The sequence below is a fragment of the Dama dama genome, chromosome 10 (genome assembly GCF_033118175.1).
Source record: "Dama dama isolate Ldn47 chromosome 10, ASM3311817v1, whole genome shotgun sequence".
NCBI classification, from domain to species: domain Eukaryota; kingdom Metazoa; phylum Chordata; class Mammalia; order Artiodactyla; family Cervidae; genus Dama; species Dama dama.
In genome coordinates this window covers 10998205-11537863 of record NC_083690.1, presented here as the reverse complement: position 1 = coordinate 11537863, position 539659 = coordinate 10998205, and the positions used below count along the sequence as shown (strand labels likewise).

Below are 539659 nucleotides of genomic sequence, written 5' to 3'. Positions count from 1 at the left end.
GGGAGAGAGAGGATGAGATGGTTGGATGGCATCACTGACTCAATGGATATAAATTTGCCCAAACTCTGGGAGATAGTGAAGGACAGGGAAGCCTGGCATTCTGCTTGGGATCCATGGGGTCATAAAGAATCAGACACAACTTAGCAAATGAACAGCAACAAGACATACTGAACAAGGCTCTGTCCTTAGAGCTTTGTAGGGAGACTGTACTACAAATGTGGGGAAACTGAGGTTCACAGAAGCTAGGTGGCTTACCTACAGCCTCCGTGGAAGTAGCCTCTGTAGGGTCCTGGGCTCTATACCTCAACCCTAAGCTGCAGAGTAACCAGGTTTCTAACTTGGAAGGAAGTGGGGATTTTAACCAAGAGAGAGTCTCACCCCTTCTAGCCTGATGGATCTCTACTGGCCTTACCCAAGGAAGGCCAGGAAAGTGATGGGGAAGGGAGTAAAGATGGAAATTTTCCATTGCTCTCTTGGCCTTCAAAACACAAGTCTGGGGGGCTCCTGCCCAAGCGGAGTGGGTATGCCGTGGGTCCCGCCTGGGGGCTGCTCAGAGGTAGGTGCGAAGGTGGTCCTGGGTGCAGTGGCAGCAAGTCCTCCCAGAAGGGGAAAGCATCTTAGGTGCGAGGGATGAAGAGGACAGGAAGGGGGGAACTCAGACAGAGGGAAGGGGCGACCTGGAACTGAATTGGAACAGGTTGCCTGAGAACGAGCTAGTGACATGGAAGGAAAGAAGGAGAAATTGGGACGAAGATGCAGCCTGAACCACACCTGAGAGTCTTTCCCTTCCTTACTCTTTGGAAATGACTGGTACCTGAGACTTTGATTTGGGGCCCATTTGGTTTTTAAACTTGGGGAGGGATCACAGTATCTTGATCATCTTGCTTTTGCCAACCCACTAGGTCCTGCTTCGGTAGGGTTTCTTCTGCTTGGGAACCTAGCCCTTCAGATCATCTTTCTTTGAGATTTTCTCAGATCAGATCAACTTCTAGGCTTAAAAACAGAGTGCAGTCTTCTTTGCTTTGGCCATAAAAAGGCTTTAGCCTACATTGTAGGCTAAATGTAGTAGCATGACCTAACGTCAGCGTTCCCTCACCCATGTAGAGGCTGCTGTAACCTTGGATAGAGTTGACCTACTCTGCTTTATGACTTTTCCTCTTCCTTCAGTTTAAATTATTCAGTTTCCCTTACCATGTGACTGCTTATCTTGACAACCAGTAACTAGGTAGTGTGACTGAGAGGTCTGTGTTTTTTTCCTTAGAATTGACCTGGATCATGATTTTGAGATTAAATACCTGTGCTGAAGCTGAAAAATAAAACAACCCCACAAGTCTGGGGACCTTCCTAGTGATCCAGTGGCTAAGACTCCCAGCTCCCAATGCAGAAGTTCCAGGTTTGATCCCTGGTCAGGAAAATAGATCCCGAATGCTGCAACTGAGTTCACACGCCACAATGAAAGATCCCGCATACCGCAACAAAGATGGCAGATTCTGGGTGCTGCCACTAAGACTTGGAGCAACCAAATAAATAAATAATATTCAAAACACACACACACAAGCCTGAACATATCAGTGCTCAGTTTATAACCTCCTAATGGTGTCATTGCTACACCTGGAATATGAGCATTCCAGGCAGAGTGAAATGCACCAGAAGGGCCCAGAAAGGAGAGAGAGAAGGAAGCACCGAACAAACGGTTAGGATTTTAGAACAGCTGGGACACAGAGTGCAGAGGAGTGGGAATAAAGGAGCTTGTACTTACATAATAACCTCACTCCTTATCCCCATTTTAACAGATGAGGAAACTGAGGTTCAGGCCAGTGACAAGCCTAAGGCCACACAGATGGTGAGGGGCGGAGCCAGAATTCAATCCAAGTCCATTTGGTCCCAAACTTCATGCTCCTTGGACCACACCTGCATCCCACCTTGCCATCAAAGATGTCTCCGGACCTCTCTGCTCATGCTTCTCTCTGCCCAACATGCCTTCCCCGTCTCTCCCAGCTGGCTCAGTCACCACGTGCCTGCCACCACCCGGGCCTCTTCTCTTTAGGGAGCCCTTCTTGAGCCCACAACTGGAGTCAATGCCTACCTTGCGAACCAGGCAGCTGACACCCCAATCCAGGGTTTTGCAGCCTCAGCCCCAGTGACATTTGGGGCTGGGTAACCCAGTGCTGAGGGAGTTGTCCGATGTGCCTTCTGGGATATTGAGCGGCATCCTTGGCCTTCACCTCTAGATGCTGGATGTCCTCAAGGTGGCAATGAAAAGTGGCTTTGGGTATCACCAGTGTCCCCTGGAGGGTGAAATCACCCCCTGCTGAGAGCCACTGCCCTCATCTGCAGACTCACCATGTTCTATCTTGAACCATAAAATACTTGAGTCTGAGTCTGTCTCACCAGCAGAACAAAGGTTCAAATTCCGGGGCCAACAGCAGCTGAGCAGGTAACCCTGGTGGAGCAGTGACACCCCGGGCACTGCAGACCCCATTTGAGGGGCCGATCACACTCAGCCAATGGTTGGCGTCTGAGAACATGGGTCCAAGCACTAACATTTTAATGTATCATCTCCACTTTAAAAAAAGTGTTGGCAATGCACTCAACTCTAAAACAGTGTACGTGCATATGCAGTTGTGTCCAACTCTTTGCAGTCCTGTGGACTAGACTGTAGCCCGCCAGGCTCCTCTGTCCATGGGATTTCCCAGGCAAGAATACTGGAGTGGGTTGCCATTTCTTCCCCCAGGGGATCTTCCCGACCCAGGGATCAGAACGGTGTCTCTTGCATTTCCTGCATTGGCAGGCAAATTTTTTTTCGTTCCTTTTTTACCACTGCACCACCTGGGAAGCCCCTAAAACAGACAGACAAACATATAAACAAAGACTCTGTGGTCCTGAACGCAGCCTGTGGTCATCCTGGCCCAAGGGCAGCCAGTCTGCAAGTGAGGCCCCTAGAAGGTGAGCTCTGGTCCTGGCACTGAGCAGCTGCGTGTTCATTTATGGAAAGCTCCTTGGAACCTCCTGCAAAATATGCAGAGGGCTGGACCGAGTGTTTTAACAGTTCTAGGAGTTGCAAAGTGGGTATCTCAGATTATTGTCGTGAGTAGACAGCTGGGGTCTGCCAACACATGCTGGGTGAGCCCTCCCTCGGTGGAAGGCTATCTCCCTCCCCACCTGCCACCCTTACCTGGGGCCTGGAGCCACCCTTGTGCAGGGCCTTACCAGCCCCAGCTTCCCAGTGAGATCACAGACTCCTGGGAGGGAGTTTCCTGCCACAAGGACAAAGGTAAGGCAAGGGGAACTTCTGTGCCTTGGCCTCACACTCAACCCACTCATTCACCAGATCAAATAAAAAATGCTTCTGACTGCCAGCAACAAAATCAAACCCTAACGCCCAAGGAAAAGTTTCCTCTGGAAGATCATCCATACAGTAACAAGGAGATCAAACTGGTCAACCTGAAAGGAAATCAACCCTAAATATTCATTGGAAGGACTGATGCTGAAGCTGATGTTCCAATATTTTGGCCACCTGATGTGAAGAACTGACTCATTTGAAAAGACCCTGATGCTGGGAAAGATTGAAGGCAGGACGAGAAGGGTATGACAGAGGATGAGATGGTTGGATGGCATCACCGATTCAATGGACATGAGTTTGAGCAAGCTCTGGGAGTTGGTGATGGACAGGGAAGCCTGGCATGCTGCAGTCCATGGGGTTGCAAAGAGTCAGACACGACTGAGTGGCTGCACTGAACTGAACTGAACATCTACAAAATGGCAAAAGCTGTCATTAGCCGAGCGCTTACTATGTACTAAGCACCATGCCAAGTGCTTCATGTGCAGAGTCTAATTCCTCAGAAGAACCCTAAGATGTAACTGCTCTTTTTAAAAAAATTATTTATTTATTTTTGGTTGTGCTGGGTCTTTGTTGCTGTGCAGGGGCTTTCTCTAGTTGTGATAAGCATGGGTTACTCTCTAGTTGTGGTGCACAGTTTCTCATTGTGTGGCTTCTCTTGCTGTGGAGCATGGGCTCTAGGAACTCAGGCTTCAGTAGCTGCAGCTCACAGGCTCTAGAGCTTGGGCTCAGTAGTTGTGGCTCGAGGCATGTGGGATCTTCCTGGAGCAGGGATCGAACCTGTGTCCCCAACATTGGTAGGTGGATTCTTATCCACTGTACCACCAAAGTCTGTAAGTGCTTTTCTTAAGCCCATTTTATAGATGGGGAAACTGAGGTATGGAGAGGTGATGTGACCTGCCCAAAACCACACAGCTGGTAAGAGGGAGGGCTAGGGATCCCAGGGCTAGGGACCTGGACAAAGGGTCCCTCTCCCATATCTTTCCATAATCAGGACCCCAGAGAAGGTGGGCTCTTACCCACTGTCCTGGGTCATCACCAAGGTGAATTCCTCAGGGGAATTTTCTTAAGTACAGGTTCTGTCAAAAGGGGGCTTCCCTGGTGGCTCAGCCAGTAAAGAATTCGCCTGCAATGCAGGAGACCCGGGTTTGATCCCTGGGCTGGGAAGATCCCATGGAGAAGGGAATGGCTACCCACTCCAGTACTCTTGCCTGGGAAATCCCAAGGACAGAAGAGTCTGGCGGACTATGGTCCATGGGGTCGCAAAGAGCCAGACACAACTTAGTGACTAAATGACAACAAAGGCATTTCTAGCCAATATGTGAGAATAAAAAGTTGTAAGGACTTGAGGGTTGGAGCTGAAACAAAAATCCTATGGTTTGCAGCTGTGATTGTCTATTTAGAAAAACCAAAATAAACTACAGGTAAATATTTAAACTAAAAAAAAAAAAGTTAGGTAGACGGCTTCCCTGGTGGTCCAGTGGTTAAGAATCTGTTTGTCAATGCAGGGGACAAGGGTTCGATCCCTGGTCCAGGAAGATCCCACTTGCCATGGAGCAACTAAGCCTACGTGCCGCAACTACTGCAGCCCACGCTCCTGGAGCCCATGCTCCACAAGAGAAGCCACCGCAATGAGAAGCCCCTGCACTGAATGAAGAGCAGCCCCCGCTCATTGCAGCCAGAGGAAAGCAGTAACGAAGACCCAGCACAACCAAAATATACACTAATTAATTTTTTAAAAAACTTATTAAAGAAAAGATAAGGTAGATTGATGGGTGGAGAGAGGGAAGAACAGGAGACCAGAGCTGTGATAAGTTTCATTGTAGAATCTCAGAGGCACATGCATGGGACCCACTGGACAATTCTTTCAAAAGTACAGAGATGGGGGATAATCCTAGGTTCCAGGGCCACCCCACAGCCTTCCTACATCAGAATCTTGGGGAATGGGACCCTAGAATGACTCTGAAGCCAGCCAATATCCAGCCCCCACCCAGTGACAGGCATGCTTCCTATGCCTTCATCACAGAATATCACTGGACAGACTGTCGCTTCTTGGTCTCTGGAGCCCCTTTTCCATAACTCCACGCCAGAGCATGGGGTCCTCCTTGCCACAGGCTCCAGCCATGGAAGTCGCAGTGCAGCCAGCTCTTGGGTGGGTTCAGAGATCAGGAGGAAGAAGTGGAGTGTCATGCCTTCATGCATGATGGCTGGCACTCCCGGGACCCTTGCACCAATGGTGATGTCTGTTCTCCACTGCACACTCAAGGTGGCTGGCCTTTTGGCAGCTTCTTGGAGGAACCCTGAAGCACAGCCCACATTTTGTTTTGGTGTTGTTGTTGTTTTTTTTTTGCTTCTTGTTTTTATTTTTTGGCCTCACTGCGCAGCAAGTGGGTCTTAGTTTCCCAACCAGGGATTGAGCCTGTGCCCCCTACAGTGAAAGTGAAAGTCGCTTAGTCATGTCTGACTCTTTGTGACCCCATGGACTGTGCATGGAATTCTCCAGGCCAGAATACTGCAGTGGGTAGCCTTTCCCTTCTCCAGGGGATCTTCCCAACCCAGAGATCAAACCCAGGTCTTCCACATTGTGGGCAGATTCTTTACCAGCTGACCACAAGGGAAGCCCAAGAATACTGGAGTGGGTAACCTATCCCTTCTCCAGAGGATCTTCCCGACCCAGGAATTGAACCAGGGTCTCCTGCATTGCAGGCAGATTCTTTATCAGCTGAGCTACCAGGGAAGCTATTCTGCAGTGGAAGGGGAATCTTAACCACTAGATCATCAGGGAAGTCCATCATAACCCACATTTTAGAAGTACTATCCATACTTCCAGGTTAATAATAAGAGCAGCTGCTTCTGCCATGACCACTAGAAGGTAGGCATGGTGCCAGCTGCTCTATCTATATCAGCTCACTTCATCCATAAACCTTTGCCAGGGACCTAACTCTACCTCCACTTTACAGAGGAGGAAACTGAGGTTGAAAAAGAAACGAAAGCAATCAAACCCATGTAGTACTGACACAGGAGAGGCAAATACGTCAATGGAATGGAACTGAGGGTCCAGGCATAAACTCAGATGTCTAGGACTAGTTGTTTTTTGATAAGGGTAGACAAGATCATTCAGTGAGGAAAAAACAGTCTGTTCAATGAATGGTTCTGGAACAACATGCAAAAGATGAAAGTTGGACCTTTGTGTGCACACTAAGTCACTTTAATCGTGTCCGACTCTTTGCAGCTCTATGGACTGTAGCCCACCAGGCTCCTCTGTCCATGGGGATTTTCCAGGCAAGAATACTGGAATGGGTTGCCATGCCCTTTTTCAGAGAATCTCCCCAACCCAGGGACTGAACCTGTGTCTTTTATGTCTCCTGCATTGGCAGCCCATTAGACTCCCCTCTACCTCATACCATATATAACATGGATCAAAGACATATACATGATCTTGTGTATGGAAATGAATTCTTGGAAATGACATCAAAAACACAAGCAACAACAACAACAAAAAATCAAACTTCATCAAAATTAAAAATGTTGGCACAACAAAGGACATTATAAAGAAAGAAAAGACAATCTACAGAATGAGAGAAAATATTTATAAATCATAAATCTGATGAAAGTCCAGTATTCAGAATATATTAAAGAACACTTTCAACTCAGTAACAAAAAGGTAACTCGATTTAAAAATGGGCAAAGGACTTGAAAAGAATTTTCTCCAAAGAAGGTATACAAATGACTGGTAAGCACATGAATAGGTAGATGCTCAATGTCATGAGTCATCAGGGAAATGAAAAAAAGCACTGTCAGTATTCTTGTCTGGCGAAACCCATGGACAGAGAAGACTACAGTCCATAGGGTGGCAAAGAGTCGGACACGACCGACGCGACTGAGCATGCATGCTTACTGTCTGACTCCAAAGAGCTGACCATCCTGGGTCTGCTCCCTTACTCCTCCGACACAAACCCACACCCTCTAAGGACCTCTATAGGCCAGTCCAGGTTGCTGAAGCAGAATCAGATCTCCTGGCTGAGGGCTGAGAGGTGGGGCTGGCCAAAGGTGGGGCTCGGAGATGAGTTGGTCTCCATGAAATCTGAACACCTGGTGGCCAACATCCATTAAACAATTTCTGAGCTTCAGCTTCCCTTTCTGGGGAATTAAGGAGCTAGATCATCCTAACTCACAACTCCCCTGCAGACAGGACCTCTATCAGCAGCCTGACTTGATAATGAGCTCCCCAGGACATCAACCTCTGGCCTCAGAAAGAAAATCCTCTGGTCCAAGGCAAGGAGACCCTCACACCTTGCCTCTCATGACAACCCTGGCTGGTAACCCCCCCACTGCAGGTGAAAACATGGCCAAAAACATAGATGACCCTTCCCCCTTAAGAGCTAGAGGGGGATGTGAGGGCGATCTGGTTGCGACATCTGTCACCCCATTGATCGCCAGGGTTGATTCGGCTGATCTGGCTGGCTAGGCGGGTGTCCCCTTCCTCTCTCACCGCTCCATGTGCATCCCTCCCGAAGCTGCACGCTTGGTTGAAGAGGACGACCACCCCCAATAGAGGAGGACCGGTCTTCGGTCAAGGGTATACGAGTAGCTGCACTCCCCTGCTAGAACCTCCAAACAAGCTCTCAAGAGCTAGAGGGAACAGTTATTGAACATTTGCTTTATGCCTTACATGTGTCATCTCACTTCATCCTCACGAGGCAGCAGTGTTATTACACCCAGTTTACAGATATCGGAGACTGAGGCCCAGTGCCGTTTAACTTATTCAAGGTGAGATGGAGACTAGTCGTGCACACTCACCTTACAACCCAGCGTTCCCATTCTTGAGTGTCTAGCCCAGAGAAATGAAAACTTGTGTGCACACAAAAATACAGATGTTGATAACAGTCTAGTCATTATCACCCAAAGCTACAGACAACCCAGATGTCATTCAACAGGTGAATAGGGAAGCAAAGTGCAGTACACACACACCACGAAATACTACCCAGCCATAACCAGGAATGGACACTTGAGACCCACAGCAACCTGGACAAATCTGAAATCCGTTAGGTTGGCAAAGGAAGTCAGATTCAAAAGTTGACATACTGGGACTTCCCTGGCCATCCAGCAGTTAAGAATCCACCTTCCAATGCAGGGGATACGGGTTTGATCCCTAATCCGGGAATATTCCACATGCCACGGGGCAACTCGACCCGTGAACCACAACTGCTGAGTCCATCCTCCCTAGAGCCCAGGCTCCGCAACAAGAGAGGCCACCACAACAAGAAGCCCTCACACCACTGTGTAGAGTGGCCCCCACTCACCGCAACTAGAGAAAGCCCAAACACAGCAACGAAGACCCAGTGCAGCCAAAAATAAATTAATCAATCAATTAATTATTTTAAAATGAGCTCGCTTTTAAAAAAAATGTTGACACACTGGAGCCTCCCTGGTAGTTAAGAATCTGCTGCCCACTGCAGGGGCTCAGGTTCAATCCCTGGTCCGGAAAGATTCCACATGCCATGGGGCAACCAGGTCCGTGCGCTGCAACTACTGAGCCCACACGCCTAGAGCCTGTGCTCTGCAACAAGAGAAGCCCAAGCACCGCAATGAAGAGCAGCCTCCACTCACCGCAACTGTGGGCAGCAAGCCTGTGGGCAGCAACTAAGACCCAGCGTAGCCAAAAATAAACAATATTAATTAATTTTAAAAAGCATGAGCTCACTTTCAAAACATTGACATATTATATACGATTCCATTTATAAGACATTCTCCAATGGCTAAAACTATAGGGACAGAAAACAGATGATGAGTGGTTGACAGGGCCTGGGGGAGATGGAGGGGCTGACGGCAAAGGGGCATCAGGAGAGAACTTTTGGGGTGCTGGGATTATTTTGTGTGCTGGTTGTGGTCATAGTTATACCACACAGTCTCTACCTGTGTTAAAACTCCTAGCACTGGACATCCCTGGTGGTCCAGTGGTTGAGAGTTTGCCTGCCAATGCAGGGGACAGGGGTTCGATACCTGGTCTGGGAAGATCCCACCTGCTGTGGGGCAACGAAGCCCGTGTGCCATGACTACGGAGCCTAATCGCTCTAGGGCCCATGCTGTGCAACAAGAGAAGCCGCCACAATGAGAAGCCTGGGCACAAAATAGAAATCAATTAAATTATTGAATTAAAAATTCACAGAACTGTATATGCACACACACACACACACACACACTCAGAGCAGCCCCAGGGTAGGTAACCACATGATGCTGACAACAGGTTGCCTACTGTCACTGGCTGTGGCTCAAGTGGGAAACATGATTTCTTCTTCAAGGGACTAAGCCTAGGAAACCTAGGAAAGTTCTGCTGCTGCTGCTAAGTCGCTTCAGTCGTGTCCGGCTCTGCCGGCCCTGGGATTCTCCAGGCAAGATCAATGGAGTGGGTTGCCATTTCCTTTTCCAATGCATGAAAGTGAAAACTGAAAGTGAAGTCTCTTAGTCGTGTCCGATACTTCGCGACCCCATGGACTGCAGCCCACCAGGCTCCTCCGTCCATGGGATTTTCCAGGCAAGAGTACTGGAGTGGGGTGCCATTGCCTTCTCCGCCAGGAAAGTTCAGAAGTATGCAAATGAATGGTTAAGGAGATGGGGGCGGGGTGGCTGCTAATGGGTAGAGTGTCTCCTTTGGAGCTGCTGAAAATGTTTGGGAACTAGAAGAAAGTGGTGGTTGTACAATATTGTGAATGTACTAAATACATGGAATCGTTCACTTCAAAATGGTTAATGTTATGCTATGTGAATTTCATCTTTTTTTTTTTTTAAAGTTCCAAGCTAGGCGGGGGGGCGGGGGAAAGTGTCCAGGGATAAACCATGCCCTAAATCTATCCCAAAGAAACCAGGCCTCAGAGAGGTTAAGTAACTTGCCCAAAGCTGCACAGGCAGTAGGAGGCTGACCCTGAGTCAGTTTGCCTTCAAAGCTTGAGTCCTTTCCATGGGCAGATGTGATTAAGAGAGTTAAATATTACCCCAGAAAGTGACTGGTTATTACCTAGAAGCTCTAGCTGACCTTGTCTCCTTTGCCAAGGACGACCTCTGATCAGTATACGCGTGACTTCAGAGAACATATTTTTCAAACCGCAACTAGGGACACAGTGTCCAGGCCAGGATCCCTTCCCCTCTGAATGGTGTGACCTGATTTACATGAAACGTCTTCCAGGGTTGTAAACAAGAAACCTGGGCCAATATATTGTACTGTAATGAACTCCTTTCCCAAAAGGATCACAATTCTGTGAAAGTGGAACTATTCTAGAAAATAGAGGCTGAGTGTCACCATGCACATTTGCACAGAAAGAAAAACACACACACACACACACTTCAAAACTTCTGAGCAAGGCAGGGAAAAGGAATGCCTTATTTCGTGGAACAGAAAGGAAAACTGGGGTATGTGAGATGGTGAAATGCCCTCCCCACAAGGGTAGCAGGTGTCTTTCTGGTGGGTTTCAGGAGGGCTTAGGCTGGGAGGCAGAGAGATGGTCATGATGACTGCCCGCCTAAGCCTCAAAAGCGGTTTCTCCAAAGTGGAATGCCCCGAGTGCCTGAAAGAGTTGTTTCTCAACTGTCCTGAGACTGAGGTTTGGGGGGAGGGGCATGACCCGCCTGACAGGGTCACTGAGGCAGACCCAAACCTCAGCCTTGCAAAACAGCCGCACTCTTGAGTGAACCCAGCTGGAGACAAAGGAAGTGTGAGTCAACCCCCGATGTTTCTTTTAAAAAGGCTGTATTAGGGTGCTGGAGCCACTGTGCTGGGAGACAGTTTGCATGAGCCTGAGGCTGGGCCCTGGGGGCCAAGACCCCCGCCATCTTCGGGGTCCTGTGGGCAGAGCGCCGGCTGCACAGGGGCTGGGCAGTGCCAGTCCAGGAGCTTGTAGGATGGTCCTTCCTTCCAGGGAGCTCCTGGATGAGGGAGAAGAACTCCAGCTGTGTGTAAGCATTACCTCTGAGCCACACCTCCCTGCCAGGGTCTGAACTGCCCCCATTTTACAGAGCGACAGACTGAATCTGATCTCTTTACTCATTTCTCCATTCAACAAGCATTCACCAAATGCCCGGCAATATGCCAGGCAGTGGGATGCAGGAGTAAACGAAAACTGATTTCATGAACTTTAGAGCTTCGTGAAGGGTGAGGAGACAGGAGCTGTTTTGGGTGAAATGTATGCAGGGGCTACGGAGAAGGCCTTCATTTGGAAGGGATGTGAGAGTTGGACTACAAAAAAGGCTGAGCGCAGAAGAATTGATGCTTCCAAATTGTGGTGCTAGAGAAGACTCTTGAGAGTCCCTTGAACTGCAAGGAGATCAAACCAGTCAACCCTAAAAGAAACCAACACTGAATATTCATTGGAAGGACTGATGCTGAAGCTGAAGCTCCAATACTTTGGTGTGAAGATCTGACTCATTAGAAAAGACCCTCATGCTGGGAAAGACTGACGGCAAGAGGAGAAGGGGGCAACGGAGGATGCGATGGTTGGATGGCATCACTGACTCAATGGATATGAGTTTGAGCAAACTCAGGGAGACAGTGAGGGACAGGGAAGCCTGGTGTGCTGCAGTCCATGGGGTCGCAGAGTCGGACACGGCTGAGCATCTGAACAACAGCTGCAGTTGGCGATGCTTAGTCTGAGACCAGAAGGATGAGAAAGAACCAGGGATTGAGGGAAGGGCACTCCTGGCAGAGAGAACGGCAGGTGCAAGGGCTCTGAGGTGGGAATGACCTGAAGTGAGAGGAAAAACGAGGCCAGCACGGGCGGGTGGCCTGAACGAGGGGTAGCCGGTGATGAGGTCAAGGAGCGGGCAGAGGCTCCGGGAGACCAGCCAGGAGGCTGTAGCTGCAGTGACTGGAGATGCCGAGGTTTGAGCAGCAGGTACTGGAGACAGAGCAAGTGGCTGGTTCACCCCTGGTGGCCCGATAAGCAGTGACAGAGAGAGGAGTCGAGGACGATGCCCTGATTTGGAGACTGAGCAACTGGGTGACTGAGACAAGGGGGAAGTGAACAAGTCACTCTGCCAGGAACTGACTTGTCCGCCCTTCCCCTATGACTCCCTTCACCCACTCCATGCCACCCGTGCCCCCCCACCCCATCCCACCCCCCGCCCCCTGCCCCGGAAAAGCCCAGGATGCTCAGGGCCAGATTCGAGGACCACTGCGCTCCGACTTCCTCTGGCCTCTCCATCTTCCTCCTGACCTCACGCTGCTCCCCAAGGCGTTCTTCCTTTGACCCCCAGGCTTATGCTTGGTCCCACCACCTCATCTTTGCATTCTCCCTTCCTCCAGCCCTTCCTCTTGCCTGAGGGCCTTCCCTTCTCCTGAGGCCCAGTGGAAGCCCCACCCCCACCTCAGAGGCCTCTGAAGGGCTCTCCTGAGTAGCTGCTCTGAAGCCAGCCCCTACTTGACTGGAATTCCTGCGGGGCCATCTCCTAGCACCCGATCCTGAGCGAGTTCCTTAAGGGATCCAATTTCTTCATCTGCAAAATGGGTTGAAAATAAAAGTACCCACCATACGGTGGGACTACCCTACCATACGGGGGTAGGGGCAGGATTAACAAAGAACTGCTCACTCATCTGGCCCCGGAACATAACTAGGGGTAGCCAGTGTTATTTCTGGGTGGAGCAAAAGTATCATACGGAAGTCAGTCAGTTCAGTCGCTCAGTAGTGTCTGACTCTTTGCGACCCCATGGACTGCAGCACGCCAGGCTCCCTTGTCCATCACCAACTCCCAGAACTTGCTCAAACTCACGTCCTTTGAGTCGGTGATACCATCCAACCATCTCATCCTCTGTCGTCCCCTTCTCCTCCTGCCTTCAATCTTTCCCAGCACCAGGGTCTTTTCAAATGAGTCAGTTCTTCGCATCAGGTGGCCAAAGTATTGGAACTTCAGCTTCAGCATCAGTCCTTCCAATGAATATTCAGGACTGATTTCCTTTAGGGTTGACTGGTTGGATCTCCTTGCAGTCCAAGGGACTCTCAAGAGTCTTCTCCAACACCACAGTTCAAAAGCGTCAATTCTTCGGCGCTCAGCTTTCTTACAGTCCAACTCTCACATCCATACATGACTACTGGAAAAACAATAGCCTTGACTAGATGGACCTTTGTCGGCAAAGTAATGTCTCTGCTTTTTAATATGCTGTCTAGCTTGGTCATAGATTTTCTTCCAAGGAGCAAGTGTCTTTTAATTTCATGGCCGTAGTCACCATCTGCAGTGATTTTGGAGCTCCCCAAAATAAAGTCTGTCACTGTTTCCATCGTTTCCCCATCTATTTGCCATGAAGTGATGGGACTGGATGCCATGATCTTAGTTTTCTGAATGTTGAGTTTTAGGGAAGTAGCCACTGTAAAGGAAGGGAAGTAGATGCTCTTTAATCCCCTTTATGCTCACTTGGGGAAGCATGTGCGGGTGCAGAAGAGCCAAGCGCCCATGAGAACTGTCCCACTCATGGCTCAGTCTCCAAGGTCTCACCGATGGATGCATGAGTGATTGCATGCTCCCCTGCATGGAAGACTTACTACCGTTCTTTTGCAGGAGGGGAAACTGAGACCAAGGGCCATGCCTGAGTCTTTATTCCTTCCTTTTTCCTCCCTCCCTCCCTCCACCTCCCTCCCTTTCCCTTTCTTCCTTTTGATGCATAAGGTCTTAGTTGTGGCATGCATTGATCTTTAGTTATGGCATGAGGAATCTAGTTCCCCAACCAGGGATTGAACTTGGCCCCCTGCATTGGGAACGTGGAGTCTTAGTCACTGGATCACCATGGAAGTCCTGATAGGTGGATTTCTTCACTAGTCCTTCTCTCTGGCCAATTGGGCCTGAGTGACCCCCATGATGGGTCCCTAAGATACACCCTCATTTCCTGAGGCAACCATGCCCTCACAACCCTGGGGTGTGTGTGACTTCCCTTGGGCTCTTACAGTTGGCTTCACGACCACAGATGCCACAGCCGGCGAGGCCTGCAGCTGGCAGTGGGGACAGACGTCCTGCCCTCATTTACATCCCCTCCGCCTGCTGCAGCCAGAGGAGCAAGAATAGGAAGCCACAGATCAGACCAAGCTGAGGCCTCAATGTCCCCCGCCACTGATGCACGGCGTCTGCTGGAAACCAGACCAGAAGGTTTACAGGAATTGGAGCCTCTGAGCAGCACTGAATGTGAAAGCAAAACTCACAGACACAGACACACACAGATACACACACACACACACACACACACACACGGAGGGACATACATATGTGTGTACATATATGTGTGTGCGTGCACCTCTCCCGTGTGGGCACACACATAGTTGTCACAGGCTCCTCTCCCTACAAACCACTGCCAATCCAAGTAGTCAGTTCTCACCAGCCCCACCCACCAGGATGGACCCCCCTCCTCTAGCCATCATCACTGCTCAGACGTGGGGGAGACCTGGGCTGCCCTCCTGGCTCTGTCTCTGCTAGCTTGGTGCCTTCCACAAAGGCTTTACCTTTTTTGGACCTCAGTCTCCCTCATCACTAAAGCTGAGATAATTGTAATCATAACAAGAACCCTCGTTCTTGAGAGGGGTCGCGTGGCCAGCCAAGCAGGCAGTGGGTGCTCAGTAAAAGCTCATTAAAGGAATGAGAACAACACTGGTGGTGGATGAGCACCGGCCGTGTTTATAGGAGGAGCCCTGTGATCGTTCCCCAGCAACCCCAGGAGGCCAGAGGCTCTCATTCCACAGAAGAGGACACTGCGGCCCTGGGGGTGATGGTGTCTTGTCTGAGTCGCCAAGGTCGGCAGTGGAGACCACATCTCCTGACCCCAGCCTCGTGCGTCTGCAGGCAGGCAGGTCTTAGGAACAAACCGACTGGGCCTGCCCAGTGCAGTCCCAGGGAGGCTCCCCGGCCCACCACACTCCCCACAGGTCCTGGAGGGGTCCCTCGGCAGCTGGGGTCAGAGGCCAGTGAGCCAGGGACCTGGCAGGTGCACGGTGGGGGCTGAAAAGAGGACAGAGAGGCCCAGAGAGGGGAGGGGACTTGCCCAGGGCCCCCCAGCATATCTGTTTCCTAGGGCTGCTTTAACAAATGGACTTAAAGGCTTAGAACCATAGAAATGGAGTGTCCTTTGGTTCTGGAGACGGGAAGTCTGACATCAAGGTGGCTGCATGATTCCAGTCTCTGCCCCAGTCTTCACATGGCCCCTGCCCCCTCCGTCCTTACCCCCCATCCCCATGTCTGTGTGACTCAAATCTCCCTCAGTCTTTCTCTTATAAGGACATCATTCACTGGGTTTAGGTGAAAACCCAGTCTCCCTCTTTGCACCCTACATCCAGAAACTGGAACTGGAGTCGCTCAGTTGTGTTCAGCTCTTTGTGACCCCATGGACTGTAGCTTGTCAGGCTCCTCTGTCCCTGAGATTTCCCAGGCAAGAGGACTGGGGTGGGTTGCCATTTCCTTCTTCACCCTACATCCAGGGATGGTCTCATTTCCAGATCCTTAATTAATTATATCTGCAAAGACATTTATTTATTTATTTTCTGTTTTTTATTTAGCGCTGAGTCTTTGTTTCGAGGCACTGGCTTAGCTGCTACTCAGCATGTGGGATCTTAGTTCTCCAAACAGGGATTAAACCTGTGTCCCCTGCATTGCAAGGCAGATTTGTAACCACTGGACCACCAGGGAAGTCCCCTGCTTTATTTTCCCCTTGAATAAGGGCACATTCACAGGTTCTGGGGTTTAGGACACAGACCTATCTTTTGAGGGGCCACTATTTAAATCCCTACACCCGACAAGCCAGGGTCAGTACCAGGCAGAGCCCTCCCCATGTTCCAACCCTGATTTTCACATTCTCCATCTGGGAGTCTCGGAATTCTAGTAAGCTGCAGAAAAAGCAATACCCATTCCATTGTCATCTGGTCTCTGCCTGTGGTCCCTAGAGAGCCAGGGACAGGCAGGGAAGCTCCAAATGCAGCCAGGCACATTCCAGGAATCCTTTGTTGACCAGTTGCTGGCCTCTGCAGACAGGAAGGGAGCAGGGACCAGGAGGAGGGGGTGCTGGGGTGACTTTGGCTCCCCAGCCCAGAGGAGGGATGGGGTGTGGCCAAACCTCAGGGGAGCAGATGACCTGACCATGGGCCCCAGCTGGGTGGTTGCTGAGCACTTACTGTGTGTTGAGAATTTTAAGGGCTCACATTTTTTAAAAAATTGTTCAGCTTAATTATTTTTAAAAATAATCTAGTTATTCATTTGGCTGCGCTGGGTCTCAGTTGCTCCGCGCAGGATCTGATCTTTGTTGCAGTACTTGAACTCTTGGTTGTGGCGTGTGGGATCCAGCTTTCTGCCCAGGGATGGAACCCCAGCTCCTTTCATTAGGAGCATGGAGTCTGAGCCACTGGACCATCAGCCAAGCCCCCTAAGGGCTCCACATTTCATTCTCACAAAAGACCCCATGAGGTCAGCTTCTACAGGTGAGAAAACCAAGGCACAGAGAAGTCCGGAAGTGTCCCACAGTCACACGGAAGGTCAGTGTGGCGTTTTGACCGCCCATACTGGTTGGTTCCAGAGCCCACACTTGGTACCACTCAACTCTGTGGCCCTGGGAGACCAGAAACTCAGCGAAGAAATAAAGGAATACTGTGAGGCAGAGGGGCAGAACACAGCTAGGGCAGCCAAGGGCTGGTGGGCAGAAGGCCCTAGGGAGGGGGGACCGTGGCAGAGGGACCCCACCCCCACCCTGCAGACTCGCCCCCCTCCCCACACCTCCTACCCCCCGCCCCTGCCCGGGCCTCTCTAAGCTAAGGAGGGCGTGTCTGGGCCCTCCCGGAAGGCGGCACTGCAGTTATCAGAGGACTTAACTGCATTGCCTTCGCAGCAGTACATAATCCCACTTCTTGGAAAGTCTCCTAAGGAAATTCTCCCCTTCCTCCTCCTGGGGGCTGAGCTACTAAGAGGGTGGCTTTGTCTCCCGGCCCAGCGACCACACGCATTTCCTGAGAAACGACAAGGCTGCTGGTGGGAGGCGCGCCCCGCCCCCAGCACCTGGGGGGAGGGGTGGGTAGGAGAGGGGGTGATGAGTGAAGTAACTGGGGGGTATGGAAGGCGGAGGGCTGAGGGGCACTGTGGGTGGCCAGACCCAGGCGGGGCTTCATTAAGTATTCTGAGTTCCTCTTGAGACCATTCTTGGACTGGATTATTTTTTTTCTGAATGTTATTTAATGCCGTTTAATTCCCTGTCCTGGCGGCACCCAAAATCATGTGTATGTGTGTTAGTGAGTGTATGTGTAAGAGAGAGATCTTTTTCATCGAGATATACGGTGCCTCAGGGTTAAAGAATCTGCCTGTGGTGCAGGAGACACGGGTTCAATCCCTGGGTCAGGAACATCCCCTGGAGAAGGACATGGCAACCCACTCCAGTATTCTTGCCGCGGAAAGCCCGTGGACAGAGGAGCCTGGCGGGCTGCAACAGAGTTGGACACAACTTAGCAACTAAACAACAAAACGAAAAAATCTGCAACCTACATAAAGTGTACAGCTTGAAGTTTTACACCTATGTACACATGCATAAGCCATGACCCAGATCAAGATTCGAGCCCTGGATCCTCTAAGCATGGTCCTTAGGCCAGCAGCACCCACCTCTCCAGGGAGCTCTTGGAATGCAGAGCTGCAGCACCCAGCAGCGTCTCGTGGGTCAGAATCTGCTTCCACTGAACAAGACCCCAGGGGATCATGTCCTGCCCCTGGAAGCAGGCTCAGCAGGGCCTGAACCCATGCTCTCACTAGGCACAGCATCTCACAACGGCCCAGGGAGCCTTTCTAACTGCCCCCACCCCGAATCACTAAGGAGGGAAAGGGGTCACAGAGCAGGTTACTGGTGGGTGCAGGGCACCAGTTGCCCCAGTCAGACCTTTTGCCCTGGACACAGCTACTTTGTGCCTCAACTTACCCATCTGCAAACAGATATAAAGATCTCTGCCCGACCGTCTCCCGCAGCAGTGGGAACCCTTGCAACACTGGAACTTGTGTCCACCTGGCGCCTTCTCAGGCATGTCTGTGCACAGCCTCACATAAGCGAACAAGCTTTGTCATTGTCTTCACTTTGCCGTTCAGTCACTCTTTAACCCCATGGACTGCAGCACGCCAGGCTCCTCTGTCCTTCACTACCTCCCAGAGTTTGCTCAAACTCATGTCCATTGAGTCAGTGACGCTATCCAACCATCTCATCCTCTTTTACCCCCTTTTCCACCTGCCTTCAATCTTTCCCAGCATCAGGATCTTTTCCAGTGAGTCGGCTCTTCACATCACGTGGCCAAAGTATTGGAACTTCAGCTTCAGTATCGGTCTTCCAATGAATATTCAGCGTTGATTTCCTTTAGGATTAATTGGTTAGAAGGGAAAAGAAGAACTTTTTGGGGGGTGGGGCACACCATGGGGCATTCAAGATCTTAGTTCCCTGACCAGGGGTTGAACCCATGCCACCTGTACTGGGAGAGGGGAGTCTTAACTACTGGACTGCCAGGGAAATCCCAAAGGAACTATTTTTAATATCCACATCATATCGATGTGAGTATATCCTATCAATAATGAGCCATTTTACAGGGGAGAAAACCAAGGCTTGGAGAGGTTACACAACTTTCCTGAGACAGCTTTCAAGCAGTGCAGCCACGCTCTGAACCCATTCTGTCTGAACCCAGAGCCCTGCCTGATTTTAACCCGAGTCTTGCACACAGTGAACAACAGCAGATGTCCCTCCAGCAAGCTAAAGAAAGCAAGCACCTGTCTTCCTTCGGGGAAAATGCAAAAACTAGCCGAAAAAGCCAATCACAATAATAACACATGCACGTGATGTAAAGAAAAATTCCCAACAGCCAAAGGCTGTTGAGGAGAAAGTCAGCTTCCCTCCCAGGCCATCCCCAGCCTCCCCCTGTCCTCCTGGAGGCAGTCCCTGTGATCAATTTCTTGTGCCCCTTGTCAAGGATGCTCTGTGTGGACCAGTACCTGGAAATCCATACTGTATTTCCTCATGTATACAAATGGGAGCAAATACTCAAATATGCGTGTGTGTGTGTGCTTAGTCACTCAGTCATGTCCAACTCTTTGAGACCCTTTGGACTATAGCCTGCCAGGCTCCTCTGTCCATGGGATTTTTCGGGCAAGAATACTGGAGTGGGTTGCCATTTCCTTCTCCAGGAGATCTTCCCAACCCAGAGATCAAACCTATGTCTCCTGCATATGTGTGTGTGTGTGTGTGTGTGTGTGTGTGTGTGTATTCAAAGCTATGATTTTTCCAGTAATCATGTATGTATATCACGTACATGACTACATGTATTGATATGTATGGGAGAAACATCAATAACCTCAGATACGCAGATGACACCACCCTTATGGCAGAAAGTGAAGAAGAACTAAAGAGCCTCTTGATGAAAGAGAAAGTGGAAAGTGAAAAACTTGGCTTAAAACTCAACATTCAAAGAAAAAAAAGCTCAACATTCAGAAAACTGAGATCATGGCATCCAGTCCCATCATTTCATGGCAAATAGATGGGAAAACAATGGAAACAGTGACAGACTTTATTTTGGGGGGACTTCAAAATCACTGCAGATGGTGACTGCAGCCATGAAATTAAAAGACTCTTGCTCCTTGGAAGAAAATCTATGACCAAGCTAGACAGCATATTAAAAAGCAGAGACATTACATTACTTTGCCAACACAGGTCCATCTAGTCAAAGCTATGGTTTTTCCAATAGTCATGTATGGATGTGAGAGTTGGACTATAAAGAAAACTGAGCGCCGAAGAATTGACGCTTTTGAACTGTGGTGTTGGAGAAGACTCTTGAGAGTCCCTGGGACAGGAAGGAGATCCAACCAGCCAACCCTAAAGGAAATCAGTCCTGAATATTCATTGGAAGGACTGATGCTGAAGCTGAAACTCCAATCCTTTGACCACTTGATGTGAAGAACTGACTTCTTGGCAAAGACCCTGATGCTGGGAAAGACTGAAGGCAGGAGGAGAAGGGAACGACAGAGGATGAGCTGGGTGGGTGGCATCACCGACTCAATGGACATGAGTTTGAGCAAGCTCCGGGAGTTGGTGATGGACAGGGAGGCCTGGCATGCTGCATGCAGTCCATGGGGTCACAAAGAGTCGGACAAAACAGAGCGACTAGTGTATGGATCTGAGAGTTGGACCATAAAGAAGGCTGAGGGCTGAAGAACTGATGTTTTTGAATTGTGGTGCTAGATAAGACTCTTGAGAGTCTCTTGGACAGCAAGGAGGTCAAACCAGTCAATTCTAAAGGAAATCAATCCTGATATTCATTGGAAGGACTGATGCTGAAGCTGAACCTCCAATATTTTGGCCACCTAATGCAAAGAGCTGATTTATGGGAAAAGACCCGGAGGCTGGGGAAGACTGAAGGCAGGAGAAGGGGGTGACAGAAGATGAGATGCTTGGATGGCATCACCAACTCAATGGACATGAGTTTGAGCAAACTCCGGGAGATAGTGGAGGACAGAGGAGCCTGTCATGCTGCAGTCCATGGGGTGGCAGAGTTGGACAGGACTGAGCGCCTGATAATCCAGACCTGCCTCTTTCTTTTATCGCCCTGCACTTGGTCTCCCTATCAGCACATAAAACCCAGGTTATGGTGTGGCTGTGTGGTAATCCACTTCGCCACCTCCAGACTGCCGGGCACTTGGTTGCCTCCAGTCTTTTATGACCACAGCATGGCTGTGCTAAGGCCGCTTGCACTTCTTTCGAGTGTCTATGAGCATTTCTGTACGATGCCACCCAGAGGCGGATCCGCCCAGACCTGGGTGTGTGTGATTTCAGCCCTGGCAGATACAAGGGGCATTTCTTATCTGCCAGCCTTGGACAGAGCTCAAGATGCCTGGCGCCTCTCGTGCCCAGATCCTGGGTGGGGGCTGGGGGAGGGGCCCAGGGGAGGGAAGGTGTTTTCCAGGAAACTGAAAACGGAACCAGAGGAAGGTGGGAGCAGCTTGTTAGGCGAGAGGGACCCGGCTGTTGCCTTCTCCAGAGATAAGGGTCTGGAGCCTCTCTTTCCCTGAACATCTCAGGGGACAGCCCTGTCACACGCCCACCCCACTCAGCTCTCGAAGACTCTCAGACTTGAGCTTCACCTGGGACCAGGGCCTGGAAGGCTGCGGAAGATTTCCTGCGTGTTCACTTCATTGACGGTCATAGATACTGACGTGCAAGGCCCTGCTGGAGCCAACCCCCCTTGGGCCAGGTGGAACCCCATCTTTTACTTTTATAGCTATTTGTTGAGTGCAAGCTAGGCGCCAACATTCATTTCAAGTTCCAGTGACAGTGTAGATATTAGTTCATTTGATCCTTGAAAACATACTGTGAGGTAGGTAGGCCTGGTTATTATGCACATTTTACAGATGAAGAGACTGAGGCCCAACAGGCTAAGAGCCACATCAAAGGGACACAGCTATTGAGGGGGAGTCCATGTCCTCACCATTGATCTGTGGGCAGGGGCTCTCATAGGTGGGTGAGCCCCAGCAGCCCCCCAGGGTGGGGTGGCGTATTAAAACACACTGTCCTGGGCCCCACCCTGAGTTCCTGACTCTGCAGGGATGAGCTGGTCATCAGGGCCATCAGACCAGGGATCCTTCACAAAAGGTCTCATGTGCACCCATTTCCACCCCAACAGCCTGTGGCCTGGGCTTCACTAGTGACCCTGACCCCAAATAAGGGGCCACTGAGGACAGATCCACCAGAAGGCGCAAAGTGAGAAAGAGAGCAGGTGAGGAGGAGAGGGAGCCACTGCTTGCTGTAGGAACGAAGTTGCTCCAACCCCTCAGACGGCTGTTTGGCAGCGTTGACTCAGGCGGGACACGAGCACGGCCTACGACCTCGCAAGCCCACCTCTGAGTCTCTGCAAGACTCACAGAGACCCAGCGGCGTGTTCACAGACAGACAGACAAGGGTGCTCAGACCGGACTGGGAACGCAGAACTCATGGACCACAGGGCAGATGAAGAAACTGTGGTCCGTTTATACACCAGAATACCATACAGCAATGAGAATAAGTGAAGGGAGGCACACACATCCACGGAGGGAGGAACCCGGACTCAGCGTTCAGACACAGAAGAGGACACACCGCAGAACTGCATTTACGTGGGCCAGGGGAGGGGCTCTGGTGACAGAGTCTGCTGACCCCGGGGCCCGGGGAGGGGTGGTATTGGCTGTGATCGTGGGAGCGGCTGGCTCTCTGTCTCAGTCTGGCGACCACCACACCAAAGTGCCCACGAGTACAAGATGCTCGCGGGTGTGTCCTATGTCCCCAGGGCCCAGGGGTCCTTGAGCCCCTGAGATCTCGGCAGCAAGCAGTTTCCGGGCAGAGGGTCCTAGCGCTTGGGCAGCTGGGCCTCTCAGGAACACAGTTATCTTAAACCCGAGGGTTTGGTCCTCTCCCGTGGAAGCGAGCTAAAATCCACATTCCAGCCCCATTTCTCTACAGCATAGGATGCGGGGGGCGGGGGCTGCGTTTTAACGAAACTGCAGGAGAGGCCACAGTCCACACGGGAACTACACAGTGCCCACCTTGGCCCCGGCCTCCTCTGCTGCTGGCGGCCTATGGGCGCCAGGTCCTCTGTGCTCACCTGCCCCAGCTCTGTGGTTCTCGGGCAAGGTGAGAAAGATGTTTTCCTCTTCTAGAAAATTTAAAAATAACACTTCTATTAAGATACAACCCACAAACCCTCTGCCTCACCCATTTCAAGTGGTTTCTAGGGTATTCACAGAGTTGTTCAGCATCGCCACAGTCAATTTCAGAACATTCTCATCGCCCCGAGAAGACACCCTGTACCCATTCATGACCCCTCCCTGCTGCCCCTCCCGTCAGCCCTAGGCAGCCACTAATCTACTTTCTGCCTCTACGGATTCGTATTTAAACATTTCCTATAAATGGAATCATACAGAATGCGGTCTTGTGTGTTTGACTCTCTTCGTGCGGCGTGTTTTCAAGGTTGCTCCGTGGTGTCGCACGGGTCAGGACTTCACTTTTACTGCCAACTGAGATTCTGTCATACACTCAGGACCTTTTCAAACATACCGATGCAGCCGCCCCACCCCAGACTGATCCAATTAGAGTTAGAGGGTTGGGGACAGAACGAGGTTCCCTTGGGGCTCAGCTGGTAAAGAATCTGCTTGCAGTGCGGGAGACCTGGCTTCGATCCCTGGGTCGGGAAGATCCCCGGGAGACGGGAAAGGCTACTCACTCCAGTATCCTGGCCTGGAGAATTCCATGGACTGTATAGTCCATGGGGCCACAAAGAGTTGGACACGACTGACTTTCACAGGACAGGCTACCAGCTGCCTGGGGTGAGAATCCCTGCTGTCACTCCTTCAAAATTCCAAACTGTAAAAAAGATAAAATCCTGCTGTGTGTGACAAGGTGGATCACAAATAAGACCCCTGGAGGGTCTTATACTAAGTGAAATGTCAGACAGAGAAAGACAAATTACTGTATGATTTCATTCATATGCGGAATACAAAAAACAAACAACAGGGAATTTCCTGGTGGTCCGGTGGCTGAGACTTCACACTCCCGAAGCAGGGGCCTGGGTTCAATTCCTGGTTGGGGAACTAGATCCCACATGCTGTAACTAAGACCCAGCAGAGCCAAATGAATAAATACAAATAAATATTAAAATAAACAACAGTAAAAAACACACAAAATAAATGAACAAATTAAACAAGGACAATTAGATACAAAGAACAGACTGATGTCTACAAGAGAGGAAGGGAAGGGGCGAGGTGGATAAAGGGTCAATTGTGAGGGAGAGAAACTAAATTCTTCATGGTGAGCATGCTATAGTGTATACAGAAGTAGAAATATAATGTTGTAAACATGAAATATGCTATAAACCAATGTTACCTCAATAAAAAAAATAAGTTAAAAAAAATAAAAGGATTCCAGGGTAGGTTGAATGAGTCCTATTACACAGACTAGGAAGCCAGGGCTCAGAGAGGGGAGTGTGTCACCAGCCCAGGGTCCTGAAGACAGAACTGCTGAAGTGGATCTGTTGGTCAATGTTAATGATGCACCAACTGTATGCCTGGTATCGTAAACAAATGATTCAGTGACCAAGGCATTCCTTCATGTTATTTAGTGTTTTTCACTTGCACAGAAAGCCCAGTCTCTGTTTAACCATGAGTAGAATGGAATGATCGCCAAAGAACTGGTGCTTTTGAACTGTGGTGTTCGAGAAGACTCTTGAGAGTCCCTTGGACTATAAGGAAACCCAACCACTCCATCCTAAAGGAGATCAGTCCTGAGTGTTCATTGGAAGGACTGATAGTGAAGCTGAAACTCTAATACTTTGGCCACCTGATGTGAAGAGCTGACTCATTTGAAAAGACCCTGATGCTGGGAAAGATTGAAGGCGGGAGGAGAAGGGGACAACAGAAGATGAGATGGTTGGATGGCATCACTGACTCAATGGACATGAGCTTGGGTAAACTCCGGAAGTTGGTGATGGACAGGGAGGCCTGGCGTGCTGCAGTCCATGGGGTCGCAAAGAGTCGGACACGACTGAGTGACTGAACTGAACTGAACTGAGAATGGAATGGGGCTTCCCAGGTGGCACAGTGGTAAAGAATCTGCCAGCCAATGCAAGAGATGCAAGTTCAATCCCTGGAAGAGAGCATGGCAACCCACTCTAGTATTCCTGCCTAGAGAATCCCATGGACAGAGGAGCCTCGCCAGCTACAGTCCACAGGGTCGCAGAGAGTCAGACACAACTGAAGCGGCTTAGCACACATGCTTGCCAATGCACGAGGCTTGAGTTCCATCCCTGGGTTGGGAAGATCCCCTGGAGAAGGAAAAGAGCCACCCGCTCCAGTATTCTTGCCTGGGACATCCCAAGGACAGAGGAGCCTGGCGGGCTACTGTCCACAGTGTCGCCAGCTAAACAGCGGCAGCAGCAGCAGAATGGAACGAGCAACAGAAGGCAGAGCAGAGTGAACACGAGGGCAGGGAATGTGTTCTTTGGTGTTACAAACCAAGTGGTGCTTCTCAGTCTTTGGGGAGTGCTCACGCCACAGAGAACCTGATGGACTCAATGGGGACTGCTTTCATGGTGACCACATTTTGCCTACAATGATGGGGCATTCTCCATCCTCTGAAGCCCTCTGGTTCACAGTTACAATGCAACCATACACTGAACACACTCGACGCTGAGCATCTCTGATTCGCCTGTCATCGCTGGGGCTGCAGTCGTGAGCTGGGCCACGTCCTTGCTCTCAAGGGGACTGCGATCTGTGGCAGGGTGGCAGGTGGAGAGCAAATAAGGAGGCAGGACCATCCAGGTGTCTAGAGGGCACAGAACGTGAGCAGGCTGGGAAAGCCTCCCGGTGCCTGGGAGGGCAGGGCAGGCCTGGGACATTTTGCTGAGATCTGATGATAACAAGGGCATTCCAGGGCAAGGGAACAGCCCGGCAAAAGCCCTGAGGCAGGAACAGGACTGCAATTCCAGGAATTGAGAGGGGCCATACATAATGGGTGAGGAGGTGGGTGTGGGCCAGGGTCAGAGAGGGGAGGGGGGGCGGGGCGGTTTCAGCTACGCAGTGGACCAATGTCTGTGTCTGGCTATTTTCTAGGCAGGAGGACATGGCAGTGGACAAAGCCAGCACTTTTACAAAACACATCTCAAGAGCCGGGAGGTTGAGACTGAGGGCCCGGGCACTGTGTGCAGGCAGGCAGGAGCAGAGGCCTGAGGCTGGGTGAACAAAGGCTCATTTGCAGGCAATGTGTCGCAGGACGGGTTTGCACAGACCTGAAGTTGGAACAGTGGCTGTTTCCCAAGCAGAAAATGAGACTAAAAGTGCTTTCAACACAGTCACAAGAGAAGGAGTCCTAGCTCTGGTCAAACCTGCTGGCGTTTGCTAAAACTTCTAAATGGGCAAAACCAGAGCACTCGCATGCTTTCTCTGAGCCAGAACATTTTATACATGTAAATAAATGGGAACTTTTGTTTTTTGAGCACCCACGATGTCCCTGGCAGTGGGCTATAGGTGGACACTGTGGGTTGAATAGCAGAATCTGTGTCTGTGTGCTCAGTCGTTATCTGACTCTTGCGACCCCATGGACTGTGGCCTGCCAGGCTCCTCTGCCCATGTGATTTCCCAGAGAAGAATACTGGAGTGGGTTGCCATTTCCTTCTCCAGGGGATCTTCCCAACCCAGGGATCGAGCCCGAGTCTCCTGTGCCTCCTGCATTGCAGGAGGATTCACTATTATCTTTGTTGTTATTTTCAGACAGCTTCCTTGGAGTCCTTTCAAGGGCCCAGGTTTGACCCCTGGTCAGGGGACTAGATCCCACATGTCGAAACTAGAGAGCCCTCATACTGCAACCAAGATCAAAGATCCTGCGTGTTGTAACTAAGACCAAGCGCAGCCAAATAAATAAATAAACGTTAAATAATAATAATAAGGCTCTCGAGATGAGCTCATCCTGGATGAGGGTGGGCGCTAACCCAAGAGACAAGAAGCCCATGTGACAACGCAGGCAGAGCTTGGAGTGACACACCTACAACCCAAGGGACGCCAAGGCTCTTTGCTGACCTCCCGAAGCGGGCAGAGGGGCCCAGGGATTCTCTCCCGGAGCCTCCAGAAGAAAGCAACCCCGTGGAGACCTTGGTTTCAAGTTTCTGGTCTCCAGAACTGCGCTGTTATTCAGTCGCTCAGTTGTGTCCAACTCAGTGACCCCATGGACTGCAGCACCCCAGGCTTCCCTGTCCTTCACCGTCTCCGGAGCTTGCTCAAACTCATGTCCACTGAGTCGGTGATGCCATCCAACCATCTCATCCTCTGTCGCCCCCTTCTCCTCAAGCCCACAATCTTTCCCGGCATCAGGGTCTTTGCATCAGCTGGACAAAGTATTGGAGTTTCAGCTTCAGCATCAGTCCTTCCAATGAATATTCAGGATTGATTTCCTTTAGGATTGACTGGTTTGATCTCCTTGCTGTCAAGGGACTCTCAAGAGTCTTATCCAGCACCAGTTTGAAAGCATCATGGCAGCCCACTCCAGTACCCTTGTCTGGAAAATCCCATGGACGGAGGAGCCTGGTGGGCTGCAGTCCATGGGGTCGCTAGGAGTCAGACCCGAACGAGCAACTTCACTTTCACTTTTCACTTTCATCATTGGAGAAGGAAATGGAGACCCACTCCAGTGTTCTTGCCTGGAGACTCCCAGGGATGGGGGAGCCTGGTGGGCTGCCGTCTGTGGGGTTACACAGTCAGACACAACTGAAGCGACTTAGCAGCAGCAGCAGCAGCCTTCTTGATGGTCCAACTCTCACATCCATACATGACTATTGGAAAAACCACAGCTTTGACTAGAAGGACTTTTGTCGGCAAAGTAATGTCTCTGCTTTTTAATATGCTATCTAGGTTTGTCATAGCTTTTGTTCCAAGGAGCAAGCGCCTTTTAATTTCATGGTTGCAGTCACCACCTGCAGTGATTTTGGAGCCCAAGAAAATAAAGTCTGTCACTGTTTCTGTCATTTCCCCAACTATTCGCCATGAGGTGATGGGACTGGATGCCATGGTCTTAGTTTTTTTATTTGAATGTTAAGTCTTAAGCCAGCTTTTTCACTCTCCTCTTTCACCTTCATCAAGATGCTCTTTACTTCCTTTCCACTTTCTGCCATTAGAGTTGTATCATCTGCATATGTGAGGTTGTTGATATTTCTCTGAGCAATCTTGATTCCAGCTTGTGCTCCATCCAGTCCAGCATTTCACACAATGTACTCTGTATGTAAGTTAAATAAGCAGGGTGACAATATTCAACCTTGACATACTCCTTTCCCAATTTGGAACCAGTCCATTGTTCCATGTCCAGTTCTAACTGTTGCTTCTTGACCTGCATACAGATTTCTCAGGAGACAAGTAAGGTGGTGTGGTATTCTCATCTCTTTAAGAATCTTTCACAGTTTGTTGTGATCCACACAATCAAAGGCTTTAGTGTAGTCAATGAAGCAGAATTAGACTTTTTTTTTGAAACTCTCTTGCTTTCTTTATGATCCAACGGGTGTTGGCAATTTTTTTTTAAACCAGTCATCTTTTATTGGGTATTAACTCTCCATTAGGATATGAAAGGATTCAGTGGGGCCGGCAAAGGTCATGGTCAGGAATGCAGTGTGCCCTCTTCAGTGGTACTCGCTTGACTGCTCTTGTTTAAGGTCCTTGTAAGAATGGCAACAGCTGAAAAGCACATGAGCTGTCAGCACCATAGAAAGCTCAGGGATGCTCCCTTTCTTCATGTTGAAATACCTGTTGTAATACTGGCAGTAACCTCTTTGAAATGCTCCAGCAATGCTTTTTAGGGGTGAAATCTCACATTACTATGCAGCCCGGGAGCTCCCTTAATCTGACATCCAGGAGTTTCTCCTTCAGTGGTATAGCTGGCTGTCTGCTCGTGTATTCCAGCTTCCTGTTTCTTCCCTCACAGCCACTCAGGGATCTTTTCCTTGCTCCAATAACACAATTATGTCTGACTTAGAAATGGAATGTCCCAGTGAGACCAAGTTACTATAGTTCTCCATCATCAATCACATCACGGCACAATTTCTTCTGAAGAGGGTCAAGAAATTCCGACTTGCGCAGAAAGAACTTGATGACCACATCCTTGAATGTTATCGGTCCACTGGCCATGGTTTTAGACCTGCAAGAGCTGATCTAAAGGTTCCTTTATCAGAGAAACAGAGTCCAGAAAACCACTCCATCCCTCACCGGCTCAGGCTACCTTTGCACAGTTGTTTCCACGGCAACTTAACTGGTTTCTTGCTTGGATGGATGTCATCCACAAGCCGTTGGCTTCAAGGAGCAAGGGAAAAAACCCAAGGTGGAAGTAACCTGCTTCATTGCTGAAGGTGCCATCTGGGGTTGTAAAGTTACCTGGATGTTGGCAATTTGATCTCTGGTTCCTCTGCCTTTTCTAAACCCAGCTTTTACATCTGGAGAGCTGGGATTTGAATCCAAGTAGTCCTGCTCCCAGGTTGGCACAGTGGTAAAGAATCCATCTGCCAATGCAGGAGACTTGGGTTCCATCTCTAGGTCGGGAAGAACCCCTGGAGGAGCAAATGGCAACCCACTCCCATATTCTTGCCTGGGAAATCCCACGGACAAGAAGCCCGGCGGGCTACAATCCGTAGGGTCAGAAAGAGTCGGACATGAGTGAGCATGCGCACAATCAGTCCTGCTCCAGACCGCCGGCTCTAACCACCACCTTCTACTGCCTTCCACACATGTGCCAGGCCCTGCTCTGGTGGGGTTGCTGACCCTATAATGTTGATTTTTTTTTTTTTTGGCTGCATTGAGTCTTCATTGCTGCATGAGGGCTTTCTCTAGTTGCGGTGAGCAGGGGCTACTCTCTAGTTGTGGTGTGTGGGCTTCTCTTTGTGGTGGCTTCTCTCATTGAGAAGACGGGCTCTAGGGTGCGTGGGCTTCAGTAGTTGTGGCTCTCGGGATAAGCAGTTTCCCCACAGCACGTAGGATCTTAGTTCCTGGGTCAGGGCTCGAACCCGTGTCCCCTACACTGGCAGGCAGACTCTCGACCACTGGACCACTGGTAAGGTTGATCTTACCAGCCGTTTCCAGATGAGGAAACCGAGGTGCAGAGGGCTATACACGCCTGTCCTATTTCCGCCTGAGTCCATAAGTGGCTTCCCTTCTCTCCCTCTGCAGTGTCCTTTGGACCTGCAGCCTGGGAGTGGAAAGTTGCAGGACCTGTCCAGGCAGCAGAGCGCTGGCATTTACCTGGCGTGCTGCCCACCCAGAGCAGGCGGACCCTTGGCCCCTATCCCGGCAGGAAGACGAGGGAGGGCCTCCCGCCAGCCCCGGGTGCAGGGGCAGGGCTGGCTGCTGCGTCCCACTATCATCCTGACAGCCACCATCTGTATTTCAGGCCAGGCCTCCCCAGGCTGCGGGATGAGAGGGAAGGGTCTGGGAAGGGAAGACAGCCACGCTTCCCTTGCACCAGGCTCACTCAGGGGGGAGGAAAAGAACCTCAGACCCCAGTTCTCCCATTGGCTTTCACCTTGGGTAAGTCAGTTCATCCCCTTCAGCCTCAGTCAATCCATCTGTAAAATGGAGGCTTCCAAGAGGGGCTTCGGGGATGAGAGCGCCAGTGTGGGCCAGCATCGGCTTCCTTGTCTTTAAACGGGGGCTGAGGACACCGACCCTGAGGGTTCCTCCTGGAGTCTTCCTTGACACCCTCACTGGATGAGGCCTGCAGGCTCCATTTTATCAGACCCAGAGGGCCTGGGGACAGCTGTAAATAGCTCTCAAAGCGCTCTCAAAGCTCTCCTCTCACTTTATTGGCTTTTTTTGTTTTTTAAACCACAAAACTACCACCCCAAGTGTGGGATCAGGTCACCCAGAACAAGGCAGCTCTGTTGAAGGGTCCATTGTCTCTTCTTTCTTTACTTCAACCTTCAGGGAAAAACAAGGGTAATAGTTCAGTGGAGCACACATTCCACTCTTCCCAGGCAAACGTATTTGGACATAATTCGGGTTCCCTTCTTCTAGGCTTTCTTTTTAGGGGGTGGGCATGCTTGTGGGATTTTAGTTTCCCAACCAGGGATCAAACCTGGACCCTCGACAGTGAAAGCAAAGTCCTAACTGCTGGACTGCCAGGGAATTCCCTAGTTTTTTTTTTTTTTTTTTTAGTTGAAGTATAGTTGATGTATAATATTAAATAAATTACAGATATACAACATAGTTAGTTAAGTCACTCAGTCGTGTCCAACTCTGTGACTCCGTGGACTGTAGCCCACCAGGCTCCTCCATCCATGGGATTCTCCAGGCAAGAATACTGGAGTGGGTAGCCATTTCCTTCTCCAGGGAATCTTCCCAACCCAGGGATCAAACCCAGGTCTCCCGCATTGCAGGCAGACGCTTTAACCTCTGAGCCACCAGGGAATGTACAACATAGTAATTCATAATTTTTAAAGGCTATGCTCCATTTATAGTTATCACAGATCACAGGCTATATACTCTGCGTTGTACAATATCTGCTTGTAACTTGTTTTATACCTAATATTTTGTACCTCTTACTGCCCTACTCCTACTTACCCCACCCCTTTTCCTCTCCCCACTGTTAACCATGAGCTTGTTCTCTATATATGTGAGTCTGCTTTTTTTTGGTCCTATTCACTAGTTTGTTATGTTTCTTAGATTTCACATACAAATGGTATCATATAGCATTGGTCTTTGTCTGACTCATTTCACTTGGTATAATGCCCTCCAGGTCCATCCGTGTGGCTGCCAATGCCAAAATTTTGTTTCTTTTTTATGGGGCTGAGTTTTTGTGATCTTCCAAGGATTACTTTATTTTTTTCTTTAACTTTTTATTTTTCATTGGAGGATAATTGCTTTACAATGTTGTGCTGGTTTCTGCCGACAACAACATGAACCAGGCGTTATGTAAACACATATCCCCTCCCCCTTGAGCCTCCCTGCCACCCCCCACCCCCCATCCGACCCCTCTAGGTCATCACAGGGCACCAGGCTGAGCTCCCAGTGTAATACAGCAACTTCCTGCGAGCCATCTACTTTGCACATTGTAACGTGAATATTTTAATGCTACCCTCAGTTCGTCCCACTCTCTTCTTCCCCCGCCGTGTCCACATGTCTGTTCTCTGTGTCTGTGTCTCTATTCCTGTATGGCTGATATTTTTAAATTTTTAACAGAAAAAACAAACCACACAGGGGCTCATAACCATTCATGTTTTCTGCATTCTTGTCTTGACACATAGAGCTCGGAGGATGGGGGCTTGGGGAAAATGGAGGCCCTGCCTGGAGGGAGTCCCCGGGGGAGGTGCTGCAGCCGGGGAGCTGACCTGGGAAGCTGGGGACCGGGCGAGGGGACCTGGGCTCCTGGCAGCCTTCCCTGGGGAGCCGCTCACGTGCCCGTCTCTGCACAGCCCCGTCAACCGCAGACCAGGCGGGAAAGTGAAAATAAACCCTGGCTGGCGGCTGGCTGAGTTTCTCTTTCCTGTCACACAAGTGCCTTATCATCCCGGCCCCGACCCCGTGTGCAGTGGACTGCCAAGGACTGCTTTTGATTTTCTTAAGGAATAACATTTACATAACAAATGTATGAACTACATTAATCATCAGTGCCCAGCTTGACAATTTTTTTTTAAAAACCTGCACCACTCAAATCAAGATCAAGGGCATTCCTAGCCACCCAGAAGGTTTCTTTATGCCCTTTCTGACCCCTGTGCCCCAGCCAAGCCCCACACAAGTTGCTTAGTGTGTCTGACCCTTTGTGACCCCACGGACTGCAGCCCACCAGGCTCCTCTGTCCATGGAACGCTCCAGGCAAGAACACTGGAGTGGGTTGCCATTCCCTTCTAAAGGGGCTCTTCCTGACCCAGGGATTGAACCTAGGTCTCCCCCATTGCAGGCAGATTCTTTACCAACTGAGCCACCAGTGAAGCGCCCCCTCCCCTTTAAAAAAAAAAAATATATATATATATATATATATATATACACATACTGTCACTACTCAAATTAAGATCAAGGGCATTCCCAGCCTCCCAGAAAGTTTCTTTATGCCCGTTCCCAACCCCATCCCCCACCCCACCTCCCAATCTGCCTTCTAGAAACATCAGCCAGTCACGCCTGATCTTGAACTGTGTACAAAGCAAGCAGTCACACGGTGCGCGTCTTTCTTGGTTTCTCTCACCCAGCGTGATGGGGGTGAGGGTCATGTGTGATGCCATGTGATGGGTTTTCTGCTCCATTTTATTGCTGAGACGTGTCGTACTGCACAGATGCTCCTCAATTTGTTTACTCAACCTCCTGTTGATGGATATTTGGGATGTTTCCAGATGGGGGCTGTTAGAGTTGCATGGACATCTGTGAACAGGTCTTTGTGTGGACACAGGCTTTCTTTCCTCTTGGGTAAATACCTATAAGTGGGGCTGTCAGGTCATAAGGTAGGTGTATGTTTAACTTTATAAGAGACTGGTAAATGGTTTTCCTCTCTGGCTGTCCAGACTGGTTTCCAGACTTGAGAGGGCCCTCTCTACGTCACAGCACACTTACAAAAGGACCCGTGAGCCACATTAAAATCTTTTATTTTTAAGTAAAAATAGTTTGTTTTTTTTTTTTTCCAGAGGCTTTTCTAATTTTCTTTTTGAAATTATTTGACACCAAGTAACTCATTTGCAGATTTCCCAGGTGGTACACTGGTAAAGAATCCAACTGCCAAGGCAGGAGATGCAAGAAACCCAGGTTTGATCCCTGGGTCAGGAACGTCCTCTGAAGAAGGAAACGGCAACCCACTCCAGTATTCTTGCCTGGGAAATCCCATGGGCACAGGACCCTGGCGGGTTAGAGTCCATGGGGTCACAAAAAGTCAGACACCACTGAGTGACTAAGGGCATGCGCGCGTGCACGCACACACACACACACACACACACACACACACACACACACAACTCATTTGTTCAATGGGGTCTGCTGGAATTTCTCAGCAATCATGGTTGGGCAGTCTGACAAGGGAGATAACTGATCCCCCAAACTGTTTTTCATTTAGAATGAGATTTTTATGAATAATACATTTAGCACCCAATGAATGTCCTTCCCTTTCTCATTGGATTTGTGAACTCCTATTCACCCCTCAAAACCCCACTCAAAGGTCCACATCTCCATAAAGGCTTCTGGTCATAGATAACAACAACTTCACCTCCCTAACCTCACCCCAAGTCCAGAGCCTGCTGTGTGACCCTGATGTCACACCCCCTTGGAAGAAAGCGCTGGGCAGTATCACAGTTAGCACACTAAGGAGCCGATATCTGGAGAACAGGGCCTGCCTCACACCTTCCTAGATGCATGGCACATGTTTGTTGATCTGATTTTTCCAGAATTTTCTGGATGTCAGGTGCCCTACCCAGAACTGCAGGGCCGGGTGGCATAGAAGCTGGTACCACCTTGAACATGACATAAAATACTGAGTGCTGGGAGGTAGGCAGAGGCCACGGTTCTCTTCTGGTTCTCTGAGAAGCTCTCTATGACCCCGGAAGGATTGAAGGGGAGAATCTCTGATGGCTCTGGAAGCAGTGTTCCTGGGGAGAGGGCTTCAGCGACTTGTGACTATGGAGAACAAAGGAAGGGACAGAATGGGGTCCATTCAGTGAGTGTTTAGAATGTACCTTCGCTCCCTGCACTGGGCCCTGGGGATGTGAGAGGAACAAGACAGACAAGGTCAAGGGGTAAAGGGTTAACACAGAAAGATGACTTCAGACCCTATCAGGGCTATGACAAGTAAAACAGGGAGCTGTGATAACGAGGAGGAGGAGGAGAAACATTAGACAGGGAGGCCAGGGGGACTTCTCTGAAGAGCCAAGGGTCTCATGACGAGCAGCAGCCAGCCACAAGGCTCTGGGCCAGAGTATTCCAGGCAGAGGGAATGGCCTGTGCAAAGGTCCTGAGGCTAGAACACCTTTTGTTGGAAGGCTAGCCAGGGGGTCTCTGGGATCCCAGGTGTCTGCGGCATGCAGAACGGAGGAGGTGAGGGTGGGTGTGTGCAGGGGAGGGAAGGGGGGTTATCTCAGGCCAGCTCTGGGGGCCCATGGGACTTGGAGGGGAGGGGATTCCAGGCCTTCAGTTCTGGGTAGTGATAGCCTGGCACCTCCAAGTACAACCAAGAGGCCAAGGGGGCTGCCCACACCACTCAGCACGTGGCAGATTGGAGGAGGGACCAGCGACTTGTCCGAGGTCCCTTGGCACCTGTGCCAGGCTCCCTCACTGCACCCCAGCCTATGAGCCTCTCCACATCCTCTGACTCCCCAAACTCCCTCCTCAGGGTTGGTCCACTGCCTAGGATACCCCTCCTCAGGCTCCAGCCAACTCCTACCTGCGCTGCGGGGTCTCAGCTTAAAGCTCATTTACCAGAGATGCCGCCCAGACTGCATCCCCAACTAACACTAGGTCTTCCCTTCCATCTCCCTCTTACAACCTTGACTTTTTCCTTTGTGTGGCTTTTAACACAAGTGACAATTCGTTTCTTGCGTGTATTTGTGTGAGTCTTTGTTCACTGAGGGTCTCCCCGCCTGGGAGGCCCTGGGAGGCTTCGGGTCTTTCCGCTGTCTCCCCACAGCAGCACGGGGCTGGCCCACACCTGCTACAGGAGTGAAAGACCCGGATTCTAAGTCCAGCCCCCTCCAAGCCTCTCCCTCCTCTGCCGCCACCTCCACACAGGGGGCTGGGGTCCCCCTCCCCAGCCTCTTCCATGTCCCGAAGAGGTAAAAGCCCAGGATTTCCCTGATGCCTCTAATTACAGTGGCCCCAGGGCCTGCAGGGGGGACAAAGCCCCCACCCCATCTGGCCGGCCAGAGACAGAGGATGGAGCCAAGCCCCTGGGCCTCCAGCACTGCCCCTTCCCCTACTCCTCACGGAACACATCTGTACTTGCGGGTGGGGGGGTTGGTTTCCCCAGGTCTGCTTATTATTAAGTTAGTTTTGAAAGGTATATACCAAATGAAACACAGAATTCTGGTTTATATCCTGGAACAGAAAAAGGACATTAGTGGAAACACTTTGAAATCTGAATACAGTCTGTATGGCATGGTGAATAGTGATGTACCAGTGCGGTGTTTCTGGTTTTCATATGAGACGACAGAAGATACGAACAATGGGGGAACTGGGTGAGGCGGTTTACGGGAACTCTGTACTAACCTTGCAGCTTTCCTGTAAATCTAAAATTATTCAAATAGAAGAGGTTTGGTTACAAAAAATAAAGGAAAAAAAAAGAGAGAGAGAGAGAATAGCAAGCCACCCATCAGATTGGTAAATGAAGAAAGGTAAAGCCAGATAATGACGAACATTCATGAGGACAAGAACAATGGGCAGGGGTGTGTGTGTGTGTGTGTGTGTGTGTGTGTGACCTGGGACATCTGCAAAGCCAGGTAGCACCTGGGGTCAAGTTCAAAACACGCCTGTCCTCCAGCCCCACAGTCTTCTACTGCAGGGGCTCTCAGAGTGTGGCCCTCAGACCCGCAGTGTCAGCACTACCTGGAAACTTGTTAGACATGCAGGCCCCCTCAGGATGATCAAAGAGTCGGACACAAAGAGATCAAAGAGGCACACCCGAGATGTTGCAAAGAGTCGGACGCGACTGAGCGGCTGAACTGCAGCAACAGGGATGGTCGTAGTAAGTGAAGTAAGTCAGGCAGAGAAAGACAAATACCGGATGATATCACTTGTGTGTGGAATCTAAAATATGACACTATCTACAAAACAGAAACAGACTCACACGGAGAACAGAACTGTGGTTGCCCGGGGGGCGGGGCGGGGGAGGGATGGACTGGGAGGCCGGGATCAGCAGATGCGAACTACTATACACAGTATGGATGAACAACAAGGTCCTACTGCAGGGCACAAGGGACTATACTCAATATCCTCTAACAAGCCATGATGGAAAAAGAATATGAAAAAGGATGTAACTGAATCACTTTCCTGTTCAGCAGAAATTAACACATTGTAAATAAATCAACTAGACTTCAATAAAATAAGTTAAGAAAGAAAAAAGACATGCTAGTCCACAGGCTCCACCCCAGACAAACTGAACAAAAGGAAAACAAAACCCAAAACAACCCAAATCCTTGGGTTGCGTGGTAGCTATAGGTGTTTTCACAAGCCCTCCAGGTGCCTCTGGTGCGTGCTGAAATCTGAGAACTATTAGTGTACAGATGCATTCCAGAATAATCCTTGAGCATGGTCACAGAGAGGAGCAGAATTAGCCTAAGTATGCATCACAAGGAAATGAAGACAGGAGCAGAAAGGCGGTGTGCAGCAGTGCAAATGCACTCATCTCACCCTCGTGTGTCCACAGGGGTGAGCCGCATACACAAAACCCCGCAAACCAAGCAAGTCACAAGATACAGGCAGTATGACGCCAGCCAAAGGTTTCAGCACCCCAAAATGTTCACACTGGGAACCTACACATATGAATGTAAAGACGGGCCCAGGAAGGATGAGCACTAACATTCAGGGAATGAGGAACAAGGGAGGAGTGGGGGGTGAGTCCAGGTCTGCCTAGAACGGTTGACTTGGCGTTTTAAGCCAGAGATTTGAGGATAAGATACGCCGCATTCCTGAGAAGCTCTGTTAACATGACTTTAACGAGCATGTGCTCTTTAAAAATGATTCATCAAGACCCGCACAAAGTTTAACGTGAGGGCCTCTCATTTCAACTCCACATTTACTGTGAGTATTTAGTGAATATACTTACAAAATTGGGTCTATGAATTCTCAAAAGAATAATTTATGTAATATTCTGGAAAAGACAAAACTATGGAGACAGTGAAGAGGTCAGTGGTTGCTGGGAAAGGAAGAAGAGATGAACAGCTGGAGCACAGAGGCGTTTTGGGGCCATGAAACTATTCTGTATGATACTGTCGTGGGGCACACCTGTCATTACACATCTGTCAAACCCTAACGTAAGCCACATGCTGCTCTGTGCTTAGTCGCTCAGTCGTGCCCAACTTTTTGCGACCCCATGGACCCCACCAGGCTCCTCTGTTCAGGGGATTCGCCGGGCAAGAATACTGGAGTGGGTTGCCATGCCCTCCTCCAGGGGATCTTCCCAACCCAGGGATCGAGCCCAGGTCTCCCGCATTGCGGGCGGATTCTTTACTGTCTGAACCACCAGGGAAGCCCCAAGAATATAGGAGTGGGTAGCCTATCCCTGCTCCAGGTGATCTTCCAGACCTAGGAATCGAACCAGGGTCTCCTGAATTGCAAGCGGATACTTTACCCTCTAAGCCACCAGGGAAGCCCAAGAATTCCCACCAGGGAAGCCCCAAGAATACTGGAGCGGGTAGCCTATCCCTTCTCCAGGGGAACTTTCTGACCCTGGGATCAAACCAGGGTCTCCTGCATTGCAGGTGGATTCTTTACCAGCTGGGCTACCCACGAAGCACAATATAAGCCAAAGACTTTAGCTAATGTGTCAATACTGGTTCATCAATTGTAACAAATGTACCACAGCAATGCAAGATGTTTTTGGTTTTTTGGTTGCACCTCATAGAGGTTGCACCGGCATAGAGGACCTTAGTTCCTGGACCAGGTTTGGAATCTGTGTCCCCTACAGTGGAAGTGCAGATTCTTAACCACTGGACCACCAGAGAAGTCCCAAGATGTTAATAATAACAGGGGAAAAGTGGGGAGGGGACAGGGGGGAGGGGTTGGAGAGGAGGTATATGAGAACTCCCAGTACTTGCTGCACAATTATCTGTAAACCTAAAATCACTTAAAAATTTTTTAAAAAGCAATTCACTTAGAGAAATGAATTAACCTCTCAAACGAAATGTTTTGACGGATGTTTTAATGTTTTATATAAGGCAAAGCAGCTCTCAGTAACATGTGAAGCCCACCCTGCAGGTGAGTATTCTGGGAGCAGGCAGACTTCCAACTTAACAACACTGTAAGCTCGCAGTCAGCGCCCCCCCGCCCCTCAACTTCCCCGCCCAGAGTGCTGAGACTGGCTCCAAGGTTGCCCAGCGGGGCTGCGATGAACTGTCACCTAATCACCATGGGCTGAACTTTCCAAACACAGGAGCCACAAGCCCCAGGTGGCAGGTGGGGACCTAAAACGTGTCTTGTCTGAACCGAGGTGTGTCATGAGAGGGCAATCTACCCAGACTTGGTACAAAGAGAGGAAGGAAAAGCCACAGTTTTTGTACTGACAGCAGTCGTCGCCCCTCCCTCCGCCCCGGTGCCCCTCCTCCCTCCGCCCAGTGCCCCTCCTCCACGTGGCTTCCAGGACACTCCCCCGGCTCCCTCGGCCCCAGCTGCTCCTTAGCCCCAGGAAACTGCGAGGCCCCAGGCCCAGTGGGGGGGACTGTCTTCGTCTCTCACCCCCATGATGCTCACAGTGGGAGCCCTGAGATGTCCGAATCCCCAAACCCATGAACACGTTACCTTGCGCGGCAAAAGGATTTTGCAAATATGCTGAAATTAAGGATCTTGAGATGGGGCGATTATCCTCGAGTATCCAGGTGGGTCCAGTGCAATCACAAGCGACTGGAAAACGGAAAGGGGCAGGAGGACCAGGGTTGGATACGGTTGATGAAGGAGGGCAGGAGGCACCGTGAACGTGGTGGCCAGAAGCTGCAAGAGGCGAGGGGACGGACTCTCCCCGGGGGCCTCCAGAGAGGACCGCGGCCCTGAGGACACCTTGATTCTACCCCCAGAAGACCAATTCTGGAATGCTGACTTGCAGGACTGTGGAGACAATAAATGTGTGCTGTTTTGCACTGTGAAGTTTGTGATACAACGTCACAGCAGCAATAGGAAACTGAGACAGTGAAATGACCCAGTCTTGTAAGTTAAATGCGCAAGATGCCCAAACATATCACCTTCAGCCCAGACCTCAGGCTCAGATACTGAACTGCCCGCTCAATACCTCCTTGGAAATGTCTGAATTCTGGACCTTTCCCCCAAGCCTTCTCTACTCATCATCTGCTCCATCTCAGCTGATGGCACCTTGGTCCCTTCCCGGTGCTCATGCCAAAAGCCTCAGCACCATCCTTGACTCTTCTTTCTTTAAAAAAAAATAATTAATTGATTGATTTATTATTTATTTTTGGCTGTGCTGGTCTTCGTTGTGTGCATGGGCTTTTTCTAGCGTGGCGAGTGGGGGCCGCTCTCTAGCTGTGGTGCACGGGCTTCTCACTGCGGAGGCTTCTCTTGGACGGATCACATGCTCTAGAAAGCAGGGGCTCAGGAGCTGCAGCACACGGGATCAGCTGCCCTGTGGCACATGGAATCTTCCTGGACCAGGGACTGCATCTGGGTCCCCTGTGTTGGCTGCCAGATACTTAAGCACTGGAGCACCAGGGAAGTCCCTCTTCTTTCTCGCTTGCTCCCCTCATTCAGGCTGCCAGTCAGTCCTATTGGCTCTATCTTCAAAACTGAGCCAGAATCTAACCCCTCCTCGTCAAGCCCACTGCTACCACCCTGGTCTGAGCCACCGTCGCTGCTTCTCCTTGTGATGGATATAGCCTCCTCACTGGGCCCTCTGCTTCCACCCTGTCCCCACCCCTGCCCTTCCCAACTCAGCAGCAGCACAAGGGGTCTCCAAGTAGACCTGTGGTCTCCATCTCATTCAGAGTAAAAGCCAAATCCTTAGCATGGCCAAGAAAGCCATCTATAATGTGGTACCCTCCCACCTCTATGATTTTTTTCTCTCCTAACCCCTCACCTCTCTCTGCTGCAGCCACCCCAGCCTCCTGACTGTTCCTTGAACACAGCGGGTACAGCCTCATCCCGGGGCCTTTGCACGGGCTGTTCCCTCTGCCTGAGACATGCTTCCCTGATATCCACATCATTGACTCCCTCCTTGCCTTCAGGATTTGCTCAAATGTCACCTCATCAACAAGGCCTGCCCTGATCACCCTGAACTGCCGCTCGTCCCAACCAGCCCCAGCTGGTCCAGCCATCCTCATCCTGCTCTACAACATCCTCAACAACTTACTTATTTGTCATACTTCTTGCTCCATCACCTGTATTAGAATATCAACTCCATGAGGGCAGGGATCTTTGTTTTGTTTACTGTGGTTAGAACAGTGCTCAGCATAAAGGGCATCCAATAAATATCAACTGAATAAATTTATAAAAGGAGAGGTGTCAGGATAAAGGTTAAAAATTCTAAAACTCTACATGCATGCTGGAGTTCAATGTGAGAAAATGGATGGTAGATTTCTAGAAGCCAGGTTTCCCACTGTTGGGTGAGAAGTTATAGCTAAGCAAGGGGAGGAGCCTAGAATGATCCGTGTGGTGGTGGATCAGAGTTAGAGACATCAGGGTGAACTTGCCCTTAACAGTGATACAGAAGGCTACACACAGAAACATGTACAGATCTGTATCCACACACGAGGGCGTCCCTGGCGGTGCAGCGGTAAGGAATCTGCCTGCCAGTGTAGGAGACACAGGAGTGCAGGTTCAATCCTGGGTTGGGAAGATCCTCTGGAGAAGGGAATGGCAACCCACTCCAGTGTTCTTGCCTGGGAAATCCCATGAGAAGAGGAGCCTGGTGGGCTACAGTCTGGGGGGGGGTCACAAAGAGTCAGACACAACTGAGTGACTGAGTACTCACACACATACGTATACACAGGTTATTACACACAAGTATGTTTCCCAGAGGGCCTAGAAGAAACAACACCCCACAGCAACAAGCACATCCAGCATCCAGTCTTTGACCTCTAAAGCCATCCTCCAACAAAAAGAACTAGGGTTCCTTGGAGAAATGGTTGATTTCTAAGTATAGACCCTGATGCTGGGAAAGATTGAAGGCAGGAGGAGAAGGGGACAACAGAGGATGAGATGGTTGGATGGCATCACCGACTCGATGGTCATGAGTTTGAGCAAGCTCCGGGAGTTGGTGATGGACAGGGAAGCCTGGAGTGTTGTAGTCTATGGGGTCGCAAAGAGTTGGACACCACTGAGCGACTGAACTGAACTGAGGTCTAAAACAGGAAATATACAAGACGGGCCTGGGGGTATCTAACAGAGCCAGAAAGTAAGGAGGTGCTCAAAAACTCACAATGGTGGGGCACTTCAAAGGGACACAGGGGCCAGCTGAAGAGCTAATGGCCAAAATGGGAACAACTTGAGCAACACGATAAAGCACAGTATGCATTATAACCTACAGTATGAAATGCCCATAAGTCTATATTGATGTCCAGGTAGGACTGAAATAAAGACATGAGGGAGCATGGACAAATCTCCAGGGCAGAAGCATTTCCAAGACTTTATGTATATACTCTGCCCTCAAGGAGGTGGGGCATAACTTCCCAGCCCGTGCAATGTGGGCTGCACAGAGTGACTTCCCTCTACATCATATTGTACACAGTGGTAAAGAAACCTGGCACGTGGTGCCTCAGCCCGTGATCAAGGGACACTTCAACCACGGCAGGTCGGCTCGAGAGCACATGCCCTGGTCCGGGGGTAAGAAGGACCACCCTTTCCCTCTGTGATCTTCCTCCTCCAAACACATAATCTCCAGTCAGGTCATGAGAAGAACATCAGACAAACCCTAACTGAGGGACCGTCTGCAAAATACCTGACCAGTGCTCCTCAGAACTGTCACAGTCATCACAGACAAGTGAAGTCTGAGAAACCAGCACAGCCCAGAGGAGCCCAAGGAGACATGATGATGAAATGGGATCCTGGAACAGAAAAAGGATGTGAAGGAAAAACTAAGGGAATGTGAATAAGGCCTAGACTTTAATTAATAATAATGCATCAAAATTGGTTTATTAATTGTGACAGATGCACAGTCCCAAACACGACATTAATAACAAGGAAAACTGGATGTGATACCCTGACCTGGATCCTGGAACAAAAATGGCATTTGTGGAAAAATTGGTGAAATCCAAATAGAGTCTAGAGTTGGTTAATAGTAATGTTACAACACTGGTTTTTATAAGATGACATAAGATGTTAACAATGGGGGAAACTGGGTGAGAAGTAGATGGGAACTCTTTGCAAGTAACTTTTCAACTTTTTCCAAAAGAAAAGTGTACTAAAAAAAGAAGAATAACCTGACAATTAAATAGGTTCATGGTACATGGCAGTTGCTCAGGGAACAAGGTAACAGGTATTATGATCTTCCTTTATTTTTTTTTCCCATGATGGAAATAACTCACTAAGTATCCAGCAATGTCAATGGCCCTTGGACTGGTAAAAGATTGCAAACAATACAAAAATGGATAAAACAGAAAGTGAAACCTCCCATGATTTCACTCCCTACTGCTAAGTCAATATATTATATTCTGGACTTTTCCCTATGCATATGTGAACATTTAAAAATTTTTGCGGACAAAGGGTGATGCCCTGCATTTGAGTTTGCTGAGTGCTGATCCGCTGTGGACTTCCTTTCGTATCAGGGCACATACAGTTACTGTTCTCTGTTTTTTTACTTTGGAGCACAGTTGTTAACAGTGTTGTGTTAGTTTCGGTGTAAAGTGATCAAGTTATACATATACATGTATCTGGGCTTCCCAGGTGTTTCAATGGTAAAGAATCTGTGTGCCGATGCAGGAGACACAGGAGATGTGGGGTCAATCCCTGGGTCTAGAAGATCCCCAGGAGTAGGAAATGGCACCCCACTCCACAATTCTTGCTTGGAAAATTTGGCAGAGGAGCTTGGTGGGCTAGAGTCCATGGGGTCTCAAAGTATCAGACACGACTAAACAGTTGAGCATGCAAGCATACATGTATCTATCCTTTTCCAAATTCTTTTCCCATTTAGGTTATTACCAAGTGGTGAGCGGAGTTCCCTGTGTTATAGAGCAGGTCCTTATTGGCTATCTATTTTAAATAGACGAGTGTGCATATGTCAATCCCAAGCTCCCAATCTATCCCTCCCCTTTATCTCCCCTAGTAACCATAAATTCATTCTCTAGGTCTGTGAGTCTGTTTCTATTTTGTAAATAAGTTTATTTATAATTTTTTTTAGTAGTCCACATATAAGCAATATCACATGATATTTGTCTTTCTCTGTCTGACTTCATTTAGTATGATAATCTCTAGGTCCATCCATGCTGCTGCAAATGGCAATATTTTATAACATAAGGGACTATTACTCAGCCATTAAAAAGAAAGAAATGCAGTGTTCTTCTGAATGGCTGCAATATGGATGCGACAATGGACCATTTCCTTAAGATGAACAGTAAGGGACCGTCAATTTTCTCCCCACAGAGTGCTCCAGTGAGCACCTTCCCACACACACCTTCATGACCACATGTGGGAATTCCCGCACGCAGGACAGACCCCTGGCTGCAAAGTGGTAAGTGTGCTGGCACGTTTATAACACTGTCTTCCTACTGTTGACTTTTCTCGTTACCCTGAGAATTAACGGCCTGGCTCCACGCTTCTCAAAGGCAGAAGGCTGCATGAAGCCCCTACCTCTCTCTCCATCTCTTTGATGACATCTCCCCTTGATCAAGGCAGCCACGGGTGGTCATTATGACATCACGGATGTGTGTGTTGGGGGGAGGGGGGAGGACAGGACACATCGTGTACTGACCAACCAGGGCCTCAGGGAACAGAACTGGGTGTCCTTCTGAGACTTAGCATGTGTTTGAGATGGCAGGAGTCTTGGGAGGTTTCTCAGCCTGGGGCCAGCCCAGCAGAACTAGGGCAGTGGGCAGGGAGAGGGTGCTGACATTTCAAAAGTCATGATCTTATATTTAGAAAATGACAATAAAAGAGCCTGATCATACAAAGCATCCCTTTATTCAGTTCTTCCTCAAATATTTGGATGTCTTTTATGTACTGATTACTCTCAGTGCTGGGACGACCTCAGTGAACAAAATTAAGTTCCTGAATCCACAGAACTTGTATTCTCCTTGGAGACAAATAATAAAGCAATCACTATGAGTTAGTGGAAAGTGCTGCATTATTTAGGGTAAATAGCCGGCTGCGAGAACCCACAAATCCCAGCATTTCTGGTGGCCCCTGCAAGTCCTCTGGCTCCGGAGTTGGCCAAATGCCCTGTCCTGGAGCTCCGAGGGCTGACTCTTATCGGGACCTCTCCCCTACCTCTCTGACGATTTGATTTACTCTCGTCTCCTCCACTAAACTGTGCATCCTCCTCTGTAGCCACAGGGGCCTCCTTTTAGTTCCATGCTTTTTCCTGTTGCCCTGCAGAGACCTGAACCCAATGGGCCACTCCTGTGCGGTGGCCTCAGCCTCAGCCAAGCCTCAGTCCACCTGCCCGCTCCATGGAGCAGCTGTCTCAGACCTCCCTGGGGTACGAGTTCCCCACCAGCTACCCTGGGTCCCTCCCGGCTGCGGCAATGATCCACAGTCCCTTTAACACCATGACGTTGTCCAGAAGAGGCAGGCCGTGGACTTGGCCTCCAGGCCTTCCTTCTGGCCCATGGGTCATGTGACAGACTCACCGATGAGGTGGGAACAGAAGCAAAGAGTATCGCTCTGGGCCTGGGCAGTTAGGTGGCAGAGGAGCATGCCCTGCCCGCCCCTCCTCTGAATGTGGACGTCCAGGATGTGCGTGAAGCCCCGTGTCCGAGGAGGCCTGCTGCCCTGAGTGACCACGTGGCGCAGAGCCACTCACTCCCTCCCAGCTGGGACACCCACACGGGACAGACGTCGGGAGAGCTGGCTCCTTTGTCTCACTGGGATCTCAGCTCTGATGTTGCCTCCTCAAGAAGTCCTGTCCCCGCGACCCTAAAGTAACATCAGCCTAGTCTGTGCACACCTGTAATAAACTTCAAAGTCTTCTGTTCATTTGTCTGTTCGCTTGAATAATATCGTCTGTCCCAACTAGAAGGTGAGTTTCTTGGGGGCAAGAACTCTCACCTCTCTTGCTCGTGTGGTATTCCCACTGCCTACAAGAGTGATGGCAGACAGCAGGTGCTCAATAAAAACACCGGTGACGAGGGACCTATTCTGGTATGACTCAGATGCCTCATCTGGTTGTTTTACAGGGGACATTAACACAACATTGTAAAGCAATTATCCTCTAATTAAAAATAAATATCCTTTGATCAACCATTATGGAAAAGAATATTTTAAAAAAAGAATGTATATATGTATAATTGAATCACTTTGCTGTACAACAGGAATTAACAACGTTGTAAAGTATCTATACTTCAATAAAAAAAATTAAGAAAAATAAAAAACTAAAAAAAAAAATTCCTCATCTGCAAAACCGGGTAAATACCCCTCTTTGTCATCTCATGGGGCTCCTTTGAGACCACACAGCTTATCTTCAAAAAGGACTCAGTGTTACAGGACAGGGTGTGACAATCTTAAGTCTGTCTAGACATGAACCAATTAGTGAGAATTTAGTGCTTACCTCCTACCTGCCAGGCACAGCTCTCTTATAACTTACTGGATTAGAGCCTCAGATTCACGGTTTTCCCATCATGTTATGGGTTGGGAGGTAGGGTCCTAGAAGTTTCTGGATGTATCCCCTCTGGGGTACTAACAACCCAGTGGCCCCTTTCTCCTTCCGAAGAACCCCAGCTTTATCCTGAGGGGTAGAGTGCTCTTGCCATCAGGCAAATGATCAGAATTTGCTGGTGGAGGTGTCTGGGAAATTTCTTTACAGAGTGCATTGTGACTCCTTTGGCCAGCCCCCCTTCTTCTTCATTCCTTCTTGGACAGTAGGTACAGCTGAATTTTCAGCAGGGCTGAGGCTGGCCTTTAATGTGCCTTTGTTCCAGTTAGGAAAAGATTTCCACTGTGAGCTGTCTAATTAGAAAAAAGACAGCTCCCATGGGCAGAAGCTTACCTATGGGTGCTGGGCCTGGCCTGCACCATTCAGTCCCTTTGGCTGAGAGCTTTGACCAGTACACAAACTGCACAACCGTCCTTGGCACCCATGATTTTGGACTAGGAGGCAACCTTGAGGATGGAAAGCACTTCCTTGGGGCAGAGGTGAAAGATAAAAGAAGTCTGGGCCCTTGACAAGGGTGGAGCCCTTATACCAGCCCTGGAAGGCCTTTTCCTTTTGTGTTTTGGAAGAATTATCTTAATAATTTATTTTGAAATAACTTCAAAGTTAGAGAAAAGTCACAAGAACCATACAAAGAACTTTCTTTCACCCAGACTGGTTGATTGTTAATATTCTATTCCATTTACTCCCCTCTTTTTCCCTCCCTCTCTCCCTGCCTCCCTCCCTTCCTCTCCCTCTTCTTTTATGTAGACATGCAGCCCTTGTTACTGTCCTTTTTCTGAATCACTCGAGAGTAGCTGGCAAACATGATACCCATTATCCCCAAATACTTGTCGTGTAGATCCCCAAAAAAGAGACTCTAACCACCATCCACATCACCTCTGATTTCTTCCTTTTTATTAATTTTTATGGGAGTATAATTGCTTTACAATGTTGTGTTAGTTTCAGGCGTACAGCAAGGTGAATCCATTATATATATACATATATCCACTCTTTTTAAGATTCTTTTCCCATTTAAGCCGCCACAGAGCACCGAGTAGAGTCTCCTGTGCTGCACAATAGGTTCCCATTAGTTATCTGTTTTGTACATAGCAGTGTATTCATGCTAACTCTGACTTCTTAAATGAAACAAAACCTCTATGCCAAAGTCTTCCCTTGTAGCTCAGTTGGTTAAGAATTTGCCTACAATGCAGGAGACCGAGGTTTGATTCCCGTATCGGGAAGATCCCCTGGAGAAGGAAATAGCAACCCACTCCAGTATTCTTGCCTGGAGAATCCCATGGACAGAGGAGCCTGGCAGGCTACAGTCCATGGGGTCGCAAGAGTTGGACACAACTTGGTGACTAAACCACCACCACATGCCAAAGACACTTATTTTGGTTTCCTGCTATGAGTAACTGAATCAAATTCTAATTGCGACCTTCCTTATCTGTCGTATCCACCCTTCCCCCGTGCTCTCTGCTCTGTCCTCCTAGGCCTCCCTTTGATTTCTTACACCTTCCAAGCAACTTTTAGCCTCAGAACTTTTTTTTTTTCTTTTTTCTTTTTCTTTTTTTACCAATTGAGGTAAAATTCACATCATGTAAAATCCAGCATACTAAAAGTGAAAATTCAGTGGCGCTGAGAACATTCACCATGTTGGGTAACCATCATCACTTTCTGGGTTCAAAACATATTTATTCACACCAAAAGGAGTCCTCGCACCATTTATGGAGCAGCTGCTCCCGTTCTACCCGCTTCTGGGCAACCACCAAGCCATTCCTGCGTCAGTGGCTTTCCCTCAGTGGCTGTTTCACTAATGGAATCACACACGTGCTGCCTCAGGACTTGGCAGCAGCTGATCCCTCTTCCCAGATGCTCTTCCCTCCTCCCACTCCAATCCTCTTCCTTAGGAGGTCTTGGGGCCTCTCCTGAGGTCAAGTCCCCCCAGCATAACTTTCTCATAAAAGCCCAAAGTTTCTCTCTGGAGCATTTTTTTCTTTTGTCACAATTATAATTGCTCTGCGTGGTAATTTCACTGGGTTTCCCTAGTGGCTCAGATGGTAAAGAATCTGCCTGCAATGCAGGAGACCCAGGTTTGACCTCTGGGCTGGGAAGATCCCCTGGAGGAGGGCACGGGCAACCCACTCCAATATTCTCGGCTGGAGCACTCTGTGGACAGAGGAGCCTGGTGGGCTACATACAGTCTGTGGGGTTGCAGTTCATGTTCTCTATGTTAAGAGTGTAAAGTTTATTAGGCAGGAACATGTCTGACTTGTTTACCACCATTTGCCAGGGCCTCGCCAGAACCTGGCATACAGTACATGCTCAGTGATACTCTGTAAACTGACTGAGTGGATGAGCGAGTGAGTGTCCTTACAAAGAAAAAGTCACCTCATTCCGCTTTACAGAATTCCTCCTTTACAGAGGAGGAGGCATGGAGACCTGGACTTCATAGCTGGGTTTGGGCTGCTCATGGGGTCTTGACCAGCTTGGCAGGAACCGTCATGACTCCTCCATCCCCCCTCCCCACTGCATGATATGATGTGGTCGAATTCATATACATCAGTGACCTGGAGGGCGCCCCCCACCCCGCCCCCTGCACATCACAGCCCACCCCCCCATTACAGCCCCACCCCTGCACATCACAGCCCCGCCCTCCCTCACCAAGCACCTCCCACATGCCCATATATGGGCATGATTCGGGCAGCTCTGACCCTGGTCTGTGAGGTCTGGGTCTCTGTGACCTCACAATGACCAGGGCCCTCCCCAGGTCTATATAAGAGGCCGCAGAGTCGGCCCCTGTCACAGCCCACAAATTCCACCTGCTCACAGGTTGGCTGGCTCAACCAAGGCGGTATCCCCTGCTCTGAGCATCCAGGCCGAATCCACCCAGCACCATGGCCAGATACCGATGCTGCCTCACCCACAGCCGGAGCAGATGCCGCCGCCGCCGAAGACGAAGATGTCGCAGACGAAGGAGACGCTTTGGTCGGAGGCGCAGGAGGAGAGGTGAAGAGGGTCCATCCTTGGGGGTAGGGGCCAGGGAGCTGGGGCAGGGGTGGGGGTTTGGGCTGTGCTGAAGTGTCCTCTTGCCCTCTGGTTCTCCGCAGTGTGCTGCCGCCGCTACACCGTCATAAGGTGTACAAGATAGTAACCGCACAGTAGCAAGACCACCGCACTCCTGCCTGAAAGATAACCAGCCTTCAAGACCCTCTTGCCACATCTTGAACATGCCACCGTTCCAATGACATGAACAGGAGCCTGCTAACGAACAATGCCACCTGTCAATAAATGTTGAAAGACATCATTCCACTCTTTGACTCTTTGCTTTGAGGGACTCAGGGGGACCGGGGGGAGGAGGGAGTTGGGGACACACCGGAAAGAGGGGACACATACAAAAAGGATGATTCACGTAGGATCTTGTTCCAAACTCGACTACTCCCAAGTCACAACCCAAACCTGCCTCCCAGCCCCCCAGTCTTTTATTAGACCCCTTTCCAGTGGGGACGGGAGCTGTGCTGGTTTATGACACATCCCTCCCCCAGTTCTGGGCTCAGTGGCTTTCTACTGGCAGCTTGAGATGGGCCACAGAAATTGGCAAATGCTTCCACTAGGGCTTGCTGTCCACCTCCCCGAGAACCAAGAACCATTTCCCAGTTCAAGCTCAATTCACCAGCCATGGATACATCCCATCAATCCCAAAGGTGCCCAATGTTGAGGTTTCCCATTTAAAAAGTTGATGTCTCTGGGTACAGTGAGTAACTTGTCCAGTGGTTAAGCTAAGCTATCATTTAATCAGGAACAATATCCTCATCCCGGGTGGATGAAACAAAAGTAACTTGCTCCACTCAACCGTATGATTCTCTGAGACGTGAAGGTGATTCACGAAAACACTGCTGTCTCCTGGGCTCAGAACTGTCAAATTATTAACACGAGAGCTCGGGCCACGACCATCTCATGGCACAGCAATTTGGCACAGGGCGTTTTATCAGTGACCAGAACTCTCCGACCCAGTTGCCTAGTGACAGGGCCACAGAAACATCGTGGCCTGACTTTCATTTATGAGCACCATGGAGCATAGGCACTGGGCATTCGCCACTCCAAGCCTCACACCCAACCTGCAAGGGAGTGTTGATGGCCCCATCTTGGCAGCTGAGGCCACTGTCCGGGAGAGGAACTCGCTTCCATGACCCAACCACTCGATTGGTTCAGAAAGATGCTGGCGGGAGGGCTGGACATGGACCCCCCTGGGTAGGCTTTTACAAGTAGATCAAGTGCCAGTGGTGGAGATGCTGACTCAGCAGGGTCTCGCCGTAAGGCCTGGGCATTCATATTTTGAACAAGTGCCCTGGGGGGGGAGTCTGAGAGCACTAAGAAGGATAGGAGGCCTCAAAAATTTCCTATCACTGTTATAAATCACCACAAACCTCAAAGCTTACAACACAAATTTATTGTCTTACATGGGCCTTATGGGGCTAACACTCAAGGTTCGAGCAGGTTCTGAAGGTTTTCAGAAGCATAATAACCTTGTCTTTCCTAGCTCCTTGCCAGCAACTGCATTCCTTGACTCAGGGCCCCTGCCTCCGTCTTCAAAGCCCGTGGCTTAGCACTGTCAGATCTCTTCCTGTGACCCTCCCGCCTCCCTCTTCCACCTTATAAGGATCCATGTGGTTTTGTGGAACCCACACTGGGCCCACCCAGATAATCTAGGATGACCTTTCCATCTTCTTCAGTCACTCTTAAGTCCCTTCTGTTGTCTGCTCACACTCAGGGTCGAGGGCGTGAGGGCATTCGTCTGCCTACCACGTCCTCCCTGCGGCTGCTATGGTTCTGATTCTGGATTTTCATGGGTCATCCAAGCACTGGGAGAGGCTCAGCAGGAGGCCTGGGGTGGAGGGAAGATGGGCACATTTTTTGGGGAGGGAAGCATGTGCCCCAGGCTGGGGAGTGGGTGGAGGGCTGAGGGCATATGGACTCTGAAGCCTGGCCTTGGCTCCTTATCTGCAGGCACCATGAGCAAGTAAGTCACTTAACCTCTTCCTGCCTCATTTAAGGAGTGAATGTATGGAATTTGTGGAATTCCTGGCATAGAGTGAGCACAAGATAACCCTGTGGACAGATGAGGCCCCGTCCCAGCCCCCAAGAGGCCACAGCACTGGCTAAAGAGGCAGCAAGGAAGCAGGAACCACCACATGAGCTGGGGGAGGGGCAGGTGCGGGCTTGGATCCAGACAAGGAGGCTGGTGCTCCTCTTCGGAGATGCTGTGCCCTGGTTTCGAGGCACGGGGGACACGTTTTATAGGGTGAGGAGCTGGCTGCACACACCCTGTGCTGCTTTCACAGAAGGGGCCCAGGTGGGGACAATGGCGGGGTGGGGCCGCCAAGTCACAGTGGGGGGGTCCCCTTTATATACAAGTCCCCCCGAAGGGCTGCAGACAGACCCGACCAACACTATTAACAGCAAGAGCAGGGGGCAGGCCTCAGCCTCCTCCCCCTGTCCCCCCAAGGCCAGCTGACGCCTCAGCCCCAGTTGCCCACCCGTGACCCCCTTCAGCACGATGGTCCGATGCCGCGTGAAGAGTCCGATTGAAAGTCCACCCGGGCAGCAGGGCTCCGGGCAGCAGGGCGAGACGGAGCGCCCGGATCAGGCGCGGGAGCTGAGGCCGGAGGACATCCCGGTCTACGGGAGGACTCACAGAGGCCGCTACCACTACAGACACAGGAGCCACACGCGGCGGCGCCCCTGCAGGAGGCGCCGGAGACGGGCCTGCAGGCACAGGAGGCGCCGCAGAGGTGCGGCGGGCCCCCCCTGCGCTCCCATCCCCGGCACCCCCCAGGCCTCCAGGCCAGGGCTCAGGTGGGCAGCGGGCGGCTCCTGCAGTGCTGGGGCCCCACCCTGTCTGACAGCCCCCTCATCCTGCGCCCCCACCCCACCCCAGCAGCCCCCCCGACCCCGGATTCCCTACATGGCCCTGTAACTAGAACTTTTTCCAAAAGGCTGCCGAAGGATGAAGAGAAGGAGGAGGAGATGCGGAAGGCAGCTCTAAGCTTCCCTGGGCCTACCAGAAAGAGTCACCTGCCAGGAAGCACCTCACAAGACCATAGCAAATCCCCCTTGGAGCCCACGAGATCTTGAGTTAAAATGAGCAAAAGTCATCTGCCAAATAAAGCTTGAGATAAGAAACTTGCCAGCCTGTCAGGGTCTCTTTTGCACGAAGGCGCAAACACACGGCTTCTATTCCCCGCGGGGTCAGGGGAGGGGGGTGCGGCCGGGGCAGGGGGCTGCGTGCTGGTGTGTTCCCCTGTGAGCCTGGGGGCGCCCGGTCACCCGGAGCCATCAGGACGTCCAAGGCCATGCAACTCCCCAGGCCCCTGAAGAACCTGAAAGAGTGTTGGGCAGCGGGGGCAAGTGTGAACGGAGACAAGATGGGAAGCAGGTCTAGCGTGCTCCAGCAAGAACAAGGCTGGCGTTGGGAGGGGGGAACGAAAGGCAAAGGGCAGAACTGGGTGAGGTGGCGTGGGCCACCAGAATTCTGAGATGGGACCCTCACCCAGGACAGAGTCCGTTCCTTCCTCCTCCGAGCTTCTGATGGCTTCTTATAACCTTTGGAGTTCCTCTGCTGTGGCCACATCTCCAGTCTCCGCTCCCTGTGTGAAATCTCTCTGCCTCCCTCTAACAGGGACACTTACGGCTGCATTCGGGGCCCACCCAGATAACCCAGGATAATCTCACAATCCTGGGAGGGTCCTTATTCAGCTGACCACAGCCACTGAGGGTTTGGGACAAGATCTAAATTATGGATCATGTTGGAGAATGGATTCCCAGTGCTCAGAAATGACCAAGGAGACTTAATACCCTTCCCGGCTGAAACTGGGCTGGATGGACATGTGTAGCCAGAGAGTTTGGTGATCCCAAGGGCTTATGAGCCACTGCCTTTAAAGGGTGACTTTGGAGAACAGGAAAGAGTAGGGTTTTCTTTAGTTTCTTTTGTTTTAATCGTAAAAAACATACGATTTAGGTATGTCTGTGAAGGCACCACCCGGGTCAAGACACCAGACACTTCCAGGACCCTGGGAAGGCTCCCTCCAGGCTGCCTGTTGTCCCATACTGTCGCCGGCCCTCTCGGGCTGGGCACTCCTGGGGTGTGGGGAGGAGTCTGTGTGCTCTCCTGCTTGTGGAAATTCTATCCTCAACTCTCATGCCAGGGCACACAAGGCCCTGGAGGCGGCAACACCGCAGGGTGAGGCTGTGTGCCTGCCGTCTCGCCTCGGCCTTGCCCTGTGGCCGGCGGGGCCTCGGACAGGCAGCTGGCGGCCTGGATTGAGTGGGGTGTCGGCTCGGACTCAGGTCACCGAGGGCGGGAGGCTCCGGGGCGGGGGGCCCTTTGTGATGTCAGCGCCCTGCCTACCACCCTCAGCGGCCCCTCTGTAACCCGCCAGTGGCCTTTCCTCCCAGTCCAGAGAGGCAGCTGAGGCGGGTGATGGGTTCCCGCTGTGCCAAGATTGGCATGGGCCACGGCCGGGGCCACGAATACTCCATGAAGAAGCTCGTGGCCTGCGTGAGCCAGGATAACTTCTCCTTGTCATCGGAGGGCGAGGAGGAGGAGGAGGGCGAGGAGGAGGAAGAGGAGGAGGAGGAGGAGGAGGGAGAAGAGGAGGAGCTCCCAGTGCAGGGCAAGCTGCTGCTGATGGAGGCTGGGCAGCAGGAGGAAGGGGCCGAAGACACCGACTCGGGGGCCCAGCAGAGCCCCGAGCCCAAGCAGACACGCTCCTGACCTGCGACGTGGCGGAGGAAGAGGAGTTTGCCACCATTCCCGAGAGGAGGAGAGCTTTCAGAAAAGAGTCAATAAAGAGTCTCCAAGGAATCCTCCTCCTCCTGTCTGTCCTTGCCCCCGCCACCACCCCTGGCCCCTGTGTCTGTGGGTGTGGGTGGCTGGGTGTGTGTGTGTGTGGGTGTGTGTGTGTGTAGGGAGGTTGAAGAGCAGTGACCCCTGTGTCTGAACCCCAACCAGAAGTCCTCGCATGGTCCACTCTCCGAGACTGCTCAGCCGCCGACCCCTGCTGCGGGGGGTGGAGTGTGTGGCAGCCTGGGTGAGAAAATCACCTTAGCGGGTCCCACCTCCAGGGAGGACTCCTCTCCGAGTCTGAGCACCCGGCGGGACAGCGTCATCTCCCTCAGCGCATCCCCACTGCTTTTCTAACTGCGGACTGTTTTTTGGGGGGGGAGGGGAGTGGTGGTTGCGTCACGAGGCACGTGGGATCTTAGTTCCCTGACCAGGGATCGAACCCCTCCTCCCTGCCCGCTGCAGTGGAAGCACAGAGTCTGAACAGTTGGGCCACCGGGGAAGACCCTGGAGAGTCCCAAGAGCACGGACTCGGGAGCTCAGCAGACCTGCCGCCAGCTTTCCTACGCTTGCTGCGTGACACTGAGCAAGTCCCTGTCTGTCCGTTGACACTAGCGACCCCGCAGGTCAGTGGGTCGGAAGAGGTGACTGAGATGCTGGGGAGGGACTGGGCCTGGCACACAGCGAGTGTTTCACCCAAGATGGGCACTGCAGCTGGAGCCACAGGGGTCCCACCTGACTCATGGACCCTGGTTTTGGGGGACAGAGCAAGTAGAGGGGTCTGAACTGGTTCTGCTGCCAACCTCACGCTCAAGGGGACCATAGGAATCCCTGCGAGAGGCTCGCTTCTGCCTTGCTCGAGGGGTCCCGCTGTGGGACAGAGCCGATGCCCTCACTAGGGCAGCGGGCAAAGGAAGCCCAGAGGAAGCCAGAAAGGACAGAGACCCAGACCTGGGTCCCTCAGGCTGGCCTTCCTTAGAAGCATCGGAATGCGCCTGTTGCCCCTCCTGGCCACGGCTCCCTTAACCCTTTTCTTTCCAATAGAAATAACAAACATGATCTCCACCCTCTGCTCTCCACAACCCCCGAGCACCACTCTGGTGGGCCACTGAGAAGGACTGTGATTGGGGCTGCTGGGAGGGGTGGGGAGGTGGTGTCTCCAAGGACGGTGTGAGAGGCAAGGTGAGGTCCTGGGCTCCTCGGAGGGTGGAGGCCGCTCTCACTGAGGCCTGGAGACAGGGCAAGGCAGGGGAGGCTCGAGGGGGCGGCCCTGCTGTCTGACTGCCCACCCCCGCCCCAGCCAAGCAACACGCTCAGCAGCTCCGTCCTTCTGTCCACGGCCCCCAGGTCCGCCCGCCCAATCACCTGCCCAGCAAACATTCGTGACGTCCCTGCTGTGTGCCAGTCACTGTGGGCCCCGAGATTAATAAACCACAGTCTCTGTCCCACCCTGATAGCTCAACTGGTAAAGAATCCACCAGCAATGCGGGAGACCTGGGTTCGATCCCTGGGTTGGGAAGATCCCCTGGAGAAGGGAAAGGCTACCCACTCCAGCATTCTGGCCTGGAGAGTCCCACGGACTGTACAGACCATGGGGTCGCAAAGAGTCGGACACAACTGGGCGACTTTCACTTCACTCTGTCCCACCAGGCACTCGAGGGTGGGGGAGTGGGGGGAGGGGGAGGAGAGGGACGGGACACCCAGACAGAGTCCTCACAGCGTGACCCCGTCAGTCCTGAGCCCGCACAAGGCAGCAGCGTTAGAACAGGGCCGCTCGCGCCCCCTGAGCCCCTGTGGAGGCCTTAGTGACCACGAGGCTGGACTGGAGGCGGCCAGGCCTGAATCCGAATCCTGGCTCTGCCACTGACTAGCTCTGGGGCTCTGGGCTGGTCATTCAGCCTCTCTGAGCCTACTCCCCCTTTGTAAACTGTAATAGTAGTTCCTCAGGGCTGCTGTAACAAGTGATCAAAAACCTGGCAGCTTAAAATATATCCTTTCGCCTTCCAGAGGCTGGAAGTCTGAAATCAAGGCGTTCTCTGGGCCACAGACCCCGGAGGCCCCGGGGAGCCTCCTCTCCTTGTCCAGCCTGCGGGGTCCGCACGGCTGACGGCTGCCTGAACTGCCTGACTCACATCGGGGCCTCTGCCTTCCCGTGGCCCCTTTTCCCTGAGCCGTCTCTTCTCTCCCTTATAAAGACATTTGCCTTTGGATTTAGGGTGCGCTTGGATAATCCAGGATGCTCTGAATATCCTTAATTACATCTGCAAAGAGGCTTTCCCAAATACAGTGACACTGACAGCTTCCAGGGGTTGGGATGTGGACACCTTTCGGGGGACTCTGTTCAGCCCAGTCCGAAGGTCACTAAGACTCAGGGACAAAGCCGCCCAGAAGGGGTGGAGCCCAGAGCCCAGCCGTATCGGAAGTGTTCCCTCAAGGAGGGTGATTTCCACCATGTGCACTGACACATTTATGAAGAAATAAACCACAATAAAAGCAAATGATAGCAAAGCTGTGCGTGAGCAACAGACGTGGGCTGGGGGCTCTGCTAGGGGGAGGGGAGGTGGAGATGGAGGGAGTCTCCCGAGGTTGAGCTCTGGGGAGGGTTGAGGGCCCAGAGCTGAGACCAGGTGTGGGTGGCTGTGGAGAGAAAGGGACTGAGCAGCTCTGACCAGGCCGTGTGTGCACGCATGGGGTGAGCTTTCTTGCCCAGGGGCTGGGCGGTCAGAGCAGGCGTGCACAATGGGGCTGAGTGGGCAGGGAGGGGAGGGGAGCGGAGGTGGCAGGCGGGAGGCAGGAGAATGGCTTTCAAGGGCCTCCTGTGGTTTGACAGGCTTCTCAGGCTCACAAGAATGCCAGGAAGGAAGGGATGACAGCCCTTTGTCCAACAGGGAAACCAGGCCTCAAAACAACTGACCCAAGACAGGATATCAGAACAGAGTGGGCTTTGAACCCGACTCTGGATTTCCCAGCTTTAAATCCTGATGGGGAGGCAGGCTTGTCAGGCAGGCCCCAGGACCACTGTGGGTCCCTTTGGTTACTTTCTTTTTTTTAGTTTTATTCATTTATTAATTAGTTTATTTTTAACTGAAGGATAACTGCTTTATAGTAGTGTGTTGGTTTCTGCCCCACATCCACACCTTTGGTCACTCTCACCCTCCACCTGATAAGTCATCCCACGGCTCAACGTGCGCACCCACCCGGGCGGTGGTCGTCTGCCTTACTGACTGCCCACCCATCCCCACTCTACTGGGGTCAGGGCTGTGTGCCTGGATTCCAGACTGCCTGCGTGGAGCCAGAACAAGACTGGGCATGCTCAGACACGTTTACTGAGTTCTCACTGCGGGCTGGCCCCGAGGATGGGGTAGGCGTCCCTGTGCCCCATTCTGTTAGGTAGTTAGAATAGGGAAAAAGAGTCCAAAATGATGGTGGCTAAAAGACCTGGAAGGAAAAGCCCGCGAAAATAGAACAAAGGAAGGTCGGAGGACCGGAGTGAGAACTTCAGGTAAAACAAACAACGCTCCTGCCTAAGCCCAATTTACATAAGGCAGGCCCAGGGACGGAGAAACATATAAAAAGAGGAGCCAAAGCCCTCTTCGCGCCCTTTTTTGCTCCCTCTCTCTCCCCCGCGTGATGGGGTGATCTTCTCTTCGCGTCTCTGGATTGACGTGCCCTCACGCCTCAAAGATGGATTTTCCTGCTATTATCTAAATAAATAGAGCTGTAACACTGATTTATTTAAGAGCTATAACATGGTCCGTTCGAGACCTGAGAGCTATAACCCGGTCTGTCCTCCGAGAGCTGTGACCCGCCAAGGGGCTTTAATGTCCATCACTCCAAATTTTTGTTGTGACGAGACAAAGAACTGAGGAACATACACTCGCATGACACTACAAAAGCAGGAAAACTAGGACGTAGAGAGGTGGATGCCCAGTGGGAAGAGATCAGAAGGAAAAGCAGCCCCAGATATGGAGTGTGAGCCCAGCTCCACCTGACCTGAGGGGCCCTGCTCTCAACCCACAGACATGCCCTTTGAAAGCTGCCCCACCCTGCAGGTTAGGATGAGGGCAGAGGGCTTTGTTCCCCGTCGGGTCACATCTGTTACACACCCCCCTGTGGCTGGTGCCATCACAATCGGGCCCAACTATATAACCAGGGGCTGCCAGGGCCTCTGTGAAGCTGGGTCTGCCAGAAGAGGAGGAGGAGGCGGCCCCTGCCCCTCTAAGCGAGGCCGCCCCCACCCTCCATGGACACCAAGACACAGAGCCTTCCCAACACCCACACCCAGCCCCACAGCAACTCTCGGCCCCAAAGCCACGCCTGCAAGCAGTGCAGCTGCAGCCACCACTGCCAGAGCCGCAGCCGGAGCTGCCGCAGCCGCAGCCGGAGCTCCAGCCAGCGCCCGAGGAGCCACCGCAGCCCCGCTGGCCACCAGGGCCGGAGCCCAGGCCCCAGCCCTCCTCTGAGGCACCTCAGATACGCCATGCACTCCCACCAGTGCCCCTCGCGGCCCGTCACCCACTCCTGCAGCCACTCCAAGAACAGGAAGAACTTGGAGGGAAAGGTGATCAAGAGGAAGCAGGTCAAGAGGAGCAAGCAGGTGTACAAAAGAAAGAGGCAGAGCTCAGGTACCTTGCAAGCCGGTGGCCTTCCACAGGGCTCCCCCAGAGAAGGGGGGCTGTAGAGGTGGTGAGGTGAAGGCTGCCTCCGCCAAGTCAGAGCACAGAGGACCCAACAGGCAAGGGAGAAGAGGGAGAGGGGACTGTGGCAGTTGTATATATCTGATGCGTTGATGGAATAGCTCTTTAATTGGATGGGTTGATTGGAAGGATGGAAAAACGGCAGATTAGATAGGTGGGAGCATGGATAGGTGAATAGGGCTGGGTAGATGAGTAATTAGGAGGTCTGTTAGATAGGGGGCGGGTAGAAGGGTTAAATGGTTGCTTGAATGGATGGGTGAGCGGAAGGATGAGGGGAAGGAACGAATCCATTAAGTGACTGAGAGTCAGAAGGGATGTGATTAGATTTCGAGATTGGGCTGATGCACTGGGAGGGTGAATGAATTGGTTGGCTGGGCAGATGGCTGAGTTGATAGGGTTTGAACACAATAGGATATCTGGAGGCATGAATATTGAGAGGATATGAATTGGTTAAAGAATGGTGGTCTAGGTGGGTGGAGGATCAGGTTAGTGGATGGATAAATGGGTAGATGAACTGACTGGACGGCGAACTGGCTGAATGGACTAACTGGACCAATGAATGAAAGAAAGACGGTGGGATTGGTGGACTGATGTGTAGCCTGGACAAGGTTTAAAGAATGAAATGAATGTTGGACTGGGTTGAATTCATGGGTGTGTGACAAATGGATGGATTCCGAAGTCAAAAGGACCCTGATGACTGTGTCAGTTCTAGCCATGTCCCACATCTGATTACACATGAGCATCCAAAAACCCAAAGCAGAGGGTTAAGTGACCTTAGGAAGCACTCAGTTATTAAAAGCTCCCTTTCCCATTCCTATCCCTTAGGACGAAAGTACAACTGAGATGACACCCCATGGCTTGTTCCTGTGTCGGTTTCACCCAGATAAGTAAAGACATCACATGTGGAACGCTAGAAGGAAGAAGTAAACTTTGCAGGAACATGTTACTACAGTGATTTCTATGCAACATTGATTAAAGCTTGTACACTGGATGACTTATCCTTGAGTCGTTTCATTAAATGTGTTGTGTTTTGGGGGCCTGGTTGGAAGCACAAAGCAGGGAGAAGGTTGGATAGGGAGAAGGGACATGTCTCAGGATGGGATCTTATAAAAGTGTAAGGAATCAGTCCTCACGTGGAACAGAAACGAATGGGAGGTAAACACACCAAGAAGCCCTTGGCGTAGATGGGCAATGCTTTGCTTCGGCAGAGCCCTCCTTTGTCTTATATGTTCCCATGTGCACATGCACACTCACATACGGGATACCCTGGAGCCCACACACTGTTCATGTCGTCCACACGTAGAGTAGGCAGGCCAGGACCATGGCAGGAGACAGGCAGGAAGGGGGTTAGGAACATGTGCTTTGCAGTCCAGAGCATCCTGAGTTTGAGTCCTGGCTCATTTTGTTTGCCTGCTGTGTGCTCTTGGGTTGGTGATCAACCTCTCTGAGCCTCATTTGTTTCAATACCTAAAGGACCAAGTGCTTTCAGGGCCTGGGCTGAAACACAAGACCACGTCCACAGAAAGAACACAAACGCATAAGCACAAGGTCTGCCAGTCACGGGGCTTCCCTGATGGTCCGGTGGTTAAGAATCCACATTTTAATAATGCAGAGGACGTGGGTTCAATCCCTGATCAAGGAACTGATCCCCACAGGCCACAACGAGAGAGCCCATGTGCCACAACTACAGAGCCCGCACGCTGAGGAGCCCACATGCTGCAAGGAAAGATCCCGCAGGCTGCAACTAAGGCCGGGCCTAGCCAAATATGAAACGTTTGCCGGTCACCATAAGCAGAATCAAGGCAGCCGGTCCGGGTGTCACACAGAGCAACCCTGATGGGGCTGGGGGTGGGGACGGAGTTCAGGGAAACGGAGACCTGAGGAGAATGCATTGCAGGCCGAGGGAACAGCATGTGCAAAGCCCGGAGGGAGGAAGGAAGGAGTCTGAGGTACCCCAAAGGCTGGAATGGCGGGCACAGGTGTGTGGGGGGCCGCCAAGGGGTGGGGGCGCCAGGCGGGGGCCGGGCCACGCAGGGTTTGCAGGCCGTGGGGAGCCTCGACACTTCTTTTGGTGCGATAAGTCATGGGAGGTCTTAATCAGGCAAGCAACAGGGTCAAGCATCTCTGCTGTGTGGAGACTGAGGAGTGACAAGAGGAAGCGCAGTGGGCAGCGTGTGGCCAGGAGGGAGGGAGCGGAGTCTGGACCAAGAGTGGCAACAGAGACGTTCCTCTTGGAGGGACGTTCTGAGATCAGATTCCTGCTTCGCCCCAAAACTCCTGGTTCCTTGTTTAAAAACCCAAGTCTGGAACTTCCCTGGTGGTCCAGTGGTTGAGAACCTGTCTGCCAAGGCAGGGGACATGGGTTTGATCCTTGGTCTGGGAAGATTCCACCTGTCATGGCGCAGCTAAGCCCGTAAGCCACAACTACTGAAGCCTGCAGGCCCTGGAGCCCGTGCTCTGCAACAAGAGAAGCCAGTGCAGTGAGAAGCCCACGCAGAACTACAGAGTAGCCCCGACTCGCCGCAGCTAGAGAAAGCCCTTGGGTATCAATGAAGACCCAGCACAAACAAAAATAAAATAAATAAAAAAGTACAGCCACATAAAGCCGTGATAGTCACTCAAACACCTCTGTGCAGAAGAGGTTGGGAAGTGCTTCTAGAGGGCAAGTTTTAAGGGAGGAGGTGGAGACAGAGGGTCAGAGGATAAGGTCAGGGACTTTAAGACCCACTCACCAGAGGACTTCCCTATTTCCTGGACAGTGTCCTTGTCTGATATGATCATGGAAGGCAGGAGCTCTACTGCAGAGAACATCCACTCTGTAATAGAGGAAGTGAACTGGGAAGCAGACAGACTGGGTCACAAGTATGCTTTACGGACCCATTCCGACCCCACATTTCCCTGAAACCAACACTCAGAAAGTAAGTGCCTCAGTAACACAGACACCCAGTCACATATACAAAGAAACTGCCATTCAAACCCACTCAGACGCAGAGCCCGAGGTTCATGTGCGGACTCCCAAGTATACATCCCCGCCTCCACACACACACACACACACACACACGCAGGTTTGCACACGCCTCCCCTCCCACACAATGAAACACAAGCAAGCACTTGCAGGCGCACAGCAGCCCTCCCGCAGTCAGACACACAGTGACAAGAGGAGCGAAATCAAACCACAGATTCATTGTTTCGCTTGCTTGGTTTGGGGTGGTGGCGGCAGAAGTTTGGGGGCAGGCCTGCTGGAAACCCAAATTCAGGAAACAGAGAGAAGTCGATGCTAACTTCAGCCACTGAGGGCCTGGCACATTCTCCCCGTGTTGGGATGTTGGGATGCAGTGAGGTTTGGGGAACAGAAACAGCCTTGCCTGCGGTGGGGTTGCTCACTCAGCTGCCTGGGGAGCCCCCGCTAAGAGGACCCAACAGTCCTGGGGGAGGAGGGGGGAACAGCCAGGGAAGAAGGTACAGAGCCTCTGTAGTACTGAGATGTCAAAGACTACCTCAAGCTCTGTAGATTTGCCTCCTTTGTTCCCTCACTGGGTGACCCTAGGACTGCCTCTTTACCTCTCTGAGCCTTGGTCCAAGCAGTAAAGGCTCTGCCTTAAATGCGGGAGGCCCGGGTTTGGTCCCTGAGTCAGGAAGATCCCCTGGAGGAGAGAATGGCAACCCACCCCAGTATTCTTGCCTGGAAAATCCCATGGACAGAGGAGCCTGGTGGGCTACAGTCCACGGGGTCACAGAGAGTCGGACACGACTGAGGGATCAACACTGTCACTTTCTTTCACTCTGTAAAGAGGGCCAAGGCGCCATGCTGTTCTTGATTGCTGCCTGGGCACGCGTTAGGTGCCCAGCAAATACTGGACGAACAAAGGAAAGAAGGTGCAGACAGTGAGAGGCCACTTGTATACCCACTGAATGGGCAAAACCAGAAAAGGCTGGATGATACCAGGCACTGGGAGGGCCCAGCAAAGCAGATATGATCGAATGCAGTCGCTTAGAGGGCAGACGTGCATACGCAGGTTGGCAGGCGACTGGGCGGTGTCTTTGAGAAGTGTGCAAAGCGTTTCTCACACACATGTGCCAGAGTTCAGGGCCTCGTGGCTTGCAAGAGCAAAAAACTGCAAACGCCCCTCAGGAGGGCTCAGTGAACACACAGGTTCACTAAGGACTGTTGTGCAGCTTGTACAAGAATGGGGTTGACCTCTGTGCGATCCCTCCAGGCTGCCACGACATGCTGCTGGGCGAAACGCAAGATGGAGAAAGAAACACCACTGGGGGAGGGCAAAATTCCACACAAAGCAACACTGCACTTTTATGGGGGAAAAGGCAGGTATGTAAGTGCTTAGACGAGATATGGAAGGACACAGACTAAGCGGGTGCCTGGGGATATGTCGGGGGAGGGGAGATGCTTTATTTTCTACAAAGACACGAAAAAGTAAATTAGGGAGAAAAGGAAGGAGCATCACGGGAGCATGCAATAAGCCTCAGCAAAGCTCTGTCGGCTCTGGAAAGAGATAACGCAGGAATGCTGAATGTAAACTCTGCAAAGTGCTGTTATCTTTTCTTGGCAGCGCTTGTCCTTTCTGGGCCTGCTGGTCCAGGCGAGAGGATCCAGGAGCCCCTTCCCAGAGGGACTCACAGCCCCGGGGCAGGGAGGCCAACGCTAGCTGCCCACTGCTGTCCCCAGCCAAGCCTCTGCCTGTAAACCGTGCAGGTGGCACCGGCGCCCCTCCGCTTCCCTGAGCCTGGTCTCCCACCACCTGCCATGCAGGTCCTCAAGCTGTGGCCTCCAGGCCTCTGCTGACTGCCACGCTCTGCCAGAAGCGCTCTGCCTGCTCCTCCTTGGGCTGAGCTTCGCTTGCTCTTTAAAATTCAGGTGAAGGGACTTCCCTGGTGGTCCAGTGGCTAAGAATCCGCCTGCCAATGCAGGGGACATGGGTTTGATCCCGGGTCTGGGAGGATCCCACATGCTGAGGAACAGTTAAGCCTGTGCGCCACAGCTATTGAGCCTGTGTTCCAGGGCCCATGAACTGCAACTCTTGAGCCCATGCACTGCAATTACTGAAGCCTGCTCGCCTAGAGCCCGTGCTCCGAAACAAAAGAAGCGACTGCAATGAGAAGCCTGTTCACAGCAACCAGGGAGTAGCCCGTGCACCATAAACAAACAAATGTGCTCAGCTGCTCAGTCGTGTCTGACTCTTTGTGACCCATGGACGGTAGCCCTCCAGGCTCCTCTGTCCATGGGATTCTCCAGGCAAGAACACTGGAGTGGGTTGTTACGCCCTTCTCCAGGGAATCTTCCTGAGCCAGTGGTCAAACTCATGTCTCCCACGTCTCTTGCACTGCAGGTGGATTCTTTACTGCTAAGCCACCTGGGAAGCCCAAATAAATAAATAAATTTGGGGCAAGGGTTGCCTCCTCCCAGAGCCTGCTCAGCCCTGCTGGCTTGGCCAGGGGCCTTTTCTGGAGCCAGCAGACACTGGGCTTCCCACACCACAAATCTGCTGCTGGCCTGTGTCCTGAAGCAACAGGCCTTAAGTGAGAGAACTGGGATGCGGCGAGCCCCTTGTCACGGCGCCTGCCACTCCCCATGGCTTTCTCACAGTGCCTGGGCTTAAAGCTGAGGAGACTCCTGCCCCCACCCCAAGGTCCCCAACCTGTGATAGTCAGCCCTTGTGTCTAGTTGCACAGCTTCTGCAAATTCTTATTTCCCTTCTATGCCAGCTGCCAGAGGTGACTGCCGATGTTCTTGTCGTCAGCTCGTGATACCTACTTTGCCACTTACGGGATGGGGTAGGGTGGGAACCAGATGGGCCTGTTAGAATGGTGGGGAAAACAGAATAAACCGGTTCGGAGTGAGGTCCTGGGAGATTTACTGATGAAAAGGCACTGGGCCTGTCAGGCTTGAGCTTTGCAACAGTTCTCTGGGCCACTGGATGAGGGCAACTTGCCTGAAGTCACAGCAAGGGTGGGAGTGAGGGAGGGGGTGGGGTGGGGTGGGGGGCTGGGACTGCGGCCTGCTGTGTCACAGCCAGGGCTTTCAGAAGTCCTCTTCCCAGGCCCTCCTTTTTTCCAGCTATGAACACGGTACCAGCATTCTGAAAGCTGGCTAATACTGGATACTTCACATAACCTCTGACCTCATCTCTCCTGTTTCACCCGTCACACGGGGATCAAGGGCCTGCTGGAATGTTCCTACCAGGTCTCCCCAGGACCTGGAGTCCAGCCACCAGTTCAGGCCATGACCCCTCTCCTGCCCGATGAGAGCCCTCTCCTTGGGCTTGAGCGTCCCCTCCCCTCCGTGGAAAGTGTGTTCCCGTGTGATCTCCTGCCGTTGGGATCAGCCAGGACTGGGTTCTACCTCACATCCGTGGCAGCCTCTGTGGACGGAGGCCAAGCCCCAGGCTCTCCAAGACACTCTTGCCAAGTTCCAACAGCTCTTCGAGGAGCAATTTTCTCATCTGAGAAATGGCGACATAATTTCCACCTCACCTCACAGAACCACATGCGTGAGTGTGTGCCCAGTCATGTCTCACTCTTTGTGACCCCGTGGACTGTAGCCCCGCCAGGCTCCTGTGTCCGTGGGATTTCCCAGGCAAGAATACTGGTGTGGGTTGCTATTTCCTTCTCCAGGGGATCTGCCCAACCCAGGGATTGAACCCGTGTCTACCCGCATCTCCTGCATTGCAGGCGAATTCTTTACTGCTGAGCCACCAGGGAAGCCGAGGGGTGGGGTGAGGTGGGTGTAAATAAGACCATATGCCTGGACTGTCACCTGGACCACAGCTGGCTGAGCAAATGATGCCTCCTCTTCCCGGATCCCTGGGGAGTGAGGGCTGACCCCGGAACTCAGGCCTCGGGCTCCTCAAGCAGGGCTCTCTACTACAATGCACACGTGTCCTGGCTTCCCCTTAGGACTGTCTTTGTACCCATCTTTGAGGCTAGTGTGGTGACATCCGTGGGGGGGGCAGTCAGGGACAGTTGTGAGGTGTATCCCAAGCCCCCACACTATACGTCACTGTGGCTAGTATCTCAGTAGTCCAGAAAGTCAGTAGCTAGAGGATTCTTTCCACGCCCAATCCTATAGTGTCTCCTGGGCTGGAAGGAATGTCTCCTGCAGTCAGGGTGAAATCTAAACCCTTCCCATGTCCCCACAAAGCCTGAGCCATCACCTGGATCCCTGTCAACCTCTACACTTCGCCACCTTGCTCTCTATACCAAAAACATGTGTCTCCTTTCTGATCCTCAACCCTGCCGATCACTCCCACCGCAGGCCCTTTGCACTGGCTGTTCTACCTGGAATCCTCATCACCCCTTATTTATAAAGGCCTCATCTCCAACTTCCAGCCAAGAGGCTTTCCCTGACTGCTTTATCTCACACTTGCCCACACCCCACAAAAACCCTGTTGCTCCTTCTTCTCTATTTGTTATCCCATAGCACTTACCATGATATAAATCGATCTTATGAATTTACTTCCTACTTCTCCTGACTGCTTGGAGACCTGAGTTCCCAGTGCCTGGACAATAGTAGACACTCAATAGATGTGTGTACGTGTATGTATGCTCAATTGATCAGTCACGTCCTACCTGTTGAATAAACACTGAATGGGTGAAATAAATGTCATTACCACTATCGAGCAGATGAGGAAACTGAGCCACAGAGAAGTGAAGAAGCTGGTCCCAGGCTACGGACTCATTAAGTGACAGACTGAAACCAGAATCCACGCTCTAAGACCCACTTGCTCGTGGGGCCCCCAGAGGTACAGACTCCCATGGGAATCTGGGTTGTAAAGAAAGGCTGAAGAGCACTGGGCAGAGGGCAGTTTCAAGATTACACAACCTGAAGGGGCTGCTTTGCCCAGCAGGACTTTGCCAAAACTAGAAAAGAAACTGAAAAACTGAGCTCCGGGGACCAAGATCCTGACTCCTCCCAGCTGCTGGCTAAGCCCCTCCCTCCTGCGCCTGACAGGGCTGCCAAGGCTGGGTGAGGAGAACCAGTCCCCATGTCTGCTGTGGCCCAGAAAGCTGTGGACACAGGGCTGCCCCGACTGCCCATGACAAGAAGTCACTTGTGCCAAGAAGCACCTTCTCTGTGCCTGGCCCCTTGCTTTGGGCTGTGCTTTCATGCTGCTCTGTGAGGCATAAAATTTCCAAAACCCACTTTGCAGCTGGGGCCAATGAGGCCCAGCACGGGCAAGTTGCTGGCCTGTGGTCTCCACGGCACGTGGCCCAGCTTCCTGTGAGTCTAGGGCGAGCCCTCCACGGAGAACAGCTCAGGAGACGGATGCTTGTCAATCACCGTATTTCTTTTTCCCTTTGGTATCTGGATTTGGTTTCATTTTGAACTCAGGGCTTTAGAAAATGAAACCAAAGTGGTAGTAACTGTCACCGTCAGTGGTGAGGAGAACCCACGTGTGCTTGGCAACTTGTGCCTGCCTCACCACTCTTGCACAACCAAAATCTGCTTGGGGTGGAGGGAGGAGGGGGCCAGGCCTACTGTACAGGCAAGAAAACTGAAACTCAGAAGGGCCCAGAGCCAAAAACGGGGAGACAGAAGCTTGACTGCCAAGACCTGGAGCCTCCCCAAGCTTACAAACAAGGGGGAAGTCGGCAGAATGGTCCTCACTCCTCCCCAGGCAGGCTTAGGATACAAATGCATCCCTCTGATTTCCTTGGTATCTACTGTTTTACCAGAAGACAGACCAGGATTGGAGATTACAAGGAATCCGGTTGGGGTGGAGGGTAGGGAGAGGAGGTGGGAAGGGAGTTTACAGCACAGCAAACACGGGTGAAAGCTTTAGGGTCTGACCTCCTGGGTATGAACCTCCGCCATACCCCTTCTGAATTGTGTGCTCCTGGGTGAGTGACCCCCCCCCCAAGTTTCTCTATCTGTAAAATGGGCAGATTGGATCGTGGTGTCAGTCCAATGGTCCAAGGACTGTAAAATATTTATTACCCAGCCAGTTTAGGCCAGTACATCATGTATGTGCGTGCTAAGTCGCCTCAGTCATGTCTGATGCTCCAGGCAAGAATACTGGAGTGGGTTGCCATTTCCTTGTCCAGGGGATCTTCCTGACCCAGGGATCTAACCCACGTCTCTTATGTCTCCTGCACTGGCGGGCGGGTTCTTTACCACTAGTGCCACCTGGGAAGAACCTAACACGTCATGGATAACAGTAAATGAAATGAAGAAGGGGGCTCCGTGGGGATGGGTGGGCATGTGGCAACAAGTAGGGGGCTGAGAGGAGAAGGTCCTAGTGCTCAGGAATAAGAGGGATCTCTTCGAAGTAGCCATCCAGGCTGTCAATGAGGGTTAGGGGGCATATGGGCCATCAGATATTTATAGATCTGCTCTGGGCAAGGAGACATGCTGGCAGGAAGACAAGTCACGCAGGAGCCAGCCCAGCCTGGCTGCCTTCTCTGGGCCTGGACCACCCGTGACCAGCTCAAGTGAGAAGGAGGTACTGTGTCTCCCCACTGCCAGCAGCCAGGGGCCTGGTTTAGCCCCATGCAACACTTTCCTTCTACTCCACCATGCCGTCTATGGCCTGCTTTCCTCACGCTAGGACTTCTAACATGAAGCCATGAGCTCCAATATGCTGCCACAGCTGCTGACGGCCGCCGATGAACAACAGCAGCAAAAGCAAACACCTACTGAATGCCTATGATGCACCGGGGACTGGTGTAAGCACGTGACCCCTAATCACTCTTTTAATCCCCACACTATGAGGGAGATGTTATTACCCCCTTCAGAGATGAGGAAACCAGGCAAGGGAGTTAATTACACGTCCAAGGTCAGAGGGACAGAAAGTTGCAAAATTAGAATTGGAAACTAGGCAGACTGCGTCCAAAGTCCAGCTTTTAACCACTGCTTTATACTGTCACCCACCACAGCGCAGGCTCCCGCAGGTGCTCCAGAATGACCACAGCGCCTGAACACTGGCAGAGGCATGGCTATGCATCTTCTCATGCCCTTGCGCACACACACACACACCCCAGGACACAGGCATGGCTATGCATCTTCTCATACCCTTGCACACACACACACACACACACACACCCCCCCCAGGACACAGGCATGGCTATGCATCTTCTCATGCCCTTGCACACACACACACACACACACACACACACACCCAGGCGCACACACACACACACACACCCCCAGGCGCGCACACACACACACGACACAGGCATGGCTATGCATCTTCTCATGCCCTTGCACACACACACACATACACACACACCAGGACACAGGCATGGCTATGCATCTTCTCATGCCCTTGCACACACACACACACACCCAGGCACACACACACACACACACACCCAGGCACACACACACACACACACACCCAGGACAACCGCATCAACGACCAACATCAGCTGCTGCCAACACAAATTCCAGGAGACAGTGGGATCCTATACAAGGCGGGTTCTGGGCCATCCTCTTGTGTTCACGAGGGAACACGGGGGTCCTGGGCTCTGCCTGGGGCCAGGGCAGGAAAGCGCCAGGGAGGCTGGCAGGAGGACCTAGTGCTGGCTTGGAGCCAAGCAGCAAGCTGGGCTGCGGCCTGAGAGTTGCCTGTAGAGGGCAGTGTGTGCCAGTGTTGGGCAGGACCCTGCCAAGCCTAGCTACTCCGCCTGACCCCTCCAAACTGCGAAACTCACCACCCACCAGCCGGCCCCCAAGCTCATTTGTTCTTTCTTTCATTCAAAAATACATGTACCAGCCAGGCACCTATTCCATGACCTTCTATGACAGACAGCATCATACACAAATGTACAAACTGTAGCGGGTACCCCAACATTCCAAGACCCAAGGTATGAGTGTGGGGAGGGAGCAGTTGGGGGGGGGGGTGGGATCTGTAAAAGAGAGGAGGAAGGAAGAGGAGGGACCGGCCAGGAAAGCTCAGAGTAGGCTTCTGGAATGATCACATCTGAAAATGAACTGTCTTTTCACTGGGCTCCAAAGTGCATTTAGAGGTGCCCAGCCGCTCCCTCCTCTCCCCAAAATAAAAGCGAGCAGGGTGTGCCTCGTTTGGAGCTCCCCCTCTGCCGGTCACTGGGCCTCAGTTTCTCCAGCTGTCTCACAGGAGGAAAGGCAGGCCAAAGCCGCAGGGGACCTTGCCAGGCCCCACCCGGTTTCCAAGGAACTGGGCGCGCAGTCGAGGTACCCCTCCCGCGCCGCCAAAGGGTTCCTCCGAAGCCTGTGGTCAACCCGCCGCTTCCTGGGAAGCCCAAGCTAAGACCAGGGACAGCGACAGGCAGAGAGGGATGCGGAGGCGGCCATCTAGAGGCTCCGGGACGAGGTGGGCAGGGCGATGGAGGCAGCAGTCCCGAGGGGTCCCAGGTGAGACCCGGGATAGGGTGGAGGTGCCCGGCTCCAGAGTAGAGGACACAGGTCTACCAGAGATGGGTGCTGAGACACCTGGAGGAGGTGACGGGTGTGTCAGGGCCAGTCCGGAGTATCCTAATGGGCTTGCCGGCAGAAATCTGCGACCGAAGGCAGTGGGGGTACCGGAGGGCCGCCAGGTCTGAAAGGGGGGTTGCTGAGAAGTGCCCCGGAGGTTCAAGGGTAGTGCTAGAGACCTTGACAGACGGGTCCTAGGACTGGTGCGAGGCTAGGTCAGGGCTGGGGGACCTCCCCGGGGAGGGGTCCCCGATTTGTGGGAAAAGTCGAGCAGCCCCGGCCTCCGCGGTGCGCAAAAAAAAAGAAACCGAAAGTGGCGCGGAAGGGCGGGCCTGGAGGGGGCGGGGCCTGGAGGGGGCGGGGCCTAGCAAACCCCACGCGTCCAAGCCGGTTTAAAAGACTGGTGCAGGGGCGGGCGCGCACCAGAAAGAGCTGCGGCCGTGGCAGCTGCACGGCTCCCGGCACCGGAGCATGCGCGAGAGCCGCCCCGGAGACCCCCGCCGCCCCGCCCGCGGCGCCCCGCGCCCCGCCGCCAGGTGAGACGGACGCTGGGCGACGAAGCTGGAGGGAGAGGGGAGGAACGCACGGGGCCGCGGCGGCCTCGGGGGCTGCGTAGTGGGGTCGCGGCCGCCACGCCCCTGGCCCCTGCGGGGTCCATCCTGGCGGACCCCGCGCTTGGGGTACCCGCAGCTCCGCTTTTCTCCCTGCTTTTCTGCCCGAATCGCCCGGACGAGGCGTCTATTCCCGGCCTGGCCGGCAGGCGGCAACCACGGGGCGGTGAGCCGAGGACCCAGTGGCCCGAGTCCGGGGCAGGCTTCTGCCCGGCGCCTCTGTCCACGCCCCCTCCTCAGACTCATACTCGGAGGCGGCACAGAGCGCCGCCGAGCTCCCACCCGCCAGCAAGGGCGCCGCGGGCGGGCAAGCCCATTTTCTAGATGAGTCCATTGAGGCCCAAAGGACCGCGCGGACGCGGGCTTGAGCCTTCGGCCCTCTAGGAGCGGCTCAGCCCAGGGCCCCGCCCCTCCCGAGCTCCCTCGCCGGCCCTCACCTGCCCAGCCGCACCCGGACTCCCTGCTCACTGCCTGTCTCCCCCATCAGCGCACCCCCGGACGCTATGGCCCACCCCTCCGGCCGGCCCTGCGTGTAGGATGGTAGCACACAACCAGGTGGCAGCCGACAATGCAATCTCCACGGCAGCAGAGCCCAGACGGCGGCCAGAGTCTTCCTCCTCCTCCTCCTCCTCCTCTTCCACCTCCTCGCCCTCGTCCGCGGCCCCGGCGCGCCTGCGGCCCTGCCCGGCCGCCCCGGCCCCGGCCCCGGGCGATACGCACTTCCGCACGTTCCGCTCGCACGCCGAGTACCGGCGCATCACCCGCGCCAGCGCGCTCCTCGACGCCTGCGGCTTCTACTGGGGGCCCCTGAGCGTGCACGGAGCGCACGAGCGGCTGCGCGCCGAGCCCGTGGGCACCTTCCTGGTGCGCGACAGCCGACAGAGGAACTGCTTCTTCGCCCTCAGCGTGAAGATGGCCTCGGGCCCCACGAGCATCCGCGTGCACTTCCAGGCCGGCCGCTTCCACCTGGACGGCAGCCGCGAGAGCTTCGACTGCCTCTTCGAGCTGCTGGAGCACTACGTGGCGGCGCCGCGCCGCATGCTGGGGGCCCCGCTGCGCCAGCGCCGCGTGCGGCCGCTGCAGGAGCTGTGCCGCCAGCGCATCGTGGCCACCGTGGGCCGCGAGAACCTGGCGCGCATCCCCCTCAACCCCGTCCTTCGCGACTACCTGAGCTCCTTCCCCTTCCAGATCTGACCGGCCGCGCACCGCAGCATTAACTTGGTCGCCCTTTTATTATTTTCTATTATTAATTATTATTTCCCTGGACCATGTGGGTGCCCTCCCCACCTGGGTTGGAGGGAGCTGGCGTAGGGGGCGAGGCGCCTCCTGCCCTGGGCTGGAGACCAGGCCGCAGACCCCTCCCCAACTCTTGAGGGTGCCCCCTCCTGGTGCTCCCTCTGGGTCCCCCTGGTTGTCGTAGTAGCTTAATTTAAAACTGTACGTGGGGCCAGGGCCTGAACTCGTACCTCCTACCTCTTCATGTTTACATATATCCAGTATCTTTGCACAAACCAGGGGTTGGGGGAGGGTCTCTGGCTTTATTTTTCTGCTGTGCAGAATCCTATTTTATATTTTTTACCACCAGTTAGGTAATAAACTTTATTATGAAATTTTTTTTTTTTAAGAAAAAAAAAAGTTTCTAGAGCGTGTGCTTTGGTCAAAGGTTTTCCACGGTTCTGAGTGGGTCTGGGTTCCTAATATTGACCTGGGTGTGGCTGAAGGTGGTGTGTGGCCGAAGGTGGTGTGTGGCCCCCCAGGTTCTGTGGCTGGGAACCCCACATGGCTTCACCCTCAGCTCTTAGACGGAGAGGAACCCTTGGTCTAGTTTTGGTACTGTGTGTCTGGCAGAAGGGCACTTTGTGTCTGAGTGCTTAATGTCTGCCAGGTCCTATTCCGTACTTTATTTACATATGCTTAAATTTACTTAATCTATAAAGACTACCCTATGAAGCAAGGCTCTTATCCCCATTTTATGGAAGAGAAAACCGAGGCAGGGTAAATTTGCCTGTGGTCATTCTGGTGTTAGAGAAGACACTTGGGCCTTTTTTTGGCCGTCCTCCCAGAAATCTGTTTGAAATGGATGACAGAGGGGAAACTTCTTTCATTCTGTGACCACAGCTTCTTCCAGGAAGAGGGTGGGGGTGGGGGGGTTGATGAGTTTTTGGAAGGGAGGAGTGGTACATTCTGAAACTCGGTATCTAGGGAGACAGAGATACTGAGATGGGATGGGGATAACAGGGTCAGGTCTGAACTTCCTTCTTCCCGCCCTGTCTTGTCTCTGTGTACTTTTTGGTGAACAAGCAACTTGCAACCAGAAAGACGCTCTGTGGTCTGTGGTGGCAGGAGGGCCCTGTTGGCAGCTCTGGGCAATTCCCCTTGCCGCTAGGGGCCTCAGCGACTGCCTCTGAAATGGCTTGCTGGAAAAGGTTGCTTTGCTGTAACCCTCAGCAGCAGGTACTGATGCATAGTAGATGGAGTAGGTGATGTTTTCCAAAACTGGGGCTGGCCAGCATCACTAGAGAGTGCCCAGGACACGGGTTTTATGGCTACTCCTGGATCTGTGGCCGGTCTGCTGGCCACTCAGGGCTGTGGTGCTGCACCCGGTGAATCGAGTCATTTTCCGGTGTAGGGTTAAGCGGCCTCACAGACACATTCCACTTCAATTTTAGAACTCCGAATGGCCCTCTGCAGCCCTGGACATGCTTATAATGGAGTGTCCTAATATTTAATAATACCTTTCAGACTTTAAACTGCAGCATAAAATTAACTTGATAGCCGGAAAGCTGGCGTGGCCCAGGCTTGTCTTGGGGATTAAATAGGTTCCAGGCCCCAAGGTTAAGGATGGCCGGGAGAGATTTAGGATCTCAGAGAGCTTTGGCAATTTCATCCTTTAATGAGGCGGGCTGGGAGGGAAGGAGGGAGGGAGATGACGTCTGTGTGCCTCCAAGGAATCACTGCTTTTTCTTCTTTGAACTGTCTCCCTTCCCTTTGTTTGTGCTTTGTGGCCCAAGTCTCGTGTTCAGACTCTCCTGTCTCCTGCCCAGCACTAGCAGGGCAAGGAGAAACCACGAAGGCAGTGCTTGGGCATACGGCAAACACTCAGTGAGCGCTTACTGTATGCTGGGCCCTGCTCTACTTTGTTTAAGCCTCTCAACTGGCCTGTGAGTTATAAACCTCTTCCCCCTTTATATAGATGAGAAAACTGAGGCTCAGAGAGGCAAAGTAGGGCATACGGCAAGTGGTGGAGCCAGGTGGCAAATTCAGACAGTACTGCTTCAGAGGCTGGGTAGCACTAGCCTCCCGTGAGGGCCTAACAGTCGAAATAATAACAGTAGCAGCTGCTAACATATCAGCATCATTGGGAAGGCACCATTCTGAGCGCCTAGTCACCTATATTAAAACATTCAGCCTTCACCTGAGCCTTAGGATTTAGGTGCTATTAACTAACATTCCTATTTTACAGATAAGGAAACAGGTCCTCATCTAAGGAGGGACAAATCACAGTCAAGTTTATAATATTTCCAGGGTTTTTCCCCCTCTCAAAAAAAAGCTTAGAAGTCACATCTTCATTACCCAAACTCATACACAAACCCATTTCCCTTAGCAAAACAGCTGAAACTGAAGCTCCTCTACTCACACTCCCCAGACCTGGCCCCTTCTCTTTGTGAGTCATTTTTTTTTTTTTTAAAGCTATACTGCCATACATGAAGTGACCTGCAATGACCTAGAAGCCCCCGGGAGCTGCACTCTAGACCCTGGGTAACAGATGGGCCCAGCAGTGCAGACGCTGCAGGGCAGGGGGGCGGGGAGGGGGGCGGCGCGCGCCGTGTGGCTTCCCCGTGGTGCAGGTCCTCTCAAACCTCAGCTTCGTGATTCAGCAGCGCTGACGTCAATTTACAAGAATGAAAAGTGAGAGGAGGACTGGTGTATGTGTGGGCCTGGGCTGGGGGCCCAGGTGCGACTGAGGTATTCTTCCCACTGACGGCGGGTGAGCGGGGCAGCGGCGGGCAGGCAGGATGGCAAAGGGGCCGCTCTCCAGGCTGACGGGGACTGCGGGCCGGGGTGAGAACAGCCTCTGACCCGCATCAAAGCCTTTCCTCAGCGGGGGACTCTGCCCCCCATTTCAGAGATGAGGAAACAGAGGCCCAGAGAAGGACTGTCACTTACCTAGAGTCACACAACTCAAAAGTGATAGCCAAGACTTGCACCAGGTCCGCCGCACTCTCAAGGCAATTGGTTTCTTCAAGAGTAGAGGGGGGAAGAGCGAGGAACCCTATGAAAAGGCATTTCCCCAGGTCTCACTTCAGCCTGCTTGATCTTCCCAACTTGAGTGGAACTGTTAACTGTGCCCCAGCCAGGAAGCGCAGAGCTGAGCCTCTTCCTGAAGCGATGCACATAAGGCATTTAGCCCAGAGTCTGGCCATATGTCTCCTAATGATGCGGTGCTCAATAAATGATGATGAAGTTCAACGAACACACACTGAGCACTGACTTATGTTCCAGGCATTACTCTTAAGCCCAGTGGATACAGCAATGGACAAACTCGAGGGAGTCTGGCCCCTGCTCTCACAGAGTTCACATTCAGGGCCTCCGACAGTAACTAAATATGAAACTAAAGGCACCAGAGCATTCCAAGTAGTGACAGCGCTCAACATGAAAACTCAAACTAGGTGGTGGGACAGCGGACTGGGACTGTTTCAGAAAGAAAGGTCAGGAAGGCCCCTCCAAGGTGATGCTGCAATTGTGCCTGGAATGACAGGTCAGAGCCAGCCAGGGAGGCAGGCGTTTCAGGTAGAGGGGACAGCAGCTGGGAACGAGCTCAGCCCAGTCCAGTGGCTGGTGGAGCTGGAGGGGATGGGACTGAGTGAAGGCGAGTGGCAGGAGGTAAGGCGGAACAGGAGGGCAGTGGGCACAGTCACTGGTGAGGAGTGTGGATTTGAACTGTGATGGGGAGCCAGGGTGTGACCCGATCTAATCTGTGCTGTGATCAGATTCCCTGACTGCTTCCTTGCCTTACTATATGTGTATCTGGGGATGGGTGTGTGTGTGTGTGTGTGTGTGTGTGTGTGTGTGTATAGGGGAGGGGTCATTCTTGGTCAGACCTCTCAGCTCCTTATTATATGTGTATCTGGGGATGGGTGTGTGTGTGTGTGTGTGTGTGTGTGTGTGTAGGGGAGGGGTCATTCTTGGTCAGACCTCTCAGCTCCTTATTATATGTGTATCTGGGGATGGGTGTGTGTGTGTGTGTGTGTGTGTGTAGGGGAGGGGTCATTCTTGGTCAGACCTCTCAGCTCCTTATTATATGTGTATCTGGGGATGGGTGTGTGTGTGTGTGTGTGTGTGTGTGTGTGTAGGGGAGGGGTCATTCTTGGTCAGACCTCTCAGCTCCTTATTATATGTGTATCTGGGGATGGGTGTGTGTGTGTGTGTGTGTGTGTGTGTGTGTGTAGGGGAGGGGTCATTCTTGGTCAGACCTCTCAGCTCCTTATTATATGTGTATCTGGGGATGGGTGTGTGTGTGTGTGTGTGTGTGTGTGTGTGTGTGTGTGTGTGTGTGTGTGTGTAGGGGAGGGGTCATTCTTGGTCAGACCTCTCAGCTCCTTATTATATGTGTATCTGGGGATGGGTGTGTGTGTGTGTGTGTATGTGTGTGTGTGTGTAGGGGAGGGGTCATTCTTGGTCAGACCTCTCAGCTCCTTATTATATGTGTATCTGGGGATGGGTGTGTGTGTGTGTGTGTGTGTGTGTGTAGGGGAGGGGTCATTCTTGGTCAGACATCTCAGCTCCAGCCAGTTGGGCTACAGAGGGGCAGGACAGTCACAGGACCTGCTGGGACTGGTGCTGAGACCAGATATGGGCCAGGCAGGCCTGGGGCAGGCATCAGTCAGAAACCACAATTATGATCAGATCCCCAACCTAGGTCTGAACAAACCCCCAGCGCACAGCCTCACAGACTCCAGTGAGGGGCTTCTTGGCGCAGCCAGCCTCAACTTTGGGAGAGGAAGCACATGACCTAGGAGGAGGTGGACTGGGCCTGACATAGGGTGGGGGTGTTCAGTGTCTTTGCATCCCCCTCACCCGGGCAGCCCCTTCACCTGGCGTCCACTACCATCATCCAGAGACTCCCCAGGGCTCGAGGCTTCTAGGGAATAAAATAGCCCTGGGCCGATTCTAGGGGTCTCAAGGTCTCTCAGAGAGCAGAGTGTGGTCTTCAAGGAAGCCAATTCACACAGGAACAACAGTGCCCAAGATGGGCGCTCAACTGCACCGCCCACCTGGTCTTCGCCCTCAGCCCACAGGGGAAAAGGGTTCCATGCTTGAGACCACCTGTTTGACCTCCTCAGAACAGACACCCCTGTGTGAGGCTGGGGATCTCCAAGCCCCAGTCCTCCAACGGCTCCCAGATGCGCTCAGGAGAAGGCCCAAGTGCCCCCCGAGGACCCACGCGGCTGGCCTCAGTACTCACCGCACTCCCTCCTGCCACCGGGCCTTTGTACATGCTGTTCCCGCGCCTCGTTAGGTCTCAAGGTGAAGGGCTTGTCCTCGCAAGAGTGCCGTCGCCTCAAGGCCTCGCCGGGCCCCAGGGCGCCCAGGCCGCCGGGTGCCGCGCACTGATGACGTCACTGGCCGCCCTCGCCTGCTCCTCAGGTCTTGTCAGTGCTCGCCTCCTTTCGACTGTGCTCGGGCTTCCCAAGGCCCCTCTGAGCCGGGGCAGGTCCCCCCGCCCCCGCTCCGCAGCCCCTCTGGCCTCTGTGTGGTCCTAATGCCGCTCTGGGCCTGCTACCCGCTTGGAAGACCTTCCTGCCCTCACCACCCACGCAGAGAGGGCGGTCAGGTCAAGCCCCTAAGAGCGGGATCTCCCAGCCCACTCTGGTCTTAAGAGACCAAAAAGAGCTTCCACTCCATTCCGGTGCGCACCCGCCACTGCTGCACCAACTCACAGAGCACCCAGATCCTGAACACTAGCTTTCTCACCTGGAAATGAGATTAATCACAGTACCCGTCCCATGTCCTTGGAAGGAAAGTTACGACCAACCTAGGTAGCATATTAAAAAGCAGAGACATTACTTTGCCAACAAAGATCTGTCTGGTCAAGGCTATGGTTTTTCCAGTGGTCATGTATGGATGTGAGAGTTGGACTGTGAAGAAGGCTGAGCACCGAAGAATTGATGCTTTTGAACTGTGGTGTTGGAGGAGACGCTTGAGAGTCCTTTGGACTGCAAGGAGATCCAACCAGTCCATCCTAAAGGAGATCAGTCCTGGGTGTTCATTGGAAGGACTGATGCTGAAGCTGAAACTCCAGTACTTTGGCCACCTCATGCGAAGAGTTGACTCATTGGAAAAGACCCTGATGCTGGGAGGAATTGGGGGCAGGAGGAGAAGGGGATGACAGAGGATGAGATGATTGGATGGCATCACTGACTTGATGGACATGAGTCTGAGTGGACTCCGGGAGTTGGTGATGGACAGGGAGCCCTGGCGTGCTGCGATTCATGGGGTTGACTGAGCGACTGAAATGACTGGCTGACTGACTGACTGACCCGTCCCATGGACAAGATTAAATAAAAGGGTACCTGTACAGTGTTTAACACGTGATAGGTCTCCAATAATTAAGGTTGGCTTCTCTGCTTTATGATCCTTGCCTTGCTGCTGTATTAATATAATGCCAATTACCGAGCAGCTAAAGGATGCTTATACTTTGCCCAGGTTGTATCACGGAGGTGGGCTCAGGAAAGTGAAGGAATTGCCCACCCCCCACCGCAAATGTATAAATGGCAAAGCCACAGTTTGACTCCAGGTACTTGATGCCCAAGGTCATGATCTTACTAACTACCATGCTCAGGGGTTCATGGGTTAATAAGTTTCTGAGACTTAGCGCCACCCTGGAGGATGTTCAGAGCCATACAACCAGCCAGGGCTCAGAGCACCTCATTCATCCTTTTCTCCCTAGCACAGGCTGGAAAGCCACACGAGACAGTGGGCTGGTAACTTATCTGCAAGGTTGCATCAGAATTCAGCCTAGGAGAGGGCTGCTTGATCAGAAGGGACCCTGGGGGAGTAGCTCTGGGGCAGTCCTGGCAGCAGGCGGTGGGGGGTTGGGGGGTGGGGAATGGGTGCAAATGCTGACGGGCAAAGACAGGAATGGTGTGAGCCTGACATCTGGATCCTGAGTTAGGAGGGTGACATTCGGGGCTGGCCCCACCTGGGGACCTGCAGCGGCCTGTGGGATGAGACACTCCCTCCCATACCTCCCACGCTTGGGTGCAGCCGGGAGGGGCATCCAGGAGCACGGTGGAGAGGAGGGGATGAGGCCTGGGTAAGTCAGCCTTGGTGGCCCCTCCCCTCAACATTTCACTGTGGGAGGCAGCAGGGAGGAGCAGAAAGACTGGGGACCCAGGCCCTGGTTTCAAGTCCTGTTAACAGTGTGACTGTAGTGGCCTCATCTATAAAACCAGAATTAGATTCAATGCTGGAGAAGACTCTTGAGAGCCCCTTGGACTTCAAGGAGATCAAGCCAGTCCATTCTAAAGGAAATCAACCCTGAGTATTCATTGAAAGGACTGATGCTGACGCTCCAATACTTTGGCCACCTGAGCAAAGAGTTGACTCATTGGAAAAGATCCTGAAGCTGGGAAAGATTGACGGCAGGAGGAGAAGAGGACAACAGAAGACGAGACGGTTGGATGGCATCATCAACTCACTGAACATGAGTTTGAGCAAACTCCGGGAGATGGTGAAGGACAGGGAACCCTGGTGTGCTGCAGTTCAGGGGGTCACAAAGAGTCGGACACGACTGAGTGACTGAATAACAACAAGACTAAATGAGACCCACTCTGCCTTGCTTCGGAAGGGCTATGAGGATCAAATGATTTACTCTAAGTGGGGATAACTTGGATCACCACGCAAATATAAAGGTTACAATAATTATTACTATTTTGCTTCACACAGGCTGCCCCGTGTATTTGAGTGAGCACAGCTATGAAGTCAGACAGACTTGGTTGCATTCTCAACTTGTCATTTGCTACAAACAGTGGAGGCTACCAGCTCATCATGTCAACTGCTCACTAGACACTAGGCATTGTTCTATGTAATTCATGCATTGTATTTCATTTAACCCTCACAAGAACCATATGAAACAGACACTATTATTGTTATGATACTCATTTTGCAGATGAGAAAACAGGCACAGAGAGGTTAAATAAAGTGCCCAGGGTCAACAGCAGCTACGTGGCAGAACCTAGGAGGTTCCAACACAGGCAGCCCGATTTTGCAGCCATTCCCTTGCTTTAAGCTAAGGTTTCCAAACCGTCAGACACCGGAGATCCACTTTTATGATTTTTGCCAGCTCTATCCAAGTTGCAGCTGTTATGTTATTCAATTATATTCTTCAAGTTACTCGGTTTTCTTAGGTAAGTTTTATTCAAAGGGAAATGTATCATTGACAATACACAGAAAGCCAGAGTCACCTGCCACAAAAAGGTAACCCTTGAAAAAAATGCAACGAAATTCAAACAGTGTTAGTAAGTTTTAGCTAGAGATTGGTGTCTTGCTCTGCTTTCAGAGAAGGTCTGCTGTGTGTGGGCTTCCCAGGTGGTGCAGTGGTAAAGAATCCGCCTGCCAATGAAAGAGCCAAAGGAGATGCGGGTCCGATCCCTGGGTTGGGAAAATCCCCTGGAAGAGGAAATGGCAACCCACTCCGGTATTCTTGCCTGGAAAATCCCATGGACAGAGGAGCCTGTCGGACTACAGTCCATGAAGTTGCAAAGAGTTGTACATGATTGAGCACACACACAAACAAAAAAGCCTGTTTTGTGTGTGGTTGAGATCGAGGGAGGGAGGGGAAGAGAGAGACGTGTCAGGTGTCAGAGAGGTGTTTAAGACACAGTAGCACCCATATGAGACTGTCTCCTTTACTTGAGTGGAAAATAGGAAATCTTTCACAGCAACTCAATGTTTTATCAAAATGTCCCTGGGTCTCACCTAAAACCATCATCCAGGGACCCTCCAGGACACCCATCCCGTGCCTGGGAAACTGCCCAGCTTGGCTGCCAACTCTGTGTTGTGGGCAGAGCCTTAGTTTCCTCACCTGTGAAATGGGTAAGCCCTGAGATCTCACAGGTACAGAGTATTAAAAGGAAGTGATTATAAGCACAAAGTATGTGCTCAATATGAGGCGTGACACTGGCAGGGCAGGGTGGACCCTATGTAGGAGGCCCAGCTTGGGACACTAAAAATGAAAGCCTAGCATGGCCAGCCTGGGGTTCCTCCGTGCTGCTAATCTTATCTTTTGCCAAGTTCCCTCTGTGCTAACCTGGTGACAGGAAGGGCCACAGTTTCTGGAAGGTGGGTCAAAGCGAAAGTACCTCGGCTCCTGGAGGGAGGGGGGCCTGGTGGGCTCCCCCGGCCAGGTGGGCAGGGCGTGGGGGTGGGGTGAGGAGTGCAGGCTTGAGCTTAAAGTGGACCTCCCACTCATTGGATTGCAGATGGGGAAACTGAGGACCAGAGATGTGTGCTCAGCCCCTTTGCAGGCAATGGAGGGAATTGGGTGTGACCATCTAAACTACTGATTTGGTCACCTGACACCCCAAATCACACACACATACCCTTGGCTCCCCCTGCAAGTGAGTATTGCTACTGGTTCCCCTTTATCTAGCTCTTTCTAGATGGGTATCCTTATTGTCTCATTTCACAGGCTAGGCCAGGAGAGGTTGAGCTCCTTGTCTAGATCTCACAGCTGATAAAAGTCATAGAAGCAGTACTTGGACCAAGTCAGATGACCCCAGAGCACTCTAGTGGCTCCCAGCTGCTAGACACTAAAATCTGATCCCTTTCCCATGGGCTCTGAGGTCCTTCACTGCCCAGCCCCACTGTACATTTTAGCCCCTCAGTGTCCCCTTCATATTCCCCATCTGCTTCCATCATCCTCTGGCCTTGTGAGCAACCCAGGGGAAGTCTTTGATGTTTCTCTTGCCTTCTCTTCACTTGGCAAACTCCTACTCAGTCTTCGAAGCCCAGCTCAGCCATCACCTCCCCCAGGGAAAAAAAAGGGTGAGTCAGTCAGAAAGAGTTGGGGGGAAGCAAGGGGTGCAGATAGGCAGAGCGAGGGAGCAGGAGGCAGAGCTGGAGAGACAGGGAGTGGGAAGAGGAGAGGAAAGACAACATGGGAAAATAGGAAGGAAAGAGAAGACAGAGACGTCTTAGGAGTGAGAGAAAGGACTTGTGGATGGATGGGTGAGTGAATGAATGAGGGAATGAATGAATGAATGGGTGAAGGAATAAATAATCCAAACCATGTCCTAAATAAAGGTCAAGTGAATAAAGAGGAAGCCCTGAAGGCTGGGCCGGGCCGGGCGGCCGTTACCCTCAGTGGCCCCTGCTCCTACCCTGACAGCTGTGGATGGGGCCAGGCAAGACCTCTCTGGGCTCCGGGCCTGGTCTGGGTCCTGAAGTGCTGGCTGTGTCCTTGACATTTGACAATGCTGTGCTTGTAACACCATCCCCTCCCAGCCAAGAACCTTGGGTACCTATACTGCTCCAGACGCAGAAAACTGAAAGTAAAAGCCATCCTGAGCTTTGCCCCAGCCTTCCTGTCCCTCAGCTGGTTTCTTAGAAATCAGCTGCCTGGGCTACCAGTGGCAACCTGGACTTCCTCCCTCACCCAAGTTCCCCCTCCCCTGGTGGGTGCCATGCTCCCAGCAGAGATGGCACTATAGGCCCATATCAGAGTTGGGGGGAACTCTCCAGAAAGAAAATTTGGGAGTCAAGCATTCATTCCACAAATGTTTATTCATGCTTCCAATAGGCCCAGGTGCAAGGGAGGAGACCAATCTGAGCTGTTCAGAGAGTTAGGAGAAAAAGGGCATCGATGGGATTTTGGTATCCCCTGATCCAGGTGGCTGCAGGGTTGGTGGAGGGTGAGGGGGAACCAGGAAAAGAGCTAACTAGTATAAGAATAAGAGGACAGTGGAGGATGTAGAGTTAGGGGAGGCACCCTGGGGATGCCACTGTCAGAGTCCTAAAGCATGAGTTGAGAAAGAATCCACCTGGGCAGTCAGGGTGGGGAAGGGCATCTCGGGCAGAGGGAACAGCATGTGCGAAGTGACCTCTGTAATCTCCCATATCTGTATGTCGTTGTTCAGTTGCTCAGTAGTGTCTGACTGAGTGACCCACGGACGGCAGCACACCAGGCTCCCCTGTGTCCCAGAGCTTGCTCAAACTCATATCCATTGAGTCGGTGATGCCATCCAACCATCTCATCCTCTGTCACCCCCTTCTCCTCCTGCCCTCAATCTTTCCCAGCATCAGGGTCTTTTCCAATGAGTCAGCTCTTCATGTCAGGTGGCCAAAGTATTGGAGCTTCAGTCCTTCCAGTGAATCTATATAACTGTCCCTGTAGAGGCAAGTTTCTCTGTTTTTTTTGCGGGCAGAGAAACTAAGGCTCAGAGAAGTGTGGTGGATGTATTTGCCCAAGACATCACAGCTAGAGGGCAGATCCGAAGGTGGCCTAGCCTCTCCCCTAAGCGAGCTCCAGTCAGCCTCCAGATCCTGACCGTGGCTGTCTCACTGGAGCTCGCCCTCCACCCCAGGCCCTGGGCTCCCGCACACAAGCACCTCTCCGTGGAGAGACAAAGTTAGGAGAAAAACGTGAGGCTCAGAGAGCTCAAGTAACTTGCCTACGTCACACAGCCTGTTGGAGCACAACAGGGATTCACAGCCAGGTTTGTGGGAGCCCAATGTGCCCCTTTGTTCCTCTGCATGAGGCATCTGGGCCCTCACAGAGCAGTCGTGACCTGACCGTCTCTGCCCACATTCCAAAGAGGGAGAGGGGCCAGCAGGTGCAGAGACGCAGCGGCTGGAAAGGAGGGTCCACAGAGGGGGCCTGTGACCACAGGTGGATGTGGGCAAGGCTTGGCCTGAGTTCCCCATGCCCCAGTTCAGGGTAGGCATGTGACCTAAGCTGGACCAGTCAGAGACCCTCCTGGGACTTTTTCTGCAGGAACTCTTTCCTCTAAACGGAGGCCCGCTGGTAGCCATCGTGCCTGCTGGGTCGAAAGAGTGGAAGAGAAGACACACAAGACGGAGCCCCGATGCATCGTGGGAGCCCCTACATCCAGCCAGACCTGAAACCCACCCCTGGGCTGACCTGTGACACACGCCACAAGGCTCCCTTTCTGCTTATGCTTGTCTGAGTTATGCTTCTGTCACTGGCAACCCCAGAGAGTCTTGGGTAATCAGAGTTTGAAGAGCAGTGAGGGTCAGGGGTCAGGTTTGCAGGGAACAAAGGGTGAGTGGGTGAAATGGAACCACTCATCCTAAGAAGAGGCCGAACAACTCTCCGACTGAAAGAAGCAAGACTAGTTTTGCCAGGATCTGGGGCCCAGGGTGCTCCCCTCTCCGGCTGACATCTGCCCTCAAGGAAAGCTGGAATGCAGACACTTTCACACCTCCTTGTTCATGGTGGTTCTTAACTTTTTTGTGCTGGGAAAAAAAAAAAATTCCACATTAAAAAATTTTCCTTCCCTTTTTTCTTTTTTAAACCAGACTTTATTTTTAGAGCAGTTTTAGTTCACATCAAAATTGAGTGGAAAGCACAGAGTTTCCATATCCCCACTGCTTCCCCGCCCCCACAATCACATCCTGGATCAGTCCACATTATTTTTTAATCTTCACATTTGTTGTTAAATTCGTAAAAGAATCTACCAATAATGATAGCACAAAATACATCTTATATATTTTCCTGATTTCCAGATACACACTTTTTTCTTAAAAAAGACACCATTCTTTTTTCTTTTTAAATTATGATAGTATGATAACACATTTACAGGAAAGCTGGAAAATACAGAACAAAGCTACATATATTACAATTATTTTTTAAAGTACATAAATTAAGGTTTTTAATTGGAATTTCAATATCAAACTCTCAGAAGTTAATAGAATGAATATACAGAAAAATAGTATAAAGTAGGCCTGAAAAGCACTGTGAACCAATTCAACATAATTAAGATTTATACAATGTTCACCCAATAGCAGGATACGAATTCTATTCAAGTTCCCATAGACTATAAAGTAGGAGACATTGGAACATATCCAGGGACGTAAAGCAAGGAAGATACCACTCTTCATAACTCATATCATAACCTGCTTTTTCCACTGAGCATTTCATGAACAGCCTTCTAAGTCACTGGTTGACAAGGTCGTAACAATGGTACCTGTTTTATCAGTAAGGAAGCTGAGGTCCAGCTGGAGCCCAGAAGGCGACCCATGTTGTCCTTCTGAGGCACATCTCACTGGATGCTCTCAAGGGTCCACTGAGGTTTTGCTCCTTCTTTACAGACAGGAAAACTGCTGTGCAGGGAGGGGAAGTCGCTCTTGTTTGGGGGAGGCCCACATCCCTGGGCAGGGTGGAAAGGAGGGGCTGCTGGTTGGCAGGGCTACATTAGCAGAGGCTGTGGGCACTCTGTGCTGAGGAGAGGGAGGCTGGCCCTCCGAGGAGCCCTCTGGTGTGTCCCTGAGGGACAGCCTTGCCTCACCGCTGCCTTGGTCATGCTGCTACTGACCTTCCCAGGAGGTATCTGGTGCAGAAACGACTTGTGCCACCAGCTAATTCTCAAACTCAGGCTCACACTGAGCACCCACCATATGCCAGACACCACTGGGGCACCATATACACACCCACGGTCTCGGTTCGTCCTTCTTACCCCTCTGTAGGGTAGGACTATTAGTGTCCATTTTTCAGATGAGGAAACTGTGGCCTAGAGAAGTGAAATGACTTGCCAAGGGCCACAGAGTTAACATGTGGCAAAACCAAAATTGTACCTAAGTGAGGTCTGAATTCAGACAGAAGCATCAACCTCCCAAATGGGTCTCTGACTTGGTAAATTGTTAACCACACACACACATACAAACCAAGTGGCCAACAGGTCTTCAGAACTGTGCCACAGAGCTCTGGCCTCAGCTCCAACCTTTTCCCCCATCTTCCCAGATTCCTTTATGAGACTCTAAGATGATCTGCTTGTTGCAAGGATGGTGAACCAGTCACTGGGATCCCAAATATGCCCTGGATTAAGACATAGAGCAGACACCAAGATGACATTAAAGGCAGTGATGTAAAGTCCTATACTGTGGTTAGGAACAGCAATATTCCCAATTCAGGTTGATGTCTGGCCCAAACACCATGGTTGAATGTAAACTCAAGATGACCTGTGAGCCAGCTGCAGCTTGCACAAGTTAGTAATAAGAGGTCCTATTATTGGGAGGTCCCAGCAGGGGTGTTCAGAATGATAAGTGACATGTAGTGATGTGCTGGCTTAGGCACCTGTGGACACAAATGGGGAGCTTTCACCACTTGCCTGCACAGGGCGCATTCTTGGGGATCAGGGGTGACATGAGTGTTGGTGACAAGGAAGAATGCTTACACCCATCCTGGGTACATGCTGCATGATCAATCAACGTGGATTTGACAAATGGAGGATGGAGTAGAAAATGGATAACATTTAGTATCACTAATATCATTGGTGATATATTATTAGATAAGAGATATGATATATGTGTTATACGACATAAGGGCTATTCTTGACTTAGCACTAATTATATACAGGCATGCGGCTAAGCACGTCATGCTATCTTTAATTCTTGAAACAGTCTGGCGGGTGGATCATCTTAGGCTGAATCACATGAAATTGCTGATTTTGTAGGTCAAAAACACAGGAGTATTGGCAATACAGTTCAACATCAGAGCATTTTCATTTCGACAGAATAAGTAAACCCCACTGGCAGGACCCTGGGGTGCCTGCCTGCTCAGAGGATGGAGTTTTCTCCTTGCTTCCTCCTCTTTACCCACCCTCTCATTCTGGCTACCCAGGCCCCCACCACCCCACCCCATTGCGGCCAGGTCTATATTTACAGTCTAGATTTCTGTGAAGTGGGGACTCGAGGAAGTGACTTATTCCAGAGTCATCACAGTCACTCAGAGATAATGACATCCAAGAAACCTTCAGTTTCTGTCCCCTCTCTGCCCCTGCCAATATGGGACTTTTCCCTCTCTGGGTTTCCAAGGCTCAAACCAGCAAGACAGAAACAGGAATTGTGTGTCTGCCTACCATCTGTCTGATGGGCAGATGAAATGGAATGGGAGATTTGTGTCCATTTTGCAGACTGAAGCAAATCTGTGCCCAACCTGGTTGCCAGTCGCCCCATCAGGGGCAGAGAGGAGAGCAGGTGGGTTTCTGGACATCTGGGGTCTCAGCCTGGCTCAGCTCGGTCCAAGCATCCTAGAGGTCACTGGAAGGACCCCCCAGGATCAGCAATGCCCCACCACTCCCGGGGCTGGTGCTGAACCGACAGCCAAGCCATGGGGGCGCTGGGCCCAGGGGGGTGGAGTCTTTCCAGGTAGTCAGACTGAGAGAGAGGGTGGCAGCTTGCGGGGACAGCGGAGGAGGAAGGGAACAGCCTGGTCCCCGCGGTGCACAGTTCGGTCCCCGCCGCGCACAGCCCGCCCGCCAGGCACAGCCGGTCTTCGGGGAAGTCGCCGAGTCGGAGTTCCAGGAAGCGATAACGCTTGTTGAAACCTCTTTCTTGTGGCCTGGTCTCGTCACATGGCTTGGTGGGGACCAACGTCAAGCAGGGCCACGGGTCTGGGCCAGCTTGCACCCTGATAGTTGCTGCCACCCTAAGCTCCTCCCCCGAGGCTGAAGCGGGGGATGGGGAACCAGGCAGGAGAGGGCATGTGTGGTACCCACCCCAACACCCCTCGCCCAGGCTGAGAGCGGAGGACCCCTGGGTGGAGGGCTTGCTGTGAAAACACACAGCAGGTGCTGAGGAGACAGAAAACCTTTGCTCCCTTCCCAAGAAGCCAGGGAACGTGTCCCATCATTCTAGGGCAGGACTCTCCACCTCAGCACTACTGACTCCTCTGCTCTGGGGACAGTCCTGTGCCCTGTAGGATGTGAGGAGTGTGCCTGGCCTCTACCCACTAGACACCAGTAGTACCCACACCCACCCCCAGCTGTGACACCAAAAATGTCTTCAGAGGTGGCCAAATGGTCCCTGAAGGACAAAACCCTGATCCAGATTCAGTGTCTAGTACATAGTAGGTGCACAGAAATCAGTAGGTCTTCAGCCCTGACTGCAGAACCTGTCTGGTTCATTTTTACACCCTATCACCTGGCATCATGGATCTGCAAAGGGACAATTCTGGGAATTTTTCTGGTGGTTCAGTGGCTAAGACTCTGTGCTCCTGATGCAGGGGACCTGGGTTCGATCCCTGGTCAGGGAAGTCTATCTCACATGCTGCAATGAAGACCTGGCTCAGTCAAATAAATAAATGAAAATAAATATTTTGGAAAAAGGGATAATTTGGGAGACTCTTAGTCCTCCAATCTCTTTTAGCTTCTCACTCCACAACACTAGGCTTCCCAGCTGGCTCAGTGGTAAAGAATCTGCCTACCAATGCAGGAGACAGGGGTTCGATCCCTGGGTGGAGAAGATCCCCTGGATGAGGAAATGGCAACCCACTGCAGTATTCTTGCCTGGAGAATCCCAGGGACGGGGGAGCCTAGTGGGCTGCCATCTATGGGGTCGCACAGAGTTGGACACGACTGAAGCGACTTAGCAGCAGCAGCAGTGACTAAACAACAACAGCTCTCTTAGCTTCTCACTCCATAAGACTAATAAACATACCATCTAAATAAAACCTGTGCTGGAGGCCTTGAACTTGAGGACAGGAGGCTGAATTGAAGGTGTGGTCAGGCTTGACACAAAGGGTAAAAAGAAAGGTCATGAGTCCCAGCACCCAGTGTGGTCCCTGGAATCTGGCAGCCCTTCCCCTTCCCACCCCCACCCACCCCAGGCTGGAGGCTGGGGGATCCTCTGTGGAGAAACTGACCCACCTAGGAGAGGACACTTCGGATGCTGACTCTGGGATTCTACCGTGACAGCCAGAGCCTGCCCAGCTGCCTAGATGAGACTCACCTATCCACACTCCCTGTCCATAGTCAGCAAACTTCTGATGGTCTGTTTTCAGTTTCCTGATCTTCAGTGTGAACTCACAAGACGAGGATCACTGGACACTGGAGGCAGGCTTGTACAAGGAAAATCAGAGATCAACACCAGCAGAGAAAAAGAGCTCCTGGAAAACAGGGCCAATGCAGGGAGGAGGAAAACACAAGACAACAAAAACCCTAAGAGCAATAAGAGACGTTGTATCTCTAAAATGAGAACAAGATGCTGCATAAAGGAACATTCAGTGACCAAGAAAGAACTAGAGAGGTGATAGCAGAAAGAAAAACTTTCACTATTAGCCTTGCAAGCGACTGGAAAGCCTCCCAGAAAGACAGAGTTAAAAAATCCGACATAAGAATATCAAGAAAGGAGAGGATTGTCCCTGAAGATGGAACATCTGGCTCATCAGTGTTAGGGGACAGAAAAAATGGAGGGAAAAAAAGGTTCTAAATCTGAAGGACGTGAGCTTCCATGTGGAAAAAGCTTCTCAACAGCTGCGTTAGTTTTCTATTTCTGTGTGCTCTTGGTGCTACGGAAGGGAGAATTCCGAGAGAGCTCCCATCCTTTCCCGCCACCCCATCTCATCCCCAGGACATGTTTATAATGGATTCTGCTCCTGTGATTAGGTTACGATACAGGGTTGGTTTTACAAAAGGGAGGTTATCCAGTGGATCTAACTTAATCCCCTGAACCCTTCAAAAGCGGAGCGTTTTCTCTGGCTGGTGCCAGAAGAGGAAGTCAGAGATTTGAAGCACAGGAAAGATGTGCTGCTGGAGTGGAGGAGGAGGGGCCATGTGTGGATGAAATGTGGGTCACCTCTAGAGTTGAGAGCAGCCCTCGGCTGATACTTGGTGAGGAAACAGGGACCTCAGACCTACAACCACAGGAACTGAATTTTGCCAGAATCAAGAAGGAGCCTGGAAGCAGATATTTACCCCCAGAGTCGCCAGATGGGAACTGGGACCCCGGCTGACCCCTTGATTTTGGCCCAGTGAGACCCTCAAGCAGAAAACGTATGGCAAACTTCTGACCTAGGAAAACTTTGAGATAATAAATTTATTAAGCCACTAGGTCTGTGGTAACTGGCTACACAGCAGAAACAAGAAAACTCGTAGATCTGCTTAAGAGAACAGATATTTATCTCGCACTGTTTCTGTGGGTCAGGAATCAGGGAATGACTCAGCTGGCTGGCTCTGTCTCAGGGTCTCTCAGGAGGCCGCAGTCAAGGAGTGAGCTGGGGCTGGGAGGACCTGCTCCGGGGGCTCATTCACAAGGCTGGAGGCAGGCGGCCTCGGCTCCGCACTGCAGGGGCCTTGCCGTGGGGCTGGTTGAGTGCCCTCACAACATGGCAGCTGGCCTCCCCAGCAGCAAGCGAGCCAAGAGGGGGTAACATGGCAGCCACGTGCCTCTTGTGACCTGGTCTTGGAAGTCACGTTATTATTTTAAAAGTAATTAATTAATTTTTGGCTGCGCTCTGGGTCTTCATTGCTACGTAAAGCTTTCTCTAGCTGCGGTGAGTGCAATCCACTCTCTAGCTGTGACACACGGGCTGAGTTGCTCCGTGGCATGTGGAATCTACCTGAAGCAGGGGCTGAACCTGTGTCCCCTATATTGGCAGGCGGATTCTTAACCACTGGATCACAAGGGAAGTCCCCAAAGTCACATTATTATTATTATCATTGTCATCAATCCAGATTTATTCCTTCCTAGCTAAGTGACCCGGGGAAGCTTCCTCAACCACTTTGAGCCTCACTTTCTCTGTGCAGTGGGGAGATACTACTCCACTGGAAGGATTAGAATAGAGCTGAGAAGAAATAAAAATAATACCCCTTGAAGAACCCAGCACACATCTGTTGGGTCTGAGGAATCTTATTTTGTCTCTGCCTCCCAGTCTACTATCCAAGTCCAGATCATTCCTGGGCTCTTAGGTCCAAGCAGGAGGGGTCCAGGCCAGAGTTCAGGGAAGGTTTGGGGCCTGAATTGATCATGGAACAGTCCCCACTCTGACCCCTGAGCTGTGAGGGACACTGACCTCTCTGGGGTTGATCTAGCCCCTCAAGGCTCCCGCCTGTTATCTTGTTGCTCAGAAACCCCTTTGACCCCCTGGGTGGCCCCTGGTTCTGCTCCGAGCCTCCTTGTCTCTGCCTGTCACATTCAACCATTAGAAGACACACAAAATTTTGCAGAGATGCCTACAGGAGGTGCACTGATGGAGTCCAGCCCTGGATCAGGCTCCATCTGACAGATTCAGGAGCAGAGACAGGAGAGAGGACGAGAGGGACCTGAGGCAGGTGCTGAGACTGAGTCCTGGCCCTGAAGTTCAAGCCCTGGGTTCTGACAGTTTTGAGTTAAGAGTCCTGTCACGGCCCCTTCTGTTGCATGACAGGAGCACATTTCCTTCCCTGAGCTCACGCACCTCAGCTGGCATTTACCTGGCATTTACCTCGTAGGGGCATGTATCTGTTCACTCACTCAACAAATATGTATTGAGCACCTACTCTGTGCCAGATATTCTTCTTGGCTCTGGCTTCTCAGCAGTGACAAAAACAGACTGAGTTCCTTGCCCTCTGGGACTTTACAGTCTCACAGGTGGAGAGACACGATTATGTCAGATGCAGCTAAGTGCTATAGAGTAAAACACAGCAGGTGTTTTACACAGGGGGCTAGGAGGTGCCAGGGATAGGTTGCTGTTTTATTTGGATGGTCACGGAAGCCTCTCTGAGAAGCAGAAAACTAAAGAAGGTGAGTCAGCTACCTGTTTGTATGTGGAAAGAGCATTTTAGGCAGAAGCAAGAGCAGGTGCAAAGGCCCTGAGGCAGAATGTTCAAGGAAAGGGTTAAGTGTAGCTGGTACAGTGTGAATCGGGGGGTGAACAGTAGATGAGATCAGAGAGGTGGGGAGTGTGGGATTGGATCATTTAGGGACTTGTGGATCCTTAAAAGGGTTTTGGCTTTTACTTAGAATGAGATGCGAGCATGGGACGGTTCTGAGCCTAGAGTTGCTTGGAGGATTCCATAATACATGCATATAAAGTACTCAGTAGTGTGCTCGGCACACAGTAGGTGCTCCATGATTGCTGGCTTCTATTATTACTGTTATTATTGCTTTAAGCACTAGGAAGCAAATTGGAAACTATAAAAAGTTATAGGGATGCAAATTTTCATTGCCTGACAGAGCTTCTAAGATGTTTTCAAATGCTGTTATCAAGCATTAACCATGCAAAAGGCAGGTTTCATTTCTTCATTTTCTGAAAGAGCAACCTCAGGCTCAGAGAGGTTGGGTATTGCAGAGCAAAAAAAGGGAAAAGTCCAACTCACCAGAACCCAGGTCTTCTGAATCCAGCTGATGCCTGCTGGTTCAGTTACTGGGGCTGACAGGCCTAGGTGGAGTGGGCAGGTGGTGGTCCCTGTGCAAAATGTGAGGCAGAAGCGAGGGGGTTGCACTTGGGGACTTCAGCATCGCTGAAGAGAAAAGCCTAGAGCCTCCAACTCTGATCTGGCTCATCAGGCAGAGCAGGTTCACAGAGACGAAGAGAGGCCCCAGGGCAGCACTGAGGATGCCTCTGGTCCAAGTAACAGGAAGCCCGATGTAAAGTGACTTAGAGAAGCTGGAAAGGTAACATCTGGTTCAACAGGAAGTCCAGAGGCAGAGCGGGTTTCTGGCCTGGAGGATTCAGCAGTCCCACCAGAACTCCACAGACCCAGGTTCCTTCATTTCTCTGTTGGTTTCACCTGAGGCTGCTTGGATGGCAGATCCAAATCCAGGGGTCACATCCAGCAGAAAAATGGAAACCATTTCTTTCCAGGGCTCCTTGCCCCTTAGGAGCAAGGAAACCTTTCCCAGAAACCCTCAGAAGGCTCTCCTCCTGTCTTGTTGGCCGGAATTGGGTTACGTGCCCACTGCTGAGGCGACCACTGATCAGACTGGAACTTCCTTAACTGATAGGGAATGAGTGCTGGAGTGTGTTAGTCACTCAGGCCTGTCCGACTCTGCGCCCCCATGGACTGTAGCCCGCCAGGCTTCTCTGTCCAGGGGATTTTCCAGGCAAGAATACTGCAGTGGGTTGCCATTTCCTTCTCCAAGGGTTGGAGAGCGGGTCAAATTGATTTTGTAAAATAAAGTCCCAACTTTCCCTCCCTCCCTGTATCCATGCCCTTGACAATATGACTTTGCTGCTCCTCTCATTAAGCAATCTGTGTCTCCATCCTAGAAGCCAGGCTGCTTTAGCCAACGGGAAGTGATGATGGTGATGAAGCGACAGCCTGCTTCCTAGCCTGGACCTCAAGATGCTTTCTGGCTCGACGTGTTCTCTTGGGATTCCACATCCGCCCTGAGAACAAGCCCAAGCTGGCCTTCTGGATGACGAGAGGCCACGCAAAACTGAGAAGCACCATCCTAGCCGAGGCCACCCAATACCAGCCAGCCCCCGCTGCCCTACCAGCTAGCTGCCTGTGGATGCAAGAGTGTACCAAACAAGATCAGCTAAGTTCTGCCCAGCCCAGAAGAACCAACTCACAGACCGTGAGCAGCAGTAAATGCTGCTCGTGTTAAACCACTCATTTGGGGGAGGTCGGTCATGCAGCAATAGCTAATGGATCCAGGGGACTGACCACCTGTAGTGGTCAGTTATGTGGTTAACTACTCGCAGAAAGCCAGGCCTTTTAGAGGAGCAGGAAATGTCATTTATTCATTGACTGCATCTTCCTGTCCACTCAGACACGGGCAACTCAAAGACCAGGAAGGCCTGTTCCCATCTCAGGAAGTCCCTGTCTGGGTGGGACATGGACTTGCCAATGGAAGCCTAGAGCCCTCCCATGGCTCCCCACTGCCTGAGCAGGGGCTGACAGGCTGTGTGACCTGTTCCTGCAGGCCAGCTTCATTGTGCCTGCCTCTCCACCCCTCTACCCATCCCCAGGCCCCACACCTCTGCCCCCGGACCTTTGCACGTGCTGGTTTCTCCTTCTGGACACGCCCATGATCTACGATCACTATGCTCCTTTGAGACTCAGCTCGGCTGTTGGGGCTTCCCTTGTAACTCAGTTGGTAAAGAACCGACCTGCTATGCAGAAGACCTGGGTTTGATTCATGGATTGGGAAGATCCCCTGGAGAAGGAAAGGGCAACCCACTCTAGTATTCTTGCTTGGAGAATCCCATGGACAGAGGAGCCTGACAGGCTACAGTCCATGGGGCCACAAGAGTTGGACAGGACTTAGCGACTAAACCACCATAATCAGCTGTCCCATCTCCCGGGAGCCTTCCCAGAAACACTTGCCACCCAAGTCAAAAGTCCCTGTGGAGCTCCCACAGTCCCCAGGGCTGCCTCTAGCCCTACCTTCATCACTCTGGGTTGTGACCCTTTATCCTTGAGTCCAGCTGCCTCAATTCACAGGTATGAAATTGAGGTCCAGAAAGGAGAAGTGACTTGTCCAAGGCGAGCTGAGCCCCACCCAGGACTGTCCTGGCTGCCCACCTGCAGTCAGTCTTGTTGCTTTCCTTTCCTCAGCGCCCAGCCTATGGTGTGTGGGGGGGACACATCCTCCCCACAGTGCTGGTACACAGCCTGCATCCTCCCCACAGTCCTGGTACACAGCCTGCATCCTCCCCACGGTCCTGGGACAGAGTCTACATCCTCCCCACAGTTCTGGGACACAGCCTGCACCCTCCCCACGGTCCTGGGACACAGCCTGCACCCTCCCCACGGTCCTGGGACACAGCCTGCACCCTCCCCACGGTCCTGGTACAGAGTCAACATCCCCCCCACCGTCCTGATACACAACCTGCATCCTCCCCATGGTTTTGGTCACAGTCTGTGTCCTCCCCAGGGTCAAGGTAGGCAGAACACAAGCAACATTCCCCTCTCCAGATGGGGACAAGAGGTTCAGAGAGAAGAGGCTTGCCAAGGTCACCCAGATAAGAAGGGACAGAGTGGGGACCCGAAAACAGACCAAGACATCACTGTACTCTGGCCTCTTCTAGGGCTTTTTAGCTGAGCTGAGGCCACTGGTGGTGGGAGGGAGTATGGAGAGAAGGCTGGGGCGGGCAGGGGGGGAACCACGGAGGCAGGAAGAGGCTGAGCAGAAAGTGAAAGGGGCCAGAGGCCAAGAATAGTTGTGGGTGACAGAAGCAGGGGACTACGGATGCTGCCAGAAAGAGAAACCGGGCTGGGCCTCAGGGAGGCGGTGGCATCCACTCCCCAGCCCCCTCCTGGCTGGCGAGTCTGGATGGATGCCCCCACAAGGTGAGAATGGAATTGAGGGTGGAGGAACTGCCTTGGGGTGAGGGGAGAAGGCTCCACAGCTGGCTTTACACAGATCTTCCCATCATTTGTACCTATTACAAAGAGCTTAGAGAATCTGGGACCAATAGAACCCATCAAGAGAAAACATCCTTTAAACCACCAGCCTTTGCTGTAAAGAGAAACCAGTTTATCAGTATTTCCACCATCGGCTGTCGCTGTCTCCAGCAGCAGTTCAGTGTAGTGGTGAAGCTCCTGGGTTCAGTCCCAACTCTGCCACTGGCTGGCTGTGTGACCTTCGGCAAGTCACTTCACCTCTCTGGGCCTCGGCTTGCTGACATCACCTACTTCGTGGGAGTGTCCTGAGGCTTAGCTGAGTGGGTATGTGTAAAGCACAGGGAGCAGGTCAGAGAAAGTGCTCAACAAACAACTCAGCTTGTACTCTCCACCATCGACATCTGTAGTTAACCACACACACCACACACTCACACACACACACGCGCGGAAAGTCCCTCCAGAATGGACATGGTGCAAGAGAAGGGATTTGGCTTTGTTCACTATTGTGTCTCCAGCAACTGGAAAAGAGCCTGGCATACAGCAAGTGCTCAATAAATGCGCGGAGAGAAGGCAGGAGGCTGGTATTTCCAGGTGTGGGGCATCCCTTCTGCTTCTCTGTACTTTATCTTTTATCATGTTATCAGGCACAACTTGAACTGGAAAAAAAAAAAAACCCAAAACTGTTTCCAGGGAGAGCCGAGGGGGAGGTGGCCTGTAGGCTGTGACTGCTGTCGGTTCAGGATGACCCCCTCCCTGCTTGGAGCCCCAGAGACCAACCTCTCCAGGGCCAGGCGGGGGTGGCAGCTGTGGGGCCAGCGAGCAGCGAGAGGTGACAGGAAACTCGTCAGGACAGGCTGTTCCCAGCCTACCGAGAACCGCAGGCAAGAGGACACGCTGTTCAGGCCCGAGATCTGCACATCCCCTCCCGCCCAGGGGAAGTGTCACCAGCGTCCAGGGTGGGGACCTCTGCCCTGGCCTGGGGCTCTTGTGGCTCCTCTGATCTCTACGAGGAACTCGGGGCAGATTGCTTTCCAGGAACCCTTCCTGCACTGGTGGGTGTTGGCTCACCGCCAAGGTCTGGGAGGCTGTGTGACCCCGGATGAGTCGCACACCTCTCTGGGCCTTCACTGCCTCACCTGCCAAATGGAGAAAACAGGGCACCCCTTTCAGGGGCATGGTGAAGATCAGGAGTGAAACTCAACTGTTTTGTTTTTACCATCAATTACTCTATAAAAAGTTGTAATAAATACACATAAAAGTCACCATTAAAGTGTGCAGGTTAGTGGCATTTAAGACCTTCCCAAAGCTGTACAACCATCACTTCTCCAGAATATTTTCATCAATCCCAAATAAAACCTTGTACCCATTAGTATTCATTTAGCACTACCCGCCTGCCCCCAGCCCCTGGCAACCCTAACCCTCTTTCATTTTCTGTGGATTTCTGGACGTTTCATATGAATGGAATCATACATGTGGCCTTTTGTGTCTGGCGTCTTTCACTTAGTATGATGAGTCCCAGGATCATCCATGTGGTAGCAGGTGTCCGTACTTCTTTCCTACAATTCCAACAATGCCTTGAATCCATCACCTTCTTTTAAAGAAAAAAAAAAAAAATTTTTTTTTGGCCACACTGCATGGCATGCAGGATCCTAGTTCCCCAACCAAGGACCGAACCCATGCCCCCTGCATTGGCAGCTCACAATCTTAACCACTGGATCACCAGGGAAGTCCCTAGAATCCATCAGTTTTTAAAAATGATTTTTGAAAGTGTTTACTGTAAAACATGATCATAGTGTGCACTCACAAAGTGTCCAGTGATATATTTTGACACAGGCTGATGCTCATGGAACCTGGCTTAAGATACAGGACATTTCTGATACCCAGGAAGGTTCCCTCAGATCACCCTGCCCCTCCTCCCCACAGAGGTGATCACTGGTTCTGGTTTCTGTCACTGTTGAATTTTGCCTTCAGATAAGTGGCATCAATCATACAACGTGTGAGGTTTTATATCTGACTTCTTTTGCTCAGTACAATGTCTGTGACCTTCTTCCACCTTGTTACATAAGGGAGGATTTCATTTTTTCCTTGCCAAATAGTATTCCATCCTATGGCTTCACCACACTGTTTATCTGTTATCCTGCTGGTGGATATGTGGGTTGTCTCCAGGGATGTTCTCTGAGTGCCGTTGCCGCTGTGAACATCTGTGCACCTGCCTGTGGGGGCAGAGGCCCTGGGGTCTTGGGTCAGCTCCCAGGAGTGGGACTGCTGGAGCCTGGGGGCCGCTGATGCTGCCAGTTTCCCAGGGACTAGTTTATGACTTCCATCCCCACAGTGGGCCTGAGACTGCCCAGGGATCTGCATCTCCAGCAGCACTTGGTGTGGTCGGCCCTGATAACTTAGACCTTTGATCAGGGGTTGTTATCATTTCTTCAGATCAAATACAATGATGAGAAAGTGGCAGGGTAAAATTCTGCACATAGACTGAAGCACATAGACCACTGTTTCCACAGTGAGATTTGAAACTAAGGCGCTGGTAATAATAGCAGTTAATGCCGCTCATGGTTATCATGCCCCAGGCCCTGGGCCGAGTATTTTCTAAGCACCGACCCCTAGAATCCCCACAAACATCCTCTGAGGCCCAGTTATTATGCCCATTTCACTGATGTGCAAACTGAGGCCAGGAGGAGTTTATGTGGGTCACCCAGGTTATACAGCCAGTAACAGGCAACTTAGTCTCAAGTTGAAGCACGTAAGTCCCCTGACCCTCTGACTTGGCCCTAAGAGGCCTAGCATGTGTGGTTTTGGGGTGTCTCAAAAGGCTCCTCTGGAACTTGATTTCAGAAGGATGGGGAGCCAGACCCTCACCCCTACAGCCCCACTCACACCCTCCCCATAGCCCCACACACCACACATAAACACACCCTTGCACATACATTCACACCCACTCAAATAGCACCTACATACACAGCTGAGGCCACACGGGAGGCTGGAGGATGGCAGAGGGGAGTACAGGGGGGTGGGGTTCTCCCTCCGTGTCAGGGGGCATCTTCACCAGCAGGCAGCAGGCACCAGCTCCAGTGGGAGGGCCTTCCCCTGGGCAGTTTCACAGTCATTCCTCTGCCCACAGCTGGCCTGTCTCCTGGGCTCAGGAGCACCGTATACCCCACAAGTGCTCAGGAGGCCGTCCGTCTGGTGCTTATCAGCCCGATTAGCCTCATCACTCATGTAACCATTTGCCTTTGCTTGTCACACCTGGTGTGGTTTCTGTTTTCCTGGCCGACACATGTCAGGGCGGAGGTTTAAACCCAGATCATCTGACGTCTGATGCTTCCCTGGTGGCTCAGTGGTAAGGAACCCGCCTGTCAATGCAGGAGACATGGGTTCAATCCCTGGGCTGGTAAGATCCCCTGGAGAAGGAAATGGCAACCCACTCCAGTATGCTTGCCTGGGACAGTTCCTCCAGTATGGAGGAGCCTGGTGGGCTACAGTCCATGGGGTTGCAAAGAGTTGGATACAACGGAGCGACTAAACAACAGTAAGACCAGCACCTGACTCCTGAGACGGCGGGGTTCACCATCAGGGAGCACTCATGGCCTCTCAGTGGAGAGGTCCTTGGAAGAGGGTTCCCTGTGTGAGCCTATCTCACTGCTCTTGTGGGCTGAATTCAGTTGCAGTACCACCTACAGCTAGGAGGGGAGAAATCGCCTGGGGTTGGGAACTCCCACCTACTCCCCAGCCAAGTGCTTACACAGAATCCCACCTTTAGAGGCTTTTCTCCCACGAAAGGAAGTAATATCTTCATTTGTTTGTTAATCAAAGGGGTCGCTTACTGCTCCTAAGAACCTTCGGTCTGTCAAGATTCCCAATGCACATAATTTCTGGGAATCACAGAGCGCTCACACAGTCTTCCCTGACTAAACCACATTGGGAGAGTGAGTAAACACACAATTTCCAAGGGGTTGCTGCTGAAAATAGCCAAAAATAGCTCCCAGAGGCCCCAGGCATGGAACTTCTCGTCTAACCCAGTGTGTTCTTCACGTCTCGAAATTCCATATGGTTAAGCCTGTAAGCTTGGTACAGTGACTTTCTTCTCTCCTACAACAGACAGCCTTGTGTCCACGTAAGAGTTTGGGTCTGGAGTCAGAAAGACCCAACTCAAGTTCACATTTCAGCTCTTTGAGTCATGTGCTGTGAGGTCTTAGGCAAGTTGCTAAACCTCTCTGAGCTTTAGTCTCCCAAACTTTAAAATGAAGATGACAATACCTGCCTTGAAGGACTGTTCAGTTCAGTTCAGTCACTCTGTTGTGTCCGACTCTTTGCAACCCCATGGACTGCAGCACACCAGGCCTCCCTGCCCATCACCAACTCCCGGAGTTTACTCAAACTCATGTCCATTGAGTCAGTGATACCATGCAACCATCTCTTCCCCTGTAGTCCCCTTCTTCTCCCACCTTCAATGTTTCCCAGCATCAGGGTCTTTTCAAACGAGTCAGTTCTTTGCATCAGGTGGCCAAAGGACTGGAGTTTAAGCTTCAGCATCAGTCCTTCCAATGAATATTCAGGACTGATCTCCTTTAGGATGGACTGGTTGGATCTCCTTGCAGTCCAAGGGACTCTCAAGAGTCTTCTCCAACACCATAGTTCAGAAGCATCAATTCTTCAGTGCTCAGCTGTCTTTATAGTCCAACTCTCACATCCATACATGACCACTGAAAAACCATAGTCCTGACTAGATGGACCTTTGTGGACAAAGTAATGTCTCTGCTTTTTAACATGCTGTCTAGGTTGGTCATAAGTTTTCTTCCAAAGAGTAAGTGTCTTTTAATTTCATGGCTGCAGTCACCATCTGCAGTGATTTTGGAGCCCCCCCCCCCCCAAATAAAATCTCTCACTGTTTCCATTGTTTACTCATCTATTTAGTGATAGGACCAGACGCCATGATTTTAGCTTTCTGAATGCTGAGTTTTAAGTCACCTTTTTCACTTTCATCAAGAGGCTCTTTAGTTCTTCTTTGCTTTCTGCCATAAGGGTGGTGTCACCTGCATATCAGAAGTTATTGACATTTTTCCCAGCAATCTTGATTCCAGCTTCTGCTTCATCCAGCCCAGGATTTTGCATGATGTACTCTGCATATAAGTTAAATAAGCAGGGTGACAATATACAGCCTTGACATACTCCTTTCCCTATTTGGAACCAGTCTGTTGTCCCATGTCCAGTTCTAACTATTGCTTCTTGACCTGCATATAGATTTCTCAAGAGGCAGGTCAGGTAGTCTGGTATTCCAATCTCTTTCAGAATTTTCCACAGTTTATTGTGATCCACAGAGTCAAAGGCTTTGGCGTAGTCAATAAAGCAGATGTTTTTCTGGAACTCTCTTGCTTTTTTGCTGATCCAGTGGATGTTGGCAATTTGATCTTTGGTTCCTCTGTCTTTTCTAAATCCAGTTTGAACATCTGGAAGTTCATGGTTCATGTACTGTTGAAGTCTGGCTTGGAGAATTTTTAGCATTACTTTACTAGCATGTGAGATGAGTGCAATTGTGCGGTAGTTTGAGCATTCTTTGGCATTGCCTTTCTTTGAGATTTGTTAGGAGGATGAAATGAGCTAAGGTGTGTGTTAAGTGCTTGGCACAAATCAAATCTGCTCATATCCTTTATTCCACTTCTCTGTGGTCTGTTTCTACTTCTTGAAGTCTAAGGCTTCAGCTGGGGTGACTCAGACCATCTGAGGCTTCTTGACTCACATGACTGGGCTCCTGGCTGGCATGACTCAAAGCCTGGGTGTCACTGGGACTGTTTACTCATGTGCCAACATGTGGCCTCTTCATGTATCTTGGGCTTCCTCACAGCTTGGCAGCCTCACATGGTGGTTCAGTGCCCCAAGACCAAGTATTCCAGCAGACAAGGTGGGACTGGCATGGCCTTTTATCACCAAGCCTCAGGCATCACATAGCATCACTTCTGCAAAACTCTCTAGATCAAATTCATCAAAGCGCCACTCTGGAAGACTTCCCCAGTGGTCCAGTGGTTAAGAATATGCCTTGCAATGCAGGGACTCAGCATCCCTGGTCGGGGAACTAAGATTCCACATGCCACGGGGCAACTAAGCCTGCACACTCCAACTAAAGAGCCCAATGAAGAACCCATCGTCTGCTGCCAATGAAGATCCCACATGCTGAGACTAAGACCTGACAGAGTCAAATAAGTAAATAAAGTAAGTAAAATCTAAAAACAAAGAAATGGTATGGCAGAAACCAACACAATATTGTAAAGCAAATTATCCTTCAACTAAGAATAAATAAATAAAACAATAAATAAATAAATCAGTGTTTGAAAAGCTGCTAAGTTTGTGGTAATTCATTAAAAAAAAAAAAAAAAAGGCCACTCGGATTTATTGGAGGAGATAGGGACTCCATTTCTCAATCCCAGAGATATAAAAAATTTTTATGACTACATTTTCAAAGCACCACACCCTTTGACTTAGCCATTTTATCCCCGGTATTACTCCTCCAGAGATACTGGAAATAATTCCTGTACAAAAACAGTCATTGCAGCCCTGACTGTAACAGCAAAAAATCAAGAACTCTGATAAGAGATCTCAACAGAGGACTACATAAATAAATCATGGTGCGCCCACATGGAATACTATGCACCTAAAGAGAAAAAGCCACTCTGTGTGTATTGATCAAGAATTATGTGGGAAAAAAACAAGGGGCAGGACAGTATGTGTGGTTCGCAGCCTCCAGGTGACCCCCATAATTCTGAACTCTGACGATTAATGCCCCTGTGTGTTCCTCTCCCATGTAAACCAGGGCTGACCTGTGTAATTAACAGGATAAAGCAGAAACATGTGTCTTTTGAGCCTAGACCATAGAAGATAATGAAGATTCCACCTTGTTCCCTTTGGGACCACTTGCTCTGGGAGAAGCCAGCTGCCATGTTGTAAGGACACTCAAGCATCCATGTGGTGGGAACTGAGGTCTCTTGCCAATGGCCATGAGTGATCCATCTTGGAACTGGGTTCTTCAGTCGCGCTCCAACTCTCAGATAACTACAGTCTCGGCCAACAATTTGAAGACCCTGAGCCAAAACTACCCAACTGAGTTGCTCCCAAATTCCTGACCCTCAGAAACTGTGAGGTAATAAAGGTTTATTGATATTTTAAGCCACTAAACATGGGAGTAATTGGTCATGCTGCAATAGGTGACTAGTACAGTATGTAGGGCTTCCCTGGTGGCTCAGAGGTTAAAGCATCTGCCTGCAGTGCGGCAGACCCAGGTTCGATCCCTGGGTCAGGAAGATCCCCTGGAGAAGGAAATGGCAACCCACTTCAGTATTCCTGCCTGGAGACTCCCATAGACGGAGAAGCCTGGTGGGCTATAGTCCACGGGGTGGCAAAGAGTCGGAGACAACTTGAGCAACTTCACTTTTTTTCACTTTCACAGTATGCATAGTATACTAAGATTGGGGTGAATGCATGAACTCTCTCACCAAGGAAACTTCTTAAGAAACTTGTATTGGGGAGGGAACAGGGGGGCTCAGGGACAGAGGGGAGCTCTTGTTCCTTTGGCATTTTGAATCATCTTTTCCAAAAGATCACCCAGATGTCAAATGAGTAAATAAAAACAGGCAGGCCTGAGAGTAGTAACTGTGATTTTCATTCCATGATGTTTCTCAAGCTACCAGAAGCCCCCCCTTGAGTCTGAATCTACAACATGGGTTCATAAAGAATACAAAGGCTGGGGATTTAGAATCACATAGCCCCACTTTGTACTAGCTGTGTGGCTTGGGGAAGGTTGCTTAACCTCTCCAAGCTTCAACTGCCTTATCTGAAAAACGGGGATCATCAGTTCAATGACAGAGGCCTAATTTCAGCCAAAGGTCAGGTACTGGGTAAACGATAGATCTGTTGTTGTTTAGTTGCCCAGTTGTGTCCGACTCTTTGCGACCCCATGGACTGTAGCTCGCCAGGCTCCTCTGTCCATGGGATTTCCCAGGCAAGAATACTGAAATAGATTGTCATTTCCTCCTCCAGGGGATCTTCCTGACCCAGGGATCAAACCTGGGTCTCCTGCATTGGCAGGTGGATTCTTTACCACCAGGATTCTTTTCCACTGAGCCACCAGGGAAGCCCTAACAGATTTGATTGTTAATAAGCTTTAAGGATCCACTCTAGGCCAGGAGAATGGATAAACCCACTGAGTCCCTTGCCCCCAGCTCTGGAGACAGGCTGGCCCGCCAGGGACAGCCAAGCCAGCCTTCCAGGGTAGAAGCTGGGTGAGAGGGTTATAAAGGCTGGGGGATACCAGAGAGAGCAAGAGACCCCACTGCAGGATCACCTGCCTACCCAGCACCCCATCCTTTCTATGAGTGTTCTGGTCTTGCCCCGGAACTCAGCTGGGGGTGGGGGGGCAAGGGAGAGGCCCACCAGCCACAGGGCATCACTTGGAGGGGTGGGAGGTGGGGAGGGGTCCTGAGGCTGGGGGGGCCCTGGGCTTCAGTCCACCCAGATCTGGGCTCACTCCCTGTCCAGCACTGGGAAGGGCATTTGGTTGACTGGCATCTGCGTGCCACATGACTCTACAGGGTGCTGGCATGGGGGTGGGGTGGGAGGGTCCCTGGGGAATTCTCACATGGGAAGCTGGGGCACCAGCCTGGTGGAGCAGAAAGGTGTCAGGAAGCTGTCTGAGGTTGTGTCAACTCAAGAGCCTGGCGAGTCCCGAGGCACAACTACCCTCCGCTGATGGGTGTGTCCTTGGGGCCCAGTGGGGTCTGTGGGCTGCCTGGGATCAAGGTAGAGATGGGAAGAGGGGTCACCACATCCATCCTGACTCCCAGGAAGACACGGGAGGCTGCGCCCTATTGGGTCTAGCACCGGGGAGGCACTGCCTGCCCTGGCCCAGAGAGGGGGAAGTTGGGGGCTCGATTAGGTTGCTTCATTCGTGACTCATGCTTCTGGGACCAGCCTGGTCCCCTGGGAGGCATTTTCCAAGAAGGCTCCCTCTGGCCACTCTGCCCCGTGCAGCTGTCCAGCACTCAGCTGCCCCCGACTGCCAGCCCAGGGTCAAGGAAAAGGCCATCAGTCCCTGCTGGGAAGGGGAGCCTCACTGGGTTGGGGCACCTTTTTCCTGGCTGGTGAACTGCCGGGGGTGCTTTTGGCAACATGACCAGTATAGTCATTTGTCCACAAGGAAACCTGCACCCCTGCCCTACCTCCATCCGAGGCTCCCAGGCCAGTGCACCCCATCTTGGGATGTCTGCCCTCATAGCCTAGACTTGGCTTCTCCCCTCCTCTTAGTCCCCAGATCTGATCAGTGACAGTCCTCAGTGTGGGCTCCCCTGGAAGCGGACCCCTGATGAAAATTCAGCTGTGTGCCAGGAAAGATGTGGGTGGGGGGAAGCTCAGCAGGGGGACGGAGGACAGACCCCACAGGGGCCTCATGCTGGAGTCGAGAGGGCTGCCCCATGGGAGATTTGCTCAGGCCAGCAAGTTGGAGGTTTTCCACGCCGACGTCCCCGTGACTGGTAGGGGCAATTCCCTTGTCGAAGTGGATGCCGAGCTCTTTGACTCTTACCAGACAAGCTGTGGCCAGCAGCGGATGGTTCTCTGACACTAGGGGAAGGAGCTGGCTGCGGCAGAGAAAGTTCCTTGAGAGGAGCAGGAGGTGGAGAAGGATGGGAGACGTGGGTGGGACACCCACTGCCACACCTGCTGAATGCTCCTGATTTGACCTCTGTTTCTAGGGGGGGGAAAATGGCTTCCCTGGTGGCTCAGACGGTAAAGAGGGAGACCCAGGGTTCGATCCCTGGGTCAGGAAGATCCCTGGAGAGGGAAATGGCAACCCACTCCAGTATTCTTGCCAGGAGAATCCCATGGACAGAGGAACTTGGCAGGCTACAGTCCGTGGGGTCGCAAAGGGTCAGATATGACTGAGCAACTGACACTTTCACTTTCTGGAAAATTTGCTTCTCTCTAACCCACAGCTACCTTCATCTCTCAGGGGGACATCCAAGGGCCTCCTGACTGGCTCCCTGCCTTCCTGCGACCCCGCTGTCCACACAGTGTCAGAGGCACTTTGTAAATGCAGAGCTGGGTGGTAACCCCTCCTCTGAGGTGGCCCCCAGCCCTTGGAGATTGCAAACTCAGCTGACTCCAGGTGCGGGGAAGTGATATAAATGAATGAACCAAGAGCAGCCTCAACCAGCCCACTGCCCCCCACCCAAATACCCCGCTTAAAGGCAACCAGGGATGAGAAATGCCCGCCGTGTCTAAGAACATAGGATAAGTGCCATGAGAGATTGGGGGGGGGGGGCGGGCAGAGCCATGGGGAACAGAGGGGCCAGGCCGCCCAAGGGGGAAGCCCCTGCTTGACTTCAATTAACCAGTCCACAGGGCCAATGGACCAGCATGTATGAAGGGCAGGGGGTGGGCACACGGCTGGAGAGATGCACACAGGGAAGGCAGGTGGGGTAGGGGCATGGGGAGGGCTGGGCGGGCAGTCCCCTCAAGAGGTCCTCCACCTGGCCTTGCAGACCTGGCCCTGGACCATGTCCTGACAGCAGACAAGGTAGAATGGCAAGTGGAACAGTATGATCAGGTTTGGGAAAAGGATGTGCTAGCTGCTGGGAGGGGAATCGGGGTTGCCTGGGGGACGAGTAGGGTCCAGAAGACCAGGTTACAGCCACTGGCAGTCCAGGTGAGAGAAGGGGCGCCTGGACCAGGGTGGTGGCTACAGGGATGGAGAGGGGTGGACACACATGGCCAGGAGGGTTGCTGAAGTGCCAGATGTGGGATGGGGAACAGCTACTGCTAAATCTGAGGCTGGAGGCTCAGAGTCAGGATGGTCCATTCGAGAATACTCCTTGCCATTGCTTCCAGGAGCCCCCAGGACACTCAGGCAAGGAGGATGGCCTGGTGGATCTGAGAGGCGCTCCAACACCTCAAAGCTCCCTGGGGAGGGTGGGAGGAGGTCAGGCATGTTCCCCTCAGGTTCTGTGGTGCAGCAGGGGAAAGGAGGAAGAGGTAAAATGTCCAGGAAGCCCTTCAATATCCAGGAAGAGATGGAGTCCTTAACAGTTCCCGTGTGCACATCCTGGGTTCGCTCACTCACCTGGAAAGGCTCAGAAACCCGGGGCATGCCCAAGACTACCCCTGGGCCAGCTTCCCCTGAGCAGCAGGGTGAGTTTTCTAAAACACTGATCTGATCAGCACACCTCCAGCTAAAACAATCACTTGGTTCCCACTGCCTGCATGATAAGAGTCCAGGCTGCCTGTTATCGTGACACTCCGGGCTGTCTTGGATCTGATGCTTGACAACACTGCCTACCTCATCCTCCAGCTTGAACCCCACACTCCAAACCCAGGTTAGGGGTCATCCCCAACATCGCTTATATGTCCCGGAAGCCTGACCTTGACCCTGGTCAGCTGTTCCTGCACCTGAAGGCACTTCCTGTCTTTTCAGAAAAAATTACTCCTTTGAGTTGATTTCAGGTGTGCCCCGCCTCCCTCAAGGGCCTCGAGGTTTCTTAATGACAAACAACAGAATCCAATTGTGGCTCATTTAAATAGACGAACATACTGAACAAATACTGGGGTGCTCACCAAATGCCTAGGAGGGCAGGAAGTCCACATGAAGAAGGCAGGCGGCAAGAGGCAAGACCCCAACTCCATATCTGCCACAGAGGCAGCATGGCGGTGCTCACGCTCCTTTGCAGGAGCCCAGGGAACTCCATGTTGCCGACGCCTCCCTCAGAAAGACTTTCCCGACCCTTCCCTTCTACCGCGAGCTCCTTGTTCAAACTCCAGATTGGGTACCTTTGATTGGCTGAGCCCATGTCACATGACCATGCCCTAGCGGCAAGGGAGGATGGGAAAGTGGGTGTGGCCTATTTGGGCTCCTCCCTTGGGAGGCTGGGTTGTGTCCTCCCGGAAGGCCTATGGTAGTCTGGGAATTGAGATTCATAATGTCGGAAGGGAGTTCGGAAGGTGGGGGACTCAAAGGTGACCAAAGCTTGGGTGTCTGTGACCCTCAGCATTCTGGGAGAGGCACAAGTGCAATATCCTGTCACTTTTTCCTTAATACCTCCCTCCACCGCCCCCCACGTCCAATACTTCACCAATCCTGTAGACTGGATGTTCTGTCTCCCTGCCTTCTTTGCCCACTCCTTAAGGACCACCCTCACCCCCACCCCCGCAAGTCAGGGGGGAAGACAGGAGCTAAAGGGACATGACAGCCCAGTGTGACACATGTCGTGATGCAGGAATGTGGAGGGTTCCGGGAGCCCAGAGGAGATACATGATCCTGCTGGGGGTATCTGGGAAGGCTACCTGGAGGTGGCAATGCAGTCTTAAAGGATGAATAGGAGCTAGAGAAGCAATGGTGGAGGACATGCCATCCCAGGAAGACATGACAGCTTGAGCAAAGCCGGGGAGGCCCAAGATGGACCTCGGAGGAGTTCTGGCAGCTCCGGGTGTGTGTGCGTGTGTGAGACAGGGGTGCCACCGGATGAGGCCACTCTGAGTGGAGGGGCCTGATGATGGGCCATCTCTGGGGCTGGCTTTTTCATCTTTTTATTTTTGGCTGTGCTGGGTCTTTGCTGTTGTGCACGGGCTTTCTCTGGTTTTGATGGGTGGGGGCTGCTCTCTAGTTGCTGTACGTGGGCTTCTCATTGCAGTGGCTTCTCTTGTCGAAGAGACCAGGCTCTAGGGTATGTGGGCTTCCGTAGTTGTGGCATGTGGGTTTAGTTGCCCCTTGGCAAGTGAGATCGTCCCAGGGCCAGGGATTGAACCCGTGTCCCCTGCATTGGCAGCAGATTCTTAACCATTGGACCAGAAGGGAAGTCTTGGGGCCCGGCTTTGAACAAGGACTTGATGCCAGGGTGGAGGAGTGAAATGGTCAGATGTGAGCTTGAGAAGGACCCCTTGGAAAGCCTGAACGGAGCAGGGGGATGAGCAGCCAGGTTTGGACTGGGACCTGAGGCTAATGAGGCAGCAGAAACCAGAAGACAGATTTGGAGGTCCAGTGGCTTCTGGTGCAAGCAGAGGACGTTTGAGGGTGAATGGGAGGGGCAGAGGCCTGGGCCAGTCCCCGGCCCAGGCTCGTTTTCTCATGGGTGTGGCCGTCTCTGGGACAGGGACTGAGAACGAGCAAGGTCACCTCTGCTTCCTGCTCGCCGCTTCCCACAAGCTGAGGATGCAGCGATGAGAAGTGGAAGCTGCCGCCTGGCTTCACAGGGTAGGCTGGGCCAGGTGGGTGGGTCACATGACCCATCCGCCCAGGTCTGGGCTCAAGATGCTCTCCCAGCGGGGCAGCTGCAGCTTGCCGGCTCTGGCTCCCGTGTCAACAGTTGCAGGAGGACGGAAAGGGATCTTAGCCACGTACACCCTCCCCCTCCCATGGGGCCCCAGTGGGGCCAGGTTTCTCGGGACAATCGATGCCATCATTCCGGGAAGCCTGCTCCAGGAGAGGCCCTGATTTCCCCCCATTTGCATAGCCACAGTAACAGGAAACAGGACTCACATTGCCTCATCGGCAGGGGCTGGGCCCCTGCAACGCCAGCTCAGGGTTCGGCCAGGATGACTGGCCACTCCAGCTCCCTTGTCCCCCAGAGAGCTGGCAGAAGCCCCAGCGGGGCACCCTGTCCAGCAGTCAGACAAGTGGCAGGACAGGTGGCCGGAGAGGCACACCTGGATGTCAGACATGCAGACTCCAAGCAGGCCAGCTGGGCTGTCAAGGGTGACAGCTGGGTGCTCTACGGGGGTCAAAGTGCACCAAGCTGTCGTTGAGCCACTGTGGTTCCCAGAAGTGATGGATAGACTTTCTTCCAGCAGGAAGTGTGCCTGTCTTCTACCTACCCCCCACCCCCCGCCTCCCCATCACTTCCCAATTCCCCCAGCTCCTTTCCCGAAAGCCTAACTGATCTTTGAGCTGGAAATCAATTTCTCAGATGCCCCTCAGCAGGTGCTGGGTGGGGTTCAGTGACTCCATGTGCTGTGCTGGACTCAGAATCCAGAGTTCAGGGACCACTCTGGGTCTCATCCTTATTGGAACCAGGTAGCCTTGGAGCCCTGGACCACCCCCTCCCCGGGCCTCAGTCTCCCCTTCTGTACAATGGGGATGCACGTGTCTTCCTCTCATGGTTGGCATAGAGGAGAAACTGAGGGAGGGCACCATAGTAAGTTACTCCAAGTCTAGAGCTCACGTCTGCCCTTGGTTGCTATGCTTCGGGCTTCTTCATGGCAGCTATTGAACAGGAAGCTAGATTCTAACATTTTCTGAAGACGCAGCAGGGAGGAAGTTCAGCCCCCTCTAAGACACCCTGAAGTCACAGCCCAACCCAGGTCTGGATCCTGGCTCTGTCTCTTGGTGGCTGTGTGACCCGGGGAGAGCGCCTTAGTTTCCTTCAGGCTCAGTCTCTGCATCTGTAAAATGGGGGTAAGCCGCGGTAGCTGCCCCTTAGGGTGGTGATGAGGACTACATGAGACAAGATATGAAAAGGACCAGGTGGGAGAAGTGCAATTCCAGGTGGCCATGAGCCCACCAAGCTTCACTCTGCATCAGATCCCCTCGGGAGGGGCTGAGATTATAGAAATGAACCGCACATGGCTGTGTCCATGGCTCTTAGAAAGGTCAGGATTGAGGGAAAGAGGCTGGAAGCACTAATTCTCCTGTGAGGAATCCAGAGAAGGGCTTAGAAAGGCTACCTGCCTGGTGGGGATATCCGGGGGGCTTCCTGGAGGAGGGGATATCTGAGCTGGTCTCAAAGACTGACAGGTTTGATAATCAGGGTGGCAGAGGAGGCAGCCTGGACACCTGTGGACACCCCCCGCCCCCCGCCCATCCCACCCCACCCCGAGGGCCCCTGAGCCTCCCCACATGTCATCGCCACTTGCCCTTGATATGGGGTCTTCAGACGCCCATCAGTGGGGATGCCCGCTTTCCTAAGACATGGGAGCTCTCCTCACAGATGAGGTGGTGCCATGCCTGGTGGGCTGGGCCCCATTCTTCCCTAGGGGACTCCACTCTCCTCTGCCTTCGTCCCCTGTTCTCAGGCAAATCAAGGCCCCAGGAGGCTGTGCGGACTGCTTCAGGGAGGGTCGCCCCTGGGGTGGCAGACAGCTGGATGGAGGCACAAGCACCCCACTCCCGAGGGAGCCCAGTGGGAGGGCCAGAAAGCCCCAGTCTGACTCCAATTGCTCAAATCCCCAGCACCAAATTCCCCGGCGGGGATGGCCAGGGGCAGCCCACCGTCCCCTGAGCCAACCCAGACCTCTTTATTCCTGCCCCTCCTCCCCAAGCGCTCCCAAGAGTCTCCCCCATCCTGTCCACCTCTCCAGGCTGCTCGGCCATGCTGAGCCTAGGTTTCTGCAAGATGGAGCTATTGAGACCGCTAGCTGAAGGACACCCAGGACTGTTGCTTCTGCGGTTGAAAAATCAGTGGCCGATCGGGGTTCCGTCATTTCTACCCCTGTAGGTAGAACTGGACGAGGAAGTGAATGGCAGCCCTTGGCACCGTGCCTGGCTCCATAAATCTTTCATGGCCATTACTATTATTTCTTCTGGTGGATAGGGCTGCTTGGGAGCAGGGTGTGACCTCAGCACCCAAAGGCTCAGCCCAGAGCAGAGGTGGGGCAGGAAGACCACTGGGTCCCACCACAGGGATCTCCAAGCTCTGCAGTCTTGGGCGGGGTCCCCTGGTCCAGGGAGGGGCCAGCCTCTGACTTCCTTGGACACTCCTTGCTGAATCTAGATTTTCGTCCTTCCGCACTGCCCCAAAAGCCCTGATTCAGTGTCTCCCAAGCCACGGGGGAGGGGTTGTGGGGAAGGAAGACACTGAGTTGCTGGCTTGCAGGAAAAGTGACTCAGGGGAACCCTGCTAAGGTCCTTGGCATGTTATTGTTGGGGAGTGATTAAGTGGGGTGTCACGAGTGTGCACCCAGTGCCATAGGCAGCTATCACCTGATCTCTGGCTCGGTTCTGACTTAGGGTGGGCCTCTTCTCCCCTCCTCAGGGTTAAGATCCCCTCCCTGTAAGCCAGTACCGAACTTTTCATTCATTGATTCATTTCTCTCATCTGCCCATTCATTGCATCAGATCGATGACGGTGGCCCATTTGGGTGACTCATCTTCATTCATTAGTAATAAGCCCAGCCATTCTTCTGTGGGCCCGGCCTTCCAGCAGCTGCCCAGCCAAGTGCGTTATGGCTTACAATTCTTCCAGGGCCCTGGGAGGAGGACTACTATTACCCCCATTACACAGAGGGGAAAACTGAAGCACAGGAAAACTCAGTACCGCTGTGTGGAGTCAGGATTCAAATCCAGGCCTGCCACCGTCTCCAGAAAAAAAAGTCACTGTCCCTCTCAAGCCTGCCTCTGCTGCTGGGTTGGGGACCCCTCCTCTGTGCTCCTGTCCCAGCCCCAGGGCACCCCACACACCTCAAATTGTCGGCCTCATTCTGGGACTGTGATGCGTGACGGCAGGGACCTGGCTGGTCCCCTGGGTCCCTGCATCCATCACGTCATCCATCACATCCCTGCATCTTGGAGACTTGCCTCCCAGAGGCCACGGTCCCTGGAGGCTCTGCAAGCTCCCCACGCCTGCCTTGGGTCCCTGCGGGAGGCCCGTGCCTGCCTCCAGTTCTCGGAGGACTTCTGGGGACTTCAGTGTCCCATGGTCTCCCCACTGCACAGGGCCCTCTCTGTCCTCACCTCGTGGACCCAGGGGAGACACTCAGCCCTACCCCACCCACTGGAATTCCTCCACATGAACCCCAGGCTCCCACGAGGCACTCATGAGAAGCGCAGTCTCACGGGTTTGGGAGTGTGAAGCCGCAGGGGGTTTGGCGGCAGTCCTGACATCAGGTGGGGGATGGTAGAGCTGCCCACGGCTCTGTGGGTAAGGACCACTCAGGTGAGGCTCCTCCCACCAGGTGGGATCCCTCTGCTGGTTTTTAAGGTTCACCATGAGCTCATCTTCAGTACTACGAGCCTGCTTGCACCTCTGTGGGCAGGCGTCCCACCTTCCCCAGAGGCCTGTTGAGGCAGCTCTGGCTGATGCTGCAGACAGATTTTCACAGGACGGTTTGGTTTGAGACTGCAGCCACCCGGGGGAAAGCATCGCTTCAGATCCCAGACCCACCTGCCCCACCCCCACCCTCCCAGTCTCGGGCTTTCAAGTTCTCACTGGATGCTTCAGCCCCTTCCCTCATCTTCTGCTGCATCCCTGGGTGGGTGGGCAGACTGCCGCCCCCTTTTTTGGAGGGGGTTGCCTTCCAGGGTCCTGAGTCATGCAGGTTCTCCGTCCCTGCCCCACCCCGGCTCTGTTGCAAGGTCACGTTCCTCCGACCCCAGGTGGGCAGGAGGTCCCAGCGTCCACCTTTGGTCACCTGGGATCCCCTCTTTATTGCTGGCCACTAGGACTTGCTTTTTTTCTGAGCTTATCGGTCATTGTTGCTGTTTAGTTAAGTCGCGTCTGACTTTTTGTGACCCCCTCCCCCCCCCGCCCCGGGCTGTAGCCCACCAGGTTCCTCTGTCCATGGGATCTCCCAGGCAAGACTACTGGAGTGGGTTGCCATTTCCTTCTCCAGGAGATCTTCCCAACCCAGGGATTGAACCCACACCTCCTGCATTGGCCGGTGGATGCTTCACCGCTGAGCCACCATCAATACATATTTTCAAATTCATTGTATTTATTAAATTTTATTCCACTGAAGACTCCACCGGGGCTTCCCACAGTGTGCTCATGATGAAGTCCAGGCTCCTTGAAGCAACCCCACTAGCCTACACGTGGTTTCCTTTAATTTTCACAATCCCAGGAAGGAAGTATTACTGTGTCCATGAATCAGATGAGGAAACCGAGGCACAGGAGGGGAGAGGAGGCCTGCCTGGGGCGGGGGTGGCAGGGGAAGGAGACTGTGGAGGCCACATCTCCTGATTTGTCCACCTGCTGGGTGCCAGTGGGCGGGCAGACTCACAGGAGCCCTGCCCGAGGCCCCCCTGATCACTCCCTTCCTCCCAGGAAGGGGACACGGGGCAGGACACGCCTGGCTGCTGGCACCAATACCAGCAGGTAAACACTGGGTGAGGCCCTTCCTTCTAGGAACAGGCTGCCCGGAGGTTACCTTCAGAGAAGTGGGCAAAGTCGGCCCATCACCGCTGCCCCCCAGCCTGGGCCAGCCTGTGCCAAGGCCATGTGGGTGGAGCACAGACCATCCTGGGTTTGCCGGTGAGCCTTTCACTGAGTCAGGGAGTGGCATGGTGGCCGAGTGAGACCTCACCCTGGCTGCATTCAGCCGCTTGTGTCTCAGCAGATCCCAGCCGCTGTGGCCTAAGTGGACTCACAGACCTTCAATCCTCTACCTGGATTCCGGCCTTCTTAGGACCTGAGCTTGTGAGAACTTTGGGGGTTTCTGCAGGGCCCTTCACAGGCTGCGGGCACCAGGGGTGGCCTCGTTGCCAGTCCACCCCACGCCGCCCGCTGTTCCACCGGGAGGCGGGGCTCCTCCTCTGTGCTCACCTGCCTCCCCTCCATCCTCCCCTCCGTCCTCCTGGGCTTGACACAGCCCCACGCCCATCCTCCTAGGCCGAGCCAGAGCCTCGGTCTACCTTTTTCTGTCTGGTAGCCACAAATCTAATGTCTGTTTCTATGAGTTCATTTGTTTCGATTCCACCTATAAATGAGATAGTCCGGGGGATTTTCCTGGTGGTCCAGTGGTTAAGAATCTACCTTCCAATGCAGGGGACACGGGTTCGCTCCTTGGTCAGGGAACTAAGATCCCACATGGCTCGGGGGCAACTAAGCCTGTGCCCTGAAACTACTGAGCCTGCAGGTGACAAGAAAGACCCGGCACAGCCAAAAATTAATCAGTTAATTAAAATAAAATAAATGAGGTTATTTGGTATTTGTCTTTCTCTGACTTATACGGTTTTTGCCCTCAAGGTCCATCCATCCCATCTCACGTTGTGGCAGGATTTCCTTCCTTTTGGTGGCTGAATAACATTCTATTGTGTATATATACATATCTTCTTTAGTCATCCATTGACAAGATGCTTAGATTGTTTCCGCATCTTGACTGTTGTGACTAGTGATGCAGAGAACATAGGGGTGAAGAACTCTCTCTGACACAGTGATTTCATTTCCTTCAGGTGTATGCCCAGGAGTGGAATTGCCGGATCATATGGTAGTTCTATTTTTTAATTGTTTCGAGGAACTTCCGTACTGTTCTCCACAGTGCTGCACCAAATTACCTTCCCATCAAGAGTACACAAAGGTTCCCTTTCCTCCACATGCTTCTCAATATTTGTCATCTCTTATCTTTTTGCTGATGGCCGTTCTAACAGGTGCGAGGTGATATCTCATTATGGTCAACAAATTTATTTTAAACCCAACACTTTGAAAAGCTCATTTTAATCAAAATGGACCTTCCACACTATCACCACAAGCAGCACATCAGTCTGGGTGGCCATAAGTAGCGGGTAACTGTAAACAGGTACACTGAAAACAAAACAGGTCTGGCTCCAGAGGTTACCTGTCGAAGATCGGGGATGGAGGGGGTGGTGGCGCGCAGGGGGATGGGGGGTTCTTTCTTTTGCCAAAAGGGGAAGTCGGCAGATGTTCTTCAAGGATGTTAAAGGGAGATGAGCATCCGATGGAGGTTTTCTCTTTGCCTCCACCTGAAGGACCAGAAGGGAATATAAAAAATGAGAATCGAGCTTTCTTTCCTGTGATCTGAGGTTATTTGAGACCCCCAGGGCATCTCTCTCTCTTGGGGGGACCCAGTGGGAATGTTGAGAGCCATTAGGGGAACTCAAGGGGGTGGGAGTGGTTTTAGAGGGTCCCTGGAGGCTGTGATGGAGGGGGACAGGCTCCTTGGATGGCGACACATGCCCAGCCTCACAGATGCCCCCACTCTCATCAGCCCCCCATGGGCACCATGTGGGGAGAGGACCTGAGTTTGAATGTTGTGCTTACTACGAGAGTGAGTCAGCTTCTCCCTGACTCAGTTGCTCCCTCTGGGGAGCAGGGCTGACCCTCCCTGACCCGGGGAAAGGGAAAGTTCTGCGGGAGAGGTGGGGCATTAGTGCTGACCCAGACGAGGCCTGGTAACTCTAGCAAGGGCAGGGACTGCGTGCAAAGCCTGCCAGTGGGGCCCAGGCTTTGACTGGGGTTTCCCCACTGGGCTGGGGTCAAGGTCAGGGCACTTGAGGAGGCCTATAACAGTGGGAATCAACCCCAGTTCTTCCCCCACCCCCCCAATCTGCAACTGTGGGCAAATCTTGTAATCTATCCAGGCCTCAGTTTCCCCATCTGGAAAGCATGGAGGTCATAGTACCCGCCTTACAAAATTACTAAGAGGATGAAATGAGATGGATCATGACAACATGCTTAGCACAGGGTCTGATGCAGAGGTGACACTTTGTGAAGACTAGTGATGAAGATAATGAGGATGAGGATGAAGAAGACAATGTTGAGATGGGGATGAAGGTGATGAATGTGAAGATAAAGATGGATGTTGATGATGATACGTGTTTGTGAAATAATAATGCAGGACAGGAAAGCATCGACTCAACCTTCAGAACATGTCTTCCAGGTGTTTCTCACGATTATCTTGTCACGACCTAGAAGCATCCAAGGTGGATGTGTGAACCTGGAGGTTCCCGACCCTTGGCTGGACCCTGTGGTGGGCTGTTTATAGGGCTTCCTCCCCAGAGGCTGGGCGCTCCCTCAGGTGGTCCCTGCAGCTCCCTGCTCAGCCTGGGACAACCTTGCCCAGAGACTCCAGGGACCAGAAGGCACCTCCAGCTCCCCGAGGTCAGAGACCAGGGTAATCAGTTCATTCCCGATCCCACAGCACCTCAAGGAGAAAGGGTCATTGTACAGGTGCTGCTGGGGGCCAGTCACATGACACCCCTCCTCTTGGCAAACCACACAGTTTGCCCATGGGTGCTTCGGGAAGAAGGTTCTGAACTCCCATTTACCAGCAGGGGAAACTGAGGCTCAAAGATGGGAGGTCGCTTGCTCTTGGTCACAGGGAAAGTTGGTTATGCAGTCAGGGATGGAGCCTGGCTTTGGCCCCAGGATCTGTGTGTGTGTGTGTGTGTGTGTGTGTGTGTATAAGCAGGTGCACATGGGCATATTTACACAAGCACGTGTGTGTGTACATGTAGCCCTTGGGGCAAAGCTGCGGGGCTTCGTCAGATTGGTGAGCTGGGTTTTTGGCCACTCTTAGACTGATCCAGAATATTCTCCAAGCAGCAGTCCAGGGGCGACCCTATTAAAACCTAGGTCATGGGCTTCCCTGGTGGCCCAGTGGATAAGAATCTGCTTGCCAATGCAGGTTCGATCCCTGGTCCAAGAAGATCCCACATGTCATGGAGCAACTGAGCCCGTGTGCCCCAACTACTGAAGTCTGCAAGTTCTAGGACCCTCCCCCGCTCCCCAAGCTGCAACTACTGAGCTACAGTGACTGAAGCTCGTGTGCCTAGAGCCTGTGCTCTGCAATAAGAGAAGCCACTGCAATGAGAAACCCCTGCATCACAGCTAGAGAGTAGTCCCAGCTCGCCACAACTAGAGAAAGCCCGAGTGCAGCAACAGAGACTCAGGGCAACTGAAAATAAAACTAAAAAAATAAAATAAATTAAAAATAAAAACCTAGGTCATGACATGGTCCTTCTCTGCTCGCAGTCCTCCCAGGGCTACCCACTCTCCCCTGAGAAAAGTCCAAGCACCCCCAGGGGCCTCCTAGGACCCTGCCGGTCCCGTTACACTAACTCTCAGCTCTCACCCTTCCTGGGTCCTCCCCAGCCACTCCAGCACTTGCAGTTCCTCTAATGAGCCCCCGGGCCTTTGCACCAGCTGTTCCTTCTTCCTGAAATACTCTAATAATCCAGAGTCTATTTCTCCCTTGCTTCCTTCCTTCTTTGTTCATGTGTCCCTTCTCAGCACAACCTTCCTTGATCTCCTTGATTAACTTGCAGCTGAATTGGCCAGCTGGGCCCCCTTCCTCAGCTCTATTCATATTTTCTCCTGCACTCAGCATTTTTTAACTCACTCTGAAATCTCTGTACTTATTTTCTTTCCTGCCTGCCTCCTCTTCCTGGGTGGTCTGCCCCAGGGGGCACGGAGCTCTGTTTGACTTGCTCGCTGCTGCCTCCACCATGCCTGGTACACAGTAGGTGCTCAATCAGTTTTTGTTGAAAAAATGTTCAAATGAAGGGGGAAGTGAAATCTTTCCTTCCAGTCCACCGGGGCCTCCCAGGGAGGGGCCGGAGAGCAATGGGGCTCTGCGTCACTTCTCAGGTGCCGCCAGGCTGGGCAGAGGGTGTCGTTTCCCAGGTATTTGGCAGGAGCTGCCCCCAAAGGGCTGTGCCCGCCCAGGGGGGTTGGCAGGAAAGCCAAATCAATAAAGTGCAGGAGATAAGCAGGTTCAAGAGAAGACACGGAGGGTTATAGGGCAATTTCCAAGCAGTTCCTGTGAATTTGCTGGAGCGGGCGAAGGTGGGGGCTCCTTGCTCTGCTCTCTGAGAGGCGGAGGACATGACCGGGAGCCTCATAGACTCTGGCTTGAGGCTGCACCACTTCTGAGCTGGATGACCTTAGGTCTCAGTTTCCTCATCTGTAAAATGGGGATAATAGTCGTGTCAGCCCTGTAGGGTGGCTGATGTGCATGAGACCAGGCATGTGCATTGCTTAGCTGGGCTTGGCCTGTAGGAAGTGTCTGTTAAGCGGGAGTTGTGGCTCTTCTAGCCCCTGCAACACCGCTTAGCAGCTGTGCAACCTTGGGTAAGTCATATGGCCTCTCTGGGCTGGGTCTCAGTTGCTCCTCTGTAAAAGGGCATAAGCATGCGTGTGTGTTCAGTTGTGTTTGACTCTTTGCGACCCCATGGACTGTAGCCTGCCATTCTCCCCTGTCCATGGGATTCTCCAGGCAAGAATACTGGAGTGGGTAGCCATTCCCTTCTCCAGGGGATCTTCCCAACCAAGGGATCAAACCCAAGTCTCTTACACCTCCTGCATTGGCAGGTGGATTCTTTACCACTGAGCCACCTGGGAAGCCCAAAGGGGACATAATGCCAACCTCAAAGGCTATTGGGAAAGCTTCTCAGCATCTTATAGAGGCTCAAAATGTGTTGACTGATTGGGGTGGATGGGGACTCATCTGCCTGATGCCCGAGAACATCAGATCCAAGTTAGTGACACCTGGAAAGGGCTCGGGGCAAGTGGGGAGAGGGGAGACACCGGCCTGGGAAAGTGGAGGGTGGAGAGGGGAAATCCTGGAGACTTCATCAAGGAGGTGAGCTTTGAGCTGGGCTGTAAAACTGGGGTGAATTTTTAAAAACTTACTCTTGGCTGTGTTGGGTCTTCGATGTGGCTCCTGGGCTCTAGAGCATGGGTTCAAACTGTTGTGGTGCACCGGCTTAGCTGCTCTGTGGCATGTGGGATCTTCCCGGACCAGGGATTGAACCCGTGTCCCCTTCATTGGTAGGCAGAGCCTTAACCACTGGACCACCAGGGAAGTCCATGGGAGAGAATTAAAAAACTGGCAGCACTCAGGCTGAGGCTGCTTCGGAGAAATGGCACCTGGCTGGTGGGAGAGTCGATGAGCCAACCTTTTCCAAAAGCCACTGGGCAATTTTACAGCCAGAGCCGGAAGGTGATTTATGTTTCTACGACCTATGCTCGGAACCTCTTCTAGGGATTGATAATGTAAAATGTGGACAAAGGTTTATGTGTAATGCGGTTCATGCCAGGGTGATTTAAAATAATAAAAGTGGAAGCAACTTTAAGTTCCACCCTGGGACGACAGCTAACCCGAGGAACACAACCCTGCCGCAGTACTTTCTACATTCTTTGGAAATGGAGCTTCCAGTAACACAGGCAATGTTGAGACCAGGGGGCTAAGTGTCAGAAGCAGGTCGTGAAATCACACCCCGTGTTAGGTCAATTGCTAAAATGCATAGAAAAAAGACTGGAAGGACATCTCACAGCGTGCCCACATGGGTTGTCCCTTCATGGTGGGATTGCGGAATATGCTAATATTTTTCTAGGCTTTGCCAAACTGTCACCAGGCCTCCACAGTCCTTTGGCGACCAGTGGAAGCGACAGAGTAAAAGAGGAAACAGGTTAAGGAAGAAAGCAGTGGAGAGAGGAGGTGGCAGCTGGAAGCCGTTCAGGGGGACACTGAGCTCTCTCCCTCGTGGCCAATTCAACAAGCTTGTCCGTTTTACCTCCTAAACCTGTCACAGGCCACTTCCCTAGTGGCCCCTCCCCACGCGAAGGGCCCCTCCTGGCCATCCTTCACCTGCAGCCCCCGTGATCTCTTGCAACATGTGTCCAATCACTCACTTTTTAGCTTTAAGCCCTCCACATTTTGGCTTTCTAAAAAATCATTTGTTTATTTTTAGCTGTGCTGGATCTTCCTTGCTGCTTTCTCTAGTTGTGCCGAGTGGGGGGCTATTCTCTAGTTGAGGCGCGCGGGCTTCTCATTGCAGTGGCTTCTCTTGTGAAGCATGGGCCCTGGGGCGCGCAGGCTTCAGTGGTTGGGGCTTCTGGGCTCTAGAGCTCAGGCTCAATAGTGGCGCAGGGGTTTAGTTGCTCCAAGGCACGTGGAATCTTCCAGGATCGGGGCTTGAACCCATGTCTTCTGTGTTGGCAGGTGGATTCTTTACCACTGAGCCACCAGGGAAGCCCCAGTTTTTGGCTTTAAAACATCCACTGCTCTCAGCTCTGAGGATAAAGCTCCCGGAGCAGACTCAGGGCCTCGAGTGGTCACTCAGGCAGGAGCCTTGGGCACAGGGTCACGTCAGGATGTCCCCCTGCCTTTCTGTTTGTCTTATTCAGCATCATCTCTAGGCGGAGCCCGGCCTAGCACTGGGCCGCTGCAGAGTGGGGGCCTTGGCACGGTTATGAGGTCTGAATTAACTAGGGAGGTGGTTTCAGGTGGCAGTGACATTCATATGTTGAGCAGGGGTGTGTTGAAGGTGGGTACTTGCTACCGTTCTGGAGGGAAGCCGGGCTGGGCTTGACGGCTGTGGCCCGGGAGGAGGTCTGGAGGGGCCACAGCAGGGCTGAGCTGCGGGGAGGGGAGCTGAGGTTCGGGGCGGGGGGCGGCCCCCAAGGCCTCATCCACACACGAGTCAGTTCCCAGGAAGCCCCACCTGTTCCTGGTGTGGTGATTCAAACCTATCTTCGCTTGGAGAAAAGCACTTCAGATGTTGAGGGTTTTTTTTTTCCCCATCACCCTGAAGGGCGGCGGCGAGGAGGCAGGACCACAGAGGGAGGCGGCCAGCTGGGAAATGGTCCTCCACACTCAGGGACAAGATGCTGCCCCCTCCCTCCCAAATGCCCTTCCACCCTCCAGGTACTGTCAGAGGAGGCTGGGCCAGGCCTGCCAGTCACCTTCCCCGAGGCTGACTCCCGAGGAAACCCTGGGCCCCTTGCAGTCAGAGGGTACACGCAGCTGGGGGCTCCTGAGCCTGCCTTACACAGAACTGGAGACCAGGAGACTGTAGCGACTGGCCCATGGCCACCAAACAGGCCCAGCAACGGGGGCGGCGGAAGCTGCCCCAGAGGGTCTCATGCCAAGAGCCCCAGGCTCCCAGGCTGCCTGCCCTGAGCGCAGGACTTTGCCCATGTGGACCCCTGATTCTCTCCATGATCCAAACAACCCACGAGGCAGCCTGTTCCCGCCCTTGCTTTGCAGCCTGTTCCCGCCCTTGCTTTGCACCCCAAGCCTGCAAGGGTGACCTGGCTCCAGACTCTGCCTCCTGAAGAGAGGCCAGTACTGCCAAAGAACCGGGAGGCTGAGGAGCAAAAGGCTGCGGTCGGCAGGGCACCCTCTGAGCCGAGCTGCGCCAGGGCTCTCCCACCGACACCGTCTCCGGCTCTCCCTGGCCAGGCCTGGGGCAGCCCGTGGTGCCAGACTGTGAACCGGCATTCCAGATGATTTCAACAGCCATTCCCTCCTTCCTGTAAAGAGCCCTGGACGCTTGGCCTGGCCGCCCGGGGACAGCACAAGGCGAAGGGCGGGCTGCACCTGGAGGAGCCCCGCAGGACCTGTTTCCTCATTCGCAGGAAGGTGGTGCTGCGGGTGGGTGCTTGTGGGCCTCTCCCGGGCTCCTGGGGCCCGTCTCCCCACCCCAGTGCCCGGCCCAGCGAGGCTCTGAGACCCTCTGCAGGCAGGGAGCTGACAGCTGCTGTCCCTGGTTCCATCTGCCCCAAGGCCGGTCTTCCACCTTCTCCCTGGGGGGATCTTTCCAGCAAGTGCCTTTTTCTAGACTGAAGTCTAGATTTCACGTCACGACTGAAATCCCTGGACCCGTGCTGGGCACCCTGCAGGCCCTGCTGCAGAGCGGGGTCCAACCTCAGCCCTGGGGACCCCAGCACCATCGCAGCCCTGGGCCTCGTGGGCAGGCTTCAGGGGAGGTATCCGGGCCTGCTGGGGAAGGGAGGCCTGCTGGCGGCCAGTGTCAGGCTGGCCACAGAGCAGGGGCCCCCACCTTCTGTCGGCATCGCCTCAACCCTTGGCACGAGTGGGGTGCCCCCTTCATGCCTTGCACTCAACTTGGGTTTTACCTCGAGGCCCAGAAGCTCCAGCTGTTTCTGGGCCAGTTTTGAGCTGGAGCATCAGAAGTTCTTAGGACAACCTGGGATGCCGCTTCTAGGGTTTTCCAGAGCCCACGCTGCCCGGGAAAGGCGCCTCCTGGCACAACTTCACCCGACTGTCCTCGGTGGGGAGCCCAAGGCCCAGCAGCGACATCGCACCGGGCCCTGTGCTCAGCCTATGAGGCAGGGCTGTAATGAGCCCATTCTCTAGGTGTGGAAGCTGAGGCTCAGATGGAGCCCAGCAGCTGAGGGGTGCTCCAGGCTCAAGGCACCTGACCTGCCTGGGGTTGGGAGCTCCTTTCTGGAGGGAGCACCTGAGGTGTTCTCCCCGCCCCTCCTTTCAGGAACTGGGGGTACCTGGCCAGGGTGGGGGCGGGGAGGACCCAGCGGCTGCACCCCGCCCGGCAGCTCTGACAGGGCGGGGGATCAGACGGCCGAGAACCTTCCCCTCTGCTGGGCTGTGGCCTTCCTGCCATACAGCCATGGAGCAGCAGCCACAATCTTGGTAACTCTTTTTTTTTTTATTGCCAAATTCAAATTTACAAGGAAGTTCCAGTTTTCATTTCCACCCTTGTGTTGAGTACCTGCGAAGCATGAATCACACTGGCGAGAGCAGGTACTTCCCTGGAACGGTCCCGGGGCCCGGAAAGCATGAGGTTTCTCAATCCTGCTCCACCCCGGGACAAGAATTATTTACATATTTTCAACTTGGAGGAACATAAGGAACCCTTACAGTTTCTGCCCCCCTGTCATCGTGACTACATTAAATATTTCTTATTTATTGCATCTAGAAAAGAAGGTGAGTGTTGGTCCTCACCCCGCCTCGCGCCTTTTGGACCAGTGCATCTTGAGACCTTAGGGAAATCTAGTGTATGTCTGTAGAGGTGCGTTCCGTCACTCACCCCCGGGTCGCAAGGCAGGTGTTGGGGGGTGGGGGGAGCTGCCTTCTGCAGAGAGCAGCAAGCAGGCCAGGCCTCGAGGGGTAAGGGGAGCACAGAGGGTCTGCTGGTGCCGGCAGGACTATCAATACCTGCTCCTGGGTGGGGGGCACGTGCCTTTCTGACTTCGAGGCGCCCCTGCTGGCAAACCAGAAACACATGTGTTTTACCCCAGCCACTTTCAAAGCTGATGTTTGGGGGTAGATGTGACCAGCTCTGCCCCTGACCTGGCAAACCCAATGGGCTTAATGTGGACTTAGGGAGGGTCTCTGGAGGGGCAGGACTTGGAGATGGAGGGATGGATGATCCAAGTCTGGTACCCACATGTCACGGGGCCATGGCCCCCACCTGCCCTGGGCTCACCAAGAATTCCTGGTTCTACCTCTCTCTGCCCTGGAGACCCAGTGCCTGCTGTCTAGAAGGGCCTCTCTGGAGGTGCCCCCACCATTCGCTTTTTGGGGTGCTCCTGAAGATGCAGCTGTACCCAGTGCTGCCAAGACAGTGGGGATCTGGTTGCCAGCAGGCTGTGGGTGGCCCAGGACCAGCCCTGTGAGCCCACTTTGGGGGAGGTCTGCCCCTGGGCCAGGCATGGGGTGGAAGCTTGGCCTGATCGCACCTTCTGCTCAACAGCCCATGGAGGCCGGTCTGCGTTCAGCTCTCCTGCCTGGTGATGCTGCCCCGGGTCCTTCCAGGCGTGTGGTCCCCACTGGCCGAGACCTTGCTCCTGTAGAGCTTGAAGAGCGGGGTCCACCTGCCTGGGCTTCTTCCTCACAATAATGCCACTGGCCTTTCTTCCTTTCTGCTGCTCCAGAATCGCTTCAAAAGCAGAAGTGGGCAGCCTCCGGAGCAATCCAGTGCCTCATCCCAGCAGAGGCACCAGTGGGGTCCCCTCCCTGACAACACGCACTTTCTCCCTCCTTCTGTCCCCGCTGCCTGTCCTTTCCGGAGGGCTCTGCTGAAAGTCATGGCTTGTCCCTCCTTGCTGGGGCCCCTGGAATTTCTGTCGAAATGGCCTCCTATCTGAGCTGGGTCTTTTCCCCTGATGGTGCTGGCTGGTCTCACCTGCCCAGGGGCTTCTGATGGCTGGAGAGACTTGCCCTGCAGATGCCACGGCCCTTACTCGGGGGAACTGGGTGTTTCCTTTAGGAGGCTGAATCTGGCCCAGGCAGGCCCTGCCTGACTGCAGACGGAGGAGGCGGCGAGGGGGATGGGGTCTCTAACAGGTGAGCTTGTGTAGCATCTTCTGAGGCCGCTTGACAACCCAGCCCGGCCAGTGCTGACACGGTGGGTGCTCACACTCTTGTGGGAACACGTGAAGGCCAGTTCTGCAAGATCTCAACATCGATCAGGGAGGTGAGGGTCGCTTGGCTGTGCCTGGTTTGAGCAGAAAGAACATCTTGGGAGCTTTATCGGATACAGAGGAGACCTGGTCTGCACACGCCCAGCCCAAATGGAGACGGAACCAGGGGTTTTCATTACAAAACAAAAATAAACACAAACGAGCTTGCATCTTTACAGCAGCAGCTGAGAGGAAGAGGGACAAAGCCCAGGCTCCTAGGACATCATGTCCTCGCTGCTGGGCAGGGGTTGACCCTTGGGGTGTCCCTGCCTGTGGGCACCCACACAGCTGAGCAGCAGGCAATGGCCTTGGAGCATGGTTTCCATGACCTTTTCTTTCCATCAGAGCCATCAGAGGGAGGCCAGAGTCCCTGCAGTCCCACAGAGTTCTTTCTTAGGCAAATGGAGAGATGGTGACAACCGAAGGCCATGTTGGAAAACCGTCCTGTTTGGTTTTAGTCCAGAAGGATGGGGGTGGCCCTGAGCAGGGACCTGACCACAGTCCGCCTTTTCATGGAAAGATCTGGGTGACGCCCCTGGGCTGCCACGGCAGAGAAACTTTTGGCTCTCTCAGCTCTGTGTGTACCTGAGGATGTGCATCTCTCCCTTATTTATGCTTAAAAAATACTTTAAATTTTCCAGAAGGGACTTCTATCATTCCACAGGCTCGCGGGTTAGTAAGAGACAAAGAAGTCAGAGTCCCTAAAGACAATGGAGAAAGCTGGACACAGAACTCTAAACCGCAAATCCCGGAACTTCAAGGGAAAATGAAAACGAAATCTCTACAGGAATATTACACTTACAACATGACATCAAACCTTAGGGTGGAGGACGTTTCTTTTTTTTTTTTGAACTTTTTAAATAGCTGTTTTTCATCCGCTGCCAAAAGCAGGAATAAACATCCAAAGGAGGTGTTTATCGAAGTTTGCTTTTCTAGAAATTTCTACACAAAGTGAGCACGTCCACTGCTTCTCTGCACACTGGGGATGGTGGCAGAGGACCTCCGAGACAGGGGAGGGGCTGGCTGATGAAGCGAGTGCTGCTGATGGGTCCTGCCGCTGCCTGCACCCCCACACCCGGGGGCCGAGGGCTCTGAGACCCAGAGCCCAGCCCCCTCCCTGAGGTGGCTTTTGGATGATCCGGGTTCACTGGGGTGTTGCCGCTGGTCCCAGCCTGCTCTCAAACAGGTGTGAAGTCAAAGGGGGATTCGAACTGGAGCAGAGGAGCGCGAGGATGGTTTGAGGTGCTCCCTGGGGCTGGGAAGAACTGTGGATGTTCCTGGGGGTTCAGCCGTATCAGGTCCCTGCCAGCGGGGCCACACACGCGCGCGCACACACACACACATGTCCACCCCGAGGGAGGCCGGCTCAGGGCTCAGCGGGGTCTGCTGGCTCCGGCCGCCCGGCCCCCGAGCCCGGGGCCTCTGTGCCCACCACAGCTGGGGGCGGCGGCGGGATGCCGGTGAGGGCATGGAGGCTGTGGCGGTCGACGGGCGGGACGAGGGTCAGCGACTCCACGCTCAGCGTGTCCGCAGCGTCCTCGCAGAGCAGGGAGATGGTGGGCTGCTGGGTGGGGATGAGGCTGGGCGACAGGGTGACGGTCTCCACATCCGCACTCCTCGCCAGGCTCTTGCCGGGCCTGGCCTCGGCTTCTGTTTCGTCGACGATCACCAACTGGTCGGGGAGGTTAGGCTGAGGCTGCTCCGTGATCATGGGGTCATCTGGGCAAGGGGGGGAGAAGAAAGAGAGGCTCTGCTCACGCTGGTACCCGTCCTGAACAAAGGGCCGGGGACATGTGGGTGGGAGATGAAGCGTGTGGGGGAACCAGCTTGCCTCCCCCTCCTCCTTCTGGGGACCCACCTAGGTCTGGGGCAAGTTGGTCAGGGCCCAGGGTTACCCTGACTTGTGAAGCAAGGGACATATTTAGGGGCCTGTGCAGAGTGGATTCTGGAAGCCCAGTTCCCCGTGCCAGGAAGCAGCTAAACCGGCTCCGAGTATGAACCACCTGCCCGAGGAGAAATACATGTTTAGGGAGAGATGGGCTTGGGTGTGCTCATCACCGCAGGCCATTTCTCAGAGTCTATATTTGGTAACAGTGCCCAAGAGGGAACTCACTGCAATATTAAAAAAAAAAAAAAAGGAATTCTATAGAACTTTTCGGCTTTGCAAAACTAGAACAAGAGTTTGGACTGTGGTTCTCTCGCCTGCTCCGGCTCTGAGTGCGGAGTTAGCACCCAGCAAGGGGCTGCGATCACCAGGCCATATCTATGCTGAGGGTCTCTCCCCTCTCCACCCCCATGCCGGGGCCACCGAGAGAAACCATGTCAGGAGGGAGGGGTGGCCCGAAGCAGTTATTTTTGGAGCAGCAGTTTCTTTCTTTGGTGCTTTTTGAAATCCGTTGATTAGATTACAGGCGAATGGCTTATTTGCTTTTCAAGGAGGAGCGGGGCTGGCAGAGACACCAGCTGGACTGGGGCTCCCTCGTGGGAAACATCTGCCAAGACTTCACGTGCCAGCGATCGGAAAACACAGATGAGAAGGCCGTGGGCTTCTCGCTCGGAGAGCAAATCTCCCTTGTTACAGATTCTGGGGTCAACAGGGCTCTGAGCACACTGTGTGGAGTGGGAATCCAAAAGCACTCTGGGCCCTGGGATGACGGCAGACGTTGTTTTTTGGTTCAATGTGATTCCACTTAAGTGAGTTGTATTTTTTTTTAAGTTAAGCCAAAACAAAACAGAACCGCAAACTGAACACAGAGCAAAAGAATGGAAAAACCAAGCGCAAAATAAAACCGAAGGGCGTACAGAATGGGATGAAAGAGAGGAAAGAGGGTCCCCAGCGTGGAGAAAGCACAAGCAACAGATGGGGTTTCCCAAAGGACACATCGCTCCTTCCCAGGGGACCCCCACCCCAGGACGGCGAGCTCAGAAAGGCCGCAGGTCACTTCTGCACAAGGTCCTTTTCCTTTTCTTTCTTTCCTTTTTTTTTTTTTTTAAAGAGTAGGCCCACAGAAAACCACCACATGGGGCTCTGGGGTGGGGTGGTGTCGGTGGACACGGGTGAGCACTAGTGGAAAAAATGATTCAAGGTGCGATTTGAGGCCAGAAATGCTGAGTAAACAACCCCACACGCTTTCTGGTTTCTCTGAATTTCAGTGAATTTGCTCCACTCAGTAAGGACGCCTGGTGGCGACGGGCTGATTTCAGGCCTTGGGCTCATGTTGGGACGTGGCGTGCCCTGAACATGAGGCTCTGAGCGTGGGGCTCACCTGCTCCGGTGGCCTCGCCTCGCTTCACACGAGCGTGTCCAGGAACTTATTACGGAAGGACCCACGTGTGGGCTTAGCTGCTGGCGAGGCAGTTTAGAGATGACTAACCATCCAAACGGCACTTTTGTGCCATCTGGAGACAGAGCTTCGGAGCGTTTCCTTCACGTTTTCTGCAGAATTCTCCAGGAGAATTCCCTCTTTGCTCGGGTCTGCACTTGCACGCAGATTTTCAAGAGGCTGGCAAACTTCATTCCCTGAGTCCTGCCCAGGTTTCTGGTGGTGAGAACGATCAAGCGTGTGGGAAGGCTGCCGTTAAATATATTAGGAAACAAACCAATAAACGATGCAGTACACACAAAAGTGGTTTCTTCTTTAGGAAAAGAACAACTTCATAAAAGGATCCATTTGTCCCCTGAAAAAGAGCCTCTTCCTATTTATTTTTTTAAACAAGAAAAATAACCTTTTCTTACCCATCGTCTACAACACTGTTCTTTGTTTCTATCTACCTATCATCTATTTCCTATCTATCATCTAGTTATCTACCTACCAATCATCTTCTCTCTATCATCTATCTATTTCCCATCTATCTATCTATATCTACCTACCGATTTTTAAACTAAGAGCAGCTTCCTGAATGTTAGCTCCAAATTTATACATTCAAGGGAAAATTACCCAGGGAGGACACCATTCCTGGTCAAGCACAGATCTGCAGTGGTCACTGTGGACCCTCTGCCTCGCTTGCCTGCTGGTGTTTCTGAGCTCCGAGGGCACAGGTTCAGGCCTGACCCAGGAGATGAGTGGAGGCCGGAGCTGGAGAGCCCAACGTCCCGTTCCCGTGAGGGGTGCTCAGCCTCCCCGTGGTGCTGCCTCGAGTTGAAACCAAGGCAGTGGGTGCCCTGAGTCCCTGGGTGGCACCCTCGGAGGCTGATCTGTAGCTCCAGGGCTGACGCTTGTTGAGTGGGTGACAGTTTCCAGTCAAGATGAGGATTTGACATGCTCAGGCTGGGGGAGGTGGGACTGAGCGACGTGGGGAAGAAAAGGCAGCAAGTAGGAGGGCAAAGCTCAGGGCAGGCAGCTTTTAAATGCAAGAGAAGGCGAAGGCTCCTGTCTGAAGAGTGCCGCTGCCCAGACGGAGGGCACGGGGCGGGGGGGACCCTAGGGGGAGCACTGCGGGATGGTGGCAGTGACCACAGCCCACACACGGCCGCTATCTGATCGCAAGAAGGGCAAACGGTGGAGTCATGTCCACCAGCGCGCTCACGAGTGAAATGACTTGGCCTCCGGGTGGAATGTGATGGAATCCACCACTTAGATACGAGCAAGGCTGAGGAGAGGGGGAGCGGGGTGGGGGTGGGGCGGGGAGGAAAAGGAAAAGAAAAAAAAAAGCAACTAGGTGACTTCTTTGTGGCTTTTTGCAAATTCTGCCTAGCCCTTGTGGCCTAAACTGGGGGGCCCTGGGGGGAAGGGGCTGGAAACCCCCTTAGCTCAGGGCTTGTGCCTAGCTTGGTGCAGGGTCTCATGGAGGGCAGTGTTTCCAGACTGCCCGGCTCTGCCTCGTGGAGGAGCTGACCCAGCTGAACCCCCTGGGTCAAGGGCCAAGGGGTTCGGTCCTCGGGTGAGATGAGGCCAGGAGGGGACCGGAGCTGAGGAAATGGCTTGGGCGGGCGGCTGGGGCTCCCCGTGCCCTCGCCTGGTGTTCTGGGGGTCTGCAGGAGTTGGAAGTGCAACGTGCGGGGCGGTGGTGGGGGGCGTTGAGGGCCCAGGAGGCTAACGGAGGAGACCTGCCTTCAGTGACCGAGCCAGAGGTGCCGTGACAGCTGCCGATCGAAGCACTAAACCCAGTGGCCGCCGTGACTGTCGGCCTCCGACAGGCTGAACACTCGCCGGCGTCCTTTCCTGCCACTCCTGACTAGAGGGAAACACAGCGACAGATCATAGAAAGCTTTTAACAACCGCACAGGGAAGGGGGACACGGAGGGGGACACAGAGAAGTGACGGACGCGAAGCATCGACCACAGCGCGGGGCGGGGGGCGGGGGCTGTGCTCCGGGGGGGCTGCTGAGCAGCCCCCACGCACAGGGGACACCCCGTCCCACCCCCACCGACCCCGGGAGAAGGTGGGGGCTAAGACGAGCTAAGAACCACATCGTCCGCTCGTGGGACTCAAGCAGGTAAAGACGGCAGAGGTCTGTCCTGTTGGGAAGGAAAGCCTCGGGGTGGTCAGCGACACCTGGTCTCGGCGATGGAGGAACAGAACTGCCTGCGCGTTAAGATGAAAACCCTGCATCCCTGGGCCCGTCTGAGCAGGGAAGGGTGTGTGGCTGGGGGATCGGAGCTGATGCAGTTAGAGGAACAAGTGGATTTCTGACCCCCACTGACAAGGCAGCCCCTGAAGCCACCAGCAGAGCCTCCCGCGACCCCTTCCCGGTCACCCCCTCCCCAGCTGCGAGGCGACCCTCCACCGGCCGCTGCGCTCTGCTCTGCAATCTGCACCTTTGAAACCAAGACTGAACCACAGCAGCAAGATCTGAGGGCAGGCGCCAAGCGGCAGGGGGTGGGTTCTAATCGGCTGCAACAAAAGTGTTAGGAGCATCTCCCCGGGGAGGAAGCAACCGCCCCCTCTGAGACAAACTCTCATCGGGGCTAAGCTTACGATGAACGCCACGGAGCACAACAAGGCGAATGGATGGAACTGTTGGCTTAAAGGGGTTAAAATGATGTTAGGTGTATTTTACCACACTTAAAATTAACGTCACGGAGAACACTGGGGAGAAGAGAAGACGTTTGACTTGGGGTTTTGTCCTTAAGAGGCCTGCCCGCCTGTGGAGCCGGAGACTGGTGACACGCAGGTCGGCCCTGGGCTGCCTGGCGCTCAGTCGGCCCAAGTGGGACCAGCTGGGTGCTTGGGGCTGAAGGTCACAGGTTCAGACAATTGTCTCAGGGAGCAGGTGAGGACGGGGAGGGGGGGACTGGGACAGGCGTCCAACACCTGGCCACCAGGAGTCAAGCTCTTCCTTCTTCCTATAAACCCTCAGGGAAGAGTCAGAGGGACCCCAGCTCAGAATGCCCTGGGCCTGAAGATGGACACCGGAAACAGCGGCCTTGGCCTTCAGTCTGACTTCATTTCTTAACAAAAAAATTTCTATCATCCTCCTCAAAGTCCCTCCCCCAGAACACAGATGAAACCCAACGGACTGAAGGTCGGAGGCAGAGTGGCTGTCTGCGGAACTTGGTGTGGGTCACAGAGCTCTTAGCGGAGGCTTTCTTACTAGAATCCCACAGTGTGTGCATGTGTGCATATATGTGTGTGTGTGTGTGCACGTGAGCCCATGCATGGGCATAACCCAGAAGATACTTCTAAAGTGTTCCTACTGATCCTCCATGTGGTTCGAAAATTGGGTCTATTCTCTCTTTCCCGCCATATGTTTTCTTCAATTTCAGTTTCTCAAAACCATAAAATGTTTAAGGAAAAAAAAAAAACCCTGCTCATTCCAAACCTGTGATTTTCTCCCTGGAGAACAAGCTGAGGCCCAGGAGGCTGGCTAAGCTGGAAGAGCCGGCGACAAGAGGCCGGGTGCCTGGATGCCTCTGCAGCACAGGGCGCCTGCTGTTCCCTGCAGAGACTTGAGGATTCCAGCAAACTGTCTTTAAAGGGCGGTGGGAAGAGGTGGACTCGTGCATCAGGTGTTGAAACCAAACAATAAAAGCCCTCTGGGGCCCAGCTCTGATAGATAAATAATTCACAATGAAAATAAAATCCCCTTGCCCCCAGCTCTTTCTGGTTGGTCCCGTGGTTACCACAGAATTCAGTTTTGACCTCTCCTTCAGTCTGGGGGCTTCCCTGCTGGCTCAGACAGTAAAGAAACCACCTGCAATGCAAGAGATACAGGTTTGATCCCTGGGTCAGGAAGATGCCCCTGGAGAATTCCATGGACAGAGGAGCCTGGTGGGCTACAGTCTATGGGGTTGCAAAGAGTCAGACATGATTGAGGGAATACACTTTCACTTTCCCTTCAGCCTAGGGTGTCCTCTGGCCACGCTTTGAGGGCCTTCGCTTGCTAAGAAGCCACTCACGAGTGTCCAGGATCTCTCTTTGGTATGTGAAAGAGACTCAGAAGCAGGTGCTCCCCGCACGGAAGGATATCTGTGGGCCACTGGCCACCTGGTGACCTGTCTAGGCGGGTTCCTTCCCCTTCTGGTGACGGTCACTCTGCCTGTGCGGGCCTGGAGCCTCAGCTGGGGCCTTGGCCCTGATGGGCTGTTTCTTGGAGACAGACCAGCCCTTGGGCCTGTATTTGCAAGAATGGAATTGACAGGTAGATCCCAGAGAGGTGGGGGAAAGGAATGGACTTGTCGCCAGCCAGACCCTGGACTGGGCCTTGGGGAACTGACCCAAAGGCCACCTTCTCCAGGGAGCCCTCTAGTCAGCCCCTCATTCTTGGGCTTTCACCCACAGTGATGACTCCTCTGGGAGCCTTTGGCCCTGCCTGCAGCCCCCAGCTCATAGTTCATAACGGGCCGCTTATCTGCGTGGTCCTCTGACAGACTCAGCCTCCCCACCAGCTTGTACATTCCAGGCTTTAGGACCTGCGCACAGTAGGAACTCAACAAAAATCTATTCCTTTGGAAAAAGTGAATCTGTCGGGGGTGGGGTACCAAGGCGGAGGCAGTCAGAGGCAGAGGGAAGAGCCTCTTGGGCAGGGTGCGGGGGCTGGGTTGGTGGAGAGACCCTACTGAGTTCGTTCGGGTCAGACGTCCGCGTGACTGAGGGCCCCATGGGAAGCTGAGGAAATTCGTGTTTGGGATAAACACGGGCCTCTTTCAAACCCAGGCAGGAAACGCAGGGTCCCCTGGGCTGGACTGAGGGCGGAGGCAGAAAGCGCAACGGAGCGCCAAGAGTTTCACACCCTCCTCTGGGGGTGAACCCATGGCTGAGGACCCGTGGCCGTCTGGGGTCCGTTTTGGGCCTGACTGGAGGCCGCTGGGCTCCCCGCTGCAGGAGCTGCGCAGTGACCGGGCCTCTGTGAGTGGGCCGAGGCTCCTCGGCTGGCTCGAGAGCAACGGTGAGCTTCGGGCGGGGAGATGCCTGCACCACACTGGCAGTCTCCAGCCGGGAGCGGGACAATGCCCAGGTCTCGGGGGCGCCCCCTGGAGGCACTGGGGACAGACGCAGGGAGACGGCGAGGCGTGCTGGGTCGTCTCCGCGCCTGGGGCAGGGCTCCCAACCTCGGAGGCTGGGCTCCTACCTGGGCCGCCTGCCAACAGCGGCAGCATCCTGGCCAAGCTGCGAGACCCCTATGAGCCCCCGTGGTTTTCAGCTTCTCAGTGTGAGGCACACGGTGGCAGAATTCAATGGGCAGGTGTCTGTAAAGTGCTTGTGAGCCGCACGCCTGACACGTGGATTTGGGGAGCAGCGCCTACTGGGGCTCCCTGTGGCGCGGGCACACCCAGAGGGCTGGGCGTGGGGGCCCAGGCCACACTGATGGCTGATAGTGTGAAGGTCATCTCTGCTTTTCATGGACGAAAGTCAAAGTGTTATCGCTCAGTCTCTTGACTCCTTGTGACCCCATGGACTGCAGCCCAGCCTGCCAGGTTCTTCTGTCCATGGGATTCTCCAGGCAAGAACACTGGAGTGGGTAGCCAGGCCCTTCCCTTCTCAGGGGATCTCCCATTTCGTTCTCCAGGGAATCTTCCTGACCCAGGGATCGAACCCGGGTCTCCTGCATTGGCAGGCGGATTCTTTACTGTCTGAGCCATACAATTCCAGGTTTCAACCCCATGGGTCAGAGAAAAAGAACACTGGGCTCATCTCCTAGTGGACAGCATTTCCTGAGTGTTTTTGTGAGCAAATCCTGACACGCACAGTGTGGCTTCAAGAGCACAGAAGCCCTGGACTTTGCTAATTCTGGCTGCAGAGGGCCTGGCAGCTACTTTCCACCCTGGGAACTTCCTGGACTCAGAAGGCTCTGGAAACACAAGGCCAGGGATGCTTCTGGGCCAGCACTGCGCCCTCAAAGCCCACTTTGAGGACAAGCGCCCCCGCGGCTGGGCTGCAGCTGTTTGCTGTCCAGGCTGGAAGGGCTGCGGGGTGAGGCCCTGGCCGGAACGCCTGCCCAGCTGACCCTGCGGGGGAAAGTCTGATGACTTCCAAATCGGAAGCCTGAACACTGGGCCACCACCTGGGCGGACATCTAACCGGGACACGGGAAGAAGGGTACCCGTCCCAATAGAAGCCTCCCGCCTTGTTTCATCCAGCAAGGCTGGGTAGGACACCAGGCAGAGGCTGTCATCATCGGGGTAGACCTGCCCCCCTAGGGAACATGGAAACGCCATGGGCTGTTTTCTGGATGGACCTGGCGGCTGGAGGTTGGGCATCACGAGGAAGTGAGCAGAGACCCTCCTGGGGCCTGCCGCCCCAGCCCCGGCGCACCCTCTCCTTGCGGGGATCAACAGCTGGCTCCTCAGTTGAGAGGGAAGCGCCAGCCGCCCCACAGGCCGGCCCTGCATCGGGAGGTGAGTTATTTCAGTGTCTGCAGAGATCTGGACGGGTAGGCTGGGCCCCAGGCTTTTACTGTCAGGCAGCATAAAAAATAGGGCCTCCAATGCCCGCCTCTGCAGGCCTGCCGGGGACACACGGATCGGGAGCAGACAGCTGGGGCCAGACCATCACTCATCTACCTGACAGCGGCTAACAGCCCCCGTGTTTCAGCGAGGAGGAGACACGTCATTGGCACCGAGCAGGGGGTTGTGGGGGGTAGGGTCGGAGGCCAAGAACAAAGAAACTAGCGCAAAGTGCAAGGTGGGCAAGATGCCGAGCCCCAGGGGCCACACTCGGGTGGACCTCTGCACACCCAGGCCTGACTTTGATAGCATGGTTCTCTTCTGGCTTCAGCTGGAGGCAAAGAAGTGTATGGCTCTTTGGTTCATTTAGCTGTCGGCTGCGCCTCCTTAAACACAAAAGGAAGGCGTACACAGCGGCGCCAGGAAGAGACCTTTCACCCAAAATGCAATTGGAAGTCTGTGTGTGTGGGCGCATTCGACACAGACACAGAATGGTGCACACGCCAGAGCACGCGGGCACACACGTGTCATGTCAACACATGACCCTGCTCTCGGGCCCTCAAAGCCAGCATGAGCCCAGGCTTCAGGGGGAGGCTGAGGGCTGTCCTTGGCTTCTGAGAAAGCTCTGTCTGGATTTCCCAGCTACGAGCCTGGGAACGGCAGCAGCAACTGCCTGGACACGCAGCCAACCTTCAGTCGGGCTCAGAAATAGCTCAGAAAGGGCGGCCGTCTCTCCCCGGGGTTGGGGCAGGGAGGGGAGCAGGTGCCGAGTGGAAGGGGGCTCTAAGTGAGGTGGCTTGAGGGTGACCTTGCTGCTGAGGCCCTCGTGAATGTCCATCAGAGATGGAGGTAAGGGATGCTCATGGGAGGAGGGGCGGGGGTGCCCTGAGCCACAGGCGTGGAGACCAGGCACGGTTAACCCTTTGCTGAGAACAGTGGAAACTGAAAACTCTGGACAGAGGGCTGGGCGCCCAAGGGGATCTCTGCCTCTGGTGCTGAGTGGCGGGTGGCCAGGGGCCCTCAATTTCCCGGCACCGTGGTGGCTCCCTCCCCGACACACTGCTTTTGTCAAGACCTGTCAATCCATCAGTCAACAAGGGTGTGTGCAGGCGTCCCTGAAATAACAGTGGGTGGGGGCTCTGGAGGGGACCCCTCAGGAACAGGGAATGACACTGAGGGTCCCCAGGTGGGGGTGCAGACCAGAGTTATGGAGGTCCCTCAGATCAGAGAGGTCCGGGCCCTACAGACCCATGGGTCACCCGCAGGGGTGTAAAGCAGCGGGCAGGCGCAAGGCCCTGCTCCTCTGGCTGTGTTCAGGAGCCGTGGTGCTCAGGAAACAAGTCTGGCATCTTCATTTCTGGGATCTCACACGCTGCAGCCAGGGGCTCACGTATGAGGGTCTCAGAGAGCTGGGCAGACCACGTGCGTGTCTCATGCCAGGCTCCTTGCACACAGGGTCTCTCTGCGCCACACCTGTGCTGTGTCAGTCATAGGAGGGCAAGCTGTGACTCCTGCCCATCCTGACAAGACTCCCCAAAAGACCGTCAAGAGGCATCCCCTGGTCACAGACGACTGGACGGCCCCAAACCAATTTAAAGAGGAAATTGGTATGTTATGGAAGGGGAAAAAAAAAATTAGAGACACGATTCTTTTGCCAGAGTTCAAAGCATCACGTCTGGGAGACCCCTCCTTGCGATACCTAAGACTCTGGAGGTGACAGTGGGATGAATTGAGGCTGGGTCGCCCGCTGCCCACCCCTCCAGCTCTGCGGCCCGGGCACCAGCCCGTGAAGGGAACCATTCCTCGCCTGCTGGGGGCCGAGCCAGCCACCCACTGCTGACGGCACGCTGGAGTGGACGTGGAACCCCGAGTGGCAGAGTCCCCAGACACGGCGGCGAGGGGCAGCCAGGGACCTCAGGGGGTGGGGTCGCAGCGTTTCCTGAAGTCCCGCCCCACCGCACCGTGTTCCGCGGCCAATACCTGCGGGGCTCTGGGCGGCTGAGGGGGTGGATGATGAGCTGGCGCCTCCAGAGTCGCAGTGGCTGGTGCTCCCGCTGCCGCTGGGGCTCCCGCTGGCCGACGGTGAGGGCGAGGACAGGGAGGACGAGCTGTGCTGGTTTATGCACTGGGCCACGGCGAAGCCTGCAAGGCAAGGCGGGAAGCTGTGACCCAGCGGGGCCGCCAGCTGGCCTGGCAGCGGGGGCCGCCTCCCCGGGGACTGTGTGTGAGGTCCTGGGCAGGGGGCAAGCCCCCGTCTTGAAGAGGAGGGCTAACTGACCCAAAGCCAGCTCCTTCACGGTCTGGGTCTGCTCCCCAGAGTTAGTTGAACTCGCCAGGCACGGGATGGGCCTGGACATACCTCGATGCCGTTTTGTGGGTGAGGGTACAGACAGCCATAGAGCCCAGGGCGCGTGTGTGTGCACGAGGGCGTGGGTGGGTGCGTCGCTGAGCCATAAATCAGTGCCTGATGCTGGCTTAGCATCGCGCCAGCTGCACCCTTGAAGAGGACTCAGCCTCGGGGCTCAGAGGCTTCCTGGTGACGCTTGCGGAGGGACTCGGGACACCCTCGCCACCAAACCGCGGGGCCTCTGCTCACGTGGCCGAGTCCTGCCAGAAGCAGGGTGCCAGACCTGAGCTCTGAAGCCGCCCTGGGCGGAAGGGGAGACCCTGAAGATGCCCCCTACCAGGGACTCGGCTCTGCCCTGGCGGGTCTGGCGTAAAGTTTGGTGCGGGAGGGATGCAAGTTCTGGTGAAAAGCAGGCAATTGCAGTTTGGCTTGTTCCTCTGAGCAACTCTGGGGTTGAGGATGGGGCTGCGGCCTGCCCAGCCCGAGGGAGCGGAGGGCCCTGCATTTTGGAGACTCACAGACCCTGGCAAGCCCTGCCTGGCTCAGCACCAGGACACGCGCCAGTGTCTGTCCCAGCTGTGAGCGTGAGGGGCGTGGGTCACCGACCTCTCCCCACCCGGCTGCTGTGGGGAGAATGCCCACCCAGCCTGCTCGGCCCTGGGTGCTGGGCGTGTGGTGGGAGCGGGCTATTCTGAACGAGCCACTCCGGAGCGCCCGGAGGGAGACTCCTGCCTCCTGTACAGGGCTTTTCTAAAGGCACGTGGCTCCGGATCTTATCCACGAACCGCCCGGGGAGCTCCCACGGAACAGACTTCTTGTGGACGCTCCTGGGAGCCCAGGCAGGCTGTGCTGGCTCCTGCCTCAGTCCCCCGGGAGCTCTGTGCCCCTGCTTCTGCAGCAGGTTGGGGTGGGGATGCGGGCAGGGCCTTCTCCCCGCTGACAGCAGGGTCCCCGACCTCCTGGCCAGTCACATCAAGCCTCCCCAGCCCTAGCGCACTCCTCCGGCCCCAAGCCCCACGCGCGCCCGCCGCCAGCGCCCACTGCCACTTCTCCCGGCAGGTTCTCCAGACCTGACCCGGCCTTGCTCAGAACTCAGGCACTGTCCAGCAGGGGTCCGAGAACTAAGGCCCTCTGTTTGGTAAGGCAAGTTCGACTGGAACACGGCCGGGCCCTTTGCGTACATTCTGCCCTCGGCTGCTCGCAAGCTACACTGGCAACACCGAGTCGCTCCAAGAGCGGCCGCCAGCAGGGCCCCAAAGCCTGAAATGCTTCGCTCCCGACCCTGGATGGGAACAGCGGGCATGGCCTGGGAGAGGGTGGGGGCACCAGGGAAGCCTGGGTTCCATCCTGGTCCACTCGCTTTCCAGCCCTAGGGCTCTGGCCAGTCTCCCCACTTCTCCAAGCCTCCTTGCCTCCACCCCCTGGTGGGCAGGTCTGGGTGGAGCAGGGGTGGGGGTGGGGTGGGGTGAGGGAGTTAGCAAGGGGACCCGATGCTCTGTTCCCACCTCAGGACTTGGGGGAACCCACACCCAGCTGCCCCTGTGGAGCAGCTCTTTTGTCCTGATGTTTGTTTAAAATTATTTTTGTCTGAGGATCAGAAGCTGGGTCTATTTATACCCCCAGCGATGTGTTGGCATGCGGATGTGAAGCCTGGAGGGGGCGTGGCGGTAAGCTCCCCGCCCCCGCCCCCACCCCCGGCAGAGCAGGGCAGGACTTCGCAGGAAGAGACTGGGGAGGTGGGGTCGGGGCCTCAGCTTAACTACCCCGAACATCAAGGCAAATCCAGACCGGGAGTCAGGAAGATTCCCGGGGGTGGGAAGGGGTGTGGGCAGCCACAACTCCAGAGAACCAGCTTAATAGTGGCTGACTTCTTAATCACTTCAAGCGGTAAACCCCCAAGTATACAAGCTGTTTACTTGCCTCGAAAATGAATCACTCCCTAACAAATCAAAATGTCAGGATGGCTTTCCCTGAGCGGCTTATGTATCAGAACCGTGAACGGAGGGGGCCAGAGAGTATGGGACCTGAGTTGAGGGTAAGCCGACCCTGTTACACTCTGGACAATGCCCCAACCTCGATGGTTTGGCAGTCACCAAGGCGGTCACCTACCCCTTCTCTTAAGACACACGTCTTCTCTGTCTTCTCTCTCAAGCTCTTTAAAGCCCTGATTTATTATGGTAAGACATGTGGGGTGGAGTGCATGGGGGAGCCAAAGAGACGCTAAGACTGCAGGCAGGACAGCCAAGTTCTTTCATGAAGGGAACGGATTCGGGGTCAAGCCATAGATGGACAAAAAATATGGTGCACCTCCGGCAGATGCTAAGAGTTAGAGACAAAAGGAACCCCACCAACTGCTGATAACACCCATTCGCGGGTCTAGCTGGGTGGAGGCGGCTGAAGGCCTCTCTCCCTGGCCTGCTGCTCCTCTCCGTCCATGGCGTGGGGACCCAGAAAGCCTTGGTGATGTCTTCTGTTTGCTTGTTTGCTTTTTAGCCCAGTAGCCCCCTGTGCAGTTTCCTCCAGCTCCTCCCCAAATCGAGCTGGCAACATTTTGAGAGCCGGTTCGACCAAGGGCGCAGCAGAGAACTCAGGGAAAGCGCCAGCGGTCGGGGCTCTGGGCCTCCCGCTCTTGCTTCATCCTGTTCTCGATGAACTAGCTTTGCCGGGAGTGCCAACGGGCTCTCTGGGCGCGAGTTAAACACACATGGGCTGCCAAGTACTTGCAAACTCACAGATGCGCCAGAGATAATGAGACCAGGGCACAGGCAAACAGGCCTCTGTGAGAGCTCCCCCAGCAGATAAAATTCTTGGCCCTTCCCAAGAAGGTCTCAAGAATAGCCTGTGAGATGTGAATGGAAAGGCCGTATGGATCTTCATGCCATCCGGCTGATCCCACCTTTAGAAACGGATGCTGTGAAGGCACTGTGAGTGGTTGCATGGATATTCAGAGCACTGGCGCATGTGACAGGGAGCTGGTGACAGCCGAAGCTGGTGACAGTTAAACAAAAGCCAAGTAAATCCTCCCACGCCCGGGTGACGAAATCCTTGGCGGCTGTCAAACATGGTGGTACAAAAGAAGATGAAGTGTGGAGGGAAACGCTCAAGACATAGTAAATAAAAGAAGGTTTGAAAAAGCATGTCCCATCTGCTCCCACTGTTGTAAATAAATAAATAAATAAATAAAAGATTTAAAAAAAAAAAGATCTGCCTTCTGATGTGGGGGACATGGGTTTGATCCCTGGTCTGGGAAGGGAAAAAAATAAGATCATGGCATCTAGTCCCATCACTTCATGGCAAATAGAAGGGGGAAAAAGTGGAAACAGTGGCAGATTTTACCTTCTTGGGCTCCAAAATCACTGCAGATGGTGACTGTAGCCATGAAATTAAAAGACGCTTGCTCCCTGGAAGAAAAACTATGATAAACCTAGACAACATATTAAAAAGCAGAGACATCACTTTACGGACAAAGGTCCAGATAGTCAAAGCTATGGTTTTTCCAGTAGTCATGCATGAATGTGAAAGTTGGACCATAAAGAAGGCTGAGTGCTGAAGAACTGATGCTTTGGAATTGTAGTGCTGGAGAAGGCTCTTGAGAGTCCCTTTGATTGAAAGAAGATCAAACCAGTCATTGCTAAAGGAAATCAACCCTGAATATTCATTGGAAGGACTGATGCTGAAGCTGAAGCTCCAATACTTTGGACACCTCATGTGAAGAGCCGACTCATTGGAAAAGACCCTGATGCTGGGAAAGACTGAGGGCAGGAGGAGAAGGGGACGACAGAGGATGAGATGGTTGGATCTCACCTGATCTCATCCACAACTGGCTGGATGGCATCACCAACTCAACGGACATGAGTCTGAGCAAATGCCAGGAGATAGTGAAGGACAGGGAAGCCTGGCGTGCTGCAGTCCATGGGGACACAAAGAGTTGGACACAACTTAGCGACTGAACAACAGCCGCCATGTAGCCATGGAGCAACTAAGCCCATGAGCTGCAACTAGAGAAAGCCCTCAAAAAGCAATGAAATGTAGTGCAGCCAAAAATTAAAAAAAAAAAAAGACTTTCCTCATTAAAAAAAAAAAAAGTTGCTGCCAATTCATCTCAAACTTTTCACCAAAAAAAAAAAAAAAAAAAAAAAATTCAGACTCTGTATCTTTCCTTGTACGGAAAGAACAGTGTTAGTTGCTCAGTCACGTCTGACTCTTTGCAACCCCATGGACTGCAGCCATCCATTCATGGGATTCTCCATCCAGGCTTCTCCATCCATGGGGTTTTCCAGGCAAGCTCACTGGAGTGGGTTGCCATCTCCTTCTCCAGGGGATCTTCCGACCCAGGGCTGGAACCTGGGTCTCCTACGCTGCAGGCACACTCTTTACCAACTGAGTCGCCAGGGAAGCGCTCTCCTTTGTACCGGGAGCGGAGCAAACAGACTGGAGTGGAAGTCGTGGGGGCACCAGGCGGTTTACTAGGGTGAGTTTTAATTTTTTTGGTGCTTGTCTGAATTTTCCAGGACTTCTACCACGCACAGCACTTTTAACCAGAAAAAGAGGGGAAGGATGAAGGAAGGCACCCGGGGGCAGGCGGAAGCTGCCGGGTCCCTAACATAGACCTTCGATCTGTCCTGGCCTCTGGAGCTCTCTCCCCTGGAATCACTAAGAACCGGCCCAAAGCTGGGGCCAGACGCGATACTCCGGAGCAGGCGGGACAATGGTGAAATGCATTCCCCGCTTTCCAGGAGCCCCAGGCTTTACAGGGTCAGGCCGGGGTCTTCCTGCTGCCCTCTGGCCCTGTTCTGACAGTTATTCTGGGAAGATGAACTCATGAGTAACTCTCTGGCATTTGTCAAGCACACACACAAAATACCACGAAAAGGTCAGTCTGCTATTTTAAGTCCGCTGATAGAGGGAGGGCTGGTCTGCAGGTCAGGACCCCTCATGATCTTGGATGGGCCCCCCATTCTCTGTGAGTCTGTACGTTTTTATGAGAAACACAGTACAGTGAGTGAGGCTCTCTGCGCTTAAATGGTCAGTTTTCTTTTTCCCTATAAATTTGATTTGAATCCCAGAGCCTTTTGTGGACGTGGGGAAAGTGGAAGACACTGAAAAGTGCACCCTGAATATACATTGTGCACCACTATTGTTGACAAACCTAGACAGCATGTTAAAAAGCAGAGACATCACTTTGCCGACAAAGGTCCAGATAGTCAAAGCTATGTCCAGCAGTCATGCACGGATGCAACAGCTGGATCATAAAGAAGGCTGAGCATCCAAGAGTTGATGCTTTCGAATTGGGATGAGATGGTTGGATGGCATCACTGACTCAATGGACGTGAATTTGAGCAAACTCTGGGAGATGGTGAAGGACAGGGAAGGCTGGTGTGCTGCAGTCCGTGGGGTCGCAAAGAGTCGGACACGACTGAGTAACAACAACAACGCTGTTGCCTTTGGGTGGAACACCCACTAAGCTGTCCCCCCTGAGAGCAAGGTTGCCACAGAAGGCAGTGTCCAGCACTAGCCAACTGCAGCCCAGAAGCTTGCAGGTGTGTTTGGCTTTGCTCACATCTCATTTGTGCTTTGCTTGATTTAGGCACTACCATTCATACATTGGGAGATTCTACATACAAGTCTGGGTTTCTGGCTTCTTAAAAAACAACGACCTGGCATCACTGGGACCTATTCCCACGTGGCAGCAACTGGAAGAAGTGAGCAGTTCCCTTCCCCTCCCTAACTTGCCTGCTGCTCGTAGGCATTTCAGTTATGAATCTCTGCTCTTTATCTTTGGATTCTTGGTCAAATCCATGGGACCTGGAGAAGGAAGTTCCAACCCCCAGTGACCTTTCGTCAGCTCCCTCCTCCAGCCCTACCCCTCACCTTTCCAATCAGTGGGGGCCGGGGAGGGCCTGTGTAGATGGGGCCCCTGCCTCCTGCAGCCCAGGGAGGTCTCGGACTGAGTGACACGAATCCATTGCTTGGACCTCCCTGGTGGTCCAATGGTCAAGAATCCGCCTGCCAACGCAGGGAACATGGATTCAATGTGGTCTGGGAAGATCCCGCATGCCACAGGGCAACTGACCCCATGTGCTACAACCACTGAAACCTGTGCGCCCCAGAGCCTGTGCTCCGCAACAAGGGAAGCCACTGCAGTGAGAAGCCAGAGCACCGCAACTAGAGAGCAGCCTTGCTGTCTGCAACTAGAGAAAGCCCAGTTTCAGCAACGAAGACCCAGTGCAGCCAAAAAAAAAAAAAAAAGAGAACGACTTGCTCTTGGCCTCAGCTAGGCTGTTCCCTCAGTTTGGAATTCCCTTTGGCCTCTTTTCTGCCTTCACAAATCCCTTCCCTATCTTTTAAGGCTCAGACAGCTCTGGGCCAGCTTGGGCAAGGGTTTCTGCAGTCAGTGGGGCTAAGTGTTCTTTCCCCTGTGCTCCCAAAGCCTAGCCTGTCCAGCCTTGGGGCCCCATCAGCCCACATAAGGCATATGCCCAAGTAGGGCAGAAGCAACTTGACTGCAAAGTTGCTTTGCTATTATGTGCAACAACTATCATTATTTCAACAGCTAGCACCTGGAATCCTCGGGGGTTCGGAGTGCTTTGAACAGTGTTTCTGATACTGTGAGCTTTCCCCCAGTACCGATTCTCCCCTTCATCGCAATTATAGAATCTGGCAACGAGGCACAGCCCTGTGACTGAGCAGTGGCCAATGAGATAGAAATGAAAGTGACATGTTTGGTTTCTAGGAAGGGTTCTTCAAAGGAAAGAGGTATGCTTTCCTCCATTCTGCTTCCTGAAACATGGATGCAGTGGTTGGAACTCCAGCAGCTATCATGGCCCATAAGGATGAATCACATACTAGGGACAGCAGAGCATTGGGCAGGAAGGATCTTGGGTCCCTGATGCTTTTGTGGAGCCCCTGACTCCCTTCATCCAGGATTCCACTCCCTTAGAGGTATATAAACCCTTTGGGATTTTTGTCTTCTGTGCAGTTGGACCTAATCTTAACTGCCAGTTGTTAAAAAACTTCGGTAATGCAGGGGTGTGAGCTGAGCTCTGTAGGGACAAGGGACTGGCTGGCCCTTGCACTTCCTGGGGGAAATCTGGGGTGGTAGAGTAAGGAAAAACAGGGGAAGGAGCAATTGAGAGGGGACCTTCCCCACGACCCCACAAATCTTTAGGCAATATTCCTTCAGCTCTTTTCTTCTGCGGTGCAAGTGGCCTTTTTGGGGGAGTACATAGGAAAGGAACCGAGTTCCCATCTGGGTTCACACCAGGCCACACAAAGATGACGCACAAGGGCCAAGACCTGGAAGCAGCCAGGACCATGAGAGAGTCAAGGGTGGGGAGGATTGCACGTGTGCGGGCAAGAGGACCGAGGGGTCTGAGCCAAAGTTTCCTAAACCCTGGAGAAGCAAGGAGGCCCCAGCTGACCTCTGCAGTCTGCCCAGAACTTGTGCTGTTCTGCGTACTATGATTCTATATAAGAGATACTGGTTATGTGACTGACATGCCACTCTATCAGGTTGAAGACTGGAAAATCTGAAAACTACCTGAGCATGTGGGAGATTCAACAGAGACCTTTCAGAGAGCTGAAGGGGCGGGAACCCCACTGGTTTAGACTTCATCTCAGGGACTGTGACCACTGAACGGCAGCAACCTCACCCTAGAGCCTCACCCGTTATAGGCACTCCTACAGATCACCTGCTTCCAGGGAGGATGCAAGGTGGCTGACATCTTAAAAACCAAACCCAGATAAATGCCATGGCTACTAAATACTAAAACTACTAAATACTAAAAGCCACGAAAACACAAACTAAACAGTGAGACTCCAACAATAAAGGTGAGTGGAAAGTGAGAAGCTACATCAGAACAACTTCCAGCGAGGGGAGATTGACGTCACCACTTGGCTCTCATTTCCTGGGGGGCCAAGACCTCAAGGAACACTGTCCTAGGGGACAGAGCTCTCATGACATCCCAGCTCATATTCAAGATTCCCGTCCCATTACACCCTCCTGGGCAAGGTCTCTGAAGGCAGGTTCCTGGAAGAATCAGCTGCCTGGCTGGAGACTGAGCCTTGTTCTGGAAAGATAATGTCACATCACAGCATTTTGCAAATTTTTTTTTTTTAATCTCGACAGTGAAATTCTAGTTTATACGCGAGATGAAAACAGAACTTCCCTGGCTGCAGGGTGCCTGATCAAGGGTAGGCTTCCCTTCTGTTTCTTCTAGAACGAACCTCTGTAGAGCCTGCCTGTGAAAATCACAGACAAGTCAGGTGGGTGGCTCAATGCCTCGAGTCTACAGGCTGCAAACTCAAGCAGCAAGGGCTGGACAGGTAACAGTGGTGAAAGAGAAGTGAGGGGTGAAAGGCAAACAGTCTCCTCCACTTGCCATCTGTTTTCCCTTGTTTGATTGCAACATGGGCACTGAGAAATCACTTTCTTCTATCAGGAAAATGAACCTGATTCATGGGGCATTCAGCCTGTGTCGGGGAGACAAGACGGAGTGGGGGAGACTGGGGAAAACTGGAAACTACAGCTCTGCAGCCCCTCTGACTGCTGCTGCCTGAGAAGGCGGCCACAGCTTTCCATTCCTCAGGAGAAGCTGGTATCTAGATTTTGGTGTAAAACTTCCTGATTTTTAAAACTGCTGACAATTCACTTCACATTTCTTTAAAAAAAAAAAGAAGCAGGCAAGCCCCAGGCAAACCAAACCCAGCATGTCTCCCGTACGCCCGTGGTCTCTGCCAGCTGAGACAGGGGGCATCAAGGCCGAGCTCCTGACATGTACACCTTCTGAGTCTGAATGACACGACCCTGAGTCAATGAAGGCTCACGTGGATGTGTTTCAAAGCAGCCCAGTTTCCAAGAGACCTCTTTCAGGATATAGATTCAAGACTTGAGAGGGAAGAGCCGTCCACCCTGGCAAAAACCAAGCCTTGCTTCTCGACAGTCTCGGCTGGAATGAGGGCTGTGGGGGTGGGGGTGCCCCACCTCCCATCAGTCTTTCATTAGCAAATTCACCCCGGGACCCTGGCTCAGGTTGTGAGGATGCAGCGTCCGTATTTTTCTCACCGCTCCTCGATGCTGGGAAACAGTAAAAATAATCAATTGGCCCCGTGACCTCGCGCACAAAGCTGAAGACGGCAAGTGCAGCCGTGGCCCGATTTCCCCCACCCTCGCTGGCTCCTTCCTTGCTGGGCCCCTTCACCTCCCCCCAGCGCAGCCTGCCTGGGCCCTGGGGCCAGAGAGGAGGCGCTGGGCTGAGGCGGAGTGTGGGACTCCGCCTTCGGGTGGCTCTGGATGGACTGTATGTCGTCTGCAGGGTCTACCGGCGATATCAGAGGCTGGCTTTGAAGCCTCTACCTCCCCGCCTCACCCTCCGCTTTCCCCCGCCAGATGAGAGCAATGGCCAGCAGTGGGGCTGCATCTTGGTGGCTCAGATGGTAAAGAATCCACCTGCAATGCAGGAGACCAAGGTTTCATCCCTGGGTGGGGAAGATCCGCTGGAGGAGGAAATGGCAACCCACTGCAGTATTCTTGCCTGGGAAATCCCACGGACAGAGAAGCCTGGTGGGCTACAGTCTATGGGGTCGCAAGGAGTCGGGCATGATTTAGCAATTAAACCTCCAACTAGCAAAGCCAAAGTGCCTGCAACTGTTCAAAGAACATGGGGGGTGCAGGGCGAGGACTCGGCTTCAGAGTCAAGTTCAACAGCCGCGTACCCACTGGGCCATGAGTGGCCAGGCGTTCACCTAGGCCTCCTCTAAGGAATTTGCACAAAAATAAAAGGATCCACCAACAGATCCCCTCTGTCTCCCCGTAGTGAGTCACACGATTTACTGTTTCGGGATTGTGGGCACAAAACTCTGGGCTCTAGGGCCAACACTCGGCCACCCTGCAGTGGTGACCCTGAGCGATTTCTGATCTGTGTGTGCACTTCCTGCTTGGCCCAGGGGGCCGCTCTGGGAAGAGGGCATTTCTACCGCCTCCCTCGGCCAAGCCTGGACAGCCTCACCACAGGCAACGCCCCCCATCACTGACGGGCAGGACCTCAAAATGCTTAAAGACTTTTATTTCCGGTTGTTTTTTTTTTTAGGGGATAAATGTCCAACATATAAAAATAGCTGGAAACTTGCAGAATCTTTTAACCTATAGCTGTTTATCCTCAGATAAATCCTCTTGGATTTTAAAGACTATACTTGAAAACCTGCAGGAAAGAAAAAACGGTCTTTCAGTATCTGTTCTCTTTGTGCTCTCTTGGTCCCAGCTCTGCCCCTCAAACTGCGTTTGTTCTCTGGTGACGCCTCCCTGGGGGGGCTGCCACCCATGGAAGAGACCTGGGGTCTAAGCGGCCCTCTGGCTGCCCGGGGGTGTCTTGTGAACGTCAGCCCCTCATGTGCTGCCCTATACTGCCTTGGACACGAGCCTCTCTCCAGGCCACGGGGGCAGGGGTGCTGCCGGCAGGTGGGGACCGCGCTGGACTAGATCTCCGAGAATCTCTTAGAGGAGCGTCCCCTGAAGGTGGCCAGGACTTGGGCTTTGTTCCCAAGGGCCAGGGCCCTGCCTTGCCCAGCCCCTGCCCTCTTCCAATGACATTACCGTCTATACAATAGTGAGAAGAGAGCTCCACAACAGTCTCTCAGCAGAGGTATTAGAAAGCCCACCAGTGGCCATCTCGGCTGCCTCTTAACTGAGGCAGGAAACAGGGCTGAAAGAGCAGCGAGAGGGAGGCCCGTTAGACAGCGATCGGGGGTGCTTCCAGATGCAGGGAGTGGGTCACAGACCCCGGACTCCTGGTCCCAGCAGAAGGCCAGAACCACTGGCCAGGGCTGAGCTGGGTCAGCTGCAGCCCTGCGTGCAAAGGACAAACAACCTCCTGAGGTTTTCAGCGGGCCCAAGGCCCACTGATTCTTTCCAGCAAGTCTCCACCCCATCGGCCCAGCTCTGTATGCTCAGGCCGCAAGTGGGTGACGTGTGCTGACACATGCTCCCAGCCTCATGTGTTCTACGAGGGGGCCGTGTGCAAGGGGGCCAGGGGACCAGTTTTGACCTTCCGCATGTGACGTCCACACATACTTAACACAGTCCCAGAGCACCCGCCCACCTGTGGTCCTGGTTCCCTGTGTGTGTATGCAGGACCGTGGGGTGGCTCCCTCCTGCACCGTGGCCACGTCAGGGTCTCCGGCCACGCGCCTTAACAGATTGGGGTTAGGCCAGATGGACAGGCGATGACGTCGGCCGACACATCACTGGCAGTAAGGCCTGGAGATGCTATCTGGAACTACGTGGGGCAGGTAGGATCAGGTAGTGTGTGAGGAGCCACACACAGAGCAAGTTTCAAAAGCCATGACCGAGGTTGCTGAGTGGATGGGGCTGTCACCTTTGGACCTGGCAGTGCTGTTTGAAGCCGCCAGGCGGACGGGGGACACAGCTATGGGAGAGGACACCCGAGAGCAGATACCTGACTCCGAGGCTGTAGTTCCCACTCTGGACACACAGCATACAGGTGTGAAGGGAGTTCGGGGGTCTGGGCACCCCGCGTGGCCATGTGACCTCAAGGAAACCACTTAGCCCACAAAGCCTATGGCTCTCACGTGTAAAGCAGGTGACCACAGCTCCCCTCAGAGGGCCCAAGAGGAGTGAACAAGTCGCGACGGTCTAAGGGTTCAGTTAGCATGAGCTGTTTTGACCACTTAGCTGGCATTTATGGTACAACTGGAATTTGGGCCCAGTGAGGCAAGAACTGGGGATGTTCGTTTTTAGGAGGGTCTTCACACCTGGGGGATGTGTCAGAAGCAACGGCTCAGCTCAATAGAGAAAACGGCACAACACACAGCAGAATCCTTCCTTCTGTTCGCTGTCACAGAAGCAGGGCTTTTAAAAAGTAGCTGTCAGTATGTAAGCTTAAGGGATGTGTATTAAAACAGTATATGAGAAAACGAGCTTCTTGTTACTTCCACCTAGATTCTTGAAATCTCATCTGTTAAGTTTGGGCTCAAGACACGCCTGACTGGGGACTTCCCTGGTGGTCCAGTGGTCAAGAGTCCACATTCTGATGCAGGATTGACATGGGCTGGATCCCTGGTCAGGGAGCTAAGACCCCACGTGCCACTGTGTGTGTGTGTGTGTGTGCATGCGTGCTCACATGTGTGTGTGTGCACTCACATGTGTGTGCGTGTGTGCTCACATTGTGTGTGCGTGCGCACGTGTGTGCTCACATGTGTGCGTGTGCGTGCTCACGTGTGTGTACCCCTCTCTGGCTCAGATTCACCTTTTTGTTTCCAAAAGGCAGCAGCTTCAACAAAATGTTCGGGAGTGATGCTGTCACCTAAGGAGAGGTGTGTGTCTTCTCCATGGAAAACGCCTGAAAAGGAGGCTTACAGGGGCTTGGAGGGGCTTCTCAGGTGGGCTCTGGTTTCTCCTCTCTGCTTCCTTGCCAATGCTAAGCTAATGCGTTCGACGTTACAATCAACCTGGCTGTTCTGCATTTGTAGTTTTGACTTTTTTTTTTTTAGTATTATTAATATTTCATCATAAAAGTATTGATTTCCTTTAACTAAGAGACTTTAAAGTTTGCTGCATCCTTAAGCATGATTTTATTATGTCTTGGGGCCAAATGTTTTTTGCCTCCCCCCAAAGGAATGCGTTTCCTTTTATATAAAGTGTGTCAAGAAGAAAAAAGGAATTGATTCACAGAATTCTGCCTCATAGGCAACTTTTAAGGAACGCATCTAGCACGGGGCTACTTGGATAGATGTTTCCTCAATGTGATGGTAGTGTCTCATGGTTAAGCCAGAAGTAGGAACAAAGCAGAAAATTCATATTAAAATACAAACCAGCTCCAAGAGAAGGTAACACAGGAAAATGAAGACAACTCTAGATATGACCCCAAAGCGTAAAAACTCCCTTTGAATGCCGAATGAGTCGGAAAAACTTGTGTCCACACTGTCATCACTCTTCCTGCCCTTCAGAAAGTCAGCAGAAAACAAGCAGAAATACTGCCACTCTGGGGTTGCCTAGAGAAGGCTCCGTTTTCCTCTGTCTCTACAGCACCGGCTGCAGAGTTAGGGAAAAAGACGCTGGGTTTTACAGACCCGTCCAGGAAGCGGGCGGAGGGCAGTGGCTGGCAAACCAAACCAGGCGCTCTGCAATGTTTAAATATTGAGCATCCTTTCTCCTTCCTCCACATTTATTATTAACTTGGACCCGCATCGCCGTGTGCATTGACTTCACTTCTTCCAAAGAATCCGAGACACAATGGACAGTGAGTGGGGGCGGGGCTGAGATTTGGGTTTCTTTCTCTCAGACCCTTGCTGGAAATCCTTTACGGTCAGCCCTACGTTTTTAGAGCCATGAATTCCTGGAAACGTCTCAGCCTTTCAATGACCCCTGGCGCCCGAACGCGGATGATTAGTGCCCCAAATATTGACAGACCGGCCTCTCTTCCCCTTCCAAACAAGCGAGCAGTGTCGGAGCGAGGCTGCATAAAGATGCCCGTTGCCACTGGGCGGGCGAGGCTGGGGAAGCGTCACTCAGACAGGGCGCTCTTTTGTTGGGTTGGAACTGTGGTTCCCTCTGCTTCGCCCAGGTAGAAATGAGATGTCTGTGGTGCTACGTGAGTGTCAGAAGCGCCCAGTTTAAAAAGAAACAAACCCTGTCTACAGCCACCAGAGGTCCTCTGGTCGGTGATGGGACAACAGGCTCGGGGGCTGGCCATGGCCCCGCTGACACACAGGCTCATCAGATGTCTGCAGTCTGGCCCCATTCCTTGTGGCGACCAACGCTTTGGATTGGAAATAGAAACCTCCAATCTTCCCAGAAGGCAACCGGGCGGCACCTTTTCTGGGGAAGGAGTGGGGGGTGGGGGGCGGACCATCCATCATGCCCTGGGGGAAACCAGCCGCCCTCCTGTCCAAAGAAGATCCCCTGGACCTGCCAGGAGGAATAAACCGGCTACAAGCGGTCCTTTTGCATGGGCTTTTATCTGTTCAGGGGAAATTGTCCCAAATGACCGGCCTGCAGCTTCCACTTTCTTTTAAAAGACAGGGCTACATTTGAGATCGATGTTTTCCCCTGAAACGCTGGCTAAATTTATCCTTCCCTGCATCCTGCGCTCTGGTTTCTGCACTCAGTTGGCCCTCGTCATGCCGAGGGAAGCGTCTCGTCTTCGGACGCCCCTCCCTCGCTGGCGGTCCTCGAGCACTCAGCCCTGTCCTGTGGTCATCACTTCACACAAAGCCCCCTGGGTTCCTGCCACCGTTCTCCTGCTGCCTCACCCCCTGGAGCCCCCATGAATTGAGCTCCAATATCCTGAGGTCTTCACTTGGCTCCAGCTCTCAAAATCAGCCCCTAGAAGCCTTCAGGTTGGCTGGTTTCGAATGGCTCCTGACCACCCGCTCCCCGCAGGCTGCCCCCCAAAGCGGTGTCACGTGATTGCCGTTGCGGGGCGTGAGATGATGTAGACTGCTCAGGGGCTTACGGGCTGAACCGACCAGAGGACTTACTTTCTCTTCTGGTCTTGCTTGGCAGGCTGCCCTGTGAGTGAGATTTCACTGATTGATTTCGTGCCTGATGCACCGAGAGCCCGGTATCTCTGAAACCTTTATTCGTAGACGCAGTTGCAAGAGAACAGGCACTTGGAGCTATGGTTTCTATTTGCTGTTAACCTGTGGACTCTCTCTCTCCCCCTTTGGCAGGAATAAGAAATAAAATAAAAATGAGTCTTACTAGAAAGGATGTGCATGCCCATGCTGGTAGCACGTACGCACCTGCCGTGGAGAGGATTTGCCCTGGGGGGCTGAGCAGGCTGGCATCTCTGGAGAGCCCTGGGGGATGAACATATGGGGTCTAGGTGGGACCTGAGGGGTATTCCCCCACTTTGCTTTCTGGAAAGCAACCTGGCAAGGGGCTCTCAAGAACCTTAAAGGATCTCCCTGATGGTCCACAGGATTCTGTGCTTCCAATACAAGGGACATGGGTTCGATTCCTGGTCAGGGAACCAAGATCCCACAGGCCGAATGACACAGCCAGAAAAAAACAAACAAACAAAAAAGCCTTAAGTACAGGCATTCCGATTAGTACTAAAGAATGGTTTCTAAAGGAATCACTGGAGACCTGGACAAAGATTTCTGTGTAAGGATGTTCATCTCAGGGTGGTTCACAACGCAGTAGAAACAACCTGTGTGTGTGAATGCTCAATTTTTAACTTGTGTCTGACGTTCTGTGATCCCATGGACTATAGCCTGCCAGCTTCCTCTGTTCATGGGATTCTCCAGGCCAGAATACTGGAGTGGGTAACTGTTCCCTTCTCCAGGATCTTCCCAACCCAGGGATTGAACCTGGTTCTCCTGTATAGCAGGCAGATTCTTTGCCATCTGAGTCACCAGGAAAGCCCAAAATTACCCGAGTGAGTAGCCTTTCTCTCTCCAGGAGATCTATCCGACTCAAGAATCAAACCAGGGTCTCCTGCATTGCTCGCGGATTCTCTACCAGCTGAGCCACCAGGGAAGCCCCTCACTCTCAGAACTGTGAGACAACATATTTCTGATGTTTGAAGCCACCCAGTTTGTGGTACTTTGTCATAGCAGCTGTAAGAAATGAATACTCAGTCCCAGACTATTATGTAGCCCTTGAAAATGAAGTACTAGGAAGAGGGGTTTGGCAGCCTGGGGAAATGCTTCTGGCATGACAGCAATGCCATTAAAAACAAAACCCTTAGAAAGAGACTCACAGACTTAGAGAGTGAGATTATGGCTGCTGGGGTGGAAGGACAGTTAGGGAGTTTGGAATGGACATGCACACACTGTGGTATTTAAAATGGATAACCAACAAGGACTTACCTAGAGCACAGGGAACTCTGCTCAGCTTTATGTGGCAGCCTGGAGGGGAGGGACGGTGAGGGGAGAATGGATCCACGTTTATGTATGGCTGATTCCCTTCGCTGCACCTGAAACTATCACAACATTGCTAATCGACCATGCACACGTATGTGCCAAGTCACTTCGGTTGTGCCTGACACTGTGTGACCCTATGGACTGTAGCCATCCAGGCTCCTCTGTCCATGGGATTCTCCAGGAAAGAACACTGGAGTGGGTTGCCATGCCCTCCTCCAGGGGATTTTTCTGACACAGGGATCAAACCTGCATCCCTGTGTCTCCTGCACGGCGAGCAGATTCTTTACCACTAGCGTCACCTGGAAAGCCCAATTGGCCATAACAAGAAACAATTAAGTGAAAGTTGCTCAGTCACGTCCGACTCTTTGTGAACCCATGGACTACACAATCCATGGAATTCTCTAGGCCAGAATACTGGAGTGGGTACCTGTTACCTTCTCCAGGGGATCTTCCCAACACAGGGATCGAACCCAGGTCTCCTGCATTGCAGGCAGATTCTTTACCAGCTGAGCCACCACGGAAGCCCAAGAATACTGGAGTGGGTAGCCTACCCCTTCTCCAGGGCATCTTCCCGATCCAGGGATCGAACCGGGGTCTCCTGCACTGCAGGTGGACTCTTTACCAACTGAGCTATGAGGGAAGCCCATACTCCAACACAAAATAAAAAGTACCAAAAAACCCCCAAAAACAAAACCCAACAAAACCCTTACACAACACGGAGTCTCTATACACACAGGGCACTACATTTAATATCTCATAATTATCTACAGTGAAAAAGAATCTGAAGCTGCAAGCCTGAATCTAACATAATATTATAAATCAACTATAGTTAAATTACAAAAAAAAAAAAAAAAGGAATCCTCTGTTGTATAGGGCATAGCAGGCGTATGGGGGTAGGGAGAAGGGAAAAACCAACAAACAAAACAAAGCAAAAAACCCAGACAACACAGCAATTCTGATCCTCAGGTTCACGTGCATCCAAGGGTGCCCACTGCAGCACCGTCTGTGATGGCAAGCCAGGAAACAACCAAAATGCCCAGAGAAAGGAACTATGGAATATTACACAACCCTGAAAAAGGATGAGTGAAATCCATACGCATTAACACAGAAAGACTTTTGATTCACTGTGGTGCCTGAAAATCAAGCTGCAGAAGGGTATGCAGAACAATGATTCTGTTTGGGTTAAAAAAAAAATAAAGGTTTAGGTTAAGAAAAAAAAAAAAGGGCAGCTCAAATCATAAGACAGCTACAGATCCATAACACCTTCTTATACTAAACCCTCCAACCTCTTTACCACTAGCATCACCTGGAAAGCCCAGTTGGCCATAACAAGAAACAATTAAACCCTTGAGGTTGGAGGTGTTCTGGGCTTTATAGACTCTTTAAGGGTTAAAAGGCCATGGGGCACACACATATATACTAGGTCACATCCTCACCTGGGTCTCAGGTAGCTGAAAACCAAATTGATTAAATTTCTGCAGGGAATAAAACCAAGTCTAGTCACAATAGATGGTGGTTGTAAGTCTTACAAATAGCCTATCGAGAGTTCAGGGCAGGTTCTGCCATCAAGTGACTTATGAAAAGCCTGGTGGTGCTCAGCGCTGTGTGGACTTCAGAATCGCAGAGAGGGCCGAGGCCCCAGGCTGCCCACTGGCCATGGGCGGACATGTAACTGCACGGGGACGGATCTGGAAAGAGATGAGCCAAACTGTGGATGTCTGGGGAGTGGGGAGCATGGCGGGGGGCACTTAGGTCCTGTTTGTAACATTTTAATTTCTTTTAAAAATGAAGAGTCAAGTCATGTATTTCCTGTGTTGTGTTGTGCTAAGTCACTTCAGTCGTGTCCGACTCTGTGTGACCCTATGGACTGCAGCCTGCCAGGCTCCTCTGTCCATGGGATTCTTTAGACAAGAATGCTGGGGTGGGTTGCCGTACCCTCCTCCAGGGGAATGTATTTCCTAGGTAACTAAAAATTGGGGAGAAAGAGAAAGAGAAGAAAAACAGAGAAAAGTAACAGATGAGAAGTAAATGGAAATACTAGTGGTAGAGTGGAGGGGTGGAGAGACTGGGGTGATATCTTCTTCTGTAGCTTAATTCCCTGGCGGTCCAGCGGTTAGGACTCTGCTTTCACTGCCGAGGGCACGGGTTCAGTCCTTGGTCAGGGAACTAAGATATCCCAAGCAGCACAGCGTGGGCAGAGGAGGGGTCGGGGGGAAGGAATCTTCTTGTAGCTTAACAGTTCCCATTTACAATTTTCTACTTCATGCATTTAAGCCACAAAGGCACACAAGAGGCTTGCGGCCACAGGGACACATGAACGGCTCCATCCATCCCTGTCGTCACCAGCTCATCCCCAGCGCCCTGGCGACCTTGGGGGACCGAGTCCCGCTCTCTCTGACTCACTTCCACCGCCGCCCCCGTCGGCTCCTGCTCCCCCGCAGCTCCACCGCCGTGAAATATGGCCCCTTCCCAGGGCGCTGCTCGCACCCCTGCCGCTTTGATTCATCATCTCTTACTCTCTCCGTCCTTTATTTTTCTGCCCTCTTTGGCCTTTGATTGCTTTTCGGGAGTTTATCATATTGAACTTTTATCCCTTTCCAGGAAACCCTATTCTTTTTTTTTTTCCCTCCCTTTCACAATTAATAAATAATCGAGATAGCACTGCTTTGGACAGAAGCACATCCTGCCTCCTAAACGGAACTGCCGGGAGCATCTCTTGGGGGCCCCGTCCGGGCCCGTGGAGAGCACATGGCCTGTCACTAGGAGGAGGGTGCTGTGGTCCACGGCCGTGCTTAGGGAGAGGGTGCCAGCGGGGTTCTGGGTATCTGAGCTGCCCTCCATCTCAGGAGACTGCTGCAACTTCACGGCTCTCTTCGGAGAAGGGACGGGAGGCTGGGGGTGCGGGGCGGGTCTGAGTGCCAGGGTGCTGACAGGGAGATAGAGGCACCGTACCTGAGTGTGAGCGAGGGCTCAGGAAACAGACAGGTTAAAGCCTCAGCCCGGGGATGCTGCCTGCCTGTGTCACCCAGAGCCTGGGATTCCCCGGGTGCAACACGGAGGAAAAGAACCTGTTCCTCACGCACTGCAGTGGGAATTAAATAAGAATATAGGGCTTCACTTTATAAGAAAGTGTATTTAAAAAGTCACTACTGCAATTTAGTCTTTCTTTTTTTTCTTCTTTTCCTTCATCTTTGCTTTAGATATATAGTTCCAATGATATTATTTCTTATAGGGGCAGTTCATCAAAGGTAGCTTGTTGCAATGATTAACTTATATTTTTTATAAATATTGCTTATCAAAATATCATCTCTGCTTAGTGCTTTTGGTTTTTTTCTTTAAAACATTAGAATAGATGTAAATAAGTTATAGCAAGTTTTATGTATATTTAACTGCTTTGCTTTTCTCTTTAATCCTTTTATTATACTGTGTTAAATAAAATATAACAATACTGCCTAGTGGTATATATTTTAACATTTTCTTATAAGAAATACATTTTTAATCTAAGCACAAAATAGTACTTAGTGGATGATTTCAAGATATAAGAGATTTTGGAAACTCCACCATAAATAAATATTGTTTAAGTGAGGAAATATTTTGATTTATGATTTTGTTAAAAGAACCCCCTAATGGAATTGGCAGTCATTGATATGGTATCTTTAAGGTGGGGCTGAAAGTACTGAAACAGTCAGTTTTGTAGATAAATCTGAATAGCATCTCATGGACTCAGTGTAGGTCCTGTTGGTGTCGCAGATGAAAATACCACATTTCTACTTCAAGCATATTTCAAAGGTGCCTGCTAACTAAAATTTTTCTTTTATGTTGTACCACCTAACATAAAGTTGTGTGTATGTGGATCAATGTAGAAGTTATTCAGGATAATAACAGATTTTTAAACAAAAAGAATGTACAACATTACATCATGATAATATCTACAGTACATTAGCAATCATGAGTTAAGGTCATATATATCTATTTGCCTGAAAATATCTTGATACATTAGTATATTGTCAATAAAATATTTAAAGGTACTGAGCTGTATTTTCCTATTATTAAAGTGCTGGCATAAGAAAATTTACACAAAGTACAGTAAAGTGAAGCAGATTCCAATTACCTTCTTCCTTTTCACAGCCTTTTTTATTTTATTAATTATATTTTATGATTCTGTGTTGTGTGTGCATGATGGACATGTACCTTTTTGTTCACCATTTAAATCTCCTTTAGAATGAATTGAGATGAAAATACAACAATTAAGTGGAAAATTAGGTAGTCAATCATTGGAATAATTCTAACAAGGTTATTACTTTTGAAAGAGATAAAAAGGAAATATCACTGAAGCATCTGAGTTGGCTGTTCATAGAGAGGGCTTCCCTGGTGGCTCAGTGGTAAAGAATCTGCCTGCCAGTGCAGGAGACATGGGTTTCATCCCTGACTTGGGAAGATCCCACATACCGTAGAGAAACTAAACCTGTGCACCACAAGCATGGAGGCTGAACTCTAGAGCTCGGGAGTTGTGGCTACTGAGCCCACGAGCCATGACAACTGCAGCCTGCATGCCCTAGAGCCCGTTCTCTGCAGCAAGAGAAGCCACCACAATGAGGAGCCCACACACGGCAACAAAGAGGAGCCCCTGCTCGCCACAACTAGAGAAAGCTCTTGCAGCAACAAAGGCCCAGCAGAGCCGTAAATAAATTTATTAAAAAATAAATTAGAATACACACAGCCATGCTTAGCATGCGTGTGTGCTAAGGTGCTCAGTCATGTCCGACTCTTTGTGATCCCGTGGACTGTAGCCCACCAGGCTCCTCTGTCCATGGGGATTCTCCAGGCAAGAATACTGGAGTGGGTTGCCGTGCCCTCCTCCAGAGGATCTTCCTGACCCAGGGATGGAACATGTGTCTCATGTCTCCTGCATTGGCAGGTGGGTTCTTTACCACTAGCGCCACCTGGGAAGCCCAGTGCTTAGCATAGGGGCTGATACAAAGTAATTGCTCAATTCACGGGAGCTGGCCTTATTAAGTTATAGCACCAGGAATGACTCCAAGCATTTATCTCCAGACCCCCACCTCGCCGGTTTTGACAACACAAAAAGAGGAGCACTCTAACCCTAATCATCTCCAAGAAATAACATGGGGCATTTGGGATCAAATTTTTAAAAGTGCCTGTAGTGAGCTGGACGGAGCGGCTGACATGTCATCACCCAGTACCAGGAAGTGACCTGCAGGTAGTGTTCACCTGTTTTCTGTCTTGGGGTCACAACACGGACACAACTTCAGAGGTTTTCAACAAAGGCTTGTGGCAGTGATTCTAATACCTACTTTCTTTCCCAGAAGTCATGATTCTGAGGTCAGACCACAATCAACAGAGATTTCTGGAAAGGTATGAAATGCAAACTTATCTCATGATTTACAGGAAAGAAAAGGGAACAGGCGGCTGTTTTACCAGCAAGAACAGAGTCGTTTCTTCAAAGTCAAAAAGAAATGGAAAAAGGCACATTTTAGGGAAGGGGGAGGCCGCCACGTGAGTCTGGATTGCATCAAGGTTTCCAAATTATCCCAGAATGTGCTGCAGGTTCCAATTTCTTTTTTTCACTTTTGGATTGCTTTAAGGAAAATGTTGCATAAATAGGACTATTTTATAATTAAATGGGACACAAATGAGATAATCTGGTCGTTAGGCAAAGATGACAGCTTCGTGACAGTCCTACTAGTTTAGAACTGGTTTTGAAAATACAACATTTCCTGGTGGTCCAGTGGCAAGAATCTGCCTTGTAATGCAGAGGACGCAGATTCGACTCCTGGTCAGGGAACGAAGATCCCACATGCCACGGTGCAACTAAGCCCGCGAGCCACAGCTAGAGTCTGTGAGGCGCGAGGAGAGATCCCACATGATGCAGTGAAGACCTCGTGTGCTGAAACTACGACCTGATGCAGCCAAATTAAAAAAAAAAAAATCAGGCCTTTTGGATTGGTAGTCCGCACTCAAATTACTGATTTCAAAGCAGGGTGATGTTTCTCACGTTTGTGTAACATTTCAGAGATTATATTACGCTTTTACAATCATGTCGCTAGATCCTTACAAAAACCATGTGAGAAAAGGTTCATAGCCAAAGGACTGGTGTCAAGGACTGCCAGCCACCAATGCTGTTTCTGCCTTTCACAACTCCAGTTCCCTTTCCTCTTCAATAGGAAGAGATCAAGCCCTGAGCCCTTGGAGTGGGAGCACTGACTCCAAGACCCTAGACAACCAGAGAACTACCCCTAGGGAGTATCAAATAGTGAGAACTCACACTAAAGAAACCACTGGAATACAAGACCCAGCATCACCCCCAACCACCAGAAACACCCTTTGCAGGACACCTCAACTAAACAACAAACAAAACAAAAATACAAACCCAATCATCAGCAGACAGGATTACCACCTCACTCAACCTCGAGGGTCCATCAGAGAGAAAAGAAACAAACCATCAAAAATTCAGCACAAATCTCACCCTATAAGAAGCTTATACAAACCACTTAGAGGGTGGACCAACCTTAGAGGGCAGAAACCAAAAGGAAGAAAGAGTTCAAAAAAATCAATAAAACTTTGTCAAAAAAGTACATCTTTATTGAGGTATAACCACATACTGTATAATCGACTCATTTAAAGGTGTGTGTGTGTGTGTGTGTGTGTGTGTGTGTGTGTGTGTGTGTGAGTTGCTTAATCGTGTCTGACTGTTCGCGATCCCATGGACTGTAGCGTGCCAGGCTCCTCTGTTCATGGGATTCTCCAGGCAAGGCTACTGGAGTGGGTAGCCATTCCCTTCTCCAGGGGATCTTCCCAACCCAGGGATTAAACCTGGGTCTCTCTCACTGCAGGGAGTTTCTTTACCATTTGAACCACCAGGGAAGCCCATTAAAGGTATAATCCAGTGATTTTTCAGTCTATTCAGAATTATGCAACCATCACTAGAATCAATTTTAGAACATTTTCATCCCCTGTGTAACTAGTTGTAAATTAACTTGGGGGTTACAAACACATGTATCCCTAGCTATGCTGAAATGAGCCTATCACCCAGTCTTTTCAAGAACGTCTGACTCTGGGTTCTCCCTTTCGTTCTGAGAGTAGTGTAAAACATTTATTCTTCACATCAGGCCTGGACTCAAGAACTATCTCTTCCAACAGAGTTCATCCGGAAAATGTCCTGGGTCCAATTCCTCCTGCTCTTTGTGGAGGAGGGGAGGGTACCCGCACTGTTGCTGGGCGCCTGGGCTACACACCTTCGCTGGGAAGCAGAACTGAGACCTCGCACCCCACTTATCTGGCCACAGCGGAAACTGATTACAAAGGGGGAACCGTGTGTGCAGCCAAACTGGCAGCAGGAGTCATGAGGACAGTAACGTTTTTATTCCTTGAGGATCTGGGCAGCCTGTGGGCCCGGCACCACTGACTCGCCCATCCGGGTGGGTGCCTGAATGGGAGGATTCCTGCCCAGGTCAGATCCCCTCGTTGCTCACTGTCCCAGCTCTCAGCTGGGCCCTGCAGGGCCCCGATCATGGTCAGCAGTGCTGGACTACCTAGAGCATCCACAGGGCCTGGCAGCTCTAAAGGGAGGGGTGTTTCCGGTCACCTGAGTCCACAGCAAACAGTGTCTAGCGTGTAAAGGGACACTGAAGACTTGTTGGCTCCATCCATCCATCCATCCATCCATCCAATGCTTTCTGAGCAGCTCTAGGAGCTGGGCATTTATCAGTCAATAAAACACAGTGTCTGCTATCTTGGCGCTTCCAGTTCAACGATGGGATGGGGTGGGATGGGATTGGGGAGGGTGGAGTGGGCAGGCAATGAAGAGACAAACTAATGGGAGGGAATAAGTCTGAGGAAGAGTTAAGCAGGGCAGGAGGCTTCTGGAGGGCGGGGAGGGGGCACCGGACGGTCAGGGAAAACCCTCTGAGACAGTGAGGTCTGAGGAGCGAGACAGAGGACAGAGCCAGGCAGGTACCTAGGAGTGTCCTGAGCAGAGGCCAACCCAGCGCAGGGACCGCAAGGGGCACCTGGCAGAGTGGAGGCTCAGCCGGGCCCACGTGGCTGCTGTGGAGTGGCTGGGGCAGCGGGAAGAGGCAGGTCAGTCTTGGGAGAAGCAGGCTGTGTGGGGTCTCAGTGAGACCCCACGGTGGAATCTGGCCTTCATTTTGAGTGAAATGGGAGCCAGGGACGGACTTAAGCAGAGGACACATGTGATCTGACTTAACACCTGAAAAGGATCTCTCTGGAGAGATGCTGAGAACACCGAACTGGCCAAGGAGAGAAGCGGGGGGGATCAAGTTTGAAGGCCAAGGTCAGGAGGCAACAAACAACATCCCGAAGGTCAAATCCCCAAGGCTGGCCCATAGGCCTGATTTTATAAGTGAAGTGTGGCTTATTGCGGGCATCTGCACATTTGTAGACTGTCCTGCTAAGCTGCAGGCGGGGTCAGGTTCTGACAGAGACCACACACCCCTTTAATAAAAGTCAGCGAAACCCTGGCCTAGGAAATGGGGTGAGAGGGGACTGGACTGGGGCCGCACTTCCCAAGAAGCACTGGGGGCTGGGCGCTCTGGCCCTGGAGTAGACAAGTGGTTTGGTCTGCAGCTGCTCTGCATGAGGACATGTTTTTGGCCACGTCTTCCTCCAGCCAAGTGCAGCTCATGGGATCTCATGGGCAGCCTAGCCTGGGGCCAACCCCTGCGAATAGCTGTCCTCCTCCTCCGAGGGTTGGGTGTGGTCATCTAGCGGGCAGCCTTTAGCCCCCCTGCTTGAAGCCCATCAGTGCTCCCCTGGGCCTCCAATGAAGCCCAGGATGGTCGACAGCACAGGGGGTCAGGCCCGCGTGGCCTCATCTCCTGCCTCCTGCTGCCCACATGGCATAGGCTGCTTGCGAGACGCACATGTGCACCAAGGTTTTCACAGCTCAGGTCCTGCCACCTACCCGGGATGGCCTGCATTTAGCCTGGCCCACCCGTCCAGACCTCCCTCAGGAGCCCGCCCCTTCTGGGCAGGCCAGCGCCCCTGTCCTGGGCTCCCACGTGGTCACGCACGATCAGACTACGTAGTAATAGCAGGTGAGGCACTGTCTTCCCCAGGATCCCATGACTCCTCGAGGGCAGGGCCCATCTAGAACCTTCCACTCCCCAGCCTAGGCAGACCATGGCATAGGGCACGGCTCAAATGGTTTCCTGAAAGTGGGACAAGCTCAAAGACCTGGCCTTTCCTGAAACTGGGTCCAGGGAGCCAAATATATCCTGCTCCCATATCAGAACCCCCTATTCTCTCAAACTCGCCAAGCAGCAGCTGCTCCGATGGAGGACAGCCCCTGGCTGAGCAGATTGCCCAGCTGTCAATCCATCTCCGGGAGAGGATCGAGGCAGCTGGTCCATGGCGAAGGGATGTGGGTCATGCCAGGCCCCGGGTTGTGTGAGCCCCATGGTAGATGCTCAGTGAACGTTTGAGGATTAATAAACGAATGACAATCAGGCCACAGCATCTGACCCCAGTGGTTGCTCAGAACCCTCTTGTAAAGTCTACTAAGAGAAATTCAGAGAGATCTTTTCATTTCTGACAGTGTCCTCAAGACAGGGTGGGTGCTCGAATAAGCCAGGGGGCTTCAACAAGCACCAGCGACCCTCTCCTCTCTCTGCTTTTATTTATTGTTGGCTGTGCCTCACGGCGTGTGGGGTCTTAGTTCCCCGACCAGGGATCGAACCCGTGTCCCTTGCATTGGAAGCGCGGAGTTTTAATCACCACACAGCCAGGGAAGTCCTTCCTCACTCTGTTAACTGGGCTGCACTGGGCATGGACAGTGGGGCTTTTCAGATGCTCTCAAGGCGATTCCAGAAACATGCAGCCAGGGTGTAGGGCCCCAGGGGTAGGCTGGCTCGACCCAGGACCTCAGGTGGAGAAGAGCTTGCTGGGCTGGGATGCTGTGCTTCCAAAAGAGCTGTGCCTCCGCCCTGGGCCCCGTGGGGGCAGGGCCTGTGCGCCTCTCCAGCTGAGAGCAGGGGTTCTGGTGGACTGACTTCCTGATCACCTGCTTGGCTGTCCCACCAACGTTGTGGAGGTAGGGGACCGTGGAAGGTCAAGCCCACCTGCCTGGAGGAGCAAAGGAGCTGACCCGAAGGCTGTGCTGAGTGGAGGAGGCCCTGCCACCCCGGCCGCAGCGGGAGAATGAGACCGCTCTAGCCTGAGGCTGGAGGGACGCCCCCCAAAGCTGGACACTGAGCTTGGCTCCTCAGGGACAGCACCACTGTGCCGCATTTGGACAAGAAAGTGAGATTTAGGGACTCTAAGGTGGGTGAAGGGAGGTTGAGAGTCACTCAACCAAGTGGTACGCTGAGAAAGTGCCACGTGCTGGGGACAGGAGACACTTTTAAGGCACAGTTCTGGGCTTCCAGCTGTTTGCAGATTTCAGGTCAGCAACTGGAAGGGAATTCTCCTCTGATGGGCTTGTTAGTTATGGGGTTCTGAGCCTTCTGGCAGGCCCCTGACCTGCATCAGTAATAACAAATAACAGAGAATAAGTGTAAAAATGAACATGGAACTCTGCTCAATGTCATGTGGTAGCCCGGATGGGAGGGGAGTTTGGGGCAGAATGGATACATGTATATGTATGGCTGAGTCCCTTGGCTCTTCACCTGAAACTGTCACAACACTGTTAATTGACTATACCTCAATACAAAATCGGGGCTTCCCTGGTGCCTCAGACAGTAAAGCATCTGCCTGCAACGTGGGTATGGTCCCTGGAGAAGGGCACAGCAACCCACTCCAATACTCTTGCCTGAAGAATTCCATGGACAGAGGAGCCCAGTGGCCTACAGCGCATGGGGTTGCAAAGAGTTGGATGTGACCGAGTGACTAACACTTTCACTTTCAATACAAAATAGTTTTTTTTTTTTAAAGGGTAAAACTGAGAACACAGACAGTGAGGCTGTGGGCCAGGGTCAGAGTCAGCAGAGGGAGGACGGACACTGGTGTTGCTGACTCGCTGTGCAAGTCCCGCTGAGTTCCTCAGCCACTCTGAGCCTCCGAAAACCTCGAACACAAAATGGGCATGTGCCTGCCTCTCTGCAGGGGGTTCTGAAAGTGAGATCACGAATCCATGAACATGCGAGGAGGAGCCGAGTGCGAAGCACAGCAGGTGCCATTGACGGGGAGCCGGGGGAGCCTGCCCCTCACTGTGAGGCTCAGTTGCTTCCTGACTTGCCCCCCCCCCCCCCACCCCGCATATGCTGTTCCTGCCTGGAACACCTTCTCGCCTCCCCATCCAGTTTGTCCAGCGAAACCTTCCACTGTCGACGCACACCACCTACTCAGGGAGGGCTTCCCTGATTCCCACTAGAGAAGGCCAGGTTCCCTGTTACCATCCAGTTATTTACTGGTATGATTCCATGTATAATGCCTACTATTCTTATAGACTGCAAGCTCCATGTGGCAGGGCCATGGATGTCTGGTTTGCTCGCGGCTGTCACCTCAAGCACAGCGCTTGGCACAGACGAAGCTCAATACCTGTTTGTAGAACAAAGGAATGAATGAAAAGATGAACTCCACTGCTTTCACCAAACTCCATTTTTCTGGCTCCGCGAAGGCAAAGAGTTGAAGAAGTCCCCAGACTCTCATCGCTCCAGGGCTTCACTATATCCTGCCAGCCCCAGGACTTTCCAGAAGGTTTCTAAATTTACCCTTGACCAGCGGACCCTTAAATCCCTACTGCTGAGGCTCCTGCTTTTGGCTGGTACACCAACATTTTCCACTGCAGGTCAGCACCTTATTATATATTTTTTAAAGAGTTCTGGCTGAAAGCCAGTCTGGGCTACAGAAAGCAGGAGAAAAAGCTGTTGATACCTCACACCTATTGGGCAAATGTCAACTGGCTTGAGGAAACTTAGCCACTTAGTGCTGCCAGCCAAGCACAGGCATCTCGGGCCTGATTTATCAGTGGGCTCTGACAGGCGTGCTCAGAAAACCCTTCTTGGCCCAGAAGTGAGAACAGGAGCTCGGGAACCACGTGTGAGGGGAGACCACGTGTGGGTTGAGATCATGGTGTCTCGGCTTCCAGCTGTGACTCCCCCATTGTGAGGCCGAGAATCTCTTCAGACCCCAAGCCCTGAGCAGGATCCCTGGACCCTGGACCGAGCAGACCATGGGGGTGAGGTGGCCTCGGAGTGGTCAACCACACCAGGTGCCACTGTGTGACCTGGGGCCAACTGCCCAACCTCTCTGAGCACCATCTGTTAAGTGAGGGTGGTAACGGGGCCTTCCTCCACAGGTTGCTGTGTCCCCTGTTTGTGGAGACACTTGGCCTGAGGCTGGCAACGTGCGGAGCCTCAAAAATCCTCCTTCAGTGGTGCCTGAGCCACTGAGACATTTCAGGCTCAGGATGGCTCAGGGGGCGGAGGTCAAAGCGTGTGACTGTTTCTCGGAGATGCCAGCTGGCTGGTCACCTCGCCGCTCCAGCCTCAGTCTCTCCATCTCCCTCCCCTCGTGGTATGACTGAGAGCAGCCATGGGGAACGCTCTGCCTGTCCCGAGCTGCCACACAACGTGTGAGGACAGCGCCATCCTCAGGAGCAGCCAGCCATGACCCGGCAAGCTGCACCCAAAGGTGTCAGCAAGGGTGCACCCCCACCGGCCTGGAGCCTGGCTCCTGGGTGGACCCCAATGGCCCCCGCACCACTCTCTCGGATCTACTCTCTACTGAGCAGCCACACAAGCTCAGAGAGACTTGTAATCAAGTGCAGTGCCCCCCAGAGCCGCAGAATGAAATCCACATGCCTTCCGCGGGCCTGGCCCCACCGCCTGGGCAACCTTCTCCCCTACCCTCGTCTACCGGTCCTGAAGTGACTGCCCACAGCCATCACCCCTTTCTGTGTGTGCCTCCCCGATGTGGCCGCCTGCTGCAGGAGGTGCTGGAAGAGTGCGTATCCTGCAGGGGCTCTGTCTTTGGTGGCTCTATCAGGGCAGGGCCCCTCTGCCCGGAACACCCCCTAGAATCCTTGCACATGCCCCATGGAGGGGCCTGGAGGAACTGGGTCAGTTGCCCTGCAAGGGGAGCTCAGGGCAGGCTGCTTGAGCCCTCTGGTTCCCCCAGTTGCTGAGATACCCAGACAACGGGAGGTACCCATAGAGCTGGGCTCCAGCCCTAGTGAGGTGGGTGCTGTCATCAGCCCCATTTGACAGAAGAGAAGACTGAGGCTCAGGAACCTCATGGAACTTCCTGACATCACACAGCGGACGCTGACTTAAACCCAAGGAGGCCGGCTCCAGGACGTGTGCCCCTAACTTCCCTGTGGCGGTGGCCCCCTGGCAGGGAATGTGAACAGCATGGTGGCATACGCTGGTGCTCCAATGCTGGTGGCCTTTAAGTGACTCGAGGCCAGAAGCTTCCTGAGGTGCCTGGCCAGCCCGGGGTGCCCCTCTGCTGATCCAGCGGGGCCAGGAGTGGGTACAGGGTGCTTTCTGCATTTGCTCTCTGCTCAGAGAGGGGACAATGAGCAGGTCGTGGCCTCCCCCAGGCCCGGGCACTCTGATAGGGTGCTTTGGATGTTGCTCTGAGCCAGTGGCCACCTCCCCTGGGCATCAGGCAGGAAACCTGGCACACACACAAAAAGCATTTTTCCAGAACACCCAAGACTTTATAAATGTCAGCTATTTCAGGACATTCTCCACTTTCCTAAAAGAGTGTGTCTGTGTGTGGTGGGGGAGGTGTTTGGGGGAGAATCACTCCATCAGACTGATGCAGACCCGCTCAATTCATGAGGCTGCAGGGTGCGTGGGACTCAGCATCTGGGCCCAAATGTAGCCGAGGAAGTTAACACGCTCAGAAAGCCACAACAAAGGACAGTTTTTACCCCAGAAGTGCCACGGAGGCTTCAAGTCAACTTAGCAGGAAAGGAAAGAACGCCGAGCGGGCAATCACCTCCTTCTCAGGAAGCAGGCAGACGCGTTAGAAAGAGCAGGAGCCTGAAACCAGGCTCAGTCTTTCTGGGACGAGGTGCGGGTGATGCTGCCTCTGACTTTTGCTCGCTCAGCTGCAAAAGTGGAATTAGTCACACGAGGTTTTCGCATATTTACCTCCTGGTTTTCTGTAAAGCAACTGGCCTGGTGCCTCGCACATAGTTGGCATTCAATAAAAGGGACTTTTATCCTGGGGCCTTAAAAAAGCCTGTGATGCTAGAAGCATATACCGCATACACCATGTATCTGGATTTTTTATAAACTCGCAAATATTTTGGGGGGAGTCACTGTAAAGCACCGTCTGAACTTAGTATGTCACACGGTGGAGGTGTCCACTCTTGAACCACGTTGTGAGGCTGTGGCTTTCAAGGACCTGAGTTCACAGTGGGCAAAGATGGGGATGGAGGAAAACAAATCATCAGCCCCGATTTGCTGGGCTTGGACTGCTTTCCTGATGACTTTGGGGCTTTAAGGAGGCAGGCTGCTTTAGTATGAAAGATGTCACAAAGCAGCCATTCCCGTTACCCTGGGATAATATTGACTTCTGGCTCTTCAGGGATCTGAAATGCTTAAAAAAAAAACAACAACATTCAATAATACTCTGTGTGTGTTTTCGGAGAAAAGCACATTTATACAAAATGCCACGGCTGGAGAGCCACAAATAAAGGAAGCTGTATTTCGGTCATGGGATGCTGGCTACAGAGAGAAAAGTATGGCAGAGAGGCGGACGCTCAGCAGGGGTGCCTGGGCAGAAGCCTTTGGGGGCTCCGTCATGCCGTCACACTCAGTCTGCGACGACAAGCCAAGCCACGGGTGGGCCAGCCCTTGGAGGCCCCTGCCAGCCCCCGGGAAACTTTCCAATCATCACAGCTGCTGCAGGCCTCCTGCACAGAACAACGTCCGCGAGCAACGGCGGTGCTGGGTCAGAAGCGGGGATCATGGAGACGCCCCTGTTAAATGCACGTGCATAACCAGAGCAACGAAGCCTGGGCGCCCTAAGTACTGAGCCCACACACTCTAGAGCCTGTGCTCCGCAACAAGAGAAGACCTCGTGTGCCGCAATGAGCGCAGTGCAGCCAAAAAAAAAAAAAAGCACAGAGAACATTCCGAGAGAAACCAAGGCTCCTGGATATTCTGCCTGAAGCTAGCCCCCGTGGTCCTCCACCCACATACTTTTATTGGTCACCAGATCCTGTTCGTTCCACAGCCTAGACATTTCTGGACACGCTTCATGTTTCTTACCCCAGGGAAATACTTGTGCAAGGGGCCGTGGAGGAGCTCTTATTTGTTAAGGACAAAAAAAAAAAAAAAAAAAAATTGGCCACAATTTAAACATCCATCAATGGGAGATTGGTTAAATAAACAGTGCTTTGCCCACGAGACTGACTGCTCCTCAGCAGTCAAAAATGAATGAGGGCGCTCTTATGAACCCACATAAAACAAATGCAAGACATTTTACTGAGTGAAAATAGCACTCATCTAGGTTACAAAAAAAAAAGGCAATACTATGCTACAAGTATAGCATGTGTGTGCGTGCTGAGTCGCTTGAGTTGTGTCCGACTCTTTGAGACCCCATGGACTGTAGCCCGACAGGCTCATCTGTCTGTGGAACTCTCCAGGCAAGAATCTTGGGAATGGGTTGCCATGCCCTCCTCCAGGGTATCTTTCTGACCCAGGGATCGGACCCGTGTGTCTTACGTCTCCTGAAGTGGTAGGCAGGCTCTTTACCAGTAGTGCCCCCTGGGAAGCTCAGGATAGTGTATAAATACCCAGAAAAAAAAAAGACTCAAAGGACGTACACCGAGCTGAGCAAGACGGTACCTCTGCAGAGATCTGTTCTCAGCCACAGAACGGGCACAGCCCACACTGCTCGGGCGCTGAGGGCCAGGGGAGGGGCTGAGTGTGCCTGTCCCTTCTGTGCACCCCTTCACCCCTGCCTGTCAGACTCCAGTCGGTCAAAACCCAAGCCTCCTGACTCACCGCTCCCCTGGTTGAGAACCTTCCCTGCTGCTTCCAGGGCAAAGGTCCAATCCTCTTTTGCCAGCAGCCTTCACTACCTGACCCTGCCCAGCCTTCCAGGCTGTCTCGTCACTTCCCATGGCCGTGCCCCTCAGTGTCACCTGCCCCTTCACGTGCTGTCCCCACCAGACCCGCCTCCCTGCTCTGCACGACCTGCTTACTCATTCGTGGCCACGCTGGGACTTTGCTGCTGTGCGCGGGCTTTCTCATCGAGGTGGCTTCTCTTTCTACAGGCTCCTGAGTGCAGGTTCAGTAGCTGCAATGCACGGGCTTAGTTGCCCCACATCACGTGGGATCTTCCCGGACCAGGGATCGAACCGGTGTTTCCTGCATTGGCAGGGGGATTTGTATCCGATGGACCACCAGGGGAGTCCTGCACAACCGGTTTGTAAGTCCGTCTCCACCATCTGGTCCTCTCTGTATGCTCAGCGTTTGATTCACAAAAGCACCCCCACTTTTTGCCTGAACCTAGTTAGTGTATTTGTCATGTAACTTCCTTGGAATTTTTTAAATCCTTTTTTTAAAAAAGTTCTTCCCTCACCTGCCCCCTCCCCAGTTCCTTCTCCTGGTGATCCCCTACCTTGGTCCCTAGGAGCTGCCACGCTTTGAGGGGGCCATTTAGGGCACAGGGGCCTCCCTGGTAGCTGTGACCGTAAAGAATCGGCCTGCAATGCAGGAGACCCAGATTTGATCCCTGGTCAGGAAGATCCCCTGGAGAGGAGATGGCAACCCACTCCAGTATTCTTGCCTGGGAAATCCCAAGGACAGAGGAGGCTCGTGGCTACAGTCCACGGGCTGCAAAGACTTTAGGGCATGGAGGGGAGGGGAGGACACATGGAAAACCCAGTTGCTTAAGCCCCTCTGAACCTTCAGTGCTGTGACTGCATCTGGTCCCCACCTGCTGTTTTGGTTCTTCTCCAGCCTCGCAGGTCCTTGTGAATTAACAACTCTTCTCCCGAGCGTCCGCACACTCAGCAACGCTGCTGACTTGGCACCTCACCCTCTTGGATCCTGAGGTGGGCATTGTGACTGGTTCTTGGGAAATGGTAAAGTGGTTCTCAAACCCTGTCCCAGGGGAGCTGTGGGGTTCCATGAGCTAGCCAGAAACATTTTAAGGCCAAAAAAAAAAACCAGAATTCAAATCAAAGTAGTCTTTTTCCAATTCGCAGATGAAATGAAGAGCTGGAATCTTCTCAGTTTCTAGGTTTTTATCCCACAAATGAGCCTTCGATCCTCTGCATTTGTTATCACTTGTCCACTAATAAGAACTTACAGCTGATAAAACAAATGACGAGGCAGCAAAAAAGAAACGTTGATAGAAAAAGGCTTAGAAAGTTTCTTCAAATAAAGTTATGGGCATTTCCTTTAGACGCAGAGATTTGCATCCACGTTCTCTGCTGGTTTCTGTGCCCCTGAAACGGGAGATGGTAACAGTGACAGTTCCCAGGGTTCCCCAAGCACACCAATCCGGCGGTGTTCTGCCAGCAGAGAAACTTCAGGACTGAAGACACGGGGGTTCGTGGAGCGGGAAGCAGACGGGCCAGGCGCACCCCGTCTCTGAGCTTGGGCTTCCTGGTCTGCACCCGGAGGACAGGCGCCAGCCCCCCGGGGCTGTTGTGCGGCTCAGCGGGAACTGCTCCGCGCGGGCAGGCGTGGAGTTGATGACCCGCCAGTGTCACAGGTGTGCGGGAGTGTGCTGGGACCCGGGCTTCAGGGGACAGGTCTCTGTTCATCTCTGGTCCTGGCTCTGCCTCTAAGAGCTGTGATTGTTGTTGATGTTCAGTCGCTCAGTCATGTCCGACTCTGCTACCCCATGGACTGTAGCACACCAGGCTTCTCTGTTCTTCACTGTCTCCAGAGTTTGCTCAAACTCATGTCCATTGAGTTGGTGATGCTATCCAACCATCTCATCCTCTGCTGTCCCCTTCTCCTCCTGCCCTCTATCTTTCTCAGCATCAGGGTCTTTTCCAATGAGTCGGCTCTTCGCATCAGGTGGCCAAAGTGTTGGAGCTTCAGCTTCAGCATCAGTCCTTCCAATAGCTGTGGGACCTTAGGCAGATCATGTGACCATAATCCTTATAGCCCTTCTGCAGGAGGAAGCACGTTCTGCCCTGGTGTTTTATCAGCCTTTCTGAAATGAGCAACTCTGCATGACTGCATGGCTTGTTATTTACAGCAGAAGGGGCTCCTGGATTATTAACTTTGTGCAAACTGATTTAAAGTGTGGAAAGGGAACTTATCATTTGGGGGCCCAAGGGTCAGCCCTGGCCAATAACAATGACCATAAAAAACATGGAGGTAACTTTTACTGCACCTGTGTGGAGGTCTCGTTCCAGGTGCTTACGTGAATTAACTCTTTTTATGCTCACAGGAGCCTAATGAGGTAGGTGACATTTCCATCCCTACTTTTATCTTTCTAACTGTGGTAAAATAAACATAGGGCTTCTCCGGTGGCTCAGGGGTAAAGAATCTGCCTGCCAAAGCAGGAGATGCAGGTTTGATCACTGGGTTGGGAGGATCCCCTGGAGAAGGAAATGGCAACCCACTCCAATATTCTTGCCTGGGAAATCCCATTGACAGAGGAGCCTGGAGGGTTATAATCCATGGGGTTGAAAAGAGTCAGACATGACTTAGCAACTAAACAACAACAAAAAAATAAACATAACATAAAATGTACCACCTTAATTATTATTTAGTGTACAGTTCAGTCATGTTGAGTATATTCACACTATTACGCATCATCCCCATTTTTTATATGAATAAACAGGCCTAGAGGGGTGACTAATTGACCCAAGGCCATATAATGAGGACGAGGTGGAGGCAGCACTTGAACCTGACTGTCTGCTCCGGGGCTGTGCTAAGCCACCTCCTCTGATGACTCACCTGGGCAAGCCCTGCTGCTGAGAAAAGAGACAGCGCGAAGGAGGAACAGAAAGAACAGTGGGGCAGGACACTGGACATTCTATCTTTCCTGGGTACTTTTCCAGCTTTCCGATTGTGCGGCCATAAACGTGCTTCACTTCAACTAAGAAATCCGGAGCTGAGAAGCGACAGGAGCCGGGTTGTGGGGGCAGGGACGGGCGTGCCCGTGAGCAGCTGGGCCTCGCCCTGGCACTTGCCCCCTGTCCTGTGCTGCCAGTGAGGCTGCCCTGTGTGGGCCGCCCGCACCCACAGAACATTCCCAGGCATCACCAAGGTCAAAAGGCAGCGTGAAGCTGGGGCTTTGGCCTTTTCCCACAGCCCGAGGCCCGGGCCCCCAAGCTCTTCTCTACCGGCAGCCCGCTCCCTGCTGCACCGTTGTGGCCTGGCGTGCCCAGGGCACTCATCTGCTTCAGCGTCTGAGGTGGGTGATGACCCCGAGCAGTGAGGCAACACTCAGTTCTTCGGAACTCTTCTCATCCCAGCTGCCACCTCTCAGGAAAAGCTTGTCTGGGGCCCAGGGGCTGGCACTGCCTGCGGGGAGTGCATTTCACAAGAAGGCTCCCCAGACAAGTGCTGGTGTGTCTTTGGGGAAACAGTCTTTGGCGGGGCGGCAGCGGGAGCAGGGCACACTCCAGGGAAGGGAAACCTGGGTGTCCAGATTCGGGGATGTGGTTCCTTCGTGGGTGCTCCCAGCCTGACAGTATCCTTAGGCTCCCTCTTCACGGCTGCCCTGCGGGCTCTGAGAAACAGCCTGGCAAGCAGGGGCCCCATGGACTCAGCTCAGGGGCCCCATGCCTCGACCCAGCCGCTTGAAGGCTGATCTCTTAGAAACATCTGCCAGGCAGCTTTGAAAGAAGCGCAGATCCTGCTGCTTTTGCTCAGGCAGGATTCTGAAATCTCGCTTCTGCTTTTTTATTCATGGTAGACCAGGAGCAAATTTGTATGAGGATGGCCTTGAGCAACCCAGACCCCAAGCCCAGTTTGGAAGCAGTGACTCTGGGAGAAGGGTGGCTTTCTGCATCACAGTTTTGCAGGTTTGTCCCCTATCCAACGGAGGTGGGCTTGGAGCGGGGGGACTCAGGAGCAGGTGTGCCACAGAGAAGACAGGGATGGGAGCGCGCTGGCTGGGCCAGGGCCCCCAAGAGCCCCCTCTCTCCTGACCTCTGCCCTCCCGACCTCTCACTTAGAGACAAGTGGCAGAGCTGTCAGTGAAGCGGCTTGGCTGTCACCAAGGCCCAGTGTTAGTCACTTGGTCGTGTCCAACTCTTCGTGGCCCCACGGACTGTAGCCCGCCAGGCTCCTCTGTCTATGGAATTCTCCAGGCAAGAATAGTTGAGTGGGTTGCCATTCCCTTCTCCAGGGGATCTTCACAACCCAGGGCTCAAACCTGGGTCTCCTGCATCACAGGCAGATTCTTGACTGTCTGAGCCTTCAAGCAAATGGTATTCAGAGGCAGAAGTGGAGGTACCAGTCTTGGCCACCCTTGGTAGCTCCATGAGCTTGGTCTGGGCCTCAGTTTCCTCTCTGTGCAGCAGGGGAAGGGACACTCGCTTTCAGGGCTGTGCGGAGGACAGAATTAATGCATACAAAGTGCCTGGCACAGTTAATGCTTCCGGTCAAACTGCACCCCACGCTTCCAGAAATGGATGACTTTTCTGTCCAAAACATGCTGAGGGTTGGAGCTGATGATACGGTTTTTGTCTGATACTGCTGAGGCCTGGGGTGGGGAGAATTCACTTTGGGAGCATCAAAACTGAGTCAGGAATGAAAGGCTCTGGTGGTGGGGGGGCTCAGGGTCTGACCAGGGTAGACCTGAGTTCAAAGCCTTGCTGAGGAAGATGTACCGGTGTGACCTTGAGTGTGTGGGTAGCTTCTACATGCAGAAAAGTGGTAAAACCTCCCTTCTGAGGAAGATCAGCTGAGAGTCCTGCATAAAGTGTTTAACAGCTTAAATATGTTTTGCTTTTTGGAAAAAAAAAAAAAAACGGGCCTCAAGGTCAGATTCAAGTTTCTGTAACTATCTGTAACTCACTGAGCCAGTGGCTGGGGTCTCTGATGCGGGGAGGGGTGAACATGGGGCTGGGGAGACTGGAGGGAGGTGGGGGGCTGCTCTCCTTCCCATGTGACTCCACAAAGGGTATTTTTTTCCCCCCTTGGAGGAGCTGGAAGGAGAGAGTTGGCTTCAGTTTTATAATCGGAAACAAGAAAAATAACAGGCTTGAAAAAATGAGTTTCTGGGAAACACTGCCACGAGATGACATTAGCACCTAGTACGTTCTCCCCAGGGGAGAAGTCAGAACCGAGGTCTATGAATTAAACATCGATTTTTTTTCTCCTGCCCCACCCCACACCTTTTTTTTTTTTTTGGATGACAGTTCCAGGCTTTGTGGTCAGCTGGGCTGGCACCGGGCGCATTGCAATCCTGCATTCTTCCTCAGTTACTCAGCTGCCAAAGGCTGGTCCTGGAACGACGCTGCCTTTCCACAGAACTATTAAGTGTTCTGGGTCAGGGACTGATAAGGCTGGTTTATTTGCCTTTGACAACGATCACACCTGCGGAAGGTACGGCACTTGCCCTTGTGCTCAGGGATTTCAATGTTTACCCAGAGACAGACGGCGCCCCCAGCCCAGCGGGACAGGAAGGGAGAAAGGCTGACCGTCCCGCCGGCATCCTGAGCCCCCCCGCTGACTGGGACAGGAGCCCGGCCTGGGGGTGAGAGAGGCAGCAGTGACCCAGCCCGAACTCCAGCTACCAAGCCTCGCCTGCTGCCTGCTCACTGGGCACCAGCTGGCTCATGGAGTGTCGACCAGTGAGGTCAATATAAACAGGGCCCCAGAACCTCCTACGCTAGCACGGCACAGTTATGGAGACGAGAAGACAAGTGGGCAACTTTAGTTAAAGGGAAGGGCTCTGAAAACTGTGCCTCAAAAAGTTAAATTCCCATTCAACCCAGCAATTCCACTCCTAGGTAGACATCCCTAAAGACTGAACATGGGTGTTCAGACAAAAACTTGGCACACACACACACTCATAGTAGCCCTATTTGCATTGGCTCAAAGGTGGAGACCACTGTCAGGGCTGCCAACAGGTGGAAGAATGAATGCACGAAAGGTGGTCCAGCCCACAATGGGGTATAACTCAGCCATGAGAAGGAACGAAGCTCTGACACACGCCACAAGGTGGATGCACCGCAAAAACACGATTCTCAGTTAAAGAAGGGCCTCCCTACCCTGGAGGTCCAGATGGTAAAGAATCCGACTGTAACGTGGGAGACCCGGGTTTACTCCCTGGGTCGAGAAGATCCCCTGGAGTAAGGGCATGGCAACCCACTCCAGTATTCTTGCCTGGGAAATCCCATGGATGGAGGAGCCTGGCAGGTCACAGGCCATGGGATCACAAAGAGTTGGACACAACTGAGTGACTAAGCCAGAAACAAAGGTCACACAGTGCAGGGTTTCTATGAAATACCCAGAACAGATCAATCTATAGACAGAACAGATGAGTGGCTGCCTGAGGCTGGGGGGGTGGGGGGCGTGTGGGGGGAGAAGAAATGAGGAGTGACTGCTTAGTGGGAACAGGGTTGATTGGGGCCGAGGAAAATGTTTTGGAATGAGTAAAGGTGGGTCTTCCCAGGTGGCACTAGTGGTAAAGAACCCGCTTGCCAGAGCGAAAGCAAAAGAGACACAGGTTCGATCCCTGGTCAGGAAGATCCCCTGGAGGAGGGCACGGCAACCCACTCCAGTATTCTTGCCTGGAGAATCCCATGGACAGAGGAGCCTGGCGGGCTGCAGTCCATGGGGTCGCAAAGAGTCAGACACGACAGAAGTGACTGAGCACACACGCAGGCAGAGGGGTTGGTAGCCCAGAATGTGAAGGTACTAATGCCGCTGAACAGTGTTCTTCCAAATAGTTGGTTTTATGCTGTATGAATTCCACCACAATTGAATAAATAAAACCCAGCTGCTATATGGGTGGGACTGGGTGGGTGTTGGGGCCCCTGGGGAGGCCTCTGAGGAGAAATGCGCGCAGGACCCTGAACGCTGAGAAGGCACCAGGCTTGCGGAGGGTTCCTGGTTCTAGCCAGAGGGCAGTGTGAGGACAGTGGTCCTTAAGGGGACATGCCTGGCGCTCAGGAGGTGCAGACAGAAAGCCAGCGCGGCTGAGATGCTGGGCTGTATTATCTTCTAAGAGAGCCCAGGACAGAGAAGAGAGAGGAGCCGATTGTGGAAAGGGGGCAGGGGCCAGATGGCGTAGGACTACCCTAAGCAGGGTGGAGGGCAGTGAAAGAGGCAGACAGACCCTCCCCTGGAGGTAAACGACTGGTCCGGGGCAGATGATGGTCCTCAGCTGCGGAAGGGTCACTTTTGTTAAAACATGTCATTGAGCCCCGGTCATTGAGCGCCAGTGGGTGTCAACCTGCCTGGGTGTGTCCCACTGCAATCCCCCAACAAGCTGGGCTCTAGAGCCCTTCTGTTTGGGTAAGAATTAGGCAGGGCCTGGGCAGGACCCGGCCAAGAGGGACTATGGTGGTCTGTCACCAGCTCCCCCCTCGTGCCCCCGCCACCCCCAGGTGAATGCCTGAGAGCAGCCCCTGGGCCAGAAGGAGTCCAGGAGAGGGGGTCTGGTTGGCTTGGGGAGGCCAGAGCCCTGGCCCTCAGATTGGAGGCCACTGCCCTCTGATGCCCGGGGTCACTTCCGGAAACAGCCTCTGCTCTGGGGTCTGCTGGCCCATGGTTGTCCATGGAAAGACTGCCCTGTGGGCTAGTTTTGGACACCCCGCCCCCTCTTGGCAGGTTCTGGCAATCGGCTATCACCACGGGTCAGTGGACTGGGTCCTGGAAGGCACCAGCCATGGAGCACTAACCGCAGAGCTGGACTCCAGACCCGGCTGCGCCCGCCCACCCAACACACCGGCCACTGCTGACCCTCTGTCCCTGGCCAGCCACCCTCACGGCCTCTGCCCTCCCTCCCTGGCCAGCCACGCTCACGGCCTCTGCCCTCCTGGAGCTGAACATTCTGTGGGGACGAGAGCCATAAACATAAAACTGGCCAATGAATAGAATTTGTGATTTTTTTCAAAGCCAAATGGGAGAAGAAAAATACACCAAAGTGGCCAGTCGCCTATTAGCCCTGATTTATATTCTACTTTAACGTCTCGTCCAAGGAAATGAAAGGTATGTGTTCATCAAATATAATCATGTAGAGCTTTGAAAGGGGAAGAGAAACGGCTCTGTGACAACTCCCCAGGCCTGCAGAGAATAGCAGGAGACGTGTCACGATCAAGCCAGCTAGCTCCTCCGGCAGCCACCCCGGGGACAGGTGGCCAGCCGTGGTTTTTCCCTTGTCAGCTACTCTCCAGCGGGAGGTACGCTGCCACAGTGTGGTCCATGCAAGGGACAGACACACAGCAACACCCGGACGGCAGGTACGGAAGCCACAGCATCGCAGGCCAACCTGGGCCAGGCTTGCGAGGAGCCCTCCAGCAAACCCTTTGAGGAAGGTGAGCGCGGTGACTCACATGAAACTGACGGGACTTGCGTCTCACTCGCTTTGGTGACAGCACCGAAGTTGAGGCAGGGGGCTGCCGCTGAAGACCTGGGGCTGGGTCTCAGCTCCCTGGTGTCCCCTGCCGAAGTGCTGCAGCCTAAACCACCCAATGTCTGGGGCCTCTGCGGGAACTCCTCGTCTCCCTGGAGTTCTCGCAGGGAGAAGGGCATCGGGTGGGCGCTGCCCTGAGGCTGTGCAGAGACTGAGGACAGAGGCGCAGAGACTGAGGACAGAGGCGCAGAGACTGAGGACAGAGGCTCACTCCTCACTGGGTGAAGGCTGAATGAAGGCGCCATGTGAAGGGGACACTCCAGGTCCCCACGGGAGTGACACTCTTCCTGGGGGGAGGAAGATACCCAAATATCTGGCTGGGTATAGAGCCGCCAGGCCACGGAGGCTAATGTGACGGGGCAGAGCGGGGCAGCGGGGATCAGGGAAGGCCTCGCTGAGGAGGCGGCACGCAGACTGAAGCCCGAGTGATCATCAGGAAGTGGCCACACGCGTGCAGGGCCAAGGCCCTGGGGCAGGAGAGAGCAGTGAGCTCCCGCGGTGGTTCTCAAAGCATGAGCTGGGGAACCCTGGGGGCGCCTCCCAGGGTCAGAACTCTCATAAAGATGACGACGGCCTTTTCCTTTTACACTCCTTCTCCCAGGAGGACGCAGAGGAGCTTTCCGGAGTCCATGCCAGCATGACAGATTGAAAGCAGCAGCAGCTATGAGAAAGCCCAGCTGTTGTCTATTAAGCCAGATATTAAGGAGACTTGCAAAAATATAATATTCACTTTTGTTTTGTTTTGCAAAACAGACTTATGGTTCATAAAGAACTATGTTATTTACTGCTTTACATAGGATGGGTTATTGTTATTTTTTAAACAAATACATTTTAAAAGTATTTCTCAGTTTTAATTTCCAATAGCTGAAATATGGGTAAGTATAATCCACACACACTAAAGATCTTTGGGTTCCTTAATACTTTTCAAAAAGTATAAAGTGGCGCTGGGCCTGCCCTTGTGATCCAGTGGCTAGGACTCCACGCTTCCACTGCATGGAGCATGGGTTCGATCCTCTGTCGGGGAACTAAGATCCCACATGCCACACAGCCAAAAAAAAAAAGAAAAAAAACAAAGAAGGGATCCTGAGGCTCAAACCTGGAGACACGCTGACTTGGAGGAGCAGCAAGGGTGGGGGCTCGGGCAGGGGACGGGGTGAAGGCTTCGGGAGAGCTGCGTCTGAGAGGCTGGCCGGGGCTCATCGCACAACGAGCATGCAAGGTCAGAACGAGAGACCTGGACTTTGTTCTAAATGCAAAGAGGAAGCTACAGGAGGGCGGCACGGAGAGGCATGATGTGATATGATTTATGTTCTAGAAAGATCCCTCTGGCTGTGTGGAAGGGAGAGGATGAGCCTGGAAGCCGGGGAGCACGTGGATGCTGCTGCCGTGAGGGGGGAAGAAACGCTGGGGGCCGAGAGAGGGAGAAGGACCCGGTGTGTTCCGGAGGCAGAGCAGACGTGGGTGTGGGAGAACGAAGAGAAAAGATGAGGGGTGATGCCAAGAGGCTGGGCGGCTGTGGGCCAGATTCCGAGGCGGCAGGTGGTGAGGCAGCGGGGGTGGGGTCCCCTCTGAGGGAACGCTGACCCTCTCTGAGTCATGCGAAGCCTCAGCACTTCCCACTGGCTCTTTAGCTCACATCTCCGGCCCAGGCGAGGACAGGAGGGCAGCCAGGCCTCTCTACCCAAGGCCCTGGAGCAGCCGTCCTGCGGCCGCATCTCTGAGAATGTCCCCCACCACCCGCCCTGCCGGGGGCTGCCGGGGGGAGACACTGCTGAGGGGTGTGTGGTCGCTTTCAGGAGCTTCCTGTGACCTGACCTAGTCCCAGCTGGTGCCCTGACCCTGGGACCAGCAGGAGGACACCGTGCGTGCCAGCTGTGCCAAGCCCTCTGCAAGGCAGGTCCAGGGCAGCAGAGGCAGGCTGCCGTCCCCGGCACTGGACAGCCTGGCCCCTCTCTGGAGGTCAGGTGGGATGGGAGAAGTGATCGCATGGCCATCTGCAAACGGGGGGGGATCATGTGGACGCCCAAGAACTTGACATTTGGCTCTGTTTATTACTCTACGCTCGCCTTGTTCCAAAGACGAGGGAGTGGAAAGGAGGACCCAGCTTTCCTCCTTAACCCATTACTTCCTGAGCTCAAAGAAGCCCTGATGACCCAAAGAAATGGTTTCTTAACTCACAGAATCTTGTACATCAATTACATTTCAATTAAAAAAAAATTACAAAGAGGTGCTTATAGACATGTTATAATAAAATTACAACTGTGTGTGGGATTTCCCTGGCAGTCCAGGGGTTAGACTCTGCCCTTCCAATGCAAGGGGTGCAGGTTTGATCCCTGGTTGGGGAACTAAGATCCCATATCCTGTGCAGCCAAAATAAAAAGAAAAAAAAGAATTATAACTGTGTGGGAAAAAAAAGGAAAGGAAGAAAGAAACGATTTCTTACCAGGCCAGTCTGTATTTAGTTAACCTAGACTTATGGTCATCACTTATGTCTACTTAGCAACCATCTCTACAGAGCATGAAGCAATCTGGGGAATTTTTTTTCATGTTTATTTATTTGGTTGCAGCACGCAGGATCTTCACTGCATTACGTGGGACCTTTCTCTGATGCGGCTCCTGGACTCTCTAGTTGTGGTGCACAGGCCCAGTAGTTAGGATTCACAGGCTTAGCTGCTCCGTGGCATGTGGGATCCCAGTTTCCCGACCAGGGATCGAACCCGAGTCCCCTGCATTAGAAAGCAGACTCTCAACCAATGGACTACCAGGGAAGTCCCAATCTGGAGAATTTTTAACAAAGAACCCTCCAGACCCCTCAGCAGGCAGAACCGTCTCACGTTTCATGGCTGAAAACAGAGACAGGACTATAGTCAGTCTCGAAACCTAAGACCGGATTTAAGAATGGAAGCAATCGCAGGCTGTGGGTGGCAGCGTGAACTGGCACACTTTCTGGGACTACATACATTAAGATGAAAAAACCTCCCCTTTGACTTGGCAGATCTGCCATTGGGTATTTATCCCACCGACACATGACATTTGCACACTTACAACAAGGATACCCCAAGGAGATTCACTGTGACGATGGACGAGTAAGAAGCTGGAAATGACCAGCATCGCTGTCCAGTCAGTGACCAGCGTCCAATGCCCATCAGCACGAAATGTTACAGAAGATTCTTTGGGTCCATCCATGTGAAAAAATACTATACCACAGTGAATGAGCATGAAGTCGGCTTACACATGCTTCCATGTAACGCTGACTCGTCAATAATCGAACACAGCAAGATGCAGAATCACACATACGGTATAAGCCCGGGGTGTAAAAACAGGCAAGCAAAACATGTCTGGAAGGACATGCAAGAAACTTTTAACCATGGTCACTTCCGGGGCCAAGCAGTCTTATTTTTCATTTTATCATGTCCTGTTTGGGTTTTAAGAAGTCATATGCTTATAGCATATACTACATGAATCCCATGGAGAGAGCAGCCTGGCAGGCCACAATCCATAGGGTCACAAAGAGTTAGACACGACTGAAACGACTTAGCACGTATAGCATATACTATATTTCTAAAATGAATGAATCAAATCGAAGAATGAAATGTGAGGTGGAAGGGAAATAGGGACCCTCGTTTGGGTCAGGTTCTATCGACCCCATTTGATTCTTAATTGGGTAACTGCTTTTGAAAACATTTTGCAACATTTGCAGTTGAGGTTTGAAGCCCTAAGCATGGAGGGGTGAAGTTGCAGGGAACAGCTTGGCCAGTTTTCTGAAGTTCTGTAAACAAGGGCAAGGTTCTCTTGTGAGAGGTCAGAGTGCAGACATATCAGAATAGGAAGGGGGAGCCCACTGGCCCTTGTGGAGAAGCGGTACTTGCAGCTCCACTGGGAGACTTTGAATTTTCTATTCATGCTTCTCTTTCAGATAGGCGGGGAGGAAAGTTAGAGCTGTACTTTGGTGAAAGTGGGAAGAGAAGCTCCCAGAAAAAAGACAGTGGCAGTCACCCCGTGGGCAGCGGGACCTTCTTCTGAATTCTCACTTCTTTAGGGGCTTAAACAGGAACCACATACACCAAATCTTTCTAGTCATCCTACATGGAAAAGGAAATGACTCTTCCACAACCTCGTTACTAATACTCTAAGTATTTCCAAGAAACTTCCAAGAAAGTTTTAGTCTTAATTCTGAGAAGCTCTTCTACATCCTCAAACATCCTCAAACAAAATCTCTGGAAAACCAAACCCCAGTGATGGAACATCAAAGGGGAAGCCAAGATTTCTTTCTGGGGCTTGTGTTTGATCTTGCACTGGACTTTGATAAGTTCTAAGAAGCTGGGTTTCTGAGAGGGGAAGGGATGCTTACGAATGCTCGAGATACAGAAGGTCCTGGAATCAACCCTCTCCCACTCCCTGGAGGGGACAGGAGGTGGCGTGGGGAGGGGCGGGCTGGCTTACCTGGTACCCTGTCCACAGAGGCGAACACAGAGCGCTGCACAGTCGGGTCGCTGCTGCCCCGGCGGCACTGGTCGTAGAAGCGGAAGGGCAGGTGCTGCGCGGAAGATGAGCCGAGTCCAAACCCCAAGACCTCGGTCGTCGGCTGGATCGGAAGGTCCAGGAGGGCTATGTTCAAACAAACCCGTGGTTCAAGCTCAGCATGTACGATGGGAGTGTAGGTGATGAGACTTTGGGTGGCTGTAGTTGGTGTGGCTGTGGCCCAGCCAGGCACATCCCGTGGGCGATTCTAGGCAGGCAGCCGATAGCCTCGAGCTGGGGAGACCAGCATGTCACCGAGGGTCTCGACTGAGGCTCAAAACACAAGGGGCGCCTTGCGTGGTGTTCAGAGAGGAAGGCCAGGCCCATCTTCACCTCAGAGTCTTGGTTTCCATACACAAAAACCATACCAAGGCTTAGCGTTGTGTACTGTTTCAGACCCTGAACCAAATGAGGCCAGTTCTGCCACGAAATTCACAAATCTATGCGTGCAGGGAAGAGTGTGTGAGAGAGAACACACAGGCGCCTGTGCTTGTGTATTTATGACTGTGTGTGTATCTGTCGCTGTCTTCCCTTCCGCACACAAATCTCACGATACAGCAAAATTTGGAGGGGCCTTTTAGAATTTATTTAAGAAATACCCAACGCGTGGGACTTTGCAGGCGGTACAGTGATTAAGACTCCACACTTCCAACGCAGGGGACCACAGGATTGATCCCTGATCGGGGAACTAAGATCCCAGATGCCGCATGGCACGGCCAAAAAAAAAAAAAAAAAAGAAGAAAGAAATACCCAAGGCGTTAGTTCTAACAGTCACTTCACAGCATAATTCTCCATTTTCAAATGAAATATTTAGCCTTTATGCCAACTGTGAGAGATTGCTTTACATTAAAAAAAAAAAAAAACCACCCTGGAAATAAATCTTTAGAGAAAGGACTGAATGATTTAAGTCACTTTGCACATTACAAAATGCTTCTGTAATGATTTTGGAGGCCAAGTTTCAGCTAAGTGAGAAATAAGATGCGGACTGTGTGTGATGCAGGCCAGCGCCAATCAACGGAGCACGTGCAGGAAATAACTGAACCCACCAGGCCCAGAAAGCCCGCCCTCTCAGTGTTTATTTTCAGGGGACCCCTCAGAACACGCCCATTCTCCCCAGTGGACTGCTCGGTGCTTGAGCTGAAAGGCCCTGGTTTCTTGAGAAAGGCTGGTGGTGACTTCAGGAGTTGATAGAATGCCTTTTCCCCGCAGAGGATGCTGTGCTTTCTGCCCTGATGAAGGGAAGGCTCTCACACCAGCACCTTCACTTCTAAGAGAGCTGGGGCCTTCCTGACACTGGACGGCGCAGGGCCTCCTCACTGATTCACCACATCCCTGAGCCATGTGAAACGACGCGTGCGAATCCAGTGCTGGGTCCCGGCCCCCTCATCAGGCAGGGCTGCCTCTCGTGAGAGCTGGGAACGGAGAGGAGGAAGGGACGGGCTTTAGCGCAGGAAGTCCCGCCTTTGGGTTCTGCCAACCAGCTGCCTGTGTGGCTTTGGGCAAGTCACCAAGCCTCAGTTTACTCATCTATAAAATGGGTGAACAGGCCCTACTCATCTCCAGGGTGGTTTTAAGGGTCAGAGGTGGTAGACGAGAATCAAGGCACTTTGCAAGTATAAGTTAGAGGATGCCGTGTGCTGGAGGGTAGCACCATTGTCCACACGGATGGCCGCACCTCTTTGAGCAGCCCCAGACATTCTAGAAACCAAATGCTTAGGATCCTCCATCCTCTCACCAAAACACAACTGATTCCTGCACCTTGAGTGTCCTCTCCTAGAGAAGTCATTAGGGTGCTCGAGGCCAATGTGAGACCCACTCTGACGGCTCAGAGGACACCCAGCGAGGGGTGCCGCACTCACCCGCTATCCTCTGCATCTTCATGCGTCTCGCCTGGATGCGGCCCTTGGCCAGGCGCTGCTTGGCGATGATGCAGCGGATGTGGTCCGAGAAGATGAAGGTGGCTTGCAGGATGGGGAAGGGCTTGGAGTGGGGGCTGGACGCAGGCTTGTGGATGGTGATATTCAGGGCGCGGCTGTCATCCTCCACGCCGGTCACCTGCATATCCTGGGGCGGGGAGAGCAGCCAAAGAAAGGATTTCCGTTAGGTTCAGTTAGGAAGGTCGTTCTGTCAGGAAGGTCACTGCTTGGAGGCTGTGGACCCACGTCTCCTCTAGAACAAGGGCCCTCAGACTGAAGTTTGCTTTTGCTCTGAAGGAAACCATCAGTTCCCCAAGTGCAAGTGTTGAGGACGGGCACAAACCAGACCGGGCCTGGCGGGAAACAACAGGGTGGGAAGCACAGCCAGTGCAAGTGGCTGATGCTGGCTGTGGTGGCTGGTCTTGTCCCCAGAAAGACTTGAGTCAGCTGGTGAACCTGAAGAACACCAGCAGCCTGTGGGATCATAGTGCTTGACCAGGGATTGAACCCACACCCCCTCGCATTGGAAGGCGGACTCTTAACCACTGGACCACCTGGGAAGTCCCAAACCCTAACAATTCTTGCTTCTGAGAAACCAGAAATAACAAACCCAAGGTCCTAGTTCTTTCTGGCATGATTCCACCTACTAACAATTCCTTTCCTGCTTCTCTTAAGAAAGTGAAAGTCGCTCAGTTGCGTCCAACTCTTTGGGACCCCGTGGATTATACAGTCCATGGAATTCTCCAGGCCAGAATACTGGAGTGGGTAGCCTTTCCCTTCTCCAGGGGATCTTCCAAACCCAGGGATCGAACTCAGGTCTCCCACATTGCAGGCGGATTCTTTACCGTCTGAGCCACAAGTAAAGCCCAAGAACACCGGAGTTGGTAGTCTATCCCTTCCCCAGCAGATCTTCCCAACCCAGGAATTGAACCGGGGTCTCCTGCATTGAAGGCAGATTCTTGACCAACTGAGCTGCCAGGGAGGCCCTCTCTCTTAAGAAGAGGGCATTGTTAGCTCCTATTTGTATGTCTCTGACGAATTTCTGGTCCCTAAAGGAAAAAGCTAACTCTGAGAAAGAGACATTTGAAGGAAGTTGCCCTTGAAAGGTAGAGAAGGACTCACATAGACCAAGTATCAAGACAAATGTGATCCAAAGCCTCAGAATGGATTCTGTGCAAAGAATTTGCTTCCCACTGAAGTTTGAGATAAAAGGCAGAGGACAGGAGACAGGCATGAAAGTCAAAGGCTAGAGGAGGGGGCAGAAATGTTGAAAAGGCTCATGAAACAAGACAGAGACTGTTCAATGGCATTCCATCTGGCACGGAATGTTGCAGTGGGGATTAGATGAGATATTACGCTTTTAAAATGGAGAGAGAGGCTGGCGCATGGTAACAGCCTGACAAATAGGCGCTCCTGGAAGACTACCAAAAGAAAAGGTTTATGTGGCTTTCATTGTCTGATGGACGACACGTATTAATCCTTTGAGGGAGAAAAACACTTTCCTGACACTAAATTCTAAAGGAAATTGATTATAAGCCTAGATAAATAAGAAGAAGCACTAAGTTACTTAATGGACAGTCTCCGACGTGCAAGTCTTTTTTTAAATGCGAGCTTCTTCAGATAGTTGCTGTGCACATCAACCTTCTGTAAAAGACATTTTTTAAATGGAAAGGTCTTGAAAAAGAGGAGGCTGGGAAATAGTTGCAACAGTGTCTTCAAACCCATGGGTGGTCCTCTTGGGGAGGGGGGTCACACTGGAGATGGATGTGTTTTGGCCCCGGCAAGGCCTTGCCAGCAACCAGGGCTGCCCAACAAGGAAACAGGCCCGGCGCAGGGCAAGTAAGGCCCAAGGGGTCTGGTGGGGGCGTGGGGCTGGAAGGCTGTCTTCAACTTGCCTGGCGCTATGCTTCCTTCAACCAACCAGCTGGCATTAGTCACCCATCATTAGACAAACACTAAGAAAACCTAAGGTCCAGCTTGGCGTTTGGCAATTTAAGAGCCCAGGCTTGATGGAGAGATGGAGGACACGGGAACTTCCATAAATCACCAGCAGCAACAATCATTCTAGAGAGGAAATGGGCCCAGCCCAACTTCTTGGTATCTGCCTTAGGGAAACCCTGGCCCAAACGCACAAGGAAGTCAGGACAATTTTGTTCACGGCAGCACCGTATGTGAAGGAAGAAAGCTGGGAACAACCACAGGGCACTGACTACCTCCGCCTTGGGATGTGGTCAGGCAGCAGTTACAAGAATACCAGAAAGTCTCCACAGACTGACACAGTCAGGTCTCCAAAACATTCATTGAGTGAAAAAAAGCAAAGTTTAGAATACATGCAACATGAGAGAATAAAAAATACATATAGACACACCCTCTTTCGAGTATCTGTGTACAATTTTTAAAAACAGTACATGCATGCTATGTTGCGTCAGTTATGTCTGACTCTTTTGTGACCCTATGGACTGCAGCCCACCAGGCTCCTCTGTCCATGGGATTCTCCAGGCAGGAATACTGGAGTGGGTTGCCATTTCCTACTCCAGGGGATCTTCCTGACCCAGGGATTGAACCTGTGTCTCCTGCGCTGACAGGCAGATTCCTTACTACTGGGCCACCTGGGAAGGATAGTACACGTAGCTCTACTCATACATGCAGTTGGCAAAGCACCATGTCTGATAACAGAGGAGGGGAGTCAGAAGTGGGTTTTGGTTAAAGAGAACTTGGCCCTTATCTGTGAGGTGTTCTGACTGCTGTCAGGGGTAATCTGTTCACGCAGCCCTTATGTCATTAGCACCTGACTGCAAAGATGATACTTTGGTGGGTGTTTGTACAGCCAGTGGAGAAAAGCTTTCAGGCTTCTCAGCCATCGTACCTGTAGAAGGCCTGCGAACTTGACCACTCCCCAGCCCAGCCTGGACACGTCGGGCTCCACCAAACTCATCTGGTAAATATCGACAGCCAGGAACCGCTGGAGCATGCCGCCGTCCTTGGTGACCACTGTGCACGCGATCAGGTCGCTGTTGTCTGGGAGGAGGGGGACAGAGAGCCAGGTGAGGCGCAGTCCGCCACACAGTCTGAGCGACACATTTGGGCTGGTGTGTGTTCCGCTGGGCGGCGCAGCTCGGCGCCAGAGCCCAGCCTGGCAGTCACACACACTGGGCTCGGAGTCCCTCCTCTGAGTCATGCTGGGCAACCTTCTCTATCTCTCTGGGCTTCAGATTTCTCATCTGGAAAATGGGGATCATGCCCAACCCACTCAAAGCACTGTTTGTGAGGATCGGCTCATATAAAATACATAAAGCACCAGTACGGTCACAATGAGTGAGTTCCATTCTGAGAGTGCGTTCTAAGTCCAATGTGTTTGTAAGTCCAACAAAGTCAGCCTAGGTACGCAACTAACAGGGTTAGCTACATAGTACTGTACTCTACTAGGCTTATAATACTTTTCACACAAATAATACACACAAAACAAACAGCAAAGATGAAGAAGACATTTTTAATCTTACAGTACAGCACTTTAAAAACTACGGTCGTATCAGATGCATCCCCGCTGCTTTTACACTGGTTTCTGGACGTGCTGGGCTCAACATAGAGACACTCCACGACTGCGCTCTATACAGTCCTGTGCAGTGATGTACACAGAATCACAGCCATGCACTGAAGATGCAAGCGCGTGTCAGTGTATGCCAGAGACGTGAATGGACTTAAACGCTGGGACACGTGAACGCACGTTTGCATCTCTCAAAGTTGGCAACTTGAAGGTTCGGGTGTAGGGGACTTACTATACAATACTGGCTGTGAATTAGGTACTGCAACTGTAGCTAAAAAAAACACCCAACAAACCCAGAATCCCAGTAACATTTCAGTGCTTCCCTGCAGGCGTTGGCGGTTTACACCTCTGACTGTGTTTGCCCAGATTAAGTGAAGACAGGAAAGGAAGAGCCCCCCGCTTGGTTACAGAATCACCAAGACTTCAGCTTGGAGTCTGACAACTTACAGCCTAGCTCTACATGAGACGGTGTGTGATTTGGGGCAAGGCACTTGGCCCCTCTAAACCATGGTTTTCCATCTGTAAAATGGGAATAATGTCCCCGATCTGGAGATGTTTGATACCTTAAAATGAGAACAGGTAGGGAAAGCATTTAGCAGGGTTTCCTCAGCTTATGCTTGGTCCCTTCTCTTGGCTGGAAGTTATTCCCAGATTTGATGTCTAATTTAGTGCCTGTCCTTGATGGCTCTGAACTCACCATGGTAACACAGGGCCATTAAATCTACGGCCTACTCTGAGTTCCTTCCAGTGAAATCCTCTGTAATATATTTTAAAAGAAATAGCTGAACTAGGAAACAACCGAAATACCCCCAAAGAGGGGAACCACGTGAGTATGATTTTTTTCCCATCATATGGAAAATTACATACACATTTAAAAGTTATGTCTAACCAAAGTGTGAACTGTGGTTACTTAGGAGGAGGGAAGTGAGAACTGGGGGTGGGTGGGACTGTGTGTGTGTGTGTGTGTGTGTGTGTGTGTGTGGTATCAACAGGAGAACTTTAATTTTTGCCCTCTGTATCACTGATTTGCTTGAAATTATTTTAAAATGAGGAGGTAGTCAACATACACTTTTGAAATACACATTAAAGACCCAAGTAAAAAATCCTATTTACCAATAATTGCAACGGCACTGGGAAAGACATTACATGTTTAAATGAACAAGATGGTAAAAACTTTGTAATTGGGATTTTGGTATGTTAAAAGATAGTATCCCTACAAAGAAATACAAGCTTGGAGAAATATACCAAAACATTAGAAGAATGCTGGGTCAATTTTTTTTTCCCTTAAACAGTTTTACAGAGAGATAATTTATATACCATAAAACTCGCCCATTTTAAGTGTACAGTTCAAGTTTTGGTAAACTTAGAGCTGTGCCCGTGACACTCCAGCAGCAGAACACTGTCAGCACCCCAGTACATCCTGTAACCTAACATTTGGCTTTACTTTATTGGTGGTGGGCGGTGGGGGAAAAGTAACACAGATAGTAACAGTCCTGGCCCCAAACACAGGAATTTGCCAAGTTTTTGCCTCCCCTCATTTTTGCTCTTCATTTAGACCTGAGGAATGACAGGCACATTTCTCCTCTGCCCTCTTCTCCTCCCCTCGCTCCTCTGCCTCCCTGCCCGCACCTCCCACACTACCTCCGCTTAACCCTCTGAGCACACAGTCTGAGATCCTGGCTTCCTGGGATGTCTTCCGGTCCAGCAGCTGTGACAGGCCTTGTGATTCCGCCTTTTCTCCCCAGCATGTGACCACCTAACATGGCCAGAAACCCCCAGCCAACACCAGCACCAGACAGGCTCAACTCTCTGGATTGCACGTTCTCATTCTCCAGGGCAAGGAGCTTCCTCCCTTTCCCAGGAATCTAGCCAAGTATTTAACAAGAGTTCTAAAAATGACTTAATCCAGAATTTCTAGTTTCATGCAGAAGACATCTAGTCTTCTGTATCCTTAGAAATGGAAGTCCTCACACTCTTTCTTGCAAACATTTTCTTTGCAGTGCGTGGAGTTTGGCTTCCCAGGTGGCGCAGTGGTAAGGAACCCGCCTGCCAATGCAGGAGGCACAAGAGACCCGGGTTCGATTCCTGGGTCGGGAAGATCCCTTGGAGGAGGAAATGTCAGCCCATTTCAGCACTCTTGCCTGAAAAAAAATCCATGTAGCCCCGAGGGCTACAGTCCATGGGGTGGCAAAGAACTAGACATGACTGAGCGTGCACACACACACACACACACACACAGAGGTCGAGTTTACTTTCTTAACTCAATACTTATATCATGTTCCCCAATTAGCATCTTTTACTTTTTAAAAAGAGAAAACTAAGCTCATAAAGGATGCTTTCTCCTTCCTCTTTTCCTTTCTCTTTCTTTCCTCTCCCCTTTCCCCTAAACAGGACAACCTGCTCTTCCTTCCCCACATTCACAACAGAGGTTCATCTGCGGGTGAGCCCGGAAAGCAGGCACGGCCAAGGCCTGGGTGTCAGCGGGGTGTGTCGGCAGGCAACCCCCTCATAAAGCCCAGGGGCCTTTAGGGGCTTCGGGGGGAAGGAAAGACCTACCACCTCTGCCACAAAGAACTCAAAAGGAAGGACAAAACCCCAAAGCGGAACAACTTTCAGAAATGCAGTTGAGACATCAAAGCCCCGTGAGAGATTTCGTAAGAAAACTAAAAGGCAACTGTCACCAGTGAGACAGGACGGCCCTGAAAGGGAGGGAGCCCCTGGCTTTTCAGAAGCTGTGGGGGCAGTTAAGGAGAAATGAAGCGGCTTCCGCGGACTGAGCAGAAGGGCACCCGGGCATCCTTTGGGGGAGATCGAGGGAGTCTGGTCGGGGTGACCTCTGTGGGCCTCTGGGGCGGTGTCTCAGGGGACGCTTGGAGCACCTTGCCTCTCCCCGGGCTGCTCCACTTGCCGGCTGTGGGCATGCCCGTTGGAGAAGGACTCCGAAGAGAGCTGCGGACTTCACTCTGAGCCAGGGGGAGCGGCGCCAGGTACCGAGGTGCCGGGAGGGAGGGGCACCTCGTGGGGAGGACACCGGCAGCAGGCAGCTCTGTTGCGGGGCGTGCGGCCTTCCGAACCGCCCTGCCTGCCTCTGAGGGCTGGCTTGCCGTCAGGGGGCCGGTGCGGGTGATGGGCCCGTCCCTACGGTGCGTGCATGCACGTGTGCTCAGGCGGGTCTGGCTCTCTGCGACCCCATGGACTGTAGCCCGCCAGGCTCCTCTGTCCATCGGATTTCCCAGGCATGAATACTGGAATGGGGTGCCATTTCCTTCTCCAGGGGATCTTCCCGACCCAGGGGTCGAACCCGTGTCTTGTGCATTGGCAGGCAGGTTCTTTACATCTCTCAGCCCACCTGGTCTCCAGCGTCCTCCCACCAACTTCATTCCAGAGGGGTGGCGGCAAGGACTCTATTTCTTTAAATCTACAGACATTTATCAGAAAACGCAGACTGTTCATGTGACCTTAGGAGCAGGAAAGGATTTCTCTAAAAATGAAGAATCAATACATACAAATAAATAAGATTAAGACTGATAAACTGACTACCTCAGAATTAAAATTTAGCTCACGGATAATGAACAACTTTATAACCAGACTGGGGGAAGTATTTTCAACATATCTCTTTAAGAGGCAAAAGATGAACAAAGTCGAAAACATGAAGAACTCCACAGGCCATTCACGGACAAGAGAATAAATACACACACACACACACACACACACACACACACACACAAGTGCTAGCCTTCCTGCTAAACCAGGAAACAAATGAAAACAGGATCCCATCTACTGGCAAAAATAAGTCTTAAGATAACATCTGGTATTGGTGAGGCCGTAGAAAACCTGATATTCTCAAATACTGCTGGTAGAATAAATTAACATAGCCGTTTGGAAGGGCAAATCAGCATTATTTATTAAAGCTGAAAGTTTCATACTCTATGACCCGGCAATGGGTACATTCCCAGGAAAACGCCCACCTGGGCTGAGAGACAGGAATAAGGATGTTGACGGTGAGATTTGGGTCTGTAATGACCTAGACGTCCAGTGAGAAAGGAAAGCTTATTAAAAAAAAAAAAAAAAAACACAACAAAAACATATGGCAAGGACAAGGAGTGAATGAGATCTCTGGATGTTTCAACAAAGTTCAGTCTCAAAAACCGAGTGGAAAAAGTTGCAGCATGACAGGCTGTGACACAAGTTTTGTAAAGTCAAACCACACAGGACGATCCTGTGTATTTTCTACGAACTCAAGCATATAAATGTAAAAGAAAAACGTTAAGAAAATGCCTGGCAGGGTGCAGAGTGATTACCTCTTTGGGGGGGAGGTGGTGGGACTGAGGATAAGAGTCGAGGCTGTTTTAGTCCATACAGAGTGTTCTGATTTTTTTCAAAGAGGTAAGTTGTTTGTGCAGGCTTGCCTGGTGGCTCAGTGGTTTAAAAAAAAAAAAAAAAAAAAAAAAATCTGCCTGCCAAGGCAGGAGATGTGGGTTCAATCCCCAGGTCGGGAAGATTCCCTGGAGAAGGAAATAGCAACCCACTCAGTATTTCTGCCTGGAAAATCCCACGGACAGAGGAGCCTGGAGGGCTGCAGTCCATGGGGTCACAAAAGAGTCAGACACTGCTTAGCGTGACTAAATAACAACATCAGGCTGTTTGTGTGCTTAAGTGAGGGGATAAGTGACTCTCTTTCCACACTGCTACACAGAGGGCCTCAGGTCCTGGGGCCCAGCAGGGTTGGGAAGCAGCCCCAGGCCCAGCTGTTGGCCGTCGGCACGCTGCCTCCCCACCACCCACTCACACCCCCCGATCCCAAAGTGTGGCGACAGTCACTGAGCTCTGGGCGACGGCAAGAGACCAACGGGGCCTCTTGGTGCACAAGTGTGCACGTTTCCCAACTGGCCAGACGTGTGAGCTGAAGAAGCTCTGGTGTCCAGTTCAACAAACATGTGGGTGTTAGATCCTGCATTAGTGAACCAGACCGTGAAGAATGAGGCTTGGCGCTGCCTCAAGGGCTTGGGGGGCTGGCAGGGAGGCTAGGGCTCTCGACTACAAACCATCATGCAGACCAAGTCTCCACCTGGGGAGGGACAGAGCCCTGAGGGCAGACCAGGTGGGATGAGAGTTGTCTCCATCGCACCCCAGGACCGAGAAGGAACCTCCCTCCAGGGAGAAGTGACAAGTTCCTCCCACCCTTAGACCCCGCCTTTTGGTTCATTGATTTCTAAGGGAGTGGGGAGGGGAAGATTTGCCATTTTATTTGAAAACATTTAGCGGGACTTCCCTGGCAGTCCAATGGTTAAGACTCTGTGCTCCCACTGCAGGGGGCATGGGTTTGATCCCTGGTTGGGGAACTAAGAGCTCAAAGGCCTCACAGTGTGGCCAAAATATAAAGAAAATAAAAAGTTGAAAATAATAAACATATAAACTGCTACCATTTAAAAAAAATTAACCGTATCAATCTCTTTGAATAGATAACACATTCACATGTTCCCATTTTAAAAGGTGTGGAATTTTTTAGAGTCAGTGGTAAATCTCCCCAGTTCTCTTCCCCAGAGACAACCATTTGATTTCTTGTTACCCATCCACTATGAATTTCCAGGGCTTCCCTGGTAGCTCAGTGGTAAAGAATCTGCCTGCAATGCAGGAGACCTAGGTTTGAGCCCTGGGTCGGGAAGATCCTCTGGAGAAGGAACAGCCACCCACTCCAGTATTCTTGCCTGGAGAATCTCATGGACAGAGGAGCCTGGCAGGCTACAGCGCATGGACTGTACAAAGAGTTGGACACGAGCTAGCGACTAAGCCACCACCATGAATTTCCAAGAGCACACGCGGCTACAGACCCTCCTTCACAGACGCTACACAACCCCTTGTGCTTCTGCCACTGAAGCCCGGATCTCGGGGATACATTCAGCACCCACCCAGGGGTGCTCCTCACTGATTTTCACAGCTGCATCCTCTCTCACTGTAGTGCATGCTCCGTCGTGTCCGACTCTTTGTGACCCCATGGACTGGAGCCCACCAGGCTCCTCTGTCCATTGGATTTCCCAGGCAAGAATACGGGAGTGGGTTGCCATTTCCTCCTCCAGGGGATTTTCCTGACCCAGGGATCAAACCCATGTCTCTTGCCTTGGCAAGCGGATTCTTTACCACAGAACCACCAGGGAAGCCCCCTCCCACAGTAGATGTGACTCTAAATTATTTAACAGTTCCCAGTTGATGGCCATTCAGGTTGTTTATTAGTTTCTGCTACAATAAAGAAACAGCCTTACTCATGTACATATGTGAGAGTAAACCTACAGCGGCAAAGTAGAACTTGTGCTGAATTTTTCTCTTGAAAGCACTCATGCTTTACTAAAATAAACATATTTTAAAAGGAAACTTTGTGTCATGACAATGAATGGAAAACCAGAATTACAACATATAAGGTGACTGTGAAAATAGATTTAAAAGAGCTTTTTTTTTTTTTTTGTTAAACCAGAGCCAAAAGCCTGCTCTTTTGATAAAAAGGGTTATCAGCAGTTAGAGAAGTTCTAAGACAAGCTAGTCCCAATCTCGGACCTTCTCCTTGATGTGACAGAAAGGATCTGAGGGGTACCGAAATGTATTTTCGTGTGGACTACACTTTCCAGAGGTGGCCACAGCAATACTTGCCCAAGGGACTTCCCTGGCAGTCCAGTGGTCCAAGGCAGGAGACGAGGGTTCAATCCCTGGTCGGGGAACTAAGGTCCCGTGTGCCATGGGGCAACCAGAGAAAACTTGCACACCCCAATTGAAGACCAAAAACCAAACCCAAAGAGAAAACCCTCCCCCTCCCACATGCTCTTCTTCCAGTGTGACCTTGACCCTCCTCCCATCAGGTGGTAGTGCCTATGTCCTTTCCCCTTGAACCTGGGCGGCGGGGGTCGGGGGGTGGTGGTGGGGGGCAGTCCTCTGTGATGCTCTAGACCAACAGAGTCAGTGGAGGTGATCCCATATGATTTCCGAGGCCAGGTCACAAAAATGCTTGGAACGTGTCCACCACGCTGTGAGAAAGCCTAAGCTGTCATGGAGACACGACTGAGAAAACCCAAGGCCCTGGGCCCCCAGCCCCCAGCTCACCCGCTCGTCTCCAGAGGGTGCCATGTGGAGCAGAGACAAGCTCTTCCCACTGAGCTCTGGGCAGATTATAGATCTTTGAGCAAAATGAATGATTAAAAAACAACAACAACAAACAGTTGTAGCTGTTTAAAAAGCCACTATATTTTAGGGTGGTTTGCTACTCAGCACTAGAGAGTTGCACCTGTGATTTATTGTAATTTAGTGCTGTATCCAGGCACATTTAAAATTGTAACATTCTTCCAGCACCACTAAGGGGCTGCATACCACATCATGGAAGACCAGCCTGGAAAAACAGCCTGGGGCTGATGATCTGGGATGCACAGAAGGTCCTGCAGTGTTTAGCAGATTAAAGAGGAAAGGAATGCAGCCATTTTCCAACAGAATTTTAAGATGCTGAGAAAGAAGAGGAGGAGAAGACAAGTCACGAAAGAGCCATCTTGCCAGGAAGTGCAGAATGAGGGCAACTCATCTGGGTGAAAACAACTTGGGTTGTGGAGCCATAGCGACCTGGGTTTAAATCCCAGCTCTGCCACTAAAAGCTGTGTGATCCTGGACAAGCCACCTCCCTCTCTGCATCTCAGGTTACTTATAAGCCCAGCAGGACCACCAGGGGATCTGAGAGAGGCCTGGGGCCAGGCCCAGGTGGTCTCCGTCAGCAGTGGCTGTTGCCAGGAAGCGCTCTGACTTTTTGGAGCCCTGACTCACTGGTCAGAACCCTCTTGCCTCTTGCTTGCTGGAGGCAGGCTCTAGACTAAGGAAGCCATGCTCTTCAGAGGGAGAAAATGAATCATGGATTTTGGTTGCTTCTCAGAACTCTTGTGGGGTGGTGGGCCCACACACCCAGCTACTCTCTAGAACATCTACCCGCCTTAGCTCACTGCTGCACCCCAAGGCCTGCCAGCCCCCAGGTGTCCTGAGGCCTGCTCCCTAGTCTGGACAGAAGCCCCAAGAAGGCAGGGCCTGACCTGTCCCACTCCATGCTGAACCCCCAGGAGAGGGGCTGGGCAGTGACAGGCACTGAAGAAGTACTTGTCCCCTACAGAAGGATGCTAGCGTCTTCTGGTCCTTCCATATTGAAGGCTGTCCTTTCAGCCCCTGGACTGAAGCCTTCCTCCAGGGCTCCCTCTGACAGGCTATAGCTCATTACGGAGCAATAAACGGGGCTGATTGACTCTTGCTGTATTTAAATGATCCCTTCATAAAAACGTACGGATGCCAATACCGTAATTTAATTCTTGGCTTGGTAGCTCCAAATACATTTAGAATCGAGGTCTTTATCCTTACGGCGGGATTTCCAGGCCAGCTTGAATTCCAGCGCTTTGAAATCCAATACTCTGGACTTTAGGGCCAATTCTGGGAGCACTACCACAGCTGGGGTTTAGACTACCAACTCTGTAAACACTATCAAGTCTTCCAGGCACCTGCTGTGAGTCAGAGGTCAGGAAGGATTGAGAACAAGGTACAGATTCCTTGAGGAAGGCAGGCTCACCCTGGGATTCCAAGATAACATGCCCACAGGGGGAGCACTAGCCGCTGATAGGAGACCAGGATTTCCTCTCTGAGCCAGAAAGCATCTGAGTCCTTTTGCAAGGAATGTGTGGTCCTGGCCTCTCAATGAATCCCAGAGCCCACTGGGTTTCTCTTCCAGACCTGCAGGCATTCCAGGGATGAGCAAGGAGGCAGCTGCAGGGCCCTCGGGCCCTCGCCGAGTGAACTAAGAGGACGGGATGGCTGGCTTCCCTGGGGGGTTGGTGGTGGTGTCCGGTGGGGACGCACAGCCATTTGGGGCCGTGGCCCTCTAGAACCACGAGCTGAAAGACTGTCAGGGCCGTGTCTTTGGACAGAGGTCCCCCTTCCCAGCTGCTTACCGGTGCTTCGCTGGGCCAGGCGCTGAGCTCCCTACTTGACAAGTTCCTGGGATCCTACGGGGGAAGAGTAGTTCACTGATTCCCAAGGACACACAACTGCAGGGCGTCAAGTAACATCCTCGAGGACACATGCCCTACTGATGAGCTATGAAGCCAGAGTACACGTGTGGCCTCCACAGCATCCTGAACAAGCTGACTGGGACCTGGGGTTCTAGTCTTTAGGATGAGGCTGCAGAGAGGAGTGACCCTTGTTTCCTTCAGAAGAAGGGGCACCCCCAATCTGGGCTAGCTCTCAAGGGTGAAAGATGCTGGCTAGGTCCTGCAAGGGGACAGTCAGAGGACCCGAGCTCTCAGCAGGCAGATCCCAGGGGTTTGATCCCGTGGTCAAGTTGAAAAACCTGCCGTGTGCTCCTGGGCAAGGTCCCCCTTCACTGGCACTTGGTGGTCCCCTTCCAGCAGCGACCTGGGACCTCTTTCAGGCCCACTGGGTATCTGCCACCCCAGGGCTCCGGTCCAGTGCAGAGGATACTGTAGGAGTGGGGCGGGCCGAGCCCCTGCCCTCATGAAGCCTTCAGACGAGTGGGCAGATGGCAGCCTTGTGAGACCAAGAAGCTACCCGGCGGCACTGAAGACAGCTTTGACAGCAACCCCAGGGAAAACCAGTCTGGTGTGGCTCTCTGATAATAGGATGCAGCTGAGGACAGAGGCCTTAACTGACCAGTAATGCAGGGCTGGGAAGCAAGTGATGAATCATCGGGCTCCAGTTGGCTCTCTGGGGGGGTATTGTGGGGGGAGAGGCCGGCGCAGGCGGTACAAGGATATCAATCTGAAGAAGCCCGCTGGGAAAGCGCGATCCATCTCCCACTGTCACCACTCCATCAATGTCCACTACAAAACTGAAAACGATTGCCATCCTGGGGCATCAGAGACACACACACGTTTCCGTGGGAGCTACCCTGAGTGCCAAGGAAAGGAAGTCCTGTGCTGATTCAAACGGAACCCAGCAGAGCTGCGGCCACAGGGACTGACTGGTGACCCGACAGACCCATCAAAGGAAAACGGTTCTGTGCGGGTGACCCCTGCACCTTCTCGAGCCTGGTGAACACTGAGGGGAGACTCCACGCACCGCCCATGGCATTCCAAAGTCAAAACGAGAAAGAGATGCGGGGGTTGCCACTGATGGTGTGGACTGGCACACTCAATTAGGTTGGCTGCTTCTCCTGACAGTCAAATCAATCCTTTGAAGAAAATTAAGTAACCATTTCTCCATCAACCCAGCAACAGCTTATGGGTTATTTGCTGCAAGTAGCAATCAATTACTTCATCGTCTTTGAAGCTCCCTAAAGCCCTCCTTCCCAGCACAGCATGGGGCAGCTGTAAAGCGAGATATTTCCTGGATGGAGAGCATGTCTTGGCAACTTCTACTGCCAGGTATGAGACTCTGGTCCCTCCAAAATGAAGGGGAAGGGATACTGGGATTCCTTGAATTTGCAAGGAACTAGGAATAATTTAGGCAAGGTGTTAGTCGCTCAGTCGTGCCTGACTCTGGGACCCCAAGGACTGTAGTGCACCAGGCTCCTCTGTCCATGGAATTTTTCAGGCAAGAATACTGGAGTGGGTTGCCATTTCCTCCTCCAGGGGATCTTCCCAGCCGAGGCATCGAACCCAGGTCTCCTGCATTGAGGGCCAATTCTTTACCATCTGAACCACAAGGGAAGTTTGAATTTGCAAGGGGGCGTAGCAATTAGGAATGCAGGTCTTAGGACACGTGTTGAAACCCAAACACCCAGGGAAATTGTGACCTAGTACTCGGCTCCAAAGTTTCATCCATGACCACCCGGGCTATCCCCAAACCCACACCGATGACCCGGCCTTTGGCTTCCTCCCCTAGGGTTCCAAGAGGCAGGTGTCTGAAACACTGTGGTGAAAACTCCCAAGGCCCCAAGCTCTGCTCCCCACCGATAACCACAGCTCAAAAGGCAAGGGTGACTGCAGGGAACAGTCACCAGACAGGCCATCTGGGGTTGAGACGCGGCCCCGCCACTCTGGTTGTGTTGACCCTGCTGGTGACTTCGCTGTGGTCGCCTCATGTGTAGGCCAGGGTAATAAGAGAGCTGTATCGCTCTGCCTTTTTTTTTTTTGCCTTTTTTATACAGTTCATGGAGTTCTCATGGCAAGAATACCAGAGTGGTTTGCCAAGGAGAAGAGGGTGACAGAAGATGAGATGGTTGGATGTCATCACCAAGTCAAGGGACATGAACTTGGGCAAACTCCGGGAGATGGTGAAAGACAGGAAAGCCTGGCATGCTGCAGTCCACGGGGTCTCAAAGAGTCAGAAACAACTTGGTGATTGAACAACAACTGCCCTACTTTATGCTATGTATGTGGATGCTTCCAGGAAGAAGAGTACTGCTGTCAGCAGTTGACTTTGAAGAAAGAAAAAGAAAGAAAATTTGGGCTGGTGGCTGGATAGAATAGATGTGATAAAAGAAGTAAAGTTGATCCTCGAACAACAGGGGGGTCAGGTGTGCTGACCTCTTGTGCAGTTGAAAATCCACTTACTGCTCTTTCTGCCTCTAAAACAAAGTGATAAATGACATCCAAGGGCGGGAAGCTGAATGTTCTGGATAGGATCAGGACTTAAATCCTAGTTCTTTTGATGTGATCACGTTCTGTGATCTCTAACCCAACACAAACTTGTCCCCACACTTAAGGTAAAGATCTGTAAAATGAAAACATAACGTACTATATACATTGAACAAAATCCATGTATAAATGGACACATGGCAGTTTATGGGCACATTCTTAGAGGTAGAATGTGGATGGTGGATAGAGAGAAGGGTGTTCCTTATACGATTCTGGCGCCTTGGTTGCATGCTTGAAATTTTTTGAAAGGAAATGTTGAAGGAAAAACTGACCTTCTAGGGTCGTGGTAAAAGGCATACAAGCACATGGCAGTTGCGGATAACACACTCAGGCTGGGCAAAGGTTATTATTCTTGCTCTGAAGGGCTTCCCCGGTGGCTCAACAGGGAAGAATCCACCTGCAATATAGGAGACTCAGGAGACTGGGGTTCAATCCCTGGGTTGGGAATATCCCCTGGAGGATGAAAATGCAACCCACTCCAGTATTCTTACAAGGAAAATCCCGTGGACAGAGCAGACTGGTGGGCTACAGTCCATGGGGTCACAAAGAGTCAGATACGACTGAGTGACACAGCCTAAGCCTAAGCTGTGAAAATCTATTTGGTTCTTGAGTTTGAATAGCAGGAACGTTTTTAGTAGTTTGTTTATTTTATTTGGCTGTATCAGGTCTTAGGCGAGGCATTCAGGATCTTGTTCCGTGACCAGGGACTGAACCTGGGCCCCAGCGCTGGCACCATGAAGTCTTAACCGCTGGATCACCAGGGCAGTCCCTGAGGAGCAGGAATATAATAGGGAAGAGTTGGGGTGTGAGGGGTACCTGCAGCGCTCTTTGTAGCACTTCTTTCTGGATCTTTGTTGTTGCGCACAGGCTTTCAGTAGAGGCGGCAAGTGGAGGCTGCTCTGCAGTTGCAGGGCACAGGCTTCTCCGGTTGAGGCTCCCGAGCTCTAGAGCACGGGCTAAACAGTTGTGGCGCATGGGCTTAGTTGCTCCATGGTATGTGGGATTTTCCCAGATCAGGGATTGAACCCACGTCTCCTGCATTGGCAGGCAGATTCTTTACCACTGAGCCACCAGGAAAGAAAGCCCCATGTAGCATTTCTTAAACTTGTAGATTCTTAACATCACTCAGCAGATTCCGGGTCCACTGAGGACAGTACCTCACACTCTGTTGATATGGGTGGGTAAGTCTGTCATTTGTTAATTCAGCAACTATTCAAGCAGTGATGGACTGGTGCCTTGGTGACTGTTAAGTGACCTAGGAGCAAGGGCCCACTGCTATTTTCAGACAAGGAGCTGAAGGCCTGGGGAGGCCAGGGCCACAGGCTGGGGATGGCGCTGGGCTCGGGCTCAGTTCTACCTGCTTCTAGAGGACGGGTTCTCCGTGGCTACTTCCTCTCTCTGGCTTGGTATGCACATGTCCTGTTGAGCAAACTAATGTGACTGATTTTCACAAAGTGGTCAAGAAAACCCATCCCCTGTCTTCACCTTTCCCCCTTGGGAAATTTCAAGAGACTCCCTCCTTGGGAGAACAAAGGGCAAGGCAAGGATTTGACTTCTTGTTCCCCCATGTCCAGACATGCGTGGGGCATCTCCTTTTCTGACTACTCTAGCCTATGTGAGGATGTGCAACTTGCAAATGCTTTATTCCTTGTTCCTTCTTTGCAATTCAACAAAGTTCACAGATAGATGACTTGGTGGAAATGTAATTACCAGAAACAGAATCCAAGTGAGCCGTGATTCCAAGTAGAGTATGGCATATCCCCTTATCAAGTGACACGCAGCCTGCCACCAGAGGCCGGGCAATCTGATCTTTACAACGCATCACCGGCGACCATGCTTATCTCGACACTCACTCTCCAGAATGTCACATTTGCATAGGACATTGCATAATTTCCTCTCAGAAAATGGCCCTGTTTAGCATGAGTAAATAAAGTTACCTAACTCTGAGGCGGCTGAATGGAATACTTGAGATTTCCAAGAAAAGATTTGAATACCTAAGCTCTTCCCCATGCACCGCAAGATCGGCCTGACAAACAAAATCGATTGCGGGCAGGGCTTTCTCCTTCCCACCAACTCAGAAGACCTGCAGCCAATGCAGGAGGGTGCCCGGGGCTTCAGGAGCCCTGGTGCTCCCCGCCCCCCGAGGTTTCTCTGCCCCGGGCCCCTCCCCAGGATATGGTCAGGCTGCCCTGGGCTGGAATCAGGGCTCTGCCTTTCCCTTCATCCTTTTATCCTTCCACCAGTCTCTCTACCCAGTATCTGCCCTGTGACTACTGGGTGTCAGGCACTTGGCAACAGGGATGCAGGAGGTCCCTGCTCTGGGTGACCTTTCTGAGCCTCAGTATCTGGAAAATGAACACACGGCTTACTTCATAGGGATGCTGGGAGGAGCAGAGGAGATGAAGCACAGAAAAAGGCCTGTGATTTTTCTGCACATGAGTCATGCAGGCACATCTCCTTTCTCCCTCTGGATAGAAGTTTCTTGAAGATAGGGCCAAATCTTCTCTTTCCTTCAGATTTCCTCTTTATGATACTTCCTCAGAAAAGTAACACGGGTATTGTAGAGAGCAGATCCTGGCCTGGGGAATCCTCCCTCCTTGGGTGAGGGGAGGGGAGTGCTCCTGGCAGAGGACTTCAGCTGGAGTGTTCCCCCAGGTGTTAAAAGTGCCGAGGTTTATCCTATTAGCACCCCTGGAGAAGGCATAGGTGGGTGTCACACGGGCATCTGTGGGGGATCTGGGCACCCACAGATGCCAGCTGGACTTCCGGTCAACGGCTCTGAGCTTGACCTTCAAGGCCCTTCTTGGGTAGGGAATATTCTATCTTGCTAATATCTAACCAGGATCCTCCTCTCAAGAGGGGTCACCGGTACAAAGAAATGGCCTTGCAGATGGAATCATTTCTATCCTCTTTCCCCTTCACTGTCCCAGACCTTTCATTCCAACATTTCTAAAGCACTTTCCTCCATGCTGGACCCTGTCCTTGGCAAAGGCGGCCACAGAGATAGGCAAGCCTTAGCCCTCCGGGGCTCCTGGGTTCCGTGGGGGAGACTGGACAAGTGATCATCACATTACAATGACAAGGGCCACAGCAGGGAAAGACCACAGGTTGCAGAAGGCCAGAAGAAACCCACCAACATGGCTCAGGGGCACAGAAGGCTTCCTACAGGAGATGGAGTTTTAACTGAATCCTCAAAGAAGCCCAGAAATTGACCAAGCGGAGGAGGTGAGCGGTGCTTCGGGCCAAATCAAGCCACCATCCCTATGTGGAGGGATCCCGGGCTCCTCTCTGATAGGCTCTCACATCTGACCCTTCATGGCCTGGCACTAGCCTCTCGCTTGTCACAGTCCTTCAGGGTATCAAGCGCTTTGCCTGATTTTGGTCAGAGAGGCTGGAGGGGCATCCACATGCATTCTCTGGCCTGGCGTGGGAACTTGGCATGCTGCTGCCCACCCTCTGGACCTCAGACACCTCATTCATCAAATGGGGGTGATGACAGTACTCTAGTATTGCAGCTGTGGAGACTGGATGATATTTGTCAAGTGCTAGAATGGTGCCTGGCATGTAAGAGTAACAGAATTAGCATTCTGCAGGGTTTGGAGCTGAGAGCGAGAAGACCCTTGGGTCTGCACCTCAGCTGGGCACTTACGAAGCTTGCGTGGCCTCAGTCAGGGCAAGTGACCTTTCCAAGCAGGCCTCGGTTTCTTTCTCCCTCCAACAAAGAGGTTGGGACTAAACCACACGCCTCTTTTCTGATGGGAAAGAACGTCTAAATTTCATACCAGGGGACACATTTACGGCCGTTTGGCAGAAATTAGTTCACAGAGTGAATGCTTACCGGCATAGCAGTCTGATTTTTAATTAGCTGGTGGGAATTCAGTATACTTCAAACATTAACAGTAAAATATGGGAGACCTCTGGTGGAGACGAGCCATACCTTTGGGCTTAAACAAAAGCTGTATCCTTCACACACCAAAGTGCCTGCTATCCGTTTTTCATCACGAGTGCTCATACGGAGTATCGATAAACCTTTGGCACTAGAACAACACTTCCAAAGCATATGATTTAAAGTGATGCAATTAATATGAAACTAAATCTAATCGGCTAACTCTGTATAATCCTAGGCACCCAATCGCATGGCCTTCTTTTAAACTACTAAACCATGTTTCTGATGAGATAAGAATCAAGAATCTCAGCTATTTTCCCCCTGTGAGTTTTCTCTTCTGTTGAAAGTGAACTAGAACATGAACTACTCCGTTAAATTCATGAAGAACAAAATAAGGAAGGGAAATTCATTCATTCCATCATTCATTCACTCATTCCTTTCACTTTAGTTTTTCAAGGTGGGTGGGTCCTCACAGACTTGAAGGATATGCTACAGTTAGGAGGGGGAAGTGTGTGAGCTGCGTGGTCAGAGGCAAGCAGGAACGTGTCTGGGAGACTTCGGTCCTTCGGGGGGTGGGGGGGTGGGCAGTGGCTGAAGTGGATGGAACGAGGCAGGAGGGCGGTAGACGGCAGGGCTGAAAGAGCTGGGGGAACCCGTCAGTAAGGGCTGTTTATTAAAGCCATACCAAGGAGTGTAATCAGATACCCAGAACTGCAGATTCAGGGAAGATTGTCATGGTAACTTAAGGTTTTGCTTGCGGTTATTTACTGAAGCTTAATTCAGGAATTTAATTGGAAGTTTATAATTAAGACCCAGTCTGGAACTTATACATAAAAAACAGGGCTTACCAAGAATATGAAAAAAAAAAAAAAAAATTAACAAGATTTCCCAATCGTTCCTTTATTTATTAATTTGACAAATATTTACTGTGTATCTGCTACAGTCCCAGGTACTAAGGATGCAGGGTGAAAAAGAAGATCCTCGCCTTCCTGCAGCTCACAGTCTGGTGGATGCAGACAGACTATAAACAAATAACTTGAATAAATCTATTAGTAGAGAGTGTGCTTACACAATGGGAAGGCAACACTTGACTTGCTTATAAAGAAACTCTTTTCAAAAGTTCATTTGTAAATCCTGCAAATAGACTATTCAGAAGTTCCACTTGCAGAAAAGGGAACCCTCCTACACTCTTGGTGGGGATGTAAGCTGGTGCAAGCCACTATGGAAAACGGTATGGAGGTTGCTCAAAAAACTAAAAGTAGAGTTGCCATATGATCCAGTAATCCCACTCCTGGGCATGTTTCTGGAGAAAACTCTAATTTAAAAAGATACATGCACCCCAATTTTCATAGCGGCACTACTGACAAAAGCCAAGACACGAAAGCAACCTAGGTATCCACTGACAGATGAACGGATAAAGAAGATGTGATTGTTGTTGTTATAGTCGCTTTGTCGTGTCTGACTCTTTGCGACCCTATGGACTGTAGCCCGCCAGGCTCCTCTGTCTATGGGATTTCAAGGCAAGAACAATGGAGTGGGTCACCATTTCCTTCCCCAGGGGATCTTCCCAACCCAAGGATCGAACCCACGTCTCCTGCATTGGCAGGAGGACTCTTTACCAGTGAGCCACCAGTGAAGCCCATATATGGAATATTACTCAGCCATAAAAGAACGGAACAATGCCATTTGCAGCAACATGAATGGTCCTAGAGATTATCATACCAAGTGAAGTAAGTCAAAGACAAACATATGATATCACACACATGGAATCTAAAAAAAGACAAAAATGAAATTATTTGCAAAACAGGCTCACAGCCATAGAAATCAAACTTACAGTTACCAAGGAGGAAGGGGTAGGGAGGGATAAATTAGGAGTTTGGGATTAACAGATACACATTACTATATATAAAATAAACAACAAGGTCCTCCTGTATAGCACAGGGAACTATATGCAATATCTTATAGTAACCTATAACAGAAAAGAATCTGTAAAAAATATATTTATGTATAACTGAATTACTTTGCCATACATCAGAAACTAACACAGTATAAATCAACTACACATCAATTTTTAAAAAGTGCCACTTGCAAATACGTATCTATGTTAATTTCAAGTCATAACAAATGCAGTATATTGAGTATTTTAACAAGCACCCGGCTCTGTGCTAAGCACTCAAAACAGCCCAACGAAGAAGGTACTATTATCTGTAGGTTACAGATGAGGAAACCGAGACCTCGCATTTATTCACTCGCCAGAGGCTGTGCCACTGTGATTTTCAGCACTGTCAGTTCCCAGGACCCCAGGCAGGAAATACCCGCCGTGAGCCAGGCCCAAGTTCCTCTGCATGCTTAAACCCATTTAAAACCAAACCCCAATCCTGTGAAAAGACTCTAAGCTAAGCTGGATGAATCCGGACCGGCCGGGTTTGACTGCCTAATGCTCAGACTCAGCTGTTCTTGGAGCTGAAGCTGAGCGACTGTTTGGGCTAGGTCGCATGAACGTCACTGCCTTCGACTGCTTTGCTGGTTTCTTGGCAGAGGAAATCCACCAGCAGGGAGAGAAAGGGAAAGGTTAAGAGAGACAGAGGTTTTGGCAGGATGGTAGGAGCAGGTAATAGGTGGTAGGGAATCAGAGAACTTGAGGAGCTGAGTGCCCCACACACCAACCTCCTAAATACAGCATGGCCAGAGCTGAGAACTCCATGACTGACTTTTTAAAAAAAAATATTTATTTGGCTGCATCGGTCTTCATTGTGGTGCATGGGATCTCTCCTGTGGCTTGCGGGCTCCTGAGTGAGTTGCTGTTCAGTCACTAACTCCTGTCTGATTCTTTATGACCCCATGGACTGCAGCACACCCGGCCCCCCTGTCCTTTACTATCTCTTGGAGTTTGCCCTAGTTCACGTCCATTGAGTTGGTGATGCCATCCACCCATCTCATCCTCTGCTGCCCTCTTCTCCTTTTGCCCTCAGTACTTCCCAGCATCAGGGTCTTTTCCAAAGAGTCGACTGTTCACAACAGGTGGCCAAAGTACTGGAGCTTCAGCTTCAGCATCAGTCCTTCCAATGAGTATTCAGGGTTGACTTCCTTTAGGATTGACTGGTTTGATCTCCTTGCAGTCCAAGGGACTCTCAAGAGTCTTCTCCAGCACCACAATTTGAGCGAAAGGGCTCAGTAATTGCAGCCAACAGGCTAGTTGTTCTGCAGCATGTGGGATCTTAGTTCCACCACCAGGACGTTGAACCCACGTCCCTTGCATTTGAAGGCAGATTCATAACCGCTGGACCACCAGGGAAGTGCCCTCCCTCATCCCCATGCCTTCCTGAACCTGATGCACGGAGCCTATCTGTGGAGCTAAGATGCTACAGATTCAAACTTGTTAGGAAAAAAGAAGGCAAAGTAAAGGCAGGCAGTGCTTTTCTCATGTGGGAGCTAGTCAGGCTGTCCACCAGAAATAAGAGTAAGGCACAGACTGAGGAGAGGAGGAGATGGCCAGGCGGCGGAGGTCTGCCGGACACTGGGCAGCTCCAGCGGCCGTGCCTCTAACCCCCAGCTGCAGCTCCGGCTGGACGAGAATCACAAGCCTCACCATTTCTGCCTCCTGCCGTGGGTCGGGTGGAAAGCAGGCTCTGGGTCTCCACTTACCCATCTGTAAAGAGGGGTCATAATAGCACTGAGCTCCCAGGCACTGGAGACTACACAAGCAGAGGGTCAGTAGACACCACATCCTTGTGATCAACACCGCCTCTCCTGCCTTCAGGCCACAGAGGAGGGCTCTTGAGACTCAGCAGGGTGAACACAGCCAGGATTCTGAAAGACTCCGAGACCTCTGCTTCCCCTGCTTCCTGACTTCATCGCCTACACTGGCCTCACAGGACCCTCCGGGTTGATGGACATGTCCTTCAACTGTGCTGTCACATGCCATGTCGTCGCTCTTTAAATCAAAGTAAGATGAAGAGTTTCACTCCCTGTCGTGCCAGCCACATTGATTACGGAGCATCTGAAATGTGGCTTGTGTGACAGAGGGACAGAATCTTTAGCTTTACTTAATATTTTTTGTAATTAGTTTATTTAATTTTGGTTGTTCTGGGTCTCTGATGCTGCAAGCGGGTTTTCTCTAGTTGAGGTGAGCATGGGCTACTCTCTAGTTGCAGTGTGCAGGCTTCTCACTGCAGCGGCTTCTCCTGTCGTGCACGGGGGCTCTGTAGTTATGGCACATGGGCTTAGCTGCTCCTCGGCACGTGGAATCTTCCTGGACCAGGGATCGAACCTGTGTCCCCTGCACTGGCAGGCAGACGCTTAACCACTAACCACCAGAGAAGTCCTACTTAATGCTTTCCTGGCCGTTCTGTGTGGCATGTGGGATCTTAGTTCCCCAACCAGGAATTAAACCCACACCCTCCTGCATAGGAAGCATGGACTCTTAACCACTGAACTGCCAGGGAAGTTCCTACTTAAGGTTATTTTTATTAATTGAAATTTAGATAGCTATGAGTGGCTCTCGGCTAGAGGGACCCAAAGGGAGAGCAGAGAGCTGACCATGTATGGACTGTGGGAAACGGCCCCTCTTCACTTCTGGCAGCTGCTCCGAGTAAGAAAGACTTCTCAGGAAAGCTTGGTGACCCCAGGCAGCATGACCCAGGGCCTGGGAGCTCCCTGACCTGGAAGGATTGGGATGCTCTGGCCACCTGCACTCTTGACTCCTGGCTCACTCAATGTGGGAGCTAATGCCCATGAGTCATCTTGCCCGCCACGGCCCCTGCAGATCCACAGAGGACACGTCACACAGTGCTGTGCGGTGGAGGCACCCCAAGGCCGACAGGCTCTGCATCTCCATCTCACCCTGGGCAGGGAGTCCTCGTGGGCCATCTGCTTCTCTGCAGCCAGGCCTCCAAGGACAAGCCGGGTCTGGGGTCCACTGCCTGGCGTTCTCAATGTCCTGGCCTCCACATAAGGCTGCGCACTCACGGAACCAATGAACTGGAAAGTTACTCCTCCATATCTAACACTGGGAAGGAAGGGTCCAGACACCCTTTTTTTTTTGGGGGGGGGGGTGGGTACTGAGCACCCTTCTGTTAGTTACCTGCTAAAGCCTGCCGCAGAGGTTTAATTAAACCTTACAGCAGTGATGTCCAAACTGGACTGGAGTGATTTCATGTGGAATCACCTGGGAATCTTTAAAATCACTGACTCGGCTCCCACCCTTGCGCACCTGATTTCACTGGTACAGGAGTGACCTGGGCACTGGGAGCACCGTTCTGCAGCAGTCAGCAGACCCCTGCCTCCCAGCATCACCTGAGGAGGCAGACGCTCCCTCCTCATCCCCCTGTCCAGCCAGCTGAGGACCACACTTGGCCAAGACCACACCCTGACCAATGGTAAACCCGGCCTTGAGGAAGAGGCTTATAGTCCTGCTATTAAAACAAAAGAAACTTGAAGCCCATTCTTAATCCAAAATGAATCACAAAATCCTTTCCCTCATCTTAATCTGAGACCCTGGGGACAGAGGTTTTCAGGCCATTCACAAAACAGGACTGGAAAGCTGGGGTGGGGGGGTGCCTTAGGCACATGGGAGATGCGTCGAAAAAACACCACTAAACAGGTTAGGCTGTCATGCCATCCCGGGTCTGATGGATCACTCATGGCGTCCTTGGAGTTCATTAGAAGGGCCCTGAACTCAGTCCTGTATGTCAGCACTCTCTGCCATTAATGATTCAGGTAAAGAATGACATAAAATAACAGGGCAGGGAATGAAGTTAATTGAGCTAAGCCTTTTAAAAATATTTCTGATACATCAAATTCTAATTAAAGATTAACATGCACAATGGAAATATTAAGAGGCACTTACAGAGGCCCCCAGAAGAGAGGGAGAAAGAATGTAATCTGTCAAGGTGAGGACACTGATTAAATCGTTTGGATGAGGGGGGACTGGTAAGTGGATGAGAGGCATTTACTTACAGCTGTGATTTTAAATCAGGAAAACAGCTCTTGGTTACTGACCCAGCTGCCTCCACTGCTATAGCCTTCCTGGAGGAAAATTTGGCAACAGGAAAGGAAACCTTCCAACTGAGCTTGAGCTTGCAAGTCCATTTCTGGAACAGTCTGCTAGGGCCCCACAGAGATTCAACTACAGGGAAGTTCAAACCTAGGAGGATGTGTGTATGTGTGTGTATGGGAGGAGAGGGCTTAAGAAATGAAAAACTCATGGATAAAAGGAAACAAAATCTTGGCAGCCTCTCTTGATGGCGTGTTACATAGGCAGTTTTTAAAAAATGCTCTTAAAATAGTGTTTCTTAAACTGTAGTCATTTCTTTACTGCTCTGGGGATTTTTCCATGGTTGTACCATCAACTGTACCATTTATTTGATATGTATTTGGTAAATTTTGTCCCTCCATTAAAAAAAAAAATGTATTTATTTGGCTGCCCTGGGTCTTAGTTGCAGCATGTGGGATCTAGGTCCCTGACCAGGGATGGAACCTGGGCCCCTTGCATTGGTTGTGGGGAGTCTCAGCCACTGGACCAACAGGGAAGTTCTGTCTCTCCTTTTTAACTTTATTTTAAAAGATAACTTTGCATTGTTGCCTTTATTCCAATGTTCATTGGAAGGACTGACGCTGTAGCTGAAGCTCCATTACTTCGGCCACCTGATACGAAGAGCCGGCTCATTAGAAATGACCCTGATACTGGGAAAGATTGAAGGCAGGAGGAGAAGGGGACGACAGAGGACGAGACGGTTGGATGGCATCACCGACTCAGTGGACATGAGTTTGAGCAAACTCCGGGAGATGGTGAAGGACAGGAAAGCCTGGCAAGCTGCAGTCCATGGGGTCGCAAAGAGTCAGACACGACTGAACGGCTAAACGATGGATCATTTGCATAAGTACAAAATTAGCATCATCTGTCTACAGAGGACACAATATTTAAATGCACAAAGTAGTCATACATGCACCAGTAGAAACAGTCTCAGGCACCCCCTCTCAAAAAGCATACTGAGAAGAGCGCTGATGACAGGGAAACGTGTCCCTATAGGGTCTGGAGGTCACCAAACAGCAGGTACAGAAAGACCTCTGTTTTTTGTAAAACAAACTCATGGTTATCTTTGAGTTATGGTACTGTTGTAAGTGATTTTTTTAAAATTATTATAAGGAAATACAAACATGTACTTACTTTTTAAATTTTTTTTTAATTTATTTTAATTGAAAGATTATTACTTTACAATATTGTGATCATTTTTGCCATACATCAACATGAGTCGGCCACAGGTATAAGTGGTTTTTAAACTGCTTCTCTTGAGACTTTCCTGGCAGTCCAGTGGTGAAAACTCCACACTCCTGATACAGGGGTCATGGGTTTGATCCCTGGAAGGGGGAGATCCTGCGTGTCTCAAGGCACAGCCAAATTAAAAAAAAAAAAAATGCTTCTATTTTCTAAAATTCCCACCATGACCTGATTAACACTTTTACAATAAAAGATATTTATAAAAATTTCGGTGGTCCTGTATTTTTCCTGCAGGGCCCCAGGTGCTTCTTGAGAGGTAGATGTGGAAGAACCCAGGCTCAACTGTCATCTGTTACCTCGGGGAAGTGGGCGGGAGGGAGAGGCACGGGAACGACTTGGTTTTATTGTCTTAAAAGGACAGTGTATTTGTACAGTATTTGTGTAATTACAAGTTAATGAAAAAATATTAACTTCCAAAGCAAAAACCCATTTGGTGCCAAACTTACACCACTGCCGTGCTTCAGGCTTCTATCCTGTTTGACCATCCGGAGGCGTGTGGCAAACAGCCTGGCCACGACGCTCACTGGTTCCCCCTGAGACAGACCCGGCTGCAGAGAGAAGCCAGGTGCCATCAAGGGGAAGCTGGGGGGTGGGGAGAGCCCCGAACCAGAGCCAGAACACGCTGTGGCCGGGCTGGGCCCGGGGCTCACACAGCCTCGTCCCTCACGGGTTTTTTTGTAGTGTTTTTTTTTTCCCCCTCGTCCTCTCTTGTTCATTCTCCTCTCTCCTTTCGGCTACTTGTTCTCCTTCCCGTCTCCCTTCTCTCTGGTTTTTGCTCACAAAGCACAGCTGAGAAAAGGCAGGCTTTCCACGGTCCATAACATTACCGCCCACTTTTTCCTGCTATTTACATCAAAGATCCCAAGCTCACACATTTGAAACTGAATGTCATTTGAAAGATTACTGACTTGAAAAAAAAAAAGATTAGCAACTGTTCAAAGAAGAAACAAGTCATGGAAAGTCTGACTTTCACTCTGCTTCTGCTTGATCACAAGAAAGTAGAAACTTCAAAGGCATCCAGGGTACCGAGGAAGCCCAGAGCTGCAAAAGGTTATTTGCTTTTTCGTGGCTGATCCACTGGGGTGGGGGAAGACAACTTTTTCCACCCCTGACAGGGAGGGGGTGTTTTTAAAGGCCCACAGCCCCTTTAAGTGGGCCCCCCGCTTCTTCACAATGAGAATCACTGCTTCCATTCTCCATACTTCATTGATTTAAATTTGGTTCACATAAAATTCATACAAAGCTAATCTCTCACATTTGAGTTCTATTATAATCTCCACGGTAGGGGCAATAGGGAAATAAACATATTTGGGCAAGGGGAGCCCAGGCATGCATACAGGGCCCCCGAGGTTAACAAAAAAAAAAAAAAAAAAAAAAGGGGAAAGATTCTTTCTAAAGAACTGAGATGCAAACAAGACACACGAGGTCAGTTCTCAAGAAGGGAAATGCCGGGTGTATGCGGCCAGCTGTGGTAACCAGGACTTGGATGGGCGGGGTCGGGTGGGGGGAGGTGGAGCCTGCAAAAGACCTCAGACTTCAGAGGGCAGGTCTCCCTGCCCGCTCGGGCCCTTCCCCCCAACCTGCCTGAACAGCTGGTGCCTAGAGGCCCGTTAAGCCACAAGCGCACACCTTCTCCCTCCTCCCAACAACCTCGCACCTGGAGGTAAAGCCTGGCCCGAGGGGCGGTAGGGGCCTCCGGAATGTTTACTGTAATCACGCGTGGGAGCTGGAAACTTCTCTGGCCAGGGCCTGGCTGGGACTGGCACGGGCGCAGCTTCTGGGTCAAGCCTGTGGAACCCCTGACTCACAACACCTTTCAGTTTCCCTTTGAGCCCCCAGGGTTTGCATCTTCTGTCACCAAAAGGTGACGCAGCAGCGGGGCCTGTTACAGGCTGCTTCCTTAGGACACAGGCTGAGAAGGGGCCTGCTGGGGTGGGAAGTACCCCGGAGAAGAGGTGGGGACCTGGGCGTCACTCACAACAGGGGTCCCTGACCTCTGCGGTCTAATGCCTGATGACCTGAGGTGGAGCTGATGCAATCATCATAGAGATAAAGGGCACAATAAACATAATGCGCTTGAATCTTCCCTAGACCATCCCCTGCCCCCTGGTCCATGGGAAAACTGTGCTCCACAAAACCGGTTCCTGGAGCCAAAAAAGGTTAGGGAACCACTGACTTAGAAGACTGGGGTCAGTCCTGCTTCCTAACGCCACTGTTACAGAGGACGACAGAGTGAAACCACCGTGGTCCCGCAGGGCTGAGGAGACCTGCCTGACTATCCAAGGGCACATACACCCCCCTCACCCTTGCCAACAGGTCGTGAGGTCAAGGGACCCTCTCTACCCACTGGGCCCTCAGCCGCATCCCATGGCTGCCCTGGTTCACGCCATTGTCCCCTCGTTCCAGGTCCGGTGAGAGGGACATTCCACCAGTTTCCCGCCTGTGTCCTTGCTTCCCCAGCATCGCCGGTGACTGTGCCCGTGGCAGGAACTTTCTGGAGCACACATCCAAGGGTGTCACACCTGCGCTCAAAGCACGGCTCTTCTTCTGATGGGCTCCCCCTCAACCCACCGTGCCCTCTGCTCAGTCCTGTGCACACCCTGCCCTTCTCCACCCATCTGTGCCCTCTGCCGGGTGGACTTCCACGGTACCCTGAAGGCCTGACTGATGCTCACAGCTTCAGAAATGAGTTTGTTCTGAGACACACATGTGGGGGCTCCTTATAGCCAGGAGGCGCGGACGTAGGAAGCAGATCCCTCACCGCCTCCTTCGACCAAGGGGAGCAGAGCAGAGGGAGGCAAGCCAGTCTGGGCAGAATCACCCAGGCGTTCGTCAGGGCATCGGGAGCCTGCTGTTTATTTGGCTGAGCACCACGGGCTGTGTCGGCTGCTCTTTAGGAGGCGGCAATGGACAGAGGAGCTTGGCAGGCTACAGTCCACGGGGTCACAGAAGGTGGGACATGACTGAAGTGACTTAGCACGCGATGCACTCGAATTACTCAAATATACGTTTTGGAGACATGGACGCACATTGGCTAAGGAATAGCGGCTTCTTTCCCCAGAGGTCCTGGCTTCAGGGCCTAGGCTCCGGGTGAGGGATGACAAGATAACCACGACTCCCAGGTCAGGCTGCCCCTTCTCTCCCCTCAACAAGCAGGTCTAGCTGAGCTCACGGAAAGGTCGCTCTCGGCGTGGCCCCCATAGCGCCACGGGGTTGGGGGTGTGGGGACTCTGGAGACCGAGGATCCCCAGATAGGTCCTGAGGGATGCTCCAGGCAAGGACATCCATGTCCTGGCTCCTCGCGAACCTCTGCACTCTGCGGAGGCTGCCTGCCTGCCCGCTGGCCTGTCTCTAGCTGGAGTGAGGGCGGTGGTCATGGCAATAGGGCAGTCATGACAGTTGACATGCACTAAGCACCATATTACAGGCCAGGCACTTGCTGGATAATTAAGTAATTTAATTCTCACAACAACCCTGTTTTCCAGATGAGGAAGCTGAGGTCCTGAGAGTTTAAGGAAACTGTCCAAGGTCTTATAGCTAATAGGAAACAGACTCCAGGCTCAAACCCTAATAGATTCTGAAACCAGAGCTTCTTCTCTTTAGAAGGGAAGAAAAAGAAAGAAGTTCTGGGGATGAGAACTGGAATCAATTATGTTCAAATCTGTATTTGCAAATCCACTTTCAAGAAAATGCTGAGAGTGCAGTGCCTGCGAGCAGGGAATGGATTCAGCTTGTTTTTACTGAGCTTCCCTTTAATCACACAGATAGGGCTCCTGCACACCTGGCCTCAGCAGACCCTGCGGTGGGTGCCGGCTGGCTCCTGGGGAAGTGTCCCCTCCAAGCTAACTTTGGCAGCCGGGGGTGACACTCCTCAGAACTTCCTGCAGGGGTTTGAGGCACCCCTGCTCAGGACATGCCTTCCCTGCAGAAAGCAGTGGGTGCTTTAGAAGGAAAAGCTCTGGGCATGCCTGGGCCGCAGCGTAGTTACCAGAGGCCTAGCAGGTCATCCTGTGGCCTTAATCGTAAAATGCTGGTTCATGTTCCTTAGAAACCTGCTGTGTTTCAGGAACGGTGCTCAGGGCCTTCCCGACGATTCTCCTCCTTTTCCAGACAAAGGGAACTCAACGTTCCTGTTCAGTGTCTTTGCTGAACAGCTGACCAGTGGGGCAGGCTGGAGGGATGGGGGGTTGGCATTTTTGGTACACTGCCCCCCTTTCTACATCTCCCTGCTGCTGGGCCAGGAGCCCTCCCTCCTCTGTGCCTGTACCTCCTGACTGCCCTGCAGAGGTGGCGGGGGGACGATGACTCTTAGCCCTAGGATTGGGGCTGGGGTGAGAAGCTGTGTGTGTGTGGGGGCGGGGGGGGAGGCGTGGAGGGCGTTCCCAGGGCACACAGTTCTGTTGCCTCAAGTTCCTGGGCTGGAATTCCAGCCTCCAAAGGCAGGCTCTCACCTCTCAGCCCCGCTCTCTCACACCTACAAAGCCGGCCTTCTTCATGGAGAGGCTGACACTGAACAGGCAGTGAGTTTTTTACTGAAAGCCACACACAACTTCCCTTTCACCCTTCGGAATAAGTGATATCTTTCTCTACACCAGTTACCAATCACCTCGGTCTTTTAATAGAAGCAGTTTGTCGTGTGAGTTGGGGCAGATATAATATAAACATAGGAGGGGAACCTGTTTTGCTCAGGACTTTACTGAGAAAGGAGGTTGGTGGTTTTTAAAAACAAAGTCCGTGGGTGCCTCTGATGATGAGGGGCTACCGGAGTGGGCCAGGGTGTGCACGAGGCTGGGGAGTCACAGAAGAGATGGTGAAATAAAACAGCCCACTGAGGGGACACAGAGGCTCTGCGGCACTGTTTGAAATGCTCTCGGACATCACCCGGCCTTCCCAGGTGGCGCCAGTGCTAAAGAGCCTGCCTGCCGATGCAGGAGGTGGAAGAGACGTGGGTTCGATCCCTGGGTGGGGAAGATCCCCTGGAGGAGGGCATGGCAACCCCCTCCAGTATTCTTGCTGGAAAATCCCATGCACAGAGGAGCCTGGCAGGCTACAGTCCATGGGGTCGCAGAGTCGAACACGACTGAAGTGACTTAGCACACGGGCACGCAGACATCACCCTCTGCTCCCTGAGAACATCTGTCATGTGAGAACTTCAGTTCGAGTCCCCCATGGTCTGTTTCCTGACCAGCCCCTAAGGGTCATTTAGCGAATCCACAAACATAGGGAAAAGGTGAAACACTTTGAAGGCTCGCCTTCAAGCCATGTGAATGTCGATGGGGCGCCTGTGGGACTGACGAGGCTCTAGTTCAATGAGGCAGGTCCTCTTCCGCGGTTTTTCTCAGGAACCAGAATTCACGCAGGGGACGCACGCTTTTATGAGATGGAGGTTTGGCAGCGAATCAGATAACCAAGCAAGCATATTTCTGGGACTATTTTAAAACAAACAACTGTCAAGCAGAGGGTTGGGAATGTCTAAACAGATACTCTGAGTGTGAAGGATGCTGGAGGTTTGAGTGGACACAGCTGCGCACCCCCTGAGCGCACATGGAGGAGACCGCCTTCCAAGCGCCGGAAGTCTCTTCGATGAGCGAAGATGGGGATGGGGAAAACGGCGCAGAGCATGGGTCGGCTGCTCTGGGGGTGGCGGGGGGCGCTGTGGGGGTCAGGGTGGGCTGAATCCAAGCCGGGAGCCGAGCCCTGGCTCCTTGGTGAGCCGCCCTGCTGTGCTCACTGCCGAGGTGGCTGAGTTTCGGCAAGCTCTCTGCCTCTCTAACCAGGCTGACGGTGCTCAGCCAATGGCTGTGCCCTTGCCCACCACATTGGCACAAGAGCAGAAGGCTGATGGTGGTCCTTGAGGGCGAGGGGCGAGGAACTGTACACCCCCTACACTGTCAGCAAGAGGCCCGATGGGTACAGCTGCTTCCGAGGAGGGCAACTTGACAGATGCCACTGTACAGAGCGAGGTACTAACTCTCCCACAGGGATTTCACAGTAAGGACTTCCTCCCAGCACAGAGCAGGAAAGCCCCAGTTTTAATTGCAAAAACTAAGCTGTGGGCCGAGATGTGCACGATTCCATTTGTGTAAAAGCTACAGGGACGGTCATGCATTCAACAAATAGTTATCACATGCCTACTAAGTGCCAAGCCCCGTGCCAGGGCTGGGGCGTCGATGATGAACAAGACAAAGTTGGTGCCTACGAGTATGAACTTACATGTGCGTCAGTGCAGAGGAAGGGGTTTGGGAGGAGACATGCCCCGACCAAGTTGCGAGTTATTGCTGGAGAGGCTGGCAGCTCAGGGAGGGGCCACAGGACAGGGGGTGGGGGGAGGTTGGGTATAGAAGGATGCTTTCACTTTTCACTCTATACACTGTATTGTCTGAGCTTTTTTTTTTTTTTTTTTTTTTTTAACAACATGAATGCATTTCTGTATTATTTGCTGACTTATTTTCGTTTTCTTAATTTGGCTATACTGGGTCTTAGTTGCAGCACATGGGATCTCTATTCACAGCATGTGGGATCTAGTTCCCTGACCAGGGATCGAACTCAGGCCCCCTGCACTGGGAGCTCAGAGTCTTAGCCATTGGACGACCAGGTGGTTTAGTTGCTCAGTTTAGTCACTCATAGACTGTAGCCCGCCAGGCTCCTCTGTCCATGGGATTTCCCAGGCAACAATACTAGAGTGGGTTGCCATTTCCTTCTCCAGGGGATCTTCCCGATCCAGATATTGAACCCATGTTTCCTGCATTGGCAGGCATATTCTTTACCGTCTGAACCACCAGGGAAGTTCCTATTTGGTCATGACCCTTAAACAGCAAAAAAACAAAACAAAAAAAAAAACCCAAAAGAACATCCAAAAAGACCATGGAATTACAGATTCAACAATAGGACCCCAGCCGGACTGTTTGCAGGACAGGTAGGTGAAAGACAGAGGTGGTGTTAAGTATGAGCTCATTTTCCAACCAGGACCAAGGTTGTGATTTTGCATCATTTCCAGGCCCTCTGGAAAGAACAGGTGCACAGAGCATTGACTCTAGCAGCCCCTCTGTCTCCTTTGGAGAAGGTCTTGACCGTGGCCAGGGTCACGGGCACACCCTCAAGCCTGAGGCTGTGCATCAGAGAACAAGCCCCCAAGAGCGCTGGGCCTCTTCAGCCTGCCCAGCTGGGGTCACTGCGGGCCTTCTCTCAGCAGCTCTCACTGCATGTAAGAAAACACCCTGAGATTTTTCTAGGACCCCATCGAGGGCCCCACCCACTTCTAGCTGAGACTGGTTCATGGAGAAGAGCCCATGAGCATTAGCAGAAGTCCCTGAACAGGAGACATTTCTACCCTTCTGGCTAAGGTCCGCCTGACTCTGCTTCAGCTGTGAAGAAGAAAGCAAGAGGTCTTGGGGGTCAGGCAGCCGGGGCCCCCAGGCTGGGCCTGCTACATCTTAGCAGTGCAACCTTGGGCCAGTCACAGGACTTCTGGGAGCCGCAGGCCTCAAAGATGTAAAATGAAGATGCTACCTCTTTGAAAGAGGAAAGATTCCACAAGAATCTCCCCTACCCCCACCCCCAAGGTCCGTCTAGTCAAAGTTATGGTTTTTCCAGTAGTCATGTATGGATATGAGAGTTGGACTATAAAGAAAGCTGAGCACTGAAGAATTGATGCTTTTGAACTGTAGTGTTGGAGAAGACTCTTGAGAGTCTCTTGGACAGCAAGGAGATCCAACCAGTCTATCCTAAAGGAAATCAGTCCTGAATATTCATTGAAAGAACTGATGCTGAAGCTGAAACTCCAATACTTTGGCAACCTAATGCAAAGAACTGACTCATTAGAAAAGACCCTGATGCTGGGAAAGATTGAGGGCAGGAGGAGAAAGGGACCACAGAGGATGAGATGGTTGGATGGCATCACCAACTCAATGGACAAGTTGAATAAGCTCTGGGAGTTGGTGATGGACAGGGAAGCCTAGCATGCTGTAGACCATGGGGTCACAAAGAGTCGGACATGACTGAGCAACTTTGGAAGAGGTAAGATTCCACAAGAATCTCCCCCGCTCCCCTGCTCCCTGGTAAGCCCATGCAAGGGAACCTCCAATGCCCTGGGGAACTTGGTAACAAATGCAAATTCCTCACTAGTTTATCAGCATTTTAAATATATATCCCTGGTGACTGTGACACCTAATTTGTTTGTATACATTCCTGGCCTCCCTGGAAGAAGTGTTGAGACAGGAATAGAACTTTCTTCCCTGGGGCTGAAAGAAATCTGGGATTGAATCCCACTGTATTACTCAAATCCAGCCTTCCAAAAACCAATGCTCCACCAAACAGAATCTGTCCAAAATGAACATCTATTGGTGGCTACAAAAAAAAAAAAATAAGTAGCTCAAGTTCATTCCGTGAATTAAAAATGACGCTGTGCTCATTCGCTCAGTCACGTCCAAGTCTTTGTGGCCCCATGGACCGTAGCCTGCCAGGCTCCTCCGTCCATGGAATTTTCCAGACAAGAATGCTGGCGTGGGTGGCCATTTCCTCCTGCAGGGGATGTTCCTGACCCAGGGGTCGAATCCACATCTCTTGTGTCTCCTGCATTGCCAGGTGGATTCTTAAAAACGCCAGTATTGAATATTAAATGTGGCTTGCCGCTGCCGCAGCACCCCACCGCTGTAGGGTAAAATCACAGCCGGGCCCGAAGGAGGGAGTGCCACTCCCTGACGCCGTGAGAGCCTGACGGCGGGAGGCGGGGTCCTGCAGGCGACTGAACCTCAGCTCACCTGCCCGCCTCGGGGGGTGCGAGATGGTTCCTTTTATTTTAGTCACTTTCTTATTCCATTTCAGTCACTTTATATAGCATCTTATGGAAAAATATGAATGAACTTTTTGGCCAACCCAATATTTATCTTCATGTGTAGTGAAAAGAATAGACACTGAGTTGTGGATCCCAAGATCTCTGGTAAAAGCTAGGGTTTGTTTAACCTATTCCACCTGGCCCTGAGATGGAGTTACTGTGAACAGATTCAAAGGAAAATGTTAAGTGGACAATAACACAGTGGGTGCTCTGACGTGGCAAACTCCTCCAAGGTGGTACCCGAATACTTCCCATGTGGGGAGGACTGGTAGCTGGATGCCTCGGCTGAGAGGAGGTGGATAGGAATTGAATGGATGAGACAGCACAGCACTGATTTAGAAGACGACAGGAGGCTCTGTAAAGGTAAGAACCGGGCCGTGTCCCGGCACTCAGGCCGTCTCTGGGGCACTGGTGTAAAGTGACGCGGTAACGGCCACTGTCTGAGGGCTACACGTCTTGGCTAAGTCTTAGCAGGGAAATTAGTTACTGCTGAGTCCCCATCCCAGGTATTCACACAGCGAAGCACATGAAAACGACACGGATTCTTTTGCCGAATCCTCAAAGAATCCCTCAGAAGGGGGAAATGGTTACTGTTCCCATATTATGGGGGAGATGAAGTCACTTGCCCAGGGCATAGAGACAGCAAGTGGGGACCTGAGCTAAGGGGACTGACCCAGCCTGGGCTCCTAACCATTGCATCCATGGCCCCTACCTGTCAGGCCAGAGTGTGAGCCCAGGGACCCCCACCCAAGCCTTATTCTTGGCTTCGGTGCTTGTGTATACATGCCAGAAACCAAAGAAGCCTCCTAGACCAAAACAAACACTCGGTCAGGAAGATCCCCTAGAGAAGAAAATGGCAACCCACTGCAGCATTCTTGCCGGAGAAATCCCATGGACAGAGGAGACTGACAGGCTACAGCCCACAGGGTCGCAAAGAGTGGGACACAACAACAACAAAAAAACAAGCACCTAACAACAACAACGGCAATAACAGTAACAGTGCGCTTTGAACAAACAGTGGCTCTGTGCTCGACACGTCACCTCGGTTCATCCTCATGACGTCCTGGTTGAGCAGCCAGGACTCATCACTCTCCCTACATCACAGAGGGCCCGAGAGGTGGCATCACCACCCACGGCACACGGCCACCGAGTGGCAGAGCTGGGAGTGGGACCCAGGAGCTAGCCAGGCACCAGAGCTCACGTCCACACCCACTTCCAGCCCCCTTTCCCTCCCAGGCGTCAGCCTTGCCACCCCTGTCATTATCTCGCTCCGTCCACACATGCTGAGGCCCCTGCAGGGGCACCGACCGAGGAGGTCAGGCAGTGTCTGTGCCCTGCCGGCCTCCCTCTTCTCTGGCAGTGGTGCTGGGGGAGCCCTGGGGCAGTTCTGGAGCTTTCTCTGATGCCAGATGATCAATCAGCAACGGTGATGGTCTAGGGACATGATCATTAGCAAATGAACCACACTTTCCCAGTGGGCCTGCCTCCTCTCAGCCCGGCCCAGAGTCTGCCAACTAACATCTTGAAATCACTCATGGCCTTCATTGAGGTTTTCCCTTTCCCTGTTGGCTTCGGTCTTTGCTTCTCCTTCGGTGTCAGTCCCTCAGATTTCTTCCTGGCTGGGGGTGGGGGGGGGGGGGGCGGGTGCTCCTGGTCTCCCTCACCCTAGAAGCCAGTTGTGGAACTGAGGTTCCCAGGGGTTAGGCAGAGGGTGTGCATCCACTCGCTGCACCAGTCGCCCCTGCCCCGTCTCCCCACCCTCGACAGCTGTGTGAGGCCGCGGGGACAGTGAGTGAAAGCTCACCCTTCTGGCTGAAGCAGCTCGCTCTCTTATCCTCGCCCTTTCCCTGTGAGGAGGGGGTGGGTGCCGGGTGGTACAGCCACAGAGCCGTGAAGCCTCTGTCATCCCAGCCTCCGAGGGATGTGAGAAGCAGGGCTCCTCGCTGACCCATGTGGAAAGGGAGCGCAAGCAGGAAATAAACCTTCACTGTGTCCAGGCGTGGAGAACCATCATTCCCGCAGCACAGTCCAGCCCGGTTCAGAGGGAGCAGCGCACAGTACCTGGGACCAGAGCCCCCGGAGACTGAGAGATGAAGCCCCTTATGAGTTAATGGCTATTCTTGGGTCCAGCAATCCAGGACCGCAACGAGGTAGGGACCGCCGAGGGCTTGCAACACATAGGCACTGTGCTAAGTGGTTGCTGTTGCTGTTTTTAATTAACTAATTAATTTTTGGCTGCGCTGGGTCTTCATTGCTGCATACGGTCTTGCCCTAGTTGTGGCAGCAAGTGGGGTGAGGCTACTGTCTCCTCGTGGTGCGCTGGCTTCTCAATGCGGTGGCTTTGCTCGTGGCAGACGACTGGCTCCAGGGCACATGGGCGAAGTCGCTCTGCAGCATGTGGGACCTTCCCGCCCCAGGGACCGAGCCCACGTCCCCTGTATTGGATGGGAGGATGATTCCTAGCCAATGGGACACCAGGGAAGTCCGCGAAGTGGTTTTAAATGCATTTTCTCACCAAATCTTCTCTGCAGCCGTGTATTACGTGGTTGGGCCTACTTATCCTCATTTTGCAGATGGAAAAACAGACACTTGTAAAGATGAAGAGGGCAACCCAGGCCTCGTGGTGAGCGAAGGGCTGGGACTTGGCCATGGGTGAGGCTGTGATGGTCTGTCTCCGCCTCCTGGCAGCTCCCTTCGCGGGGGACTCAATCTGAGGCGAGTGATCTCTGTTCTTCAGTGAGTCGCCACGCCGTTTGTTTTTTACAAGCCACAGATGTGCCCTCTGACCATCCAATTAAGGCTTGCAGCATGAAATGGGTGTCATGTTCCTCCAACGGCCAGGCTGAAAGCCGCTTCTCAAGACCGCGCCAGGGACAAGGATGTGGGTTTCTCCGCCCATCGTGAACTAGTCCAGGGCCCGGTCCCAGTCAAGGACAGGTGTAGCAGAGGTGCTTTTCGACCCCTCCGACGACTATGACGAGACTCCCAAGAAGAAGGCTCCCTTCCCCCACCTGCAAAGGCACCCATTTGCTGGCTCTCGGCAGAACTCCTGATTTATACCTGGGGCCAAGAGGGGCCTCCCCAAAGCAGGGCCCGCAACGGCTGTGAGTTATTCCAGTCGACGTGCAGCCATCTGGCCACGGGCCCTCTCTGCCTCTGGAATTGATGGCACGGTGTTAATTCTCCTTGAGGTGATGGCTGCCCAAGCCTAGGCCGCTTCTCTCTGAGCAGCGTCTTCCAGGGGAACTGCATGAAGGCGGGCGTTTCCAGGGACTGGAAGGAGCGCCAGGTAGAATGCAGTGTGATTTACTCCCCGCTTAGACGCATCAATTGACCTGTCGAGTTTCAGTTTGCTTCCCTCCACAAGGAGATGATGAGATGACTCACAGCTGGGCACGTTCAGAAGATGAACACCAGGCTGTCGAATCCAATCCTGATTTCATCCCAGCTTCCCAGTGAGAGAAGAGACCGGCCCAAAGCGAGGGAGAATGTCAGATGCTGTCAGAACCGAGTTGCTCAGTCGGTCAGCTGTGTCTGACTCTTTGCGGTCCCCTGGACTGTAGCCCGCCAAGCTCCTCTGGCCATGGAACTTTCCAGGCAACAATACTGTTGCAGTATTGGCAACAATGGAGCGGGTTGCCATTTCCTACTCCAGGGGATCTTCCCAAACCAGGAATCAAACCTGAGTCTCCTGACTTGGCAAGCGGATTATTTACCACTGAGCCACCAGGGAAGCCCAGAGTCAGAACCAAAAGGTCCCCCCCATATGCCCCTGGGCCCTGAAATCACCATCTGTTTTTTTAAAGTCAGTGTCCTCATTTGTGGGTTGGATCCTAAGTCACTCTCGTTTCCCTTCATTCACTTGTGGCAAAGCTTCACAAGGACCCACTAGGCTGGCAGCCCCAGGATTCAACTGTGAACGAAGAGCTGGGGTTTCTCCCTCAAGCAGCTTGCTGCCCACATGAACTGGAATAATAGCTCAAAAATAGAAAACTACATACAGTGGCCAATGCTCAAGAGAGATCTGGTGGCCAGAAAAGGTTTTGCTGGGAAGGGCGCTGTCTGCAGCGATCTGAAGGATGTCAGGGAATGAGCCAAGTGAAGGGGACACTGGTGGCAGGAGAGAGCGCCCCAGGCAGAGGGCCTGGCCTGTGTGATGACCAGAAGCAAGGCCAGGGAAGCCAAGGACGGCTGCGTGGCTGGGACCCAGGTGGGAACAGCAGCTGAGGCCCAACTGCAGACCTGGCGGCCCTGGCAGGCTCAGGCTTTGACTCTGCTGGTGAACAGCAAGAGCAGTAAGACAGAGTTGAGCTTAGACATCTGCTGACAAGAGGCCAGGGGCCGTGTTCCCTGTACCCCTTCCATGACCACACTAAAAGCCTGCGGCTGGTCTCCATCCTGGGAAGTCAACACAAGCAAAGGCAGATCAGGGCCACCTGGTCCCCCTCCCCGGGCAAACTCCGAGACAGGTTCCCCTCAGCCAGCGCTCCCAGCCGATGGGCAGCGAGGAGGTTGGTGGATCCCCCAGGTCAGGAGAGAGGGCTGGGGCTCAGGGCTAGGGCCTGGGGTTTATTCTGGTCTCTGAACTCCACCTTCGACCAAAACCAGCACTGGGGAAAGCGGAGATGTGATCACCCGTGCTGAGGAAGAATAAGGCTTCAGGGCAGAAGAGCGGGGCGACACAGGATGGGAGTGGAGGTGGTGGGCTTGGTGGGTGGGAGCCTGGGCACTGGAGGAGAACGGGCCTGGAGTCAGAAGCCGGCTGAGCCCCTCTGGCGGAGGGGGTGGTGCGGGACGGGGGCAGGCATCTTCCGTAAGTCCTCAGTGCCTGGCATCCGTTGAGCTGCTGACAAGGGGTGACTCCTACCCAGACTCGCTCAGCGGCTTGTCTCAGAGCCCTTGACCAGGCTCTCCGGGGGTTGCTGCTGGTGCAGGGGGCGGGGCTGGAAGAGTAAGCTGGAGGACTTGCTGGAGGAGGAGGTGCAATGAGACCCCGACAGGGAGCTCTCCCGCTCTCACCATCCCCCTCGGAAAGTGGGGGGCAGGGAAAGCATCTGTCTGCAGCTGGCTGTCCTCCTCCCACAATTTTTGGAGCAAAATATAATCTCACATCCCCACACAACCAAATAGCAAAACCAGAATACAGATCCAGCAGATTTGGAAATTTTAAAACTTTATATCCTGGGTGGGAGGGATACCAGCTGCAAGTGAGTCTGGCCGTAGGAAGAAAATGTATCTTACTTTTCAAGAGAAGACAGAAGGTTGTAGAAAGGCACCGCAGAAGTAGGGCCTGCCTGTCTGTATTCTGGGCTGGGCCTAGCTGGCACATAGTAGGGCCTCAGTAAATGGCCGCTGAACTGAAGCAGAGTCCCATTGGCCACCTGGACACGACTCATTCCCAACACACCTGTAAACCCGTCAGGACTGAAGCCTTGTTAAGTCTCACATTTAATTCCTGACTTTCACCCAAATGAGTTCCTGTCTTGGTATCATCTAGGGAGCGGAGTGGGGGCTGTCACTTGTTTTCAAGAGAAACACTGTCCTCCCGGCAGGAAGAAGTGAAAGCTGGACATGGGCCTAGCAGGAGGGCAGCCCGGGGGTGCTGGGGGGGATATGGACCACCTGTGAGCCTAGGTTCCTGAGGGAAGAGTGACTTAGTGGATTTGGAGTCTATAAAACAAGTCACCATGCTTTCTGGTATGTACGTACACAGAGGTGCTCGAATGCACACATGTGCACAAACACACATCTGTGCACAACACAAACACAGTATCTGAGGTTGCATGCATGTGTGCTAAGTCACTTCAGTTGTGTCTGAGTCTGTGACCCTATGGACTTGAGCCTGCCCACCAGGCTCCACGCTCCATGGGATTCTCCAGGAAAGAACACTGGAGTGGGTTGCCATGCCCTCCGCCAGGGGATCTTCCCAACTCAGGAATGGAACCTGTGTTTCTTATGTCTCCTGCATTGGCCGATTCTTACTAATGCTACCTGGGAAGCCTGGCCTCTGAGGCTATGGTGGGTTGTTTTTTTTTTTTTTAAACAAGAGTTAAAAACATGAGTTAAAACATGAGTTAAAGACATCGAAGCAACCGAGATGTCCATCAGCAGACAAATGGAGAAGAAAGCTGTGGTACATATACACAATGGAATATTACTCAGCCATTAAAAAGAATACATTTGAATCAGTTCTAATGAGGTAGATGAAACTGGAGCCTATTATACAAAGTGAAGTAAGCCAGAAAGAAAAACACAAATACAGTATACTAACACATATATATGGAATTTAGAAAGATGGTAATGATAACCCTGTATGTGAGACAGCAAGAGAGACACAGATGTATTGAACAGTCTTTTGGACTCTGTGGGAGAGGGCGAGGGTGGGATGATATGGGAGAATGGCATTGGAACATGTGAATTATCATATGTGAAACGAATCGCCAGCCCAGCTTCGATGCATGATACAGGGTGCTCGGGGCTGGTGCACTGGGATGACCCAGAGGGGTGGGATGGGGAGGGAGGTGGGAGGGGGGTTCAGGATGGGGACACATGTACACCCATGGCGGATTCATGTCAAAGTATGGCAAAACCAGTACAATACTGTAAAGTAAAAAAAAATAAATAAAACTGAAAAAAAAAAGAGAGTTATCAAAACCAAGGGAGGTATCTGCAGAATTTTTGCAGAACCTCAATTCTCATACATACACTTAAGGCCTAAATCAGAATGTTTTTCCATCATGGTCAACAATGTTCTCATTTCTTGAGGGAAAAAAAAAAAACCAAGAACACATTTATTTCATTTTTATATTCAGCCACTTTAGTCAAGAACTAACACTCTACCACAGACCATTTAATGATCGGAACCCTCTAATCCTTTCCTGGAGAAAAGTCCTTCTCAAAACCAAATGGGGGCTTTTGATTAAAATTCCTCCTGGCCAAAATGGGCTGGAGAAAACCTGCACTTTCGGTGGGGGCTGTCCTAACGCAACGATGTGTGAGAAGCCACGAGGACCCTGTGGCTTGAGGATCCGAGGGAGTGGTGCCGAGTGTGTGTGCGCGTGCGTGCGTGTGTGCGTGAGGTGGTCCAGGACTGAGGGGGTCAGATGGCCACAGAGGGTGACACTGGAACCTTTTAGGTCAAAAAGGAGAGTCTGGGGGACAAGGAAGTCTGAGCTGCCTGGGAGAACACCCACCATTGGAAGAGCCTCAGCAGCAAGAATCTCGAGGAAGCATGGAGAAGACTGGCAGGAAAGGCAGGAAGTGGGCAGGTACCGGAACCCCGGGGAGGCGACCTGGGGGACATCCATGGACAGAGACCCTGGGGATGGTGGCAGGAAGCAGGGAGGTGTAGAGAGAGGGGTCTTCACCTGTCCCACCAGAGTGGGGCCCTGCTGGCATGCCTCAGGCCTGCATGGGGCTGAAGGGTCAGGAAGACGTGGTAGGAGGCGGGGTCCAGTCACGTGACCTCAGGGTAGCTGTCCCGAGCCGGGGCAGGGTGTCACGTGGGTCCCCGTCTGCTGCCAATCTCCACATCCCAGCCGTGGTCAGGAGAATAAAGGCCTCCAGAGACGTGCATGCTTTGAGTCCCTGGAACCTGTGAAGGCTTCTTACCAAAGGGATGACCCAGATGTAATTAAATTACAGAATCTGAGATGGGGAGATGATCTGGGTGAGCCTTGTCTAATCAGAAGAGGCCCTTTAAAGTGCTGGAGGGAGGCAGACGGGGAGGTGAGAGTAATGTGATACTAGAAGGCTTCAACCCACCACAGCTGGACTGAGGATGGAGGACGGAGGCCAGGAGCCAAGAGTGCAGGCTGGAAAAAGACAAGGGAAGGACTCTGCCCTGGAGCATCCAGAAAGGAAAGCAGGCCAGTGATTTTAGCCCAGGGAGACATCTGACCTATAGATTGGTGAGATAATAAATGTCTGTGTCATTTCAAGTCACTAAGTTTGTAGTCACTGGGCTATAGCAGCCACAGGAAACACACATATCACCCCACGTTCTAGACACAAGGTATGACCAGGTCGCCACACCACCCACACGTCTTCACTTAGGATACCCCCGCCTGGAACGTTCTCACCCAGCTAGGCTGCCTGCTGGACGCCCACTCAGAACTCCACTCAGCTCAACGGCTGGGGCTCTCAGAAGCAAGGCCTGTCCCTGTTCACCCCTACAAAGAGCCAAGGCCTAACGACTGTTCTCCCCACTGCCCCCTGCAGTTTGCATCGCAGCACCCATGTCCATCTGCTGCTGTTAACTCCTCCCAGGATGTCACCGGCTGCTTGGAGGGACAGCTGTGTCGGATTCTTCCTCACGTTTCTACACCCAGGCAGGGTCCACCACTCTATAAATGATGGATGCGATTGTTGGTAAGTGAATGGAGGAGGGCTCGTTGCCCGAAGGCAAGGGCACACATGCTGGGGTCTGAATCCTGTGTGTGTCCTGGCTCCCCCACTTCCTGGCAAAGTGAGACCCTGGGCAGGTTATTCTACCTTCTGTGCGTGGGCTTCTTCGTCCATAAGATGGAGATAATAACAAGACCTACGTGGCCAGGCTGCGAGGGTTACTTTAGTTAACCCGTTTCAAATACATCGCCTGGCTCCAGGAAAAGGACCAACAGGTGGTGCTTATTATCATTCCTGTGGGATCCAGAAAGGGAAAGGCAGAAGCCAGGGGCCAGGGAGTGGCATCAAGGCTGACGAAATCTAGTCTAGAACCTCCCCGAGACACTGCCTGGCACTCACGCCTCCACATTCAGCCTCCTCCATGTGAGTCTGCTGCCGGGGCTCACTGGGCTGAAGGCGGTAGAGGGAAGGGGGCCTGGCGTGGAACGGAGAAAGCTGTAGACTATTGTCAGTTTCGATGCTCTGGAGAATGTAACCCACCACCAGGAGGGAGGTGCATTTTTACGAGGCACCAGTTATAGGCTAAAGGTTAACTGGAGTTATTTAAATGACATGCCTATTTCCTGGCTTTGCACAGCTCTGGAAAACCCCAACTGCACTCAGAAAAAAATGGAGAGCATGCTATAAAATTCAAAGGCCTGGGTATGGGTGATGAAACAGATGTATGCAAAAGATAATCTGGATGTGCCAAGTTGAAAACCAGGAAGCTGCGTGGGGGCTTTTCTGTATGAGGATTTGGCAGGGAGAGGAAAGGTCTACTTCACCTTGACCTTGGTATTAGAAAAAAAACCCCAAAACAAAAATAAAACCGGTGGCCCTGAGCAGACCAAGGGAGGAAGGAAGGGAAGATGGGATGAGAACGTCTAGCTCTCAGTTATAAGCAAGATGGTTTAAATGTGGGGAGACCTAGAAAAGCAACTCAGCCCATGGGCTCCTGAGCCTCCCGGTCTGGCTGTCTGCTCCTGAGGCATTTTTACGACTGTGCCTGAAGCCGAGCAGGCTGGTTCCAGGCCTGGTGCTGGTTCAGGACAACTGGAGAGTTTGGAATGGGCTGGGGTTTCAGTGCTGCAGAGACGGCGGGGCAGCGAGGGTACAGCCTTGCCCAGCCTGCCCAGCCTGCAGGCACCGGGTAGAGTGGCAGGGCTGGGCTGGTGTGGTGGTCGGGGAGGCCCAGCTGGTCACCAGGTGCTTCCTCTCTCCAACAAGGTGCCCCAGGCTGGAGAGAAGTGATCTGTCTGTCTTCATCTAAGGCAGAAGCACACCGCCTGCACAGTTAACTTGCAAAAAACTCAACTGCATTCAGGAAGGGAGTAGGGAGAGAAATATTTAGATGCTACGACTGCCACCCGACGGAGGGAGGTGGCAGGTGGGAATCGGTGCCTCCCTCGAGGGCCCTCAGGCTCTCTTGCCTCTGCCCGGAGGGCCCTACCCTGTAGTTGCTCCCAGGTAAAGACATTTCTCCTCTTTCTCCTCCGGTGCTCAATTTCAGGTCAATTTCAGCCGTGGAGTGAAGCCCTGCTGAGTTGGCTCACTGAGAGACGTGACTCTCCTACGTGGCGCCTTCCCAAGGGGTTTGTGAGGGTGACTTGCATGGCGCAAAGTCTCCACCTGAGAAGTGGACTGCAGAGCCTAGAGAGAGACATGGCCGCTGCATCAGGCCACAAAGCCAGCCTCCCTGGTGACGTCCGGTTGACGAGGAGGTGGGCAGGGAGAGCTCCAAGAGGGAACCAGAATTCATGGAGAGCAGCAGAGCAGAGACTAAGCACGGAGTTCCAGAAACTTCCTCATTCTGTCCAACATGGGTTTGCAACACTGGCTGCACAATGGAATCCTCCAGGGAGTGCTGACAACCAGAGAGGCTGGGGCCCATCCCCTGAACAAGTGAATCAGAACCTTCTGGAGTGGCGCCTAGGCACAGAGCATTTTTGAAACCCCTAAAGTGATAAGGCGGTGGCAGAGGATAAGATGGTTGGATGGCATCACTGATTCAATGGACATGAACTTGGGCAAATTCTGGGAAATAGTAAGGGACAGGGAGGTCTGACATGCTGCAGTCCATGGGGTTGCAAAGAGTCAGACGTGACTCAGCAACTGAACGACAACAAAATGGTGATTCTAAGGCACAGGGCGGGTTCAGACACAGGGAGTTTTGGGCCAGAGACCATCAGCCCCGCCCCACCCCGTCCTGTGGCGTGAGCAGGTCCGCGGATGTGTAGCCGCACGCAGGGCAGCATGGCAAACCAATTTTCACTTCCACTTCTAGGCAGGTCAAAGTGGAAATGACAAATTTAAGTGTTTAAAGGTCCCAAGATCAGTACCCTGTACATTTCTTGAAAGCTCAGCAGAGCAAACTACATTTGACATTCACTGGAAAAATCAGCATGGATGGCCTGCTGTCCGGGAACATGGCGCCCTTCTCACGGGATTCCTGCCGTCTCCAATCAGGACTTTCTCGGGAGTCAGAGTCAGTGGCCCAGTCTACGTTATTCCAGGTGCCCCCCGTGCTCGACTTCAACCCTTTCTTAGGACTCCAGGTGACCAGCTCCCCAGTGCTTCTGCCGCATCTGAACGGAGCGTCAGGAAGGGGCAGAAGACGGTCTTCTCCCTGGGGACCGGGGTGGGCTGGGGGCTGAGGGCGGGCTGAAAGCAGAGCGGGTGAGCAGCAGGACAAGTTCTGGGGATGGGGCACTGGGGTCCTGGGCCGGGCGGGGGCCTGGGGGAGATGACAGCCAGGGCAGGCGCCTGCTCCAGTCGTGGACCTTTGGTAAAGGTCACGCGCGGTCTATCACTGCTTCAGGCTCCCCAGAGATTTGTTTTGTGTGTTCTGTGGTTAATCAGAGAGCCGGCCCAGAAGCCAACCCTCTGCTCCGGAGGCCTGAGCAGTCACTGGATCCTGCCTCGTCCCCAGGCTGCCAGCCGGGCGGGGTGGCAGAGGTGGGCGGGGAAACTGCTGGCTTCGGGGTGAGGAGCCCCGTGTAGGCAGAGCCCCAGACAGCCTCAGCGAGTGGGCTGCTGCGAGGGACGTCTTGAAACTCAACGTTAACCCTCAACCCGGCTACCCCATGAATTTCTGTTTCCTGTGGCAGCTCGCTGCTGCCGCCCCCTCCAGCAGCCAGAAGTGAAGAAGCGATCAAGGAGGCTGGCTTCAGCGCCCGGGGCGGGACTCAAGCCCGAACCTTGTGACCTCCAGGAGCACAGCAGGGAGAGTGGGGGCAGCGGGCGGGGGCCCGGGCAGGCCTCCAGAGGGCTCTGACAGCCACCTGATGGAGGAGAGCGGAGACAAGCAGTGAAGAAGCTGCCCGCCAGTCACAGAGTGGCTTCCAGAGTCCAGGTCGGGGGGAGGCGCTGAAGGTGCTTGAGCGGGAGATAGACGCTGGATCCATCTGATGCCTGAACTGGCCGAACCTGCAGAGCTTGGTTACAGGGATGGGAGGAGGCGGGATTCTCCAAGGCTTTAGGCCCAAGTGAACACAAGGATCAAACTTCTGTTTCATGACAGGGAGCGCCGGTCAAGTGAGAGGGGCTGCTCTGTTGGGCCCCCTAAAGCCTCGAGGCACTGTGTCAGCACGGTGGGGGTGTCTTTCCTGGAGGTACAGAGATCTGAGGTTGGGGGGCTCAGCTGTGTCAGAGTCTGATAGTGCTGGAGCTGGGACCACCCCGCTGCCACCTGGGTGCCGTCCATGGTCCTGGCTGCCCTGAGATGCAGCTGCATCCACTTCCCAAGGGTGCTGACATGCCGCAGATGTTCCTGGAGCAAATCTAACCCACAGGTCCCCTGAGATCAGAGAAATCAAAACCGTGGCCCCATTTTCAAATGCCTGGCAAGGACTGGGATTTGGGGAGGGGGCGCGGAAATACTTAAAGTGGAACATGCCTTCAGTGGAAATGATCATTTTACTAGGCAAGGAAGGAGAAAGCTCAAAAGCCAGTCTCCACACTCAAACGCCTTATCTCCCCCAAGGCACAGGATGGAATCTAGAAATTCTGCCTTGCAGAGGGAAAAAATAATCATTTTTGTCTTTTTCAGAACTGTCTAGGACTACTTTTAATACATAACCCACAACAGAGGGCACAGCCATTAGGTGACCTTGTGATTTCAGCAGAACATGTCTCTCTAATGTAGCTCGATTATGATTGTAAGTTTATAAAAACAGGGAAAGATTACAGGAATATACATTAAACCACATCAATGAGCGCTACTGAGAAAAAAAAAAAAAGTCCAGTAGACAGGTACCAATCAAATAATCAATATGTAGGAAACAGCTACATCACCCTGCTTTAAGAGAACCAAATAATGTTGCAATTGGATTTGCTTTAAAATTTCCCACTTGAACAAAACTGACAGCTGCATTATAATCACATTTCCAGTCACTTTATAAGACACAAATTTCATTTCTCCATATTTCTACTTCATTTCTGAAAAGGGGCCAGCAACGTTATTCATCAAGCACATGAAGAGGCAGCCTAATTCATGGGGCAGGGGGAAATGCTGTTAATTCCATGTTTTCCATTCCCTGAGAGAACTGGTGGTTTAATTCAAACATGATTCTTTTCTGATCAGTCTAGTTCAGGGTTCTAGTTTCAAACAAGGGTAGCAGGGAAAAAAAGCAGGATTTTAGTCCTTAGGTAAAATGACTTGAGATGGTTGAAATTAAGACCATCTACATTTTTAGAAAACACCAGGGTGGATTTAAGATTCTTGGTATATTTCAACAGGGTTATGAAAAAGCCTGCACTGAAAACCTGGCTACTCAAATATCATAGTAACAGTAAACAAATATTCTTTTAATTCACAATCCAACTGTCTCAAATTACTCAAGACAACCTTTAGAAATGCCACTTTTGTATTAATGAAAGTGCCTTAAACGTTTATGCAGAAGGAAACCCACTCTAGTATTCTTGCCTGGAAAATCACATGGACAGAGGAGTCTGGTGGGCTATAGTCCATGGAGTTGCAAAGAGTTAGACATGACTGAGTGACTATGCAGGCTAAAGTTTTAATCAGTTCAACCCAACAAGCCTTCTTGGAGTGCCTCCCATGTGCCAGGTCCTGTTACTAGGGACAGAAGAACAAAGCACTAAGTGCCTATTTGAGGTGTGCCTGGGGAGGGGCGAGGAGGAAGCAGGCTGGGAGGACAAGTCTGGCAAAGGCCCAGCGGTGGGGAACGCCGGAGGGCTGTGTCTAGGAACCAGTGAGCAGCACCACAGCCAGGAGGGCTCAGAAGCAGGGCGACATAAGGCAGAAGAGGAGGGCCAGGAGCTCTGACATCTACAAGCTGGGAAGGGATGTATGAAATGGACAAGGGTGGGCTAGACTTGCCTTTCGGAGGCCAGCCACACGGCAGACGGTCCAGAGCGGGGCAAGGTTCTGTGCTGGGACCCCCACATGGAAGACACTGGGTGCAGAGTGTCTATGCTGGGGAAGGGGCAGGGCTGCAGGGGGGGGATGGCTGCTGACCCCCTGACCCTGGGGTTGGAGTAGGGTCAGGAGTGGTTCCAAGTTAAAGATGGGGATGAGAAGAGACCCAGCATGGACCATATTCCCTTTAAAGATAAAACACGGAGGCAGAGTACAGGCCAAAGAACCACAAAATCACACTCGCCTGAGACAGGATTTCCAAAGCCACATGCGTACTCGCCACTCGGGTTTCACGATAACATTAGTGCTCTCTGGTATCGGTACTGAACAAACCACTTCTCTGAGGCTCCAAGCTTGAAAACGCTTGAACTAAATTGCCCCGGAGGAACCATCTGGGTCTGAATCAAGCCTCTCTTACAGGTTTCAGTTCTTCTCTAATCAGCTGGCACCCACTTTCCTGAAAAGTCATTTTTTCCAAGAAACTTATCTAATTAACAAGGCTTTCCTAGTGGCTCAGATGGTAAAAAGTCTGCCTGGAATGTGAGATACCCAAGTTTGATCCCTGGGTTGGGAAGATCCCCTGGAGAAGGAGATGGCAACCCACCCCAGTATTCTTGTCTAGAAAATCTCATGGACGGAGGAGCCTGGCAGGCAACAGTCCATGGGGTCGCAAAGAGTCGTACACGACAGTGATTTCACTTTCTTTCTTTCATTCTATCTAATTAACAGGCCCATGTGACCTCCTCCACTTCTCAATGTATCCCCTGGACAGAAACAGTCAAGGTTTCGCTTTGTCAGAGCTCCTCCAGAGCACCTACTAGTTCAGAAAAATTATTTTGTGCCCAACGTGCAGTTCAGATGAAGAATGCTAATGACTATTTCTACCAGGACAGCTTTCACACGTGGAAGAGGACACTGAGCACTTCTGATGGACTCACTCTTTATCAACAGAACAGTTCTGAAGCAGGCAGTATCATCTCCCCATCTTCACAGATCGGGAAAAAGGTTCAGAGAGGTAGACTAGTTTGCTCAAGGTCACACAGCCAGGATTCAAACCCAGAGCCCCAAATCCTAAACAAAAGCAAAAACACCACTTTGCCAACAAAGGTCTGTATAGTCAGAGCTATGGTTTTCCAACAGTCATGTATGGGTGTGAGAGCTGGAGCATAAAGAAGGCTGAGTGCCTAAGAATTGATGCTTTCAAACTGTGTGTGGTGCTGGAGAAGACTCATGAGAGTCCCTTGGACAGCAAGGAGATCCAACCAGTCAACCCTAAAGGAAATCAACTCTGAATATTCATTGGAAGGACTGATGCTGAAGCTGAAGCTCCGATACTTTGACCACCTGATGCGAAGAGCCAATTCACTGGGAAAAAACCCTGATGCTGAGAAAGACTGAGAGCAGGAGGACAAGGGGGTCGACAGGGGATGAGATGCTTGGATGGCATCACTGACTCAATGGATGAATTTGAGCAAACTCTGGGAGATAGTGAAGTACAGGGAAGCCTGGTGTGCTGCAGTCCATGGGGTCGCAAAGAGTAGGACACGACTTAGTGACTTAACAACAACAACAACACTCCTCATTAATTAAATGTTTATTTTTAAGGATTTGATCTGCTTCTTTCCACTTCATTAAGTTTTTATTTTGAAAAAGTTCTAACTGTCAAAATAAGCCCACACGGGTCCTTGACCTAGATTCAACAATGGCTAACATTTAGTGGCATTTGCCTCCTCTCTCACTATACCCACACACTAACATATTTCTATTTTCTGAATCATCCCAAAGTGACAAGCAGCACAGCACTTGACCCCTGGGCTCCTCGGTCTGTGCTTCCTAAGAACAAGAATGCTCTCCCACAGAACCACAATGCCATCATCACGCCCAAGAAAGGTAATACTGACCTCGATGACATTATCCAATCACAGGCTACATGCACCTTTTTTCCAATGCAACCCCCAAAAGCCCCCTAAATCTACTGCTTTTATTCCTCAATCCAGGGTCCAAGCTCAGGGGTCGGCTGTCGGGTCCCTTCCGTTCTGATAATCTGGAATCTGGAACTGCTCCCTGGCTCTCACCGTCCTGTTCGGTTTTGCCCGACACTTCTCCCATTTATGAAAAGTTCAAATCGAGTATCCTGTAGAATAGCCCGCATTCTGGGTTTGTTTTTCATAGTCTCTATTATTTATGCTCTTTTCTCATTCTCGCCAAGATAGGGCACATGACAAAGACTGGGCCATCAGCATAATATGGCAACATAGAGGGTTTTCCAGAAGAAACAGGATCTCAAAACTAGCCCTGGCCTTGCAAGAGAAGCACATCAATGAGCTCACATTTTCATGGACTTACAATCCAACCACGTAACTTGCTTAGGGAGCGTCACAGTACTCTTGCTGGAAATGACTCTTTAGGTTAGATGAGCACTGCTGGAGATGTCCACTTTATCTAAAAGCTCTTGCCTGCAAGGGTGCTGGAATGAAGCACAGAAAGTGTTAAAACTGGGGAAACGGGAATATATTACATTCCTATTCATTAACAAACAAAGGATAACAAAGAGGAAGGGCTTGGTCCAGGGCTCAAAGGCAGATGGAGAATTGGGAGTATGGATGCCACATGTGGGAGTCGTGGGCCTTGTAAGCGCCCACAGATGTGCTTGTTCTGGGGGTGTGAGTGGTCTGTAGGTTGGGGGGGGGAGGGGCGTGCACAGCCAGAGCAGAGGCCCGTGGTAGGAACATGCCTGGTGTGTCTAAAGAACAGCACAGACGCAGAGAGAGCTGGGGGGTACTGGGTGACGCCCAGCCTCATGGGCCCCTGTAAACATCTCTCCTCCCGGTCAGAGTGGGATGGAGGTCACTCTGAGGAGGCCTGTGAGGAGGACAGGGTCTGACTGCTGCTTTAAGAGGATGACACTGGACACCGTGTCGAGAACAAACCATAGGGAACGAGGCAGAAGCTGGGGACTGCTTGAGGTTTCTGCAACAGTGCAGGTGAAAGATGATGGCAGGGCAAGCTGGGTGCTAAGGAGTGGAGCTGAGAGAGATGGCCAGATAGATCTGGAAGGAACTGCCTAGGTGTGGTGACCAGCAGGACGCTGAGTTTGTGAGGAAGAGGGGAGTCAAGAAAGAGACTCAGTTTTTTGCCCCCAAGATGGAGCAGCCGGCTGCCAACTGGGAGATGTGTGGGCTGCGTCCCCACGCCCTGTTCCCCACTGTCACTGGCTCCGGGGCCAATGCTGCAACCTCCTAACTAGCCTGCCTGAAGTTGTGCTAGGCATTGTTCCAGGCACGTCACATGTATTAACTCACTGCCTCCTCCCAGCAACTCCCATTTACACACGAGGAAACCAAGCACCAAGAGATCACGTTACTCACTGAAGGACACACGCTGGCAGGTGGCAAGGGGCCGAGCTAGGATTTCTCCCAGCACAGACTGACTCCCAAGCCTAGACTCAGAGCCATGAGGCTACGTGGCCTCTCCAGCCCCTGGACATGGCTCATGGGCCTGTGCGGGCACTGTGTGACCTGGCAGCTCCTGTCCCAGAAGCGCACAATCAGGGTAGTTGTCCACATGGATGCCCTTTGCTGACTTCCCCCTGCACTGGAGTTGAGATCTTGTTCATCTCAGCTCCTCTCTGCCCTGCTCCTCACCTGCCAGCCATACCGGCCTACGACACACCAAGCCCATTCTCACCTTCCACCTCCCCCTTCCCAAACTGGCAGGCCTCATCTCTGCATTTTCTTATGCAATATTCTGGCTCCCCCAGTACATGCCTCTCCAGACAGGCTTCTCTCACCAGCCTTTGAGGCCTTTTCTGTGATAGTTCTCTAGCCCTGGACCCCGTTCATCATCTCCACAGAACCACCTCCATCGACCTGCGACTGTGCAGTTAGCTTTTCCTCCCTTACCTGTTTGTGGTCCCTTCCCTGCCCCCAGCTAGAAGCACCAGAGAGCAGAGGCCAAGGCTGGCTTTATTAGTTCACTATCACATCCCAGATCTCAGCACTGTGCCTGGCATACAGCAAGTGCTCAATAAGGAGCTGAATTAACGGACGGGTTTCACTGAATGCATTTTAAAAATCAGGATACAAGATTAGGTGGGTGCCGTACATGGCACGGCTACAACTATGTCAATGTCAAGGGCCCCTGTGGACGTTTCCTGAAGGTGGTTGGCATCTCCCGAGGGTGTCATGACGGAGGAGTTTCTCCTGCTGTCACTGCCCATGTTATCTGGTCACAGGCAGATAGGCAGGCACCCGGTTCTCCTCTGCTCGTCTTCAGGGCACCGCTGGGGTGTCGGTCAGTCAGCCCAGGGGTGACTGTGCAGGAGTGCTCGCCTGGGGCCTAGACACGATACAGGACCCTTCAACTGTTCCCACACAGTCTTTTTTTTTTTTTAAGTCTTTATTGAATTTATTACAGTATTACTTCTGTTTTCTGATTTCTGGCTTTTTGGCCACAAGGCATGTAGGATCTTAACTACCCAACCAAGGATTGAACCTGTACCCTCTGCACTGGAAGGTCAAAGTCTTAACCACTGGACCACCAGGAAGTGGTGGTCTTTCTTACCCAGAGCCATCTTTCTTACCCCTCCCTCACCCCCAAATGATGCCATCCCATAAGTGATGAACTGGTTTAAATATTTTGGGAGGCACTCCCCAAAATGTTGTCGAAGCAGAAAATGCCAAGCCAGGGTGCCCCGCAGTACGAGTTCTGAGCCGGTCACTCACCGCTCTCATTCCCTGAGAACCTACTATGTGCCGAGCCGGGTGCCGCATGCTTCATGAACGTGATCTCATTTGATCTTCAACAGCCCTCCTGGCCAAGTCATTTAGCACCATCTTTATGGCAAGGCCATTGGGCCTGGCGAGCAGAAAGACCCTGAGCAAGGTCACAAAGCTGCTTACTTCCAGCTATAGCAGGGGCTGCAAACTCAAGCGTCCATGGGGCTAGGCTGGCAGAACACAGGGGAGCCCAGGCCGCATCTCCAGCTCCACCAGAGCAGTGGGGGGCCAGGAAGTTCCCCTTTTGCAATGGTGACAACCAGTTCAATCAAAAAGAGAAGCCTGAAGTCCTTATCTGTTAGACAGGAGTATTTATAGATGCAGTCCCATTTGCTTTAATATACAGAGGGTGGGAGGTGGTGGTTAAAAAGAGAAATGGCGGGGCCAAGGAAATGAGGCTCCACAAAAGGATAAGACTATTGAAGCTGAAGGCTGGGTGCATAGAGACTCACAATTTTATTCCCTCTAAAACCTAACCTCTCTTATCTATCTAGTCAGGTCTACTCTAGTCTTCCCTTCCCACTGCCCCTTTGTTTCTCCTTCCCTCCCCTCCCCTCCTTCCCTCATGGCTGCCAATCCATGACCTCTGCCCCATGCCACTCTCCTCTCCAGTGAAAACAAAACAGGCTTTCGGTACAGTTCCTGTTTTTCCAAAGGGGTGGCGGCCTCTTTGATGCGCTTCGTCAGAAGCTCCCTTGGCAGAGCTCACCTGCCACACCTGGCGCTGTTGGTCAGTGGATGTACGGGATGGCTTCTGAATGTTCTGATGCTGTGGTTTCTTATCGAGGTGTGACAGGTTTAGTAAATACACTTAAAGTCAACTCTTCCTGCTGCATTCCTTTAAACTCATTCAAGCAGTTGACCAACCCCAAACCACTCTTCCCTGAGTCAGCTTCCTCAAGCTTCAGGGAGACAAAACATGACCTCCTAAGAAGCAAGCCCAGCCTCCACAATTTAGCAAATCTGAATGCCCTCACCTATACTGGGATGCTTCCTACCTTTAGTATACACGGAAGGCATTTGGTGAAGTGCAGAGCATTGCTAATTTTTCCCCATGGAAAGTGAGAAGCTCAAGCATTTAAGAATAATTACACACACAAAAAGTCAACACATGCATATCTTACCCTCATACCATATGCTCATAAAATCCATAATTCATAGTATTTTCTGGCTGGCACCCTCTTTAGCAAAGACATAATTTGCAATCACGCTGGGTAAAGACAGACAGCCATTACTTTCTTAATGGCCAACTACCCAAAAAGGCTCAGTTAAGTGATCTCAACTAGCAATCTAATCAATTCAAATTGATAAGTGAAATACTTTTAACCTTTGTTTCAGCAGGCCATTCCTAGTGGGAGGAGGCACGGTACATGAATTCCCAGCATAAAATTTAATTCCATTTCACGGATGCAAACATCCTTGCTGCCCTGACGGAGAGGCCCCGTTAAAGCAAACTGTTTTTCTCTCTTTCCTTGAATCCAATCAGAGAAAGATGGGTTTATGGGTCTCTCCAGCCTATGCCATCAATTTAAACCTTTACAGAAATCCCCGTGGCCATATTTCAAGGAGGAAACGGCCACAGAAGATGGGCATAGAGCACAGACAGGACGTAGCTTCCTTGCTCCTCCGAGAGAGAAGAAATAAAGGAGCATAAACAAAAAGGAAGCAAGAAAAAGGAGTCAGACAACCAGGCAAAACCATAATAATCATTTACAGAGACCCTTCCACGTGTCAGGCAGTGTGCTCTTTGTGTGCATCACTGGATGTGATTATCAGGCAATGCTGATTCCATTTTCCTGAGCACAGTTACATGTGAGGCACTAGACTCGGTCATCTTATATTTCATATTATAGTTCACTCAAGTCTCAAAACAGCCCCGTAATATAATGAAGATCATCCCCATTTTCCAGGCAAGGAAACGAAAGTCGTGGTGGTTTCAGTCACTTGCTTGAGAGAATACAGAGCTGGGCAGGGGCCTCTGGCTCAAAAGATACAAACCCTCATTGGTCTGCATCGTAACTGCAGGTCACACAACTGAACAGTTTTTGTCAAGACTCATTCCACTGTACACTAAAACTCGGTGAACCTTACTGGATGCAAGCTGTATTTCAATAAAGCTGATTTAAAACAAGGACTCTCTCTCTCTCATCGTCCACTACAAAGTGGCCAACTGCCGTTTCTGCCTCTCCAGCTCCCAGCTCTTCTTTTCCAGTTTGCTTTGGGGGCCGCCTCCTTCCTCACCCCTAGGTGATGGGGTTCAAAAGGAGCAGGTCCCACCCTCCCAGCTGAGGACGTGACCTTGACCTAACCAATCAGTGAATCACATTCTGCTGATCACTGACTGGGTCAGGAACAGTCTTGTGACTCAAGCTGGGCCAATGAGAGCATTGCTCTGGACGTCTATAAAAGTTATAGGGAAAGAGAAGCTCCGTTTTTGTCAGGGCTGCTTAGCCAGTTCAGCAGATCTTAGAGGTCCTGATGGCCATCTTGTCACTATTTGGTGAGAGCTCTCTGGAGGATGAAGCCAGAACAGGGGAAAGAAAAGCTGAGAGAAGGAAGGTGGCAGTTTCCTGATGACATTGCTTAAGTACCTAGATCAAGCCATGCCTGAAAGGAGATCTAGCTTTTTACACCGATATCAGTGAATCTGCCTCTCTTTTTCCTTAAGTTAGTTTAAGTTGGCCTTTCTATCTCTCATGACCAAAGAGTCCTAATATATCACAATGTTACAGCAAATAAGAGGAAAAAGTTATATGAATGGGAGAAGGGTTATAGGAACACAACCAGGCTTTATATTCTGTCTCCTTTAAATCTCAGTCTCACACTGAAGAGGAGAGCACTGAGGCGCCGGTTGGATGCTCAGGCCTGCAAGCTAAGCACGTGGTTCTTGGGCCTCCAGAGCCTTCATCTTTACCTAAATGCTGGTGGCTTGCATTTTTGAAAACTTTCCTTTTTTTAACCAATCAGGATCCTTTAGTCATTAAAATCATACAGACCACCTTTGACAGACACAACCAACCAGACTGGTGCTGCTATGACTATATGGAGGGCAGGGATCCTAGAGCTGTGCCCACCCCTGCTTGAGACCCCAATCACCATGCACAGATATTTCAGCAAAACACCTGCACAGCGGCCCTCGGTCTCCAGAAAGCAGGGCCCACAGACTGACTCCAAGTGTCCAGAATCTAGGGCCCCTTTTCTGAAAGTTTTGTGTGACATGCGCACTGTCTAAGTTCACGGTGACAGATTAACCCCAGTATGACATGCAGGTCGCCCACGAGCCTCCCAGTGATGCGTGAGCCAGCCTGGCAGTGTCCCCCCACCCCTGCTGCCGTGACGCAAGATGACCAACTCACTCAGGTCGAGGACGTCATCCGTTTTGATCAGGTCTTCCTCCCGCGTCAGGGGCAGCTGGGTCTCGGGCTCCCCTCGCAGTTGCAGGGACAGGGAACGGAGCATGAAGAACACCCGGATGGCCTGGACCAACAGTTTGGAGAGCAGAAAAGAGTGAAGTCAGTTTGGTGAGAAGGTCTGTATGGAGAAATCACACAATGACTCTAGATTTAAAATGAACAAGACAAAGCCCACCTCTTTCAGCATCGTGGTTCTGGTGCTTTCAGAGCCAAGATTTAAAATGAAAACAATCAAGGAGGCAGCCTATGTGCCATCACCCGCAGGCTCCGGCTGGGCCACGGGACCTCACTGAGCACCTGCCATTTGCCGGGACCCGCCCTCTAGGGTCACATGACCCTCGTGGCAGCCCCGCGTGGCTGGCCGCCCTGCTCGGCAGTCGAGGCTGAGACCCACGGAGGCCATGTGATCAGGCCCAAGCTCACACCTAGCAAGGGCCAGAACCAGGTCTCTTCTAACTAAACCAGCCCAGAGTCTGAAAATCCAAACCATGAGTGTTTCAAGGTCCACCTACTGAATGTGGGGGCAGGAGAGACAGAAGGTAAGATGCGGGTGGGGTTCAGAGCCCGCCAGACCCCAAAGCCCATCACCTGGAGCTCTGGCCCCTTGGCCTTCCAACAGGGGCTGTGCCCCTCTCAGGGCAGAGGACCTGGCACCTGGTAGGTGTGTGGTGACGTCAGTGTCCAGGGAGCCCTCAGGTCTCCCCAGCCGGGGACAGAGGTGGGGACAGACTGGGGCCCCATCAGCACAGGGTTCCCGGCCCACCAGAGAAGCATCTTGGTGGACCCCAGGGTGAGCGGGAGTTTCCAGGGAGCGGGAACAAAGCCGAACCCCAGGCTGGAAGCCAGAGAAGCTTGTGCAGCCACCGCCCAGCAGTCAGTCTGCCCTGGAGGTAACTCCCCGCGAGTCCCAGGTTGGGGCTGACCTGCCCACCAACCAGAGGCCAGGAAGTGGAGCAGCAGCCACGGGGCCCTCGGCTTCCGGGCCACTTGCCCTGATGGAGGGAAACAGCCCCCGAGTCAGGTACGGAAGGTCTGTGCTGGACTCCTAGCTCCACTGTGCTGGGCAAGGCCCCCGGCCCCACGAGCCTCAGTTTCCTCCTATGTGAGATGGGGATGTGAGTCTCTACTGTGCGGGGCTGCGGGGAGCCTCTGAGATGATAGTGGGGGCGGCAGCCAGCATGGGGTCCGTAAAGGGGCGGCCAGGCCTCACTCCTGCCACTCCACAGCTCAGCACGAGGAGGCGTGGGGACAAACCGCTGTCGCCACTGGCGAGCCCCACAGCTCGTTTTCGGAGCCCCTTTTTGCCACTTCTGAGGCTGTAGGCCTGCCCACTGAGATGGGAGGTTGTCCATTGTATGACAAGGTGCCTCAAAACAAGGGGCGGAGAGAACAGATGACTGCCCGCAAAGAGCCAGGTTTGCACTGACTTTTGTTGACCCAGGCAACGAGGATGCTGTGGGCACCTCTGAACCCTAATCTTGACTTGGTCTAGAACTGCTGGGAGATCTTGGGCCAATTACTTAATGTCCCGATGCGGAAAACTGGATGAACAGTCCTATTTCCTGGACCTATTCTGGCGTCAGGTCTTCCTCAGTCAACCAGAAGCACCAGAGAAACATAAACTTTCATATGATAAAGATGGTGGCTGTGGGGGCACTGGTATATTATTCGATTGTTCTAAACATTTTTGTTTGTTTGCATGTTTCTGTTGTTTTATTTTTTGGCCGTGCCGTGTGGCGTGTGGGATCTTAGTCTCCTGACCAGGGATCGAACCCCTGCCTGCTGCGTTGGGGCCTTAACCATTGGACTAGCAGGGAAGTTCCTGTTCTGAAAGTTTTGAAGAGCAGTCTTCATAAAAATATCTGTGATAGTCAGCAGCTGTCTCTCTACAAACGCAGTGTGAGAAGCCAGGGCTCATGAATGTGAGGGCAGATTCCCACAGGGCCAAATACTCCACCTGGGTGAAAGTGGGGCTCTCATGGGCATCTACAGGGTTTGGCGGGCCATGTTCACCAGCCCCACAACCCCGAGAATCCACAAGAGAAAGGTGAGACGCCGGGATTAGAGGTCATCTGATCATCTCACTGTCTCCCTAAACAACCACTACTCTCTCTGCGTACCCCCAGCCTGCCAGGTACGGGTGGGGGTTGCACGCCCACCATTCGAGCCATTTTAACCACCCTGAGGGGTTCCCATTTTACAGACAGGAAACCGAAGCCTAGAGACGTCAGGGAGACTGCCCAAGGTGATTCACCTAATAACTGACTCCAAAGACTGTCCTTCCAATCACACGCCTTTGCCTTCAACAGACTGAAGGATTAGGACCCAGGCTTTTATTCACTGTTTTTCTTGACTTTGCTCAATTAATGTGCAAATTGAAATGTATTACTGAAAGGAAAAGAGTATTCTTATTCTTTCAGATGCTTCCATAGAAAGATTGACTCAGGAAGAATGGATTAGATTTGGAAAGGGGAGTCAGCTGACCAAGTTTAACTATCAAGAGAAGTGGGCATGTTCAGGGTGGTACGGCCGTAGACAAGCTTAACTATAAAGAACAGACCTTTCCAGTTTGCTTCCATGCAGTGGGGAGCAAGGAGAGCCCCACGAGTGGGGCAGCGGACGGCTTCCAAGTCAGACAGACCTTAGTCCAACCTGAGTCATGTGATTCCCCAGGCCTTGGCTGGAGCTGTGGAAAGGGGGTCCCCACCACCCCAGATCATGGGGCCACCTTGAAGATGCAAGGAGACAGTACAAAGACCACCCTGAGCCCCAGGGCTGGGCCTGGAACAAACGCTCAGCCTGAGCCCTCTCCCCTGCCAACTTGGCCGCACGTGCAAGCTATTGAGTTCAAGCGACAGTCACTCAGGCCAGGAGCCCACTGAGGCCGTGGAAGCCAGTCATTCAGTGCTGAAGTGCTTTAAAGTAGGCACAGCCCTTTGGGAAAGCAACTTGGCAATACCGACAGAGTCACCAAAAAAAAAAAAAAATGTTCATACCCTTTGAATCAAAAATTCCACTTCTGGGAACTTATCCTAAAGAAATAAGCCGAAAGAAAGAAACACTGTATTTGTCAAGCTGCTTATTACAATTTATCTGAAAATAATGTAATACTGGGAGCAACCAAAATGTCCACCAGCAGGAAAACGCCTAAGGAAATTATGGCAAAAGTCACCAGTTAAACTTTTAGGCAGGAGTAAGAAATTAGACTTATTAAAACTGTATCAATGAAAAACTTCTTGCTCACAATGCAAAGAGAAAGGCAGCGAGGATGAAAGCAAGTCCATCGCCCATGCACCCCTGCAACCATGAAAAGACGTGTCTGCAGACAAAGCTGGGAGGAGACACACAAAGTCTGTGTTGTTTGTTTAGGGTGATGAAATCGCCGGAAATTCTTTCACCCTACTTTTGGAACTCTGTGAGATGTTATTGTATTTTCTTTAATGCACAATACACATCCAGAGAGTAAAAGCAAAATACCCTATTTCCTCAAGGTCAATAGCGATAAACACGAAAACTGTTTGCGGTTTTATGAGGCAACAGGGACACAGAACTGGAGGGACAAATAAAACTTCATGCAAGTATCGTGATCTCATAATGGCTTCCATGGTTATTCCATAAAGACGGCTAGTGGCTTAAATTCAGATTCTGGTATTCATCAAAGAGTCCTCTCCCCAACTCTCTTTTCTCTAGTGTTAAGCATCAGTAGGTTTTGACTGTTAAAAGACTTGATTTCTTCCCCACTTAAGAGGCTAGAAAGCTCCATCACTCTTCAGCCCCTCACTGCTGCTCTCGGTAAGAGCTGAGAAGCAGCACACAGGAGGAACCTGGGACTCAGAGAGGCTAAGTAACTTGGTCAGGGTCACACAGCTAAAGGTGGATTCTACCTCAGCTGGTGTGACTCGTGTGCCTGTGCTCTTTCTTAACTGCTTCTCTCGACTGCCCTGCCACGAGGGGTGGGTTCAGCTCAAGTCCAGGTCCTGCCTGCATGCTCCTGTCAGACCCCAGGAGTTCCTGTGACCACATGTCAACATGAATTTCCCGTCTCAGCCACAATCGCTCAGTGGCACTCTTGCTATTTTGGTCTTCTTTTGCATTATTTATTTATTCTTTCTATTCTTGCTTCTTGCCCAGTGCCTAAAGAAGGCTCGACAGACATGTCAAATGAAAGAATAAACAGTGTAACTTGCAAAGGGCAAGGGGGAAAACGTGACTTCATTGCCAGATGCTTCCCTGCAGCCTACACAGCCCGTGCCCTCCTCTCCTGTCCGCTGCACTCACTTCGCTCCAGTCACCCCACAGCTCGGACACCCTTCACTCTTCCTCATCTCGGGGCCTTTGCACTCACTGCTCCCTCGGTCTGGAAAAGGTCTCCTTCACGTCTTTGCCTGGCTGGCTCCTCACTCCCCAGGTCTCTGCTCAGACGTCACCTCTGCCAGGCAGCTTCTCCTGGTCACTCAGTCTAACGCAGCACCCCCTCTATCCTTCAGAGCCCTCGCTGCAGCCTGGTATCACCCCTGACCACAAGCTTTGCCTCTCTCCAGGCCCGGGAACACCCAAGGGCGGGCCGACTTTCTGCTCACTCCTGCACCCTTGGGAGAGCACTTGGCACACAGCAGGAGTCCAGTGGCTCTTTGATGAACGTACAAAGGAATGATTCACCATAAAGGGTGGTTTGAACTTCTTTGACAAGTCCTTAAGGAAAATAAAGGGTGGTATTTCTGAAAAGCGTCAGCCTCCTAAAAGTTAGAAAAGCCTACACTTGGCAGGGGGAAAAAAAAAAGAAGGAAAACCTCTGAATCCAACAGGACGAAATGGAATGTTCTCTGGATATGAGCAAAGAACTTGAAACAAACCACATAAGCCTTCAACTGCTTGTTAAACCATACACTTCCTCTAGCTCACATTCAGAGCACACCGCGGTGTTCTGATGTCTGAAACGGGCCGAGGAGCTAAGCTGTGGGAGGACTCCAGACAGCTGCTTGGCATCAGGGGCTGGGCTGAGGTGAGAGGTCAAAATTCCCCTTCAACAGTGGATCCTGGACATCAGAGGGAAACCTCTGGGGCCCAAGGCTCTGTGTTGAGGTGACCAGCCCTCTTATCTCATCCTGGCTCCAGGGACACCAGACTTGAGAGCTGCCTTTATAAACCCGTCTTGTGACAAAGGTCATAAGAGAGACCCCGGGGGCGCTGGTGCTTCCGTTGGCAGTGTGAGCCCTGCAGCCCATCTGGGGCAAGGGAGGTGGGCAGCAGTCCTGGGATCTTGAGGATGAGAGAGGAAGACCCCCACCCTCAGGCACCACCACGGGCCTCTGTGCTTCTGCCTTTCGCGGAGTCCTCCCAAGGGCCCTGGCAGGGCGGGCGGCGCTGGCTGCTGGCTGGGTGAGGAGACAGAGGTTCAGAAGGAGCAGGAACCATGAAGCCCAAGCAGCCCTGCCCTCTGCCGTAGGCCTCAGCCCAGAATTTCTCCTGTGGACCAGCCGTGTCCGCCCCAGGCCAGCATGACAAGATGCCAGGGAGCGGCCAACCAGGCCGAGGTTTTCGCTGTGCTCCAGGGCTCTGAGACCTGTCCCCTGCAACCCCTCCGGCGCCACCACTTCCCACACAGCTGGCCCCACGGGGGCTCCAGGCACGGCCCCCAGCTCTCTGGGCCTCTGAGCACCCCCACCCCTCCCGCCGCAGCACCCAGCCCTTCCCCCACAGGCCTGGCTCAAGGAGCAGCTCTCTGTGCTTCTTGCCCCCCTCCCTAGGGAGGATTAGGGGCCTTGTGCTCCTGGAGAAACAGCCCTGGCCCAGAGTTGTGTGGGCGCTTCCCACGTGGCACCAGGGGTAAGGAACCTGCCTGCCAGATCAAGAGACACAAAAGATGTGGGGTCAACCCCTGAGTCGGGAAGATCCCCTGGAGGAGGGCATGGCAACCCACTCCAGTGTTCTTGCCTGGAGAATCCCATCGACAGAGGAGCCTGGAGGACTACCGTCCATGCGGTCACAAAGAGTCGGACATGACTAAGGGACTTAGCACGCATGGATTGGTGCTGCCTTTCCCATCCTCACCCTCTTTAGTCTTTTCCTTGAGGACTGGGGCTGTGTTTCCTGGTACCCAGCACCAAGTAGGACTAATAAATACAATGAAGGCAGCAGTGGGAGGCAGGGGGTCAAAATGGCCACACTGCCTGGGCTGAATCCTGGCTCTACAACTTGTCAGCTGGGGGATCCTGAGCAAATCACTCAACCTCTTCGTGCCTCAGTTTACTCCTCTGTAAGATGGGGATAATACTAGTGCCAACCTCCCAGGGTGGTTGTACAAATATGTGAGGAAATTCTTAAGAAGAACTGATATGAATGATCCACTTTGTCACAAAGGCCATGTGCTCATATAACTGTTAAGAAAACCTGATGGACTGTGGACCAAAAGGAAGGCAGGATGAGACCCGGAGCAGCAGATCTCTGCATTCACAACCTTCTGGACCTTCTAGTTCAGGGGCCAAGGAGAACCGGGACGGGGTCCTCTCTGGCCCAGGGACACAAGAGCTGGACTGGGCATGTGGCTTTGCTGTTATCCTGCTGGGGAGCATCTCCAAGAGCAACCAAAGGTCAAGGGTGAGTGTACCTACTCCATAAAGAGTACAGACGTGACACCCACTTGTCAGAACCAATCCCCCTGTAAAAGCCGACACCAAGGACGCCCAGTGCAAACGCTGCCACCCACAATCAATCATGTGCCCGGCCACGGGGCCCGCACACCTGTCTGCGAGCATGAGGGAGGCAGGCGTCACTGGCTCAGAGAGAGGGTGGGTCCTGCAGTGAGCATGGTGGGTCTGGGCGGACGGCAGGGAATGCAGACTGACTTCAGACACGGGTCCAACTTCCTCTGTGCCCCAGCCCCGCCCCAGCAGGCTTTCAAGGCAAACTCGCAGCAAGAAGGCCACGAAATCTTTTTGCCTGAGGCGGGTCCAGTGAGTCAATCCCGTCTCTCAAAAAGGTCACAATACTTCCTCCACTCTGGGTACACTTGGATTATCTCAGGGGAAGGCTTGGCCTGATAACAGGAGCAATGAGGGCAAGGGATTCCTCTAATTTATCCACACCTCCACGTCTCCAGGGAATGATTTTCTAGGAAAGGGTTATGGTGCTTTCTAAGAAAGAAACTGTGATCTGACCAGGGAGATAAAGTACCCTGAACAGCCCCGCGAGATGGCTGAAGAAAAAAACTGCTGATAACGGAAGTGCACACGGCAGCTGGGTTCTGAGAACTAACCTCTTCACACACCTCTCCCGCAGGCCCAAAAATAATCACAATGGCATTTTCGTGTGTCATGCCCCAAGATCCCTCAGATACCTTAATGCCACGCCATCGCCAGGGGTCCCGGCCTCTCGGGGCTGGTTCTGCAGCAGCCTCACCTGCTCTGCATCACCACGCTCCTTCAAAGGAGCCCAGCCCTGCTTCCTCTCTCAGAGGTCTGGGGCTGGGCCAGCTTCGCTCAGTGAAGGCAGCCTGCCTGCCACCAACATCTTTCAGTGTCTGCTGTAACAAATGGCAGGGACTTCCCTGGTGGTCCAGTGGTTAAGAATCTGCCTTCCACTGCAGGGGACGTGGGTTCGATCCCTGGTCGGGGAACTAAGATCCCACACACTGTGGAGCAACTCAGCCCGCGCGCCACAACAACTGAACCTTCTAGCCACAATCAGAGGGAAGCCCACGGGCTGCAGCAGAGAGCCGACACGGCCAAAATTGAAAACCAAACACCCAGAAAGAGGGCAGTGCTCGTGGAAAGCTAGGCCCTTGTGGTGGAGGGGTGGGGGCGTGGGGCTGGGGGTTGCTGTCTGGCTCTCTGAGGGTGAGCTGGAAGGTGGGTCTGGATGTGGTCGGAGACCCTCCCTCTCCTGTCCTGGGGGTGCTTCCTGGTGAACAGCTGCCCAGGATAGAGGCCAAGGCCAAGGCCCACTCACCCGCCGGGTCTTTTCCACGTCACCACATGGCAGTCGCTTCACGAAGTCGATGCCGGTCAGCGGTGTGCCTGTTGGGGGCAGCAGGATGGAGGCGTCCATCATGAGATATTCCACGTTCATGGGCTTCATCTGGAAGACAAGATGGTGGAGGGAGGCTCGCTGAAGGGAGGAAGGGGCCAGAGCAGGTGACATGGGCCTCTCACCTCCATCTGCTCGTATTCAAGGGTGCATCAGCCCCGACGCAGATTGAGGTGAAGCCTCGAGACAGCCAGATGGGAGAGATGTGCCGTTTTGTTTTCTAAGCTGCAGATTTTCATGCACGTGCAGTGACAGACACCTTGGAGAAGCTGCCGCCCTGCTGTGAACAGATCTGCTTTCTCACCCCCAAGCTCCCCTCCCCTGAGCAGGGAGACAGGCCTCAGGAAGGAGGCCTGCCCCTTCGTGGCGGTCCCTTTAGGGTAGTCTGCCCACGGTGTGGGGCCTGACTGCCACCCGCCTCCCGCCCTGGCGCTTTTGGCTATGATGGCAGCAGGTGGAGTGGCCTGGCTTCCATTTAGGGAGTTCTGAGTGTGGGCAGGCGGGGAGCTAAAGGCTCTGCGCGTCATCTCCTGTCCAGCAGGGAGGCTGAGGAGCGGATAAGGGCCCACAGGGCTGGCTGGTGGCAGAACCAAGACACGGACCCAGGCCTGGATCCAGAGCCACTGTGACCCGCAATGTGGTTATGACCCACACAGAACCAGCATTCCCACTTCCCTCCTCTTCCCTGAACTTCCTACCTGGGGGAACAGAACCAAGTCACTCATGAAGCACCTACTACACGCCAGGCCCCTGCAGGGCCCGCCCCCTATTGTGCGGCTGTTCTATACTACAGAGGGGACCGCTGAGTTCAGATGGAGGGCGCATGCCCACAACCACCGGGCCAGCCAGGGGCAGAGGTGTCTGCCTCCTTCCACGGTGCTTTCAGGAAGCCTTCTCTGATCACCAAGACACATGTTAGCATCACCTCCCCGCCTGGAACTTTGCTGCCTAAGTGAAAGTGTTAATCACTCAGTCATGTCTGATTCTTTGAAACCCCATGGAGTGTAACCCACCAGACTCCTCTGTCCATGGGATTTCCCAGGCAAGAATATTGGAGTGCGCAGCCATTCCCTTCTCCAGGGGACCTTCCCAACCCAGGGATCTAACCGGGGTCTCCTGCTCTGCAGGTGGACTCTGTCTGCCTGACCCACCAGGGAAGCCCCAGTGCATCAGAACCGACCGCTTAATGTACACGTGTTGCTGGACAGACACGGGGCATCATAAAGGAACAACATGTCACAATATCCTGTGGAATTAATTTTACTCCTTTAAGCATCATAAACTTCCTCGTGTCTCCCTTTTTTAGAAAGCAGGCTTCAGTCATATCACACTTCCTCCCCTCCTGCAACATAAAGCTGACTACACAGGGCAGGACTGTGGAGATGGCTCAGTGGTCCAGGGACCTGGAGAATAGGGAGGCCCTCAGCTCACCACCTTCTTCTTTGGGACCCATGAAGCCTTCCTCCAAAGGCCTGAGGTCCACCGTCCCAGCTCCTTTATCCCTTTATCCCAGAGCGGGGTGGCAGGGCCCTGTCTCCCACCCAGGGTGCCCGTGGCACGGCCTTCCTACGCGGCCTTCCTGCGGCTCCCTCACGGCTCCCTCTGTCCTTTACCGCCTCCCAGCAAACCCCCTCTAGGACTCCCGCCCATTTTCCCTCTGCATGAAGCAAGTGGTGACGGGGAAACAGTGAAGGGTCAGAAGTGAAGGCCCAGCTTTGGCAGCACCCAAGGGCCTGCCCCACTTCTTTGGGCTTAGCGGCTGTTTTCCTAAAGTCTGGGTTAATGGCTGACTTTGGGCATGTGTCAGCCTTTAATTCCCTAGAGTGTCAGGCATTGTGCAAGACGTATAATAGATGTCATTGAGACAAACAAACAAAATGCAGGAAGCGCCCTATGGTGGGAGGGAGAAGAACCAAATATTTGAATATTCATGGTTCTGAACCTCTACAGTAGGCAGTCCCTAGGTATTTCACAACCTGGAAAGTCATGTAAAATGTGGTTTGGGTCCCATTTTACAGATGGAAAAGCCAAGGCTCAGAATGTAAGCAACCTGTCCAAGGTTGCAATAAGTAGCAAAAGCAGAAATGGAGCAGGGGTTTCAGAGTCCAAGCCTTTCTCTATCGCCAAGTGACACACAAGACTTGTTTCTATAAGAAGCCAAACTTCTGGAGAGTCATGTTGTGGAAGGGAACGTCACGGGCATAACAAAGATGGCAGCTGAGCACTGACTCCACTCCGCTCCACTTCATGGTCCCAAGAACAGAAGCCAGAGACCCTCTTTCTGGGGTGGAGGGGATAACAGGGTGTGGCCATCGGAGGTGTGAGATGCCTGTGAGTGCCTCGCAGAGCACCTGGGCGCTCTGGGGCTTCTCTGGAAGGTGAGTTATCCCAATTTACACTCTTTCCTTGAAAACCCTCCGGGAGGCCTCAGACACACTGCGAGCAAGAATGTGATGAGGGCACAGCTGTTCAGATGCTCACTGATTGGCCAGGGAGCCATGCAGCACATGCTGTCTTTATCTTGTTGACATTTTAAACACTTGGGTTTATGGTAAACGTCCCGAAACACTTCACTATGGGGTGAGAAACGTCCATGAAAAGAGTTATTTAGCACCGAGTTACTGAGTCTTAACTGAGGGGCAGGTGTCAGGGACGCAGAGGCAGATGATCAGAACAGCGCAACCTTCAATCTTCTGCACCTGTCTTTTCTCATGATCGTGCCTGCTGGACGGAGACGGGGAGACCGTGGGCTGGCACGGCAGGTGCAAGAGAGCCACACTCAGGAGCATTCTGTTGGCACGGTGAAGAAGGAGGTGGCATCGTACTGTGCCAGGCAAGGCAGGGCACTGGGAAGTGACGGCCGGGCAACTGTGGGCACCTCCCCCAACCTCTCTGCCTCTCGTTTCCTTATTGGCAAAAGCAGGATAATAGCAGCAGTGATTCACATCAGGTTGACATGGGGATTAAGAGATTTCATACGTATTACTAAATCCTCAATCAAAAACTACGCATATCAGCTTATCTATAAATAGAAACAGACTCACAGACTTAGGAAACATGGCTGCCAGTGGGGAAGGCTTGGGGGAAGGGATAGTCAGGGAGCTTGGGATGGACATGTAAACACAGCTATACTTGAAATGGATAACCAACACGGTCCTACTGTATAGCACAGGGAACTCTGCTCAACATTATGTGCAGCCTGGATGGGAGGGGAGTTTGGAGGAGAGTGGATACATGTATATGTCTGGCTGAGTCCTTTTGTTGTCCACCTGAAACCATCATAGCATTTTTAACTGGAGATAATCCAATATAAAATTAAAAGTTAAAAAAAAACTATTCATATCAAAGTGAATCTTTCTAACCCATCTTATGACTCAGCCCAACTTGGGGGGAGTGAATGTCATCTGTAATTTCACTGCTGAGGATTAAAAGGCACCGTTTTCAATGTCCTTCCCCACCCATCTCTGCCATTCGAACAGAAAGCCCCAAATTAGATGAGTTCTCTCTCAGTTTGGCAGGACAAGCTTGGCCACGAGTCCTTCTGGCCCCTCACTTACCGTCATGCTTCTGTACTCATCTTCAAACATGTCCAAAAAGATTTCTTCTCCCTAAAAAAGAAAGGAAGGAAAGAGAAGATTATGTATATTTTTTTCCATAAACAACAAAGGGTTATAAACTCCAGTTCTCGGCTTTTGGGTCATCTGTTTCTTATTAGTGAGTTCTCGTAAACCACCAGGAAGTAAAATACACACGTGAACATGTGCGCGCGCACACACGCACGCACGCACACACACACACACACACACACACACACACTCGAATGAAAGCCCAAATATCAAATTGCACCTCAACGGTTTTCTCCTTTTCTCCAAGCATGTGTCATTATGGATTTCTAGTGTCAAGGCAGTTAATTAACCACAACAACAAAAATCACTTCATGTACAATTAAAATATACAAATGGTTAACATTTCAGGTATTTAAAATGATCTGTTTGCTGAGAATGGTTGGAGAAAATAAGAGTGTGGGCTAAGCTGTCATGTTAAAGCTGACAGAGGCTCCGCACGTCTGGAAGGAAGAGTATGATTAGATACGCTTAAGGCTAACGTTACGTGGCTTGTTTCATTTGTTTCTGAGGCGTGCCTTTGGGGGTTTTAGAGTGCCTGTGGCCCTGAGGATCCCCTCAGAACAGGGTGGTGGGGAGGAACGGCTCTGAGACTCACAGACCAGGGGCCAATCTCAGTTGTTCCTCTCAGAGCCTCTCTGTTTCACTGCAAGATGGGGTGACTGGCCCCGTCTGTGCAGGTCAATGTGTCATCATGACCACCCTGGACAGGTCTGCAGCCTGGGAGGACAGGGGCTGGTAGCACTGGTCTGGCCTGTGCCCTAAGTCTCCCTCTCTCCCCCAGTACTGTCTCTCTCTCTCTCTCACACATACACACACACAGTTGGGGTGGGAAAAGCAATAGGTCCTTTATGTTTTTCCAGTTATCAAAACTATCGGCAAACTTGAAAGGTCTTGTTTGGTGTGAAAGTGAAAATGTTAGTTAGCTCAGTCGTATCCAACTCTTTGTGACCCCATGGACTGTAGCCCGCTAGGTTCTTCTGTCCATGGAATTCTCCAGGCAACAATAAAAAGAGTGGGTAACCATTCCCTTCTCCAGGGGATCTTCTCAACCCAGGGATCGAATTTGAGTCTCCTACATGGCAGGTGATCTGAGCCACCAGGGAAGCCCCTTTGGTGTGAGACCCACAAAATAACCACAGAAATAATCCTTGAAAATATTGATAAGCTCCTGATATATTAAGGGTACAAACCTTAGAGGATAAAAGAGAGAAAAACCTGGGTTGGGAGAAGGGAGGTACGATTCAAATACAGATCTCCTTTTGTCACTGAAAAAGAAAAATCCTCTGGGAAGATGCCTACCTATATATCTTCCTGCTTTTTGCAATCCAGAAGCTTGTGGGGAGGGTGGGGAGGACAGACTAAGTGCAGTTACACTGGAAGGAGCGTCAAAGATGACTGTGCTGAGGACTCATATCCTCACTTCAAGCCTAAGTGGGGTTGGGGCCAGTCTGGGGGGACTGGGATTCCGCCCTGGAACACGGGACCCACCGTGGTACCACCCTCTTCTGAGCACATCCAGAGTGCTGCAGCTTCGGGGGGTCATCTGAGCCCCACCAGGGGCATTTCCAGATTATGTGACCTGGTTTTATCTCAATGAACACTGACAGTAATGGACAGTGGCTGAAAAAGTTTCTTGCAAGGAACAAGATTCCTGGGTATCTATGTACATAGTTCACAGCCGTTTAAAGAGAGTGCAATGCTGTTTATAATAGCCAGGACATGGAAGCAACCTAGATGTCCATCAGCAGACGAATGGATAAGGAAGCTGTGGTACATATACACCATGGAATATTACTCAGCCATTAAAAAGAATTCATTTGAATCAGTTCTAATGAGATGGATGAAACTGGAGCCCATTATACAGAGTGAAGTCAGCCAGAAAGATAAAGACCAATACAGTATACTAACGCATATATATGGAATTTAGAAAGATGGTAACCATAACCCTATATGCAAAACAGAAAAAGAGACACAGATATACAGTACAGACTTTTGGACTCTGTGGGAGAAGGCGAGGGTGGGATGTTTCGAAAAAACAGCATCAAAACATGTATATTATCAAGGGTGAAACAGATCACCAGCCCAGGTTGGATGCATGAGACAAGTGCTCGGGGCTGTTGCACTGGGAAGACCCGAGGGAGCGGGTGGAGAGGGAGGTAGGAGGCGGGATCGGGATGGGGAAAACATGTAAATCCATGGCTGATGCATCTCAATGTATGGCAAAAACCACTACAATATTGTATAGTAATTAGCTTCCAACTAATAAAAATAAATGGAAAAAAAAAACAGAGTGCAATGAACGAAAGCGCAAGTGAATGAGAAAACAGCAGTGTTGACACCTTTCCTCCTCCTGGGAGGATCTCTTCATCAATCAGATTACGAGGGAAAACCACCACTCACTGGATCCAGAGAGAGCTGATGTGGAGGCCAAAATATCAGAAAACTACTAGGGCTGTCTGACATATGGATGAACCCACTGTTGACAAATGACGAGCCCTGCCTGAGTCTATCTTACCCTTAAGAAAAGAGGGAAACAAAGTCATCACAAGGCGGTATCTTAAAGTGAATCCCCTGGAAACTGAACCTACACATTTTCCAGATACTGAAGGTCATGGGGGCCCTTTATCAATTCTTACTAAATTCATGAGAAATGTTTAGAGCCTGTGTGAGGTTTCTCAGCACATAGGCACACTTCATTTTATTGAGCTTTGCTTTCCTGAAGCTGAAACTCCCAATACTTTGGCCACCTGATGTGAAGAACTGACTCACTGGAAAAGACTCTGATGCTGGGAAAGTTTGAAGGCAGGAGGAGAAGGGGACAACAGAGGATGAGATGGTTGGATGGCATCACCAACTCGATGGACATGAATTTGAGCAAGCTCCGGGAGTTGGTGATGGGCAGGGAAGCCTGGCGTGCTGCAGTCCATGGGGTCGCAAAGAGTCGGACATGACTGAGCGACTGAACTGAACTGAAGTTACTGTTGCAAAGATACTACATTTTTTATAAACAAATTGAAGGTCTGTGGCAAATGCTAGTTGTCAAATGATAATTAGCATGTTTTAGCAATAAAGTTTTCTTTTTTAAGGTAGCACTAGGTCTTTGTTGCAGCTTGAGCTTTCCTCAGTTGAGGCATGCAGGCTGAGTTGTCCCAAGGTATGTGGGATCTTAGTTCCCCAACCAGGAATCCAATACTCGTCCTCTGCATTGGAAAGTGGATTCTTAAACAACTGGACAAAAAAAAAAAAAAAAAAAAAAAACCCCAAAACAATGGACCATTGAGGAAATCCTAACAATAAAATATTTTTAATTAAGATATGTACAATCCCAAAGGAAATCAACCCTGAATATTCAGTGGAAGGACTGATGCTGAAGCTCCAATACTTCAGCCACCTGATGCGAAGAGCCAACTCATTACAATCCATGGCTGATTCATGTCAATGTATGACAAAAACAGCTACAATATTGTAAAGTAATTAGCCTCCAACTAATAAAAATAAATGAAAAAAAAAAAAAAAAAAAAAAGACCCTGATGCTGGGAAACAGTGAGAACAGGAGGAGAAAGGGACGACAGAGGATGAGATGGTTAGACAGCATTACCAACTCAATGGACATGACTCTGAGCAAACTCCAGCAGACAGTGAAGGACAGGGAAGCCCAGTGTGCTGCAGTTCATGGGATCACAGTCAGACACGACTTAGTGACTGAACAACAGAAATACATTTTTTTAGACACCATGCTATCGCTCACTCAGCAGATCACAGTACAATGTAAGCATAACTTTGATTAGCACTGGGAAACCAAAGCATTTGCTTGACTCTATTGTGGTATTTGCTGTTTTGCGGTGGTTTGGGGTCAAATCCAAAGTATCTCTGAGGTCTGCCTGTACATATATATAAACAATACACATGCATACAGTTCATAGATTCATAGGTAATTCAGTAATTTTATACCTATGCATGCGTGCACGCTAAGTCACTTCAGCTGTGTCCAGCTCTTTGTGACCCCGTGGACTGTAGCCTGCCAGGCTCCTCTGTCCGTGGGATTCTCCAGGAAAGAATACTGGAGTGGGCTGCCATGGTAAGCACATATAATTCACGAACACAAAAGTTGCTATGTATAATTTAGTCGTATGAGCATCTGTATATAATTGATGGTTTACACGTAAATTCATCAATGAACAAACTCATATATAATTGATAAATAAATAATCCCACACTAGGGGTGAGTCCTCCAAAATTGTGCTGATAAGATAGTATGAGCAGAACAGTGCAGAGACCACTGCTGCGGAGCGGACAGAATGGCACGTGTTCCCTGAGGACCCAGAGGGTGTGAGAGAGGACTGAAGCCACGACGGTCCTGCTTCCCGACACACACGCTGCTGCCCCCGAGCCCCGGCGGCTCACCTTATAGAAGTGCCGCGCCAGGTGGACGCTCTCTTCTCGGGCTCCCTGTTAAGAGAGAGGGAAGGCGTGAGCGGCAGGTCTCACGGAGGCGAGTGAGTTGGGGCAAGCCACGGATTCTAAAATCTGAGGCTACAGAAGACAGACGCTGGGCTGATAATCTTAATCCATAAAGTGGTTCTTCATGGGGGTGGTGGAGATGGAGCTCAAAACAAAACTGGGTGAAGAAGGACAAATGATTCAACCTGATGACTTGGAGAGCTGTTGACACGCAGTTACGTGAGGGAAATGGGTTCTATTAATAAAATATGGCCATGATGACTCCACTCTTATAAACAGAAAAATTCACTTGTGAACGTGTGTGTCAGGGTATAAGTGTAGCTGGAAAGACACACACCAAGCGTCCACTATTGTTACTTTTTACCCCTCTGTACTTTTCTAAACTTTCTAAAACAAACATGAAAAATAAGAGGGAAAACAACAAATGCTATTTAAAACATGAATGTATGCAGTAGCACGATAAACCATAAATGAATAAACATGTGTCTGTATATGAATACAACTTTCAAAATATAAAAAGAAAAAGAAAAAAATCCTGGAGACAAATACAGAGCCAAACACTTACAAGAGAAACTACTAAGATTCGCTAATTAGTGGGCTGCTCAGGGCTGTCTCGGTGGAAGGGCAGGTCCGTGGGGACAAGTGGGCAGTGGGTCGGCAGGGGGTCTGAGGCCTGTCTTCCTTCTGCTGGGACCAGCTACCACCTGGATGCAGGGGCTTCCCTGCGACCTCCCCCCACTGTGGGGCTGGCGCGGCAGGAACAGGCCTCACCTCCAGGCAGGCCAGGTGCACGTCCTTTATGATGCAGCCTGTGCTGGCCACGACTTGCTGCTTGAGGAGCAGGCAGCTCAGCTCCAGCGTCGCCAAGCGGATCTTGCCGTCTGCAGGGCACACTTGGGTCAGCCATGCTCACACCCTCACGTGCAGTCTCCTGCCTTCCCGACTTGGAGATCAGCAGGTCAGCCGACAGGCCCCCCGACATTCCGTGGGGGCACAGAGGGAACCCCCACATGCTAATCCCCTGCCCAATCAACTACCGCTGAAAGTTCCCATCAAAACTGCCTGCACCAAACGCTCCTCTAAGCCGTCTTATGGGCAACAGGGAGGCAGGAAAAGTGGGTAACTGATTACTGAAGACCTAGAAAGTGGCTGTCTGTGGTCGCTTTGCTTGTCCAGAGGTCCTTCCCCTCCTTCAGGGACCAGAACCCCTCTTTCCTTTGGAGGGTCACCAGCCCCACTCTTGGTCATGGGATGCTCCTGCCTTGGGGTGGGGGGCACAGCCCCCTAGGCTGGTTGGGGCCATCCAGGCCCCTGGTCACAGTGCCTGCACAGGGGACCAGCCAGGGAGCCAGTCACAGCCAGTGAGGCTCAATTCCACAACTCGCTGGAACCCCTGGGCTCCAGACCCTCTCCCCGTGCTGAGCTGCAGACTGGGACGTTTTCACACTCCTGTGTTCTACAACCTGAGCCCCGAGTCCTGCTTTCCACCACTCAGCGTCTCTCCTACAGCAAGTCTAGAGCCTGACAGAGAAAGGGGAGGCGGCAGGCAGTTAACTGGCCAACACAGAAGGCCGCAGAGGCCAAGATGAGCTTGCAAACACTCTGTGGGTCCCGGGTCCGCTGTGCCTCCAGCCAGAGCCCAGCAGACTGGAAGTCACACAGGCCAGCAGTCTTGTTTGTTTGTATTGTCTCAGTGAGTCTGAGCTGCGCTTCTGTCAACTGCAAGCAAGTCCTGACTAACAGCCTGCTGTCCTGCTATGAGCCTGGAACCGGGCTCCTCAAGGAGCCTCTCTAAAGCCCCACTGCAGTGGGTGCTCTGCAGGCTGAGGTTTGGAGACGGGAAGGGGCAGGTTCCCAGCCTCACTCACCTGGGCCGTGGCAGACTCAGGTGTCCTGGATGCCAAAACCCACACCCGGCATTGTTCCTGGAAGCACCTGTGACCGCCTGACTGAAGGGCATCCCGCTCTCAGCAAACTCCCCCCAGGTCTTTGATCTCATTTCTGGGGAGGGGCCTTCACATAGGAGGGGCCAGGAAAGGGGGACTCTCCGGGAACAATGGGGCCCAGGATGGGCCACTGGAGAAACACTCAAGGCAGACACATGGAGGTACACCTCCCTGCCTGGCTTTATGCCTCAATGGTCAGGGGTTGGGGGGGAAGGGGAAGATAGGTGAGAAGAGGGAATCCACTGGCCCAAAAGTGAGCAGGTAACATACAAGCAAAACTAGGCCTTCCGAAGCCCAGTACAAACCCAGCCCAGGCAGAGGCTAATTAGTCTTGGCTGGGCCACTCTGCCCACCCTGGCCCAGCAGCGCCTGCCAGCCTGGCCTCCACTGAGCGCAGGCATTCTCTGGACCACAGCCCGGCCCCCAGCCACCCTGTGGGCCAGGTCAGAAACACCCCTCCTGCTACCTCTGGGGAAGCAGACCGTGATGCTCCACTAGGACCCTTCTTCCTTCCTGGTGAGTTGCTGGCTATTCCTCCCAAAGGTCTGTCTCTCCAGCGAAGCTTCCAGATTGTCCCTCTGAGCTGCCCCAGTGTCTTCTCTTCAGAAATCCAGGCAGCGCTACACACTGTCCTCAGGGGGTCTGCTGATCCTCCTGTCCCTGGAGGGTCCTCCCCAGCACCCAGGCCACACTCCGCCTTCCCCGTCACCAAGCCACATCTGGCTCCTGCCGCTCCTGCCAACAGGCCCTGGGCCACCATCCTCAGGACCATGCTCTGCCTCCCCGACTGGACCTTCAGCAGAAACTGACCCCACCGAGCACCCCGTGGTCCCAAGAAACCACATCTTTCTTGTCCCCCAAAACACCCTCCTCAGGGCCCTCTTCTCCCCACATGGGGCCTGGGCCAGGCTCCAGAGCTGGCTCCCCTGTATGTCACCTCCAGAGATCAGTAGTGGCCCTGGGCTCAGTCCTAGACACGCCTCTCTCCTCTCCTGTGACTTTAAAAAGATCTATGAGCCCTGCAGAGTTAGTTTTGGCCTTGACCCTGCTCTGAGGCTTAGATCCCATCTTCACATGGAGTCCCAGACTGTCGGAACTTCACAGAGGATAGGGTCCATGTGTCCCCTACTTCCTGCACCCTCATCACTTGCACACAGAGGCTGGAATACAGGAGGCGCTCAATAAATAGCCATTGAGTTTACCGATACCCTGAATCACCCTTTAGGCTGTGGACCTGGTTCTCCAGACCCTTGTGGTCATTCCCCGGCAGTCGCGCTGTGCTCTGGCCATCACTCCCCTGACCTCTGAAGCCCTCACCTGCAACCATATCCCTGGCCCCCTGCCCTCCTGAGCCCACCGCCTGGACTGCTCCTGCTAGCTCAGCTCAGCGGTTCTCTCCCCACCAGGCAGCATCTCCGTCGGGCCCTTTCCTGGGCTCTCACTCACACCCTGATGATCTATTTTCCTGCCTTGCAGTCAGGGTTTCTTAACCTTGGCACCGTCGACATCTGGGGCCGGACAATCCTGTGTTCTGGGGGCTGTTCTGTGCACCGTAGGGTGTGGAGCAGCACCTGGCCTCTGACTACAGAATGTCAGTAGCTCCCGTCCCCAAGCTGTGACAACCAAGAACGTCTCTGGACGCTGCCCCCTGGGGACAACGCTGCCCCCAGGTGAGGACTGCTCCGCTACTTCATTCCACCTGCTCTTCCCAGCCCGTGCTGTGGCTGCAGGTCGGTGCTGGCCAAGGCCTCAGAACTAGGCTGACACCAGGCACGTATCATCCAAAGCACCCAACCCACACCTTCCAGCCTTCCCCTTCACTCACCCTCCCAGCCTAGTTCCTGCTCAAATGTGGCCTCGGCCACCCTGAGAGGAGGGCTGCAGACACTGGCACAACTGACCAAAGCAGAAGTGAGTGTGGGAGGAGAAGACAGCGAGAGTCTGGCACAAACACTACGGGGGACGGGAAGAGGAGGAGACCCCGGGATGAAGACAAGGCTGGACGGGAGGATCCGGGTGGCCCAGGGTGTGTGTGCGGCCGGGGAGTGGCTGAGCTCCGCCTGGATTCCCGGCATGGCCAGGTCCGGACGCTGAGGCTCCTGGGGCTGGTGTGGGGCCTGGTCCCTGCAACTCCCCCACCCCGGGGCACCGCCTGCACGCTCCGGCACCTGGCTGGGCCGCGTTGTTCATGATTCTGATGAGCCTCTCGGCCAGGAGGTGGTTGTAGGTGGTTTTCTCAGCCGCAGTGGGCACTGGAAGCTGGATTCGCTCGAGTTTCTCAGGATCCATGCCTGGAACAGAGAGAAGGGGCCGGCTGTCAGCACAGCCGCCTTACCTTGTCCCGAAAGGCCCCTTCGAGCTTAGCTTCCTCAACCTTGGCTGTCCACCGTCCACCTTCCAGATTGCTGCCGCGACCAGGTACTGCCCCTGGTATGACTCACCTCAGAGTTTTCTGTAACTGGAACTTAAGGAAATATATTATTAAAGCATACATTTTCTTTCTTTCTGTTTCAGCCCCACCGTACAGCTTGTGGGATCTTAGTTCTCCAACCAGGGATTGAACCCAGGCCCCTGGCAGTGAAAGTGCAGAGTCCTAAGCACTGGACCACCAGGGAAGCCCCTAAAGCATACATTTTCCATCACTACTTGTAAATGGGAAACCAGGATGGCTGCAATACTGACAGCAACAAGGCTTTCACGTTTTAGCCAAACAATGTGGACTGGCTGCTCACTGTAGACTAAGGCCCACTCTGTGTTATAAAGGGTGATGGGCAGGTAAGTGAAAGGTGTTGAGGTCACACTAGCCTGACTGGTGACGTGCTTCTGGGCACAATCAGGGGAGCGGGAAGTGGGGAGGAGAGGAGCAACTTGGGCTTCGCTGTCATTTCGGGGCTGGTCTGCGAACCCCCGAGGCCACCGCTGTGTGAGACACGTCCCACAGCGCAGGTGGGGGGACAGACCAGACACAAAGGAACCTGTAGTCATGCCCACCGATTGCACCTCCAGTTCTTAACACCAAACGGGTGAGCTGGGCCCCCGAGAGGCGAGCGCACAGGCGGCAGCCCCCGCCAGGCCCACACAAAGGCGCAGATAGGACAAAACTGACAGAGCGGATCTGTGTTTAAGGCACGGAGGGATCACTTTTCTTCCAGTGAAATCTATTAATAACTGCATTTCAAAGATGAAAGACAAGACAGGGGAGAGGAGGTGGGAAGCAGAGACGGCATGCTCAATCTAACTGAACTCAGCACCGCTTTTCCTAAAGCAGGACCTGGGGGCCGGGGTGACAGGATGACCTGCTAGGGCCACATAGGCAGGCTGAGTGTGGGACAGGAGGTGATGCAAAGCCTCCTCTTGTCTAGCACGGCTCTGCAAGAATACTACACCCGCAGAAAAGCTCCCAGAAACAAATATTTCACTTGCTCCATGTCCGGGGAGCTGGGAAGGATTGTTTGTGCCTGAAGCACGTCTTTTCCTGTTATTCTACAAAAGGGGGGACGGTGGCACTTCTGGGAACTCTTGAAATACGACCCCTTGAGTCCCAGATGACGCTTCATTTAGAACCTTGACAAAATAGTGGAGGATAGCAGTGAAGAGCTGATCGTCTGGATTCTAAGTGACTCCCACGCTCACACGTTGACGTAATAAACCATAACAATATATCTTGCTTTATTGAATTCCTTCCAGATCGGAACTGGCGGCTAAGTCATGCCAAGGAGATAACACGAGTGGGGGAGGCCCGAGGGCTGGAGGTGGGCAGCGCCCTCTCTCACGACCGCACAGACATGGCTTCGTCAAAAAGATTTGATTGCGATGAAAATTGAATTTGTTGGTTCTGTATCCCATCTTAATGCTAAATGCCTTAACTCTGAAGCGTTCTGGTTTATTAAACGGCAGGAGGGACATCGACTAAATCTTTCTGTCATTTGTTGCTTTTTTATTTTCCCCCAGAAATGTCAACACCATGTGAATCTCTCTCTACTCTTTCCTCCCTGGCCCTCTGGAAACTGTCAGTGGTTCTGGGGGAAAAAAATGGCTCCTTGGCCCGTCCAGGGCATCACCCAGCTCCGTGACCCCGCCATCCACCATCCCACTTCAAAGAGGGCAGACGGAACCGGCTGCGGGTTCCCGGGAGAACATGGGGACAGCCAGCAGGGCCAGAGACACCCAGACTTGGACCAGCTCTTGCATTTCCAGGATGTATTCCATTTTTATCTTTCCCATTTGTCCCAACTCCCTTAGGATTTGTCAAAATTGAGGAAATCTATGGCAAAATCTTCTCTCAACAGGAAGAGAAACCTGCCAAGGTTATCCTGAGCTTCCTCAGCCCCAGTCTCTGGGAGGCGGGGAACCCTGGGGACTGAAACACACCTAGGCTTCAGAGGACCAGATGCCAATGCACCCACTTCGTTTAGGGAGGAAATTAAGGCCCAGGGGTAAGTTGTGTCCCCAAGGTCACAGAGCACGTTAGAGGTACAGTCAGAACCAGGATAATTCCCCAGGTGGACAGGATCCAGATGGGGTCGGGGCAGCACCCCCTACCTGGCGAGCCCCCGCCGGCACCAGCATGCGAGGGGCCTGCTCTGGGCTGATGACAGCCCCTGCCCACTTGCAAGGCAGCGCTCCTCCACGCCCCCCGCCTCCACGCTCCCCACCCTAGGTTCCCGCCACACCAGGGGGCCGGGATGGAAGGCTGCTGGAGGAACTTTCTTTTGATACTTAACTTCTTTGACCCTTAGTCTCCCTGTTCAACGGGAATGATCACAGAAACTGCCTGCCCCAGGCTTGCTGTCAGGACCCATGCTCAACACTGACTTGGCATCACCACGTGCTGATGGGAATTTTTACTTTGAACGTGGCTAAATGGAGTTCCATATCAGCTGTGTTGTAAGAGGAAAGAAAAGATTGGAAAACAACCTAACCAAGCTAACGTCGAGCTATTTCAGAAGGCCCAAAGAAGGCACGCTGGGCTGTCTGGGGGCAGCGTGGGGGACGAGCAGCTTAGACTGGATTCTGAAGGGTGAGCAGCCCAGGGACGACCAGGTCGTGCCAGGCCTAGGGGCAGGGCAGGGAGTGCACAGAGCTCGGGCAGACCAGGGCCAGGGGCTGTGGGCGGAAGTGATGGGGCAGACCCTGGCAGGAGGCACTGGCGAGGCTCAAGCTGCCAGGACCCCTGGGGCGGCAGCTAGCAGGTGACACGACGTGTTTGTGCTCCAGCCAACTCTGGAGTGGTTTCCGTCCCCCTGGCCACTCAAGGTGATCTCCCCGCCTCTGGCCCTTTCCCCCAAACAGACTCCATGTGGTAAGTCATTCTCTGTGTGGTAGATTTTACCATCACGCAAGATGAGGCAGAGAACAGGCTCATGTCACACAACATGTAACAAAACTTTGTAAATAGCTCCTCTGGGCATCTCTGATCTTTCCCCAAAGTTCCTGCTGGGCCAGGTGCCTTATTCCCTCCCCATCTCTCTCTGTCTCCCACCTCAGTCTCTGAGACATTCTTCTGGGTCCTAACAAAACAGTGGCTGACAGCTGTGAATGAACAAGGTCAACTTGACAATATGACAAAGAAAGGGAACCAGCGTGTGTGCAGATGAACGGATAGACAGGCAGACACACATACATACGCGCACTCACAGGTTTCCAATCACTGAGAAGCAGGTTTTGTTGCAAACCGGCTCTAATGCCTTTGCTAGTCATTTTCCTCTGACTGAAATAAACACTGTAGATAATATGTTGTCCTATTTGCTTCAGGCCTTAAGTGCCGAGTGACAGACAAATTCCAGAGAAACCCAGACGCACTTCACGTGGCCCGGGGAGCTGCGCTCGCACGTCCAGATTCCAGCAGACCATGCACTTCCTCGCTCCCTCCCTGCCGGGTCAAAGCCTGCTCGCCAGTGAGTCAGAATAGTCTCCCCTGCCATCGCTCCCACCCAACAAGCACGGGGCTGGGAGCAGGCGGGGCCCAACTCCCAGCTAACTCACTCAAAGAATCCCAAAGAGAAGCAAAGGGCAAGGTTCAGGGATGTCACTGACCAGCTCCTAAGTTTTCCCCGAGTTCTGGCTTCTGGATTCTTTCTCCTCACTGGAAGCCCCCATTCAGGACGGGGGTGGAACAGACCCAGACTGAAGTAACATAAAAAGAAGTGGACAGACAAACCTGCACAACAATGCCAGGTAAAAATCATGGTCAAAAAGTTTTTTCTTTCTCTCCCTTTGGCTAGAGTCATGCAAGCATTGCCAGCTTTGGAAAACTATAGACCAACTATTTCGAAAGCTAACCAGATGTTGGGCTGATTTCCAATGTACTTCCAGTTCTGATTATGTGTCAGTCGAGATCCAGAATGATATTTTGCCAGTTTTCTGCAGGGCGAAAGCCTCCCTTTATCCTATTATCTTTCAACCTTTCTCATACTTCTCATCCTTGTTCCAAGCAACTTCTCAGCAAAACAAAAGCCCAGATCCTTCTCCTAAACAATGATAAATGGAGGGGGCAGGGGTCGAAGGGTGGTGGGCAGAGTTGGGGAACCTTTAAAAAGACAAAGCTGCAAAACTCCCCTTCCTGGACCCCCAACCCCCGGGGCCAGGGCCCTGCAGACTTGACAAAGGACAAAGGACTGAATCTGCTATTACAGACAGGAACCAGCGTTCATTACCGGCCCTACTGACTCACAGCGAGCGCCTCCCTCTAACTGGTCAACCCTTTCCACCGCACGATATTCATTTTGGTGCAGCATCTAATCTATTATGATTTACTGGAAGGCCTGAGCTAACATTTGGCTTTTATTAACATTGCTTTTATGTTAAAATTGTCCTATGATGAAAAATCTATCAGAAAGAGGCCATTTCATTAGAGGCCCTGCTGAGAGGGCATGGATCTGCAAAAGAGAGGCTGAAGGTTAAGTGCAGCTAACCTGCTGCCTAACCAAAACATCAACCACCCACACACCCACCCCCTACCACCACCACCAAACAGCCCCCACCAAATGCAGCCATGCGCCTCCAGGCCAGACTGGAGTAGAAACCAGGTACAGTTCCCTGGTCCCACCGAGGCAGTTTCCCCTGGAGGTGCCCCAGGCACCTGGGCCTCGGGTGCTGAACTAACGCCCCAGATTCCTCTCCAAACCTGCTCGAGAGCCCTCACTCGCTGGTTCTGGACTTAGTACCACTGGTCACACAGAGGTAGGAGGCGGCGTCCTGGGCATCACCCAGACTCCTCCTGTGGTGCCCCTCCCACCCAAAACAAAGCTCCCCATCTTAGTGAATGGCCACACACAGCTGCCCCGTGTCCCTCTCACTCAACCCCCACATCCAGATCATGAGAGCTTGTCCTGGCTCTAACTCCAAAATAGATCGTAAAACCTTCTAATTGCCTCCATCTCCAGGGCCAATGTGCCATAATTCAATTCACATTATTCCCACCTGGACTACTGCAACAGCTTCCTAACCAGCCTCCCAGCTTTCCCCCACACAGCTCACCCCCACCCTCCACTGACCCACTCTCCATCCAGCAGCCAGGATAATCTCCCCAAAATTTCCATCTGCTTATGTCACTCTTCTACTTAAAAAATCCTCTAGGTGTTCTCACTGCAACTGGAATAAATTCTAAATTCCTTCTCCCAGCCTTTAAGATCCTCCATGATCTGGTCCCTGCCCACCTGGCCAGCCTCACCTTGAACTGCTTTCTGCTCCTCAAAACTATAAGCTCTTTTCCTCCCCAGGGCCTTTGCGCCTGCCATTCCCTTTGCCCAGAGCATTCTTGCCCTAGAGCTTTGCAGGGCTGACTCTTTCCCATTCTCAGGCCTCAGCTCTGACGTCAGTTCCTCAGAGAAGCCTCCCCAGACCACCCAAGCAGGTGACCCTGCACCCTTGGCTTTCTCCACACTCACAAATCACACCTGTCACGCTGCCTTCACCTCCACCATCCTCGCCTTGCCCCCTCCACAGCAGACATACTTGCCTCCAAGAAAACCTCTGGTTCACCACTGGGTTCTCAATATTAACCACAGTGCCTGGCATCCAAGAATGGCTTCAGAAATACTTGTCAGAAGCGTAAATGAATAAATAAAAGGAAAGCATTAGCAGGAAATGGAAAGAGGAATTAAATTCCCTCGAATATAGAGTCCCACTCTTTTAGGAAGATGCAAGAGAGGTAGGTGGGCTCCTCACCAGGGTCATCTCTCCGACCACATCAAGGAAGGAGGGTGGTGTGTAAGCCACTGCTTTTCCATTTCACAGCACACGTTGGGGCTCCTGGAAGGAAGCCTGTCAGCAAAGCCAGCCCCCCTGTAAAAGTTTGTCCTTGTGCCCCCTGGCCCCCTGGAGCTGGGCATCCCCACTCCAACCCCAACAGCAGGTTCCCTGCGGAGGCCCTGAGCATGGGCCACCAGCAAGAGAGCGGCACAGGGGAGCTGCCCCACGGCTCAGAAGCAGTCGGTCAGAAGCTTCTGGCAGAGCGCCAGCCGGGTGCCAGGCACTGCGCTGAGTCCTCAGTACTGTGGAGTGCAGGAGGCTGTCAGGAGACACAGCCTCTGCGTTCAGAGGCCCAGTCGTCCCGAGCGGGAGAGAACGCATACAGAGCAAAAGCAGTACAGAGCAGTGCTGTGGGGACTTCATGGAGATTAAGTTCTGCTCTTCTAAAGTATTGTGAAGAAAGCGAGAAGACAGCCATAGACTGGGAGGACATCTCTGCAACACACATCTGATAAAGGACTTGTATCTGGGTAAAAAGAACTCTTGAAACTCAACAGTAAGATTGTGACCAATTCATTAAAACATGCGCAAAGAATATGAAGATACTTTATCAAAGAACATGTAGACTAAGCACTTAAAACGCTATTTGACCTCACGAAGCGTTGTGTGTTTGTGTGTTAAGTCGCTTCAGTTGTATCTCTCTGTGTCCCCATGGACTGTAGCCCGTTAGGCTCCTCTGTCCATGGGATTCTCTCTCCAAGCAAGAATACTGGAGTGGGTTGCCATGCCTTCCTCCAGGGGATTTTCCCAACCCAGGCATTGAACCTGCATCTCTTACGTCTCCTACTGGCAGATGCGTTCTTTACCACTAGCGCCACCTGTGAAGCCCCATTAGTTGTTAGGGAAGTGGAAATTAAAATCACAAAAGACACCATTACATGTACCCATTAAAATTACTGAAATAAAAAGGTGGCCGTGCCAACCACTGGTGAGGGTGTGAGGCCAACGGAACACTCGTGCACTGATGGTGGGATGTAAGATCACACAGCTGCTTTGGAAGACAGCATGCTGCTGCGGCTGCTAAGTTGCTTCAGTCATGTCCGACTCTGTGCGACCCCACAGACGGCAGCCTACAAGGCTCCCCTGTCCCTGGGATTCTCTAGGCAAGAACACCGGAGTGGGTTGCCATTTCCTTCTCCAATGCATGAAAGTGAAAAGTGAAAGTGAAGTCGCTCAGTCGTGTCCGACTCTTCACGACCCCATGGACCACAGCCCACCAGGCTCCTCCATCCAAGGGATTTTCCAGGCAAGAGTACTGGAGTGGGAAGACAGCAGAGCAGTCTCTTAAACACATACACACCTGTCATATGATTCAGTCATTTCATTCCTCAGTATTTATCCAAGAAAAAAAAATGCAAATACGTGTCCAGAGACTTATACACCAATGTTCATGGCAGATTTGTTTGTAATGGTCAAAAACTGGGAACGACCCAAATGTTCCTTAACAGACAGACAGGTAAACAAACTGGTACATTCACATAGGGGAATATTACTCAAAGGTAAGAAGAAAGGAACCACTGAGACACACAACTACATAAAGGAATCTCAAAATAATTAAGCAAACTGAAAGAAGCCAGACCAAAAAAAGAGTACATATTGCATGATCTTATTTATATAAAATTCTAGAAAGTGCAGAGTAAGCTATAATGACAGAGAGCAGCTCAAAGTTGCCGAGGGAGAGGGCTGTGGGAAGAGAAGGGCAGAGGGGCGACAAAGGGGCAAGGGAGAACATTTGGAGTGATGCATACATACAATGACTTGACTGTGGTGATGGTTTCATGGGTGAACATGTGTGTCAAAGCTCATCAAACTGCACACTTTAAAAATGTGCAGTTCACTGTTGATCAATTATACCTCAATAAAACTTCCTTCTTTAAATGTTACAGCTTCCAGCCAAGAGAGGTTGGATTTACCCACCTCACTCAAGCAACTAGAAGAGTCAGCAAATTATATAAGACAGTGGTTATGACACACGGGACAAGACAGCTTGCAACATAGGAGGGGAACCTGAGAGAGAAGAAACAAAGGCAGTGGGCCTGGGACTGCTCCAGGTCACTGGCTGGAAAGCTTCCAGGCCTCAGAACAGACCGACAGAAGCTGAACAAAGCCCATGGTCTCTCTGGGGTGAGACGGCAGAGTCTGCAGTTCAGAGAGGCAAGTGACTAGAACTGATGGGAAAGAGAAGAGAAGGGAGAGGCACACGGACCTGCAGGGCCTTCCTTCCAAGGCTTTGGCTCAGTTCCGCCCCAGGGCATGCAGGTGAAGAAACGCAAAGGCCTACGGGGAGGAGGAGGGTGGAACAACCCCTGGAGCTTACCGAGGGCTGAGAAGAACTCACATTTCCACCAGCCTACAAGGATGGGCCACCTAATCATCGCTTATCAAGTAGAGTCCTCCGAAGCGGACAGCCTCCATGCTGGGGCCAAATGAGCCTGAGACTAAAGGCTGTTCTGGACTAGCACTACCAAGGCTTAAAAGCAAGCCTCTAGAAAGATCTCATGGATTTCAAGTAACTTCACCATGTCGCAGGACAAAGCCCAAAAATACTGAAAGGGAGAAAAAATTCAGTATCCAACATAAAATTCATACCAACTGTCAACCAATCAAAAAATACCAAGCATGAAAAGGGAAAAAAAGAAAATATAACCTAAAAATCAAACCAAACAAAAATCAATAACAGAAACATGATGAGAAATTACACAGATGGTAGAATAGACAAAAAGAAATCGGAAGAGAAATTGTAAAATATTTTAAACTGAATAAAAACTAAACTGCATATATCAAAATTTATTGCAAGAAGCTAAAGCAGTGCTTAGAGAGACATATACAGCATTAAACTTGTATTTTATCAAAAAAGTAAGGTTTAAAAATCAATGACTGGTATGGAGAGGATATGACTAAAGAGGAATAACATGAGCAAACTTTTTGGTTGCTCATCCTGTAATGATTTGTATCTTATAATCAATGATCTAAACTTACATCATAAGAAACTAGAAAAAGAGTAAATTTGAAATAAGCAGCTGAAGGTCAAAAATAAAAAACAGAAATTAACAAAATATAGAACAGAAAAACCACAGAGAAAAGTCAGTGAAACCAAAAGTTCTTTGAGAGTACCAATAAAATTAATTTAAAATTGATAAGTTTCTAACCAAACTGATCAGGAAAAAAAAAAAAATGAAGACCTAAACTATTAATACCATGAATTGAAAAGGGGCATCACTACAGATTCAACAGACATTAAGAGAATAATAAAGGAACATAGTAAAAAAAAAAAAGTCTATGCCAGTAAATTCAATAGTTTAGATGAAATGACAAATTCCTAGAAAGATATAAGCTACCAAAACTTGTGTAGAAGAAATAAAAAAGCTTTAATAGCTTTCTATCTACTAAGGAAATTGAGTACTTTAAAACCTTTTCTCAAAGAAAACTCCAGGCCCAGATGGTTTCACTGGTGAATTTCACCAAATAGTAAAGGAAGAAATAGACCAGCTCTACAAAAACTCCTCCAGGAAATTCAGGAGGAGGGTCTATTTCCCCATTCATTCCATAAGGTGAACATAAGCAAACAAAACAAGAGAATTACAGGGAGACCACAGGCCAATAACACTCAGAAACATAGATGCAAAAATTCTTCACAAAGTTTTAGCAAATCACATCCAGCAAAGTATAAAACGTGCCTGCCATACTAGAGGATACGAACCCACAGTGGGTATCACCTGAAGGGCTCAGAGAAAACTTCTAGGATAAGGTGACTTCTGAGCAGGCCCTTGACAGGCAAGCATTAATTTCAATAGATGGTGATGTCAGGGCAGAGAAAACAGCAAGAAAAGACACAGATGGATACACGAAGGTAGAAGCCTAGCCAAGAACAGGTAGGTGTGTTGACACTGATGGGGTGGCTGCCAGGCTTCCAGAGAAGTTCCCTTCTCTGGGAACAGTTCCAGATGCAGAGCTGAAACACCCTGGAGCCAGCTCTGAGCTATGTGACCCTGACCCCACCCACCCCACCCTCAGTCACAACTGACTGCTCCAGAGTTAGACCCATCACTAGCCTGGAACAATCAGATCTCTTGGCCACTGATCTGAAACCAGAATGGAGACAGGCTCCCTGCCTGAGATCTGCTGGACCCAAATCACCATCCATCTTAAGTCCCCAGAGTTGGTTGGTTCCTACCCTTTCCTTGGCTTTTCAGCCACTTCTTGGATCTCATGAGCTGTCCCAGGGACCTTCCCATAAGATTCTTTTTCTTAATGTGAGGTGGTTTCTGGGGCTTGTAACCAAAAGAATATTGAAGAGTACCATGACAGTCACTACAAGTTTATCTCTGTGAAAGAGTTAATCACTACTTAGCGTCTGAATCCCTGGGCCAGGGCCAAGCATCTGCATGGGGAATCAGGGGAATCAGATCAAGTTAGGATGGTGGGTGCAATCCAGGGACTCAGAATAGCAGGTTCCGGGAGGCTGGAGTTGAAGGGAGAGAAGAAGGCCCCAAAGGTTTTTGAACAGGGGAAGGACATGGACAAAACGGCCTTACAGGGAACTGCCCAGCAGTGCTGTGGAGGATGGATTACGAGGTGGCCATGTGCGGACCCCTCCAGAAGGCTGTGGTAAAGCTACTGGAGTGACACACTCAGGATCTCGCCTGCTCTCCTGCCTTTGGTCCTCGCCACCAGCACCAAGCTTAGACCCAGGCACTGAACTGTGCTCTGTTACATTCTGCTGATCAGACAGGCCAAAGAGGGAGAGATGACAACACTTGATGACTAAATGCTGGGATCAAAGGAGGGAAAGAGCTAAAGGTCATGGCAGTTTCAACCTTGGCTGGCAAATTCAAGTGAACCAGAAATGGCAGGAAGTGTGATGAGGTCAGGGTATATTTATGGGTGACGAGTGTGGCATAAACAGACTTTTCAAGGTGGTGCTCAATCATCCAGGTCAAAGCCTCCAACATGTGAGGGGCAGGGAGTCAGAGTGCAGAGATGGGGTGAAGTGGGCACAGATGGCAGGCGATCCACGGGTGGGACGGACTCCATGGGTCAGGCTTGGAGCTCTGTTTATTCCCAGGAACTGAGGGCTCCGTGTGCCAGGCACTGAGCCAGAGCTGGAGGGGATCGAAGAAGCCACGGGAGTCAACAGGACTGTGTGGGGAGACATCAGAGGGAGCCTGCCATGCTTCTCCGGGGCTTCCCTGGTGGCTCAGATGGTAAAGAGTCTGCCTGCAGTGCAGGAGGCCCAGGTTCGATCCCTGGGTCGGGAAGACCCCCTGGAGAAGGGAGTGGCTACCCATTCCATATTCTTGCCTGGAGAACTCCATGGACAGAGGAGACTGGTGGATTATAGTTCATGGGATCACAGAGAGTCGGACACGACTGAGTGACTAACACTTCAGACTAGATCTAAGCACTTGCACATGAGCAAGTGACTTACACAGAAAAGCCGCCATGGCTGGTTCCATCATGAGCAGGAAAAGCCTGGAGATGGTCTCAGCACCATTCAGTAAGGGGATGGCAGAACAAACGACGGCACAGACTAGGATTAAAAAGCACGAGGCGATTCTACAGGGAGGGGAGGTGACATGCTGATACATGAAGATGTGACAAAAGGCACAGAACGGACCATAATAAGGAATGAGCCTCCATTCATGTTGGGGGTGGGGAACCCATCGAAATAAAATCGTATACACTTGGTACTTGGGCTTGCACAAGTATCTTTAAAAAGACACAAGAAACTGTTAACACAAATGGCCTTTGAAGAAGAGGTGGAGGACAAATGTGGGAAAGGGGGCCTTTTTCACCGTATCTTCTTTTGCCACTAATTAACTTTACTTATCAAGGGCTTCCCAGGTGGCTCAGTGGTAAAGGATCTGCCTGCTAATACAGGAGCCATAGGAGACACAGGTTCGATCCCTGGGTCGGGAAGATCTCCTGGAGTAGGAAATGGCAACCCACTCCAGTACTCTTGCTGGGATAATCCCATGGACAGAGGAGCGTGGCGGGCTACAGCCTACGGGGTTGCAGAGAGTCGGACAGGACTGAAGCCATGGAGTAAGCACGCAAACAACTTATCATCATTAATTATTTCAGAATAAATACATACTCTGTTTTGTTGAGTGCTTTCTAAATGACTCCAGCCACAGGCCGTCACAGTAAAACCCACCTCTAACTACCCCCCAACAAGCTTTTGAAAAACCTACTAAAACATCAGACCTTGATGCAAGGTCTCAGCTATGCCGAGCCCAGCGCTTGGCAGGGGCCAGAAGGAATATTCTTGGTATTTCCTTCAAAGAGCTTCTCATGTGGAGGGTTCAGAACTCGCTCGTGTCAAGCCAGGTGGTACACAACCAGCGGCTGTTCTCAGACAGGAAGTAAATGAATGGATCCTCATCAAAACCGTCAGCTCTGCGAGAGGCTGATCCTGACCGCTTGGCCTCAACAGGGGAAGCCAGAGAACCACACCTTTCTTCAGAAAGGAAACCTGCACTTCCACACAATCCACTCAGAGTCTATTTTAGCTCTGAACCCAGAATGGCACACTGACTATTATAAATAGCAAAACCAAGATTGCAATTTGACTGATTTCTGTTCTGATGTTAGGAAAGAGGTCAGAAGCTTAAGTCAGTTGTAGACCGAGGGGTCGAGAGCAAACCACAGTGTGAACACCGTCATGCTGCGCTGGATGGTCAACACTTGAACCTCCCTCTCCACCAGCCCCCACCCGCCCCCGTGTTGCCTGAGTAACCGATTCCTGTGGCTTCAGTGTGCAGAAACTCTAACAAGGCTGTAGACAGGTTCTGTGGGAGTCTGCCAAAACCAGAAAGGAAATTTTCCAAGGAAAGCAGCTGTCCTTTTCCGTGAAGGCAGACGAGCTGAGTGGCTTACCTTTGTTGTGAGACATTGCATACAGCAGGCAGAGCACGAAGAGCGCATGGTAGTCGTCGTCTGGGCTGTCCAGGGCATGGTACACCATATCCAGGAAGGGTCTGGAAGAGAGGGGCCGCGTGAGCCTCACCTGCACACGGGATGCCAGCTGCCTTTGCCCTTCACAGTGCCCACCCCCCTGCCCGCTCCAACCAGCAGAATTGACTTCCCAGGTGGCTCGGTGGTAAAGAACCCACCTGCCAACACAGGAGACCAACAAGTTCGATCCCTGGGTTGGGGCGAACCCCTGGAGGAGGGTATGGCAACCCACTCCAGAATTCTTGCCTGGAGAATCCTGTGGACAGGGGACCCTGCTGGCTACAGTCCATGGGGTTGTAAAGAGCTGGACACAGCCACGCAGGCACGCGCCAGCAGCACAGAGCATGGCCACCAAGTGCCCGGTTCAGCCCCAGGCACGGAGGATACAGAGGTGTCGACAGGCAGGCTCTGCCCTGGGAAGCTGCCATGTCTGGGGAAACTGACTAAGGAAAGGCTAACTGACTAATCACTCAACAACAGTCCACCCGCTGTCCCACATACTGGGGATAAGCGTGGTCTTGTGGCACCCCCAAGTCAGTGGGCAGGCAGAGCATGATCACCCCACAGCAGTACTTCGAAGAGCGACAAGAGAATGAAGGAGACGGGGCAGCGTGATAGACTCACAACAGCAGACAAGGTACCAATAAATCTGGATCATTTTAGACTGTGGACCCTGGAGCCAGACTGCTGAGGTTCAAATGCTGACGCTGCCTCTTAGCTGCAAACCCTTGGGTAAATTACAGTCCCCCATCTGTGAGATGGGGATTGAACCTTCCAGGGTTTGCAGTGAGGGTTGAAGCGAAATGAAACAGAGCGGCACTAACACAGGCCCAGGCTCAGGTGAAAAGTACTCAGACACGCGAGCTGCTGTTGCACTTCTATTTTGAGGATTCCATAGGCACTTCTCCATGATCTCGCTTTGGCAGGTCCTGACCTGGCAGTTTCTTGGGCCGACCTTCCCTGGCTAGAAGGGATCGATAGGAAGCATCGCCTCTGATGCTTTGTGGGTGAGATCTATCGAGCGGCTATAAATACGTAAACAGTACAGCCTGAATGCTGCCCTTCTGGGTTGAAGGGCCTGGCCTGGAAAGACTTCAACAAGAGGATAATAGAATGTGCACAGATTTGGCCCGTTGGCAGGAGGCTCTGACCCTGTGACTGTCTGCGGCTGCCCCAGGAAGCCAGCTTGAGGCCAAGAGAGCAGAGAGCCTCAATGAGTGACAAAGGGCACGCTTAACCCCTTGAAGGACACAAGCCATGGTCAACGCTGCTGACTGTGGGGAAGGAGGAGGTGCAGCAGAGGAACTCGGAGACCTATTCGCTGGGTAACTTTTTATACTCTTCTGACTTCTGAACTCCACAAAGGGATCACTGATTCAAAGTATATTGAAAAATGCAGAAAAGCAGTGAAACGCACTTGTCATAACATTTCAAATAAACACGTAATACACAGAAATTAAAGGAAGAAACTTTTAAGGAACATTTACTTTCAAGTTCTATTTCTCTGGAGCCCGAGACCCTCCCCCGCCCCAGAGCAGCCATCACCATTCTAATGTGTGAATAGTTTTGCCATGTGTGGATCTGTTTTTCTGTCAGCCCCCAGCAATAACACTTCCAAACTTTAAGAGTAGGATAAAGTATTAAAACACACTTTTTCTGCAAACCAACTGTTTGGAATTTGGACTGTATTTTCATTTGGGAATAATACAAATAACCAAACACCCAGTAGCAGGGGGAAGGCTGGGTGAATTGACCATCTTTTATGAGATCAAGTGTTATGAAGCCATTAGAATTGTGTTTACTAAGAGAACAATAAAGTGAAAAAGATACTTGGGAGTTTGATATTAGAGAAAACCAAAAACAAAAATAACAGACATGGTATGGTATAAGCTACTTGGGGGAAAGAGGGCAGAATCTCCACTATATAGGCATTGAAAACAGGCAAGAAATCACCAAAATGCTAGTACCAGCTGCTTTTGAATTATGAAGACCTTTTTTCCCTTCTTTATACTTTTTAAGGTTTTTTACATTTTCTACATGTCTATTAACTTTTTAAATTTTAAGTTTCTTTCTTTTTTTTTAAAGAAAGAAGGTTCTGAGTGGTTTCTGGTTTCTTACTTCTATATTTCACCATGAAGGCAGGGATAGCCCACAGTGTATGGGGAATGTAAGGACAGTTCCACTTTGTCCTGTGTTGTTTCTCTGGATAAGTGGACCAATGTCAAGATCCAGCTCATGTCGAGGAGGCCTGTCCCCTCCCTCATCCTCAGTGCCCTCCTCCGGGCTCAGCACCAGGAGGAGAGAAGGTGGAAGACTGAGGGGGTGTCTCTGACACCAACAACACAGCCCCTTTGCAAAGGCCATGGCAGCTCTCCACTGGGGCCAGTCTCTCAGAGCTGAGCACAGCTCTTGCTCAGTTCCTCAGGGCCACAAGTCTGCATGTGGCTCAGCTCAGGACACAGGATCAGCTTCCACCACGAACCACATGGCAGAAGATGCCAAAGTCACCATCAGTTAGGAAGCAATCTCAATCACCTTGAAGAAAACCCCTCTCTTCACTAAGATTCAGGGGAAAAAAAAAGAAGTCTCAACTCCAATACTCAAACATAACAATTTGGTCTGTTGACCTTTTGTTTTTGACAGTACATGAGTGTTTTTCCTCCTTTAGGAAAGCTACAGTATTATCACACTATGCAAAATATGTGCTGTTTCCATTTATTAGATCCTAAGAAACTGAACGGGCTTCCCTGGCGGCTCAGTGGTAAAGAATCTGCCTGCTTCAATCCCTCAGTCGGAGAGATCCCCTGGAGAAGGGAATGGCAACCCACTCCATTCTTCTTGCCTGGGAAACCCCATTAACAGAAGAGCTTGGCGGGCTACAGTCTACCGGCTCGCAAAGAGTCAGATACGGTCTACCAGCTCGCACAAGAGTCACACACACTGAGCAACTGAGCATGTAGTGATGTATTCAGCAGGTGCACATCCCTCATGACAAGTTATTTTCAGGTTTTTAATGATCTGTATTCTAATTAAAGCTGAGCCAAGCACCTAAAGGTTGTCTCCCCCTCCCTTTCTGCATTTAACATGATTCCCTTAATTTTCAGAGCTCCCAGTGTTACTTTTTTTTTTTTTTTTAGCCACAAAATAAAATTAGAAAGGTCCTTGGCAGTACAACTGATAACCCACACTGTGCGGCAAAGATTTTTATTTAATCAAAACTAAAAATGGCTCCCCTGTGCATCTGATAAAAAAATTAATCTTTTCTGTTAGATAGCTGAAACACATGTCAAGCAAAGAGATAAACAAGACCTGCAGGAAAAGACTGGTGTGCTTCAAGACTTCACTTTAAGTTGGATTAATAAATAGAGTGAGTGTGTGTGTTTGTATTTCATCCACCATGAGAGTTCAGGAAGTGAATGCCTTGCAGGCTGACAGAGAAACCACGTTGCTACGCATTCACTACCACTGACACGGGATTCGGAGATTACTGCAGGCATCTGTTAAGGAAATAACACTGAGATGGAGAAGCCCTCTAACAGTTAGCTGCAACTTTGGCAGCAGCCCGCCACCCGATTCCTTCTGGAAGGGGGGCACTCCAGCCAGGCTGCAGGAAAGCTGGCGTCTGGAAGATTGCATAGTGTTAATAGTTTGGGCAGCCATCACTGAAATAAACCATCAAGCAAGAAGTCGAAGGTGGACAGCAGCATTAGACAGTTCCGCTGAGTCACCACGGCAGGCCCTACAGACAGTGGTGAGCATGGCAGCAGTGAGTGAATGAGATCATAAAATCCAAATGCTGCCCCCAAGGGCATCCTTCCTGGGGGCAGCAGGGCACAGCCAGGAGTGGCCCGATGAACAAGGCCACACCCCGTTAGGACCAGCACTGAAGTGCCTAGAGTAGTGGTGTCATGCCTCAGTCATTCATTCCGAAGGGTGAGTACCATGGCCTTGAGGGTCAGCTCCGTCCCCGTGGTCTCTCAAAAGGAGCGGTGCCTCTGGAGGCCAGTGGGAGGAGCAGCAGGATGGCTCGGCTGGGAAGCAGAAGGGGCTACCAGGGTGCTGGGACGAGGCCCAGCTTATCCTCCGTGGGCACCCGGCCAGGGCACTTCCCCCCACCACCTCATCCCAGACAATGAGCAGCAGCTGATGGCTGGCTCGGGGCAGCTCTCTGCCCGGCCCGGCGGCTACCTGCTCCACTGGACACTGTCCAGGCCGGTGGCAGCACTCTTCTCCTCATCCGTGGTGTTCTGCTCCTGCACGGAGGTGCTGGCAGCCAGCTCTGGAAGTTTGCTGCGCTCCATGATCACCATCTCTATCTCTGGAAGCAAACACAGACACTGGGATGAGCCCAGGCGGCCCCGGATCGAGTTTCACAGACACGCTCGTGCTCCAGACGGAGACCAGCAGCCCGCTCTGCAAACATCCAGCAAACACTCGACGGTGGTGACAGGAGCCCCTGCAACACCCACGCCAGGGAGAAATAAGACGGGGCCCGCACCCCTCTCTCCTTTCAGCTTGGCAATGTTGAGAAACGGCATCTGATCTTGATAGGAAAGCCCAGATTGCAATGATTTACTTCAAGAATTTTCCTTCAACAGCTATTTATTCTCCTTTATTGATACCACACTTCCTTCCCGGAGGAATTGAGGAGCGCGGAAGAAATGACATGCGGTTAATAAAACATAACCGAATCCACTAAAAATATTCCAAACCTGTTTACACTGTAGCACGGGCTCTGCCATGCCCAAAGCCTTTGTTTTCTCTTCCCACTTACAGCTTCCAGCGGGCAGAGAGAAGAGGGACCTCGCTTTATTTTTCCCAATTAAATAGGGACAATTTTCATTGCACCTGACTTGACCTCCATGTACATTTTCATTTTTAGAAAAAGGTCTGAATCAACGAAGGAAAACGTCCTGAGTTCGAGGTGGATGGTGGCTGTGCCATGAGCTGTCTCCGTTATAATAGAGTTCCTTGACAAGTGGGTGTGGACCAGCGAACACTTAGTTCTTGGAACCCAGAGTTCAAGGGCTGCCCCCCATCTTCAGGAGACATGGTGAGGGTAAAGGATGATGAAATGTGAACCTGTGTGTCCTCTCAGGAAGGACAGGTGCACACCTGGGCTCTGCCATCGTCTCCCCCTGACCCAAGCAAGAGCCTCCCACGGCTCTTCTTGCGTCCACCGCCCCCACCCCCAACCCCAATTTGTTGTCGACACAGAACCAAGTGATTTTAAGCAGAAATTAGCCCAGGTCCCCTTCAGCCTTCTCATCACACTCAGAACAAAATCCAAATGCCATCCACAGTATCAAGGCCATGCACAGCCCAGCCCTTGACCCCCGCTGACCACACCTCCGGGCCCTCTCTGCCCCACCAGCTGTCCTGAGCATCTTGTCACTCGCCTTTGACCCACATAGGTTTGTTCCTGCCCCAGGGCCTTTACACGGCTGTTTACTCTGCCTGGAACGCTCTCACCCAAGTCTTCCCTCCCCAGGCACCACTCAATCACGTCACTCGAGGCTCAACTCTAATGCCACCATCTCAGGGACGTCTTCTCAGACACCCTCCCCATCGGTTTTCCCTCTACCTCTCCAATTTATTATGAACTCAACTCCACACTTCATTCAGATTTCCCTCATTTCTCCCCAGTATCCTTGTTCAGTTCCAGGGCCCCAGCCTGGATAACCACATTATATCCAGCTGTCACATCTTAGGCTCCTCTTGGCTGCAACAGTTCCTCAGACCTCCCTTCCTCTGGATGACCTTATGGATTGAGAAGTCTGGTCGGGTATTTTTAGGATGCCTCTCAATCTGGGTTTGAGCGACATTCTTCCGAATATTAGACTGGGCTTATGGGTTTCTGGGAGAAAGACCACAGAGAGGAAGTGCTGTCTCATCACATCCTATCAAGGGCACAGGCTATCGACATGACTTATGCTGGGGGATGGTCATCTGCATCACTCAGCCAAGGGAAAGCTGGTCAGGGTCCTCCACCGGAAAGTGACTTTTCCTCCTCCTTGCATCCCACACCCTTCGGAAGCAAGTCATTAAGCACAGCTCACACTTAAGCATTATAGAGCTATGTTCTGTCTCCTTGAGGGAGGACAGCTACATAAATTACTTGGAATTCTTCCACAGAGATGTCCCCTCCCCCCCTCCTCTTGATTTTACTTTATGGTATTTATAACTACAGGTATCCCCACTTTTTGAAGTTTTGCTTTTAGGTCACTTGGCTTTTATGGAAAGACCTGTATTACTATCTGTTTTTTGCTAATCGAAAGAAACCTGAAAAGGACTTTCCCTTTTACAAAAATAGGAGAAAAGCAGAAATAGCATTTAGCGTTGGTGTTGCAACAGTCATTACAGAGGCAGTGTGCACCCCAAGAATGGAAGCTTCCTTCCTGGGAAGCAGAGTTAGTTAGCACCTCAGCGTCGAGCTGCTGTAGCTTTGAGCTGTGCTGGTGCCTTATGTCCATTTACTCTGAGCGTCTGTTAGCAAGGTGTGTCCTAAAGGACCTGCATTCTGGCTTTACACCATCTTCTCTTACAAAAGGTCTCTACTTTCAGATTTCGGGAGAAACCCGCACCTGGATTTTACATTCTATATTTATTGGTTTGCTTGTTTCCTGTCTGCCTTCCCCACCCTAGGACGTGGGCTTCATGAGAGACGCTGCCGTATCTGTCTTGTTCTCCACCAGAATTGCAGTGTCTAGTCCAGGGCCTGGCATAAGGCAAATGCTCAATACAAATCTCTGGAGTGGACCATGTCTGATGAGTCTGCCTAGGGCCAGGCAGGGCTGGCAATGACGCTCAGCAGCTGTGATGTGTAGAGCACCTCTAACCTGCGATCCACCTGTGTGCAGTGTCCTCATGGGGGTGGGTTGCATCCTGGCCTCCCTTCTGGGACTGTTAAGTGTGACTGTGCTTGCGACTGTCCTCTGGCTGGGAGGACTGCATTCCCCAATGCCAACAACTGGCCTGGACCTAGGGGAGGGGGTTGCTCTCACCAGGCCCCTCCCTCCCAGCATGGTCTGAAGTCAGACAACACAGATCAGAGTCCCCCACGGTGGTCAGCCCCATCACACAGGTGGGGGCTGACACGCAATTTTTAAGTGCCATGTGTTTGCACAGTTTTGTGTTTATTTTAACATGCATTAGAAGAAAATTCTAACTGCACAAAAAGTCTGTTTTGTGGATGCTACTGCTTAGGATGAAGCTAAATTTAAGACAAAACCACTGAGTCAATTCGCCAAAAGCTACTGAGTAAACCGCAGTGCATGTTGCCTGCGGCCACAGCAGAGGGCAGGAGGCGCTGCCATCTGAGAAGCACCATTTGCTTCTGTCTCCCATACTCCCTCCACTAGCCTCCTTCAGGAGCCTCCCAACAACTCTCATCTTCTCCAAAGTGGGGTGCAGACATCCCAGTGGGTATGCAAGATGATTCACTAGGCAAAACCTCTTTATTTTTAATTATTATCTTTATAAATATCTATTTTGTTCATGTTATGATATACTAACATTTGTACATTAATACAAATACGTACAGTTCATAATAAATGTATATATATACTGGGGAGATGCATGTTGAATTACATATTTGTGTTTACTGCTGGGACATGTCATCTGAAGACTACCAAGTGAGACAATGGTGCCAGCCTCTGGCTTCTGCCCTGTGACCTTTGACCTGCTTCCCACGCTGCTGCGAGGCCCCCTTCCTCCTGGCCTGATAGGCTGACAAGGCAGGAACTCAGCTCCGAAGACTCCCCAAGGTTACAGGACCAAGCCCTCGTGCCTCCATCTGCTGTGATGTAGTTGTTCCTTTTTGGCTTTTTAATCTGGCTGGACACTCTTGAGAGTTCTGGAGCAGAGGTGAGGCTGAAGGTAAGTCAGTCTAGTGCTCACCAAACTGTGTTAGCAGGTGCACACCGATTCTGAACAACAATTTCCCAGGGTAGCCCCACAGTAAGAGATGAGCACAGGGCTGCTCCAGGGACAGGGTGGGTGGGTGCCCAAATGTCTCTGACCACAGGTCCCCTCATGCCCTCCACAGAGGCCCATGAAACTCTTTTCGGGAATTCTGCAGCTTCCCAGAAAATGGCCTGAAAACCACTAGTTTGGTCCTAGAGACTGAATATGAGGAAACAGAAACCCAGAAGTAGAATGACTCTTTTTTTTTTTTTTTTTGGCTGCACCATACAGTATGTGGTATTTCCCTGACTAGGGATCAAACTCATGCTCCCTGCAGTGGAAGCGCAGAGTCTTAACCACTGGATCATTAGGGAAGTCCTATAGTAACTCTTCACACAGCTGCAAAATCCGCACTGGAAGCCAAGCCTGCCCCCCTCCTCCTGCTTCCCAGGTCACTCCTGGTGCAGAATCAGGCCCATCACGGCCTCTCCACATACAACGAGGCTTCCGAACCTTGGCTGTGTCACCCTGGTTCTCACGGCTGCACCCCAATACCTCCCACGCCGCCCCCCCACCTCCTCCAGCAGGCATAAGTGTAGGATGAGCTGCTTCACGTAGTTTTCTAGGTAAAATATACAACAGTTCTTCCAATACCAAGCAGGTCTTCCCCCTTCCTTTAAACTCTTGAAACCAGTGATTCTTACCCAGGTCTGCCAGCTCCCAGAAACTGTATGCAAAGTGCCAGGTGGGCCTGAGAGGAGTGGCTAACAGGTTTTTGAGGAGAGGGTCTCGCCAGATTCTCACTGTTCCAAAACAGATTCTACAGCCATCTTCAAAAGTGGATGCTGACGAGGATCGGGCCTTGGTGATGGAGGGTCAAAGGGCACCCCTGTTTATGCTGCATCAGGACGCCCGGCATGGTTCCGCACAGCCTTCTGGGCCCCCGCTGCCCCATCTCTCTGCTGACACCATGCCTGCCTCGGTGCGGCCTCACTCCCCTCCCAGGGTACGTGCACCAGGCTGCTGCCACCAGGGCAAGCAGACCAGCGGGCTCACATGGACAGATCTTCTCTGATTACACTGAGGCCAGGACCCACGCGCTGACACTGAATTCCCAGGGCGCTCCATCTGAACCTCAGTTATTACACCAGGAGTCCCCACTTCCCCCACCAGGTTTCTGTTTCAGAGGTTAAGGGACTGACACTCTAACCCTAGTCCTCTGTGCTCTGTGCGTGCATGCTCGGCCATGTCTGACTCTTTGTGACCCCACAGACTCCAGTCCGCCAGGCTCCTCTGTCCATGGGATTTCCCAGGCAAAGATACTGGAGTGGGTTGCCATTTCTTCCTCCAGGGGATCTTCCCGACCCAGGGATCAAACCCAAGTCTCCCGTGTCTCCTGCATTGGCAGGTGGATTCTTTACCACTTGAGCCACCAGGGAAGCCCTAGTCCAGCTCTGTTCAAACTTCAGTCGTGGGCCTGCCTTTACCATTTCTGCCATGTCTCTGTGTTGCCTGAACTACTTATTATTAATCATTTGATTTGAACTCTCACCGTTTTTTCTTTTTTTTACTTAAATACATTTTCAAAGTACTTTAAATCACTCCTATATCCTTTAGTTGAGCAATCCCACTTGCAGGAATTTATTTGGAAGATACACCTCCAAGGATATGAAAATGCACAGGCACAAGGGCATTCACCATGGTATTACTGGTGATTGCAAAACACTGGAAACTACCTGAAAGTCCGAGCATGAAGACCGGTTGAATCGACTATGGCGCTCATGGTACAGCTGGGAAAGGAGGGAGGAAGGTCGCTGTGAGCTGACATGGAGTGACTTCCGGAGACAGGGCCACGCGGAGAGCGCCAAGGGCCAAGGAGCATACAGGGTGGCCTACACTCTGAGTGTAAGACAGAAGGGAAAACAACAAAGCATGCGTACCTCTGGTTCTTCTCACACAAACAAACACAGGAAGGATATTCCAGAAAGCAATACCTTTGTTATCTACTAGAGGGAGGGGAACAGGATGGAAGGTATGTGGGAAGAAGGATATTTCCTTGAACAAACGCTTTTGCATAGTTTTGAGTTGGTTAATGTTCCAAAGTATTTTTTTTTGAAGAGAGAGAAATTAAATCAATAAAAATGGGAAGGGCGAAGCTTTAACTAAAAAAAAAGGAGCAAGACTAATATACAAAATATATTTCAAATGAACACCATACCTATTCTGAAGTGGGAAGAGAAAGGAAAGAGAGATAAACCCAGGTAGTTTATGACACAAAACTTGACTCTATACCTGCAGCTTAGGGACAGGTGAAGTATTTGGGGGAGGGGGCAGGGAACTGCAAACAACTCTTTATTCATCAAATAATTCTGAGACTTCATAAAGACGCATTATAGGGTTGAACAAATAGTAAATATTTTGATGTCATTAGGAGCCAGCCTCTCACTGTAAAGGAAGAGACATCAAATCGAGTGGGGCAAGTCAAGAAAGAACCCTCCTGGGACGAACTGGCATTGGAGATGTTGGTAACGTGCATTTTGTATACACACCTGCATGCATTTCCTAGCTCTGTTCACTGAAGGGTTCAAATAGCAAGACACCCCACGCAGTCACAAGCACGTCTGGTGCCCAGACCTTGGCCTGTGAAAACCATTCAACCACTGACTGCCGAAAGGGACCAGGGCTTCTCAGAGAGATTCACCACGAGGGAGAGCAGAGCTGGTGGGAAATGAGCCTGGAATACCTTGTTATGGCAGAAAGTGTCATTACAAAAAGGCTTTAAAAAAAGTGAAGCAGGCAGATCACAAAGATACAGCAGCCAGCCTGAAAGGGTTCTCAAGGGTCAAATCTGGGACAATTTGAGCATCCAATTACTACAGTACTGAAATACAAACCACTAAACAACTGGAATCCCTGAGTTGGTGCCAAGAATGGATACATAAATAAATGAATGAATGGGAAGAAGGCAGGAATCTTGCCTAAAGTGGAATACCAAGCACTGACACTGGAAAACCAACCTTCTACCACCATCTTGATAAAGACTGGGTCAGCAAGGATCACCAATGAACACCACATCTAAGGGGAATTTTATTTAATGCTATTTAACTGACAATATTGTGTAAGTTTCAGGTAAAGAGCAAGGTGATTCATTTATATATATATATGTGTGTGTGTGTGTGTGTGTGTGTATACATATAAAATATATTCCTGAACATATACATATTCTTTTGCAGATTCTTTTCCATTATAGGTTACTACAAGACAGTAATATAGTTCCCTGTGCTATACAGTAGGTCCTTGTTCCTTATCTATTTTATATAATACTGTGTGTCTACTAATCCCAAACTCCTAATTTATCCCTCCCCCTACTTGTGAGTCTGTTTTGTAAATTCATTTGTATACATTTTTTTACATTCTACATACAAGTGACATTGTACGATATTTGTCTTTCTCTTAGTCTGATAATCTCTAGGTCCATCCATGTTGCTGCAAATGGCATTACTTCATTCATTTTTATGGCTGAGTAATATATTCCATTGTGTACATACATCACACCTTCTTTATCCATTCATCTATCAGTGGACACTTAGGTTGCTTCCATGACTTGAATGTTGTAAACAGTGCTGCTATGAACATTGGGATGCCTGTATCTTTTCCCAATTAGAGTTTTCATCTTTTCTGAATACATGCCCAGGAGTGGGATTGCTGGTTCGTATGATAACTCTATTTTAACATTTTAGAGGCACCTCCATAAGATTTTCCATAGTGGTTGCCCCAACTTATATCCCCACCAACAGGAAGGGGATGTGTGCAGGACGTGCACATTTCAATGAGGCACAGGGCATCTGCATTATCTCCAAGTGTTTCCCATGGATTGCAAATTAGCTGCTAAAAGAAAAAGTGATTCAATGGAGAAGCTGGGCCACACCTTAATCTGTTGGCCAAAATTAACATCACCCATGAAGGAAAGAAGGGCATCATGTGCCTCCAGAAGTGAAACCCTGGGAAGGACATGTCACCTGTGCCAGACCCCAGCCAAGAATGCTTAACCTCAACCTAATCACAAAGAAACATCAAAGACAGAATGAGGAATCTTCTATTAAAGCAAAGGTGGAGGAGAGTCTGTATTCTTCAAAAATGTCAAAGTTGGAAAAGAAAAAGATAGACTGTGAAAATATCTAGAGTAAAGGAGGGTAAAGGGACATGGTAATTCAAGGTACGATCTGACCCTGGACTGGATTCTGTCCTGGAGGGAGGAAATATGATACAAAGGATATCATTACGCCAACGGATAACCTGGAACGTGGATAGGAGGAAACCATTACAAAGGTGGTTACTGTATTGTGGTCCCAACAAACAATGCCCTGTGCTTAGCAAAAGCAGGCTGATGAGTTTAGGATGGAAGGGGTGTGCTGGATGCAATCTACCCAGAAAAAAAGGAGTGTGTATGTGTGTGAGAGACAGTAAGACAGACAGACAGACAGACAGTGTGGAGAGGGAGAGAAAATGCAGAAAGGAAAGCAAACGGGGTATAAGATGTTAAAATATGAAAGTGGCTAAACAAGTGTTCTTTACACAATTTTTGTTTTTTTTTCACTTTTTATAAATTTGAAATTATTTTCAAATAAAACATTTTTAGGAATTACCACTATCAGTATAAAACCAGTATCAATAGAGAGCAACTGTGAAAAACACACATGATGAATAAACAAAAAATGCCGCGGCCTGTTGTACACACGAAAAGGGGAGACTGGAGAACATGAGGAGGTCAAAGGCACACACCAACCATGAGGCTCCCGCACCCCACCCCCCGGAGCTGAGTTCCCGGCAAGAATCCTCTCATCACAGTCTTCAAGGCTCCCTCTCTGTCCTACCCAAAGCCATCCCCACACCCCACCGTCAGGCCAGCACTGGTCTAATGGACTCTCTGCAGCTTATGGAAAGGGAACCAAGGCCAGAGGGGTCAGGAGGGGGGTTCCTCTTCCCAAACTACCTGTGTGGTGTAAACCAGCATCTGTGTGCTTTTGGTTTCTGTGGCCGGCACCGTGGCCCACAAGCCTGAAGGCTCCAGTATCCAGCCTGGCAGTGGCGGGACTGCTCACACAACTGAATTTCGGGCCTCTGGGAGTGGAAGGATGTGAAGCTGCCAGGCTGGGAGCAAGAACTCAAGTGTCCAGCTCCTCTAGCTTTGGCAAGCCCCAGCCGGACCCTGCTTGGCCTCTATCATTTCCACAAAAATCTCCACAGCAAAACAGTATCTGCATACCCATATGCACAGCAGCCAAAAGGTGGAACCAACCCAGGCCAGATGTCCATCAAGTGAAGTAAGGCAGAAAGAGGAAGACCAATATCATATATTAACGCATATATATGGAACCTAGAAAGAGGGTACTGATGTGCAGGGCAGCGAGGAGACAGAAAGAACAGACTTTTGGACTCAGTAAGAGAAGGAGAGGGAGGGATGACCTGAGAGAAGAGCACTGGGGCATATACATGACCATATGTAAAATGGAGAGCCCTGGGAGTTTGATGGATGATGCAGGTCGGGGCTCTGCGACAACCTGGGGGGATGGGGTGGGGAGGGGGGTTTCAGGAGGGACGGGACACAAGTGTGCCTGTAGCCGATTCATACTGATGTATGGCAAAAACCATCACAATGCTGTAAAGTAATTATCCTCCAATTAAAATACATGAAATTTAAAAAAGAAAGGATGAGCCAAATGGAGTCTATTCAAAAAATGAAATATCGTTCAGCCTTAAAAAGGAAGAAAATCCTGCCACATGTTATAACACGGATGAATCTTGAGTACCTGATGCTCAGTGAAAGAAGCCAGTCTCAAAAAGACAAACACTGTATTGATTCCACTTATATGAGGCACCTAGAGTGGTCAAACGCATCGAGCCAGGAAGCAGGGTAGAAGCTGTCAGGGGCAGGAGGGAGGGAGAACAGGGAGATGTTTAGTGGGTAGGGTTTCGCTTTGGGAGGATGAAGCGTTCTGGGGCTCGAAGGCAGTAATGGTTGTGCAAATTGCTAAATGAGCAGGAGAGGCCTGCGGACTCTCAGGATCCAAGGACGTCAACCTCTGTCCCCTGATGTGACAACTCTGGCCAAATCCCTAAGCTTTCCCAGTACTCTGTCACTGTGGATTTTTTTTTTTTTTTTAAATAACAGCCATAATTCATCAACTTCCCAGGGTGATGGGCATTCTAATCTGATTAATATTTGGTAAATGAAGTGCTTTTCAGGGAAATGGCAGGCCTGACCTCCCAACAGTCTTTGACTTGACAAATGCAAGGATTTTCTCAGTTGCCCTCTGCGGTCAATGTTCCAGCCATCACGGCGAGGCCAGATGATAAAAAGAGGGGCAGGGGATGATAAGAAGGCCTTAGAAAGAAGGTTATGGAGAGGAGGAAAAGGATGCCCTTGCTGGTTACCTAGGAGATATGGGAAGGACTGCATGCTGTTGGCTGGCTTTGGAGCAGAATTCCAAGAGGCCAGCAGTGCCTGGCAATGACACAGTGCATATGTGCTGAGTATTTGTGGTACCCCTTCCTTTGCTTTTTTTATTACTATTCACTGGCTAGCACAAGATTGAATTCAGAATTTTTTTTCTTCTTTCTGGGAAGTTGCTTTCCAGAGGATTTGTCTAAACTGACCTCCAATCTTTCTCCTTAAGCCCATTGGAAAAGGTGGTGTCCCCATACCTCTGTACCCCAGTGGCTCAGCCTTCCCATTCCTCTCCCACTCCCTGCTCCAGAAACACACAAACACACACATGCACACACATACTCAACCACCTCACTGTTCATTATAGAAATTAACAGAGAAATAGGACCCAAAGAAACTTGCCAGGGTGACCAAGCATACGTCCCCCCAACCAAGCTCAAGTACCACTCTGGGCTCCTCGCGCCACTGTCTTGCCAGGGCTCCTGTTTGGTGTTCATGTGTCACCTGCTAACTGCTGAAGCACTAAAGGTTCTCATTTCTGACAACCTGAGGGCTGACATCGCACAGGCCCTCCATGGGTCAAAAAGCACAGAAAGCGCAATGACTTGCCCAGCGTCACACAGCAGCTCTGGGGCAGAGACCTCGACCTCCTGATACCTAGTCCCTGGCTCGCCCTCATCAGAAACCTGCTAGGCCTGGGGTTGGCTCTGGCTTTGCAAAAATGAGGCCAGAAGGTTCAATTTCAGTAGAGACTTCAGAAGGGGGAAAAAAAAAAAAAGCCAAGCTTGGGACTCCTTAACTCCCAGCTAACTTGGCAGGTTCAAAGTCACTATTGTTCTATTCCCGCCATGCCCTTGCAGGGATTCAAGAGAGGAGTAATCTTTGAAGGTCACGTCATGAAATTGATGGCTACTTTTCCTTATAGGCGAAAAGCCTATTTTCCCATATTTTTCAACCAAGAAATTCAAACAATTCATTCTCTTGTCTCAGGTCCACTTATTAAGTTACTGCTTTAACTGAATCCAAAAAGAAATGACTGTCATTTCAGACTGAAGGGTAGAATAGGACATGAACGAGCATCTGGGTGCGCACTTCTCTGGACAGAGGGACCAAGGCACCCTGGTCTTCCTTCAGCACTCAATTGCTGAAAATTAAAAGGTCCTGTGATTTTTTTTTTTTTTTTTTTGGTTTCAGAATGAGTTGCCCATCACTGGGGACCTGAGGCAGAGCATATTTCTCTGCAAACTGGGGATGGGAGTGAAGGGTCCAGGGCTGCACATTCATTTCACACAACTTCCTTGTCTGGGCTTAAAAGTGGAGGAGGTGTGAATTCTGGGTGCTGCCTCTGTCGAAAAAAAACAAGTCGATGCCACATTCAAATCAGGTCATGGCAGACTTGTGACTTGTGACCACATGCCTTTTTATTCCTATGCTTTCTGCCGCCTTTTAAAGTAAAGAGTGCACTGCTGAAGAGGGGGTGACGGGGTAAGCAGGGGGAACTGGGGCCAGCATCTCTTTACTCAAGAAGTCCAAGGCTGTCAACAAGCTCACCAGGTCCAGGGACGATGTGAGAAGCACCATGTTACAGAGAAATATCTGGGAGAAGAAAACAGCCACAGGTCCCATCTCAAAACAGGAAGGGAATGGAAAAGAAAACAAGATAAGACAGAGGAAGGGAGCAGCTGGCCTGTGGGAAACGGAGGAGTACGCAGAAACAGTGTGGTTTTCTAAGAGAGCACCTGCTGTTTCTGTGAGCTGGGCACCCACACCTCCTTCTTCTGATGAATGTGTTTCTTTCTGAGGGCGTCACATGGGGCAGATGCACATCTGGCCTGACCAATCAGCGCTGGCCAGCTCTCTGCAGGGTGGGCAAGCCAGACCCGCCAGCACCAGCGAGCCTCAGCTCCCAGGCTTCAGTTGCAGCGCTCTCCCCACTTGGTGGCTTGGCAGGATGTGGGCCCTGAGTTGCCGATGGTCATCTATGCACCCGAGTCCAGCCCCTCCTGGGCCTCCCAGTGAGACAAACAATAATTGCCTTTTCTGCTTGAGTTAGTCTGAGTTGAATATCTAAATCTTACAACCACAAGAATCCTAACATATCCTCATGTTAAAAAAAAAAAAAAAAAGTCTTTATACTTCCTAGAATCACAATTTCCAGATGGGGACAATGAAGTCCAGAGCTTGGGGACACCCTCCAAGGCACATGTAGGTCTGGCTGGTGAGACAGGACCATAAGTCACATCTCCCATCTCCCCCATCGACACTGTCCTCTGGCTTGAAACCAAGTGAGAAAATGCGCCTGACACCCTTCCAAGTCACAGGAATTAACAGCTGTGTGGTTTCACCCAAACACTGAGACAGTCTAAGGAGAGAGCACCCAGTGGCCACACCTTCAAACACGAGAATAACTGAGAGGTCAAATAAACAATTCAAAGAGCCCCAGAATACACCTGCTGCTGCCCAGTTAGGTGTCTCTTTGCTGGATGGGCCTGCAAAAGTTGTATTTATTTACGATGAGTTGGGCCAGGAAAACAGGAGGGCACTACAAAGCTGAGGGGGGCATGGAGAACCACACCCCACTGAATCCTGAAGTCGGCATCAACCAGCCAAGCAAAGCCTCTCGGGAAATTCCTCTGAGCCCTTTCTGACACAACCTGGCCAAGTAACCACCTGGAAAACAGGGTTCTGGAGGTTGGTGAACATGTACCCCTGTGTCCCCTGCACAGGGCAGGCAGGCTGAACCTGCAGGGAGCCCACCCCCAGGGAGGGAACCCCCACCCCCTGGATCCCAACAGAGAGCGGGGATGGCAGCCTTGCACAGCCGCTGCAGCCCCTGTGCGCCAGGACTAGGCTGCCCGGTTGAGTCACTGGATTGTGTGTTTGAGGCCAAGCCTGCCCTTGTCCACACCATGGTTAGTCACAGCCCCGGCCTGGTTAGACAGCAGCCCTTAAAAGGACTGGAACAAAAAGAGGTAGCATCTTTCCAAAACAAAACTGACGAGAACACAGTGTACAAAATGGGGTGAAGTCGTCCATTATCCCCCAGGGTGGCTGCAGGACAGCTAAACCCAAAGCTTCAGCAGATAATTTTCTTCCAAGTTAGAACAAAAAGTCAAAATGATGCAAATAAGCAAACAAGTATGGCTTACCTTGTGTCCGCCCCTCACCTCCCCGCCACAGTGATATTTGTTGGCAAAGGTTTTCTGAACCAGAAAGGAATTCCTAAACCAAGATGCTTACTGCACACTTTGGACAGAAAAAAAAGCATGCTGGAGATCTCAGCCTAAAAAGAGGGCTGATGCCAACGGGGAGACACTTGGGTTATATTCATTGAAATACGATCGTGGCATTCGCAGAGAGCTGCCAAGATCATCAGAATGGGGCCAGCGGGGTGGGGGTGGGGGCGGGTTTTGGCTGCATAATCACAGCAAACTCCCCCAAACAAATGAGTTCCCAGTCAACTGATTTACTGAGAGGCTCCATTTTCTAGCTTTGGACGCCTGGACTCGCACAGTCCGGGCTGATGGGCCGGCGAGCTGGCTGCAGAGGAGCGACCGCGAGCCCAGGACCCAGAGGAGGGCTCACAGGAGATGCTCCCCCCACGCCAGAGCAGAAGGCAGGCGGGAGCTGGGGAGAGCCCAGATCTGTCCCAGGAGGTGTGCTGGAAGCTCCCCTCTGGCAGGCAGAGCTCCCACCTCACTTGACCCCATCACCTCCTCCACCCTGAGCGCCCGGGGCCGTGGCCAGAGACCCCATCTGTGTGGCTTCGAGCCCAGCCCATGACACAAGCAACAGTTCAAACTTGCTTCATCCCCGGGGCTGACAATGCTCTCCAGATGGAGGCAATAGCGTCTAAACAAGAAGGAGGTGAAAAGTAAACCAGAATCATTCTTGACAAGGGCAGAGAAGAGGACCAAACGATTCTGTTCCCTGACCCCAATGCACCGAACACCAGTGTACCTCACTCTAAACAGATGAGGGCTTGAAAGAAATCTTAATGTATGAATCTGGGGGGTTGCATTTGATCATTTGATTCCCCCAATACCATAATCATGAAAAGCATCTAATTTCATCAGCCCTGGGCCATTTTTCTTCCTGCAGTGCACTGGCAATAATGACTTTAGTCAAAAATCATCATCCTGGGTTATCGGAATTATTAGGAAGAACACCAGTAATGATAAAGATGACCATACCTTTAATAATAATGACAGTAGTCGTGAAATAACTGTAGTGGGAGATACTTCTGACATGGGCCAGGCACCGTTCTGAGCATGTTACGTGCATTAGCCCATTTCATTCTCTTAATAACAAAGTAAATACTCTCTTTCGACAGATGGGAAACCGAAGCAGGGGTTAAGAGGACAGGGCCTCGCTCCAGGCTGCCCACAGATGAAAGCAGGCCTTGTACGGATCTGGCCACAGCTGTCCCCAAAGGGCGGGCTGTGCAGAGTGAGGTACACAGGTGTCTCGAGTGACAGGCGCGCAGAGGGACACACACGGGGGACCAGACACAGGATGGCCCGGCGGGCAGGCTGGCGGTGGCGCGTGCACTCACCTTCATTCTCCCCACTCGTCTTGATGCCTTTTGAACCACCCTCTGTACCTTTAGCCTTCTCGGCGTCTTCCTGGGCATCCTCGGCAGGCCCTTTCTCCTCGTCTTCCTCCTCCCCAACATTTTTGTAGTTGGGTCTCTTTTGCACCCGCCTCTTGCCCTTGTGCTTGTTCATCTCAAGGGACCTCTCTAGCGTCTCGGTGGGTTTAATGAAACACCGAATGCTCGGCTTGGCCTGGAAAGTTGAATCAAGACAATGGACAGATTTGAACAGCGGGGTCTCGCTGGCTCCTATGGAGCTGTCTGAAGGTTTCCGCCCCAAGAAATTCCCTTCAATATAGCAAATTCTATGTCTTCGTTGATCATTACGGCTATTCAGCTCAGTTCAGTTGCTCTGTCATGTCCGACTCTTTGTAACCCCGTGAACTGCAGCACGCCAGGCCTCCCTGTCCATCACCAACTCCCGGAGTTCACCCAAATCCGTGTCCATTGAGTTGGTGATGCCATCCAACCACCTCATCCTGTCATCACCTTCTCCTCCTGCCCTCAATCCTTCCCAGCATCAGGGTCTTTTCAAATGAGTCTGCTCGTTGCATCATCATTACTATTAAATAATCTAAACAACAGCACCAGCTACCATTTATTTATTGCCCTCAGTCCCAAGTCACTGTGCCCTTGACCCACATCAGCTCCATGCTTCCCAAAGGTCAGAAACACACTTAATACTTTGGTGGTACTTTCTATGTGCCCGAAGCTGTTCTGAGAGCTCTGACTATATTACCTTACTTAACAGTTTACAAAACCCCCAGAGAATAGTACTGTTGTTATGCTCAAGTTATGCTCAGATGAGGAGACAGAAGTTCAGAGATGTTACACGACCCACCCAAGGCCACACAGCCAGGAGGTGACAGAGTGGGATTCAAAACCACTTACAGTCTGCACAATTTATGTCTTAACCACAGCGCACTGATGTCATTGTTAACTTTCAATTCAAATATATTTATTTTAAGAGGAACTATATATCACAACAGAAATGAAACACCAGTGTGTCTTCCTAATATAAAAATAGAAAAGAAAAAGCAAGCTGAGTTGGATATAACCAGATTGTTGGCTCTCTTTAGAAGGGGAGCCTAACAAGTATGAGTGATGATTAAAGCTCATCCCCAAAGGAAACCTGCCCCCAAGGAAGAGGTTTTTCCCTAAAAAGCCCGAAGGTTTCTAAGAGAAAAGAAAAAGGCCTGTGTGTCACCACAGTTCAGACCCTGCATTGTGGAAAACACAGCTGTGTCTCAGTCCTTACAGCAACCATGAGATATAGGGATTATCAATACCATTTTACAGACAAGAAAATGAGGCCCAGAAGGGCTAGGTGACTTGCCCAACATCACACAGTTACTGGCTGCAGAGTCCAATCCCAAAGCCCCAGGCTCTTCTGAAACATGTAAATTATCATATGTGAAACGAATCGCCAGCCCAGCTTCGATGCATGAGACAGGGTGCTCGGGGCTGGTGCACTGGGAGGACCCAGAGGGATGGGATGGGGAGGGAGGTGGGAGGGTGTTCAGGATGGGGAACACATGTGCACCCGTGGCGGAGTCAAGTCAATGTATGGCAAAACCAATACGATGTTGTAAAGTAAAATAAATAAATAAATAAAATTTTAAAAATAAATAAAGTAATAGTGCCTCACCAGGAGCTCAAACTCAGGTCCCTGCTTAGCACTCTTTAAATAGTATTTATATGCAAATGAACCAGGTCCAGAAAGGAGCAAAGATCAAAACTCGTCCCTCATCTGTTCAGGCCAGGATTCTGATTGAAGAGTTTTTCTCTCTGCAGGGTCCAGGTGATATCGACATCACTTTGTCATTGAAAAACAGAAACGTTTTAAAGCAAATTTTTCCATTATCTCAATTTGGTCTATCCATCTGAATTTACCCCAAACAGCCACCTACTGTCTTCTGGGGTCCACCGTACCCTGCCAACAAGTGGAATGTGCTCCAAGAACGCAGATTAATTTCAATAATGCTCAAAACAAAAACTAATTGAAAGTTAAATTAGCATCCAAATCCAGACATTAATTTTTATTTACCTAGTTTGGATTATTCATCCACAAAAACGACAGATAAAATTGAGACATGATTTAACTGTCCAGGAAACCCAGACAGCACGTTACAGATGCCAAGAACAGAGACCAGAGACGGGAGCGTTCTGGGCGCGCACCTCTTGACAGACAGCATCCATCAGAGCCCACTTAGGACGCTGTGCGACGGAATGCAGCCCTGGATGCTCCTCACCCTCTCTGGAAGGACCCAGACCTTCCTCTGGTAGGTTAGGGCCCCGAGATGAAGCGACTGCTTCCTCTGATTATCACTCACTCCTAGGGAATTACACAGCATGCCGCACGCTACCGAAGCTTTCAGAAACAGAAAAGTGAGACCCCACGCAGAGCAGACCACCACTCGGTTAGAAGCTGAGAGCAGAAATTCACACAGATGGATGCAGACGGCACTCGCTGAGCTCTGGGTGGACTCAGATGTCCAGGACAACCAGCCGCCCTAGGACAGGAGGAGCGGTGCATAAGGTCCAGGGCTGGTCAGGGTGCGGGGAACGCAGCTGGGACCTTTGTGAGCAGTGAGGCCTCTCTCAGCTCCTGGCTCCTTGTCTAAACCATGGGGCAGTAATTCTGGCCTCCTGGAACTAAAGGAAATTGTGGACGGAAAGCTCCTTCAGGCTTCCTGGGCGGCTCTGTGGTAAAGAACCTGCCTGCCAATGCAGAAGACACGGGTTCGATCCCCGATCCAGGAAGATCCCTCATGCCACAGAGCAAATAGGCCTGTGCACCACAACCAGTGAGCCTGTGCTCTAGAGCCCGGGAACCCCAACTGCTGAGGCCATGTGCTGCAGCTACCGCAGCCCACAAGGCTAGAGCCTGTGCTCCCCGAGAAGAGAAGACCCCGCAACGAGGAGCCTGCATACCGCAACCAGAGAGTAGACCTTGCTCTTCATAACTAGAGAAAAGGCCCATGCAGCAACGAAGATCTACCACAGCCAAAAATAAATAAATTAAAAAAATTTTAAAAGTCACTGGAACCAAAGATATTAATTATTTAAAAAAAAAAAGAGAGAGAGAAAGTTCCTTCAGAGCCTGGCCATGCAACAAGCAAACAGTAGACAGTTACCTTCCTGTCACTGACTTCATGAAAAAAAAAAAAAATCAACTGTGAAAATGAATTTAGAAACTTTCCAAGGGATCTATTTTTCTTGATGATCAGGTGTTGAGGAGGAAAGAGGGGGAAGGATGCTTACCAGGGAAATTTCAAACCTTTAAAACACAACCTACCCAGTAAGTAGCTGGAAATAACCTAAATGTCCATCAAAAGGGGATTGGTTGGGTAATTATGGTCTGTCTATAGAGTGGGAATCCACATGGATATAAAAAGACTGAAGTCTTTTTATACCTAGATCTACTGATGGAGAAACAACCTCCAGATAAAAAAGATGCAAGAACTGGGAACAAAGCAGGGTCCCTTTTAAGGTAAAGCTTTATGATGGTGTAAACACAGCTTTTCCTGGAAAGCTGCAGAGGAATGTACTAGAATTTCCTGTTTGGGGAAACAAACAAGGTGGGACATGCACTCAAAAGTTTTTCATTTCTGTATCTTTCTGTCTGGTTTGAAATTTCTAACCATGTATGCAAGTTCACTTTTCCAAATGTTCAACAGGGATCATTTGGACATTGGGGTTGGAGATTTTATTTTCTTCTATATTTAAAAAGCCTGATTTTTTTTTTTTTTTTTTTTGCTTAATAATTTAATAACATCAAGATCCCATAAGGGCTTCCCTGGTGGCTCAGTGGTAAAGAATTCACCTGCTAATGCAGGAGAGACAGGTTCGATCCCTGATCTGGGAAGACCCACATGCCACAGAGCAACGAAGCCCGTGTGTCACAACTATTGAGCCTGTACTCTAGAGTCTGTGCTCCACAATAACAGAAGCCACCCCACTGAGAAGCCTGCACACCATAAAGAAAAATCCATGCAGCAACAAAGACCCAGCAGTGAAAAATAAGTAAAATTATTTTTAATAAAAGATCCAATTGTTACCATGGAGAGGCTGACGGTGGTTGGGAAGTGTGGGCTGGGATTGGTATCATTCTGGCTGTTTCTCACAAGGGCCTCTGGCTGCCAGGCCTCCCAGGAATCTTCATGTTCCACTGGACAACTCCAGATGACCTTTCTCTCAGAAAGCCCCTGAGAGAAGAGCCATCTCATGCCCCAGTGAGCTCTCCCCCTAAACCAGGTGTCTGGACCAGAGCAGGCCTTGATGGGCTGCTGAATGGTGGTCTGTACCAAACTACATCCAACGTGATGGAAAGATCAAGAAGAAGAAAACAAGAAAGTTTGGGGGCAGGGGGTGGTGGATGAAGAAAGGAGCCTAAGACCTCAGTAGCTGAACTTAGTGCAAGAGCCTGCACCTTGGGACCAACCAGAAGAAATGGGAAAGCCCCCTTCAGAGTCAAAAACCGGAAGGCCTTTGGGTTTATCTTCCCATAAAGAAAGAACAGCACGCATGTCTCGGAGACAAGCCTCCTGCATACAAGGTCTACATTTCCCAAAGGCCAAAGGCTCCTGTTTCACCCACCGAGGGCTCACCTCATAGGGCCCTGGAACCTGAGCAACAGAAGGAGTGGAGTCATGGGATCCTCCTTGCTGACTCCAAGATGCCTGTACCCAAGTGGGGGATGCAGGAGGGGGGCTGTGGACTCCATGGCTGCACGTTTAGGCTGGCTTCTGGGGTCAGAGGCAGCTGAAGGCCAGAAATGTGATTTCAAGGGTGACCTAGAGGTCTAAGTTCTCCTGAGAGCGTCTGCCCCCACCTGCTGGTTAATGACACCTTCCACCAACCTGCCTGCCTCCAACCTTTGGTCCTTGCTTCAAAGTTAAATACTGGAGAAAAGTGACTCCCCCAGGGGTCAGTGATAACTAAGGCCTCTCAGGGGCTGTGGGATCTGAGAACAGGGTCTGCAAGGACAGCGAGAGGGTCAGGAGGAAGGACTGAAACCTGCAAGGCCCAGGCATCTGAGTGGAGAAGGAGAGGCAGAATCACTGATGCCACAGAGGGCAAACAGAACGTCCTCCACTAGGTCTGGGTGTGCCCCTTGGAAAGGCCCCAACACACCCCGCACCAGAAGATCCCCGACACACACCGCACCAGAAAGACCCCATTGTGATCAACCAATCAAGGGTTCCATTTACAGTTAAAAAACTGTCGACTCAAAACAGGTACATGTACACCAGGTTTCCCTGAGCGGACAGATATTGACCAGTGGCAGCACACAGAGCAAGGTCTGCAAGGACACACAAACTGAAACGGTGGTTCCTTTGCAGGAAGACCTTGAGGTCGGGGACTTTCACTTTCTACTGTAGGCACTTCTGCATCATTCAGGTGTTTAGTGGTGCCGTTAAACTGTAAAGAATGCCTTTACAGAATGTACCTAATGCCACCAAATTGTATACTTAAAAATGGTACTTGCTGTAGGTATTTCACAATTGAACAACAAAAAAAAACCCCAGCTTTTTAAAAGGCCCCTCTGGAAGTCAGAATGGTGATTCGCTGGTGGAAGGGGCAGGGGTGGGGGTGGGGTGCTGGTTATAGACTGAGGAGGAGCTGCAGGGGACGTCAGAGGCGTTATTCTCTTGACCTGAATCACAAGCTTCCCCCACGATCTGAAAGTAGAGCAGTCCTACGAGAACTTCCGTGAGCCAGGACGAAGTGAAGAAGCTATTACCTTAGGACACACCTTGCTGACAGACACACAGGCTAAACGGGGATGAAGCACAGATGCTCACAGACGCAGCTCAAAGCTCCAGGCCTCGACCCTGAGGTGCTGACAGTGGTGGGGCTGCTCAGGAGGCGCATGTACACCTGTATACACAAATGTAACCACTGGTCCAAAGCCATCAAGCAGTACAGCGAAGATCACTGCACTTTTATGCACTTTACTCATGTTATTTCTCAATTTAAAAACTGTTTACCAAGAGGATTTCCAGTGAATTCAGATTGTCGCAATGCCCTAAATACAAGCGAGGAGCAAATTAGATGATGTGGGGAGCTGGCTTCGCAGCAGTCGCCAGCTGGGTTAAGCCCCGGCTAGACCCCGGGCGCTGGGCTGGAGCTCACAGTCCAGCCAGGAGTTGTGATGCACTGCTGTGCGTGCCACTAGCACGGACACCCTGGGGGCACGGAGGAGGGCGTGGGGAACCGTGCCAGGACAGGGGCAGGTGGGCGGGGGTGGCGGGGCGCACTGGAGAGGCCTGTGTGGAGAAGGAAATGACTAGTCCGAGGCTTGAGTGTGAGCAGTTTACTGGAACACTCGGGAGGAGAGGAGAACGTTGGGCAGGGCGGCTCAGAGCTCCGGGCAGTCACCTTTAGTTCTGTCACGGCAGGGCCACCTGGAGCTGGCGTGCCGGTGACAGTGGGGGTGCCCGGGGACAGTGTGCTGGGCCAGCCCCTAGGCGGCGGCCGCTGGGCCGGCCAGGTGGCCTCTCCGGTTGTTCACAGGAAGGCATTCACGATGCTCACGTCCTGGGAAGAGCTGTCCGGGGCCCCTGCCGCGGCACAGACGACCTGCTGAGTGGGTGTTCTGGGTCTCCTCAGTGACGGAGGAGGGAGTGGGGAGGCAGCATGGGGACAAGAGGCAGGCCAGGGAAGAAATCTGACTGAGAAGGAAAGGCGAGGGAAAGAGGCTGGAGGCTGGAAGAGGCGGGTAAGGAAAAGGGTGGGTGACGTGGCCTGGAATTCTGTCTGGATCTGTGGGAGCTGTTATCATGGTCAAGCTGAGAGAGGCACCTCCAGGCTCTCCCGGGCCTAGCCCGCTCACTTTCTGAGGAAGCAACTAGCATCCTTCTGGTTCAAACAGCTCTGCTAAGGGACTTGGGAACCAGGAGACAGATTTTCCCCTAAAAAAAAAGGAGGCAGGTCATGAGGACTAACCAAAAAAACCATGAAACATGAGGGCAGACCTGAGCCCAGATCCAGACCCGTTTGTTGGTTGAGTGAGCCTCACCCAACGAGCCTCAGTTCCTGTGTCTGAAAAACAGGGACAGCAGCAACTCCATCACATGCCACCATCAGGCTGAAGCGAGACGCTGAACACAAAAATGCCAGCCTGACCTCTGCCACAAAGAGGCACTCTAGAGATACTTATTCACCTTCCACCCCCTGGCAAATAGATCACTTGGATGGGAGAGTTGGTAGGGGAGGGAGGTCTACCTTTTTAAAACCAATCAAACTAGCAACTTTCTGTTTGCTGGCTTCCTAGTTTGTGAGTGGCTTAGACTCGGCTCCCCAAAGTGCTCCTCGGCTCTTCCCTGGCCTCCAGCCTCGGGGGGCTGGGCCTGCGGGATGTTCAGCACAAAGGCAAGGTGAGTGGGCCTGGAGTGGGGCCTAAGGGGCACTGGACTGGTCGGAGCCCCACTTGCTGGCCCACACACCCTGCCGCAGCCTTCTCCCCTTTGGGCCTCAGTTTCCATGTGCATCAAATGAGCCTCAAGTTGACACTTTCCCCACAGGGCTCCTGTGAGGTGCCTAGGGGTAGTAGCACACTTCCCTGTTTTGTTTTTCCAGGTAATTATAGCCGTTACCAACACCCAGTGAGCATAGGAAGCATGCCCAGAGATGCTCTGGGCACTTGACATATATTGATGGACTCATTTATCCTCCTAATGACAGAGGCAGGGAGGGGGCTGCTGAGGGGAGGGACTTGCCCCAGGTCACTGCTCTTGAGAGGCAGAGCTAGGGTTTGAACCCGGGAAGCGAAGCTTCAGCACCCCGCCCACCCCCCCCCCCACCGCCCCCCTGGGCTCAACCATTCTGCTGCCAAGCTCAAGCATTCACCCCCAACCACAAGCACCGGCAGAGCCTCGCCGTGTGGGGCCAGCCTCTCAAAAGGAGGATGTAAAGACCCTGCCATGCCCGAGTCACACTGCCCAGAGGAGCAGGCAGCCCTGCCCGGGGACAGTCCACACATCACATCACTTTTCAGGTGGCCCTCTGACCCGATGGGCATTAGGGATGCACATGCTTAGTCGCTCAGTCATGCCCGATTCTTTGTGACCCCATGAACTGTAGCCCACCAGGCAAGAATACTGGAATGGGTTGCCATTTCCTTCTCCAGGGGATCTTCCTGACCCAGGCATCAAACCTGCATCTCCAGGATCTCCTGCACTAGCAGGCGGACTCTACCTCTAAGCTACCAGGGAAGCCACAAAATGCGCAATTTTTCCCATTTTTGCCTCAGAGGCACAGAGCTCCAAACGTCATGGTGGGTGGGGGGGGGGGGTGAGTGACTCGGGTTTATGTCCACCATAACCAACAGCACGTGGCTTTGCAACCAGCTGCACAGGGAAGCAGGGTCGCTAATCGCCACCAAGCAACCCTACACTCACTCCAGAACAAGGAGATCAGCAAGCAAACGTCAGATGGAATCAACTCCGGGGTGATGTATGGGTGTGTGTGTGGTACATGCCAAACTCTGAGTGACGGGGCTGCTGAGCCAAAGCCCACACACGCGTCCAGGATGTACAGCTGCAGCAACATCGGTGGGGCGACTGGGCAGCACGGCCAAGCTTAACGGGGAAAATAAAACCCGAGGCGGGCAAAACATGAAGAGGTGACAGGCCACTTCCATTTTTGGATGAGGCATCATCCAAAGCAGGGCCTATTTGTCTGGAATCGGAGCTCAGAGGCCTCACGCTGCACACACACACACACACACACACACACACGAGGCCTCACGCTGCACACACACACACACACACACACACACACGAGGCCTCACGCTGCACACACACACACACACACACACACACACAAAGAGCTCAGAGGCCTCACGCTGCACACACACACACACACACACACAAAGAGCTCAGAGGCCTCACACTGCACACACACACACACACACACACACACACAAAGAGCTCAGAGGCCTCACGCTGCACACACACACACACACACACACACACAAAGAGCTCAGAGGCCTCACACTGCACACACACACACACACACACAAAGAGCTCAGAGGCCTCACGCTGCACACACACACACACACACACCAAGAGCTCAGAGGCCTCACGCTGCACACACACACACACACACACACACACACAAAGAGCTCAGAGGCCTCACGCTGCACACACACACACACACACACACACACACACAAAGAGCTCAGAGGCCTCACGCTGCGCGCGCGCACACACACACACACACACACACACACACACCCGGCGCTGGCCTCTGTGGGAACCAGCTGGTCATGCTGAGATGGTGCTGGGACTACTTAGAAAGCAGCCCACCCCCCAGCCTTCCCCAACCCTGACCAACTTCTCTGTCGCTCTCAACCAAGCACTGCCTAGTCTGGCCCTCTGATGCTGCATCTAGCACTCCATGAAAAGCTAATAAATGTTTGCAGCGTGAATTAATCCCAAGATATTAATCTCAAAATATTTATGATTGAAAAGGCATGTTCAACACTCAGGCAAAATAAAATATCTTATCATCTGGTGAAACAGTGATAAACCAAGCACTTGGCTGGTGTTGCTTGAGGAGGAATATATGACTACATCCTGTTCTGTAGGAAAAAACATAATGAATTGTGAAATAGTGGTGACTCTCAGTGACCTGAAACATTCGGCCCAGAACCCTAATCTCATGCTAAGCTGGAGAGCATCACTGCAGATGGTGGCAGAAGAGCCAGAAGCAGAAGAAGCCTGGGGACTTGAGGCTGGACACCTGCAACCACCTGTCGACAAATCGCTGAGCGCGCAGAGAGGGAAGTGACCGGGGGACCTTGTTCTCATCGACGTGCAGCCCCCTAGCCACCACGCGAATGAAGCACATACATCCCTACCCCAGCAAAACCCAGTCTCCTGGATGGAGGACTCTGGCTGACCCTAGGATGGATTTCCTTGCTCATTAGAGATTTGGTGCTTGCGTCCCTGTTGAGATGGGTTATTTCAAGATAACTGAAGTTTCCTGCAGGAACCATGCTAAACACCACGGACTCCCAGGTTGGGATGTTCCCACTTCCCTCAGTATAAACTTCGGAGTGCTCCAATGGCTTGAAAGGTGCATCTGCTTCGGACCCTCATTCCCCACCCAACAGCTCACCCCCATCACACTCTGCCTCACCACGCTGCTCTCTGCTGTTCCTGGCACACCAGGCACACTCCTGCCTCAGGGCCTTTGCACTGGCTGTGCTTTCTGGCCCAAATGCTCTTCCCCCAGACTTCTACATGACTCGCTCCCTCATTTCCTTAAAATCTGTGCTCCCCTGTCACCTCCCCCTTGAGGCTACCCTAAGGAGAGGTGCGCCCCCCAGCCCCAGAGCACACCCCCTCCCTTCTCTGCTTCACTGCAGCTGCTTTTCTTGAGTTTGTCTCACATCCGAAGACGCTCTTTGTTGGTGTTCAGTCACTTAGTCGTGTCCAACTGAGACACCATAGACTGCAGCACGCCAGGCCTCCCTGTCCTTCACCGTCTCCCAGAGCTTCCTCAAACTCATGTCCATTGAGTCAGTGATGCCATCCAACCATCTCATCTTCTGCCGCCCCCTTCTCCTCCTGCCTTCAATCTTTCCCAGAATCAGGGTCTTTTCAAAAGAGTCGGCTCTTTGCATCAGGTGGCCAAAGTACTGGAGCTTCAGCTTCAGTCCTCCCAGTGAATACTCAGGGTTGATTTCCTTTAGGATTGACTGGTTTGATCTTGCTGTCCAAGGGACTTGCCAGAGTCTTCTCTGCTCTGCTGTTCACTATAGTTTCACGGTTCCTCTCTCTCCTCCCACTACAAGAGAAGCTCCCGGAGGTTAGGGGGTCTTTGTTTTGTTCCTGGTGTCTCTTCAGTGCCTAGAACAGTGGCTGGCACACACCCAGTAATTATGCTTTGAATAGATGAATAAACAACTTGAATCCAGCTTCAAGGAGCTCAGAATCTAGTTAAAAAACTCAAAAGCCCAAAGGGACTTGCCTGCTGATAAACATGAAGCCCCAGGGCACAGAAGTGGTAGGTGCCCTTCTCTTCCTGTCCCCACCCTCGATTTTCCTGATTTCAGCTGAAATCTGGAAAAAATGCAGACTAGGGGAGGTCTCCATTCAGCTGGTTGTGGGCACTGCCTCATCCCTCTGAGCCATTTCCAACCCGGTGGCCACCCCAGCCCATTCCGGGTTATGCTGCCAGGCAGACAGAAGAGCTAGCTGAGTCCTGAGTCACAGAACCTTCTCCACGCCCCCCTCCACCCCTGCTTTGCCCACTGTGTTTTGCCTTGCTTGTCAGCTCCTCCAGGCCGTGGCCATCCCTTCTCTGCTCCCTAGAGCAGGACTTAGCCCCTCAGGTCAGTCACCCATGTGGCTGCATGTCTCCAAGAGCCTCCATGCACGGGGCTTCGGACAGTTGTACAGCCTCTGCTTCCACAGGAAAGAAGGGAGAGGCGACAGGTCCTACGTGGGACATGCTGCACCCTGGATTCTCTCTGCTTCTATCACATCCCCTCACCGGCGAGCCATGCTGCCACACGCAGGACCCTGCAGGCAGCGGATGCACCTGGGAGCTGTAATTCTACTGAGAGCTGACGGGCTGGACCACGGCAGACCCACCAAAAGGGAGAATGCACAAGAGTCCAGTCCTTTGTGTGAGTGCTTGCAACTGTGCCAGCTAAGGCCCTTGATTTATATATACCAGTCTATTTTTTCCCTTTGGAGTCCCCGATCCACCCTCCAGAAGCCGATCTCTTTCAGGAAGAATGTGTGTGCTCTGGTACCAGCATCGGTTGCCATGGGGGTCACAGGTAAGGTCAGGGGCACAGAAGATGTGGGGGAACTGCAATCCCAGCTGCAGGGGGCTCTTCCACCAGATGCATTCAGTCCCCAGCGGGGGCTTCACTGCCATCTGATCCAAGCCTGGGTTGGAAGGCCGGCTGTGCAGCCGCGAGCCAAGCCAGTGATGAGGAACGCTCTGCTCCTGCAAACACACATGCCAGAGAAGCCCAGCCGCCGCTCCCTCAGCTTCGGGCTCCATGTGCCGCATCCCGGCGGAGCCTTCTGCCAGCAGAGGGTCCAGCTCCCAGGGTGGACGGGTATCATGTGGAGAACCGGCGGCCAGCATTTCAGGCGTGTGCTCACCTTTCTGGATCCCCCGAGAATCACCTGGAGACCATCCCAACTGGCTGAACTGGTGCCTACTGCGGGATGGCGGACATCCTCCTTTAGGGACAAAGCAGCCTCTTGTGCCCTAGAATTCTCTGTTCCCACTCTGAATTCAGTGCCAGCCAAGCGCGTGAATGTGCACTGACTGGCTGAGCATCCGCACTTTCCAGAGTGGGACCCGGGGCCAGCTGAGCTGCAGGCCCAGCTGCACACAGAGGCTCAGACGCTAACACTACTCGGCGACGTGCAAAATCAGGCCACCATCATTGCTGTCATCATCGTCATTGTGGCCGCCAACACCTGGCCCTCTCTGCTCTGTGTCCACTCACAGGGCGCCTCCCTTTGGGGAGCACTGAGTATGCCTCTGTGTTAATCACCCCAACAAGGGAGGTAGGGGACGTGGGGCTGTTCTGAAGCCTCAGAAACTCAGAGCACTATCAAGCTAGCATCTGCTAATTAGGCCCTGATGCATGCTAGGCTTTGGAATAAACACTTTGTTGTTCAGTTGCTCAGCTGACTCTTTAGCGACCCCATGGACTGTAGCACGCCAGGCTTCCCTGTCCTTCACTATCTCCTGGAATTTGCTCAAACTCATGTCCATTGAGTCAATGATGCCATCAACCATCTCATCCTCTGTCACCCCCTTCTCCTCCTGTCTTCACTCTTTCCCAGCATCAGGGTCTTTTCCAATGAGTCGGCTCTTTGCATCAGGTGGCCAAAGGACTGGAGCTTCAGCTTTAGCATCAGTCCTTCCAGGGAGCACTTTACAGAGCCTAGCAGGTTCCAGTCCATGGGGTCGCAAAGAGATGGACACGACTTAGCGACTGAGCATGTGCTGCGTTTAATCCTCCCTGCAAATGCACGGTTGTTATTCTGATTGGAGAGTTGAGGACATGGAAACCCAGAGAGGTGGACGAACTTGCCCCAGACACACCTAGTAAGACAAGGAGCCAGGATTTGAGGGGCCCAGGCAGCCTAGCTCAGAGTCCACTGCACCAGACAGAATGGGGAACCGCCCCCTGAGCAAAGAGAAGGTGCCCTGTGAGGGTCCGGTTCTGAGAGTCAAGAAGAACATCACAGGAGCCCTTGTGACCCTGCCACCAGTTCACCCACTGAGCCGATCAGGGCTGCGGCAGACCCCCAGGCATCTCCGGCCAGCCCCAGGACAGCACAGGCGACACAGGCGTCTCCAAGACAGGATCCCCTGTCCTTGCAGGGGCTGGGGAGCCCAGTGAGGAGGGCAGGGGGCATGTCCGTCCTGGGCACCAGCGCATCTCTGCTCAGGGGATGGATGAATGAATGCAAAAACCAAGGAAGCCATTCCACAGAAACCAGGATGAAAAAAGTCCCTTCAAAAACAGAAAAGTACCTACAGGTAATGATGCACATCCCATAATCTAATCTGTATGTTCATTTTGCAAAAATAATGAGATGCTGGTGGTTTCAGAATGAGTGTTCTCTTACTCTGTTTCCCCAGACGAGAAAACTCTGCTCTGCGTTAGAGTTACAGCCAGAGTTATCCCTTCGTGGGGACCATATGGTTTTAATGCACAGATGAATTCCAATTAGACGTCTATCTAAGCATGCTGATGTGTTTTCAATTTAACCCTAAATTACAGACTTTTCAAGTAACTCTGCTCTCCCCTCTGCTTCTCTCTCTTCAATTTTGGTTTGGTTTTGTGAAAGGTCTGCTGGTAAAATGAAGCAATACCAGTAACTTATCTAACAAATTACGGGAAGGAGAAAGTAGGTTAAAAAAGACCAAGAAACTTAAAACAAGTATGATCAAACCACATCCGAGTCAGGCAGGAAACAATAGGAGTCTGTTCTTGCTTGGAGGGAAGGGAGATAAATCTCACAAGGACTATTGTCAAACAAGTTGTTGATGAGAGAAGCCCTTCCCAAATTTCAACAGCAGTCGTCAAGACACAACAGACTTCAATTTCACATTCAGGGAAAGGTAATAACCGGAAGTAGAAGGCTGACACTTTCACTTGGGCTGGTGAGTTTTTACACACACACAAGTGTTTCATTTTTAGTTCAGGTGTCTCCGCCAGGAGCACTGTGTGTCTATCACAATGGAGGCGGGAGAAGAGAAGGCTGTTGGGAAAATGAACAAATCTCAGAGATAATCCTGCCGATCAGAGGTTCAACTAAAGTGGGAATCCAGAGCTGAGAGGTTGTCAGCAACTTCCCACCATTTGCTTTTGCTCTAATTCCAAATGCCACATACCGATGTCAATATACTGCTTTGTGACACTGTCCTAGAGTTTTGCAAGACGTCACCCCTGAGGAAACTAGGGAAAGGGTACCAGATCGCTCTGTTTTATGTCCTGCAACTGCATGTCAATCAATTTCAATGAAAAGCCCTGCAAACCCAAGCACCCCAACAGTCTCTGGGTTCACCTCTTGGAACGCTAAGTCTAACTGCAGTTAGTAGCGATCCTGGGGTTTGGAAATCATGCGACAGAACGAAGTCTGAAGGAACCCACTACATTTTCATCTGTTATTAACATAACTGTAGGGTGAGTTACCAGCTGGCTGCGTGGGGACTGGGCAAATCTGATGGCCGACACATGACTCGTCTGATGGGGGCAGGGGGCGGCCTCTGAGAAGCTTCTTACAGCAACACAGGCACAACCGGGACCAGATCTTCAGACTGAAATCTGGACTTTCATGTGAAACTTCCCAAATTTTAAAGTTGGTAGGCGATTTATAAACTTTTCTGTCTAACACTGCGAAGACCAAACCAAACAATTCTGAGGGCCAGACTGCACCCTGTCAGGCACTTGACAGACACTTTAAATCTATCTTCTCACCATCTCACCACAGCTTTCCCGAGTGGGACTGACATTCGCTGTTCCCTAAATGGGGTAAAATGACTTGCCCAGGGCAACCCCAAGGCTGGAGGGGTCCTCAACAGCCCTGCCTGGAGACCTTACTGATTCTTCACTCAGTGCTCTGTAACTTACTTTCATTCAGCAAAAGAGAGTTTAAGAAAGCTGCAAAGAAACATCTCCAGTGGTATCAACAGTATTAACACTGTCAGCTCCATGTTCTCCAGCCCATATGTTGTCACATCATGGACCACTAGGGGAATCCTTTCTGTTCAACACTCTTCACCCTCATCACTTCCAAGCTAAATCCTCTCATCAAACACTACTCCTGCTCTTTGGAGCATTTCTAAGACCTGAAATAGTAGCCTTGTTTGTAAGTTTTAACAATGTTCTGCTCCTCCTGCGGAACCGTAAAGACCCGGCCTGACAGGGGCTATTTAGATTTTGTATATTACCAGAACTAGTACAATGCCTGATCCAAAGAAAGGGTGCAATAAATACTTCTTGAACGAATTGAAGAAGGACAAGCCAGACAGGGGCCGTGAAAAGACCTCATTCAATTCAGCTGAACTAATGCCACCACCAATGAGGACAGAGGTTTCTGGAAACCTTTTCAGAGGTTCTGATTTCCCTTAAAGAGCACAGCAGCCTGGCCAAGACACTGCAAACCAGGAGAAGCAGAAGGGCAGGGGCCTTGTGTAACTGCACTCCACGGAGTTCTGGCCCTTCACGCTCCAGGACCACACTCCACCCACTAGCTCAGATATGACAACAGAGTTGACTGCTCAAGGGTAAGCCCGGCCACTTCACCTGTGCGCCGCCTGCCTGAGAACAGGGCTGCAGAGACAGGGCCTTTGTGTGAGCACTGCTCATCTCAGACATGCGCAAGAGTCAATAGCAGATAAGATGCCTGCTCCGAACAGGTAAGGCCTTGGACGAGAGAGAACCGGGAGCAAAGGCCTTCCAAGCACAAATGTGGAGGGAAAGCACAGGGCCCTCTGGGGACCAAGCAAGAGGCGCCGGGACGGAGTGAGCAGCATGGGAGGCGGGGAGGCAGGCCCGCCAAGCAGGGAAAGCCTCGGGAGAAGTCAACGCCCCAGTGACTGGGGCTTCCCTTCAGCAGAGTACCATATGCACAAACGTGACAAACCATAAACACGCAATTCAGGCCATGCTGGTGATCATTTAAAACTTGGGAGTACTGGCCTCAAAATGCAGCTTCAATGGCAACCCACTCCGGTTCTCTTGCCTGGAGAATCCCAGGGATGGCGGAGCCTGGTGGGCTGCTGTCTCTGGGGTCGCACAGAGTCGGACACGACTGACGTGACTTAGCAGCAGCAGCAGCCGCATCTCCAGAGACACGAGAGGACCTGGCCACAGTGTATTTTATCCACATAACTGCAGAAGGACTGCAGGCTGGGGTGAGCTATAACTGCTCACGAAAGACACATACACTCTCCAATTTGTCACAGTCACCACCGCTCCCTACTGTCCTCTCCCGGGGCCCGTGTCATTCAGATATTCCCTGCCCGGCTTCTGTAGATAGCGGGGCCTGAGACAAAGTATTCTCTCATCCTGCCGCAGGAACAGTGCCCCACAGATACACAGCCAGAAGCCCAGAACGGGACGATCCCAAGTTCAATAACACACGCACAGTCAAATCCACTCTCGGTACCCAACCCCAGCTTCTTCTGGGCATGTCAAGACCAATGAGGTCCCCTGAATCCCAGACCAGCTTATGCCTCATCAGTGCTGTAATGAGCAGGATGTTGGTCTTTGGTTTGAGAGAAACACAGGTGAACAAAATGAGCCACGGTGTCTTATCAGGGTCTTGAGACAGTCCCCCCGCTAATGACTTACACAGCTTCTCTGAACATCCTGTTCGGGCTTAGCGTATGTCTCGGACAGATCGCCGTTCAGAATGACTTCCGCTAACGAGTTCACCAGGGGTGCGTGATGTATAATTAGGAAGACCTGGTGAAGGAGAAAAAAAATATAGGTTTTGCATTAAAGCATGTAGACGAATTTCAACTTCTTCCTTCCTTGACCTGAAATGACAAGGCTGGGCTACTGCACAAGCCTCTTAGCAGCAATCCCAGTGACGCGAAACCCAGAGAATGGGGCACATCTGGGAGAAACAAGTTGTACTTCTCTCCTCCTTGGGTCGGGCCCTCCTTCTTTCAGACCGTTGCCTATTTGGCTGGATGCTCACTGGCAGACGGAAGTGCGTTAAAGCACGACTGTCCCTCCTGGCCGCCTGAAGCCAAATCAGGCTGAAGTGAAGCCATGAGGGAAGGGAGCGCCAAACCCGCACCCTCTTTTCTCTCCGCAAGCATTTCAGTGTCAAATCCGATTAGGATAAGACTAGGAGGCCCCAGCCTAGCCCTTCAGTTACGGAGAGGAAGGGGCCAGCAGGCCTCGTTCCAGTTGAGGACTTGGCAGAGGGCTGGCCACTCAGAGATCCCACCCATGGAATGAGCTCTTCCCCTTGCGGTGGGTTTGAGCGCCTAAGAATTCCAGGGCAGCGCTGAGAGGTGTGGAAACTGTGGGGAGGAAAAGCCGCTCAGGCCAGAGACAGATGGAGTTGTGCCAGGCGGCAAGCATCAGAAGGCACTGGGCTGTCGAGGGGTGGCCTGGCCACCCCACCCTGTTGCCTGACATCCAAAGGAACGGTCTGGGGAGTCAGGGTACCCACACCGCCTTGGAGAGCCAGCTCAGACACACCTACCTGTGTGTTTTAAGATGTAGCGGTAACACCAGCACCCCAGGGCAGCGTGGGATGGACCCATTGTCTGTACATCAGAGGGTGTGTGCGCACGTCTGTATTTGTTCATATATACATGCAACAGGGGTTCCAAATCTTGGCACTTTTTTTTTTTTTTTTTTTGAAGGACTAGAGAGTGCCCACGGGTCTCGAACTAGCCTCAGAGAGAGTAATTTGGATCACTCTGTAGTCGAAGGAACTATGGCCCCTTGATATTTTTGATGTGAACCATCTTAAAAGTCCTTACTGAATTTGTTACAATAATGGTTTCTATTCTATGTTTTGGCTTTTTGGCCTCGAGGTATCTGGGATCTTAGTTCCACAACTAGGGATTGAACCTGCACCATCTGCATTGGAAGGCGAAGTCTTAACCACTGGACTGCCAGGGAAGTCCCTCCTTGGCACTCTTGTCTGGTGATAAATCCTTGCTGTGGGTGGGCAGCTGGGCATTATAGGATATTTGGCAGCATCTCTGGCCTCGAACCACTAGATGCCAGCCACACCCCCTCCCCCGGGCATGACAACCGGCAACGTCTTCAGACACTGCCAGCCGTCCCCAGGCTGGGGGTGAAATCGCCGCCAATTGAGAACGTCCCCAGAAGGATCTGGGGAAACCCTGTAACTATAGTTGTTTCTGGAGAGAGAAATCAGGAGACTGAACAAAAAAAAAGTAGAAAGACAACCTGGTTTTCACTTGTTTGAACTTTATCACTTAAAAAAATTATTTAAAAATGTAAAAAAAAAAAAAAGGAGAGGCAGAGACTGAAATAGCAGCTGCCTCTGGGGAGTGGGACTGGGTATGTGGGGGGCAGTGGTAAGAGGGAACTTCTCCCTACATGTCACTTTGTACTATTTGAAGAGGGTGAATATATTGTTCAAAAAAATAAATACAATTCAGATGAAAGGCACGGTAGAATAAACAAATGTTGTACCCACCTAAGGGAAAAAAAAAAGCACATCTGTTTTTAAAACACTGAGGAGATACCAGCTACCACAGACTATACAGCATGAGAAAGCTGGTTAGCCCACATCAGGGGCTGTGGCGGGCACTCACATGTGAGTGAGCACGATGATGACGAAGGAACTCGGTCCACAAACATTCAGGGAACACCTACAGGGGCCCACCTGGTGACGGCCAGTGTGCACACACGTGGTGCTCACTCTCGGCTGCGCCCTGGACAGAGGAAAGCGGGGAGGGGGCAGCGAGCAACTGGGAGATGGGTGGAAGCATGTGCCTGCCGGATTCAAAGGCTGGGCTAGCCTGTCCAAGTCATGCTCTTGTCCCCAGTGGTGGTTCAGTTTCAGCTACACATCTCCATCACACCAAATTAATGTCATCAACACAAATTTTCTTGGTTTAGCAGAGACCCTTGAAAAATAATTCAGAAGGATGCTCTGATGCAGAGTTTAAGGACCAGAATTCATGCCCCATTTGAGGTTTTCACACATTCGGGCCACATGGTGATCAAGTTCCATGGAAATGCAGGGGTGCGAGAGCCCTTTCCTCAGGCTGAGAAATGCCAGTGACAAGGCTTTTTGTGAGACACTGAAACACGTAATGAGCTGCCTGGGCTGCTGGGCCTTTACTAGGAAAGCAGGAGAAAGGGGGTTCTCGGAGAAAAAAGCGTGGCCTGACCCCGGTGATCCTTGGGGTGTGCCAGCAGCTGAAGGGTGCTGGGGGCACTTGCCACAGGATTCCTGCGGTTCTGCATCTGGCCGGCTCACTCCTGCCAGGCTCCCAGAATCCTCGGGAAAAGGAAGGGGGAAGCGGGATGATTGGTAACGAGGTGGCGGAAACAGCTGCCTGGAGGGGCAGGGGATTGCAGGGAGTTCCATCACACAGAGGGGCATTCAGGTGTCAGCATGCAGCTCCCAGTACAGGGAGCCCCCAGAACGAGAGTCCCGGAGTAACATGAGCCAGCCACGTGCGAGCCCGGCCGGCCCGGCCACTGGGAAGAAGCCGGGTCGGCATCTCTCTTCCCGGGCCAACAGGAGACGGCCCCACCTCAAACGCAAAATGGCCCAGGACCCGGTGAGAAAGACATTCTCTCGGCAGAGCAAATGAGTACCTGGGCCGCTGCAGAAGTGGGAACAGAGCTCTGGTCAAACGTCTGACTGCTTGACAGTCTAATGAGATGGCCTGAGAGTCTGCACTGCTTGTAATAAAAATATTTTTAAAGTTATGTAACTGGGTCGCCATGGAGTTTTTCCCTTCTTGTAAATATTACATAATTACGAGAAGGAGACACACTTGTTGAAGGCGAGGAGGCAGACAAGTTGGCTCAAGACACAAATTTGGGTACTGAGGCTGCTACGAGATACCTTCCAGAAGGTGGGGCCCAGGACCACGACAACGGCATCGTTAGTGGGAACTGGTTAAACCGCAGTGGCTCTGTGAACACACGCTGGGTCCTGTAGCCTTGGGCCTCTTTCAAGATGGCCGTAAGCAGGGGCCACGTTTTTAGGGTATTTAGAACACTCCCTGGTTGTTTTGGAAAGCTTGGGCCCCACAGCAAAAAACAACAATATATCTGCCAGGCTTGACTTATTTCTCCCTTCTTTTTAAATTTCCAAGTACCACCATGAAGAAGATACACAGCCCCTTGAGTCAGGGTTGTTTTATTTCAAGATGAGGGACACACACAGAGATGGAGTGAGGTGGCCTGGGAAACTTCTGAAAGGCGGCAGTGCTCCGGGAGCCCCAGTGTGGTGGGGACATGGGTGAAGGATCAGACATACCTGGGAGAGAAGGTAGAGAGAAACCGGCAGGCTGATCTTCGGTCGTTCTCCTCCCTGGTGAAGGTTGGGGGAATGAGAGAAGCCTGGGTTACACATGTGAGTGGTACGAAATACAAAAAGCCAGAGGCCATCTGTCTGAATGAGCGGCTGAGCGGCACCCAGCACCTTCCAAGACCCAACTTCCTCCAAGACCCTAAGGCTCTTCTTTCCTGGTGGCAAAGTCCACCCTGCAAAACACACTCACACCTCATCCCATCTGATGGGCTTCCCAGGTGGTGCAGTGGTAAGAACCTGCCTGCCAATGCAGGAGACATGGGATCGATCCCTGAGTCGGGAAGATCCCCTGGAGAAGGAAATGGCAACCCGCTCCAATGTTCTTGCCTGGGAAATCCCACAGAGAGAGAAGCCTCACGGGCTATAGTCCAGGGGGTCCCAAAGAGTCAGACATGACTGAGCGTCTCAACGAAAATCCCATCTGATACTATTTGCAAGGCTGCTAACCTTCCACCTGAGAAACCTTTCAGCATGAGTCATTGATTAGATGCTGGAGCCAAGAGAAGAACCAGCTCCTTAAATTACCAAGAATGTTAATCTCCCAGCTGGGGCACCGAGAGCCTAGCAAGAAGAGGCCCCGGAGGCCTGCGCTCAGGAAGTGGGGCAGGGAGAGGTGAGGGCACCCTGATCTCAGAGAAGCCCCTCATCTGTACTGGGCTCCAACGAGCTCCATCTCCTACCAAGCCTGTAAGGATCTTCAGGACCCTTGTCGTGCTCAGGGAGGTCGACTGCCTGGTCCATGGTCACGAGGAAAGAGGCAGAATTTGAACCCAGGTCTGAAAACGCCAATTCCCCAGCTTTCTCTCCACTTCCAGAGCAGCATCAGGTCGCTCTCGTTAGGGCTACAGTTTTCTCTGAGTCACTTGTTTGTAGCGAGAAGCCCCGTGTTCTGTCTCCAAAAAGAAAGCTACACCCCCGTTCTGCCGGGACACACAGAGCCTGAAATCCCTGCAGAGTAACCAGCTGGCTCTGTCCCACCTCCTGCCAAGGCCTCTGCCCCTCCATTCTCGGAGGTGCTGGCCAAAGGTCCCCTCTCCTCAAGGTGGCATTCTTCTCGGGGGCGGGCACGGAGAACCACCAGCTCAGAATCACTTCGGGCGCAGGGTCCCAGTGCCCTCCAGACCCCTGAGCCAGAAACTCTGAGAGGAGGGAGAGGGCATATCTGAGAAAGTGCCCATGAACGGGCTCCAACCCTCCAAGGGCTCCGCCGCCTGTCACTGTGGACAGTCTCTGCCCCGGGATCTTTTCCTGGGTGTGCTCCATCCCCTTCCAGCCATTCAAGTTTTGCAGCCGGCTGGATCTTCTTCAAGTCAATTAGCTCTGGCAACCAGCCAAAAAAGTGAGCAGGGATGAGAGCACCTCAGGAGAAGGACGCACAGAAACCAAAACCCTGAATTTGTACACGTTTCCTGTCTCCTTTGGATGTCAGTAATCTTTTCTCGTTCATTTACTGTCCACACACACACACGCTCATACGCTCTGTCCGTCTCTCTCTCTCCTCCCCTCCCCCCCGCCCTCTCCTTCACCCCCTCAGGAAAGAAAAGGGGAGGAAAGGCCTGTCCCTCAGGCTCCAAGCCGTGGCCCCTTGCAGAGCCCTGCCGCTTGGGGTGACCGCTCCCCCGCCTGCAGACGCCCCCGCCCGGGCACACCTCGTCCTGGTTCTCCAGTGAGTACACGTAGAGCGGCAGGAAGAGCCTGTTGAGCAGGTGGTCCGTGAGCACGTCGTTGAGGAACTCGCAGTTGATGATGAGGATGTCGTTGAGATAGTGCAGGTGGTCCAGGTGCTCAGCCACCAGGTCACTGAGCTTCCCCCGATTCCGGTGCCTGCCCGGAGAGAGGCCCATCTCAGCCCCCACGCCCAGGCCCAGAGCTGAGCACCAATGGCCTGAGACTTAGGTTGCTGGGGGCACTTCCTTCACAAACAAATATCTGAGCCAGTCTCGAGAGACACCTATCCTGGCCCTCCCAGTAGATTACAGGAAGGAAACATGGACAGGTCCACTGCATTCGATTTTAGGGGACTCGAGGGATCCCCCCACTTTCTGGGGGCCTCAGTTCAATGGACTCCACCATCACCACCATGCTAAAGCTTAAGCTCCAATACTTTGGCCACCTTTTGCATAGAGCCAACTCATTAGAAAAGACCCTGATGCTGGGAAAGATTGAGGGCAGAAGGAAAAGGGGTCGACAGGGGATGAGATGGTTGGATGGCATCACCATTTCAATGGACATGAGTTTGAGCAAGCTCAGGGAGATGATGAAGGACAGGGGAGCCCGGTGTGCTGCAGCCCATGGGGTTGCAAAGAGTCGGACACAACTGAGCGACTAAACAATAACAACAGCAATAATGGGATCCCCCCCACTTTCTGGGGGCCTCGGAACAATGGACTCCATCATCATCACCACAGTCCCAAACAAAATGGGTAAACACAGGAAAACCCAGGGAAGCTTTTAGCCAGGCACTTCAAACATGAGCAGCCACTGGTCCAAGTGGCAAGATCCCTGGCTCTTGAGATAAGCAGCATTAATGGAACAATAAATCTTCACTAATTAAATCCTCCTGAGGAGTTCTGAGGAAACAGGCAGGCCTCAACAGCCTCAGCCAACCTCAGTCCTGATCATAAGAGGGGCGCCACATGAAGACGTGACACCCCAGGTCCCAGGAGGCTCTGCCTGCTTCCAGGGAAGACACAGGCACTGGGGCTGTTCAGGCCCTATGAGTGGATCGGCCTCACGCTCAACAAGGACAAAGACCTGAAACAGTCGACGGGGCCCCTTCCCCTCCTGCAGAGTGGTTATCTGCCACAAAAAGCAATCTAGATCCAAGACCTTTTGTTTCTACTATGATTATTACTCAAGTAATAGATGGTCACTGGAGGGGACAGACAACTAAAGAAGGAAATAAGAGCAAAAAGAAATCAAAGTCTCCCATAGTCCCACCACTAACAGATAAACAGTATGTTATTTCCATATGGAGGTGATAATTTCAGTTGAGCTATATCAAATCCTAAAAGATGATGCTGTGAAAGTGTTGTACTTAATATTCCAGCAAATTTGGAAAACTCAGCAGTGGCCATAGCTCTGGAAAAGGTCAGTTTTCATTTCGATCCCAAAGAAAGGCAATGCCAAAGAATGCTTAAACTATCGCACAATTGCACTCATCTCACACGCTAGTAAAGTAATGCTCAGAATTCTCCAAGCCAGTGAACTGTGAAATCCCAGATATTCAAGCTGGATTTAGAAAAGGCAGAAGAACCAAAGTTCAAATTGCCAACATCTGTTGGATCATCAAAAAAGCAAGAGAGTTCCAGAAAAACATCTACTTCTGCTTTATTGACTACGCCAAAGCCTTTGTGTGGATCATTCCACACACTGGAAAATTCTGAAAGAGATGGGAATACCAGACCACCTGACCTGCCTCTTGAGAAATCTGTATGCAGGTCAAGAAGGAACAGTTAGAACTGAACATGGAACAACAGACTGGTTCCAAATAGGAAAAGGAGTATGTCAAGGCTGTATACTGTCACCCTGCTTATTTAACTTATATGCAGAGTACGTCATGAGAAATGCTGGGCTGGATGAAGCAGAAGCTGGAATCAAGATTGCCGGGAGAAATATCAATAACCTCAGATATGCAGATAACACTACCCTTATGGCAGAAAGTGAAAAAGAACTAAAGAGCCTCTTAATGAAAGTGAAAGAGGAGAGTGGAAAAGTTGGCTTAAAGCTCAACATTCAGAAAACTAAGATTATGGCATCTGGTCCCAACACTTCATGGCAAATAGATGGTGAAACAGTGGGAACAGTGGCAGACTTTATTTTGGGGGGCTCCAAAATCACTGCAGATGGTGACTGCAGCCATGAAATTAAAAGATGCTTGCTCCTTGGAAGAAAAGCTATGACCAACCTAGACAGCACACTAAAAAGCAGAGACATTACTTTGCCAACAAAGATCCGTCTATGGTTTTTCCAGTAGTCATCTATGGATGTGAGAGTTGGACTATAAAGAAAGCTGAGCACGGAAGAATTGATACTTTTGAACTGTGGTGTTGGAGAAGACTCTTCAGAGTCCCTTGGACAGCAAGGAGATCCAACCAGTCCATCCTAAAGGAAATCAGTCCTGAATATTCATTGGAAGGACTGATGCTTAGGCTGAAACTCCAATACTTTGGCCACCTGATATGAAGAATTGACTCCTTGGGAAAGACCCTGATGCTGGGAAAGATTGAGGGCAGGAGGAGAAGGGGATGACAGAGGATGAGATGGTTGGATGGCACTACCGACTCAATGGACATGAATTTGAACAAACTCTGGGAGATAGTGAAGGACAAGGAAGCCTGGCGTGCTGCAATCCATGGGGTCACAAAGAGTCATACACGACTGAGCAACTGAACACACGGATTTAGAAATCCAATAGAACTGATAAGCAGATAAAAAAAACACAGAAGCTCCTGGCCCTGCCTCCCCCATGCCTGCCCACTCTCCAGAGGAAGCAGTTTTCAACTCTTTTAGGGGTTTCTGTGGATAATTCCTCCCTCTATTTTGCAATCTGCAAGGCCCTCTATTTTGTGACTGAGCCATATTAGATAGTACACAAGGACCTGCCTTGATGACAGAAATCTGTGTTCCCTCCGCCCCTCCCTACCCAGCAGTCATCAGCAACTGGTGTTGACATTATAACCAGTCACTGCAGTCACGTGGAGGACCAGGAGTACACTTTCTTCCTTGAATAACTTTCGGTTCTTTCTGGAGCTGTGTTTCATCAAGTCTCATATCCATGACTATTCATATCTATAATTCCTTTTTTTTTTTAATTGCTCAGTCATGTCCAACTCTCTGTGACTCCACGGACCATAACCCACCACACTTCTCTGTCCATGGGATTTCCTAGGCAAGAATACCATAGTGGGTTGCCTACTCCAAGGGATCTTCCCAACCCAGGGATTGAACCTGAGTCTCTTGCATCGGCAAGTGAATTCTTTATGACTTAGCCACCTGTGAAGCCTCATCTATATGGGTCCTCATTCTCCCAACTGCTCTGTGATCCACAGAACCTTATTTCTTTGCCAATGTGGAAGCTAATATTTTCTCTCTCTCTAGCCCTCTGCAGCCCCAAGAGACCTCCTTCCTGAGTCTCTTTATCGTCCTGACCCCATCTAGGTGTACTTGTCACCAGATCTGTGCAAAGCTGTCACTCTGGGGCAGTGGTTCTCAACTGATACAATTTTCCCTTAAAGGAGACCTCTGTCTGGAGATAGTTTTGGTTTTCACAGTTGGAAAGGGGCACTACTGGCGTCTAGAGGGTGGAGGCCAGGGGTGCTGCTAAACACCCTATGAAGCACAGGATGCCCCACCACAAAGAATTACCTAGTTCAAGAGATGAACAGGCAGAGTTTGAGAAATCCTGTTCTGAGATGTCTATTTATCACCATCTTAATTTTTTCTTAAACAGATTTACTGATATAGAATTCACACACCAAAATCTTTACCCAAAGTATACAATTTAATGGCTCAGATGGCAAAGAATCTACCTGCAATGCAGGAGACCTGGGCTTGATCCCTGGGTCGGGAAGACCCCCTGGAGCAGGAAATGGCAACCCACTCCAGTATTCTTGCCTGGAGAATCCCATGGACAGAGAAGCTTGGTGAGCTACAGTCCATGGGGTCTCAAAGAATCAGACATGATTGAGTGACTAATACATATTCACAGAGTTTTCCAACCATTATCACAATCAACCTTAGGATATTTTTATCCCCTCGCCTCAAAAAAGCCCAGGCAGTCATTTTCCATTTCCGCACCCCACCCCACACACCCCTCCTCCAACCCTAGGAAACCACTAATCTATTGCTTCTATGGATTTGCCTATTCTGGCCATTTCATATAAGTAGAATCATATAATATGTGGCCCCTTGCATCCTTTCACTGAGCATAATGCTTTCAAGGTTCACCCAGGGTGTTGTATGTATTGATACTTTGGTCCTTTTTATTGCCGAATATTATTCCACTGCAAGCTGTGTCTCATCCATCCTGAGATGGATATTGTGTGGTGTTTATCCAATCACTGGTGGAAGGTCATCTTCATCTTTACACCAGCTGCCCAGCACCCCCTCTATGGGTGCACTCGATTCATTTACCCTGTTCCTCTCTGGGAGGTATCTGAGTGGTTTCCAACTTTCTATTGCTAAGAATAGTGGAAATCTGGGTGGAACCTTTCAGAGTATGGAAGTCCATAGTCTGCACGGGGGCGGGGTGGGGGGTGGTGTTAAGTTTTATTCTAGTGTTTGGCTTTTTTCTCAATGAGAACAGAATTCTCCCCAAAGCATTCTGTCCACCTAACAGGCATCCTGGGGTAATCACTTACTCTTCATCTGTTTGTACACAGTTATCAAGCTCGATCACGTGGCTCCCAATGAACCAGACCAAATTGGAGAAGTAAGGGACAGCGGTTTTGTCTCTGATATAGTGCAGCATGGCCTGGTTATCCACTGAGAAGATTCACAAAAGAAGAGAAAAAAAAAAGTCAAGCTACCAAAAATAACTTGAGGGGAGATTTTAAAAAAAAATGCAATGAAAAAGCCCTCTACTATAATCTGACTCTTTTCTGTCTTTCCTGGAAATACTTTAAAATGGTTGCCTTATTCAGAAAACTATGAAGGTAGTTATGTTATTTTTATAATTAACAAAATCAATGAATCAGGGTTAAACATTGATAGTGCATGAGGAAACCTTATCAGCAGTGCATTTAGCTAGACTACGATGAAAACTACACGATTCTCAAGCAAGTTTCTTGTATTTGCATGTAAGGGTAAGTCAAGAAAGCAGAAAACCAGAAGTTATTAACTTACATGACACTGGAATAAGGAACACGGGAATCGTCATTGAAGGAAAGGCAAAAAACAGACAACAGTTAACAGGGTTAGGAGCTGGGAGGGTGAGAGAGTTGCTCAGAGGGGCAGAGAGCTAGGGCAGGAGGCATCTAAACAGAAAGACACAGGTTAGAAGAGAGTGGAGAGCAGGAGGCGGCAGGGCTGGGGCTCAGACCGGGTCATGAGTCCAGAGGCCTGTGGGCTGGCCGGTAACTGGTGAGCGAAGCCAGCAGGCCCAGTGGGTGAACGGAGGCGCACGGCCTGACCCCATAGCAGCAATTCTCGGCGCCGGTTCACCCCTGCCTTGCAGGACTGTGCGCCAGCAACAGCCACATCTACCTTCTCAAGTCAGAAATCCAGGCTGTGCCTCTAGCTCTCTCGTTTTAAATGTCAATGACTATGTATTTTTTCAAAAAATATCTAAACCAACGAAAACCTGAGAGCTGGATTTGGCCCCCAGGTTATGACCCCCAGATGGTCCCCACTCTGAGTTCTTAGAAGGCTCTCCAGGCTAAGGCCATCCCAGAACCAGGCTGGAGTGAGTCCCCGAGCAGCGCCTAAACCCCGCTCCCAATTAGGGGTCATCCCCAGTAATAATGTCTTAACTTGAGAAGGTCAAAGCATCTGGTCCCTGAGAAAACAGGGTCCCGGCTCCAGGGTGGGGACTACACGGGAAGTGACCTGGGCGTTGTTGGGCAGAGAGCCCAGCACACTCCAGGCCAGAAGACTCATGTCCAGCCAGCCTTTGTGCCCCTGGGGGCGAGAAGCCACAGAAGGGCTTTCTCCTGGGGGCAGTGATTTGGGCGTTCAGTACTTTTTGAGAGAGAGGAGGAATTTGTTGTTGGGCTTTGCGGCAGGTTGAGAATACAACATTGCCCCCTGCTGTTTGCAACAAGAAATGCGCTTGTGCGTTATTTACAGATAACACGCCTCCTGGCGGTACTGAAGTATATTTTACAGGCCAAGGGGCAAATTCAAAGACTCGTTTGAGTTTCAAAGACAGCTGTGCCTTATCTAATTAACACATGTGCCCCTCTCAGGCCATCACGCCTTCCCTGTGTCGGCACTGTGGGAGACTTTCCCATGCAGAACTAAGTGTGCATGGACAAGGCGGAGGCATAGGAATTTATGTAAGGGGGTGGCTACATGGTCCATGATGACAACCTTTCATGAGACAGGTAACCCCAGCCATAAATGAACTCCCTGACACCACCACAGAACTGTCTGTAGGCACTCAGGAGAGCAAGCACTAGCTGTCACGATAGAAACCCAACAAGGCGCAAGCTCACAGGGGAACTTACCTTTGTAGACGTTTAAGGTTATGGTTCTTACAGCAATTCTGACCATGCTTTCAGGGTGGTTGAAAAATTTGATGGCTTCTGTGTACAGGGCGAAGTCATTAGTGTGCTAAAACACAACAAGTACCCAAAATGAGTCACACACCCATTGACAGGCCTGCCCCCACCCCGGATTTCTGAACCCTATCAGTGAAAGTTGCTCAGTCGTGTCCGACTCTTTGTGATCCCATGGACTATAGAGTCCATGGAATTTTCCAGGCCGGACAGAATACTGGAGTGGGTAGCTTTTTGCTTCTCCAGGGGATCTTCAAAACCCAGGGATCAAACCCAGGTCTCCCGCATTGCAGGTGAATTCTTTACCAGCTGAGTCACCATGGAAGCCCAAGAATACAGGAGTGGGTAGCTTATCCCTTCTCCAGAGGATCTTCCCAACCCAGGAATCGAACCGGGGTCTCCTGCATTGCAGGCGGATACTTGACCAGCTGAGCTACCAGGGAATCCTATCAGAGACGTCCGTAAAACACACACACAGCACCCATGTGAACCTTAAGCCAGTGGTTCACTCCCTATGGGGAACATGGAGAGGGGTGAGACAGTGAGACCATGGAAGAAACAGAAATGGGTCCAGCCAATGCCAGGCCTAGGTTCAGGATCTGTTCCACCACTCTTAGCTGTGTGATGTAGTATTTCTAAGTCTCCATTTCGACATTTGTAAAATTCCCACTTCGTGGTTGCTAATATTAAATGAGATTATTTCAGGTGCAGTGCCTGATACCGAAGGAGCACTCGTTGATAATTCCAGATGTTGTTATTAGATTCTGCTTCAACAAGCAGCATTTCAAAAGGCAAAGTGCAAAGTCTGACTACATTTAGAACATCTTTTAGCTAATATATAGGCTTCCCTAGTAGCTCAGTTGGTAAAGAATCTGCCTGCAATGCAGGAGACCCAGGTTCAATCCCTGGGTCGGGAAAATCCCCTGGAGAAGGGACTGGCAACTCAGTCCAGTACTCATGCCTGGAGACACCTGACAAGCTATAGGCTATGGAATCACAGAGAGTCAGACATGACTGTGCTTTCCTTTCCTTTTGCTAACATATATCTCCATTTGGAAACACTACAAGTGTAAACATTACTGTGGAAGAGGAGGGCCTTGGGAATCTTCTGCCGTTAAAAAGGGGTTATCAGAACAGATCAAAACCAGAGAAGAGATCAAAACTGTTCAGAAGCAGAGAAGGGGAGCCTTAAGGAAAAGGCGCGCAGGACCCGGGAGCATGAAATGACGTGCTCTGCTGCCCTCTTCTGGCCAGTGTTTCTCATGGCGCCCGATGAGACTGGAGGGCGCCCCCAGGCAGGGAAGCCGGAACCAGCCAGCGACCTTCAGTGAGGTGACACCTGTCTAATGAGGGCAACGCGACTTTGAGCACTAGACACAGGTGTGCACCTAACAGTTGGCAGCTACGGCACGAGCCCACAGAAACGGAAACCAAGTCCACCTCAAAGATCAGGCTCCTGTGACTCCTCTGGGATCAGCTGGATATACTTCCAGGAGCATCACCACGGCCCCAGAATCCCTGCGTCCTGCCCTCTCCGCCCACCCCCCCACCAGCAGATGCACAGAAGCTCAGCTGCACCTGAGCTGGGGAAGAACCTGGCCCCCTCTCCAGTCTGAACTTTGCAGGTGGGTTTCCTTCTGCCCAGGAGAGCCTCTGGGAGGATGCAAACAGCACCCCTTGGTCTCTGGACACAGTCAATGAGCACCTACTGTGTACCAGGCACCGGGCCACACAACGTCAATCTTCTAAACCATCCCACACCTTGTGGCTGGCAGCTAGTATTCCTTCCCTTTGTAAAAGGGAAGAGCGGCCTTCCCTTGTAAAAGAAATGGACCGTGTGGTGGTTGAGTTTTAACGAAAGCGTTTTCAGGAACGATATGTGAGCAAGAGGCCAGTTTTTGCTCACTACAAATCTAGACAAAACAAATCAAAGCGCAGGAGGCTGTTGCCACATCCTACGAAGACAGCTGGGTGGATTTTGCCCAAACTCAGAGGAAATGTCTGGGACCGTGGTCTGACTTCAAGTACAGGTTGTGCAGCATATGTGACCACCGATCAGAGGACACCTGCTGGACAAACAGCACGTGGCTGTGTGGCAGCTGGCCCCCAACATGCCCCAGCGACCCTCACCTCCGAAGAGTCACACCCTGTGCCTCCTTCCACGCTGAGTCAGGGCTGGCTTGGGCAGCCTAAAGAAGACACTGGAAGACGGTGTGTGGCTTCTGAGGCCCTGTCAGGAAAGGCGTTACAGCTTGCCTTGATGTCTTGGGATCATTTATTCTATGGGACGCCAAATGCCACGCCAAGACGACGCCCGAGCAACCCCCTAGAAGGGACTGTGTAACTGAGGCCTCCCAGCAACAGCCAGCGCTGAATGGTCAGCCATGGGGATGAGCCACCCTGGAAGCAGATCCCCCAACCCTAATCCAGCCTTCAGATGACTGCAGCCTTGTGAGAGACTGAGCCAGAACTGCCCTGCCAGGCCATTCCCCAACACCAGACACAGTGAGAGAAATGTGACAGAATTCTGACCAGCAAGACGGGAAAAGAAGTCTGTTGGAGGCTTCTGGGCAAGAAGTTTTGGGGAAAGTTAGAAGGGGGCACAAGAAAGGACGTGATCTCATCGGGCTTTTCAGCAGTGGCAGTGAGTGTGTGGTGTCTGGACTTCTGCAGCCATCCTGAGACCATGAGGGGTTTGAGCCTAGAGACAGATGCCAGCTCAGCAGAGCAGGATGATGGAAAAGTCTGGGTCGCTCACGAAGTGATCGAGCCACAGGATGAGCCAGTCCCAGGAGGGCCAGAATCTGTACTTTTTGGAATGTGAGATTTATTGACCTGATCGCTCAAGCTCTTCTTAACTGTAAGAACAATGGCAACTCATTTATTTAAATTGTTAGTAATTCTCCCCAAGAATATCAGGGATTTTAGCATATAAAGCACAACAAGGGCTACAGTTTTAGGGAGTCAGGTACGTACTAGTTGCTTTGAAGACATCATCTCATTTAATTCAACCCCTGGAAAACCCTTCAAGGTAGAAACTATCATCACCATTTCTCAGATGAAGAAAGTGAGGCTCAGAGGACTAAGACTCCTTTAAGGTCACATAACAGGGAGGTGGCAAAGTTGGGTTTGACTGGAGTCGTCACTGTTTTGCCAACAGAGGAACACAACCCCAGGTTAATTTCTGGGCACTTCTCCCTACCAAGAGTATCATGCTCTCAGGTAGCACAAATTGAATTTTACATTAAAAACAGAAAAGGTAACTTGTTCCATTAAAAAAGCAAAAAAACAAAACCCTGCCAAGGTCAAACAGTGTTGCTATGAAATAGTGACTCAGGAAACGGTGAATGCATACGTGCTTTGTAAACAGACACAAGGTCACCTGAACCAAAGGCGCTGCTTGAACTGGCTAGCTTCCAACCAAACATGCCTCTGTGCAGCTACTTACCTCATTGTAAAAGAAATGGACCGTGTGGTTGTTGAGTTTTAACGAAAGTGTTTTCAGGAATGATATGTAATATGCCATAATCTCCTCATCAGAAAAGTCGAACTTGTGGACAATGATAGAATTTACATAGTTATTAGAGAGCAAATAATCTAGAGGGAGAAAAAAAAAGAAAAGAAAAAAAACAACAGGTTAATTAATTCATGCCGGAGGAAAGACAAGCAGAGAAAGTCCAGGAATGAGCAGATGACCATGTGAAGGGACTTGAACCAGTCAGGCTGACAGGGAGCAGCTTAACCTTTAACCAGCACAGAAATCAGCCACCATGCGTAGTCACTACAAAGTTCAAGAGCGAGGCCCCAGAAAGCCCAGGACACGGCTGCCTCCCACACCAGACACAAGAATGCTCGAGCATTTTCCTCCGTTGCTAGCAAAGTTCAGTGAGAGGGCCGGTGGTGGGGCAGACCAGGTGCTATGTGGGCAGTTTCACAAACCACCCACAGATGAGGGTCAGCTGCACCGTGTCTTATGAAAGATGGCCCCATTTCGCCATCAGAAGTCACACTGTCACCCTTGAGTGCCACAGCGGGCTCCGCATGGCTTTTCCCTTCCTATAGGGGCAACACGATTTCATAGAGGCCCCTAGAGGCTGAACCTCCACGACCCGGCCAGCACCAGGCGGACTGCTTTGCATCATCATTCAGTGAACCTGCAGAGTAGGCCTTGTTTGCCCTGTTTTGCAGGTGAGTAAAAAGACTAAGGTTAATTAATCTGCCCGAGGACAGAGAGACAGTAAGTCAGGAATGGAATTCAAACTTCAGTTCACTGTCCTGTGTTAATACCACGCCCTCATGGGGGCCACGGGCTTCCCTGGTAGCTCAGCTGGTAAAGTATCCGCCTGCAATGCAGGAGACCCCAGTTCAATTCCTGGGTCTGGAAGATCCGCTAGAAAAGGGATAGGCTACCCACTCCCATATTCTTGGGCTTCCCTGGTGGCTCAGTTGGTAAAGAATCTACCTGCAACGCAGGAAATCTGGGTTCGATGCCTGGGTTGGGAAGATCCCCTGGAGAAGCGAAAGGTTACCCACTCCAGTTTTCAGGCCTGGAGAATTCCAAGGACTGTATAGTCCATGGGGTTGCAAAGAGTCGGACACGACTGAGTGACCTGCATTTCACGTGGGGGCCAAGGAGGAAAACTGGATAACGAGGCCCTGGGGCACGGGATCCACAAGGGAGCGGCCATCCTGCTAAGCTCCCAGGCCCTGCTGGGAGAGAGCTTCCCGTGGTGAGAGCTTCCAGCTGTGCAAAGGAAGCTAGAAAATACAGATCTTAATGCTGTCACTTTTGAAGTTGAATGTCAGCCACTAGATCTACTAGTTTTGGAAGCTGTGCTTGCCAGCAAAAACAGTCTACAAACTCCTGCCACTCATGGGCCTGCAGTCTGCAGTCTCAGCCTTGGGCCCTGGCCAGACAAGTTGTCCTCTGAATCCTCATCAGCCACCCTGCGAAGCCAGCGCTGCCATGCCCACCGTCTGCCCTTCCATTCTGGCTGCCTCCTCACAGATGGGTAAAGGCTGGGCATGACCCACACCAGCATACGGGCAGACTCAGCGAGGCGGGAGAGCAGGCCGGCACCTCTCTACTTCTGGCTGTGGGACCAGCAACATGGCCTCCCTGGAGCTTATCAAGACTTGTGGGGTCTTGGGCCCCGGCCCTGACCACCTACTCAGATCTCTGGGTGGGCGCAGCGCTCTGTGTGTTAAGAAGGCCCGCTGGGCTTCCCCGTCATGCTCACATCTCAGAAGCACTGGCTTCAAAGGTAAACTTGGACCCACACTGCCTCAGCGGCTTCCCAGCTGGGTGACCTTGGGCCGGATGCTTACGTTCCTCACTCCCCAGCTCTCCCATCTGCAAACAGGAATTAACGAGACCTTCCTCACGTGAAGAAGCAGGTAAAACAGGAAAAGCTCTGCGGACACTGAGGAGCCCTCTATCGCGTGAGCTACCACACTTCACCTCCATACTCAGACTTGGAGACCCCGAACCTCCACCCCCAGTCCACCCGTCACCATGACTGCTGTTCTTGGGGGAAACTGAAAAAAACAGAAAGTTGTTTGGTGCCAAAGAGGTACCTAACTTAGGCCACTCAGAGAATTACTGAAAAGGTTGGAACTACCAAATACACCAAGAAGAGTCATCCAGGGGCACGGGACGAGAGGGGCCGCAGGGAGGGCACGCTGCCAGGGTCGCCTCAGGACGGTCTCCGAGGCGCTGCAGGTAGGACATCAAGTCTGTCGCTTTCAAAATCTCAATTACAACAATTCTTGAGGTAAGTCTTACGGCTCACTCTAACAGAAAAGGCAGTGGGGTCCTAAGAATTTTAACACGTTTCAAAATGAGGAAAATCCCATGGACAGATAAGTCTGGCTGTGCTACAGTCCATAGCGTCAGAGTCAGACATGACTGAAGCAACTTAAGCACAAAAATGAGGTGGTACACAATCATACAAAATCTATGCGTACGAACTCGCTTCAGTCGTGTCCAACTCTTTGTGACCCCATGGACTGTAACCTGCCAAGTTCTTCTGTCCATAGGATTCTCCAGGCAAGAGTATGAAAGTGGGTTGCCGTGCCCTCCTCCAGGGGATCTTCCCGACCCAGGGATCGAACCCGTATCTCCTGAATTGACAAGTGGATTCTTTACCACTAGTGCCACCTGGGAAGCCCAAAATCTATAGGATGCAACAAAAGCAGTCCTAAGAAGGAAGTTCAAAGTGATACAAGTGAAAGCCAAAGTCACTCAGTCCTGTCCGACTCTGCGACTCTAGGCCAGAATACTGGAGTGGGCAGCCATTCCCTTCTCCAGGGGATCTTCCCAAACCAGGTCTCCTGCACTGCAGGCGGATTCTTTACCAGCTGAGCCACAAAGGAAGCCCATATGGGCCTTCCTCAAAAAAAGAAAATCTCAAGAAAGACAACCTAACCTACCACCTAAAAGAAATAGAAAAAGAACAAACAAAACCTAAAGTCAGCAGGAGGAAGGAAATAGTAAAAATCAGAGAGGAAATAAATAAAATAAAGAAAACAATTTAAAAAATCAATAAAACCAAGAGCTAGTGTTTTGAAAGGATAAACAAAATCAACAAACCTGTGGCCAGGCTCCCCAAGAAAAAACAGAGAACCCAAATAAACAAAATAAGAAACAAAAAAAGAGAAATAACAACTGATACTGCAGAAACACAAAAAGAAAAAAAAATCACAAGCGTATACTCTAAAGGGTCATATGCCAACAAAGTGGACAACCTAGAAGGCATGGACAAGTTTCTAGAAACATACAGCCCTCCACAACTGAATCAAAAAGAAATAGACTAATTACTAGAAGGGAAACAGAATCTGTAATTCAAAAAAAGAAAAAACTCCCTTCAAACAAAAGTCTAGGACCAGACCAGATGGCTTCACTGGGGAATTCTACCAAACATAAAAGAACTTGCAGTGATCCTTTTGAAACTCTTTCAGGACTTCCCTGGTGGTCCAGTGGGTAAGAACCTGCCTGCCAATGCAGGCAACACCAGTTTGATCCCTGCTTTGGGAAGATTCCACATGCCCCAGGGCAACTGAGCCCATGCGTCACAGCTACTGAAGCCTGCGTGCCCTAGAGCCTCTGCAGCAAGAGACAGCAATGCAATGGGAGGCCTGTGCACCACAATTAGTGAAAGCCCGAGCATAGCAACCAAGACCCAGCACAGCCAAAAGTAAATAAGTTAATTAATTTTTAAAAACTCAACTCTTCCAAAAGACTGTAGAGGAGGGAACACTCCCAAATTCCTTCTATGAGCCAGCAAGACCCTGATACCAAAACCAGACAAAGATACTACTAAAAAGGAAAATTACAGGCCAGTATCTTTGATGAATATAGATGCAAAAATTTTGAACAAAATATTAGCAAACCACATCCAACAACAGATAAAAAAGATCATACACTGTGATCAAGTTGGATTCACCCTAGGGTCACAAGGATGGTTCAACAACGCAAATCAATTAGTGTGATATACCACATCAACAAAAGGAAAGACAAAAGTCACATGATCATCTCAACAGATACGGAAAAAGCATTTGATAAAATTCAACATTCATTCATGATAAAAATTTTCACCAAAGTGGGTCTAGAGGGAACATATCTCAACATAATAAAAGTCATTTATGACAAACCCACAGCCAACATGATACTCAATGATGAAAAGCTGAAAGCCTTCCCACTAAATTATTTAACAAGACAATGATGCCCACTCTTACCACTTTTATTCAACATAGTATTTGAAGTCTCAGACATAAAAATCAGACAAGAAAAAGAAATAAAAGGCATCCAAATTTGAAGGTGGAAGGGCATAGGTAAAACTGTCATTACATGCAGATGACAAGATACTCTATATAGAAAACCCCAAAGGTGGTGCCAGTGGGAAAGAATTCACCTACCAATGCAGGAGACACAAGAGATGTGGGTTCAATCCCTGAGTTGGGACGATCCCTTGGAGTAGGAAATGGCACCCACTCCAGTATTCCTGCCTAGAAAATTCCATGGACAGAGGAACCTGAAGGCCTACAGTCCATGGGGTTGCAAAGAGTCGGACATGACTAAGCACATATACACACAAAGATTCCACAAAAAAACTATTAGAACTGATAAATGAACTTAGGAAAGTAGCAGGATGTAAGATTAACATACAGAAATCTGTCATATTTCTTTACACTAACAATGAAATATCAGAAAGTTAGAGAGAGAAAAAAAGACAATCCCTTTTAAAATCATGTCAAAAAAAAAAAAAAAACCCTAGGAATAAACCTGATCAAGGAGGTGAAAGATACACACTGAAAAGTAAAAAATATTGAGAAAGGAAACTGAAGATGCTCTGAGGAGATGGAAAGACACCCCAAGCTCCTGGATTGGAAGACTTAACATAGTTAAAATGGCCATACTACCCAAAGCAATCTATAGATTTAATGTGATCCCTAGCAAATTACCCATGATGTCTTTCACAGAAGTAGAAAAAATAGTCCTAAAATTTATATGGAACCATAAAAGACCCAGAACTGCCACAGCAATCTTGAGGAAAAAGAACAAAGCTAGAGGCATAACCCTCCCAGATTTCCGACAATACTACAAAGTCACAGTCATCAAAACAGTGTGGTATTGGCACAAAAACAGATAGATTTATGGGCCAGAATAGAGATCCCAGAAGTAAACTTTCACACCTACAATTGACTAACCTTCAACAAAGGCAGCAAGAATATACAATGACAAAAAGGCAGTCTCTTCAGCAAGCAGTGTTCCAAAGCGAGAGCGCCATATGTAACTAAATGAAGGGAGAACATACCCTCTTACCAAACACAAAAATAAATTCAAAAATGACTTAAAGACTTAAATTCATGACACCATAACACTCCTAGAAGAGAACATAAGCAAAACATTCTCTGACATAAATCGTACCGATGTTTTCTTGGTCAGTCTCCCAAAGCAATAGAAATAAAAACAAAAATAAACAAATGGGATCCAATCAAATCTATAAGCTTTTACACAGCAAAGGAATCCATAAACAAAATGAAAAGACAAACTACAGAATGGGAGAAAATATTTGCAAATGATGTGACCAACAAGGGCTTAATTTCCAAAATATACAAACAGTTCACACAGCTCAATATCAACAAAAATAAACAACCCAATCAAAAGGGGAGAGAAGACCTAAACAGACATCTCTCCAAAGAAGACGTACAGATGGCCGACAGTCACAAAAAAAAGATGCTCAACATCACTAATGATTAGAGAAATGAAAATCAAAACTACAATGAGTTGATCACATCATTCTGCTCAGAGGTGATATCATATCACCTCATTCTGGTCAGAATGGCAATCACCAAAAAGTCTACAAATAATAAATGCTGGAGAGGGTGTGGAGAAAAGGGAACCATCCTGTACTGTTGGTGGGAAGGCAAACTGGTGCTGCCACGACGGAGAACACGACGGAGGTGCCTTAACAAACTAAAGATAGAACTAGAATATTACCCATCAATTCCACTCCTGGTCATATATCCAGAAAAGATGAAAACTCTGGCTTGAAAAGACACACTTACCCCAGTGTTCATAGCAGTACTATTTACAATAGCCAAGACATGGAAGCAATCCAGGTGTCCATCAATAGATGAATGGATAAAGATGATGTCTCACACACACACACACACACACACACACACACACACACACACACAGAGGGATATCAGCCACAAAAAGAATGAAATACTACCATTCACAGCAACAAGAATGGACCTAGAGATTTTCATACCAAGTGAAGTAAGTCAGACAAAGACAAACTGTGATGTTACTTTTATGTGGACTCTTAAAAAAAATGATACAAAGGAACTTATTTACAAAATAGAAACAAACTCACAGATAACAAACTTTTGGTTGCCAAAGCATAAAAGCAGGGCAGGGATAAATTTGGAATTTGAGATTAATAGATATACACTACTATATGTATTTATTTATTTATTTTATACTATATACAATATTTTATACTATGTATAATATTTTATACTATATACAGAGATATATTTTACACTATGTATATTGTGCTAAGTCGCTTCAGCCGTGTCTGACACTTTGTGACCCTATGGACTGTAACCCTCCAGGCTCCTCTGTCCATGGGATTCTCCAGGCAAGAATCCTGGAGTGGGTTGCCATGCCCTCCTCCAGGGGATCTTCCCAACCCAGGGATCGGATCCAGGTCTCCCATACTGCAGGCAGATTCTTTACTGTCTGCCACCAGGGTTGCCTATAATATACTAATATTACTACATATAAAATAAATAACAAAGACCTACTGTATAGCACAGGGAACTATCTTCAATATCTTATTAAAAAATGAGGTTACAGGTATCACAAATCTAAGTGTATAGCTTGATGTATGTGGCAATGTATATGAGTTTTAAGTACTCGTACTTATGTGTGTATATATTTGTTTGTGTGTGTACATATATATATGTATATAAAGGTACACATACACACACACCTCACACCTCTTAGGTGTCCAGCGCGATTAATTTTTGCAAATAAATGCACCAGGTAAGCACCACCCTGATCAGACAGTGCGCTTCCAGCTCCCGAAAGACACTCACAGCCCTGCTCCATCCGTCCCCTCTCCCCAGGACAGAACCTCAGCCTAACTCCCCGCACCGCAGACTCGTTCTGCCTGCTCCTGAACTTCTGCCTGCTCCTGAACTCCATGTAGTGACTCACACGGGAAGCCCCCGCCTGGCGTGTGGCTTCTCACTCATCACCACGGCCCAGTTATCCATGTCGCTTCCTTTGTCTCCTTGTGGCTACACAGAATCCTGTTCTCGGAACAGGCCACGACCTTCCCACCCAGAATCCACACTTGCAACAAGCAGCCAGGTGAGGCTGCTTCGCTCTACTGTGTCTGGCCGGCTGTGGTTGGTGGAGGGGGACGAATGGGCCGGCAGGAGAAGAAATGTCAGCCCTGCTGGGACTGCTGAGTGGTTCCCGGGCCACCAGAGACATAGACGCCTGTGCTGGCTGCTGGGGGTGAGCAGCCTGCGGCCTCCTGGCTGCACCCCGAGCTGGAAGAGCCCTGCGCTCCCATGCATCCCCCACGGGACTTTTCCGGGCCTCCAGACCGGACTCTGTGGGTGGCGGGGCCACGGTGGGGGCGGTGCAGGCGCCTCTATTATTCGACTGGGATTTTTCTACTACGCCCTCGCCGCGTGGCCGGCTTTCTGTGGTATCCTTTTATAATAAACCCAGGAGTCTCTAAGTAATCTCAGTCTCTCGGGCCTGACGTCACTTAGGTCACCAAACCCTACAGGCAACAGGTGCACTCGTGAAGTGCCTGCCCGTAATAATGAAAGCCCGGGAACCACCTAGATGCCCGCAGTCACGTTAAGTAAGCTATGGCCCAGAAAGAGGTGGCTCTTGAACCAGACAACGCTGGGATGCATGAATGGACAACATGAAAATCTAAGATAAACTAGTTAAGTTCAGGAAAAAAAAAAAAAAGAAAGCAGATGGCAAAACAGTAGGTGTTAACACTGAACTGTTAGGGTGAGATTCTCCAAAACTTCTGCTTTCTATAGCTTTTTCATTTGACTTTTTGTTGTTGTTTTACAATGGAGACATTTTCTTCCTATAATCAGAAAATTAAAAGCAAAAGGCACCCATCCTTCTCACCCCCATACATCCAAGTTCTATAAAAACAAAGTACTTTTTACTGCCTTGGCAGGGCTTATGAAAGTGCTCTGGTGAATTCCCTGCAGGGCCAGCAACATCCGCCTGGGTTTTCTTACAGCACAATATCCTCTTTAGCCCTGAGGCAAGAGAGGCCCTGTGATCCAGAAAGCCCAGCATTTTCTATTGCTCCCAACCCCCTCTTCAATCCCGTAGCCCTGAGGTCAGCTGGGTTACCAGAGAACCGCCACATGAGGGAACACTGGGTTTAAGGATAAAGCCAGCTTTAACTGGAACTTCCACCTGCCAGGCCCACTCTACGCTGTGCACACCCGCTCTCACACGTGTCCTCAAGCCACTCCAGTCTCCGGGTCCTCGGATTCTCTCCACTTCAGAGAGGCAGAAACCGCCGCTTGGCCAGTCAGCGCCCTGGAATATGCGTGGGCCGTATGTTGGCAGTACCAGGCCTGGGACTTGCTTGGCTCTCAGTCCATGACTTGCAATAGGGAGCTGGGCCTTCCCCTCTCGGAGTTTTCAGAAACTGCCCGCAATTCACATCCAGCGTAACCAAAGCTGTTAACAGGGAAACCACTCAGGGAGAGTGAGTCAAATCACATTTGCCAGTTCACATACAGGGGGAAGCCTCAGTCGTCTCCTGGGACAGCAATGCCATCTAGTGGCCATTTCCGGGGACAGCAGCACCATCCAGTGGCCGCGTCCCAGGACAGCAGCGCCGTCTAGTGGCCGTCAGCCGGCAGCTCTTTCCTCCCCTGCCTCCTCCCTCCTCAGGGGAAACGCTTTTCTCACCCCTGTTTTGGGGGCCAAGAGCCTGCCTGTGACACAGGCATCCCATCACTTGTCTTCTCTTCCCTGCTTCCAGCAGGCAGGCCCTGAGGCTTGGTGCGGTCATCTTGGAATAAAAAAGCTTCTGATCAAGCACAGAGGATTAGGAGCTAAACCAGGGTTTCGCACCCTGGGCACTTTGACATTTTGGGCTAACCATTCCTTTATTGTGGGGGGCTGTCCTGCATGTTGTAGGATTTTAACAGCATCACTGACCTCTGCCCAGAGGCCAGTAGCACAGCCTTCCCCCCCAAGAATGTCTCCAGACACTGACAAATGTTCATTGGGAGCACAGTCACCACCAGCTAATGACCACTGAGTTAATTCGCCTGGGCTGAAACCCCTTCTGGATTCCGGCCTTGCTAGAGCTGTGACCTGGGGCCAGTGACTCAGACTCTCTGAGTATTAAATCAGGGCACTGACAGCACCTGCCTCGCAGGGTGGCTGTTTCAGATGACGAGCCTGGGGCTCAGCAAGCGCCAGGGAGAGGCTCCGAGTCACACACCCCCAGTGCGGCACTGGAGCTGAAGCACGCGGGTCAGGGGCCAAAGCCACGCCCTCGGCCACGTTCTTCCTCATCCTGCTGCTTCCAGTGCTTATTCTGTTGGCTGTTAGCGACCCAAGCTCTTTAATAACGGGTTATAAACAAGACATGCAAATACCCCCAGAACCACCCAGCAGAGGGGAGCCCTCTCTTAGCCCTACCATGCAGGGATTTAAAATGGCACTAGGGACTGAACTGTGTGCCCCCAAAACTCATGTGCTGAAACCCTAACCCCCAAAGGGACTGTATCTGGAAACGGAGGACTTCAGGAGGTAATTAAAGGTCACATGAGGTCAGAGGGTGGGGCCCTGATCCAAGACGACTGGTGTCATTACAAGAAAAGGGAGAGACATCAGAATTCTCTCTCCACGTGGACAGAGGAACAACCATGTGAGGACATAAAGAGAAAGAGGCCCTCGGCAACCCAGGAAGACAGGCCTCACCAGAAACCAGCTCTGACGCCACCATGATCTTGGACTGCCAGCCGCGGGCACTGTGAGAAAATGCATTTCTGTCCTCTAAGCCGCCCAGCCTGGGGCATGCGCTCTGGCAGCCCAAGCATACCAAGACACATGGTGGGCGCAGACATTCATAAAGCAACACGAAAACCACGGCACGCGATGTGCGGCGACACCCAGCGGCGTGGAGGCCAGGGTCAGGACCGCCCTTACAGAGCGAGGTCTCGTGACTGATGTTCTCGAAGAGGATGTTCAGGGTCTGCAGCAGCTGCACGCACACGTAGCGGCCCGACTTCTGGCGCAGGATGTTCAGGAAGAAAACGAACATGTTCTTCTCCAGGAAGAAGCTGGGGAGAGAGGGGACAGGGTCAGTGGCCTTCCACACGTGGAGATGCACATCATCCTCCGGTGCACACCCAGCACACGTGTGTGCAACCCCACAGAGGCATCTGCGGAGCAGCCTGGTCACATCACTCGTGTGGGCTTGGCTTCTGAGACACCCAGTTTCCACGCCGCCGTCTTCCATTCAGAGAAACGCAACCTTTCAGACTCTCTTCCCGGAATGTGAGAACAGTGCTGATTCTGGGAAGTGGTGGACGTCCAGATCTCGGACAGAGGGGGAAAGGTCTTTCCCAACTAAATGATGACACAGTGATCTATCTACGCTTCTAAAACCAACAAGCAGCTGTTTTCCATCCATATTTTATAAGCTTAGTTTTCCCCCCAAGTCTCCTTCCTCAGGTTTCATAGCTCTGACTGCTCCCCAGCAACCTAGGAACCAGAGTAATTCCCCGCAAAGGGGCACGAGGATGCTGAATAGTTAAAGAGTTTGGCTGGTTTCTCGATTGGCAAGCTGGTCATTTCCACATCTAGGGAATGAGAACTGCAAGAAAAGAGAAAGTGCTGATGCGGTCACGGGACACCAGCCCATCCCCAGGCCTTTCTTGTCCTGGGCAGAATGTCTGTCTGCATGCAGGCTGGGGGCACTGACTTTGGGGGGCACACAATGGCTCTTTTAGTCTTGAAATGGAGACCCCCTAATGCCTTTCTTTAAAGGAAGAAAATGTTTCTAGTTATGTTCTCCGTATTCAAGCCAAGGGGCTTCCTGGTGTCTCACTGGTAAAGAATCTTCTTGTCAATGCAGGAGACGCAGGTTCGATCCCGGGGTCAGGAAGATCCCCTGGAGAAGGGAATGGCTACCCACTCCAATATGCCTGCCTGGAAAAATCCCATGGACAGATGGGCCTGGTGGGCTGCAATCCATGGGGTTACAAAGAGTCAGGCCTGACTTAGCGACTAAACAACAACTCAAGCTGAGACCAGGTCACCTCTCATCTAGGATGCTCAGGACAAGTCCTAGCCATCTCGTGGGTCTGTTGCTGACTCAGTTGGGGGGTCTCTCTCTTCCCTCTCCTGTCAGCTCCCTGCTGGCAGGACCGTCGGCCTGGTACTTGCTCGGTCCTGCAGACCTTCTGTCTGAAAGGGTAAATGAATAAATAAATCTGACCTTAAAGGGACCTCTAAATTCTTTTCCAGTTCTGACTCTGGGAGTCTGTGTGCCAACAAATGCCATCCACAATGACCCCCAGAATATTTCTATCATTTGACCAATCGTGTCTTCCTCTGCTTCAGGTTGTATAAAGCAGTGACTGCCAAGTGTCACCCAGTAAGGTCACTGTGGCCCAAGGACCAGCTTGGGAACTTGTCAACATGTCTGTACCTAGATCTTGTCCAGGGGTAGATTTAATATGTCTAGTGTGAAATTTGGGTGCCTGGATTTTTACAACCCCCTAGGGGAGTGAGGGGATCCTTGGGAAAGTGGCTAATTCTAGGGCTGGGGCAGGGAACATGCCAGACGAGCCTGGAGCACCACAGGGGACCAGAAAGTAAGGAAGTGCTCCAAATCCAAAAGGACGGGGCTGTGTCACAGGGACACAGGAAGCGACCCGAAAGAGCTCCCAATGCTCAAAGCTGGAACAACACCAGCACAAAATAAATCCCAGAGCCCTGGATTATCATCCAGAGTACAAAATGAACACCCACGAGTCCATGTTGATATACCTGCACCTTGCAGATGCTGTCTTTTTACAATTGAAACCTTGTGTTAAGCAAGTGTGTTGGCACCATTTTCCCAACAGCGTTATTTTTTAATTGAGGTATGCATGCTGATTTTGCAGACACAAGGCTACTGCACCCTTGACAGACTACAGAATAGTGTGACCGTAACTTATATGCACTGGGACTAGCAAAAAAATTCACGTGACTCGCTCTACTGCAATATTCACCTTATTGAGGTGCCCTGGAACCAAACCGCAAAATCTTCAAGAGACGTATATAAATAAATGACTGGATAGATTAATAAATGAGGAGAAGAGACAAATGCTCTATGCAGAAGAATTTCAAATATTGTCTGTAGATTCACCCTCCTTCAAGAAGGTGGAGCTTAATTCCCACACCCCCATGAAGCTGGACTCACTTGTGGAGATAGGTGAGGAGGAAAGAGTAACCTTAGGGTAGAAAACCCTGGCAGATACCAGCTGGGCCAAGTCATCAGGCTAACCCACCAGGGATCACGTGGCTGTCAGGAACAATGACATCCCGGGAGGGGAAGAGCACTTCCCCAGGAAGCACTCGTCCCCAAAACTTCCAGGCTAATCAGGAGAGAAACAGCAAAGAAACCCAGACTAGGGAACATTCCACAAGACAGCTGGCCTGTCTTTCTCAAGACCATCAAGGTCATATAAAGCAAGAGAAAACTAAACAACTGTCACAGACCACAGGACACCGGGGAGACCTAACAACTACATGCACTGTGGCGCCTGGATTGGGATCCCAGAGCAAAAAGAGGATGTTAATGGAAAAACTGGTAGATTCCAAATCAAGTCTGGAGTTGATGTAATAGTGGTGTTTTGACAAATGATATTAACAGGGGAACAGGGTGAGGGGTAAATGGAAACCTTCTGTGTAATCTAAAATCTAAAATTATCCAGAAACTTTAAAATGGATTAAAAACAAATTCTCTTGGGGCCTCTGCGGGGCAGTGACTTAAGAATAACTGGGCCTCTGAGAGCTCAGCAGTTTCTCGAAGATGACAAGTGGACTAAAAAATTCCATTCTAGTAAAGGTGACTCTGTTCGTTTCCAAGGCAAATCATTCAATATCACAGTAATCCAAATCTATGTCCCAATCACAACTGCCAAAGAAGCTGAAGTTGAACAGTTCTATGAGGACCTACAAGACCTTCTCGAACTAACACCAGAAAAAGATGTCCTTTTCATCATAGGCGACTGGAATGCAAAAGTAAGAAGTCAAGAAACACCTTGCAAGTTTGGCCTTGGAGTACAAAATGAAGCAGGGCAAAGGCTAACAGAGTTTTGCCTACAGAACGCACTGGTCACAAAAAACACCCTCTTCCAACAACACAAGAGATGACTCTACACATGGACATCACCAGATGGTCAATGCTGAAATCAGATTAACTATATTCTCTGTAGCAGAAGATGGAGAAGCTCTATACAGTCAGCAAAAACAAGACCTGGAGCTGACTGTGGTACAGGTCATGAACTCTTTATTGACGAAAGTAGGGAAAACCACTAGATTATTCAGGTATGACCTAAATTAAATCCCTTATGATTATACAGTGGAAGTGACAAATAGATTCAAAGGATTAGTCTGAGAGAGCGCCTGAAGAACCATGGACGGAGATCCGTAACATTGTACAGGTGGTGATCAAAACCATCCCCAAGAAAAAGAAATGCCAAAAGGCAAAATGGTTGTCTGAGGAGGCCTTACAAATAGCTGTGAAAAGAAGAGAAGCGAAAACCAAAGGAGAAAAGGGAAGATACCCATCTGAATGCAGAATTCCAAAGAATAGCAAGGAGAGATAACAAAGCCTTCCTCAGTGATCAGTGCAAAGAAATAGAGGAAAACAATAGGATGGGAAAGATTAGAGATCTCTTCAAGAAAATTAGAGATAACAAGGGAACATTTCATGCAAAGATGTGCACAATAAAGGACAGAATGTGGACCTAACAGAAGTAGAAGATATTAAGAAGAGGTGGCAAGAATACACAGAAGAACTATACAAAAAAGATCTTCATGACCCAGATAACGACGATGGTGTGATCACTCACCTAGAGCCAGACATCCTAGAATGCCAAGTCAAATGGGCCTCAGGAAGCATCACTACAAACAAAGCTAGTGGAGGTGATGGAATTCCAGCTGAGCTATTTCAGATCCTAAAAGATGATGCTGTGAAAGTGCTGCACTTAATATGCCAGCAAATTTGGAAAATTCAGCAGTGACCACAGGATTGGAAAAGGTCAGTTTTCATTCCAATCCCAAAGAAAGGCAATGCCAAAGAATGCTCAAACTACTGCACAATTGCACTCATCTCACACGCTAGTAAAGCAATGCTCAAAATTCTCCAAGCCAGGATTCAACAGTACATGAACCAAGAAGTTACAGATGTTCAAACTGGATTTAGAAAAGGCAAAGGAACCAGAAATCAAATTGCCAACATCCAATGGATCAGAGAAAAAGCAAGCGAAGTCCAGAAAAACACCTACTTCTGTCTTACTGACTACACTAAGGCCTTTAACTGAGTGGATCACGACAACCTGGAAAATTCTTAAACAGACGGAAATACAGCCCACCTCACCTGCTTCCTGAGAAATCTGTATGCACGTTAAGAAGCAACAGTTAGAACTGGACACGGAATAACGGACTGGTTCAAAATTGGGGAAGGGGTACATCAAGGCTGTATATTGTCACCCTGCTTACTTAACTTATATGCAAAGTACACTGTGCACATCAATAACCTCAGATATGCAGATGACACCACGCTTATGGCAGAAAGTGAAGAGAAACTAAAGAGCTTCTTGATGAAAGTGAAAGAGGAGAGTGAAAAAGCTGGCTTAAAACTCAACATTCAGAAAACAAAGATCATGGCATCCAGTCCTATCACTTCATGGCAAATAAATGGGGAAACCATTAAAACAGTGAGAAAACTTTTTTTCTTGGGCTTCAAAATTACTGCAGATGGTAACTGGCAGCCATGAAATTAAAAGACACTTGCTCCTTGGAAGAAAAGCTATGTCTAATCTAGACAGCATATTAAAAAAGCAGAGACATTACTTTGTTGACAAAGGTCCATCTGGTCAAAACTATGGTTTTTCCAGTAATCATGTATGGATGTGAAAGTTGGACCATAAAGAAGGCTAAGTGCCAAAGAACTGATGCTTTTGAACTGTGGTGTTGGAGAAGACTCTTGAGAGTCCCTTGGACTGCAAGGAGATCCAACCTGTCCATCCTAAAGGAAATCAGTCCTGAATATTCATTGGAAGGATTGATGCTGAGGCTGAAACTCCAATACTTTGGCCACCTGATGTGAAGAGTTGATTCATTAGAAAAGACCCTGATGCTGGGAAAGACTGAAGGCGGGAGGAGAAGGGGATGACAGAGGATGAGATGATTGGATGGCATCACTGACTCAATGGATATGAGTTTGAGCAAGCTCCAGGAGTTGGTGATGGACAGAGGAGCCTGGTGTGCTGCAGTCCATGAGGTCGCAAAGAGTCAGACACGACTAAGCAACTGAATTGAACTGAGTAAAGATGACACAATTCCAAGCTTTAGCCCAAGAGTCTCTCTCATTTCCATAAACAGATACCAAGCAACCAACAAACAGCAAAGTCCCCACAGATCCTGAAAGGCAACTCGTCCTGCTTACAAGCAACACCTGTTCATTACTCAGGTTTTCCTTAGGGAACCCAACCAGTGTCACAGGTCTGTATTTCACACAGTTTGCGTTTTCCACAAGTAGCTCCATCTAATGAAAACCTCACTGATGAAAACACAGAACCAGCCAGAAAATCAGAATAGCTAATAAGGAAGCCGGGTTGGAAAGGGAACACCTGTATTTGTTTTAAGTGGTTTTACTAAGTGGCTTCAATAGTTACAATTGAGATTAGTTTATATAAAAATACAATCTGTGTTTGGTGATTGTCACAACCCCAATCCTTCTGCATTCAGACGTTAGGACAGGTCTGTTGGGGAAAGCAGTTCATAGGTTATGGCCTTTGCTTCTTAATGATCCAGTAGGGGCACCTTCTAAAATGATCATTTGCTAATATTTCTCGAGTGCCTACTCTGTACCAGGCACTGGGCAAGGAACCTGCTCTCTCTCACTTAATGATGAGGAAACTGAGACGGGCCTAAGAGTGTTCACCAAGGAAGTGTGAGTGAGGAGAAACCCCTCCACGGGCTCTGGTGTTAGCCGCTGCTTCTTCACTCAGCAGCTGCGCGACCTTGAACATAAACATCTGTGGGGGTGGGGATGAAGATGCGGACAGCAGCAGGTCCTCCACCCTGGGGGAGTCGGGAGACTTCCTCATAGAAGGATCGTCTCATCAAGAGCTCAGCACTGTGGCCAGCCGCCAGGAAGCACAATCGCTGCTAACCCTTAGGGTCCTCCACCTCCACCCTCAGCCCAGGGAAGGGTCTTTTCAGTTCACTTGGAATCTAACACCCAAGACATTTTCTCTTTCCTCTGGGGGAGATAATCAGACATTACTTGGAAAATTATCCATGACATTTTCAGATTTCTCCAGGGACACTCATTTCCATAACTTTCCTGTTTTCAGCAGGCATTTCGACAGTGTTTCAAGGACATTTGAGAGAGAGAGAGAAAACGGTGCAGGACCAAACTGGTGTCAAACCCTGACGTCATCGGGAATGACTCACGGCTCACATTTAGAACAACATGCAAAGGAAGAAGAAGGATCAAAAACCAAAAAAACAGACACCCTTACTCAAATACAGAGCTGTCATTCTGATCCCCCCAGATCAGGATCTCGGTGATGGATCGGATGGTCTCCACCAGCAGGTTCCTGTTCTGTTCTGTGACGGTGGTGTTTTTGGTCAACACGTGGTACAGATACCTGAGAGGAAGGAAAGAAAAGAGAACTACAGGTGACCAGCTGAAACGGAAGCCAGGCCCAGGGACCATGAGTGACATCTTAGGGACAATTTGGCTGGGCGTTTTTCAGACTCAGTGGCTAGCACAATTCCCATTCAGACGAGACGTGACTCACCACCCGAGAAAACAGGCAGACGATGCTTCAAACTGTTACATGGCCAGCGACTCACCAACCCGAACCGAGGCAAGACTGTCAAGCTCCTGAAGACAGGCAGGCTCACACTCCAGCGTGGGCAAGAGAACGGCCTGGAGAGTGGGACAAAGCGGGACGGAGCCCACCGGAGACTCAAGCGCAGGGGCGCTGAGGGAAGACTAGGCGTCGGCCTTTTTCACACTCCCAGGTCATTCTGAGGCCGGTGGAACCAATGGAGACACACAGCGCAGCACCAGATGCCTAAGAGCCGCTGTCCGGCTGCTGCAGAGATGAGACCTGCAGTCACAGGTCAGGGAGGATGGGGCCCAGAGCCAGCGGCTGGGGCACAAATCACGAGCCACCATGATCACCCTTGGAATGCCCTAATCCCCCTGGGACTGCTGGCTCAGAAGAAGTGGGTGGTTTGCAGTTCAACGGCAGTGATCTTACCCGCTGTGTGCAGATGGAAGTGGAGTGGATTTGAGGGGCAATGGCGAGGTACCTCACCCACCCGCACGTGCAGAGACCAGAGACCCGGCCTCATCCTAGCGGGCGTGAGAATCGCAGAGGCCACTACTGAGCAGCGCGGGGATCAGCAGCCTGGCCGACACCCTGGGAGCGCTGCCTGGCTCAGCTTTTAAGAGAGTGTCTCCCTGGCCCGCAGACTGAGGCCAGTTCAGCTTGCCAAGGTCCTAACCAACCAGCAATCTCTTATGAGTATGTCAAAACCCAGCTCAGTCACCTCTCCATGAAGCCTTCTTCAAGAACCTACCTCCTGCTCTCCTGCCCGAGTGGATTTGATTGCTCCCTCCTCTCTGACACCTCTGTACCCAAATGCATTTGCTACTGCACAGACCACTCTGATTTGCAGTGATCTGCCTCCTTCATGAGACCTGAGTTCCTTGAGGTTAGGAACATCATCTTACTGATCCTAGTGACCCCATAAAACTACAGAATGTCTGATACACTGTAGGTGCTCAATATATGGTGAATGGGAGTGGGGGGGCCCATTTTCACGGATATAAGGTAGATCAGAGCCTACAAGGCAAAATATAGTCAAGGAGTTAAACACAGCAAGTAGTGGCAAAGAGCAGTAATGAAGAGTTCAAACCTCTGTCCCCAACAGACAGACCTGGGCTTGATTCCTGGCCCTGTCGCCCGCTGCGCGTGGCCCTGGATGAGGCGTTTCACCTCTCTGGGGCCCGGGGTCTACAGCAGTCAAAGCCTCCTTGCTGGACTGTTGCAGAGACTCTGTGATGACGCGCTGAAAGAGCCAAGCGCTGCACCTGGCACATGGTAGCGGCTCACAGGAGGCAGGGCCAGTGGCTACTGCCGTTACCACCCGGCGGTGGTTCCGAGGAGGGCCGCTGTTAAAACCACTATTTAAACTCTGCAAGGGGCGTTCCACCAACACAGGAAGGACAGACAGGCTGGATCCACACAGTCATGAAAAGAGGACTTCACGGCAGGAGTCAGAAGAAGGTCCAGAGAAACCAGAGCAGGAAGTGGGGAGTCTGGTATGAGCTGGGTGACATCAAGCAAGCTACTTATTCTGTGTACCTCAGTTATCTCACCTGTAAAATGGGAGCAGCACCAGCACGTGACTCCTTTAGCACCTATTATGGTGTCTTAGGAACAACCGAGTTAAAAGGTAGATAACTAACCTGTTAGGTCCCATGCATGACCCAAGTGCTAGGTATTACTGGTATCATTGCCTTCACCAAATAATCCCTGAAAGAAATTCTAGGAACTACGAGGAGGCCCTTACAGACAAACCCAGGGTGAGGGTGGGGTGTCAAGTTCTGAAAAGAGGATTCTCGGCACTCCCACGAGTGGTGCATGGCCCGCATGACCGGCCCTGCAAGCAGGCGAGCCTTCCTGTGACCCTCATACTCACAGTAACCTGGGGACGCACACCTTGCTAGCAATGCACAGGCCAGGAAGGGACCTGAGGGGCACTCAGCAGCTCATCCACAGCCTCGGGGCAGAAGCCGTCTGAGGGCTCCAGCCCACCCCCCCCACCACCGCAGAGCTTGCGGCTCTCTGCCTTTCTCAGTGGCGCCGTCCGCTGGCAAGTGGTGATGCCGCACCAGGTCTCATCACATGACCACAAGTGAAGGTGGGTGTCTTTTCACATGTTCAGAGCCATCTAAATATCCTCCTTTGGGAGGTGCCTGTGCAAGTTTTTTGCCCACTTTTTACTAGGTAGAGAACCTTTTTTCTTATTAATTTGATGGAGTTTATGCACTCTGAATACAAAACCCTTACTGGATACACGAAAGTGAAGTCAAGTGAAGTCGCTCAGTCGTGTCCGACTCTTTGTAACCCCATGGACTGTAGCCTGCCAGGCTCCTCCGTCCATGGGATTTTCCAGGCAAGAATACTGGAGTAGGTCGCCATGTCCTTCTCCAGGGGATCTTCCAGACCCAGGGATCGGACCTGGGTATCCTGCACTGCAGGCAGACGCTTTACCATCTCAGCAACCAGGGAAGGCCCTACTGCATATCTACCTATGGCAAAAGTTTTCTCTGAACGCAGCTTGCCTTTTCCCTCTCTTTACAGTGGTCTTTTGATGAGCAATAGTTCCAAATTTTATTGTGGTTCAATTTATCAATCGTTCCCTTGGATAGTGCTTTTTGTATCAACCTGAAGAAGACCTTACCTACCCCAAGGTCACAAAGAAATACTGGTTTTTTTTTTTCTTTTAAAAAGTTATCGTTTTACCTTTCACATTCTGACTCAGAGCACACCCGAAACTCACTTTTGTGTATGGCATAAGGTATTAGCCAAAATTCATTTTTTCCCATATGGCGATCTAGTTGGTTCAGCATCATATACTGGAAACGTCCTCATTTCTCCAAAGGACACCAATGTCGACGCTGTCGTTAATCAGGTGACCACACGTGGGACTCCTTCTGGATGCTCTAGTTCTACTGATCTCTTTGTTTACCTTTGTGCCAACACCATGCTATCTGATCACTGCAGCTTTATAATAAATCTTGCAATGTGATGTCTTCCAACTTCTTCCCTTTTTTCCCCCATTATTATATTGGCTATTCTTGCCCCCTTGAATTTCCACATACATTTTAAAATCACCTTCTCAATTTCCACAAAAAAATATCTGCTAAGATTTCCTTTAAGACTGCCCTAAATCTCTAGCTAAATATGGAGAGAACTGACATCTTTTTGAAAGTGTAACATGATGACATTTACATTTCCTTCAAGGTTTGCTGGATGGGGGCTTGCGCATCTTTTGTTAGATTTATTCCTAGGGATTTGATGGGTTTTTTGATGCTGCTGTAAATGGGAGTGTTTTACAATATTCATTTTCTAAATGTCTGTTGTTGGTGGGTGCAAACACCCACTAGATCTCAAGCTCTAAATTTCCACGGCCACTGGTTCATTCTTTTGCCACCATAACGCCCAAGCACACTGTTTCAGGTCACGTTTTAGGGAGAGCCACTTGATATATGTTTGCTTAAGTGTGGTGAGGGGAAAAAAGAAAGCTGAATGGATTAAAGATTAATATTTTAATGTTGCATCTAATTCCACAGCTTTGGAAGATCAAATAATTCAACTATCTCAGAGACACCAGTACAATATTAATATAATAGCTTTCTGGTTTTAAACATAACACTATTTTAGAAAGACTGGAAACTTCAACAACAAAAAAAAGAGAGGACCACTGCTGGGGCTGCAGTGTGTTTCCTTGGGTCTTCTTCTTTGCTATGGAATCTACACACTTGAGCTCACGTGTGCATGTGTGCTAAGTCACTTCGCTCGTGTCTGACTCTTTGCGACCCTATGTACTACAGCCCCTGCCGGGCTCCTCTGTCCATGAGATATTTAAGCTTAGGCAGTATGTCTGTTACCATGTCCATCTTTCTTCCCGCCCAGGCTAAAATAAAAACAGTTCTGTTACTGGTAACTGTTCACAAGCATCAGTAGTGGCTCCACAGTACACCGCTGAAAGGACACATGGCAGTCACTCTTATACTGAGCCTCAGAAATGAGCAACAATGTTACGATATTCCCACATCTCCACCTGCAAGGCTGCTGTTTCCTGCGTAGATCAGTTTCTAAGGACAGAGTGACAGATTGTTCTCTGACAATGATAATAACCGTTAGGACAACAAGTTTCTCTCAAACTCTGTGTGTGTTTGTCCATTTTAACCACCATCATCGTAGAGACAGTCGCAGCCTCCTATTGCCAGGTCTCCATTCTGAGGGCCTCAGATGAGCTCACTCATAATCCCGCACAACAATCCTGCGGGCTGACGCCCTGGGGAGCCCAAGATCCTCCCAGAGTCCCAACATAAGGACAGGGCACCAGGCAGTGTCCCCACGCTTATAACCATCTTAATGCAGAAGATGCAAACAATGACTTAAATGCTTTTATTAGTCAAGCATTTCCATGAAGTGATGAATGCCTAGCACCCAAGACATAAACAACAAACCAAAAAGGCATGGCAACATGTATCAGATCTTAAGGTAAGTCCTTATCATGGACCCTTATGCCACTTCTTTGGAAAAGAGCCAGCATTATCATGCCTCCAGCGAAAATTCTGCAGAAATGCAGAATCTTAATTTCAAACTTTTGCACAAGAACCAACTCTACTCTGAGAGACAAGCTGAAGTTTGAAATGCCTGGAGACAGAAACACTGCAGTCTGTTACCAGCGTGCATGCCACACACGACAGACTCATCACCAAGGACTCCGACTGTAAACAAATCCCTCCTCCACGGACCCTGCTTCCTCAAGAGACCCACTTATTTTCCAAGTTAAACCATCACAGTAAATAATAATTATATCCAGGTCAGAGAGAGACGTACTAAGTTGAAGTTCATACAAGTTTTATGACTTGTCTCATGCACCGCAAGGAAATCAAACCAGTCGATCCTAAAGGAAATCAACCTTGAATATTCATTGGAAGGACTGATGCTGAAGTTGAAGCTCCAATACTTTGGGCACCTGGTTTGAAGAGCCAACTCATTAGAAAAGACCCTGATGCTGGGAAAGCCTGAAGGCAAAAGGAGGAGGGGATGACAGAGGATGAGATGCATCCTCAACTCAATGGACATGAATTTGAGCAAACTCCAGGAGAAAGAGGAGGACAGAGGATCTCAGCGTGCTGCAGTCCATGGGGTCACAAAGAGTCAGACATGACTTAGCAACTGAACAAGCACCATGCACTTACATGTCAGTTACCGTGAGAGGAAGGATAGGGCCTGGGCGGGGCTGGCAATCCACTCCCCCAAAGCACACCCCACCCCCCAGATAACAATGTCTGGGGTGGGGGGACATGCAGCCTGGGTCTGTCTGGCCTCCTCAGCACCAGGGCACACACTTCCCAGAGGGTCCCACTCTGTGTCCTGAAAACCCCCAATTGGTCAGCATCCAGCCCTCTGGCCAGCAGGACAAGGAGAAGCTCCAGGCAGGGTGGACTCAGGCTAGAAGATTACGAGAAGGTGTTACAGGCCGTGCCTCTCCCAATGAATCACCTCTGAACGATGTCAAACTGGGCCAGCGAGTGAGGCCGGGTCTGAGATGCCGGGGAGCATTTCAGCCCTAGAAAAAGTCACAGCTCCAGCCCAGGCCCTGCGCCCAAACAGGCAAGAGCAAACTGTTGTTAAGAAAAGGCAGGCCACAAAGTAATGGAAATAAAAGCAAAAATAAATAAACGGGACCTAATTAAACTTAAAAGCTTTTGCACAACAAAGGAAACTATAAGCAAAGTGTCTTAAAGACAGCCTTCAGAATGGGAGAAAATAATAGCAAATGAAGCAACTGACAAAGAATTAATCTCAAAAATATACAAGCAGCTCATGCAACTCAATACCAGAAAAATAAACGACCCAATCAAAAAATGGGCCAAAGAACTAAACAGACATTTCTCCAAAGAAGATATTCAGATGGCTAACACATGAAAAGATGCTCAACATCACTCATTATCAGAGAAATGCAAATCAAAATCACAGTGAGGTACTATCTCATGCTGGTCAGAATAGCTGCTATCAAAAAGTCTATAAACAATAAATGCCGGAGAGGGTGCGGAGAAAAAGGAACCCTCTTACACTCTTGGTGGGAATGCAAACTAGTACAGCCACTATGGAGAACAGTGTGGAGATTCCTTAAAAAACTGGTAATAGAACTGCCATTGACCCAGCAATCCCACTGCTGGGCATACACACCAAGGAAACCAGAATTGAAAGAGACATGTGTACCCCAATGTTCATCGCAGCACTGTTTACAATATCTAGGACACGGAAGCAACCTAGATGGACATCGGCAGATGAATGGATAAGAAAGTTGTGGTACAGATAGACAGTGGAATATTACTCAGCTATTAAAAAGAATGTATTTGAATCAGTTCTAATGAGGTGGGTGAAACTGGAGCCTACTATACAGAGAGAAGTAAGTCAGAAAGAAAAACACCAATACGGTATATTAATGTATATATATGGAATTTAGAAAGATGGTAACGATGACCCTATATGCGAGACAGCAAAAGAGACACAGATGTAAAGAAGATTTTTGGACTCTATGGGAGAAGGTGAGGGTGGGCTGATTTTAGAGAATAACATTGAAACATGTATATTACCATATGTGAAATAGATGACCAGTCCAAGTTCAAGGCACAAAACGGCACTCAAAGCCGGTGCACTGGGACAACCCAGAGGGATGGGATGGGGAGGGAGCGGGGGGAGGAGGTTCATGATATTGGTGGGGGGGGTGTCACATGTATATCCATGGCTGATTCATGTCAATGTATAGCAAAAACCACAACAATATTGTAAAGTAATTAGCCTCCAATTAAAATAATTAATTTAAAAAACAAGAAGAGGCAGGCCAGCACTTGTCTCTTTTGTGTCCTATGACAAACTCCTGCTGATCTTTTACTGTGCGCCAGGCCCGGTGCTGGCATCTGACAATTCCCTGGGAAACAAGCCGCCCGGGTCTCTCTCCTCATGAGGCTTACGGTCAAGTTTGGGAGAAACAAATAAACACATATTCAAGATCATTTCCGACAGTGAAAGGACAGCCTGAGGAACCCCGGCCAGCCGCGCTGGGGATCTCACTCACGGCTGAGATCTGAGATCCGGCCTGAAGCGCCCAGAGCACTTGCAGCTGGTCCAACTCTGCGGCGATGAGAAGATCCCATGAGAACGTGCTGAGGGGGACGGCGGAGGTAAGAACAGAAGTCAGAGAGGACAGGGAAACTCCTTGTCGGCTGAAGTCATCAGGCGATTTCTACGGGAGAATCAGTGTGATCTGTGGGGTTCCTTTCTCACGGTTGCGCCACGTGGCTCTCTGTGAGTTCCCTGAGCAGGGGCTGAGCCCAGCGCGCGGCAGTGTACTCGGGCCGAGTCCTACCAGCAGACAGGCATCGGATGGAGCACGGGGCAGACAGGTGAGGGGTGTGTGAGAGGGAGTGGGAGAAGGGCCGTCAGCGCGAACAGGCCGAGAAACACCCCTGGGTTACGGCGGCGCTACCCTCACTGACCGTCAGTAGGAGACAGCAGCCGTCCTGAGGGGGCGCCCCTCCAGCTCGTCCTCCAAACTGGGCCAGGCCAGAGCACGCGGCTCCCCGCTTGCTCTCAGCCTGGTGTCCGGATTCCTCCGCAGGACCTGGGCTCTGGGGCCTCTCCGTCCCACGGCTCTGCACTCGGGTCCTCCACCCTCTCTTGCCCTGAGTGCTCCCCTCACCTAACAGCCTGCCTCCCCGCTGCAGGCTTCCCAGACGCTGCGTCCTCTGCCTGCGGCGTCCCCCCTTCCAGCCCCCGACTGCCTGGAACAACCGCTCATCCTTCATATCTCCATGTAAACCGCTGTCTGCCTACTGAGGGTGCTCCTGGCTCCCCAGCCGGGGTTAGAGGGTCTCCATCTATGCTCCCAAGCTGGACAGGTGGGCACAGAGCCTGGAGCACTTGGAAGGCCTGGAGGAACTTTGGACGTGACACAAAGGGTGCCTCAATGAGTGATACGATGAGTATGATGTTCTGAGAAAATGAATCTGGCCATATAGTGCCCCGAGCTCTGAAAATAATCAGTGCGACCTTAGGCAAAAGTTGAATACACCAAGAGCAGGTGAACGTCTGCCTGCTGGATGTCCATTCTTCTTCTTCATTTCCCGGTGCCAAACCATCCCTTTCTCTCATTCTCTGCCCACTAGTCTGGAAGGAGCTGATGCCACCCTGACTCCAGGGAAAGGCCTAGTAGACCACCCCATGCCCCCGCCACAGTGACTGACTCAGGGACAGGCACGAGACCCTAGGTCAGTGCAACGGTACTCACTTCCAGACTTCTGCTGGCAATATTAAGAAAAGAAGATTGCTTTTTCCCAGGGGTTGCTAAGCTGATTGGATGTAATGGAGCATTCTGAGAATGACACCAACCAAGAAGAAAGCAGAGACGACACATGGGAAGAAGCATATACTGACAACTTCGTCTGAACACTCAGACTCAGCCACAGCTTAGCTAGGACAGTGTGTTCAGCGGCAAGAGTCAATCAGATCCATTTGAGGCTGAAGGTGATTCCAGGGGGGCTTCTGTCACTTGCAACCAAGAATCTTAACCCACACCCAGAGGAGATCAGAATTAAGGCAACGACCCATCCCAACAACAAGAAAGTTCCAGTCATTTGTGGACTCTTAGTCCCTGAAGGTGATGCTTCAGTATCGATCAGGCAACTCCATCAGCCAAGGTTCTGCTCGTCCATGTGACAGCCTTGCCACTGATCTGGCCAATAAACCACCCATGCTATGCAGCAAACCACCTCTTACTGTTTCTATCTGCCTCAACTAAACCACTAACTCCATTCAGTAGACAAAGACCACAGTACACAGCTTTCCACTATTTAGCAAAAGTAAAACCCCGTCTTGCAAGAAAAATTCTTCTCCAGTTTGAAAGCTAGGAATGTTATGAATAATGTGGTTCAGAAAAGGTTTCCAGGTCTCTATACTGTCTTCTAAATTGTTCTGTAAATCTCAAACCTCTCTTAAAAGTAAAGTCTATTTTTAAAAGGGGGTGAGGGAGGGCTTCCCTGGTGGCACAGTGGGTAAGAATCTGCCTGGGCAGAACCCACATGCCACGGGGCAACTAAGCTCCTGCACCACACCTACTGAAGGTGCATGCTCTAGAGCCTGAAACTGAGCCCTCAGCCCAGAGCCCGTGCTCCACAAGGAGAGAGGCCGCCTCAATGAGAAGCCCGAACACCACAGCGAGAGAGTCACCGCAGCTAGAGAAAAGCCCATGCAGCAACGAAGACCCAGCATGGCAAAAATAAACAGTTAAAAAAAAAAATGGAAAAAAAAAAAAAAATGGAAGAGCGTTCCCAGATGCTTTGTGCACCCCCTCCCTAAACTGTCCATCCTGAATTCATTTCAATATCTTAATCTCTCTACCCGCACTGCCCCAGGTCAGGGCAAGAGTGTATCAGGAACTGTCACCTGTCACTGGTACAGTGACCGATTCATACTGGTCGCCGAGGACTTTCCCGGCTTTAGCACTGAAAGCGCCACATCCTGGGAAACCCCTCAGTCCCAGGCACCCGGGATGGTTCGTCACCCTGTGTATCACATGAAGCCCTGTTCTGCCTCCAGCCTTGTGTCCCTGCAGCCCCACCTCCACGTTCCACACACCCCTGGGCCCCACTCCCACATCCCGCGGCTCCACGTGGTGCTCCTGCTTGTCCCTGACCACTCTGCTCCGGCTGCCTCCCCCAGAGAGCACCCAAGAAGGGTTCCCCCAGAGCCCTGAACCCACAGCGACCCCCGCACTTGTCACACCACAGTCACTGGCTCTGTCTTCCCCACCAGCCTGAGCGCTCCCTCGGGGAATGGGCTGTTCTGTGCCCAAGCGCTGTTTATGGCACTGTTTACAGCTGTTTACAGCATTCTTTCCCAGGTCACTCTGGGATCTCCTAAGCCCCCCTTCAATATACAGATCACCAGGTTCTTCAGGCTATAAGGATTAAGCTGATCTGCCTGATTCAGGGCAGGCAACTCAGGTTTCCAAAAAGCACCCCACAGGCGCTGTGACCTAAACAATGAACCTGGGCAGTTCCCGGGATACTTCAAAGGAACCTGAATCCCTTTATCATTCACTGGTTAGCCAGACGGCCAAGATGCCCCATTGCGCAGTGAGACTCAGCCAGATTGAAAGTCTTCCCAAAGTGACTTTTAGGATTTTTACTCAAGAAGGCAGCATAATGAGTGCAAACCCTGAAGTCAAATCCTGGCTTTGACGCTTTTCAGCTGTTGTCACCTTGGGTAAGTGACTTAACATCTTCGGACCTTAGTTTCCACTCTAGAAAATGGAAACAGTAATACTTCCAACAACTCATAAGACTTGTGAGGACTAAAGGAAATAACACACAGGGAGTCCTTAACAAGCACCTGGCACTGAACATGCATTCGATAATCACTGAAGTAATTTAAAAGGGCTCAAGTCGGGCAGAGTTAGGTGAGAGCCCGCAGGCACCTGGGTGCCGGAGCATGCCCAACCTCCTTTAGATAACCCTCCTCCCCTTCTCAGCCTCATCCACCCACCCCTGAAATTCCTGAAATCCTTAAGCCTCTCCCTTTCCCGTCCAGCTGCCCTCCCATCTAAGATTCCTGCCTCCCTACACAGCCCCATCTTTGTCCTAGGCCTCTCTCCTCCCCACGGCCTCTTTCATCCCAACCCCGCAAAACCATTCCTCGCTACGTAATGACTCCTCCTGACTCCCACTCTTTGAGACCTACAAACATGTATTAAGTGCCCGCTCCCAGCTAGAAAGGCACAGCTGAGAATTATGGCATTGAGTGTGCGTGTGTGCTCAGTCGTGTCTGACTCCTTGTGACGCTATGGACTGTAGCCCACCAGGCTCCTCTGTCCACAGGGATTCCCCAGGCGAGAATACTGAAATGGGTTGTCATTTCCTTCTCCAGGGTATCTTCCCCACCCAGGGGTCAAACCTGGGTCTCTTGCATTGCAAGCAGCTTCTTTATCATCTGAGCCTCCAGGGAAACCCCTATTTTCCATTAATCCTCCCCTCGACCTCAAAAAATACTAATCTCTGCCTGTATGCTCTGCACCTCTCCCCATTCATTCATTTTTCTCTTTCTTTAAGCATCTGTCAAGATTCTGTTGGGTGCCAGGCACAGAGCTAGATGCTGGGAATACAGCTTGTGAGCAAAACAAGCCACCTCTGCCCTCCTGGAAGTACCAGCTTAGTAACAGACACAAAAGTAGTAAAGACACAAAGGATAATTGCAGGTAGTGGAGATGAATCAAATGAATGAAATAAAGAGAAAGATCTAACAGAAAGGAACTGGGGCAGGGGAAGCACTTTAGGTAGGGATGTCTGGGAAGGGCTTGCCCCACTGATCAACACAGCTACTATTATTAGCTGCCTACTGTAGAAGAGACGCTGGCTCAGTCTCTTTACACACACAACATTAATCTTTGCACAATGTTCACCACCCCTATTTGCAGATGAGGAATCAGAGGCTCAGGCAGGTGAAGCAATTTGGCCAAGGTCACACAGCCATTCAATGATGAAATCAGGATCTGAATGCAGCCACTCTGTGCACCCTTGCTTCCCAGAACCACCTTGCCACCTACCTCCCGCTGAACTCTACTTCTGACTCTTTATACTCCCCTAAGAAACTAGTCGGGATTTTTTTTTAAAATTTTTGTTCTTTACTGAGCACTGGTAGAAGCTTCCACCCTTATGTACATTCTCTAACTCTACCCTCAAAACAATCGTAGAAAGCAGGTGCTGTCACTATAGTCATTTTACAACTGAAGAAACTGAGGCCTAAATTCACGCACTTAAACTCAAACCCACATCTGTCTGGCTCCAGGATCCAGACCTCTGAACCCCTAAGCGGTCCGGCCTAAGAAATACCGCCCCGGGGAAGCTTGGTGCCCATGGTCCAGCCCCGGCGAGAACGAGGTCTGCATCCGTAAACTGAAATCTGCATCAGTAACACCGAGACTCTTGAGAAGCGGAGCGACTTGCCCAAGGTCACACAAGAGAGGAGCTACGAGGTCGGGGTTCGAAGCCGGGCGCCCTATGTCCAGGGCCATAGCTCTTAACCAGCACACAGCCTTCCCCGAGCGCCTCCCTCGGCCTTCCGCCTCCGCTTTCACACTTCCCAGCGCCCCGGCCGGGATCTACGCGCCCCCAACCCCAGCTCCCGCCCCGCGGCCTCCCCCTTCTGCGCCTATACACTCACTTGAGGTGGTCCAGGGAGTGGATGTTGCGCGAAGACTTGCCATGGCCCCCGCCCACCCAGCTCCGCGAGCGGCCAAACATCTCGGCGGTCCCGGCCAATTGCTCGCCTCACGGTCTCATGCCCGAGCGGCCGACCGGCCGGGCGCCCGTGGCGGCGGCACAAGCGGAGGAGGCAGCGGCGCGGGTGGTGGAGACACCGCCAACCACCTTCCTCCCCGGCCCACAGTCCCGCACTGACATTCAGCCGGAACCGGCCGTTCGACCGTCGCGCTTTACGGCCGCCCGCCGCGAGGGATGCTGGGAAATGCAGTTCGCTCGCGAGCCCCCCCCTCCCCCCCCCCCGGACGGGACTCTGCGAAGGAACTACAAAGCCCGACGTGCATCATGAAGCCGCGGGCCGCGGCCTTGGAAAAGAGGCGGGGCGAGAGGAGGGGAGTCCGCAGTGTCTTAGGGGTGGGCGGAGCCCTGAGAAAAGTACCTGTGAAGATGGGTGAATGAAAGTTACCACGGTATTAGCAATTATTACCTTTATGATAAGAATAAGAATAGCTGTTCCTTGGCGTATGCTGTGTGCCAGTGCCGTAAGCACTTTACACATATTATTTAATTCTCACAACTACTCTATGAGATGAGTACCTTTATTATCCCCCTTTTACCCTAGGAAATTGAATCACAGTGGTATTAACTTACCCAAGATCATATATAGTACGTGGCAGACCCAAGGTTCAAACCCAGGCGCCCCTACTTTTATGCCCCAAGAAACGAAACTGCACCAAACCGCTAACAGCCTGGTTTGTCCTTCACAGTCTTTTTCTTTTTCTACTTGAGTTGAAAAACAAATATTGAAAGGCCTTTGAGCAACAGTGTACCAAAACCGAACGTCCTGTACTTTCAGTGGATGTCTCTGGTCTTCACCCCAAATCCATGCCAGTTCCAAAACATCCACCTTTTAAAAAATAAGGAAACACCCAACTTTTTACACCAGGCCAGAAGATGTATCTAAATTTCTCTCCTGGATTGGAAGTGGGAAATTCCATGGAGGCGATACCGCCCTGCTCACCATTCACCCTTTCCTACACCTCACAGTTATTTAAGGTCTACTGTGTCCCATTAACTGTGCTCAGGACAGAATTGGGCTAAGGGCCAATGTTCTCCCCAATACCTAGCCCAAGGTTTGCCACATAATAGGTGTTCAACAAATATCAGAGTGAATGAATGAATGAAAGTTTGTTTCACCTTCAGCAGTTGGAGGATTAATGGTTTGCTCTATAATTCATTTAAAGGGGCATGAGAGAGCCATGGAGAAAAAAGGGCAGATTCTGGCCTCAAAACATACACAGGCCCAGCAGCTTCCAGGGTCCTTCTCTGGGCCTAGTTTCCTAGTCTGTAAAAATGGGTAACATACTGCACTCCCCCCAGCTGGCTCCAATTAAGCAATGCATGTAAAGCACCCAGCTCAGGGAGGCCTGAGATTTAAAAGTCTGGTTGAAACCGCTTTGGGAGGCACTTTGGGCAAGATCAGTCTCCCTAAGGATGTACAAGGGGTGCCCCTGAGGAGGGGAATCAGCGAATGGAAGAGACTCACTTTTCTGTGACTTCTTGGTTGGTTGAATGTTTAACCACCCTCGTTATTATTGCTGTAAAACACGATTTACAAAGTAAAAACAAGAAGCAACCCTACTACTGCAGGTCTGACCTGCCGGGAAGTTTCTTTACTCAGATGTCCCTGAATTTTATTATGCAGATTCCCCCCGCCCCGCCCCGCCCCGCCGAGGGGTGGATCTTCCAGCAGCCAGAATCTGCAGAGACGAACCGGGCGCCGATAGATCTTCCCCACCGTGGAAAACTGCCACTTTCGGAAAGGCCAAAATTTTCACTGGTGAGGTCCAGCGCCCCCGACCCCCACTCTGCCTCCTTTTTCAACAGGTAAACTGAGTCCCAAAAAGGCGTGGCGCCTATACTCAAGTCCAGCAGGGTGCTGATGAAGCTCACGATTTCCTTTGGCTTTTGTAGCCTTACAATACTTCTCGGTTGTAACCGTGTTCTGAGTCTTTCCCCTCCCCCTACTCGTCGCGGAACCGCAGAGCGAATCGGATTCGAGATCTGCCCCGACTCCGAAATCGCTAAACCGACTCAGAAGCAAGCGCCTGGAGGGGCGGAGCGAGGCAGTATCCGCCCCCGGAAGTCTCGGGCCAATGAGCGCAGGCGTCGAGCGAGCCAATGAGCGCAGGGGATGGGGAGGCAACGAGCCAATGAGCGCGGGGAGGGGGCGACGAGCCAATGAGCGCGGGGAAGAGGGCGGCGAGCCAATGAGCGCGGGGATGGGGGCGGCGAGCCAATGAGCGCGGGGCTGCTCCGGAGGCGGTGCTCGGAACGCGACCTGGAGGGCTACGCGGCAGCCGCAGCCATGGGCGCAGCGCCTTCGCGGGCGCCGGGCGGGCTCAAGGAACGGCCGGGAGCGGCTGAGGAGACAGTCGCCGGGACTGGTCTTTGACGCTGAGCCGCGGTGGGGAGGGTGCCCGCAGGCGCCGCGAGGGCCAGTGAGCGGGAGCGGGGAGCATCGGAGGAGCCCCGGGCAGCCGCCGGCCACTTCGGGAAGGGGGTTGGGGGGGGGGGGGTGGTGCCTAGCCTGACCGCTGGAAAGGGTCGACAGTGCGGTGTGGCCGCCTCTGCGGGTGGGGTGACCCGCCTGACACCTCTCAGGGGCCGGGGCGCGTCCGCAGGGGCCGACTCACATCTCTTGAGGGGACGCCGCCGGGGCCCAGGGCTGCCTGGGCCAGCCCCGGGGAGCCCCTGGATGGCTGAACTGCCCCCGCGCCGGCCGCCCGGGCGCCGCAGCGGCTGAGCTCGCCGGGATCGCCGGGCCGCCGCCGCCGCCCGCCGCCCTCGCCGCCCGCTGCATGCCCGGCGCCCGGGTCGCGGCCCACCTGGACGCTCTGGGCCCCCTGGTCCCCTCCGTGCCGCCGCCGCTCTTGCCCTCTATGTTCTACGTGGGCCTGTTCTTCGTCAATGTGCTGATCCTGTACTACGCCTTCCTCATGGAGTACATCGTCCTCAACGTGGGCCTTGTCTTCCTGCCCGAGGACATGGACCAGGCGCTGGTGGACCTCGGCGTGCTCTCCGACCCCGGCTCGGGCCTCTACGACGCCGACTCGGAGCTTGATGTCTTCGATGGTTACTTGGAGTAGGCTCGGCTGCCGTCCCCCCGCCGCTCTCCCCACGACCCGCAACCCTCAACCCGGACCGGGGCCCAGGTCATGCCGCTGCTGTTGATTGAGGGCACCGCCTGGCCAGGGATGGGACCCCCAGGACGAGGCCCGCTTCGGCCGCCAAGGCCTGTAAGTGCCCTCTCTGCGCAGGATGAGGGCGGGCTGGGGCGCTGGCGAGGAAGAGGGAGGCAGCCCAAGCCGGACACACACCCCTCCCCCAAGCCTCTGATTTCCCAGTCCAGATCTGTTTGGATGACGGGAAAGGCTGGATTTTTCTTAGGCCCTTAGTTAGGGTTGGAAGGCTTCCCCTAGCGAAGATGCCAGCTGTGAAGAAGGGAAGGGATGCAGGACCCAAGTGGCTTCCTGGTTAGCCATAGTAGCAACTTCACAGCTTGGGGAGAAAGCTTTTGCACCCAAATCCGTTTGAGGCAGGCCTGTCAACTCCTCCCCCCTCCATCCTTAGCTTGCCTCGATGGTGACCTTGCCTTTTGGGATACTCCACTAGTCCTGGAAGAATGAAGACTTGCAGTGTTAAAAGAGGGAGGAAGCCAGGCACGGATCACCTTTGTCCTACGGCCCCTTGGAGGACTGGGTGGGGACTTAGAGCAAGGGTTCCCGGCTGACGCTGGGAGAGGAGAAACCTCCTTCAGCAAAGAACCCTGTACTTCCTGTGGCATTGGTTTGGCTGCTGTTTTGGAGTCAAGTTTCAGGGCGCCCCAGCTCATCAGTTCCGCAGCTCGAATCTGCAGGGGCTGCCAGTTTCGCAGGCTGCTTTCACAGACGAGGCCAGCTGGGGCTTGGTGCTGCGGTGGCTTTGCTTGCCTGCTGTGTTTGCAAGGCAAACTCAGGGGGCTTGGGGACCAGCAGGAGAAGGAACTACAGAATCCTTGCACTGAGGTGTTAAAGCCCTGCCTCTGGGCTGCCACCAGAAAGCTGTGTCCGGCCCCACCTTGTGTGTTGGTGGGAGGGAAATGAAGATCCAGCAAGGAGGAAGACGTGGCCAGAGTCACGGCCGGGAAGAGAGGCAGCAGACGTAGATGAGAGAGGCTCTGGTGAGGGTTCAGGGGGCATGCAGGCGTTTCTCAGCTGAGCCCCTCAGCTGGGTGTGCCAGGCACTGTCCCGAGTGGCAGGGGACACTGAGGTGGTGGGCAGGGGCTCCTTTTGGAAAACGGGCACTAACGCCAGTCACCCTAAGCATGCTGCGTTTACTCCTTCCTGTTGCCTATGTTAGTCTAGATGACCATAGTCAGAGGCTGATGCATGGTGGGCAGGACATAGTAGCAGTGTCAACCTGGGGGGCTGACAGTGAGATTTCTTTGAAGAAAGCTTTATTTGAGCTCAGGGAGACCTTAGCAAGAGCCAAGTGCCTGGTGGCGCATGTGTCGGCTGCTCTGCATACCTATCCAGTTGGCCGGCCTGCCTGCCATCCATCCATCGATTTGTTCTTTTCTTGAACAGATGTTTACCCAGTACCTAGTGCGCCTTGGTGAACACAGTGAACAAGACAGACTCAGACCCAGGCCTCTTGGCACTTGGTGAGAAAGACAAGCAGGTTCCCAAACAAGGCTGTGAGATAAAGTTTTGAGAGCTACAGTAGAAAGGCGTGACATCCCCTATTGCGTTCACTACTATTTCCTTGCTTAGAACAGCTCCTGGCATCTAGTAATTGCTCAGTAAATGCTTGGATAAGTGAAACAGAGGACTGGGAGATGGGCTGCTTCAGGCAGGGGGTTCAGAGAAGGCCTCTCTGAAGATGTGACACCTTTGAGCTGAGCCCTAAATTGATGGAAGGAACCGCACGTGATGATCTGGAGAAAAGCAGTCCAGGCCTAGGGACCCACTAGTGCCAAGGTTGTGAGGTGGGAGAGAGCTGGTTCTTCCAACAACTGCAAAGGAGGCCAGTGTGACAGAATAGCCCCAGGAGAGGTTAGTGGGGTGGGCGGGGCCAAATCCTTTGGGACCTGGGATGCCTCGGCCACAAGCAATGTGAGGCCATCAGAAGGTTTTAGGCAGGGTGGGACACAATTCCGGTCCACATTTTGCAAAGATAACTGGTGGTTGTGGGCAGGATGAGCCATAAGGGAAAGTGTGGAAATTGGGAAGCCAGTTAGGAACTGGTTAGTTGCTCAGGCCAGAGGTGATGGAGGCTTGGATGAGGCAAAGTTGGTGAAGATGGAGAAACACAAACAGAGCAAGAATGCCTTTTGGACGTAGAACCTATGGGATCCACTCAGAACCTGTACTGAGTGTCAATATATACCACGCCTGGTTCTAGGCCTGTTGTGTATTCACTCATTGGGTCATTCAACAAATGTTAGCTCTGCCTGCTCTCACAAGTTCGATCCCTGGGTGGGGAAGATCCCCTGGAGGAGGAAATGGCACCCCACTCCAGTATCTTTGCCTGGAAAGTGCCACGGACAGAGGAGCCTAGTGGACTACAGTCCACAGGGTCGCAGAGTCGGACGCGACTGAAGCGACTGGGCACGCATGCGCACAGGCTCTCCTGCCGCGCCGTCGCGGTCCCGCGGTGAATCCCCGCCCCCAGCCGAGCTTTGGACTTGCAGCGGTGCAGCTTGGCGAGGAACGTCTTATTTTATCTCTTCACCACATCAACTGCAACACTTGCCATTCCAAATGAAAACATTGGCACCCTCTGGACCAAGACGCGAAGCCCAAATGCTTCGGCATACTTTGCAGCCAACACTGTTTGAGCAGAAACACCAGGAAGTGTATCTCAAGGACACCCTTGCAAAGCTTTCCAAGTGACAGGGCCTGACTCGGGCGGTTGGGGAGGCCCGGGGCTGTGGGAAATACTGGTGCCTGGAGAAATGGTGGGAACCAGGCACTGGGTGCCTTCTTGCTCAGTCCCAGATCCATGCCACGGTGGCCTACGTCCCAAAGACGGGAAGCCCAGACTCCATTTGGGGAGGGGTGGCTAGTAGCAAGAAAAGCCTGTGGGAAAGATGAAAGGTGATCTGACTGCACCTACTCTCCTGGCCCCTTTTGTAAGCAGAACACCAGTAGTCAAATCTTGCTCCTTCGTGCTCTTTCTCAGGTAGACACAGTCTCCTGTTACACACAGGCCAATCCAGGAAACACTGACTAAGGATGTGGGCTCGCCAGGCATGGGGGACTAGGGTGATCTCAGGATGAAAGGTGCACTCATTTTTGCTCCCTCTCTTTTTTTCCACATTACTCAGTTTCTCAAATATTTGTTGAGCACCTATTTAAGGAGGCAGTATTAGGCTTCCCTGGTGGCTCAGTGGTAAAGAATCCACCTGCCAATGCAGGAGACTCAGGTTTGATCCCTGGTTTGGGAAGATTCCCTGGAGGAAGAAATTGCAACCCACTCCAGTATTCTTGTCTGGGAAATCCCATGGACGGAGGAGCCTGGCAGGCTACAGTCCATGGGGTCGTAAAGTACCTAGACTCAAGATAACCTAGGTTCAAATACCAATCCTAGTTGTGACCTTGGGCATGCTACAGTACCTCCCCAGGTGTCAGATTCCTCTTCTGTAAAGCAGGGATCATAATCTGCTACATTTTGAGGATTGAATGAGATAAGATGTAAAGCTCTTAGACCTTCCCCTATGTGTGTGACACATGAAAGTTAACCACTATTATTGTACACTCAGGCCCTTGTGAATGTAAAAACCTGCATGTACCCTCAGGTATGCATATTTATATCCCATGATGAGCAAGACAGGCTTCCCTTGTGGCCCAGCTGGTAAAGAATCCGCCTACAATGCCAGAGACCTGGATTCCATCCCTGGGTCAGGAGGATCCCCTGGAGAAGGGAACGGCAACCCACTCCAGTATTCTGGCCTGGAGAATTCCATGGACTGTGGAGTCCATGGGGTCACAAAGAGTCAGACAGGACTGAGCAACTTTCACTTTCTCTTCTTTCATGAGCAAGAGAGGACTGGCTGCCTGAGTGCTGGGCAGGTCCGGGTCTGGACCACCAGGACAGACTTCCCACTCTGCCTGGCTGGCCCAGGACCCTCGAGAGGCCTTTCCTGTCACCCCGTGGTCTCTAATGGCCACCCAATCTGGAGAGCCATGGCTGTGGTTTTCCTTGAATATTCTTCGTTGCCCAGGAACGGGGACTGGGGACCAGGCGCTCCTTCCCAGGAGAGAGGGCTGCTGCAGCTCGCCTGGGCACTGGGGAGAGTCCTCACGTCCCAGCGGTTCCACTGCGGAGGCAGCTTAGCTGGATTGATTTGTCCTGGTTCCTGATGAAAGCAGCCTCTGCCTGCCAGCGCTCTCGGTGTGGAGGGAGAGGAGGTTCTCTGCGCTGGAAATAGAGGGACTGGAGAGCATTGCTGCCCAAGTCAGCAGGGCCTGGGGGAGGCCAGGTTGGGAGCTAAGGGTAGGCAGACCAGGTCTGCTTATCACAGGCTTTCCCGGCTGGCAATGTCCTGAGTGCTGCCACAGCTGCCCCTTCCTGACCCGCCTGCCCTGGTCTCTTGGTGGCAGTCTGTGGCCTGTGCCATGAACAGAACACTCAGGCTGGGCATCTGGCTTCCCAGCTCGGAAACCCAAACCTCCCTTGGGGATGCACACGATAGGTTCAGATGGTGGGAGGGGCCGCTCTCTCCTCCCCAGGTGGAGCTCTGGGGAGGGGTGGGGGGGGGGCAGGTGGGAGGAAGACAAGTGGTGGTGATGCGGGTTGATGGGTGCGCCCCCAGGCCCTGCTGCCTCTCCAGCTTTCTGAGTCCCCCTGGGAAGTGTGCTGGCTGCCCCACTTGACAGGAGAAGACCCCCCATGTGTCCCAAGACAGCTGAGGTCCCGGGGGGCCCCATTCCCTCACACCCGAGTTGTGCAAACGAGATTTCATCCGAGGGAAACCCTCATAGCCCTTGCCTCTGTTTCTTGAACTAAGAAATGAAGGGCTCCTGTCAACTTGACCACTGTATTCCTGGTTTATGTGCCAGCCTCCCCTCCTGGGAAACCAAGACCACAATAAAAAGGACAGGCAGCCGCATCCCCCATGTCTCAGAGAAAGAAACTGAGGCCTGGAAAGGGGGGGGGGGTAGTGAGGGACCAGGGGTACAAAGCTGGCAAGACAGCCAAGCCCCCGACCCAGTGCTGAGGGAGGGTGCAGAGGGGCTCCCAGCTCCCCTCCTTGGCTTGCCAGGCCTGCCTCATATGTTCTCTTGGTCCTTGGTCTGAGTTACTTTTTTTAAACTTTATTTTGAAATAATTTCACAATTACACAAGTTGCAAAGAATTCCCATTTACACTTCATTCAAATTCACCAAGTGCATCCATTCATATTTGCCATGCTTGTTCGTGTATACAAAATGCTTACTCAATGTGCACATGTATGTGTATATGTATACATGCTTCCATATATGTGTATATACATGTGTACATGTATGAATATTTTTCTGAACCATTTTGAAAACAGTTTGCAGATACTATGTCTGTTTACTCCTAAATATTTCAGTGTGTATTTCCTTTGAATGAAGGCATTTACTTAAATCATCACAGTACCACTGTCAAAATCAACAAATTTAATGTTGATGACACTCTTAGGACCAGTCTGAGCTGTGACTGCTCAGATTTCATCAGTTGTGCTGAGAGTGTCCTTTCACAGTAAAGCAGGGAGGCTGGGGAGGGAGCTGAGGTCCAGGATCCAATCCCAGGTCGCCCTTGTCATCCCTTGTCATGTCTCTTGTGCCGTCTTACAATCCCTCGGCCTGTTTCTTTCATGACATTGACATTTTTGAAGCATGCGAGTCTGGTAATTTGTAGACTGTCTCTCGGTTGGGTTTGTCTGATGTTTACTCCTGAGTTTAGATTCAGATGGTGTACTTTTTGGCAGGAATACCACAGGGAAGTGAGCATGTGTCCTGAGTACATCGTATGAGGAGACACATGATGTCTGTCAGCCTCATTACCGGTGATATTAACTGACCACTTGCTTAAGGTCTTCCCTGCTGCCTGTCTCCATTGCAGAGTTCCTGTTCCTCCCTTTATAGTTTATGGTGAAGTATGTTTGTTCCAGAGCTTAATTTCTTAAAAATCTGCCTTTTTCATGTGAATTTATTTTTAAAAGACGGTTTATGTCACTGAAAAGAGAAAACCAGCATCATTTGGCATGGATAAAAATACCAAGTGCCAAAGTCATTAACTTCTGGACAAATACTAAAGCCAACTAAAGGCACAGGGCCCTCAGCTCTTGGTTAAAAAGTCAAGTTAGCAACTGTCATGTGATGAACTCTAGGATCAAAGTGGAACTTTCTTCTCCAGGTAACCATAAGGATTGGCCAGGAACCAAAAAGTCAGTCCCTGGCTCCCTGGGTGTCTCCCAGGTTTCTCCCAGGCCATCTCCATGGACCCCCTAAGACTGGTGCATAGAGACTTTGCAGTCAGATTTGGGTTTAAGTCCCAACTGGACTAGGCATTCACCTCTCCAAGCCTCAGGTTCCTTCTCTGTAAAATGGGGAGGATAGTGGTCCCTGTTGAAGGGTTCAAATCTGCCTGCCAGTGCAGGAGATGGAAGCGATGAGGGTTCAATCCCTGGGTCGGGAAGATCCCCTGGAGGAGGAGATGGCAACCCACTCCAGTATCCTGGCTGGGAAAATCCCATGGACAGAGGAGCCTGGCGGGCTACAGTCCAATGGGGATCAGAGAGTCAGAGATGACCGAGCTGTGAAAGCAGTTGAAGGGCTCTTGCACGCCAGGTGAGATGGTGATGGTCCCGCAGTTGATTCTTGATCAGTGATGCCATCGGTGGTGGTGGTGTGTCAGACCCGGAGCAGGTCGGCCCAAGAAGCCTTCTCCCTTCTCGAGCCCCCTTCCTCTGTGGGGGCCGGTTGCCAAGGAGGGCGTGTCTGTTGGGCAGCCTTTGAAGCCGTCCGAGCGTGGTGATAACTGGTGCCCAGTGAGCCAGGTGATGCTGGTATCCTCGTAGCTGGCAGCCCCTGACCCAAGCCTGGGGGTGGCTGGGACCTGCTTCCAGTGTCAGTCGCCCCCTGAAGGGGCAAGGTCCATTCCTGGGAACCCTTCCTGCCAGGGGCCTTGGCTCCGTGGTTGTAAGTAACTGCATCTCCAGTTTCCCCTGAGCGTCACCCCATGAAACAGGTGGGGCAGGGCTCATTAGCTCCATTTGACAGGGCAGAAAACTGAGGCTTGGGGAGGCTCAGGGACTCGCCTCAGACACCCCGCCGTGAGGGGGCTGCGTGGCGCCTCCTGGCCACACTCCCAGTGCTCCCCCTCACAGGCGGCCCGGGAGGCAGTGCGCACGCCGAAGCCTAGTGCGAAGCCTAGCGCGGGCTGGCTGTGGATGCCCTGCCCCCTCTCAGGCACTTGCTGCTTTGCACTTTGGAGCAGAGGAACCTGGCTCAGTCTCCCTTTTTGCAGGCCAGGAGTTTCTAGCTAGAATTAATGGTCTCAGCATTTATCTGTTGCTTTCTGTTTATGACAGATGATCTTGTTTTTTTTCATTCACGATAGTGACATAAAGATTGCTTTTAAAATTGTGGAATTTGCGGGGGAGAAAACTGCAGTAGTTCAGGTGGTTCTTGGCTGTGGAGGGACTCAGAAGGCCTCGTGGAGCCTGGGGCGCAGGCCAGCTGGAGTCGCTCCTGGACGAGGAGTTATCACAGGACCTGTGGTTGAGGGGCGTCAGCCGCCAACACAGAAACCAGCATCCAGACACTCTGGAGAAAGGGGCCAGGACCCTGGCTTCCCCCAGGAGCCTAGACCCAGGCAGACAGGCGAGGTCTCCTTCGCCCTCCCGCTTCTGGCCACGCACTCATCCACCAGCCATGGCAGAGGCCTTGCTGTGCGCGGCCTGGTGCTGAGATGGCAGCGGAGACCCTGGGCAAGTCATAGCCACTGGTGTCTGTCTTTATGGCTTTAATTGGCTGGTCGGTACGTGGAGAAGGAGGAATGGGCAGTGGGTGCCCAGCAGGCAGGGCCTTTTGGAGGAGGGAAGGGTTACCCCTTTAGAAGGCCCCTTGCAACGAGGAGACCCCCATTCCCACCCTGTGTTTTCTAGCTGAGAACAGGTGGGGATATGGAGGGGAGGGGCCGTGTGTGCTGAGTATTGCAGGCATTCCACCAACACAATTTCATGTAATCCTTGTAACAAACAGCCAGCAGTTTGTTTCAGATGGGGACACAAGCCCAGAGAGGTTAGGTGACTTGTCTGAGGTCACACAGCTAGGAAGGGGCAGAGCCTGAAGGACTCGAGACTGGCCAATTCTGGACCTCACCTGGGCTATCCCAGAGGAGCAGGAGAGTGGGACGGCCAAGCTGCACAGAGAATCCTCTTCCAGCATGTCCAGAGCATCACCCCACCAGCACTTTTAAGACACAGATCTCAAAGCATCTCCGCAGAGATACCAGACTGAGACATTGCTTGTTAAGATGAATCAAGCACCCAACTATCATTCTAATGACAAGCCAGTCAGCCAGCCATTCCTTCTGTCCAGCTCTGGGGAATGGCCTGGAAGGAAAGGTTACAGTTTCAGAAAGAGAAAATATCCAAAGCCAATAGCTGATGAATTGTCGGTCATGCTTTAAGGATATCAGGAGGTGGGAGAACCTACTGCCTAGATTCTCTAAGCTACAGCCTCAGGATGTTCTCAGCCCGGGGTTTCTGATGCCAGAGGAAAGAAATGAACTAGGTGCCAAGGCGAACTGAGAAAGACGTTGCGGTCAGACCACAGAGGTTCAGATCCTGTCTCTGCCATTTAAGAGCTGTGTGACCTTGCTTGGTTAACTTAACCTCTCTGAGCCCCATCTAAAACTCAGGGATGATGGTCCTACTTGGCTCCACCCTCTGGGGTTGTTTGAGGAATAAATGAGCTAAGTCATGATTTGCAGTAGATAGTACAAGGTGAGCACAGGTGCTTGATAATTTGTCAGCTGGTTTGCTGTGAGACCAGACTTGCAAGTCAACCGAGGAGGTTGGTCTGTTAACAGCAATGATGTGTGGCACAGATGCGAGGAGCCAGGACATCCTCCCGCCAGCAGCAGAGGCCTGGGGCCACGCCTCTGTCCTCAGTGTGCTGTGTGACTTAGGACAGGTCACTGCCCTCTCTGGGCCCCTTCATTCTCTGGAGTGACCAACTCAGATCAGGGTCTCCCAAACCTCATATGACACCATCAACAATTTTTGCCACATTTGCTTGCCTGAACTGTTATCTGAACTGTTATTTATGCAGTTAACACAAGTTAAACATACACTTAACAAGTGTTAGTTGTTCAGTCATGTCCGACTCTTTGTGACCCCATGGACTGTAGCCCGCCAGGCTCCTCTGTCCACAGGATTCTCCAGGCAAGAATGCTGGAGTGGGTAGCCATGCCCTTCTCCAGGGGGTCTTCCCGATCCAGGGATCGAACCCAGATCTTTTGCACTCCAGGCAGATTCTTTATCATCTGAGCCACAGGGGTTATGCAGTTACTGTCTTCAAACCAGAGGCTCTCTTTTTAAAGTGAAATTAATGTGGTGGAAAGAGAGGATCTTTATGGTCTTACTATCAGAAAGGGAAGACTGGCATCATTCTCCATAAATAGAAGGTGACCCCGCAGATGAACAATGAGAACAGAGGGTGTTAGTGAATTCCAGCGGGAGCTGGTGCCTGAGCTTATTCCTTCCGGAAGTTAGCACATGTGACAGAGTCTCACTAGCCAGACTGACACTTGCCTGGGACTCAGGTTGTTTGCAGTCGTGAGCATTGGGAGGGGAGTGAGGCCCTGTTCCAAGTGGGGGTCCCATGTTCTCTAACAGCCCTTCCCCCAAATCTGAAATGGGCTCAAGTTCAGTCCCCTGCCTTGGAGAGTGTGCAGTGAGCCCTGGTAATGGTGAATTGGAATAAACAATTCTGCTCTGCTTTCCTGGATGCCAGAGGTCTGGGGAGCTCCACACTGACTGCCACAGGGAACCCGAGTCCCCATGGGGGAGGGAGGTCTGCAGAAGGTGGGCTCCTGGTGGGACGGGAGGGGCACTCGTGAACACTCCTGGAGGATGGAGCTCTCCAGTGCTCTGGTTGCAGCCCCAGCTTCCCCTCCGGCCTGCCGGGTCCTGGGTCATCAGTGGGAGCTGGGGACGGTCTCTGAGCGGTGGAAGGCTGTGTTCCTAGCTGAGCTGTAGGAGGTGACTCTGCCGAGGACACGAGAACCTGACCGGATGTGGCCCCTGCCAACCTTGCCGTGTCTCCCCCAGGGCTGGGCTTCCCAGGCGGCACTCGCAGTAAAGAACCCGCCTGCCATTGCAGGAGACGCAGCAGATGCAGGTTCGATCCCTGGGTTGGGAAGAGCCCCTGGAGGAGGGCATGGCAGCCCACTCCAGTATTCTTGCCTGGAGAATCCCACGGACAGAGGAGCCTGGCGGGCTGTGGTCCATAGGGTCGCAGAGAGTCAGACACGACTGACGTAATTAGCACGCGCGCACTCATGACCAGCCTTCAACCCTTTTCCACCCCAAACCAACTATAGGAGGTTCTGAGACCTGGTCACCAGTCCTCCCACTATCTGGCATGTCCTTCATACACACCTTTCCCCAGACTCTGGGCTCCGTCTGTTCCCTGTGCTTCCTCCTGGGTCAGTTACCTTTGGCTGCAGTTGCTCCCTAGATGTGTTTCAGAGGCAGAGACTACACTCATCTCAGGGTCCCCAGTGCCCAGGTCAGGCCTGGGCATACATAAGGCATGAGATTATGTAGTGTTTAAAATCTCCAGTGGAAAAAGTCCTGGAGAGCTGAGCATCCTTAAAAAGTTTCTTACTCCGTCTGAACCTTAGTGTCTTCATCTGTAAAATGGAATCATAATAGTACCTAACTCCTGGGGTGTTAGGAGGGTTGAATGAAATGACCCGTGTGATGCTCCATCTCAGGCGTGCAATCCCCAGGAGCTGACCCTGGAGCAAACAATTCCAGTGCACATTGTTTATTTGGAAGGTGATCCAGGGGCTTCCCAGGTGGCACTAGTGGTAAATAACCCACCTGCCAATGCAGGAGACATAAGATCTTCCCCTGGGTCGGGAAGATTCCCCTGAAGGTGGGCATGGCAACCCACTCTAATATTCTTGCCTGGAGAATCCCATGGACAGAGGAGCCTGGCGGGCTACAGTCCACAGGGCCTCAAAGAGCTGGACACGACAGAAGCAACTTAGCATGCTATGCCCAGGAATTAACTGATGTGGAGTGGGGCGGTGAGACCGGGAAGGAATGTATCATCTAGCAGGTCACCTCCACGGCCCTGGGCTCAGTCCTGCTCAGGAGCTCTGGGAAGCAGTGTAATGGAGAATATAGCTCTGAGTTGCTCCAGCCGCCACACAAGAGCTGGGATACTGAAAGGGTGAAAGTGTCAGGCTCTCAGTCATGTCTGACTCTGTGACCCCATGGACTGGAGCCCACCAGGCTCCTCTGTCCATGGGATTTCCCAGGCAAGAATACTGGAGTGGATTGTCATTCCGTTCTCCAGGAGATCTTCCCAACCCAGGGATAGAACCCCAGTCTCCTGCATTGCAGGCGGATTCTTTACCACTTGAGCCCGCAGGGAATGGGGTATTGATTCCCAGCTTTCTGGCCTTCACCAGTTGGAAGGCAGCTCTGGAAAGATATTGGCTCTGCCTGCACTTGCAGCCTGGAGCCCAAGCAGGCTCTGGAGGCAGAGAGGCCTCAGGCAAAGAGGCGGGTTCCTGCAGCTGGAAGCTGCGAGGTTAGGGTGCCTCGGGAGGGTGAGTGGACTGGGTTGGGTGCAGCACCCACACTCTGCCTGGGGCTCATGGTGCAGAGTAAAAGCTCAGGAGGGGGTGCCTGCCCTGATCGTGACTGTCTCCATCTTTGTCACTATTCCCGTGCCAGCCTCGCCTCCCACAGTTGAGTAACTTCAGGCAGGTCCCAACTTCAAGCAGGTCTGAACCTCTGTTTCTTAACCTATAAAGTGTGGAGATTGTGGTTCTCAGCGGAAGCAGTTCTGCCCCCTTGGGTGGCCCTAGGGAATGGGGTGAGGGGGCATTTTTATTGTTACCTTTGGGACCAAGGATGCTGCTGTACACCCCAGAACAAGCCACCTGCCATGTCAGAGAATTGTCCTGCCCCAAATATCAGTAACTCCTGATGAACAAGAATACGTCTTGTGCTATTACATATGTATTACATGTATAATAGTGCATGTTAGTAACGTATAAGTTTTAAAAATTATTATTTTCCTAATACTTATTTATTTGGCTGCATCAGGTCTTAGCTGGGGCACGTAGGATCTTTGTTGCCCAAAGCATGTGGGTTTACTTGTCCCACGGCATGTGGAATCTCAGTTCTCCAAGCAAGGATCGAATCCATGTCCCCTGTGTTGGAAGGTCAATTCTTAACCCCACCAGGGAAGCTCCTAATGTATGAGTTTCATGTGATGCTTGATGACATTTGCGGAAGTAGTCGGGGCTGACATCAAAGGTGGTAAGACTCAGAACTGGGGCAGGACTTGGGGCTCTAGGGGGGTGGGCGTGGGAATGTGGACCCAGAGAGAGAGCTGGGGCAGGAAAGGAGGACCCGCGGGGAGCCAGGTGGGGAGGACAGCCTGGGAAGATGGGCCAGGCGGGGCTGCTGGGTAGCTTGGCTGTGGCCACAGCCTTCCTGTTGGCGACCAGGCATCTTCCCGGCAGGGTGGGAGCTGCTGCCAAGCCCTGCCCACTCGCTGGAGCTCATGTCAGCCAGCTGACCCCAGGCGACTCTGAGCAAGCTACTCTCCTCCTTCCTCAGGTCCTGAGATGCCCCTCCTGGGGATTTTCTGCCAGGAGTGAGACAGTCCTACCTCTCCCAGGTGAAACCACTGCTTCTCCAGCCTGGTGCTTAGAAACCAGACACATTCATTAAAATTTTTTAATAAAAAATCATAGGGGACTTCTGTGACAGTCCAGTGGTTAAGACTTCTTCCAGTCTAGGGGGTACGGGCTCAATCCCTGGCCGGGGAGCCAAGATCCCACATTCCCCACCTTTTGTGCTCAGTCCTGTCCTAACTCTTTGCGACCCTATGGTCTGTAGCCCGCCAGGCTCCTCTGTCCGTGGGATTTTCCAGGCATGAATACTGGAATGGATTGCCATTTCTTCCTCCAGGGGTCGAACCTGCCTCTCCTGCATCTCTTGCACTGCAGGCAGATTCTTTACCTCTGAGCCACCAGGGAAGCCCTAAGACTTCACCTATCTCCTGGCCAAAAAAACCAAAGCACCAAACAGAAGCAATATTGTAACAAATTCAATAAGGACTTTAAAAATGGTCCATGTCCAGAAAAGAAAAAAAAAAAATTACAGAACAGCATTGCCAGCCTAAGGTTGAGATTCCTGGTGGTTCCCCAAATTCAAACCTCTTGATGGATGGGGGCAGGTCAGTGCTTCCGTGCTAGTAACGCCCCTTTGTCCCTCTTTGCCAGGCCTGCTCCCCTCAAAAGCTCCGTGCCAACAGAGAGGTTCCCGTCCGGGCCCAGAACGGTGGGACAGAGAGATTGAGAAGGAACGCTAAGGTCCGGAAGGCACATGCCCCTACCCGAAGGGTGAGGCAGGGGTGCCCGGAGACCTCGCCCGCCTGCGGCGTCGTGCACACAGCCTCATCCTGGCTTCTGACCTTCTGCCTTCTCAGTGGATGTTTACACGAACCCAGCCAGAGTCAGCCTCCCTGCTTTCCACCCCCGGCTGCGTCTGCTTACCCCACTTAACCTTCGGAGAGAGAGGACACGTCATACAGAAAAGCGACTCCCAGCTCTGTTTGATGCCAGTGGAGCTCTAAGCCCTATGGGGTCTGTCCCGAGGCCGGGCTTAGATGCAGCGACTATTTCCGAGAGAGTGACTCAGAAGGAAAAGAACACCTCGGGGGCTGAGGGTGGGGTTTGGACTCATTCATTTCAAGTTGTTTGCTCGCCATCAAGTTGCCAGAACTGATACATTGTGCCAAGGGTGGGTCAGCCACCCCTCCGGCCAGAAATATTTTTTGAAAATGTGAGTGGTATGAATACTTGACTTCGATACCTGTAAAAGCAATACTTAGGAGGCTAACTTCTTTCAATTAAAAAATGTATGCAACTCCAACCCCTCGGGGCCCTGCCTTTTTTTTTCTCCTTTGAGATTTGGGAAGGGAATCCTTACACAGAACCTCTGATAAAAGGGCAGAAGAGTCAGGACCTCCTCAGTTGGAGATCCAGTGGGGCTTGGAGGGTCTATCCAAGCTGGGCTGGTGTGGGAGTCCCACCTGGGCACCCTCCTGGTGTCCACAAGCCTCTGACAAGCCAGGACCCACCTGGGGTGTGGTGGGAAAGGCCTGATGGCCAAGCTGAAAATCAGGCCTGAATCCCAGAGAAGCTGGAGGTGCGAACAGAAGACATCTGAGAAAAGGGGGAGCGGAAGGAGGGAGACATTTCTTTGGGGAAGAAGCCTAAAGGGAAAAGCAAGTGTTTAAAAGTGCATGGACAAGACTTCCCTGGCAGCCCAGTGGTTAAGACTCTGCTTCCAATGCAGGAGATGTGGGTTGGATCTCTGGGTTGGAAGATTCCCTGGAGAAGGAAATGGCAACTGAAAGGTCGGGGCATGCCCCGGGAAAGTGCTGCAAGGCAAATTCCAGAGGCTGGCTAAACTTCCAGGGGCTGGCCCCCTGCAGCCTGGTCCAATCAGGTACCAACATAGAGCCCTCGGACACTGACCACCGCTGTAGCCCGCGCTTTCTTCCTTATATGAAAAGACCTGGCTTGGACGCCGACCCTGGCTATAAAACCCCTCCCCACCCCTCATATCTCGCAGACTCCCCTTGTCTCCTCACTCACCCACCCCCGGGAGTTCTGCCCGAGAGCAACGCTTAATAAAGGCCTTTACCACCAGTCCTTAGAGGCGGCTTTTTCCCTCCTGCGGCGTTTCCTAACATCTGGCGCCCAACGTGGGGCCCGAGATGAGGGCCCCTGGCACTCGCCGTTGAGGCCCCCTCGAGCTCCACTGCCGCGGAAGCCTCGGACCCAGGCGGCTGACCAACCCCCCGGACGGCAGGATACGGAGTAAGTCCCTTCGGCTTTGGGGCCTGCAGTCCTTAACGACCACCTCCTAGGGCCCCGTAAGGAGTGCGCACTTACTGGGCCCTCCCGGTCACCAGCTGGTGGAGAGACGTCCCCAGCAGCTGAGTAGACATCCGGCTTCGGCCTTTCCGGTCACCAGCTGGTGGGGAGACGTCCCCAGTGGCTGAGTAGACCTCCGGCTTCGGCCTTTCCGGGTCCCTGTGGTCGTGAGGAAGACGTTCCCCACGACTACACGGACCTCTGGCTCCCCTTGACTCGTCCGAAGACGTTCGGACAGCGGGGGTTGCCTCCACGCCCCGTGGTCGTCATGGGATCGACAGCCTCCAAACCTGATCCCCAATACTCCACCCCCTTAGAGTGCCTGCTGGCTAACCTGCAGACTCTAAGGCTAAAGAGAGATATCCGCCCCCAAGCAGCTCACTTTTCTGTGCTCACAGGCCTGGCCTCAGTATTCCCTAGATAATGGCTCACAATGGCCAGCCACAGGGACACTAGACTTTGATGTCCTCCGTGATTTAGATAATTACTGCCGGAGAACGGGAAAATGGTCTGAGGTCCCCTATGTTCAGGCCTTTTGGGCGTTGCGCTCTCGCCCCTCCCCCTCCTCTCCGGCCCCTCCTAACCTCTCCCCCTCTAACCCTACTCCGGCCTCTTTTGTTCCTGTTCCCGCCCCTGAGGCTTCACCGCTGGCCCCAGATTCTCCGGCCCTTAACCCTATCTTGTATCCTCCCCTTTCTCCCGTCACTCCCCCCTTTTCTCCGGTTAGCTCCCACACTCGCTCCCATAGCAACCCTCCAGGAGCCTCCCCTCCCCCGAGCGCCCCCCGGGAGCTCAGGCAGTTCCTGACACCGACCCTGATTAGAACTACCAGGAAGGGGGTGGCGGCCAGCTGCGGGTACGCTATATGATAGAGTGTCTCCTCGATGGGATGGAAACGTCCTCTCATAATGTAGTAAACCTCCTCAAACTAGATGAGGTGACTCAGGGGCCCGATGAAAACCCAGCCATGTTTCTTAATCGGCTGACTGAGGCCCTTGTTCAATACACCAGACTGTCCCCTGAGTCCCCCATTGGGGCAGCTACCTTGGCCAATCATTTTATCTCCCAATCCGCACCTGATATCCGAAAAAAAACTGACCAAGGCCGAGGACGGCCCTCAGACCCCTATTCGAGACCTGGTAAAAATGGCCTTTAAAGTTTATAACGCCCGTGAAGAAACTGCTGAGGCCAGCCAAAGGGCAAGGCTCAAGCAAGAGGCCGAATTTCAGGCAAGCCTCCTAAACCAATAAACCCAGGGCTTAGTAGCAGCCCTGCGGCTGGCGGCGGGCTCGGGGTCCCAAAACCCCACTCCGGGGGCCTGCTTCAAGTGTGGCCAAGAAGGACACTGGGCCAAGATGTGCCCCAATCCGCGGCCTCCTTCCAAGCCATGCCCGTTGTGCAGACAGCGAGGACACTGGGCTAGTGACTGTCCCCAGGCCTCTCGGGCCCTGACCTCTAGGGGCCGGGGACCAGAGCACCCCAGGGAGACCTCCTGCCCTCCTCCGGCCTTCGAGCTGCTGAGCTTCGACAATGGCTGACGTCGCCCAGACTCGGGAACCCCGATAACCCAAGCCAAGCCCAGGGTAACGCTCCAGGTAACGGGTAAAGTCTGGTTAATGCGGGGGCTACCTATTCGGTCCTTCCCTCTTTCGGGGACACTTTACGTCCTTCCCAGGTTTCGGTTGTGGGCATTGACGGCCAACCCTCATGTCCGCTCCAAACCCAACCACCACCCTGTCAATTAGATTCCTGCCTATTTACCCACTCCTTTCTGGTCATCCCCTCCTGCCCTACTCCTCTCTTAAAAAAAAATATATATATACTCTCACAGATCTCCCTGCAGGTGGCTACGGCCCTGGACATCGACTGGCATCTCCACATCCCCTATCGGCCCCAATCATCAGGCCTAGAACAAAGGCGCAGACAGCTCCAAGAAAGCCCCCTCTGGACCGGACTCAATGGGTCCAAGAAATAGCGCAGGCTGCGACCGGACGGGCCATGCTCCTAACAGCTTACACTCGACTCAGTCAAAAAGACATAGACCCACCTCACAATCCTGCATAAGCTGACCTTTCGTCCCGGCTGGCCCCTACCCCTCGCCGCCCCCGTTCAGCAGGAAATAGCCAGAGAGAACCCGCGCCCCTTGTCCTATAACAAAAAGGCCGGGATGAAAGGTCGGGTATTAGTATGTTGAGACATGCCCCGGAAAAGTGCCGCAAGGCAAATTCCGGAGGCTGGCTAAACTTCCAGGGGCTGGCCCCCTGCAGCCTGGTCCAATCAGGTACCAACATAGAGCCCTCGGACACTGACCACCGCTGTAGCCCGCGCTTTCTTCCTTATATGAAAAGACCTGGCTTGGACGCCGACCCTGGCTATAAAACCCCTCCCCACCCCTCATACCTCGCAGACTCCCTTTGTCTCCTCACTCACCCACCCCCGGGAGTTCTGCCCGAGAGCGACGCTTAATAAAGGCCTTTACCACCGGTCCTTAGAGGTGGCTTTTTCCTCCTGCGGCGTTTCCTAACAGCAACCAGCTCCAGTATTCTTGCTTGGGAAATCCCATGGACAGAGGAGCCTTGGTGGGTTACAGTCCATGGGATAGCAAAGAGTCAGACATTAAAAAAAAAGAGACATGACTAAGCGACTGAACAACAACATATATATATATATATATATACACACACACACACACACACACAATTTAAATGCCTTAAAAAATAAATAGGACTTCCCAGGTGGCACAGTGATAAAGAATCTGCCTGCTAATGTAGAAGATGCACGATACATGAGTTTCATCCCTGGGTCAGGAAGATCCCCTGGAGGAGGAAATGTCAACCCACTCCAGTATTCTTGCCTGGGAAATCCCATGGACAGAGGAGCATGGTGGGCTACAATCCGTGGGGTCACAAGGAGTCAGGCATGACTGAAGACCCATCCACGCACACATCTCTCATTTAAAGTCATCACTATGAATAATTATAGCCTCTGATCTCATTTTGTCACCTGTGAACAGATCAAAAGCAGTGGGGATGATCATGCCCACCTCGCCTGATTGAAGGGTGCTATGGATGCCTGGATCAGAAGGAGATTCTTCCTGTGGTTGCACATGTGGGAGTTCCGTGGAGTCCACAAAGCCCACACGTGCAGGGACCCCATGAGGGGTGATGCCCCGGTACAAGGCCAGAGGCCCTTAGCCCCCAGGGCGTGTGGGGCCTTCCTTCCTTAGGGGGCTTCCCCTAAGGCGGAAGGCACCACCTTTCTGCCAGGACGTCCAGCCAGACAGCACGATCAGAATCCCTCTGACGTTCTTGACCCTCAACCCCTACTTGCTGGGAAGAGGGGGAGAATCTGGGAGCCAGGCAACCAGACTAGGGCACAGGCAGCTCCCACAGCCACCAGGAGAGAGCCAAGCTGTCCCAAATCAGGGTTTCTGACCAAGCAAGCCACGCTCCGGTGAAAAACACCAACCAACCTGGCAGTTCTCTTTGTAGACAGCAAAGCTGCCAGGTCCCTTCCAGGCTCGCCATGGCCAGGGCCCAATGCCAGCTCAGCTAAGCAGCGACTCCCAGGATAGAGTGGCGGGGCAGAGGCAGAGGAAAATACAGGGTAAAGCTCACAGTGCTTCAGCCTTGTTGACTGCCGAGTCATGAATTTTCCAATGAAGGGTAGGAAGCCGTAGAGAAAATCCTTTCCCCAAAGATAGGACTGGAGCCAAAGTGGACTCTGCTGTGTGTGTTGGGCTGGGTGGGTGAGTGGGGGTGGGAGGCTGAAGGGGTCTGGGGAGGGGAGGAGAGCAAGGGTCCTGGTCAACTGGCCGTAGAATATGGCAGAAGTGATGCTGCATGACAACCAAGGCTGGCTTACAAAAAGGACACGATTTCTCACCGTGGTCTTTGTCTCCCCCTCCCAACCTCTCTTCCTGATGGCATGATCACCCTTCAACCCAGCCTCCAGGCCGTGAGGAAGCCCCCACATGGAGAGCCCCCGCCCCACATCCTTAGAGGTACCGAGGCCCCCAGTCAGCATCAGGTGCCAGGCTGACCTGGAGCCGGGCAGAGAGACGAGCAGTCCCCGCCAAGCCCTGCCCAAAAGACAGATGTTTAAGGGCAGAATAAATGTTGGTGCTGTTTTAAGCCACTACCTTTTGAGGGTGGCTTGTGATGCGTTAGCTAGCCAGAAGAGTGTGCACCCCAAATTTAGTAATCACAACATAAACACAGGACCTGCCCGTGGGATTAAGTGACAGATTTATATGTAGTGGAAAAAAAACAAACAAACAAGAAATGGAGGCAAAAAGGCAAATGTGGTCCAGGCCATGGCCCCGCCCCTCCTCCGTTAGTGTATATGGTCATCTCTTTACCCGCAAAAGAGTGCATCTGGCCAGGCCTAGCTTTGGCCTCGGCCAAAACAGTCAGTGCAAACCAGTGAGTCCCAGAGACAGAAGGCAGCTGCCGAGAATTTCCAGTGGTCGCGCTTTGGGAAATGAACAGGCTGGATGATGCTCACAGGCATCCTTGGAGCCGGTCCTGCTAGGAGAGCAGCGTGGAGATGTGCTTTCCCCCCAGGCCACAAGGGACCTGGGCAGGCGGATATGTGGCCGCCTCACCCATCCCCCCGGCCTTGGCCACGGCTGTCTGCAGTGTCCTTTGGGAATGCCTCAGGGATCCCGGGCATTCAGCAGCGGCCTGGATCCACGGCCTGGATCCACAGCCTGGATCATCGCAGGATGATTCTTGGGTCCAGCTGCTGCAGGTGCTCCTGGACGCCCACCTGCCAGAGCCGCGGTGGCTGAGCGGGGCTGACATCCACCCAGGGAACCAAGGGGTCGGTCCGCAGAGCAGGCAGTGGGTCCTCTCTCCAGCTGGGCAGGAGCCGACCCTGAGTCACCGGGGTTGGGCATCACAATGCCACGTCCCACGGGACACAGGCCGAGAAAAGCCGTGTCCCCAAAGCACCAGGCGAGGGTCCAGTACGGTCGGTGTCCTCGGAGAGCGTGCTGTGGGAGGCTGGGAGCGGGGAGACGAGGAAGCTTTAGGACAGGGCAGGTCAGCACACGGCGAGAGCGTGGTCGAGCCCGGGGATGGGAGGGGTGCGGGGATGGAGGAGGGGACATCCCAGGTCGGGGCGGGGGAGGGGGCGCATGGAAGCGAGAGGACAGTCACGTGCACAGAAATCGGTAGAATGAATTCCTCTGAGGACAAGGCCGAGCAACAGGGCAGCCCGAGGACTGAGATAGCAGCCAGGCTAGCCGGGGCATCCGTGAAGGAAGACCCTCCAAGGCTGAGGGCCGCGGGGTGTGCACGCTGACCTGCCTGTCCTTCCCCGGGACCCCAGACTTGACCACAGGGAGGATCCCCAAGGCCTAAGCCCTCAGCACATTTAGAGGACATCCCAGCAGAGAAGGAGGCGGGGGTAGGGGGGCGGCCGACAGAACATGGGTCCAGGAGGGGTCACCCAGCTCCTAGCCGCTGCCCCACCCACCGTTTCCGGATACTGACTTCACGGGACCCTGTCCCTGAAGCCCCCCGGGGCCCTCCCCTCCCAAGCTCACCTCAGTTCCCTTTTCCCAGCCACAGCCTGGATCATCGCAAGATGATTCTGGGGTCTAGCTGCTGCAGGTGCTCCTGGACGCCAAAGGGGATGGTGGGCGTCCACATCCTGTGAGGGGGCATGGCACATGGAGGCCAGCTCAGAGGTTGGGGGTGGTCCGGAGTCCCCAAGGCAGGCTGCCTCCAAATTCCTCCTCCCACCCAGCTTAGTGTGGGGTCACAGGGACACCAGAAGTCTAGTGACCCCCCTCCCTTTTTAAACTTGATTCTGCTTCAAGGAGATAGTGAAGGACAGGGAAGCCTGGCGTGCTGCGCTCCCTGAGTTCGCGAAGAGTTGGACATGGCTGAGTGAAGGAACCACAACTGTTGAGAACTTTCTGTGTGATCTCAGAAAGGTTCATTAACCTCTCTGTGCCTTATTCTCCACATCTGCATAATGAGTCTTCCAAGAGCCGCCCTACTCTTCTTAGAAGATGTGAGTGATTATGTAGACAACAGTGCTTTGAAAGATTATCAAGTACAGTATTGGACACTGGACATCATAGTGATGTAATAATAAATAAGTCTGAATCATATGAAATTGACAATTGTATAGGTCAACAGTGGAGGAGGGCGTAGCAACCCACTCCAGTATTCTTGCCTGGAGAATCCCCATGGACAGCGGAGCCTGGCGGGTTACAAAGAGTCGCAAAGAGCTGGACACAGCTGAGCGACCAAGAACAGCACAGCACATAGATCAACAGATAAAAGCGATTTCGTATTGTTCGGCTTACTATATTGAGTCTTTCCATGGACCAGACACTGTCTTAAGTATCTTGACTAATTTAGAACCCACAAAACTGCTTCAGACTAAATATTATTATCACTCCCGTTTTACAGATGAAGAAACTGAGGCCAGGGAATTCCCTGGCAGTCCAGTGGATGGGACTCAGCGCTCTCACTGTTGAGAGCCTGGGTTCAATTCCTGGTCAGAGAACTAAGATCCCCCAAGCTAAAGCCAAAAAAAAGAAGAGAGACTGAGGCCAGTGGGGTGACATGTCTGCTGCCCCAGGTCACACGCTGGAGAGGGGCAGAGTGGGATTTGAGCTCAGGTGACCCCCACGCTGACGCCCCCTCCGCCTCGGCCAAGACTTACGCCAGTGTCTTCACTTGAGGGCACTTTCTCAGGCCAGCAGCAAGCTGCTGGGCCCCAGCGGCTGTGAACTTGTTGTACTGGACGCTGCGGAGAGAGCGCCATTGTGGATCCTGGCCCCGGGGACCATCCAGCCCCAGACCAAGGCCAGCACCACGCTCTCGACAACCGGCCCTTCCCACGATGCCAGCAAGAGACCTCCGGTCCTCCCAAGCCCTGCCCCACTGCCCAGGCTCCCACACTCACTCCACCACCCGGAGGGACACCATGTCCGGAAGCACGTGCGCCAGGCTCTCGGCTCCCGCGTCGCAGATGCAGTTGTTGTACAAGCTGTGGGAGACAGAGGTCAGAGCAGGGGCCGGGGGTGCTGGGGGGGTCGGGGCCTAGCGGGAGACCCACCAGCTGGGACTGCTGCCCCATGTGACAGAGGGGAAAACTGAGTAACTTCTCCGTGGTCACTCAGTGAGTCTGGGGAGGCAGCAGGACTGAGCGGAGGTAGCTTCCTGCCAGAGACATCTCAAGTTCAAATCCCAGTCCTGCAGCTTGCTGCCTGACTTTCGGCAAGTTACTCAGCATCCCTGTGACTCAGTTTGCGCCTCCATAAAATGGGCATGTTAGAGTAATGATGGGGAGGAGTAAATAAGTTAGTGTTGGTAAAACACCCAGAATAGGGCCCGACTCATGGAATGAACGACTTGTTAACTATGGTTATTATATCTCCCCGGGGGGGTTGTAGGTTATATCAGCTACTGTAGTGTGCCCGGCATTGGGGATATGGCAGGGGAGAGTGAAACCCGGAGTCACTGGGCAGGCTCGGGTTTCTATAGAGTACTCAGTCACCATTAGCAGTGTCAAAAATAGAACCATGGGTGTTGCCGATGCCTCATTAACAAGAGTCCTTTTAACAAGCCAGGTGTGGCCGCGGTTCTAATTTCAAGGCCATGACTTTGTCTTGACCCGGCCTCAGGGCAACACTGCAGGCCTGCCTGTGAAACCAGCAGGTCTACACTGCAGCAAAGAGGATTCCAGCTAAACTCCGGGGAGCCCTGATGTCATGAGTCGGCTGGTACCAGGGCAGGAAGCAGGGGGAGGTTTTGCAATACCTTCCTGAGATGGACCTTAGAACCCAGGGGGCCCTTCCTCCCCCCACAGGGAGAGGATTCTTCCCATATTCCACTGATGCCAAGATGTACATGTTCACATTTGAAAATCACTGAGATCAGGATGTGTCTGATAATCAAAGGATGTCATCCTTTAGTTAACAGCGTTTTGTCCTCTTAATGATGTCTTACCAATGGAAGGCATCTTAAAGTCCTTATGATACGAGGTTTCTTTTTTTCATTTTTTGGCCGTGCTGTGCAGCTTGCAGGATCTCAGTTCCCCAATCAGGGATAGAACCTGGGCCGCAGCAGCGAAAGCCCAGAATCCTAACCACTCGGCCACCAGGGAACTCCCAATACGAGGTTTTTTAAAGTGTCAGTCAGGTCACATATCACCCCCACCGGCCCCACCTGCTTCTCCATTCACACCAGAAAACCCCCAGTCTCCCTCCTGACTCTACGAAGTTCTCCCTGTATGTTCTGGCCTCCGCTGACCTCTCTCGTCTCATCTCCCACCCTCTGGCCCTAGTTCCTTATATCCAGCCACAGGGGCCCACCCCACTTCTGGCGAAGGACCCAACCTCTTTCCCACCTCAGGCCCTTTGCATCTGCTGTTCCCTCTTCCTGGAATGCTTTTCCCTGACAGCATCCCACAGAAGGGGGAGGGTCACCTCCTCAGAGCTCTCTTGACCTCCCTGGTGAATTCAGTCCTCCCTATTGTCCTCTCCCTGGCCTTTGTTAGTTTCCTCCTTCCCAGCATGAATCAGCGTTTTACTTTGTTTACTCATTTGCTTATTTATTATGCAAGGAGCTCAAAAGTAAGACCTGTGCTGGTTTTGTTCATAGCTGTATCTCTAGTTCCTAGCACAGGTTCTGGCCCAGAATCTTAGATGCCCTCACAACTCTAGGCAGTGCCAACAAAGACTATAGAAGCTGCATGGCACACAACTTATGCAATGGCACGCAGGGACCCTGGCTGGAAGGCTAATGGACTGGAAGGACCATCAGTCCCGGGTACCACCAGGGGCCAGGCTGTGAGTGAAAGTCGTTCAGTCATGTCTGACTCTTTGCAACCCCATGGACTGTGCAGTCCATGGAATTCTCCGGGCTAGAATACTGGAGTGGGTAGCCTTTCCCTTCTCCAGGGGATCTTCCCAAGCCAGGGATCAAACCCAGGTCTCCCGCATTGCAGGCAGATTCCCGGCTGAGCCACAGGGGAAGGCCAGGGGCCAGGCTGGAAGCAATCAAAAGCAAGATGTGCTATTCCAAGCCTCACCAGAAGGTGGCAGTGTAGGCACGGACCAGTGTCAGGGACAAGCGCCAGCCAAGGCTGCCTGTGCGCAATAAGCCTTCTAGAAATCACTAACCCTGGACTCCAGAAATGGCTCAGTCCTGCCATCCCCTGGGGAAGGAGGACCAATATTTATTAAGCACCAGAGCCAGGCACTGCTCCAGGCGTTTTCTGTAGGCCATAGAGATGGTACCCATTTTCCAGATGAGGAAACAGAGACTCGGCAAGAAAACAACTTGCCCAGAATTTGCCCTTCCTCCGGGGGCTGCTAACCCTCTTGTCCAGGGTGGTAGCATCGCCCCACTCCAGCGGGGTGTGTTCATGGTGGGTTTTAGGCCCCCCACTCCCCACCCCCACCAAACTGTGCAACACCACCCAACAGAACAGCCTGTAGGGACTGCTTCCAGGGACCTCGCAGCCAGTAACCAAGGGGGCTCTCTGCCCACCCCCCAGCCCACCAGCTCAGCACCTGACAGATGGGGACCCCACTCACCTCAGCCTGAGGAGGGACGCGGCGAGCGCGGGCAGAGCCTCGGCCAGCTTGCAGGCACCCACGTCAGTGATGTTGTTCTGGGACAAGCTGCAGGGGTACCACAAGGGGGAGGGCTCAGGGCCAAACCTGAATGCCCCTACCCACCAGCGCTCGTGCCCCAGGCTCGCGCAGAGCTGGGGACCTCCTCTTTCTCACAGGGCGGCCCAGGGCAGCAAACGCAAGGCAGCCCACCTGGATGAGAGCCGTGGGTGCTGAACGCTGTGAGGGTACTATGGGTAAACTGGACCAATAAGAGGATGCAGTCACATGCTGAAGCTGAGCAGGATGACGGGGTGAGGATGCAGGTGAGAGAGAGACTGCACTCCTCCCACACCTGTTTTATGAGTTTATAGCATCTCTTCTTTTCCCTCTGGACTACTTTTCAGGACTGTCATTACGTGAGGGCTCACATTATTTGTTTGAGCTCCTCTCCTTGAGGTAAGGGGTTGGATCTGTTTTGTTCATTATTGTAAACATGTGCCTAGAGCCAAGGAGGTGCTCAGAAAATACTTAAGTGGGGAACAAAGGAAGGAAGGAAAGGTAGGAGACGGAGGGAGGAATCAGGGAAGGAAAGAAGGAAGGAAGATGGGAGTGAATTCTAGCTTACTCACATTATTTCCTTAAACACTCTAAATTACTTAAGAAGTCTTAGTGTCCCTCCATCAAGGAAATCCCTAATTGGTTCTGGTGAATTCTGTGGCTTCCCTGATCACAGTTGTGGAATAGAGTGTGCATGAATTTTAACGATCCCTCTAGGTTCGGTAAAAAGAAATCATGCTGACCCTCCTGCCTCATATCCATTTCCCACTCCCTCAAACCCAAAACAGTTTTTTTTTTTAAATCAAAATTCACTATCTTGCTAATAATGTTTTACAGATAAATCCTAACCTAGCTCTCCTGTCTCGCCCTCGGTCTAACTTTCTCTCATGAGACATTGCTTACATTCATTACTGCACACGTCACAATTATGGATTCTTGTTTGCTGGTTTATTGTGTCCCCTCCCTAGAAGAACCCGGAGGTCAGGGAATTTGCTTTGCTTAAAGCTGGGTCTCCAGGGCCTTGAACTGCGTCTGCACAAAATAGATGCTTCTTACATATTTGTTGATTAATTAGTAGAACGGCTGATTAAAGAAATGACTGACTGAGTGAATGGATGGGTGGATGACTAAACAGATGCATGATTGAATGGATGAGAGAATGAAAGAATTAAAAGGTGGGACTCTAGGGACAAATGCAGCAGGAAGGGCAAGCCCAGCCCACTCACTTGAGTGTCTCCAGAGCCTTCAGCTGAGGGAAGGTGGTGGCGAGCTGGGCGACACCCTCGTCCCCGATCTTATTCTCGCTCAGCGAGTCCAGGCTGCAGGTAGAACCAGATGGGGGGCATCAGACAGCACCCCAGAGGCCACGTGACCCTCCCCCACCCTCCAACCCAGCAGCAGCCTCCTCTGATCCCCCCACCCCTGGACACACCATGGCCAGATGCAGCTGAGTTCCGAGAATATGAGAGCGTCTTCATCACCTGGGGGCACCAGGTGGCCAATCAGGGGACAAGGTTCTGACTCCCCATGGACCTGAATCTCTGTTTTCCTTTCTGGGAGCCCCATGAGCTGGGGCAAGTGCCCCAACCTCTCAAGACCTGAACTGTACAACTGGGATCACATTCCTCACCCCTACATCCCCCGTGAGGTTGCTGGGAGCAGCACAAGAGGGGGAGTCTCAAAGGTCACAAAAGGATTCAACTTCTTTTTATTGTTTCCATCTCTCGTCCCTTCCCTGCAGTGGGGGCATCCAGTCACTCACCCCAGCCACACTAAGGAAGCAGGGAGAAAGGGACAAACAGGGCCAGGGTTTGGAGAAATTCCAGGGTTTATACTCACTCCAGGTGCTGAAGGGAAGTAAAGGCCTCGAGGATCTTCACCAGTTTAGGAAAAACCTGTGGGCCCAAGACGGGGCCCAGCCTAGGAGGCAAAGGGCAGAGTCAAGACCCTGAAACAGCCATGGGCCTGCTATTTGACCCCGCAGAAGGCATGCCCCACTGAGACCTTACCTCGTCCTTGCCCCACCTGTTGGGACCCCGCTCCTTTCTACTTCAGGCAGATCTCACAAAACCCACTCAAGAGGCCTGCTGGGCTCCCAGCTAGGGGCTCCCCAGCCTTCACCTCTGCCTGGGGAGCCAGGTCTCACTCCTGTCATCATCCATGTGCGCCCTTCTCTCACCCTGGCCTGGGGAAATGGTTCCCAAATGTTGGCCTAAGGAACCACCTCCAACCCTGAGAAAGATGACTTACATATTTTCCACTGCTATTTCATAACAAACAGAACCATTTCCTGAGCACTTTTTATATGCCAAGAATATGGTGGGTTCATCACTCAGATCTCATTTAATCCTCACAATGACTCTGAACTAGGAGCCCTTCTTAGCCCCATTTTACAGATGGGGAAACCAAGGCACAGACAGGTTAGCTAACTCACATAAGGCCACATAGCCTGGATGGGCATTTAGAACAGACTTCAAGGGAATGAGAAAAATAAAGACAACAAAGGGCTCTCTCTCACTCTTTTTTAAAATATGGTTAAATTACTCAAGGCAAACAACCATCTTTTATTCTGAAATTATATCCTTTGAACTTTTTTGACATTATAATGTTTCATTTTTGATAAAATGATGGTGCTATCAGTGGTTATTTCACTTGTTTGAATGAGCATACCTGATATAAATTAAAAGATGGTAACTGTACAGAGTCACCGAAATTCACTTCAAAATATTCTCAATCTTTGAAACCCCAAAGTCTGGGAATCACCAGCCTTAATGAAAGGTCATGAGATGGGGTGATTTGAAATTTGATTTGAATCTGGGCTGGCTTCCCTGGTGGCTCAGATGGTAAAGAATCTGCCTGCAATGCAGGAGACCTGGGTTCCATCCCTGGGTCAGGAAGATCCCCTGGAGAAGGAAATGACAACCCACTCCAGTATTCTTGCCTGGAGAATTCCATGGACAGAGGAGCCTGGTGGGCTACAGTCCATGGGGTCGCAAAGAATCAGAGATGACTGAGTGACTAACACTTTTCATTTAGCTTCTCTGGGACATTTTGGACAAATCCCTTCACCTCTGAGTCTCCATCTTCTCAAATTTAGTCCTAGTCTTAGAAGGTTTTTGAAAAGATTAAGGAATTCATTTACCAAATATTGCTTGCCTATCGGGTGCCAGGCCCATCAAACCTGTCAACACAGATCACCATGAACAGAACAGACAAAAGTCAAAACCCTTGTGGAGCTAACATATCAAGGGGCAAGATGGATAATCAGAGAAACTGGCAAACTGTCTGGTATGGGAGATTATAAGTGATACAGAGAAAAGTCCAGCGCGAGTGGGGCAGAATTGTACTTTCAAATACGGGAGCCAGAAAAGGCCTCTCTCAGGGATTTCCGTGGTGGGTCAGTGGTTGAGACTGCCCCTTGCAGTGCAGGGGATACAGGCTCAGTCCCTGGTGGGGGATCTAAGATCCCACACGCCATGGAGAAATGAAGCCTGCGTGCCACCACCAGAGAGCTCATACACCGCAAGGAAAAATCCCACATGATGCAACAAAGATCTTTTGGGCTGCAACTGAGATCTGAGGAAGCCAAATAAAATGAATAAGTGAATATCTTTTAAAGTTTTTTTTAGAAAGAAAAGATCTCTCTTGCTGAAAACCAGAAGAAAAGTGTGGGCATGGGCCATGCAGACACCTGGGGAAAAGAGTCCTGGGCAGTAGGCAGAGCCAGTGCAAAGGCCCAGGGGTTGGACCATCAAGAGGATGCACGTGGCTGCAGACCTCAGGAGGCAAGGCTGAAGAGGTAAAGGGGGCCTGAATCGGGAGAAGCGTCCACCAGCACAGCCCCTGCAGGGTCCCGAGTGGCTGAGCGGCCTCATCTATAGGCAGGTGAGACCGACAGGGCACTGGACATGGTAGCTGCCAGTCAGACGCCCAAAATAGTCCCTTCCTTCCTTCCTTCTTTCCTCAGAACTTCTCGGGGCTTCTGGCCTGCAGGTGGCTAGCCTCCGGGTTTTGGACTGTGTTCTACCCGACGGCTGCTGCTCCCCAGAGCACAGTTCCGACCTCAAGCTAGGGGCTTTTGAAGCTGAAAATAATTCAAAGCCAGAATGGGCCCTCAGTAGTTGTTTTCATATGTTTCCTCTTTTCAGCAACACTTTTTTTTTTTTTTTTACCTCTGCACAAATTTGGCATCTTGTCTTTCTCTGTTCAAAAGAAGAAATGCTTGTCTTTTTCTGGAGGGCCAGGGAAGCCATGATCAGGAGGAGCAGGCAGCTTGTGGGTGCCCCGTCGAGGACCCTGGCCAAGTTACTTAATCTCACTAGGTCTCAGTTTCCTCATCTGTAAAATGGGGGCAATAATAACTATCTCCCAGCTCTTAAAATTAAAGAGATTACATACAAATGGCACCGAGTACACTGTAGGTGCTTAATAATTCCTTCCTAATCATCAGATGATTTAAGATCCCTAAGAAGATCCAACTACGAATTTAGCTTTTTCCTGCATTGGAGCAAGAGCCAGCCTGGCTGATCTGACATTTGTGACTTTGGACAAACAATTTACACCCTCTAGGCCTCAGTGTTTGCTTCTGTACAATGAGGAGATAATAACAATTTCTCCACCCAGCATGGTTTATTCCTATTCCTTTGTCTAGCTTCAATACTTCCATTACCTCCTTCAGGAAGCCCCCTAAGCCTGCATTCTCATGGCCCTTGAGTTTCCAGCCACTAATCACAGTAGCAGGTGGTAATTTTACACTGGACAGCAAGCTGATTGAGAACAGTGACCTCAGCCATAGGAATAGATCTGTTGAATGAGTGGATGCAAATAAGCATCTTCACCAGCTAAATGGGCTGGTTAGCTTCACCCTTGAGACCCTCCAGGACTAGCCTGGACCGGCCATGCCCCAGCTGCTGGAAGCTGGTTTCCAGAGTGGCGGGGGGTGGGACGAGAGGCTAAGAATGACTCTGAGGGCTGATCTGAATTCTGGTGGCACCAGCCTAGCTAATGCTGGAGGAGAAACCTCGTGGGAACCCAAGACGATCTACCCCTTGGCTTACGCAAACTCCAGCTTCTTTAAGTCTCGGACAGCAGGGAGCTCCCCAGCTGCTTCTTCAGAGGAGCTTCTTGTCCTGGAGAGAACAGGCAATGTTAGTGGAGAGTTGGCACCGTACTGTCACTGAGCCCCTTCCTGTGTCCTAATGCCCCAGTGCCCAGAATTTCCTGGAAGAACAGCCTTCCTTGGGCTCCTATTGTCCCCTTGTTAAAAAAGAAAAGAACCTCCGAAAAGGATATTGTTAAGGCATCACTGTGTGTTTCACAGAAAAGAGCCTTAGAGGAGGCATTACCCATACCCACCCCAGACAGAGCACAGTAGGTGCTCAAACAATGCATGATGAAGAGATGAGGGAACAACAGCTGTGGTCATGTCTCCTCCACCTTCTCAACTTTAGACCTCTGCCATCTATAAAATGGGGATGCTTGTCCTGGCTGCCTTGAAAGTTGGCCTTTGTGTCACTTGTGTGACAGGATGAACACTTAGCAGGAGAGAATATCCCCTTGGCTGTATTTATTTATTTTTTAAAAAAATTTTGGTTGCACCTCGCAGCATGTGGGGCCTTAGTTCCCTGGCCAGGGATCAAACCCACGTCCCCTGCATTGGAAGGCAGAGTCTTAATCACCAGACTGCCGAGGACATCCCTGAAAGTGTGTCCTTAGATTTAGCTGGGAAAGAAGTGGGTCTATGATGGCAAGTTCTGAAGTAGACACAGTGATAGATGCCTGGGCGGCAACCACAGTGAGAGGTTCTAGATGGTCATTTCCCAGGGATGGAGAGGGGCTTGGGAGGTTCCCCCAAAAGAGGAGGCACTGGAAGTGCTCATGACGAACTTAATACTAAGTCCTGTGCGGCCTGGACCAGCTCCCATGCCTCCTCCTCCTCACCTCTGGATCTGCACGAGATTGCTGAGGTCTTCCACATCCTTCATGGACTTGGCCTTGAAAGGCTCAATGGTGAACTTCTCCTCCACTGCCCGGAGTAGCTTGGCCTCCCCACGCTCCTGCAGGGATTCCCACAGCTCCACAGTGTCACTCAACGCAGCCCTGTGAAGGAAGGGCCTCAGACCCAGGCACGGTGACCAGGCTAGACCATGATGGGGGTGGGGGAGCAGCTCCATGAAGGAACCTCCTACCTGTTTAGATACTTTCCTTCCTCAACACAACCCCTACTTCCTCTAGAGAGTCTTGCATGACCACTCAAGCCCTTATCACTTCTTCCGTTTACTCAACTCTCCCAATGGTTTTATTTCCTTTTTGCTTTGGCTACCAGGAAGCTCAGTGGAAAATTCTCAGTTGAATGACAATGTTGTAGACCTTACTGCATGGTTAAATTATGCTGAGGGGGAAGGTGGAAGAGATCCTCTGGTGATTAAATGATCAAACAGATCACCAAAGGATTTAGATTCCTTAATTTAAGGAATTTTTCCTTCATCCTGAGGGAGGTAGGGTGCCTCTGAAAGATTGGAAACCAGGATGGAATATGATCAGATGCAATTTCTAGGGAGACTGTGCTGATGGTGGAATATAACGTGGAGTGGAACAGGAGAATGGAGGCAGGGAGGTTGAGGGAGGCTGTGGCCTTAATCCCACCATGACAAAATGGTGGCTTGATGGGGTTTCCATCTCAAGGGATGGAGAGAAAAAAATGAATTCAAACCCAGATCAGTCTTAGATTCTAGACGTGGCCCAGTGCCTGGCTCAAGGCCGGTCTTCACATTCTGGTTGAAAGAATGATACTGTCCTTCCCTGGATGTGTGACCTCGGACAAGCTACTGTCCCCCTCTGAGCTTCAGCTTCCTCATCTTAAAAAAAAGGATGGAATCACGTCTGCCCTCATCTGGCTGCCATTCATTCTAAAGGAGACCACCCCACGGAGTCAGCACTGGGCATAGCACCAAGACGCACTGTAGGTGTCCAAGGCCAAGGAGCCCCCTCTCCTGTCCCCGGCCCCCACCTGAAACCGGCGACACAGCGGAGTCCCACGAGGCTCCCCAGTCCGGAGGGGTCGACGCCAGTGCTGCGGAGGTCCAGGGAGAAGTCTCGGCCCGCCGCCTCCAGGGCGCGGCCCAGCACGTGGGTGTCGGGAGGCGTGAGCCGCGTGCCCAGGAAGGAGAGGCGGGCCGGGAGCCCCTGCAGCACGTGCTGCCAGAGCCCGGGGTCCAGCGCCTCGTGGGCGCAGTGCAGCAGCTCCAGCAGCCGCCCCGCCTGCAGCGTCCCGGGCTGCAGCCGCTTCAGGTACCTCGTGAGCACCTTCTGCTTCCTGTCCGCCAATGAGGAGGCTGCCGGCCCCGCCAGGGCGCCCAGGGCGCCCAGGCAGCCGGCGTGAGGCTGGAAGACCAGTCCGACCAAGAAGCGTGGCACGCCCTCTAGCCAGTTGTCATAGGGCCGCTTCTTCCTCGGGGTCAAGGCCAGATACTGCGGCAGCTCCTTGTCCTTGATTTCGCCGCTCAGAGCCAGCCACACGGCCCCCAGGAAGCACTGCAGGAGGAAGCTGGAGAAGGCCAGCTCGGTCTCCGGGGCCCCCGGGGTGGGCCGCAACCAGCCTTGGGCCACGGCCCAGGCCCTCGCCTCCGCCGACGGGAAGCAGTCCTCCTTCAGGCCACTCTGGTGCGCACGGCCCAGCTCCCAGGCCAGCCTGGCCAGTCCTGCCAGGGCCCCCGGGGGGCTGTCGCGGGCTGCTGGGCCTAGCAGGCCCACGTAGAGGCCCGTGAGGGTGGAGGGCAGCTGGGCTTCACCACTCCGCTGCAGGAGGGCCTCTGCGAGCTGGCACACGGCCCGGCAGATGGTGGGGCTGTGGCTGTGACTCAGGAGGAATGGCTGGGCCCGCAGGAGCGCCAGGGCCCTCTCTTGATGCTCGGCGGTCCCCTCTGACTCAAAGTAATGCCTCACATAGGTCTCGGCCTGCTGGGCCGAGAAGCCGGCCACCTCGAACAGGGCATCAGCCTTGCTCAGGCTCTGGGCCAGGCGGCCCCGTGGCCGGGCCGTGAGCAGCAGGGTGCAGCCCCGCAGCAGCTTGCGCTGGAGGAGGCCCGCCAGCAGCCCCCGGAGGGAGCGGGGCTCTGCCGACCCGGGGCCCCCTGCGCTGTGCAGGGAGCCGTCGTGGGCTTCAAGCTCCTCAAAGGCATCCAGGATGAGCAGGACGCGGTTGGGCCTCCTCACAATGTAACTAAATACCTCGTCGTCCACCGGCAGTGCCTGCGGGCCCAGGGAGGACAGCAGATCCTGCAGGCGGTAGGAGGTCCCCGGACGGTCCAAACAGTGGCAGGGGATGCAGAAGACAAAGTCGTACTGCGGTAGCTGGCCGCGGGCCCAGGCCCGGCTCACGGCCCGGGCCCAGTGACTCTTCCCGTGCCCCGCTTTGCCCAGCACAGCGATCACCCGCGTCTCACGCGGCTGCCGGCGGTCGCGCGCAGCCAGCAGCACCTCGGCCAGACCCCCTTGGGCCGGCTGCCGCTCTGCCCAGTCCAGGGTGGCCAGCTCTCTCTCCTGGCTCTTCCCGCTGCTTTTCTCCAGCCTCACCCTCACCAGCTCCATCTCCACCAGGGTGCCTTCCGGGCCGGCGGGCTGGGCCTGGTACTTGTCCCGTAGCGACTGGTAGAACTGCTCCACGCTCTCTGCGCAGGTCAAAGGGTGTGGGAGGGGGAAAGCGGAGGATGCTCGCGGCAGGACTGGCCACTGTGAGGCCAGCCAGGCCCCCGTCACTAGCTTCTTCATCCATTCATCTCAGCCTTCCCTGAGCGCTTTCTTGATTAGCGGCCTCACTCAGTTACCCAGACACTCATTCATTCCTTCTTACACCCAGTCATACCCTCATCTCACTTGATTATCTATCCACTCCATTCACTCACTAGCTTTCATTTTTTTTTAACTTTTTATTTTATATTGGGATATAGCTGATCAACAATATTGCAATAGTTTCAGGTGCCCAGCAAAGCAACTCAGCCAGACATGTACATGGATCCATTCTCCCCCAGACTCCCCTCTTATTGAGGTTGTCACATAACATTGAGCAAGACCCTGTGCTGGACAGCAGGACTTTGTTGCTAACGTTCTTTTATTTGCTCACCATAGGGAGGCCATGGGGGAAGGGGTGTTAAGAGCTAAGATAGAAGAATCCATGTGTCTGGTTCAACTTTTTACTGTTCTCTTGAGCACGTGAGGTACCCCACTATGCTTCAGTTTCCTCACCTGTAAAACGCGGATCATACTGGGGTTGTTGGCGACTTGACTACATCTCATGTGTCTGTAAGTGTATCTGGGACGGAGTCCGACTCAGCCGTCTGGCCGTTCTCTAAGTCGCCCTCTCATTTCTACCCTCTCCACACTCATCACCCACTCTTGCCTTCATCCATTCTCTCAGTCACTCACCCTTCCCTCCTTCATTCTCCCAGCTTTGCAAACAAGAAAATGTTGACACATAGTATGGGCTTACGGGGGACAGGTCCTCAGTAAACATTTCTCTAAGTGTAGGTGTAACTTGTGGAATGAATGATGGGATGATGGTGGGACCAAATGAGCATGTGAAAGAATGAATGAATGAGCCAACAATAAGGGACCCTGCCACCACTCACCAGGCCACTTGGGAAGTTTGCTGGAGGCCCTGTCAGCTGCCGGGCATTTGGTGGGGGACATCTCATCCTCTGGAGGGGAAGAAGCTAGTGTTAGAGTTACGGTGAGGGGCACCCCGGAGACCTCCCTCCCTCTGGGTCATCAGTCCCTTGAGTATGCCAAGGGCAGAGCTGACATGGGCTGAGTGTCCCCAGGTGGTGACCTGAGGCTGTATCCTATTCAAAGATGTCTTTATTTGGCCGGCTATACTTTTAAAATTTTCACCAGTCTTTTAGAAATCATAACAGGTATGCTGAAATAAAAATCTCCAGGTTCTGCTGGCAATTCAGATCAGGCTGCATTGAGCCTATTTTCTTGCATGTAAGAAGCTGCTGAGATTTGACATGGATTCTCCTGTTGTTCCCCTCGCCCACCCTCCCATGCAGCCACCTCCCGGGACACCCTGTCCTGTTTTGCGCAAACACAACTTGCCAGTCCCTGCAGGCAACTCTGTGGGTGGATCTCGTTGTCTGAGGCAATGCCTTCCCCCAGAACCTTTAGTTCTATTTCTGGTAACTCTCAGAGGTCAGGCTGATTCCTACCTGTCAGGTTTGCACGGGAGGTCAAGGCTGGTTCAGGCATGCTGGGGAGATCAGCAGCAGACGGGGCAAAGGGGCTGGCGGAGCCGGGCCGGTCTGGGGACTTGGGAAGGCTCTGGACAGCAGGGTCGCTGGACGGGGGTGTTTGGCTGGCCGGGAGCATCTCACCTACAGGAGATGGGAAAGGACTACAGAATCAGCTAGGAGCCTACTTGGGTCACCCCTTCTCCAAATAAGGCTGTGGGGCTGGGGGGCTGGGGAAAGGGGATGGAAATTTCCCAAGGAAGTCATTTCAGGATGGAATTGAGGAAAGAGCTCTGGAATTACAGCTAGCTCCTGGAGCCTTGGTTTTCCCATCTGTGAAATGGGAACAATCATCTCATAGGGAGCTTAAGGGCAAATACTACTAGGCACTTTCCCCACTATGTGGTCAGAGCTCGTTTTCCTAGATATCTCTTGCTCCTGGAGCACCAGTTCATTATACAAAACTGGCAAGCAACTTTCAAAGGAAGTTCTTGAATCAAATGGAAGCTTCTCCTAGGTGTATTCTCTCTCCCTGAGAGCCCAACGCATCCCTTCCCTTGGACAATCTAAAACCCTTCAATGGGGCAGCTCAGCAGGGACCGCTTTGCTGACCTGGAAGCAAGGCAGTTCAGAGAAAGCTATACAAGCGTGCATACCAAACTGTTCACAACGGTATACCAAAAGAGTGGGGGAGAGACTCGGGGACTCTTGTAAGTATGTGTTATTGTTGTGTGGCTTGTTAATTAGCATGCAATGATGTCATGATTTTAAAATATAATAAAGTGGTTTTTGTTTGTTTGTTTGTTTTAAAAAAGAGAAGGCTTAGTGGGGGAAAGTGACCCAAAAAAGGCAACTTAGCCATTTGGTGGGTGGTGGGTCCACTCAGACCATGTTGGGGAGCTCTGCTCCTCTGCTTTGATTTTTGGGAAATGGGGACAGAGAAGGGTGTTCTGGGGAAGGAAGATCATGAAAAGGTGGTAGGCTACACCTGTCAAATACCTGGGTGGGAGTGGGGGGGGGGGCATGGGATACAGGAGCAGTCAGGTCACAGGCAGAGGACCCCAGAAGTTCACACACTCACCTTGGTAGATGAGTATACTGGAGACCCCTGTCCCAGTCCCTGAGATCGGCCAGAGCCCCTGGGGCAGAGTGGGGAGAGTGGGGATAATCTGAATGGATCCCGCGGGAAGACTCAGGCAACTCAACAAGGAACTGGAAGGGGGCGCTGCAAGAGACAGAGAAGGTGATTTGGGATTCTCCATTAAAATCTTTAAAAAAATATATATATATATATATTTCAATTATCTAGAAAAATTATTATTATTATTGGCAGCACCGCACACAGCATGTGGGATCTTAGTTCCCAGATCCCTGGTCCAGGGATCAGCCCCACCCCCCTGCATTGGAAGCGCAGAGTCTTAACCACTGGACCATCAGGGAAGTCCCTTCATTAACATCTGAGTTAATATCTAGTGGAAAAAAAAGTGAAAGTGTTAGTCGCTCAGTCATGACTCTTCGTGACCCCGTGGACTGTAGCCCGCCAGGCTCCTCTGTCCATGGAATTCTCCAGGCAAGAATCCTGGAGTGGGTTGCCATTCCCTCCCTGGCGAACCTGGGTCTCCTGCATTGCAGGCAGATGCTTTACTGTCTGAGTGACCAGGGAAGCCCCAGTGAATATCTGACACCCTTATAAAGGGCTCGGGTCTACCAGAGAGCCGCAGCTGTGTCGGCCTGCCCTTGGTGGTGCTGCTGGCGCCCAGCAGAGTAGCTGTCACAGAGAGGGTGCTCAGCTGACAACTGATGAAAGCACAGGGCTGGTGGGTGAATTCCCTAATCGGCGGGGATTCCCAGCTGTATCTCCCGGGGATGCGTTTCCTCCCAGGCGTACTCTTCAGCACAGACTGAGTGGATGGGGACGTGAGGACCGGACTTGCTGGGACAGAAGTGGAGGAGACACTGGCGCGGGGAGGAATTCCGTCCCTGCTGCCACAGCCAATCCTGGGGCACCTCCAGGGAGCGGGGAAGCCCACCCTCTTGGAGCCCCTAACATACCCGGGTCCTTCAGCCGGGTCTGGCTGGATGCTGGCTCCGTGTTGAACAGAGCAGGAGGCGGCGGGCAGGGCTGAGCCAAGGAGTCGCTCACAGGCCCCACCAGGAAAGTGCCAGTCACCACGGGCATGGTGAGGGGCTCAGCTGTGAGGAAGGGGGCGTGTTAGAGGCTGGGTGAGATCTGGGTGGGGGGGTGGTGTCTAGAGGGGCCTTCTTGGGGGTGGAGGAGGGCAGGGTGGATCTCTCTGCTGGCAGTGGAAGGAAACACCTGTCCTCAGGCCTGGGTGAAGCTGGTTTCATTTCAGCAACTGCTCTGTTCATTTCAGTCACCAGCCCCAGCCTCCTCTTTATGGCTGGGTCCTGAGCGCTTCCTACCATGGAAATCTAGGGGTGGGCAGTCCTGTTAGCCCAGGCCCCTGTCACCCTCTGCAGCCAGTCACTGAGTCCCCAGGGACCCTAAGAGACCCCAACACTGCCCATCAGCCTGAGGCAGAAATTTATCTCCTCTGTTTAACTGCGAGTCCTTGGAGGGCGGACACTTGCCTTCCCACTTCAGATTGGGAGCTCCCCTGAAGACAGAGACTATTTCTCCATCATCTTCGTGGGCTGGATCCCTGACTTCTCCATCACATTAGAGTTTGCTGAGGGCAGGGACCAGGCTTCCTCCGTCAGACTAGGAGGCTTTCATTCCTCAATCGGTTCCCCACAGACAGGCTGGTCTCCCCAGCTTTGCAAAAACAACCAAGTGAGAGGGGAGGAGAAGGGAGGGGAGAGGAAGGGAGGGGAGGGGAGGAAGCATCTGGTGGGCAGTGGGGTGGGGATGCTGAGCGTGGAGGAGAGGCTCACTGAGGCATGGGGCCTGTAAGGAGGGTGGGAGGACACTGGGTAACCAGCCGATCCGAGGTGACTATACTCTGCAAGGAGACATGTGACCTGCAGGCACAGTGGAACTAGGTGGTAGGGGTGGGGGGTGGGGGTCTCAGCTCTCACTCGGAGTTAAGAGGAGGGAGGCATCATTGGAGGGGCTTCCTAGGAGGAGTGGAATCTCCCAGCAGTCCTTGAACTTCAGAGCAAGGGCCTATGGAATCATGATCTCGGTTTGAATCCAAGCCTTGCCTCTCACTTGCTGTGTGATCTCAGACAAGTGGCTTCGCCTCTCTGAACCCCGACTTTCAAATGCTAGTTTCTGTGCGAACCTTAAGGGGCCCCCGCTTTCCTGCCCACCTGCCCTGCTCACCTAGCTTCCGGTGCTTCAGATCCGCAGGCAGCTCCTCTGGGAAGGCTGCAGAGAGAACACCACGGTCATCAGCCCCAGGGTAGGGGTGTTCCAAGCCCGGAGGGGCTCATGGGCTGCAGCAGGCCTTGCCTTAAGTGGCTGAGAAGTGGTTTTCGGGTTCCTTTCCCTCCCCTGACCCCAACCATTTCTGCCCCTACTTAAGCCGGAACCCCATCTTGAAGAACCCGGGGCAATGAAGCGCAGGGAGAGGCAGAACCACAGAGGGGACACAGAGGAGGTTTGTTTTGTTTAGTTTTTAAGCTTTTTTGGCAGCACTGCAAGGCTTGCAGAATCTTAGTTCCCTGAGCAGGGATCAAACCCTCACCTCCCGCAATGGAATCGCGGAGTCTTAACCACTTGAGTGCCAGGAAATTCCTAAGAGGAGTTTCAGTTTAAAAATAACAATAATAATAATCATCAACCTGCTTTTGGAGCTTCCTAGCTGTGTATGTCTATAACACAGCATCTCTGAGTCTTTGCTCTCTCATCTCTAAAACGGGGGCAGTGATTCCTACTTTTCAGGAGTGTATTGGAAATCAATGAGTGAGTATTAAGCATGTAACACATGAGAGAAAACCCCTAGGTGTCCCTTAGCAAGGGGCTGATGAAGCAAATTATAGTTCATCCCCCAGTGAAATACCCTAAAAATAATGAGGACACTGGAGGACGTATGGGGTGGAACTGGTGTCCACAGTTTACCTTGAAATGCTCCAAAAGTAACATGGGTGGATGGGTGGATGGATAGAGGGATGGCTAGAGACGTGTCAAACCCGACATAGCCAAACACTGATGGTGAATATAAGTGGTGGGTATATGGTTTCTTGTAGTACAACTCTTTCACTTTTACTGCATGTTGAAGTTTTCCATAATAAAATATTAGGGGAAATGTTTATGAAATGAAAAGAAAGAAATAAGGAAGGAAGGAGGGAAGAAGAGAAAAAGAGAAAGGAGGAGAGAAAGGATGGGAGGGAGCAAGAAAGGAAAAGAAAGAAGAAAGGAAGGGAGGGAAACTCCCTGAAGGCAGGACCATGTGCTTTCCATCAGTGCTACAGAAATAACCTCCCAAAAAAAAAAAAAAAAAAAGAAATAACCTCCCAGACACATTAAATGGAGAAAGCCAGGTACAGAAGGGTGTAGGCGGTCATTTGCATGAAAAAATATTTTTTAAGTGGTGACTTTTAGACAAATAGAATAGTTCTTTAAAAAAAAAAAAATCTTTGGCCCACACTGCACGGCATGTTGGATCTGAGTTGCCTGACTAGGGATCGAACCCATGCCCTTGCACTGGCAGTGTGGAGTCTTAACCACACCACCAGGGAAGTGCCTGAATAGAATATTTCTAACAAGACCAAAAGGGAACTGGCAACATAGGTTGTCTTCAGAGAGGGAGAATGAGGGACTGGGAGAAAAGGGTGGGAGGGAGAATTTTTTTCCCACTGAATATTCTTTGCACATTTTGAATTTGCATGTCATGCACCCGCTTACCTGTTCAAATGCAATAAATAGGTTCAGGGCTTATACATGGTCTGGCACATAGTAAGCACTTGATCAACTGTTATGCCCGTTTTATGGAAATTTTCACTCAATGGATAGTTATTGAGGTGTTCCTGCATGCCAGCCACATGCCAGGTGCTGGGGATGTAGGGATAAGTAAGAAGGACAAGGTCCTCATGGTGAGGGAACTCAGCAAAGGCAATAAATAAAGTAAATCCAGATTGTGACAAGTGCTACAGAGACAGAGAGACACAAACAAGGTGAAAATAGGTGAGGTGAGTTATATGGAAAGCGTAGTCAAGGAAGGCTTTCAGGAGGAGGTGACATGTTGGCCAAGACCTGAGAGATTCCCAAGCCCATAATGGGAAGAAGATGGGGGAGGGGGTGCCTCTCAGAGAGAGAGAACAGCAAGTGCAAAGGCCCTGGGGCTGGAAAGGATACATGGGTTACAGGAATGGAAAGAAGGCAGAGTGACTGGCACATAGGGACTCACAGTGAGTTTGGAGAGGTGGGAAGCGCCAGGTCATACAGGCCTGTGGTATGTATTTTGTAGCCACTGGAGGGTCAGTGTGCATACGAGTCAGTCGCTTCAGTCATGTTCAAATCTTTGTGAACCCACGGACTGTAGTGTGCCAGGCTTCTCAGTCCACGGGATTCTCCAAGCAAGTATTACTGGAGTGGGTTGCCATTTCCTCCTCCAGGGGATCTTCCTGACCCAGGGATTCAACCAAAGGAGTCTCTGGTATGGTAGGCGGATTCTTTACCGCTGCGCCACTGTGGAAACCCAGAAGGTCACCAGGGAAGCAGTATGATCTGATTTGCATTTAAAAGCCCAGGTTGGCTGCCAGATGAGGGCAGATTAAGGAGGCAAGGAGACTGACTAGGAGGCTCAGAGAGATGCAGGTACTTGCCCAAGTTCACACGGACTATAAATAACAGATCCAGGACTCAAACCCAGATCTTGCTGGGGAAAAACTGTGCTTGAAGAGCTCTCCCTTCAACAGAGGGTGACAACTAAGGATGAAAGAGGAACCAGAGCCCAGAGGTCTGTTTGCACCCCAAAACAGCCAGGGGCAGAGACCCAGCAGGAAAGAGGCCATTTGATCCTGGGCAATCAGCTTCCTCCCTGCATCACTAGGGAGCAGGGGTGAGGGGAGAGGTGGGAGGACTCCCAAGCTCAGGCCGAGCAGACAGGACTCAAGGAGGGAAGCAACTGGGAGCCGTCCCAGGTTTTAGAGCCGAGGCAGGGCCAGCAGTCAATCAAGGCTGGGTCAGATCAGGGAGTGGGGGCGGCGGGGAGGGTGTTGGGGAGGGGCGGAGGGGGGCTCACTCACGTCTTTTCTGACTTTTCTGCCCTGCTTCCTCCAGCACCTCCACACTCTCGCTGATCATTTCCTCCAATCCTATGTGCTCGACTTTGGGGAAAAACCAAAGACACCAACACATAGTCAGTGGACGTCCAAGGTGACGTCCCCGCTGACACTCCGTTGGGAGGGAATGTGATCACTCATTGAGGGGGGGTCCTCGGGTATTACAGTGCTCCCCAGGAACAAGGAAGGAAATGCAGGCTGAGCCAAGAACTGCCCCCCGCCCCCCAGCCAAGAGACAGTTAGGGAATTTGAGATCACACGTACACACTGCTATATTTAAAATGGATAACCAACAAGAACCTACTGTATAGCACACGGAACTTTGCTCAATGTTATGTGGCAGCCTGGATGGGAGCAGGCTTTGGGGGAGAATGGATGTATGGCTGAGTCCTTTCACTGTCCACCCGAAACTATCACAACATTTTTAATCAGCTGTACTCTAATATAAAAAGTGAAAGTGAAAGTCGCTCAGTCGCATCTGACTTTTTGCAACCCCATGGACTATAGCCCACCAGGCTCTTCTGTCCAAGGAATTCTCCAGGCAAGAATACTGGAGTGGGTTGCCATTCCCTTCTCCAGGGGATCTTCCTAACACAGGGATTAAACCTAGGTCTCCTGCATTGCAGGCAGATTCTTTACTGGCCGAGCCAGCAGGGAAACTAATATAAAATAAAAAGTTAAAAAGAAAACAAGAACTGGTCAACTTACTGAAAATGTCTTTGCTCAGGCCCTCCAGCTGGGTGTCCTGGAAGACGTACTGGTCCAATTCCGCTGCCCAGACAAGAAAAAGCATCGTCAATCAACCATTTCTCACCAAATGCTTATTGTACGCCTGGCCTTGTACTGGGTATCAGAGAACTGTCACCCTTCAGACTTGGCACACACCGGGGTTCAATAAATGTGTGCTGAACAAATGATCAAATAAGTGAAGGAACACTGAACCTTCATGGGCTCTTAATCTAATTAAAAGGATGATATATATCCATGCAAACTTTTCTACTGCTATAAAGTAGTACATCGCAGCATAGCAGAGTTGTCTTGAAAGTGAAGTGAAAGTCACTCAGTCATGTCTGACTCTTTGGGACCCCATGGACTGTACAGTCTGCGGAATTCTCCAGGACAGAATACTGGAGTGGGTAGCCTTTCCCTTCTCCAGGGGATCTTCCCAACCCAGGGATCAAACCCAGGTCTCCCGCATTGCAAGTGGATTCTTTACCCGTTGAGCCACCATGGAAGCCCAGAGTTGTCTGGGGTTTGAGTCGAAATTCCAGCTCTACTCCCTACTCACCCCACTAAGCTATACAATCTTGGGTCTACTTAACCTCTCTGGGCCCCTATTTCCTCATCTGTGTAATGAGGATAAATAGTACCTACAACCCAGGGGTGGATGGTGAGGATTGGAGACTCTGCATTTAAAGCAATCAACACAGTAGCCAGGACACGGTAAACACTCAATAAAGTGAAAGTGTTAGTGGTTCAGTCATGTGTGGCTCTTTGCAACCCCATGCACTATAGCCTGCTGGGCTCCTCTTTTCATGGAATTCTCCAGGCAAGAATACTGGAGTGAGTAGCTATCCCTTTCTGGTTAATTACATGAAGTGAAGCATGCCTTGGAGCCAATGGAAAGATAGCTCTCATAGTAAGAGGTAAGAGGAGGGTGTATTTTGGGCTGGGGTAATCAGGGAGGGCTTCCCAGAGGCAGGGATCCTGGAGCCAGACCTTGAAAGATGGAGGGCAGAGTCTGAAAGATGAAAGTGGAGGGCTTCCTGGGTAGTGGGGACAGAGTGAGGAAAGGTGGCTAGGAAACTCTTGAGATAGATGTCTTCAGTAAAAGTTTCGTGTTGGGGAAAGTTTGGGCTTCATTTTACAGGCAATTGGGCTGCCCTGGTGGCTCAGACAGTAAAGAATCTGCCTACTATGTGGGAGATCTGGGTTCGATCCCTGGGTCAGGAAGATCCCTGGAGAAGGGAATGGCAGCCCAATCTAGTATTCTTACCTGGAGAATTCTATGAACAGAGGAGCCTGGCAGGCTACAGTCCATGGGGTCGCAAAGAGTTGGATACAACCAAGCAACTAATACTTTCACTTTACAGGCAATAGGGAGCCATAAAAGGCTTCTGAGTAAATGGATTAAAGATCTAAATGTAAGACCAGAAACTATAAAACTCCTAGAGGAGAACATAGGCAAAATACTCTCCGACATAAATCACAGCAGGATCCTCTATGACCCACCTCCCAGAATATTGGAAATAAAAGCAAAAATAAACAAATGGGACCTAATTAAACTTAAAAGCTTTTGCACAACAAAGGAAACTATAAGCAAGGTGAAAAGACAGCCTTCAGAATGGGAGAAAATAATAGCAAAAGAAGCAACAAACAAAGGATTAATCTCAAAAATATACAAGCAACTCCTGCAGCTCAATTCCAGAAAAATAAATGACCCAATCAAAAAATGGGCTAAAGAACTAAACAGACATTTCTCCAAAGAAGACATACAGATGGTTAACAAACACATGAAAAGATGCTCAACATCACTCATTATCAGAGAAATGCAAATCAAAACCACAATGAGGTACCCTTACATGCCAGTCAGGATGGCTGCTATCCAAAAGTCTACAAGCAATAAATGCCAGAGAGGGTGTGGAGAAAAGGGAACCCTCTTACACTGTTGATGGGAATGCAAACTAGTACAGCCACTATGGAGAACAGTGTGGAGATTCCTTAAAAAACTGGAAATAGAACTGCCATATGACCCAGCAATCCCAATTCTGGGCATACACACTGAGGAAACCAGATCTGAAAGAGACACGTGCTCCCCAATGTTCATCGCAGCACTGTTTATAATAGCCAGGACATGGAAGCAACCTAGATGCCCATCAGCAGACGAATGGATAAGAAAGCTGTGGTACATATACACCATGGAATACTACTCAGCCATTAAAAAGAATTCATTTGAATCAGTTCTAATGAGATGGATGAAACTGGAGCCCATTATACAGAGTGAAGTAAGCCAGAAAGATAAAGACCAATACAGTATACTAACGCATATATATGGAATTTTAAAAGATGGTAACGATAACCCTATATGCAAAGCAGAAAAAGAGACACAGATGTACAGAACAGACTTTTGGACTCTGTGGGAGAAGGCGAGAGTGGGATGTTCTGAGAGAATAGCATTGAAACAAGTATACTATCAAGGGTAAAACAGATCACCAGCCCAGGTTGGATGCATGGGACAAGTGCTCAGGGCTGGTGCACTGGGAAGACCCAGAGGGATGGGGTGGGGAGGGAGGTGGGAGGGGGGATCGGGATGGGGAACACATGTAAATCCATGGCTGATTCATGTCAATGTATGGCAAAAACCACTACAATATTGTAAAGTAATTAGCCTCCAACTAATAAAAAGAAATGAAAAAAAAGAAAAAAAAGGCTTCTGAGTGAGGGCATGACAGTGGTGATGATGATAATGAAAATGATAAAGATGATGGTGTTGAAGGTAGTGGTCGGTGGTACCTAACGTTTACTGAGTGCTTATTGCAATCCCACTCTAAATACATACACACAGAAACTTATCCAATTCTCACAGTCATCCCACAAGGCAGGCATGATTATTATTCCCATTTTACACACGTAATACTGTAGCCACTGTAATACTTTGGGATGTCTCAGACGATACAGGCCACGAGCGCAGATTTGAGGAGGAAGCTGCCTCCTCCACTTGCTCTCACTTCCTGTGTAGATGCCCCTACGGGGGAAATGAATCCTACGTGATTTGAAAAAAGCCCAAATCATTCATTACTGCCTCCAGCTCTGAGGGAATGTGAATAGTCTCAGGCCTAAGCATTTCTGCTTCTTCCAAGGAAATTCCAAGGTAGGAAAGGAAGAAGGGAGGCTCTCAGTTCCATAACTTTTGAGTCACATGCAGTTTCTGCTCCTCTCCATTTTCTGCCTGAGAAATCCCATGGACAGAGGACCCTGGCGAGCTACATACAGTGCATGGGGTCACAAAGAGTTGGACATGACTTAGCAGGTGAGCATGCACACACGCATGCAGGCATGATGCTGAGTTAGTAACTATGTGCTGGGGAGAGACTAGCCATGTTCATGCCAGACCTCTTAAGTGATGTGATTCTTGGGATACCAGGAAAGGGGCCGCTAAGAACATCTATGCAGGTTGTTCACTGTGCAAGAGTGCCCAGCCAAGAGGGTAAATTGGCGCAGGTATTCAGCCTGAACTTTTATATCCAAGCTGTGACACCTTTTTTTTTTTCTTATTTTGACTTTTTCTTTGTTTTCTGAAATTTATTCATTTTTCATTGAAGGATAATTGCTTTTCTGCCATACATCAACATGAATCAACCATAGGTAGACAAAAGGCCTCTCTCTCCCACCTCATACCCCATCCCACCCCCCTAGGTTGTCACAAAGAAGTTGTTACTTCTTAATAGGGGCTGCATCCTGAAAAGAAGAGGAGGCATTGTTTTCCTAATCCAGCAAAGCCTGTGTATGAGATAGTGGTGAACCTGGGAAGGAGGGATCCTTTACCTCACCCCACCAGGAAAAAAAACACAAAAACAGAAACACCCCTCCCCAAAGAGTTCTGCCCTTGTCTGAAAGCTGTAGGTCTATTTAAAGCTGCAAAACAGTCTCTCAGCTTAAGCCTTAGCAAACCTCCCCACTCCAGACACTATCATTCTTGTGGTTAAAAGTAAGGACTTTGAAATAAGAAAGATCTAAGCTAGAATTTCAGACCTGCCTGTTACTGTCATTAATGCAGCCTTGAGTAGATGCTTTAGTCTCTCTAAATCTCAATATCCTCATCTGTTAAATGAAGATGCTGATAGTAGCTACTTCCTCTGTTTTTGTAAAGAGTCGGTGTGATAACACACACCATGATTAGTAGGCTACAAATGCTCCCCCACAATGGTAGTTACATTGGCTTCCATGTGTACAAAATGGAAATAATAATCACACCTGCCTTGTGGGATGACTATGAGAACTGAATAAGTTTCTGTGTGTAGAGTGTTTAGAACAGGAACTTGCAAAGAGTAAGCGTAAGTGTTAGGTACCACCAGACCACTATCATCAACACCATCACCACTATCATCACTCACTCAGAAGCCTTTTATGGCTCCCTATTGCCAGTAAATCAAGTCCTAACTTTCCTGGAGTCAAAACTTTCACTGCAGACGCCTATCTCAAGAGCTTCCTAACCACCCTTTCTCACTCTGTCTCCACTACCCAGGATGCTATTACAAATACTAGAGTAATTCAGCTTAGGAGCTGGGGAGAAAGGGAGGGAGGGGCATATGATATGGGCTTTGTGGGAAGGAAAGAAAGAAAAGCAGCAAATGGAAAAAGGTATAGAAATGGTGGCAGGAGATGGGGAAAGTTAAATTTATTTGCCTCGTGTTCATCTCCCCTTTTCCCAATTCTCTGTCCTTCTAACTCTCGCTCCCCATCCTCCTTGCTCTAATTTCTGACGGAGGGCCTGTTCACTCCTGGTGAATGATTGACATTAACAAAAGGGAAAAAAAGAATCTTTCCTCTCAATTGTCCTTTTTCTGGACTAAGAATGCTTTCTCACCGATATTAGCGTAAGCCTCCCTGGTCTCGTCGTCACCTTCCATGTCACACAACAGCCTGCTGAACTGTTCGCAGTTGATGGTGTCTGTGTCAGGCTCTGGGAAGAAAAGACACTTGGATGAAGCTGGAAAGATCTGGGAAGGAGGCTGCTGGGGAAGGAGGGAGAGGCAGGGAGGGTTGGGAGAGGTCCCCACCAGGAGCAAGCCTGGCCTGCAGCTGGAGCTGTCCGTGGTGCTGAGCGGAGCTCCGCGGCCAGCTCTTCCCCTGGTGGGGGCGGGGGGTATCTCCACTGCTGGCAGAGGGCTGGGGAGGGCCTTGAAAGGGGCCCGAGGGAGGGCAGCCCACCTGAGCAGAGCTCTATCTCTTCTTCTCCTGTCAGATCCATCCGGTCGTAGAGGTGGTAGAGCTGCAAAGGGTCAGCACTGCTGTTGAGAAGTTCTAAGTAACTGCCTTCTAGAGGCCCCAGCTCCATGGTTGGGCACTGTTCACTACCTGGAAGAGAGACACAGCAGTCAGCTCATGGGGTGTTGGAAAGATGCAGAGAATTAACACCGATCACAGTTCCCAGCTGGCTCTCTTGGTGAGGGCGAGGGTTGGTGGGAGCCAAAGGAAGTGAACAGAGGCTTCTCATTCAGCACTACTTACGTGCTCAGGGCAAAGAATCTGCCTGCAATGTGGGAGACGTGGGTTTGATCCCTGGGTAGGGAAGATCCCCTAGAGAAGGGAATGGCTACCCGCTCCAGTATTCTTGCCTGGAGAATTTCATGGACAGAGGAGCCTGGCGAGCTACAGTCCATGGGGTTGCAAAGAATCAGACAACTGAGTGACTAACACTTTCACATGTGTTCAGGACGTTGAGGAGGAGAAGCCCTACATCCTTCCTCTAAGAATTTTTGTCACAGTGGGAAGATGCCCATGATACAGAAAAGGGAACCAAAGAAGTGTAGATTCAGGACATCTCATACCTGGGAGCCAGGGGACCTAAGTTCTGCTGTCAGCAACTACCATGAATGATAAGAGCTAAGATGCACAGAATACCTACTCTCTGCCAGACACACAGTGTAGCATTCTCACATCAACAATCATATGAGGTAGGTACTATTACTAACCTCATTTTATACATGCATAAACTGAGGCTCAGAGAGGTGAAGTGACCTCTGGAAGGTAACTTAAGCCCAACCAGGATTTAGTTCTGGGCAGTCTGACTCATGGACCTGTATTTAGGTGTTAGGCTTTCCTGCCTTGGGTGACCTCAAGCAAGTCTGTGCTCCTCTCTATGCTTCAGTTTCCTAATATCTAAATTGAAGGTGTTGAGGCACATTTTCTCTAATATCTTTCATTATTAATTGTTGAAAAGTGAAAGTGAAGTCGCTTAGTCGTGTCCGACTCTTTGTGACCCCATGGACTGTAGCCTACCAGGATCCTCCATCCATGGGATTTTCCAGGCAAGAGTACTGGAGTGGGTTGCCATTTCCTTCTCCAGGGGATCCTCCCAACCCAGGGACTGAACCTGGGTCTTCCGCTTTGTAGGCAGACGCTTTACCATCTGAGCCACCAGGGAAGTATACTAATTGTTGGAGGACATATCAAATACCTTAGGTTCTACTTCATTTAATCTTCAAAACAGCCCTGGCTCAGTCCACACAAAAACTTGTGTACATATGTACATAGAAGCATGTTTCATAATAGCCAAAACATGGAAAAATTCAAATGACTATCAATGAATAAATGGATAAACAAAATGCAGTATATCCATACAATGGAATAGTTGTTGTTACTCAGACACGTAGTTGTGTCTTAGTCCTTGCAACCCCATGGACTGCAGCATGCCAGGCTTCCCCGTCCTTCACCATCTCCCAGCATTTGCTCAAACTCATGTCCATCAAGTCAGTGATGCCATTCAACCATCTCATCCTCTGTCGCCCCCTTCTCCTCTTGCCCTCAATCTTTCCCAGAATCAGGCTCTTTTCCAATGGAATAGTATTCAGACATAAAAAGGAATAAAGTATGGATACTACTTCAACATGGAAGAAATTTGAAAACATCATGATAAGTGAAAGAAGTCAGACATGAAGGCACGTTTTGTATGATTCCATTTATACAAAATGTACAGAACAGACAAATCTTTGGAGATAGAAGGCAAATTCATAGTTGGCTACATTTGGGGGAAATTTGAGGGGAGGGAAATGGGGAACAAATGCTAGTGGGTATGAGGCTTTTGGGGGGAATGATGAAACATTTTAAAGTTGATGGGGGATGGTTGCACAACTTTGTGAGTACACTCAAATGGCCACTGAATCATGTACTTTAAATGGGTGAATTGTCTGAAATTTGATTTATATTCCAATAAAGTTGTTAAGAGCAAGAGTAGTGTGGGGGCTTCCCAGGTGGCACAGTGGTAAAGAATCCGACTGCCAATGTAGGAGATGCAGGAGACGCAGGGTTGATCCCTGGGTTGGGAGGATCATCTGGAGGAGGAAATGGCAACCCACTCCAGTATTCTTGCCTGAAAAACTCTATGGACAGAGGAGCCTGGTGGGCTACAGTCTACAGGGTCACAAAGAGTCGGACAGGACTGAGTGACTCAACACAGCACAAAGCTGTTAAAACGAAACAAAACACTGGCTCTGGGAGGTAGGCTTTATGGTCTTCCCTTTGCAGATGAGTGGCCTGAGGCTCAGAGGGGCCCAGCAGACCCCTGATGTACAGCTCTCCCTGGCTGGAGCCAGTGTGAAGCTCCATCAGTATGGCTCCAGTGTCCCTGCCTTCCCCCCAGTTTTGGTAGTCTATGATGCCATGATCTGTTCATTTCCTATTGCTGCTGCAACAATGTGCCACAGGGCTAGTGTAGCTTAAAGCAACAAGTCTTATTCCCTCACAGTTCTGGAGGCCAGAAGTCTAAGTCAAGGTGTTGGCAGCCTTGGTTCTTCTGGAGGCTCTAGGGGGACACCCTTCCTTGCTTCTTCTAGCTTTGGGAATTGATGGCATTCCTTGACTTGTGACTTTGAGGCCACATCACTCCATTCTATGCCTAAGTGCTCACATCATCTCCTAATCTGCATTTGTCTTAAATGGACATTGATTTAGAGTCTACCCAAATAAACCAGGCTTCCCTGATAGCTCAGTTGGTTAAGAATCTGCCTATAATGCGGGAGACCTGGGTTTAATCCCTGGGTTGGGAAGATCCCCTGGAGAAGACAGGCTACCCACTCCAGAATTCTGGCCTGGAGAATTCCGTGAATATATTAAAGAGTACATTTTGGAGAAGGGAATGGCAACCCATCTAGTATTCTTGCCTGCAGAACCCCATGGACTTAGGAGAGCCTGGTGGGCTACAGTCTATGGAATCGCAAAGAGTCGGACATGACTGAGCAACTTTCACTCACTCATTCAGATACACCAGGATATCAGTTCAAGATCTTTAACTTAATTACATTCACATTTTTATTCCAAATAAGGTAGCACTCAACGCTCTAGGGGTTTTATGTTGACATATCTTTGAGGTGGAGGGGGAGGTCCACCGTTCAACCCACTATACTTGGGAGGCAGACACATGCTGGAAAGAATCAAAAGAAGCTTCCTGGAGGAGGTGAGAAGAGCAATGGCCAGAAGATCCAAGATAAGCTTCCAAGTGCTCAGCCTGGGCCAGAAGAAAATGGAATTGAAACGGGAGGGTCGTGAGAAAACACACACATGCAACTCACCACCACCACCCAGGTGCTCTTTTCCCTTTCAGTCATCAACAGCTCTCATTAGCTCTGAAGTGTCTCAACACAGACCCGGATATCACAGCGAGTGAACTTTCCAGTTCAGCGAGACACCCTGGCCAGGCTTGACTGTTTATAATGGGTTGGGTGGGGGTGTCAGGAACCCAAACATAGCAGGCTTGCATTAATGACCCAGCCAACCATGTCTAGAGGAAGTGGAACTGAAAGATGGGGCCACCAACTCTCTTTTCTCGGAGCAGGGCCAAGGCTGGGAGGTGGGGGGAAGGACTTCACTTCTCCCAACAAGTCCTGGGAGCCAACCAAGCAATCTACTGTGCTCTCCAGGGTGGTGAGAGAAGAGAGAGCTCTCTGCCCCAAATCTTGCCTGCTGCCCTGCTCCCCTTTTCCAGTCTGCAGTCTTTATTGACAGCCTACATTATAGCTAGCCATCTGCCTCTTTCTCCAGACAGTGAGATCTGGTAACAACAGATCCAGACTAACCCCAGCAATTCCACAAACAAAATGTGTGACTTTAGCCAAGTCACTCATATTCTGAGTTCTCCCACAAGGACTGCCAGGGACCTTCAGGCTCAATCTCCTTCATCCCAGAGAGGAGAAGATGGAACCCTGAGAGGGGCTGTGCCTTGCACAAGGCCCTAGAGTCTGCTGGTGATGGGGCCTGCACCCAGCATAAGACTCCCAGTCCATGCTCTTCCCTGCCAATCAAAATGTATCGGGTTAACTAAGCACCCCCATTTATCTAGGCTCAGGAATAGGGACCAGGTCCTATCACAGAAGGGCAAAGGAGGGAAATGCAGAGGGGAGGAGTCTGAAGAAGCCTAGCTTATTGACAAGCTCAGCTGCAAACACTGGACACCAAATGTGGTCCAATACCAGGGAAATACACTGACAGCCGAGAAAGAAGGCAAATCCTTTGAGCTTTGGAATCAAACTGGCCGATTCTGAAATCACTCTTATCTACAAACTCACCATAACCTGGAAAGTTCATTTTTTAGATCTCTTGGAGCCTCAGTTTCCTCATCTTTATTTTTAGGCCACGTTCACAGCTTGTGGTATCTTAGTTTCCTGCATGTGCCTGCTCAGTGGCTCAGTTGTGTCCAACTCCACGATCCGTGGATTATAGCCCAGCAGGCTCCTCTGTCCATGGCCTTTTTCAAGCAAGAACACTGGAATGGGGTGCCATTTCCTCCTCCAAGGTATCTTCCTGACCCAGGGATTGAACTAGAGTCTCCTGCATTGGCAGGGTTATTCTTTATCACTGAGCCTCCTGAGAAGCCCCTCAGTTCCCTGACCAGGGATAAAATCCAGGCCCCCTGCAGTGTGAGTATGGAGTCCTAACCATCCAACCATCAAGGAATTCCCTCAGTTTCCTCATCTGTAAAGTGGTAGTCCATAAGGACTAGGTGAATTAATTCATGTAGGGCCCTTAGGAAGATGACTGTCACTTTGTAAATGCTTAAGGAATGGAAGCATAGCCACACAGAGAGCACAATATGGGTGATGATTATTGTTAATTCACCTCTTACCTCTGCAAGAATCACTGCAGATGGTAATTGCTGCCATGAAATTAAAGGATGCTTGCTCCTTGGAAGAAAAGTTATGACCAACCTAGATGGCATACTAAAAAGCAGAGACATTACTTTGCCTACAAAGGTCCGTCTAGTCAAGGCTATGGTTTTTCCAGTAGTCATATATGGATGTGAGAGTTGGACTATAAAGAAAGCTGAGCACCAAAGAATTGATGCTTTTGAACTGTGGTGTTGGAGAAGACTCTTGAGAGTCCCTTGAACGGCAAGGAGATCCAACCAGTCCATCCTAAAGGAAATCAGTCTTGAATATTCATTGGAAGGACAGATGCTGAAGCTGAAGCTCCAATCCTTTGGCCACCTGATGCGAAGAACAGACTCCTTGGAAAACACACTGATGATGGGAAATATTGAAGAAGGCAGGAGGAGAAGGGGAAAAGAGAGGATGAGATGGCTGGATGGCACCACCAACTCAATGGACATGAGTTTGAGTAAACTCCTGGAGTTGGTGATGGACAGGGAGGCCTGGCGTGCTGTAGTCCATGGGGTCACAAAGAGTCAGACACGACTGAGCACTGAACTGAACTGAACCTCTGCAAAATTGATAAGGAGATCTTTTCTCTTCCATTCCTACTTTTCAACATTGTGAAGCCAAGATTCCTGTTCTTTTGCATAAGAGGATCCCACAGCCTCCACAGGAGCAAGTAAGCCCTAGAATCAGCAGTGCCACCTGGAATGTTTGCTGTCAGACATCCCAAACATACATGTCAGCACCTCCCTGCATCTCCAAGACAAAGCCCACACTGTACACACTTCCTCTTGAATAGACAAGGATTTGCAACTTGACATAGACGTCTGCCTCCAGCCCCCAATCTGAGTTCACCAAGAGCCCTAGGGAGGAGGCAGCTGGAGTATTATGCCCAGTTGACGAAGGAGGATCCTCAAACACCTTGCTGAAATGGCCTGTCCAAGGTCATCCTGTTGGAAAATTTGACTTTGAATCCTGGCTAGGAGATCTTAGGCAAATGACTTAACCTTTAGGAGTATCAGCTTTCCCATCACTAGGTTGGGATAACGATACTTAATTTGTGGGACCATCAAGAGGCCAGGAAGGGCCCTGCATGGTACATCAGGCCCACCAGAGGCCATGGTAAGAGGAAGCCCAATCTACTGGGAGCCTGAGAATCCAGGCTTTCACTTTGGAGCTCCCCACAGTACCATACTGCCTCCCATTCATGCCAAAATCAACTTAGCCTGGGACCTGCTGGTGTTCCCATAGCCATGTTTCCTGTGTCTCTATAAGCTTAGGAAGCGCTTCAGAGGCTCCTTACTGGGCTCCTCCCTCCTTGTGCAATTCCAGAAGGGGCTGGGGGCCGAGGGCCCTGACCACCCCACTGCAAGGGAGAGAGTCCCCTACAGATCCCGCACCACAGGCCAGAACCTCCAGGCGAGGGACCCTGTGAGTGCAGGAATCTTCCTTCTTGCTCACCTACCCCCCATGCCCCAACACACAGCAACCCCTCTCCATCAACAGGAAAGAAGGCGCAGAGCTAGAATCCATTGGTGCCTCTGATTGCTGGGCATCAAATGACATGTTTATAGGTATTATCCTCTTTAGCTGAACTCACACCGTAGTCATTTGTCTTCCCACTCCTCAGATGAAGAAACAGGCTCAAAGAGAAGAGCAAAGAACTGGGGTCTGAAGCAGCTGCCTGGCCCCAAGTCTCAGCTTCTTCCAGGCTCTCGGCAACCAACCCCTGGCCACACTGGGGAGGTGCCTTCGCCTGGCGGCGCACGGAAGCGTGAGTGGCAAGACGATTTCTCCTTTTGAGAAGCTGTTGGGGGCGCAGCCGAGGAGTGAGCTGTGTCTTTTTGGTTAAAGGGCAGTATTTTTAGAAGGTCCTCTTTGGACCCGCCCTTCCCCTTGGGCCACCAACATCTACATCCCACTTGAGAAAAAGTGCCTAATCCTTTTGCCACCAAAAGTCCCTTTGGGGGTTTGTTTCCATCTCCACTTCACATGACACCATAGGTTTTGAAAGGACACACACACTCAAGTGGTTCCTGAAATAAAGCTTCATTTCCCTCTCCCCGGAGGGAAATTAAACATTACCAGAATGTTCTAGCTCAGATGTTGATATTCAGTTTTTACAGTTCTTCTGTGCTCTGTCTTGGCTGGGGAGAGTCCTTTTTTGTCTAGGGGTGGTGTTGATGTGCTCTGTTTGTTATCTTGTATCAAGGGTCACAGCAGCTCTGGGAGATTGGTATCACTGTACCCCTTACACAGATGGTGACAATGAGGTGAGGCTCAGTTATCAGTTGCTCTCTTCCCAGAGAGGGGGGTATATCCTTGAGGATCTGAGGAGACGCTGAGAAGCAGAAGTTTTCAGCACTGCTCTGCGCTGTGATGAAAGAGCATGAGAAGAAACACTTCCCTACTTGTTGACTGTGAGTTCCTCTCAAGGAAGAAGTGGAAAATCTCTGAACTGTGTGTCTAGAGACACAGGTTTGACTTCCAATTCTGCCTTTGATCTTGAATTCCTTTCTTTACCCATCTGAGCCTTAGTTTTGCTAGCTGGGTGTAGAAGCCCACTCAGACGAGGCATTTAGGGGTTTTAGATTCCTCATTGCATACCAGCTTTCCTCCCTGCCTTTCCCCCAAAGCCCCCTAACACCACTCTGCCCCCCAACTTCATGATAAACTGCTTCCAGATGCCACATGGGAACAGGAAGCCAGGAGCCCAGGGTTACTTATCTACCACAAGCAGCTCCCAGTCAGCATCTCAGTGGATCAAACAAGTTCCTCTTTTCCTCTTGCACCCTACAGGCCCCCAGATAAACTCGACAAGACACCTTGCACTTTTTTCCTCTCCTAATCTGTAAAACAATGATTTACTGAGCATCCCCTACAAGAAAGTCACTGGGCTCAGTTCTCTGAGGGCCTTAGAGGGGTTTAAAATACAACCCCTGCCAAGAAGCTTGCAGTATAGGCCTCGATGATATTTTAGGAAAGAGACAAAATGTGAGGTTAATGGTACAGTGCAAGCTCTGGGTTCAAACTCCAGTTCCACGCTAACTGGGTGACCTCAGATAAGTTGCTCGGTGTCTCCGAGTTGTGGAATCTACTGCTGTTAGGTCGCACGGCGTTGACCTCATGAGACTGCAACACGTGCGTGCATGTGTGCTCCGTCGCTTCAGTCGTGTCTGACTCTGCGACCCTGTGGATGTAGCCCCGCCAGGCTCCTCTGTCCATGGCAGTCTCCTGGCAAGAATACTGGAGTGGGATGCCATGCCCTCCTCCACGGGATCTTCCCAACCCAGGGATCGAATCCAAGTCTCCTGTGGCTCCTGCATTACAGGCAAATTCTTTACCGCTGAGCCACCAGGGAAGCCCTCATTAGGCTGCTATGACTTGCCTAAAATGACATATCCAAGAAGTACTACTAAGATGTAAGCTCCAATATGGAGCTGCAAGGTGTCACTTGCCACCGTACAAGTGGCAAAACTAGAAAACTGGACTATGCCAAGGGGTTGGTGGGAGTGGATGTTTGCAGGGGCACCTGCAGAACAACCTGGAACCCTTTAGAATACCTAAGGATGCAGAGATCCTACAATTCAGTGATTCAATTCTTGGATATACAGCAAAGAAATGCCCACATAGCTCCATGAGGACACCCATCGGAAGTTGCCCACTGCCGGTACTGTTTGCGGTGACCAGGAGTTGGAGGCCACCTGCATGTCCGCTGCTAGGGGAAGGATGGTACCAAGTAGCTGCTGCAATCTGCAGGGGATGATGCTGTGATTAGAAGCCACAGTCCAAATGCACATGGAGGCAGATCTTAATAACACAGTAGAGAGTGGAAACGTATGAAGCAGAGTAGCTCTGATAACCCTCTTCTAGATGTACAGAGTGACATACAGGCGCAGAAAGAAAAAGAAAGCAACATGTATTTTAAACACATGCCAACAAAAGGATACACCTTGAGCGCATTAGAGTGGGTGCCCAGAAAGAGGAAAGAGTAACGAGGAGAGGGGAAATTAAATAAGAGAGATGCCTCACGTAGACCAAAGATCAGACTGTACTGCAAAGTGAGGTGTGTAGTTAATGCAAGATTGGAAAAGGCTCCTGAAGCTTAAGAGAAACAAAACAAAACCAAAGATGACGGAAGCTACCTGGGGTGGGATATGTCTGTGGCTCACCAAACAGGGCCTGACGCCCAGATGCTCAAATAAAGAAAGAAAACCGCCCTCTTGCCACCCTGCAGACTGCCAGGGATGGGTGGATGGGGGCCCAGGAGCCCCCAGTCCTGGAAGAGGAGATGAGAAAGTGAAGGACTTGGAGATGAACAGGGAAAAGTGGGCACCGTCGGTAGAGGAGGAAGCCCCAGCCCTCTGGCCCCCGATGCTGGTCCAGCATGGGCGACCCAGGAAAATGAGACAGAGAGGACTTCTAGAAACTGCTGGTGTCAAGACTTTCACTTCCCAGAGGGGCTTGACGAGGTCACAAGAGACAGTAGAAACTCAGGTACATGGTAGTGCTTCGCGACAATGGGGCTGGAAGGCGGCTGAGGGTTCTTGTCATTTCTCCTCCTGGCAGGGAGATTGGAAGGGGTGTGTGTGTGTGTGTGTGTGTGCGCGCGCGCAAGTTGTGTGAGCATGTCATAGGAGCCAGCAGGCCAGACAAGGAGAGGTCTGGAAATATTGCAATTGGTTGGATTTTGTGCCTGACTGAAACTGCAGGCTTCTCTGTGCCAAAGGGGGCTTAGCTTGGAGTATGGAATCAAAATGAAGGGTGAGGGATTTTCCTGGTGGTCCAGTGGCTAAGACTCCATGCTGCCAATGCAGGGGGCCTGGATTCAATCCCTGGTCAGGGAACTAGATCCCACAAGCTGCATCTGAAAGAGCCTGCATGCTGTAACAAAGGTTGAAGATCCCACATGCTGTAACCAAGACCCGGAGCAGCCAAATAAATAAACAATTTTTTGTTGTTGTTAAGGAAGGGTGAGTTAGGCCTACAGACCTAGGTGTTTTGTTTCCTAAGACAATTTGTGTGTGTGTGTGTGTATTGTTGCTGTCACTGTTCAGTCACTAAGTCGTGTCCAACTCTTCGTGACCCCATAGACCGTAGCCCACCAAGCACCTCTGTCCATGGGATTCTCCAGGCAAGAATACTGTATTGGGTAACCATTTCTTGCTCCAGGGATCTTTCCGGACCAGGGGTGGAACCCACGTCTCCAGCTTGGCAGGCAAATTCTTTACCACTGAGCCGCCAGGAACGTGTGTATGTATGTGTGTGTCTTAATTACAATCACGATGTCTCCATAGAGAGTACACAATTAATTGTTGCCAAAGTCCCCATTACTTCCCATTGCATTCTGCTGGGTCCTATTTGGCACAGTGATGACCCCTCAGGCACTTGAGTTGGCTTGGAGGCCTTCTAAGGTCACTTCTCTCTCTGATCTGCTGGAAAGATGATGGCTTGGGATGGATAGGTGACTGGGAGAGGCAGGACTGGATTCTGTGCCAGGATACAGGGTTCTCGGAGCAGGAACGCAGGAAGTAGAAGCAAGATTGGCCCCGCTCCTGGCCACAGCGCTTCTCAGCAGTTGGAGGGAGTGAAGAGGAAGTGGGCTGGCACAGCCATGGAGACTGCCGCGCTGACCACAGACCAGAGAGACAGGATCCACACAGGGAGCCATGACACTGAGATCTGGGCCCTGCTCTGCATCTGACAGATTCTGTGACCCTAGGCAAGCCCCTTTCCCTCTCTGGTCCCCAGTGGCCTCGCCTATTAAATAAGAACGTCAGGCTAAAATGTGCATGCGTGCTCAGTCGCTTCAGGCGTGTCTGACTCTTTGCGACCCCATGGACTGTAGCCTGCCAGGCTCCTCTGTCCGTGGGATTCTCCAGGCAAGAATGCTGGAGTAGGTTGCCATGCCCTCCTCCAGAGGATCTTCCCCACCCTGGGATCGAACTCATGTCTCACCCCCCTGAGATAACTTGGTTCTGCTTTTCCCCACGTAGGGCTTGGAAATCTCCCAGAAGACTCCACAGAGACTACCTCTGAACCCTTGAGCAAGCCACCTATCTTTTTTAGACACCCTGGAGGACATCCACTTCATCACAACTTGGAAAATCTTGGAACTCTGAACAAGACAAGCCCGGCTGATGTGCGCGCCTGTAAATGGCACAGTTATTGAGGTCGAGAGGCCAGGGGCAGGGGGAGGGAAAGGGGGAAGGAGGAGAAAGCTTGAGTGCTACAGCCAGGGGAGGAGGGGGACTCCATGCTTGTCCAGAACACCAGCCTCCCCCACCTCCGCGTGGCCTTTCCTCTGCATGCCCCAACATTCCCAGCTACAGTCAGTGACCAGGAAAGGAGTCCAACAAGCTTTTCCTGGAAGAAAATCTGAGCCGGGTGCTGGGGCGGGGAGGGGAACGAATAGCCTGTGGCTGCAGTGAACAAAGCCAGGCTCCCAACTCCAGTCCTAACCCCCAACTTGACCCACGTGTGTGTGCTAAATTGCTTCAGTTGCATCTGACTATTTGAGAGCCTGTGGACTGTAGCCCCACCAGTCTCCTCTCTCCAGGCCAGATTACTGGAGTGGGTTGCTATGCACTCCTCCAGGGGATCTTCTTGACCCAGAGATCAAACCTGCGCCTCTTACATCTCCTGCACTGGCAGGTGGGTTCTTTACCACTAGCTGCACCTGGGAAGCCCAACATGGCACCTAAGCCAGCAGCAGACGCTTTGCTGGGTGTTGGAGACTCCAAGAGAAATACATTACTCACCAACCCTGGCTGCCAGTCTCTGACGACAGCTAGCAAGTTGGGCTGTGAATCGAAATCGCCTGAAGTGGGTGCTAAACACACAGCAGCCTATATCTCATCCACGGAATCTGGGATGGGGTCCAGAAATCTATATTTTTAAAGAGCACCGCCCTTGGGCACCCCTTTTCCCAAGACACACACTGTTGCCTTGCGGTGACTGAAAACTAAGATAGGCTTTGTTTCCAAGGCAGCCCGAGTTTACACTTGCTGAGAAGTTTACACTGGTAAGTTTACACTTGACTTTCAGTTTGCATGGTTCTATGGCTTTTCCTTCCTCCATGGGAAACTTCCAGACTCTGCATTTCTATAACCTTTCTACTTCTTCTCAGCTGGAAACCCTGGAGTCAGATTGGTCCCCAATTCCTACATATTTCCTTCCAAATTCCCTCAGCACAGCCCCTTGACCTAGTACCCCACCCCCCTCCCAGCCTAGATTGTTGCAAGAGTTACTAGGTCTTTCTACTAACCCAAAGTCTCCCAAACTTCAAGCATTCACCTGCCTCCTTTACAATTTTTTGGTCATATCTGCACACCACTTGTTGTATAATTTACCTAAGCATTTTCCTTAAATCAACGTTAAAAAAATCCCAAACATTTATTTTAAAAGAAAATTTTCTGGAATTGAAAGTAGAAATGCAAATGGCTAGGTGCATGCAAAAGTTTGCAACCTCACTATTCACAAAAGACAAAAGATGGGAACAACTCAAGAATCCATTGACAGATGAATGGATAAGGAAAATGGTCACACACTGGAATAGTATGCAGCCAGAACAAGGAATGAAGTTCTGACACATGCTACAACAGGGTTGAAACTTCAAGATGTTATGCTAAGTGAAAAAAGCCAGACATAAGAGAACAAATATTGTATTAATATAACTCCACTTATATGAGGCACCTGGAGTAGTCGAATTCATAGAAACAAAAAATAGAATGGTGGGGACTTGCCTAGTGGTCCAGTGGTTAAGAATCCACATTGCAAGGCAGGGGATACAGTTCCTCAATCCCTGGTTGAGGAACTAAGATCTGACATGCTACAAAGAAAGTAAACCCGTGGGCAGCAACTATGGAGTCCAAGTGCTTTGGAACTTTTATGCCACAGCTGGAGACTCCATGTTCTGCATCCCCTGCATGCCACAACTAAGACTCGACACAGACAAATAAATAAATATTAAAAAAAAAAAAAAATAGAAGGATGGTTACCAGGGGCTGGGGGCAAGGGGAGAATGGGGAGTTAGTGCTTAACAGGGACAGAGTTTCAGTTTGGACCATGAAAAAGTTTGGGAGACGGATGGTGGTGATGGCGGCACAACATTATGAACATACTTTATGCCATTGAATTGTACATTTCAAAATTATTTTCTTGGTAAATTTTATGTTTAAAAAAGAAGAAAACTTTCTATGGCTACCTTGCATGAAAAACAAAAAGAAAAAGCAAAACCACTATCTCACTTGCCACTGAAAACAAAACACTATCAAATTAATGTCAGCTGCCCTTCCACTTTGTTAAAAAGAAACATTAGTTTTAGACTGCTGCTAACATACCTACTCAGGCTTTCCTGGTGGCTCAGACAGTAAAGAATCAACCTGCAATGCGGGAGACCTGGGTTCGATCCCTGGGTTGGGAAGATCCCCTGGAGGGGGACATGGCAACCCACTCCAATATTCTTGCCTGGAGAATCCCCATGGACAGAGGAGCCTGGCGGGCTACAGTCCGTGGGGTCACAAAGAGTCAGACATGACTGAACAACTAAGCCCAGCACAGCAACATGCCTACTCACAAAACAGGAGGATTAAAAGAGAAACGGAAAAGCACCGATGTCTTTCCTATGAGAACCAGTGTCAGTCAAGATCTCTCTTGAGAACTGTCTTTGGACCATGGATCACCTGCAGATTCCCTGGTGGTTCAGCAGTAAAGAATCTGCCTGCCAATACAGGAGACGCAGGTTTGATCCCTAAGCTGGGAAGATCCCCTGGAGAAGGAAATGGCAACCCACTCCAGTATTCTTGACTGGGAAATCCCATGGACAGAGGAGCCTGGTGGGCTACAGTCCATGGGGTCACAAAGAGTCAGACACGACTCAGTGACTAAACAATGGACCGCATATGTGTCAAAGCCTGTGGGGACACGGGGGGTGTGAGCCCATGATGACCTCTCAGATCTCTCTATACAATCCGGCTAGAATCTGTGAGGGTTACACCTGGCACATGTGTATTCAAAGTGGTCTTGTGCAAGGCAGGAAATCATCAGGAAAGCACTCATATCTTATCCATCTTGTAGATACTTCTTGGAAGGGGAAGTCACTTACCCAGGGGGACTGATGCCAAGTCTGAAACCCAAGTCTGTGAGCTTCACCCTCTTCCTCAGGCCACCCACCCCCCCCAATCACCCAAGACAGACCCCTGGCCTTGGAGCAGGGCACCTGTGCTAACCTTCTGATTCTACTCTTCACAAGGTACTAGATGCCAGGTCCCTGCCATCAGACTTTGCTGTATCAACAAGCCTCCCTCTGACTATCCAGGCCCCACCCTGCATTTGTGGAGGCTCATGCCTTTGCCCAGGTACTGGATGGGCTCTCAGGGGACCTGGATTCAAATTCTGAGTCTGCTAACAACCTGGCCATGGGGTCTTTGACAAAACTTCTAGGGAAGTCCCTAGAGGTTTGTTAACATGGATAAGGTACAGCGGTTGGACCACATCAGTGCCTTTCAACGTATGTATGACCACTGGGCCCCCGAGATAGGAAAAACACACACCACACATCACACATCACACACACACACACACACACACACACACACACACACACACACACACCCACCCCCACCCCCACCCATAGCTGGTCAACCTGCTATTGAGAGCCCCAGGGCAGACCCAGCCAATGGGATCTGGGGGCGTGGCCTGGGAACCCGCCCTCTAAACAGCCGCCCCCATCCCCTCCACCCTCCTCCCGCGGGTGATTCCCACGTGTGGGAAGCCTCGGAGCCTCTGGCTCAGTTGTCTTTAGGACCCTTCCCTCCATATTCTGGGACCTTGGAGACCAGGTCCTTGCCTAAGGCAGACTGGGATTTAGAAAGTGGTTTGCTGGGGTCTCATCTTCTCCTTCATCTCCACGGCCCTCAAACAAGAAGCACTAATTTCTTTAGCCTTCTGACTGGCTGGGAATGGCATTTCTTTGGGGAGAGCGGGGAGGCCTATCAGTATAAGACGTCTTGCCAGATTTAGGAACACCCGGCTGCAGCGGGAGGTGGGGCACTTCTGTCGCCTCCCATGTGTCACCTAGGGTGGAGAGAGAGGCTGCGCGACTCAAGGGAAAACCGCGGGCATTAAGGGTCCCAGACAGAGCTAGGCGTGGTGGCTCCAATTCTGATGTTCTGGACCCCGGGGAGCCCCACCCCAAGCCGTCTCCTGGGGGCCCTTAGTTTCTCTCCTTAGAGGACGTGGCTTAGGACCCCAACTTGCCATAGAGATGCCAACAGTCAAGCACAGTCCGGGAATGCCCCTGCCCCCAAAGATGCTAAAAGAGAAGTGAGGATCCTTCCAATCCGCTGGTTAAAGGTCTCCTCATAGGCCCCCCGCCCCTCTAGCACTGGGGACCCCACTAAGAGGGCCGGGTACCCAGATTCCAGAGTCAGAGCGGGAACGTGACTCAAGAGGGAAACTGAGGCTCAAACAAGTGCAGCCCGGGTCCTAGGTCTCCGGGTGGAAGGGAAGCCTGTGATTCCCTCCCGTGCCCCCGCGCGCATCTTCGGATTCCAGGACGCTCAGCCAGTGTGGCTACCCAGCGTCTGGCCGCGCGCTAGCCTGCTCTGAGCGCCTCTTCTCCGTCCACGTGGCTCTGCAGACGCTCCCCTTCCCGACGGCTCTCCCTGCCGCGGCTCCTGGGCCCCGGTGCGCTGGGCAAAGCAGCCCAGCTCCAGGGTCTCCACTCCCATTTCCTGCGTAGAATCCTTCCAGGGATGCCGGAGATGAGGGGTTTTCTGAGTGTGCACTCTGCACATTTACCGTCCCCCGGCTTCCAGCCTTGCTGTGTGACCTCGGGCAAGTAGCTACCAGTCTCTGAACTCTATTCCCAGCCCCACCTTGGGGGCCGCAGAGGGGCCTTGGGTTACCTGCTGCTGGTCCCCAGAACTCCTGCGCGCGCTGCCTTCTGCTTCTGCCTCCTGCCAGCTCTGGAGTTGAGCAAGGGCGGGGATGGGTAGTCGCTGGGCCACCTCCCCTCCACCCCTTCCGGCCACCCCCCTCACCCCCCCCCACCCCCCGCCGCTGTCTTTTTTCTCTTTCACTTTCTCTCTGCACCACGGGGCTTGAGCCACCGAACTGGGGAGTAAGCAGACACCCAAGTCGCCCCTTGCTGCACCAACCACGTGGTTTCTCAGAAGCACCTAGTCCAGCCATCCACCGGAGCTCCAATCAGCCCCTAAAAATAGCCAGTGTTTGCTTTGGCGAGGTAGCCTGCCCTTAGTCATTTGAAACACAAGCCCTGGTTAGGAGGAAGCTGGCCCTCCCTTTCTCTCTACTTCAGCCCTACCTTGAAACTGACAAGCCATCCCTGCAGGCCACTTCGACTAGCTAGCCCAGCCACTCACTCCCGAGAGATGCCGGCTACCCTGGAAGGCAGAGGAAATTCATCAGGGAAATTCACCCCGGGCAACCTTGATTCCCCCCCTCCCCGCCCCCCACCGCCACACACCTCCTGACAGCTTTCTTCCCTCCCTTCTTCTTCCACAGGTCCTGCACCCCTGCTCCATCCACCCTGAGGCCTTGGAGAGGTCACTTCCCTTCCCAGGCTTGGATTTCCTCATCTGGAATTGAGGAGGGAGACTTCAAGGTGACTTCTGACCTCTCTCTCTCCTTAGAAAACTTCCCCTGCCCAAGCTCCCGCTGCTACCTTCAGAGCCGGCAAACGTCATCAGCCTGCAAGTTTGGAGGAGGCCAAGCATTTATTTCAGCAACATCTGACCAAAGATGTTTCACACTCTCAACCACACAACAAAGGCAACACCAATACTATTGGGTTCCTGTGTGGATCTTCATATCTTAAAATGCACCGGGTGGTGTGCTAGAACCTTGGATCGCTCACCTTGGTCTTGAAATAAAAGTTTCCCCCAATCCCATTTAACAGCTCAGGAAACAGCTCAGACTCAGGATAGTCTGGGGACCCCATGTCACTTAACAGCCAGCCAGGCAGCGCAGCTGGGGTTCAAACCTGCGGGCTGCTTTCAGAGCTGATACCAGATGTCTGTTATCTCTCAGCATCTGTCCCCTGTCCCCCACTATTCCACAAAGTGCCAGCTGGAAATGAGAGAGAGGGTAGCATTGGTCCAGGTACCCGGATACTGCCCACCAGGCTCAATGTCTAGACTAATGGGCTGACGCTGGCTTTGGTGTCCCTGCGTCCTGGGGATGGGGTGGGTCTGGCAGGGGTTCCACCGTTCAAGGGCACGCTTCAGTGTTTACCTGGCAGAGAGAGGACCTTGCGGTTGGCAGAGCCCAGCCACCAACACTGAGAGATGACAACACGCCCCCTGGAAGTCAGCCCTCTAGTACCCTTCAGGCTGATCAAGTCCTCTTACATTCCAGACACCTGAGTGAAACTGCAGGTCCCTCAGTGGAAGGAAGTGGCAAACCACCTCACTTCTTCCAAAAGCCCCAGCAGGCCAAAGACCCCCCTCCCGCCATCCTCACCCCCAGTTCAGAGCCGTGTCTCCGTTTATTTGGGATGGCGGGACATCACTCTAAATTAAGAAGCATTCTCAGCCCCAATATCCCCCACCCGCCTTTTTACCTTGGGGCTCTGGCAGGTAGGACCCGGCAGGGCGTGGAGCCAGGCAACGCATGGTGTGGGAAACGCAGGGAGGCAGCAACTTCCGGACTCTGGCAGCCCCTCCTGGTGCCCACAGCCTGCCCAGCGATGTCTTCAGGTGCCCAACTCAGGAGCAGACAGCCTCATCTCTGGCCAGTCTCCCTACAACAGGTTAGGAGCCCGCCAAGACTAAGCAAACATGCAAAAGAAGCAAGTAAGGGACCAGCAGAAAATTCTCGCCTTACCAGGTGATCTGAGCTGCCAGATTTCTCTCACTAGGCACGCTCTAATTTGCCCACGCTCCCTTAAACACTCCCTTTGCCTGATGTTAATTTCGGTTCCCTGTTGTGGACCAAATGGGGTGATGACCGGGAAAGATAGTGAGTTGACTGTTGGAGGGTCTTCAACACACTGTCATTCTGAAATGGTGTTGACCACAGTGGAACCACGCTGGTGCCAGTTGCCAATATATTCCATCTTCTGTAGGGTGGGACTAGGGCCAGAGCCTCACAGATGCCTCAAGACAAGCTGAAAGCCTTTGCTGAGTTCTGCAGGCTCCCTGGATTCCATTGCCATCCCCCACCCCACCCACACACCAAACTGCCCTGAATTTCCCCAGAAAAAGAATCATCCACTCATCATTCTTATTCCAAGATATTGGATCAAAATATAAATTACTTATTAGAAAGTGTTACCCCAAATATGATATATTTAGATGCACATAGTTTGGGGTACCAGATATATGCAGCAGAGGGACTATCACAGGAGAAAGTTAGTGTCTTTTCAAGGTTCTGCCCAGGCTTCTGGAAGCCTCCAGAAGAAAGTCTCAGTGTGGGGGCTAATGAACTTTTAACGCCTCTTCTAATGCATCATCAACCTATCTCACAGAGAGCAGCCCCCAGCTGCAAGCTGTCAGTAGACAGCAGTGTCTGGCCAGAATGTAATGACAATACTCTGCTCTCCTGTTTCATAGTTAACTTCTGTGTGTGGCATTCGTTTTTATTTATGTTGGATATAAACTTTCCTTGGGAAATAAAATTGAATGAAAAATGTGAGTAGTTTGGAAAAAACCAAAAACCCAAACCTGTCGAGCTAATAGTAGTGTGCGTGTGTGCTAAGTCGCTTCAGTCATGTCCGACTCTGTGTGACCCCATGGACTGTAGCCCACCAGGCTCCTCTGTCCATGGGATTCTCCAGGCAAGAATACTGGAGTGTGTTGCCATGCCCTCCTCCAGGGGATCTTCCCAACCCAGGGATTGAACCTGCATCGCTTATGTCTCCTGCACATTGGCAGGTGGGTTCTTCACCACTAGCACAACCTGGGAGGCCCAGCAGTAGCGTGGAGGGCACAGAACAATCATGAGGTTGGTACCGAAATGAATGACGTTTTGGAAACAATGACTTCAGTGCCTCAAGCATTTTTGTGGAAAGAACACTGAATTGGGAATTTGCAACCCCGTGGTCCAGCCCCCACGGTTACTAACAGATGGGTCACCTCGGACCCCTCACTTCCGTCGTGTGGACCTTGGCTTCTCCGTGTGCGAAGCGAGGGCAATGATGCCTATATTTGTATGGTGATTATTTTCAAGGCAGTTTCTGCTTTCAGAAGTCCCAGGAGGGGAAGTAGGAAGACACGTGAGACTGCTGAGAGTCAATGTGAAACAGTCTTGTTCTGTTAGGCTAATAAAACAGACACGATGAGTATTAGAAATCCCGAGAAGTCTCAACTTCCTATGACTTGGCACGCCTGGCCATTCCACAAGGACACCTCTGTCCTCAGAGGGAGCCAGCTCTGACGGCCGCGGCCACGGCAGCTCGGAACCAGCTTCGTGGCCGAGCCAAGCTTGGAACGAGAGTCCCCCGGGCCTGGGGTGCGCCTGTATGGGTGCTGTCATTTCTCACCTGGACTACCTGCTACCTGGTCTCTCCGTATCCTCCTTCGCCTGCCCCCACCCCAGACCCATGCTCTGTAAGACCCGACTCCGATCACGCCTGTGTCCACACAGGTTTCTGAGCTGGGAGGATGACACGTGCCAGCCTGCATTTTGACTGATGGCAGATGCCATCAATTGGTACCAGGAGGGCCTCGAGTACGGAGCCAGGAGAGGAGCACCGTGGAGCCTCGCCAGGTGCCCAGGGGCGTCCGAATTCTAGCAGAGGCAGTGGAGACAAGGAGATGGGGCGCTGAGGTGAAGTGACAAGCCTCCAGGCCTGAGTGGACAGGCCTCGGAGGGGGCCAAAGGGTTAAGCCGGCGCCAGGGTCTCTCCCTATTAGAGCATCCAGCATGCCTGCTGAAGCTCCTCTTCAAAACTCCCCCAGAGGCGGTGACCATTCATTCTCTTGAGCCCAGGATGAAACCAATTCCCTCCTGACTGGGGGAGCCCTCTTAGTACCTGCCCTGGGCACCTGAATTTCTTTATCTCAAGTCAGAATTCAGCATGACAAAGCTACAGGCAGAAGCATCGTTCAAGGTACCAGTCTGGGGTCCCAAGCCAAGCACAGAGGAGAGGAGATGAGGGGACTTAATCTTGCAGGTAGGATTAGCATCCCAGCGAGCTTACCATCCCCTGTGGCAACCTCTCCAAACAGACCTTGCTCAGCCCTACCTGCTTATCTCTGCTCAAGCAGCGTCCCCCACCCCACCCCTCATAGGACCACTCTCCTGCCTCCTCCTGTTGGACTGCATTTAAGTCATCCTTCAAGGCCCACCGTCATCACCCTTCCAGCTAACAACAACCTTCTGCTTTCCTCTTTTTAGCAAACTTGCAGCCATGGATTTGGCAATACCTCATGAACTTCCTATTTCATGAGTAGGGCCCCCTGCTGTCTCTGATGAGGTCATAAAGTCCTTAATATCTGTCTTAATGTGTCTGACTTTCTTATTGAAATGACACAGGATGCCAAGATCGGTTGAGTGAATGGTTGGCGTTTGAATTTGATTAAGGCAGACAACCTCTAAATGGATGGAGGGTCCTTCTGTACTAGGTTGTATCTTTTCTTACCCTTGTTGGTGACCTGCCTCATTTCTAGCAGATGCTAAATAAATACTTAAGGGAGAGCGAAGTAAGGATGTGAGAAAGCAAGGAAGAAAGATCAGACAAGACGTGGGGGAGTAGAGAGGAAAAAAAAGCTAATATGTAGGCAAATTAGGAGATCAAACCAGTCAATCCTAAAGGAAATCAACTCTGAATATTCATTGGAAGGACTGATGCTGCAGCTGAAGCTCCAATCCTTTGGCCACCTGATACAAAGAACCAACTCATTAGAAAAGACCCTGATGCTGGGAAAGACTGAAGGCAGGAGAAGGGGATGACAGAAGATGAGATGGTTGGATGGCATCACCGACTCGATGGACATGAGTTTGAGCAAACTCGGGGAGGTAGTGAAGCACAGAGAAGCCTGGCATGCTGCAGTTCATGGGTCACAAAGAGTTGGACACAACTTAGCGACTGAACAACATCAAGGCGAATTAGGCAGGTCAGAAGGTACCTGAGAACATAGACCTGTTCGTGGGTAAATAAGTGCATTGGTTGGTAGAAAGGTGGGTGAATAAGGTGATACATAAATATATGGGCAGTCAGAGAAATGAAATATTGATAAGTCGATAGAATTAGATAGTAGTTGTAAGTTGATGAATTGATTAGTAGATATTAGCATGGTTGGACCTTCCCGGGTAGCACTAGTGGTAAGGAAGCAACCTGCCAATGCAGGAGATGTAGGACATGAAGGTTTGGTCCCTGAGTCGGGAAGACTCCCGGGAGGAGGGCATGGCAACCCACTTCTTGCCTGGAGAATCCCATGGACAGAGGAGCCTGGTGGGCTACAGTCCATGGGGTCACAAAGAGTCAGACACGACTGAAGTGACTAAGCCCGCACAGGAGGCGGTTGGGTAGACCAGGAAAGTTTGAGAAAAGGCGGCTGGAGAGACCAATAATGGTAAAGTAAGGACACAGGTGAGCTGCTCAAGGTAACAACAAAGAACAGAAACCGTCCCTGGCTGAGTCAGGTGCCAGACTGGGAGCCGAGCCGAATATAGAACAGGCCCCTGGTCAACCCCGGGAAAACCCATGGGGACTTGCCAACTTCCAGTTGCAGGTGTTTCTACTTCTGCGGCTCATGTGGGTGAAGGTGAAGTAAGTCTGGCTGGCTGGGAAGCCACTCAAGGTGAAAAGCAAGTGGTCCTTGCCAACACATCTCCTTCCAGGTGTCAGAGGAGACTCGCTTCTCAGGGATCAGAGCAGGAACGAGGTTGGGGAGGGAAGAGGGGGAGAAAGAAGGGAGCGTGCAGCCTTCCCCCTCTCTGGGTCATGGCTCGGGCGACTCTCATCCTAAGGACCAGATGGGGAAGGAAGTGGCAGGAAGAACTTAGCAGTCTAGGGTATGTCCCTCCCTTTCCAATAAATCAGGCAACATCCAAGAAGGAGTCTTTTTTCTGTGTTTCCTAGATCAGGGTTCTCATGGGCAAAACTACCACATTGTGAAAACACAGAGCGACAAAACAGTGAAGGAAAGCCAAAGGAAACAGTAATATGTAAAGCCACCGCAGGGGTGTCCCGCAGCCTCTGAGAAGGCTCGCCCCAAGAGCACCACTGCGCCTCCATCCACAAACCTGAGGCCGGCTGGGTCTGACCTTGCCACCGGTCATCCTTCCATTCACTTTGAGTCTGTGGTTGCCCTGAATGCCACCCTGGAGGCTGACGAATCTGAAGGAGCTTTCCTCCTGGCAGGAATGCATGTTTTGGATGATGTCATTGAATTCTCGGAATAGCCACTCTGGATGCTAGTATCGCCTCCATTTTACAGATGGGGAAACCGAGGGATCCCAGGAAGGGATCGGCGTCCTAGCCCTTGGAATCAGGGAGTCACAGCTGGCACCAAGGCTGTCTGAGGCCACAGCCTATGTGCTTAACCAATGTGCCAGCTTGAGGATGGGAGTCACATTAACTCTCAGATGCACATAGCGGCCACACGCTCAGCACTGGAGTAGGTGTCTAGATGCGATATGGAGCCCCCAGTGAGACTGCAGACTCAACTCACTGGTTTATCCTCCCCCCGTCCAATTCAGGAGATGTAAGAGACGCAGGTTCAATCCCTGGGTCAGGAAGATCCCCTGCAGAAGGAAATGGCAACCCACTCCAGTATTCTTGCCTGGGACAGTTCCTCCAGTATAGAGGAGCCTGGCGGGCTCGTGTGGGTCCATGGGGTCGCAAAGAGTCCGACACAACCGAAGCGACTAAGCACGCATGCGTGAGTGACTGAGCACACACAATATGTATGTGTCTGACATTCCTAGGGTTATCTGTCTGATGCCAAGCACTTCCTGGGATGGTTTCTCAGCTACCATCTCATTGAACCCTTGCTATGACCCTGGGAGGTTTATATCATCACTCCCGTTTTAGTGATGAAAAAACTGACAGTCAGAGTGGTTCAGACACGTGGCCGAGGTTACACAATTTGTAAGCAGCAGGGCATGGCTGCAGAACTAGAGCTGTTCGGCTTCCGGCATAGTTCTCCTTCCGTCACTGCCACGCTACCTCTCTCTTCTCTGGCCTCTGACTGTCCTCCAGGGCTTGTCACTCACGGTCCCCAGTCAAGCAGCTGAGTTCTGCCCAGACTCTTGGGACTCCTCCGAGCTTGCCAGGGGCTGGATGACATATGCTGTTCTGTGCAGCAGAGCCAACCCCCAAAGATGGGCTTCCTGCGCAATTGCAGCTGAAGCATTATCAATCATATCCAAAGGTGACTTCTGAATCATCAGGCTGGTTTCAGTTTGAAGATGGTCAGCCTGCTTCGGGTAGACTTACGGTATCCCTTTGGGTTATTCAAAAGAGGCAGCCAACCAGAAAATGCAACAAGTGATCTGGGCCCATGAGATCTAATAGCCACCTCTCCCCAGGCCATGATCGAGGCAACCACTCACCTCCCTGTGCCTCAGCGTACACATCAGTAGAGTGAGAGTAATGGTAAACACGAGCCATCCACACACTCATCCGTCTCCCCATCCACCCGTCACCCAGCCACCTACCCACCCACCACTCATCACCCATCCACCTATGCACCTACCCATCAACGATTCACCTATCCTTCCCCCCTACACACCCACCCACCATCCATCCATCCACCTAACCACCTACCCATCAACCATTCACCTATCCTTCCCCCCTACACACCCACCCACCATCCATCCATCCACCTAACCACCTACCTATCGATCATTCACCTATCCTTCCCCCCTACACACCCACCCACCATCCATCCATCCACCTAACCACCTACCCATCAACCATTCACCTATGCCCCCACCCACACCCCCATCCACTCATCAACCACCTACCCACCTACCCTCCCATCACCTATCCACCTATCCACTTCCCTACCCTCCCACCCACCCATCCATCCATCCATCCAGCCCATCCACCTACCTACCTATCAACCATTCACCTATGCCCCCACCCACCCATCCCCCAACCACCTACCCACCCACCACTCATCACCCATCCACCTACGCACCTACCCTTCAACCATTCATCTACCCACCCACCCACCCATCCATCTACCTACCATCCAGTAGTCTAATATTCAACAGACACATATTGCACACCCATCCAGGCATTATATTAAGTGTTTGGGATACATCTGTGATAAAAGCATAGATCCCTCCCCACAGGGTGCTTATTTTCCAGTGAGAGAGTCAGACAATAGGCAGCAAACAAAGGAACCTCCCTGGGGGTCCAGTGGTTAGGACTCTGTGCTCACATTGCCAAGGGCCCGGGTTCAGTCCCTGGTCGGAGAACTAAAATCCCATGAGCCTGTGCAGCTTGACTAAATAAATAATCAAACAACAAACATAATACAAAAGTAAAGTGTATTGAAGGTAAACACGTCAGTGTGGGGAGTGGTACTCCGAGTGTGGAGGGGGAGTTGCAAATTTAAATAGGATGATCAGGGTAGGCCTCCCTGAGAAGGTGACATTTGAGCAAAGAGCTAAAAGATTCAAGGAGGTTGGCCCAGAGAATATCTGGAGAAAAGAGTGTTCAGATGGAAGCAACAGCATGTGCAGAGGTCCTGTGGCAGGGAGTGTGCCTGGCCTGTCCCAGGGACCCCAAGGATACCAGCATGGCTGGAGAAGATAAGACGGCAGGAGTATAGGGTGGGATCAAAGCAGGGATGAAGCCAGATCTTGAAGGGCTTCATGGGAATCGACCGGATTTAGCTTTCCTCTGAGTGACACGAGAAGCCAGTATAGGGCAGCAGAGGGTGAAGATCACGATAGGGTTGTAGAGAGAGTTACAAAAACTTCACACTCTGATTTCCTTTTCTGAAGCCCCGTTGAAACTCAAAGTCAGTGCCCTTTATTTATACAAACCATACACTTCTCCTCCCCTGTTCTCCTTGTCCCCGTCGGAAGACTGCTCCCTTCGTGTGCCCCCTAGCTGCATCCCTGCCCATAGTCCTTACAGCTGGAGTCTCACAGGCCTGGGAGGAGCTGGCCTGGAAGAGGATGGCGGGGGAGCAAAAACGGTAAGGAAGCAATTTATCCTTCCTTGTCTCCCAGCCTCCTGAAGACCGCACGGAGCTCAGTTCCCTTTCTAGAGTCACACGGCATCAGAAATAAATATATTACACCCCCTGGGAGGAAACGGAGTTTAATAACAGGAACCAGCGAGAGGGAGGGGCAGAGGTGTGGGCAGCCAGCGGAGTGGAGGAAGCTGCCATTTGCAGGGGGTATGTCAAGGAGAGAGGAAGGCCTTGACATCCACAGAAGTTGGCATCTGCACCTACATCAAGACTGCATAGCCTATGTGTGTTCTGTTCAGTTTCTTTCATCTGCATCTTACAGTTTTCAGAGTACAGGTCTTTTGCCTCCTTCCATAGTTTTATTCCAGGGTATTTTATTCATTTTCATGTGATGGTAAATAGGACTGTTCCTTTCATTTCTCTTTCTGATCTTTCATTGTAGAGAAATGCAACAGGTTTCTGTGTGTTAATTCTGTAACCTGCAACTTTGCCAAATTCATTGATGAGCTCTAGTAGTTTTCTGGTAGCATCTTTAGGAGTGAAAAGTACACGCTGCTGTATTTAAAATAGATAACGGACAGGAAATCAACCCTGAATATTCCTTGGAAGGACGCTGCTGAAGCTGAAGCTCCAATACTTTGGCACCCTGATGCAAAGAGCCGACTCTTTGGAAAAGACCCTGATGCTGGGAAAGATTGAAGCAAAAGAAGAGGGCGGCAGAGGATGAGATAACCGTTAGATAGCATCACTGACTCAATGGACAAGGATTTGCACAGATTCCAGGAGATAGTGGAGGACAGAGGAGCCTGGTGTGCTGCAGTTCAAAGGGGTGCAAAGAGTCAGACATGGCTTAGCAACAACAAGAAGAACAACCTACAAGGACCTACTGTATGCCACAGGGAACTCTGCCCAATATTATGTAACAACTTAAGTGGGAAAGAAATCTGAAGAAAGAGTTCAGTTCAGTTCAGTTCAGTCGCTCAGTTGTGTCCGACTCTTTGCAACCCCATGAATCACAGCATGCCAGGCCTCCCTGTCCATCACCAACTCCCAGAGTCTACCCAGACCTATGTCCATCAAGTTGGTGATGCCATCCAGCCATCTCATCCTCTGTCATCCCCTTACATGTATATGTATCCCCAAGTCACTTTGCTGTATGCCTGAAGGTAACACAATATTGTAAAGCAACTATACTCCAATATAAAATAAAAAAGTTTTTAAAATGACCCCATAGGTGGCTTGCACTCCCATTAAGAAATCAGGGAGGTTATTCAGGTGACAGAGATGTCCCAGCTCCCCTGGGGTCTTTTAGGAGGGGGAGAGTAAATTATGTGTCCGAGGACCAGACAGAGATGATCGGGGTGAAAATTTGCCCAGGAAGACAGCCCACCCCTTGTAAACATGTATCTTGGCAGAAGAGTTGGAGAAATGCCTACACTGCCCTGGAGCCCATGGCAAAATCCTCAAGAGGCTGTTTAGCCCTTAAGACCAGACTGAGCCAAAAGTGTGTCTGCTTTCAAATCCAGCCTCAACACTTCCTGCTTGGGGACCGGAGTTGGTCACCTCTGGGCAATCTCTGTCTTTTCTCCCTGTGTAATATAAGGCTGTAGATCATTAAAGGGTTAGGGTGGCTTAGGTGTGCCTGGCAAGCAACTAAATACTCAGTAAATGTGAATTGTGATTATATCAAGTTTCAAGTTACTCCAAAGCCTTAAAAGGACCAAGGACGAGAATGTATGACACCAGCTCATAAAATTGGGAAAGCACAGGTTTATGTAAAGGAGGCTGAAAAGTAAGTGTCTCTAGGAAGAATGTTTAGTGGGAATTCCCTGGTGGTCCAGTGGTTAGGACTCCATGCTTCCACAGCCTGGTCGGGGTCGGGGGGCGGCCTGGGTTTAACACACCAGGTTGGGGGAACTAAGATCCCGCGAGCTGCGTGGCAAGTCCAAAACTAAAAATTAAGAAGACTTTTGTTTGCAACAAAGTGAGAAGCTTCTTGCAAGTGGGAAGGAAGACCAAAAATGTTTGAGGAGCTAAGGATGCGAGTGGAAATGGTATGGCATAGGCTTTTTTCCCGCTTTAAGATGCATCAGGAGTTAGCAGTACCCTTTAAAAACAAGACACTCTCTCCCTCCAACCTGGTTGCTCTTCTGTCTCTCTCTCTCTCTCCTCTTTCTCTTTCTTCCTCCATCTCTCTCTTCTTTCCTCCCATCCTTCCTCCCTTCTTCCATCCTTCTGTCTACTTCCCTCTCTTTCTCTCCTGTCCCTCTTTCCCTTTCTCTCCCTCCCTGTCTTTCAGCTTCCCTCTCTCTCCATGACCCGGATGCACACACAGGCACGTGCATGCACATGCACGCACACACGCCCACACAAACCCGCACCCGTGCTCACACACATGCTCACACGCACATGTGCACACACAGCGATCTCTGCTCTCCAGCTCTTCAGCCCTTCCTCTCTGTGGCAACCTATGTCTTCAGCTTTGAGATACACTGATTGTGCCGGCATCCGTCTTGCCCACTTGCAGGCAGTGGCTGCTTTGTCCATCTGTTCCCTTCACCAGTGCCTTGCACGTGCCTAAGGTACCCAGGCAGCTCAGAGAGCGCACCCAGTGGGCATTTGGCTGCGTGCCTCCGGGATGGTTTACTTTTAAGCAGAGTGGGAAGCACGCTGTTCTGCCCATGCTCTCGGCATCCCAGCCTGAGCTCTCTAAGCACTAGCTGCTCCTGTCAGCTCAACCAGAGACCCTGATTCCTGTCCACTCTGCCTTCTCAGCTTGGGACAGAGACGAACATGAGGACCTCCCATTCTGAGATTAGAAGGAAAAGCCCGGAGCTGCTGACAGCCAGGCATGGCTTCATGAGAAAAAAGGGATGGATGGCAACTTACCACCAGGGTCCTTGTAGCTGGGGTCCCTCTCGGCTGTGGGGGCCTGCAGCCCACTCCAGATCCACCCGAAGAGGGCCAGGTCTGGGTCTCCTTTCTCTAGCAGGGTCAAGGAGATCTTCCTGGCCAGAGCCTCACCATCAGACTCATGGAGCAGGGCATAGTGGTACTCCCTGGAGAGGAGCTCTTCTGCCAGCAGGTTATCCAGAAGCGCCTGCACTTGGCTCGGCCGATGGCTAGAGAGCAACATCCGGACCTGAGTCAGGATGGTCTGGAAGTGATTCATGGTAGCGCTCAGATGCAGGGCAGCTCCCCTGGGCCAGCGCCTGGTATTTCTGCTCACCCAGCCTGTAGCATCCAAAACGTGAAGTGAAAATCAGGATGGGGGAACCTCTGCAGCTTATTCCTGCTAAGGAGGATTTCCTCATTTGCACGTTAGGCTGGGGTTGCCTGATGAATTGATGGAAGTGGGTTCTGGTCTTGATTTAGACCCATAGCTATGTGCATACCATGTGTGTGTGTATGCCAAAGAAGCTCACGGCTTTGTGGATTCCTTTAGACCCAATCCAGTATTTACTAAGAGGAACAAGGCTTGCCTCTTTGAGGACCTATAAGGTGATAGGCTTTCTCGGATGTTGCATCATAACAAGAAGGCACTGGGGCATAGCAATTAAGCAGTTGGGTTTGGAGCCAGTCTGCTGGGTTCAAATCCCCAATTACTTGGTATTTGCAAGTTACTTAGCCTCTCCTTGCCGCCATTTCTCCATCTGAAAACGATACCAAGTCCAAGCTCACTCTGCTCATGGTAGGACAGGCCAGTGAATCCAAGAGGCGAGGTATTGAGGCAAGGAATAAATAAGGCTTTATTCCGAAAGCCTGACAGAGAAGATGGCAGACTAATGACTCAAAATAACCATCTTGTCCCGGTCTGGATGCCAGGGAGTTTTATGTATCAGAGATGGCAGGGAGGTGAGGAAACAAAGTAAATAGGCCATTTAATCTTTTAAGTATCTCCCAGAAGGGCAAGCCTCAGGCAGGAAGATGTGTTAATTTTTTCCTTCCTGCCATCTACAGGTGGACAGGGTTCTGAACAAAGGCATTTTAGTTTAACAGGCAGAGGGGCAGGATTCTCTGTGGCAGGCCATTATGTGTCATTATGATAACAAAAGCAGCTAAAGAGATCTTGCATGGAAAAGTCAAAATCGACTCTTCCCTGTTACAAAAACATGGAGTGATAATAATAGTATTTACATCTTAGAGTTGTAGGGGGTAATAAGTGAGATAACGCCTAGAGAGTACCTAGCACATCATCCACAACTTGATAATAATTCAATAAATTTGAATTCGATAAATATGAACCATTATGATTATTGATTAATCATGTAAACAATCGTGTCACCTTGGGCTCAGCCTCATTAAACCTCAGTCCCTTCCTCTGAAAAATCTCCCGGTAAAAGTAATTCAATCTCATCAAGTTTTCTTGAGGATTAAAAGAGATAGTATGTATAAGGGGCTTAGTGCTGATCCTAATGAGCACTTCATGAAAATTGACTATATACTAATATTATCCCCAATTAATAACAAGGAAAGCAAGCTTTGCATACAAGCCAGTCTATTGTAGGATTCTACCCTGAAAAACCTCAACCCCCGCTTTCTTATATCATAGCTGATTGCTCTTCTAGAAACACACTGTGACTTTGTTTCCTTTCCTGGTCTCATTTTACCATCTCTCAGATGGGACCATTTGCATTGTTCATTTCAATGAGACAAATAGGGATTTCCACTTCCAGTATGGGTGAGAGTTCCTATCTGACCAACAGTAGCACAATGACAACTATAAACTCTGATGGTGGGAGGCAGAGGAAAGTATAAAAAACAACTACCTGAAGGCCCCAGGGAGCATTCAGAGCAGGCAGACCCTGGAGAGGAGTCAATATGTGGAAGACAAGAATATCACTGGTGAATTCCCAGCTCATGAGTTTAGCTCAAGGAGGTCTCAGTTTGTGCTCTGCGGGCAAGTAAAATTCTGTTTGGAAAAAAAAAAGTTTTACTGCCCCGAATAACCAGAGGACAAAATTTGAGATAACAATAGTTGCTAGAAAGTGGGAGTAGAAATTCCAAGAAGGAGAGAGATAGAGAGAAGCTGCTCCAAATTCTGGGTATAAACTGTCCAAATGTGTGGTTGACCTCTGAACCCTGCATTCACGGCTCATTCAAGTTCTTGTTCATTCATGCATTCACGGGCGACTCCAAACAGCTCAACTAAGGCTAAAGGAACTGGGCTGAAACTTGAGTTGTAACCTACCATGGGGGTTGTGTTGAGGGCGGGAGAGATAGGAGCCTGCTGAAACAGCAGCAACAACAAAATTAACCCTGTTCAGATTATAACGCAATCCAGAGTGTTTACTATAGGGTATGCAGTTAGAGAAGGCGAGGTTCAGGAAAAGAACGAGAGCAGCACTTTACAAGAACAGATCACCTTTAATGAGGCAAGAAGGGGCAGCAGTCAGATTAGTGAGCTGCTGCCCTAACGCAGGAAAAGAGCAAGTATATACAGGCATATATGTGGAAATCTACTGTCTTAAGGGGGCCTGGTTCTTCTCCAAGGTTGTTCGGAGTAGTTATCTCTTAAACGGTTGGGGCAAGGAATTCTGGAGATCAGCCAAAGGGTGGGACTGGCTGGGACTGGGTGTAATCAACCTTAACGTCCATTTTTTTTCTTCAGGTGAGAGAGTTCTTTGTTTTGCATAGAATGGTGGGGAGGACCCAGAGGGGAGTTTTAACTCCAGGCTATTTTGAGCCGTGTAACTTTCCTTCATTTACCACATATTGTGATGGGCCGTACATATCCAAAATTACCTGACTATAAAGGGATAGGAAAAAGGGACCCATTCTCAAGAGAAAAGGACAATCAATGGAAATTGACCCCCAGATGACCCAGATGTTGAAATTAGCAGACAAGGATTTTTAAAAAATCTTTTTATTTTTACTTTTTAAAATCTTTCTATTTTTCAAGTCTTTACTGACTTTGGTACAATATTGCTTCTGTTTTACATTTTGGTTTTTTGGGCCTCAAGGCATGTGGTTTTTTGGGCCCTGAGACATTGCTCCCTGACCAGAGATTGAATTTGTACCCCATGCATTGAAAGGCGGTATCTTAAACCACTGGGCTGCCAGGGAAGTCCTAAGACAAGGATTTGTTAAAGCAGTGACTCTAACCATGAATGAAACAGACATAAAGGGTGCCAAGGAAAACATGCTCACGAAAATAAAAAAATAGAAACTTTCAGCAGAAAAACAGAAACTACTAAAAATTACCAAATGGAAATGATTAAAGTGAAAATTACAATGTATGAAAATTTAAAAGTCTTTGGATTGGATTAATGGCAAAAAGGGGATAACAGAAGAAACCTTAAATTGTCACAATAGAGATTATTTGATCTGAAGAACAGAGAGAAAAAGATTGAAAAAGAAAAGAGCTTCAAGGATCTGTGGGACAGTGTCAAAAGGTCCAACCTATACATACTTAGAATGACAGAAGAAGTGAGAGAATGGGGTAGAAAAAAGTTTGAAGAAATAAAGCCCCACATTTCTCACTTTGGTGAAAAATAAACAGCATGAAAACCATGAAGCTCAGCAAGACAAATACAAGGAAGTCCACACGTAGGCACATCATAGTCAAACAACTGAAAACTAAAGATAAGGAGAAATCTGTGAAAGGAGCCAGATCAAAAGAACACATTACAGGGACTTCCCTGGTGGCCCAGAGGTTAAGACTCTATACTGCCAATGCAGGGGGTGCAGGTTTAATCCCTGATCAGGGATCTAAGATCCCACATGCCACACACCACAGCCAAAAGATAAAAAAAAAAAACAAGAACACATTACAGGAGGCACATGAATCATCACTAACTTCTCAATAGACATTATGGACACCAGAAGACAGTGGAACAGTATATTGGAAGAACTGAAAAGAAAAAAATGGTCAACCCAGATTTCTAAATACAGTGAAACTATCCCTCAAGTATGTGGGAAAAATAGATATTTTTAGACTTAAAAAACTAAAAAAGGGTGTTGCAGTAGTCTTGCATTTTAAGAAATGCTAAAATAAGTTCTTTAGATGGAAGGAAAATGATACCAGTTAGAAACTCAGTTAGATACCAGTTGGGAAGAACTGAAGAGTGTCAGAAATAATAATCTTTATGTAAGTTCTTTAGATGGAAGGAAAATGATACCAGTTAGAAACTCAGTTACATACCAGGTGGGAGGAACTAAAGAGTGTCAGAAATAATAATCTTTAGGTAAGTATAAACGTTTTTTAATTTATTTTTTTAAAATTTATTTATTTGGCTGTGCCAGATCTTATTTGTGGCACACAGGATCTTTTAGTTGCAACACATGGTTCCCTGACCAGGGATTGAATCCTGGGTCCCCTGCATTGGGAGTGCAGAGTCTTAGCCACTGGACCACCAGGGAAGTCCTGAAAGATTGTTTGTTTGTTTGTTTCTCTTAATTTATTTAGAAACATAACTGCTTAAAGCAAAAGGTATGGTATTATCTTGTGATTTTTAGATACATGTAGATATAATACATATGATGGATACAGCATAAAGGATGGTGTAGCATAAAGCATGATTATTGGACCCATATGGTGGCAAACTGTACTTTATATTAAGTGGTATAATGTTTCCTTTGTGTTGGTTAAGAGAGTGGAAAATATATATTAAAAGCCTTTGAGGGGCTTCCCTGGTGGCTCAGTGGTAAAGAATCCACCTGCCAATGCAGGAGTCACAGGTTCGATCCCTGACCCGGGAGGACCCCACACGCTGAAGAGCCTCTAAGCCCATGTGCCACAACTATTAGCTTGTGCCCTAGAGTCTGGGAGCCACAGCTACTGAGCCCTCAGGCCCTAGAGCCCATGCTCTGCAGCAGGAGAGGCCACCGCAATGAGAAACCCGAGCACCACAACTGGAGAAAAGCCTGTGCGGCAATGAAAATTCAGCTCAGCCAAAATTAAATAAATAAAATTAAAAAAAAAATCCAAAGTGTCTCTTAAAAAATAGCCCTCGAAGAACCACTAAAACATAATGCAAAAAGGCATAAGCTAAACAGCAATTTGAAATTACTACAGAATTTTAAATGAGATGGACTCAACCCTGGGCTTGAATAAGCAGTCCAACAAGACTATGACATTATAAATGTTATGTATAAAGGCCGCGAGGTAGAAGATAGAAACTCGAAAGCTCTTCTCGCCTAACAAAGTATACTTTGCAGCAAACAGAGATGTAGAGGTAAATACCCTCTGGGCAACTAATTATCAATTAAGATACTCAAAATTGCATACTTTTTAGGCCTTCAAGCATAATTCACAGAGCAAATCAATAATTTTTGCAAGCTGGGTATTTTGTACTTCTTTGTACAAATTGAATATTGAAGTGAAGTGAAGTGTTAGTGCTCAGTTGTGTCCGATTCTTTTCAACCTCAAGGACTATAGCCCACCAGGCTCCCCTGTCCATGGAGTTCTCCAGGCAAGGATACTGGAGTGGGTTGCCATTTCCTTCTCCAGGGGATCTTCCTGACCCAGGGATGGAACCTGGATCTCCTGCATTGCAGATTCTTTACTGTCTGAGCCAGCAGGGAAGCCCAAAAATTTAATATTGAGTTGGCCAAAAAGTTGGTTCAGGTCTTTCCATAAAGTATAACAGAAAAACTCGAACAAACTTTTTGACCAACCCTATACTTATAAAAATAATTCTACAATCACAAAACAAAGTTTTACAGCTTCACACAGGTCTTCCCCATGACAAGAGAATGACGAGATACCTGTACAAAAGTTCTCAACTTCATCATAACTAACTTTGTGATGCAGAGCAGTGTCTGCTTTACTGTAGTTAGAGAGAAAGAGGAAACTTTGACCCCCACTTCCGCTTTCTTTATGAGATTTCTCTTCCCAGCAGTTGGAAGACCACAGTGTTTCTTGGACAAGGTGGTGGTTATTGCTATTCAGTCGCTAGTCATGACCCCATAGATTACAGCATGCCAGGCTCCCCTGTCCTCCACTATTTTTTGCTCAAATTGATTTAAGTTTGCTCAAATTCACGTCCATTGAGTTGGTGATGCTATGTAACCATCTTATCCTCTGCTGCCCTCTTCTCCTCCTGCCCTCAGTCTTCCCCAGCATCAGGGTCTTTTCCAGTGGGTCAGCTCTTGGCATCAGGTGACCAAAGTATCAGAGCTTCAGCTTCAGCATCAATTTTTCCAATGAATATTCAAGGTTGATTTCCATTAGGACTGACTGGTTTGATTTCCTCACAGTCCAAGGGGTTCGCAAGAGTCTTCTCTAACACCACAGTTCGAAAGCATCAATTCTTTGGACAAGATGGTAATGCCCATCAGTTATCCCTGAGAGAAAAAGAGGAGGTCTGAGAACTTAAAATTTATTAGTTAGGAAAGAAGGCCGGGAGTGGGAGGCAAAAGAGAATTTTAACAGAAGGAAGAGTTGGTGTGTAATCGTCAGCCATGGTTGTGGAGAAGACGGCAGGTGGGTCAGTTGCTGTGGGGAATAAGGAAACCATGTTCGTAAGTACCTCACCTCAGAGACACCTGAGAGAGAGCACCGGGCCTGAGAATCCATCCCCACGAGTCCAAGATGGAGAGGTGAAGCAGGCCATGAGTCTCCATCAAACACCCGGAGACGGGGATCAAGAGCAGGCCATGAGACTCCATCTAGCACCCCAAGGTGGGAGTAATGGCTGATTAAACTGCAACCACTGGGGGCACAGAACCAGGAACTAGAGCAGCTTTTCCTAGCCCTTTCCAAGGCTACCTTCCTCTTTCCTGCCAACCCAGTCTAGTACCACGTCACATGCTTAGTCAGGAAAACCTGAATGCCAGCTTCCACCTGGTCCCTGACTCACTGTGCCACCACAGGCAATTTATTTCCTCTCTCTGGCCCACTGTTTCATCACATGTGAAACATGGGTCAGATTATACCATCCCTGGAATTTCTTTCATTTCTGTAACGCTGCTGTTTTCAGGTAGGTGTTACCTTGCTGCAGAAGCTGCTGGTCTCAGAGTGTTCCCTCGTGATTAGTCACGAGCATAGCATTACCTCTGTGTACAGTCATCCAACTCCCCCTGTAAAATTTTTGTCTTACAGTTATCACATGCAACATGTGTTATTATTCCCCTCTTTTACTTTCTCTGTATTATTCGTCATAAAAGGAAATTCCATATTCTTATCTCAGTCGGAAATTCGTGTCACTTGCCTAAGAATAGTGGCGAGCAGGTGGAAAGTAAAATGTTGTTTATGTTCTTCTGCTTATGGAAGTTTCTGATCCTGAGATCCAATGTCTCTTGGTAACAAAGAATGCTTAGTAAGTGTTACAGAGGAGTTAAAGGTAGACCGATACCTAGCTGAAGCTATCTGCATCAGAAAAGTAGTAGAAAATTTGAAAGTTACTGGGAAGGATGTAGACCCTGATGCTGGGAAAGACTAAAGGCAGGAGGAGAAGGGGATGACAGAGGATGAGATGGCTGGATGGCATCACTGACTCAATGGACATGTGTTTGAGCAAACTCTGGGAGACAGTGGAGGACAGGGAAGCCTGGCGTGCTGCAGTCTCTGCAGTCTTTGAGACTCTTTGGGGTCTCAAACAGTCGGATGTGACTGAGCAACTGAACAATAACAACAAAGGATGTAGAAAAACAAGAACTCTCCTACTTGGCTAGAGACCACTTAGAATACTTTCATCACCTAAGGTTAACACTTGAGCAATAACTATTGAAATGGGAGCGGCACATACCCAGTATTTCCACTCCTAACTACATAACCCAGGAAAAGTCTTAAACATGTGCATTATGATACACAAAGCAACATTATTTGTGATGGCCAAAAAAACCTAAGAGGTAACAATCAACACAGAATAGACATGAATGCCTTTTCTAAGGATCTTGGAACACATGTGACTTTAACAGATTGAACACAATGGATCCAATCAGAGTGAAGGAATTTAGTGTTTGTTAAAAATGGACTTGGTGACGGGGTTTCCCTTGTGGTCCACCGGCTAAGACTCCGCTCTCTCAATGCAGGGGATCTGGGTTCTAACCCTGGTCAGGGAACCAGATTCCACATACCCCAGCTAAAGATCCCGCATGTAGCAATGAAGATAGAAGACCCTGCCTGCTGCAACTAAGTCCCAGGGCAGCCAAATAAATGTAATTTTTTAAAAAATGGAGTCAGTCAAATCAGTTACACTTTGGAATATCGTGTAAGTTTTAAAGGCTTAATGGTTGAGTCTTTACAATTTTGTCTCCTTCTGTTGCAGGGTAGTATGATGTTACGCATAAAAGTGAGTCCATAAGCTGCTAAATCCACGAGGGTGTTATATTTCTAAGAAAAGAACCTTAAAACAGGTTATTAAGGGCTCTGAATTCTGATACAGGCATTCCAGAATCTTCTCACGAGATCAGCTAATGGTATAATCACTACACCTTTTGTGGTATTGGTCATTCACAATTGCCCACCCATAATTCCTTTTAGAATCATCACAGATTATGTGTCAGGAAGTCTATCTGACAGCACTCCCATAAAAAATGGATAATTTTAAAGAAAAGTGCTGTTCATCCTTATGTGCATATTGAAGGATAATGTCTTTAAGTGGGTTCTGTTTGACAATTCCACAGTGGAAAACTGACCACATGAAACTTGCCCAGTGGAAGCCAGCTATTTAGAGAGTCTAAATTCCATCTCCAATTAGGATTGTATTCTGGGTTTCTTAAGATTATTTGATTATTGTTACAAATTTGGGTTGTTGAATGCTAGTAATGCTAAATAATGCTAATTTAATCGCAAATTTCTATGCATTATGTCTAAGGCTGAAGAATGTCTATCTCAGAGAGGAAGGCATTACAATATTTACGAATGGTGACAAATATGCTGTGCATATCTGTAATTTCATCTTTGAGTGTTTGCGACTTACTTAATTAGCTCTGTCCTGTGTGATGGAAGCAAATGTAGAGTCAATTAGTCCTTATGATGTTTCAAGTGGCTGTAGAGAGGTGACATAAGAGACAAGGGTTCCACCCCTGGGTCGGGAAGATCCTTGGAGGAGGTCATGACAACCCACTCCAGTATTCTTGCCTGGAGAATCACATGGACAGAGGAGCCTGGCGGGTCATAGTCCATAGGGTCGCACAGAGTCGGACATGACTGCAGTGACTTAGCATGGACCTATAGACTTTAGAGATGTGAAAATGATGTATAAAGCAAGGTTTTACAATTATAGAATCAAAGCTATTGAATTTTATTATTCAAGCTCGAAACTTAACATGCACAAACAAAAATCAATGAAAGAAGGTAGTCATTTCATTGACCCATTAAAAAAATCACCTTAAGAACCTAGAAACAATGTAAATATTCTTCCAAAGTAGACTGGATAGATAAGTGGCCGCATAATGCTACAATGGAATCTCACACAGTAGTTAAAATACATGAACTAAGGCTACATATGTTAACATTTCAAGTTTAACAACACAACAAGTATAAAACCAACTACAGCCTGCAAGGTACCATCTAGGGATGAGGTACCTAGGAGGGGAGGATGTGCACGAAAATTATCAGCTGTCAGTTCAGGAGACTGGTTATTTCTTGAGCAAAGTGATGTGTTCGTGAGAGGGATGAGGGGGACGCAGGGGACTTAGATAACACTTTTTTTTCATTTATTTTTATTAGTTGGAGGCTAATTACTTTACAATATTGTAGTGGGTTTTGTCATACATTGACTTGAATCAGCCATGGAGGGGGGATCAGGATGGGGAATACATGTAGATAACACTTTTAAAGTTTTTATTTCATTAGCAGAGTTGCAATTGCATAGCTCTTCCTATTCTTATTCTTTATAACTTTTTGTATGTCTAAAATATCCAGCTAGGCTGAGTCATGTGACCTTGCTGGTATTTGTCTGTTCAAAGCTAGAGCCACATCTCTGGTATGATCAGTTTCTTGATGATGGCGATTATGAAAGAGCTGAAAGGGAACTCTCTTGACACGTTATTCAGTCACTGAAAGCCTACAGATGAATCCCTCTGCTCCTGTTATCTGGTTACCATCAGGGTGGTGCAGGAACCACATATGGGAAGCACTGATTTAGTGAATGTTGTCACAGTTCTGTTATAAACTAGACCTGTGGTCCAGCCTTGGGGATGAGAAACTTGTGGTGGGAGACTAGAAGGGGGGAGAGTGAGAGGGTACCCTGGGGTCTGCAGAGAGGAGGCAGTGCAGAGAGGAGTCACATGCAAGGTGTTTATGCCCAAGGCTCAGGGCTCAGGCAGTCCTCGAGGTCATCTACCTGCTAAAAGTGAAAGTGATAGCTATTCAACTGTGTCCGACTCTTTGCGACCCCATGAGCTGTAGCCTGCCAGGTTCCTCTGCCAGTGGAATTCTCCAGGCAAGGATACTAGAGTGGGTGGCTATTCCCTTCTCCAGGGAATCTTCCCAAACCAGGGATGGAACCCTGATCTCCTGCCTTGCAGGCAGATTCTTTACCATCTGAGGCACCGGGGACATCTACCTGCTGAGCAAGAGGCAGTGAACTTCTTACTATTTCCTCCTCCTTGACTTGGAGATCGCCGCTGGTAATGATGACATATTAAAGTATTCAGATGCCATATCCTGAGGAAGAGTAGTGGGGAGCTAGGCACTTTCTGTGTACGATCTCGTCATCACCAAAGGCAGTGCAAGGTGGGCATTGCCATCTCATTTTACAGACGCGGCTCAGAGATGTGAAATTGCAGAAACTGAGCAGGATCCTGAGGTGGAATCTAGCTTCTGAAAGGAGAAGAGGTCCTGGCTGCTTCCTCCTGAGAGGCCAGGAGAGCAGCTTCCTGGGTGCACGGGGCCCCGCACCCATGGCAGGACCGGGCCCTGTGGCTGCCACATGTCTGCCCGCAGACCCGGGCGATGCTGCATCTCGGCCTGAGTCACCTTGACCACCACTGGGGAACCTGTAGATGGCTGCTTTTGCTTCTTGGGTTTTCCCCTGGCTTGTGACTGACTGCAGAGTGGGGTGAGAACCGACACGTAGCTTACAGGATGATGTCATGACTTGCCCAGACTCCTGAGGGTCAGAAGCTGAAGTCAGGAGACCTGGGTCCAGTGGGGTGCTGGAATTGGCTATTTCCCATGAAGTGATGGCACCGGATGTCACAATATACTTGACTTGACACACAGTAAGCCTCCAACACAGTGTTTCATTTACAGAGTGCCTGACCCTCATGTGGCCCTAAGTTTACTAGGCATTGGGAAAATAAAAATGAACAAGAAAAGACAAAAATTCCTACTCTCGTGGAACTTAGTCTTATTAGTTTAAGCTAAATCTGAAAATTTTTATGACCAACTTAGACAGCATATTAAAAAGCAGAGACATTATTTTTTCAACAAAGGACCGTCTAGTCAAAGCTACGGTTTTTCCAGTAGTCATGTATGGCTGTGAGAGTTGGACCATAAAGAAAGCTGAGCACCAAAGAATTGATGCTTTTGAATTGTGCTTCAAAATTGAATTTTGAAGACTCTTGAAAGTCCCTTGGACTGCAAGGAGATCCAACCAGTCCATCCTAAAAGAAATCAGTCCTGAATACTCATTGGAAGGACTGATGCTGAAGCTGAAACTCCAATACTTTGGCCACCTGATGAGAAGAGCTGACTCAATGGGAAAGACCCTGATGCTGGGAGGGATTGGGGGCAGGAGGAGAAGGGGATGACAGAGGATGAGATGGCTGGATGGCATCACTGAATCGATGGACATGAGTTTGAGTAAACTCTGGTAGTTGGTGATGGACAGGGAGGCCTGGCGTGCTGCAGTCCATGGGGTCACAAAGAGTCGGGCATGACTGAGCAACTGAACTGAACTGAAATCTGAAATATCTGAAAAGCTATTAAAACCAAGTAAGATAAGCCTCTCCTTCAAAAAGGGAAAAATATAAGAACAGAACTAGAATTGTTACATCTGCTTGTTGAATTTGTTATCATTATGCAATGACTCTCTTGACCTCTGGTAATCTTTTTATCTTAAAGTCTATTTGACTTATACTAATAGAGTGACACTAACTGTATTTTGATTATATTTATCTGGCATGAATATAAGCATTTCAATTTTTGTATATGGCTTAGATGATAAAGAATCTGCCTGCAATGCAGGAAACTTGGGTTTGATCTCTGGGTTGGGAAGATCCCTTTGAGAAAAGAATGGCTACCCACTCCAGCATTCTGGCCTGGAGAATTCCATGGACTGAGGAGCCTGGAAGTCTACAGGCCATGGGGTTGCAAAAAGTCAGACACGGCTGAGCGATTAACACTTTCAGTTGACTTTCTACTTTACTTTGTTTTACTTTATTTTCCCCATAACATTTGACTTTTTTATTTTATTTATTTTTTGACTATATTTCATGGCTTTAGGATTTTAGTTCCCCAACCAGAGATTGAACCTGAATACGGCAGCATAAGCATCAAATCCTAACCACTGGACTGCCAGGGAAATTCTGATTTGACTTTTAATCTCGACAGAATTCTTAAGCTTTAAACATACCTCTTATACGTAATACTTCTGGTCTAAAAAATCTTTGTCTTTTGACAGGAGAGTTTGATCCATGTACATTTCTACTAATGGTGCTGTGCTTCCTTCCCCCGTGTATGATTTTTTTTTTTTTGACTGTGAGCTATTCATATTTTTTTAGAACTTTGTTGTAGGTGACGTTTGAGTTCTGTTGTAAAGTTAAGTTCCATTAGTGAGTAGTCAACGTCACTTCTGCTAATCCCTGGGGACACACACTCCTTTCAACTTGTGACTGTCTTTAAATTACATTATTTGCTTGAGTGTTTTTCTTTTTTTTTTAACTACTTTCATACTTTGGGTTACAAGCCTGAGTGAGGACCCTCTTGTAATGACAAATTCTCAGGTGACATTTTTTTTCTCTCATACTCCCCCCATGATCGAGACAGACAAGTTTTGTATTAGTAGCTCTCTCTTCTGTCTGGCAGGGTATATTTCTCACTCATCCTCTTCAGTTCAGTTCAGTCGCTCAGTCGTGTCCGACTCTTTGTGACCCCATGGACTGCAGCACGCCAGGCCTCCCTGTCCATCACCAACTCTCAGAGTTTACTCAAACTCATGTCCATCGATTCAGTGATGTCATCCAGCCATCTCATCCTCTGTCGTCCCCTTCTCCTCCTGCCCTCAATCCCTCCCAGCATTAGGGTCTTTCCCAGTGAGTCAACTCTTCGAATGAGGTGGCCAAAGTATTGGAGTTTCAGCTTCAGCATCAGTCCTTCTAATGAACACCCAGGACTGATAACTCATCCTCTTAGAAAGTGTTTAATCCTTTGGGGTTCAGCTCTCTTATGAATCTACTGTAAAATTCTCAATTGAGGGGTCCCCTAGACTATCTCTTGCCCTTTTACCCACTGCAACCTTTAAAGCTGAAGCTCAGGTTCTCCAGGGTTTGAAACAAACCCTCAGGAAAAAGCTGGTCTTTAATGGATGCTCACCACCCGGTATGCCTAACTTCATGTCTCTGGGGACTTCGTGGATTTCTTACCTTGATGCTAGATCAGCAAAATGTTTAAAAGATGCATTCAAGCATTTTATGCAGCACTTTAGCTGTTTCAGTGGGTGGAATATTAGGGAATCTATTCCTCCACAGAGCTAGAATTAGGCGTCTCTCTATTAGTTTGGTTTTTTTTTTTGTTTGTTTGTTTGTTTTTTAAAATAATGACCTTTTACTACAGACTGAATGGTGTTCTTGACCCCTAACACGTCAAAATATTTTTGTTGCTGTTGTTTTTGGCCAACCTGTGTGGCTTGTGGGATTTTTTCAGTTCCCTGACCCTGGAATGAACCTGGACCCTCCGCAGTGAGAGTACAGAGTCCTAACCACTGGACCACCAGGGAATTCCCTCTGTTACTTCTGTCACAAATGAGTTCAAGATGTGTGAAGTTCCATAGAATTTTGTTCTTTGTCCTCTCCCTCTTTGAACAAAGTCTGTTGTTCTTCCAACTATAAACATTTGGCGTAACTTCTAGTGGTTGACAGAGCCGCCATGGCTGCTCCAGTTCTTTATGGAACTATTTATAACAAACTCGCATTAAATTAAAGATAAACAGAGATAAAACTCCCTAACTAGGAGAGGGCATCTCATCTTTCTACCCATGCTCAACACCAAACCCACTGACTCTGAACTCAAAAGCCGCTCCTCCTCTTTTGTTCCCTGAGTCAGAGAACGATGCTTGCCAATCCCGGGCAGCCAGGTCCAAGACCCGGAGTCCATGTTCCTCCTGAACCATGTCCTTCCCCTACCTGCAAAATCTGTTTCGGGTCATTGGATGACATGACCAATGTATTTCTGGAGTTTCTCATCCACTTTCATCCTTCAACATGACTAATGTTATTTCTGGAGTTTCTCATCCACTTTCATCCTTCATCTCTTGTTGCTATTGTTCAGTTGCTAAGTCGAGTCTGATTCTTTGCGACCCATAGACTACAGCACACCAGACTTCACTGTCCTCCACTGTCTCGTGGAGTTTGCTCAACTTCATGTCCTTCATCTCTATCCAGCCTAAATTATAACACTTAATATAATCATCATCTCTCATCATCTAGCCTCCAATGTGGTCCTTATCTGATAGCAGATTATTTGGCAATTAATCTTCCTGATAATCCTATGAGACGGGGACTGTTAAATTTCCATTATACAGCTGAAGAAGCTGAGGCTGGTAATGGTTAAGGAAGGGTCCCAGGGCTAGTCAGGGGTGGAGCCTGACTCTACGCAGTGGCCTAATCTAGACCTATGTCTTAGCCACCACTCTCTAACTTTGTTTTCCTGGCCCAGTGCTTAGGACTCTGAATTTTCACTGCTGAGGGCCTGGGTTTAATCCCTGGTCAGGGAACTAAGATCCTACGAGCCCCATGGTGTGGCCAAAAAAAGAACAAAAATTGTTTCTTACCTTCAGCCTCACCACCACTAATTCACAGTGGCAAGGGGGTCCTTCTAAATTGCAACACTGATCCCATTCTGCCTCAGCTCAGAACCCTCCAGCGGCTCCCCACTGCCTTGGCATTAAGCATCAGCTCTTCATTAAGGCTCATGTATGCCGCCTCCAAGGCTTCACCTCCTATGACAAAGAATACTCCTGATCCCATCCGACTCTGCAGTAGTCATAGTGGCCCACTCACGGTATCTGAAGGGAAGCCATGCTCTCCCATCCTTCATTGACTTCTACTCACACTATTCTCTAACTATATACACTTTCTCCTCTTCTTCACTTGGTGAACTCCTACACATCCTTCAATACCCATCTCAAAAGTTACCTAGTGGAAGAACTTCCTGACCACTCCCAGGAAGAAATAGTCACTGTGTCCTTTGCCCTTGAGTAACTTCTCAGGAAACTTTTCACTTTTGAGGATCATTTGTACCATAAAAAGTAAAGTAAAAGCAAATCTAGTTAGAATGAAACTAAAATGTCATGGTAAATGTCAAGAGGAAAAAAAGAATTTGATTGAAATTCCACCTTCAGAAATGAAAACTAAATGAAACTAAAATTTACAGGCATTATTCTATCTTTTGTCAACAGAATTACAATTGTAATTCTGTACTAATTCTTAGACTAAATAGATGAAGTCAGGGCTGATATTTCTTTTTCTTTTAGGCATAATTTCCTGAAAAAATTTTGATTGAAAGTGTGATATGACATCCTTTACTACAAGTTTCAGACCAGATCATACAGAAAGTCATATTTGCAAAAATTTTACTAGATGCTCTGAGTTTCCCAGAAGGCCTTTCTTAGTCTTTTCATAATGAAGTTGTCCTCTTTTCAAGCACCTGTTCTGTTTTCTTCTCATCATTTCCCCTTCTTTAGTGGTGTCTTGGTCTAAGAATGTCATTGGCCAGATGCTCATTTGTCAATGTCTTTGGTGATGCTTTGAATGGTTCTCTAGTATCATCTAGATCGACTTCAGGAATTTTGTAACTTTGCAAGAATGGCAATTTGATTTTGCCAACAGTGACAAACACTCAGACAGACTGACCAGCACCCAAGAAAGAGGGTTATGGGCAGGGCCAGATGCTGCATTCATGTGGGCGAGAGGAGGGCTGTAGTCTGATTAATTCTATCAAGCCAGTGTCAGTTTCCTGGGTCTACTAAGCACTTTAGTTATGTGAGAAGTTGCCCACGGGGGGAGCTGGATACAGGATACAGCACACTGCTTAATATTATTTTTGCAACAATTTATGAATCTATAATTATTTCAGAATAAAAAGTTACTAATAGAAAAATAATTCACAGCCAAGAGGAAGCCTAAGGAAACACAGACTAAATGCATGAGAACTAAACTTATCAATTAAACTTATAAAGGGCCAGACATTTCATTAAAATTTTCTTGTGATGATGCCTACTGTTTTCCTGAGCATCACCAGTTGGGGAGTAGGGATTTTCACTAAATACTTGGGTTTTCACTAACTTCTTTCATAAAATTATAATTATTTACTTAACTGCCTACCTTCTCCCATTGGTCTGTGAGCTCCTTCAAGGCTGAGAATGGATCTCATTCATCTTTTTATTTCCAAGGTCCATCATAAGAGCTAGCATAAATTAAGCCTTTGATAAAAACCTAGTGAGTGAATAAATGACTGAAGATGTGAACAAGGGGATTAGAAGACTAGGCTTCTAATTTGGTCTTGGCATAGCTAAGCCCTGAGAAGGGCAGTGCCATGTTGGTTTCTTCTAGAGGTGGTGCTTATTTAACTCATACGCAGAGTACATCATGTGAAATGCCGGGCTGGATGAAGCACAAACTGGAATCAAGATTGCTGAGAGAAATATCAATAACCTTGGATATGCAGATGCCACCACCCTTATGGCAGAAAGCAAAGAAGAACTAAAGAGCCTTTAGATAAAAGTGAAAGAGGAGAGTTTAAAAGCTGACTTAAAACTCAACATTCGGAAAACTAAGATCATGGCACCCGGTCCCATCACTTCATGGCAAATAGATGGGGAAACAATGGAAACAGTGAGAGACTTTGCTTTGGGAGGCTCCAAAATCACTGTAGATGGTGACTGCAGCCATGAAATTAAAAGATGCTTGCTACTTGGAAGAAAAGTTATGACCAACCTACACAGCATATTAAGAAGCAGAGCCATTACTTTGCCAACAAAGTTCCATCTAGTCAAAGCTATGGTTTTTCCAGTAGTCATGTTTGGAGAGAGTCATGTGAGAGTTGGACCATAAAGAAAGCTGAGTGCCAAAGAATTGATGCTTTTGAACTGTGGTGTTGGAGAAGACTCTTGAGAGTCCCTTGGACTGCAAAGAGATCCTATCAGTCCATCCTAAAGGAAATCAGTCCTGAATTTTCACTGGAAGGACTGATGCTGAAGCTGAAGCTCTAATACTTTGTCCACCTAATGAGAAGAACTGACTCTGGAAAAGACCCTGATGCTGGGAAAGATTGAGGGCAGGAGGAGAATGGGACGACAGAGGATGAGATGGTTGGATGGTATCACCGACTCAACAGATGTGAGTTTGAGTAAACTCCGGGAGTTGGTGATGGACAGGGAAGCCTGGTGTACTGCAGTCTATGTGGTCGCAAAGAGTCAGACACGACTGAGTGACTGAACTGAACTGAGAGGTGGCTTGGTTGGAGTTTCCGATGTAACTGTAGTTGCCACAGGTGATGGGAAGCCTGCTTGTAGGATTTACTCTGCTTGCTCTTAGTGATGCAAGCAAATGGTATTTGCTCACACAGCTCTCCTGCTGCCCTGTAATCAGTAAGGAGGGCTGGGGGAATTTCAGAAGTGGTATGTTTGGGAAAGCCTAGTTTGGGTAAAGCCATCTTCATTGCCCCCTGGAAAGTGCCCTGTAGCTAAGAATCACCTCTTTCCCACACAGCTCAGCCTCAGGTTTGGTAAGGAGGGGTGGTCAGGGATTTGTGTACTCCTGCAATGTGGGAGACCTAGGTTCAAACCCTGGGTACTCAACACTCCATCCTCAAAGTCAAGGATCAATTCCTACACTGTCTTTACTTCTTTATTTTTCCTGTGTGTGTGTGCTCAGTCATGTCTGACTGTTTGTGACACTGTGGACCGTAGCCCACCAGGCTCCTTTGTTCATGGAACTTTCCAGACAAGAATATTGGAGTGGGTTACAATTTCCTCCTCCAGGGGATCTTCCCTTCCAAGGAATCAAACCTGAGTCTCTTGCATCTCCTGTGCTGACAGGTGGATTCTTTACCACTGCGCCACCTGGGAAGCCCTTTCTTTTCTCCAAAATGATAAAAAATAAATCCTGCTAGCCACGCTTGTCCTTCTCCCAAGAGAAAATCAAGGGAGGTTTTTAATATCACACCACACATACTGTTAAACAGCTAGATTTTCAAAGTTTTCATTTAATGTATTTTGGATATTTTTCAATTTCCCTGCCTGCAAATCTCCTTCCTTTAAAAAAAAAAAAAAAAAGATTTATCTTTATTTATTTATGGCTGTGCTGGGTCTTCATTGCTGATTTTCGTGAGCTTTTCTCTAGTTGCGGCGAGTGGGAGCTACTCTCTACTTGAGGTGCACGGGCTTCTCATTGCAGTGGCTTCTCTTGTTGCAGACCACGGGCTCTAGGCACGTAGGTTTCAGAAGTTGGTGGCTGACAGGCTTCAGAGCACTGGCTCAATAACTGTGGGCACGGGCTTAGTTGGTCCTCAGCATGTGGGATCCTCTTGGATCAGGGATCTAACCGTGTCCCCCATATTGGCAGGCAGATTCTTTACCACTGAGCCAGCAGGGAAGCCCTCATTCCTTGTTTTTGACAGAGCTATCATATTGTACAAAACAGGTACAATGTTTCATTGCTGACCTAACCAGCTCCTCTTAAGAATGGACAGTGATGTAACTTTGGTTTTCTTTACCTACAACACTGCAAGGCTCATAACACCTCTAAGTGCCTAGACACTGCTGGTAAGTATTGATCTAGCCTCCCAAAGGTTGAGTCTTTGTTCACACTCTCAGCTACAGTGCAAGACCATAAAGCCGAAGTCTTTTAAGAGAAAAAGGAAATCCTGTTTTCCGTGATGATGACGCCTCCCATCCAGGGAAGAGAGAACCTGACTTCACCAGGAGATCACGTAACTATTTTTGTCCTACTTTCGGTCTCCTAAGAACCTTGTGGGGACAATGGGAATGACATCTGGCATAGCTACTATAATTGTTATTGATTGTACAAAGGTTTAGTTAGAGCCAAGCCCGGGTGGGATGCCGAGGCGAGGGTGGGGTGGGGAGACCACACTGGCCGGGAGAAGAGGTGGGTGGTCTGAGTGGCCTCCCTGTCCTGCACAGACCCTCCAGCTGAGCTATCTGGGAAGCCCTGGGCACTCAGGAAATGCTGTAGAATGCATGAATGAATGAAGCGTACCCAGGGTGTGCCCCAAGAGTCTGGGGGGCCGGGAAGCCGCAGGTATGGAATATGTTTCTAGGCTTACAAGAGTTGGACACCTATTCTGCCAGGTAAAGAATCCGCCTGCAATTCAGGAGACCCTGGTTAAATTCCTGGGCCAGGAAGATCCCCTCGAGAAGGGACAGGCTACCTACTCCAGTATTCTTGGGCTTCCCTGGTAGCTCAGACAGTAAAGAATCTGCCTGCAATGCGGGAGACCTGGGTTCAATCTGTGGGCTGAAAAGATCCCCTGGAGGAGGGCATGGCAACCCACTCCAGTGTTCTTGCCTGGAGAATCCCCACAGACAGAGGAGCCTGGCAGGCTACAGTCCATGGGGTCACAAAGAGTCAGAAGCACTGAGCAACTTTTACTTCACTTCACACTTTCATATAATGCTCATAACAGCCCTGAGAGATAGACAAGTATTTAACCTGTTTTCAGATGAGAAAACTGAAGTTTGAGCTAAGTGCTGGTCAGAATACCCAGTACCAAGCAAGCCTTCGAGTAATACTAACACAATTGTGGTTATAACACAGTTTTAATGTCCTCCCACGTACTGTTTTAACCACACTCAATTCATCTCAGCCCTCTTGTCAGTAATCTCCAGTCAGAGACAAGCTTCTTTCTCACCCCACGCACAGAGCTTAGTAATTCCCCCTCCCTGCCTTTGCCCCTGTCAATCCACCCATCTGGAATTCCCTCACCCTTCTCTCTACTTGTCAATAGCCATTATCTACTTCTAGACCTGACCACATCTGCTTACTCCAGGAAGGCCCCTCAGATTAACCCACTCACCACTCACCACTTCTATGTTCTCTTCACCTCCACTCCCTGTCCCCTTGCAATCACTGACAACATTGCAGCTTTGTTCGAAGCTTGACATTTTACAAGCATTTTCACACATTGACTAGCACACGTTGGGGAGCCTGGTAAACCTCTCCCAAGCTGTGTGACTCTGGGCAAGTTGATTGACTTCTCTGAGCTTCATCTGTGTCATGGAAGTCAAAGTAAGTCCCTACCCCTTGGAGCTGCCATGAGGCATGGTGAACGAAACACTTGAGCCCAGCACAGAGTAAGGGTCCAGCCCAGGTTCGTATTGATTATTATGATCTCAAAATGGCCCCAAATGTAGACACTTTGGTCTCCATTTTACAGAAAAGGAAACCAAGAAGCACGGGGGTGGAAAATCTGTGAAACTCACAATAACGAACTGAAACCCAGCTTCCAGCCTCTCCACTCCACCCCACCGCATCTTTTTGGGGATCCGTTTCGGATACTTCACTTGACGCTCATTGGCGTGTGTCTCATTGCGACTTTGAGTTTCCCCCAACAGAAATGACAACGCCCCATGCTTCCTGGGCCTTCCTGACTTTTGAAGGCACACTCACCTAGGCTTTCTCATTTGAGTCACCCAGCAACCCCACAAGGCGGGTAAGGCACAACGCTGAGGGCAAGAAAACTGAGGCTCAGAGAGGCAAAGCCACTTGCTCATGATCTCATGACAAAAAGTGAAAACGTCTTCATTGGAACTAGCCCAGAATTTGCTTTTCACATACTTTGTCTCCCCTCTCCCCACCACCAAAATATTCAGCATTCACAGGCGCCCAGTTAGTGTTTATCTGAAGCTGCCACCTTCGGAATGGGTGTTAATAAACGTGCGTTGATGGCCAGCTACGGAGACTCTGAGAAGGGCGGGTGGGTGAGCTGCTGCTTAAATTCATACAACCCTGGAAATTCCTCATCCCCAAGCCAGGCTCGGCGGTGACCCTCCAGGCATCCTCAGGGAAGCGAGTGGTAATTCTAAGTATCCAACATGTTTTTGGAGAAAGTGTTTCAAAAACAAGTTTTGGTTTGTTTTCATGGAACTTCCTCCCAAGATGGAGAAACCACAAGGGTGAGTTCTCCTTTCCAAGTAAATGCATGATTCTGCTTCTTCAAATCTGACAGGGCAGTGGACAAAGATCACCCCAATTTCAGCAACGTCTGGTTGCTCCCATCTAGGAAGAAATGTCCACCATTCTTGAATCAACAAGCATGTTGAATCATCCAGGATTTGTCTTTTTTGTGACTGGCTTATTTCACTTAGCATCGTGCTGTTAAGTTTCACCCATGTTCTAGCATGGGTCAGAATTTCCTTCCTCTTTAAGACTGAATAATATTCTGTTGTAGGTAGGTATCACATTTTGCTGATTTACTCATTCACAGGACACAGGTTGCCTCCATGCTTTAGCTATTGTGAATAATGCTGCTGTGAATCTGGGTGTACAAATGTCACTTTGAGACTTTGCTTTCTGTTCTTTTGGGTGTATAACCAGAAGTGGGATTGCTGGATCATCTGGTAGCTCTATTTTTAATTCTTAGAGGAACTGCTTTACCATTTTCCACAGTGGCTGTACCGCTTTGCATTCCTACCAACAATTCACAAGGGTTCTAATTTCTCCACATCCTTAGCAACCGTTTTTTTTCTTTTAAAATAGTAGCCATGCAGTGAGTATAAAGTGACACCTTATTGCAGGCTTTTCTTCTTAAAGGATTTTTCTGATGTGGACCATTTAAAAAATCTTTATTGAATTTGTTACAATATTATTTCTGTTTTGTGTTTTTTTTTTTGACTGTGAGACATCTGGGATCTTAGTTTCCCAAATATGGATCAAACACACACCCCTTGCACCGGAAGGTGAGATCTTAACCACTGGGCCACCAGGGAAGTCCCTCTCACAGTCTTGATTTGCATTTCCTTAATGATCACTAAACCCACTCCAGTGTTCTTGCCTGGAGAATCCCAGGGACAGGGGAGCCTGGTGGGCTGCCGTCTACGGGGTTGCACAGAGTCGGACATGACTGAAGCGACTTAGCAGCAGCAGCAGCAATGATCACTAATGCTGAGCTCCCTTTCATGCATTTATTGGCCTATACTCTTCAGATAAATGACTGAGTTCTTTGCCCATTTTGTATTGGGTTGTTTGGGTTTTTGATTGTTGCATTTTAGGAATTTTCTATATAATCGGGATATTAATCCTTTATCAGTTACATGATTTGCAAATAATCTGGTTATTAATCCCTTATCAGACACATGATTTGCAAATTGTCTTTCATTCTGTGGACTACTTTTTACTCTGTTGATAGTGGCCTTTGGAGGCACAATTTACACTTTTCTCTTTCACATCAGTTTGTCTATAGTTTGGTGGTCATTGCCCGTGCCTTTGGTGTCATATCCAAGAAATGATTGCCAAATCCAGTGTTGCGAACCTTTGCCCTATGTTTTCTTACAGGAGTTAAAACTAGTTCCAGGTCTTTGATACATTTTGAGTTAATTTTATATATAGTGTTAGGTAGAGGTCCATCGTCATTCTTTGGCAAGTTTTTTTCTTTCAGGGTTTTTTTTAGCACTGTTTGTTGAAAACACTGACTTTCCCCAATTGAATGGTCCTGGCTCCCCTGTTGAAAACCTTTGACCAAATACATGTGTGCACGCTTAGGTTGCTCAGTCGTGTCTGACTCTTTGTGAGCCCATGGACTGTAGCCCGCCAGGCTCCTCTGTCCATGGCATTTCCCAGGCAAGAATATTGAAGTGGGTTCCCATTTCCTTCTCCAGGGGATCTTTCTGACCCAGGGATAGAAGCTGGGTCTCCTGAGTTGCAGATGGATTCTTTACTGTTGGAGCTAACAGGGAAGACCATACATGAGGGTTCAAGTCTACGTGCTTTATTCTATCCTCTTGGTGTGCATATCTGTGTTTCTGTCAGCACCACACTTTTGCTTACTGTGGCTTTGTAGGAAGTTTTGAAATCAGGAAGTGTGAGTCCTCCAGCTTTGTTTTTTTTTGAGGATTATCTTGGCTATTTGGGATCCCTGAGATTCCATATGTATGGATTTTTCTATTTCTGCAAAAAGGTCATGGGGATTTTGATAGGGATTGCATTGACTCTGTGGATTGATTTGGGACATACTGACAGCTTAACAATATTGTCTTCCAGTTAATGAATATAGGACACATTGTATTTCCATTTATTTATGTCTTCTCTGATTTCTTCCAGCAATGTTTTGAACTTTTGCTTGTACAAGTCTTTCACCTCCTTGGTCAAATTAATTCCTAAGTATTTTATTCCTTTTGATGCTATTGTATTCTTAATTTCCTTTCTGGATCATTCATTGTTAGTATATGGAAAGCCACTGACTTCTGTGTTGGTTTTGTGTCCTGCTACTTTGCTGAATTCATTTATTAATTCTAACCATTTTTTGGCATGGACTATTTAGAGTTTTCTAAGGAAATGGCAACCCACTCCGGTACTCCTCCCTGGAAAATTCCATGGATGAAGGAGCCTTGTATGCTGCAGTCCATGGTGTTGTCTCGAAGAGTCAGACACAACTGAGCGACTTCACTTTCACTTTCACATATCAGATCATATCATTTGTGACCAGAGGTAATTTTACTTCTTCCTTTCCAATTTCTTTTCCTGCCTGATGGATCTGGCTAGCACTCCATTTCCATTTTGCAGAGGTGAGACTCACCATCTTTAACCCTCCAAAAATGCATGGATTTCCCACATCCACTTTTATCTCCTCTTCCATATCTTCCTTCCACTATTCTCTCTCTTTTTTTTTTTAAATCCATTCCTGTATAAATTATATTGATGAAACCTGTTCATAGAGACCTCTCTAGAAAGAGAACAGGTAAGAGGTCCACCTGTCTTATTTACCTGCTCAGGTTTCTCCTCCAGACAGACATCCGTTAACAAATTCAGGGGACCTAATCCCGTAAACAAAGCCCTTCCCATCCTACAGTATCCTTCTTCCTTATTACGAGAGCATTGCTGAATAAAACCCATCCTCACCGCCTTAACTCGTGTGCCGCTTTAACTCATGTCCCGCTTTGTTGATTTTTGATGGGGTGAGCTCGGTCTCTCCATCTTCTGATCTCCTGCTGGGGTCCCAGATTGGCCAATGGAAGCTGGGGGGCTCAGAGCCTGCCTGCTGACATGGTTCTTAAGGGTCAGAGCCCTGTGCAGAGCAAGTGTGGGAGGTGATGAAGGCAGAAGGGTCCGTGCAGAGGGCAACAGCGGGCACACTCTGCCTCCTCTGGGGTCCTCTCACTGCAGCCTAGCAGTCATGTCATGGCTTTGCTTCAGCAGCACCAACTTGAAATGACCCCCCTCCACCCCATTAACCTGCCCCGGCCCCTGGAGATTGTGATCCAGGTGACAGACCCCCTTCCCATCCACTGTGTGTCTCAGCCAGGCTAAGCCATCCCAGCTCTCCAGGGTGTCAAACAGAGGAAGAGGCTCCATCCATGCCCTCAGGCCACACAAGTTCTGGCTTTGAAGTTCCTGTGTCTGGCCTGCATCCAAATCCCGGAGGAGAAGTCACAGCTCAGACCAACCCCAGCTCTAGGTTTCAGGCTGAGTGTGGGAGGTCAAGGCCAAGCTGAGATCAAGGAAACATCTCCTGGTTCTGCAACTTTCAGGAAATCCCCTAAAAGTCCCAGAGGTCGGTTGGCTTGGGGGTGGAGGTGGCGTGAGGGGAGAGGCTTGGGAGCTGCATGAAGCCCCACTGCTAGCCTCCCTTGCTCCAGATTTGGGGGGTGTGTTAGCAGCCTGAGGTCACCAGCCTCCTTCTTGGGCCTTCTTGCCTCCTCTTGCGAGACATGGAAGCAGAATAAAGGATTCCTGAGAGATGAGGCAATCTGCTTCCTTCTCGAAGCTTGTCTGGCCCTTCTCTGATGTACAGAGAAGGCAGTGCTCTGACCTGGTGGGAGGGGAGCAGGGAGAGAAGAGGACTCCTCTGTGCTGGAGGGAGGCAGGGAGTCCCGGTTATGAAGATGGGTCACCAGGGTGGAGGATATTTTACATCCAGAAAGGAACATGAACTTGTGCTATGAAAAGGCAAAACAGTGGTTCCCCTTGCGGGAGGGCATTGGGGGCTGGAAACAGCATGCATCTTGATTCTGGGAGCTGGTGACATGGGGCTGCTCTGCTTGTGAAAACACATGAAGTTGTACACTTATGATTCTGCACTTTTCTGTATGTATTGTTATGTTTGACTTCCATCAAAAATTTTTTTTTAATTAGTTTTTCCTGGCCATGCCGTGAGGCATGTAGGTTCTTAATTCCCTGACCAAGGATTGAACCCGCCCCCTGCATTAGAAGTGTGGACCACCAGAGAAGCCCCTTAAAAAAAATTTTTTTTTTATTCAATATGGCTTTGGAGAAGAATCTGGCAGCTTCTCGAAAGATATATAAACCTAGCAATCCCACTTCTAGGTATATACCCAATAGAATTGAATAAAAAATCTTTCCACACTAAAATGTATACAGGAATGTTCATAACAGTTTATTCAGAAGAGCCAAAAACTGGAAACAACCCAAATGGCTAAATCAAGTGTGATCTACCCATGCAACAACAACAACTCCCATATAATCGAATATTATTTGCCCTTCAAAAGGAGTGAAGCATTGATATATGCTACAACATGAACGAACCTTGAAAATACCATGCTGAGTGAAAGTAGCCAGAGCGGAAGGACAAAGCCAGACACCATGTATTGTATTATTCCATTTATATGAAATGTCCAAATAGGCAAATTCATAGAGACAAAATAGATTAGCAGGTGCCTTGGGCTGGGGAGGAAGAAGATTGGGGGGATAGTGAATTGGGTATACAGTGTAACTTGGACCATTGGAAATGTTCTAAGGTTGACTACGGTGACGGTTAGACATCGCAGTTCATATACTAAGAGCCATTGAATTGCATATTTTAAGTAAATCAGTCCTATAGTATAGGAATAACACCTCAGTAAGTCTGGTCTAATAATTCGGGAGGGCAGAGCATTAGAAAGAGTACCAGGCCATCAGAATGAACACCAGACAGGCACATCCACAGGGCTACACTGGTGCCTACCAGATGACCACAGCTGCTGGGCAAACAAGAGTGTCTGTTGGTTTCTCAGGCCCAGGAAGACTTCAGATCACAAACTGGTTCTACGATCTTGAATGCAGGAAATGGAAACAAAAGGGGGCCCAACCAGTATGCTCCCCAGAAAGGAACCATGAAAAAAGGGGATGGGTGGGAATGTTTATTTGCGAAGCTATTCCAAGGAGGAAAGGTCACCTCATGGCGAGGGAGCTGGGTGTTTACCCTCCACTGCAGGGCTGCTCCTAGGGCAGGACGAAGTCGGGAAAGGCCTAGTTGTTCCCAGCAGACATGATTATCTATCTCTTGTTGTTGTTGTCCAGTCGCTCAGTTGTGTCTGACTCTGCAACCCCATGGACTGCAGAGCGTCAAGCTTCCCTGTCCTTCACCATCTCCCAGAGTTTGCTCAAACTCATGTCCATTGAGTCAGTGATGCCATCCAACCATCTCATCCTCTGTCGTCCCCTTCTCCTCCTGCCTTCAATCTTTGCCACCATCAGGGTCTTTTCCAATAAGTCAGTTCTTCACATCATGTGGCCAAAGTATTGGAGCTTCAGCTGCAGCATCAGTCCTTCCAATGAATATTCAGGGTTGATTTCCTTTAGGATTGACTGATTTGATCTCCTTGCAGTCCAAGGGACTCTCAAGAGTCTTCTCCAATGCCACAGTTCAAAAGCATTAATTCTTTGGTGCTCAGCTTTCTTTCTTTCTTTTTTTTTTTAGTTCTACCACTTTATTGCTACCAACCCATTTCCCTCCACCCTCGTGCACACATGCTCAGTCATGTAATCCCATGGACTTCAGCCCACCAGACTCCTCTGTCCATGGGCTTTTCCAGGCAAGAATACTGGAGTGGGTTGCCATTTCCTTCTCCATGGTGCTCAGCTTTCTTTATAGTCCAACTCTCACATCCATACATGACCACTGGAATAGCCATAGCTTTGACTAGACAGACCTTTGTCGACAAAGTGATGTCTCTGCCTTTTAATCTGTCTCTCACATGCCTTTATTCATGCAACCTCTGTTTACTGAGCACCTACTATGTTCCAGGCCCTAGTAGGGGACCCCGAGGAGGAAACAAACCCAACTTGACCCCAAAATACTCTCATAATGAGTCTGCAGTGCCCACAAACCACATGGGAAAGTCTTTCTGTTAGAATCCTTACCAGAAAATGCTTCTATTAGAATCGTGCCTGCCGGGGGGTGTGGGGGGCTGCCTATCTGTCATCAGCATGGGCTGCCTGAACCCCAGCTCCCACCCTTCCCCCACACTGTCCCACCGTTGGCCCTGCCCCTCTTTTCTGACGTCCTTATGGCTTGAGCAGATACCTACTGGCTTCTGTTCTCGATGGTAACGTTTCCTTCCTCTAAAAGCAACAGGATGGGGTGTGGCTTGCTACTTGGAATATCATTCATGGTTCCTGGGGAACACTTAGACCAACTCATCCTGATTGGGGCTGCAAGTCCTGCATTTCTGGAACTCCCTCTGTCCAGGAAAACTGGGGTGGGGGTGTCACCTCAGAGCTCTGACCCTGGTTTGTTTCTCCACCACCTGCCCCCAACTAAACCAGTGCTTCTTAACCTTGGTTTCCCATTGGCATCACCTGGAGGACTTTTAAAAAACAGCTGCTGGGCTTCCCTAGTGGCCCAGTGGGTCAAGACTCTGCCTGCCGATGCGGGAGACATGGGTTTGATCCCTGATCTGGGAAGATCCCACATGGCGTGAAGCAACCAAATTCGTGCAGTGCAACGACTGAGCCTGAGCTCCAAAGCCCGGGAGCCACAACTACTGAGCCCATGTGCGGCAACTCCTGCAGCCCGCACGCCCTGGACCCCGTGCGCTGCAACAAGAGAAGCCACTGCAGTGAGAAGCCCGCACGCCACAACTGGAGAAAAGCCCAGACAGCAATGAAAACCCAGAGCAACCAAAAATAAATAAACCAAAAAAAAAAAAGGGTAAGGCAACAAGCTCATTTTTTTTTTAAGAAAAATGCTGCTGGTCCTACTTCAGACCAGTCCAGAGTCTCAGGGATCTTGTGGGCCAGGGTCTTGTGAAAAAATCTCCAGGGGACTCTAAACATGCTGCTGGATTGAGAGCTCCAGGCCCTGAGAGAATGAGGCCAAGTTTAGCTGGAGGTGGATATTGGTCTTCTAGATCAGGTGAGAGCTGAGGAGGAGTGGACAAGGACCTGGCTGAGGTCACTGGCTCATCCATTCATTCACCAGCTCTGGACTGAGGGCCTATTGTGGGTCAGGTGATGTGTCGGGGCTGAGATACAGGGTGGGGCAAAGAGGACAGTTAGGACCTGCTTTCATTCCAGTGGGGGACACAGACAGTAAGCAGAGAGGTCGCCTGAGTACTTTCTGATGACAATGTTCAATTGAGTGATGTGTTGATTACTGGGGTATGTGGGGTGCAGAGCAACTCAGATACTGTCTTAGCTTCCTGGGACTACTGTAACAGGACCACTAACTTGTTGCTGTTGTTCAGTCGCTAAGTCGTGTCCTACTCTTTGCGACCCCATAGACTGCAACACGCCAGGCTTCCCTGTCCTTCACTATCTCCTGGAGTTTGCTCAAAGTCATATCCATTGAGTCAGTGATGCCATCCAACCATCTCATCCTCTGTCGCCCCCTTCTCCTTATGCCCTCAATCTTTCCCAGCATCAGGGACCACCAGTTGGGTGGCTTAAAACAACAGGAATGCATTCTTTCACAGTTCCAGAGGCCAGAAGTCTGAGATCAAGGTGTTGGCAGAATTGGTTCCCTCTGGAGGGTCTAGGGCAGCAGTCCTCAACCTTTTGGGCGTCAGGCACTGATTTAATGGAAGACAATTTTTCCACGGACAGGGGGTAGGGGGGTTGAGGGGATGGTTTGGGGATGATTCAAGCCCTTTACATTTTTTGTGCACTTTACTTCTAATCTAATGCTGCTGCGGAGCTGACGGGAGGTACTGGTACATGGTCTGGAGTCTGGGAACCCTGCTCTAGAGGGTAATCTGCCCCACACCTATCTCCTAACTTCTGGGGGCTACTGATGTTCCTTGGCTTGTGAAGGCATCTTTCCAGTCTCTGCTTCCATCCGCACATGGCCTTTTCCTCCGTGTCTGTGTCTTGACAAGGCTTTCTTCTGTGTGTGTGTCTGTGTCCTCTCTTCTTCTTAAAAGGACACCAGTTGCTGGATTTAGCCCTCCTTCCCCCAGCAGTCCCCCATGGGTAATCCAGGAAGATGATCTTATTTCCAGATCCTTAATTATATCTGCAAAGACACTTATTCCAAATAAAGTCACATTCTCAGATTCCAGGGGTTAGGATGTGGACAGATCTTTTCTGGGGCTGCAAGTCAACTTCCTACAGATATGTTGGGCAAGGAAGGCCTCTAAGAGTGTGTCTGGGTGTGAAGTGTTCCAGAAGCTGACCCCAAGGAATGGGGGGTGGGGGGTGGGGGGTGGGGTGGCAGGAAGTGCTGCTGGGAGGCAGGGAAGAGAGACCTTGAACAGTGGGCATCCATCCCACTGGGGGTCCCAGGAGGCTGCACAGAACCAGAGCGTCAGAGACACCCATCCACCCAGGGATGAGGGTATTGAGGCATTTAGACACCAGCTCTTGAAAGTCATTGGTGCAGGGAGCTCCTATGGGTTTACTGCCCCACTGCTGGGCCTGGCAGCTCCTGGAAGACAGAGAAAGCCCCCAGCAAAGAATGGCAGGTGTTTGCAGGCTGGGAACCACAAGTGCCCAGAGGTGCGGGGTGGGGGGTGGGCACCAACTGTGGCTGTTCCAGGTGGTGACATTTGAGGAGCCACCTGAAGGATGTGACACTGTTGGTCTGTGATGAGCATGTCAGGACATGTTGGGGACACATCAGGCACAGAAGAAAGAGCAACTTCCCCCTCCGCCCCCACACCCCCCAGGCAGAGGTAAGTTCTCTGAGCCCAGAGAACAACAAGGATGGAAGTACAGCTGGGGAGGAAGTACAGCTGATGGAAGTTGCCTGGGGAGGGGGTGGGGGGCGGCAGGAGCAGGTGGAGGCATCTCCTGGGGGCATCACACAGAGCCCAGAGCTGAGATTGGATTATGTGGACGGGAAGCCTTTGGAGAGTCTGAAGCGGGAGTCCAACAAGATCCAGTTACAGTTTGACAACAGTCTCACCTTGAGTGAGGGCCAGAAGGTGTGTTGCAGGAGGGGGAGAAGGAGAGAAAGCGGAGAGACTGAGTGAATCGGGGTCCAGCTCTTTCTTGTCCAGCAGCGTGGCCCCAGGCCAATGCCTTCCCTTCCCCGGGTGTGAGCTTCCATCAGAAAAATGAAGGCCACAAGCTGAGTCCTGTTGGTTGGAGGAGGACGTCTGGGGATGCTGTTGAGGTCCCGGGAGCAGAAGTGCCCTGAGCACAGCTGGGGGAGGACCTCGTGGCTGTGCTGGGGACAGTAGGGGGGCCTTGACACAGCCCCTCAGGCAGAAGTGGTCAATCAGCTTCAAGGTGGGGCCTTTCTCAAGGTCTCTGCTGGGTGGCTGGGGTTTTTCCAAAAGCGAACTTAGTTAAAACTATGAATTGAGGCTGTGTCTTAGAGGCATGAAGACCAAGTGAGTCTGAGAAGTGAAGATTGAGTCTTTGAGGTCCCTTGGCCACGTCCAGCCAGCCTGGGGGTTGGCCGCTCACCTCGTTCGGGGTTCTGAAAGACAGGAGCTAATGTTGATTATTCTCTGAAACTGGCAATATCGCGCTTACTCAACATTCACACCTGAACGTGCAAAGTGTTGCGCTGAATTCTGAGGGAAGCTGAGTAATTATAGACATTTGGGTTTCCCCAGATGGAGTCCAAGTGTAGTCATGTTGCAGTTAATGCCCCAAATCTCAATCTGCCTGACCCCTCCTGCCTACCAGGAGGTCCAGCCTTGTCTATCATTCCTCTCCCCCAATAGATCCAAGAACCCCAGTGGTGACGACTGGTACCTGGTAATGCTGGATGCTCATTTTTCAGGGGTTTGCCATATGCCAGGCACAGCGCTAAGCACTTTTCATGAGGGAGGGCTGTCATTCTCATTTTTTAGTCAAGAAGATGGGACCCCAGAGGCATTAACTCACCTTGGGGAAGACGCTGATAGATATCCATCAAAAGCTGTCTTCTCAATTCTCTATAAACATAGGATTCAAGAGGGAGAGGACATAGGTACACTTACGGCTAATTCATGTTGATGTCTGGTAGAAATGAAACCAATATTGTAAAGCAATTACCCTTCAATTAAAAATAAATAACTTGAAAAACTTGACTGGAAAAAAAAAGTAATATTGTAACCAGGCACACAGCTGGACCACATTTCCCAGCCTCCCTTGCATTTGTGTGTGGTCATGTGACCAAGTTCGCTCCAGTGGCATCTCTGCCTCTCCTGGGTCCTTTAAGCGAGTGGGTCTCCCTCCCCCGTGTTCTCTTTCCCCTTCCATTTCTGGGTATGGAAGACAACAAGGTCCAAGGGCAATGGAGCCATGGGACAGAAAGAGCCTGTGTGTGTGCTGGTTGCTTAGTCGTATCTGACTCTTTGTGACCCCACAGACTGTAGGCAGCCAGGCTCCTCTGTCCATGAAATTCTCCAGTAAAGAATACTGGTGTGTGTTGTCATTCCCTTCTCCAGGGGATCTTCCCCACCCAGGGATCGAACCTGGGTCTCCTGCATTGCAGGCGGATTCTTTACCCTCTGAGCCCCCAGAGGAGCCCAGAAATAGCTTGGGTTCTTTGAAGTGGAGAACTACCCTGCCAGCCTGAACATCAACTCAGGGCTACTAAGGAAACAGGAGAGAATTTCTATCATGTTAAGGCTCAGAAAATGTAAGGTCTGTTTGTTCAAACAGCCTAGCCCAGGCTAAGGCCCAATGCTCAGAGCTGTGGCGGAGCTGGGACAGGAACCAGATTGTCAGACTCCAGGGGTATCAGCTGTGATGTGCTCTGGTGTGCGGCCTCGAGGTTGGCCCTAAAAGCAGCGACACCCCCATGCACCAAGCTTCAGTTCGTTCTTCCATGTCTGCTGGCCTCAACCACCCTCAGCTGCTAGCAGGTTTAGTGTCAGGGGTGCAGAGGGTGGGATTGGGGCCGTCTCACAGCTGCCACCATGAACCCATGGAGCTGCACAGCGCACAGATAGACCGGCTAGTGCTGTTGGTCAAGCTGGGATTTCTAGTTCAAACCTTGAGGTTCTCAAAGGTCAAGGCTGCCACCTGCAACCACGGCACAGTTCCTCCCTGGGGTCGGTGTCTGTGAGCATCTCCCAGACCACGCCGCTGCCTTCTTCTTTGAGACATCCTCCCAGCAGGTGATCCACAGCAAGGCTGCCTGGACCCCCAGCCACCCGCACACAAGCATCTTAAGTGTTCAGATGACTGGGGTGGGGACCACTTTTATCACCTTTGCACATGCAACCAGAGCACCACTCCTTTCTGTCCCCTCCTTCAGCGCTGAATCAAATTCACCACTCGAGGACCCCGTTTCCTCATGAAAGTGAAAGTAGCTCAGTCATGTCTGACTCTGTGCGACCCCATGGACCATAATCCTCCAGGCTCCTCCGTCCTTGGGATTCTCCAGGCAAGAATATTGGAGTGGGTTGCCATTCCTTTCTCCGGGGTGTCTTCCCCACCCAGGGATCAAACCTGGGTCTCCTGCATTGCAGGCATATTCTTTACCATCTGAGCCACCAGGGAAGCCCAAAGTTATCCTCATTTCTGGTGTCCCTTCCTGCTTCCCAGGTGACTCAGAGGTAAAGAATATGCCTTCAATGCAGGAGACCCAGGTTTGAGCCCTGTATGGGAAGACACCCCGGAGAAGGGAATGGCAACCCAACTCCAGTATTCTTGCCTGGAAAATCCCAAGGATGGAGGAACCTGGCGGGCTATGGTCCATGGGGTCGCAAAGAGTCAGACATGACTGAGCATCCACACTGCACTTCCTGCCTACAGATGCTACATTTCTTGAGCTGTGATTTCCGAGCTGGGAGTCCCATTTGTCCCAGGGCTCCTCAGCCCCTCTGTAGGTGAGGCTGGCAGGTATGAGGGCTCTGCACAGCCACCTGCGACCTGTCCTTGAGTACCAGCCGGGTCAGGGGACCCATGGATTGGGGGCGGATGTGTACAGTTCACGCCCACCCCGGCAGCTCCAATCCAGCTAACGTGGCCCACATATGGATAAAGGAATACCCTGAGAGACCAATCCACACCACGCACGTGGGTGGCAGATGTGGGCTGAAGGCTCTGTTTTCAGTGTATCCCATGGATGGTGAGCACAGCAGAGGCTCACAGCTTTCGAATCCCTTCCCACCTTCATGCCCAGCAGCCCCCTGTGAACTTTCACTCCCAACAGCACCACCAACTCCTCTTTCCTGGAGGACGCCCTTCCTGCTGCTGGAACCTGCTTTGCCTTTGTGTGGCCTGAGCTGCAAGTGCCCAGGAATTCCTGACCCTGCGGGGGGGCGGGGGGGGCAGCCCTTATTCAATAGCTGGCTGATGCATGGCAGGGGACCGTGGTGGCGGGTAGGGGCAGGTACAAATATTTCCACTCCTTTCCCCCAGGTGGAGACTCTGAGTGAGCCACAGTTACCTTCTGGGCTGCCTTGTTCCCTCCCTCCCCACATTCATATATGTTAAAGTCCCAGCCCCTAGTCCCTCAGAATGAGACCTTATCTGGAAGTAAAATCACCATGGTCGATGTAAATATTTAAGATGAGGTCACACTGGGGTAGGGTGGGCCTTCAATCCAGCATGACTGGTATCCCTCTAAAAAGGGGAAGCACGCACACAGGGAGAATACCATGAGAAGGATGGAGTCATGCCGCCGCAAGCCTAGGAACCACTAGCAGCCAGGAGAGGGGCCCGGACAGAACCTTCCCTGGTGCCTTCATAGGGGGCCTGGCCCTATGGACAATCTTGACCTTGGACTTCTGAGAGACAAAAAAGTCTGTTGTTTAAGCTGCCCAATTTGTGGTACTTCATTGTGGCAGCCGTAGGAAATTAACTAAATTAATGAAACTAAAAGACACTTGCTCCTTGGAAGGAAAGCTATGATGAACCCAGGCAGCATATTAAAAAGCAGAGACAACACTTTGCCAACAAAGGTCTGTATAGTCAAAGCTATGGTTTTTCCAGTAGTCATGTATGGATGTGAGGGCTGGACCATAAAGAAGGCTGAGTGCCAAGAATTCATGCTTTCAAACTGTGGTGCTGCAGAAGGCTCTTGAGAATCCCCTGGAGATCCAACCAGTCCATCCTAAAGGAAATCAGTCCTGAATATTCATTGGAAGGACTGATGCTGAAGCTTAAACTCCAATACTTGGCCACCTGATCCAAAGAACTGACTCATTGGAAAAGACCCTGATGCTGGGAAAGATTGAGGACAGGAGGAGAAGGGGACGACAGAGGATGAGATGGTTGGATGGCATCACCAATTCAATGGACATGAGTTTAAGCAAACTCCAGGAGATGGTGAAAGACAGGGAAGCCTGGCAAGCAGCAGTCCATGGGGTTGCAAAGAGTCAGACACAACTGAGTGACTGAACAACAACAGGAAGATAATACACCTTCTGTGGGACTTTACCTAACATCTCACGTCTGCCTTGTCTTCCTCCCTCTGCTCTAAAACCTCACGCTCATATGAATCCTTGTCAGTGGGTAGGGTCTGCTTCTGGGGAGTCCCACCTTAGACGGTGGGTTTTTTCTTTGTTTTAATTTCTGTTATGGTTGTTGCTTTGTGTTTTGTTTGGCTGCACTGGGCCTCTGTTGCTGTGCATGGGCGTCTCACTGCAGTGACTTCTTTCGTTGCAGGGCACGGACTCCAGGGCACGCAGGCTTCAGCAGTTGCAGCATGCTGGCTTAGCATCCCACAGCATATGCGACCTTCCTGGACCAGGGATCAAACCCGTGCCCGTGTCATTGGCAGGTGGATTCTTAACCACTGAACCACCAGGGAAGTTCCAAGTCAGTGGGTTTTAAGCAGAAGCAAACTTACCGGGAGCAGACAGCGAACAGAAATGAACAAACTGTTTGCTGGCTATAGGGGACCTCATCTAGAGGGGGACAGCCCCCACTTAGCCCTGCCATGGGGGATGGCAGACTCTACATTGCCTGGGTGCCCAATTTCTCAAGAGAAACCAGAAATAAGGATTAAAAAAAAATAATAATAAGGTGACATCTGATTTTTAAATATTGGCAATTAATTCCATAGACTCCATCTGTTGGCTCTTTTAAGTGACTCGGGTCTGACCCAAACAAGCCTGGAGACAAACCTCAGCACTCCGGCCAATGCCATGCAACCTTGGGTCGAGAGCTTGGCTGTAGAGCCCAGCATTACATGATGAGCAGAACTCTGATCAAGAGGCAGGAGACTTGAGATCTGTTCGGGGTTTTACAACGTGTTTGCTCTGCCCCTGCTCTAAAAACCCTCTCTGAGCCTCAGTCTCCCCATCCATAGAATGGACACAGTCCAGCTTGTCTCCTGGCGTGGTCATAGGACAGATTGACATAATTTATTCAGCATACAGGATAGACCAGCAATGTTCTGAGCACATAGTAAAATATTAACTCTTTCACTCTCCCCATCAGTGCTCAGAAGGAGATGCCACAAGTATCCTCATTTACAGGCAAGAAAGCTGAGGCTGGGAGATTTAATAACTTGCCCAAAATCTCCTGGCTGATAAGCAGAGGAGCTGAGCTTTGAATTCGGTCAAGCTGTGAGTCTGTGTTCTCAGCCACTGCACTTGGCTGCCTCTCAGGACTCACTAAAATATTTTACAAACTGCTTTTTATTGTGTTCTTTTGCAAGCGGGGAAGCAGGGATGGAGGGGTGGGGCCCCTTGGCTTTTTCTTAAGGCACTCTCTCAGCCGACAGCCACTCCCAGGAGGAACTGAGCTGGGCTGACGTGGTGGGTCAGGCTTCCTGATCCCATCTGGACCGGGGCCAGTGCTGGGTCCAAACAACTCTCAGCCCTTTTCTTCTCATCAGAGCACTTCCCGTAAGTGGTGGCTTTCTGCCTGCTGGCTCTCTGACCTGCCAGGGCTGGCAGCCAGACAACACGTGGGCTTCTCCTCCACGAGACCCGTGCTTCTGAAATGGAAGTTCGGCTGCCTGGCCCCACTACCCGTCCCATTCCAATCTGTGTCCGTGATGCATGCGTTTCTGAGAAAAACTTGGATTCAGATCACACCCACCCAGCGGGGAGTGGAATCCAGGCCTCTGTTTACCCTGACCCGAAATATCTTCTGCACAGTGGGTAGATATCTGCTGCCTGGCACATTCCCCAGAGTCTCTCATCTCTTCATCGCTTACTCACCAGACACTGTTCCAACGTCCAGAGTATGCCTGACCCTTTACTAAGTGGACAGAAGGGACATTTGTTTTTATTTTTTAAGCTTTTTTTTTTTTTATGTGCACCATTTTTAAGGTCTTCATTGAATTTCTTACAATATAGCTTCTGTTTTATGTTTTTATTTTTTTCACCACGAGGCATGTGGGATCTTAGCTTCCCGACCAGGGACTAAACCAGCATCCCCTGCATTGGAAGGTGAAGTCTTAACCCCTGGACCACCATCCCAGGGTCACCTGTTCTTACGGAGATAATATTTGAGTGGTGGACAGTGGAGGAGAAAGATTGATGAATAAGAAACCAAGATAATTAGACATCATGGGAAGTGCTAGAAAGAGGACAAAACGTTTCTAGATTCCAGACCCTAGAGAGGAATTGAGTGATTGGGAGGAATGTGAGCGATTGGATGGAACATGGGCTGGGAGTCAGCAAAGTCTTTTTGAAGAGAGACCTCATCATATTGTCAGTCCTAAGAAAATCTGGGGAGATAGGGTACTCTTGGAAGGGGAAACAGAAGGTGCAAAGGCCCTGAGGCAGGAAGAAGAATGGTGCTTCTGGAAATCTTAGACTCTGGCCCAGGGTTCCAGAGCATGATGGGTGGAGGAGGGTGAGACAGAAAAGATCAGTAGGGCCCCATCAAGCAGAGTCCACTTGCATCATTTTCTCCAGTGGGGGCAGGACACAAACTGGACCTCCAGCTGCTGGGAGAAAGACCTGCATTGTGATCTTCCCAGCACTGCACTCGTGGGAGGGACCTGCCAAGCTCCCAGCACTCCAAGAGGAGGCCAGAGCTCAAGATGAGTACCAACCTCCGCCCGCTCTCCCTGAAACAGCCCTGCCGTGAACTTGACATTTCCGCCCTTGGCCCAGCCCTTGAGTGATAAGAGGCCTTCTTCTCTGGCCTGTTGTCTGACTCCTCCACAGCCTGGAGAGATCTCAGATAGCTTGGGAGGCCAGGTCGGACATATCAAAGCTTGCCTGTCCCTTTTGTCCCCTGCTTTGGAATCTCCCCTCTCTGGGGAGTGGCCTGCTGGCCTAGCGAAGGCCTCCCACCTCATTCTGGGTGAGAGCAGAGACCAGAGCAAAGAGCAAGCTCCTGGCACAATGAGGCAGGATCACTGGACTTGAGAGAAGACCTCCGCATGGTTAAGCAGCCAGCAGGGCTCATGTGAAAGGACAGGCAGTGAGCCAGCTGCAGGAAGGAGCAAAAGCATCCGGCTCTTTAATTCTCATACCTCCCCACCAGGCAGGGGCCCGTGTCATTAGGACAGCAGGTAAATAACTCGCAGACCTCACCAGGCCCTAAGCACTGCAGACTTTCTGCTCTTTATCTTGTGGGTCAAGGGCGGCTGGCACAGAGGGTTAAGCAGCAAGCAGAGGGGCTTTGATCAGACCCGGGGCTGGAAGAGGCCCTGAGCTGCCCCCATCCCCCACCAGGCAGGAGCAGGGGCAGGAAGCAGCAGCCCCAGGCCTGTCTTTCCCAGGCCAGCAGCCCCTCTCACACTCAGCCGGGCACTCCCGCTGGTCCCTAAGATCTGCCCACCTGGCAGTCCCCCTGCACCCCCATCCCAAGTTGGGGCTCCAGATCTAACAAGTAAGAAGAAGAGAGCCTGGTGGAATTGAACTGGAGGTAAGCAACTTCTTAGGATAAGTATGTCCCATGCAATATTTGGGACATGGCACCAACCATGTTAGTCACTCAGTCATGTCTGACTCTGCGACCGCATGGACTGTAGCCCGCCAGGCTCCTCTGTCCATGGGATTCTCTGGGCAAGAATATTGGAGTGAGAAGCTGTTCTCTTCTCCAGGGCTCTTCCTGACCCAGGGATCGAGTATGGGTCTCCCACATTTCGGGCAGATACTTGACTGTCTGAGCCACAAGGGAAGCCCATTTGGGACACACCTATGCTAAAAAATTATGGGTTGTTTATCTCAACTTCAGGTTTACCCGGTGTCCTCTATTGCACCTGGGAACCCTATGACTCCAGGCCCCTGAGGCTGCCCACCTGTTCCCGTGCCTCTCACCTTCCTGCTACCCCACAGAAGCTGCACCCACTTCACAGACCTCCTCCCACCTGACCCGGGCCCTGTCCCTCTCCAGCCACGACAGGTGCCCAGGAAGGCAGGGCAGAGAGCCGAGGAGGGACGTGGGTTCCTCCCATGGGCTGCCCGTGGGGCGCCCACACACCTTCCTGGTGGCAGGTGGAACACGGAATGGAGTCCTTGATTTCTATTCAGATGGACCTCAGCTGTGGCTGGGTCTCTATTTCCCCATCTGTGAGATGGGTAGAGAGAGAATCGCTGTCCTACACAACCCCGGGGCCTTCATTCACTTGCTCTTCCACTTCCTCCGAGTGTGAGTCTAGACACAGGGTCCTTCCCTCCCAGAGCTGAGATTCTAGTTCTCAGAGAATATCAATGACCAAACACAGCAAGCAGAAGGGATGAGTTAGGGGGCATGTGAAAAGTCCCTCAAGAACTCAAAACAGAGACAGCAAAAGGTGTAGAGACAGTAGTTGGGTCATCAGGCTGGGGGTCTGGAAGGGAGGCTTGGAGCGTCCTTGTTATCAGCACCATGATAAATCAGTGTGTTCACGAGGGAACACTGATGCAGAAAACAAAAACAAAAACAGCCTGTGCAAAGGCCCTGAGGAAGGAAAGACCCACGCGGGTATGTTGTGATGACTGGTGGAATCTGGCCAGCATGCAGACGCAAAGTGAGCCTCTGAGCTGAAAGAGGGGAGCTTGTCCTGCCCTGCAAAGCTGTATGAGCTAGCGTGGGAGTCTGGGGTCCACCTGATGGGAGGAGGAAGGTGAGAACCACTTCCCTGAGGATGGAGACCCAGGTTTCCTGCTCCCACCTCTGTACAGGGCAGGGTACAGCTCTGGCAGCAGAAATGGAAGGGGTGGAGGGCCCTGTGAAACCTGTGCGAAGTGGAAAGATAAGAGGGTTTAGGAAAAGTCTTGTTTGCTGGGGGCTCTGATGAGACTCCTGTAACAGTTTGTAGATAAGACCTAGTCCTTGCTGTTTATCCGGCACCCAGGCTTCCCTGGTGCCTCAGATGGTAAAGAATCTGCCTGCCAGTGCAGGAGACTGGGGTTCAGTTCCTGGGTGGGGAAGATCCCCTGGAAAAGGGTATGGCAACCCACTCCAGTACTCTTGCCTAGAGAATTCCATGAACAAAGGAGTCTGCTGGGCTACAGTTCATGGGGTCAGCGGCTGAACATGACTGAACTGCACACTCCGTGTGTTCTGACTGAACACTCAGCTCTGTGCAGGTCTGTACCTTGCAGTGGTGTTTTTTCGGTAAGTCAGCTGCCCCTGGGGGAGAGCTGGTGGGGTGCAATGCCCTACATAGCAGTCTGAGAATGTGGGGTCCCCCACCCCCAGGGAAGCCACAGGACACAGACCATGAGAAGATGCAAAAGACCAAGGGTCTGGGTCCTTCACGAACACATTGTAAGACAAGAGAGGGGAGAGGAACCTTCTGGTTTAGAGATCTATCTGTGTAGAGGACTTCCCTGGCGGCTCCGTGGTAGAGAACCTGTCTGCTGAGCAGGGGAAGCAGGTTCGATTCCCAGGTCGAGAAGATCCCCTAGAGGAGGAAAGGGCAACCCACTCCAGTATTCTTGCGTGGAAAACCCCATGGATAGAGGAGCCTGGCAGGCTACAGTCCATGGGGTCGCAAAGAGTCGGACACGATTTAGTGACTAATTAACAAATTTGTGCATTACTCACCTGCATGGTGTGGCCCTGCTTGGGATGGGACTGGAACAAACTATGGGAAATAAAGATATTTATGAGACAATCAGGAAATGAACCTTGACAGGATTTTGGATACGATCTCTAACACAAAGGATTATTATTCATTGAGGTAGGCGTGATGATATTGAAGCTTTTAAAAATGGACATAAAATTTGAATAACATACAATTCATCCTTTTAAAGTGTAACATGCAGTGAGTTTTAAGATATTCCCAAAGCTGTGAAATCATCACTACTATCTAATTCAGGAACATTTTCATCATCCACAAAAGAAACTTTGTACTAATCAGCAGTCATCCCCCTATTATTCAGTTACTCAGTCATGTCCAACTCATTGTGGCCCCATGGACTGTAGCACGCCAGGCTTCCTTGTCCTTCACCATCGCCTGGAGTTTGCTCAGATTCATGTCCATTGAGTCAGTGATACCATCTAACCATCTCATCCTCTGTAATCCCCTTCTCCTCCTGCCTTCAATCTTTCCCAGCATCAGGGTCTTTTCCAATGAATCAGCTCTTCTCATCAGGTGGCCAAAGTATTGGAGCTTCAGCTTCAGCATCAGTCCTTCCAATGAATATTCAGGGTTGATTTCCTTTAGGATTGACTGGTTTGATTTCCTTGCAGTCCAAGGGACTCTCAAGAGTCTTCTCCAGCATCACATTGTTAAAGTATCAATTCTTCAGCACTCAGCCTTCTTTACAGTCCATCTCTCACACTCTCACATCCATACATGACCACTGGAAAAACCATAGCTTTTGGGCTTCAGTCTGCGAAGTGATGATATCTCTGCTTTTTAATATGCTGTCTAGGTTTATCATAGCTTTCTTTCCAAGGAGCAAGTGTCTTTTAATTTCATGGCTGTAGTTACTGTCAGCAGTGATTCTGGAGCCCAAGAAAATAAAAACTGTCACTGTTTCCACTTTTCCCCTTCTATCTCTCATGAAGTGATGGGACTGGATGCCGTGATTTAAGTTTTTCCATGTTGAGTTTTAAGCCAGCTTTTCCACTCTCCTCTTTCACCCTCATCTTTAGTTCCTCTTCACTTTCTGCCATTAGAGTGGTATCATCTGCATATCTGAGGCTGTTGGTATTTCTCCCAGCAATCTCCCTTAACTCAATGAAGCTATGAGCCATGCTGTGCAAGGCCACCCAAGACAAACAGATTATAGTAGAGAGTTCTGATAAAACGTGGTCCACTGGAGGAGGCAATGGCAAACCACTCCAGTATTTCTGCTCCAAGAACTCCATGAACAGTATGAAAAGTCATCCCCTAGCCCTTGGCAAACACTAACCTGCTTTCTGTTTCTATGGATTTGCCAATTCTGGACATTTCATATAAACAGAATCAGGTAACATGTGCATCCAGCCTCTTTCACTGAGCATCACGTTTGCAAATTTCATTGAGGCTGTAGCAGGTATGGGCACTTCTCTCCGTTTTTTTTTTTTTTTTTTGCTGGGTCTTCATTGCAGTGCCCGTGGATTTCTCTAGTTGTGGTGCCGGGGTCTAGTTGCCCCACAGCATGTGGGATCTTAGTTCCCTGACCGGGGATCAAACCCACATCCCCTGCATTGGAAGGTGGATTCTTAACCACTGGACCACCAGGGAAGTCTTCACTTCATTCCTTTTTATTGCAAATTATTCATCATATGGATAGTGTGAGTTTTGTTTACCCTCATCAACTGACAGACATCTGGCTGTTTCTACGTTGGGGCTACTAAGAATGATGCCTCTCTGAACATTCCTGTACAAGGTATTTTATAAACATGTTTTCGGTTCTCTTGGGGCTGTACCTAGGAGCGGCATTGCTGTGACTTTGTTTTTCCAAGAGTCCATTTTCAGAGCTATGCATCAAAGTATTACAGTGAAATGATAGATCCACTGAAAGATTTCACTGGGGTTTGCTTCAAACTCATACAGAAGAAGGGGACTTTCTCTGGTGGTCTAGTGGTAAAGAATCTGCCTTCCGATGTAGCAGACATGGGTTCAATTCCTGGTCAGGGAATTAAGATCCCACAAGCTGCAGGGCAACTAAGACTGCCTTCCTGCTGAAACACACACCTGGCACACACACACACACACAAATCACATGGAAGAAGGAAATAGGGAATGGATCAATACGGAAAAGAAGAGCTGTTTTGAGAATTTTGTACCAGGACAAGTACACGAGTGTTTATTACACTGTTTATATTTGTTTCAACCTGGGCATAAAAATTCTTTTCAATGCTGAGGTTCAGTTCAGAGTGACTTCCCTGTCCTCCTTTTGAATTCCCAGACGATCACGCTCTAGAAAGAAATGCAATGCGAGCTACATGCGTCATAGGAAATGTACTCCTAGCTACATCTAAAAAAGTAAAATCAGGGCAAGTTGATTTTAATTGCACTTTAACCCAATATAGCCAAAACACAATCATTTCAGTATGGGAGAAGCTTAAAAATTATGAGAAAATATGTTACATCCTTTTTTCCTACTAATCCTTCAAACCCTGGTGTATATCTGATGCTGACAGAACATCTCCATCGGTCTTATCCCATTTCAACGGCTCCATAGTGCCTTCCCAGGTTGGACAGGGACATTTGTTTGGGGCATTGAGTGGACTTTTCAGACAACTTTTGTGACTTTTTTTTTTGGTTGCTTTTATCCATTTACAGGTTTCCCTGGTAGTTCAGTGGTAAAGAATCCGCCTGGCAATGCAGGAGACAAGGGTTCAATCCCTGGGTCAGGAAGATCCCCTGGAGAAGGGCATGGCAACCCACTCCAGTGTTCTTGCCTGGAGAATCCCACAGACAGAGAAGCCTGGTGGGCAGAGAGTTGGATACAACTCAGAGACTAAATACCACACCATCCATCTACAACTGGAATGTTGGCCCAAAGAGGGCAAGCACCTTTTGTGTCTTGCCAAGTGCTACGTCCCTGTGTCTAGACCAGCGTGTCAAGCACAGAGCACGTGAAGGCTGAGCAAGTGAAGGACCCAGGAGTGTGCAGGGTGATGAATCTCTGCCCGTTTCACAGATGGGGAGTCAGAGGCCTGGGCACAGCTGGGGCCCCCAAGTGAGTAGAAATCCAGGGCTCACCACAGGCGCCGTCACCCCAGCAAGGTGGACGGAGATCCTGAGGAAAGCCCACAAGAAGGGCCCATCTCCTCCCTCAGCCCTCTGCCCTGCCTTCCCGGGCACCGGCCGTGGCTGGAGAAGGACGGGGCCCAGGTCAGGTGCGAGGAGGCCTGTGAAGTGGGCGCAGCATCTGCGGGGAAGCAGAAAGGTCAGAGGCCCAGGGGCAGCTGGGCAGCCCGCCAGGGTGGGAGCCCCGGGCTTCACGGGCCTGGATGCCCTCTGACCTGGAGCCACGGGGTGCCAGAGGCAATAGAGGACACCAGATAAATGTGAAGTTGAGAAAACTGATAATTTTTTTAGTGTAAGTACAGCCCCCAAATTTCATGGGACGTACTTATACTAAAAAGTTGTTTACCTCAAGTTCAGTTTCACCAGGACTCTTATTTATTTTTATTGAAATATAGCTGATTTACAATATTATGTTAGTTTCAGGCATACAGAAAGTGATTCAGTTACACACTTTTTCCCATTATGGTTTATGACGGGATATCGAATATAACTTTCTATGTATACAATAGGACCTTGTTCTTCATCTATATTATATGTAGTAGGGTGTATCTGCTAATCCCAACTCCTAATTTTTCCCTCCTCCAGTTCCCCTTTGGTAACCTATGTCTGTGAGTCTGTTTCTGTCTTGTCAACAAGTTCATTAGTATTGTTTTTTTTTTTTTAGATGCCACTCATAAGTGATAAGATATGATATTTGTCTTGCTTACTTCTCTTAGTATGGTAATCTTTAGGTTCATCCACATTGGTGTAGAATGCGTTATTTCATTTGCTTTTATGACTGAGTAGTATATATATCACACCTTCTTTATCCATTCATTTGTCGATGGACATGTACGTTGCTTCCATGTCTTGGCTATTGTAAACAGTGCTGCTATAAACATTGAGGTGCATGTATGTTTTAAAATGGGAATTTTGTCCAGATATACATGCCCAGGAGTGGGATTGCTGGATCATATGGAAACTCTACATTCAGTTAAGGAACTTTTAAAACTGTTCTCCACAGTGGCTGCACCAATTTATATTACCATAAACAGTGTGGGAGGGTTCCTTTTTCTGCACACCCTCTCCAGTGTTTATTATTTGTTTTGGTGGTGGCCATTCTGACCAGTGTGAGGTGATGCCTCATTGTAGTTTTGATTTGCATTTCTCTAATAATTAGTGATATTGAGCATCTTTTCATGGACCTGCTGCCCATCTGTATGTCTTCTTTGGAGAAATGTCTATTTAGGTCTTCTGCCCATTTTTTGATTGGGCTGTTTGTTTATTTTTATTTAGAGCTGTATGAGCTGCTTCTTTATCTTGAAGTTAAACCCCTGTCGGTTGCATCGTTTGCAAATATTTCCTCCCATTCTGGAGCTTGTTTCCTCTGTTTGTTTTCAGTTTCTTTTGCAGTGCAAAAGCGTATGAGTTTGATTAGGCATTTATTTTTGCTTTTATTTCTATTGCTTTGGGAGACTGACCTAAGAAAACTCTGATATGATTTATGTCAGAAGAAGTTTCGCTGTGTTCTCTTGTAGGCCCCTAACTCTCACTTGCTAGATCTGGTAACCTGACATGGGGGAAAGCAGGACCGCTGCCAGGTGCCAGGTGGGAAGCCCTCAGAACCAGTGGGAATGCCAGGCGGAGAGGGTGAGAAGGGGCTGCTGGCCCAGGAACGGCAGGCCTGGGGGCTGCTGCTCCCCCTGCCTGAGAGGGGATGAGGGCAGCTCAGCGCCTTTGCCAGCCCCAGGCCTGATCACACACACCCTCCCCACACTCACTACTTAACCCTCTGTGTCACCCACCTTTGTCCTGCAGAATAAAGAGCAGAAAGTCTGTGCCTCGGAGCCCAGCATGGTCCACTCAGGCTGACCCCTCCCACCTCTCCCAGCCAGGCTCTGGACTCCCACGTTTGGCCATATGAATCCAATCCAAGCCTTTGCCTTCTGGTCCAGCCTTGTGGGCTCCTGTCTCAGGGCCATGCAAGGCACTCTGTTCTGGCTGCAATTTGTCCCAGGCACACACAGATGGGGAATGGTCAAGGAAGCCCTCTGGGCTGGGCAGCACATGCAGGACCTGAGCCTCAGGCCAGAGTCATTCCTTCTGCTGAGGGATATCCACCTTAATGGGGGGACCAAGAGCTGCACATACAGCTATCCAGCCCACAGCGGTTCCTTGAGCCCCAAGTTCCTCTCCTGATGACCACAGCCAGTATTACCAGGGCCACTATGTCCTGAATCCCTACTCTGAGCAAAGCACTTCACATGTGTTTTCTCTAGTCCTTGCATCATCCCAGCCAGGTGAGGGGAGGTGTGGTCCCATTTCACAGGTGTGGAGACTGAGGCCAGAGACTTGAAGCCTCCTGCTCCAGGCCACCCAGCCAGGGAGTGGTGGAGCCACGTTCCCAGCTGGGTTGCCTGACTCTACAGGTCCACCTCCAAGAACCATCCAGAGGCCAGTGCCTGCCTGAGCCTGGAGCCCCTTCCCTTCAGTTGTTCTGGCTTCAGTGCTGGAAGCCACACTGCAGGGACCAGAGCTGGGGGCTGTTTCTCAAAGCTCTGTTCCCTAAGCCTCTCCTGGGCCAAGACCAGTAGAGGTGACATGAGGAAGGATTCAGTGGTCATATTCAGTGATGTCAGTGTGAGGGGAGACGATCAGTGTTTCCCAGAAGTCTCTGCACCCAAGGATTCCCCACTGTCCTTATTAAAAGCAGATTCCCGGGACTGGCCCCAGAGCTTCAGGGGCCCTGGAAACTGCATTTAACCTGCAGCCCCAGGTTACTCCACTTACAATGCAGGAGACATGGGTTTGATTCCTGGGTCAGGCAGATCTCCTGGAGAGGGAAATGGCAACCCATTCCAGTATTCTTACCTGGGAAATCCCGTGGACAGAGGAGCCTGGGGGGCTACAGTCCATGGGGTCACAAAAGAGTTGGACATGACTTAGTAACTAAACAACAACAATTATATATCATATATTATGTGACCATTTCTACAGTTATCAGCCTTTCAAATAATTTTGGGCTTCCCCTGTGGCTCAATGGGTAAAGAATCTGCCTGCAATGCAGGAGACATAGGAGACATGGGTTTGATCCCTGCGTTGGGAAGATCCCCCAGAGGAAATGGCAACCCACTCCAGTTTTTTGCCTGGAGAATCCCATGGACAGATGAGCCTGGCTGGCTACAGTCCATGGGGTCACAAAGAGTCACACATGATTGAGCACGCAGACCCCGGTTAAACCACTGCAGCTGGTTTCAAAGCCAATGATGAATTTTCTGCAGAATCCTCGGGCTCTCTGCCCACTCTGAAACTCCACAGACTGACCCTGCAGAGGATCATCCAGGTGTGGGAGGAAGAGAGGGAGCACTTTCCCCAGAGCCCCCAGTTCCTGCCCCCACCTCTGCACTCTCAGTTGGTGGCCCCCTGAGGACAGCTCAGGAGCATGTGGCCTCCACGTGGTGGGGGCTGAGACTCTTCTCCAGGTACCCCCAACCTGATGACTGAGAATGACAGTTTGACCCCAAATGGGGCTTCCAAGGGGGCTTTCCTACCTCCTCACCCCCTTGAGGACTCTCTGAGCCCCAACTTAACAGACACCAACAGCTGGTGATTCTCAGAATCAGAGAAAAAGCCCCTAAATGTTCTGTAACGGCTTCTCAGCCTCACCTGCCCTCTGCTGTGTGTCTCCCCTGCCCCCATTATCCCTCCCAGGCAGTTGCAGCCAAGCTGGGGAGGGCAGCTTAGGGTACCCTAGCTTCTCAGCGTGACACTCTTCTTTGCCTGGAGCAGGCTTTGGGCTGGAAGAGCCAACAGGCTTTTCCAGAAAGCCAGGCTTTGATGGTGGTTTGGTCGCTAAGTAGTGTCCAACTCTTGGGACCCCCATGGACTATAGCCCACCAAGCTCCTCTGTCCACGGGATTTCCCAGACGAGAATACTGGAATGGGTTGTCATATGCTTCTCCGGGATCTTCCTGACCCAGGGATCGAACCCAGCATCTCCTGCATTGCAGGTGGATTTTTTTTTTTTTTACTGCTGAGCCACCAAGGAAACTCTCTGGTGGTTGAGACCCTTACAATTCGAAGGGTGGTCCCGAGGCCTGCAACATTAGCATCATAGCATCACTTGAGTGCTGTTATCGACGCAGCCCCTAAGGCCCCACCCAGACCCCCTGACTCCCAAGATGGCATCCCAGGAGGAAGTACCCTCCCTCCCCACACACGTGGCAGACCCTTCGTGGGATCAGTTTAGGTAATGGAGGGTGGGGGGGTGCCTGCCCAAGGCTCAAAGCTTAGGTATCTCCTTGCCCCTCTGCTCCCTACCCCTCCCTCCTGGCAGCCACCCACCCCTGTGGGGACCAGTGGGGAGTGAATTGTGTCGGGACCTTGGAAACCACTAGCCCTTTTTGGAGTCACCAGAGATGGAAGACAGGTCCCTACTGCCCTTGGCGGGCAGGCAAAGGGCAGGACTAGGGGCCTTGGCATCTAGACTCTTTGACCTCTGCTCCTAGGTGGGTGGCCAGGAGGAGGAGAGGGCAGAAAGTACAGGGGAGTGACTGTCCCAGGCCAGGAAAAGCTTTGGTGGTGACAAAGCCTTCCCTTGTGGGAGATAACTGGGAAGGCTTTCGTATCCATTTGTCGTTGTTGCTATTGTTCAGCCCCTAAATCGTGTCTGACTCTATGGGACCCCATGGACTGTAGCCAGCCAGGCTCCTCTGTCCATGGGATTTTCTAGGCAAGAATGCTCAAGTGGCTTGTCATTTCCTTCTCCAGCCGAGCTTCCTGGACCAGGGATTGAACCTGCCTTGCCTGCATTGGCAGGCAGATTCTTTACTACCCAGCCACCAGGGAAGCAGAAACAATACTACTGCTAATAATAGACTCTTTGTCCACAATGTGTGTCTGGCACCAGGATGAAGGCAACATCACGGTGGGCGGCAGTGGGGCCCACGCCACGGCTGCAGCAGATTCACCTGTCAAAAGGCTGAATCCGGTACTCCACTCCAGGCATTATGAGTCTCCCTGGTTGGCCTGGGAAATTGTTTTTAATTAAGGCCCTATGGAATTTTTTGGGATGGAGTGTTTGGGGAAACGCGGGCCTTCTCCAGCCTTGAGAGAGGCTGCCCAACACGGACATTCATTCTTGCACTCGCTCCCTCCCTCGGTCGACATCTACGGAACATCCACCAGGTTCACCGATCCACCAGCTCTGCTCCTCGCAGGATCACCGATCTGGGTGTCCGAGTCCGCCTCTGAGCCGGAATCGTCACCTCCCTGCCGCCGCTCCGTCTTCACTCTCCATCCTCGCACTGGGCATCAGCTTTCTCTCCCAGGCGGTGTTCCCAGCGAGCCCGGGGCAGAGGGACCCCTCCAAGCCCCGCCCCCGCCCGGGCAGCCGAGCCCACCTCCCCCACCGGCGACTGCGCTCTGGGGCCCGCGCGCCCCGCCCCCACCGGAGACCTGCGAGGAGGCTGCACCCGGGGGCTCGGGCTCCGACCCACCCCGCGCCCACCACCGCTGCCCGCCAGGCATCACAGCCCTTCCGCAGCGAGAGGTGCAGCCGGGGGCTGGGTTGTGGGCTCCAGGTGGGGGCTCTGGGAAGGATGAAGCAGGTATGGCCGCGGGGATGCCGGAGATGGGAGGGTGATGGCAAGGATGCTGGGAGCCTTCCGAAGGGCTGGGAGAAGCTGGGAGGAAGAGGAGGGGGAGGGATGCGGGAGCCGGGGCTTGGGCCTGCGCTGGACCCCGAGTGGGCGGGAGAGTGGAGAAGAGGAGGGGCCCCGCCCGCAGAGAGGGTCGTGGCCAGAGGGCCTGTGCACCGCTGGGAGGGGCCTGTCACCCGCCATTGATGTCCCCAGGCCCTGGTGGATGATACTGAGGATGTGTCCTTGGACTTTGGCAACGAGGAGGAGCTGGCGTTTCGGAAAGCCAAGATCAGGTGCGTTCTGACCGGGTCGCCCGGCAGGCAGGCACCCCTCAGTGCTGCAGATTTATTCATTCACGTTCATTCATTCAGGATGTATTGAGTACCTGGTGTGTGCCAGGCGTAGGGCTCCCAACACACCCAGGACAGATCAGACAAGGCCCTGCCCTCCTGGAGTCTGTGGTCTTGGGGGGAGGGGGACTAACAGGTGAACAAAGATGTTAACAAGATAATTAGTGCGAGAAGAGTTGGGAAGAAAACAGGGTGATGAAAGAGAAAGTCACTGGGGGAGGCTAGCTGCCTTGGCTTTTAATTGTGATGCTGGAGAAGACTCTTGAGAGCCCCTTAGACTGCAAGGAGATCACACCAGTCAACCCTAAAGGAAATCAACCCTGAATATTCATTCATTGGAAGGACTGATGCTGAAGCTCAAATACTTTGGCCACTTGATGTGAAGAGCCCACTCATTGGAAAGGACCCTAATGCTGGGAAAGGTTGAAGGCAAAAGGAGAAGGGGGCAGCAGAGGATGAGATGGTTGGATGGCATCACTGACTCAATAGACATGAGTTGAGCAAACTCCGGGAGATAGTGAAGGCCAAGGAAGACTGGCGTGCTGCAGTCCACGGGGTTGCAAAGAGTCGGAGACAACTGAACAACTGAACTGAACTGAACTGAGTTATGAGAGGCAGTCAGTCATGGGAGGCTCTGACCAAAACCTTCCTTGAGGAAGGAAAAGCTGGTTTAAGGGCCCGGGGCTGTGTTTAGAAGGTCAAAGGAAAGCCACTGTGTCTGGAGGGTAGTGGGGGAGAAGACAGGGGTTGGCAGGAGGCTGGAGAGGTGGACAGGGGCTTGAATTTTTATTCTTGTCCCTCTTTCAACTCTAGCCAGTGAGATAGTGTTGTTTTAGTCACTCAGTCGTATCTGGCTCTTTTGCAATCCCATGGACCGTGGCCCACCAGGCTCCTCTGTCCATGGGGTTTCCCAGGCAAGAATACTGCAGTGGGTTGCCTTTTCCTTCTCCAGGGGATCTTTCTGACCCTAAGATCGAACCCACATCTCCTGCATTGGCAGGCAGATTCTTTACCGTCTGAGCCACCTGGGAAGCCCCCAGCCAGATGTAGTGTTGGCTTAAAACAACAGAGATTTATTCTCTCACAGTTCTGAAGTCCAAAATCCGTTTCACTGGGCTGAAACTGAAGTGTCTACAGGACACACTTTCTCTGGAGGTTCTAGGGGAAAATCTGTTTCTTGCCTTTTCTTGCTTCCGGTGGTTTTCTGGCTGGTGACTCCTTCCTCTCCCTCTCAAGAAAAGCATTGTAGCATCTTCCAGCCTCACTTTTATTTCACATCGCCTTTTCCTCCGTGTCACTCTCCCTCTGCCTTCCTCTTACTGGGTTACTTGTGGTTGCATTTACGGACCCACTTGGATAATCCAGGGTTATCTTCCCACCTGAAGATCTTTAATTTGATCAACCCACAGAGGCCCCTTTGCCATAACAACTTGGTGACTTTCACAGTTTCCAGTGGTTAGGGCCCTGGATTAAGGGATTATTCAACCTACCATCATGACCAATGATTGTCTTTAAGGAAAGATGCTGTGAGAGAACTGGAATCCTGGGGTATCTTCTAGATCATCTAAGCTTATTATGTGTTCAGTGACTTTTTAAAAAATTTAATTGGAGGATAATTGCTTTACAGTGTCGTGCTAGTTTTTGTTGAACAACTACATGACCCAGCTGTAGGAATACATATACCCCCTCCTGTTCGGACCACCCTCCTTTTGCCCCAGCCCACCCCTGTAGGTCACCATGGAGCCCCAAGCAGAGCTTCCTGTGTTATATAGCAGTTTCTTTCTGTCGGTTTTACACATGGCAGCGTATATAAGTCAGTGTACTCTCTGAATTCGTCCCACTTTCTCCTTCCCCCGCTGTGTGCACAAGTGCGTTTTCTATGGCTGCATCTCTATTTCTGCTCTGCAAATAGGTTCATCAGTACCATTTCCTAGTTCCATGTATATGCGTGCATATATGACATTTGTTTTTCTCTTTCTGACTTAACCTTGTTCTGCATAATAGACTAGGTTCATTCACCTCACTACAGCTGGCTCAGTCTCCGTTGAGCTCCTCCTGTATGCCCACATCTGGGCTGGTGGCTGGGGACACGTGGTGTACGGGACACACCCCCTACCTCTATGGTGTGGTCTGGTCTGGAGCAGGGATGGTCAGCCTCTGACCACATCAGCCACTGCTGACATTTGGGGCCAGGTTCCTCTTGGTTGTGAGGATGTCCTGTGCATTTAGGATATTTAGCAGCATTTCTGGCTTCTGTTCACCAGATGCCAGGAGCATCCCACCAGTGAGGTCTGCAGACAGTGCCAAGTGTTCCCTGGGAGGCAAACTTGCCCCGGGTTGGAAACCATTGGTGTTGGGGTGTAGGGTATAGGCATGCCCGTGGCTGTTATGATTCAATGTTTTAAATGCTGTGATTTCGGAGGGGGAAGGAGAGGGTGAGATGAATTGAGGGAGTAGCTTTGACACATATACGATACCAGATGTAAAATTAGATAGCCTGTGGAAATCTGCTGCATGACGCAGGGAACTCAGATCGGGGCTCTGCGACAACCTCGTGGGGTAGGATGGAGTGCGAGTTGGGAGGGAAGTTCAAGAGGGAGGGAACATATGTATACCTGTGGCTGATTCATGCTGATGTATGGCAGAAGCCAACACAATATTGTAAAGCAGTTATCCTCCAAATAAAAATAAATACATGTAAATATAAAAAAGTAAAGAAATGCTGTGATTGGCAAAAGCTTGGGCATTTATGCTGGCCAGGGGAGAAAGTGACAGCTAAGCTGAGCCCAAAGGATGGGTAGGAGTTAACTAAGAGACGTGGAGTGAGCACACACAAAGGCTTAGAGGTGAAAGCAAGAGTTTAAGGAATTGAGACTGGTTTACTGGAAAGTAGTTTGAGCAGAGATTGGGGCCACACCCAGAAGGGATGCTCTGGAACTGCGCTGTCCACTAGAACGTCTGGGAATGCTCTACATCAAGGCTGTCTGGGTGTGGCAGCTGCCAGCCACAAGGCTGTTGAACACTTGATATGTGGCTACTGTGACTGAGGGACAGAAGTTTGAATGTTTAATTTTAATAGCCACACATGGCTACCATATTGGACAGTGCGATTCTAGAGTTGGAATTCGCACAGTGCAGTGACATGATCAGAATTACAGGACAGAGGGTGGATGGGAAGGGTAGAAGGAATCACCAAACAGAAGCTGGGAGCTTGGGCCAGGGCGCTGGCAGGGCTGGTGGAAGGAAGTGGAGGGGCACAGAGCAGGCAGAATCAGCCAGCCTTGGTGGTAATCAAGGTGTGGGGTGTGGATGGGTATAGTCAAAGGTGATGCCCAGTCTTCTGACCTTGGGACCCAGGTGGAAGGGCACTTTATGTGGGAAAGACGTTGAGTCCAGGGTTGTCTTTGTTGGCTTGTGGTGGAATGCTCTAATGGCCAGGTTTGATTGGCTGCAGGGCAGGGAGGCTGGATCTGATTGGGCAGGGGGGAGGTCACGTGGGCTGCATTCAGTGATCTGGGAGGTAACAGGTCATGGACCTATGTGTGCCTGAGCGCTTCCAATTCCATAATCCTCTGGTGTGCCTAATGCACATTTCTGGTCCAGCCCGGGACCTGCTCAACCAGATTCCCACAGGATGGGCATCTCTAGTTGATTCTGATACTCAAGAATATACAGATGATATCACTTACATGTGGAATCTAAAAAAAGGGGGGGTACAAACGAATGTATCTACAAAACAGAAATAGAGTAACAGATGTAGAAAACAAACATGGTTACCAGGGGTAAGGGAGTGGGGATAAATTGGAAAATTGGGATTGACATATACATACTACATATATAAATATAAATACTATCATAAATAGGGCTTTCCTGGTGGCTCAGATGGTAAAGAAGCTGCCTGCAATGCGGGAGACCTGGGTTCGAACCCTGGGTTGGGAAGATGCCTGGGAGAAGGAAATAGCAACCCACTCCACTGTTCTTTCCTGGAGGATTCCATGGACAGAGAAGCCTGGCGGGCTACAGTCCATGGAGTTACAAAGAGTCAGACACGACTGAGCGACTTTCACTCACTCGTGTATAAAATAGATAACTAATAAGGACCTACTCTATAGTACAGTGAACTCTACTTAATGCTCTGTAATGGCCTATATGGGAAAAGAATCTAAAGAAGAGTGGATATGTGTATAACTGATTCACTTTAATAAACACTTGAAACTAACACAATATTATAAATCAACTATCTTCAGTTCAGTCACTCAGCTGTGTCTGACTCTTTGCGACCCCATGGACTAAAGCATGCCAGGCTTCCCTGTCCATCACCAACTTCTGGACTTGCTCAAAGTCATGTCCGTTAAGTCAGTGATGCCATGCAACCATCTCATCCTCTGTCACCCCCTTCTTCACCTGCCTTCAGTCTTTTCCAGCATCAGGGTCTTTCCCAATGAGTCAGTTCTTCACATTAGGTGGCCAAAGTATTGAAGCTTCAGCTTTAGTATCAGTCCTTCCACTGAATATTCAGGACTGATTTCCTTTTGGATTGACTAAAACTCAGCTACAATTAAAAAAAAAAAGAATATAGAGATAGCTCTAAATCATGAGCATAAATAAAATCACCCAGATAACAGGATGGAGAAGGGGGTTCTTAACTGGAACCTGTGGATGGGCTTCACACGGTCCAGGAACCCTCTGGAAACTATTATCTAAGTTTCACATGTGTGTTGCTTTAAGAAAAGGACTGACTTTAATTACATTATCAAATGGGCCCATGATCCAAACAAGTTAAGGCTCACTAGTATCAGGTGAGAATGGTTATTTGTAAATTCCATGTTAAAATGGATTCCCGGTTGACTTTGAAGGGAGGTGAGATTATGGAAGGGGCCGTGTAGCCGGAGTCTGGGACTTCAGGGCTACATCTTCCTTTACTGCTTGCTGACTTTGCGATTCTGGACAGTGTTCATCTTGCCTTGTTAAGCTGCCATTGACCCATCTGTGAAAAGAGGGTACTTGTACCTAGCTGACTTCCCTACGTGATTTCTCTACGGTTTGTTCAGTACATATTTATCCAGCATCTGTGTACAGGTGCTGGCTAAGCCCTGGGGATAGAGACTTGGCCCCTTCCCTTCTTGTCCCTGGTTCCAGGTCAGTGAAGTGCAGTGTGGTGGGGAGAGCACCTTGCTGAATCAGTGAAGGATGTGACTCTCTGCAGCACACGTGGGCAGGTAGAGGAAATGTTATTAATAGTGATGCTGTGTGTATTTTTCCCCAGTGGGCTGCTTTTTTTTCTTTTCTTTTTTACTTTGTTTAGTGTGGAAAAAAACCCACAACATAAAATTTACCATTTTTGAATGTTCAGTACTGTTAAATATATTTATGTTGTCGTAAAACGGATCTCCCGGACTTTTTCATCTACAAATCTGAGACTCTTTCCCCTTCAATACCAACTCTCTATTCCCTCCTCCCCCCAACCCCTTCTTTCTGTCTTTCTGAATTTGACAACTTAGTTTTTTTTTTTTTTGCTCTTTGGCTATGACTTGCAATGTGAAAGATCTTAGCTACCCCATCAGGGATCGAACCCACACCCTCTGCCGTGGAAGCATGGAGTCTTTTGTTTTTTTAATATATATTTATTTGGCTGCTCTGGGTCTTAGTTGTGGCATACAGGATCTTTAGTTGCAGCAAGTGAACTCTTAGTTGTGGTATGTAAGATCAAGTTCCTTGAGCAGGGATCCATCCCAGGCACCCTGCATTGCTAGCACAGAATTTTAGCCATTGGACCATCAGGAAAGTCCCTGAATTTAACAACTTTAGATACTTCATGTAAATAGAATAGAGAATATGTCTTTTTGTGGCTGGCTTATTTCACTTAACATAATGTCCTCAATGTTCACCATGTTCTATCGTATATCAATTTCCTTCCTTTTAAAGGCTGAAGAATATTTCATTGTGTGTACAGACCACACTTTGTTCATCCGTTCATCTGTCAGTGGACACTTTGGTTGCTTCCATGTTTTAGCTCTTGTAAATATTACTGCAATGAACATGGATGTACAAATATCTCTTCAAGACCCTGCTTTCAGTTCTTGATAGATACCCAGAAATGGGCTTGTTGGGTCATATGGTAATTCTGGTTTTAACTTTTTGAGGAACTTTCATACTATTTTCCATAACACTTGAAGCATTTTACAATCCCCCCAGCAATGCACAAGTTTCCAATTTCTCTACATCCTCACCAGCAATTGTTATTTTCTGTTTTTTTCATTTTTATTTATTTATTTATTTTCAGAGAAACCATCTTGATGGATGTGAGCTGGTATCTTATTGATTTGACTGCCTTTCCCTAATGATTAGTGATGTTGAGCTTCTTCCTGTGTGCATATTTGCCACTTGCACATCATGTTAGGAGAAATGTCCGTCCAAAGTCCTTTGCCTGTTTTTTAATGGGTTATTGGATTTTTTTTTTGTCCAGTGGTTGGAATTTTTTAATATATTCTGGATATTAAGCCCTTATGAAGTGTATGATTTGCAGATGTTTTCTCCCATGTCACTGGTTACCTTTCCAACCTATTGATGGTGTCCTTCAGTGAACAAAAGTTGTTAAATTTTATGTAGCTCCATTTATGATTTTCACTTTTGCTGTCTTTGCTTTTGGTATCATGTTGTGTGTGTGGTATGTTTTTACTGAAATGCTCACATATCATAAACTCACAGTTTATACAATCCAGTGTGGTTTCTGGTATATCCACGGGGTTGTGCTGTCATCCTCACTGTCTCGTCCCAGGATTTTTCATCACCCTGGATGGGAGTCCTGGACCCTTCAAGCAGTCACTTCCCATTTCTCCCCTCCCCCAGCCCCTGGAAACCACTAATCTACTTTCCGTCCCTTTGAATTTCCTTACTTTGGACACTTCATGTAAATGGGATCATACAGTATGTGGCCTTTTATCTGGCTTCTTTCACTGAGCATCATGTTTTCAAGGTTCATCCATGTTTTGGCATGTCCTTCACTACTTTTATGGCTGAATCATATTTCATTGTCTAGCTAGAGCACATTTTCTGTATCCTTCGTCAGTTGTTGGGCATTTGAGTTGTTTCTGCTCTCTTGGTTCTTATGAATAATTCACGTGGGAACATTCACGTGGGCCCCTTCTGGGTGCCTCAGCAGTAAAGAATCCGCCTGCCAACACAGGAGATGTGGATTCGAGCCCTGGGTCAGGAAGATCCCCTGGAGGAGGAAATTGCAAGCCACTCCAGTATTCTTGCCTGGAGAATCCCATGGACAGAGGAGCCCGGAAGGCTGCAGTCCACGGGGTCATAAAGAGTTGGACACGACTGAGTGTGCACACATGCACGCACGCACGCACGTATGAACGTTCAGGTACACGTTTATGTTTGAATATATGTTTTCTGTTCTCTTGGGCAACAGCCTAGAAGCCAAACTGCTTGGCCAAATGGTAACTATGTTTTAGCCATGCTGTGTTGCAGACCAACTTTTAGTGAGTATTCTGGGCTGCCAGCAGCCTTGAGGAGCAGGAGGAGCCTGGACTCAAGTTCAGACAGACCCAGTATTGGGTCCTGGTTCCACCATTCCCCAGCCAACCAACTGTGGTTGTGGGTTTGACTTGGCAGACAGCCTCACAAGATGCAAATGGGCTTTCATATATGGTGGCGAAGTGATAAAGAATTCGTCTGCCAATGCAGGAGATACAAGAGACATGGGTTTGAGCCCTGTGTCAGGAAGATCCCCTGAAGTAGGAAATGGCAACCCACTCCAGTATTCTTGCCTGGAAAATTCCACGGACAGAGGAGCCTGGAGGGCTACAGTCCATGGGGTCACAAAGAGTCTGACACAACTGAGTTTGCGTGCACGCATACACACACACACACACATACACATACCTGTTTACTTGGTTCTCTAGAAGGAAACAAGTCAGAGACACAGTATCTTCATCTCATTGAGGGACTCTGTAGCTCCCTCCTATTTTCTCATCTGTAAAATGGGGATGAGGTTAGCTCCATCACAGGTTTGTGTAAGGAGAACTCAGTTGGGTGAAGAAAGTATTACATGTAACGAGGCCAGCGGGACCACTGACATCTTGTGTGTCCTTCGTAAATGGTACCTATTCTCTGATCATAAGTGTGACTTTGGTGTCCTGACTCTGGGCAGGGCTGGGGTGGAGCCAGGTCCTCGGTTGCAACAGGATGTCACACTGGGATTGTCCCTGGAGCTGGGGACTGTCCCTCGGTTGGAGAGTTTGGTTTATGCTTTCAAAGCACTGTCTTCACAAAATTCATTTGGACCCAAATGTTGTGACTTCCAATGGATTCCCATCTGAAGTGGGATGATGTCCTCTTGCTCCAGGCAGAGTTATTGGGTCTGAGGATGGTCTCAGTTATCAGGGCTGGTTTGCTGGTGAGGTTTGATCAGTGTTCCATGGTTGGTCCTTGTTCATCCCAGTGGGCCTTAAATTGAGGGGAACACTACCGGTGATCTCAGGCACCACTAGGAGTCACCTCTTGGTGGGGCTGGGACCCAAGGCAGAAATCATGTGGAATCAAAATCCGTGCCTAGCCTGTCAAGGAGGATAATGTTTTGTTTTTCAAAAAGTGTCCCACTGTCCGTTCATCTTTCCATGATAGACACGCAAAGCTGTTCCTCAAAACGAGCTCCAGATGAAATTCTTGGCTGCTTTTTAGGGGAAGTTAGATTGAATGAAAAATAATAGCAAACACTCACTATACGTGGGCACTGTTCTCAGTGTTTTACTCATAATGTGCATTTAAGCTGTATTACAAATCTATGAGGGCTTCCCTGGTGGCTCAGGTGGTAAAGAATCTGTCTGCAATGCAGGAGACCCAGGTTCGATCCTTGGGTCGGGAAGATCCCCTGGAGAAGGAAATGGCAACCCTCTCCACTATTCCTACCTGGTGAATTCCATGGACAGAGGAGCCTGGTGGGCTACAGTCCATAGGGGTCGCAAAGAGTTGGATACAAATGAGCAACTTTCACCTTTTCACAAACCTATGAAGTCGATACTGTGATTTTTTAAAAAGTTAATTTCAAGATGAAAGAAATTGCAGGAAAGAGTTGAGGGGTTGGCCCGAGGTCACACAGCGGTGCAGCTGCAAGGTGGGGATTTGAACCATTAGATCTGGCTCTGGAGTGGCATCTTTGGTTAGACGGTGCTTTGGGGAGCAGATGTTTAGGCAGGTGGGAGTCCTTGGGGACAGGCACTGTCCTGGGATCGGTAGTCTCAGGCCTTCTGTTGTCTGCTTCCTCCGGGGAGTGCTTCATATTTTCCTTGTGCAGATGAGAGTGTGGAATTGCCCCTGGTTTGCAGAGCAGGCTTTCTCAGCCCTGATACATGTGTGTGCTCAGTCACTCAACCGTGTCTTGCGACCCTGAGGACTGTAGCCTGCAGGCTTCTCTGTCCATGGGATTTTCCAGGCAAGAACACTGGAGTGGGTACTTGGGACTGGCTAATTCTTTGTGGTGGCTGCCCTGTGTGCTGCAGGACCTTGGCAGCCTCCCTGGGCTCCACCCACTTGGTGCCAGTAACGCTGCCCCCCGCCCCCAGTTGTGACAAGCAAAGAGGACTCCAGACTCTGCCAAGTGATGTGCCCTTGGGGCAGAATCGCCCCTGGCTGAGAACGCAGTTTAGATTACTCTCTTGCTGTCTCTGGGGTTTGGATTTAGAGAAATTAAACTTGCATTGAAGGGGACTCAGAGCATGCTTGAGACCTCTGTGTTTGACATTGGCCCATGAGAAGCTGATGGTGTGGTGGGGCAAGGAAGGAAGGGGGCAGGTGATGGTACAGATACGCCTCAGTGGCTGTCCATTATTCCCAGAAATCGACACAGGGACATCTCTGATTGTTCCACACTCACCGTGCTACAACACACAGATGAGAAGGATAATTTTGTTCTTTCTTTGTTGTGAGAACATCTGATCGCCTCAATAAGTGAGGACCCCTCACCCTGTGACTTTGTGCGACAGATCACGCTGCCCGTCCCCACTCTAAAATCTATTTAAAAAATCTAGAAATAATGACACATAAGCAGGTCTCACAAAAGGCTGATTGTTTAATTTTAAGGAAGGTTCACGATTACCAAGGAAAATAACCCGCAGAATCAAGGAACTAGACAAATTTCAGTTCTCTTTGATTAGGACACGGAATTACGTGTTTTCAAATTAACCCCTTACATCTCCATCTTCATTAGTTCCCCTTCTTTATGTTTCTTGTTAACATGACATTGATTGCACAAGCAATGCCAACAACACAGTCACCCAAGGGACATTTCTCCTGAACCATCATAACTCACACAATTGAGGAAGGCATCGGGGACCAGAAGGAGGTGGTGGTCAGACGTTGGTTCCTTGGTGTTCCAAGCTTGACCATGTGGACCAGGAGTGTTCAACTCGTCATTCATTTATTCCAGGGTTGACACTATTGACATTTGGGGCTGGACATTGTTTGTTGTAGGGACTGTCCTGTGCACACTAGGATGTTTAGCAGCATCCCTGGCCTCTATCCACTAGATTCCAGAAAAGTCCCCTAGTTGCAGCAACCATAAACATTTCCAGACGCTGCTGGCGAGGGACCCCAAATCACCTCCCATTTGAGAGCCACTGATTTATTCTTTCACTCACTCATTTATTCGTTAAGTCAAGAACACCTTTCAAGGACCTTCGTGTGCCTAGCACTGTTCTAAGGACCGCAGAGAAAACTAGATGGGCATGGTCCCTGTCCTCATGGACCTGACATTTTAATTGGGAAGAGACAGTGAACGTATCAGCAAATATCTAAACAAAGTTAACATCAGAGGGTGGTAAGTGCTATGAGAAGAGGGGGCCAGGTCCAGGGGACCTGTTTAGATTCTAGAGGGCTCAGAGAAGGCCTGAGAAGGTGCATTTGGACTGAGACCAAAATGTGGAGGAGGAGCCAGGCGTGGGAAGATGCACAGGAAGAGACTTCTGACGGAGGGAACAGCAAGTGCAAAGGCCCTGGGGTGGGAGTATAGTCTAGGGATTGTTGGAACCAGGCCAGGGTGTAGCAAGTGGGGAAGTGGGAGGAGGAGGCAGTTGGAGATTTGTTAGGGCTTTGAAAATTCTGATGGGAAATTGGAATTGCTCTGCTTTGATGGGCAGTCTTTGGAGGGATTTGAGCAGGGGAGAGGCATGGTCTGGCTGACCCTTGAGAACGCTCCCGGTGGCTGTCGAGTGGCCTGTAGGGCAAGAACGGGAGCAGAGAGATGTTAGGAGGCTGGTGAAGGGGCCAGGGTGAAAGATGCTGCCGGCCCGGACTGGCTGGACTCCAGGGACACACATGGGAACTTGGCTTAAATTGACCTTTGTCCCAATTCTGCCACCTGCTGGGACTTCTGAGATTGGACAGAGAAGGGTGAAGGCAGCAGGTCCCAGACGCCTGTCACTGGGCCTACATTCCCAAGGGATCTCAGCAAACAAAGGACCAAAACTTCAGGGCCTCCATCCCCAAAGATGCTGAGTCAGTAGGTGTTGAGATGGGTGTGACGGGCTTCTGCAATGTGATTCTGCTCTGAGCGACTTGGCATATTTTTCTAGGTTGTCTATTTCTGCATTAAGTAGGGAGTGGTGTGTGTGTGTGCATGCGTGTGTGTTCACCTTCATTATAGTATGGGTAGGTATTGATAACGGGCTTCCCTGGTGGCTTAGTGGTAAAGAATCCACCTGCAATGTGGGAGATGTGGGTTCAATCCTTGGGTTGAGAACACCCCCTGGAGAAGGAAATGGCCACCCACTCCAGTATTCTTGCCTGGGAAATCCCAGGGACAGAGGAGCCTGGCGGGCTACACCTTCCATGGGGTCGCAACAGAGTTGGACACGACTGAGCAACTAAACAACAACAGCAGGTGTTGATGCAAGGCTCAGCCACATATTCTGGCAAGTGATGCTGTTGACATCTCCTTAACCAAGACTGGCTCAATAACTTCGGGTTGGAATCCAAGGGGAATGGCCTGGGCCTGGCCCTACTCCAGCCTGAAGGAAATTCTCTTCACACAGGGGCTCAGCCTTGGGTGTTCCATAGCCAATGACTCACTTCTCACACATTACAGGAGTAACGAGGCTTTCAGAATGACTCAGAAACAGCCACAGATTGTGTTAATGGATCCTCACATTTTCCCTAGCATTGCAATACAGATGCCTCTCTCCTTAGGATAGTAAAACACTTTACAAAGTGCAAAGGAACAGTCAGCCAACTGACTCCAAGCCTCTGACATACTCTCTTGGACCAGGAATAATGATGAAGAGTCGCTCAGTTGTGACCAGCTCTTTGCGACCCCCTGGATTGTAGCCCGCCAGGCTCCTCTGTCCATGGAATTCTCCAGGCCAGAATACTGGAGTGGGTAGCCATGCCCTCCTCTAGGGGATCTTCCCAACCCAGGGATCGAACTCAGGTCTCCCACATTGCAGGTGGATTCTTTACCAGCTAAGCCACAAGGGAAAACCAAGAATACTGGAGTGGGTAGCCTATCCCTTCTCCAGGGTATCTTCCTGACTCAGGAATCAGACTGGGGTCTCCTGCATTGCAGGCGGATTCTTTACCAGCTGAGCTACAAGTTCTTCCATCAGGGGCTCCCAATGCCTGGTTGTCCATTCACAGCAGCTGCTTGTGAGTGAATGTATTGTGGGCTGCAGTGTGGTGACATTCTAAGCATACTATCATTCCATCTCCATCTGTGAGCTGAAGTAATCTAGAAAGAGAAACTCCCCCTCTTCTAATAAATTGCAGGATATACTATACAGAGAAAAGGCATAATAAATGCTCCATGCTTGCCCTTCATTTTTCCATTTTCCAAGTGGTGACTTTTGTTCCCCAGAATCCCCCATAAGTGACCACTGAGGGTTTTGCATAAGAATCACATGACTCATGGATTCAGACATTCTTATTGCTATTCAGGTTCTCCCATCTTTGGCCAATGGGAGCATCTACCCGTTGGCCTCTGAGGTTTTGACCTGGCTCTCAGAGTCTTTGACAGCTTCCTTGTGATCTGGGATGTTCCAATCCTGTATTCATTTCTTATCATATTCATTTCTCCATCTGCGCCTGGAGGCATCACTTCTCCAGGGAGCTGTGGCTCCTTTGGAGAGCAGAGTTTAGAAGCCACAGTCTGGGTTTGTCTCCTGCGCCAGCTCTCCGGCTCTGTGACCAGGGGGTGCATCGGGCAGGGCTGATATTAACAGCATCTCTTGGTGGATGTATTCTGGGGAGTCACTGTTGTCACCAAGCATGTGTCCCCTTTCAGTTGCTCTGTGGGTCTCTGCGAGACAGCCGACAGGTGGGACAGTGATGAAACCTGGGCGGATTCTGCCCCTCAGAGCAGCTGCTAGCCTGTAGGGCATCTTTGTGCAAATCAGAAGAGATGACCCTTCCACCCTTCCTTGGGCAGATGGTTCCTCCAAGGCCTGCAGCTGGAGAGCTGAGCATGTGTAGGTGTGCAGCGGCATCACCTGCACAACTGCTTCTTTGCTCCAGGCCCGGGGCAATTCACTTCAACACCTCCTGACCTTCCAACCCCTTAACTGCAGAATGGCTTTCTGTCCCTTTCCAGCCTCGCTTATGTTCTCTGGGTTCATTTTTCCCCAGGCAGGTGTTGTGAGCTGACTTGCATTCTTCCCGAGATATATGTGGACGTCCTCACCTCCAGGGCCTCAAAATGTGACCTCACTTGGCAATAGGGTCTTTGCAGATGTGATTAGCTAAGATGCAGGCATCCCGGAGTAGGCTGGGGCCCTAGTCCCAAATGATTAGTGTCCTTGAAAGAAGGCAGCTTTGTGAAGACAGACACATGCGGGAGGCCACGCAACAACTCAGGCAGAGGTTGATGTGATGTAGATACAAGCCAAGGAACCCCAAGGGTGCCGGCTGACGTCGGAAGATAGAGGGGGCCCGGGATGGGTTTTCCCCTAGAGCCCCCAGAAGGAACCAAGCCTGCAGACACAGAGATTTCGGTGTTTGTTTTGCTTTGCTTTCTCGTTTTTTTTTTTTTTGAGCACAATGAAATGATGGGTTTTAAGACAACATGCTCTTGGTGTTACCCAGTTTGCTGTGTTTTGTTTTAGCAGCCCTGGGAAACAAATACAGCACTTTCCTGTATTCCCTGCTACTCTGAGGGTGGGCAATGGGCCAGCAGAGTCAGCATCACCTGGGCGCTCATTAAAATGCAGACTCTCGGGCCCCACCCAGACCTCCTGAATCAGAGTCTGCGTTTAACAAGTGAGCCAGGTGGTGGCGAGTGACCAAGACGCTGTGCTTTCACGGCTGAGGGCCCGAGCTCAGTCCCTCTGGTCAGGGAACTAAAATCCCACAAGCCTTGAAAAGGGAAAAAAAAAGCAAGAGATCCAGGTGGTGTGTATGTAGAAAAGCACTGTGTCATTCAATAGTATAACAGGAATGATTAACCATCAGGGCAAATGCAGAGTTATTTCTGATGATAGCGGGTATTGAACTCATTGCCTACCAGGCAGTTTACTGAGTCCTTCTTTGCCTGTGATTCTCACGTAATCTTCCTGGCATCTCCGTGCAGTTGGTACTTCTTACTCCAGGGAACACGATTCACACCATCAATGATTATATGATGCCTCCTGTGCCATTCAGCAGTCCTGACTCTTATCCCATTTTACAGATGAGAAAACTGGGACTCAGAGAGATTAAGTCACTTACTCAAGGTCACACAGGTCCTCAGGGGTGGAGCTGAGGTTTGAATCTATGAATCTGTCTCTGAACTTGTACCCAGGACCCTCTCTACTCACCTCGCCTGCCCCCCAAAGGAGAGCCAATGAAAGCAGCGTCTCTCTTCCTCCCCACCCCAATTTCGTCTCCCTTTTAAGTTGTAAAATAACACATAACATCAAATTGACCGTTTTAACCATTTGAGAATGAACAATTCGGGACTTCCCTGGTGGTCCAGTGGCTGAGTCGGAGCTCTGACTGTAGGAGGCCCGAGTTCCATTCATGGTCAGGAAACTGGATCCCACATGCCACAGGTAAGGCCTGGCACAGCCAAATAAATAAATATTAAAAAAAGCAATACAGTGATTGATTCGGTGGCATTTGGGATGTTGACAGTGCTATGCAGCCGTCCTAACTGTCTCATTCCAGAATAATTTCATCACCCCAAAAGGAAACCCCATAGCTATTAAACAGTCACTCTCTGTTCCCTGCAGTGTCCCCAGCCTCCAATAACCAATTACCTGTTTTCTGCCTCTATGAGTTGGCCTATTCTGGACTTCTCACAAGAATGGAATCCTACAATCTGGGACCTTTTATGCCTGACTTCTTTCACTTGGCATGTTTTCAAGGTGCCGCTGTGTTGTTGCATGCATCAGTACTCCAATAATTTTTTCATGTTTTTTTTTTCTCAGTTGTGGTTAAATATGCATGACAAAAAAAAATCTACCATTTTAAGCACCTCAAGCCAGTGGCAAGAAGTCCGTTCAGACTGTTGTGTCACCATCACCACCAACCGCCTCTAGAACCCCTTCAATCCCCACACAGAGAGCCTGTGTCTGTGAAGCAATCACTCCCCATTTCCTCCTCCCTCCAGCCACCGGGAGCCTATATTCTGCTTTCTGTCTCTGTAAATTTGCCTCTTCTGGGTAGCTTACTTAGTGAAATCTTACAGTATCTATGTGTTTGCGTCTGGCCTCTTTCACTGAGCCTGAGGTTGTCGAGGTTCGCCCACACTGGAGCAGGTTTTCAGCGCTTCATTCCTTTTCATGGCTGAGTGACGCCCCATCGCACGGACAGTCCATTGATGGGACTTTCAGGCCGTTTCCGCCTGGTGGTGACTGTGAATGTTGCCTCCATGAAACTTCGTGTGCAAGGTTTTGTTTGAAGACCTGTTTTCAGCTCTTCTGTGTTCCCATTTCATTTGAAAATGCTGGGTCTCTGAGGAATCTGGTCCATGCTTCGAGTAGTGATGGGGAGTGGGCAGTAGCTAGGGTCCATGGGCAGGAATCAGCCCTGGTGTCCCTCGAAGAGAATTGCGGGTCCCCACAGAGGGCCCAGCCAGGGCTGAGCGGCCAGGGGCCCGCTGACCCATCTCTGGGGGTTCCCTTTGCCCAGCATTTTGCAGCTCCGCATACCCAGTTGACTGGAGAAGGCCATGGCAACCCACTCCAGTATTCTTGCTTGGAGAATCCCATGGACAGAGGAGCCTGGTGGGCTACAGTCCATGGGATCACAAGAGTCAGACACGACTTAGCGACTCAACTGCTATACCCAGCTGATAAAGATGGGATGTCTCTTTAAAAAGAAATAAAGAACAGAAACTAGAGGGAAAACTGTGGTGGCCAGAGGGAAGTCTGTTCTTTTATTCACTTCCATACTCAGACCTCTGTGGTGCTGACCTTTGAATCAAAGCTCTGAGCGCTTAGCAACCAGCATCTGTTGAGACATCCCAGCAGCCCCAGACCTGCCTTCCTGGCCCAGATATTGGGCAAGGATGAGGGTGTGCTGTCATCTGAAACAAGAAGTTGGAGTCTGAAGGGTGATGGCGCTAATGTTACATCTAGAAAAGTCCGTCTAGCCCCCATGGCTCACCCGCTGGGTTAGCAAGGCTTTTTTAAGTGTGGGTTCCTTCCCCCGTCTTTGTCCTCATGACTGAGTTTACCTTGAAAATGGAACAAAGGAGGGCTCCTGGATGGCAACGAGCATGCAGATCTGGTTAAAATGAAGATTTGGGCTCTGAAGGCCTGGGGTAGGCCACTGTTCCTGCATTGCTAACAAGCTCCGGGGCACGAGGGGAGGGGAACAGGTGGATATGGTCTTAGTCGTCACTTTCTGGGGTCCCCTTCCCTGCCACATCTTCCTGGTGACACACTGCTGTTAGTGCGAGAGCCGCCTGACTCTAAGTGGGTGTCAGGGCTGAAGAAATATATAGTAGCATCCTGCTGCTTTTCAACAATGAGGAAAAAGCATCCAATGGAAAGCATCCAAAAAGATCATCACCAGCCAAGGCTTTTTCTCACTTTCTCCCATTCTCAAAACTTTTGACCATGAATGAGTCAAACAATATGTAGAGTGATATTAACAACGTGCCCCACTCTGTTCTGGCACCGTAGGTGTTTTTCCTCCTAGAAGCCTTGGCCATCTGCGGTTAAATGCTATTCTCCCATTTTCCAGATGAGTAAACTGAGGCTCTGAGCGGTTTAGTGCCCTGTCCAGGACCAAGGACACAGCAAGGATGGAGCGTGAGTGTGGATCGAAGCTTTCTGTCTTTCACTGTACTGACTGTCCAGTTAGGAGGTGGGTGGGCATTTTACTCCGTAGAGAGGGGTGGCCTTTCTTTTTTTTGCAGAGGAAATGGTAAGCCCAGAAGAAAGGACCTACTTTCTGGAGTTTTCCTCATGCCTCCAGTTGTAGCAGCCAATTACTCAACTGGGGATTTTTAGGTCTGAATTTTTTTTTTTTTTGACCACAGATGGCCCCCAGAATAGCAACCTATAGACCTTTTATTCTTTTTTCTCTGAAACATGCCTTGCCTCGATGCAAAGTCGAATCTACCTCTGATGATTTCTTTATTTTTCTATTTTTTAATTTAGATTTACATAAAAGTACAGAGAACAATGCCCCTGATGTTCCCATTGCTCAGCTTCAGTCATGATCAACACGTGGCCAGACTATTTCATCTTTACCCCCGCCCACTCCCCGCCCCCAGCTTATTTTGGAGCAAATTCTAGACATCATCTCAGATGCTATTTTTGTAGCAAAGTAAAGGAGGGAGAAAAGATACTGTCTTTCCTCAGACCTTTGCCACAGTGGAAAGCAGAAGGCTTGTCAGAGTATTTGAAAGATGATAGCAGTATTTAAAATAGGATGTTTGATACAGAATTAGTTTTCAAAGTATTTTAAACCAATAAAGGGCAACTTTTAAAGAGACTATTAAATTACTGCAGAATGGAGAATTAAATCAAACTTTTGCCCCCAATTTGAATGTGCTTTAGAAGTTTGTAGGGGGACTTCCCTGGCGGTCCAGTGGTTAAGACTTCACCTTCCATTGCAGGGGGTGTGGGTTTGATTCCTGGTTGGGAAGCTGAGATCCCACACGGCTCTCACGCAAAAAACCAAAGCATGAAACAAGCAGTATTATAACAAATTCAAAAAAGACTTAAAAAATGGCCTATATTAAAAAAAAATCTTTAAAAGAAAGGAAGTTTGCTGGGAAGGGGATGTGTGTGCCTGGGGTACATGGTCCTCTCCAGCCCCACCCCTGACTTTACTCTGGCTAGACAGAGCACCACCCCCAACCTGTGACCATTTTTAAGAGTGGTTTTAGGTTTACTGAAAAACTGAGCAAAAAGTACAGAGAGTTCCCCTGAGCCCCTCCCCACCCCAAAGTTCCCCCTATTGTTAACATCTTGCATTAATGTCATACATTTGCTGTGATGAACCAGTGCATTGTTAGCTGAAGTCCATAGCTTCCATCAGGGTCCACCCTTGGTGTTGCACCTTCCATTGTTGTTTAGTTGCTCAGCGTGTCTGACTCTTTGTGACTCCAGGCACTGCCGCACGCCAGGCTCCCTTGTCCTTCACCATCTCCCAGAGTTTGCTCAAACTCATGTTCATTGAGTCAGTGATGCCTTGTATAGGCTTTGACAAATGTATAATGGCATGTATCCACCATGAGAGTATCACACAGACCAGTTTCACTGCCCTAAACATCCCCTGGGCTCCAACTATTCATCCTCCTTGTCTCTAAACGCTGGCAACCATTGATCTTTTTCCTGTCTCCGTAGCTGAGGCTTTTCCAAAATGTCATAGAGTTAGATCCATACAGTATGTAGTCTTTTCAGCCTGACATCTTTCCCCGTGTAGAGTGCATTAAGGTTTCTCCATGTCTTTTCATGGCTTGAGAGCTCATTTCTTTTTTGTGCCGAAAATACCATATTCCTTTGTGTGGATGTGCTATGATGTATCCATACACCTATTGAAGGACATCTTGGTGCTTCCAACTGGGGGCAGTTACGAGTAAAGGGCTTCCCAGGTGGCGAAAAACCTGCCTGCCAGTGCAGGAGATGTAAGAGACAGAGGTTTGCTCGCTGGTTTGGGTAGACGCCCTGGAGGAGGGCGTGGCAACCCTCTCCAGTATTCTTGCCCAGTTAGAGGCGCCTGGTGGGCTACGGTCCATGGGGCCGCAGAGTCGGACACGACCGAGTGATGAAGCAGCAGAGCAGCGTACATACAGTAAATCGCATTCATCCTAAATGTGCAGGTGGGTGAGTTTTTATATAGATGTACGTGACGGATCAAGATGTGGGACGCCTCCAGCATCACAAGCCCTCTTGTGTGTCAGTCACTGCCCCTCTTACCTTCACCGCTCTGCCTTCTAGCACAATCCATTGTTTCTGCCAGTCGGGCAGCTCCTGTCCTATAGCTTTGGAAGTAGGCGGTGAAGTAGGGGGGAGAGGTCATTACTGGCAGTTTGATTCATTTTGGTTTGTCTTGAATGGAGCCTGATTTCATCATCAAATTCTTCCTGCCTATCTAGAGCAGGGATTGGCATGAGTTCTGGGTAAATATTTTCTAAGCTTTGCCAGAGAATGAGTGAGCATGGCTGCATTCCAATAAAACTTTATTTACAGAAACAGGAAGTGGGCCAGGTTTGGCCCTTGGGCGGGAGTTTATGAATCCAGGGTGTTCTCATTCGCTAAGTCATGTCTGACTCTTTGCCACCCCATGGACTGTAGCCCACCAGGCTCCTCTGTCCATGGAATTCTCCAGGCAAGAATATTGGAATGGGTTGCCATTTCCTACCCCAATGGATCTTCCCAACCCAGGGATCGAACCCACATCTCTGGCATCCCCTGCATTGGCCAGCGTATTCTTTACAGCTGAGTCACCAGTGAATCCCTCAAACCAGGGCAGAGCAGTGATTTTCCTTTGTAAAGTTCACGTCCAGTTGTTATTGTTCAGTTGCCGAGTCGTGTCTGACTCTTTGTGACCCCATGGACTGCAGCATGCCAAGCTTCCCTGTCCCTCACCATCTCCTGGAGTTTGCCCAAGTTCATGTTCATTGAATCAGTGATGCCATCCAACTATCTCACCCTCTGTCGCCCTCTTCTCCTGCCTTCAATTTTTCCCAGCACCAGGGTCTTTTCCAATGAGTTGGTTCTTCGCATCAGGTGGCCAAAAGTATTGGAGCGTCAGCTTCAGCCTCACTCCTTCCAGTGAATATTTAGGGGTGATTTCCTTTAAGACTGACTGGTTGGATTTCCTTGCAGTTCAAGGGACTCTCAAGAGTCTTCTCCAGCACCACAACCTGAAAGAATCATGTCCAGGCCCCACTCCAAATCTAAACCCACATGTCATGGGACCAGGGCAGCCTTCTGAGCATTTTAAGACCTCCTCAGGTAACTTTCAAGCACATACCATGCAAACCTACTGGGTTTACCTCCACAGGGGGAGACAAGATGTGAGCTGGGCCCAGAACTGTGAAAGTGGCTTTGAATTTAAACAAAAGCCCAGTTAGACCCTTCTGACCTTGACTTAAGTAATTTTATCTCCCCTTTCACCACCTATCATTCTCTCCTCCTCCTCCTCTTGAGATAACAAGCTTCTGTCCTGGGGTGGAGGGGGCAGGATGGATACTGATCAGAAAATACTTCTGTAAAAGCAGTAAAGAGCACAGCTGCTAATGCAGGAGATGTGGATTTGATCCCTGGGTTGGGAAGATCCCCTGGAAGAGGGCATGACGACGGACTCCAGTATTCTTGCTGGAAAATCCCATGGACAGAGGAGCCTGGTGGACTGTAGTCCATGGGGTCACAAAGAGTCGAACAGGACAGACCACACAAAGTTGAGGATGAGGAAGTTTCCTTGGTGAAAGCGGAGGGGCTGGGGCATTATGGGGGAGATCAGGAGTCTTGGGGGATCCCTGCAGAGATGAAAAGTCAGCCCCTGGGGAGTGAGAGAAAGTTGTGGTCAGAGGGGGAATTTTACAGTTTGGCTCCTTGGACGTGTAATGGTTTTGAGCACGTGTGGGATTGTCAGCTGTTCACAATGACAGCATGGTGTGTGTTTCAGGCACTGAATACCTGCCACCTTCACTTGATCTTTTTAAGCGAATAATCTCTGCAGGGGCTCCCGTGGGCCTTCCCATTTTACATAAGCAGAGACTGAGGCTATGAGAAGTTCTGTAGCTTAGGGACTGCTGCGGAGCCGCTCAGAGGTTGGAGCCAGGATTTGGACCCTGGCAGTCGGGCACCTCCGTGCTGTTTGCCTCTCAAGGCGCGGCCATCAGGTGGGTGCCTGGGACGAGGGAGTTGGGAGCTGGTGGCGTTGAGAGCTGGAGGTAACTGTTGGCTCATGTGTGCTCCAAGGCTGAAAAGGTGGCCAGAGAGAAGGCTGAGGGCACAGGGGACCCCATATCAGGGAAGGGTGGGCAGGCTCAAACCATGGCCTTCCAAACTCTCAGAATTAGAAAGCTGATCTCTGAGCTCACATTCGTGTTAGCGGAGGGAGAGGGGTGGGCGGGGGCCCAGGCTAGGCAGACTGCAGGGAGATGGGGTGAGGGTTTGGAGGGTTGTCCAGAGAACAGCCCACATAAAACAGGATTAAAGCATTAGTTGAAAGTACAACAGGCGTCCTTTTCTGCTTGCTTTGGGCTTGGTTTGGATACTTAAAACATCAGCAGCAACAACAATAATGATCTTATCCCTTCAAGTTAAGGAAACAGTCAGTTAACCAGAACTCAATTAAATAAGCAGAACCTTCCAACAAGTGGAATTTTTTCTGCATTTTATTTCAGGAAACCACAGTCAGAAAAAGAAAAACAGTGGGTGGGCAGGGGATTTATTCGAAGGCATAACTTCCATGTTTCACCCTGGATTAGTGAACACTTGGGCCTCTATACACCTTTTAAGTCTGTATTTTCTACACAAAAGACAGATGTTCCCAAGTAAGCCTGAAGGGACTGGATTACAAAGTTCAACACAACAAATATTTGCTGAGAATCTTAAAGCCAGGTGCTCTTGGGGATATAAAAATGGTCTCTGCCCTCAAAGGACATTGGAAAAGGATTCATTTATCTTTGGGTGAAGGGCTTCCCAGGTGGCTCAGCGGTAAAGAATCTGCCTCCAAGCAGGAGACTCGGGTTTGATCCCTGGGTTGGGAAGATCCCCTGGAGGAGGAAATGGCAACCCACTCCAGCATTCTTTTTTTTTTTTTTAAATAATTTTATCTATTTACGGCTGTGCTGGGTCTTCACTGGTGTGTGAGTGCTTTCTCTAGTTGCGGAGAGTGGGGGCCACTCTTTGTTGCAGGCCCTAAAGCACGCAGATTTCAGTAGTTGTGGCACATGGGCTTAGTTGCTCTGCAGCGTGTGGAATCTTCCGGGACCAGGGATCGAACCCGTGTCCTCTGCATTGGCAGGCATTTTCTTATCCACTGCAACACCTGGGAAGTACCCACTCCAGCATTCTTGCCTGGGACATTCCATGGACAGAGGAGCTTGGCGGGCTACAGTCCATGGAGTTGCTACGGTCCATGGAGTTGACAGGATTTAGCAACTGAGCATGCAATGCATGCATCTTTGGGTGAAGGGGGTGAAATTATGTTAAGACAATTAAATCCTCAATAATGTGTAAGGCAAAAAGAGGTATCAGAGGGGGACTTCCCTGGCGATCTAGTGGTTAAGACTCTGTGTTTCCACTGCAGGGGGCACAGGTTTGATCCTGGTTCAGGGAACCAAGGACTCACATGCCATGTGGCGTGACCAAAAGAAAATAGTGTAAGAGATTCCCCAGAGTCTTGTCTTCTGGAACAGTCAGGTTTGAAGTGCCATGCGATCACATCTAATTCTTAAATGCCACGGGTTCGGTCGCCAGGAGAGCTCGGCATCTAAAAGGCACAGGTGAGAACCTTCTGGAGAACAGCTGGCCTTGGGCACAGCCCCTTCTTCTTTTGCAAGAGGAGGAGTAAGTGCAGAGGTCATCTGAATCTTAGCTGACATTCCCGTGGGAGTCAGGAGCCCACGGTGCTATAGGAGCCTCCAGGGTGCTCACCCTGACTGCCTTCCTTCTCAGAGATCAAGTAGGCTTGGCCCCCAAAGGCCTGCTGGCTGCCTTTAGACGTGGCAGGTTGGAAGCTCCCAGGCCCTGTGAAACACAGCCTGCGGCATTTTGTTGACATAATTAGTGGCCGTCATTTAAAAATCAGATTTCCCACAAAAGGTCTAGGTTTTTAGCTTCCTGCAAAGATATCGGATCTGGCAATACTGGGTTAGTTTGCTAGTGTCAAGTTGCCTGGCCTCTCTCCCCAGCAATGAATTGCTACCTGTTATGGGGCAGAAAACTAAGATCATGGCATCCAGTCCCATCACTTCATGGCAAATAGATAGGGAAACAGTGGAAACAGTGGTGACTTTATTTTTTTGGGCTCCAAAATCACTGCAGATGGTAACTGCAGCCATGAAATTAAAAGACGCTTACTCCTTGGAAGAAAAGTTATGACCAACCTAGAGAGCATATTAAAAAGCAGAGACATTACTTTGCCAACAAAGGTCCGTCTAGTCAAGGTTATAGTTTTTTCAGTGATCATGTATGGTTTTGAGAGTTGGACTATAAAGAAAGCTGAGCACCGAGGAATTGATGCTTTTGAACTATAGTGTTGGAGAAGACTCTTGAGAGTCCCTTGGACTGCAAGGAGATCCAACCAGTCCATCCTAAAGGAGATCAATCCTGACTGTTCTTTGGAAGGACTGATGCTGAAGCTGAAACTCCAATACTTTAGCCACCTGATGCGAAGAACTGACTCATTTGAAAAGACCCTGATGCTGGAAAAGACTGAAGGCAGGAGGAGAAGGGGACAGCAGAGGATGAGATGGGTGGATGGTCTCACTGACTCAATGGACATGAGTTTGAGTAAACTCCAGGGAGTTGGTGATGGATTGGGAGACCTGGTGTGCTGCGGTCCATGGGGTCACAAAGAGTCAGACACGACTGAGTGACTGAACTGAATGGGGCTTGCAGGATCAATTTTTTTTTAAATTTATTTTATTGAAGTAGAGTTGATTTACAATATTGTGTTAGTTTCCGCTGTATAGCAAAGTGATTCAGTTATACATGTACATACATTCTTTCTGGTATTCTTTTCGATTAGGTTTATTACAGGATATTGACTATAGTCCCCTGTATACAGGAGGACCATGCTGTCGATCCATCCTCTATATATAATACTTTGCATCGGCTAATGCATCCCTCAGTCCATCCCTCCCCCACCCCTTGCCCTTGCACACGGCCTGCTTTCTTGCTCCAGGGTTAAAATGCTGCTCGTCACCAGCACCAGTGGTTTGGACCCGGACATGCCCACATGGCCCCCGCTGATGTGAGGCTTCTGAACCCATGGGCTGCATGTGACCAAGCAGCTCAATTATTGATGGAATAACCCAACATTTCCCTTTGGGGAACTGGTCATTGTTGCTGCTAGGTAGGAAGGCGGTGATCAGTGTCACATTACACTTCAAAGGTGACACAGTTTCAAAGAGGGCAAGTGATATTTGGAGTCATATTATGGGAAAGTACTGGATTCTTCGAGGGTGGGAAAAATGTTGGTGTGATGAGGACGGTTTCGAGTCTTCTAGGCGAGTGATGCTTTCTCTGAGCTGTGCCCTGGTGGAGTCTGGGTTGAAACGCGCGGAGAACATGTGGGTCGTGGAAACCACAGAGCACGTTTGGCCACTGTCCTTGGGGCCCTGGTCTGAGCGGGCTTCTGGGTTCTTTCCTAGGCACCCAGTGGCCACGTTTTTCCACCTGTTTTTTCGCGTGAGTGCCATCATCACCTACGTGGGCTGTGACTGGTTCAGCAAGAGCTTCGTGGGCTGTTTCGTCACCGTGCTTCTCCTCCTGTCCTTTGACTTCTGGTCTGTGAAGGTAAGCCCCGGCTCCCCGCAACCTGTGACTCCCTCTCTCCCGAAACACGGGGCTGCGTTTCTAGCCACTCACTGACCCTTATGCGGACTTAAGAATACTAAGCCAACATCACTTAAAATCAGAGGAAAAAAGTACATCGCATAGTTGAATAAATGGCTTCTGGGTGGCCACTGTCATGCCTGCAGACACGTACTATGTGAGGGAGACAACTCCATAGGGTTTTGGATTTTTTGTAAATTTCATATATTATAAATAATGTATTTTAAAATTCTATAAATAGGAATACATATATGTATATATGATATATATGTGTGTATGTATGTCTGGGGAGTCTCTTTTTTTGTGAATGGAACTTAATTTTAAAAAGTTTTTATTGGATATAGTTGATTTACAATGTTGTGTCAGTTTCCAGCATACAGCAAAGTGAATTAGTTATACATACATCTGCTCTTGTTAGATTCTTTTCCCATGCAGGTCATGTCAGAGTATTGAGTAAAGTTCCCTGAGCTACACTGTAGGTACTTATTAGTTATCTGTTTTATATATGGGTTCCCCTGATAGCTCAGTTGGTAAAGAATATGCTTACAATGCAGGAGACCCTGGTTCCATTCCTAAGTCAGGAAAATCTGCTGGAGAAGGGATAAAATATATGTATTTTACATATAGTAGTATGTATACGTCAATCCCAATCTCCTAATTTATCACTCCCCCACTTTGCCCCCCCAGTAACCATAAGATTATTTTCTTATCTATAACTCTAATTCTGTTTTGTCAATAAGTTCATTTGCATCATTTTTTAGATTCCACATATAAGTCACATAGTATCTGTCCTCTGTCTGACTTACTTCACTCACTGCGAGAATCTCTAGGCCCATCCATGTTGCTGCCATGGCATTATTTCATTCCTTTTCATGGCTGAGTAATACGCCATTTTATACATGTAGCACATCTTCCTTACCCATCCTGTGTTGATGGACAGGTAGGCTGCCTTTTAAGGTAAGCTTAGTTAAGAATTACAGACCTCAAAACTGATTTCGAGAAAGCCCCACTCTTCAGTCCCCCTCTCCTCAGGTTTGACATGAACGGGTCACTTTTATTCATCCAGGAAAAGATGAGGCCTCTTTCTTGACCCGTGATCTGCTTATGAGCATCCTGTCCACTTTTCTCAGAATGTAACCGGACGACTCATGGTGGGCCTTCGCTGGTGGAACCAGATTGATGAAGATGGGAAAAGCCACTGGATTTTTGAAGCCAGAAAGGTATCTTCCAGTATTTGTCAAGCTAGAGCCGAGGAAACGGCCGTGGAAAGCCCCTGTGGGTTCCTTCTGAGCTCTGCATGATCTGATCCCTCCCGGACACAAGGCCCATGGCGGCTGGTGCCCGTTCAGAGCCCCCACTGGCAGAAGCATGTGTGATATTAACGAAAATCAGAGCACGCTCCTTTGGGACCGTTTCTGCGAGTTGTACATCCGAATCTCTTTCTTGCTGCAGGTCTCTCCAGACACGGTGGCTGCCACGGAGGCGGAAGCGCGGGTCTTCTGGCTCGGCCTCATTGTCTGTCCCATGATTTGGATCGTGTTCTTTTTTAGCTCCTTATTTTCCTTGAAGCTCAAGTGGCTGGTAAGGCAACACTCGCTCGGATGTTGGTACAGAACCGGTGGTTGCAGAAGTGGGTTTTTGTTCTTGATTGAGCGATTGATGGATCGAAACAGCTGTATTGAGAAAGAATTCACATACCAGGCAGTGCACCCATTTTGTGTGTATGATTCAGGAGCTTCCCAGGTGGCTCAGTGGTAAAGAATTCACCTGCTAAGCAGGAGACAGGTTCGATCCTTGGGTCAGGAAGCTCCCCTGGAGGAGGAAAGGGCAACCCACTCCAGTATTCTTGCCTGGGAAATCCCATGGACAGAGAAGCCTCGAGGGCTACAGTCAGCAAAAAAGCGATAGTCGCTCTGTTGTGTCCGATTCTTTGCAACCCTGCGGGCTGTATAGCGGGGTCACAAAGAGTTGGACACGACTGAGCAACTGAACAACACCAAGTCTGTTTTCAAGGTTGTGCAGCCAGCACCACAGTCAGTTTTAGGAAATTTTTATCACCCCAAGAGATCCTGAGCCCTTTAGCTATAACCCTCCCCGTGCCTCTGTTCCCCTAGCCCCTGTTTGTGAAAGTGTTAGTCGCTCAGTCATGACCAACTCTTCATGATCCCATGGACTGTAGCCTGCCAGACTCCTCTGTCCATGGAATTCTCCAGGCAAGAATACTGGAGTGGGTAGCCATTCCCTTCGCCGGAGGATCTTCCCAACCCAGGAATCGAACCAGGGTCTCCTGCATTGCAGGCAGATTCTTTACCAGCTGAGTTACCAGGGAAACCCCACACCGCCCCTGTTCCCCGCCCCTCTCCATCCCAGCCCCCTGCCACTCACGAATTTATGTTTCTGTAGATTTGGCTCTCTGGACACTTTCTATAAAAGAATCATACAGTACATGGTCTTGTATGACTTGGTTCTTTGACTTAACAGTGTTTTCAGGATTTATCCCAGTTGTAGCAGGTATCAGTATCGCTTTCCTTTTTATGACTGAATACTGTTCCCTAATCTGGACGGACAACGTTTTGTTTATCTGTTCATCCACTGATGGACATTTGGTGGTTTCCACCTTCTGGTCCATATGAATAATGCTGCTGAGAGGTATTTCTAGAAAAAGTGGATGACATCCTAGCTTGGATAGGTAGGAAACTTGTCTCAGTAGGAATAAGCCAGCCTCAGGATTCTGGAGTTTTATTTCTGAGTTACAATACTGCTTTGCCATGACCTAGCTCATTCCACAAGGAGACAAAATATCCATAGACGGTATAAGCCACAGCGTAACTGAGTGTGGGCTCTGGAGTCTGGGTCCTCGCTCAGTCTCAGCTCTGGGACTTCAGGCAACTTCAGCTTCCCTGGACTTCCATGTCCTCCCTGTAAAGTGGCCCCAGCCTTTCCGGTTTCTGGTGTTTAATAGGTGTCCTTGAGTATCTATTATTATGATTATGTTAGTCGCTCAGTCATGTCTGACTCTTTGCAACCCCATGGACTGTAGCCCACTGGGCTCCTCTGCCCATGGGATTCTCCAGGCAAGAATATTGGAGTGGGTTGCCATTCCCTTCTCCAGGGGATCTTCCTGACCCCAGGATCAAACCCAGGTCTCCCTCATTTCAGGCAGAGTCTTTACCATCTGAACCACCAGGGAAGCTCTCCATAAAGGCTGGCTAACACTGGTGGGTGTGGGCCAGAGCCACTCCTGCTTGGTTTGGGAGGACCGTTTCAATCTCTGCTCTCAGAATGACCTCTGCTTCGTTTGAATGCAGGCCCTGGTGATAGCTGGGATCTCTCTCCAAGCCGCCAACCTGTATGGCTACGTCCTGTGTAAGATGGGAGGCGAGAGTGACATCAGCAAAGTCACAGCCAGTTTTCTGTCCCAGACGGTGTTCCAGACGGTGAGTTACTCAAGTCTGACTCCTGGACCCTTGATCTCCAGACACTTGAAAGTCCAGGAGGCCTGCTGGCTGTGGCAGTTTATGTTTTTCTGTATCAGCCAGGCTGCCAGTGTTAGCTGGGGTTTTGTGTTCGTGGTTAAAATACGCACAACAAAATTTACCCTTTTAGCCATTTTTAAGTGTACAGTTCAGTATACCCACATCATCATGCCACCACAACTCTTTCACCCAAGCAAACTCTGTACCCACTAAACATTTAACTCATTCTCCACCCTCCCCAACCCCAGTAAACTCCGGGCAACCACTTACTTTCTACCCACATGAATCTGACTAATCTAGGGACCTCACGTAAGTGGAATCACACAGCGCTTGTCATTTTGTGATTGCCATTGTTGGTTTTGAGTGATTTCTTTAAACTATGGAGGGCTTCCTTGGTGGCTCAGACAGTGAAGAGTTTGCCTGCAATGGAGGAGACCTGGGTTCGATCCCTGGGTTGGGAAGCTCCTCTGGAGAAGGGAATGGCAACCCAACCCAGTATTCTTGCCTGGGAAATCCCATGGACAGAGGAGCCTAGTGGGCTACAGTCCATGGGGTTGCAAAGAGTCGAACATGACTTAGCGACTAAACTACCACCACCACAATAGAATTAAGAGCTGTAATAATTTTTTTAAACCTAGCCTGAGTTCTAGAAGCAACAACAGATCTTCTAAATGTGACCAGGCTCTTCCTGAAATGGTTTGAGCTATCTTAAGTGTGAACAGTGCACTTAAGCTTTAAGCCAAGACCTTGAGCAAGCAGCCCTGCAGGCTTTCGGTTCACTGTGGACTTGCTCTGGCCTTGATTTGGCAGTCAGGCCACGCACATGTGGGACAGAAAGCCAGGGCTGTCTCTTCCTCTTGCAGGCCTGTCCTAGCGACTTTCAGAAGCCTGGCCTCGAGGGGCTGGAGATTCACAAGCATTAGGTAAGCGGTGGGGTCGAGATGGTGGCCTGGATGGTGCAGGGCTAGGGGTTCTCATGGAAGCATGGCTCCCCTGGGCTCAGCTGGGCTTGTGATCTGGGTGGGCGCCCCAGGGGGCTCGAGCGGCCTGTGTGCACAGCGGGTGGGGGCGGGGATTGGGTGGTGACCAACCTGTGTGCTGGGCCTTCCTGGGCTGTGTGTGGCCTCACGGCCAGGTTCCACTTTCCTTACCTTGAACAGGTACAGATTTGACCCTGGGCAGGTGAGGGGGGCAGCTGACGAGAGGCGTGGAAAAGAACAGGGGGACGTGTGCCCCTTCTACTTCCGTGCCAGGAATCAGAGGGGAAACGGGAATTTCCCCTTCCCTAAGCTGCTCTCAGTTCCTGTGAGTCTTTCAAACACAGTGAGCATCTCATGGCAATAAGGCTCTCTTACACTTTGCATCTCTCCTTTCATGCAACTTTAAAAACCCTGTAAATTGTCGTGTCTGGCACTGAAAATTGCCAGATATGTGTGCTGTGCTTAGTCAGTTGTGTTCGACTCTTTGTGACCCCATGGACTGCAGCCCACCAGGCTCCTCTGTCCATGGGATTCTCCAGGCAAGAATACTGGAGTGGGTTGCCATGCCCTCCTCCCGGGATCTTCCCGACCCAGGGCTCAAACCTGGGTCTCCTGCATTGCAGGCGGTTCTTTACCGGCTGAGCCACCAGGGGAAGCCCACCGCCAGATACAGTAAACACATAACTCCTGTATGGAGTGTCTGCACTGACCCCCAATTCTGTTCATGTGGGTGATTCGCAGGTTTCTGACTATGCCTGGCCGCATCCTGTGCACTGACTTTGGCCCAAGCCCCAGTGGGAGGCTCTGTCGCTATTTGAATTTTTCCTCCATCGGAGAACAGTGTTTGCACTATGTTCTCAGTGGTAAAGAATCCACCAGCCAATGCAGGAGACTCGGGTTTGACCCCTGGGTTGGGAAGATTCCCTGGAACAGGAAATGGCAACCCACTCCAGTATTCTTGCCTGGAGAATCCCATGGACAGAGGAGCCTGGCGGGTTACAGTCTGTGGGGTCGCAAAGACTCGGACATGACTTAGTGACTAAACCACAAGAACAAGGCTGCAGCGAAGCCACACGTCTGTCCCTCTATCCCTCTGGCTCTTTTTCAGGCTTATTTTCCAAGGCGGCAAAGGCACAAGTGAGAGGTTCTGTAGGACAGCTTCCGACAGAGAAGAGAATTTCATAATCCACGAGCTGCTGGGTTTTCACGAGAAGCAGGCTTCGGGGCAGAGGTTTGAGGAGCTGTTTTTATTTTTCAAATGGCACATCTGTAAAGAACGCCCTTTACATACGTTCTAAAGGAAAGTGTACAAATGCTAGATGATTAAAGTGTCTCTGAAAAAGTGACTTCATGCCATGCCCGGGGCTGGTCCCTCTCTGCCTGTGACCCGCTCTGTCCCCACGCTGGCCAGCCGTGACGGACGGCTTGTGCTGCTGCCGTTCTTCACGGCCTCCTGTCTCAGGAGCCAACGAGGTTCTCTCCTTCTGGCAGACGCTGACTACAGAACTCCTGGATTCCTGGAAAACAGGATGGCAGGCGCAGAAGCACTGGTGGCTCTCGGTGGCCCTGCCCTAGGCTGGCAAGGCCGCGTCTAAATGGGGCGGAGTCCCCGGGTGGCTTAATTCACCCCAGAGTCCCGTCTCAGCTGATGCCCTGAATCTCTGCAAGTGAGTCCAGTACTGCTGGCCGCCCATCAGTGGCTACAACCACGGCTGGAGGCCTCCTGTCGGCCCATTCTACAGATCAAGGATCCCAGAAATGTTGTTGTTTACCCTGGACACCATTTCACCAGGCCAGCAGGGCTCAGCCACAAGCCAGCAGCCTGCAGCTTTAACTACTGACACATCTGCCTTAACTTCAGGGTCTCTGACAGCTGCCCGTTGACTGAATCAGGCCTGCACCTGGGTCTGTTTGGCTCACTTTGCTTTTTTTTTTCCCCCTTCTTAAATTCTTTTTACAGTTTTACTGAGGTGTAATATTAATATTTCCTATACTGTAAACTTCACCCTCGCTCTGTTTTTAAGCTATGACTTAGTTCACAACATTGGTGGACTGGAAGATTTTCCCAGACTCCTGGCTTCCTGGGCTGAGGGGGTCATCCCAGACCCCGCCACCCCCATGTCCCCGTGGAGGCTGCATGGCCATTCACGACACCAAATAGGATCTTCTCACGCCCAAGCCCACTCTGCTCACGTGCGTCACTTCCCGGCCCCGTGGCCCCCTGGATTCACAGGTCCCCTTAAGCACTTACTCTGAATTATACTTCTGTAGGCGACAGTGGCTGGTGAATCTGGCGCTTCCACCAAAAAAGACTGTCCTTTGTCGCAGCTCTTACCTTAAAGAAACAAAGCAAGGGAAATTAAAACCCACGAAGAAAACACAGTGGTGACCTGAACTTGGGGCTCCTTCTGTGCCTGTGACATGGAAGATCTCAGGCCCACCTCCCTCATAATGAAGATCAAAGCTGAGACAGGACGTCGGGGTCTCTGGGACCTCGCCTGCCTCCCCTTCACCCAGCAGCGAGTCTGGCTGGTGTTGCCTCATGGCTCTGACCCGTGCCTGGGCAATGCTGTTTAGTGTGTGTGTATGTGTGCCTGAGAACCCTCTGGGTGAACTGTGGCAAATGCAGGTTCCATGGCCCCATAAAGAACAGATTTAGCAGCTCCTGGGTGGGCCCGGGAACCTGCATTTTAAAAAGATCGATTCGTTCTCCAGTAAGATAATGAAGGCTCAGAGTGAAAGGAAGGGAGGACAGAAGGTTACACCATGAGGAAGTGAGTTCAAGGGAAGCTACTGGGGTGTCAGCTGCCTTCCTAGAAATAATATATGCATGTAAGTGTGACATATGCATATACACACTCAAGTATTTTTTTAAAAAAAGCTTGGGAGCATACACACATTCTGCCTGTTGCTTTCTCCCTGTGGAACTGTACCTTGAAGGTCACTCCACGTTGGCATCAACCCATCCAGATGGGCATGGGGTGGGGCCTGGGCCGGGGGGAGCTCCTCTCCTGTCTGGTCCTGAGTAGACCCCGCCCCCACCCCCTGCCCCCCACTCCTGCTGCAGAAGCAGGATCAGTGGTCCCACAACCCACAGCTGCTCCCCAGCCTCTGGGGGGACCCTGGCCAGGCCAACTGTGGAGCAATCATCCCCCCCAGCGCGTTGCTGGGTGGGACAGGGACACCTGGGGGTTTGGGGGTGTGGAGTGGGACCCCACATGGCCTGGGCACTGTGTATAGAAGAGCTAGGGAAGCCTCCGAGTTCCTGGCCGCAGGACCAGGCCTGGGAGGTCACCGGTCCCACAGCAGGCTCGTGGGGCCGCTTCCTCCTGATGTTCACCCGTCATCCTCTTGCTCCTCATCCTCCCTTCCCCAGGAGACCTGCCCAAACCCTCACAACTTGCTCTGGTTGGCTCCCCACCGCCACAAACCTCCCCTCTCCTGGGCCCTGCCCTGTCCGAGACCGCCCCCCTCACCTATGCCGTCCAGCCCTCACGGTGGCTCCATCACATCCCCACCTATCAGGCGAGCCTGAGGCTCAGAGCCCGGCAAGGACCCACCCTTGCCCAGAGCCAGCAGAGGGGCGATGGGGGCGGTGGGGGTGGTCCAGGCCTGGGGCGAGCGGCCGGGAAGCTGGGATCCCAACACCAAAGCCTGGCAGCTCCCTCGCTGCGTGTTTGCACAGGGGCTGCGCACGTCCTCCCGTCTCCCCGGTGACGGGGCGGCTCCCTCACTGCACAAAGCGGCTCTGGGGGCCTCAGTGGCCTCCCTGGCCCTGTCCACCTCACTGCAGCCCATGGCAGTGTTCACCCGCATCCTTTCCCACACTCGCTGTCCCCGGCTCTGCGGTTTCAACTGGAGGTGAGGTCTGGGGAGGTGCCCCCCGTCACTCGGGAGTGTGCCCACTGGACGGCACTGCATCCTCTCAGCCCAGGACCGAGCCCCGAGGCCTCCGTCCAGCCGCCTCTCCTACCAGGGGCTCTGAGGACTGAGGCCGCCGCAGCCTGCAGCTGGCAGGAATGACCACTCAGGCCGGCTGCCCACCCGGCCCCACACGCTTGCGTGGCCAGTCTGCCTCCAGGGGCTTTGAGGGGTGGTCCCTGCTCCTACGACCCCAAGGGACACGCTGGTCAATGTGACGACGACACTCGGGAAGGCTGGAAAAGCAGCCAGAGTTGTTTCCCGGGAGGGAACCAGGTACAAGTGCTTCTGGAGGTGGGCACCATCGAAGGGGCTCCAAGAGCCACCCTGCTGGGCGCCCAGGCACTCTGGGGTCTTCCAGATCCCCTCCTTGGGGCAGGCCTCCTCCACACTGTGCTCTCGGCCCCCTCTACGCCGTCCCCCCATTGTGGACACGGCCCCCTCTGCTCCTGACCTCTCACCAGCTGACAAACTAAGGCCCTGCCTGCTCCACAGTGTCAGCAGAGAGCCGGCTCTCCTGTGCTCGCTGGTCCTGGGGGCCATCCCCAGCTCCCTGGGGGGGTCACGCTGGGTAGCATGGACTTCGGGGACACCGCCTTCTCCCCACCTGTCCCAGCCTGTCGCTTCCCCTCTCTGTGTCCCTTCCTTTCCATGCTGATGCCCGGCTCGGTCTGGCCCTAACCTCCTCCCAACCAGTGCCGTGGCCCACGGCCTCAGCCTCTAAGCACACACAGCACCCACCCTCCCTGGTCTCATTTCCTGACAATTGGGGTCCAAACCACAAGGCTCAGCTGCAGAGCTGTCCACACCTGGGCTCCGACCCCCCGAGTCTCCCTTGGCCCCTTAGGCCTTGTCTGCAAAACCTCACTGCCCCACTTTCTCGTCACAGACACATCTAACTTCAGCAAGCCCGACTCTGTTACGGTGGGGAAAGAAATTCGGTGGTGGGTATCACTGAAAGAGGGGGTGGCTGTCCCCCTGCTCCACGCAGCAAGCTGATGCCCTGGAGTGAGTGTGGCATGGAGGAGGGGGCCTGAGGACTCTGGTACCCAGAGAGGAGCGTGACCCCTGAAGGCAGGCCAGCAACATGCCTTCCTGCTCACCCATCCAGGCATCAGGAGGGCTGTGCTGGGCTTCCCTGTAGATAGGGCAAGGGGGGCCCTTCCTCGGGGTTCTCAAGGCTGATTCTGTCGATGACTTTCACGCCAGGACCTACTTCCTGTGTGAGACAGGACTCGAATACATGCCCTCGCCTCCATCCCCTGGTCACCCCTGCCTGGCCCCTCTCCTTGGTGACCTCCTCTCCTGCCGCCTCCCCGCACCGGATGCCTCCCTGACCAGTCTCTCCTCCACTCTTGCAGGCCCTTCTCGCCTCCCCAAGGCCCTCTTGCTCCCTCACCACACGCCTGCGTATTTCCCTGCTGCTCTCAGCTGGGGGGCACACGGGCCCCATGCGGGAGGGATGCACCCACCTATGCGTGGGTCCAGAGGCACTTTGCCAAGCAGCGGGATCTTCAGGTCCTGGCACATGGCCTCTGCACCCCCCGTCGTCGGTGGGAATATCTGGGACTCTTTCTGAAAGGCAACGTGAAAGGGAGAGGAATCTTGAGTTTGTGTCGGAATCATATGAACAGACCACATTTTAAAGAAACTTAAAAAAAAAAAAAGGCTCTTCTGAACGTGAAAAGAATTTCCATTAAATTGGCAACAGAGGGTTTTTTTTTTTTTTAAACTATGATTCATTCCAGTTCCCAAATGACGGGGAAAGCAGAAACAGTTTCCCAGACACCCGACCCCACCACTTCCCCAAGCATGGAGGCCGGGACCTTGAGGGGAACGTGCCCTCACCTGGCATTTGGGGCAGATGAAGCCGCTCATGTTCTCCACCACCCCGATGACCGGCAGCTTCACCTTGTGGCAGAAGCTGACCTCTTTCCGGACATCCTGGAGCGACACTTCCTGTGAAGGTTCCAGAAGACTGGTTATTTCAGAGTCTGGGCACAGACAGGGAACGATCGCGTGGCGGAGGGACAGCTGCAGGGCCGCGGAGTCACTGCCGTGAAGCTTCAGAGACTCTGTACTTAAGGGTTTCCCTGGCGGCTCAGCGGTAAAGAACCTGCCTGCCAGTGCAGAGTTGCAGAGAGTCAGACACGATTTAGCGACTGAACAACAACCGTTCTGTGAGTGTTTCATGCAACCACACGTGAGCCCTGTTTTAGGCGGGGGCGGGGGGCAGCCTGCACGCTCAGCTGGCTGCCTGTTTTCATAGATCGAGTTCTTCTGGAGCACAGGCTGACCTGCACATTACCTCTGGCCACTTTCATCCCATAACGGTGCCCCTGGGGGGCTGGGACAGAGACCCTGTGACCTGCCAAGCCTGAAATGGTTCCTCTCTGGCCCTTACCAGAAAAAGCCTGCTGACCTCTGACCTTGGTTATCATGACCACAACTTTATAGAACAAAAGAAAATAAGGAATATTACCCGGTTTGGAGCCCTGCCAATTCACTTCTGGACTCTGTGTGAGGAGCATGGGTAATCAGAGCTTAGTACCCTCCGCAATCCACCTTTAACTTTATCGCAGACACATGTCCAAGTGCTGTGTGCTGTCAAGTATGGCTTTAACGGTCATGGGCCCCCGTGGACCCGGGCTTTGAGGCTATTCTCCTGAGGCCCACGTTTGCCCCTGGAGCCCTTGGAGGCTGGGGTGCAGACAAAAGGGCTTGGCTAGAAAGTAAACCCGCTGGTACTAAGCATCTCCTTAGGGTGCCTCTGGTTCTCTCCCAAGTGTCCTCTAAAAGCCCTGCTTTCTCAAAAATGACGCCCAAAGCCAGCCAGCTGCTGGATGGGCAAGGCTCCGAGGAAGTGGGTGTGCCCAGCCTGAAGTCCTGTTTTCTAGAGAAGTGACGCACACAGGACAGACACAGCACATCCTCACCGGCTTCCTGGGGAACGGCTGCTCCCCTCCTCCTGGACCTAAGGGGACTGTTTCCTTTCACAGTAAATATGGTATTGGAGAGGCCACTCTTGCATCAACTTGATTGCTGCTGTTGCTTTTGACCATTTTTAGAGTGGTTTTAGGCTCACAGAAAGCAGAGTCCCCACGTGTCCCTGCCCCACATGGGAAGCCTTGCCCGCTGTCAGCACCCGCCATCGGGGTGGACGTCCCAACTCCACTGTCCTTGAAGGTACTTCTTTGGGACTTGCTCTCGAGAGCACGGCTGGTCTAAGGGTCTAAGAGCGCACTGCTGGTCGCCCAGCTCTGTTAAATATCCATCAGGAAACATTTCTAATGAAGCACCCATCTTCTCTCCACCGCCATCCTCGGGCCAGGCCCCCTTCCACCCCTGCACTAGCCACCCCCCACCCCAGCCACCTCATGCCTCCCTGTCCACTGACAATGGCTGAACTGAAGATAAACATAAGGTTTCTGCAGATCCCAGCCAGGGTGTGGGGGAGCCCAGGGCCTCGGGCTGTGGGAGAAAAAGACCCCCCCCACCCCCCCGGTGCAGTGCAGTGTGGACCCCGCTCCGCCTGGCCCTCGCTCACCTGCGGCGTGGTGATGACCACCGCCCCGTCGATGTGCGCCGCGGCCAGGTACTGCACCACCGAGAGATGTTCGTCAGACGTCCCAGGCGGGGTGTCCACGATGAGGTAGTCCACCTCGCCCCAGTCCACGTCGCGGAGGAACTGCTTGATCATGCCTGCGGGGGAGGCCGCGGTGATGCACGCTGTCTCCTGTCCTCTGACCCTACAAAAGCGCAGCTCCAGACCCTTACGCACAGCTCACGTACGCGCTCCATCGGCGGGGTCTGGGAGTGCCTCGGGGTTTGTCCATAACTAGGGGGTCTTCTACTCGCCTCCAGGGTGGCGCGGCCAGGGAACTGCCAACACCCTGTGATGCAGAGGACCGTCCACCCCCCAACCTCCCCAACAAGGGATTGTCTGGCTCGGAATATCACAGCACCGAGGCAGAGGAGCCTTGCCCAGGTTGGCACTTCCATACCTGCAGCATGGACACCCTGTCAAACTGGTACTGACTTCACCCCTCACCCTCCTCTGACACAAACAAGGGCACAAACCACCAGAGGGATCATTTCAGGATTAGATGGGTTTTCAGGAGAGCAAAACCCATCAGAGATATGAAAATTTGTAATGTTGTATTTATTAAGTAAAATTAGAATTTCTATGGGCTCTCTTTAACCAGTGAAGAAAGAGGCCACCAGAGACACAGGCTGTCCTGATGGGATGGGATCCGCTTCTTTCCCTGGAAGGACGTGACGAGAGAGAGAAAGCAGAGTGACAAACCGTTTTTCTTTGGTCCCCTCCAGATGACGGCATCGTCAGGGCTGCTGAGCAAGAAACCCACCGACATCACCCCCAAGTTGTCTTCCAGGAACTGGAAAGGATGATGCAAGAGACATTTTACTTCAAACCACAGTGCCAGGCACTTCCCTATGTCTTGTGTCTGAGTGCTGGCAGCAGCAATTGAGAGGGCAAAGTTACTATATGATGTGAGTATATATTCACTTTTTGAATCCTTAAATTTCTCCCCCACCAAAAAAAAAAAAAAATCATTAAAAAAAAAAGGTTACCATATTTGGGGGGATTGAAAGAGCCACCATATGGTCCTAGGTGGCAATGACAGTGACCTCAGCTGAAATGAACAAATACTGTCTCCTCTGAAGGAGGCGACAGAAGATGAGATGGTTGGATGCATCATGGACTCAGTGGACATGAGCTTGAGCAAACTTTGGGAGACAGTGAAGGACAGGGAAGCCTGGTGTGCTACAGTCCATGAGGTCGCAAAGAGCTGGACATGACGGAGTGACCAAACAACAACAAACCTGCTGTTTTAATCTGGCTGGCCCCACTTCTGGTTTCCTACATAAAGTTTTATTGGAAAAGGGCCACGGTCATTCATTTGCATATCACTACTTTCCATCTATGGGCAACTGTTTGGCCCACAGCCTGGAAAGAGCTACTCTCTGAGCCAATCTCTGGTTGTAACTGGATCCCCCAGGCCCAGGAAAGTGCCTCAGTGACTACCTGTTGACTGATAAGCAATCACCGGTTGACTGCCCACCACCATCCACCATGTACACACCGCCCCGAGGGGAAGGCCTGGGGCGGATACTCACCACTGGAGACCAGCCCGAGCCGCTCTGGTGAACCTGTGGGAACAGGAGCCTGTCTCACTTGTGAGAAACTACACGCCCTGGTCACGCTTAACACGCCAAGTTTACGCAGCAGGAGGACAGCTTCATAAATTACAATTCATCGTCTTAAAGGCTGCCACTAAATTCTTAACAGGGAGTGAGCATCAGGGGGTCGGGGTAAGGTGATACAGGTGCGTGCCCAGTCGCTTCAGGCATGTCCGACTCTTTGCGACCCTATGGACTGTAGCCCACCAAGCTCCTCTGTCCATGGGATTTTCCAGGCAAGAACACTGGAGTGGGTGGGTTGCTGTGCCCTCCTCCAAGGGATCTTCCCAACCCAGGAATCAAACCTCTGTCTCTTATGTCTCCTGCATCGGCAAGCAGGTTCTTTACCACTAGCACCACCTGGGAAGCCAAGATATAGATGATAGAGTGCAGACGCTCTCCCCTCCCAGGTTGGGCAATCTGGAAACTCTGCTTAAATATCTGGTCAGGGAACCAATGTTCATCAGAGTCCAGTATGATCTGGGTGATTTTAAAAGTGTGACAGAAATCGGTCGGGGGTTGCCGTGAAGATGCAGGTAACTGAGGAACAGCAAGGCAGCCTCCGTAAGAAGTGGAGGGATGACCCTGAGTGAATCAGTGGACACGGAACCCTCCCGCTGGTGGCCTGAGCTGCTGCCCCAAGGGACAAGGCCTGGGAAAAGGGGTGTCGGCGGAAAGCGGGGGCTATTTCAAGACCCAGACCCTTTCCAGTTAGGTGTTCACTAACCGCCAGGGTGAGGGCTTCCCTGGTGGCTCAGGGGTAAAGAATCCGCCTGCCAAGGCAAGAGACTCGGGTTCCTTCCCTGGGTTGGGGAGATCCCCTGGAGAAGAAAATGGCAACAAGTATTCTTGCCTGGAAAATCCTACGGACAGAGAAACCTGACAGGCTTTAGTCCCTGGGGTCAAAAAACAGCTGGACACGACTTAGCAAGTAAGCAACAACAAACTGCCAGGGTTGAAGTCCATTCCGATGCTTTTCTACGAAACTGGAACTTACGCAATTTCTAACCGCACATCAGTCTTAGAATTTACGCTTCAGGCAACATTGGAGCCAAAAGAGAAAGCCCATTTTTCCTGATGACATCTTACTTTTTTAAATAGTCAACTCAGATATAATTCACATACCACACAGCCCACCCAGTTAAAGTGTACACTTAAATGGCTTCAGGATAGTCACAGAATTGCACATCCATCACCACAATCAATGTTAGAACATTCTGGTTACTCTAAGAAGATACCCTGCAACCCTCAAGTGTCACCCCCAACCCCCACGCTTCCCCCAACTCCTAGGTGACCATGGATCTACTGTGTCTACAGAGGTGCCTGTCCCCAACATTTGACAGAAACGCAATTCAGGTAATACGTAACTCCTTGTCACTGGCTTTGAAGTCACATTTCAAAAAAAAAACCCCATTAATCCCTATTAATACTCATTCTCTAAGTCACTGGTCTTGAAAGGGGGGGTAAACCCAATGATCCAACAGCGTAGGAGAAGAAAAGAGTGGAATTTGTCACCATTTACAAAGTTCGGTTTTTATAAACGACTTGTGCGCCGGCTCAGTGAGTGGTACGGGCGTGTGACTGATGATGAAGGGGGACCCGCGCTCTGGAGCCTGCTGCCCGCGGGTATGCAGTCGAGCCGTGGTCCCGCTGCTCCGCTCTGACCCCGCATAGCATCGGCGCCTCTCAGCACGCGGGAAGCAAGTGCCAAGCCCTGAGCAGAGTCCCCAGGGGCTGGCCCCGTCCGCCTGGGCTACTCTCTGCCACCCTGCGGGCCACTCTGCCTGGCCCCACAGGCTGCTGGGCTGAGGACACCCCTCCAGCCCAGCATGCCTTCCTCCGGGCTCTCTGAGCAGGGTGCCCTTGACCACCTCCTCCCAGAGAGAGGCTCCCCGGGCCCCTCTCCCTGCCATCTGTCCCATCCCCTCGCTTCACTGAGATTCCTATTGTCACCCGTCCTTCCCATGAGGGCAAGGTCTTTATCTGCCTTGTTCACCTCTGAACCACAGCACCCAGTGCTTCAGTAAAGAACAAACCCATCCCAACAGCCCCAGACAAGGCTGGTCTTCCAGGCTGGCTTCAAAATGCACCCCCCTGGGCAGCCCCTTCCTGGCCGGCTCTGCGCACCAGGGTGTAGGGAGGCAGCGGCACCTAGCTCGGCTGCCCCCACCGCCCAACCCCGCGTCACCCGCCCGCCTCACAGTCTCACTTCCCCTCACTTCCCCAGTGACCACAGGGGCAGAAATATTCCCTTGCTTCCAGCCTACAGAGCCCTTGCCAGCCCTACTCAAGCTTTCCCAGCCAGGACCAAGTTTTCGTGTCTGACTTCTGCATTTGACTTGCTCTTTCCCTTCCCCTCTAAGATGGCATCAAAACGAACACTTCTCAGACGGATGAACTTATAGATGGGTCGCCCCCCCCAACACACCCCCAAACTCAGGGCTGTTGTTAAAAGTAGACCATTGACTGAACCCTCCCTGATGTGGTCACATCCAGGTAAAAACGCACGCGCTCTGCTGACCCTGTGGCTTAGGGTGCTCAGCTCAGGGCTCAGGTTCATTTTAAGAAAATATTTCCTGGCGTTTTTTTTTAATGTCGCTCTTACCTGTTCTCCTTCCAATCCCATGATCTTGGGAATTGACGGCCCACATATATCGATGTCTAGAAGAGCAACCTGGGGAACAAGAAGAGACCAAGGCAATGATGCAACGCAGTTCCAATCCTCCAGGTATGCACGATCGAGAGGGGACGGGGTTCGAGGAAAAGGAGGGAAAGGAGGAGACACAGAGAAACCGGGTCAAACGTGAACTGAGTGGAACCTTAGAGTTACAACATTCCCTTCCGGGCCTTGGAGACACAGTCAAGACTCCCAACAATTGCAAAGTACATCAACACCCCCATGCTCCCCACAACCCCTGCCACCCTCAATACAGCCTATTTTCAAGGTGAGCTTATGAACCAGGGTATCAGGTTGTTCACAGATTCAGGTCCAGCCACTGTTTACCTGGTCCTTACCACATCCTGGGGGTAGGGGTGTTGTGTTTGTGTGTCTTGGGGTGTGTGTGTGTGATCATTATAACTGCTTTACCAAAGAAGAAACTGTGGTTCAATCTGGGGGGAGGGCGGGGTGTGTGTGTGTGATCATTATAACTCTGCTTTACCGAAGAAGAAACTGTGGTTCAGAGATGCCCATAGACTTGTTCAATGAGCAAGGAAGCAAGCCAGGACTTAAACCAAGGTCTCTGGACTCCAACACCAAGGTTCTTCCCATGGCTCCTGGGGCCTGGCGAGGAGGGCCAGAGTGGCCCCTCCAGCTGAGTTCTGAGCAAGCCCTGTTTTCCTGTGATGCTGAAGGTTAACAGTGGTGTAGGTTCAACTTCTAAAGGAGAAAGTAAGAATAAGGAAACACACAGAAGTTCTTTGCCAGTGACATGTCCAGCCCAGGAGGACTCTTTCCACCCCAAATGCCCTGCTTTCCCCATGTGATATGTGAAAAGGTCTGAGACAGCTCTCAGAAACTCTTTAAAGAGCAGAGCTATTCATCCTGAAAGCTCTTATATCTTAGATCCAAAGTGCAGCACCTCTGGGTAACTTTTTAACTTGCCCCAAATTCGTTTCTTGCTTCCCTCTTCCATCGTCTCAACAATCCCCTGTGACCCTCACATGATCTCACACCGGGGTCGGGAAAGGGGTTTGTACACTGGCCCGCTGTCTGCCTCATGCACCCTCTGCTGGACCTCAAGAAGAATGCAACAGAACTCATCCTAAAGACTGTTCTTGAGGCTTCAGGCTGGTGTGTATTAATGGGCTAGACGTTTTACATCCGAGTCTGAGGACCTGGGAAATTATACCATCCCTACAACCCTAATGACAGACTTCTGTCAATCCTCTCGAGTCTCTAGCCTCTCGGTCTAGAATGCCTCACTCTCTCTTGGGAAAAGTTTAACCAATTTCCTTTTGAGGAATTATTAACACATCCCCTCCACCCCCAACAGAAGGGGTATCTTGAGTGAAAGATGCAGGAAAGATATCACGTGCACTCATTCCTGTGGTGGTCTTCACCCCCTCCATACTCCAGGTAGTGGAATGAAGAAATCATGATGATGACTATGAGGGACACTGATTGAACACTTCCTATGCATCAAGTGTCGTGTTAAGCATTTTACAGTTACATGCATCATCTCACTCGGGACTGAGTCCCATTTTAGAGATGAGAACACTGAGGCAGAGAGAGTCCGATAACCTGCCCGTGGTTACAGCAGTGGTGTGGGCGGTGCTGGGAGGTGATGGTGGGCAGACCGACTCCAGAGCCCGTGTTCCTGGCCGCCACGCTAGACCTCGCCCCCGCCCTCCCCGGCCCCACAGGCTCAGCTAGGCTTCGGACCCTCGCTCTTCTCCGGCAGTTAGAGGCCCAGCCATTCCGCCTCCCCAGCTGTGCGCTCATTTCCTGCCCCTGGTTCCAGCCACCGCCCTAGCTGTGACCTTGTGGCCCTCATGGAGACAAGACCAACGTTTCCTGCTGGTTCACCATCACCCTCTGACAACACACTCGACTGCTGCTGCTGTGAAGCTCAGACCACGCCTCCTTCCCACGAGAATGTCTTCCTGGAGCGTTCAAGCCTCCTGGGCTGGCCCAGCCCCACTCTCGGCTCCTCCACTGCAGCAGCAGGTCGCTGTCACTCAGGGAGATGGTGGCCCGGCGCCCGTCATCGCGGACGTGCACGCCCCCATCGGTCAGCAGCAGCACGGCTAGTGCACCTGGGTGCACCTGGGAGGAGTCCCGGACAAAGACGCTGCCGTTGGACTTGACAGCCCTGCCCTGCCCGCCTGTCCAGTCTGCGCCGGCGGTTCCAGCTCTGCACCTCTGCCTATACCTCCTCCCGCCACCTTCCACCAGCTGCCATCAGAGTCCAGAGGACACCTTCTCCAAACTGCTGCCCAGCTGGCCCCGGGTAGTCCCTTCTCCCTTTCGCCAGATCCCTTGAACACACCTTGGGTAACAGACACCAGACTCCAGAGAAGCCCACATCAGTCAGGCAGGCCAACGGGAGTGGCTCGACACATCATAAAATGATCGGAAGAGAAATGAGTTACGAGCGGAATTCAGAGCCACAGTCAATGAGAGAAACACCAAGCTTTCCAGACTCCCTAGTCCCACCTCGGCACTGTCTCCAGAAGGCCACGGCCTCCCCAACGCTTCAGTCCTCTTGCAACAAAGTTCTTCTCCAGCCAGCACTGGCGCAGCTGGGCTACAAACCAAACCAGGGGCTGGCAAGCTGCAACCCGGGAGCCAAACCCAGAATGCCACCTGTTTTTTTACAGACCACAGCCAAGAATGACTATTACGTGTTTAGAGTAGGGGGTAAAAAAAATCAAAAGAACATATTTATTTCACAACATGTGAAAATTATGAAATTCAAAGTTTTATGAGAATATAGCCACAGTCATTTGTTCACAGGCTAATCTCGTGTTCAAGGGGCAGAACTGAGAGTTGCTACAGAAACTGTATAACCTACAAAACCTAAAATAATTACCACCTGGTGCTTTATATAAAAAGTCTGCTGACCCCCAAGTCAACTCTTTTTTAACCCAATGATTTATATATCTTTATAAAAATATATATTCCTGGAGTCCTCGGTGAGGTATCAAAGAGGTCACTGTGCATTTGTGTGTGTATCTGTGTGTGTGTACACACATACTAAGGGCAGGCTGGAATGGTGGGCTGCATCCCCCTGCCCATGGGAACTGCCTTTATGGGGTTTTTTTCATGGAGGAAATTTAGCCTTTATTTTATTAAGTACTTAGGATGCTATTTCATACTGGAATAGAATGGTTTATCTCACACAAGTACAAAGTACTGGCATTTATCCAGTTTTTACAGTTTAAAAAAAATAACTGGCAATATGGTACAGTTTTGAAATGTCAATATTAAATTAAAAGTACTCTACAGTCCCTGCTAGTACTATCTTAACAAGAAAGCCAAATAAAAGGGAAAGGCCATTAGTCAGTTATAAGACAAATATGAAAAGCTAGCCTTTATACATATAAAATAAATTTCAACATTCAAAATGCAAAAAGAGAAAACTAATTTTCAAAAATGCATCAATGTATGCAAGAAGGCACAAACCAAGACAGTGGAAAGAACTGAAATGGTCTGGAAAGGCTTTTAACACGAGCATAATAAAGCTGTTTCTATGTTACACCGAACCCCCTGCAAGCCCCAAACAGTCCTCTGGTGGAAAAACAGTTGGCAATCTACGTAGAGTTTTGGCAAAACCAAAAAGGTGGAATGCATTCTCTGTTAAAAAAATAAAAATAAAACCCCCAGTATTCATGGTTTCATCAGGTATAACACCATAATCAAAGTGAATATTGGGGTCATGTTCTATGATCAAAGCAAAACTATGAGGCCCAATGAATAACCTGTCTTTTCTTTTTTTTTTAATATCACAGGAACTACAAATTTCCAGTTGACCGTTTTGGTAAAAATTTTCTCTTCCTCTCCCTCTCATACCGTTTATTAAAGCTGAAATCCCGAGAGCGGCCCTGGGGAATCTGAATTTTCCTGCTCCTCTGTGTACATGGGTGTAAGTGAATGGCCTAGGACAGGGGTCAGCAAGCGTTTTCTTCAAGGGCCACATGGAAAGTGTTTTAGGCTTTCTCGGCAAAATCCAGGATGATATGTAGGTTTTAATGTGACACTGTAAGAACCACCATTTATAAACGTAAAAACCGCCCAGAGTTCATAGGCCATAGGAAGATAGGCTCTTGTTGGCAGACCCCTGGATAGAAAAGACAGAAAGGGGGTTTCATAAAGATTCATAAAGAAAAAGAAGCTTGAACTGAACATGATGAATAATCGGCAAGCCTAGAGAAATGTACACCTGGCATCCATGTTCATGGCTCGAGAATCCAATGAAATATTCATTTCATTGCTCAACTCCCTTGCATTTCCTTGTTCCCTCTGCAGGGATCTATATTCCAAAGAGGCCAATTCAACTGTTGCTAAGAGTCAGCCCCCTGCCAGCCATCATGAGCCTTGAGAAAGGAAGGAGCCTCTCCCAGTTTCCCCCAAAGTCCCACCTGGGTGTTTTCATCCTCCGCTAGGCCATGGGCCAGGTGGGCGCTAAATGTGCTTTTCCCAACGCCGCCTTTCCCAGACAACACCAAGATCTTGTGTTTCACAGTCTTCATTTTTTCTTTGATTTCCTCTATGGCTGCAAAGAAAGCAAGTCAGGTGACCAAGCCCCTAACTCAATCTTTTAGTTTTTAAATTTTTACTGCAGTAGAGTTGATTTACAATGTTATGTTAGTTTCTGCTGTAAAGTGAGTCCGTTATATCTATACATATATCTGCTTTTAAGATTCTTTTCTCATTTGGTCATTACAGAGTACTGATCAGTTTCCTGTACTATATAGTAGGCCCTTATTAGTGGCCCATTTTATATATAGCAGCGTGTATACATCAATCTCAATCTCCCAATTTATCACCCCCCTGCCCCGCCCCAGTACCATAAGTTTGTTTTCTACATCTGTGACACTGTCCTGTGTATAAGTTCATTTGTACCACTCTTTTAGATTCTACATATAAGCAATATCATATGATATTTGTCTTTCTCGGAATGTCACTCTTCTGATGGGCTGAAAGGAGGTAAATCCTCGACTATTTCAAGGGATCGTGAGTGAAACAGCACCTCACCAATGGTAGTAATAAGAGCTACAAAAAATCCAAAAAAAAAACACCAAAACAAACCCACAAGGCTACTAGCGCATCTGAGAGTTCCTTCCTTCTTGGTTTACTCATTTGTCTCCTCTACTAGAACATAAAGTCCATGAAGCAGGAAACTCAGCAGTGTTCATACTATATTCCCAGGTCCAGAACACAGCTCTGAATGCAGCAGTGATTCCCAACCTGGGGGCAAACCCCACCAGGACGCATTTGGCAGTGTCTTGGGATATTTTTGGTTGCCACAGGAAGGAGTGCTGCCCACATGTAGTGGGTAGAGGGCAGGAATGCTGCTAAATGTCCTACAGTGTTCAGGGCAGAGACACACTCACAACAAAGAATTATCCAGCCCTGAATGTCAGGAGTGCTGGGAATGAGATACCGAGAAATACTGCAGGCACGTAGTACCTGTCACCGATAACCATCATTATTACACATTTATAATACTATGCCTTCAGTATTTCCTCCTAGTTCAAATCCTTAAAACACTGTAACTATTTTTCCCCAGTTTGATGCGGAAACGGAGGGTCAGAGAGGTTAAGGCTTTTTAATGACCTCATCTGTCTCAATCACAGCACAGAACACTGTGCCTGCAAGTGATTAATTCATACTTCTCTTGAATTCATGGGAGAAGCGCTCCTCAAAAAGGACGGAAATTTTGTCCAAAGAAAACAGCTGGCAGAGCTAGGATTCAAGTCCAAGCTCCCTGACTTCAAAGTTTATACCCTATTCCGGCTGGTGCCGCCCTCCTTCCGACCAATTCCACTTGCTGTCACTCAAACTTTTCGCCCCACCCCTCACCCTACCGACAGTCGCCCCTGCCCCGCCCCTCCCGATACCCCTTAGGACTCCACGCCAGTCACTGATTCAGGCTCCGCCCCGACCCCGCCAATTTTCTCCACGTTCTTCCCCTCCGGGCTCCGCTCTTGTCACTCATTCCTCAAGCCCCACCCCTCAACTGCAGACGTCCCCACGCCCACCTCCTCTGGGCCCCGACCCTGTCACTCACTCCTACTCCCCACCTCCACCCATGCCCCGCCTCTTCCGGAATAGCGCTTTTCACTTCCCGTTCAAGCCTTGCTCCTTCCTCACCCGGGTCCGCGGCAGCACCAGCTCCAGAAGCGCAGAGCCGCTGGTTGGGGCACCCCTGACATGAGGCCCCTCGACCTGCCTGGGCGCTGTCGGCCCCTGGACAGTCTGCGCGGAGACAAGATCGCAGTTAGAATGGTTCTTCTCCTTTCAGCTCCCCTGCCCCCTCCGCGCGCTCACCGTGAGGCACCTCCTCCATTCTGCTGCCCTGGACGCTTACGCGGTCACCGGAAACCGCGGTTGCATATTTCCGTCTGGTGGCGCTCAATATGACCCTCCGGCTGCGCGAAATGAGTCTCCGAAGGAGGACTCTGCGCACGCGCGAACCCTGTGACAAGTGCTTAGGGCGGTTTTTTGTTCCTTTTAAAACTGAGGGCTGTTTTCTGTTCCTTTTAAAACTGAGCCTCAGTTGTCTATGATAAATACTTAAGCGTGTCTGCTAGAAACAAAGGGGTTGCCCTACATCAATGCCATTTTCATACCCAAGAGATTTGATTGACGCAAAACTGTTAGCTTATATACACTTTTATATTCAAGTTAAGGAAAAGCCTGCCATCCTCGCTCCCCCAACCCCCTTAATTAAATTCAGGTTAAAGTTTTTAGCAGAATGCACTTGAAGTTGTGGTACAGCAGGAAGTGCATGATACCAGTTGGTCCCATTATTGATGATATTAGGGCTTGATCACTTGATAAAGATGATGTGTACCCTAACAGAAACACGCCAGGGAATGGTACCATTTTCCATTTGTATTTAATATGGACTTTGTGGGTGACATGTTGAAGTCACGTGAATATCTTGTTCTCAGTCAACCTTTCACCCAGTGGTTTTACCTCATTCTTTGACCAGTGGCAGGGAGGAAAGCGTCGACTGTTCTCTAACCTTCCTCTCCCTATTCTTCCTCACAAGGCTGTAAGAATGACGGTGAAGTAAAACAAAATCAAACAAAGCTTCTCTCAGCTTTGCTCCAGGTCTCCTACTCTCCCAGCCAAACTCCTCTGCCTCACCTGGGATGGAATTTTCCATCTGTTGCGTTTGGGAGCAGAAGGCTGGAAGCCAGGTGGCTAAGCAGATTCTTCGGGCCCATCCCTGACCCACACAATCAGCAACTAGAGGGGTGGGCCTGGGAATCTGCATCTTCACATTCTCACCAGATAGTAATGACATCCACTAAAGTTTGAGAACCACTTCTTACCACAAGCACTCCTCAAGACTTCTTGGACCATTTTTAGTGGAACTTCCCACGTCTCCAGCCTCTATTTCTCACCAAGTTCAAACCCATTTATCTCAATCAATGCCTATTGGATTTTACTGCATGGATCTCCTGTGAGCATGACAAACATGTCCACAGCTTTCTCCTCAAACTAGTTCCTGTCTCTGGAGCTCTCATCTCAGAGACTGATGCTACCCCTGCTGAAGCACTCAAGTCAGCAGCCTGAGCACCAGCCTTGCTTAGTTCTTTCTGTCTCCCCTGTATCGGTTAGCAATTGCTGCGTAACAAATTACCCAGTGGAGAAGGCAATGGCAACCCACTCCAGTACTCTTGCCTGGAGAATCCCATGGACAGAGGTGCCTGATAGGCTACACTCCACGAGGTCGCAAAGAGTCAGACATGACCGAGTGACTTCACTTTCACTTTTCACTTTCATGCACTGGAGAAGGAAATGGCAACCCGCTCCAGTATTCTTGCCTGGAGAATCCCAGGGACAGAGGAGCCTGGTGGGCTGCCGTCTATGGGGTTGCACAGAGTCAGACACGGCTGACGCAACTTAGCAGCAGCAGCAGCTAGTGGTTAAGACAACAGTGGCTTCTTATTTCTCATGACTCCTCTGGTTTTATTTGGGCTCACCTGTGTGGCTTCATTCAGGCGGGGGCTGACTAGAAGATCCAAGACTCTCTTGTGTTCCTCTGGATTTCCCACCACATGGCACCTGTCTACACTTGGCCTCTCCTCACTCAGTGGTCCAGCCTGATCACCTTTCCATGGCCGCTGGGCAAGGCTGGGATCTTGCACAGGCTCACGCTCTCACATTCTGTTGGTCAGAGCAAGTCACAAGGGGAGCCCAGGTTCACAAGCTGGGGAATCAGACACCACGTCCTGATGGGTGCAGTGGCAGGTGGGTACAGAGATGGGGGTAAACATTGGTACTCACCATTGGAGATGTCCGTGGTGTCTTCCTTGACAGTCACTCAGGCATCAAGTCCTGTGGCTTCCCCGCTAGGGGGTGTGGTGGCCTGGCTATGCGACTGGTCTGATTCTTCACCCTCCTCTTCATCTGTGCCCTTTGCTGTCTAGCTTTGCAGTGCATTCTGTTCTATCATTGACTCTGGGCTCAGGCATGTGTTACTTAGCTAAGGAGATGCTAGCAAATGGGACCTAAGAAAAACCTCATTAAAGCCTGTCTTCATTCCCTCTCACGTCCCTCTGCCATGACTGTGAGGCCATCTTTGGGCTAGACCATGGAAGGTTAGACGTGGAGCTAAGCCAAGTCACTCCAGGGGTCCCAGCCAAGGCCTCTCCAAACCAGTGACCCAGAGACACGCAGGACCAAGTGCCGCAGACGCACAAATGATGATAGATGTACGAGTGAGTCCAGCCGAGTCCGTGAGAGCTGCCCAACCCACCCAATAAACACTGTTTTAAACCACTGTGTTTGGGGTGGTGATGGACACGTCCTAGGCCACCACTTCCATCATCGCTACTGCCTAGGCTCAGGCCCCATCCTCCAGGGTCTGCAATAGTTTCTGTATCTGCTGATCCAGGCTATGTTGCCAGAACTAACATCCCCCAGGCTGCACAGGCTCGAGGCAGCAATGTTTATTTTTGGCTCCGGCTTCATTGACTGAGGCCCCTGCTCACAGTCGCTCAGGGATGCAGACAGAGTCGCCATCATGTGACGCTGCCACCATCTGAACACAAGTCTTCAAAGGTGGAGAGTGTGAATTGTGCGTGAATTTAAGCTTCTGTTGAAATGCATCTGCCCAGAAGTGAAACCTGTCTGCTCACTTTCCACTGGTGAGATTCAGTCCCGTGGTCACCCCCAGAGAGGCACAGGGGTGCAGGAGGAGACCTGGAGGGTGGTGGGCCCTGGACTGTCCCGCGTCGATCCGCGTGAGGTTTCTCTACTGCAGATCTATTGGGCTTTCCCCTGCACAAACCCATGGTGACACTGCTGTTCCTAAATCTTCAGTGGTTCCCTATGGCCCGCGGGCTAGCATCCAATCTTTACATGGTTTTCAGTGGCCTCTATGACCCAACTGACCTGTCCAGCCTCATTTCTTGCCCTGGGCCAGTGTGAAGGCTGGGCCCTAACCACCGAACAGCTGGCATTTCCCTGGGGACCCCAACCCATTACTCTCACTCACGGAGGTCCTTCTGCAGGGACCCCCCTACCCCCCTGACCCTTGCCTGTCCATCCGTCACCCGGTCCCCCCAAGAGACCTCTCAGCATCTTCTCACAGGTACTGTGCTTGGTCTGTGAGATTTGTGAAACTGACTGCTCCCCCTTTCCCGGATTCAGTGTGTTCCAAAGGTCTGAGCCCAGTTTTCTCCTTTAGGAACTTTGGACGCATGAGTTAACTTAGAAAAATCAGCATGTGGCATTTGCAAGTTGACATTTCCTTTATATTTATCTAGTCTCATGAGTTTGAAATAAGACTTTAAAATTTTCCTTTCAGTCCTCCTGACTGTAGATGGCCATGATGACTAAAACAACAAAATTAAAGTTTAGGGGGTTCCTAAACTTTAATTCTAGTGGTTAGGATTCTGGGCTTTTACTGCCATGGTGCAGATTCAGTCCATAGTTGGGGAACTGAGATCCTCCAAGCCTCCAAGCATGGCTCAAAAAAGACCAAAAAAAAAAAAAAAAAAAAAGAGAAGCAAGAGAAATAACAGAATTAAAGTTGAAAAAGTTGTAGATTTAAATAGCTAAATGTTTAAATGATTTTAGAAATAAATTGGTAAAACTATAGACAGTGAAAAGATTAGTGGTTGCCAGGGATTGGAGAAGGGTAAAGAGAGAGTGAAGAAAAACACAGGGGTCTTTAGGGCAGTGTCAACTTAAAAAAAAAAAAAAAGACAATGTGAGAGTTGCAAGTTAAGTTTTATCTGGGGCAAAATGCGGGCTGCAGCCTGGGAGCCAGTACCTCAGATAGCTTTGAGAAACCACTCCAAAGAGGGAAGAGAAAGGTCAGTGTATATGTGATTTTGGTGAAGGCAGAGTACGTGCAATCAAGCACATATTTTTTGCAGAAGGTTCCTGCTGGTCATGAGAAGTCATCGTGAAGGATTTTAATGCTTTTCTAGATAGGAGGAGATGCAAGAATTGGGCTCATAAGATCGGCTCCCAAAAATATCTGTCTGAAGACTTGTCCTGCCAGTTTTCCCCAGAGCACAGAGTGCCTCATTTCTGCTCTCCACCCTGCACTCCTTTCATGGGGTGTTGAAGGTCAGCAGCTGCAGCAGCACGTGATTTGATCCTTGTAGAGGTAGATGTCCATGAGTGCACGCCTGCTCAGTCATGTCTGACTCTGCGACCCCATAGACTGTAGCCCATCAGGCTCCTTTGTCCGTGGAATTTTCCAGGCAGAAATGCTGGAGTGGGTTGTCATGCCCTTTTCCAGGGGATCTTCCCAACCCAGGGATCGAACCTAAGTCTCTTATGCCTCCTGCATTGGCAGGCGGATTCTTTACCACTGCAGCACGTGGGGATCAGCAGAGGAAGACGGTAAATGCCAATTTGTAGCTGACAGCACTGAAACCATTCTGTGTGAACTGCCATGATGGCCACAGGACATCATGCATTTATCGAATCTCACAGAAGATACATTTAAGAGTGAAAACCTAACATAAACTATGGACTTTAGTAATAATGTATCAATACTGGTTTACCAATGACAACAAATGTCCCACACCAACGCTAGATGTTAATAATTAATACTGGGGGCAATGGGGTGGGGGGGAATATATGGTAACACTTTGAACTTTCATAAAGTTTTTTTTTTTTTCCTGCTCACTTAAAACTGCTCTAAAAGCAAAACTTGTTTATACTTCTGAAATTATTAGAGCTTAAGTATGCATTAAGACTGGTGGGACCCTGGATATATAAATACTTTCTACAGCAGAGTTTCTCCACCTGCAATGCAGGAGACCCCGGCTGCATTCCTGGGTCACCAAGATCCCCCAGAGAAGGGATAGGCTACCCACTCCAGTATTCTTGGGCTTCCCTGGTGGCTCAGATGGTAAAGAATCTGCCTGCAATGTGGGAGACCCAGGTTCGATCCCTGGGTGGGAAAGATCCCCTGGAGAGGGAATGGCAACCCCCTCCAGTATTCTTGCCTGGAGAATCCAATGGACAGAGGAGCCTGGCGGGCTACAGCCCATAGGGTCACAGAGTTGGACACAACTGAGCGACTAAGAACAGCTCTACACAGTATAATCACCTGGGGTATTTTATGCAGGGGTCCTTCTCCCACACACCAGTTAAGTCACAATCTTGTGACTGGGGCCTGGACTGGTAAGGAGGTTCTGAACACAGTTCTAATGTGGGTGGTAAGGTGTGTGTGTGGGGGGGGGGGTCCCCATACCAATGAAAAATGCCCTGGACACCAGCTGGGTCTCCTGCAATTCAACAAATTTGACGCTACTGGAGTTAGCATCAGAGTTTCAGAGTTCACAGTTTAAGGGCTCAGTCTTACAAAACTTACAAGGGGACAACAGAGGAGGAGATGATTGGATGGTATCACCGACTTGATGGGCATGGGTTTGAGCAAGCTCTGGGAGTTGGTGATGGACAGGGAGGCCTGGCGTGCTGAGGTCCATGGGGTCGCAAAGAGTGGGACACGACTGAGTGATTGAACTGAACTGAACTTACAAGACTGCCCTCCTCCCCAAGTTGCCAGTTGCAAACCAGTGCTTCAGACTGGTTATAACTCAGAGGTTCCCAATGACCTCCTTCCCTTTTGGGGTTGGTTGGTTTGGTTTTGATGTGGACCGTTTTTAAAGTCTTTATTGAATGTGTTACAATATTGCTTCTGTTGTTTTTCTGTTTTAGCTGTTTGGCCATGAGTCATATGGGATCTTAGCACCCCAGGGCAGAGGTCCCCAGCATTGGAAGGTGGAGCCTTGACCACCACACCACTCAGAAAGTCTCTCCCCTTTGGATTTGATTGATCTGCTAGAGCAGCTCACAGAAATCAGAGAAACACTTTACTTACTAGATTTAAGTAAGTTTACCCTATAAAGTTTAAGTAAATTTATCCGGTTTATCCTAAAAGCTCAGAAACAGCCGGATGGAAGAGATACACAGGGAACAGCATGAGGGAAGGGCGCTGGGAAGTCCAAGCTCTATCCAGGTGTGCCTCTCTCTCCAAACCTCTGAGTTTTCATCAACCCGGAAGCGCTCCAAACCCTGTCCTTTAACGGAGGTTTCATTATCAATCATCAGCAGTTGTTTCAAGTTCCAGCTCTATTCTGCTCCCGGAGGTGGGACTGAAAGCTCAAATCTGCCAATCACTTGGATGGTTCCCCTGGCAACCAGCCCCCATCCCTAAGAGAGGTCCGCAGTCACCTAACTAACGTAACAATAAACCCATTTATCACCCTCAGTCCTTAGGAAATTCGAAGGATTTTAGGAGCTCTCTGCCAGAAATGGGGACGAAGACCAAATATATGTTTCTTATTATAAATCATAATATCACAGCACGTTTTTAAAAACTCTTCCAGGGTTTCTAGCAAAGGCACTGTAGACTTCCATGGTTGGGATGGGTAAGCTGGGTGAAGACACAAGACAGGAGTTTGCAGTTCCTGCTCTAGTGTCAGACAACGTGTTCAAATCCAGACTCGAATGAGCTGAATAACACTGGGCTAGTCCCTTCGTGTCTCCGGACTCAGCCTGCTCATCTGTAAAACGGAGATAAGAGCAGTTGCCCCACGATGTTGCTGTGGGAATAAAATCATTTGATTCATGCAAAGCAGCAAGCACAGAGCAAAGATCCAACATGTGTTTCTGTTTGAGTTTGTGTTGTAGGAGAGAGTTGCAATGGTGAGATCCGCATCCTTGTTTACAGATGGGAAAACTGAAGCCTAGACAGGGAAAGTTGCCCCTAATCACACAGCAGGTTAGCGGATGAAACCAGACTAGCACCGGTGTCAAACTGGTTACAAATTCAGATGCTAATTCAGCCGAGCCCAAAACACACTGCAGGTGGTGAAAACACTACCCTTTGAAATGCACAGGAGGTGCATGCAGTTCCTAGTGTTACCACTAGGTGACGTCCTTACCCTATCTATGCCCAAACTAGTCAGGAAATGGACAAAAATTTAGGTACAAGAGTAGAGAATTTCCTACCTCTTCCTTGTGCGTGCCTGCTAAGTCGCTTCAGTCATGTCCAACTCTGTGCAACCCTATGGACTGTAGCCTTCCAGGCTCCTTTGTCCATGGGATTCTCCAAGCAAGAATACTGGAGTGGGTTGCTGTGCCTTCCTCCAGGGGAATCTTTCTGACCCAGGTATCGAACCCACAGCTCTTCAGTCCCCTGCATTGGCAGGTGGGTTCTTTACCACTAGCGTCACCTGGGAAGCCCACCTCTTCCCTGCTGCTGCTGCTAAGTCGCTTCAGTCGTGTCCGGCTCTGTGCGACCCCAGAGACGGCAGCCCACCAGGCTCCCCTGTCCCTGGGATTCTTCCAGGCAAGAACACTGGAGTGGGTTGCCATTTTCTTCTCCGATGCATGAAAGTGAAAAGTGAAAGTCAAGTTGCTCAGTCACGTCCGACTCTTAGCGACCCCATGGACTGCAGCCCACCAGGCTCCTCCATCCATGGGATTTTCCAGGCAAGGGTACTGGAGTGGGGTGCCGTTGCCTTCTCCGCACTTCTTGCCTAGGATCCAGCAAAAATATTTAACAAAGGACTTTATACATTGCAGGCACTTAATATATAACTGAGTCAAAAAATAAGGTTCAGATCCATTATCTACGGAATTGACTCCTGTGCTGGTTAAGAACGTAGATTTTTGAATGTCTGAGTTCAATTTCCAGCTCCCTATTTGTCAGCTTTCAAATCTTTTCTTCATAGTTTCCTTAGTTTCTTCCTCTGTAAAATGACAATGATAATATTGACTACCTCAGAGGGTTAAATAAGTTAATGGGAGTGAAACAAGTTTTTTTAAAAATGCCTCATACATTTGAGCGGTATATGGGTGTTAACAATTTTTAGTTTATTTCTCACACAGCGTTATTGAGGGATACTGATAGACAAGAGACTGCATATATTTGAAGCATACAGTTGATAAGTTTTGGCTTATGTATACTGTCTGGAGAAGGAAATGGCAACATACTCCAGTATTCTTGCCTGGAGATTTCCATGGACAGAGAAGCCTGGAGGGTTATAGTCCACGGGGTCGCAAAGGGTTGGACACAAACTTATCGACTACACCACCACCACCATATTGCACCTGTGAAACCATCACCACAATCAAGATCCTGAACTGTCCACTGAAAAATTCAGTCACAACCTGAAGGTAGAGAGATGTTTTATTTGGTGGAAGTTCTTAGGACTTCAAGCCCCAGAGGCAGCATCTCAAGTGGCCCCGAGCGAACTGCTCCAAGGAGCTGGGGGAAGGAGTCAGGTTATATAGAAGTTTGCAACAACAGGCAGGTGGTCTGAATGTCAGAGATGATTGTTGATTAAGGAAAACCAGATATCTCAAGTTAAGGCATTTAGCGCTCGTCTCTATATGGGAAGACGCAAGCATCTGGGCTCACTGAAATCAGTCCATTCATGTGCATCTCAGTTACCTGGGACTGGTATCCTGCTTCTTGACTTTATCACATCCTTGGTTCCCTAGGGGCTCCCCTGGTGCTCAGATGGTGAAGAGCCTGCCTGCAATGTGAGAGACCCGGGTTCGATCCCTGGGTGGGGAAGATGCCCTGGAGAAGGAAATGGCAACCCACTCCAGTGTTCCTGCCTGGAGAATTCTATGGACAGAGGAGCCTGGTGGACTGTGGTCCATAGGGTTGCAAAGAGTCAGACACGACTGAGCAACTAATACACTTTCAGGGCTCAGAAATTCTCATTTAGTGGTCCCCAAATCGCTGATGGCTGTGACATCCTTGTTTATTGATATGGCAGGAGATATTCTATTTCACAGAACACACATAGTTCAGTTCAGTTCAATTGCTCAGTCGTGTCCAGCTCTTTGCGACCCCATGGACTATAGCACGCCAGGCTTCCCTATCCATCACCAACTCCTGGAGCTTACTCAAACTCATGTCCATTGAGTCAGTGATGCCATCCAACAATCTCATCCTCTGTTGTCCCCTTCTCCCACCTTCAATCTTTCCCAGCATCAGGGTCTTTTCCAATGTGTCAGTTCTTTGCATCAGGTGGCCAAAGCATTGGATTTTCAGCTTCAGCATCAGTCCTTGCAATGAATATTCAGGACTGATTTTCTTTAGAATGGACTGGTTGGATCTCCTTGCTGTCCAAGGGACTCTCAAGAGTCTTCTCCAACACCACAGTTCAAAAGCATTAATTCTTCAGCGTTCATCTTTCTTTATAGTCCAATTCTCACATCCATACATGACACCTGGAAAAACCATAGCTTTGACTAGATGGACCTTTCTTGGCAAAGTAATGCCACTGCTTTTTAATATGCTGTCTAAGTTGGTAATAGCTTTTCTTCCAAGGAGCAAGTGTCTTTTAATTTCACGGCTACAGTCACCATCTGCAGTGATTTTGGAGCCCTGGAAAATGAAGTCTCTCACTGTTTTTGTTGTTTTCTCATCTATTTGCTGTGAAGTGATGGGACCAGATGCCATGATCCTAGTTTTCTGAATGTTGAGTTTAAGCCAACTTTTTCACTCTACTCTTTCACTTTCATCAAGAGGCTCTTAGTTCTTCTTTGCTTTCTGCCCTAAGGGTGGTGTCATATGCATATCCGAGGTTATTGGTGTTTCTCCTGGCAATCTTGATTCCAGTTTGTGCTTCATCCAACCCAGCATTTCTCACGATGTACTCTGCATATAAGTTAAACAAGCCGGGTGACAATATGCAGCCTTGACGTACTCCTGGCCCGATCTGGAACCAGTCTGTTGTTCCATGTCCAGTTCTAACTGTTGCTTCCTGACCTGCATACAGGTTTCTCAGGAGGCAGGTAAGGTGGTCTGGTATTCCCATCTCTTTAACAATTTTCCACAGTTATCATCCCCCCAAATTTCCTTAAAGCCTTTTGCAAACCTCTCCATGATCCAATACAACCCCCCTCCAATCACTAATCTCCATCGACTAATGTGAATTTTCTAGAATTTTCTATCAGTGGATTCATATTATGTGTGCTCCTTTTCCTCTGCTTTCTTCCTTTTTCTAACTTTTATCTATTTCCTTATTTTTGGCTGCCCTGGGTCTTCACTGCTGCACACGGACTTTTCTCTAGTTGCGGTGAGGGGGCGTTACTCTCCGGTTGGGGTGCGCTGGCTTCTCTTGTTGTGGAGCACAGGCTCTAGAGTGAGTGGGCTCAGCAGTCGTGGTGCACGTTTTTTTTTTTTTTTTAATTGGCACCAACCCAGTAGTATAATGAGTTCTCCTGCTCAGCACATGTCCTCTGCACTAGGAGCTTGGAAA

General features: G+C 50.8%; 9 protein-coding genes, 1 long non-coding RNA gene and 1 other non-coding gene across 38 annotated transcripts; 7 read left to right on the top strand and 4 right to left on the bottom strand.

Annotated features, from left to right (window-relative positions):
* Positions 1 to 51816: 51816 nt before the first annotated feature.
* On the top strand, positions 51817 to 52305 carry PRM2 (protamine 2). Its single transcript, XM_061153962.1, has 2 exons — positions 51817 to 52051; positions 52256 to 52305. Exons 1-2 carry the CDS (start codon positions 51817 to 51819, stop codon positions 52303 to 52305), a joined length of 285 nt encoding a protein of 94 aa, XP_061009945.1.
* Positions 52306 to 53739: 1434 nt separating this feature from the next.
* Positions 53740 to 54033, top strand: PRM3 (protamine 3). Its single transcript, XM_061153961.1, has one exon. It carries the CDS (start codon positions 53740 to 53742, stop codon positions 54031 to 54033), a length of 294 nt encoding a protein of 97 aa, XP_061009944.1.
* Positions 54034 to 58205: 4172 nt separating this feature from the next.
* On the top strand, positions 58206 to 59788 carry TNP2 (transition protein 2). The gene is made up of 2 exons (XM_061153960.1): positions 58206 to 58727; positions 59625 to 59788. The coding sequence occupies exons 1-2, from the start codon at positions 58346 to 58348 to the stop codon at positions 59639 to 59641; spliced, it is 399 nt and encodes a 132-aa protein (XP_061009943.1). The 5' UTR covers positions 58206 to 58345; the 3' UTR covers positions 59642 to 59788.
* Positions 59789 to 69503: 9715 nt separating this feature from the next.
* On the top strand, positions 69504 to 72848 carry SOCS1 (suppressor of cytokine signaling 1). 3 transcript variants are annotated; one of them, XM_061152840.1, is made up of 2 exons: positions 69504 to 69620; positions 71308 to 72848. In XM_061152840.1, exon 2 carries the CDS (start codon positions 71358 to 71360, stop codon positions 72012 to 72014), a length of 657 nt encoding a protein of 218 aa, XP_061008823.1. In that variant the 5' UTR covers positions 69504 to 69620; positions 71308 to 71357; the 3' UTR covers positions 72015 to 72848. The 3 variants fall into 3 exon arrangements, with proteins under 3 accessions (XP_061008823.1, XP_061008821.1, XP_061008822.1); XM_061152838.1 differs by lacking the exon at positions 69504 to 69620 and adding an exon at positions 69664 to 70149; XM_061152839.1 differs by lacking the exon at positions 69504 to 69620 and adding an exon at positions 70563 to 70745.
* Positions 72849 to 114575: 41727 nt separating this feature from the next.
* On the bottom strand, positions 114576 to 354187 carry CLEC16A (C-type lectin domain containing 16A). Of its 12 annotated transcripts, none has more exons than XM_061152825.1 (24): positions 353939 to 354187; positions 341414 to 341542; positions 334815 to 334948; positions 324528 to 324676; positions 321029 to 321134; positions 319223 to 319346; positions 314510 to 314684; positions 312807 to 312860; positions 309164 to 309277; positions 292270 to 292501; positions 277550 to 277679; positions 273284 to 273384; positions 260320 to 260442; positions 256977 to 257086; positions 256149 to 256193; positions 251676 to 251726; positions 248041 to 248169; positions 240037 to 240157; positions 185859 to 186010; positions 182936 to 183140; positions 180999 to 181163; positions 135800 to 135961; positions 129045 to 129164; positions 122224 to 125712 (listed from the first exon to the last, which is right to left on the bottom strand). In XM_061152825.1, the coding sequence occupies exons 1-24, from the start codon at positions 354016 to 354018 to the stop codon at positions 125360 to 125362; spliced, it is 3264 nt and encodes a 1087-aa protein (XP_061008808.1). In that variant the 5' UTR covers positions 354019 to 354187; the 3' UTR covers positions 122224 to 125359. The 12 variants fall into 12 exon arrangements, with proteins under 12 accessions (XP_061008815.1, XP_061008808.1, XP_061008809.1 ...); XM_061152826.1 differs by having other exon boundaries at positions 292318 to 292501; XM_061152831.1 differs by having other exon boundaries at positions 125582 to 125712; positions 129045 to 129168.
* LOC133063446 (uncharacterized) lies at positions 170781 to 177616 on the top strand. Of its 3 annotated transcripts, XR_009694403.1 has the most exons (4): positions 170781 to 171377; positions 173332 to 173518; positions 174017 to 174202; positions 175751 to 177616. It is a non-coding gene; the product is annotated as an uncharacterized LOC133063446 (long non-coding RNA). The 3 variants fall into 3 exon arrangements; XR_009694404.1 differs by lacking the exon at positions 174017 to 174202 and having other exon boundaries at positions 170788 to 171377; positions 175751 to 177614; XR_009694405.1 differs by lacking the exons at positions 173332 to 173518; positions 174017 to 174202 and having other exon boundaries at positions 170815 to 171377; positions 175751 to 176457; positions 177157 to 177615.
* A 2615-nt stretch (positions 354188 to 356802) lies between the features above and the next one.
* DEXI (Dexi homolog) lies at positions 356803 to 371183 on the top strand. 2 transcript variants are annotated; one of them, XM_061152824.1, is made up of 2 exons: positions 356803 to 357275; positions 370532 to 371183. In XM_061152824.1, the coding sequence occupies exon 1, from the start codon at positions 356838 to 356840 to the stop codon at positions 357123 to 357125; it is 288 nt and encodes a 95-aa protein (XP_061008807.1). In that variant the 5' UTR covers positions 356803 to 356837; the 3' UTR covers positions 357126 to 357275; positions 370532 to 371183. The 2 variants fall into 2 exon arrangements, with proteins under 2 accessions (XP_061008807.1, XP_061008805.1); XM_061152822.1 differs by having other exon boundaries at positions 357130 to 357275.
* Positions 371184 to 376423: 5240 nt separating this feature from the next.
* Positions 376424 to 432645, bottom strand: CIITA (class II major histocompatibility complex transactivator). 9 transcript variants are annotated; one of them, XM_061152821.1, is made up of 21 exons: positions 421706 to 421899; positions 420449 to 420527; positions 404183 to 404329; positions 403839 to 403934; positions 398960 to 399022; positions 398216 to 398296; positions 395349 to 395393; positions 394115 to 394255; positions 393144 to 393287; positions 392042 to 392206; positions 391463 to 391531; positions 388846 to 390505; positions 387777 to 387935; positions 386894 to 386965; positions 383676 to 383756; positions 383063 to 383155; positions 381759 to 381845; positions 379121 to 379204; positions 378878 to 378961; positions 377745 to 377851; positions 376424 to 377199 (listed from the first exon to the last, which is right to left on the bottom strand). In XM_061152821.1, the coding sequence occupies exons 2-20, from the start codon at positions 420465 to 420467 to the stop codon at positions 377776 to 377778; spliced, it is 3366 nt and encodes a 1121-aa protein (XP_061008804.1). In that variant the 5' UTR covers positions 420468 to 420527; positions 421706 to 421899; the 3' UTR covers positions 376424 to 377199; positions 377745 to 377775. The 9 variants fall into 9 exon arrangements, 8 of the variants coding, with proteins under 8 accessions (XP_061008804.1, XP_061008797.1, XP_061008803.1 ...); XM_061152814.1 differs by lacking the exons at positions 420449 to 420527; positions 421706 to 421899 and adding an exon at positions 432132 to 432637; XM_061152820.1 differs by lacking the exon at positions 420449 to 420527 and having other exon boundaries at positions 421706 to 421909.
* A 3885-nt stretch (positions 432646 to 436530) lies between these two features.
* On the bottom strand, positions 436531 to 436604 carry TRNAG-CCC (transfer RNA glycine (anticodon CCC)). Its single transcript has one exon. It is a non-coding gene; the product is annotated as a tRNA-Gly (tRNA).
* Positions 436605 to 481256: 44652 nt separating this feature from the next.
* TVP23A (trans-golgi network vesicle protein 23 homolog A) lies at positions 481257 to 512340 on the top strand. Of its 4 annotated transcripts, XM_061152812.1 has the most exons (8): positions 481257 to 481313; positions 481560 to 481639; positions 506463 to 506607; positions 507777 to 507866; positions 508099 to 508227; positions 509955 to 510083; positions 510986 to 511045; positions 512211 to 512340. In XM_061152812.1, exons 1-7 carry the CDS (start codon positions 481305 to 481307, stop codon positions 511043 to 511045), a joined length of 642 nt encoding a protein of 213 aa, XP_061008795.1. In that variant the 5' UTR covers positions 481257 to 481304; the 3' UTR covers positions 512211 to 512340. The 4 variants fall into 4 exon arrangements, with proteins under 4 accessions (XP_061008795.1, XP_061008796.1, XP_061008794.1 ...); XM_061152811.1 differs by lacking the exons at positions 481257 to 481313; positions 481560 to 481639 and having other exon boundaries at positions 505765 to 506607; XM_061152813.1 differs by lacking the exons at positions 481560 to 481639; positions 510986 to 511045; positions 512211 to 512340 and having other exon boundaries at positions 481300 to 481313; positions 507713 to 507866; positions 509955 to 510486.
* NUBP1 (NUBP iron-sulfur cluster assembly factor 1, cytosolic) lies at positions 512322 to 529293 on the bottom strand. Its single transcript, XM_061152808.1, has 11 exons — positions 529221 to 529293; positions 529044 to 529148; positions 527309 to 527442; positions 522831 to 522899; positions 520163 to 520195; positions 519330 to 519420; positions 518571 to 518725; positions 516872 to 516982; positions 516496 to 516598; positions 513354 to 513437; positions 512322 to 512619 (listed from the first exon to the last, which is right to left on the bottom strand). Exons 1-11 carry the CDS (start codon positions 529237 to 529239, stop codon positions 512561 to 512563), a joined length of 963 nt encoding a protein of 320 aa, XP_061008791.1. The 5' UTR covers positions 529240 to 529293; the 3' UTR covers positions 512322 to 512560.
* Between the last annotated feature and the right edge of the window lie 10366 nt (positions 529294 to 539659).

Bases quoted from the DNA above. Each gene is read 5' to 3' on its own strand.
- PRM2 (XM_061153962.1), top strand. From the start codon at position 51,817: ATGGTCCGATGCCGCGTGAAGAGTCCGATTGAAAGTCCACCCGGGCAG. The intron at 52,052-52,255 runs GTGCGGCGGGCC...TTTTTCCAAAAG, and splicing joins GCACAGGAGGCGCCGCAGAG to GCTGCCGAAGGATGAAGAGA.
- PRM3 (XM_061153961.1), top strand. From the start codon at position 53,740: ATGGGTTCCCGCTGTGCCAAGATTGGCATGGGCCACGGCCGGGGCCAC.
- TNP2 (XM_061153960.1), top strand. From the start codon at position 58,346: ATGGACACCAAGACACAGAGCCTTCCCAACACCCACACCCAGCCCCAC.
- SOCS1 (XM_061152838.1), top strand. From the start codon at position 70,074: ATGCGGAGGCGGCCATCTAGAGGCTCCGGGACGAGGTGGGCAGGGCGA. The intron at 70,150-71,307 runs GTGAGACCCGGG...CTCCCCCATCAG, and splicing joins GCAGTCCCGAGGGGTCCCAG to CGCACCCCCGGACGCTATGG.
- CLEC16A (XM_061152825.1), bottom strand. From the start codon at position 354,018: ATGTTTGGCCGCTCGCGGAGCTGGGTGGGCGGGGGCCATGGCAAGTCT. The intron at 273,385-277,549 runs GTAGCCGCCGGG...CCTCTCTTCCAG, and splicing joins GACAGTGTCCAGTGGAGCAG to ACCCTTCCTGGATATGGTGT. The intron at 125,713-129,044 runs GCAGGTCTCCTC...CCCCTTGCCCAG, and splicing joins CTCTGGCTCGGTCACTGAAG to ATGACCCCATGATCACGGAG.
- DEXI (XM_061152822.1), top strand. From the start codon at position 357,195: ATGCCGCTGCTGTTGATTGAGGGCACCGCCTGGCCAGGGATGGGACCC. The intron at 357,276-370,531 runs GTAAGTGCCCTC...CCTCTTTGCCAG, and splicing joins CGCTTCGGCCGCCAAGGCCT to GCCTGCTCCCCTCAAAAGCT.
- CIITA (XM_061152814.1), bottom strand. From the start codon at position 432,414: ATGAATCACTTCCAGACCATCCTGACTCAGGTCCGGATGTTGCTCTCT. The intron at 403,935-404,182 runs GTGGGCTGCCCT...TTTTCTTCCCAG, and splicing joins AGAGATAGAGCTCTGCTCAG to AGCCTGACACAGACACCATC. The intron at 395,394-398,215 runs GTGAGTGAGCCC...TTCTCTCTGCAG, and splicing joins GCAGAAAAGTCAGAAAAGAC to CCTTCCCAGAGGAGCTGCCT.
- TVP23A (XM_061152810.1), top strand. From the start codon at position 506,248: ATGGGAAAGTACTGGATTCTTCGAGGGTGGGAAAAATGTTGGTGTGAT. The intron at 506,608-507,776 runs GTAAGCCCCGGC...CACTTTTCTCAG, and splicing joins TTGACTTCTGGTCTGTGAAG to AATGTAACCGGACGACTCAT. The intron at 508,228-509,954 runs GTAAGGCAACAC...GTTTGAATGCAG, and splicing joins CCTTGAAGCTCAAGTGGCTG to GCCCTGGTGATAGCTGGGAT.
- NUBP1 (XM_061152808.1), bottom strand. The intron at 520,196-522,830 runs GTAAGAGCGACA...CTGTTCCCACAG, and splicing joins TGGGATTGGAAGGAGAACAG to GTTCACCAGAGCGGCTCGGG. The intron at 513,438-516,495 runs GTGGGTGCATCC...TGTTTCTTTAAG, and splicing joins GCCTCTGGACCCACGCATAG to GTAAGAGCTGCGACAAAGGA.